At 41.3% G+C, this 442,871-nt stretch overlaps 7 protein-coding genes, 1 long non-coding RNA gene and 1 pseudogene across 24 annotated transcripts; 8 read left to right on the forward strand and 1 right to left on the reverse strand.

Moving 5' to 3' along the window:
- The first annotated feature begins 34,533 nt into the window (after positions 1-34,533).
- Positions 34,534-70,880, forward strand: LOC109559708 (scavenger receptor cysteine-rich type 1 protein M130). Of its 2 annotated transcripts, XM_019961635.2 has the most exons (17): positions 34,534-34,721; positions 36,081-36,167; positions 37,523-37,843; positions 39,970-40,290; positions 42,980-43,300; positions 43,729-44,049; positions 55,859-56,173; positions 56,271-56,585; positions 57,844-57,936; positions 58,018-58,332; positions 62,527-62,847; positions 63,597-63,905; positions 64,397-64,432; positions 64,637-64,744; positions 66,332-66,427; positions 67,524-67,576; positions 70,682-70,880. In XM_019961635.2, exons 1-16 carry the CDS (start codon positions 34,691-34,693, stop codon positions 67,544-67,546), a joined length of 3,333 nt encoding a protein of 1,110 aa, XP_019817194.1. In that variant the 5' UTR covers positions 34,534-34,690; the 3' UTR covers positions 67,547-67,576; positions 70,682-70,880. The 2 variants fall into 2 exon arrangements, with proteins under 2 accessions (XP_019817194.1, XP_070644746.1); XM_070788645.1 differs by lacking the exons at positions 34,534-34,721; positions 36,081-36,167; positions 37,523-37,843 and adding an exon at positions 37,909-38,976.
- Positions 70,881-75,736: 4,856 nt separating this feature from the next.
- On the reverse strand, positions 75,737-82,631 carry LOC109559719 (uncharacterized). 7 transcript variants are annotated; one of them, XR_011566468.1, is made up of 5 exons: positions 82,447-82,631; positions 79,917-80,025; positions 79,208-79,484; positions 78,737-78,826; positions 75,737-76,020 (listed from the first exon to the last, which is right to left on the reverse strand). It is a non-coding gene; the product is annotated as an uncharacterized lncRNA (long non-coding RNA). The 7 variants fall into 7 exon arrangements; XR_011566469.1 differs by having other exon boundaries at positions 75,738-76,020; positions 79,943-80,025; positions 82,447-82,625; XR_011566467.1 differs by having other exon boundaries at positions 75,738-76,020; positions 79,208-79,481; positions 79,943-80,025; positions 82,447-82,620.
- Positions 82,632-98,619: 15,988 nt separating this feature from the next.
- On the forward strand, positions 98,620-142,120 carry LOC109559710 (antigen WC1.1-like). Of its 9 annotated transcripts, XM_070788649.1 has the most exons (15): positions 98,629-98,818; positions 112,768-113,082; positions 120,512-120,820; positions 120,920-121,228; positions 129,597-129,689; positions 129,766-130,080; positions 131,187-131,501; positions 136,501-136,542; positions 136,630-136,944; positions 137,198-137,230; positions 137,788-137,925; positions 138,315-138,407; positions 138,676-138,759; positions 139,279-139,416; positions 141,830-142,120. In XM_070788649.1, exons 1-15 carry the CDS (start codon positions 98,752-98,754, stop codon positions 141,973-141,975), a joined length of 2,712 nt encoding a protein of 903 aa, XP_070644750.1. In that variant the 5' UTR covers positions 98,629-98,751; the 3' UTR covers positions 141,976-142,120. The 9 variants fall into 9 exon arrangements, 6 of the variants coding, with proteins under 6 accessions (XP_019817195.2, XP_070644754.1, XP_070644752.1 ...); XM_070788651.1 differs by lacking the exon at positions 141,830-142,120 and having other exon boundaries at positions 98,624-98,818; positions 138,722-138,759; positions 139,279-139,414; XM_070788650.1 differs by lacking the exon at positions 137,788-137,925.
- An 11,755-nt stretch (positions 142,121-153,875) lies between these two features.
- LOC139176083 (antigen WC1.1-like) lies at positions 153,876-259,139 on the forward strand. The gene is made up of 5 exons (XM_070788665.1): positions 153,876-153,997; positions 242,442-242,759; positions 245,707-245,788; positions 258,724-258,816; positions 258,893-259,139. The coding sequence occupies exons 1-4, from the start codon at positions 153,925-153,927 to the stop codon at positions 258,767-258,769; spliced, it is 519 nt and encodes a 172-aa protein (XP_070644766.1). The 5' UTR covers positions 153,876-153,924; the 3' UTR covers positions 258,770-258,816; positions 258,893-259,139.
- LOC109559707 (antigen WC1.1-like) lies at positions 157,512-216,825 on the forward strand. Its single transcript, XM_070788543.1, has 19 exons — positions 157,512-157,575; positions 157,753-158,073; positions 167,566-167,874; positions 167,965-168,282; positions 182,081-182,173; positions 182,251-182,565; positions 183,676-183,990; positions 189,387-189,701; positions 193,806-194,114; positions 194,208-194,516; positions 201,593-201,685; positions 201,762-202,074; positions 203,196-203,512; positions 210,081-210,122; positions 210,211-210,525; positions 211,353-211,490; positions 211,878-211,967; positions 212,836-212,973; positions 216,538-216,825. Exons 1-19 carry the CDS (start codon positions 157,512-157,514, stop codon positions 216,681-216,683), a joined length of 4,260 nt encoding a protein of 1,419 aa, XP_070644644.1. The 3' UTR covers positions 216,684-216,825.
- Positions 259,140-259,175: 36 nt separating the features above from the next.
- On the forward strand, positions 259,176-291,299 carry LOC139176082 (antigen WC1.1-like). 2 transcript variants are annotated; one of them, XM_070788657.1, is made up of 5 exons: positions 260,493-260,631; positions 266,459-275,111; positions 278,673-278,981; positions 279,073-279,390; positions 284,176-291,299. In XM_070788657.1, the coding sequence occupies exons 2-5, from the start codon at positions 274,535-274,537 to the stop codon at positions 284,400-284,402; spliced, it is 1,431 nt and encodes a 476-aa protein (XP_070644758.1). In that variant the 5' UTR covers positions 260,493-260,631; positions 266,459-274,534; the 3' UTR covers positions 284,403-291,299. The 2 variants fall into 2 exon arrangements, with proteins under 2 accessions (XP_070644759.1, XP_070644758.1); XM_070788658.1 differs by lacking the exon at positions 266,459-275,111 and having other exon boundaries at positions 259,176-260,631.
- LOC139176068 (antigen WC1.1-like) lies at positions 289,553-299,830 on the forward strand. The gene is given in 11 exon segments (XM_070788782.1): positions 289,553-289,661; positions 290,110-290,148; positions 291,327-291,707; positions 294,287-294,601; positions 294,943-294,984; positions 295,068-295,207; positions 295,209-295,383; positions 295,640-295,672; positions 297,136-297,183; positions 297,686-297,829; positions 299,275-299,830. Coding segments are annotated over 11 exon segments (1,572 nt in total). The 3' UTR covers positions 299,421-299,830.
- An 11,337-nt stretch (positions 299,831-311,167) lies between these two features.
- LOC109558597 (antigen WC1.1-like) lies at positions 311,168-358,824 on the forward strand (annotated as a pseudogene).
- A 3,521-nt stretch (positions 358,825-362,345) lies between these two features.
- LOC109559715 (antigen WC1.1-like) lies at positions 362,346-419,388 on the forward strand. The gene is made up of 21 exons (XM_070788666.1): positions 362,346-362,474; positions 375,769-376,089; positions 383,257-383,565; positions 383,665-383,973; positions 388,954-389,046; positions 389,123-389,437; positions 391,808-392,122; positions 400,696-401,010; positions 405,486-405,794; positions 405,889-406,206; positions 412,355-412,447; positions 412,524-412,838; positions 414,045-414,359; positions 414,723-414,764; positions 414,849-415,163; positions 415,420-415,452; positions 416,011-416,148; positions 416,537-416,629; positions 416,893-416,940; positions 417,418-417,561; positions 419,096-419,388. The coding sequence occupies exons 1-21, from the start codon at positions 362,402-362,404 to the stop codon at positions 419,239-419,241; spliced, it is 4,359 nt and encodes a 1,452-aa protein (XP_070644767.1). The 5' UTR covers positions 362,346-362,401; the 3' UTR covers positions 419,242-419,388.
- Positions 419,389-442,871: the final 23,483 nt, after the last annotated feature.

Here is a 442,871-nt window from a genome sequence, read left to right on the forward strand (position 1 = left end):
TTTCGGAATGTTGAGCTTCAAGTCAACTTTTTCACTCTTCTCTTTCACTTTCATCAAGAGGCTCTTTAGTTCTTCCTCACTTTCTGCCATAAGGGTGGTGTCATCTGCATATCTGAGGTTATTGATATTTCTTCTGGCAATCTTGATTCCAATTGTGCTTCCTCCAGCCCAGCACTTCTCATTATGTACTCTGCATGTAAGTTAAGTAAGTAGGGTGACAATATACAGCCTTGATGTACTCCTTTTCCTATTTGGAACCAATCTGTTGTTCCATGTCCAGTTCTAACTGTTGCTTCCTGACCTGCATATAGGTTTCTCAAGAGGCAGGTCAGGTGGTCTGGTATTCCCATCTCTTTCAGAATTTTCCAGTTTATTGTGATCCACACAGTCAAAGGCTTTGGCATAGTCAATAAAGCAGAAATAGATGTTTTTCTGGAACTCGCTTGCTTTTTCGATGATCCAGTGCGTGTTGGCAATTTGATCTCTGGTTCCTCTGCCTTTTCTAAAACCAGCTTGAACATCTGGAGGTTCATGGTTCACATATTGCTGAAGCCTGGCTTGGAGAATTTTAAGCAATCCTTTACTAGCATATGAGATGAGTGCAATTGTGCAGTAGTTTGAGCATTCTTTGGCATTGCCTATCTTTGGCACTGCCTATCTTTGGGATTGGAATGAAAACTGACTCTTTCCAGTCCTATGGCCACTGATGAGTTTTCCAAATTTGCTGACATTTTGGGTGCAGCACTTTCACAGCGTCATCTTCCAGAATTTGAAATAGCTCAACTGGAATTCCATCACCTCCACTAGTTTTATTCCATAGTGATGCTTCCTAAGGCCCACTTGACTTCACATTCCAGGATGTCTGGCTCTAGGTGAGTGATCACACCATCGTGATTATCTGGGTCATGAAGATCTTTTTTGTACAGTTCTTTTGTGTATTCTTACCACCTCTTCTTAATATCTTCTGCTTCTGTTAGATCCCTACCATTTCCATCCTTTATTGAGCCCATCTTTGCATGAAATGTTCCCTTGGTATCTCTAATTTTCTTGAGGAGATCTCTAGTCTTTCCCATTCTATTGTTTTCCTCTATTTCTTTGCACTGATCACTGAGGAAAGCTTCCTTATCTCTCTTTGCTATTATTTGGAACTCTGCATTCAAATATGTCTTTCCTTTTCTCCTTTGCTTTTCACTTCCCTTCTTTTCACAGCTATTTATAAGGCCTCCTCAGACAGTCATTTCACTTTTTTGCATTTCTTTTTCTTGGGGATGATCTTGATTCCTGTCTCCTGTACAATGTCCTGAACCTCCATCCATAATTCATCAGGCACTCTGTCTATGAGATCTAGTCCCTTAAATCTATTTCTCACTTCCACTGTATAGTCATAAGGGATTTGATTTAGGTTATACCTGAATGGTCTAGTGGTTTTCCCCACTTTCTTCAATTTCAGTCTGAATTTGGCAATAAGGAATTCAAGAATTCAAGATCTGAGCCACAGTCAGTCCCTGGTCTTGTTTTTGTTGATTATATAGAGCTTCTCCATCTTTGGCTGCAAAAAATATAATCAATCTGATTTCAGTGTTGACCATCTGGTGATGTCCATGTGTAGAGTCTTCTCTTGTGTTGTTGGAAGAGGGTGTTTGCTATGATCAGTGAGTTCTCTTGGAAGAACTATATTAACCTTTGCCCTTCTTCATTCTGTACTCCAAGACCAAATTTGCCTGATACTGCAGGTTTTTCTTGACTTCCTACTTTTGGATTCCAGTCCCCTATAATGCAAAAGACATCTGTTTTGGGTGTTACTTCTAGAAGGTCTTGTAGATTTTCATAGAACTGTTTGACTTTGGCTTCTTCAGTGTTACTGGTCGGGGCATAGGCTTGGATTACTGTGATATTGAATGGTTTGCTTTGGAAACTGGAAACGAACGGAGTACTCCAAGTACTGCATTTTGGACTCTTTTGTTGACTATGATGGCTACTCCATTTCTTCTAAGGGATTCCTGCCCACGGTAGTAGATATAATGGTCATCTGAGTTAAATTCACCCATTTAGACTAGGCAAATTGACACAGACAGTAGAATAGAAATTACAAGGAACTGAGATAGGGGGCGCTGGTGAGTCATTCCTTAAGGAGTAGACTTTATTGTTTGCAGTGATTTTTAAAAAGTTCTTGAAAAGATGCTCAACATCACTCATTATCAGAGAAATGCAAATCAAAACCACTATAAGGTACCATTTCAAGCCAGTCAGAATGGCTGAGATCCAAAATTCTACAAGCAATAAATGCTGGAGAGGGTGTGGAGAAAAGGGAACCCTCTTACCCTGTTGGTGGGAATGCAAACTAGTACAGCCACTATGGAGAACAGTGTGGAGATTCCTTAAAAAACTGGAAATAGAACTGCCTTATGACCCAGCAATCCCACTGCTGGGCATACACATTGAGGAAACCATAATTGAAAGAGACACATGTACCCCAATGTTCATTGCAGCACTGTTTATAATAGCCAGGACATGGAAGCAGCCTAGATGTCTATCAGCGGATGAATGGATAAGAAACGAGATGCCAGTCCAGGTTCAATGCACGATACTGGATGCTTGGGGCTGGTGCACTGGGACGACCCAGAGGGATGGTATGGGGAGGGAGGAGGGAGGAGAGTTCAGGATGGGGAACACATGTATACCTGTGGTGGATTCATTTTGATATTTGGCAAAACTAATACAATTATGTAAAGTTTAAAAATAAAATAAAATTAATTAAAAAAAAAAAAAGAAAGCTGTGGTACATATACACAATGGAGTATTACTCAGCCATTAAAAAGAATGCATTTGAATTAGTTCTAATGAGGTGGATGAAACTGGAGCCTACTCTACAGAGTGAAGTAAGCCAGAAAGAAAAACACCAATACAGTGTACTAGTACATATATATGGAATTTAGAAAGATGGTAACAATAACCCTGTATACGAGACAGCAAAAGAGACACTGATGTATAGAACAGTCTTTTGGACTCTGTGGGAGAGGGAGAGGGTGGGAAGATTTGGGAGAATGGCATTGAAACATGTATAATATCATATATGAAACGAGTCGCTAGTCCAGGTTCGATGCACAATACTGGATGCTTGGGGCTGGTGCACTGGGACGACCCAGAGGGATGGTATGGGGAGGGAGGAGGGAGGAGAGTTCAGGATGGGGAACACGTGTATACCTGTGGTGGATTCATGTTGATATATGGCAAAACCAATACAATATTATAAAATTAAAAAATAAAATTAAAAAAAAAAGTTCTTGAAACAGTGGTGGTGGTTAAACTAACACTACAAGTATTCTTAACGCCACTGAGTTGCACACTTAAAGGTCATTAAAATGGCAAACTTTGTATTCTGCGTATCTTACTGCCTTAAAATGAAGGAAAAAATTGTAAGAATCTAAAAGAATTATTAAAGGGATGGTGAGCAATAAAACCAGTTAAATATGAGGATTAAGTCTAAATAATGACTTTATCTAGGGTAATAAAATTATGTGAGTATAGGGACTTCCCTGGAAGTCCAGTGTTGAGACTCTGTGCTCCCAACACAGGGGACACAGTTTCAATCTTTGATCTGGAAAGCAATATTTTACAATGCTTCAGGGCACTTCAAAAAAAAAATTATGTGAGTATGAAAAATAGTTCTTTAAAGAGAAATGGATAATCCTAAGAAAGATTAGTGATTATAATAACAATAATAATAATTCCATGATTCTAAATCTTTATTTAGAAATTATGTAACACAGTGAGGAGAAAAGAGAAGAAACAAATATTCAAATTGCTTAAATTTTCAGAGTGTATTTTTCATTATTGACATTGAAAAAGTTATATCTGAACACTTCCCTTAGGGAATGAACATTATTTTTTTAACCTGACTGTTGTCATTCAGTTGCCCAGTTATGTCTGACTCTTTGTTACCCCATGGACTGCAGCACACCAGGCCTCCCTGTCCCTCATCATCTCCTGAAGTTTGCCCAAGTTCATGACCATAGCATCAGCGATGCCATCCAGCCATCTCATCCTCTGCCCTCCATCTTTCCCAGCATCAGGGACTTTTCCAATGAGTCAGCTCTTTGCATTATGTGACCAAAATACTGGAGCTTCAGCATCAGTCCTTCTAATGAGTATTCAGGGTTGGTTTCCTCTAAGATTGACTAGTTTGATCTCCTTGCAGTCCAAAGGACTTTCAGGGGTCTTCTCCAGCACTACAGTTTGACGGCATCAATTCTTTGGTGTTCTGCCTTCTTTATGGTCCAGGTCTCACAGTCATCCTGGAGCAGGGAATGGCAAACCACCGCAGTATACTTGCCATGAGAACCTCATGCACTATATAGCTTGACTATAGGTACTTAAACCCAATGGAAAAAAAAAATTGGGGTGAGTATTAATAGCATAAAACTCACGTGCAGCTCTGTCTCTGCCTGTTAGCTCCATGTCAAACAACCAGAGGCACATTTTAATGCTTGTCTAATCTTTCTCAGACAGTATAGTAAGCACTTTATAATCATTGCCTCATTTAATATTAACAGTATTTGTAGATGGCACGGATAATTTGAAGGATCACAAAGGTAGGACAAGGCATATTCATTGTCACCTGTCTCATTGAGACACAGACCTGGAACAGTATAAGGTTAGAGCAAAAGGAGTCAGGAAAGGAGCTACCTTCATTGCTAAGTCAAGGCTTTGTAAGTCTAGGAGACTGAAGAAAGAGGTAAACAGGCTGTAAAGAATACATTCAAGATATGTTATTAACTGACAGGAGTATGACATTTGAGAGAGAACAGACAGAGATGGCTCAGATGGTAAAGAATCCACCTGCAATGTTGGAGATCTGGGTTCGATCCCTGGGTTGGGAAGATCCCCTGGAGAAGGGAATTACAACCCACTTCAGTATTCTTGCCTGGAGAATCCCGTGGACAGAGGAGCCCGGTGGGTTAGAGTCCATAGTTTCGTAAAGAGTTTGACATGACTGAGCGACTAACACTTTCACTTTCTAAGAGGAGAGGGTGAATCAAATAAGAATATAAAGGCATAACCTAAGGGAAAGGATGAGGAAATCCTGGAGCAAGGCAAGTTATGAAACAGCTGAGGCTGTGTGAGTTTCACTGATGGGAATCAAGAAGAAATATACAGATTTGTACACAGACACAGTTCAGTTCAGTCCAGTTCAGTCGCTCAGTCGTGTCCGACTCTTTGTGACCCCACGAATAGCAGCATGCCAGGCCTCCCTGCCATCACCATCTCCCGGAGTTCACTCAAACTCACATCCATCGAGTTGGTGATGCCATCCAGCCATCTCATCCTCTGTCGTCTCCTTTTCCTCCTGCCCCCAATCCCTCCCAGCATCAGAGTCTTTTCAAATGAGTCAACTCTTCACATGAGGTGGCCAAAGTACTGGAGTTTCAGCTTTAGCATCATTCCTTCCAAAGAACACCCAGGGCACAACACACATACAAATTTTTCCATACAATTCTAATGGAAGAAAACTTTTTCATGTTTTAAATGAAAACAAAACTTTGAAGGATTAATTGTTAGGCAATAATCCATATTTTTTTTTTGAAATTCCTTATTCGTGTTGGAGTGTTCAGTATATTTTTTGTTTTGAATTATGTGTATGAAAGAGCACCATAGTGTCTCCAGATCTTGGAACAATCTGAAAGTCTTAATTTGGTCCTGTGTTCAACTCTTGCTTCCATCCCTTTTCTATCTCCCATGTTGGGTAAGAACCAGTAATTTTTCAAAAATATTTACTTATTTGGCTGTGCCAGGTCCTATTTGTGGCATGAGGACTCTTGGTTGCAGCATGTGAACCCTTGGTTTTGGCATACAAACTCTTGGTTGTAGCAGGTGGGATCTAGTTCCCTGACCAGGGATTGAACTCAGACCCCCTGCACTGGGAGCTCAGAATTTTAACCACTGGGCCACCAGGGAGTCCCAAGAACCAGTCATTTTTAACTCAAGTTAACTAAACAGGCTTGGGGCTTCCCTGGTGGCTCATTGGTAAAGAATCCACCTGCAATGCAGGAAACACGGGTTCGATCCCTGGGTGGGGAAGGAAATGGCAACCCACTGCAGTATTCTTGCCTGAGAAATCCCATGGACAGATGAGACTGGCGGGCTACAATCTATGGGGTCACAAAAGAGTCAGACACAGCTTAGCAACTAAACAACAACAACTTATGCTTAAACTCAAAACTGGCATGGAAGATTAATCGTCTGTACACCCCAAATCACAGCCCTCTTTTTAATTGTTATAACTCAGAATTGCACGTTTTTACTTCCTTTCTCTGTTTAGGAAGAGATCATAGCCCTTGCATTGACTCCATTTCCTCATTGCTTTCATACTGACTTCCTCTTCACCCCAACTTTCTCCTTCCTGGCTAACCCTAGAGACAGTAGCCAGGGAAGCAGGGCTGGGGAAGGAAGAAAAGCATGGCAAGAGGTGAAAAATTCAACCACAAATTCTCCTGAATAATAAACTCAGCACTTCCTCCCAAGCTGTTTTGCTGATTCCAGAAGGGCTTAGCCACTAGTCCTGCTGACATACATTTTCTTCTGTCCCCTTATGCTTTCCCCTGTTCTGCTTCCCATATCTTTCTTAATCAGTCACTTATGTTTCTTCTTTATAAAATAATCTTGGGCATTGTAAGTAGATGACATATTCTAAAATGTTACATAACTAAAACATTCTGCTGTCTTCATATGTGACAAATGGCTTGCTTGAGTAGAATTAATGGGATAGAAACATTTTCTTTCAACAAGTCCTTACTCTGTAGCTATTGTCATCTGTTGCAGAAGGTAAATCTGAGTCCAGTGTTGCTTTACTCCTTTAGACGATAGGTTAGCTATTTTTCTCCTCAGAATTTACATAGAATGCTGTCCTATGCATTTGTCTGATTTTTGGTGTATTCAACTTATAGGATACTTAGAAAATTACAATACACTCCCATCATTCAAAGGGATGTGGCCATACCCCAATTAATTTTCTACTCCTGATTAGTAATTAGAAGCATCATGATGGCAACTAATATTATTTCAGCTGAAATTCATATCTGAACAGTGGATCTTGACAAATATTCATGTGAGTAAATTTCTTTGACCATTAGTTCACATGTTATTAAATCCTTCCTTTATTCCTAGTTCATTTCACTGGCTGTCACCAGACAAATAGCAGAAATGTTATTAGGAGAAAAGGGAGGAAGCTGACTATGTCACTCTTACATGGATTAAGATGTTTGATCTTAGACATATTGTTCATGACTGTTTTTTATTCTTATGGGCTCTTGATAGCTTATAGGACTGGAAATATACTTACTGGTTCTGGATAGATCTGGGCAGTCCTAACATGAGATCATAAATGTATGGTGCTTATACAATTTTTTTTCTAGTTCTTTCAGACACCATCAAAATTAAGTCATTGTTAATTAAATACAAAAACATAAAATATGGAGTCAAAACTATACTGTATTGAGTTTGGTTGGATGAAGGGAAAAGCAAATTGTGAACATAAACCACTTTCTCACAAAGAACTCCTGACAGGGAAAAGCTGGAATTGTAAGTCTTTGCTGAAGAACACTGAAAAACAAATATCAATGCAATAGATATCAAGTGCTAAAGTGAAGTCTTAACTACCAGGGATAAAATTGGAGTCCAGATTTAAAGCAAAGAGTTTATATTACAGAAAATGTGGAGAAAGAGCAACAAAAGATTGAGAATAAGGATAACGCTCAGTGTTGGCTTATCCGTAAAGTATTCAATAGTTGTCGTGTACACAGAGTGTAGTTGTGTTTGACTAGCTTAAAGAGTGAACGAAAGGTTGATCAAATGATATTATAATTTTCAGGGGGACCATATACACGTAGGGGCACCCATGTATACTGTTCTTAGTCTCTCAGTCATGTCCAACTCTGACAGTATTGACTGTAGCCCGCCAGGCTCCTCTGTCCACGCGATACTCCAGGCAAGGATACTGGAATGGGTTTCCATGCCCTCCACCAGGGGATTTTCCCAACTCAGGGATCAAACCCAGGTCTCCCACATTGCAGGCAGTTTCTTTACCATCTGAGCTACCAGGGAAGTTTAGGGGCATCCAGAGAGTTACCATAAAGAAGGTTGAGCAATGAATTGACGCTTTCTAATTGTGGAGCTGGAGAAGACTCTTGAGAGTCCCTTCGGCTTCAAGGAGATCAAACCAGTCAATCCTAAAGGAAATCAATCCTAAATTTTCATTGGAAGAATGGATGCTGAAGCTCCAATATTTTAGACACCTGATGCAAAGAGCTGACTCCTTGGAAAAGACACTAATGTTGGGAAAGATCGAAGGCAAAAGGAGAAGGGGGTGGAAGGGGATGATATGGTTGGATGGCATCACCGAATCAACGGACATGAGTTTGAGTGAACTCTGGGAGATAGTGAAGGACAAGAGGGACTGGTATGATGCAGTCCGTGGGGTCACAAAGAGTTGGACACAACTTATCAACTGAACAGCAATAACAAGAGTAAAACAATTTATATTCAACATGGCAGCAATCTAGGCCAGCTGTAAAGTATGAAATTGTGATATTATATAGGTTGCTCATGTGCATGCCCTTTGTGACACTATCAACTGTATCCCACCAGGCCCCTCTGTCCATGGAATTTTCCAAGCAAGAATACTGGAGTGAGTTGCTATTTCCTACTCCAGGGAATGTTTCTGACCCAGGAATAGAACCTGTCTCTCCTACATTGGCAGATGGACTCTTTACCAATGTGTCACCAGGGATTATGTAAGTTAACCATAACAATTGTTGGATACAGTAGAGATAAAGATACCCAGTCTCTGGCTGGTAGTAAAATGGTGCAAAGACAACATCTTGATTCTGTCTAAGAAATATCTGTTGGAAGGCAAGACCCCCAGTCCTGAAGCACTTGGTGATTTGAAGAAGTCAAGATAGTAAGTGAAGCGTAAGTGGATTATCTGAAACAAATTACTGGAATTGGTGCATGACAAAAACTTTCACAAGACATGAACAAAAGCAGAAGTCCAATTACTAAAATTAGGGGAAAAAAATCAAAGTATGATGAAATAAAAGCCGACTGTTGATCAATAAGTAGTCTGCAATGAACTATTTGTACACAATAGGCATCACATTATGCCAAGATCCACACTTTATATGTCCAGTGTAAATGATAAGCTTGCTAGTGTGAAGCTTAAAATTTGTACTCAGTATGCTAGAACATTCAGTTCTATGCCGAGTCATCTGATGTGAACTGTCGGCTCATTGGAAAAGTCCCTGATGCTGGGAAAGATTGAAGGCAGGAAGAGGAGGGGAAACAGAGGCTGTGAAAAGTTGTTGTTGAATCACACGAATACACCAGGATTCTTGGCCCCCGGAGGAGAAGAATTCAATCCGGGGCCAGAGACGAGGCTTGATTGCTCAGAGCTTTTGTGTAATAAAGTTTTATTGAAGTATAAAGGAGATAAAGAAAGCTTCTGACATAGGTATCAGAACGGGGCAGAAAGAGTACCCCACTGCTAGTCTTTAGCTGGATGTTATATAGTCACTAGCAGTCTGTTAAATGAAAGAAAGGAATGTCTTAAAATTCAGAATGGCACCAGGCCCCTCACCCATAAGATGCATTTTGGGATAGTCTTGGCGCCAAATGGTTATCCTGGGCCATAAAATGATTAACTTGAATCTTGAAGAAGGGCAGACCACCATACAAATAGTTTCATTTACATAGATTAGGGGAACAATATCCATACTGGTTTGTCAAGTAGGTTCTGGGCCAAGAGGCGGAACCGACTTGGAGACAGAGTTTGGGGTAAAGGCATAGTACATTAGCATAGCTTAAGACAAACATTTCCATAAGAAAAAGGCATTGGTTATCTCTAGACTCGAGAATAGCTAACTTCAGGCAAAGCCGGGTGTCATTATGGCAACACAATATTTTAAGAGAAATCTCCCTTTAAATTTGTATAGAGAAGGAAAAAATATTGCTAGTTTGTTTCCTCCTGCCACTTAAGAGAGAGAAAAATGTCTGACACTTGCAGGCTATTTCCTCTATTTGGAGACCCCTGGCCTTCCTGCCTGTTACCCTCTCAGTTGGATGGCACCACCGATGCAATGGACATGAACTTGGGCCAACTTTGGGAGGTGGTGAGGGACAGGGAGGCCTGGCGTGCTGCTGTCCACAGGGGTCACAAAGAGTTGAACATGACGGGGCTACCGAACAGCAACAATGCTAAAACATTAGGCAAGATAATCTGAGAAAAAGGACAATATTGAGTTAATTAAGATGTAGAGCACAAAGAAACAGAAGACATTGCACTCTGGGGTTTTGAGGGAAAAAAAATCAGATTTTAGGGACAAAGAGCTTCACAGAAAAGCTAAAAAGTAATAGTTGAAGAATATGAAACCAAGGGAGTCCTGGCAGTCTTTCACAAATGATAGTTAGGTCTCCATGAACTGCAGCAGAAGATGAGACAATTGATGTGAGCTCAGGCTGATTCACTACTAATAAAACCTTATATAGCTAGCCCTCTTTAAATAAGTTCTGACAAAAATTATGTTTTCTTAGTAAAGTTGCTTCAGTCATTTCTGACTCTTTGCAGCCCCATAGACTATAGCCCACCAGGCTTCTGTCCATGGGATTTTCCGAGCAAGAATACTGGAGTGGATTGCCATTTCCTTTTCCAGGGGATGTTCCTGATCCAGAGATTGCACCCTCATCTTTTGCATTCCCTGTATTAGAGGTGGATTCTTTACCACTGGGCCACCTGGGAAGCCTAACATATACATACCATTATATATAAAATATATAATCATCAAGGACCTGCTGTATAGCACAGGGAACTCTACTCAATACCTTGTAATAACCTATATGTGAAAAGAATCTGAAAAAGAATAGGTGCATATAATATATATAACTGAATCACCTTGCTGTACATGTGAAACTGATACAAAGTTTTAAATTATTATTACTAATTGGATTATAGTAATATTATCTATATCTTTTTATTTAATATTAACAGATAACTATTATCTATTACTTATCTATTATAGTTAATTTACAATGTTGTAAATATTTTACAAAATGATTACAAATAACTGTTTTACAAAATAACTACAAAAATAGAATACTCAAATAAAAATAAAGATTGCAGAACTACTTCAGATTAAAGGAAACATTGCAACTAAATAAAATGACACTGCATAATAGGCTCAGTGGTAGTTGGGTTGGGAGAAGAGGATATCTACATATTCTCAAAGCATCTTTTCACAAATTACTGAAGTTCCCTCATAGCTCAGTTGGTAAAGAATTCGCCTGCAATGCAGGAGACCCCAGTTTAGTTCCTGGGTCAGGAAGATCCCCTGGAGAAGGGAAAGGCTACCCACTCCAGTACTCTGGCCTGGAGAACTCCAAGGACTGTATAGTCCATGAGATTATAAGAGTCGAACAAGACTGAGCAATGTTCACTTTCAAAGTATTTTTTCACAAGTTACTAAAGTACGTAGTGGAGAAAGCTGGTAGACGTCACTTAACCAAGTAATCAAAGCAACACATGATCTGGGATTTTCTTTGTCTACAGAAGATATTGTAGAGAAAACCAGCAAAATGTGATTAAGATCTGTACATCAAATAAGAGTCTTGTTATTTGTACCCATGTTAATCTCCTGATTTTTAAAATTTCTCCTGATTTTCATAAATGCAGTGTGGTTGTGAAAGAGAATGCCATTATTTTTAGAAAACACTAACAATCAAAAATGGGAAATACTTTTGTTTTATGTAGATATTTAGGAGAAAATGGACATCATGTTTCCAACTAAACTTTCAGATGACTGAGAAATTAAATGTGTGAGAACTTATATAACCAATTGAAACCTGTACATTGATTCTTCATTTTTTTTTTTTTTTTTGATATAAGGACAAGGCTCTTCCTTTTTGATTGGTTTCACTGGCTATAGTTCTGCCAGTGATTCAGTTATAGAACTCAAGAATAAGTTTCTTGAGTAATCTTACATCTATAGAGCATTATTTAAGGTAACCAATTTTAGATTCCCTCAAGTAGAGTCAGAACTTAAACACAAATTTTTGAGCAATCTTTACATAGGGTCTGTGTAAATTTTTAGCTGTTTGGCTAATCTTTTTCAATTCCTATTCACATTAAATCCAATAACATCTTTTTTACCCCTCACTTTTATTGGATGCTTCATCCTCACAGAAATAATTTTTTTATTTACTTTATACTTTGTCCATCAGTGAAATGTTTATTAACTATGGAGAGTACAATTCCTACAAAGGCACAGGATCTAAATGTCTCAATAGTGATGACATCTCTAGATAAATACTTTAGAATGTCCAAAGAATATTACTAATAATGAAATTTAATAATGTTTCAAAAGTGGAGTACAGTGTTACATGGATCTCCCCAGCATTCCCAACCCAGTGTTAATACCAAGTAATCAAAGCAACACAGAAATATTGAGAAAATTAGCAAAACATAGTTAAAGTTTTTAGATTAAATGAGACAGTTGTTCTGTATAATGGCCATTGGAAGTTCTGTATAATGGGTAGACTATTATGAATGATACTAATTGGAATATTTATCACTAACCAATTAAGAAAAAAGTTATAATTGAATTTCAGCTATGCTCCCATATAAGATTAAAAGTTTAAATAAAGAAAAAGCTGCAGGTAAATCTTGTTAGTCTACTCAGAAAATGTACCAAGTAGTTTTCTTGTTTCTTTGTTGAAGTATGGTTGATTTAAAATTTTGTGTTAGATTAAGGTATGCTGCTAAGTCACTTCAGTCGTGTCTGACTCTGTGTGACCCCATAGACGGCAGCCCACTAGGCTCCTCTGTCCCTCGGATTCTCCAGGCAAGAATACTGGAGTGGGTTGCCATTTCCTTCTCCAATGCATGAAAGTGAAAAGTGAAAGTGAAGTCGCTCAGTCGTGCCCGACTCTTAGTGACCCCATGGATTGGAGCCTACCAGGCTCCTCTGTCCATGGGATTTTCCAGGCAAGAGTACTGGAGTGGGATGCCATTGCCTTCTCCAGATTAAGGTATACAGCATAGTAATTCAGTTATACATGTTCTTTTTCAGATTCTTTTTCATTTTAGGTTATTACAAGATATTGAATAGTTTCCTGTGCTATACAGTAGGTCCTTGTTAATCTACTTATTACATAGTAGTAGTTCAATTCAGTTCAGTTCAGTTGCTCGGTTGTGTCTGACTCTTTATGACCTCATGGACCACAGCACACCAGGCCTCCCTGTCCATCAACAACTCCCAGAGTTCACTCAAACTCATGTCCATTGAGTCGGTAATGCCATCCAACCATTTCAACTTCTGTCATCCCCTTCTCCTATTGCCTTCAATCTTTCCCAGCATCAGTGTCTTTTCAAATGAATCAGCTCTTCGCATCAGGTGGCCAAAATATTGGAGTTTCAGCTTCAACATCAGTCCCTCCAATGAAGACTCAGGACTGATCTCCTTTAGGATGGACTGGTTGGATCTCCTTGCAGTCCAAGGGACTCTCAAGAGTCTTCTCCAACACCACAGTTCAAAAGCATCAATTCTTTGGCGCTGAGTTTTCTTTATAGTCCAATTCTCACATCCATACATGACCACTGGAAAAACCATAGCTTTGACTAGATGGACCTTTGTTGGCAAAGTAACGTCTCTGCTTTTGAATATGGTATCTAGGTTGGTCATAACTTTTCTTCCAAGGAGCAAGTGTCCTTTAATTTCATGGCTGCAGTCACCATCTGCAGTGATTTTGGAGCCCCCCAAAATAAAGTCTGACACTGTTTCCACTGTTTTCCCATCTATTTCCCATGAAGTGATGGGACCAGCTGCCATGATTTTCATTTTCTGAATGTTGAGTTTTAAGCCAACTTTTTCATTCTCCACTTTCACTTCCATCAAGAGGCTTTTTAGTTCCTCTTCACTTTCTGCCATAAGGGTGGTGTCATCTGCATATCTGAGGTTATTGATATTTCTCCTGACAATCTTGATTTCAGCTTGTGCTTCTTCCAGCCCAGGGTTTCTCATGATGTACTCTGCATATAAGTTAAATAAGCAGGGTGACAATATACAGCCTTGGAATACTCCTTTTCCTATTTGGAACCAGTCTGTTGTTCCATGTCCAGTTCTAACTGTTGCTTCCTGACCTGCATATAGGTTTCTCAAGAGGCAGGTCAGGTAGTCTGGTATTCCCATCTCTTTCAGAATTTTCCAGTTTATTGTGATCCACACAGTCAAAGGCTTTGGCATAGTCAATAAAGCAGAAATAGATGTTTTTCTGGAACTCTCTTGCTTTTTTGATGATCCAGCGGATGTTGGCAACTTGGTCTCTGGTTCCTTTGCCTTTTCTAAAACCAGCTTGAACATCTGGAAGTTCACGGTTCACGTATTGCTGAAGCCTGGCTTGGAGAATTTTGAGTATTACTTTACTAGCGTGTGAGATGAGTGCAATTGTGCGGTAGTTTGAGCATTCTTTGGCATTGCCTTTCTTTGGGATTGGAATGAAAACTGACCTTTTCCAGTCCTGTGGCCACTGCTGAGTTTTCCAACTTTGCTGGCATATTGAGTGCAGCACTTTCACACATCATCTTTCAGGATTTGGAATAGCTCAACTGAAATTCCATCCCCTTCACTAGCTTTGTTTTTAATGATGCTTTCTAAGGCCCACTTGACTTCACATTCCAGGATGTCTGGCTCTAGGTGAGTGATCACACCATCGTGATTATCTGAGTTGTGAAGATCTTTTTTGTACAGTTCTTCTGTGTATTCTTGCCACCTCTTCTTAATATCTTCTGCTTCTGTTAGGTCCATACCATTTCTGTCCTTTATTGAGCCCATCTTTGCATGAAATGTTCCCTTGGCATCTCTAATTTTCTTGAAGAGATCTCTGGTCTTTCCCATTCTGTTGTTTTCCTCTATTTCTTTGCATTAATCACTGAGGAAGTCTTTCTTATCTCTTCTTGCTATTCTTTGGAACTCTGCATTCAGATGCTTATATCTTTCCTTTTCTCCTTTTCTTTTTGCTTCTCTTCTTTTCACAGCTATTTGTAAAGCATACCCAGACAGCCATTTTGCTTTTTTGCATTTCTTTTCCATGGGGATGGTCTAGATCCCTATCTCCTGTACAATGTCTTGAACCTCAGTCCATAGTTCATCAGGCACTCTATCTATCAGATCTAGTCCCTTAAATCTATTTCTCACTTCCAGTGTATAGTCATAAGGGATTTGATTTAGGTTATACCTGAATGGTCTAGTGGTCTTCCCTACTTTCTTCAATTTCAGTCTGAATTTGGCAAAAAGGAGTTCATGATCTGAGCCACAGTCAGCTCTTGGTCTTGTTTTTGCTGACAGTACAGATTTTCTCCATCTTTGGCTGCAAAGAATATAATCAATCTGATTTTGGTGTTGACCATCTGGTGATGTCCATATGTAGAGTCTTCTACATCTGGTGAAGATTAATGAGTAGGAAAAGAATAGAAGTAGATTCAGAGAAGTAAGATAGGGGTGATGGAGGTGATGGTGGGAGCTAGTTAGTCCCCTTAGATCCTTTTAAGTAGTTCAACTTTTACTCTGAGTGAGTTAGAGGGCTTTTTGAAATTTTTGAATAGGTGAAGGACACGATCTGGTTTGGAATTTAAAAGATTTGTTATAATTATCTTTTTGAGAATAGATACTAGGGAGTAGTAGAGAGAGTCAGGAGGCTGAGGCAGGATTCTATGGATCAGATGCAATGCCAGGGTCATTGCAATATATGGAGACATGTTTTTAAAGTAATGCAAGCAGGATTTCTGAAAGAATTGGATATAAGATATGGGAGAAAGGAGTCAATGACGACTCCAAAAATTTTGGTCAGAAGGACTGAAAGTAGGTGAATGAAAGTGAAAGGAAGTCGCTCAGTTGTGTCTGACTCTTTGTGACTCCATGGACTGTAGCCTGCCAGGCTCCTCTGTCTATGGAATTTTCCAGGCAAGAATACTTGAGTGGGTAGCCATTCCCTTTTCAGGATATATTCCCCATCTTCAGGAGTCAAACCAGGGTCTCCTGCATTGCAGGCAGTTTCCTTCCAAGAAGAAACCCTGAAAGTAGGTGATACTGCTATCAAATACCTTTAATGTGATAGTGAAAACATATGAGCCATATGGGTAACCTATGGATTCTCCCTGCTTACCTCCTGTAATATCTAGTAACACTTTTCATTAGAGAATTCCACTGAAAAATTTTAATGTCTTTTTCAGATCACCTTCTTTATCTTCTTTATGGAGTTGACTGTTCATTAAGAATTAGAGCTGAGTTTGAATCTGAATTAGAATCAGTTCCCAGAAATATCCCATTCAGACTTACATAGCAGTCTTTGTTGGCTCATTTCTTACTGGCTGTTGCTACTGGTTCTCTAACAAATTTTTCCTAGAAGTTAAGTTCTTGATTAACATAACAGATGTCATTTCTCTTGATCATAAAAGCAGTCACAGAATAATTACAGTAAATCATTTTTCATTTGTTCGTAAAGTATCTTTAAACTTACCCACCACATTTTAACTTTTTATCAATTGACTTTTGGTGGTTACTATTTCGGCACTCATTTCTGTGTCTATTAATAAATTGATTTGATTGATAGATTATGATCTACATGAACGACCCTCTCTTTTTATCCATTTGTTGTTGTTCAGTCGCTCAGTTGTATCAGACTCTTTGCGACCCCATGGGTTGCATAACACCAGGCTTCCCTGTCCCTCACCATCTCCTGGAGCTTGCTCAAACTCATATCCATTGAGTTGGTGATGCCATCCAACCAATTCATCCTCTGTTGTCCCCTTCTCCTCCTGCCTCTAATCTTTCCCAGCAAGAGGGTCTTTTCTAATGAGTGGGCTCTTCTCATCAGGTGGCCAAAGTATTGGAGCTTCAGCTTTAGCACCAGTCCTTCCAATAAATATTCAGGGTTGATTTCCTTTAGGACTGACTGGCTTAATCTCCTTTCAGTTCAAGGGACTGTTAAGAGTCTTCACCAACACCACAGTTTGAAAGCATCAGTTCTTCAGTGCTCAGCCTTCTTTATGGTCCAACTCACATTCATGCTTTTTACCCATACTCTGAAGATTTTCAGGTACCAATAACTGTAGTTAGGTCTACTATCTCAAACTTTCTTCCCCTTTGATCTAGCTGATCAAAGGTTGGCAGAAAACCTAGACATCACCTCAGTTCAGTTCAGTCCCTTAGTCGTGTCCGACTCTTTGTGACACCACGGACTGCAGCACTCCAGGCCTCCCTGTCCATCACCAACTCCTGGAGCTTGCTCAAATTTATGTCCATCCAGTCGGTGATGCCATCCAACCATCTCATCCTCTGTCATCCCCTTCTCCTCCTGCCTTCAATCTTTCCCAGCATCAGGGTCTTTTCAAATGAGTCAGTTCTTCACATTAGGTGGCCAAAGTATTGGAGTTTCAGTTTCAGTATCAGTCCTTCCAAAGAAAATTCAGGGTTGATTTCCCCTAGGATTCACTGGTTGGATCTCCTTGCAGTCCAAGGGACTCTCAAGAGTCTTCTCCAACACCACGGTTCAAAAGCATCAATTCTTTGGTGCTCAGCTTTCCTTGTAGTCCAACTCTCACATCCATACGTGACTACTGGAAAAACCATAGCTTTGGCTAGATGGACCTTTGTTGGCAAAGTAATGTCTCTGCTTTTTAGTATGCTGTCTAAGTTGGTCATAGCTTCTCTTCCAAGGAGCAAGTGTCTTTTAGCTTCATGGCTGCAGTCACCATCTGCAGTGATCTTGGAGCTCAAGAAAATAAAGTCTCTCACTGTTTCCATTGTTTCCCCATCTATTTGCCATGAAGTAATGAGACTAGATGCCATGATCTTAGTTTTTTGAATGTTGAGCTTTAAGCCAACTTTTTCACTCTCCACTTTCACTTTCATCAAGAGGCTTTTTAGTTCTTCTTCACTTTCTGCCATAAGGGTGATGTCATCTGCATATCTGAGGTTATTGATATTTCTTCCAGCAATCTTCATTCCAGCTTGTGCTTCATTCAGCCTGGCATTTCGCATGATGTACTCTGCATATAAGTTAAATAAGCAGGGTGACAATATACAACCTTGACGTACTCCTTTCCCTATTTGGAACCAGTCTGTTGTTCCATGTTCAGTTCTAACTATTGCTCCTTGACCTGCATACAGATTTCTCAGGAGGCAGGTCAGGTAGTCTGGTATTCCCATCTCTTGAAGAAATTTCCACTGCTTGTTGTGATCCACCCAGTCAAAGGCTTTGGCATAATCATAATCATAATAATCATAACCATAATCAATAAAGCAGAAGTAGATGTTTTTCTGGAACTCTCTTGCTTTTTTGATGATCCAACGGATGTTGGCAATTTGATCGTTGGTTCCTCTGCCTTTTCTAAATCCAGCTTGAACATCTTGAAGTTCATGGAGTAGTAGTCATCTACACCACTCCATTAGCACCCTAGTGTGTGCATGCCTGGGTGCTAAATGACTTCAGTTGGATTCAACTCTTTGAGACACTATGGACTCTAGCCCACCAGGCTCCTCTGTCCATGGGATTCTCCAGGCAAGAATACTGGAGTGGGTTGCCACACTCTCCTCCAAGGGGTGTTCCCTACCCAGGGATCAAACCTTAAGTCTCCTGTTTTGGCAGATGGGTTCTTTAACACTAGTTCCACCTGGGAAGTCTGTTAATACCCTCATCCATCACCAAATCTATTTTCTTCTTTGTTCTAATATATGTTAGCTACAGTGTCCTCTCATTGTGCACCACTTCTGCTTTAACTCTCTCTTAACATTTCTTTCTCAAATTACTTGTGCAGCAAATACAGCAAAATTTACTGATTTCAGAGATGTCTATAATTTCTTCAACATTCTAGGAATTGCAGAAGTCATCTGTAGGGCTTATTTGTTTGACAAAACCCATCAATGAACCTCTTGATTATAAAAGCTAAAGACATAGCTGAAACTAGTAGGAAAAGCTCTGCAAATAAAACAAAATAATTATCCTCAATATGTGTCAAGATTATTTTGGTTAAATAAAGATAGATTGTCACTATTTTAATTTTTCTTGCTCTTGGAAGCTCTGCTGCTGCTAAGTCACTTCAGTTGTGTCCGACTCTGTGCGATTCCATAGACGGCAGCCTACCAGGCTCCCCTGTCCCTGGGATTCTCCAGGCAATAACATTGGAGTGGGTTGCCATTTCCTTCTCCAATGCATGAAAGTGGAAAGTGAAAGTGAAGTCGCTCAGTCATGTCCGACCCTCAGCGACCCCATGGACTGCAGCCTTCCAGGCTCCTCCATCCATGGGATTTTCCAGGCAAGAGTACTGGAGTGGGGTGCTGGGACCTGGTAAAGAAGTGGTATTGGATACACATCTCTCATTTGAGTAGAAACAAGTTGCAGGAACATGACAGGATGTTAGGACTCCCATGTAGCTCAAATGGTAAAGAATCTGCCTACAATGCAGGAGACCAGGGTTCGATCCCTGGGTCGAGAAGATCCTCTAGAGAAGGGCATGACAATCTACTCCAGTATACTTTCCTGGAGAATCCCACAGACAGAGAAGACTAGCAGGATGTTAGGAGAAGCCCTGGGACAGGACAAGCTTAACAGACACAAAGGAAAGCATCTGATACTCAATTTTAAATTTTCAGTTTTGTTTTCCTAATGATTTCTTGAAATCTTTGTTAAGAACAATTAACAGTAATATTAGGAAAAAACATGTACAAGAGAACAGAGGTATAGAAGAAGGAGAGGTAGATTGAGAAGTAATCAAAACATGTAAACATCCATTGAAGAGTTTGAGAAATTCATAGACTGAATTCCTAGATGGATCACAGGGTAGAGGCTCAAATTATAGAAGCTTGAGTACAGTGAGTATGAAAGAGCGCTTCCCAGGTGGTGCTGGTGGTAAAGATGCCTGGAAAATCCTATGGACAGAGGAACTTTCAGGCTACAGTCCATGGGGTTGCAAAGAGTTGGACACGACTGAAGCAACTTAGTACATTGAGTATGGAAAGGAAAGCTGACTTTAGATGTGTGGGTATTTTGTGCCCACTTGGAATACACAGCCTGCTTTCAATATTGTTCTTCATTCTCTTTCTGTGTGATCATTCTATCTTTCATATAAAGCTGTATTTCCCTGACTAAACTCTTTCATTAAATCCCCACCTTCTTCCATGCAAAGTCAAAACTGCTTGCTTGTCCTTTTCTCCTTAGCTTCCAGATGTAACTCCTTCCACACCTTTAGATAACTTGCATTTTATTCATCCAACTTCCAGGTTCCTTAGTGTCATATTTGCACATGACTCAAAGCCTTTGCACTAATTATACCTATTATACAAGTATTTCCTCCCTTTTCTAAATGACGATTATTGATGCAGTTTCAGATTTAGCCCAAGAAAGAGCTTTCTTGATCCCCTTTATGTCAAGTTCAGTTCAGTTCAATTCAGTCGCTCAGTTGTGTCCGACTCTTTGTGACCCCATGAACTGCAGCACGCCAGGCCTCCCTGTCCATCACCAACTCCCGGAGTTCACCCAAACCCATGTCCATCGAGTTGGTGATGCCATCCAGCCATCTCGTCCTCTGTTGTCCCCTTCTCCTCCTGCCCCCAATCCCTCCCAGAGTCAAGTTAGAACATACTTATCCATGAGAGTTGGACCATAAAGAAGGCTGAGTGCCAAAGGATTGATGCTTTTGAATTTGGTGTTGGTGAAGACTCCTAAGAGTCCCTTGGACAGCAAGGAGATTAAAACCAGTCAATCCTAAAGGAAATCAATTCTTAATATTCATTGGAAGGACTGATGCTGAAGCTGAAGCTCCAACACTTTGGCCACCTGACGCAAAAAGCCAACTCACTGGAAAAGACCCTGATGCTGGGAAAGATAGAAGGCAGGAGAATAAGAGGATGACAGAGGATGAACTGGTTAGATTGTATCACTGACTCAATGGACATGACTTTGAGCAAGTGCTGGGAGATGGTGAAGGACAGGGAAGCCTGGTGTGCTGCAGTTCATGGGGTCACAAAAAGTCAGATATGACTGAGTGACGAAAAACACCTACCTATGGTCTCAAAGTGCTCCTGTACACTGCCAACAAAATCCATGCCAGACTGTTGTAGCTGTTGATCTTCTTATTTATGGTGTTCATCTATGAATGCATACCATCTGTCCCAGATTATAGCTTGTACTGTGTGTTCAGTAAATATTTCTTAAGTAATCAAAAAAATAAGCTATAATGGTTTGGATTCACATAACACTATAAAAATACTCCTTTACTTAAAGAATTTAAATTTATTTGGCTGTGCCAGGTCTTACTTGCAGCTTGTGAATCTTGTAGTTGCAGCATGTAGGATCTAGTTCCCTGACCGGGGATCGAACCTGGGTCCCTTGTGTTGGGACCACTGAGTTTCAGCCACTGGACCACCATGGAAGTCCATACTCTTTTCTTTTAATGTAAAAAGAAAATATTTTGTGTCAATCAGTCATAAATTAAAGACAATTCAATTTTATTGATTCAGAATTTTAAGTATATGCATAGATATACATATACAAACACAAATATTTGCAGATATTTGTAAAATGTTATCATATTGTATTGTATGAAATATTCCTGCTTCTCACTTATAGCCTGGGTCTTTCTAGTCAGTACACAGAAAGTGACATTATTATTTTTGAACAGTTGAATACTATTCCATTGAATGGATGTTCTAAATTTTATTGACATTTGTCTCTTATTAGACATACATTTATTTAAAAACTTTCACCATTCTAAATAACTATGCATGTTTATATTTGCATCCTTGTCCATTTGTTTCTTCTGGTTCTATGCCTATGAGTGAATTCTCAGATATCATGGACTTAGGGGTTTAAAACTAAACAAAAGAGGAAAGTCTGTACTGTGTACACTTTGTACCCTTCTTACGATTATAAAAGACTGAGGTTTTCTGCAAGTAACTGGGTGTGATGTTCCTGGTTTTCACAAACAGCTGTGGTCAAAAAGGGAAGAACATAGCACTTTTCTGAGAAGAATCCTTTTATGAAAGCATTCATCTCTCTGCTGACAATATATAAAGTAATTTCACAAGAATGAACAAGCAGTTCACAAACCACTTTTGGAAGCCAATAGGAAGAATCTGTTTGGTAGTCACCTAATTCTTACTACTCTTCTTTTTCCTATAAAGAATAAGAGAAATGATTCTTTTTTTACTGTAAATGACAAAATCCTTACACAGGGAGCATTAACAACAAGAAAATATACAAATATCTCAGAAGTTCACCAAATTGGATTTGCGCATTTGTATAAGCACTTTTCTAAGGATTTAAGCTTTGCTTAAATTTCAAATGTTCCTTTCTTTCCAATTTCTTCATCTGAAATGCATGTTTCTGGTGCCTGGGATTATGTTCTTCATGATAGAAAGGCATTGTGTAATTTGCTTTCCCTTAACTTCTGGAATCTCTTTCTAACTCTAGATATACTTAAATGGAAAGGAAAATGGGCACGCAGCCAGAATGTCACAGTGTTGATCTTTGTTCTTCTTCATAATAAATCATGTTGGGTAAACCATTTAACTTATTTAAGCCTCGGCATTCTCATCTGCAAAATAAAAAATTATTCATTATTTCACAAGGTAGCAGGCAAGAGAAAATTAAAAATACAGCACATTACCTGGGTAAAGAATGAATTTTTGACTGTGGCTTTATTGATTGACTACACCAAAGCCTTTGACTGTGTGGATCACAACAAGTTGTGGAAAAGTCTTGAAGAGATGGGAATACTAGGCTACTTTACCTGCCTCCTGAGAAATCTGTATGCAGGTCAAGAAGCAATAGTTAGAACTGACATGGAACAACAGACTGGTTCCAAATAGGGAAAAGAGTACATCAAGGCTGTATAGTGTCACCCTGCTTATTCAACTTATATGCAGAGTACATCATGCAAAATGCTGGGCTGGATGAAGCACAAGCTGGAATGAAGACTGCCAGAAGAAATATCAATAACCTCAGATATGCAGGTGACACCATCCTTATGGAAGAAAGAGAAAAGGAACTAAAGAGCCTCTTGATGAAAGTGAAAGAGGAGAGTGAAAAAGTTAGCTTAAAGCTCAACATTCAGGAAACTAAGATCATGGCATCTGGTCCCATCACTTCATGGCATAGATGGGGAAACAATGGAAACAGTGAGAGACTTTATTTTCTTGAGCTCAAAAATCACTGCAGATGGTGACTGCAGCCATGAAATTAAAAGACACTTGCTCCTTGGAAGAAAAGCTATAACCAACCTAAATAGCATATTAAAAAGCAGACATTACTTTGCCATCAAAGGTCTGTCTAGTCAAATCTATGGTTTTTCCAGTAGTCATGTATGGATGTGAGAGTTGGACCATAAAGAAAGCTGAGTGCCAAAGAACTGATGCTTTTGAACTGTGGTGTTGGAGAAGACTCTTGAGAGTCCCTTGGACTGCAAGGAGATCAAACCAGTCAATTCTAAAGGAAATCAACCCTGAATATTCATTGGAAGGACTGATGCTGAAGCTGAAGCTCCAATACTTTGGCCACTTGATGTGAAGAACTGACTCATTTGAAAAGACCCTGATGCTGGGAAAGATTGAAGGCAGGAGGAGAAGGGGGGGACAGAGGATAAGCTGGTTGAATGGCATCACTGACTCAATGAACATGAGTTTGAATAAGCTCCGGGAATTGGTGAAGGACAGGGAAGCCTGGCGTGTTGCAATCCATGGGGTTGCAGAGTTGGCTACGACTGAGCGACTGAACTGAACTGAACTGAAGGAATGAGTCATCCGCAATTGTTAGGAGATGAGATTGGCTTGCCTTTCTCCAAAGTCTTGGTTTCCTTCTCTTTGTTCTTTCCATGTCAGAATTCAGTATTTACTATTCCACTTTGTCCCTGGGAACACATTTTCCTTCCTCATGTTCAATATCTGATTTTTAGAGTAACTGTTCCTTAATTTTATTTATTTTTATTGGAGTATAATTGCTTTACAACCTTGTGTTGGTCTCTGCTGTACAATGAAGTGAATCAGCCATATGCATTACATATATCCTCTCCCTCTTGAGCCTCCATCCCACCCCCGCCCCCACCTCCAATCCCACCCTCTAGGTCATCACAGAGCACCCAGCTGAGCTCCCTGGGCTTTATAGCAGATTCCTACTAGCTGTCTATGTTACACATGTTAGTGTATATATGTCAGTCCTAATCTCCCAATTCATCTTACCAAAAACAAAGTTTAATTCTTTCCAATGTTAATACCCATTTTCCAGACCGTACGATTCTGTGGCAAGGAAATATATGTTTTCTCTTCTGAATGTCTTAGCCTGTAACCTTCTTACACTGGGAGTCCTGCTATTTTGTGCACCAGCAAATCTTGATAAACCAAAGTAAGTACCCTCCCTCCTGCATTCTTGCCTAATGGCTACAGTGGGCTCTACTCCAGCCCCATAGCCTATGTTTTTGTTTTTACTACTCACGGATCGCTTGCTAGGTCATATGTCTGAATCCTCTCTTGTTTGGTCAGTCATTAGACAATGCTATTTTTTGAGCCTAATTTTAAGATGATCTATTTTTATATCCTGCTTTTAAATTCTTTTAATTATAAATCATATAAAATGAATTGAAAATTGAATTTATTATCATGAACAACTTGGCCTTGAAATAATTCAGCTGTGAAAGCCAAGGTATTTAGCTCAAAAGATACCTTTAGAAATGCAGTGAAATGCTACCCTCTGGTAGGGTCTCTGGGAACAACTTCTAACACAATAATGCTTGCGTGCATGCTAAGTCCCTTTGGTCATGTCTGACTCTTTTTGTGACTCTATGGACCGTAGCTCACCAGGCTCCTCTGTCCAAGGGATTCTCCAGGCAAGAATACTGGAGTGGGTTGTCATACACTCCTCCAGGGGATCTTCCCAACCCAGGAAATGAGCCTGCATCTCTTACAGTCTCCTGCAGTGGCAGGCAGGTTCTTTAATTCAGATATATTAATAATTTTTCCCTAGGTCAAGTTGCTTTCTCTGCATGTATATTTTACTCTTATGTATGAAGAAGTAAAGTTTGACATGAATTTCAATAATCATTTGATCCAGATGGTTAAATTTTGTAAATGTCTTCTCACCCAAAGGTGAAATTTTCAGTGCCTGAAACTAATTCTAGGAAAACTGTTGAAATTTATTTTTACATAGTCATAATTTGCAGGAAAGGCTTTGGCAAAAGTGACTAGAAGGTAAAAGTTCATGTTTGATTTGAGCACTTGTGAAAGGAGCTGAAATAAAAGAAAAAGCAAATAAAAATCTGTGGAACCATTTTCCTAAATAAATGGTTTTAAAAATAAAAGTAAATAGTCAAAACTTTCTAAACTGTATTTCTCACATACTGAGAACTAAGATTTAGAGTGTTGTGGTGCCACCTATAAGCCTCAAATATGCATGAAGATTTTAAAAAGGTGTTTTTTTTTAGGATGCAAGAAACTTGAATGAGCTTTCAAGTACTGTAGCAGAATAGCAAGGCTCACATTTCTCTTCCCTCCTTTTAGCAGTTTAACCAAGAAGGTCCAAAATTCAAACTCATGTTCATGGTGATTCCATTTACTTCTCAGAAAAGGACGTTGGTTAAATCCATACATCCTTTCCTGTTTCTTGGAGATACATATATATATAATAATTATATTAATTATATATAATATATATAATGTCAATAGAGTACTGACATTAACACTACCATGTAGGAGCTTCCATCTGTTCTATGTTGCTATTTTTATCTTCACTTGTCTGGTGTCAAGTGTCTTCCTTGTTTAATTCTAAGATGACACAAGTTGAACTTTTTGATGTTCCTTTAAGACACATATACCTCTTTCTGAAACCACTCACCCTTAACTTACTTTTCAGTCAAATTTTTACTGTATCTTTTCCCATAAAGTGCAGTGGCTGGTTGAAGATTAAGTGAATTATCATCTGTCATGTTTCTTTAGAATGTTTTCAAGGGGATAGAAGAAATCATTTATATAATAATCTAGTTAAAAAAAAAAGTAGGATGGAAATAATGAAAAGTGGCCCCTTGCTTGGTAGGATTGCAGTGTAGTTGCTTCTGAAATTAGTAAGGATGATGAATTGTTACACAACAGGTAGGGAACTTCTGAGTGAGTGACCCAGAGAGACATTGTCTTTGGATTTTGTTCTGATCTAGTTTATCTCCCTGGGCTGTGATCTCTGATGAAAAAATGGCTGATATTAACTGTTTTAAACTCTCTCAGTTGTCACTTGGGTCCTCAGTTCTGTCATTCAGCTCATTCTACCACAATCTGTGCTATGACACTTTTTCATATTTCAGAGAAGAAAAAAATTACTTCACTGAAGCTTTTCTCACTGAACTCATTATTATTTTTATTGCTTTAAGCCACTAGCTATTAAAGTTATTTATTATTCAACAAAATAGGTATATATGGTAAACACATGCAGTGTCCTGGTTAAGGATCTACAATTAAGAAGTGAGGGATAGAGAGTGTTTTCCCATATGAACTATTGTTGGGATGATCAGGTCAGGGAAGGAGGACCTGGTCTCGTCTCACCTATGGTCACAGACCATAGTTACTTAGAAAAATATTGTCTATAGGATACATATTGAGGCAGAGTTATTTATGTTTCTTCTGGGGCATTCAGCACCCTTTTCACAGGTAATCTGGCCCCTGAAATAAGACTCAGACAGGGAGGTTTCACCAAACTCATTATTAACCTGGATCTACATCACAAGTCAAAAAACTCTTGCCAGTCCTTATCTTATTTGATATGCCAACATTATTTGACACATGGATTATTATCTTTTTGTTTGTTTGTTCCTAATACTTTATTTTCTTGACTATAATGTTTCATTTTCTAGGACTTTCTCATGTATGTCTGAGCATTTCTCCTCTCTCTTTTTTGGAGAACATTTTCTGTTTTATTTATTTAACCACTTCATAGGGTTTCTCAGATGTGTGTCATTACCCATGGTAAGTGATCTCCTTGATTTCTGGGTCTTCAATTTCCACCTGCATTCTCCCAAACTTACATCTCCAGTCAAGATTTCTCTTCCATGATTCTTCACTGCATATGTATTTTTTGCTCATTGCATCCTCTTGGATGTTTCAAAGAGATTTCAAATGTCATGTGGCCTATTTTGAACTTACTATCTTTTATTCCAAATCTGCCTTTTCTCCATCCAGTGTCTTTATCATAGCTAATGATAACATTATCAGTTGTTCAAACCTAATCTTGAATTTTTTTGTCCTCTCACCATCAGTCTTGAAGTTTATATTCTGGGCTACCAGAATGTATTTAGCCCATATCCCTTTGTGTTTTTTTTTCTTCCTCTATTCTTGGATCTCAACAGACATAAAAGAATCAGTGTTATCCTCTTGCCATGGCACATTGGCATTATTGGTGCATGTGCGCATCTTATTTAGTCAGGTGTTTACTTCTGGAAATAAATAAACACTGTTGAACCCACCACTACATCCCAACATCCATACCATATGTCATATATTACTGAGCTCCAATAAAGTCTCCTATCTTGCATTATTACATCTACTTTTGGCCTTTTGCAAGCTCTTTTTTATAATGTAGCCAGAATAAGCTATGGTTTTTCCAGTAGTCATGTACTACTTTAGAGTGTTGGATATGAGAGTTGGACTATAAAGAAGGCTAAAAGGTGAGGAATTGATGCTTTCAAATTGTGGTACTGGTGATGATTCTTGAGAGTCCCTTGGACTGCAAAGAGATCAAGCCAGTCAATCCTAAAGGAAGTCAACCCTGAATACTCATTGGAAGGACTGATGCTGAAGTTGAAGCTCCAATACGTTGTCCACCTGATGCGAAGACTGCTCATTGGAAAAGACCCTGATGCTGGGAAAGCTTTTGTAGGCAAAAGAAAAGCCAGTAGCAGAGAATGAGATGGTTAGATAGCATTACTGACTCAGTGGACATGAGTTTGAGCAAACTCTAGGAGATAGTGAAGGGGCTTCCCAGGTGGTGCTAGTGGTAAAGAACTTGCTTGCCAATGCAGGAGACATAAGAGACAGGTTTGATCCCTGGGTCAGGAAGATCCCCTGGAAGAGGACATGGCAACCCACTCCAGTATTCTTGCCTGGAGAATCCCTTGGACAAAGGAGACTGTCGGGCTATGGTCCATGAGGTTGCAAAGTGTCAGACACAACTGAAGTGACTTAACACGTATCCATTGGGAGATAGTGAAGAACAGAGGAGGCTGGAGTGCTGCAGTCCAATGGGTGGCAAAGATTTGGACATGGCTTAGCGAATGAATAACAATAGAGTAACTGTTGAAAAGAGAAATTTTACCATTTTACTGTCTTGTTGGCTACCACTCAGGATCTTCTATATGCCCTTAAGAAAAATTTTTTATCATGGCTTTGAGTGTTCTATGAGATCTCTTCCTGCCCTGCCTCCAAGCTCATCAAATGCCAATTTCATCCTCAGTTTCTGTGTTGCAATCATACTGGATTTGTGACTCTTACAGTGTCACACTCTATTTCTTACCTGATGAACTAGAAACACACTTTCCCTTCTGCCTGGGGAATCTTTGACTCTCTTACCATAGCCAGCTAACTTATCCTTCAGAGCTCAGTTCATAGGACAATTTTGCCTGGATGTAATACAAACTCTCTAGACTTGGTTGTAAGAGATTAAGTCCACTTGCTCTGTTCTTGCCCTCTATATCACATAGAACACTTAATTTGCTTATGTTTATGTCTATTATTCCTACTAGAATATATGCTCAATGAAATTAGATGCCTGGAATGAATTAACTCCTAATATATCCTAAGAAACTAACAGAATATTTAATATAGAAGCAAAGTGAAGTCGCTCAGTCGTGTCCGACTCTTTGCAACCATGTGGACTGTGTCCATGGGATTTTCCAGGCAAGAATACTGGAGTGGGTTGCCATTTCCTTCTCCAAGGGATCTTCCCGACCCAGGGATTGAACCTGGGTCTCCCACATTGGAGGCAGACACTTTACCATCTGAGCCACCAGGGAAGTCATTTAATACAAGTAGACATTTAAATATATTTACTTAGTAAGTGCAAAAATATAAAATATGGAGTGGAAACCATATTGTATTGAGTTTAGTTGAGTGAAAGGAAAAGCAAATTGTGAACAAAAATTACATTCTCACAAAAAACTCTTAACAGGAAAAAGTTGGAATTACAAGTCTTTGCTGAAAAATATTGGGAAACTCAAATATCAAATGTTGAGGATGTCAAACACTAATGTGAAATCTCAGCTACCAGGAATAGATCAGAGTCTAGAGTTAAAGCAAAGAGCTTATATTACAGGAAATTTGGAGAAACAGAAAGAAATGATTGAGAAAAAGAATAAAGATTAGTGTTGAATTATCCATATTGTATTCAATATCTGTGTACAAAGAGTGTAGTTGTGTTGACTAGGTTAAAAAGAGCAAATGAAAGGCTAAACAAATGATAATTTTCAGGGGGACCATAAAATGTAGGCATCCATAATGTTACTCAGTAAAGGAAAACAATTTATATTCAATACGGGAGTAATCTAGGCTAGTTGTAAACCGTAAAATTGTGATTTTTGTGTAGGGTGTGGTGGTGGTTTAATCGCTAAGTCATGTCCGACTCTTGCGGCCCCATGGACTGTAGCCCACCAGGCTCCTCCATCCATGGGATTCTCCAGGCAAGAATACTGGAGTGGGTAGCCATTTCCTTCTCCACTTATGTAGGTTAGCCATAGCAATTGTTGGATGGAGTAAAGAGAAAGATATCCAGTCTCTGGCTGGTAATCAAATGGTACAAAAACAACATCTTGCTTCAATCTCAGAAATATCTGTTGAAAGACAGGACCCCCAGTCCTGAAGCACTTGGTGATTTGGAGAAGAAGCCAAGATAGAAAGTGAAGCATAAGTGGATCATCTGGTACAAATTACTGGAATTGGTGCAAGACAAAATCTTTCACAAGGCATGAACAAAAGCAGAAGTCCAATTACTAGAGTTAAGGAAAAAATATCAGAGTATGATGGAATCAAAGCTGACTGTTGGTCAATATGCAGCCTGTAATGAACTATTAGTATTTGTACACAGCAAGCATCACATTATGCCAACAGCCACATTTTATATGTTTAATGTAAATGATGAGTTTGCTAGCATAAAGCTTAAATTTGTGCTCAACATGTCAGAATATTAGGAAAGGCAATCTTTTGGACAATAAAGGACAATATTGAGTTAATTAAGATACAGAGCACAATGAAGTCAGAAGACATTACAGTCTGGGGTTTTGAGGAAAAAATCAGATATGTGGGACAAAGAACTTTTCAGAAAAACTGAAAAATAGCAATTGAAGAGTTCAAAACCAAGAGAGTCCTGGCACTCTATCACAAAGGATAATAAGGTCTGGGTAATCATTCACCATGAACTGCAAACAAAGACTAGATAATCAATGGACTGTTTATTCAGTGATTGGTAGAACATAAAAAAAGAAAAAGTTGACCTTGCTCAGCATTGCAAAGAAACTGTAACTTAGGCAAATTAGAAAGAGAACACAGATATTCTCAACAGTAGGGTGGTAAAGGCTGAGTAAAGCATGAGTTTGTTCCATGACTTATATAATAATACTCTCTGCAATTTATATGTAGAGATTTTTTAAAAGAACAATACAGAAGTTTATTTAGTTATAGAAACACTAGGTGGTTCTAACAAAGCTAATGACTTCATTTAGAGAAGGAATACAATGAGAATATGTATTTCTCAGATACACAAGGACTTTGCTAACAAGACCAAAATCTTTTCCAAAATCCAAAATGAGTTCCAAAATCTGGTACTACTTCTGTCTCTATTCCTCTTCCTTCTTCTGTTTGCCATGCAGAAGCTCATATAAAATATCAAAGTTTTCCTATGAAATTATCTTCTAACTTTCAGGTCCATTTAAAGTTTTTCACATCTTCAGTTTGCCTCTCCTGGTTCCTATCAAGGATTCGCCTTGCACCATGTATTGTTGTAAACCTGAAAGATGGGCTAATGTCAGAGTTTTTCCTTTTCTTTATCTTACAGCAAAAAGTGTTCATCAAGATTTTCTAAACAGCTTTATTGAGATATAATTGATAGATACTAAGCTCACATACTTAAAGTGATCAGTTTTTTAGTTTTGATAAACAGGTGTGTACCTGTGAAACCATCAAAGCAATCAAGACAATGAACATATCAATTATCCTTTGAAAGTTTCATCATTTTTACCCCCAGTATAAAAATGACTTAAGCAACCACTCCTTCCAGTCACAAGATTAGTTTGTATTTCCCAGAATTCTAAATGAGTTCACAAAGTAGAAGACTGATTCCTGTTGTCACATGTATCAACAGTTCATTCCTTTGTGATGTTGAGTATTAATTCCACTGCTCGTTTTCCCATTCACCAGTTGAAGGACATTTTTTCGTTTGTTTGTTTCTAGTTTTTGTCCATTACAAGTAAAACTCACGTAAACATTCATGTACAGGTCACTAAATGAACATGTGTTACCAGTTCTCCTAACTAAAACCTTTGAGATGTTTAATATTTAAAAAATTTTAGGTTTTGTATTTATGTCTATGATCCCTTTTTGTATATGGTGTAAGGATTGAAATTCATCTTGCTGCAATATGAATAACCAACTGTTCAGCACCATTTGTTGAAAATATTATACTTTGTCAAAAATCAATCATTTATATATGTGTTGATTATGTTAATACAACATTGTCTTCATTATGGCAGTTTTATAAAAAAAAAATCTCAAAATAGGCTAGTGTTAATCTTCCAACATGTTCATCACTTCGAAATTTGTTATGTCTGTTTTGCTGCTGCTGCTGCTAAGTCACTTCAGTTGTGTCCGACTCTGTGCGACCCCATAGACAGCAGCCCATCAGGCTCTGCCGTCCCTGCGATTCTCCAGGCAAGAACACTGGAGTGGGTTGCCATTTCCTTCTCCAATGCATGAAAGTGAAAAGTGAAAGTGAAGTCGCTCAGTCGTGTCCGACTTTTAGAGACCCCAGGCACTGCAGCCTACCAGGTTCCTCCGTCCATGGGATTTTCCGACCCCTTGCATTTCTAAATAAAATTTAAAATCAATTTGCCAGTTATTATGAAAAAATGCCCACTAAGATATTGATTTTGGTTATATTGAATTTAGAATTCAAATTGTGAAGCACTGAAATCTTAACAATAAAGTCTTCTAACCGAAGAATTATTTAAATTAACCCAATTATTTAAATCTTCTTTAATTTCTTTCAAGAATTTTAATTCTTTAATTTCTAATATTAGATACTAGAAATAATATTATTATTTTAATATTACTATAACTAATATTATTTCTAATTTTAATTCTTTAATTTCTAATATTCTTTCAAGAATATTGTGTAGTTTGGAGTATATAGGACTTTCACATTTTTGGTCAAGTTTACTCAATATTTTGTATAATTTTGATACTACTACAAATGGAATTTACTTTTAAATTTTAACTTCTGATTTTTTTTTTTGTTATGTGATTTTTGTATATTGATCATGTATCCTCCAACCTTGCTTAACTCAATGATTAATTCTAGTAGTTTTTTGTAAATTTTGTTATACATTCTACACAGATGATCATATCATCTGCCAAGAAAAAGACTGTTTTACTTCCTTTTCAACATGAATGTTTTTTATTTCTTTATCTTGCCTGATTGTCCTAGATAGTATCTCCAGTGCCATGTCAAATAGAAATGATTAAAATTAACATTTTGGTCTTTTGATCTTAAGGAGAAAGCATTCAGTCTTTGAGCATTAAATATGATTTTAGCTGTAGGCTTTTCATGGATACCCTTTACACACCTAGTTCACTAAGTTTTTATTGGGAACTGATGTTACATTTTGTGAAAGGCTTTTTTACATCTATCAAGTTGATTGAATAATTTTTCTGTTAAGAGTCTTATATAATGAGTTATATACAATTTTAATTTTTGAATGTTAAACTAACATTATATTTTTGGGATGAATCCTGTTTGGTTATGATATATTATTATTTTATATATTTCTAGATATTATTTACTAATATTTTGTCCAGAGTTTTGCATATATGTCTGTGAGAGATATTCCTATGTAATTTTCCTTCCTTATAATGTCTTTTTCTGGTTTTGATATGAAGTTATATTGACCTCATAGAACATGTTGGAAAGTAGTCACTACTCTTTGTTTTCTAGAAATGTTTGTTTAGAATTGGTATTATTTTTTTCCCTTAAATATTTGTTAGAATTTACCAGTGAAGCCAAAGGGGCTTAGAATATTCATTGTGGAAAGATTTTTAGGAAGTTTAATGCATATATATATATTGCCATACTGAGTGAAGTTAAGTCAGACACAAAAAGACAAATACATGATATCACTTATATGTAAACTCTATAAAAAATGGTACAAATGAACTTCTTTACAAAACAGAAAGAGAGTCCCAGATGTAGAAAACTAACTTATGGTTAGCAGGGTAGAAAGAGGAGGTGTAGGGAGAGAGAAATTGGTAAATTTGTGTTGACATATACACATTACTATATATAGAACAGATAATAATTAGGACCTGCTGTATAGCACAGGGAACTCTTCTCAATACTCTCCAATGACTTATATGAGAAAAGAATCTAAAAAAGAGTGGGCATATATATACGTGTGTGTGTATAACTTTGCTGTACAGAAGAACTTAACATTATAAATCTGTACTCCAATAAATTTTTTTAAACAAGAAAAGAAATTCAAGTGCTGTCTATGGATAATCTGCACAAAATTATTCATGAGACACTTTTGATTATGGAAATAATAATAAAAGTGGCTATACAATCAAGCTTTAGTGATTTAATTATGTTTTGCCCATTTTATTTTGGTTTTTTAAAAAAATTCATTGCTAAGTGCTTATTTATTTATTTATTTTTGGCTCCACTGGGTCTTCATTGCTCTGTGCGGGCTTTCTCTGGTTGCATCAAGAGGAGGCTACTCTGTTGTGATGCGCCGGCTTCTCATTATGGTGGCTTCTCTTGTGGAGCACAGGCTTCAGTAGGTATGGCTCATGGGCTCTAGAACTCTGGCTCAGTATTTGGGGTACATGGGTTTCATTGTTCCGAGGCATGTGGTATCTTCCGTGACCAGGGATTGAACCTATGACCCCTGCATTGGCAGGCAGACTCTTAACTACTGAACCACCAGGGAAGTACCTTACCTTAATTTTTTTTGACATAATTTCATCTCAAAACAATTATTATTTTTGTTTCAAATATATTCATCCAAAACACAGTGCAAAAATTTTATGTTCAATGACAACCATACTTGAGTTAGTATTTCCCCTTTAATTTTTGTAAATCTGTAGTGAATGTTTCTCAGTTTTCTTTGTTTCATGGCCTAAATGGAAGAAAACATGAGGACAAAAAGGAACCTCTCTCTTTTAATTACTTCCCTTTTCTGGTTGACTCCACCTCCATTATGAAGGCCTTCTTTTTTTGTGTGTGTGTGTGGAAGTGAAATGATTTTTAGAATTCCTAGTGGTCCTCTTCTTCAAGGGACTATTCCAAGACCAATTCTTCAAAAGACCAATACAAGAAGATTTAAGCATCATAAAACTTTGGAGTGGACAAACTCAGAATGGTGCTACATGACAACTCTGGATCTGCTGGTAAAGCTTATCATTTGTTCTGTCTACTCTTTAATGGCGTATAGTAATATTCTGAAAGTCAGTGGATCTGATTTAATAATGATGCGCATCAGGAGGGTAAGTTATGGGAAAGAGCAAGAAGCCTATTAAGAAGTACCTGTATCTTCCATAGGTTCAAAATTGAAGGTATGAAATAAGGATTAGATTTGGCATCAATTCTGTAAAATCATTGAGGAACAACTATGTAAGGAACTAAAATTAACTGAATTGTATTGAGTATAAAACAAATAGTTGTTAGAAAGGATAGAACAAGTAAGAATGCATATTGATGAAAAGTTGATTCCCTAGAGGGCATTTAGAATGACACCCCTGAGTGTTAAAAATCTACTTCATGATTTATGTGGATGCATTAAATTCATTTAGCATTCTTACTTTTTTTTCAAGCTTTTAAACTTGAAACCTTACCACATGAAAACATAGGTAGTAAGCGCACAGTTCTGTGTCATAGCATTTTTACTTTAAAATTACTGTAGGATGAGAGTAAGAAGGAGAAGTGAGAGTGATAGAGCATTTTAGGCTATTTTTGGAGATTAGATCCAGTGGAATGTGTGTGTGTGCATGCTTGGTCGCTCCGTGGTGTCTGACTCTTTGCGACCCCATGGACTGTAGCCCTCCAGGCTTCTCTGTCCATGGGATTTTCCAGGCAGGAATACTGGAGTGGGTTGCCATTTCCTCCTCCAGGGGATCTTCCTGACCCAGGGATCAAACCTGTGTCTTCTGCACTGGCAGGTGGATCCTTTATAACTGGGTCACCTGTGAAGCCCACAAGGTCCGATAATGGGGACTTTCAAATATAATCTTTGTCACTGTTTCCTCCAGTTGCAGTGTTCAATTAGAATTTAGCAGGCACTGTGCCAGGCACTGGTGAAGCTGGTGAACATTATAGGTATAATTTATTTCCTCATGGAACTTGCCGTTGAATAATGTGGATCAGGTAGGCTTGGAGATGAGAATATCACAGGTTGAATATTGTTCTGTGCCCAATGGGAGAAGTGACCACTTCTAAGTTTCATCAATGTCTTTTCAATTTTCCAGGCGCTAAGACTCACTCTTGCAATTCCTTTTGCATTTCCAACTCTCTTCTTATCCCTCACTTCTTGGTTGCCTGTAACCATGGACATTTTCAAAGCTACTTCACTGTTGCTGTATGATCCTGGATATAAAATTTTCCTGCCTGCTTGCCTTGCCATTTAGGAGGAGGGTGTTCTGCCTTGGTTTGACTTTCTTTGTTAATTTCAAACCTCTGAAAGCACCTGCCTGCTCTAAAGCCTCTTTGGTTGGAAAGACTATACTTTTACCTTCTTTTATTGCTTTCCACAGGTTTTAAAAGGTGTTCTGTCCACTTCGGTCCCTTCACTCTTGCTGTGGTCTCAGTTCTCTATGCCTGTTTGGTCACCAGTGCTCTTGGTGAGTACTTTGTCAAATTTACTCACAATCTTTGCCCACTGTGATGAGAATCACTGACAAGCAAATCATTCTCCTGAAGGCTAAATAGCATCTAAAAGCAAGCTTCATGGTGTTTTGAAGGATCAGGATATTAAAAGCACAAAATGAGTACTTAATGATGTGACCCTGCTTGCCCAAAATGTTAGTACAGCTTTTTTTTTTTAATAAATGCTCACTGGAAAAATGCATATTCCTTAAAGATCTGAAGTAATGTCTAACTAAAATATAGGGAACAATGCAGAGGAGGAGAAACGTCAGAACTGTTGGGATGAGGGAATTTTAGGAACACTTTGAAAACTCAAATGCCAAAATTTATCTTAAAATGTGTTCAGGGAAGCCAGATATAGATCAAGAACCACAGGTTTCTATGTTAGCTAAAATAATCACAAGGCGGTAGCTAAGACCCTTGGAAGGAGTAGGGGAGAGGGGATTTTTTATGGTAGAAGATAATAGGAAAATATCTCCATTTCAGTTTCCGTTTGGGTAGCTAAGTTCAGTAGATTTCAACTAGCATTTTAAGAATTTATGATATTTCCATATGTAAAATAGATGACCAGTGCAAGTTAGATGCGTGAAGCAGGGCACTCAAAGCCAGTGCTCAGGGACAACCCAGAGGGATGGGGTGGGGAGGGAGGTGGGAAGGGGTTTCAGGATGGGGGTACACAAGTACACCCGTGGCAGATTCATATCGATGTATGGCAAAATGACCACAATAGTGTAAAGTAATTAGCCTCCAATTAAAATTAAAAAATTAATTTAAAAAATTCATGGTATTTTGCATACATGTGTGAAATAGTTACTGAATTCCCAATAATCAGTCTTTCATTTTCACTATTAGCCTTCTTTCCACTAACTTACATAGCTTATCCCTATAAAATTTTGTAATATCTTATTTTTATGGTAAACTATCCATAGGATTATATACATTGATTTTATAAAGAATCTCAGCCATAAAATAAAGACACCATTGGAGAAACTTACATAGCTTATCCCTATAAAATTTTGTAATATCTTATTTTTATGGTAAACTATCCATAGGATTATATACATCGATTTTATAAAGAATCTCAGCCATAAAATAAAGACACCATATGGTATTGAATTACCCAGCTTTACTGCTTCTGTGTCATGGCTTCATTTGAAGCCTGTGACACTGATGTTTGGTTTTGAATTCCTATGAAATGACAGTCTCCTACTGTAACACAGATAGGTTCAGAAATGTTTCTCAAAACTGGCTTTGAAAAATAAGTAATCTAAGGAATAATCATTTTACTTGCTTTTGGATCTTGACCAATTGCTGCCTTTACCTGTTCCAGGGGGAACAGACAAGGAACTGAGGCTGGTAGCTGGTCAAACCAAGTGTTCTGGGAGAGTGGAGGTGAAAGTCCAGGAAGAGTGGGGAACTGTGTGCAACACCGGCTGGGACTTGGCTGCCGTCTCTGTCGTTTGTAAGCAGCTGGGATGTCCGTCTGTCATCAAAGCCACAGGATGGACCAATTCCAGTGCAGGCACTGGGCGCATTTGGATGGATCATGTGTCTTGTCGAGGCAATGAATCAGCTCTCTGGGACTGCAAACATGAGGGGTGGGGAAAGCATAACTGTACTCACCAACAGGATGTAGGAGTCACCTGCTCAGGTAAGACTTGTGTAAGTCAAACCTTGACATGAAATGCTTGGTGGGAAAAAACCTTATAGATGGGTTAAAAATGAAAAGGCCAGTTTTCTGTAAGTAATCTAGGTATAAAATGATCCAGGTATGAAGAGGGCCCAATTCATTGTTACAGACCAGAAAATGTATGACAAGACCCATATTAAAAAAAAAAAATCAAAAGAGATTCTGAATATTACAGTCAATGAGGAAGTGCTTAGCTTCAATTTTATATTAAGTAATCCTACTGTAACATTCTGTGCTCAGTTGCTTAATCATGTATGACTCTTTGTGACCCCAGGGACTGCAGCCTGTCAGGCTCCACTGTCCATGGAATTTTCTAGGAAAGAATACTGGAGTGGGTTGCCATTTCCTAAATCATATCTAACTTGATTCCTTGTCCCCTTTCCCCATAAAATGCTGCTTTCGTGTATTGGCTCATAAATCATGACAGTTTGCCCATTAACTGATAATCAATTTACCAAGTCAAGAAGTAAATACTCCTAGCACTAATCTGTTTTGTTGGAGGAAGGATATTTTGCAAGGTAGAATTGCTTTTTCCACTGTGCAATGCTATTCATTCCATTTACATGGTAGTTTTAATTTATAAAATATTTCATAAGTTTCGTCTCACTTGCTATTATGATAACCCAGACCTTTCTGCAGACAAAACCCAAGGTCATGTTTCTGATCCAGTTCAGATTCCTGAGCTTCCAATTTCTCTTTGCTCATGTCATTGAACTTTAGGCAATCCTCTCACCGCCCAGCCTTTCTGTTAGAGACCATCTCCTCCATAGGACTGATTTCAGAAAGGATTAATCTCTATCCAGGCTTCCCTGACGGCTTAGTGGTAAAGAAGCTGCCTGCCAATGCAAGAGACATGGATTTGATCCCTCGGGAAGTTCCCCTGGAGAAGGAAATGGCAACGCACTACAGTATTCTTGCCTGGGAAATCCCAGGGACAGAGAAGTCGAGCGGGCTACAGTCCATGGGGTCACAAAGAGTCGGACACAACGTAGTGATTAAACAACAACAGCAATCTTTACCCAGGCTCTGCGGTTTCATGGGAGTAACTAGTATCTAGACAACTCCTCAACTACTCCTTAATGCTATTATTTTGAGTAAGTTGTAAATCTTTCTAAACTTCAGCTTCTGAATAGTCAATAATATAACACATGTAAAGCTACCGGTACACTGACATGTAGGTCATAGGTGCTAAACATTAGCATTGGTTTCCTCATGGCTCACTGCTTCTCATTATCTAGACAACTCATTTCTCTTTCTTCTTCCTTCTCTTTCTCTGTTCTCCTCTTCCTTTCTCTTCTTTCTTTTCTTGTTGTCTTTCATTGTTAATCATTTTGCAGGGAAAGATAAGAAGTAATAATTGTAAGAGCTACATCAAGCATCTACAGTGAAGTTAAAAATCATAATAAATCTTGCCAGGCTCTTACTATTAATTATTGCTGTTGATGGTATTGACCATTTAAGCTAAGACCTCACTGTAGTACTTTTACCTCCTGTGTTCTGTTTTTCATAACTTTGCATAAGGATCCTTTATATAAGGACGATGTCAATCAAATTTAGTTTTTGAACATTATACACCTAAAGCTTCAACTTGTGCATAATAATAGAAAGGAATGAGTAGTCAGGGACTCACGAGTTTCATGAGGTTTCCAAGTTCATATTTCTAAGGTTTCAGAGTCCATATTTCTGAGATTCTCCACCCTGATCAATGCTCAATTCTCAGAGCATCTACTTCTTGGAAATTCTGTTATCATCACATGCATAACAGTAAAGAGGGTAGACTTTTTTCTACTATTTATTTCTACATAGACATGTTTACTATGTCTTAGTAATAGAGGGAAACAAAGCAAAAAGTAAATTTTAATCCATAAAAGATTTTTTTGGGGGGTCAGTTGATACAGATGAAAGTCCTAATCATTAGTTAATTTTCAAAGATCAAAATCTTTCAACATGTGAACTGGAGCAGCATCCACAACGAGGCATCATTTTTAAGGACAGCAGCAAGTCTCAAGAGACCAGAGGAATACTATTCTCTAAGATCACTTCAGAATAAATATCACTTCTGAATTCTTGCCTTTTCTCTGCTCTAGATGGATCTGATTTGGAGATGAGGCTGATGAATGGAGGAAACCGGTGCTCAGGAAGAATAGAGATCAAATTCCAGGGCCAGTGGGGAACAGTGTGTGACGATAACTTCAACTTGGATCACGCTTCTGTGGTTTGTAAACAGCTTGGATGTGGAAGTGCTGTCAGTTTCTCTGGCTCAGCTAATTTTGGAGAAGGGTCTGGGCCAATCTGGTTTGATGATCTGGTATGCCATGGAAATGAGTCAGCTCTCTGGAACTGCAGACACGAAGGATGGGGAAAGCACAACTGTGATCACGCTGAAGATGCCGGAGTGATTTGCTTAGGTAAGGACTGCTCTGGGTTTGTTCCGTTCTCTCTGAGAGGACAAAAATGGGGGTAAAAGTCTCAAAGGTTTGAACTCTTAAAAACATAATGAAATGTGCTTCTTTTTTTTTTCTCTTATTATTAAAAAGAATTTTTTTAAATTGGAGTATAGTTGCTTTACAATGTTGTGTTATTTTTTTCCTGTACAACATGCAGATGACCAAGAAGTACATGAAAAGATACTCAATGTCACTAATTAGTAGAGAAATGCAAATGAAAACTACAATGAGGAAAGTCTTCTTTTATTGCCTCATTATTAACAATTTCAGGATGCAGTTCTGATACTTGTGGGTTTTTGTTGTTGTTGTTGTTGTTGTTATTGTTCAGTCACTTAGTTGTGTCTGACTCTTTTGTACCTCCATGCACTGTAGCCCACCAGGCTCCTCTATCTATGGAATTCTTCAGGCAAGAATACTGGAGTGGGTTCCCATTTCCATCTCCAGGGGATCTTCAAGCCTAGAGATGGAACCTGAGTCTCCCGCAAATTCTTTACCACTGAGCCATGGGGAAGCCCGTGAGGAATTTTTCTTTTTTTTTTTTTTAACCATTCACTGAAATTAGGATAAATAGTTTAGGGAGGGAGGATGAGCCATGAAATTGAGATCCAAGTTATGAGGATAGAAGGGAGTATTCAGAGAACAGGCTACTCCCTCACCCCTCCAAAAAAAGAAAGGAAAAGAAACCAGGTTAACTAGAAAATGTTACTTTCTGGATGTTTTAGAAGAAAGTCACCCCTATTATTATCCTCTACCTATAAAATCCTCCTCTTTAGCCACATTGACCCACCCTTCATCAAACTATTAGTTTAAATTCACAGAATCAAATGATTTAAAAAACTGGGTATCTATTAAAATCTAATTTACGCTAATACTACACTGTGAGCAGGCATTGTGTCTTTCTAGGGACTTTCACGTTCCATCCTTTATTAAGGTCTGGGACATGGTTTTGTGTGTACAAAAATGTCACTCTCCTTTCTTCAATTGAATGCCTCATTTGAAGACCTAGTAAGCCTTGGACCCCAGGGGATATTTAGGAAATTATAACCAGGGTAAAAATGTTCTTGTATTCACCAGGTTTTATTTTTTTTTTCAAATGAAGGAAATTCAATTCAAACTAGCTTTAAAATAAGGGAATACTGACTCAGAAAACTGGGAAATACAGGAGGTACAGTTAGCTCCATCCATGAATGGATTCAGCACTTAAACAATATCATCAAGGTTCTGGCTCTTCTTTTATTTCTTGAATTGCCCCCCCCTTTTTTTTTGAAACCATGCTGTTTATCTTGTGGGGATCTTAGTTCTCTGACCAAGTATAAAACCTAGGCCCCATGCAGTGGAAGCTCACAGTCCTAACCACTGGACTACCAGGGAATTCCCAAGTTGGCTTTTTTCTTGTTGAACAGTGTGATCATGTACAGTCTGAACCACAAAGAATAGGATTCCTACAGAAAAGATTGGTTTTTTTAGCTGAAGAAAGTGAAAGGGATTTGGGGTAGAAAAAATACAGTATGTACCTTCCGGTTTCCTTTACTCAGGTCTCCAGTCAGCATGTTTCTTCTCAGTGTGTTTGATACATGCTGAGGAATCACAATAAACAGCACTGTGACCAAAAAAAAAAAGAAAGAAACTAAAAGTGCCAGAGGAAAAACCCAATTTATTTATTATAGGATATTACTCAGAATCAAGTGCTAGTCTTTGAGGAGTGTTGATTGGGGGAAAGTGAAAGGAGTAATGATGAAGTCCCTTCTCTCTTTCACTGCTTTTAAACTATGGACATGGTCAGAAAGGGGTCAGGCATGGTAATACAAGCCAAATAGTCTGGGTAGGTAATGCAGTCAGAGCCAAAAGTGAGTGTTAAGTATTGCAGCAAATATATATATATATATATATATATATATATATATATATTTATATTTATATAAGCACCTAGGCATCTGTAAGTATGTATTTAACAGGGAAAAAAAAAAACCCAACAAAAACATCTGTGGTATTTAAACAAGCAGATTCTAGATAAATTTCAGTTCCTTGGCCTCCTGTTAGAAACTCTTCCTGTAATGCATGCTCTCCACAGTGAAAAGTTCTGTCTTCTTTTTTCTTAATTGATTGATTGACCTTTTCCGTTATGATTTATTATAGGATACTGAATATAGTTCTCTGTGCTATACAATAAGACCTTGCTATTTATCCATTTGATATAAAATGGTTTGCATCTGCTAGTCCCAAACTCCTAATTCATAAAAAATCCTGTCTTCTTGTTTTTAAATTGGAGTATGATTGTTTTACAATCTTGTGCTAGTTTCTGCTGCACAACAAAGTGAATCAGCTGTACGTATACATATATCCCCTCCCTCTTGAGCCTCCCTCCCACTCTCATCTTCATCCCAGCCCTCCAGGTCATCACAGAGCACTGATTTGAGCTCCTGTGCTATACCCCAGGTTCACACTAACACTTTTTTCTTGCCTGATCTGCTCCTACTTCCATCTTTAATGATTTTCAGTGGGAATATATCATTATTTTCTCTGTCTCTGCTTATGTCCCCCCACCCCACCCCGCCCCCTGCCTTTTTCTTATCTCATCTCAGGTGGAGCTGTTTAGAGCATCTTCATGCTTGTTTCTTTATCACTGACTGGCTTTGTTTCCCTCTTACAGAGGGAGCTGACCTGAGCCTGAGACTGGTAGATGGAGTCACCAAGTGTTCAGGAAGATTAGAAGTGAGATTCCAAGGAGAATGGGGGACAGTGTGTGATGATGGCTGGGACAGTGATGATGCTGCTGTAGCCTGTCAGCAATTGGGATGTCCGACTGCCATCACTGCCGTCGGTAGAGTCAATGCCAGTGAGGGAACTGGACACATTTGGCTTGACAGTGTTTCCTGCCAAGGACATGAATCTGCTGTCTGGCAGTGCAGACATCACGAATGGGGAAAGCATTACTGCAATCATAACGAAGATGCTGGTGTGACCTGTTCTGGTAAGTTAAAACAAGAAAAACAGAGAAGGAAGGGTTTGTGTTCTTTAGGAGTAGGAATAGGTGTAAGAGGTGAGAGAGAGAGAGAACTAGCTAATGATTTCCTTGTTAGGAATTCTTTTCAGGTATGAGGAATCTTTAACACATTCTTTATTTGACTAGTTTGGAGGGTTGTCTGTCTCTATTTTCTATAAAAATTGTTTCAACTGCTATTAGGGACGACACTTCAAATTCTAAATCTACGAGTTTTGAAACTATAGCCCCATTTCTAACCAAATTCATGGTCTATGCTGCTCTTCTAAAAGCCAGGAAGTAGGTAAGCCAGAATTTCTAGTGTCTCAGTATCTGAGAAGGAACAAGATTGAAAAAAGTACCCTATGGTAGTTAACCGCCATATGTATCTATGGCCTAAGTTTATGTTTCTTTTGCAGATGGATCAGATCTCGAACTGAGACTCAAAGGTGGAGGTAGCCGCTGTGCTGGGACAGTGGAGGTGGAAATTCAGAAACTGATAGGGAAAGTGTGTGACAGAAGCTGGGGACTGAAAGAAGCTGACGTGGTTTGCAAGCAGCTGGGATGTGGATCTGCGCTCAGAACATCCTATCAAGTTTATTCTAAAATTCAGGCAACGAACACATGGCTGTTTTTAAACAACTGCAATGGAAATGAGACTTCTATCTGGGACTGCAAGAACTGGCAATGGGGTGGGCTTAGTTGTGAACACTATCATGAAGCCAAAGTTACTTGCTCAGGTAAGACTTTCAATCAACCTGTAAAGAAGTTGCATTCCAATTTCATTCTTTTATGTGGAGCTGTCCAGTTTTCCCAGCACTATTATTTAAGAGACTATCTTTTCTCCATTGTATATTGTTGTCTCCTTTGTGATAGATTAATTGGCAATAAATGTGTGGATTTATTTCTGGGCTTTCTATCCAGTTCCATTAATCTCTGTGTCTGCTTTTGTCGCAGTACCATGCTGTTTTGATGACTGTAACTTTGTAGTATAGTCTGAAGTTAGACAGCCTGATTCTTCCAGCTTTATTCTTCTTTCTCAAGATTATTTTGGCTATTTGGGATCTGTTGTGCTTCCATACAAATTTAAAATTTATTACTTAATTCTGTAAAAAATGCCATCAGTAATTTGATAGGGATTGCATTGAATCTGTAGATTGCCTTGGGACTATGGTCATTTTAACCATATTTAACCAAACTTATTCTTCCAGTCTAAGAACAAAATATATCTTTCCATTTCTTTCATCAGTGTCTTGTAGTTTTCCGAGTGCAGGGCTCTTGCCTTCTTAGGTAGGTTTATTCCTAGGTATGCTATTCTTTTTTAATGTATGTATGTATGTATATGCTCAGTTGTTCAGTCATGTCTGATTCTTTGCAGGCCCATGGACTGTACCCTTCCATGCTCCTATGTCCATGGAATTTTCCAGGCAAGAATACTGGAGTGGGTTGTCATTTCCTACTCCAGGGGATCTTCTTGATCCAAGATCAAAACTGTGCCTCTTGTGTCTCCTGCATTGGCAGGTGGATTCTTTTTGACTAACATCATCTGGGAAGCCCTTTAGATGTGATAGTAAATGGAACTGTTTCTTTAATTTCCCTTTCTGATAGCTCATTGTTAGTATATAGAAAGGCAACAGATTTCTGTATTTTCATTCTGTATCCTGCAACTTCACCAAATTCACTGATGAACTCTAGTAGTTTTTTGGTAGTGACTTTAGGATTTTCTAAGCACAGTGTCATCTTGTCTGCAAACAGAGACAGCATTACTTCTTCCGTTCTAGTTTGGATTCCTTCTATTTCTTCTCCTTGTCTAAATTGCTGTGGATAGAACTTTAGATATTATGTCAAATAAAAATGGCAAGAGTGGGCATCCTTGCCTTGTTCCTGATCTTAGAGAAAATGCATTCAGCTTTTTCACCATTGCATATGATATTAGGTAAATTGCCTATATACTATATATATAAAGATATTATAAAATCTATATAAACAATAGAATGGAAAGGACTAGAGATTTCTTCAAGAAAACTAGAGATACCAATGGAACATTTCATGCAAAGATGGGCACAATAAAGACAGAAATGGTATGGACCTAATAGAAGCAGAAGATATTAAGAAGAGGTGGCAAGAATACACAGAAAAACTATACAAAAAAGATCTTCATGATCCAGTTAACCATGATGATGTGATTGCTCACCTAGAGCCAGACATCCTGGAATGTGAAGTCAAGTGGGCCTTAGGAAGCATCACTACAAACAAAGCTAGTGGAGGTGATGGAATTCCAGTTGAGCTATTTCAAATCCTGGAAGATGATGCTGTGAAAGTGCTGCACTCAATATGCCAGCAAAGTTGGAAAACTCAGCAGTGGCCACAGGACTGGAAAAGGTCAGTTTTCATTCCAATCCCAAAGAAGGGCAATGCCAAAGAGTGTTCAAACCACCACACAGTTGCACTCCTCTCACACACTAGCAAAGTAATGCTCAAAATTTTCCAAGCCAGGCTTCAACAGTACATGAACCACGAACTTGCCGATGTTCAAGCTGGGTTTAGAAAAGGTAGAGGAACCAGAGATCAAATTGCCAACATCTGCTGGATCATAGAAAAAGCAAGAGAATTCCAGAAAAATGTCTACTTCTGCTTTATTGATTATGCCAAATCATAATCATAAAAACTGTGTGGATCACAACACACTGGAAAATTCTTCAAGATATGGCAATACCAGAGCATCGTACCTGCCTCCTGAGAAAAATCTGTATGCAGGTCAAGAAGCAACAAGTAGAGCTGGACATGGAACAACAGACTTGTTCCGAATTGGGAAAGGAGTACATCAAGGCTGTATATTGTCACCCTGCTTATTTAACTTATATGCAGAGTACATCATGCAAAATGCTGGGCTGGATGAAGCACAAGCTGGAATCAAGATTGCTGGGAGAAATATCAATATTCTCAGATATGCAGATGACACCACCCTTATGGCAGAAAGTGAAGAGGAACTAAGAGCCTCTTGATGAAAGAGGAGAGTGAAAAGGCTGGCTTAAAACTCAACATTAAAAAAACTAAGACCATGGCATCCAGTCCCATCACTTCATGGCAAATAGATGGGGAAACAATGGAAACAGTGAGAGACTTTCCTTTCTTGGGCTCTAAAATCATTGCACATGGTGACTGCAGCCATGAAACTCCTTGGAAGAAAAGCTATGACCAACCTAGATAGCATATTCAAAAGCAGAGACATTACTTTGCCAACAAAGGTCTGTCTAGTCAAGGCTATGGTTTTTCCAGTAGTCATGTATGGATGTGAGAGTTGGACTATAAAGAAAGATGAGTGCCAAAGAATCGATGCTTTTCAACTGTGGTGTTGGGAGAAGACTCTTGAGAGTCCCTTGGACTGCAAGGAGATCCAACCAGTTCATCCTAAAGCAAATCAGTCCTGAATATTCATTGGAAAGACTGATGCTGAAGCTGAAACTCCAATATCTTGGCCACCTGATGCAAAGAGCTGACTCATTTGAAAAGACCCTGATGTTGGGAAAGATTGAAGGCAGGAGAAGAAGAGGATGACAGAAGATGAGCTGGTTGGATGGCATTACCGACTGAATGGACATGAGTTTGAGCAAGCTCCAAGAGTTGGTGATTGTCAGGGAAGCTTGATGTGCTGTAGTCCATGGGTTTGCAAAGAGTCGGACATGACTTAGTGGCTGAACTGAACTGAACTGAGATTGCCTATCTGCACTTCACTGTTCTTATTTTGGGGTTTTGTCTTGTTCCTTGTTTGGAACATGTTCCTCTGTTGCCTCATTTTGCCTGATTTGCTATTTTCAGTTTTATGTAGGTGGTAGGTTGGTGACATTTCCCAACCTTGGAGAAATTACCTTCTATGGGAAATGTTCTATGCTCCCAGCAGCATACTCCCCTCTGGTTACCAGAGCTATGTGCTCTAGTTTGCCCCATACGTTAACAGCACAAGTCCTTCTATTGTGGTTGGCTGACTACTGTTAGTGGTCTGGTAGGCATGGCTGGGCCCTAGTCTGGTTGTTTGCTAGACTCGGCCTTGTGCAAAAGCTGCCAGTCACTGCTTGGTGGGACTGGGTCATGGGGTAGCTGGTTGCAGACACCAGGAGTATTTCAGAGCTAGTGCTGTTCTACTTGTGGTTTGAACCAAGTTTTACAGTGAGTGTGGGGGAGACAGTGTTCCCAGATCTAGTGAAAGCCTGCTGGTGAGTAGAGCTGGTTCCTGGGGCAGCTGGCTGAGAGGTCCAACCTGTCTCAGAGTTGGTGTCCATCTGCTTGTTGGTAGGGCCAATGCCCAAAGGATTTTAGGGTTGGAGTTCACCTACTGGTGCATGAAGCCATGTCCTGGGGCTAGTGCCAGTCCAGTGGTAGACAGAGTCAGCTCCTGGGGTCCCCTGCTGCAGGGCCCAGGAATCCCAGAGCTGGTGTTGGCCTGCTGGTGGACAGGGCCAGGGCCCAGGGAATGCTGGTTGTAGGGTTGCACTGGTCCTGGGGCTGGGATCTCTGGGAGATAAGACTTGTCCCAGGGTTAGCACTAGCCCTGTTGGGTAGAGCTGGGTCCTGGGATTTCTGGCTGCAGAGCCCAGGGTCCTGGAGCCTAAATTGGTCAGCTGGTGGGCAGGGCCAATGCCCAGGGTGTCCCTAGGCTAATGTCAGCTCACCGGAGTATGGGGGTGGTGAAACTGGGGCTCTGGCTTCAGGTCCCAGGGGGTCCCTGTGCTAGTGCCGGTTTCCTGGTATGTGGGGCTGAGTCCTGGCCCTCTAGTGGGCACTGCCATGTCCCAGGGTGTCTGTGGGCTCAGGGAGTCTCAAGGCAGCTAACAGAGGACAGTGGTAGGGGTGTGCATCCCTGCCTGTTTAGTTTCTTGGCCTCAGGTGTCCCACTTCTGGTACTGACAGGCTGGTGACTGGGTCTGGGTCTTGGTGCTAATAAGCTAAAGGGAGGATTCCAAAATGACTTCTTCTAATACCAGTGTCCTCGTGGTAGAAGGAGCTCCCCAAAATGGCTGCTGTCAGTATCTGGGTCCCCAGGTCCCCACGTGATGAGTTCCATCACATCCCACCTCTCCAGAAGACTTTCCAAGATCAGCAGGTGGGTCTGGCCCAGGCTTCTTTCAAATTGACTGCTTCTGCCCTGGGTCCCAGAGTGGGTGGGATTTTGTGTGTGTCCCTTAAGAGAGGAGTCTCTATTTCCCACAGCCCTCTGGCTCTCCCAAAAGTAAGCCCTGCTGGCTTTCAAAGTCAAACGTCCTGGGAGCTTATCTTCCTGGTGCAGCACCACTGGTTGGGGAATTCCTTGATCCTTGGGGAGAACCTCTGCAACTGCAATTATCTTCTTATTTGGTGGTCGCGTACCTGGGTCTATGGGCCTTGACTATACTGTGCCCTGCCCCTCCTGCTTGTCTTGTTGTGATTCTTTCTTTATACCTTTAGTTGTAGAAGATCTTCTCTGCTAGACTTTGGTCTTTCTCGTAAGCAGTTGTTACTTTGGTGTGCTCGTGTGAAGAGATGACTCAGGATCCTCCTCCTCTGTCATCTTGGCTGTGCCTTCTGAACATTTTTATGTATTTCATGCAACTTCTTTAAAAAACTCAAAAGTGGTCTGTGATTGGCTAGTCTTGTGGACAATCCCTAGCATTTTATGTTAATCACTTGTTGATAAATGATGCCTTTTTAACAACAAGGTGTTCACCAAGACACACCTAGAGCTGTTCTTCCAAAGTAATTATCATATCCTACTGGACAAGAGGGCTTTCCTGGTGGCTCAGTGGTAGGTAAAGAATCTGCCTACCAATGCAGGACACAGAGGTTCAATCTCCGGGTTGGGACAATCCCCTGGAGAAGGAAATGGCAACCCACTCTACTATTCTTGCCAGGGAAATCTCATGGACAAAGGAGCCTGGTGGCTACAGTCCATGGGGTTGCAAAGAATTGGATATGATTTAACGACTAAACAACAACTGGACAAGAACAATGAGTTGCCCTGTAGGTGAGGGAGTGTGGTGAGCCAATCTGATGGACCAGGTTCTGCCCTCTGAGAAGCTGCTGTCTGTGCTCTGTCCTTCATGTGCCCAGGTGCTCTTCTCAGAGCAGTACTTCCTAGTGCGTTGTTCCCATCATCAGCTCTGTGTTCAGTTTCGAGAGTATATCCATCCAGAGGCTGCACACCTTTCACAACCCACTTCATGCTGATGCTGATTTAGGGACCCTTGGGTTGCTTTAGGGTTGAGTATTCATTAACTGATATCAGTCACCCTCAAATTCAGCAAAATATTCTCTTCAGACTTAGTAGATTTCTTGCCTATTTGCTTTAACCCAATGTCATGTGAAAATAACCACCATCAAAGAATAAATTACATATTTTGATCTATCCTGTGATCAGACCCTTCCTCTCAATTTATTGGCCACTGCCCTAAGGTCATTTGAAACCATGGGTTTGAGAGGGAAGGCAAGACGTAAATCCTATCTTTGCTGGTAGGCTCATTGTCTTTATATGCAGAGCATCAATTTTATTTTCTGCTAAATCTGAAGTTTTATCACCATCTTAATTTAGGGGACAGGATACTAAGGTTTTTTTTTTTTTTTTTTTTTTTCAATTCTGTAAGTTTCAAATTATAGGACTCTCAATTAACTATATCTAATAGCTGCAGGCAGCTTTCCTGGTGGCTCAGCAGTAAATAATCAGCTTCCAATGCAGGAGATGCAAGAAACTCAGGTGCTATCCCTGGGTCGAGAAGAGCCCCTAGAGGAGGGCACGGCAACTGTCTCCAGTATTTTTGCCTGGAGAATCCCATGGACAGAGGAGCTGGGGGGGCTATGTCCATGGGGTCATGGAGTCAGACACAACTGAATGCAGTAGCTGCAGGCAGAGGATGTCTCCCTCACAAAATTAGTATTTTTCCTTCCACTTCTTCTTGTAATCTACTGGCTTCTAGTCTCAGCCCATCTCTCTCCTAAATGTTAAAAGTGGCAAGGAGGATTTTTTTTCTTTTTTTATATACTTTCCCTTTTTTACACTTTTCCCAATATGTTATCCATTTTTCATCTTTAGTGAATATATAATTTTCTTTTCAGTGTGATATCTGTCCAGATATTTTACCATGGATAACAATACTTATTAGCTTTCCAGCCTACAATATCTATGTCATCAGTATATTATAGCCATGAATTCCATCCAACAACATCCAAAATTTAGGTTTTATTACTAGAGTACCTTATTTGTGATAACCCGTTCTAAATTATATAGGATTCTATTGGTGGTTTAGTTGCTAGGTCGTGTCTGACTCTTGCGACTCAATGGACTGTAGCTTGCCAGGCTCCTCTGTCCATGGGCTTTCCCAGACAAGAATATTGGAGTGGGTTGCCATTTCCTTCTCCAGCAGATCTTCTTGATCCAGGGATCGAACCTAGGTCTCCTGCATTACAGGTAGATTCTTTACTGTCTGAGCCACCAGGGAAGCCCAGGATTCTATTTAGCTGCATATAATAAAAATCCCAAATAGTATAAATTTGCAACTTAACATGGGTTCCCTCCCTTTACAAAATCATATTTTTGTTTGCTATCTGCCATATGTGCACTTTGCTTTCTTTTGTAAACTCTCTTGTTATATTTCTGTAGCATTTGAAACCCTTCTACTAATTTTTGGGCCAAGACTTTAGCTCTGTCCTTGTTTTTCTAAAAATAGAGTTTGTAATTTTATTTTTTGATTTACTTGATTCTTTCAGAAGATTTTCAGGAAAAAAATGATGGAAATACCATCTCTGTGTCTGTCAAGTTCAAACTACGAATTCCATAGTCTGTTTAAATTCTTAGACTTTTATAAAGCATAAGGCATTGTGGTTGATAGGGGCCAGAAAAACTCAGTAAAGCAGGAAGACTAGAAATACAAAGCAACCGTTTACCCCTGAATTGTAGTTTAGACAAGATAGCTACAAAGATGTCTAAGAGTTTTGGGCACGAAATTGCTCTGAATCCCAGACATTTTGTTTGTGATGACTGTATAGGTGCTGTAGAGCACTTTTGAATGTAATAACTTGTTCATTTGAATTTGTTTTATTTTACTAAAACCTGAAAGATAATTTTGAGATTAGAATGAGCTATACTTTTTCGGAGTCTGGAAAGGAATAAATGATGAAAACGCATTAGTGCTTCTTTAAACTGTATTGTATCTATTACCAAACAAGATGAAATACCTCTAATTATTTCTTATATTTGTTCTTCATTTCTTCAGAAAGAAATAAATATAGATTTAGTTACTGATGTTAGGAAAAGTTTAATTTATTGATTAAAAGGGCTAAATCCAGGCACAAAAATTCAGTTAATGGCTTTTATGTTAAAATGCAGTCATAGCACAGATGTGGAGACTGGACTTGTGGACACAGGGTGTGAAGGAGAGGGTGGGATGAATTGAGAGAGTAGCATTAACATGTATACACTACCATGTATAAAATAGATAGCTGGTGGGAAGCTGCTGTACAGTGCAGGGAGCTCAGCCCAGTGCTCTGTGTTGACCTGGAGGGGTGGGATGGGGGTTGGGGTGGGAGGAAGGTTTAAGGGGGAGGGGATATGTATGTGTATATATGTATATATATATACACACACACACACACTTATAGCTGATTTATGTTGTGTACAGCAGAAACTAATACAACATTGTAAAACAATTATACTCCAATTTAAAAATACATTTCAAAAAATGCAGTCATAGGATTAACAGGAAAAAAAAATCCCTTAAAGAAGTAAATTATCAATATTCTAACCATGTACTCAGAGTAAATGGTATAAGGAAGCCATTCTGTGGTATAGACTAATGTGTTACTAGCAGACTTAATGAAATAAAGCTGAGGATGGAGTCTCCAAGTAATTTCTAGAAGAAGGATTTTTCTTTTGCCTTGGACTCAAATATTTTAGGACTAAGGAAATAGGAGGATATCTATTTGTTTTGCTTTTTTGAGGGGGAAGTTGTTTTTCACTGGTTGTATTTTATTTGTTCAAGATCAGTCTAGAGAGAGCAAGAGGTTAAAAGAAAAAATCTAAGAAACTGTTTTTATCCAAAGACTTAGGTCTGTCCAAAAGTGGAATAGGATCATATGAATAAGAGTTAATGATATCTTAGAGTAATTTCATTCTCAAATAATGATTCAACAAGATTAAACTCAACTCCAGTCACTGTGTTGTAGAGGTATTATTTGCTGTAAAGTCTTAGCTCTGTTTAAAAAGCAACGTGTTATTCAACTCAAATTTGGATGGAACTTGCTTCAAACATATTGAATGGATAAGTGGTGAAATTTTTGCACAGCTGAGTTATTCTGTATTGCTATGATAGAGAATATCATCAGATCTAGAACATTTTAGGAAATTGGCAAGGGCTGATGGTATATCTGTGTCATGCTGATAGTAATGTCAAGGGATCTTAAGAATTAGTGATATTTAAAAAAAGGAGTAGTCATGTTTGACAGCAGGCATCTCTAAAAGACTTACGCCTTTTAGAAAGTCCAATTCCATATGCCTCTTCTTTCTTTCCTCTCTTTTAAGATGAATTAAAGAAAATACTTTGTATCTTCTGTGTAACTTGAATTACCTCCTAGTTGCTGAGAGTTGGACACAACTTCGAGACTGAACAACAAATGTTAAAAGAAGCTCTTAATTATCTTGATGAGTGGCTTCAACCTAGTGAAGCATGCCCTTAAAGCCTGAGCTCCATTTTTTCAGCTGTATAGCCTGTGTGTCTTTTCTTTACCTTTTAAAATCCAGCCATACTAAATTATTCATAATCCCTCAATTAGACCATCCTGTCTCATGATTGTATTCTTTAAATGCCATATCACATATCATTTACTTGGCAAACTTCTCATCTTTTTTCAAAGCTCAGTTCAGATTTATGGTACTCTTTATAGTTTTCTCCGGAGAAGGCAATGGCACCCCACTCCAGTACTCTTGCTTGGAAAATCCCATGGATGGAGGAGCCTGTTAGGCTGCAATCCATGCGGTCGCTAAGAGTCGGACATGACTGAGCGACATCACTTTCACTTTTCACTTTCATGCATTGGAGAAGGAAATGGCAGCCCACTCCAGTGTTCTTGCCTGGAGAATCCCAGGAACGGGGGAGCCTGGTGGCCTGCCGTCTATGGGGTTGCACAGAGTTGGAAACGACTGAAGTGACTTAGCATAGCATAGCATAGCATAGTTTTCTCCAGGCAAGAACACTGGAGTGGGTTGCCATTTCCTTCTCCAATGCATGAAAGTGAAAAGTGAAAGGGAAGTCACTCAGTTGTTTCCAACTCTTAGCAACCGCATGGACTACAGCCTACCAGGCTCCTCCATCCATGGGATTTTCCAGGCAAGAGTACTGGAGTGGGGTGCCATTGCCTTCTCTGATAGTTTTCTTACAAAGGCCCAAATATAACTGATAACTCCTTCCTTAGTTTTGTATCTAAAACATGTATCTCGTTTTGGACTCATTACATGAACATGTATATCTTCTACTAAATTATGTGTTCTTGAAGGAGAGAGAAATCAGTGAAAAATTGAGCATCCTTGAAAGAAGTAACTTTGTCCCCCAAACATAAGTTTGGGAAATATAAGTAGAGCAAAAAGTGTCTGCAGAGACACAGAAGCTTGAAAAAGCATCTTTAGGCTGGGGTAACAAGTATGTTTGGCAGAGTAATAGATGTTAAGGCTTTTAAAGTAACATCATAGAGTTTTTTCGAGTATGCTAAAATAATGCTTATTATGTCTCCTTAATTTGAATAAATGAGTGCTATTGGGGAAGCTGCCAAAGTTTTCTGCTACAATTTCCTCAAAAAAAAAAAAAAAATGGTGGTAATAATATCTACTCCTTCATGGGAATTGCACAGCAAGTGATCAATGTATGTTAGCTACTATGGTTATGATTATTATTAGTAGTACTAGAATTATCTATCCTTACTGATAGACTGAACTCTGTGATAGATTTTTTAGCCCATCCAAATGCCTAAAACATTGTAAGTGCTTAATAATATTTGTTGAAAAGATGAATTATTGTATACACAGTAAAGAAACATTGACTTCTCTTAGACAGAAATTATGTGAAAATATTTGAAATTTAATATTTGTGGTCATGACATAAATTTATTGGAAAGAGGACTTAAAGGCAAGGAGACCACTTTGGAAGCTATTGCAAAAGTCTACATGAAGTATGGTGACAAATTACATCAAAGTAGTAGCAGTAAGTATGGAGAAAAAATATGCTGGAGAGTCAGTCAGCTGGTGCAGGTGGCTTTCACATGTGCAGTGTGTTGTGAGGGTCAAGAGTCTAGGCTCTATAGTACACTGCCTGGCTTCAAACCCTGTCCCTTCATTAACCTGCTGCGTGACCTTAGCAAATTACTTCACTTCTGTGCATTTTAGTTTCCTTGTCTTAATAATTATACCCTAAGGCAACAATAAGGATGAAATAGTGATTGCTAAATAAATACTAAGATGCCATATTTGTTGTTGTTTAGTTGCTAAGTTGTGTCTAACTCTTTATGACCCTAGGGACTGTAGCCTGCTAGACTCCTCTGTCCATGGGATTTCTCAGGCAGAATACTCGAGTGGCTTGCCATTTCCTTCTCCAGGGAATCTTCCCGACCCAGGGATTGAACCTGGGTCTGCTGCTGGGTCTCCAGGCAGATTCTTTACCACTGAGCCTCCAGGGAAGCCCAAAATGCCACATACAAATATACATATATAGTAGGTGTTCACTTAATCTTCATTGCTATCATTATTATCATTATTTCTGAGGAGATAAACACAGGGGTTCAATTTCAGATGGTTCTAATTTGGTCCTGGATACCATTAATTGAATAAAGACTATGGTGGCCTTGTCAGTGCATAATTCATTCAATTTGGAACACCTTAAGTTCGAGATGTCCAAATAGATCTGCTTATGACTATACATTTAAAGAGAAATGTATAGATGAAAACATATTTACTGGCAGTTGAGAGAAAATGCCCACTGAGGAGATGAGAAAGCTGAGGACTGAACTTTGATTGGGGAACACATGACAGGTTCTGATAAAGCACCGACAGGCAAGAAGGAGGAGAAAACAGGGGGAAAAGAGTGTCTCATGTATCAAGTATGAGAGATATCAAAGAATAAGTCTGTTTTTCATTTTGGAAATAGGAAGTAGATATATTAAAAGTCTTTACCTAGAACCACTTGAAACGGTTGGGGCAGACTCCAGATTGCGGTGGGTGCATATAGTGATAAAATGTAGAGAGAATGAACACACATTATCTGTGGGCTACAAAGTGATGGATAATACAGGCAAAATACTGAAAGGATAGAGTAATCATGCTCCAGAAATTATGGGTTCTATGAAGCAAAGTTCCAGAATTATCTGATAGGGTAGTCCGGTGAAGGATGGGGAGGTCTGGAAATTGTTAAGCCCAACTCCAGGCAGAAAATCCAAGAGCAATGAATGGCTTCCTTTTCTCACTTTTGACTCCCTGACTCACTCCCAGCAGGAGGGAAGATCTTGGAATCATGTTCTTTCTCACAAAATATTATTTTTCAGCCCACAGGGAACCCAGACTAGTCGGAGGGGACATTCCTTGCTCCGGTCGTGTTGAAGTGAAACATGGTGACACTTGGGGCACCATCTGTGATTCTGACTTCTCTCTGGAATCGGCCAGCGTGCTATGCAGGGAATTAGAGTGCGGCAGCGTTGTCTCCATCCTGGGGGGAGCTCACTTTGGAGAAGGAAATGGACAGATCTGGGCTGAAGAATTCCAGTGTGAAGGCAACGAGTCCCATCTTTCACTCTGCCCCGTTGCACCCCGCCTGGATGGGACGTGTAGCCACAGCAAGGACATTGGAGTAGTCTGCTCAAGTGAGATCCAGACAACATGTTCATTTTGTCCCCATATTGTGAGGAGGGTAGGGTTAGGTAGTCACAGACATCTTATTAAAGCCCTGTCTCCTTCCAGGATACACAGAAGTTCGCTTGGTGGGTGGCAATACCCCATGTGAAGGAAGAGTGGAGGTCAAGATTCTTGGGACCTGGGGACCTCTCTGCAACTCTCACTGGGACATGGAAGATGCTCATGTTTTGTGCCAGCAGCTTAAATGTGGAGTTGCTGCTTCTATCCCAGGAAGAGCACCTTTTGGGAAAGGAAGTGGGCAGCCCTGGAGACACATGTTCCACTGCACTGGGACAGAACAGCACATGGGTGATTGTCCTGTAACTGCTCTGGGTGCATCGCTGTGTCCTGAAGGGCAAGTGGCCTCTGTAATCTGCTCAGGTAAGAGAATAAAGGGCAGTCAACGAGGAGCCTCTGCCATGGTGGTGTGCCTTAAGAGTGGGTATTAGTGGGGCAGGGGCGGGGGGCAGGGAAGGAGAGTGGGATGAACTGAGAGAGCAGCATTGATGTATATACACTACCATGTGTAAAAGACATAGCTAGTGGGAAGATACTGTTTAACACAGAGAGTTCAGTTCGTTGCTCTGTGATGACCTAGAGGGGTGGGATGGGGGTTGTGGGAGGGAGACTCAAGAGGGAGGGGATATATGTATACTTACAGCTGATTCATGTTGTTGTATAGCAGAAACTAACACAACATTAAAAAACCAATTATACTCCAATATAAATTATCCTATGATAAACCAAAGAGTATTAAAAAAGAATATATATATATATATGTATGTATGTATATATGTATAACTGAATCACTTTGCTGAATTAACAGGAATTAACAACATTGTTAATCAACTATACTTCCAAAAAGGAGTGGGTGTACCTATAGCAAAGAATGGGAGTAAAAGCAAATGATCCTCTTTGAGACATTATGAGAGGTGTACCAGAATATTAACTTCATTTGTCTTTTTAGTGGAAAGTAAACTTGATTTTCATGGACCTCATAGTTACATAGAGCTTATGTGTGTGGGTCAGTCACTCAGTCATGTCTGACTCTTTGCATCTCCATGGACTCTGCCCACCAGGCTCCTTTTTCCATGAGAATCTCCAGACAAGAATACTGGAGTGGGTAGCCATTCCCTTCTCCAGAGGATTTTCCTGATCCAGGGATTGAACCCAGGTCTCCTGCCTTGCAGGCAGATTCATTACCATGTGAGCCATCAGAGAAGCCCATTTAGGACTTACCATGTAACTTCTCAGGCTTCCCAGGTGCTGCCAGTGGTGAAGAACCCAGCTGCCAATGCAGGAGACATAAAAGACACAGGTTTTCCCTGGGTCAGGGAGATCCCCTGGAGGGAGGCATGGCAATCCACTCCACTGTTCTTGCCTGGAGAACCCCATGGATGAGGAGCCTACTGGGCACAGGCCATTGGGTCGCAGAGAGTCAGTCATGACTAAAGTAACTTAGCACAGACACACAGGTGCCTTCTCAGAGGATCTGATTCATTCTTAGCCTGGTTGACCCAGACACCTTTCTCTAAAGCTATGTTTGTCCTGAGTTCATCTATCTAGTATACCAGTTGACCTCCTCTCTTCATTCCATCCTTTTGTATCTCTTGTGATGGATAATGTTTGGTGCTTGCAGGAAATCGGAGTCAGACACTATATCCATGCAATTCATCATCTTCAGATCCAGAAAGCTCCGTTGTTTTGGAAGAGAATGGTGTTCCTTGCATAGGTGAGAATCGGTGACCGAACCATGAGAATAACTTCCAAATCCTCAGAAATGCATTTATCACTGTTTCATTTGCTCTTTCAGGGAGTGGACAGCTCCGCCTGGTGAATGGAGGTGGGCGTTGTGCCGGGAGAATAGAGGTCTATCATGAGGGCTCCTGGGGCACCATCTGTGATGACAGCTGGGACCTGGATGATGCCCACGTGGTGTGCAGGCAGCTGGGCTGCGGTGTGGCCATTAATGCCACAGGTTCTGCTCATTTTGGGGAAGGATCAGGGCCCATCTGGCTGGATGAGGTGAACTGTAATGGAAAAGAACCTCGCATTTCTCAGTGCCGTTCCCATGGCTGGGGGCGGCAGAACTGCAGGCATAAGGAGGATGCAGGAGTTATCTGCTCAGGTGAGTTCTGCAAAATTACAACTGGTTACAGTTTTGGAAGAAATGGCTGAGGTAGGGTGGTGGGTAGGGAGGATATTAATCTGAGCAAACTCCTTGAACTACAGGTTCAGAGGGAACAGTTGTGAGATTCAGGCTGCCAGAAGTGTGGATCTGATGCATTAGTGCTACCTCATGTGCAAAGTGGGCTTCTCTGGTGGCTCAGTCAGTAAAGATGCAAGAAACCTGGGTTTGATCCCTGGGTGGGGAAGTTTCCCTGGAGAAGGGAATGTCTACCCATTCCAATATTCTTGCCTGAAGAATCTCATGGATAGAGGAGCCTGGTGGGCTATAGTCCATGATTGCAGAGTCAGACATGACCGAGTAACTAAGCACACAGACACACACGTGCAAGGTAGTATGTAGTATGATATCAGAAAGAGGAAAACTCAGAAGTGAGTTTGCACGTCATGAAAATGACAGTAAAACTAATAATGAGAAATTCTTTTATAAACATATAGGGTGCTGGATGTTGGTTAAGGATTCAGTGTACCACTGAATGATTACTGTATTAATAAAGTAGATTAAAAATGACAAGAAGAGGACTTCCCTGGTGGTCCAGTGGTTGAAAATATGCCTGCCAGTGTAGGAGACATGGGTTTGATCTCTTATCTGAAAAGATTCCACATCTACAGGGCAACTAAGCCCATGCACCACAACTACTGAGCCCACCCTCTAAAGCCCTTGCCCCTCAACAAGAGAAGCCACCAAAATTAGAAGCCCACACACTGCAACTAGAGAGTAGCCCCTGCTCATTGCAACCACACAAAGCCCATGTGCAGCAATAAAGACTCAGGATAGCCAAAAATAAATAAAACTTTTCTTTTTTTTAAAGGAAAAAAAGAAATACATTTGGTACCACGTTCTACAGATAAAAAGACCGCCATGCCCAAGTAATTTTTTATGACAGACAAAGAATCACAATGAGATACCGCTCTTGTTTTGTATACACGATAAGATATTGGAAAGCACTGTGAACTAGAAAAATGTACTCAGTTGTAATGTATTGGGGGAAAAATGGTGCTATGACTTAGCAAAATGAAAAATTCTAAATGCCGGATGTGATTTTGCTCTCACATTTAATATGACATAAATATGGTAGAGGATATACAAAACAAAACTAGCTCAGCTGGTGAAGAATCCATTTGCAGTGCAGGAGACCCCGGTTTGATTCTTGGGTCAGGAAGATTCCCTGGAGAAGGGATAGGTTACCCACTTCAGTATTCTGGTCTGTATAGTCTCTAAGGTCACACAGAGTCCGACACAACTGAGCAACTTTCACTTTCACTTTTCAAAGTGTCAGAAAGGGAACTATTGTATTTTAAGGTAATGCATGCAAAACATTGGTTTGAGTGTCTGAGTATCTCACTAAATTTTAACTGTCAAGGACAATTGTCCAAAAGTGAACAGATCAGGGTTACAAAGTCAAAATTACCATAATTAGAGAGAAAAAACCCAAACTGTGTAATTCATAAAAGGCTCTGAGTAAACTTTTGATTGAGGTTTAGATGTCAACTTAGAGTCACTGTTGGCATTTTAAAGGTCCCTAATTACAAAATCCAAGATTAGAAAACCTGAAAGTATTTATAGAACAAATATTTTAAGAAAATCTACAAAATCATCAGTTCAGTCCAGTTCAGTTGCTCAGTCGTGTCCGACTCTTTGCGACCCCATAAATCCCAGAACGCCAGGCCTCCCTGTCCATCACCAACTCCCGGAGTTCACTCAGAATTGAGTCGGTGGTGCCATCCAGCCATCTCATCCTCTGTCGTCCCCTTCTCGTCCTGCCCCCAATCCCTCCCAGCATCAGGGTCTTTTCCAATGAGAAAATTATTCGCATGAGGTGGCCAAAGTATTGGAGTTTCAGCCTCAGCATCAGTCCTTCCAATGAACACCCAGGACTGGTCTCCTTTAGGATGGACTGGTTGGATCTCCTTGCAGTCCAAGGGACTCTCAAGAGTCTTCTCCAACATCATAGTTCAAAAGCATCAATTCTTCAGCGCTCAGCTTTCTTCACAGTCCAACTCTCACATCCATACATGACCACTGGAAAAACCATAGCCTTGACTAAACAGACCTTTGTTGACAAAGTAATGTCTGCTTTTGAATATGCTATCTAGGTTGGTCATAACTTTCCTTCCAGGGAGTAAGTGTCTTTTAATTTCATGGCTGCAATCACCATCTGCAGTGATTTTGGAGCCCCCCAAAATAAAGTCTGACACAGTTTCCACTGTTTCCCCATCTATTTCCCATGAAGTGATGGGACCAGATACCATGATCTTCGTTTTCTGAATGTTGAGTTTTAAGCCAACTTTTTCACTCTCCTCTTTCACTTTCATCAAGAGGCTTTTTAGTTCCTTTTCACTTTCTGCCATAAGGGTGATGTCATCTGCATATCTGAGGTTATTGATATTTCTCCTGGCAATCTTGATTCCAGCTTGTGCTTCTTCCAGCCCAGTGTTTCTCATGATGTACTCTGCATATAAGTTGAATAAGCAGGGTGACAATATACAGCCTTGACATACTCCTTTTCCTATTTGGAACCAGTCTGTTGTTCCATGTCCAGTTCTAACTGTTGCTTCCTGACCTGCATATAGGTTTCCCAAGAGGCAGGTCAGGTGGTCTGGTATTCCCATCTCTTTCAGAATTTTCCACAGTTTATTGTGATCCACACAGTCAAAGGCTTTGGCATAGTAAATAAAGCAGAAATAGATGTTTTTCTGGAACTCCCTTGCTTTTTCAATGATCCAGCAGATGTTGGCAATTTGATCTCTGGTTCCTCTGCCTTTTCTAAAACCAGCTTGAACATCTGGAAGTTCACAGTTCACATATTGCTGAAGCCTGGCTTGGAGAATTTTGAGGATTACTTTACTAGCGTGTGAGATGAGTGCAACTGTGCGGTAGTTTGAGCATTCTTTGGCATTGCCTTTTTTTTGGGATTGGAATGAAAACTGACCTTTTCCAGTCCTGTGGCCACTGGTGAGTTTTCCAACTTTGCTGGCATATTGAGTGCAGCACTTTCACAGCATCATCTTTCAGGATTTGAAATAGCTCAACTGTAATACCATCACCTCCACTAGCTTTGTTCATAGTGATGCTTTCTAAGGCCCACTTGACTTCACATTCCAGGATGTCTGGCTCTAGGTGAGTGATCACACCATTGTGATTATCTTGGTCATGAAGATTTTTTTTGTACAGTTCTTCTGTGTATTCCTGCCACCTCTTCTTAATATCTTCTGCTTCTGTTAGGTCCATAGCATTTCTGTCCTTTATTGAGCCCATCTTTGCATGAAATGTTCCCTTGATATCTCTAATTTTCTTGAAGAGATCTCTAGTCTTTCCTATTCTTGTTGTTTTCCTCTATTTCTTTGCATTAATCACTGAGGAAGGCTTTCTTATCTCTCCTTGCTATTCTTTGGAACTCTGTATTCAGATGCTTATATCTTTCCTTTTCTCCTTTGCTTTTCACTTCTCTTCTTTCCACAGCTATTTGTAAGGCCTCCTCAGACAGCTATTTTGCTTTTTTGCATTTCTTTTCCATGGGAATGGTCTTGATCCCTGTCTCCTGTACAAGGTCATGAACTTCTGTCCATAGTTCATCAGGCACTCTATCAGATCTAGTCCCTTAAATCTATTTCTTACTTCCACTGTATAATCATAAGGGATTTGATTTAGGTCATACCTGAATGGTCTAGTGGTTTTCCCTACTTTCTTCAATTTCAGTCTGAATTTAGCAATAAGAAGTTCATGATCTGAGCCACAGTTCAGCTCTTGGTCTTGTTTTTGCTGACTGTACCAAATCATCAAGAAGTTACCAAATAATTTCTAATAATGGCATATCCTGTTAGATCATGTTAGTGTTACTTGCTCAGTCATGCCCACCTCTTTGCAACTCTATGGACTGTACCCAGCCAGGCTCCTTTGTCCATGGAATTCTCAGGCAAAAATATTGGAGTAGGTAGCCATTGCCTTCTCCAGGGGATCTTCTCCATCCAGGGATTGAACCCCAGTCTCCTGCACTACAGGCAGATTCTTACCGTCTGAGCCACCAGGGAAGCACACTGACCTATTTTTTAAAACATGCACACATCAGAGTAAATGAAGAGAGTCCTCTAGATCTTCAGGAAAGAGGCAAAACTGCTATTTATTTCACCCCAGAGTTCATGTCTCTCAGACTCATCAGTGACAGCAGCAGCGAGACCTGTGCAGGGCGCCTGGAAGTTTTTTACAACGGAGCTTGGGGCAGCGTGGGCAAGAGCGACATGTCTGCAACCACGGTGGGGGTGGTATGCAGGCAGCTCGGCTGTACTGACAAAGGGAGTATCAGACCAGCACCTTCAGACAAGGTGGAGAACAGGTACATGTGGGTGGACAATGTCCGGTGTCCTAAGGGACCTGAAACCTTATGGCAGTGCCCATCATCTCCGTGGAAGAGGAGACTGGCCAGCCCCTCAGAGGAGACCTGGATCACATGTGCTGGTGAGTATCTGTGTGCCTGTATGACAATCTCATTCTGTTGCTCCACTCTCATCTCCTGATCTAACTCAGTGAGAATGAGTAAGGTTTGGTTAACTCTTATTCTACCTGGATGATGTAACTGATTTTATTTAATTTGGCCTTTGGATATTCAGGATCAGTGACCATTTTCTCAAAGATGATCATACTCTGATGGCCTTCTCAAAAGTTTTATTCAGTTGTGCTTTCTCTGTGAACAAATTAGGATCAGAGAATATATAATTCAGTATTTGACTATTGAGTTGCTCCATTTTTCTTTCAAATAATATCTTGTTACACTCAATGTAAGGAAAGAAGCAGTCAGAAAGATCAATCCTGAATTATTTCCCTGTTCTACACCTTTTTAAACCAGAAGAAGATTTCTATTTATCTGGCAGTTTGAGAGGATTTATACTGAGTTGGCCAAAAAGTTCATTTGTGTATAATTATGGAACAAAAGTTTTGACCAACCTAATACATTTAAAATGCTAACTTTATCTCATTGACATTTACCAAGTCACACTAACGTTCTAATGTCCAGGATGAAATATTTAATATACCTAGTTTGTTGGAAGGACATGGACTTGCATGAAAGATGAATGTTGTAAAATTCCAAATGCACATTCAATAAGCAAACAGATTTTTAAAAAGAGTTTCAAATTTTTCTTTTCTCCTGTGACCTCCTAGGAGCTTTTATCGTCTCAGAAATGATCAAGATGTCTCTGATTTTTCAGATAAAATAAGGCTTCAGGAAGGAACCACTAATTGTTCTGGACGCGTGGAGGTCTGGCACGGAGGTTCCTGGGGCACAGTGTGTGACGACTCCTGGGACCTTAACGATGCCCAGGTGGTGTGTCGCCAGCTGGGCTGTGGCTTAGCTCTGGAGGCAGGAAAAGAGGCAGCGTTCGGCCAGGGAACTGGGCCCATATGGCTCAATGAAGTGAAGTGCAAGGGCAATGAGTCCTCCCTGTGGGATTGTCCTGCCAGATCCTGGGGACACAGTGACTGCGGGCACAAGGAGGATGCCTCTGTGAAGTGCTCAGGTGAGCGCAAGGGGTCTGGAATCTCTGGTGGCGGCGGCGGCAATGAGGAGAGGGTGGGCGGGGAAGTGCATTGTGTAAGGACCGGAAGTACCAACACAGCGACCTGGTGGGGAGAGAATCCTTCGTGTTATACATTGGTCTTCAGAGGGTAAAGAATCCGCCTTCAATGTCGGACACCTGGATTCTATCCCCGAGTTGGGAAGGGCAACCCACTCCAGTATTCCTGCCTGGAGAATTCCTTGGACAGAGGAGCCTGGCGGTCTACAGTCCGTGGGGTCGTAGAGAGTCAGACACGCCTGAGCGACTTTCACTGAGGAAAAGCATTTAGCTTACATGTGTCGGTGTGCAGAGGGAGGAAAAACTAGGGGTCTCTAATTTTGGGTGGGAAGAAGTAGTTTACTTGATTGAGAGGCTAAATCCCCAGACAGGAAACAGATGTAACTGTTCGTATGTAACTGCCAGAATTGAGTCTCTCCTCTTTTCTCCTACAGAAATTGCAGAGAGCAAAGGATCAGTAAAGGCCGCAGGTATATCAAGGGGTTTCTGAGGATGGGACTGGTTGTCTGCATTATTTAGAATCCCTCTTATTAAGATGTTCTGGGTCAGAAGCTCTAAGAAGCTGAAATTCATTTCAGCAATCCTGTAGTTGACCTAGAAAAGGGATAGTAACTGGGGACCCAGGTCTTTTAACTAAGGTGTTATTACCTCTTGTGGTGTTTCCCTGTGCTCAGGTCACTCATCCACTGTTGCACTTGGAATCCTTGGGGTCATTCTGTTGGCCTTTCTCATCGCAACCCTCTTGTGGATTCAGAGGCGAAGACAGAGACAGCGGCTTGCAGGTCTGAGCCAAATTATCGTGTCTCTAACATTTCTATGGCATAAAAAATTTCTTGGAATAATACAACAACAACAAAAATTAGATTCAAGTATCAAATGGCCACAAAGAGGAAACCTAGAAGAGATTTAAGCAGTTTCCCCAAAAGAAGAAACAAAAATTCAGAGAAGAAAAGGGGTACTGCTTGTATTGATGATTATTATAATGTAGCTATGGGCTTCCCTGGTGGCTCAGTGGTAAAGAATCCACCTGCCAATGCAGGAGATGAGGGTTCAGGCCCTGGGTCAGGAAGACCCCCTGGAGAGGGAAACGCAATCCACTCCAATATTCTTGCCTGGAAAATTCAATGGACAGAGGAGCCTAGCAGGCTATAGTCCATGGAGTTGCAAGAGTCAGGTACAACCTAGCAACTAAAAACAACAGCAAATAGTCTATCTACATCTTTATTTGAATGTTATAGAATCGATCATTTAGAATGAGTATGCTTTTGTGATGCATGATGAATCCTTTATTGTCCAAACATTTGTTTGCTCTTACTCTATGCTGCTAAGTCACTTTAGTCGTGTCCGACTCTGTGGGACCCCGTAGACGGCAGCCCAACAGGCTCCTCCATCCATGGGATTTTGCAGGCAAGAGTACTGGAGTGGGGCGCCATTGCCTTCTCCGATACTTATTACTAAATTTACTGTTCTGTTAAGCAACATGCTAAGTTCTGAAGATGACTCAGACATGGATATTCCAATGTTCTTGTCTTTGTGTAATTTCCAGTCTAGCGAAAGAGAAATATATGTCAACAAATAAGTTGCAATGTATTATTATATAGTAACATGAATAAAGAACAAAGGGGGCCCAGAAAATACATTAATTAACTGAAAAAGGAGTATTGGAGGCTTCTAGAAGATTTTGAGACAAATTTTGAAGATATAGAGCAAAGAACTTAGTGAGTGCATTTCAGGGAGAGAAAAAAATATTTACGAGTGTAGAGAAGCTTAAAGATGGCACATTTGGTGTTTTTGTCGGGGTAAGTAAAACGTGAGTTCAAAGACAGAAGTTCCTGATGAGGCTGAAGAAAGGGGAAGAAACAAGTAGTGAAGTTCTGTATTTTCCAGTAAGAAGATTAATAGTCATTAAAGAGTATGGTATAGTGGACAGAGTAGTCAGGCAGGCTCTTAGAAAGTTCTGTTTGGACATCTGAGGGGCTGAAAGAGAACTACATTATTGACAAAGATAGGATTTTGAAATAGTTGAGATGAAAGATGAAAAAGACTTTATAGTGAGAATGAGCAGGAAAGGATAAGTTTTATAAAGATTTTAGATGAATCTCCAGTGAATTATGGAAGAATGCTGGCTGCCTTGGGAGAAGAAACTGGGTAGTAATAAGATGGCAATGGGATACCTGGTTTAGTTTCATTGCTATTGCATTTGTGTTTGTGGCTTCACAAGGGTGAAGCTTGGTAGTAGAATAGAATGGAAACAGGACAAGGGCTTAGGTGATGATTGGGTGTGCTTGCACTGCTGAGAAAAAGCACACAGAGGGAGGGAAAGTTTTATTATGCCCCCCTGACTCCTAACCTATGACCTCTTTTGTCAGTTTCCTCAAGAGGAGAGAACTCTGTCCATGAAATTCAATACCGGGAGATGAATTCTTGCCTAAAAGCAGATGATCTGGACCTATATAATTCCTCAGGTCTGTGGGTTCTTAGAGGGTCCATAGCCCTGGGGTTCAGACTGGTAACTGCAGCTGAGGCTGAGAGGCATTCTACTTGACATAGTAGTGAAAAGAAACCTCAAACATAATAAGAAGCCTGTGATGCACAAAAGGAAGAAAAGCAGGAAAGAACTAAGCATTATTCTTAGAAATATTCATTATTGAATATTTAATAATGACTAGGTATTCATTATTCCTAGCAATTGCAATCATGAAGACCTCTGGCTAAGAGGTCCATGATGATTTCTGACAGAGGAACTACATCGTAGGATATTATGACTTGCACATCTTTATATTAAAACAGAAACTAATCTTCGAAAGATTAAACATTCCATATCTCTTTCATAATTTCTTCCATTTCCACTTTCTGCTACGATCCTTTCTCTAACTTACATTTTTCTGAAAGTTTAAGCTTTCTGTGTCTTTGTCCCATCAGAAGCCATTCCTATTCATGGGACTAGCCTTATTTCCCATTACATTAAGCTTCTTTCTTTATTCTCTGACTTCTGTTTAGCACCAGAGCACCAATTCTGCCTCTAGGAGGCATAACTCTGCTGGGTTGTAAAAAATATCCCAAGGACTTCCCTGGTGGTCCAGTGGTTAAAACTGTATTTCCACAGCAGGGGGCATGTGTTCGATCCCAGAACTAATATCTTGCATGCCCTGTGGCTAAAAAATACAATGCAATACAATACAGTACAATAATAATAAACATCTTAAAAAAACCCAATATCCACTTTATGAAGACTCAATGCCTTCTCAATATTCCTTACCATCTGAGAGGGATCTGCCTCACTTCTTCAGTGCAAAGGAATTGGTATTTGCCAAAACTCAAAGAAATATATATAAGACATGGGAAAGACTTTCTGTGCCTCTTAATTGACAGTGTTTGCCTTCCTAATGGTGAACAGTGTTTTAAAATGTTCAAAGAGCTTCTGAGGCACATGAGGGGAGGTCTGATTTATTTCCCAGTAATTATTTTCTTCCTTTCAGAAAATTCCAATGGGTAAGATGGTTTTAATGATGCTGGACTAATTTCTGTATCTAAATCTCTTCCTATTTTTGGATGAAAAAGGAGATCACGTTGACGTACAATGAAAAAGAGAAAGGGAATTGTAACCTGGTGAGGTAAGAAGAATTTATTCATTGTTGTTCAAAGCAGTTACATTCCTTTTGAGAATGCCTCTGGTATTAAGAAGAAAGAAAGAATGTGTATACATATGCATACCATATATGTTTATGTTAGTATGTATATCCATATTCAGAATATGCAACAGTTTTATAAGAAATTAATTTTATTTATTCATGTATTTTTGCTGTGCCGAGTCTTCAGTGCTTTGCGCAGGCTTTCTCTAGTTGCCGGAAGTGGGGGCTACTCTTCACTGCAGTACACAGCTTCTCACTGCGGCTTCTCTTGTTGCAGAGCTCAGGCTTTAGATGGGCTTCAGTAGTTGCAGCATGCGGGCTCAGTGTTTGTGGCATGTGGGCTTAGCTGCTCCATGGCATGTGGGATCTTCTCAGATTAGGGATGGAACCCATGTGCCCTGCATGGACAGGTGGATTCTTATCCACTATGCCACCATGGAAGTCCCTGCAACAAATTTTTATAAATGACCCTTGTCCATCCCTTAGTTACATATATCTTAAGCAATAACAGTGGTTTATTATGTTGCTAAGGAGAAGCTGGGGAAGTAAATATGAATAACTCTTCTAAAGATATTATGAGTCATTTCAGAAAAGAGACAAGACGTGTCTGCAGGTGTATAATGCATGCTAGGATAAAGATAGTAAAAGATACTATAGGCGTATGGAAAGCTTGCCTAAGAGTTTGGAGAGATTGTGAAGATGTGATGATCAAGTTTAATATCTGGTGACTGAAAGATGGGCCATTCTAGGGAAAGAACATGGCATGTACAAAGTGTGGCATGGGGTGGGGAGCAGGGAAAGGAGGGTGGGATGAATTGGGAAATTGGAATTAACCTATATACACTATTGTTACCATGTATTAAGTGGATAATGAGAACTGACTGTATAGCACAGGGAACTCTGCTCAGTGCTCTGTGGTGACCTAAATGGGAAGGAAATCCAAAAAAAAAAAGGGGGGGGTGATATGTGTATACGTAAAGCTGATTCACTGTACAATAGAAACAAACACAACATTGTAAAACAACTATACTCCATTAAAAATAAATTTTAAAATGTGGCATAAAAGAGAATCACACCTTTGGGGAGTGGTAAGCTTTCATTCAAAAACATATTGAAAGTATGTTTGGTGTCAAGTGGTGTCCTGAGCACTGAAGATGCAGAGATAAAATATGCTATTGACAAAGACATGGCTATTTGATGAAAGAACTCACAGTTTCTGTGTGGGTGTACAGAGAGGCCATGTCAGGGGAGGGATGTGATGAGTGTCTAGACAGGAAAGGCTTCATAGAGCCCAATAACAAATGGTCTTATCTGTTGTATTTCCTGTTCATATTTTATTTCAGGGACTGTTGGGGAGGTGGTAGGCTTTGGAAGATTAAGGTCAGGCAAGATATAATCAGATTTGCTTTTATAATTTGTTTTCATAAGAAAAATGGAACAAAAGAAAAAAGTGAATAAGGCAAGAAATTTGTTGTTATAGATAAAAAAGAAAAGATGGTGAAATGAATTAGTGGGTACGTTTTCTATTTTGTTAAACAATTTTGGGAGGACTATTCCTCTGGAATGATATATAGCAGAAGTATGGGTTTTTGTAGAGATATTTTAAATGGCATATGAGAAATACAGAGACAAAGAATAAAAGTTAGACTTCTTAAAAGTATGTAAATGTAAAATGTTAATATCATGCTTATAGACACATAAACATAGAGTTGTCACAAACTGTATACAAGATAAAGTGTTAATATATGTATACTATATATATAGTATCATACTATACATATAAAAGGCTTCTCAGGTGGCTCAGTAGTAGAGAATCCACCTGCTAAGCAGGAGACTCGAGTTAATCCCTGGGTTGGGAAGATCCCCTGGAGAAAGAAATGGCAACCCACTCCAGTATTCTTGCCTGGGAAATCCCATGGACAGAGGAGCATGGCAGGCTACAGTCCATGTGGTTGTGAAGAGTCGGACACGACTTAGCAACTAAGCAGCAGCATATATAAAAAGCAATTGTTAAGACAAAGCATGTAATAAATCATTTGGCAAAGATATGAAAAAAGCAGTTCTCACAAAGTGAATTATAAATCGCTTATTAAATAATTTTAAAATGCTCACAATATGTCTGGGTAATTCAAAGTATGATTAACAATGAGCTATTCTTTATATAAATCAGACCAACAAAAACTTAAAGCAGTGCCAGCATTTCTTGTTGGTGGGAATACAGAGGAAAATGTAACTTCAAATGTTGCTGTTGGAAACAAGACGTGTAGTAGCCTTATGAGAGAGAAACTTAGAAACTTTTATTAATTTGAAAAAAAAATGCTTCTAAGATCTTTTGACCCAACAATCTACCCCTAAAAATTTCTTTCATACAGATAAAGCTATTAATATATAAGAACAAATATACAAGAATTCCTTTTAGCAGTCTTTTTAGTACCGCCCCAAAGCTAGAAACAAAGTGAATGCCAATCAGTGGGGTAGTAGTGGCTGGAAAAATTGTGGTGCAGCCAGCTAAAAAAGAAAAAATCATGCTCAAAATTTAATAACATCATTCCATTTTTGTGTTCATGTTACTGAACATTTGTAAAACTGTCATGTGTGTACAAGTAAAGAAACAATTAACAATTCTAACAGATTGTAAACTGAGGACTATGAATGACTTTTGGTTAGTAATGTCAAACATATGAGTATTATTCTGATAAATGATATTTATCTCATAGATAAATAATAACAAATAATAAATAAATAATAGATAACAAGCTACTTTTTCCTTAAAGAGTAATCACTACTAAGTCACTGCTTCAGAATCACACTAGGGTGCATTTCAAAATAGCCTTTCTGTACTGTAGTTCTCTGGAGTAGAAATAATTTTTAAGCACACTGAAGTTTGAAGATCGTTGCATTTAAGTTTTCTGTTTAGGAAAGTAGTATGGTTTTTAATATATGTGAGTAAGTGAGCAAATGAGTGTGTGTATGTGAGAGAGAGACAGAGGTAATATAATACATTATATTAAATTATAATGTAATTCTTCTACATGTGTGCGTGTGCATATGAAGAGAAAAGTAACATTATTCTATTTGTGTCTTTAGTTCAGCCAGCTTGAAGAAGACCTGGACTACTGAGTGAGCAAGGATCAACACTGAAGATCACAATACAGTCCTTTGTCTCCTGGTATTCAAAAGACTGCTGCTGAATTAAAAAAAAATTAATTTGGTGAATGTGATGACTAAAAAGTTGTAGATAAGATTTTCAAGGGTATTAAGTAAAAAAGAATATTGCTGATTTGAATTTGTCTTAACTCCTTATTTTTGATTCTAAGAATTTCTGAATGAGCTTTCTCACTTTTAGAGTTTCATAAATATAATATGATGTTTTTTCATCTGACAGTGTTCTTATTTCCATATATCTTTTTCTAGTTTGGTTTAAAAAGTAATTTTCTTCTTACTGTGCTGTGTGCTAAATCATTTCAGTTGTGTCCGACTCTTTGTGACCCTATGACTGTAAGCCCACCAGGCTCTCTGTCTGTGGGATTCTCCAGGCAAGAATACTGGAGTGGGTTGCCATTTCCTTCTCCAGGGGATCTTCCTGGCCCAGGGATTGAACCCGTCTCCTGTGTCTCCTGCACTGCAGGCAGATTCTTTACCACTGAGCCACCCGGGAAACTTTTCAGGGAAAGGAAAGAGAATGATTATTGAAGGGTTTGTTAATAACATATGGCTCTGTTTACAACACATGACTCTCATGAGTTCTTTCATTGCTTTCTGTGACTGTAATTCTGGTCACAAAAATTGCACAGGAAATCCTGGTAGGGGTACAAAAATCTCATGTTTTAGGGCAGCATAACTAAGCTGAAATGAATGCATCAATTATGTCATATATATATATATATATATATATACACCTTATAATGAAAGTTTGTATTTTACTAAAAATCACTTACAGATGTAACATATTAACATAAGGAAAGGATAACATGTAAAGAAAGACTTAGAGTGAATTGATGCTTTTGAACTGTTGTTTTGGAAAAGACACTTGAGAGTCCCTTGGACTGCAAGGAGATCCAACCAGTCAATCCTAAAGGAAATCAGTCCTGAATATTCATTGGAAGGGCTGATGCTGAAACTGAAACTCCAATACTTTGGTCACCTGATGTGAAGAACTGACTTATTGGAAAAGACCCTGATGCTGGGAAAGATTGAAGGCAGGAAGAGAAGGGGATGACAGAGGATAAGATGGTTGGATGGCATCACTGACTCGATGGACATGAGTTGACAGGGAAGCCTGGCATGCTGCAGTCCATGGGGTCACAAAGAGTTGGACATGACTGAGTGAACTGAACTGAACTGATAGTGATTGAAGGCTGTTTAGAGTCTATTAACTTGTTGAATATCCAAGCGTTAGATGCAATATGATTTTGAGTACTGCATGCACCCTTTTCTAGCACTTAGGGCTTCAAAGCAACTATCTTGTAGAATCATGACATTTGGCTCATTTTCAATTTCTTTTGTATCTCTTGTCAATTTCAAAGGCAGATCTTCCTCAGCTTTCAATGGCCTTGAGTGTGTGTGTGTGTGTGTGTGTGTGTGTGTGTGTGTGTGCACGTGTGCTCAGTTGATCAGTAGTGTCTGACTCTATGAACCCACGGACTGAAGCTCACCAGGCTCCCCTGTACCTGGAATTTTCCAGGCAATAATACTTGAGTGGGTGCCATTTCCTTATCCAGGGGATCTTCCAGACTCAGGGATCGAGCCCTTGTCTCCTGCATCTCCTGCACTGGCAGGTGGATTCTGTACCACTGAGCCACCTGGGAAGCCCTTCAATGTATTAACCTCCTGATAAACCCATTGGTAAATTGAAATTGTCCTGAATAGAAATGCATTTAATACTCCTAAACCTCTGAACATGGTGGTTTAGCCTAGCTTTCTTTAAATGTTCTCAGAACACTTACATGAGCCTACAGTTAGGTCAAATCATCTAACACAAAGTCTATTTTATAGTGTTGAAATTGGAGTGGTTGGCTGGGTGCAGAATGGTTGTCCACCTTTGTGGTGGTGTGACTGGCTGGAGGATGTGTTTCATTCCTGCCACTGCCCAGCACAATGAGAGTAACTGACAGCGTATCACCAGCCCAGGAAAAAATCAAAATCCCAAATTGGAAGTACAGTTTCTACTAAACGTGTATTGCTTATCTCATCTCTACAAATGCTTGGGTCCTTTCATCCATATTCCTATTTCAAAATCAAATTCATAACCACTGACCGGAAAAGATTCATGGTCCCTTTCCTTTTACTGTTTAGCATGTAATATGAAGATTTTATCAGAGTCAGTTGAAAGGCACTTTTAATAGAAAGAGGAACATCACAGAAACAGCAAAAACGAGACACATTTCCATTTACAGGAACTCATGAGAGCTCAGAATGAACCATAAGCTTGATAAATGTTCTTCCCAAAGAGAAGGCTCAGGCTTAGCTGAGAGGAAGGGGAAGTCCCATGCATAACATGAGATAGTGGTCCCACTGGGGTTACCTTTGTGCATGATGTTTGATATTTTTAACTATCTAGGGCAGGGATTGTGGACCCGAAATTTAGGTCCCAGAGACTGGGTAAAAATGTGTATTTTTAAATAAATATATCAGGCATATTCCTTGCCAGGGAGCATCTTTGAAAAGCAATAACTTCCTGGGAATAAAATTAAGTCTAGAATGTTGGTGCCCCACACATGAAGATATGGAATTTTCAGTAACCAAAATTTGGAGAAAACAAATGGAAAACTATTGCAATTGTAGTATGTTTTAGAAAGATAAGATAAGAGGCTGGTTTCCATTGGAATTGTCTTCTAAAAGGATGAACTCTCAGCATAGTATGTGATGTGTTTAGCCCTCTTGCCCCAGCACTCTGAAGAATCCCTGTGAAGAAAAGAGATAGAAGTAGCTAGAGGAATCCTGTGCTGTGACTAGATTTTCTGCCAAAGGTAAGCAGAGAGCTCCCCTTTGCACTATATAGGCATCAGAGCTGCATTTCCTTTTATCAATTGCTTACTGTTTCTGGCTCTTTAGATGCTCTAAATGGCCAGGGCTGGAAAACTGAGAACTACATTTCCCATAAACCCTTACAGGAGGAAGCTGAGCTAAATTCCAATGATAGATTCTCCCATTTAGGGGAGATTTAGTTTTGCAGGAGTGTTTGCATTTGCCTGAAAATTGCTAGCCTTGGTGTTGCAGCATTCTTTAGAAGTGGTTTCCTGGGGTTTTTTTGAAGCTTCCTGATGAGGATTTTGTAAGCACATGATTTCCTGTAGTAGACCACTTCCTGCACTAAATACTTACAGGGCTATCTGATTTTAGAACCCTAGGTCTCTGGGAATTCACTTAACTCTTAGAAGAATTACATTTCAGGAGCAGGCAACCGGGTTTTAGAGTTGTATCCTCTCATTCCAAAATATTGAAACATGAATATTAAAACAAGGAATAAAATAAAACATTTGGAAGGAATTTGTTGGGCATATAGATCAACGAGAAAGAGAGAGAGAAAGAAATTAACCTAATGTTTAGTTGATATGTCAGGTATGACTCTTTTGTGACTTCACGAACTGTAGCCCTCCAGGCTCTTCTGTCCATGGGATTTCCCAGGCAAGAATACTAGAGTGGGTTGCCATTTCCTACTCCAGGGGATCTTCCCAACCCAGGGACCAAACCCTCATTTCCTGAATTGGCAGATGGGTTCTTTACCACTGACCCATGAGGAAAGCCCAAAAGAAATTATACTAAAAAATTATCAGAAACTTTGGAAACAGAACTAGAAAAGACATGCACAGGCCTAGAGATAAAGAAAAAAAAAATTATTTAAAACTTTAAAAAACAAGCTATTAAAAAAATCAATCAAATTTAATAAATAACTTATTAAAAAGAAAATAAAAATAAAATAGAAAATAAAAAAAGAAGAAATGTGTTCCCAGAAACTGCAGAAGCACCTATGAAGAGAAAGAATATTCAGACATAGGAAGTGATACACACCCTCCAAAATACAGATGCAGACAGAAAAGACCAACATCCCACGGACATTTTGAATATCATCTTAATAGACATCCATACAGTTTTACAAACACCAAAGTGAATAGTGATTTCAGCAACTCCTTATCACAAATTATTGTAATTATTAGATAATAAAGGTACTTTTCCAGACTGTTTTAACTTTCCATTCAATGTAGAAATTTCTCACCTAACTGTTCTGAAAGGCAGCACCAGATTTTTCTTTAACATTTTTACTTATTTCATCTCATGAACAACATCTCATGCTTCTTTCATCTCAAAACGTTTTCCATATCTTCAGTTCAGATATCTCTCTCCTCTTCTCCCTTCCACTCCTCTATTCTTCCCTCCTTCAACTCCTCCCTCTTTCCCTGTTTCCTTCCTCCATCTCTTCCTCCTCCCCTTTCTTTTGTCCACCTCTCCCTCATCCTTTCCCTCCTTCCAGGTCTCTCTGTCTCTGTCTCTCTCCACCCTTCTTGTCCCCACCCTCCTCCAGATCCTTATATGCTTTTCCAACTAGAGATTCCTAGTAGATGCCTTAATGACTCATTAGAACGAACATATTGCATTTGGTTAAGAACAGAGGGGTAAACATGATATGTAAAGATGAGGAAAATTATGTATAGGAACTTACATGAAAAGAAAACCTGATGTGGGAGAGGAGAGATAAAAATTAGTTTCACTCGATAATAATGAAGAAATGTTTGGGGGTCATAAAGCTTCTGGTAGAAAAAAGATCTATAGAAATTCCTTCTCTGCATCTCAGTGAAACTGCGTTCCACGCTCAGATGGGTGAGGAGCATACCAGTGATAAAAGAAAAAATGCAACATGGACAGAACATTTCAGAAAGTTCAGATAAGTTTGCAGTGTGATCATCTTAGACGGAGAGAGAAAAGTCTCAGCTGTGCTCCTGAATTAAGTGACTGCTGAGTCTCACAGGGACCATGAGCTTTTCTGCCCCTGTAAGAATTACTGTATATGTTGCTTTAGGAGAATAAGATAGTGTAAGTAATCTACCTAGGATTTTTGCCTGGAAACAGAAAATTTGCTTGAGATTTAAGTTGAATAAAAAGTGGTTGAGTACAAGAAGGAATAAGTTCAACAAGAAATTCCTGGTAGCACAGAACTTTTCTGAGAGTCTCACAATATTTATTATCTTTTTTCCCCAGTATAAACAGAGGCAATGAAGGTCTCTGAAGACTTCTCCCATCCAGGATATGATGTCATAGGACTCCTTACAGCCTTAGCCACTTTCATCAAACGGATGGTCCAGGGGAACAGATCTCAGTCTCGGAATCCCTGGGCTCTCTTGCTATCCTCACGAACAGTGGGGGATCTCCTCTCATCTCATTTTCCTTCCCTCCAAGAACTTCTGTCCTTGGTGACTCCAGGGGACAGCCTGAAACAATAAGAAAATTACTTGATGATGCCTGTGACCCAGAAGAATGATAACATCCGTTTTAGACAGCAGGAACAATGGAAGAGATGCAGAATGTAAAAATTGCTGTACATCGTCAAACACTCAGAACCATTATGTCAGGACATAACTTTAGGTAGATAAATAAAGATTTTTTAGTTGGAGTTTCAATATCAAACTCTCAAAAGCTAATAGAATGAATATGCAGAGAAATAGAAAGATATAGTAGACCTGAAAAGCACTATGAACAATTCAGCATAATTAAGATTTATACAATTTTCACACAACAGAAGGATATAAATTCTATCCAAGTTCCCATAGACTATAAACTAAGAGACACTGGAAACATTTCCAGGGACAGAAAACAAGATGTAAAAATTTTATAGTCTAAAGGTATTGAAATCATATAGAATCTGTTCTCTTATCACTGTGGAATTATGTTAGAAATCAGTTATCAAAAGATATTTGAAAGTAGCCCACATATTTTTAAGTGCAATGTGACATTTACCAAGAGACATTTAGCCACTGAAACCCTCAGTAAAGTTAGAAGACTGAAAAAACACAGAGGGTGACTGTAGATAAGAAAGCATTTAACTGAGAAATTGATATCAGGACAGGACTTTATGACTCGACCCAGAGTCTGAGGAAAAGTTGTCACAAGAAAGGACTATTTCCCAAGGTGAATATACCAGAAATGGGAGAGAGGAAAGCATAGCTCTAAAACTGTCATTGTCATTCCAAAGTGACAGACTGACCATTTTCTTGTGACTTGTCCCAATTCCTAAAATATCTGTGCAGATAATCCCAAACTTTATAATAATTGTTATATAATAGGAGTTGCCACGTGAGCTATAAAACAGTCTTCACCAGAAGGCTCGCAACTCTTCACCTTACACAGCAAAAGCAATGACTTTCTAATCTGTTAATTAAAGATATTATAGCTGATATTTGCTACCTCAGTTCTCATAAGGTTCTATGAGCCTTCTAAAGAAATCTGCATTAATTTCTGCCCCATATAATCCAAGAAACTATATATTTGTAAGGGAGGTCAACCTAGTATATTAGGGGCAATGGTTATCATAAGGTAAGAAATGTCACAAAAATGTTCATATTGTGGCATCTCACTGATTTTCCATGCAGAAATAATGCAAAGATCCATAGATAGTCCACGAAACTAATATTCAAGTCTGAGAAATATGGTCATAAAAGCACATAAAAGCACAGCGTGCATGCATCAGTTACTGAGTATGGAGGCGGAAGGCGGGTATAACCACAGAACACAGGATCTACCCAGCCTTTATGAGGACACAGAAATAACAGAAATGTCTTGAAAAGGGCAGACTTGATGTATGAGAGAGATAGAAGCCCACTCAGATTTTCTAACATCAGAAAAGATAGCTGTACTTTCCTCAGGCCCTTAGAGAGCCTTAGCTGATAAACCTGTACCCCTCTATGAGAGAGACACTTCTTCACTCAGCAATGGAAAAGGAACCATGTCAGACAAAGCTGCTCATTCGACATCACTTAGGGAATTTTGTGTGCTGACTTTGGACTCTAAGGGCAGACAAGGGTTTCAAGGACAGTGGCAGTAGTGAAGTGGATCATGGATGAGGGAAGTGGAGACATTTGTACAGATGACTGTGTTACAGTGACTTAATGTGAAGTTTGGGGCAATTCATTTTAATTTTTCCAATTGTGTGTGTGCTCAGTATGGCTCAGTCATGTCTAACTCTTTGGGACCTCATGGACTGTAGCCTGCCAGGCTCATCTGTCTATGGAATTTTCGAGGGAAGAGTACTAGAGTGAGTTGCCATTTCCTCCTTCAGGGGAGCTTCCCAACCCAAGGATCAAACCCACTTCTCCTGTGTCTCCTGCATTGGCAGGTGGATTCTTTACCACTGAACCACCTGGGAAGCCCAAACATGTCCAACTACAATAATTAATTATATATTCTCGTTACATAATGGCAGTGTTGGGCTAGACATTCTGGTTGCTGACAATTAAAAACCATGATCTACTTTATTTTACCTCAAAGCAACTCAATAGCTTTTTACAGACTAGGCATTTAAATATTGTGTGAGGGAAACCTGGTCAGAGTATCTGTAGGACATGGGACATTAATATTGAGGGAGTGACATGGTGGATTCAGGGAACCCAAGAATCCAGGATGTCATCTCTCAATGATGTCACAAGGGAGCCATAAAACAGAAACCACCCTTTCCTGGAGAGGCAGGTCATTTGACATACACAAGCTGCAGGATTTATGGTCTATAGGTGGTCAGAATGTCTCCTAGAAAAATGGACTTTCAGTCTCCCCAGTGTGTTTGTATTATGATCTGTCTTATCACTTATCCTTACCACAAAGACAACTTTATAAGAAGTGCCTGGAGATGAGGCACTTTGTTTTTCATTGTATAGCATAAAAAACAAACAAACAAACAAATGCAGCTTAGTCACTGAGTCACTTGAGAGGGAACCTTGATAAGATGAGGAACATCCCAAATGTAGATGAGAAAAGAAATCTTGTCACCTACAGGAGCTCCTAAATAACAAGCCTATTTTGAACATGAGGCGACTGTCTCACTGAGGCCAGATTTGAGTTTGGTGTTCTCAGCTGTCTAGCACATGGACCATGGGAGTAACTAGACTGCCAGCCTATGGCCATATGAACCCAAAGGTGAAGGGCAAAGGTTCTCACCTGGACTTCCTAGATGGTCTATCTTCATGTCATCATTTTCTTTATCCTTATGGACAATATTGTGCAGAGTAAACCTGCATTTGAGCAAGACTAAGACAAAGCATGCTGGGTCAGACAACATCATCTGGAAATTCCATCATATATTCCCAGTTCCCCAGGGTTCCTTGTATCCTTAAACCTGGGCATTATGTAAGCTCAGGCACGGCCCCAGATACTTCCTAATCTTTCACAGGTATATCAGGAATGGACTGCTTAGCCCGGTCCTGACCCATGTTCTGCAAGTACTTCTATCACATAGAAGATTGTAATCCTAAGATCTTTAGCCCAGGGTCATTGAGGCCTTGGAGATTACAGAAGAGTAAATATTTCCCCTCATGTTCCCCACATTATAATATATAACTTCTCCTCTCTTCATACACACATTCTCTCACTATGATTTTCCTGTGCCCTAAAGCCCACTGTGACACTTACATTTCTTTACATGTTGGTCTATCTCAAGTAAAAAAGGAGAAAACATGACAAAGAGAAAAAAGACAAAAAGCATAGAAAACAGGGCATAGAGCCAAGGAACACCATTTGGGGATAAACTGGCCTCTGGTACAACTTCCTCCATCGAGGTCTGAGGACACGGAATCCTGTGCCTCAGTTCTCTCGCCTCCTAGGTGATGAAGGTGATGACGTCACAGCTTCAGGCACAATGGGAGATGAAGACATGGATGGGGATTGGCCAAGCCTCATCCCATAGCTGCTAGAAAGAAGCAGGCAACCTTAGGGAGCTTCACTTCCATCACAACTCCAGTGAATCAAAAATACTAGATGATCAGGTTAGACCAGTGAGGAGGTAGATTTTCATCACTCATATTCAGAATGTGCCTCTCACAGCATTGGCGACATATCCAATCACAAAATGAAGAAACTAATTTCTTTAGACTTTGCAGCTCTAGAGCCAGTCTTATTCAGCAGAATAATGTCTAACTTAAAAGACCAAATAAAAGACAGGTTTTCCCTGCCACAGGGAACATTGTCCCACCACTGCTCCCTCCCGCTGCTCCCCCATACACACAATGATCTCAATTCCTGGTCTGAACTCAGACTTCTCTAGGGCGACCAATCAGTGCAGACCCCCTGGCAAGATGTTAATGTGGTTCAGTCTTTGCCAGCTCCCAAGACTGTAACATACCACCTCCAGGAGTCTTCACGCCTCACCTCCATCTGCCATGAATGTATGCTTTCTCTCAAGGGCCACAAACCCTTTATTTCTCAACCAGAACAGAAAAGACATCAACCACCTAAGAATACAAAAACAAAATATGTGGCCAGTGTTGGATTTGACAAGAAAAATGAGTTCTAAAATCAGCTGCTCATCCAACTGAGGAAATGAAACCCAGACAGAAAAGGCAAGGGTCATTATGGACTATGATAGTCAGGGAGTACTTTATGAACCATTAGAGAGAAAAAATAACAAGCAAATACAGTTGAAAGGAAATTATCTATTGAAAGTCATATTGACTTCCTGATTCTGAGGCATGTAAACAGGAAACCAAAATGCCTTTGTGCCTTTATTGGCTTAATTTTTGGCTGAGTATCAGATATTAAAATTCTCCAGCCTAAGTTTTTTAAAAAACTTATCAAGATAAGAATTTATGTTTAAAATCTGAAACAATGTTTGTTCATGTTTTTTCACTCTCATAATTCCTAAGACCTGGACTAGGATAAAGTCTACATGGTTGTGTTGTGTTGACATCTTCACACAGAAAGATTGATGATTTAGGCTAAAATAACATTTATCGACTCAAGCACAGATTTCTCTTCCTAATAAAGCTCTTTCCTCCTTATGCACAACTCTGCAGTTTTTCATCATTTTTCATATAAAGTCTGTTTAAAGCCCCTTGTGTAGGAAAAAATCAGGAAAAAGACAAGTTAAATTGTCATAAATGAGGAGGCTTTTTAAAAAACAGTATAGCATTTGCCTTATCCTTTTTACAAAGAGGGGTTTTTAAACCTGATGTTTTATCTAATGATTCAAAATATAAATATAAGTAATTAAAGGAGAACAATATAGGAACAAAGATGTTGAAATTGTATAGGAAAATAGTATAGTACCAAAAATTGGCTCACTAAAATATCTTCATGTTTTATTTTCTTTAGAAATTTCCCCCCCAGATTTGTTGAGATACAATTAACATATGGCATTGTGTGAATTTAAGATATACAACATGATACTTTGGTACATATATATATATAGTTTTTAAAAAAAATACATTTATTTATTGCATCAGGTCAAGGCCAAAGTCAATGATCATTTTATATATGTTCTCCTCAAGGATTTTTACAATTTCAGGTCATACATTTGAGCCTTTAAACCATTTTTAGTTAATTTTAGTATAGGTGTATAGTAAAGGAATCTTGTTCTATTCATTTGCTTATGAATATCAAGTTTTACCAACACCATTTTTTAAAAGATTTTTTTGATGTGGACCATTTAAAAAATATTTATTGAATTTATTGCAATGCTGCTTCTGCTTTTTGTTTTGTTTTGTTTTTTGGCCTTGAGGCATGTGAGATCTTAGCTCCATGACCAGGGATTGAACCTGCACCCCTGCGTTAACCACTGGACCACCGGAGAAGTCCCACCCACACCATTTATTGAACAGACAATTGCTTCCTAATTGAGTGTTCATAGTACCCTTGTCGAAGATTAGCTGAACACTTATAAGAAAACATATTTCTAATAGAATGAACATAAATGGCCCAACAATAGCATGCCAGTAGGTGTAGAAATTTGTAAGCCACTTAAAAAAATCACTTGCTGAGATTTGCAAACTATATACCTACTGTACCCTATAACCCAGAAGTTTCTGAGTATATTCCTAAACAAAGCTTTCATCAATTTTGAGTAATAGTGGCTGACAGTTTCACTGTTTCTTCTTGTGTTAATGGCAGAATTATATACATGTATGTATTTGATATAATTGTGGACTTACATATTTCTCTCTCACTTAGGACTGATACTTTTAGCTGTACATACAATTTCAGATTCAATGTTCTTATCCTTTTAAAAATTTTGCTTTATTGTCTTGTATGTGATGCTGCTACTGATAACTTCAGAGTCAATCTGATTCTTACTTCTGGGCAGATGATGCACTGTTTTTTTCTGAAAATTTTACTTTGCCACTTAAAAAAATTTCTATGTAGTGTGGTGGATATTTTCATTATTTCACTGGTAATCTACAAATCCTTTCAAAATGAGACCTTACCTATTTTTCAAAATTCTGTACAATTTATATCTATTAGTTTTTCAAATTCCTTTCTTCTCTCTAGTTTTATGTTTTTTTGATTTTTTTCCCCTGGAATCCTCTTAAGTATGTGTGCTGTCTCTTCAGTCACATCTGACTCTTTGTAGCCCCATGGACTGTAGACTGCCGGGCCCCTCTGTCCACGGGGTTCTCCAGGAAAGAATACTGGAGTAGGTTGCCATGCCCTCCTCCAGGGGACCTTCCCCACTCAGGAACTGAACCTGCATCTCTTTGTCTCCTGCATTGGCAGGCAGGTTCTTCACCACTGTTGCTGGCTGTGAAGCCCCCCTTAACTATACGGTGGTGCTTTACTCCAGTCCTCTGGATCACTTACAATTTTAGTTTTATTTTCTACTTCTTTATTTTTTTCTCTTGTCTTCTTGGAAAATCACTGAAATTGATATTCCAACTTACCCACTTGTTCTTCATCCAGGTTCATCCTACTGATTTCCTAATTGTATATTTTAACTTCCCAGCTGAGTAGCACTTTTGTGCTTGCCCGATATTCGTCATGGACACAGTGAGTAGCTTCAGTTGCTACTACAGATTTCTGTGGCTATAAAACAAGTGATAAAATAAACGGGGGGAAATGCAAGATCAGAGCTCCACATGCAGCTTTCTTTCCACACTGCAGCCATTCACCAGCCTCTGCCTAGTCCTCCTCTCTCCACTCATCAGTTCAGTCTGAGTTCAGTGTACACAGGGGATGCTTAATTCTTTTTTTTTTTGGCTACACTGAGTCTTTGTTGCAGCGTGGGTGTGTGGGCTCAGTAGTTGCAGCCACCAGGCTTAATTACCTCCACAGCTTACGGGATCTTAGTTCCCTGACAGGGGATTGAACCTCTGTCCCCTGATTGGAAGGCAGATTCTCAACCACTGGACCACCAGGGAAGTCCCTGATGTGGTCAGTTCTTTGGATACTTATTTCCCTTTTGTCTCTGTCATTTCTCCAGAATTGATTTTGGAAATCAGAGTTGATTTTGGAAGTTAGCAGCCTCTGTTAGTTGAGCATTTTGGCAGGAATAGGGTATTGTGGCCTATAAAAGAAATGATGCTACTGAAGAAGAAATATTTGAGAACACAATGCACATATGAGTCTTTTTTTTGAGCCAAACTAAATGGAATATGATCAGTAAGGTTTAGAGTTCAAATTTATAAAATCATAATTACCCATTTATCTCTATGAATGATCCATGGTAAGGCAGCCAGTTTAGGAGATTCTGTAGCTCTTTCAGAGCAATAACAGATATACAGAGAGTGCACCACACATGTCTGCCAAGTAGAGACCACCAGGGCTTCTCTCACTGCTGTTAATCAGATATTACTAAAGGTGCAGGATGTTTTTCTGTTCATCATTAGGCCAATTTGTGATTATAACCACAGTGGTATTTAACAGGAAGGAAAGTTTGCTGTATCAAAAGAAAAAACAGCAGTTGCTTTTGCATTCAGGAGAAGGAGGTGGGTTGTGGGTAACAGTATGTGTGTGAACTCAGTAGCATACGACTCTGCAACCCCAGGGACTGTAGCCTGCCAGGCTCTTCTGTCTACGAGATTTCCCAGGCAAGGATACTGGAGTGGGTAGCCATGTCCTTTTGCAGGGGATCTTTCCAACTCAGGGATCAAATGTGTGTCTCTTGCACCTCCTGCATTGGCAGGTGGATTTTTTTACCAGTATGCAACCTGGTAATAGTAAAAGTTAACACTCTATGTGTGTGTTTTATTATCCATTTATTTGTACATTGGTGTCAATATCCAAATACTATAATTGAAAGTACATTCCTTATAGCAAGTCTGCTCCATGGACAAGGTTCCTGGCTGTACCTCCTAACTAATATGTTTCTATTCTATTAATTAAATTCTGCCAGCTGCCTTTACAGAAAGGTAGACAGTCCTGCCAGACCAAAGCACAAAGCTGGCCTAACCTCCAGATAGGCAGAATATGCAAATGCTATTTAGTGGAATCAAACTGTGCTCAAAGATACCTTAAATATGAGAATCAGGGAACCAAAAGCTGGCCAGACAGTGACAGCTGAAAGGATAAACTGATTCTCTGATCTCCTGTCCAGGAATCAAGTATACAGTCTGAAGTGGACATAATTCTTCTTCTTTCTCTTTGTTGGAAGGAGGACTTTTGGGGTCTACTTTCCTAGTACCTCTGTTTACCTGAGGCAGGAGGGTCAATTTTCAAAACACTTCTGGGAAGCATTTCAAAACATGTAAGAAAAAGAAATTAGGAAAAGTCAAAAAAAGAGAGAGTGTGTACTAAGTAAGGGTGCTAAGTCGCTTCAGTAGTGTCCAGCTCTTTGCCACCCATTGGACTGTCGTCCCCCAGGCTCCTTTGTCCATGGGATTCTCCAGGCAAGAATACTGGAGTGGGTTGCCATGCCCTCCTCCAGGGTATCTTCCCAACTCAGGGATCAAACCCAAGTCTTTTATGTCTCATGCACTGATAGGCAGGCAGGTTCTTTACCACTAGCTCCCAGAAAAACGGAAACAAAAACCAAGAGAAATCCCTCCAGCAGAAAGAATGGGGGAGAACAATGTTGGGATGTTGAGATTAGGTCAAATTTGTTATTTATTTACATTTTGCACCAGGCTCTGTCCCCTACTCTCCCTCCTTTAACATTAAAATTTAGTAGACGTTGACCACATAAAGTAAGCTGCTTCTTTTTTTTTATTTATTCTTTTTTGGCTACACCTTATCACTTGCAGGATCTCAATTTCCCACCAGAGATAGAACCCGGGCCACAGCAGTGGAAGTCCAGAATCCTAACCACTAGGCAACCAGGGAACTCTAAAATAAGCTCTTCTTACCAATGTTTTGGATGAGAAAGAAGAAGCAAAATGTCTACACATTATGTGAAATGGGAAGAGAGAAGATTGGAGGCATAGAAGAAAAAAAAAAAGAAGAAAAAAAAAGATTTAGATTTTAACAGAAACACTTTCAGGAAGTCATGGTTAGAAGTATGATAGCTCAAAGACACTCAAGTGCTATTAGAAATACTAGTGCAACACTGCTTTTTAAAAAATCGATAATCAACAAGGACCTGCTTGCTGTATAGCATGGGGAATTCTGCTCAATGTTATGCGGCAGCCTGAGTGGGTGGAGAGTTTGGGGGAGAATGGATGCACATATATGTATGGCTGTGTCCCTTCACTGTTCACTTGAAACTATCACAGCATTTTTTGTTAATTGGCTATATCCCAGTACAAAAAGATTTTCTTTCTTCTTCTTCTTCTTTTTTTTTTTAAAGAAGTATTAGGTACAGTATGCAAAGCTAATGATTCAAACCACTTTATTTCTTATTAGTCAAAGGACTTGAGAACTTGAACATGTTTTATGTAGATGGTATATTTGTCCTCAGCAGATGTGTGAACTCTAATGATTTTTCCAGGAAGCTCAGAAGATGAGCAAGTCTGACCCTATTCTGTATAGGATTACATATTCTACAGCAAGTGAGAAATTAAGGACCTTATTCTCTCCACTTTCCACTGATAGGTACACATTAGAATGGAATTTGGGGATGAAAGCAGGTACTTTTTTCTTGTAAGAGCTTTATCTTTTGACTTATCTGTACTGCTAGCTTGAGGAACTGATGCTAAGGCTGAAGCTCCAATACTTAGGCCTCCTGATGAGAAGAGCTGACCCTGATGCTGGGAAAGATTGAAAGCAGGAGGAGAAGGGGATGACAGAGGACGAGATGGTTGGATGGCATCACTGACTTGACGGACATGAGTTTGAGCAAACTCCGGGAGTTAGTGAAGGACAGGGAAGTCTGGCATGCTGTAGTCCATGGGGTCACAAAGAGTCAGACATGACTGAGTGACTGAACAACAGCTTGAATCTAAAATATTAGTCACTCGGTTGTGTCCGACTCTTTGCGACCCCATGGACTGTGTAGCCCACCAGTCTCCTCTGTCCTTGGGATTCTCCAGGCAAGAATACTGGAGTGGGTTGCCATGCCCTCCTCCAGGGAATCTTCCTGACCCAGGGACTGAACCCATATCTCACGTCTCCTGCACTGGCAGATGGGTTCTTTACCACTAGCGCCACCTGGGAAACCCATAGAGAGAGTACAGCTGCTTATAACAAGCTGCTTATAACTTACATTTCCCAAAGTGTCATGTACCAGTATCTTCTAGGATATGAGCTAAGAGCTGAAAAGACTATCCATGTTCACCATGACTATAACATTCTGAGGGAACAAGAATGGTCCAGTTCCTAGTGAATCATCACTAAACCTGATGGTAATCCAGCTCCCAGCTCCTTTCTTATCCACCAAGAGACTCATCATTTCTGATCTTTTCCTTTAGCTAGAGGAAGTGAGAACAAGGAACTGAAAGTTGTTTTCCCAACTAAAATCTAGCCATACTATGGGGTAACTTGAATTGATTTACATTGTAAAGGGTCACTATACTTGAGGACATGAGAAATAATCTTCATTTAAATCATTTATTAATACATACATATGGAATCTAAAAAACATGGTACAGATGCACCTATATTCAGGGCAGGAATAGAAATGCAGATGTACAGGACGGACTTGTGAACATAGCAGGGGATGGGGAGGGTGGGACAAATTGAGAGAGTATAATTGACATAAATACACTACCATGTATAAAATAGATAGATAGTGGGAAGCTGCTGTATAGCACAGGGAGCTCAGCTCTGTGATGACCTGGAGAGATGGGAAGAGGGGGTGGGAGGAAGACTTGACGGGGAGGGGATATATGTATACATATAGCTGATTCACGCTGTTGTACCACAGAAACCAGCACAACATTGTACAGTTCAGTCTCTCGGTCGTGTCTCACTGTTTGTGACCCCATGAACCACAGCATGCCAGGCACCTCTGTCCATCACCAACTCCCGGGGTGCACCCAAACCCATGTCCATTGAGTCAGTGATGCCATCCAACCATGTCATCCTCTGTTGTCCCCCTCTCCTCCTGCCCTCAGTCTTTCCCAGCATCAGGGTCTTTTCCAATGAGTCAGTTCTTCACATCAAGTGGCCAAAGTATTGGAGTTTCAGCTTCAACATCAGTCCTTCCAATGAACACCCAGGACTGATCTCCTTTAGGATGGACTGGTTGGATCTCCTTGCGGTCCAAGGGACTCTCTAGAGTTTTTTCCAACACCACAGTTCAAAAGCATCAATTCTTCTGAGCTCAGCTTTCTTTATAGTCCAATTCTCACATCCATACATGACCACTGGAAAAACCATAGCCTTGACTAGACAGACCTTTGTGGACAAAGTAATGTCTCTAGTTTTTAACACGCTGTCTTGTATAGCAATTAACCAATTAAAAATAAATTTTAAAAATGCCAAAAAAGAAATACTCTTCATTTAAATTAACCAGGTAGCACACATTATGTCTTATAACTAGTAACTCAATCATAAAAAGACAAAATTGTGTTTGAAAAATAAAGCTGAAGCCTAAGAATCTTCACAACCAAAATTACAAAGTTAACATAAAAACATTCTAAATGACTTCTGTACTTTCCTATTTCAATTATGCTTCTGAGAAGTTTTTAGATTTAGTTTTACTAAGAAGATTCTGTCAAACCTACATCTGCCTCCATGAAATCAATTTTCCAGAGTCTATGTGGGGAGGGAACCCAACTTATGTAAGAAGAAATGATGTAATTAGGATAGAACATTTCTGGAATATTCAAGTGCTGTTACTATGAGGTCATCTTGGGAGAAGAAGAACCCTGACTCTGGATCTGGATTCAGCATCTCTTTCAGTCTGACCATGGATCACTCACCTAGGGCTTAACACCAGAGAAGAAAATATATATTTGGATGAAAGTGGTGAGGGGGTGAATATTGTAAAAGTTGTTTGTGTTAAAGTCTCTAGATGTTCACAAAAATTTCTCAATAATGGAACTGATATAAAAGGACTGAAGTATTTATTATTGGACAATGTATGTAAAAATGGGACACAAGTCAGTGTTACCCTTTTATTGACATATGAAGTGATATTTTCTGTACGTCTAGTTTGGACCAAAATGTAACAGGAGTTTCAGTAGACACATATTTGTTCTTCAAATGGAATTCCACTGCTTCCAAGCCCAGCATCCTCATTTCCAAACTCACACTCTTCGGTCAGGAGTTTCTCCTCTCCCAGATCTTCTTTCTTTGAGGAATGTGAAAACCAGCCTGCAATAGCAAGTTTAGGGACTGGTTATGTTTATGACTCAGATGAAACAGAGCCCTCTAGAGGCATCAGAATGGAGGACAAAGTGAACACACAGCATGCCTGGTGACTCAGATTGAGATCATTTCTGCATGATATAAAACACATTAGGAAAAGCATTTTAGATACAGACTGTTGATCTCAGACCATGTCCAGGAAGTATCTGTAACAGAGACTTAAAAACTTCTGTGAACTCTAATTTTCAGTCTGTGTAGATGGTTGGGACCTGAAACTGGAGAAAAGAATTCTGAGCATTCGACTTTTCTCAGTACTAAATCAGAGAAACTGGTAAGAAGAAGGTACAACTCCATTATTATCTATCCCATGAGGACACTTAGGGAACGGATCCCAACTTCCCAAGGGTCTACAAGGATAACCCTAGCCTTTTCTGAAAGTCTTCAATGGCTAAAGCTGCTTCAGCTTCCACAGTTTTTCTTCTCCCAAGGAACCCCACTGCCCTCACACTGCTATGGCAAAGACGGTTTATTGGGCCTTCCAGCTCTGAAATTCTGTGGATCTGGGCAAACTCACAATCATGCCACCTATGCTCAGAAGGGCCCTGGGCTTGGTTTAAAGCTCTACTGTCACCAACTTCAATGTCTTAATAATTTTTGAACATGGAAATCCACACTTTCATTTTGCATTGGAATCTGAAAATTGTGAAATTAGTCCTACCATGGGTCTTAAAGAAAGATGAAGGGATTCACACCTTTCATCCAAAACTGCCTCCATGAAAACATAGTTATCAGAGTAATCTTGACATTTAGCAGCTATAGAGTATCGAAATATATCTTAATATCAACGTTTTGCCATTTTAACTGTATTTCTTACTTTGTCACATCTTGGATTAACCACCTAAATCTTTTGATAATTTATGAGATTGTTGTGATTAAGAAAATAAGGTCATAGCATCAAAAAATACATGCCTATTTGTAACTGCAGGAAGGTACCCTCTGTGAAATCTGATTTAATTCCATCCTTCCTAGCAATACACAGAATAACTGAATATGGGCTCACTCAAATTTTGTCTTGCCAGGAAGGATTGGCTTTTAAGGGTTCAAGCACATCTTCCCAGGAAATAAGACTATAACTATAAGAGATCAATCAGACTTCTTTTTTACTTGCTTCTCAGGGAATATTTTCTGGGAAATAGAATTTTGGGGACTTTATTATCCAAAATGCAGATCTCCTTATACAAAAACTATTAAACATTTCAAGATGGCAACAGGAAAGTGATAAACCAAGTGCAAGGTCATTCTTAATGTGGCAGCCTGTGCCATTGCAGAGATCACACGAAGGTGGACACTGGGATGGTCATCTCATTCATTTCACATAAAGAGATCTCAGGAAGAATTTCAGGCATAGAAGCCCTTTACTTTTGTCATTGAATTTTAGACCACTTCTCTTCTGTCCTTGAATAACAGTCAAGAATCTTTGGTGGAAATCATGCAAGTGGAGTCTTGAGAGTCCCTGGGACTGCCAGGAGATCAAACCAGTCAATTCTAAAGGAAATCAACCCTGAATATTCATTGGGAGGACTGATGCTGAAACTGAAGCTCCACTTTTGCCACCTGATGTGTAGAGCTGACTCATTGGAAAAGACTCTGATGCTGGGAAAGACTGAAGGCAAAGGAGAAGGGTGAAGCAGATGATGGAGCTTCCCTGGTGATTCAGGGTAAAGAATGGTAAAGAATCTGCCTGCAATGCAGGAGACCTGGGTTTGATCCTTGGGTTGGGAAGATCCCCTGGAGCAGGGCATGGCAACCCACTCCAGTATTCTTGCCTGGGAGAATCCTCATGGACAGAGAAGCCTGGTGGGCTACAGTCTATATGGTTCAAAGAGTCAGATACGACTGAAGCAACTAAGCACTCACACACGCAGCAGAAGATGCAATGGTTAGATAGTATCACCTACTTGATGAACATGAGTTAGAGAGAACTCCAGGAAACACTGGAGGAGAGAGGAACCTGGCGGGCTATAGTCCATGGGGTCACAAGGAGTCAGATACCACTTAGTGACTGAACAACAAATGTAAGTGGAATGAACCCATCCCTGGGAATCAGGATAGCGTCATCCTGGATCTAACAGTGACTTCTTATGTAACCTTGAGAAGTCACACATTATCTACTTTGTTACTTTATTTGTGGAGTAGTGTTTGACTATACAATCCTTATGATCCCTTCAAGAATGGATAATCCCAGAATCTACAATTAAAGGTATTCTGGATAGTTGGTGGATATATCAGCTTCAAAATCCTGTTAGCATTTTCCACATAAAACATCAAAATGTTCACCAAATGCAATATCTCTCAGTAATATCTTTCAATAATATTTCTCAATTGTCTCTTGTTCTGAACTTTTATGATATTTTATCAAACCAGACATCTTGGTTTGGGAAATGCATTCACATTATCCATACATGTCCACACATCAGAAATTATTTTTTTAAAGATTTTTTTATGTGGACCATTTTTAAAGCCTTTAATGAATTTGTTACAATATGGCTTCTGTTTCACAGTTTGGCTTTTTGGCTGCAAGACATGTGGGATCTTAGCTTCCCAATCAGGAATCGAAACCACACTCCCTGCATTGAAAAGCGAAATCTTAAGCACTGGACCTCCAGGGAAGTCCCAATATATTGGAAACTCTTAGAGCAACTATACAGACAGAGAACTCAGTCTATTTCTTCCTCTCTGAGGTCATGAGACAGTAACTGAGGTGCTAAAAAAAAAAGAGGAGTTTAAACCTGCTGGGGAAACAGTTATTCCTTTCCTCAGAGCATGGTCCTCAGGAAGACAGACCCTCCCTCTAGAGGCCTGAGGTTTCCATCTCCCAAAACTCTTTTCAGTATCTCTTCCACACAAGACTTTCCTACCCTCATCCCCATTTCCAAGAGCAGAAAGCCCTGCCTTGTGTAGGACACGTCCAGAATCAACTTTGTTTTCATTCCTCGGCAGCTCTGCCACAGAATCATCTAACAGGTAAGAAACAATCCAAGAATAGACATGAAAAGAAAGATACACGAGTGTATAAACCAGATAAGGGGTCAGAGTAGACCCCCAGCCTTGACTTATTTTCATCCCAGAGAGAAGACAGTATTCACTGGGGATGGGAGATATCTGGTGGTATCTTCAGAGCATGGAGAGAGCTATAGGTCCAAAGTGGGACACAGGAATCTCGTATGTGGATGCGTGACCACAGGTGATGCTATGAATCACCCCAGATGATAGTTTATGCCTAGAAGAATACACGAGGGACTTCTCCACCTGACTCCATCTGTCTTTCCTCCCCAGGCTCAGGCTCACTAGTATGCTCACAGGCAGCCTCCCATAGATAATATTTACATGAGGACAAGATTGATACAAAGATTCTGAGTCAGAAACTCACATCTTGAAACACCTTTATAGAGTGCTATCTTTGACATCTCTGGGACTGCACTCAGCTCATCAGAGTCATTAGCCTCATGTCTTAGGGGCATACCCAGAATTCCTGGCCCAGTCCTAACCTGTGTCCCTGTACTTGATACTAAATTTATTGCTGTGATGTACAACATCATGCTTCCTTGGCATGCCTATCTGAAGTTCACTGAGGCTGAGTCCAGAGAAACACAAGTATCATTTTCCAGAAAATGTAATGAGGACAAGATGCAGATTCAGTATCCAACATTACAGTGTCTCCCTTCTCACCCAAAGCCCACAAGCTCTTCTCATCATCATCTCCATTTTAGAGCCTACCTTCACACTTTATTTTCTGTCTGCACTTTTGAATCGCCAGGAAAACGAAAAAAAGGAACATGCAGGGTCCCAAGACGCAACCAAGGATGCCTGTCACGAAGAAGATCCCAGGGCCAGGGTGGGAGCTTGAGTGGTTCCCTAAGAAAAACATGTTCTCAGGGTGGGAAGGGACATGGGAGAATCCTGCCCCTCACTAGCACCTGCTGAGTGCTCAGGGTGATGAAGTCACAGCTTCAGACACAATGAGAGATTGTGAGAGCCTGGTAGACTGACCCAGGCTCTGTCCTCTGGGGACCTCAGTCCCATCCTATACTATTCTGAGGAGTTACACAGGAGAATACTAAGGACGTCAGTTCCAATCCCCCCAATTCATCCCATCCCCCTTTCCCTCCTTGGTGTTCATGTTTGTTCTCTATATTGGTCTCTATTTCTGCTTTATAAATAGGTTTATCTGCACCATTTTTCTAGATTCCATGTATACATATTAATATATAATATCAGTTTTTCTCTTTCTGATTTATTTCACTCTGTGTGACACTCTCTAGGTCCATCCATGTCTCTGCAAATAGCAGTTTCATTCCTTTTCATGGCTGAGTAATATTCCATTGTATATATGTGCCACATCTTCTTTATCCATTTCTCTGTTGATGGACATTTAGGTTTCTTCCATGTCCTGGCTATTGTAAACAGTGTGGCAAACAGATAACTAATGAGAACCTACTGTGTAGCACAGCAGATACTATTCAGCTCTCTGTGGTGACCTAAATGGGGAAAAAATCCAAAATGGAGGTGATATATGTATATGTATGGCTGGTTCACTTTACTGTACAGCAGAGTAAAGCAACTGTATCCAATAAACAGTTTTAAAATGAGAGAATGCTAAGGAATATCAAGAAGCTTTCCAACAGTCACAGACTCATAGTTCAGAAGCACCACACCCAGTCCCTTTCCAGGGAGAGAGCTTGCCCATATCAGAGCAGAGAGAGAGAAATTTCAGGGCACTCTTGTTCAGGAAAAGAACATCCTCGAAGGGAGAGGCATCCATGTATATGGAGAGGGATCCATTTCCCCAACTTTCCTGCCTCAAGTGAAACCGAGGGAGGGAAAATTTCCCTAAGCAGAGACTGTTGATCCCTTTCTGAATGTCCCCTCAAGGCACATTCAGTCCCCTCTGAAATGTGTGCACCAGAAAGAATCTTGACTAACTCACCTGTCACATAAGACAGAAGGAATGGAAAATTGTAACTGTTAAAATACCACCAGGCAAATTTTTCCTATGGTCTGGACATCAAAGAATCTCAGAATGTCCAAACATCACCAGGATATGCACCCTGACTCCCTCACTCGGTATTCCCCGGAGACTCTAGGTATCCCTCCAAAAGTGCCTGGAGAAACCCAGCAGTTCAGGCCATAGTCCCACCCAGTGTAAGAACATTTACAGCCCACAGAAATACTTCTTAGTTACATTTTTTTTTTTTTTAAATTTTGGTTGTCCTGGGTCTACCTTGCTGCTCGGGCATTTCTCTAGTTGTGGAGTTCACTGTCTACTCTTCCTTGCGGTGTGCAGGCTTCTCTTTGAGGGGGCTTCTCTTGTTGCAGAGCACAGGCTGTAGGGTGCTCAGGCTTCAGTAGTTGCAGCTCCCAGACTCTAGAGCACAGGCTCAGCAGTCGTGGCACATGGGCTTAGTTGCTCCATTGCAGGTGGGATCTTCCCAGACCAGGGATTGAACCCATGTTTCTTGCATTGAAAGGTGGATTCTTTACCACTGAGACACCAGGGAAGCCCGTGAAACAGTACTTGAAAAAAAAAAAAACAAAACAATTTCTTACATTGCTACCCTGTTTCCTAAAGCTACTGTGACAAATTAATAATTTTTAACAGAAATTTATTTTCTCACAGATTTGGAGGCTAGAAAACCAAAGTCAGGGTGTAAACAGGATTGTGCTACTTCTGGAGCTTTTAGGGGAGGGTCCTTCCTTGCCTCTTCCAGTCTTGATCAACAATCCTTGACAACAACCCTTTTATCAACAATCCTTGACATTCCTTGGTTTACAGATGCTCTGCTTCAATCTCTGCCTCCATCATCACATGGAGTGTTCTCCTGTGTCTCTTGTTTTCACATGGTGTCTTCTCTCTGTGTCTGTGTCTAAATGTCCCTTTTATTGTAAGGACAGTACCCACACCAATCCAGTAAAACCTCATCTGAACTTGATTTCATCTTGTTGTTCAGTCTCTACGTTGTCTCTAACTCTTTGCAATCCCATGGGCTACAGCACACTAGGCTTCCCTCTCCTTCACCATCTCCTGGAGTTTGCTCAAATGCATGTCCATTGAGTCGATGATGCCATACAACCATCTCATCCTCTTCACCCCCTTCTCTTCCTGCCCTTAATCTTTTCCAGCATCAGGGTCTTTTCCAATGAGTTGGCACTTTGAATCAGGTGGTCAAAGTACTGGAGCTTCAGCATCAGACCTTCCAATGAATATTCAGGGTTGATTTCCTGAATTGGATTATTAGGATTGACTTGCTTGATCTCCTTTGTGATTACATCTATGAAGACACTATTTCTAAATAAGATCACATTCAAAAATTCTGGTTGGACATGAATGCGGATGGGGGAGCACTATTCAATCCAGTACATACCTCATCCTCCAAGCTTTCAAAATGAATTCTCCTGTATAGAGTTTCAAGCCAGAGCTCAGGCCTCTCCACTCCACTTCACTGTAGCATCCTTTTCTCCTTTGTTGTCTTCTTACAGTAACAAGTGCTGGCCTCTGGGGAGGACTCTCTGCCCTGGCACAGAAACCAAAGGAGGCATATTGAACAGAGGGAGAATTTGAACTATCCTGCAGTCACACGAAGGCTCAGTTAACCCCATGGTGAGCTGGAGTGGTCCTTTATATTTGTCCTAAGTGGAGGGAAAGGGATTGAATTTATATATTTGTGTACTAAAGAGTCATTGAATGAGGATGCTCCCCAAGAAAGGAACAGCCATCATCACCTATAGCTCCTGAGAAGCAAGCACTGCAGCCAGACAGAGGGTCATACCACGGCATCCATCCTTTCCTACTGCTCATTCATTTTTGTACCTTTAATTCATTTACTTCATTATTTAAGTATGTTGTGTGGGTGTACTCAGTAGTATCCGACTCTTTGCAACCCCCTGGACTGTAGCATGCCAGGCTCCTCTGTCCATGGAATTTCCCAAGCAAGAATACTGGAGTGGGTTGTCATTTCCTCCGGGGAATCTTCCCAACCCAGGGATCCAACCTGCATCTCCTGCATTGGCAGGTGGATTCTTTACCACTGCACCACCTGGGAAGCCCAAGTTAAGTATATATTTTACATTAAATTTTGAGAGTTTATTCTTGTTGGATTTTTATATGCTTCTTCTTTTTCTGGGGTAACTTGTAAGAGGAAGGTTAGTTAAGACAAGCTACAGACCCCACCACTGCAGCTGGGTGTTGCGTCCACAGCTATAAATCATCATTTCCCTCATTTACCACATTCTAGATTTCCTTCACCATCTTTTAGCACCTCTGCTGGTCTAGGCAGCTTACTTGGTGGAGTGGTCTACACCCTCACCCTGGGAGATCTGAAACCCTGGCCACTATACACTTCTCACGCTGTGGCTGGTGCACTCATATTTATTATCAAAATGGAGCAAGGGAGTGCCAAGAGATCCCAAATAGATTGCCTGGGTTTCAGATAGGTTTTTGCCTACACCTGTTATGCAGCAATTCTCTTTCTGATGCCTAGAGTATTCTAGTGTTGAAAAAAGCTTATTGTTTACTTGCTTGTTGATAATTTGCCATGAAGATCCTAGGATGACTGGGAAGCAGTCATGGCTTAAAGTTTAAGGTGACACTTACTGTGTGTGTCCCCTGGTGAAGTCACTTTTCCTTCTGTGAACCAGAGATAAATCCATAAAGCCTAGACTTGGAATACGGGAAGCCCAAATTCCTCAAGTGGACCTTGAGAATAAAAGTAAGCCAGAAAGAAAAACACCAATACAGTATACTAACGCATATATATGGAATTTAGAAAGATGGTAACGATAACCCTGTATGCGAGACTGCAAAAGAGACACAGATGTATAGAACAGTCTTTTGGACTCTGTGGGAGAGGGAGAGGGTGGGATGATTTGGAAGAATGGCATTGAAACATGTATAATATCATATAAGAAATGAATCGCCAGTCCAGGTTCGATGCAGGATACAGGATGTTTGGGGTTGGTGTACTGGGATGACCCAGAGGGACGGTATGGGGAGGGACGTGGGAGGGGGGTTCAGGATGGGGAACACATGTACACCTGTGGCAGATTCATGTTGATGTATGGCAAAACCTATACAATATTGTAAAGTAATTAGCCTCCAATTTAAATAAATTTAAATGTAAAAAAGCATAATCATTCCAATTTCCACTGATTCTTGGATCTGTGTATTCTTACTGTTGGGTATATCATGGGTAACCATACAATGATAATTGATTTGTGTGATTGATTTAGGGTATATGCATTTTGCCATGGAAAGGAAGTCTCATCGTTGCAGAATATCATGTCCAAGCTGGTTTCAGTTACCAGGTCAACAGGCATCTCCATCACTCTGAGAGTATAGCAAATTCTGAAGAATCTTCATTCTGTTTTCCAAAGTGGCTGCACCAATTTACAATCCCACCAACAACGTATGAGGGTTGTCTTTTCTCCACATCCTTACCAATGCTTGCTACTTCTTGCATTTTTGATCAATAAAAAACAAGTTTAAAAAATTATATACTTAGAAATTCCATAAATAGTAGGAAATTTTAAAATACTTTAAAAAATTATCCAAAAGTAATGAATATATCACAAGCATTTTTAGGAAATATCTTGAATTAAGTGATAGTGAAAAGAAAATATATTAAAAATTGTGAGAGCCTGCTAAAGATTTGCTTAGAGGAAATTGCCTAGTTTTAAATACCTATATTGAAAACAAGAAAAGAGTCACTTCCATGGCTGTCCAGTGGTTAAGACCCCATGCTTTCACTGCAGAGGACATGAATTTGAGCCCTGGTAGGGGAACTAAAAGCCCGTATGCTGCATGGCACTGCCCAAAAAAGGAAATAAGAAAATATTAAAATATTAATGGTTAACCTCAGGAAGCTGTTGTTCTTCAGTCACTCAGTTGTGTCTGACTCTTTGTGACCCTATGGACTGCAGCACACCAGGCTTCCCTGTCCATCACCACCTCCCGGAGCTTGCTCAAACTCATGTCCATCGAGTTGGTGATGCCATCCAACCATCTCATCCTCTGTCACACCCTTCTCCTTCTGCCTTCAATCTTTCCCAGCATCAGGGTCTTTTCCAATGATCAGCTCTTTGCATCAGGTGGCCAAAGTACTGGAGTTTCAGCTTCAGCATCAGTCCTTCCAATGGATATTCAGGGTTGATTTCCTTTAGGATTGACTAGTTTGATCTTGCAGTCCAAGGAACTGTTAAGAGTCCTCTCCAGCACCACGGTTAAGCAAACTGAAACTAAAACAAGTAGAAATAAATGAAAAAATAAGGTAAATGTCTAGAAGAATAAAAGCAAACATTAGCAAAGTAAAAGTTGGGTTTTCAAAAATTAGTAAAATTGACCAAATCATAGGAAAAATAATTTTTAAAAAGGAAACAGAAGATCAATATCAAAAGTGAAAGTAATCATTCAGATACAACAGACCTTATAATGATAATGAAAATATACTATGAACAATTATATGCTAATAAACTTAACAGTTTAGATAAAGTAGATAAATTTCTTAAAAAAACACACACACAATATCAAAACAAAATCAAGAAGAAAAATAGCCCTACATTTACTGAAGAAATTTTGTCTTAGGAGCAGGGCAAGCTTTGTCAGGCTTCAAGAAGATAGTTGTAAGAAGGCCTTTTGGGGTAACTGGGGGCTGAAGTTGATTGATTCTTTAGGATGAAATGAGGTCACAACTGATTCAATGCAGAGAAGAGAAGACTATCCTTTAGATGGAGAATAGGAAAGGCATACTGGTTTTCAGGAAAAGGGCAGGCCTGCTCAGGAGTCTCTGGAGCCCTGGATCTTTACCAGGCTTCCAATCACCAAGGGGAAATGGAAGTGGGGGAAGACTCACCCTATGAAGCCAGTAATCTGGTCCCCTTGATGTTCATCTCACCTTTTTTTCATTTAATTAAGAATTTTTCACCTTTCTTATCCTGATTTTGTGCTCATATGACCTTTTGTTCTCTCCATTAGTTACTTAGTTTCTTTGCAGCCACAACAGGTCAGTCACTTGACACTGCAGACCTCCACCCAATGAAACAAAACTCATCTTTCCCAGGGTTCGTGAGGAGTTGGAGGCGGTAGAACTGACCCAGAAAGTGTTTCTGGCTGATCCCACCAGCTGAGCTGAACCAGCCATTGAGCGGGACACCTGGCATGGAGAAAAAGAAAGCCACATATATATATTTTTTTAACATAGCTTTTCTGCATCAGCTTAACGGACAGAATGACACCTGACGTCAGATAACATTGCATCTCATATAAGGAGATATTCAAGATTCAGCATCTAATTGGTGTTTGAACTTCAGAAAGTTTCCTTTTATATAGTGTCTGATGGCAGAGAAGATGTTAAAAAGCGTTTCTATTGGCTCGGAAGATGGCAGTGTCAGGGGATGGGATTATATGAACCCCTTTCTGCTGTAAGAGCCTCCATTAAGGGCCCAGAGGACTCCTCATGTAGTTTGGGGAAACTGAAGCTGTTACCCAAAGACAAGAGGATCAGAGAACCATGAACGGACACTACTTTCTCCAGGGACTTGTCTCTCTGCTCTTTAGCGTCCTATCGCGTGCTCAAGGTAAGTGTTCTTAAATTCAGTAGACACACTGGATTAGCTATAAGATTGTGGGACTGTAAGGACAATACCTTTCTATTTGTTGACCATTTGGTTTTGACCAAATGTGATCCTTAGTGACAGTGAGTGCTGATTTTTCTCCCTCGGGGCTCAGTTTTTCAAGTTAAGCAGTAATATGCTGCAGACATATAAATTCTATTCACAGACCTAACTGTGTTTTTAGCCCTCCCCAAGTACACGTAACAGCTCAGAAAATGTCTGACCACTTCTCAGTTTTCCTCTAATGGATTATGGCTGAGGGACTGCCTCTGTCTGGGTCTCTGATCTGTCCTTCCCATACTTTATATTACATCTCTCCCCACCAGTTCAGTATTTTGGATCTTTTAGACTGTGGACATGTGTGTGTGTGCACATGTGTGTTTATGTATGTATGCTTTAAGTGTATGCACATATGTGTGGACTTCCCGGTGGCTCAGTGATAAAGAATCTGCCTGGCAATGCAGGAGATGCAGGTTCGATCCCTGGGGTGGTAAGATCCCCTAAAGAAGGGAACAGCTGTTCACTCTAGTGTTCTTGCCTAGGAAATACCGTGGATAGAGGAGCCTGGTGGGTGTTCATGAGGTCACAAAGATTCAGACACGACTTAATAAATAAACAACAACATACATATGTGTGTGCATGTGTATGTGTCTGTATATGTGAGATAAGGGAATGGGTAACGGTGAATTAGAAGAGTACGTATAGGCTAAATGTGTGAACAGAAATAAATCTGCCCAGTGGAAGTTGATTTTTTAGATAGGAGTCCATAGAACTTCCCTGGTGGCACAGATGGTAAAGAATCTGCCCACAGTGCAGTAACTTGGATTTGATCCCTGTGATGGGAAGATCCCCTGGAGTACGAAATGGCAACCCACTCCAGTATTTTTGACTGGAGAATTCCATGGACAGAGGAACCTGGTGGGCTACAGTCCATGGGGTTGCAAAGAGTTGGACATGACTAAATGACTAACACTTTCACTTTACTTTCCATAGAACTCATACTCTCTAAGCCAGACTGCTGGATTTGGTGGTAGCAATGGTAATGGTGGTGATGATATGTGTGTATGTATGTATGGTGAGGGCAAATATGGAAATCTTCCTTTCTGTGAGGAAAGCCCTCTCAGTAGAAATTGTAATCACACCTCTGGATAACGCTGCATTTGCATTCGAACTCTGAGTTTCTTTTTCTTCCCCCACAAACAACCCACAGCTCAGTCGTTTTTCTGCTTTTCTGTAGTCTTTCCCTAGCATAGGATTCGGCAGGACTCTGTCTTCCTGCCTGTAATATTTTCCCTTCCTACCTCTTGGATCAGTGGTTCTCTAACCCCGCTGTGCAAAGGAAAAAAACTAACACCAAATGCAGGTGCCATCAATGGACTGATGCATTGAAGGCAGAAGAGGGATTTAGTCTTAGAGACTTGATGATCCCCACTGAGGCAGGTCAGTTTTTCCCTGTCTCAGTGGAGAGCACAAGCTTGTTCTGTGACATCTTAATGGGTCAGATATTTAGCAGGAACTCTGTGTTTGTGAACGTCCCTGTGGTGAATATTCTCACTTGTTGTTCGCACAGATGCTGTATGAAATTTGGTCTTCACTGTGCCCTTAAATCAGGAGAGTCCCAGATACCTGCTTTGAGTTCCTGAAATTAGAATGAGCTAGTCACATGCCTGGAAAGTCAACTTTTCCAGGTTAGCCCTTGCTCCTCTCTGCTTTAGCAAAGCTCATCTCTCCATCCCTTCCTGATCCCACATTCCCTCCTTATTTCAAGCCCCACCCCCTCCTCCGCCCACCCTGTCAGAAGTCTCTGTCTCTCTTCTTTGGGAAACTCCACTCCTCCCCAAAGGAGCAAGAAGTTCTGCTCTTCATTCCCTTGTTATATTTCTTTCAACTTCTAGTTGGGGACTTCCCTGGCGTTAGATTTCGTCTTCCTAGGGGTTAAGATTTCATCTTCCAATGCAAGGGGTGCAGGTTCGATACCCAGTTGGGGAGTTAAGATCTCACATACCTCACAGCACCTGCCTTCCCCGAAAAAAAACCAGAACAACAGGAATATTGTAATAGATCCACATCAAAAAAAAAAAAAATCTTAAAAAAACCTGCAAAACGAAACTTCCAGTTCCTTGGGTTTGGGACATATTATAATGGTGGTTGTCATTTTTTCAGGCTTTGCAGGCTGTTAAGAATAGAGGTAGACTCTCTGAATGAAATATAAAATTGGCTCTCTGATTCCCCTTTGGCCTCTCCAGATACAAGAACAATGAAGGAATTTCTCATTAGGCTAAGGAGAAATCACAGTTAACTCAAACAAGCATGTTTCCTCATACAGAATGCTCTGTAGCATCATATTATTAAAGCACATATTCACACACTAAGGAACTCAGTTCACATGAGTTTGCCCCCATATACTTTGGTATGGGGGGCATAACTTTGGTATGATCATTCCAAAGAGCATTAAATATTTTCTGAGCTTGCACTTGTCTCTAAAGTACAAGGCAGGATATACCAGCTCCCTTTATATTCTTTCTGAACACAATCTCTGTATTAAATCTCAGTCCCTACACACACACACACACACACACACACACACACACACACACACTCGATTGGATCATCAGTTCAGTTCAGTCGCTCAGTCATGTCCGAATCTTTGCGACCCCATGGACTGCAGAACGCCAAGCTTCCCTGTCCATCACCAGCTCCCGGAGCTTACACAAACTCATGTCCATAGAGTTAGTGATGCCATCCAGCCATCTCATCCTCTGTCATCTGCTTCTCCTCCCACCTTCAATCTTTCCCAGCATCAGGGTCTTTTCCAATTGGTCAGATTTTCTTATCATGTGGCCAAAGTATTGGAGCTTCAGCTTCAGCATCAGTCCTTTCAATGAATATTCAGAACTGATTTCCTTTAGGATGGAATGGTTGGATCTCCTTGCAGTCCAAGGGTCTCTCAAGAGTTTTCTCCAACACCACAGTTCAAAAGCATCAATTCTTCAGCACTCAGGTTTCTTCACAGTCCAACTCTCACATCCATACATGGCCACTGGAAAAACCATAGCCTTGACTAGACAGACCTTTGTTGGCAAAGTAATGTCTCTGCTTTTGAATATGCTCTCTAGGTTGGTCATAGCTTTTCTTCCAATATCATTTTATATCCACTTTCAAAATAATATATTTTAAATTTCTTTTTGTTCATTAAAATGTCTTCTATGCCATTTGGATGGTTGCCAGTATTTCAGTTATCCCATTCATTGAATCATAACTTATTTATCTAATCCTATTTATTGTACATTAATATTTTCAAATACAATGCTGTGATAAAGTTCTTATGAACATCTACATTGACTTAATAGAAAAGCCATTATTTTTTCCTCAAGATAGCCAATTTAAAGGCCTCCCTCTATATGTATTGCCTAATTGTCCAGCACAGTAGTTTTCAATATTCTCAGCAACATTAATGGAATTAAAAGAGTATTATTTTGGGGACTTCCTTGGTGGTCTAGTGGCTAAGACTGTATGCTCCCAATGCAGGGGACCTGGGTTCTAACCCTGGTCAGATAACTAGATCCTACAAGTAAGAATTTGCGTGCTGCAACTGAGACCCAGCACAATCAAATAAATAATTAATTAAAAAAAAAGAGTATTATTTTCTTCATAGTCTTGACATAAGAGCATTCATCATTGTTTTTATCCACATAAACACTATATACAAAAGTTATCTTCTTTCCTATATTACTCTTTCAACGTATCTTACATATCAATATTTTTCTCTAGAATGTTTTAAAACTTCTTATTTATTTATTTATAGGAACTCTCTATAAACAAACAACACTTCTTGTTTTTCTTACTTATTTTTGTAAATATTTCCCCCAGTTTTTGCATATATTTTTAAGGTTGTATATGTGTATAGGGGGTTATGTGATCAAATCTATAATGTTTTACTTTTTTCATTTCTGCCTTTAATGCAGTGTTTCAAATGCCATTCTTCATCTCAAAGTAACATCATCACCAGATAGGAATTACATTTTAGATATATGATATCTTAGCCCCATCACAAAATAAAAACACATTGTTTCATGATTTCATGGATATGATATCAAAAGTACAGGCAACAAAGCAAAAATAGACAAGTGGGGATATATCAAACTGAGAAGCTTCTGCAAACCAGAGGAAACATCAACAGAGTGAAAAGGCAAGCTAGCAAAAATGATATAAGGTTTTAATTTCCAAAAAATTAAGGAACTCCTGCAACTCAAGAAAAAAACCCCCAAACCTAATACCTCAATTAAAAAATTGACCAAGGGCTTGAATAGACATTTCTCTAAAGACATACAGATGGCCAATGGGTATATGAAAAAATGCTTGACATTGTCAATCATCAGAGAAATGTAAATCAAAACCACAAAGAGATACCATCTCGCACATGTCAGAATGTGGGGAAGGAAATGGCAACCCACTCCAGTGTTCTTGCCTGGAGAATTCCAGGGACGGAGGAGCCTGGTGGGCTGCCGCCTATGGGGTCGCACAGAGTCGGACATGACTGAAGCAACTTAGCAGCAGCAGCAGCATGTCAGAATGACTTTTTTTTTTTTTTTTAAAGACACTTAAGTGTTGGCAAGATTGTGGAGAAATTGACACTTTCTGTGTACTTATCCATGTTAAAGGTATAAATTGTATTAATAAAACTATGCAATCCTGGGATTAAATCTCTGGGCTTTCACTGTGATGGGTCCGGATTCAACCCTGACCTGGGAACTACGAGCCACAGCACAGCCAAAAATCAAACAAACAACAGCACAAAAACTATGACCAAAAAATCTGTATGATTCATAGTGATGTCCCTTTTCATTCTTGGAATTGTTAACTTTATTTTCTCTCTGCTCTTCTTAAGCGTTGCTCATTGTTCATCAATTTTCAATGAGCCATGTTTAAAGAGCTTTCTTCTATGTTTTCTAACTTATGCTTACCTTCTTTTCCATTAATTTTTATTCCTTTTAAAATTAACCCCAACATTCTACATCCTTTAGACTTTCTCATCTCCTAGTTTTTTAATTGGAAGCTTACATTTTTTTCACTTTTCACAGTCTTTCCTCTTCTCTAAATCTGGTATATAAATTTCCCTTAGGCACTACTTGGATTTCATTAGAAGAATTTATTATCATATCATTATTTTGTGTTTATTATCATTATTATCAATCTTTATTATCATTATTTCACAATATTTTGTAAGTTTTAAATTTATTCCCAGATTCAGGGGTTTTTTTTTGGAAGGGTGTTGCTGAATTTCCCCAAATAGGGATGGGTAACAATATTTTCTTATTAATTCTTAATTCTATTCCACTGTGGTCAGAGTAAATACTCTGTATGAATTCAAAGAGTAAAAGATTTTGTCCTATTATATGGTCATTTTGGTAAATGTTCCTAATGCATTTACAGTAATGTGAACTCTTGCATTGTTGGGTGCATTGCTCCATATGTTACTTAGTTAAATGTGCTGATTATGTTGTTGTACATCTACTGTATTCTTTGTTTTTTGTATGTTTGGTCTGTATGCTACTGAAAAAGATACAGTAATAATCCCCCATTTTGATTGTGATTTTGTCTATTTCTTCTTTTCAACCTGTCAAGTATATTTCAAAGCTATGTTCTGTTACCTTTCTTGAATTTTGTTGTCTATAATATCTTTTTTAAGGGTGCATCTCATTATAATCATGAAAATTCCTTCTTTAATTCAATTAGTATATCTTGGCTTAAAGTCTACTTTCTGGGACATTGATATAGCTACTCCAGTTTTCTTACAGTTAGTACATTTTTTCCATCATTTTACTTTCAACCTTTCTTTGCTATCATAATATAAGGTGAGCATTATGTAATATCTGTGTCAATTTTGTTTTATCTTTATTTACTGTAAATGCAATTACTGATATTGATGTGTTGGTATCTACCATTTGCTTTTTAAAAAAATAATTTATTTATTTTAATTGGAGGCTGATTACTTTACAATATTGTAGTGGTTTTGTCATATATTGACATGAATCAGCCATGGGTGTACATGTGTCCCCATCCGGAACCCCCCTCCCACCTCCCTCCCCAACCCCTCCCTCAGGGTTGTCCCAGTGCACCAGCTTTGAGTGCCCTGTTTCATGCATCAAACTTGAACTGGTGATCTATTTCACATACAGTAATATACATGTTTCATTGCTATTATCTTAAATCATCCAACCCTCACCTTCTCCCACAGGGTCCAAAAGTCTGTTCTTTATATCTGTGTCTCTTTTGCTGTCTTACATATAGGGTCATCATTACCATCTTTCTAAGTTCCATATATATGCCTTAATATACTGTATTGGTTTTTTTCTGTCTGACTTACTTCACTTTGTAAGTTTCATCCACCTAGTTAGAATTGATTCAAATGTATTCTTTTTAATGGCTGAGTAATATTCCAATGTGTATGTGTACCACAGCTTTCTTATCCATTTGTCTGCCAGTGGAGTGGACATCTAGGTTACTTCCATGTCCTGGGTGTTGTAAACAGTGCTATGATGAACATTGGGGTACATGTGTCTTTCAGTTCTGGTTTCCTTGGTGTGTATGCACAGCAGTGGGATTGCTGTGTCATACGGCAGTTCTATTTCCAGTTTTTTAAGAAATCTCCACATTGTTCTCCATAGTGGCTGTACTAGTTTGCATTCCCACCAACAGGGTAAGAGGGTTCCCTTTTCTCCATACATTCTCCAGCATTTATTGTTTGTAGACTTTTGGACAGCAGCCATTCTGACTGATGTGAGATGGTACCTCATTGTGGTTTTGATTTGTATTTCTCTGATAATGAGTGATGTGAGCATTTTTTCATGTGTTTGTTAGCCATCTGTATGTCTTCTTTGGAAAAATGTCTGTTTAGTTCTTTGGCTCATTTTTTGATTGGGTTGTTTACTTTTCTGGTATTGAGCTGCATGAGCTGCTTATATATTTTTGAGAGTAATTCTTTGTCAGTTGCTTCATTTGCTATTATTTCCCCCCATTCTGAAGGCTGTCTTTTCACCTTACTTATCATTTCCTTTGTTGTGTAAAAGCTTTTACGTTTAATTAGGTCCCATTTGTTTACTTTTCCTTTTATTTCCATTACTTAGGGAGGTGGGTCATAGAGGATCCTGCTGTGATTTATGTCGGAGAGTGTTTTGCCTATGTTTTCCTCTAGGAGTTTTACAGTTTCTGGTCTTATATTTAGGTCTTTAATCCATCATGAGTTTATTTTTGTGTATGGTGTTATAAAGTGTTCTAGTTTCATTGTTTTAGAGTTGGTTGACGAGTTTTCCCAGCACCACTTGTTAAAGAGATTGTCTTTTCTCCATTGTATATTCTTGCCTCCCTTGTCAAAGACAAGGTGTCCATAGGTGCATGGATTTATCTCTGGGCTTTCTACTTTGTTCCATTGATCTATATTTCTGTCTTTGTGCCAGTACCATACTGTCTTGATGACTGTACGTTTTTTCAGTTCGGTTCATTCACTCAGTCGTGTCCAACACTTTGCGACCCCCTGAACCACAGCACGCCAGGCCTCCCTGTCCATCACCAACTCCCGGAGTTTACTCAAATTCATGTCCATTGAGTCAGTGATACCATCCAACCATCTCATCCTCTGTTGTCCCCTTCTCCTACTGCCCTCAATCTTTCTCAGCATCAGGATCTTTTCAAATGAGTCAGTTCTTTGAATCAGGTGGCCAAATATTGGAGTTTCAGCTTCAACATCAGTCCTTCCAATGAACACCTAAGACTCATCTCCTTTAGGATGGACTGGTTGGGTCTCCTTGCAGTCCAAGGGACTCTCAAGAGTTTTCTCCAACACCACAGTTCATTCTTCTGTGCTCAGCTTTCTTTTTTTTTTTTATATTGAAAGTTGCTTTTATTTCTGTTCTTCTCTTGATGAACATTTTTGTTGTTTACAATTTCGGATATTACAAAACAAAAAGCTGACATGAAGTTTCATAACAAGTGTTAGGGTGAAAATATGTTTACATGCCTCAGATGAATAAGTAGTCTAATGGTTGTATTATATTATAGTTGTCCACTTTAATTATTTAACTTTTTAAAAAATTTTTATTTTATTTTTAAACTTTACATAATTGTATTAGTTTTGCCAAATATCAAAATGAATCTGCCACCGGTATACATGTGTTCCCCATCCTGAACCCTCCTCCCTCCTCCCTCCCCATACCATCCCTCTGGGTCTTCCCAGTGCACTAGCCCCAAGCATCCAGTATCGCGCATCGAACCTGGACTGGCATCTCATTTCATACATGATATTTTACATGTTTCAATACCATTCTCCCAAATCTTCCCACCTTCTCCCTCTCCCACAGAGTCCATATCAGCTTTCTTTATAGTCCAACTCTCACATCCATACATGGCTACTGGAAAAACCATAGCCTTGACTAGACATACCTTTGTTGACAAAGTAATGTCTCTGCTTTTTAATATGCTGTCTAGGTTGGTCATAACTTTCCTTCCAAGGAGTAAGCGTCTTTAATTTCATGGCTGCAATCATCATCCGTAGTGATTTTGGAACCAAAAAAAATAAAGTCTGACACTGTTTCCACTGTTTCCCCATCTATTTCACATGAAGTGATGGGACCAGATAGCATGATCTTAGTTTTCTGAATGTTGAATTTTAAGCCAACTTTTTCACTCTCCTCTTTCACTTTCATCAAGAGGCTCTTTAGTTCTTTACTTTCTGCCATAAGGGTGGTGTCATCTGCATATCTGAGGTTATTGATATTTCTCCCAGCAATCTTGATTCCAGCTTGTGCTTCTTCCAGCCCAGTGTTCCTCATGATGTACTCTTCATATAAGTTAAATAAGCAAGGGGAGAATATACAGCCTTGAAGTACTCCTTTTCCTATTTGGAACCAGTCTGTTGTTTCATGTCCAGTTCTAACTGTTGCTTCCTGACCTGCATACAGGTTTCTCAGGAGGCAGGTCAGGTGGTCTGGTATTCCCATCTCTTTCAGAATTTTCCACAGTTTATTGTGATCTACACAGTCAAAGGCTTTGGCATAGTCAATAAAGCAGAAATAGATGTTTTTCTGGAACTCTCTTGCTTTTTTGATGATCCAGCAGATGTTGGGAATTTGATCTCTGGTTCCTCTGCCTTTTTTAAATGCGGCTTGAACATCTGAAATTTCATAGTCCATGTACTGTTGAAGCCTGGCTTGGAGAATTTTGGGCATTACCTTACTAGTGTGTGAGATGAGTCAATCGTGTGGTAGTTTGAGCATTCTTTGGCATTGAATTTCTTTGGGATTGGAATGAAAATCGACTCTTTCCAGTCCTGTGGCCACTGCTGAGTTTTCCAAATTTGTTGACATATTGAATGCAGCACTTTCACAGCTCCATCTTTTAGGATTTGAAAGAGCTCAACTGGAACTCCATCACCTCCACTAGCTTTGTTCATAGTGATGCTTCCTAAGGCCCACTTGACTTCACATTCCAGGATGTTTGGCTCTAGGTGAGTGATCACACCATCATGATTATCTGGGTCGTGAAGATCTTTTTGTACCATTCTTCTGAGTATTCTTGCCATCTCTTCTTAATATCTTCTGCTTCTGTTAGGTCCCTACCATTTCTGTGTTTTATTGAGCCCATCTTTGCATGAAATGTTCCCTTGGTATCTCTAATTTTCTTGAAGAGATCTCTAGGCTTTTCCAGTCTATTGTTTCCTCTATTTCTTTGCATTGATCACTGAGGGAGGCTTTCTTATCTCTCCTTGCTATTCTTTGGAACTCTGCATTCAAATGGGTATATCTTCCTTTTCTCCTTTGCTTTTTGCTTCTCTTCTTTTCACAGCTATTTGTAAGGTCTTCTCAGACAGCCATTTTGGTTTTTTGCATTTCTTTTTCTTGGGGATGGTCTTGATCCCTGTCTCCTGTACAGTGTCATGAACCTCTGTCCATAGCTTTGTGGTATATTCTAAAGTCAGGCAGATTGATTCCTCCAGTTCCATTTTTCTTTCTCAAGAATGCTTTGGATATTCAAGGTTTTTTTTTTTGTATTTCCATATAAATTGTGAAATTATTTGTTCTACCAATACCATTGGTAGGTTGATAGGGATTGCATTGAATATATAGATTGCTTTGGGTAGTATACTCATTTTCACTATATTGATTCTTCTGATCAATGAACATGGTATATTTCTCTATCTATTTGTGTCATCTTTGATTTCTTTCATCATTATTTTATAGTTTTCTATATATAGGTCTTTTGTTTCTTTAGGTAGATTTATTCTGAAGTATTTTATTATTTTCATTGCAATGGTGAATGGATTTTTTTCCTTAATTTCCCTGTTTTCTTAATTGATCAACCTGCTTTATGTTCCCTTTTCTCTCCTTTTATTTCTTCCTTTAGTATTAAATAAATCTGTTATTATTTCAGATTTTCCTTTTTCCTTTTGATTTTCAGCAGCTTTACTAGGAGTGGGCGTTTTCATACTCGTCCATTTATTTTTTTTGGAAAATTATCTATCATTATGTCTTCAAATATGACTTCTGTAGTTCTGTCTCTAGATCTCTTTTCCCTCTTCTCCTCCTCTTTCTTCTGTTTCTCATCTCTCATCTTTAGGACTCCTCCGAAAGAGGTGAAAGTGAAGTCACTCAGTCGTCTCTGCCTCTTTGTGACCCCATGGATTGTAGCCTACCAGGCTTCTCCATCCATGGGATTTTCTAGGCAAGAGTACTGGAGTGGGTTGCCATTTCCTTCTCCAGGGGATCTTCCTGACCCAAGGATTGAACCCGGGTCTCCTGCATTGCAGGCAGACGCTTTTACCATCTGAGCTATCAGGGAACACATTAGGACTCCTCTGGCAGAAAGTGAAGAGGAACTGAAAAGCCCCTTGATGAAAGTGAAAGAGGAGAGTGAAAAAGTTGGCTTAAAGCTCAACATTCAGAAAACGAAGATCATGGCATCTGGTCCCATCACTTCATGGCAAATAGATGGGGAAACAGTGGGAACAGTGTCAGACTTTATCTTTTTGGGCTCCAAAATCACTGCAGATGGTGACTGCAGCCATGAAATTAAAGACGCTTACTTCTTGGAAGAAAAGTTATGACCAACCTAGATAGCATATTCAAAAGCAGAGACATTACTTTGCCAACAAAGCTCCGTTTAGTCAAGGCTATGGTTTTTCCAGTGGTCATGTATGGATGCAAGAGTTGGACTGTGAAGAAAGCTGAGCGGTGAAGAATTGATGCTTTTGAATTGTGGTGTTGGAGAAGACTCTTGAGAGTCCCTTGGACTGCAAGGAGATTCAACCAGTCCATTCTAAAGGAGATCAGTGCTGGGTGTTCTTTGGAAGGAATGATGCTAAAGCTGAAACTCCAGTACTTTGGCCACCTCACGCGAAGTGTTGACTCATTGGAAAAGATTCTGATGCTGGGAAGGATTGTGGGCAAGAGGAAAAGGGGACGACAGAGGATGAGATGCCTGGATGGCATCACCGACCCGATGGACGTGAGTCTGAGTGAACTCCGGGAGCTGGTGATGGACAGGGAGGCCTGGCATGCTGTAATTCATGGGGTCGCAAAGAGTCGGACACGACTGAGTGAATGAACTGAAATGAACTGAAGTCACTATATCTGGGTTCTATCTAAAATTCTTTTAACTTATTCATTCACTTTTTAAGGTTGGCACTGGTTCCCTTGATATTTTTATTTATTAATGATTATTTGGTATTTTTTCATCTTTTTATTCTGTCCTCTCTTTTCCCCTAAATACATTGATCATAGTTAAAATCTTTATCTGCCAAGTCCAACATTTCTATCATGTGTGTCTTTGCATTTTCTTATCTTCTTTTTTTCACTTTTATAATTTGTTGTGTTATCCTAGCTTGTCAAATATCATTTTATTTTTTATTGAGTGCTATAAATTATATATGAAAAAGTAAGCTATTCCCGATACATTTTCTAACACCTGTAAAGATTTACCCTTTGTTTTGCTAGACAGGTAGGGAGAAGGGCTATATGTCACTCAAACATCTAAATATAACCTAAAACTGAGCTGTAACAAGTGTGGGTTGCAGTTTTGGTAGCACTCAGTCCACTTCTGATTTCTCTGTCCCTGTGACATGGACTTTTCAGAGATTTCAGTTCAGAGACTGGATTCTTTGGTAGCTCAGTATCCAAGAGAATGAGAAAGACTCTGCTTCCCAAGTCTTTTTATGTAGTTCTTTAGCTTCCTGCCCTTCACAGCTTATATACTGGGAAGATATTTGAGGATAAAACGTGCTGTGTGAGAGAGGCTCTCAAGACTCTAGTTTTGTTACTCCAGCACCAGGTAACTCCCAAATTATGCTGGCTTCCTGTCACAACAGTAGTCCTCTGCTTGCCCAAGCCCAGATTCTGAATCATTAAATTATGCAATGAAATGACAAATTCCCACAGATAAAAAGAAGCTATAGATCCTGGACTAACATTGAAATAATCTCCACTCTTTAGAATTTTAGCATATTTAGTCCATGTTGTGTTAACAAATGTCAAATACATTTACGGTTTTGTAAAAAACATTTCCCAGCTTTTCAAGTTGTATCCAGCAAGACCCAGCAAGACACATTGGCCAGCTGTGAACTCCCCCATTCTCTCTGGCAGTGGAAAATTTTAGGGTTAATTCTCTACTTCATTATTTACTTAAAGTGCAGCACTGATAGACATTATTTAACCTTTCTTTACATCACTTTTATATATAAAAGGAGAGAAGAATACACTGAGTCTGTTAATGTTATTTGTTCAAGGGCTTTCAGAACAGGAATATAACTTATTTCTGCTCAGTGATAGAACCAGAAGGGCTTCACCAGTGGCTCAGTGGTAAAGAATCCACCTGCAATGCAGGAGACTCTGGTTAGATTGCTGGGTCAGGATGATCCCCTGGAGGAGGGCATGGCAACCCACTCCAGTATTCTTGCCTGGAGAATCCTATAGAGAGAGGAGCCTGGCAGGCTACAGTTCATAGTGTCTTAAAGAGTCAGACATGACTGAACCGACTAAGCACACATACACACTATTTCCCCCTCAAGATCACATAACTCCAAAATTTGAATAACAGAGATTCTTGACACAAAGTCTAAGAAAGGGTTGTATGGTTAGGGGAGCAGAAGAACATTCTCTGATTCCCAATGGAATCTGGCCAATGTCAATCAATGTTACCTGACATCATCTCTCATGCAAATTGTTCAATCCACTCAAAAGATCACATTTTTTGAAGCTAAGTATCCAGATCTGAAGTCTGAAGCTTAGAACCAAAAGTGAAATATTCTGGGGGTAAGCCAAGACATCTCAGAATCCATTTGTTTTTCAGTTCTGAATGACTATACCAAGGAGAAGGATTGTAATGGTAGATGATTCATAACTGCTTTCTGAGGCATCTGATGAGGCCAGTTCCTGACTCCACTCCCTTTAATCAACCCCTTTAACTCTTAGGTCAATGGCGTCAAAGTGTTTGTGGTTTGTAAGGAATCCATCCAGCTGCCAACTCGTTCCTGTGACTCTGAACTCATTTAACTGCTCTGGGAAGAGAGACCAACATTTCCTGTAAATCTTTCTCAGATGCTGTGCAGAACTCTACAGATCAGAATGTTAACTCTGATATGACCTTGTAACACCTTCTGTTTCAGACTACTCTCTAGAGTGTTTTCAACTTAATATTTCCTGTTTTATTTTCCTCCTATTTTTCAACCTTATTAATTCTCTTGCCACTGTTATAAGAAACCAGACCCAGCTGCTGCCCCAGTGCAATGACTCCAGTTCAGAATCAGCAGGGTCTGCAGCCTCAGAAGAGAGCGCCCCTTACTGTTCAGGTGAGGGTCCCACAGGACAGAAGACACTTCTCATTCTCCAGGTCAACGCCCAATTGTCCCATTTCTCTCTCCTCAGGCAGCAGACAGCTCCGCCTGGTGGACGGGGGCAGTCCTTGCGCCGGGAGAGTGGAGATCCTTGACCGGAGCTCCTGGGGCACCATCTGTGATGACGGCTGGGACCTGGATGATGCCCGCGTGGTGTGCAGACAGCTGGGCTGTGGAGAAGCCCTCGATGCCACTGTCTCTTCTTCCTTTGGGGCGGGATCAGGGCCCATTTGGCTGGACAACGTAAGGTGCACAGGAAAGGAGTCCCACGTGTGGAGGTGCCCTTCCCGGGGCTGGGGGAAGCACTACTGTGATCATAGTGAGGATGCAGGAGTCATCTGCTCAGGTATGTGCCAGGGTCCAGCCCTGGCTGATACAGGGTATTTGAAGGAGAGACGGCTTAGGCGACCTATTTATTTATTTATTCATCAAAGATATAAAGAGTAATAGAATGAGGATAGCTCAGTAGGAAAATTCAGTGGAGAAAAGAAGCTGAATAGCTTGGTTTACACAGAAGATCAATATAACCTGTGACACCAGGTTAGCTCTGACCACGGAGGCCGCAGGTGCCCTCTCGAATAGCGGAAGGTGCTCCACCTTAGACACCTTCTCAAGTGGGTCTTAGAAGCCCAGGCGAATAAATGGTCGCAGAGGATATTCGCGCTCCAGATGGAGACTCAGCTGGAAATTGAGGGGAAGAATGACATGGGGAGACCAAGCTTTGGTGAGCAAGGCCCGTAGCTTTATTTTCAGCAGGGACTTATATACCCTAAGTTACACATAGAGGATAATAGGGGATGCAAAGTCAGCAGTCTTTGATCCTTATCAAAAACCAGGGTTTCATTCCTGCAAATTTATCGTATACAAATGGTTTAGGTGATTTACATCATCTTCTGGCCAGAAGGCCTATTAACATTTTATGACTCTTGACAAAGACTTATCAACAAAGACTTATTTTCTCTAAGAGTAATTATTTTAAGGTTTGGTGCCATCTTCTGAAGATAAAATTACATTCCTATAGGGCTGATGTGTAATGGGTTTACAACAAAGGAAAGAATTTATTACCTTAAGGGTCTAAAGTTACTAACACCAAGGCCACTACTTATTTTTTCTACATACCAACTATATTAATTAATACACATTCAAGGATACAATTCAGGGGATGTGGAAACTTGGCAACAAACATTGGCTCATCAATGAAGTCTTTTACTAGTTTTATTCTGACAGTTTCTAACTCTCTGAGAGGCTCTAAGCTATTTGAATATCTCTGTGCCTCTCGAGGGTGGGAGACTGTAAACAATCATATACATAGCTGTAGGTGTGCGGGTAAACTTGTCAGGCGAGTTAGAGAGCCATCTGAGGGGTTTGGATTTAAACACTCCTAGTTGCCCAGGAACTTTATTAATTGGAGCTGTAAGTTAACTCTTTGACAGAGAGAGTGAGATGGTGGTGGGGGACAGCCCGCAGTAAAGTCAGAGGTGAGAGCACAAAGCAATAAAGTAGGCAGACTCTGGTTTTTTGGGGGTAGATGCTCGAGAATATCGTGTGGGGGGGGGACTCCCGAGGCTCGATCCCACCTTTGCGAATGCTGAGCCTCCTTCCTCATGACCTTTGTCACGAGTGGAATGTCTCTCACTGGCTCCCTGCAGGTATGATCAGTTTATTGCCCACCAGCTGGGAGAATGGAAAGTTCCAAGAAAGCTGGTGTCTGATCAGAGGGACAATAAGGGATGGGTGGGCTAGAGAGGACTGAGACAACTACCCATCTTCCCTGAGTGCCCTGTAGCTGTGAGCAATGAGCTTCATACACTTCCCTTTTACAAGTCTCTGCTATTCTTTTCTTTTCCAGTGGTCTTACCTGACACTAAAATAGCTTTATTTATTATCCCAGTTAAAATAAATCCTCATAATTTTTTTTTTCATAATTCACTTTTTGTAAGAGTGAAACATTTACTAACAGCCACATACACACTCTCTTTGCACAGGAAGGCTAGAAGAGGCAGGGACAAAAATTAGGATGTACTTTCCTGGGTGGAGTTGTTTCTATACAAACAGTGTGAGACATTATTTTGCACTAGGTTAGTAAGAGTGGGGGCTACTCCTACTATAGGAGGATATCATTTACATGTATAGAGGGTATCCCTACAAGGGTTATCATTTAACAGATCAGAGATTCTTATGGATTTGTGCCAGATTTCAAGTTTCCTTTGCAAATTTAGACATAAATGTTCATAGTTCTTTGATGGTAGAGAACTGTTGATGAAATGCTCTGACTCATATATTCTTCCATTGTTACTAGAAAGGTCTCTCTCTCCAATTTTTCCTTTAAAATATCTGTATAAATGAAACTTTTGAGGAACACTTAGCCATGTACTGACAGGTCAAAGGTGGAGGCAATAAAACTTGAATTTCTGTTTTATGATAAGAGATTATATAGTTTATACTTGATGACTTCAATGATATAAGAGAATTGCATTTGGGGGCTTATTTGGAAAAAGTGGACAAATATAATTTTTGAAGAAGGTGGAAAAGGTTTTATAGTAGCTGGGAGGAAGGAGAATGGCAATGGGAGCTGATGAAGGTAACTGTGAGGTTCTCTGAGCAGCACTGAGGCACCAGGTGTGGTGTGAAGAATGCTGCATGTGCCTAAGGACACAGGATGTGTACACAGAAAGAGACTAGACAAGGATATATCTTTATTATATTTAATATCTTTACTCACATCAGACTTCTATTTAATAGTTTTCTTGGAATAGTCCCACACTTATTCTTCCATGTAAATTTTAAAATCAAGTATAAAATAAAAATGACACATTATATCTCAGAAGTCTCTATCTTGATATGTATAAGACTTTATTGATTATTCAGCATATGTTTGAATATTTCACATGTATCAGGGTATATAAAACAGAATACAAGAAGTACTCCTTTCTTATTCTTTCTAAATTTTTAATCTCATAGAATTAATAAAACAATATCAATAACCTCATATATGCAGATGACACCACCCTAATGGCAGAAAGTAAAGAGGAACAGAGGAGAGCCTCTTGATGAAAGTGGAAGAGAAGAGTGAAAAAGCTGGCTTGAAACTCCACATTCAAAAAACTAATATCATGGCATCCAGTCCCATCACTTCATGGCAAAAAGATAAGGAAAAAATGAAAACAGAGACAGACTTTATTTTCTTGGGCTCCAAAATCACTGCAGATAGTGACTGCAGTCATGAAATTAAAAGATGCTTGCTCCTTGGAAGGAAAGTTATGACAAACCTAGATAGCATATTAAAAGCAGAGACATTAATTTGTGACAAAGGTCCATACCATATAGTCAAGTTATGTTTTTTTCCAGTAGTTATGTGTGGACATGAGAGTTGGATCATAAAGAAGGCTGAGCGCTGAAGAATTGATGCTTTTGAATGGTGGTGTTGGAGAAGACTCTTGAGAGTCCCTTGGACAGCAAGGAGATCAAATCAGTCAATCCTAAAGGAAATCAACCGTGAATAATTTATTGGAAGGATGGATGCTAAAGCTGAAGCTCCAATACTTTGGCCACAAGAAGTTCCTCCACAAGAAGAACTGACTCACTGGAAAAGACCCTGAGGCTGGGAAAGGTGGAAGATAGGAGGAGAAGGGGACTACAGAGGATGAGATGGTTGGATGGCATCACTGACTCAATGGGCATGAGTTTGAGTAAACTCCGGGAGATAGTGAAGGACAGGGAAGCCTGGTGTGCTGCAGTCCATGGAGTCACGAAGAGTCTGACACAACTGAGTGACTGAGCAACAAAAACAACCAGTTAAATAAAAATGCTTTAATTAGAATGTGTAGCCTGTGACCAAACTCCCAGCCAGAGGACTAAGGGTCCTAACCTGGGCCTCTCTGTTCAGTTCAGTCACTCAGTTGTGTCCGACTCTTTGCAACCCCATGAATTGTAGCACACCAGGCCTCCCTGTCCATCACCAAAATCCATACCCCACGTCCAAGGTAAGAGAAACCCAAGTAAGACGGTAGGTGTTGCGAGAGGCATCAGAGGGCAGACACACAAACCATAATCACAGAAAGCTAGTCAATCTAATCACATGGACCACAGCCTTGTCTAACTCAATGAAACTAAGCCATGCCATGTGGGGCCACCCAGAAGGGCGGGTCATGGTGAAGAGGTCTGACATAATGTGATCCACTGGAGAAGGGAATCGCAAACCACTTCAGTATTCTTGCCTTGAGAACCCCATGAACAGTATGAAAAGGCAAAATGATAGGATACTGAAAGAGGAACTCCCCAGGTCAATAGGTGCCCAATATGCTACTGGAGATCAGTGGAGAAATAACTCTAGAAAGAATGAAGGGATGGAGCCAAAGCAAAAACAGTACCTAGTTGTGGATGTGACTGGTGATAGAAGCAAGGTCTGATGCTGTAAAGAGCAATATTGTATAGGAACCCAGAATGTTAGGTCCATGAATCAAGGCAAATTGGAAGTGGTCAAACAGGAGATGGCAAGATTGAACATCGATATTCTAGGAATCAGCAAACTAAAATGGACTGGGATGGGTGAATTTAACTCAGATGACCATTATATATACTACTGTGGGCAGGAATCCCTTAGAAGAAATGGAGTAGCCATCATGGTCAACAAAAGAGTCTGAAAAGCAGTACTTGGATGCAATCTCAAAAACGACAGAATGATCTCTGTTCATTTCCAAGGCAAACCGTTCAATATCACGGTGATGCAAGCCTATGCCCCAACCAGTAATGCTGAAGAAGCTGAAGTTGAATGGTTCTATAAGACCGCCAAGACCTTTTAGAACTAACACCCCAAAAAGATGTCCTTTTCACTATAGGGACTGGAATGCAAAAGTAGGAAGTCAAGAAACACCTGGGGTAACAGGCAAATTTGGCCTTGGAATACGGAATGAAGCAGGTCAAAGGCTAATAGAGTTTTGCCAAGAGAATGCACTGGTCATAGCAAACACCCTCTTCCAACAACACAAGAGAAGACTCTACACATGGACATCAGCAGATGGTCAACACCGAAATCAGACTGATTATATTCTTTGTAGCCAAAGATGGAGAAGCTCTATACAGTCAGCAAAAACAAAACTGGGAGCTGACTGTGGCTCAGATCATGAACTCCTTATTGCCAAATTCAGACTTGAATTGAAGAAAGTACCAAAACCACTAGACCATTCAGGTATGACCTAAATAAAATCCCTTATGATTATACAGTGGAAGTGAGAAATAGATTTAAGGGACTAGATCTAATAGACAGAGTACCTGATGAACTATGGACGGAGGTTCGTGACATTGTACAGGAGACAGGGATCGAGACCATCCCCATGGAAAACAATGCAAAAAAGCAAAATGGATATCTAGGGAGGCCTTACAAATAGCTGTGAAAAGAAGAGAAGTGAAAAGCAAAGGAGAAAAGGAAAGATATAAGCATCTGAATGCAGAGTTCCAAAGAACAGGAAGGAGAAATAAGAAAGCCTTCCTCAGCCATCAATGCAAAGAAATAGAGGAAAACAACAGCATGGGAAAGACTAGAGACCTTTTCAAGAAAATTAGAGATACCAAGGGAACACTTAATGCAAAGATGGGCTTGAAAAGGACAGAAATGGTATGGGCCTAACAGAAGCAGAAAATGTTAAGAAGAGGTGGCAAGAATACACAGAACTATACAAAAAAGATCTTCATGACCAAGATAATCACGATGGTGTGATCATTCACCTAGAGCCAGACATCCTGGAATGTGAAGTCAAGTGGGCCTTAGGAAGCATCACTACGAACAAAGCTAGTGGAGGTGATGGAATTCCAATTGAGCTAGTTCAAATCCTGAAAGATGATGCTGTGAAAGTGCTGCACTCAATATGCCAGCAAATTTGGAAAATCAGCAGTGGCCACAGGACTGGAAAGAGTCAGTTTTCATTCCAATCCCAAAGAAAGGCAATGCCAAAGAATGCTCAAACTACCGCACAATTGCACTCATCTCACACACTAGTAAAGTAATGCTCAAAATTCTCCAAGCCAGGCTTCAGCAATATGTGAATCATGAACTTCCAGATGTTCAAGCTGGTTTTAGAAAAGGCAGAGGAACCAGAGATCAAATTGCCAACATCTGCTGGATCAAGGAAAAAGGAAGAGAGTTCCAGAAAAACATCTATTTCTGCTTTATTGACTATGCCAAAGCCTTTGACTGTGTGGATCACAATAAACTGTGGGCCTCTCTGGGGAGATGGAAATGGATAAATAATAAAAGGCAAAGAGATCATCCTCTCTCTCATCATTCATTCTTATATCAGTGGTCAAGCTAATCCTTCAATTCTTTAATTTCTGTGGTATCTTTTCTGTTCTCTCCTGATCTCTACAGTACATTTGTATTCTGTTACATCATTCTTTTTGAGACTTCAAAGTTCACATACTTATGCAATCAGAGTCCTTGGCAAGGACAAACTCCACCATGTACATAAATAACCATGAGCACACTCAGAAACCATGCAAATTATTTAAAAAATTGTTCTTTATGACGTGCAGGGATTGTTTCCCATTGGATTACCATTTCTGTATCTAAATAGGGTCGCTAAAGGATGAAATCATGATCAAGAGTCTTTTCCTTGGTCTCTCTCTCATACTCCATCCACTCCCCATTTAACTCACCCCACCTCTCCCTACAGAAGTTCTTCCCTTTTGGAGTGTCCTTTCTATCTATTTGTAGCTCTTAAGATTGTTTATTCTTTTGTGCATTGAGGGAAATGGGAAAGGGTAGCACTGTTAGGTGGAAAATGGGAGGAGCACAGGGGATAAAAGGTGTTAAAATCTTGCTGGCCAGGTATTTGGTTTCCAAATCTATATTTCATCCCTATTGAGTCTTTTGCAATTTAGAAATCACTAAAATATATATGGCTTGTTTGCTCTCTGCTCTCTTCCTCTCACTCTCCTTTTTTATAGCTTGCTGGCTTCTTATCTCAGAAATCCAAATAGGAAAGGCATGTGCAGTTTGCATATAGTTAGGGTTAGAATACAATTATCATCACGCCTTCACATTTGCTAAGTATCTCATGTCTAGTATGAAGTAATCAACTAACTCAGTTGTCTTGCATAATCCCACTGAGACTTCACTTTCTCTCAGGGGTGTTTATAAATCCTAGGTTTTTAAGAAAGATGGCTAGGACCATTCCTTCCCTCTCCTATGACTCTCTGAGCTTTCATCATTTCCAAACTTTTAAGTGAACAACTTCTTTCACAATTAAATTACCTAATTGTGACCTAATGCCTGTACTCATATCCAGCCCTCATGATGTTTCCTGTCCTCAGTGACTTGAACATTGGCTCCGAGAGAAAACTGGCCAGAATTCTAGCCCCAGAAATCTCAGGATGACCTTCTAAACTTTTCTGGCTCTTAGGCCTCTAACCTCTTGAATCCCATGGTCTTTTTTCACTCTCAGTTAGTTCAGCTCTGCACCCGTTTGAATGTCTACCACTGTGCAGTTTCTTTGGGCACTGTAGTTTCCAGGCCCCTAGATAGGAATTAACATTCCTAACCAATATATATTCTTGGGATTCAGCCATTCCAAACTGACCCTGCAATCCTTCTGGATATCTCTTCAGAAACTTGCTCATGAAAATGCAATTTGACAATGACAGGCAAATTCTCTCTTCTTATCCCCTCTTATTCCACTGCTGGAAAGAAAAGCTTTCCCACCATTGCCTGTGAGGTGTTGTTTCCATTTGTTAAGCCAGTTTCATGAACAGTCAGTGGGTTTGTTCTTTGTTTCTCTTAGGATTTGTGCGTCTGGCTGGAGGGGATGGGCCCTGCTCAGGGCGAGTTGAAGTGCATTCTGGAGAAGCCTGGATCCCAGTGTCTGATGGAAACTTCAAACTCTCCACTGCTCAGGTCATCTGTGCAGAGCTGGGGTGTGGCAAGGCTGTGTCTGTCCTGGGACATATGCCCTTCAGAGAGTCCAATGGCCGGGTCTGGGCTGAAGAGTTCAGGTGTGAGGGGGAGGAGCCTAAGCTCTGGTCCTGCCCCAGAGTGCCCTGTCCAGGGGGCACTTGTCACCACAGTGGAGCTGTTCAGGTTGTCTGTTCAGGTGAGATTCATGGCAAGACTTAACTTCCATGTAAAGTCGGTTCAGCTAAAAATAAATAAATAAATAAGACTTTGCTGAAATCCTGTCTTTTTCTATCAGTGTACACAGACATCCGGCTCATGAAAAATGGCACCTCTAGTTGTGAGGGGCAGGTGGAGATGAACATTTCTGGACAATGGAGAGCGCTCTGTGCCTCCCACTGGAGTCTCGCCAATGCCAATGTTGTCTGTCATCAGCTCGGCTGTGGAGTCGCCATCTCCACCCCAAACAGAGCAGAAGGAAGTGATCAACTCTGGAAAGCCTGGTTTCACTGCTCAGGGACTGAGTCCTTCCTGTGGAAATGCCCTGTGACTGCCCTGGGTGTTCCTGACTGTTCCCATGGCAACACAGCCTCTGTGATCTGCTCAGGTAAGAGAGGGAAGGGCTACTATACCTTGGATGCTCCTGGAGTGAAATGTCCCCAAAGCAGAAAGTAAGGGAAAACAGGCTTAAAAAGGAAGATATTCTGTAGTGAAGTGTTTATTCTTGTTACTGAACTTAGGTTTTAGCTGCTCATTACTCAAGAATCCAATACTGAGAGAAAAGTGCGGGGTAAAATTAAAGACAGCTTTATTGAGGAAATCAGCAGTTCTGGGGAGACAGAGGATTAATGTACCAAGAACCAGCTCCTTCTTGATGATCAGAGGCAAGAGTTTTTTAATTGAAATTTCAGGAGTGCACAGGTGGAGGTTTTGTCAGGTCTGACAAAATGTGGTCCACTAGAGAAGGGAATCGCAAACCACTTCAGTATTCTTGCCTTGAGAACCCCAAGAACAGTATGAAAAGGCAAAAAGACAGGACACTGAAACATGAACTCCCCAGGTCGGCAGATATTTGCCCAATGTGCTACTGGAGATCAGTGGAGAAATAACTCCAGAAAGAATGAAGAGTTGGAGCCAAAGCAAAAACAACACACAGTAGTGGATGTGACTGGTGATAGAAGCAAAGTTTGATGCTGTAAAGAGCAATATTGCATAGGAAACCAGAATGTTAGGTTCATGAATCAAGGCAAATTGCAAGTGGTTAAACAGGAGATGGCAAGAGTGAACGTCGACATTTAGGAATCAGTGAACTAAAATGGACAGGAATGGGTGAATTTAACTCAGATGACCATTATATCTACTACTGTGGGCAAGAATCCCTTAGAAGAAACAGAGTAGCCATCATAGTTAACAAGAGTCCTAAACGTGGTACTTGGATGTAATCTCAAAAATGACAGAATAATCTCTGTTTGTTTCCAAGGCAAACCATTCAATATCACAGTAATCCAAGTCTATGCCCCAACCAGTAATGCTGAAGAAGCTGAAGTTGAAAGGTTCTATGAAGCACCTACAAGACCCTCTAGAACTAACAACAACAACAAAAGATGTCCTTTTCATTATAGGGGGCTGGAATGCAAAAGTAGGAAGTCAAGAGATACGTGGAGTAGCAGGTAAGTTTGGAGTACAAAATGGAGTGCAAAATGAAGCAGGACAAAGGCTAAAAGAGTTTTGCCAAGAGAATGCACTGGTCATAGCAAACACCCTCTTCCAACAACACAGGAGAAGACTCTACAAATGGACATCACCAGATGGTCAACACTGAAATCAGACTGATTATATTCTTTGCAGCCAAAGATGGAGAAGCTCTATACAGTCAGCAAAAACAAGACCGGGAGCTGACTGTGGCTCAGATCATGAACTCCTTATTGGCAAATTCAGACTTAAATTGAAGAAAGTAGGCAAAACCACTAGACCATTCAAGTATGACCTAAATAAAATCCCTTATGATTATACAGTGGAGGTGAGAAATAGCTTTAAGGGACTAGATCTGATAGACAGAGTGCCTGATGAACTATAGGTGGAGGTTCGTGACATTGTACAGAAAGCAGTGAGAAAGACCATCCCCAAGAAAAGGAAATGCCAAAAAGCAAAATGGCTGTCTCAGGAGGCCTTACAAATAGCTGAGAAAAGAAGAGAAGCAAAAAGCAAAGGAGAAAAGGAAAGAAATACTCATTTGAATGTAGAGTTCCAAAGAATAGCAAGGAGAGATAAGAAAGCCTTCTTCAGTGATTGATGCAAAGAAACAGAGGAAAACAATATAATGGGAAAATCTAGAGATCTCTTCAAGAAAATTAGAGGTATCAAGGGAAATCTTCAAAGATGGGTACAATAAATGAAAGAAATGGTAGGGATCTACCAGAAGCAGAAGATATTAAGGAGAGGTGGCAATAATACACAGAAGAAATATACAAAAAGATCCTCATGACCCAGATAACTAATATGGTGTGTTCACTCACCTAGAGCCAGACATCCTGGAATGCAAAGTCAAATGGGCCTTAGGAAGCATCACTACAAATAAAGTTAGTGGAGGTGATGGAATTCCAGTTGAGCTCTTTCAAATCCTAAAAGATGATGCTGTGAAAGTGCTGCACACAATATGTCAGCAAATTTGGAAAACTCAACAGTGGCCACAGAACTGGAAAAGGTCAGTTTTCATTCCAATATCAAAGAAAGGCAATGCCAAAGAACACTCAAACTACAGCACAGTTTGTGTAGTTGTAGTGTGTGACAACTACTCATGTCACATGCTAGTAAAGTAATGCTCAAAATTCTCCAATCCAGGCTTCAACAGTACATGGGCCATGAGATTTCAGATGTTCAAGCTGGATTTAGAAAAGGCAGAGGAACCAGAGATCAAATTGCCAGCATCCATTGGATTATCAAGAAAGCAAGAGAGTTCCAGAAAAATATCTACTGCTTTATTGACTATGCCAAAGCCTTTGACTGTGTGGATCACAACAAACTTTGGAAAATTCTTCAAGAGATGGGAATACCAGACCACCTTATCTGCCTCTTGAGAAATCTGTATGCAGGTCAAGAAGAAGCAACAGTTAGAGCTGGACATGGAACAAGAGACAGTTTCCAAATAGGGAAAGGAGTATGTCAAGACTGTATATTGTCACCTTGCTTATTTAACTTATACTCAGAGTACATCAAGCTACACGTAGGGTTGGATCAAGCACAAGCTAGAATTCTGGTGTCTGAGACTGTAAAGCATCTGTCTGCAATGCAGGAGACCTGGGTTCCATCCCTGGGTCGGGAAGATCCCCTGGGGAAGGAAATGACAGCCCACTCCAGTACTCTTGCCTGGAAAATCCCATGGACGGAGGAGCCTGGTAGGCTGCAGCCCATGGGGTTGCAAAGAGTCGGACACGACTGAGCGATGTCATTTTCACTTTCAAACTATTATTATTTTGTCCTATTTGACTGTTTTCCTTCGTTTCTGATTTTTGTTCATTTCTGTGATTAAATTTATTCTTTGGCTAGGCTTTTCTACAAACAGAGGCACGTGGAGGACACAAGGGTAGGCTGTCCTGAGAAGGCTCCGTAAGGTCCTGCTCCATAACATTCTCATTGTTCACTCATTTTTTCAGGGGAAATAAGTGCTAAGAAATGCTAAGAAGTGCTATGTCAGGGAAAGAAATGCCTAGATGAATAATATTTTTTATGAAACATTATTATTTAAGGATAATAATAGAGAACAAAGTACAAACAATAAGTGTACACCTAGGTCATATTTCCCAACCCAGATCTACAAAGAGAACATTCACAGCACCACAGAATCACTATTGCCTCCCAATAGCTGTGTCCTCCTCCTCTCCAGGGAAGACTGCTTACCTAAGACTTGTACTGCCATAGAATATTTTGACAGTTTGTGAACTTTATGTAAAACCATACAGTATGTTTTATTTTGAGTCTAATGTCTTTGACTCAAAACTGTGTTTGAGATTCACTCATGATGTTGTTTATGGCAACATTTTTATTCATTTTTATTGTTATATAGTATTCCTTTGAATGATCACATGACCATACACTGATCCATTCAAGTGATGGCAGAGATTTGAGTTTATTTCCAGTTCTTGACTATTACAATGGTGCAAATTACCATGACGATGACTTTTGGCAGAAATATTTTTTATAATTTTTGTGTGTTTAATTTTTGGTCTTATATTTTTATTTTCTTAATGGTATGCTGTACTTCAATGAGCCAAGTTGCTAATCTTAAGTTTGACTTATCAACTTTTTCTCTGTACATGTAGTGCTCCTTCAGTCAGTCAGTTCAGTTCAGTCACTCAGTCATGTCCGACACTTTGCGACCCCATGGACTACAGCACACCAAGCTTCCTTGCCCTTCATGATCTCCTGGAGCTTGCTCAAGCTCATATCTATTGAGTCAGTGATAACATCCAATCATCTCATCCTCTGTCATCCCCTTCTCCTCCTGCCTTCAATCTTTCCCAGCATCAGAGTCTTTACCAACGGGTCAGTTCTTCTTATCATGTGGCCAAAGAATTGGAGCTTCAGCTTCAGCATCAGTCTTTCCAATGAATATTCAGGATTGATTTCCTTTAAGATTGACTGTTTGATCTCCTTGCGGTCCAGAGGACTCTCAAGAGTCTTCTCCAACATCACAGTTCAAAAGCATCAATTCTTCAGCACTCAGCTTTCTTTATGGTCCAACTCTCACATCCATACTTGACTATTGGAAAAACCAAAGGTTTGTTGGACCTTCGTTGGCAAAGTAATGTCTCTACTTTTTAATATGCTATGTAGGTTGGTCATAGCTTTTCTTACAAGGAGCAAGCGTCTTTTAATTTCATGGCTGCAGTCACCATCTGCAGTGATTTTGGAGCCCAGGAAAAGAAAGTCTGTCACTGTTACCACTGTTTCTGCATATATTTGCATGAAGGGATGGGAACAAATGCCATGATCTTTGTTTTTTGAATGTTGAGTTTTAAGCCAACATTTTCATTCACCTCTTTCACTTACATCAAGAGGCTCTTTAATTCCTCTTCACTTTCTGCCATAAGGGTGGTGTCATCTGCATATCTGAGATTACTGATATTTCTGTCAGCAATCTTGACTCCAGGTTATGCTTCATCCAGCCTGGCATTTCACATGATGTACTCTGCATATAAGTTAAATAAGTAGAGTGACAATATACAACCTTGAAGTACTCCTTCTCAGTTTTGAACCAGTCCATTGTTCCAGTCCACAGAGGTCCTTATATCCTTCTGAAAAGAACTTTGTCTACTCCAAAATCACAAAAATGTTCTCTGAGAATATCTCACAGAAGTGTAATTATCTTTTGCATATAATTGTACACTGCTTCTAGGATTATATCTGTGTAGGATAGGGTCAAGTGTCGTGTTTTCATATGGGCATCCAGTTGACTCAGAATCTTTTTTCTGAAAAGACTATTCCCCACTGCAGTGTCAGCTTTGTGATAAGTGAAAGGGCACATATGTCTGAGCACTTCTTTTAGACTCTCTATTCTGTTCCACTGTATCCTTTGTCTATCCTTGCACCTGTACCACATTTTCTCAATTATTGTAACTTCAATAAGTCTTGAACCTTCTCTGGTGGCTCAGATGGTAAAGAATTTGCCTGCATTGTGGAAGACCTGGATTTGATCCCTGGGTTGGGAAGATCCCCTTGAGAAGGGCATGGCAACCCACTTCAGTATTCTTGCCTGGAGAACCCTCATGGACAGAGGAGCCTGGTGGGCTACACTCTGTTTGGTCACAAAGAGTTTGACATGACTGAGTGACTAAGCACACACAGTAAGTCTCAGTTCAGTTCAGCCGCTCAGTCATGTTTGACCTTTTGCAACCCCATGGACTGCAGCATGCCAGCCCTCCCTGTCCGTCACCAACTCCAGCAGTTTACTTAAACTCCTGTCCATTGAGTTGATGATGGCATCCAACCACCTCATCCTCTGTCGTTCCCTTCTCCTCCTGCCTTCAGTCTTCCCCAGCATCAGAGTCTTTCCCAATAAGTCAGTTCTTTGCATCAGGTGGCCAAAGTATGGGAGTTTCAGCTTCATTATCAGTCCTTCCAATGAATACTGAGGACTGATTTCATTTAGGATTGACTGGGTGGATCTCCTTGCAGTCCAAGGAACTCTCAAGAGTCTTCTCCAACACTACAGTTCAGTTGAATCTTTCCCAAATTACTGACCCAGGAAATCATGAGCAAAATTAAAAAAAAAAAAAAAAAGTCCTTCAACTGCTAAGTTTGGGGGAAATTTTGTTATACAGTATTATTAAACAGGCACTTACCATATTACTAGCATTTCTAAATAGAGGAATATTTATCCTCTGATCTTGCATTTTACTGTTTCTACTTTATGCTGATCTGATGTGCTGATACACGCCTTCTCTAGTTCTTAATTCAGTTATTAACTTTTACAGCTGTAGAATTTTCATTTGATTTTGTTGTCATTTCTCTGCCAAGATACACATTGTGTTAATTCTTTGAGAACTTTAATCATGGCTATTTAAATTCTCTGTCAGACTATAAAACTCCTAGAGGAAAACATAGGTAGAACACTGTTTGACATTAATTGCAACAAGGTCTTTTTTGACCAACCTCCTAGAGTAAGGAAAATAAAAACAAAAATAAACAAGTAGGGCCTAATTAAACTTAAGAGCTTTTGCATAGAAAAGGAAACCATAAACAAAACAAAAAGACAACTCTCAGAATGGGAGAAAATATTTGCAAATGAAACAACTGACAAGGGATTAATCTTCAAAATACACAAACAACTCAATATCAGCAAACCAAGCAACCCAATGAAAAAATGGGAAAAAGACCTAAATAGACATTTTTCCAGATATACAGATGGGTAACAAATACATGAAAAGATGTTCAACATCACTAATTATTAGAGAGATGCAAGTCAAAATTACAGTCAGGTATTACTTCACACCAGTTACAATGTCTATCATTAAAAAAATCTACAAACAATAAATGCTGGAGAGAATGCACAGAAAAGGGAATCCTCCTACATATGGGTATGTAAATTGGCACAACTACTATGGAGAACAGTATGGAGGGTTCCTGAAAAAACTAAAAATAGAACCATTGTAGGACTCAGCAATCCCACTCCTGGCCATATACCTGGAGAAAATCATCATTCAAAAAAATGCATTCATCCTGATGTTCACTGCAGTGCTATTTACAACAGTCAGGACACAGAAGCAACCTAAATGTCCCTCACAAGAGGAATGGATAGAGAAGATGTGATACATATATAAAATGGAATATTACTCAGCCATAAAAAGGAAAAAAAGTTGTGTCATTTGCAGAGACATGGATAGACTTGGAGATTGTCATGTAGAGTGAAGTAAATCAGAAAGAGAAAAACAAATATTGTATAACATCACTTATATGTGGAATCTAGAAAAATGGTAGAGATGAACTTAATGCAAAGCAGAAATAGAAACACCACATAGATAACAAATATATGGATACTAAGAAGGAAAATGAAGAGTGGGATGAATTGGGACATTGAGACTGGCGTATACATACTATTGGTGTGCTGTGCTTTGTGCTTAGTCCCTCAGTCGTGTCCAACTCTTTGTGACTCCGTGGACTGTAGCTCTCCAGGCTCCTCTGTCCATGGGGATTCTCCAGGATAGAATAGTGGAGTGGGTTGCCATGCCCTTCTCCAGGGGATCTTCCCAACCCAAGGATCAAACCCAGGTCTCCTGCATTGCAGGTGGATTCTTTACTGTATGAGCCACCAGACTCAAAAGCCCTACACTATTGATACTAAGTATAAAATAGATATCGCCTGGAGAATCTCGTAGACATGGAGCCTGACGGGCTACAATCCATAGTGTCACAGAGTCGGACACGATTGAAGTGATTTAGCATGCACACACACATAATAACCTATTGTATAGCACAGGGAACGCTACTCAGTGTTCTGTGGTGACCTAAATAGGAAGTAAATCCAAGAAAGAGGGGATATACATACATACATACATATATATATGTGTGTGTGTGTGTGTGTGTATGTTGTTGCTATTGTTTAGTTGCTGAGTTGTGTCCAACTCTTTTGTGACCTCTTGGACTGCAGCCTGCCATGTTCCTTTGTCCATAGTACTTCCCAGGCAAGAACACTGGAGTGGCTTGCCATTTTTTTCTCCAGGGGATCTTCCCAACCCAGGGGTGGAACCGCAGTCTCCTGTTTGGCAGGCAGATTCTTTACCTTTGAGTCATCTAGGAAGCCCATATGTATAACTTACTAAATTTGCTGTACAGCAGAAGCTACCACAATATTGTAAAGCAATTATACTCAAATAAAAATTAATAAAAATAAATAAAATAAATTATCTGTTAGGTAACTCTAAGAGCCAAATACCCTGGGAAATTTTCTAATGTTTCTTTTTCCTCTTGGTTTTCCATGAAATCTCTTTTATATACATATTTTTAAAAACACAAACACTGTAGATGAGAAATTGTACAAATCCTTCAGAAAGGATCTTGTTTTGCTTCTTCTGTTTAAGGGATAGATTTAAGGACAGACCAACTTATTTAAACCCATTCTTAAGGCAAAGCTTGGCTTAAAACAGGAATTGTGGCCTTGTCAGTATCAGGGCTCTTCATAGAGAAAGGAAGTACTAAAATTATGATAACTTTACTGGTATGTTGCAGCTTTCATCTCAGCTCCATCATTGGGTCATTATTAATATTATTTTTTTTTTTTTGAAATTTTTTACTTTATATTGGGGTATAGCCGATTAACAGTGTTACTATAGTTTCAGGTGTACAGCCAGGGACTCAGCCATACATATACATGTATCCATTTTCCCCCAAATTCCCCTCCCCTCCCAAAAATTATTTAGTTTAACTGAGTTTCCTGTTGTTCAACCCTTGCAACCGTCTAATCATTGCTGTTTCTTCAGGAAATCAGACCCAGGTGCTGCCCCAGTGCAACGACTCCGTGTCTGAACCGGCAGGGTCTGCAGCCTCAGAGGAGAGTGCTCCCAACTGCTCAGGTGAGGGTCCCACAGGACAGAAGACCCTTCTCATTCCCCAGGTCGACGCCCCATTGTCCTATTTATCTCTCCTCAGACAGCAGACAGCTCCGCCTGGTGGACGGGGGCGGTCCCTGCGCCGGGAGAGTGGAGATCCTTGACCAGGGCTCCTGGGGCACCATCTGTGATGACGGCTGGGACCTGGACGATGCCCGCGTGGTGTGCAGACAGCTGGGCTGTGGAGAAGCCCTTAATGCCACGAGGTCTGCTCACTTTGGGGCAGGATCAGGGCCCATCTGGCTGGACGACCTGAACTGCACAGGAAATGAGTCCCATGTGTGGAGGTGCCCTTCCCGGGGCTGGGGGCGGCATGACTGCAGACACAAGGAGGACGCGGGGGTCATCTGCTCAGGTCTGCGCTGCACACTGTCCACTGGCAGGGGGAGGGATGGCGCCCTGGAGGACGGGGATCTGAGCCCCAAGGGAGAGATGCTGAAAGGACCAGAGAAGGAGGCTTCCTTCCATGGAGCCTGTCTTTCCAGCAGACAAGAAGATGAGGTGCTTTTATTTCCTCCTGCAGCAGCTGACAATCTGGTCCTTTCTTCTCCATAGTGTTTCCTGGCAGCCTTTTCTCACAGTTTTTCTGTGAGAGCCTTTTCTCACAGTTTTTCTTGAAATCAGGGCTCACCCTTCTGGTACATATGGTAGAGAAGTCTTAAAGCCACGGTGCTAATTTTTGTTTGTTCTGTAACAAATTGCCACATAGTTAATGGTTTAAAACAACGTATTTATTTCCTTACACTTCTGTAGCTTAGATGTCCAGCAGGGATCTCACTGGACTGGGATCAAGGTATCAGCAGGGCCACAACACTTCTGAGCCTCTGGGAGTCTGTTTCCTGTCAAGCTTCTAGAAACTGCCTGCCTTCCTTCACTCATAACCCCATTCTGTTCATCATCAGACGACCAACGCTCCACCTCTCTAACCATTATCCATATTCACATCTCCCTCTAGCCAGACTGAAGAAAAGTATTCTCCTTTAAAGGACAGTGAGTCTAAGAATGTGATTAGGCTGTGCTCAGGTGGTTAATCCACCATATTTCAGGTTAATCTCACCATCCCAAGGTCCTTACCTTAATCAAAAGTCCCTTTTGCCAGATAAGGAAACAGTCACAGATCCATTATTCCATCTGCCTCCACACTGTCCACATCACATCCCTTTCATACACTCTTTTAGATGTTTTGTCAGGAAGCAGGAGTCAGCTCCCTCTCCCTGCAGGTGTCCAGGTTGGTCTTCCTCTCAGTTCATATCCACTACATCATGGTGGTAGAAATATTTAGAAAGACAGACACAAATTGACAAAGTCAGATAGAAAAGAGACAAGTTTCACTCTGGTCATCTAATGGATTTGCTTCCTCAGCTGGGTCACAGATAAATGTTCACAATTTGGGGGAGAGAGGAAAACCCAGAGCACTGAGTGGAGTGCTCACTGTGTCTGTCTCCTCTCTTTCAATCTTAGAGTTCCTGGCCCTCAGGATGGTGAGCGAGGACCAGCTGTGTGCTGGGTGGCTGGAAGTTTTCTACAACGGGACCTGGGGCAGTGTCTGCCGCAGCCCCATGGACGATGTCACCGTGTCCATCATCTGCAGACAGCTTGGCTGTGGGGACAGTGGAAGTCTCAACTCTTCTGTTGGTCTCAGGGAAGGTTCTAGACCCCGGTGGGTAGATCTAATCCAATGTCGGAAGACGGATACCTCTCTCTGGCAGTGTCCTTCTGACCCTTGGAAATACAGTTCATGCTCTCCAAAGGAGGAAGCCTACATCTCATGTGCAGGTGACTTATGTCTGTTTCTGTGTCTGTCCCAACCCTGTAGGATGTTATTAGTGAGATTTCATATTTTAAAATCTAAGTGATGGGTTTAAGTTGAGTTTATAAAATGAATTTTGGATGGAGCTAATTTGATCCACATGTTTCAAACTTTCTTTATTAAAAAATTTTGATATAATTGACATAACTATTGTTTGCCATTGCAACATAGTGGTTATGAATTTTTGTATATTGATAAATGATCACTGCAGTAAGTCTAGTTATATCCATCACCATATATGTAGCTAAATATTTTTCCTATATGATAAGAATGTTTAAGGTGTATTTTCTCACCATCTTTCAAATAGACAATATGGTATTCATTATGGTCACCATGCTCTCTTCACTTATTAATTTTATAACTCACGTTTATACCTTTTGACTACCTTTGCCCACACCAAATCCTCCACCTCTGGCAGCCACGAACTACTCAGCATCTATGAACTTGCTTTTTGCTTTAAGATTACACATATAAATGAGATCATATGTTGTTTTCTTTCTCTGATTTGTTTCACTTAGCATAATGCCCTCAATGTCCATTCATGTTGTTGAAACTGGCAAGATTTTCTTCTTTTTTATGGGTGGATATATATCTGCATTACATTTTCTTTATTCATTCATCGATCAGTGAAGACTTATATTGTTTGGCTCTTGTAAATATTGCTATAAAATACTAAAGATGATGTTGTTAAAGTGCTGCAACCAATATGTCAGCAAATTTGGAAAATTCAGCAGTGGCCACAGGACTGGAGAAGGTCAGTTTTCATCCCAATCTCAAAGAAGGGCAATGTCAAAGTATGTTCAAACTACCCCACAATTGTGCTCATTTCACATGCTAGCAAGGTTATACTCAAAGTCTTTCAAGCTAGGCTTCAGCAGTAAGTGAACCGGGAACTTCGAAGATGTACAAGCTGGGTTTCGAAAAGGCAGAGGAACCAGATATCAAATTGCCAACATTTCCTGGATCATAGAGTAAGCAAGAGAATTCCAGAAAAACATCTGCTTCACTGACTACACTAAAGTCTTTGACCATGTGGATCTCAACGAACTGTGGAAAATTCTTAAAGAGATGAGAATATCATAGCACCATACCTGCCTCCTGAGAAACCTGTATGCAGGTCAAGAAGCAGCAGTTAGAACTGGACATGAAACAACCAACTCGTTCCAAATTGGGAAAGGAGTATGTCAAGGCTGTATATTGTCACCCTGTTTATTTAACTTATATGCAGAGTACATCATGGGAAATACCTGGCTGGAAGAATCACAAACTGGAATCAAGATTGCTGTGAGAAATATCAACAACCTCAGATACGCAGATGATACCACTCTAATGGCAGAAAGTGAAGAGGAATTGAAGAGCCTCTTGTTGAGGGTGAAAGAGGAGAGTGAAAAAGCTGGCTTAAAGCTCAACATTCTAAAAACTAAGATCATGGCATCTGGCCCCATGGCAAGGAAAAGTGGAAACAGTGACAGATTTTCTTTTCTTGGGCTCCAAAATCACTGCCAATGCTGTTTTCAGCCATGAGATTAAAAGAGGCTTGCTCCTTGGAAGGAAAGCTATGACAAACCTAGACAGAATATTAAAAAGTAGAGACATCACTTTGCTGACAAAGATCCATATAGTCAAAGCTATGGTTTTTCCATTAGTCATGTATGGATGTGAGAGTTGGATTATAAAGAAGCTGAATTCTAAAGAGTTGATGATTTTGAATTGTGATGCTTGGACACCACAATTGAATTGAGAGTCCTTTGGGCAGCAAGGAGATCAAACCAATCAACCCTAAAGAAAATCAACCCTGAACATTCTTTGGAAGGACTGATGCTGAAGCTGAAGCTCCAGTACTTTCGCCACTTGATGAGAAGAGCTGACTCATTGGGAAAGACCCTGCTGCTGGGAAAGACTGAAGGCAAAAGGAGAAGGGAGCCACAGAGGATGAGATAGTTAGATAGCATCACCAGTTCAGTGGACATGAATTTGAGCAAACTTTGGGAGTTAGTGAAGGACAGAGGAGCCTGGCATGCTGCAGTCCATGGGGTTGCGAAGAGTCAGACACAACCTAGCAACTGAACATATGTTGCTGCAGTGAACATTGGGTTTTCAAGTTAGTGTTTTTGTTTTCTTCAGATAAATATCCCAAAGTGAAATTCCTAAATCATATGGCAGTTCTATTTTTAATTTTTGATGCACCCTCAATACTGTTTCCATTGGGGCTGCATCAACTTACATTCCCTCTAACTGTGCAAAAGCTTTCCTGTCTCTTCACATTCTCCTCAACTCCTGTTATTTCTTCTTTTTGATAAAAGCCTTTCTAGAGAATATGAGGTGATATCTCATTGTGGTTTTGATTTGTATCTTCTGATGATTAGTAGTGTTGAGCACGTTTTCATGTACCTATTGGCTAGTTGTATGTATTCTTTAAGAAAATGTCTATTCAGGTTCTCTGCCCATTTTTTAAAAATCAGATTTTTGTTTGCTACTGAGTTGTTTGAGTTCCTTGTGTACTTTGCATAATAATCCTTAACAGAAATATAATATGCAAATATTTTCTCCAGTTCCATAGGTTGCTTTTTCACTTTGTTGATGGTGTCCTCAATTGGGCAGAAGCTTTTTAGCCTTATGTCATCACAACTGCTTGTTTTTACTCTCGCTCCCTTTGCTTTTGGTGTCAGATCCAAAAAATATCACAAAGAATGACAACAAGGACTTTATTTTCTGTTTTTTTTTTTTTTTTCTGTAGAAATTTTATGGCTTCAGGACTTGTGATCAAGTCTTTAATCTATTTTGAGTTAATTTTTGTGAATGGTATAAGATAGTGGTCCAGTTTCATTCTTTTGCATGTGACTGTCCAGTATTCCCAATGCCATTTACTGAAAACACTGTCCTTTCCCCACTGTATATTCTTGGCTTCCATGTCAAAAGTTAATTGACCATAGAAATGTGGGTTTATTTCTGGGCTCTCTATTCTGTTCCACTGATCTCTGTGTCCATTTTTATACCAACAACATACTGTTTTGATTAATATAGCTTTGTAATGTAGTGTGAAATCAGGAAGCATGACCCCTCTAGCTTTGTTATTCGTTCTCAAGATTGCTTTGGTATTCTGCATCTTTTGTGATTCCATGCAAATTTTAGGATTGTTTGTTCTGTATCTGTGAAAATTTCCATTGGAATTTTGAAATGGATTGCAGTGAATCTGTAGATTGCTTTGGGTAGTATGGGCATGTTAATAATATTAGATCTTCCAATCCACGAGCACAGAATATCTTTCCATTTATTTGAGTCATCTTCAGTATCTTTCATCAACGTCTTATAGTTTTCAGTGTACAGGTCTTTCACAATCTTGGTTAAATTTATTACTAGATTTTTTTATCCATTTTTGATGCAAATGTAAATAGAATTGTTTTCTCCTTATGGCAGTTTGTTGTTAGTGTGTAGAAATGCAACTGATTTTTGTATATAGATTTTTCATTCTACAACTTTACTGATTGTATTAGTTCTCATATTTTTGGTGAAGTCTTTAGTGTTTGGGAGTTTCTTTCCTCATGACTTGGATGGTAAAGAATCTGTCTGCAATGCAAGAGACCTGGGTTCAATTCCTGGGTTGGGAAGATCCCCTGGAGGAGGAAATGGCAACCCACTCCAGTATTCTTGCCTGGAGAAACCCATGGACAGAGGAGCCTGGTGGGCTATAGTCCTTGGGGTCACAAAGAGATAAGACATGACTGAGTGACTAACACTTTCATTTTTCAATCTGGAAATAGTGTCAATTTTGCCTCTTCCTTTCAGATTTGGATATCTTGATTTTCTTTTTATTGCCTGATGGATCTGGATAGGACTACCAAAACTAAGTTGAATAAAAGTGGTGAAAATAGACATTTTTGTCTTGTGTCTGATTTCAGAGGAAAAGCTTTTGTTTTTTTACAGTCAAGTATGATATTAGCTGTGAATTTCTCACATGGCCTTAATTATGCTTAGATGAAATCCTTCTATACCTACTTTGTAAAAGAATTTTTACCATAAATGGATGTTGAATTTGTCACTTTTTCTTCATCCTTTAAGGATACGATTTTTATCTTCATTTTGTTTATTTGGTGTATCGCATTGATTAATTTGTGAATGTTGAACTATCCTTGCATCCTTGGAACAAATATCACTAGATCATGGTGTATGATTCTTTTAACACATTGTCAAATTAATTCAGTTTTCTAATATTTTGTTGAGGATTTTTGCACTTATATTTATCAGAGTATTAGCCCATAATTTCCTTTTCTCATGGTGTCCTTATCTGGCTTTGGTATCAGAATAATGTTGGCCTCATAAAGTGAGTTTGGAGGTGTTCCTTTCTTTTGTTTTTGGAAGAGTTTGAGAAGGCTCTACCACTAAATACTGTTATATTGGGAATTGAGATTTTGATAGTAAATGTTGAATGAAATAAATAAATGTTGGGGAGGGCGACAAATAGTCAAACCAAAGCACTTTATTCCTTCTACATTTCTCTCTCTGTTTCTCTCCTTCCCTCCCCCTCCACATACACAAACCCACAGCTAAGAATGTGGCGAGAGATACTTCAAAAGCAGAGGCTCATTCCCTTCCTTGCCTCTCTTTTTTCATCTCTTTGTCTTTTCCATTTGAGGCCAAAGAGGCATTAAACTGTTAGACCTTTTATTGATGATGTTTTCCCTACAATTAAACCCCATAAACTGGGAGGTGGTAAAGTCTTTGACCATGAAAATGAGCAACCCCCTCACAGAGGTCCTGCCATCATTTTCTCAGAGGTTCTCTGCATAGAGTGGGTAGGAGGTTTGATAGGATGATCTGGAAAGAATATACAAGTTTTGATATTTTATGACAGGTTCTATTTACCCTCATTGTGTGTGTGTGTGTGTTGTTTTGAATTTGTATTTATTTCTATCAGCTTCAATTCTTATGTATATGTATTTTCAGTCTTTTGTTCATTGTTTGCAGGAAGAAGACCCAAGAGCTGTCCAACTGCTGCCCCCTGCACAGGTATGTCGGCCTTGCCCCCTCCCCATGGCTCCCAGGGGCTCCTTCCTCAGACCAGGGCAGTCACAGGAGGGGCTGCTGCCTTTTCAGACAGAGAGAAGCTCCGGCTGAGGGGAGGAGACAGCGAGTGCTCAGGGCGGGTAGAGGTCTGGCACAGCGGCTCCTGGGGCACCGTGTGCGATGACTCCTGGAGCCTGGCAGAGGCTGAAGTGGTGTGTCAGCAGCTGGGCTGTGGCAGGGCCCTGGAAGCCCTGCGGGCCGCGGCATTTGGCCCTGGAAATGGGAGCATCTGGCTGGACGAGGTGCGGTGTTGGGGCCGGGAGTCCTCCCTGTGGGACTGTGCTGCAGAGCCCTGGGGGCAGAGCGACTGCAAGCACGAGCAGGATGCTGGTGTGAGGTGCTCTGGTGAGTGAGGGGCTCGGGGTCCACCCTGGGTGAGCTGGGGCAGCACGGGGTAACAGGCTGAGCCGGGTGTGGTTGGGAGTTTGTATCCAGACAGCATCTTGGTGCTGGGGCTCTGATCTAGGACAGGGGAGCTTGGAGGACTGGACACTGATGTTGTGGAGACTGAGGGGTGATTTCAGGCTCAGAAGGGAAAAATGGGCTGCCCTGCATTCTGGCCAATCACCGTGCTCCAAACTGCTGTTTTTCTCTTTAGGTGCAAGGACAACATTGCCCCTGACTACAGCAGGTACTGTGGTCCATCCACGGACAGGGGAGAATACTCAGATTCTGAGGACCTGTTCTGTGGGCTGTCTGACAACTCAGGAGAAGAAAGAGCCTGAGGAGCTCGTGGCTGTTGGGGAGGAGCCAGGGCATTACTTTGGGGAAATCCCCTGCCTTGGTTCCCAGGGTCAAATGTTCTCATGCCTGGGGGTCCAAGTGAGTCTGGTTTCCATGTTGCAGAATCGAAGTATCTCCCACCTGCCCCTGTGTGTTGCTCTTCATCAGTGAGGTGCGGGTCCCAGGACTGTTTGATGTTCTGTCTCCTGAAGCCCAAGGAGAAGGCATGAGCTGGGTCCTCAGAGGCTGTCTCAGCAGGGCAGCTCCCTGACAATCCCCATCTCTGCCTTGGGGCCACACTGGCCAGAGTGGAGTTGACTTGTCTCAGGACGAGACCCAGAGGAGCCCAGTCTGTTAGTGTACTTGTGTCTGAGGCTGGGATGCCATCATCCAGAGCTCCCTGGAAATGCTGGCAGGGGTTTCTCTGTGTGACCTTCTCCAACTCTCTTCCCTTGTTCTCCTTAGGGACAAAAACAACCTCAAATCCTCTCCCTGGCATCTTCTCCCTGCCTGGGGTCCTCTGCCTCTTCCTGGGGGCCCTTCTCTTCCTGGTCCTCGTCATCCTGGTGACTCAGCTGCTCAGATGGAGAGCAGAGCGCAGAGGTGGACTGCAGGGGGAACTGGGGACCAGGGAGAGTGTGTGGAGGCAGGAGATGGGGCAGGTGTGAGGAGGGGAACCTGGGCCAGGTCTCTGTTCTGAGTCTGTAGAGCTCCACGTGTTCCATGCTGAGCTCTAAGGGCTGAATAGACAGAAGTTCTTAGGACTGGGGTGTGAACTCTCATAAGTCATGTCCTCTCCTTTGAGACCAGACAAGTTGGGGCTGAGCTGTGGATTCAGATCAGATGAAGGGAGAAGGTGCTGACACGGTGAACAGGGTGGGAGGTTAAGCCAAGGTCCTGGCAGCCCCCATGTGAGCACTGGGGAGGTGAAGGTGGGTGGCTGGATTAGGGTGTCTGGGGCAGCATCTCTGACCTGCTGGGGGATCTCTCAGCTTTATCCAGCTATGAAGAATCTCTTGCTGAAGCCGTGTATGAGGAGCTTGATGACTTTGTGACTCGGAAGGAGAGTCTTCTTGGTAGCCCAGGTGGGTGTCTCTGTCTGCATTCCTGGGACCTCTGGTTGTCACCACTTAATGGGAGTGTGGGTCTTCTCAGCATCCACAGACCCCACATGTGCCCCAGGCTCACAGAGGTGGCTCTCCAAAGTGGCAGGGTGGCCTCTCGAGCCCCATGAGCCCCCAGCCTCTGTCTACATGGCAGGAGCTAGGCCTGTCCCTTCCCAACCTTAACATAGGTCCCGTGGGTGTGGGGAGGGTCATTCTGTGTGTTGTGTGATATTTATCTCCACGTTAGGCTTCCTGTCAGATGACTCAGTGATTAAACTGCCATATTACACCAGGGACGGTGAGGAGTACAGTGACTACAGATCTGAACCAGGTAATAGAGGTGAACCCACCTCGGCTGGGCTTTGGGGAGGAGAGTTTCCCTCCTCATAGTGACGAGATGCAAGGGGAACAGTCTTCCTTTGATGGACCAGAGGCAACCCTGTGTCCAGATGGGGTCCATCCTTCTCCTTCTCTGGCTGTTTTGTGATGTCTCACATTGGGGCCAGGCTCTCTGTGTCCAGAATCACAACAGGCACACAATGTTTTAAAAAATAACATCTGTAAAGCACAATTTGTTGAAGTACTTTAGTAGTGTTCAGTGGCATAAGAGTAGCTTTGAGATATGTAGCTTCCTTCAGGAAATGTTAAGATATATAAAATCATGTTTTGGTTTATGGGTACATCAAAATGAAACATGGTCTTAGAGAAAAAGTCTTTTAAATCAAGAAGTGACTGGTGCCTCTATTTAGCAATTCAGAAACTCTTGATCATAGGGGATCTTAGATATTTCCCAGACCAACCCACTTACTGTGGTTTCATCAAATCCCCTTGTCTCTCTTGGAACCCCCAGATCAGAGGACTGATGTCCCTGCTGAAAATTATGATGATGCTGAAGAGGTATCAGTGCCTGGGACTCTTCCTGCCTCTCAGGGGAGTGAGGAGAAAGTACCCCCAGAGAAGGAGGATGGGGTGAGGTCCTCCCAGAAAGGTGAGTGGGGTCAGCTGATTTACTATTTTTCTATGTGGAAAGGGTGAATTTGTGCTCCTCAATTCCCGGCCTCCCTAGAGATTCAAAATATAGGTAATCTCATACATTTGATAGCATCATCTTGACCATATGCCATCTTTAATGCTGTTAGATTCCTTGCAAGGAGTGAGGAATCACTCTACTTTTGGCATTTATGTCTCCCTAATGTGACATAAACTTATCATTTTATATGTGATATACTTGCATTAAGATTTATAGGTTACAGAATTTCCTGGTGGTCCAGTGGTTAGGAGTCTGTGCTTTTACTGCTAGGGCCCAGGTCCAATCCTGGTCAAGGAACTAAGATCCCACAAGCATTGTGTCATGGCCAAAAGAGAAATTTATTGATTAATTGAGCATATTTATATGGAAAGCTAAGTGCCAAAGAATTGATGCTTTGGAACTGTGGTGTTGGAGAACACTCTTGAGAGTCCCTTGGACTGCAAGGATATCAAACCAGTAAATCCTAATGGAAATCGGTTCTGAATATTCATTGGAAGGACTGATGTTGAAGCTGAAGCTTCAATACTTTGGCCATCTGATGTGAAGAACTAACTCATTGAAAAAGAACCTGATGCTGGAAAAGATTGAAGGCAGGAGGAGAAGGGGACGACAGAGGATGAGATGGTTGGATGACATCACCGACTCGATGGAGCTGAGTTTGAGTAAGCTCCGGGAGTTGGTGATGGACAGGGAAACCTGGAGTGCTGCGGTCCATTCAGTGGCAAAAAGTCAGCCACAACTGAGTGGCTGAACTGAACTGATACATGAAAGGTAGAGATTTAAAAATATATATTGCAGTATTGAATTTGGTGAAACATTTTTATAATCTAAGATGAGCTCTGTTTATATGTTAACATTAACAAGTACAAAGTCTATGATACATGGTGACCTTAATATTAAGCCATGGTGGTGGATCATAGACTCAGCATTTGTGATCAGTTCGCTGGGCTGGAAGAAGCACAAGCTGGAATCAAGACTGCTGGGAGAAATATCAGTAACCTCAGATATGCAGATGACATCACCCTTATGGCAGAAAGTGAAGAGGAACTAAAGAGCCTCTTGATGAAAGTGAACAGGAGAGTGAAAAAGTTAGCTTAAAGCTCAACATTCAGAAAACTAAGATTATGACATCTGGTCCCATCACTTCATGGGAAATAGACGGGGAAACAATGGCAACAGTGTCAGACTTTGTTTTGGGGGGCTCCAAAAATCACTGCAGATGGTGATTGCAGCCATGAAATTAAAAGACCCTTACTCCTTGGAAGGAAAGTTATGATTGACCTAGATAGCACATTAAAAAGCAGAGATATTACTTTGCCAACAAAGGTCCATCTAGTCAAGGCTATGGTTTTTCCAGTAGTCATGTATGGATGTGAGAGTTGGACTGTGAAGAAAGCTAAGAGCCGAAGAATTGATGCTTTTGAACTGTGGTGTTGGAGAAGACTCTTGAGAGTCCCTTGGACTGCAAGGAGATCCAACCAGTCCATCCTAAAGGAAACCAGTCCTGTGTGTTCATTGGAAGGACTGATGCTGAGGCTGAAACTCCAATACTTTGGCCACCTCATGCGAAGAGTTGACTCATTGGAAAAGACCCTGATGCTGGGAAGGATTGGGGGCAGGAGGAGAAGGGGACGACAGAGGATGAGATGGCTGGATGACATCACAGACTTGAAGCACATGAGTTTGAGTGAACTCCAGGAGCTGGTGATGGACAGGGAGGCCTGGCATGCTGCGATTCATGGGGTCGCAAAGAGTCGGACACGACTGAGCGACTGAACTGAACTGAAGGTCTAATTTGCTCCAGTTATTTCAGTAGCCAGGAGAAGACACTCATTCACTAGAAAAGAATATTTCTCCATTTGAGGGCCTGTGTAGTCTCTGGGGAGGGGCCATCTGTGGCTGCACCTGTGATACTATTTGTGAACATTGTCAACTAAGAGCAGACTTGGGTTGTGAGTGAGGAATTCAGATTTTTCCTGTCTCCAGTCTCCCTCTTATTGTGAATTTGCACCTATGACCTGTGAAAGGAGAAGATTTAAATTCCTTTTTATGATTCTTACTATTGTTGGGCATCTCCTTGGTACTGTGTAGCCTGGAAACAGGTCTTCCCAGGGCTCCTGTGTGAGCACAGATTTCCTGTGATGTAGGATTTCCACATGAGCTGAGGCCCCAGAAACCACATGAACTGGATCTGAGAGGCCAGCTGGGATCCATCCTCACTGTAACTGATGTGAAATAGCCTGAGCCTCCCTGCCCACACCTGGGTCCCAGGGATGCTTTGTCATAACCACTTGCTTGACTCCCTTCCACTGTAGGGCTCTGTCCTGTCCCCATGTCTCAGTTCTAATCAAACTTCTCTTTACTATTTTAGGCTCTTCTCTGAACTTCTCCAGAGAGGTGGCTGATCCTGGGGAAGGAGAAGAGAGCCCCTGGCTGCTCCAGGGGAAGGATGGGGACCCTGAGTATGATGACGTTGAACTAAGCACCCTGGGAACACCCCCAGTAGCTTTCCCATGATCTTGTATTAAATATGAGATGAAGCCTCAGATATTCTAATTGCCTGTATTTCAGTAGAGTAGTGCTGACCTGTAACTGTTTTATATGGAAATTGTCCAAAATGAAATATTCTGAATAAAGTAACTTTTTGCTGTGTTGGTAATTTGGCAAGTTCCATGTCAAATGCTTTTAGAGGATTGGTCCTCAAACACCATTTTCCTTACAGGAAATACAAGATGAATGAGCTGACCTGCTCTCTCACCTGTCTTAGAGGCTAATGAGAGCATGATTTTACCCTGGATCACAAATGCTCCAGGTCACTCTTATTTAGAAAAGGATGTAAACTTGGTCCACATTCACACACTCCTTCCTAACAAGATGAACTCATGGGAAAAAACCCAATCCTGAACTTTCCTGGGTGCTCTCCCTGAGACGTCACATCACCTGTTTGTAACCTGTTATCGGGCACCAGACTGGGTGTGAGTTTCAAAGTGGAAGGTTGGCTGGTAGGAGAGAATGGATACAACTTTCCTTATCCTGCCTAAATGTGCACAGGCCAGTTTAAAATCTAACTGTACACAGCCACATCTTCCTTTTTCATCTCTCATTTATTCCTTAAGTGGATACAGACACCTCTTTGCTCTTCTCCCTCGTCTAGTTGATTATCCAATCTTTATAAATCCTTCATTTCCTCTCCATCCCTTCCTACTATTTCTTCAGGATGCTGCTATTTCTTCAGGATGCTGCTATTTCTTCAGGTATGCTGTTGTCTCTCCAATATCTCTCCTTCTGAGTGAATTATATCAGCTCATATATATCTTCAAGTTGATGGAGGGCAAATTGATGCTCACCCACACCCTGTATTCAGGTGGGACAAGAGGGCAAAAGTGGAGACCTAGGCAGAGGGGATCTAGAAGAATGGATGTAGACAGAAAGATCAGGAACAGTTGGTTATTTATGTTTCAGAAATGTGGATGGAGGGGTCTGATATAACTGATCTCTTAGAGGAAGAATTTCAGACCAATGGGCTTCTTTGAAAACATCTATTTTCAGATGTTTCAAGATTGTTTCAAGGTTGTTTTAATCTGTTTACTACTGAAAGTGTAATCGTGATCCTGCCATGATTCCTCAGGGTAAAGAGAGCTGTCATGTAGGAGTGGCCAAGTAAAGATTACGTTTACACCACACCCCAACCCCTACCAACACCAATTCCATTGTGGAGATCATGGAGAAGCTGCTGAACTAATATAAGACCTGAGAGTGCTGGGCTGGTTGTGAGCTGGACCCACCCGGTTACTTGGTTGATGACTCTGGAAGACTCCAAACTACACTCATGCTTGCAGGTTCATAGTTTTAGGCTGTGCCTGGGGATGGGAAGATGCCCAGGGCTTCTTCCAGGGCAGCTTACATGGCTATTCACCATTGGGAAATGGTGAAATAAATGACATATGATGAAATAAAGCATACACACCAAGGAGCTCACTGAACTCCAAGAAAACTCAGATAAACTACAAAACAAGTTCAGGAAGAAAATATATGAACAAAATAAGATTAAAAAATATTTCTCATCATCATTATTATTCTTTCTAATTTTTGGTTGCATTGGGTCTTTGTTGCTGCATATGGGCTTTCTCTAGTTGCAGCAAGCAGGCACCACTCTTATTTGTGGAGAGCAGGCTTCTCTATGCACAGGCTTCTCTTATTGTGGAGAATAGGCTCTAGGTACCTGGGCTTCAGGGGTTGCAGCAGGCTGCCTCCTATTTGTGGTTTGCAGGTCCTAGAGCTCAGGCTCAGTAATTGTTGAGCTAGGGTGAGTTACTCTGCAGAATAAATTCAGTGTTTTTTTTTTTTTTTTTTTACGGAGATAGAAATCATAAAAAAGGAAGTAAACAGGGAGTTTGTTGACGGTTTGGTGGTTAGGATTTGATGTATTTACTGCTGTGGTCTGGATTTAATCCCAGTAAGGAACTGAGATCCCTCAAGCTTTGCAGTGAGGCAAAGAGAATAACAGAAGGAACCAAACAGAAAAATGAACCAAACAAAATTTAGTTGCTTAAGATTCAGTTCAGTTCAGTCCAGTGGCTCAGTCGTGTCTGACTTTTTGTGACCCCATGGACTGCAGCATACCAGGCTACCCTGTCCTTCACCAACTCCTGGAGCTTGCTCAAACTCATGTCCATTCAGTCAGTGATGCCATCCAACCATCTCATCCTCTGTCATCCCCTTCTTCTCCTGCCCTCAATCTTTACCAGCATCAGGGTCTTTTCCAATGAGTCAGTTCTTTGGATTAGGTGGTCAAAGTATTGGAGTTTCAGCTTCAGCTTCAGCATCAGTCCTTCCAATGAATATTCAGGACTGATTTCCTTTAGGATTGACTGGTTGGATCAGTTGCTTAAGATTACAATGATTGAAATGCAGCAAAATGAAAAATGCTACAGAGAACATCAACAACAGCAGAAGACTTTGTAACTTAAAAGGCAGGACTATTGAGGTTATCTAGCCAGGGGACAAAGAAGAAAATTATTGAACAAGTGTGAAAGAACCTGTGTGAATGATGGGGTAACATTTATAGAAACAACCCGTACATTATTGGAGTCCCGGAAGGAGAAGAGAGGGAGAAAGGGACAGAGACTGTACTTAAAGAAGCAATAGCAGATAAGTCCCAAATCTGATGAGATTTAGACATCCAAGTTCATGTAGCTAATAGCTCACTCCTCAGAGTTCATTCAAAATGATCATCCCCAAGACACATTGCTTGTAATCAAGAAAAAGAGAGAATTTTATAAGCAGCAAGAGAAAAGTAAATGCTCACAAAAAAGAAATTCCCTTAAAAATGTCAGTGAACTTTTTAGAAGAAACCCGACAGGCCAAGAGAGAAAGGCATGATATATTCAAACTTATGAAAAAAAAAGCCTACCAACCAAGAATACGTTTTCTCAGGAAGGCTGTTTTTCATAAATGAAGATGATATAAAGACTTTCCCAATTGCAGGAATTCACCAACATTAGGCTTGGCTTACAAAATTGCTGAGGGGAGTTCTTCAAACTAAATGAAGGATGCTAATTTTTATATGAAAGAAGTGAAAATATATAACAGACTTGTAAATGTAAATATTGAATCCAATTCAGCATACTCTAAATTGTAGTATGGTAGTGTGCTAACCAGTTAGCTCTAGTCTAAAGGAAGTATTAAAACAGCTATAGAGAAAAATATTTTGTTAGTGGATATACAATATAAAGAGAGGTAAATTCTGACATCAAAAACAAAATGTGTAGAAAGGGATAAAAAGGTAGAGCTTTTGTATGTCATGGAAATTAATTTGTTATCAGTGTGGTATATACTGTTGTCTCTGTAAGATGTCTTATGTGACCCATGTGGCAACAAAAATGTAAAAACCTACAGTAGATTCACAAAAAGTAAAGAGAAGGGAATCAAAGTGCAACATTATCCAAAATTATCAGTTCACAATTCTAACTGTTGTGTAGAACAGTTGAGCTGTCCTGGTCTCCACATCATCTTTCAAGATTAGCCCCAGAGGAGAATCCTGCAAAGATTCTCCTTTGCAAAGTGAAAGACTAATTAAGCTGTTTGTTATTTTAAGCCAAAGAACTCTTTCTGCACCTCATCTCCTTTCTTATATCATATAGTTGGTGTAACTGTACATTTTTAACCCCCAATTTTCTTTCTGTGATATTGCTGTGTGATTTTAATGAAAAAACTGTCAATAATAAATCATATGAATGAATATCCTGTTTCCTCAATCGCATTTGATTAAGACTTAGTAAGAATCCACATGTTAGTATGTTGTGGTTTATCTCGTGTATCCTTAGAGATAGAGATTTGCGGTGTTAGTTGTGACGTATTTGTTGGTGATAAGCTGCTTGCTTTTGAAAATCAAATTTTGCCTTGCTAATTGCCAGAAACATTTGCCTTTAAAACAAAAATATTAGCTAAATGATGTTTTCAGAAACATTTCTTTATATTTAAGACAATTTCTCTTCAACATTTAGTACAATGCCACTCAGCCATTCAATAAATATTAGCTGAGCATCTATTAAGTTACAGAGAGGGGAAATACAGAGCATATACACAGGTATAGGCCTCACTCCAATCCTGGGCCCTGGCAGGCCTCAGAAGATGCCTGCAGACTGCAGGAGCCTTGGTTAGCATGCCCAGATTGGGAAGAATTTGATGATAAGGAAGAGAATCTGTTCACAGAGTCTTTGATGTTAAAGGAGGAACACATTTTGCTGTATTTCCAGTGTTCTTAGGCTGGTCTCGGACAGGACTCAGCTGCACCAAAGCTCCATGTGCAATAGAGTCTCAGTTCATAGACTTTGAGCAATCACTCAGGCTTTGAACTCTGAGTGCCACCCCAGAGGCACTAACCTTAGGTTTAAGTGGTTTAAGAATCACCCCCCACAAGAACTCAATAGCTCTGCAGTTGGTAATTACATCAGCTCTGAGCAGAGGTGGGTTAATCATGAAGTTAATGAAACATGTTTTTCAGAGCCTCTCCTTGCACCAGCCCCTTCCAAGTCCCAAGGGGTCCCTAGGGTTGTGGTTGAAGCAGAGAGGACTCTATGATTCTTGTCCCCTCACCGTGTCTTCTGCCTGCCTTTTGCCTGTGGAAAACTTTAGTCAAAGAATATGTTTAATTGGAGAAGCGAGAAATGTGGAAACAAAGGAAAACAGTCAGAGGAGACTAAATAATAATGTAGTCATTAAGCACAGTCAAGAACCTTTAGTTCTTTCTCAAGTGTTATAGATGATATTCTGAGCCACAGCTGTCTTATAGATACAAAACACCAGGCGGAGCAGTGAACTACATGATGACCACACTGTACCCAGGACTTGAGCATCCACAATTCTGAGAACTGACCACAAGGACATGGGAACAAGTACACCCAAGCAAAAAAGATCAACTGTACCTAAAACAACCAGTGGATGCTTTGGATGGCATCACCAGCTTGATGGACATGATTATGAGCAAGCTCTGGGAGTTGGTGATGGACAGGGAAGCCTGGCGTGCTGCAGCCCATGGGGTCGCAAAGAGTCAGACTCGACTGAGCGACTGAAATGAACTGAAAACAGCCAAGATGATGCTAATCAGACCACTGATGACCAATTTGAAGATGACTGTTAGAGATGACTGTGCTGTTTCTGCATATAACCTCCCCCCACTCCAGCTCTGTCTATAGAAGTTCTCACCCTCTTCTTGTCATGGGGTGGGTGGAATCGGCCCTTGTATAGATGTCCACCACCGTCCCCGCCAGTTGCTGGCATCTGAAATAAACCAAACTTTCCTTTCCACCAACTTGCCCTGTATACTGGCTTTTGAGCGGTTACTAGCCGGACCCCTCACACATACCTTTCGATTACATGGTCACAAGGAGAGAGGTTTTGAATGTGCCATTTGCTTCAGTTGAGGGAAAAAAAAATTCAGCAAAATTATTTCTTATCCAAAGGTGAGGAATTTAATTAACTACATGGAGAACTAAATCCAGGAATCAGATTTGTTCCAGAAATCAAGAAGAAACAGAAGAGGTTTGGAAAGTACATGCTGCTTTTTCATTAGTACAGGATTGGTGGAATATGGTGGAATGTAAAAATAAGATCAAAGATGAACTGACTAACTCAGAGCAAAGGAGAGCTGTTTAAGGATGAAGGTCCTGATGCTCAGAGACAAAAATGGGGAAATGGAAGCACAAGTGTCAGCACAGACTGATGCAAAGGGAGGAGGAGCTGCACCAGGTGTGGATGCTCTTAAGCAGAAGCTTGGATCCAGTTGTTGGTCAATCAGTGATAGTGACTAGGAATCAACCAAGCCCCAGAGAGGAATCAAGTTGAGACCTGAGGGAGCAGCTTGGGATGAAGACACAGAAGGAAGAGGAGATCCAGAAAAGTACCTGCTTCATGTGGCAGGTTTTGTCTTCCTTTCATATCTTCAGAATAGGCTCTGTTCTGATGCTGGAACAACTGACTCCCAAATCTCAGAAGGAACACACACATGCATACACACATTCATTACCAACCTGCCAACGTGCTGTGGTCAGTGAGGCTCCACTAGCTTACACGTGTACCATGTGGAACACGCAGCTTCTGGGGCAGGAAAGAGAGAAACCAGAGAGTCGCATGGGGTTTTCATGCCTCTACTCAGAAGTGACACAGGTGGCAACACCCACGTTTCATTGGCCAGAATGAGTCACTGGGAGACAGAAAAACAGCTATTTGATGAATATTACTATTGATGCCACGTCCTTGGTAGCAATGCTGTCAGTTTTTTTTTTTTTTTCTTGCCTTGGTGAAGTTTCTGAGGTACAATTTTGTGTGGAAATTAAATGTCATTAGACTGTCCCCAGAATGGGATTTGAAGAAGACTTTCTGTATCTGGTTCCCTCATCTGGTGTGTCTCTGGCTCCTTACTCCGCTTCTGTCTGTGCTGAGTGGGAGTAGTCAGATTCGTGTCTCCCCTGCCCCCACCACCCTCCCCACCCAGTATCACTAAGTGCAGGGTGATTTTCAGCATTTGTTTATGCATTCATTTCTTTATCCGCTATTTGTTCAGCTCTCTCTATGTGTCTTTACTTGACTTCAAAGAGATATTGAAGAGTAAGACACAATACTTCCTCTCAAGAAGCCCCCACTTTAGAGACAGTGAGCAAGGTTTTACAGATTAAATAAACACAGCAGTAATTTTGAGCTGAAGGAATTAGAAAGAGTTCACAGACGTGACAACTTTGTGCTTTTAAAAACAAGAGAAGATTTATGAATTTTCTTTCTGTAATGGGCTTAAAAGTGTGTCCTCTAGAATTGAAATATACATAAATGTAATATTCTCTATTTTTATCACCGATTTCATCTTGTGCACTAGCAAGGGATGTTTGTGTGGACTGAAATTTCCATGAAGTTCACACAGACTCTCCCATTTAAAATTTATCCCTCAACTTAGCTCGGGTTCATGGTAATAACTGTCTTGTCATTTCTAGTTCAAGCTCCCTGCTGAGACTGGTTTTCCTCTCTTTCAGGAGGCATCTTCTTGTCTCTCCTCCCACAGGTGGTGCCTGGGGTGGGAGGGCTTCTTTCCAACAGCAGCAGGGAATACCCTTGGACTGCATGCTCTCCACTTAGAATCTGCTTGTCTTTGATTTCAGCTTTGATCTGCTCTTGTCTCTGGGTATCTGATGTTGCACTATGGAGGAGTGAATGAGGCCAATTCAGTGCCACACTCTTTGTTTGATGGGTACAGACTGTAAAGGGCTGAATAGAGGTGATGGGCTGGACCTCAGCCAGCTCATGACCTTGCTCTCTCCTTCATGCTCTTGTGATGAACTGGTCTTTGGTAAAGGAGTCTTTACTAACCTTGGTCCTGTCCATGCAAGGAACGCAGATGGTGAAGGGGGTCTCCAATGCTTTGGTGTAACAACTCAGTTAATCATTTTCCTTTAGAGTTGTATACCTCTTTTTTAATTAAAAAATATTTTGTATTTTAGTCTGTCTTATTGGTCCTGAGGAAATTTTCCTCAAGCAAGCAGGTTTAATTATTAATTTGCCTAGCAAAGAGATTACTGAACCTCTGACCACCATTTTCTCATGGTGATTTGGGAATAATAATGCTACATATTGTATTGCTTTAGAATCCATAAGGACAAATAGTTAGCCTAAGTAAAAGAACAAGATTCTTTCTGCTCTTTTCTTCTGTACTTCTAATTCAACATGGAAGATGTTTAAATCTTTTTATAACCACATTTCTTCCTGTTACAGTTGTGTGTGGTTTGAATTGAAAATATGCCAAATGATAAATACATAAACATCCTGACCACTTGGCCATATCTGATTAAGACCAGAACAGGAAGCTTCATGGTCTTCACCTGTCAGTGTTCTGTGGTTTGTCTTCTTTATCTTCAGATATACGAAGAAATTTGCAGCATTTTTACGTGTTTAGAACTGGCTGTCTCAGCACTGCTCTTGTACTGGGACTAGGTTGTTTCTAGTTATTGAAATTTACTGCATTCATTGCAGAAAGGTGTTGAAGTGAACCATATATAGCTCATACCATTTAACAGTATTGAAATATCATTAAAACAAATGATACAGCTTGCATTGTGCTGTTACATCCTCACAAGTTAAATTATTTCTCAAAGGATTTCTTTTTGATTGAAATGATTTGTGTAAAATACCAGGTTGACATTCATTCATTCAGGTATACAAGAGACATCATTACGATTTTTAGTTAGCCAAGCACTGGGGATATGGAGGTGAATTAGACACAAAATGTTTTACCAAGTATATTTGAGTTTATAAAGTAAAATGATTAAGTAAACAACTTAATTCACAAAAGCTCACCAATGGTAAGGTCGAGGTTCTTGAGCAGTTACATGGGGCACAGAGAGAAGGAGTGATGTGTGGAAGACTCACAACTCTGATTGGTACCAATGACAATCACAGCATGTGGTTCCTGGGAGAGTTCTGACAGCCTCAGTCAAGGCTCCAGGTCACAGAATTGAATTCCTGCTCTAGAGTCCTGGGATTCCTTGGATGAGATGGTGGGAGATGCCCTAACACTGCTTCTCTACTACTACTACGTGTGTAAGTATGTGTGCGTGTTAGTCGCTCAGCTGTGACCAACTCATTGTGACTCCGTGGACTGTAGCCCCTCCAGGCTCCTCTGTCCATTGGATTTCCCAGGAAAGAATACCAAAGTGGGTTGTCATTTCCTTCTCCAGAGAATCTTCCTGACCCAGGGATCGAACTCAGATCTCCTGCATTGAAGGCAGACTCTTTATCATCTGAGCCATCAGGAAAGCAAGTTAACAGTAGTACATAATACTACGACTATGCACTACTGCTGTTGCCTGGAAAGTTCCATGGACAGAGGAACCTGGCATGGGTTCGCAAGGTGCTGGCCACGACTGAGCACATCAGCATCAGCACACGTACTACTGTTAACTGGTGTTGTAATATCACACGCTAATGCCAACTCACCTAATCCTCACCAAAATCAGTCATCTTGGTGGGATCATAACCCTCCTTTTACTAATCAGAGAGTGTAAGAACCCTGTTCAAGGCCCACACTTGACGTGTGGCTAAACTGTGAGTCAAGACCAGGCAGTCTGGCTCTCGAGCCTGTTTTCCTGACCCTGTACTGCACTCTCTCATGTTCATTGTGGACACAGGTGGGTTAGTGTCCTCCCTAAAACTTTCCTCCTTCAAATCTTTGATGAGATTGGATACTGAGATTTCTTTATGTGTCAGAAAGATGTAGCTTCATCCAAGGGTGAGTTGGTCCATGTTGATCCTGCACCCCCAGCTCTGGGGTAGAGGGTGCTGTGGGGACAGGCTGCCAGCCCTGAGTTTGCCGCTCCTTATAGCCCATCCCTTTCTATAAAGGGTCTGGAGCTGCTAACAGCATCTTACCTGTGAGATCTCCATCCCAAGTTGAGACCATGTGTACCTGGTTCACTAAACGCATCCCTGTGTCACCCTGTGGGAGGGATGACTGGACCTCAGGAAGCACGTCCTGTGTTCTCGGTGTCTGGCTGGTGGTTTCTGGTGATGGTGTGGACTCCACAACTGGGTGAGGAATGATGACTCTGGGCCCAGAGGGAGTAGAGCATCAATTCTAAGTGACTGAGCAGATCCTGGTCTTACTTCAGCAACTGAGTGTAAATTTTGGTTTTGATATTTATAGTAAGTTTTTATCATTAACATGTTAAAGGTCCAGATATAGAAGGAGATGGGGTCAGGTACAGTCATGGGGCTTGAGAGTGACAGGACCAGATGACAAGGAAGTGATTCTTCTATAAATAATGGATATATATTAGCATATTTAGAGGAAGAAAAGCATGTGTTCAACTGTCTTTTCTCCCGTCTCAAGTAGGAAGAACAGGCATGGCGGGACAGAGAAGTTGTGTCTGCTGACTGGGATGAGGGGTCCCTCTGGTGTGGGATGTGGCAGGGCTGTGGACTAACCTGCAGCTGCCCTCAGTGTTGGCCCTACTGAGCCCTTAAGGTGGGCCGTGGGTGGCTCTTGAAGCTGTCTCTGAGCTCCAGTGGGGACCCTGGGGCCTGTGTGTCACAGATGCTTCCTTCCACATCTGTGCTGAAAAGATGGAGTCAGGGTGAGGGGGCATCAGGGTGGGCTTGTGTGGACCGCAGGGCTTCATCATGGGAATCTTGAGCCCGAGGGGGGCATGAGGAAAGGGGGCAGCACTTTAGTGACCTTGAATTTCGATGGGGGAGCTCTATCTTGCATCACTTATGGCCCTTCTCAGTCTCTCTATTCATCCCTGGGGTACCTTCTAGGGGAGCTTCTGGGAGCTTCTGTGATGAGTGGAAACAGAACAAGGCAGCAATGACTACATCGGACATCATCCTTTCTGCTTGGATCTGTCCCCTTAACCCACTGGGATTCCATTCTTGCCACCAACTTTCCTCTTAAATGCAGAACAGAGGAAGTGGGTTCATTGGTGGTTTCAGGCAGCATGAACCCCTTTCTCTTATCTGCTTCACTCACCCCTTCTTTGCCCCCTGCCTGCAGCTATCATGTAGCAGACTTTCTATTTCCCCATCTCTCTGGATCTCCTCCCTTAAATTATATTTTGTGTCTTCTTTAGTTATGGTTTTATAATACAAATGTATTCTGAGTCTTATCAAACCATACTTTCAGCATATAAAGGAGGTACATGTGAAGTTTAGAAAACTTTAGTCTTTCTAAAGTATCATTTTCTTCTTGTTTTCATTGTTTAGTCACTTAGTCGTGCCCAACTCATTTCGACAAATGGACTGTAGCTGCCCAGGCCATTCTGTCCACGGAATTCTCCAGGCAAGAATACTGAAGTGGGTTGCCATTTCCTTCTCCAGGGGATCTTCCTGACACAGGGATCGAATCCACATCTCTTGCTTTGTGCGCGGATCCTTTGTACTGAGCCATCAGTGAAGCCCCATGTTTTCTTCTAGAGATCCCTGCTCCTATTTTGGTGGGCTAGAGTTGAATGAGGACTCCTACTTTCTCTTTGTTTCCTTTAATAGCAATCTCTTTCTTTCTATCAGCATCATTTAGTGACTAGCTGAAAGAGATACTTCACATAAAATGAAATGCAGTAAAGGGAAAGTTATTTAACACGTCTGAATGTCCCTATAGGGAACCCACTTGCCAATGCAGGAGAAGCAGATTTGATCCTTGAGTCATAAAGATCCCTTTAGAAGGAAATGGCAACCCCCTCCAGTATTCTTGCCTGGGAAATCCATTGGACAGAGGAGGCTGGCGAGCTACAGTCCATGGGTTGCAAAGAGTCAGACACGACTGAGCATGCAGGCACTTGCTTCAGGACCAAGTCTCCAGTTCATTCTGAGAAGGCGGAAAACCCTGTAATCTCATCCTCCCAACTTGATGGGTCTCACTTCATGCTTTCACAGTCACCTGTGAATTCCTGTACTCCTGGTCCTCATTTTATACTGACCTGATAAATACTCTTGTATTTCGAGACTTCTTGTAATTCTCTGCTTTCACCCTGAGCTCAGTGCCGGGGAAGATCAATGCTCGATTCTACAAAAGTTATTCTCCACGGGTCAACAGATCCCACACCCAGACCCTGTGAGATCTCACAGTCTGCAGATATTGACCAGGGTGATCAGGGGAGAGAAAGGCACTCATGATTTTTGATGAACCGTTTCTACCCCAGTCCCAGTGGTGGGACCCAGCTCTCAGGACTACGGAAGCAGGAGCTCAAAGGACCGTGTTGCTCATATAAGGACATTTTGAAGATTCAGAAGCTCATTGGTGTCTGAGCTTCAGAAAGGGGCAGATGCAGCCTCCGATAGTGCCTGAAATGGTGAAATGTGTTGCTATTGGCTCTCAGGAGGAGAGGGTGTAAAGGGTGGTCTATATAGACCCCGGTCAGCACTCTGACGCCTCCTCACAGGCTGATCCTGCATCTGGGACTGTGACCTTGAGGACGTAGGGTCAGGATGGCTCTGGGCAGACACCTCTCCCTGCGGGGACTCTGTGTCCTCCTCCTCGGCACCGTGGTGGGTGGTCAAGGTAAGAGCTGCCCCTCTGTCCTGGGTCCAAACCAGGCAGTGCATGCCTTGGTGAAGGGAAAGGTGTCTGGAGTTCTGGAGCAGAGCCTCAGTGTTTTTGACCAAAAAAGAACCATGCTGATGTGAATACTGGTCCATCTCCTATGGGGGGTCCATTGGTCATAGTGGCAGATTTTACAGAGCAGTGAGGTTTGGTCTGGACCAAGCTGGGTCAGCCTGAGTCCCCTCCACGGTCTCCCTTGTTTTCAGGGAGCTTCTAGGAGTCCCAGTGGCTCCCAGTGTATGGAAGTTCCAGTGACTGACCTCAGCTGGGACTCTGGGCTGTTCCCACACGCTCCACGTGCCTGGTGTGTGAGCACTGCCCCTGGGTCCCTGTGTTTCCTGTGTCTTCGCTCCTGCAGGCTCTGTGATTATGTGTGTGTTATGTGTGTGTATGTGTGTAGGTGAGGAGTGTGTAAGGGTGTGTGTATGTGAGGGTATGAAGAGTATGTGTGTGTGAGTGTGTGAGCGTGTGTATGTATGAGGGTGTATGTGGGTATGAAGAGTGTATGTGTTTGTGGAGTGTGTGAGGAGTGTGCAAATGATGTATTAAGTTGTGTGAGGAGTATATGTGGGTGAGTGAGGAGTGTGTGAGGAGTGTGGGAGGGTGTGTGAGGCTGTGTGAGCCTGTGTGTGTGTGTGTGTGTGTGTGTGTGAGGGGAGGTGGAACCTGCCTGTGTGAGAGGAACAGAGCTGCTGAGCAGGGAGTGAGTCCGTTGGTCTGTAAAGCACACGGGGTGTCCACAGGGCTGGTTGTCATGGCCGCTGCATGTAACTGGATCAGAGATAATCATACACCCACCGGCCTCTCTCTGGCTCCTCTCCCCCATCTCTCGGGCTCCCCTCTGCTTGTTGCCATGTCTGTCAAGCACTGGGCTCTGTGAGAGGCTCTGCCTGCTGGTCTTACCTGTTCCCACCAGGTGTCCATTAGGGAGCAGAGAAGCCTGCATCCAGGAGAGGGGACCTCTTGTCTGTTCAGTTCAGTTCAGTTCAGTTGCTCACTGATGTCTGACTCTTTGCGATCCCATGGACCGCAGCATGCCAGGCCTTCCTGTCCACCACCAACTCCCAGAGTCTACCCAAACTCATGTCCATTGAGTCAGTGATGCCATCCAACCATCTCATCGTCTGTTGTCCCCTTCTCCTCCCACCTTCTCTCTTTCCCAGCTTCAGAGTCTTTTCAGATGTGTCAGCTCTTCACATCAGGTGGCCAAAGTATTGGAGTTTCAGCTTCCACATCAGTCCTTCCAATGAACTTGTCCATCTGTTTGTAAAGATCAGTTGATGTGCAGCCCCATGTGTATAAGTTCCCAAGTCCCTGCCCCAGTCCCCGTGACTCATTTCCTGATGTGCTGGGGGCCTGGGATGGTCCTTTCCCCTCCCAGGATCTGCTGTGACTCTGTAGGGAGCACTTTCTCTCATGCCCTCTCTTGTCCCTCCCTGGGGGCTGCTTTCCACTGAGTGAGGGTGGAGTATGTTACCAGTCGTTCTGTTGTGGTCTGCAAGGTTTCTTTGGACAAATCCGCTGATCTCCTTATGGGAGTTCTCTTGGGTGACAGAATTTTTTTCTTCTCTTTAGACTTTTAGAATTCTCTCTTTCTCTTTGCATTTGAACAATTTACTCTGTGAGTCTTGGAGAAGGTTGTTTTGGGTTGAAATTTTGGGGTGACTTATTAGCTTCGTGAACTTAGGTGTCCAGATCTTTCCCCAGGTTTGGAAATTCGCAGCTTGTCTTTCTTTCTAATTATTTATTTTTGGCTGTGCTAGGTCTCCTTGCTGCATGTGGGCTTTCTCTAGCTGTGGTAAGCAGGGGCTACTCCTCGCTGCAGTGCATGGGCATCTCACTGCAGTGGCTTCTCTTGCTGGAGACCACAGGCTCTAGGTGCACACGTTTCAGCAGCTGTGGCACACTGGCTTAGTTGCTCTGCGGCATGTGGAATCTTCCTGGACCAGGGATTGAACCCATGTCCCCTACATTGGCAGGTGGATTCTTAACCACTACACCACCAGGGAAGTCCTCCTAAGTCCTCCTCAGCCCTTAATTCTTTTCTCCTTCACTTCTTCTGTTATGACTCCAGTCCATACATTGTTTCTCTTTATGGTGTCCACTGGCTTTCTATATTCCTTTCATTCTCTTTTGGCTCCTCTATTTGGATGCTTTCAACTAATCTTTCTTCTAACACATTGATTCCTTTTTCTTTTTATTTCCCTTGGTCAAGTCAGTTGTTGAATCTCTGTGTTGAATTCTTCAGTTTACTCATTGTATTGTGCATATTAAGTTGCCTCAGTCATGTCTGACTCTTTGGGACCCTATGGACTGTAGCCCACCAGGCTCCTCTGTCCATAGGATTCTCCAGGCAAGAATACTGAAGTGGGTTGCCATGCACTCCTCCAGGGGATCTTCTGGACCCAGGGATCAAACCCAAGTCTCTTACATTTCCTGCACTTGCAGACAGGTTCTTTACCACTAGTGCCACCTGGGAAGCCCATTCATTTATTATTCAGCTTCAAAATATCTGGTTGAAGAATTGAAGAAGTGTAAGTCACTCAGTCATGTTTGACTCTTTGTGACCCCATGGGTACACAGTCCATGGAATTCTCTAGGCCTTACTGGAGTGGGTAGTCTTTCTCTTCTCCAGGGGGTCTTCCCAATCCAAGGATCAAACCCAGGTCTCCAGCATTGCAGACTGATTCTTTACCAGCTGAGCCACAAGAGAAGACTGGAGTGGGTAGCCTATTCCTTCTCCAGCAGATATTCCTGATGCAGGAATTGAACCAGAGTCTCCTTCATTGCAGATGGGTTCTTTACCAACTGAGTTATCAGAGAATTGCAAAATATCTGATTAGTTCTTTTTTTTTTTTTTTTCCCTAAATAGTCTTCTGATGCTGGAAAAGATTGAAGGTGGTAGGAGAAGGGGACGACAGAGGATGAGATGCTTGCATGGCATCACTGACTGAATGGATATGAGTCTGAGTAAACTTTGGGAGTTGGTGATGGACAGGGAGGCCTGGCATACTGTACTCCATGGGGTCTCAAAGAATCAGACATGACTGAGTGACTGAACTGAACTGAACTGAACACTGGGAATGTCTCCATCTATGATGTTCCTACTAATGAACTTCTTTTTATGTGCAGAAACCAGATTCATCTTATGACTTAATTGCTAAAGTGACATCTGATCACTTTCATCAAATTCCATTTGTTAGATGCGTGTTACAGGTATATTGGAGTGTGGAATTACACAAAGACATGAACACCAGATGGCAGGAATAACCAGGACATTTTAGAGCCTGTTACCCCAGTCCTCTGTTCCTGAGCTGGATTAGATACTTCCTATACACAGGGAAGGAGAGGGAGGATTCCTCCCTGGATCCTGGGCCATGAGCTGCAACTGAGATGGAGAAGCTGGGCCCTAGTAGCCTTGGGCACATCTACAGGGAGGGCAGCATCCAGAGTCTCTGAAGACCTGTCCTCGATGGTGTCCCTGGAGCTGGCTCTACAGGCTCCTGAAAAATACCTGGTGTCTCCCTTCCTGCTCCGTATTCAGTGATGGCACACTGGGGGCTTAGAGTTAGCCACGCTGGGAATGCTTATACCACAGAGGTCAGGAAATACTATATCCCATGCACTGTTTTGCTCCTCAGAGAGCTAATGTTTTAAATATTATACCACTCTAAGTCTCCTAAAATCTTTCCTGTCGTGTGTCTCTTTTGCAGTACTGGAGCTGAGGCTGAAGGATGGAGCCCACCACTGTGAGGGGAGAGTGGAAGTGAAGCACCAAGGAGAATGGGGCACAGTGGATGATCTGGAATGGACCTTGAAGGATGCATCTGTAGTGTGCAGACAGCTGGGGTGTGGAGCTGCCATTGGTTTTCCTGGAGGGGCTTATTTTGGACCAGGACTTGGCCCCATTTGGCTTTCGTATACTTCATGTGAAGGGGTAGAGTCAACTGTCAGTGACTGTAGGCATTCTAATATTAAAGACTATCGTAATGCTAGCTATTCGCACGACGAGGATGCTGGAGTAGTCTGCTCAGGTAAGTCCTGTCTGGTTTGTGTGGGGATCTCTAGCAGGAAAAGCCTCTGTCTTATTACCAAAGTTATTTGAGATTATGGATACAATCTTTAGAAGATACTTGGGTGAAGGGTCTTTGTGATGTGTCACAGGAGGCAGCTAAGTTGCTTCAGTCGTGTCCGACTCTGTGCAACCCCACAGACAGCAGCCCACCAGGCTCCACCACCCCTGGGATTCTTCAGGCAAGAACACTGAAGGGGGTTGCCATTTCCTTCTCCAATGCATGAAAGTGAAAAGTGAAAGTGAAGTCGCTCAGTCGTGTCCAACTCTTCGAGACCTCATGGACTGCAGCCCACCAGGCTCCTCCATCCATGGGATTTTCCAGGCTAGAGTACTGGAGGGGGTGCCATTTTCTTCTCCAATGCATGAAAGTGAAAAGTGAAAGTGAAGTCACTCAGTCGTGTCCGACTCTTCGCGACCTCATGGACTGCAGCCCACCAGGCTCCTCCGTCCGTGGGATTTTCCAGGCCAGAGTACTGGAGTGGGGTGCCATCGCCTTCTCTGACAGGAGGCAGAGGTGATGTCAAAGTTTCATACAGATTTAGCTTCTGGATTTGACCTCTGTGACACAGTCTCAGCATGGTAATTGTTCTGTATTCTTTGACATAATGGTCAGTAGGGTGTGGCTACATTGATGGGAGGGTGGTGTCATAGGAGAGTTGTAGGCAACAAGGTTTATTATCCTCATTGGTCCTAAAAGTCAGAGTCACCATACTCCATCAGGTTGATATGTGGGTGATGTGCCAATAGAACAGGCTCAACCAAGCAATGGTGACCCCAAAAGGGCATGTGAAGACCCATGGACAAGTCACCATACCCGAAGTCATGGTGCAGTTACACAAGGAAAAGGTGTGAGAGAAATTCAGTGGTGCATTTAAATGTCCCTAGGTCACAGTCAGAGGAGGCCAGAAGTGGGACTTGTGGCAGGGAAAATCTCATCACAATGGTGTACCTGATGAATTGAGTGGGGAGCTCACACCACATTTGCAGGGATGTTGAGGGAGCAGGAAAATCAAGTCTTTTAGTTTACTACACAGTAGCTGAAGCACACCACATATAAGAGGCAGTGAAGCTAAGAGTTCATGGGGTTCTCAAGGCAAGAATACTGAAGTGGTTTGCCTTTCCTTCTCCAGTGGACCACATCTTGTCAGAACTGTCCACTAAGACCCGTCTGTCTTGGGTGGCCCTACATGGCATCGCTCATAGTTTCATTGAGTTAGACAAGGCTGTGGCCCATGAACTGTGAACTTCCAGATGTTCAAGCTGGATTTAGAAAAAACAGGAACCAGAGGTCAAATTGCCAACATCTGTTTGATCACTGAAAATGCAAGACAGTTCAGGAAAAACATCTACTTCTACTTTACTGACTATGACAAAGCCTTTAACTGTGTGGATCACAACAAACTGGAAAATTCTTCAAGAGATGGGAATACCAGACCATCTGACCTGCATCCTGAGAAATCTGTATGTAGGTCAAGAAGCAACAGTTAGAACTGGACATGGAACAAAAGACTGGTTCCAAATTGGGGAAGGAGTATGTCAAGGCTGTATATTGTCACCCTGCTTATTTAACTTATATGCAGAGTACATCATGGGAAATGTTGGACTGGATGAAGCACAAGTTGGAATCAAGATTGTCAGGAGAAATATCAATAACCTTAGATGCAGATTACATCACACTTATGGCCGAAAGCAAAGAACTAAAGACCCTCTTGATGATAGTGAAAGATGAGAGTGAAAAAGTTGGCTTAAAACTCAACATTCAGAAACTAAGATCATAGCATCTGGTCCCATCATTTCCTGGCAAATGGGGAAACAGTGGAAATGGTGAAAGACGTTTTTTTTTTTTGGCTCCAAAATCACTGCAGATGTGACTGCAGCCATGAAATTAAATGATGCTTGCTCCTTGTAAGAAAAGCTATGACCAACCTAGACAGCATATTAAAAAGCAGAGACATTTCTTTGCCAAAAAAGACTGGTCTAGTCAAAGCTATGGTTTTTCCAGTAGTCTTATATAGATGTGAGAGTTGGACTATAAAGAAAGCTGAGCACTGAAGAATTGATGCTTTTGAACTGTGGTGTTGGAGAAGACTCTTGAGAGTCCCTTGGACTGCAAGGAGATCCAACCAGTCCATCCTAAAGGAAACCAGTCCTGGGTGTTCATTGGAAGGACTGATGCTGAAGCTGAACCTCCAGTACTTTGGCCACCTCATGCGAAGAACCGACTCATTGGAAAAGACCCTGATGCTGGGAAAGATTGAAGGTGGGAGGATAAAGGGATGACAGAGGATGAGGTGGTTGGATGGCATCACCGACTGAATGGACATGAAATAGAGTAAACCCCAGGAGTTGGTGATGGACAGGGAAACCTGGCATGCTGCAGTCCATGGTGTTGCAAAGAGTCAGACATGACTGAGGAACTGAACTGAACTGAATTGAAGCTAAGAGGACCTGATGTGACTCCTAAGAAGTACTCAGTGCTATCTAAGTGTGTTTGACCTATGCCAAGGTGGATGCAGGAAAGAAGTGAAGCCAGGGCGTGAATGGGTGCTCACAGTATTTGGCAGAGATGCTTCTAGTTGTTATCACAATTGCAGATTGGATGTCCAGGTTATTAATCACATCAGAACAACTGGACTGGAGGAAGATATTGTCAGTTATCACAGTGAATTCCCTAAGGTAGAAGGCTGGTCTTAGGATAGTACCACCCCATCTAATGGGATGGTGGGACAGGGGAGCCCTGAAGACATCTGCAGTAGGTCCTTAACAGCCACAGCCAATTAGCTGTTGGGTATTTATGTACAGGAAGATCATTGGAAAAGTGATCTTTTCTAATCTCACCTTCAGCAGATTTTTGATGATTCTAGTTGATGCCCTTAAGGAAACAATTCTTTTCCTTTTTAAAAAGTACTTTATTGAGGTATGTCTGACATACAAAACTGCTTGGTAAGTATGCATTTGTGAAACCACTACAGCACTTATGTCATAAATCTATTCATCTCTTCAAAATGTTTTCTTCCATTTTCTTTATCATTCTCATTAAAAATAATTATTTTTAAGGTGAATTTGAATTTTAGTTAGAAACTTTTGTTTTAAACAAACCTGTTTTCTGGCATCTCAAGCAACCTTCCTCATTGTCACAATGTCATAATCATGGTTCCAACTGAAGATAAATTTGTGGAAATACTACAGGTGTCGCTACCATATTTTGATAAATCAGCATCTGAGTGAAAATAGAGTGTGTGATGTTCAAACTTTGTGTTAAATTAGAACTCCCAATGTTATCCTAAGAAAACTGATGTCTTGTTATTAATTCCAGTTAAGATATACTTAGAAGTAGAGAATTGGAAGTGCTCTGATATTTAACAAAGGTCTGTCTAGTTAAGGCTATGGTTTTCCAGTGGTTATGTATGGATGCGAGAGTTGGACTGTGAAGAAAGCTGAGCACCAAAGAATTGATGCTTTTGAACTGTGGTGTTAGAGAAGACTCTTGAGAGTCCCTTGGAGATCCAACCAGTCCATTCTGAAGGAGATCAGTTCTGGGTGTTCATTGGAAGGACTGATGCTAAAGCTGAAACTCCAATACTTTGGTCACCTCATGTGAAGAGTTGACTCATGGGAAAAGACTCTGATGCTGGGAGGGATTGGGAGCAGGAGGAGAAGGGGATGACAGAGGATGAGATGGCTGGATGGCATGACCGACTTGATGGACATGAGTTTGAATGAACTCCGGGAGTTGGTGATGGACAGGGAGGCCTGGCGTGCTGCGATTCATGGGGTCACAAGGAGTCGGACATGACTGAGCAACTGAACTGAACTGAACTAATATTTAAACCCTGATTGTGGTTTGTACACCCTGACTACCATTGCTCTAACTTAGACTCTCACATTTTTATGAATGGTTCCGGGTTCCTTCTATTTCTCTTTTTGTCACTAGTTTCCTCCTCCTGGTCTGTTTTTTCTGTATTTTCAGACATATTTTAATGATGTGAAGATAAGTCAAAGTGGTGGTGATATAGCAGAAATAAGATTAGAATAGCATGTGTTTTGATTATCTTAATCAAAACTCTTGGAGTTTCTTCTGCTCAACCTTAGCAGTCAGGTATGGAAGAGAAATTCCAGCTTCAGTAGTGGATTGCTGGAAGTGAAGTACCGTGTTTAGGAGAAATCTAGAGTGGAAACAAAGACCAGAGGAGAATGTAGAGAAGCTTGTTTGGAAAAATGAGATTTCATGGAGTTCAGGTGGAAGATCTGGGAGGGAACACACAAATTGTGAAGGACTGTGGTGCAAGCGTTCCAAGTTCCTTCAGTCCTGTCCTACTCTTTGTGACCCGATGGACCATAGGATTCTCCAGGCACAAATACTGGAGTGGGTGGCCATTTCCTTCTCCAGGGGATCTTCCTCACCCAGGGATCAAACCTGGGTCTCCCACATTGGAGGCAGAGTCTTGATTATCTTCTAAGCCACCAGGGACTACAGTACTGAAGTGCAAAATGGTGAGGGGATGAAGATGCAAGGATTGCAGGAGGGGAGGGTTGGAAAGATGCAGGTCAATTCGTACATTCACCACAGCCTCTGTGCTACACTTCCTTCCTGCCCTCATTCCTTCCCTCCTTCTCTTCCTTTATCCTGTTGTGGGAGTCATTTCTCAGCTCTGTGGAAGTACTAGCATTTGTAGCTGGCAGTTTTCTTAGTGGAAAAAATTTTTTAATATGGATTCTGTTTATTTAACAAATAAGTTTACTCATATTTTTCTCTTTTTTTGTATCAGATTTTGGTGAGTTGTGTTTCACAAGTAATGTGTTTTAAAGGACTTGGCCCATTTTACAAAAAATTTTCAAATTAGTGACACTGGTTCATATCTCATATCTTTACACATTGGGAAGATCTACAATGATATTTCTCCTTTTGCTACTGGTGCTGTTAATGTGTTCCTCTTTTTTCTTAATTGGTTTGCTAGAAGATTATCAGTGTTAATGTTCTTTTTAAGAGAATCACTAATGGACTGTATTGATTTTCTTGATCGTGTATTTGCTTTCTTCTTAATTGATTTCTATGCTCAGTTGTCATTCCTCTTTTTCAGTTATGATTGTGGTTGCTTTTGTAGATTCTTAAGGTGGAGTCTTGGATCATTTTCTTCTGTTTCTATTTTTATTCTAATGTAATCATCAAAGAAGCATCAAGGTTCTAAATTTTCTTCTAAGCATCACTTTATTTTTAACCCACCAGTTTCAATACTATATAATTTCTTTTGTATTTTATTATCATAAAATGTTTCTTTTTCTCTGAATGAATTCTTTGTCTTATAGTCTGACTTTGTATGATATTAATTTAGATATTATATAGAGTTTTCTCTGATTTGTGTTTGCATGGTATGTAATTTTTACCTCTTTAATATGTTTCTGTGTTTATATTTAAACACATATAAGTTTGTAGACAGTATATTGTTTTGTCTTATTTTATGTGGTCTGATTATCTTGTTTTTTATTTGGAGTACTTAAGTTATTTATTTAATGTAATTATTGATATAATTGGGTTTAAGTGTACTTGCCTGCTATTTGTCAGAGAAGGCAATGGCAACCCACTCCAGTACTCTTGCCTGGAAAATCCCATGGACGGAGGAGCCTGCTAGGCTGCAGTCCATCGGGTCGCTAAGAGTCGGACACGACTGAGCGACTTCACTTTCATTTTTCACTTTTATACATTGGAGAAGGAAATGGCAACCCACTCCAGTGTTCTTGCCTTGAGAATTCCAGGGACAGGGGAGCCTGGTGGGCTGCCGTCTATGGGGTCTCACAGAGTCGGACATGACTGAAGTGACTTTGCAGCAGTAGCAGCAGCAGCTGCTGCTATATTTTATATCTTTGTTCTTATTTTAATCTTCGAGTATATTTTATCATTTTAATTTAAATACTGTATTGGTTTATTAATTGTATAAGAGTTTTAGGTGATTATAATGTTTAATTTTATTAATTTTTGAAGTAATTTTTATTTTTTGCTGGCTGGGTCTTCATTGCTGCATGGGCTTTTCTCTAGTTGTGGAGATCAGAGGCTACTCTTTAGTTGCAGGCATGAGTTTCTCATTGCAGTGGCCTCTCTTGTTGTAGTGCACAGGCTCTATGGTGCACAAGCTTCAGTAGTCGTGGCCCCTGGACTCTAGAGTGCAGGCTCACTAGTTGTGGTGCACAGGCTTAGTGGCTCCGTGGTCTGTGGGATTTTCCTAGACCACGGATTGAACCCACGTCTCCTGCATTGTCAGGTGGAGTCTTCACCACTGAACCACCGGGAAAGCCCAATGTTGAATTATTAATCTTCAATTACATTTTACCTTGAAATGATATTATGTCACAACTTGCAATGTCAGTCACTATACTTTTCTTCCATTTTCCTGTTCCTGTCTTTGGTGCTGTCATTGTCATACATTCTATTTGTAAATTTATTATGAATCTTATAGTTTGTTGCTAATATTTTTGCCTTAAATCTTCTAATAGAGGATCAACATTTACCACAGTCTCTATAGCTTTGAGAGGATCCATGTTTTCATCTGCTGTCATCTCCCTTTAGCTTGAAGAACTTTCTGAGGCAGTTTTGTGTAGTGTGTGTCTGGTGGCCTCCAATTCTGTCATCTCTCATTTACTTGAAATCATTTTAATTTTCATTCAGTTTTGAAAAGTATTTTCATAGCTGATTCAATTTTAGTGTAACAAATGCCCAATCCCAATACTTTAAATATGTATTACATTGTCATCTGACTTTCATTGCCTTCAACAAAATGTCAGTAAATAATACTTATCCTTTTGTTCCCTGTATATAATGTGTCAAACTTCCCTGGCTGCTCTTAACATATTTTTGTTTGTTTGTTTACCAATGAATTTCAGTAATTACATTGTCAAGTTTTCTGAGAATGGTTTCATTATCTTATTTGGGGTTTGTTTAGTTTTTTTGATCAATGGGTTTACAGTTTTCAATAACTTTGGGAAAATGTCATTTATCTTTTCTTAATATTTTTCTGCACATCCATTATTCTGAATCTCCAAATACACATATTTTATATATTTTGATATTATCCCACATGCCATTGAGTTTCCATTCTTATTTTTCTGCCTTTTTACTCTCTTTGGTTCAATTTAAATAGTTTCTACTACTGTGTTTTACTTCCCAGTTCTTTTATTCTGCAATGTCTAGTCTCTTGTGTAATTAATCTAGATGATTGTTCATTCCAATACTATATTTTTCAGTTTCAGAAGTCTCATTTGTTTATTTTTCCTAGTTTTCCTCCCTGTTTATTTTTACTGTTCATTAAGCATATTTATATTAGGGGTTTAAGGAGCTCTTCAGCCAATTCAATCATTTCTGTAATTTCTGAACCTGCTTTAAATGATTGTTTTTAAAAAATGTGTTATGGGTTACGTTTCTCTCTTTTGGAAATTCTAATAATTTTTTGGTTGGATGTTGGGCATCACTAAGCAATCCTTTACCAGGAAGATCTTCAGAAGTAAATAATCAGAACACACCCAGAAATCAGAGAATTATACTTGATGAATTAAATAAAATTTTTTCATTGGGTTATCTTCATTCAGTTCAAAATGTGTTCCTTTGATGACAAAATGATGAACTTTTATTTTGGTTTTCCTCCTTTAGTTTCAAAACTTCCTTGATCCCACCTTGCCTGCCATATGCCCCAGCTACATCTTACTTCTTCAGCAGTAGCTACCCTTTCTGATTTTCTTTTCCATCCATCTGTATCTTTTAAAATGGTGTTTGCTTGTCTGAAGTGGGAGAAATGAGAAAGGATAACAGTTTACGTGGTAGATGGGAGGAGCAAGGGGTGATGTAGTATGCTAACAACCTATTCAAGGAGTGTTTCCTACAAATATTTGCATATTTATCCATATTGAGGCTTTTTCAACTTGGAACTCTCCAAATTATGGCTTGTTTGCTCATTTCCTCCTCCTTCTCCTTCTTCTTCCTTTTTTATGGCAATATGCCATCTTCTTTTAGAATTGTAAAACATTCATGAAAGAAATTAAAGATAATATCATCAATGGAAAGTCATTCTGTGTTTCTGGCCTGAAAGAATTAGTATTGTTAAAATGCCTGTACTTCTCAAAGTGATCTATAGATTTAATGCAATTCCTATCTAAATAGCATTCTTTATAGAAATAGGAAAACAATGTTAAAATATGAATGTGTGTTTTAATTTTTATATATTCATGAATTCCTGTTTTGTGATCATTATTGAATTTTAGTTTCATTCTATTATGGTCATGTAAGATACTTGGAATTATTTTAATATTTTTGAATGTGTTAAGGCTTATTTGTAACCTAGCCTGGAGACTATTCCATGTGTGCTTGAGAAGAATGCATATATTTCTATGGTTAGAATTTTACAATGATAGTATTAAAATAAATTCTTATCAGCCCTTAGCATTTTCTATGAGTCCTGTTTGAGAAGAAAAACCTTTAATAGGAGATGATGTGGAAACTCAGCTGTCTGGTAAACTCCCACTGAGAGCACACTCTCCCCCAGATTCTTTGACAAATCCTAGGATTTCAAGAGAGATGGCTGAGACTCTCTCTCTATGACTCTCTGAGTTTTCTTAACTCATTTTCCTTCCCACTGAGGTCACTGAAGGAATTCATGGAATTTTTTGGCATCAAAAAGTATCAGAAAGACAAGATGTGATCACATAAATGTGAATTAATGATAGTGTCCATATTTCTTCTCTGGAGCCATCACCCATCTACAGGTTGGCTATGCCCTCATCAATCCAGCCTCAGGATTTTCCTTAACCTAAGTCACTTGAGGACTAGCTTCGGGGAGAGAAAACTGGTCAGAATATTAGCCCCACAAGTCCCATGAAAGCTTCTAAGCTTGTCTAGATGCTAGGTCTCTAATCTCATAGCCTATGTCCCTTTGGGTGGCTTCTGGTCTGCATATCTCTATGTTCAAGTTTAAGTGCCTGAATATTATACAGTGTCCTTGGACCTGTATATAGGTCCTAGGCTGCTAAATGAGAAATTCACTTCTCCAACCAATGCTAAAAGATGTGTTTCCAGTATTCAGCCATTCCAATGATCTGAATTGGGCTCTGTAGTTTCCAGGCTCCTAGACCAAGGAATTCACATTTTTTAAAAAAAATTTTATTTTATTTTTAAACTTTACAATATTGTATTAGTTTTGCCAAATATTGAAATGAATTCACATTTTTAACCAGTCCCAAAGTGTATGTTCTTGGGATTCAATCATTCCAAACTGACCTTGTAATCCTCCTGGATTTCTCTTTAGAAACCTGCTCATGAAAATTCAATTATGACACTAACTGTCAAAGACTCTCTACATGCTCCACTCCTAAAACGAAAAACTTTCACTCCACTGCCTGTGACGTGTGGTTTCCAGTAGCCAAGTCAGTACCATGAACACTCACTGATCTTGTTGTTGTTTCCTCTTAGGATTTGTGCGTCTGGCTGGAGGGGATGGACCCTGCTCAGGGCGAGTAGAAGTGTATTCTGGAGAAGCCTGGATCCCAGTGTCTGATGGGAATTTCACACTCCTCACTGCCGAGGTCATCTGTGCAGAGCTGGGGTGTGGCAAGGCTGTGTCTGTCCAGGGACATGAGCTCTTCAGAGAGTCCAGTGCCTGGGTCTGGGCTGAAGAGTTCAGGTGTGAGGGGGAGGAGCCTGAGCTCTGGGTCTGCCTCAGAGTGCCCTGTCCAGGGGGCACCTGTCACCACAGTGGATCTGCTCAGGTTGTCTGTTCAGGTGAGATGCAGGTCAGGCCTTTCACCTCTGTGAACACCCTGGTCAGGTGAGAAAGTCATGTAATTTTGCTGAAACTTCTTCTTCTACCAGCATACTCAGAAGTCCGGCTCATGACAAATGGCTCCTCTCAGTGTGAGGGGCAGGTGGAGATGAACATTTCTGGACGATGGAGAGTGCTCTGTGCCTCCCACTGGAGTCTGGCCAATGCCAATGTTGTCTGTCGTCAGCTCGGCTGTGGAGTTGCCATCTCCACCCCCGGAGGACCACACTTGGTGGAAGGAGGTGATCAGATCCTAACAGCCCTATTTCACTGCTCGGGGGCAGAGTCCTTCCTGTGGAGTTGTCCTGTGACTGCCCTGGGTGGGCCTGACTGTTCCCATGGCAACACAGCCTCTGTGATCTGCTCAGGTAAGAGAGAGGGACAAGGGCTACTGGTATACAGGATGCTCCTGGAGTGAAATGTCTCCAAGAGCAGAGAGTGAGGTTAAACGGGCTTCAAAGTCAGAGATTTTGTGGTGAAATATGGATCTTCTCATTGTTCATTCATTTTTCAAATCAGGGCAGGAAGTGTGAAGGGGAATAATGTATTTTTAAGCAGCATCATTGCTTACATAAAATCATAGAAAACAATATAGGAGCAGTAAATATAGACCTAAGTATGAACCCCAACCCAGAGCAACAAAGAGAATGTCCCCAGCACCACAGTCACTGTCATCCCCAGTATCTGTGTCTTCCCTCCTCGATGGGGAAAAGCACTTACCTAACTTCTACTAACATAGAGAGTTTTATCAATGTTTGAACTTTATATAAAATGATGCAGTATGTTTCATCTTTTTATCTAAGTTTGTAGACTGAAATTTATGTTTGGGATTCACACATGATGTTGTATATTTTAGCACTTTATTTTTTTTATTACAGTAGAGTATGCTTTGAATGATCACATGGCCATGTACTGATCCATTCTACTGACAGTATAAATCTGAGTTATTTCCAGTTCTTGACTATTACAAATATGATATTACAACTTACCATGACAATGTCTTTGGGTGCAAATATGTGTTACTTATTTTCCATGTTTAACCCTTGGTCTTTTATTTTCATTTTCTTAATCAAATGGTGCCCTTTGCTGAACTCATTTCTTAATCTTATGTAAATATACCTTACCAACATTTTTCTGTACATTTAACGCTTCTTATATCCTTTAAAAAAGAATTTTGCCTACTCGAAGATTGTAAAAACATTCTCTAAGAGTATCTTATGGAAATTTTATTATATTTCTCTTGCATATTATTGTGCATTTCTTTTGGGATTGATATCTGTGTAAGATAAGGGTCAGGTTTCGTATGGACATTCAACTGACTTAGAATCTTTTTCTGAAAAGACTCTTCCCCACTGCAGTGCTGCCTTCGTCATAAGCAGTAGGGCAATTATGTCTGTCTTATCTGAGATTCTCTATTCTGTTCCATGTTATCATTTGTCTATCCTTGCACCAATACTGTATTTTCTTAATTATCATAACTTCGTAGTTGTTGTTGTTCAATCACTAGGTCATATCTGACTCTTTGTGACCCCATGGACTACAGCACACAGGCTTCCCTGTCCTTCACTATCTCCCTGAATTTCAAACTTTGTAGTTAGTCTGAATACTTTTAATTTACAAGAGTTACTTTATATTAACTCCTCTAATATCATTGCTTTTCTTACCAACTGTGCTGTTCATTCTTGGTTGCTTGTATTTTGTATGAATTTTGAAGTCAGTTTGTCATTTTCACCAAAAGAAAAGCTTAAGGGTATCACTGAGTTTAGATTTAAAAATTTGAGAGTAAACAAAAATTTGAGGATGATTCACATCGACAATGTTTTGTTTTCCAAATCATTGACATAATACATCCCTCCATTCAGTTAGATCCTGAATTTCAGAGGTTTTGCCCATCTTCTACTAGGATTTCTCCTAGGTATTTTATTTTTGATGTTATGAGTATTTTTGTGAAAATGTCCTGGCAATGAATTCCCTTTGACTTGTTTTCATCTTTTAATTCTTTCAGTTTTGATGTATGTTGAGACATAAAAGTGTTGGGAAAATAATATAAAAATTCCTTTATGACCTTTACCTGGGTTTCTAAATGTTAGTATCAATATTTTGCTTTAATCTGTGTGTGTGTGAGAGTCAGTTCCTAGGCAGGTTGATAGGGAGTCTAGGGGTCCCCAAGGAGAGAGGGGTCTGGAATTCTCAAGAAGGAAGAAAGGACAAACTTTTTTTCTTTCTCCACATTCCTTAGGATTATATAACAATAATGTATCCTGCCTAAGGACAGTCTTTGGATTCAACCTTCTGTTATCTTAAAATGTTAATTATGGGAGTAGACCTGGTCTTTACAAGGCTGTATCTTGCCTGAGGACAGTGTTACCTTAAAATGTAAATTATGGGAGTAGGTCTGATGAGGACTTTACAACCTCCAGACATTCTTTGGATTATATAACCTCATTGTTAACACTAGCAAGCGGGTACTCTTTCTGCCCCCTTCTGATGCCTATGTCAGAAGCTTTCTCTATCTCCTTTATACTTTAATAAAACTTTATTACACAAAAGCTCTGAGCGATCAAGCCTCGTCTCTGGCCCCAGATCGAATTCTTCTCCTCCGGGGGCCAAGAATCCCGGTGTCTTCGTGTGATTCAACAACAACCTTTCATGTGTGTGTCCTTCCTTCTCTGTTCCCCTTCTGCCCCATTTCTGAATGGGGGCATTCTGAATATGTAAATTCTTTCTGAATTCAGTTGAAGACATGATGTTCCTTTATCCTTAGAACAGTTCTGGGAATTTCCTTACAGAACCAGAGTTCAGTCAAGTCTTTAAATGACTTCAGCCCCAGGTGACATCTAATTGCAGCACTGAAAGACCCCACTGAAAGACTGCCAAACTGAGTTTTTTCTGATTAATGACCCAAAGTCATAAGCAAAATTAAGTACATATTTTTTTCTTCAGCTACTAAGTTTTACCTTTTCATATTGATCAAATTGCCAACATCCGTTGGATCACAGAAAAAGCAAGAGAATTCCAGAAAAACCTCTACTTCCACTTTATTGACTATGCCAAAGCCTTTGACTTTGTGGATCACAACAATGTGTGGAAAATTCTTAAAGAAATGGAAATACTAGACCACCTACCTTCCTTCTGATAAATCTGTGTGCAGGTCAAGAAGCAACAATTAATTGGACATGGAACTGAAAGGTTGTTGTTGAATCACGCTAATACACTGGGATTCTTGGCCCCCGGAGGAGAAGAATTCAATCCGGGGCCAGAGACGAGGCTTGATCGCTCAGAGCTTTTGTGTAATAAAGTTTTATTGAAGTATAAAGGAGACAGAGAAAGCTTCTGACATAGGCATCAGAAGGGGGCAGAAAGAGTACCCCACTGCTAGTCTTTAGCTGGATGTTATATAGTCACTAGCAGTCTGTTAAATGAAAGAAAGGAATGTCTTAAAATTCAGAATGGCACCAGGCCCCTCACCCATAAGATGTATTTTGGGATAATCTTGGCACCAAATGGTTTATCCTGGGCCATAAAATGATTAACTTGAATCTTGAAGAAGGACAGATCACCATACAAATAGTTTCATTTACATAGATTAGGAGAACAATATCCATACTGGTTTGTCAAGTAGGTTCTGGGCCAAGAGGCAGAACCAACTTGGAGACAGAGTTTGGGGTAAAGGCATAGTACATTAGCATAGCTTAAGACAAACATTTCCATAAGAAAAAGGCATTGGTTATCTCTAGGCTCAAGAATAGCTAACTTCAGGCGAAACCAGGTGTCATTATGGCCACACAGTATTTTAAGAGAAACCTCCCTTTAAATTTGTATAGAGAAGGAAAAAATATTGCTAGTTTGTTTCCTCCTGCCGCTTAAGAGAGATAAAAATGTCTGACACTTGCAGGCTATTTCCTCCATTTGGAGAACCTGGCCTTCCTGCCTGTTACCCTCTCATTCCCCCCTTTTCTTTTAGGAGAATTATGTTGCCTAGGGAAAAGGGGCGTCGTTCTCATTCCATAACTACTTCCGAGCTGACAAGGGGCGTTGTCCCTAAATTGGTGAGGCAACATATTCTCCTAATCCTCATATTGAGGATATCTGATCCAGGGGCCCCAAATAGTAGCTGGAGGAAGCTACAGCAGTAGCAGGAGTTTGAGCAACCATTTGTAACTTAAAAGCTTTCATGCGGCTAGAAACAAATCCAGTTGTACAATTACAGATGCAGGGAGCAAACAGCAAGAACAAAACAACCAGAATTATTGTAATTAAGATAGTTGTCCACCATGGGGAACTAGTTAACGTTTCCCAAAGTGAAGCAATTGAGGCTTCGGGAGTATCCATGGCCCTAATCATCTTGTTCATGTGGTTAGTAAAATGAGTAACATTCATGCTCATATCAGGTATATATGTACAGCATTGGGTATGAATAATGGCACAAGTTCCTCCTTGTGCAGCTGTCAGAATATCTAGAGCCAATCTGTTTTGTAAAACCATCTTTCTAATTTGTGCTTGTTCAGCATTAAGAGCTGAAATAGCCTTTTGAGAATCTTGTAATGCCTGTTGAGTAAAATTAGTCAAAGCATCCACTCGTAACATAACATCTGTAGTTCCCAAAGAGGGAACAAATGCTGCAGCCAAATAATCATACCAATAAAATACAGACCTTGCCCACCGAGTTTTAAGGTGGGGTAAATTAGCAGGCTTTTCTGGAAGCTCTGAAAATATAAAGCCATGAGTAAAGGCTAGACCCAGGGTGCATCTCCCTATCCAACCAGGGGGAAGCCATGCCCATAGGTAAGAGCCACATATCCAATAAGTCCCGTTTGGAGCAAGCCAGCGCGACTGAGATATCCAGTCCCAATTCGTGCCTGGCCAGACAAAGGGAGAACCTGAACTGGGATTGGAAAACACGGGAATGATTACATTGCATGTTTCCTGAGACAAATATCCCACTTGTTTCCAATCATTGTAATTAAGTTGTTGGCTAACTTTTGGGGACGGCTCTGTTTGTTCCCAGCATATAGAGGCAGTAGATATTAAACGTCCTTTTTCAGGAGTTAGCCATGTAACCTCATCCCATATTTGATAAACGTCAGGTAAAAAACCATTAGATCTAGACCTATTTACCTTATATGTAGCAAAATAGTCATTGAACCGAGACAATCTATAATCAAAATTAAAAGTCACATTATGTCCATAGTTAGAGTACAAAGTGTTGCACCAGTCCATTTTAGGGTTGGTAGATGTCATCAGATGAAGAAGAGGCATCGCATGTGATTGTTGTCGAAGGTATTCACAGACTTGGAGAAAGTCTTTTCCTTGAAGTGGGGATGTCCACCACGGGAAGCCTTCCACTGACGAAGAGGGGAGTGCTCCGCAGACCCAGCAGTTAGACGATTGTGGAATACAGCATAAGAGTGAGCCCAGGACAGGAAGACATTGTCTTGAGGATCCAACGGCAGACTCAGGATATTTGGAGTCAGCAGAAGTAAGCTCACATAGGTTATCAGGCCCATCTAAAAGGTACAAAGTCAGAGCATAGAAAGTAAAGACATAAAATGAAGTCACTTAATTTTGGTCAGGGTGCCACCTCTTAACTCGAGTATGATGTACCCACGAATCAATTCCTGGCACTTTGACAGCTGTGGGAGAAGAAAGAATAACCTGGTAAGGACCTTCCCAGAGAGGCTCGAGGGATGGGCCCCCAGATCCCAATGTTTTTATGAGGACCTCGGTTCCTGGCTCAAATAGAGGCTTGCTTGTCTCAGAGGCTGGGTCAGGAGTCATCTCCCGGAGTTCTGTTAATGCCTGTTGAAAAGCTGAGAGCTGAGTTACATAATTAGTTAATTCCAAGTCTTCAGGGTCTATAACAATGTCTGTGCGTAAGAAAGGCCTTCCATAAATACATTCAAAGGGGGACAGTCCCTCCTTTTTGGGGGTAGTTCGAGCCCTCATTAAAGCTATGGGTAGGACTTTAATCCATTTGTCCTGCGTCTCCTGGGTTAATTTGCGCAGATGTCTTTTGATAATGTCATTAGCTTTTTCAACTTTTCCGGAGGATTGGGGTCTCCAGGAACAGTATAAGTGATATTCTATTCCTAGAGCCTTAGATACCCCCTGAGTTACAGCAGCTTTAAAGGCGGAGCCATTGTCACTCTGAAGGCTCTGTGGCAGCCCAAACCTGGGGATAATTTCATGGATTAAAATCTTTATAACCTCCTTAGCCTGTTCACTACGACAGGGAAAAGCCTCAATCCATCCAGTAAAGGTATCTACCCAAACTTGTAAGCAAGAATATCCATTAGCTTTTGGCATATGAGTAAAATCAATTTCCCAATCCTCTCCAGGATACTTCCCACCTCGTTGTAATCCAGATTTTGCTAGCTTTTCAGTCTTTGGGTTATTTTTTGACAAATCTCACACCTTTTGATAATATTCTTTAAAGTTTTCATTACATTTTTACCTTCAAACAAACGAGAAACCATTTGGTAAGTACTCTCGGCACCCAAATGAAAACTCTGATGTAAACCCTTAAGAATTTTCCACTGAGCATTTTCAGGAATTATTAATCGTCCCTCCTCAGACTGTAACCATCCTTTATCAGTAATCTTTGCTCCTCGTTTCTCATATCTTTCTAATTCTTCCTCAGTATATTGTGGTCTTTCCTGTTCCACCGAACCTGTCCAGATCAAAGGCGTCTGTAGTGAAGGGGTTTCGTAAAGTGCAGGTTTTCTGGCTTGACAGTCAGCCATATGATTACCTTCAGCTATTTTACTCCCATCCCTGCTGTGCCCTTTGCAGTGCATAACAGCTACTTCTTTAGGACAATGTATAGCAGTTAAAAGTCTCTAGATCTCTCTTTCCATATTGCAGCATGAGCATGTAAAGTCAAATAAGCATACTTAGAATCTGTGTAGATATTTACCCGCTGCGGTTTGCTTAACTCTAGAGCTCGGGTCAGGGCCACAAGCTCCGCTAACTGAGCACTGGTTTCCTGGGGGAGAGATTTTGCTTCCAAAACCTGTTCAGCAGTCACCACGGCGTAACCTGCTTTACGCTTTCCATCCTGAACAAAAGAACTGCCATCTGTAAATATTTCCATGTCAGGATTGGCTAATGGGGTATCCTTTAGATCCTCCCGAGCTGCATAGTTCAAAGTTAGGGAATTGAGAACAATCGTGATCAGGTGTTTCATTTTCCTTCTCAGGAAGGAAAGTGGCAGGATTTAAATTTCCACAAACTTTAAGCTTAGTTACTGGTCCTTCTAACAACAATGACTGATACTTAAGAAGCCTACTGTCTGTCATCCAAATATTAACCTTAGAATTTAAGATTCCACTCACATCATGAGAAGTCAGTACAGTAAGGTTTCATCCATTAATTATTTTTAAAGCTTCAGGTGCTAATAAAGCCGCTGCCCCAATTACTCTTAGGCAGTGGGGCCACCCACGTGAAACTACATCTAATTCTCTGCTTAGATAAGTAATAGGTTGCTGGTGAGGCCCTCGGGGTTGTGTCAAAACTCCCAATGCCACACCTTTTCTTTCAGTGACAAACAAATTAAATTCTGACCCTGTGGGCAAGCTCAGAGCTGGAGCTTGCAGGAGAGCAGTCTGAAGAACCTTAAAAGCCTTTTGAGTTTCTGGAGACCAAACCAGTTTGTCGGTTTGGGCCTGCTGAGTTTCAGCTATAAGTTTATATAAAGGCCGGGCAAGTTCCCCGTAACCCGGAATCCAAATCCAAATCACAGTAACCTGTGATTCCCAAAAATCCTCTCAATTGTCTTAAAGTCATAGGTAGGGGGTGATTTAGTATAGGTTTAATTCTCTCAGGGCCTATGGCCCTAGTCCCTTCTGATATGATTAGGCCCAGATATCTAACCGATTGTTGACAAAGCTGAGCCTTTTCTCTTGATGCCTTGTAACCACAGTCTGCCAGAAAGTTTAAGAAATCTTCTGAGGCTCGCGAACAAGCTTCCTCTGTCTCAGCACAGAGCAAAATATCATCTACATATTGTAACACCACTGCTTCAGAGCTATTAAAGTTTTGTAGATCCCGTGACAAACTTTGTCCAAATAAGTGAGGACTGTCATGAAATCCCTGGGGCAAAACTGTCCAGGTTAACTGAGAAGCTGGCTGCGTAGGGTCTTCCAAGGCAAATAGGAATTGACTTTCTTCCGCCAAAGGCACTGAATAGAAGGCATCCTTTAAATCAATTACTGAGAAATATTTGGCCCGTTCAGGAATTTCAGACAATAGAGTATAAGGATTAGGCACCACGGGGTGTAAAGGAACTACAGCCTCATTTATTATTCGTAAATCTTGAACTAGTCTCCATTTACCATTCGATTTCTTTATACCCAAAATAGGAGTGTTGCAAGGACTGTTACAGGGAATTAATAGTCCCTGCTCCTTTAAATTTTCGATGATGGGTTTTAACCCTTCCTTAACTTCAGGTTTCAGTGGATACTGCTTCTTATGTGGAAATACGTGTGGGTCTTTGAGCTTAACAACTACAGGAATAGCATTTTGTGCTCGACCCACAGATTTTCCATCAGCCCATACTCTAGTATTTACATTTTGTTCAACTAAAGGGAGAGAAAGGGAGGGCTCCATGTTCATGAAAACAGAGGCATGGACCTTGCTCAGTATATCCCTTCCCAAAAAGGGTGAGGGAGATTCTGGCACGATCAGAAACTCGTGTGAAAAGAGCACAGAATCCCAGTTGCAAGATAAAGAATAATTGAAATAATACCTTTTGGCTCGTCCAGACAGTCCCATTACGGAAGCGGATTGGGAAGAAAGTGGGCCAGGGGCTTCAGTAAGCACAGAATAAGTTGCCCCAGTATCTAAAAGGAAATTGACGGATTGGCCCCCCACAACTATTAATACCCAGGGTTCCTCAGGTGTAATTAGGACGGGAGCTTGTGTGGGGACCCCTGGGCACCTTCAGTCCTGATTGTCTTGAGAGTCCGACCCGGGAGACCTACGCCTCTGGGGGCAGTCTCTCTTCCAGTGTGGTCCTTTGCAGACCGGACATGGAGCCGGGGGCGGCTTAGATGCCTGAGCGCAATCCCGCTTGAGGTGCCCCTCCTTTCCACAGTAATAGCAAGCCCATCCCTTTTCACCTGGGCCCCTCTGGGCATTTTTCTCAGGCTGTTTAAGAACGTTTTTCATAGCCATGGCGAAGGCTTCCGCCTTTTCCTTTGTCTTTTTTTGCCTTTCTTTCTTTTCCTCATATTCCCTACCATAATAGACTGTCTGAGCCAGTTGTAACAGAGTATCTAAAGACTGATTTGGTCCATACGCCTGCTTTAATAGCTTACGGCAGATATCTGGAGCCAACTGAGTGAGAAATCTATCCTTTAAGATCACTTTTCCCTCTTCACTTTCGGGATCAATCTCAGTGAATCTGCGAAGGCCTTCTCTCAGTCTATCTAGGAATTTACCAGGAGCTTCTTTTTCCTCCTGTTCTATATCTGCCAATTTGCCATAGTTTAAAGGCTTAGAACGCGCCCACCTAAGTCCCTCAAGAATACATCTAACAAAATGACTCTGATCCCATCTTCCTTTAGCTGTGTTGTAGTCCCAGTCTGGTTCTATAGTTGGGACCGCCTGATTCCCAGTACGGAGGGTCGCTATCTCATTCTCCCTCTTCCCTACTGATTCATTACCAAGCCATTCATCTCCACAATCAACCGCTTTCCCCAAAACTCAATTCTTTGACTTGGGAGTCAGCGTTTGTCCCAAGATATACATCACATCCTTCCAAGTGAGGTCATAAAGCAGAGTAACACCTTTAAAGGCTCTAATATATTTTTCTGGGTCCTCTAAATAGTCCCCCAGATCCTCCTTGATTCTTTGTATTTCTTGATAAGAGAAAGGCTTATTAACTCTAATAGATTGATTATTTCTCCCTGTGGGTGTTTCATAAAGAGGCAACAGCTTGTGTGGCTGTTCCTCAGTCTCTCTGGCTGCTCTGTGCATATGATCCCAGGGATAGATTGGAGAAACCTGTTTTTCCTCTTCTCTTTGTCTCCTGTCCTCCATCTCATCTCTTACTTCGATGGTCTGAGTTTCTACTGAAACCAGAGTAGTCTGAGGTCGTACTGAGACAGGAGTTGTTTGGACCTCCATGTGGGCAGTTTGAATCCCAGTTTGGAGTCCCAGGATGGGGGCAAAGTAAGAGGATAGGAGGGAGCTGAAGTTTTCACGCCCAAATCTATACCCTTAGGACATAAATCTGGCATATTTCGCAGAGAGAAAAAGGGCAACACATATGCTACTTCTACCCATTTCCCTTGTTCCTTACAGAACCGGTCTAATTGTAGAACAGTATTATACTTAAGAGACCCTCCAACTGGCCACCGTTCGCCGTCCTCCAATGGATACCGTGGCCATGCAGTATCACATAGGAAGACCAGGTGTGTCTTCTTTGAGCCCTGGGGATCAAATCTATCCCAGTTTTTCAGGATACAGTTCAAAGGAGTGAGGCTGGAATTGTTAGCTCCCATCTTAAGAGAGGAAAAAAAGCGACCAGCGCCATTTTTTCTACTGGAGGCGTCCCTCCCTGCTCTAGATGGGGGTGTAGACAGACCTTACACCAAAAGCTTTTCCTTCCTGGTTGGACTTAGTCTGTCCCTTACCGACGCAGGCGCCGTACTCGTCCCTCCCAGTTCTACCACCGAGATGGGGTGGGGATGTACCAGGGGTAGACTTGATAGCATCCCTACTTGACGTCCAGCTCTTCACCCTTAACCTTGCTTGCCTCTGATGTCACCCGGGGTGAATCAGAGTACCTTCCGGAATGCCTCCCAAGCTAAGACTACCGGGGAAACATTCGTCACCTGAGTGCCTGTGCACGACCCTGAGTATTTCCTGACCACAATAAGACCGACGTGAACATAAAACTGAGATGTTCTTTCCAAGCATCACCACACCAGTATAACAGCCTCCTCTGATCCACTAAGAGCCGGCATTACCAAAGAAAAAAAAACCCATCACAGTCCCAATCTGAGTAACCATTAACCTCAGAGATGTTCTGGGAACTAGAGCTCCGTCTAGCTTCCGAACTTTCAATTCCTAGCGAGGCTAGGCGCTTTCTTGACTACCAATTCAAGTTTGGGACCTAAGCCACAGTACACAATAACAGTATAGATCACAAGTCCCTTGAAAGTCTATGATCCGATAGATTAGGTTAGTACTTCTAAATCCCAAGGAGTTATGAAATGGTCAAAAAGACCGAAAAGTTTGACCGAGAAAGGAGAGTTTGGTCCATACGCTTTGCCCATTTCTGGCCGGTTCCTGAAGGAGACATTGGGTGCCTCTTGGCATTGGCAGGTTGGTATAACGCCCTGACAGGTTTCTGCCATAAGCCGTATGAGATCACCGTGGAACTGCAGAGCAGGGCCCCTTGCTTCACGCAGAGCATGCCATTCATTCACACAAGCACACCGTAGAGTTAGTAAAGCACGGCAGAAAACGTGTTCGCTAAGAGAACTAAGAACTAAAGCTCCAAGCATCCTTACCTTGTCCTGAAGGATCCCGGACGAGCCCCCAAGATGAAAGGTTGTTGTTGAATCACGTGAATACACCAGGATTCTTGGCCCCCAGAGGAGAAGAATTCAATCCGGGGCCAGAGACGAGGCTTGATCGCTCGGAGCTTTTGTGTAATAAAGTTTTATTAAAGTATAAAGGAGATAGAGAAAGCTTCTGACATAGGCATCAGAAGGGGGCAGAAAGAGTACTCCCCTGCTAGTCTTCAGCTGGATGTTATATAGTCACTAGCAGTCTGTTAATGAAAGAAAGGAATGTCTTAAAATTCAGAATGGCACCAGGCCCCTCACCCATAAGATGCATTTTGGGATAGTCTTGGCGCCAAATGGTTTATCCTGGGCCATAAAATGATTAACTTGAATCTTGAAGAAGGACAGATCACCATACAAATAGTTTCATTTACATAGATTAGGAGAACAATATCCATACTGGTTTGTCAAGTAGGTTCTGGGCCAAGAGGCAGAACCAACTTGGAGACAGAGTTTGGGGTAAAGGCATAGTACATTAGCATAGCTTAAGACAAACATTTCCATAAGAAAAAGGCATTGGTTATCTCTAGGCTCAAGAATAGCTAACTTCAGGCGAAACCAGGTGTCATTATGGCCACACAGTATTTTAAGAGAAACCTCCCTTTAAATTTGTATAGAGAAGGAAAAAATATTGCTAGTTTGTTTCCTCCTGCCGCTTAAGAGAGATAAAAATGTCTGACACTTGCAGGCTATTTCCTCCATTTGGAGAACCCTGGCCTTCCTGCCTGTTACCCTCTCAGAACAACAGACTATTTCCAAATTGGGAAAGGAGTACGTCAAAACTGTATATAGTCACCCTGCTTATTTAACTTATATGCAGAGTACACCACGTGAAATGCTGGGCTGGATGAAGCACAAGCTGAAATCAAGATTGTCAGGAGAAATATGAATAATCTCAGATATGCAGATGACACCACCCTTATTGCAGAAAGCGAACAGGAACTGAAGAGCCTCTTGATGAAAGTGAAAGAGGAGAGTGAAAACTCTTAGAATGTTGGCTTAAAACTCAACATTTAAAAAAAGATCATGGTATCTGGTCCCATCATTTCATGGCAAATAGATGAGGAAACAATGGAAACAGTGACAGACTATTTTCTTGGGCTCCAAAATCACTGCAGATGTGACTGCAGCCATGAAATTAAATGATGCTTGCTCCTTGGAAGAAAAGCTATGACCAACCTAGACAGCATATTAAAAAGCAGACACATTACTTTGCTGACAAAGGTCCATCTAGTCAAAGCTGTGATTTTTCCAGTAGTTATGTATGGATGTAAGAGTTGTACCATAACGAAAGTTGAGCACTGAAGAACTGATGCTTTTGAACTGTGGTGTTGATGACTCTTGAGAGTCCCCTGGACTGCAAGGAGATCAAACCAGTGGATCCTAATGGAAATTAGTCCTGAATATTCATTGGAAGGACTGGTACTAAAGCTGAATCTTCAATGCTTTGGCCACCTGATGAGAAGAGCTGACTCATTGGAAAAGACCCTGATGCTGGGAAAGATTGAGGGCAGGAGGAAAAGGGGATGACAGAGGATAAGATGGTTGGATGGCATCACCAACTTGATGGACATGAGTTTGAGCAAGCTCCAGAAGTTGGTGACAAACAGGGAAGCCTGGCAAGCTGCAGTTAATTGGGTCACAAAGAGTTGGACATGACTGAGGGACTGAACTGAAGTGAACCAAGTTTTTTTGAAAAACTGCCATACAACAATATAACCAGAACTCTTGCTATGTGACCTGAATTAATTGAAGAATATCTTCTGATTTTGCATTTTGATGTTTCTAGTTTATGTTGAGCTAATGTGCGGCTACACTTATTCTTTAGTTCTTATTTGCAGCTAACAAGTTTTTCAGCTTTAGAAGTATTTGGTTTTTGTTATCACTTCTCTGCAAAGATACACATTTTGTCAATTAATTCCATAAGCACTTTAACCATGGCTATATATATTCTCATCAGGTAACTCTAGCGGCTGAAAACCCTTGGAAATTTTTTCTAATGTCTCCTTTTTCCTTTCCTTTTTTCATGATATCTATTTTATATAAGTGTTTGTTTTAAAGATACACATTGAAGAAATTGTAGAAATCCTTCAGAAAGAATTTTGTTTTGCTTTTGCTTAGGGATAGATTTGGGCTTCCCTGGTGGCTCAGATGGTAAAAAATCTGCCTGCAGTGCGGGAGACCTGGGTTTGATCCCTGGGTTGGGAAGATCCCCTGGAGGAGGGCTTGGCAACCCATTCCAATATTCTTGCCTGAAAAATGTTATGGGCAGAGGATACTTGTGGGCTACAGTCCAAGGGGTTACAAAGAGTCGGACGCGACTGAGAGACTGAGCACAGCACAGGGATAAATTTAGGGATACAATTTACTTAACTCATTCTTACAGCAACACTTGGGTTAATACAGAAATTGTGGGACTGTCAGAAGCAGAACTCTTCAGGGAGAAGGTGAACACTAAGAGTATGATAACTTTACTGCTGGGTCACAGCTTTCATCTTAGGTTCCATCAGTAGGTCATTATTTTCCTTAATTCAGTTTCCTGTTCTTCAACCCCTCCAGACTTCTGGGTTGATCATTGTTGTTTCTTCAGGAAACCAGACCCAGGTGCTGCCCCAGTGCAATGACTCTATGGCAGAACCAGCTGGCTCTTCGGCCTCAGAGGAGAGCGCCCCCTACTGCTCAGGTAAGGGTCCCAGAGGACCGAAGACCCTTCTCAACCCCTGGGGTCACTGCCCCATTGTCCCATTTTTCTCTCTTCAGACAACAGACAGCTCTGCCTGGTGGAAGGAGCTGGTCCCTGTGCCGGGAGAGTGGAGATCCTTGACCAGGGCTCCTGGGGCACCATCTGTGATGACGGCTGGGACCTGGACGATGCCCACGTGGTGTGCAGGCAGCTGGGCTGTGGAGAAGCCCTCAATGCCACAGGGTCTGCTCACTTCGGAGCAGGATCAAGGCCCATCTGGCTGGACGACCTGAACTGCACAGGAAAGGAGTCCCACGTGTGGAGGTGCCCTTCCCGGGGCTGGGGGCAGCACAACTGCAGACACAAGCAGGACGCGGGGGTCATCTGCTCAGGTCCGTGCTGCACACTGTCCACAGGCTGGAGGAGGGGTGGGGCCCTGGAGGACGGGGGTCTGAGTCCTGAGGGAGAGATGCTGAAAGGACCAGAGAAGGCTTCCTCCCATGAAGCCTGTTTTTCCAGCAGACGTGAAGACGAGGTACTTTCACTTCCTTATGCAGCAGCTGAGGTTCTGGTCCTTTCTTCTCAGCAGTGTTTCCTGGAAGCGCCATTTCTTACAGTTTTTCTTGAAAGCAGGGCTCTCTCTCCAGTTACATACAAAAAATTTGAACCCATGGTACTAGTTTCTGTTTGCTTCCCTAACAATTTACCAATTAGTGGTTTAAAACAGCATATATTTATTTCCTTACTCTTCTGTAGCTTAGATGTCCAGCAGGGATCTCACTGGGCTGGGATCAAGGCTTCAGCAGGGCCACATCACTTTTGTGGCTCTAGGGGAGAATCTGTTTCTTGCCTTTTCAAACTTCTTGAAACCACCTACATTCCTTCCTTCACAGCACCCTTCATCCATTATCAGACCAGCTATGCTGCAGGCCTCCAACCATTATCTAGAGTCACATCTCTCTTTCTAGCTGGAGCTAAGAAAAGTATTCCACGTTTAAGGATAGTGGGTCTAAGGATGTGATTAGACTGGGCTCATATTATTAATACATCATCTCACCATCCTGAGGTCCTTATCTTAATCACATCTGCAAATCCCTTTTGTCAGGTATGGTAGGTAACATATTCTCAGGTTGCAGAGATTGGGATGTGGACATTTTGGGGTTACTTATTCTGCCTGTCTCTCTAATATCCACATCACATCCCTTAACATACTCTGCAAAGATTTCGTTAGGAAGCAGAATTTAGCTGCCCCTCCCTGACTAGCGCCCACACAGTTTGGTCTCCGTCTCAGTTCATATCCACTACACCATTGTGGTAGAAATAGAAAGACAGACACAAATGGACAAAGTCAGTTAAAAGGGAGGCGATGTTAGTCTTATCATCTAGTGGGTATCTCTTGAACAAGGTCAGAGATGAATGTTCACCATTTCTAGAAGAAAGGAAAACCTGGAACATCCAGCAAAATTTTCACTGTGTCCTGTCTCCTCCCCTTTCAACCTTAGAGTTTCTGGCCCTCAGGATGGTGAGTGAGGACCAGCAGTGTGCTGGGTGGCTGGAAGTTTTCTACAACGGGACCTGGGACAGTGTCTGCTGCAACCCCATGGAAGACATCACTGTGTCCATCATCTGCAGACAGCTTGGCTGTGGGGACAGTGCAACCCTCAACTCTTCTGTTGATCTCAGGGAAGGTTCTAGACCCCAGTGGGTGGATAGAATCCACTGTCGGAAAACTGACACCTCTCTCTGGCCATGTCCTTCTGACCCTTGGAATTACACTTCGTGCTCTCCAAAGGAGGAAGCCTATATCTCGTGTGCAGGTGACTTACTATTTCTGTGTGTCTGTCCCAACCCTGTAGGATGCAGTGAGATTTGATATTTTAAAATCTAAGTGATGACTTTAATTTGGGTTCACAAAATGATATAAAGTGAAAATGTTAGTTGCTCAGTTGTGCTGTTTGTGACTACATGGACTGTAGCCCGCCAGGCTCCTCTGTCCATGGGATATTCCAGGCAAGAAAGCTGGAATGGGTTACCATTCCTTTCTCCAGGGGATCATCCTGACCCAGGTATGAAATCGGGTCTCCTACACTGCAGTCAGATTCTTTACTCTCTGAGCCACCAGAGAAGCTTAAATGAGGTAAGAATGAAACTAATTTAATCCACATATACCAACCTTGTTTGTTAAAATTTTTAATTGAGTCGTAATTCTCGTAACATTATATTAGTTCTAAGTGTAAAGCATGGTGTTTATGTATTTGTACATATTGGTAAATCACCACACATACAGTAATATCCATCACCACATGCAGTTACAATTTTTTTCTCTTACGATCCACAAGTAAGAATTTGCATGCTGCAACTAAGATCCAGCACAACCAAATAAATACTTAATTTTAAAAGAGAGTATTGTTTTCTTCATAGCATCATGGTTTTTTATCCACATAAGAGCTTCCCTGGTAGGTCAACTGGTAAAGAATCTGCCTGCTATGCAGGAGACCCTGGTTTGATTCCTGAGTCTGGAAAATCTGCTGGAGAAGGATAGGCTACTCACTACAGTATTCTTGGGTTTCCCTTGTGACTCAGCTGGTAAAGAATCTGCCTGCAATGTGGGAGACCTGGGTTTGATCCCTGGGTTGGGAAGACCCCCTGGAGAAGGGAATGGCTACCCACTCCAGTATTCTCGCCTGGAGAATTCCATGGACTCCGTACTCCATGGGGCCACAAAAAGTTGGACATGACTGAGTGACTTTCACAAACACTATATACAAAAATATCTTCTTTCCCATATTACTGTCTTAAGATATCTTTCATGACAATATTTTTTCTCTAGAATGTTTTAAAATTTCTTATTTATTCATAGGAACTCTTTATAAACAAACATCACTTACTGTTTCTCTTAAATATTTTTGTAAGATTTTCCCCATATTTTACATATATTTTTAAGGTTGTATATGTGTATGGGTGGGTTATGTGATCAAATCTGTAATGTTTTACTTTTTTGACTTCTGCCTTTAGTGCAATGTTTCAAACACCATTCTTCATCTCAAAATAACATTGAATCAAGTTTTATTTTCTGCAAACAATTTAATAGTTCCACTAAAGAATATTCAAAACCTAATTTAAAATTTATGTATTTATCTGAATTTATTTTACTATGTGTGATGGCAAAACATCATCACCAGATAGGAATTACATTTTAGATATGTGATATCTTAGCTCCATCACAAAATAAAAGCACATTGTCTCATGAGTTCATGGATATGACATCAAAAGTACAGGCAACAAAGCAAAAATAGACAAGTGGGAATATAGCAAACTAAAAAGCTTCTGCAAACCAAATGAAATATCAACAGAGTGAAAAAGCAAGCTATTGCAAATTATATAAAGTATTAATTTCCAAAAATAATAAGGAAGTCCTATAACTTAAGAGAAAAAAACCCCAACAAACTTAAAACCTAATAACTCAATTAAAAAATTGGCCAGGGGCTTGAATAGACATTTCTCTAAAGAAGACATACAAATGGCAATAGGTATATAAAAAAATGCTTGACATTGTCAATCATCAGGGAAATGTAAATTAAAACCACAAAGAGATATCATCTCACACATGTCAGAATGACTGTTTCGTTTTTTTTTTTTTAAAGACACTTAGTGTTGGCAAGCCTGTGGAGAAACTGACACTTTATGTGCACTTATCCACATTAAATGTATAAATTATACTAATAAAGCTATGTAATCCAGGGGTTAAATCTCTGGGCTTTCACTGTCATGGGTCCAGGTTCAATCCCTGACCTGGGAACTATGATCCCATGAGCAACAGCACAGCCAAAAAACAAACAAACACCAGCACAAAAACTATGACGAAAATATCTGTATGATCTATACTGATGTCTCTTTTCATTCTTGGTATTGTCAACTTCATTTTCTCTCTGCTCTGCATTAGTATTGCTCAGTGTTCATCAATTTTCAATGAGCCACGTTTAAAGGGTTTTCTTCTATATTTTCTACCTTATGCTTAGCTTCTTTTCCATTAATTTTTATTCCTTTTTAAATTAACCCCAACATTCTACATTCTTGACTTTCTCATCTAGTTTCTTAATTGGAAGCTTACTTTTTTTCACTTTCAGTCTTTCCTCTTCTCTAAATCTAGGGTATAAATTTCCCTTAGGCACTACTTGAGTTTCATTAGAAGAATTTATCATACCATTATTTTGTGTTTATTATCATTATTTCACAGTATTTTCTAAGTTTTAAATTTATTCCCAGACTCAGGTGGTTTTTGGAAGGATCTTGCTGAGTTTCCCCAAATAGAGGTGGCTATAAATATTTTCTTATTAGTTCTTAATTTTATTCCACTGTGGCCAGAGTAAATACTCTGTATGAATTCAAAGAGTGAAAGATTTTGTCCTATTATGTGGTCATTTTGATAAAAGTTCCCAGTGCATTTACAGTAATGTGAACTCTTCCATTGTTGGGTGCATTGCTCTCTGTGTTACTTAGTTAAATGTGCTGATTATGTTGTTGTACATCTACTGTATTCTTCTTTGTTTTTTGTATGTTTGGTGTGCATGCTATTGAAAAAGATATGGTAATAATCCCCCATTTTGATTGTGATTTTGTCTATTTCTTCTTTTCACTCTGTCAAGTATATTTCAAAGTTATGGTCTGTTACCTTTCTTGAATTTTGTTGTCTAAAATATCTTTATTAAGGGTGCATCTCATTATAATCATGAAAATTCCCTCTTTAATTCAATTAGTGTATTTTGGCTTAATGTCTACTTTCTGGGACATTGATATAGCTACTCCAGTTTTGTTACAGTTAGTACACTTTTCCCATCATTTTATTTTCAACCATTCTTTGCTTTCATCATATAAGGTGGGCATTTTGCAAGTAACATTTGTGTCAATTTTGTTTTATCTTAATCTGTTTACTGTAAATGCAATTACTGATATTGATGTGTTGGTATCTGCCATTTGTTTTTAATTGATCCACCTGCTTTATGTTCCTTTTTGTCTCCTTTTTTTCCCTCCTTCAGTATTAAACAAATCTGTTATTATTCCAGATTTTCCTTTTTCCTTTTGATTTTCTGCAGCTTTACTAGGAGTGAGGGTTTTCATACTTCTCCATTTATTTTTTTAAAAAATTCTCTATTGTTATATCTTCAGATATTACTTCTGCAGTTCTGTCTCTGTATCTCTTCTCCCTCTCCTCCTCCTCTTTCTTCTTTTTCTCATCTCTCATCTTTCAGTTCAGTTCAGTCGCTCAAGTCGTGTCCCACTCTTTGCGACCCCATGAATCACAGCACACCAGGCCTCCCTGTCCATCACCAACTCCCAGAGTTCACTCAGAATCACATCCATCGAGTCAGTGATGCCATACAGCCATCTCATCCTCTGTTGTCCCCTTCTCCTCCTGCCCCCAATCCCTCCCAGCATCAGAGTCTTTTCCAATGAGTCAACTCTTTGCATGAGGTGGCCAAAGTACTGGAGTTTCAGCTTTAGCATCATTCCTTCCAAAGAAATCCCAGGGTTGATCTCCTTCAGAATGGACTGGTTGGATCTCCTTGCAGACCAAGGGACTCTCAAGAGTCTTCTCCAACACCAGGTTCAAAAGCATCAATTCTTTGGCGCTCAGCTTTCTTCACAGTCCAACTCTCACATCTGTACATGACTATTGGAAAAACCATAGCCTCTCTCATTTTTAGGACTCCTCTAAATAACTATATTCTAAGTTCTATATAAAATTATTTTAACTTATTCATTCACTTTTTAAACCTAGACATTTTATTTTAGGTTGGCAATAGTTCCTTAGATATTTTTATTTATTTATGATTATTTGTTTCATCTTTTTACCTGTTTATTCTCTTCTTCTCTCTTTTCCCCTAAATACATTGATTATAGTTAAAATCCTTATCTGCTAAGTCCACCATTTCTATCATAGGTGTCTCTGCATTCTCTTATCTTTTTTCACTTTGGTCATTTGTCATGTTATCCTAGCTTGTCAAATGTCATGTCATTTTTTATTGAATGCTATAAATTATATATGAAAAAGTAAGATACTCCTGATACATTTTCTAACACCTGAAAGGATTTACCCTTTGTTTTCCTAGGCAGAAGGGGGAAGGGATGTGTCTCACTCACACATCTAAATATAACCTAAAACTGAGCTATTAACAGTACGGGTTGCAGTTTTGGTAGCACTCAGTCCACCTCTGATTTCTCTGTCCCTATGACATAGGCTTTCAGAGATTTCAGTTCAGAGCCTAGATTCTTTGGTAGCTAAGTACCCAAAATAATGAAAAAGACTCTGCTTTCCAAGTCTTTTTATATAGATCTCTAGCTTCTTGCCCTTCACAGCTTATATACTGGGCAAATATTTGAGGGGAAAACCTGCTGTGTGAGAGAGGCTCTCAAGACTCTAATTTTGTCTCTCCAGCACCAGGTAACCCCCAAATTATGCTGGCTTCCTGTCACAACAGTAGTCCTCTGCTTGTCCGAGCCCAGATTCTGAATCATTAAATTATGCAATGAATTGGCAAATTCCCACAGAGAAAAAGAAACTATAGATCCTGGACTAACACTGAAATAATCTCCACTCTTTAGAATTTTAGCATATTTAGTCCATGTTGTGTTAACAAATGTCAAATACATTTACTGTTTCTTAAAAAAACATTTTCCAGCTTTTAAAGTTGTATCCAGAAAGACCCAGCAAGACACATTGGCCTGCTGTGAACTCCTCCATTTTCCCTGGAAGTGGAAAATTTTAGGTTTAATTCTCTACTTCATTATTTACTTAAAGTGCAGCACTGATAGACATTATTTACCCTTTCTTTACCTACTTTTTTTTTTTTAACCTTTCCTCCTACTTTTCAACCTTATTAATTCTCTTGCCACTGCTATAAGAAACCAGACCCAGCTGCTGCCCCAGTGCAATGCTGCTGCTGCTGCTAAGTCGCTTCAGTCGTGTTCGACTCTTAGTGACCCCATGCACTGCAGCCTACCAAGCTCCTCCGACCATGGGATTGTCCAGGCAAGAGTACTGGAGTGGGTTGCCATTGCCTTCTGCACGATTGCAAAGACTCTATATCAGAACCAGCAGGGTCTGCAGCCTCAGAAGAGAGCGCCTCCTACTGCTCAGGTGAGGGTCCCACAGGCCAGAAGACCCTTCTCATTCTCCAGGTCAATGCCCCGTGTCCCATTTCTCTCTCCTCAGGTAGCAGACAGCTCCGCCTGGTGGACGGGGGCGGTCCCTGTGCCGGGAGAGTGGAGATCCTTAATCAGGGCTCCTGGGGCACCATCTGTGATTACAGCTGGAGCATGAAAGATGCCCGCGTGGTGTGCAGACAGTTGGGCTGTGGAAAAGCCCTCTATGCCACTCTCTCTTCTTCCTTTGGGGCGGGATCAGGGCCCATTTGGCTGGACAACATGAAGTGCACAGGAAAGGAGTCCCACGTGTGGAGGTGCCCTTCCCGGGGCTGGTGGAAGCACTACTGCGATCATAGCGAGGATGCAGGAGTCATCTGCTCAGGTATGGTCAGTTCATTGCCCACCAGCTGAGAGAATGGAAAGTTCCAAGAAAGCTGGTGTCTAATCAGAGGGACAGTAGGGGACGGGTGGGCTAGAGAGGGCTGAGACAACTACCCATCCTCCGTGAGTGCCCTGTAGCTGTGAGCAATGAGCTTCATATACTTTCCTCTTACAAGTCTCTGCTATTTTTTCTTCTCCAGTGGTCTTACCTGACACTAAAATAGCTTTATTTATTCTCCCAGTTAAAATAAATCCTCATAATTTTTTTTCATAATTCACTTTTTGTAAAAGTGAAACATTTGCTAGCAGCCACATACACACTCCCTTTGCACAGGAAGGCTATGAGAGGGAGGGACAAAAAATGAGAATGTACTTTCCTGGGTGGAGCTGTTTCTATACAAACAGTGTGAGACATTATTTTGCACTAGGTTAGTATGAGTGGAGGCTACTCCTACTATAGGAGGATATCATTTACATGTATAGAGGGTATCCCTACAAGGGTTATCATTTAACAGATCAGATTCATATGGATTTGTGCCAGATTTCAAGTTTCCTTTGCAAATTTAGACATAAATGTTTATAGTTCTTTGATGGTAGAGAATTGTTGATGAAATGCTCTGAGTCATATATTCTTCCATTGTTACTAGAAAAGTCTCTCTCTCCAATTTTTCCTTTAAAATATCTATATAAATGCAAACTTTGGAGGAACACTTAGCCATGCACTAACAAGTCAAAGGTGGAGGTAATAAAACTTAAATTTCTGTGTTTTATGTTAAGAGATTATAAAGTTTATATCTGATGGCTTCAAAAATATAATAGAACTGCATTTGGGGGCTTATTTGGGGTAAGTGAACAAATTTAATTTTTGAAGAAGGTGGAAAAGGTTTTATAGTAGCTGGGAGAAAGGCGAATGGCAATGGGAGCTGATGAAGGTAACTGTGAGGTTCTCTGAGCAGCACTGAGGGGCCAGGTGTGGTGTGAAGGATGCTACGTATGTCTAAGGACACAGGATGTGTACACAGCAAGAGGCCAGACAAGGATATGTCTTTGCTATATTTAATATCTTTACTCACATCAGCCTTCTATTTAATAATTTTCTTGGAATTATCACACACTTATTCTTCCATGTAAATTTAAAAATCAAGTAGAAAATAAAAAAGATATACTATATCTCAGAAATCTCTATCTTGATATGTATAACTTTATTGAGTATTTAGCATATATTTGAATATTTCACATGTATCAGGGTATATAAAACAGAATACAAGAAATACTTTTTTCTTGTTCTTTCTAAGGTTTTAATCTCATAGAATTAATATAACAATATCAATAACCTCATATATGCAGATGACACCACCCTAATGGTAGAAAGTAAAGAGGAACAGGGGAGAGCATTTTGATGAAAGTGGAAGAGAAGAGTGAAAAAGCTGGCTTGAAACTCTGCATTCCAAAAGCTAATATCATGGCATCCTGTCCCATCACTTCATGGCTAAGAGATGAGGAAAAAATGGAAACAGCAACAGACTTTATTTTCTTGGGCTCCAAAATCACTGCAGACTGTGACTGCAGCCATGAAATTAAAAGATGCTTGCTCCTTGGAAGAAAAGCTATGACAAACCTGGACAGCATATTAAAAAGCAGAGACATTACTTTGTGACAAATGTCCATATAGTCAAAGCTATGTTGTTTTTTTTTTTTCTGGTAGTTATGTATGGACGTGAGAGTTGGATCACAAAGAAGGCTGAGCGCTGAAGAATTGATGCTTTTGAACTGTGGTGCTGGAGAAGACTCTGGAGAGTCCCTTGGACAGCAAGGAGATCAAATCAGTCAATCCTAAAGGAAATCAGCCCTGAATAACTCATTGGAAGGATGTATGCTGAAGCTGAAGCTCCAATACTTTGGCCACGTGATAAAAAGAAATGACTCATTGGAAAAGACCCTGAGGCTGGGAAAGATTGAAGACTGGAGAAGAAGGGGACAACAGAGGATGAGATGGCAGGCATCACTGACTCAATGGACATGAGTTTGAGTAGACTTAGGGAGATAGTGAAGGACAGGGAAGCCTGGAGTGCTGCAGTCCATGGGGTCACAAAGAGTCAGACACGACTGAGTGACTGAGCAACAAAAACAACCAGTTAAATAAAAATGCTTTAATTAGAATGTGTAGCCTGTGACCCAGAGAGGGCGATGGCACCCTACTCCAGTACTCTTGCCTGGAAAACCCCATGGACAGAGGAGCTTGGTAGGCTGCAGTCCATGGGGTCGCAAAGAGTCGGACACGACTTAGCGACTTCACTTTCACTTTTCACTTTCATGCATTGGAGAAGGAAATGGCAACCCACTCCAGTGTTCTTGCCTGGAGAATCCCAAGGACGGGGGAGCCTGGTGGGCTGCTGTGTCTGGGGTCGCACAGAGTCAGACACGACTGAATCGACTTAGCAGCAGCAGCAGCAGCAGCAGCCTGTGACCAAACTCCCAGCCAGAGGAGGCTAGGGGTCCTAACTTGGGCCTCTCTGGGGAGATGGAAGTAGATAAATAATAAAAGGCAAGCAGATCATCCTCTCCCTCATCATTCATTCTTATATCAGTGGTCAAGCTAATCCTTCAATTCTTTAATTTCTGTGGTGTCTTTTCTATTCTCTCCTGCTCTGTATAGTAGATTTTTATTCTGTTACATCATTCTTTCTGAGACTTCAAAGTTCACATACTTATGCAATCAGAGTCCTTTACCAGGACAAATTCCACCATTACGTACATAACCTTGAGCACACTCAGAAACCAGGCAAATTATTTTATTTTATTTTATTTAAGGCAAATTATTTTAAAACTTGTTCTTTATGATTTGCAGGGGTTTTTTCCCATTGGATTACCTTTTCTCTGTCCAAATATGGTCCCTGAAGGATGAAATCATGATCATGAGTCTTTTCTTTGGTCTCTGTCTCATACTCCATCCACTCCCCATTTAACCTACCACTCACCCCACCTCACTCCCTACAGAAGTTCTTCCCTTTTGGAGTGTCCTTTGCATCTATTTGTAGCTCTTAAGATCATTTCTTCTTTTCTGCATTGGGGGAATTGGGAAAGGGTAGCAGTGTTAGGTGGCAAATGGGAGCAGCCCAGGGGATAAAAGCTGTTAAAATCTTGTTGAACAAGTATTTGGTTTCCAAATCTATGTTTCATCACTATTGAGGCTTTTGCAATTTAGAAATCTCTAAAATATATATGGCTTGCTTGCTCTCTGCTATCTTCCTCTCACTCTCCTTTTTCGTAGCTTGTTGGCTTCTTATCTCAGAAATCCAAATAGGAAAGGAATATGCAGTAGGCATATAGATAGGGTTAGAATACATTAAATTCTCATCACTCCTTCACATTTGCTAAGAATCTCATGTCTAGGATGAAGTAATCAACTAACTCAGTTGTCTTGCATAATCCCACTGAGACTTCACTTTCTCTCAGGTGTGTTCATAAATCCTAGGTTTTTAAGAAAGATGGCTAGGATCATTCCCTCCCTCTCCTATGACTCTCTGAGCTTTCATCATTTCCAAACTTATCCGTGAACAACTTCTTTCACAATTAGGTTACCTAATTGTGACCTAATGCCTGCACTCAGATCCAGCCCGCATGATGTTCCCATCCCCAGTGACTTGAATACTGGCTCAGAGAAAAGTGCCCAAAATTCTAGCCCCAGAAATTTCAGGATGACCTAAACTTCTCTGACTCTTAGGCCTCTGACCTCTCGAATCCCATGATCCTCTTTCACTCTCAGTTAGTTCAGCATTGCACTCAAATTTGAATGTCTACCACTGTGCAGTTTCTTTGGGCCTTTGTAGTTTCTAGGCCCCCAGATAAGAATTAACATTCCTGACCAATATACATTCTCAGGATTCAGCCATTCCAAACTGACCCTGCAATCCTTCTGGATATCTCTTCAGAAACTTGCTCATGAAAATGTAGTTTGACAATGACAGTCAAATTCTCTCTTCTTATCCCCTCTTATTCCACTGCTGGAAAGAAAAGCTTTCCCACCATTGCCTGTGAGATATTGTCTGCAATTGTCAAGCCAGATTCATGAACACTCACTGGATTTGTTCTTTGTTTCTCTTAGGATTTGTGGGTCTGGCTGGAGGGGATGGACCCTGCTCAGGGCGAGTAGAAGTGCATTCTGGAGAAGCCTGGATCCCAGTGTCTGATGGAAACTTCACACTCCCCACTGCCCAGGTCATCTGTGCAGAGCTAGGGTGTGGCAAGGCTGTGTCTGTCCTGGGACATGTGCCCTTCAGAGAGTCCGATGGCCGGGTCTGGGCTGAAGAGTTCAGGTGTGAGGGGGAGGAGCCTAAGCTCTGGTGGTGCCCCAGAGTGCCCTGTCCAGGGGGGACATGTCACTACAGTGGAGCTGCTCAGGTTGTCTGTTCAGGTGAGATGCACATCAGGATTTAGCCTCTGTGTACACTCAGTTCAAGCTAAAAAAGAAATAAGATTTTTCTGAAATCTTGTCTGTTTCTATCAGTGTACACAGATGTCTGGCTCATGACAAATGGCTCCTCACTGTGTGAGGGGCAGGTGGAGATGAACATTTCTGGACAATGGAGAGCGCTCTGTGCCCCCCACTGGAATCTGGCCAATGCCAATGTTGTCTGTTATCAGCTCGGCTGTGGAGTCGCCATTTCCACCCCAAATGGAGCAGAAGGAAGTGATCAACTCTGGAAAGCCCGATTTCACTGCTCAGGGACTGAGTCTTTCCTGTGGAAATGCCCTGTGACTGCCCTGGGTGTTCCTGACTGTTCCCATGACAATACGGCTTCTGTGATCTGCGCAGGTAAGAGAGGGAAGGGCTACTATACTTACAATGCTCTTGGAGTGAAATTTCCCCAGAGTAGAGAGTAAGGGAAAACAGGCTTAAAAAGAAAGATATTCTGTATTGAAATGTTTAATCTTGTTACTGAACTCGAGTTTCAGCTGCTCATTACTCAAGAATCCAACACTAAGAGACAAGTGTGGGGTAAAATTAAAGACAGCTTTATTGAGGAAACCAGCCATTCTGGGGAGACAGAGGACTAATGTACCAAAGAACCAGCTCCTCCTTGCTAATCAGGAGTGCACAGGTGGAAGCAGGGGACAGGTTACCTGCAGAGTAGCACAGCTAGCTCTGACAATCATCTTGAAATAGGTCTGGTCAGTGTCACCTTTATTGTTTGAATTACAGTTAATCATCAGTCCTAGTGTTGGTTTGTTCCCATTTCCTTGAGGCCGATCTTGGAATTGTGTAAGATGAAAATTACGAACTTCCTTGTTGACTCAGATGGTAAAGAATCTGCCTGCAATGCAAGAGTCTCGGGTTTGATCCCTGGGTTGGGAAGATCCCCTGGAGAAGGAAATGGCAACCCACTAGTCTGGTCATCATATAATTTATTGCTACCACCTGTTTGCAGTATCTGCAAAATAGCTCAAAAGATATAGCTCAGAATGTTATCTATAGCCCATAAGAAGGGACTAAAGGTCCTTGAATTTGTTTAGGGCTAAACTATTATTATTTTGTCCTATTTGACTGTTTTCCTTTGTTTCTGATTTTTTTTTTCGTTTCTGTGATCAAATTTATTCTTTAGCTAGGTTTTTCTACAAACAGAGGCAGGTGGAGGACATGAGGGTGGTCTGTCCTGAGAAGGCTCTGTAAGGTCCTGCTCCATAGCATTCTCATTGTTCACTCATTTTTTTTTTTCAGGGGAAAGAAGTGCTAAGAAATGCTAAGAAGTGCTATGTCAGGGAAAGAAACACCTAGATGAATAATATTTTTTATGAAACATTATTATTTAAGGATAATAATAGAGAACAAAGTACAAACAATAAGTGTATACCTAGGTCATGTTCTCCAACCCAGATCCACAAAGAGAACATTCACAGCACCACAGAATCACTATTGCCTCCTGATAGCTGTGTCCTCCTCCTCTCCAGGGAAGACTGCTTACCTAAGACTTGTACTGCCGTAGAATATTTTCTCAGTTTTTGAACTTTATGTAAAATCATACAGTATGTTTTCTTTTGTGTCTAATTTATTTGACTCCAAACTGTGTTTGAGATTCATTCATGATGTTGTTTATGGCAACATTTCATTCATTTTTATTATTATAGAGTATTCCTTTGAATGAGCACATGACCATGCATTGAACCATTCAAGTAATGGCAGAGATTTGAGTTTATTTCCAGTTCTTGACTATTACAAATACAATGGTGCAAATTACCATAATGATGACTTTTGGCAAAAGTATTTATTATGATTTTTGTGTGTTTAATTCTTGGTCTTATATTTTTATTTTCTTGATGGTATGCTGTACTTCAATGAGCCAAGTTAGTCATCTTAGGTTTGACTTATCAACTTTTTTTCTGTACATGTAGTGCTCTTGCAGTCAGTCAGTTCAGTTCAATCGCTCAGTCATGTCTGACTCTCTGCAACCCCATGGACTGCAGCATGCCAAGCTTTCCTGTCCTTCACCATCTCCTGGAGCTTGCTCAAGCTCATATGCATTGAGTCGGTGAAACCATCCAGTCATCTGATTCTCTGTCGTCCCCTTCTCCTCCTGCCTTCAATCTTTCTCAGCTTCAGGGTCTTTTCCAATGAGTCAGTTCTTCCCATCATGTGACCAAAGTATTGGAGCTTCAGCATCAGTTTTTCCAATAAATATTCAGGACTGATTTCCTTTAGGATTGACTGATTGGACCTTCTTGCCATTCAAGGGACTGTCAAGAGTCTTCTCCAACACCACAGTTCAAAAGTATCAATTATTCAGCATTCAGCTTTCTTTATGGTCCAACTCTCACATCCATACATGATTACTGGAAAAGTCATAGCTTAGACTAGATGGGTCTTTGTCAGTAATGTCTCTGCTTTTTAATATGTTGACTAGGTTGGTCATAGCTTTTCTTCCAAGCAACAAGCATCTTTTAATTTCATGGCTGTAGACATAATCTGCAGTGATTTTGGAGCCCAAGAAAATAAAGTCTGTCCCTGTTTCCCCATCTTTTTGCCATAAAATGATGGGACCAGATGCCATGATATTAGTTTTTTGAATGTTGAGTTTTAAGCCAACATTTTCACTCTCCTCTTTCAATTTCATCAAGAGGCTCTTTAATTTCTCCTCACTTTCTGCCATAAAGGTAGTGTCATTTGCATATCTGAGGTTATTGATATTTCTCCCAGCAATCTTGACTCCAGTTTGTGCTTCATCCAGCCCAGCATTTTGCATGATGTACTCTGCATATAAATTAAATAAGCAGAGTGACAATATACAGCCTTGATGTACTTCTATCTCAGTTTTGAACTAGTCCATTGATCCAGTCCCTAGAACTCCTTATATTCTTCTTAAATGAACTTTGTCTATTCCAAAATTACAAAAATGTTCTCTGAGAGTACCTCACAGAAGTGTAATTACTTTTTTTCCCCCCATATAATTGTACATTGCTTCTAGGATTGACATCTGTGTAGCATAAGGGTCAATTGTCCTGTTTTCATATGGGTATCCAGTTGACTCAAAATCTTTTTCTGAAAAGACTATTCCCCACTGCAGTGCCACCTTTGTGATAAGCGAAAGGGCACATGTCTGAAAACATTTTTATACTCTCTATTCTGTTCCACTATATCCTTTGTCTCTCCTTGCACCTGTACCACATTTTCTTAATTATTGTAAATTTATAGTAAGTCTCGAACCTTCCCTGGTGTCTCAGAGAGTAAAGAATCTGACTGCAAGGCTGGAGACCTGGGTTTGATACCTGGGTTGGGAAGATCCCCTGGAGAAGGGCATGACAACCCACTCCAGTATTCTTGCCTAGAGAATCCCCGTGGACAGAGGAGCCTGGCGGGCTGTAGTCTATTGGGTCACAGAGAGTTCGACATGACTGATTGACTAAGCACACATAGTAAGTCTGGGTAACTTTAATTTAAAGAAGTTATGTTGTTGCTTTTCTTGCCAACTGCTTTGGTCAGTCTTGGTTTTTGTATTTTGTATACATTTTTGAGCTGAAGCTCCAATACTTTGGCCACCTGATGCGAAGAGCTACTCATTAGAAAAGACCCTGATGCTAGGAAAGACTGAAGGCAGGAGGAGAAGGGGATGACACAGGATGAGATGGTTGGATGGCATCACTGACTAAAAGGACATGAGTTTGAGCAAGCTCCAGGAGTTGGTGATGGACAGGGAAGCCTGGTGTGCTGCAGTCCTTGGGGTCACAAAGAGTCAGACACGACTAAATGACTGAACAACAGCAACATAAATTTGGAATCAGCTTGTCATGTTTCAGACAAACAAAAGCACAAGGGAATTTGATTGAGGTTAGATTTAATCTGTATATAAATTTGAGAATGACTGACTTTGACAACATTGAGTTTCCCAATTCACTGACAAAATATATCCCTTCATTGAGTTAGGTCTTGAATTTCTCTCAGATGTTTTGCACATCTTTAACTAGGTTTTCTCCTAGGCATTTTATGGGTTTGATGTTATTAGTATTTCCTTTAGTGAAGGTTTTCTAGGAATGAATTCTCTCTGAATTTTACCTGGATTCCCCAAATGTTAGATTAGTATTTTGCTTTAATCCTTGTTCTAGCTTTCCCTTTCTCTCCTTATTTGTTCCCCTCCTGCCCTGTTTTTCCCTGAGTGTGTAAAATCCTTCTGGATTAGGTTGCAGACATGATGCTCCTTTATCCTCCATCCCAACAACAACAAAAGTACTTTTGGGAATTTCCTTACACAACCACAGTTCAGTCAAACCTTTAGAGATGTCAGTCCCAGATGACATATAAATGCAACCACATGAGAAACCCCAAAGATAGAACTGCCAAGTTGAGTCTTTCCCAAATTACTGACCCAGGAAATCATGAACAAAATTAAAAAATAAATTCCTTCAACTACTAAGTTTGGGGGAAATTTTGTTATATAGCATTATTAACCAGGCACTTACCATAGGACCAGCATTTCTGAATAGAGGAATATTTATCCTCTGATTTTCCATTTTACTATTTTTACTTTATGTTGATCTAATGTGCTGATACACTCATTCTCTAGTTTTTAATTTCAGCTGTTAACTTTTTCAGCTGTAGAATTTTCATTTGTTTTTGTTATCATTTCTCTGCCAAGTTACACATCATGTTAATTAATGGAAAAGGCAATGGCACCCCACTCCAGTACTCTTGCCTGGAAAATCCCATGGACGGAGGAGCCTGGTAGGCTGCAGTCCATGGGGTCGCTAAGAGTCAGACACGACCGAGCGACTTCACTTTGACTTTTCACTTTCATGCATTGGAGGAGGAAATGGCAACCCACTCCAGTGTTCTTGCCTAGAGAATCCCATGGACAGAGGAGCCTGGTGGGCTGCCATCTATGGGGTCGCACAGAGTCAGACACGACTGAAGTGACTTAGCAGCAGCAGCAGCAGCACTTTAATCATGGCTATTTAAATTCTCTGTCAGACTATAAAACTCCTAGAGGAAAACATAGGCAGAACATTCTTTGATATAAGTTGCAACAAGAACTTTTTTGATCAACCTCCTAAAGAAAATAAAAACAAAAATAAAAAAAATAGGACTTAATTAAACTTAAAAGCTTTTCCGTATCAAAGGAAACCATAAACAGAACAAAAAGACAACTCTCAGAATGGGAGAAAATATTTGCAAATGAAGTATTTAACAAGGAATTAATCTTCAAAATACACAAACAGCTCAGTATCAACAAACCAAACAATCCAATGAAAACATGGGAAAAAGACCTAAATAGACATTTTTTCCAGACATACAGATGGCTAACAAATACAACATCACTAACTATTAGAGAGATGCAAGTCAAAACTACAGGCAGGTAATACTTCACACCAGTTAGATTGTCTATCATTTTAAAAATCCACAAATAAATCCTGGAGAGGATGTGCAGAAAAGGGAATGCTCCTACATATAAGTATGTAAATTGGTACAACTACTGTGGGTTGCCATGCCCTCCTGCAGGGGACATTCCAATCCAAGGATCAAAGCCAGGTCTCCCGCATGGATTCTTTACTGTCTGAGCCACCAGACTCAGAAGCCCTACACTATTGATACTAAGTACAAAATAGATATTGCTTGGAGAATCTCATAGACATGGAGCCTGATGGGCTACAATCCAGAGTCAGACACTACTGACAGAGTCAGACACTACTGAGGTGTCTTAGCACGCATGCACACATAAATAGATACATAATAACTTTTTATAGCACAGGGAACTCTACTCAGTGTTCTGTGGTGACCTAAATAGGAAGTAAATCCAAGAAAGAGGGGCTATGATAGATAGATAGATAGATAGAGTTGTTGTTGTTTAGTCACTGAGTTGTGTCTGACTCTTTTGTGACCTCATGGACTGCCATGCTCCTTTGTCCATAGGATTTCTCAGGCAAGAATACTGGAGTGGATTGCCATTTTTTTCTCCAAAGGCTCTTCCCAACCCAGGGATGGAACCCCAGTCTCCTGTTTGGCAGGCAGATTCTTTACCACTGAGTCACCTGGTAAGCCCATATGTATATGTATAACTTACTAAATTTGCTGTACTCAGAAGCTACCACAACATTGTAAAGCAATTATACTCAAAAATTAATAAATGAAATAAAATAAATTCTTTGTCAGGTAACTTTAAGAGCCAAATACCCTGGGAAATTTTTTAATGTTTCTTTTTGCTCTGGTTTTCCATGAGATCTCTTTTATATAAGTATTTCTGAAATCAAAAACATTGTAGATAAATAATTGTACAACTCCTTCAGAAAGGCTTTTGTTTTGCTTCTTCTATTTAGGGGTAGATTAAGCTCAACATTCATAAAACGAAGATCATGGCATCTGGTCCCATCACTTCATGGGAAATAGATGTGGAAACAGTGGAAACAGTGTCAGAGTTTATTTTTGGGGGCTCAAAAAAATAAATCACCAAGGCAGATGGTGATTACAGCCATGAAATTAAAAGACGCTTACTCCTTGGAAGGAGGGTTATGACCAACCTAGACAGCATATTCAAAAGCAGAGACATTACTTTGCCAAAAAAGGTTCATCTAGTCAAGACTATGGTTTTTCCAGTAGTCATGTATGGGTGTGAGAGTTGGACTGTGAAGAAAACTGAGCGCTAAAGAATTGATGCTTTTGAACTCTGGTGTTGGAGAAGACTCTTGAGAGTCCCTTGGACTGCAAGGAGATCCAACCAGTCCATTCTTAAGGAGATCAGTTCTGGGTGTTCTTTGGAAGGAATGATGCTAAAGCTGAAACTCCAATACTTTGGCCACCTCATGCAAAGAGTTGACTCATTGGAAAAGACTCTGATGCTGGGAGAGATTGGGGGCAGGAGGAAAAGGGGACGACAGAGGATGAGATGGCTGGATGGCATCACTGACTCGATGGACGTGAGTTTGAGTGAACTCCGGGAGTTGGTGATGGACAGGGAGGCCTGGCGTGCTGCAATTCATGGGGTCTCAAAGAGTCGGACATGACTGAGCGACTGAACTGAACTGAACTGAAGGATAGAACAACTTGTTTAACTCATTCTTAAGGCAAAGCTTGGCTTAAAACAGGAATCATGCCATTGTCAGGACCAGGGCTCTTCAGGGAGAAAGGGAACACGAAGATTATGGTAACTTTACCAGTATGTTCCAGCTTTCATCTCAGTTCCATCACTAGGTCATTATTTATTTTTTTTCTTGTGAACTTTTTACTTTGTATTGGGGTATAGCCGACAAACAAAGTTGTTATAATTTCAGGTGAACAGCCAGGGACTGGGCCATACACATACATGTATCCTTTTCCCCCCAAACTTCCCTCCCCTCTTAAAAATTATTTAGTTTAACTGACTTTTCTGTGCTTTAACCCTCCCAACCCTCTAATCATCGCTGTTTCTTCAGGAAACCAGACCCAGGTGCTGCCCCAGTGCGACCACTTTGTGTCTGAACCAGCAGGATCTGCGGCCTCAGAGGACAGCGCCCCCTACTGCTCAGGTAAGGGTCCCACAGGACCAAAGACCCTTCTCATTCCCCAGGTCAACGCTGCATTGTCCCGTTTCTCTCTCCTCAGACAGCAGACAGCTCCGCCTGGTGGACGGGGGCGGTCCCTGCGCCGGGAGAGTGGAGATCCTTGACCAGGGCTCTTGGGGCACCATCTGTGATGACGGCTGGGATCTGGACGATGCCCGCGTGGTGTGCAGACAGCTGGGCTGTGGAGTAGCCCCTAATGCCACGGGGTCTGCTCACTTTGCGGCAGGATCAGGGCCCATCTGGCTGGACGACCTGAACTGCACAGGAAAGGAGTCCCACGTGTGGACGTGCCCTTCCCGGGGCTGGGGGCGGCACGATTGCAGACACAAGGAGGACGCCGGGGTCATCTGCTCAGATCTGCGCTGCACACTGTCCACAGGCTAGGGGAAGGGAGGGCCCAGGAGGACGGGGGGTCTTGAGCCCTGAGGGAGAGATGCTGAAAGGACCAGAGAAGGAGGCTTCCTCCCATGAAGCCAGTGTTTCCAGCAGATGTGAAGAGGAGGTGCTTTCACTGCCTCCTGCAGCAGCTATGATTCTGGTCCTTTCTTCTCATTAGTGTTTCCTGGCAGAGCCTTTTCTCACAGTTTTTCTTGAAATCAGGGCTCACCCTTCTGGTACATATAGTAGAGAAGTCTTAAAGCCACTGTGATAGTTTTTGTTTGTTCTGTAACAAATTGCTACATTGTTAATGGTTTAAAACAACATATTAATTTCCTTACACTTCTGTAGCTTAGATGTCCAGCAGGATCTCACTGGATTGTGATAAAAGTTTCAGCAGGGCCACATCAATTCTGAGCCTCTGGGAAACAATCTGTTTCCTGTCTTTTCAAGCTTCTAGAAACCGCCTGCCTTCGTTCACTCATAACCCCCTTCTGTTCATCATCAGACCAGCAACGTTCCGCCTCTCTAACCATTATCCATATTCACATCTCCCTCTAACCAGACCAAGGAAAAGGATTCCACTTTAAAGGATAGTGAGTCTAAGAATGTGATTAGACCATGCTCAGGTGGTTAATCCACCATATTTCAGGTTACTCTTACCATCCCAAGGACCATACCTTAATCACACATGTAAAGTCCCTTTTGCCAGATAAGGAAACATAGACACAGGTTCCATGCAGACATCTGTGGGTCCATTATTCCATCTGCCTCCACACTGTCCACATCACATCCCTTTCATACACTCTTTTAGATGTTTTGTCAGGAAGCAGGAGTCAGCTCCCTCTCCCTGCAGGTGTCCAGGTTGGTCTTCCTCTCAGTTCATATCCACTACATCATGGTGGTAGAAATATTTAGAAAGACAGACACAAATGGACAAAGTCAAGTGAAAAGGAGACAAGTTTCACTCTGGTCATCTAATGGATTTGCTTCCTCAGCTGGGTCACAGATAAATGTTCACAATTTTGGGGAGAGAGGAAAACCCAGAGCACTGAGTGGGGTGCTCACTGTGTCCTGTCTCCTCTCTTTCGACCTTAGAGTTCCTGGCCCTCAGGATGGTCAGCGAGGACCAGCAGTGTGCTGGGTGGCTGGAAGTTTTCTACAACGGGACCTGGGGCAGTGTCTGCCGCAGCCCCATGGATGATGTCACCGTGTCCATCATCTGCAGACAGCTTGGCTGTGGGGACAGTGGAAGTCTCAACACCTCTGTTGGTCTCAGGGAAGGTTCTAGACCCCGGTGGGTAGATTTAATTCAGTGTCGGAAAATGGATACCTCTCTCTGGCACTGTCCTTCTGGCCCATGGAAATACAGTTCATGCTCTCCAAAGGAGGAAGCCTACGTCTCATGTGCAGGTGACTTATGTCTGTTTCTGTGTCTTTCCCAACCCTGTAGGATGTTGTTAGTGAGATTTGATATATTAAAATGTAAGTGATGGGTTTAAGTTGAGTTTATAAAATGAAGTTTGGATGGAGCTAATTTAATCTACGTGTTCCAAACTTGCTTTATTAAAATTTTTTAATTGATACAACATTATATTTTTCCTGTGTACAACATAATGCTTATATGTTTGTGTGTATTGATAAATGATCACTACAGTAAGTCTAGTTATATCTGTATATATGGATCCATATATATAGATCCATATATATAGTTAAAAATTTTTCTTACATGATGAGAATGTTTAAGATGTATTTTCTTGCCATCTTTCAAATAGACAATGCAGTATTCACTATAGCACCATGCTGTATGTTATATCTCTTCACCTATTAATTTTATAATTCAAATTTATACCTTTTGATTACCTTTGCCCACACCAAATCCCCCACCTCTGGCAACCACCAACTACTCAGCATCTCTGAACTTGCTTTTTGTTTTATTACACATATAAATGAGATTATATGGTATTTTTCTTTCTCTGTCTGATTTGTTTCACTTAGCAAATGCCCTCGAGGTCCATCCATGTTGTTGAAACTGGCAAGATTTTCTTCTTTTTTTATGGGTGGATATAAGTCTATATTACATTTTCTTTATCCATTCATCAGTGAAGACTTACATTGTTTGACTCATATATATTGCTATAAAATACTAAAAGGTAATACTGTTAAAGTGTTGCAGTCAATACATCAGCAAATTTGGAAGATTCATCAGTGGCCACAGGACTGGAGAAGGTCAGTTTTCATTTCAATCACAAAGAAGGGCAATGTCAATGAATGGTCAAACTACCTCACAATTGTGCTCATTTCACATGCTAGCAAGGTTATGCTCAAAGTCTTTCAAGCTAGGCTTGAGCAGTAAGTGAACTGAGAACTTCCGAGATGTGCAAGCTGGGTTTAGAAAAGGCAGAGAAACCAGAGATCAAATTGCCAACATTTGTTGGATCATAGAGTAAGCCAGAGAATTCCAGAAAAACATCTGCTTCATTGACTACATAAAGCCTTTGACCATGTTGATCACAATGAACTGTGGAAAATTCTTAAAGAGATGAGAATACTAGGGCACCTTACCTGCCTCCTGAGAAACCTGTATGCAGATCAAAAAGCAGCAGTTGAAACTGGACATGAAACAACCGACTGGTTCCAAATTGGGAAAAGAGTTCATGAAGGCTGTATATTGTCACTCTGTTTATTTAACTTATATGCAGAGAACATCATAGGAAATGCCAGGCTGGATGAATCACAAGCTGGAATAAAGATTGCTGTGAGAAATATCAACAACTTCAGATACGCCGATGATACCACTCTAATGCAGGAAGCGAAGAGGAACTAAAGAACCTTTCACTGAGGGTGAAAGAGGAGAGTGAAAACATTGGCTTACAGCTCAACATTCTAAAACCTAAGATCATCAGCACTTCATGGCAAATAAAAGGGGAGAAAGTGGTAACAGTGACAGATTTTCTTTTCTTGGACTCCCAAATCACTGCTGATGGTGACTGCAGCCATGGATTAAAAGAGGCTTGCTCCTCTGTGACAAACCTAGACAGAGTATTAAAAAGCAGAGACATCACTTTGCTGACAAAGGTCCATATGGTCAAAGCTATGTTTTTTTCAGTAGTCAAATCTGGACGTGAGAGCTGGCTTATAGAAGAAGCTAAAAAGAGTCGATTCTTTTGAATTGTGGTGCTTGGATGCCACAGTTGAATTGAAAGTCCTTTGGGCAGCAAGGAGATCAAACCAATCAATCCTAAAGGAAATCAACCCTGAATAGTCATTGGAAGGACTGATGCTGAACCTGAAGCTCCAATACTTTGGCCATGTGATGAGAAAAGCTGACTCACTGGAAAAGACCCTGATGCTGGGAAAGACTGAAGGCAAAAGAAGAAGGGGGCCACAGAGGATGAGATAGTTAGATAGCATCACCAGTTCAGTGGACATGAATTTGAGCAAACTTTGGGAGTTAGTGAAGGACAGAGGAGCTTGGCATGCTGCAGTCCATGGGGTTGCAAAGAGTCAGACACAACCTAGCAGCTGAACATATGTTGCTGCAGTAAACACTGGGTTTTCAAGTTAGTGTTTTTGTTTCCTTCAGATAAATACCCCAAAGTGAAATTCCTAAATTATATGGCAGTCCTATTTTTAATTTTTGATGCACCTCAATACTGTTTCCATAGAGGCTGCATCAACTTACATTCCCTCTAACTGTGCAAAAGCTTTCCTGTCTCTTCACATTCTCCTGAACTCCTGTTATTTCTTCTTTTTGATAAAAGCCTTTCTAGAGGGTATGAGGTGATATCTCATTGTGGTTTTGATTTGTATTTTCTGATGATTAATAGTGTTGAGCACGTTTTCATGTACCTATTGGCAAGTTGCATGGATTCTTTAAAAAAATGTCTATTCAGGTTCTCTGCCCATTTAAAAAAAATCAGATTTTTTTTTGATACTGAATTGTATGAGTTCCTTGTGTATTTTGGATAATAATCCTTACCAGAAATATAATATGCAAATATTTTCTCCAATTCCACAGGTTGCTTTTTCACTTTGTTGATGGTTTCCTCAATTGGGCAGAAGCTTTTTAGCCTTATGTCATCACAACTGCTTGTTTTTACTCTTGTTCCCTTTGCTTTTGGTGTCAAATCCAAAAAGTCATCACAAAGGCTGGTGTCAAGGATTTTATTTTCTGTTTTTTCCTGTAGAAATTTTATGGCTTCAGGACTTGTGATCAAGTCTTTAATCTATTTTGACTTAATTTTTGTGAATGGTGTAAGACAGTGGTCCAGTTTCATTTTTTGCATGTGGCTGTCCAGTTTTCCCAATGCATTTACTGAAAAAAACTGTCCTTTTCCCACTGTATATTCTTGGCTTCTTTGTCAAAAATTAATTGACCATAGAAATGTGGGCTTATTTATGGACTCTCTATTCTGTTCCATTGATCTCTGCGTTCATTTTTATACCAACGACATACTGTTTTGATTAATTTAGCTTTGTAACATAGTTTGAAATCAGGAAGCATGACACCTCTAGCTTTGTTATTCGTTCTCAAGATTGCTTTGGTATTGAGCATCTTTTGTGGTTCCATGCAAATTTTAGGATTGTTTCTTCTGTATCTGTGAAAATTTCCATTGGAATTTTGATAAGGATTGCAGTGAATCTGTAGATTCTTTGGGTAGTATGGGCATATTAATAATATTAGATCTTCCAGTCCATGAGCACAGAATATCTTTCCACTTATCTGAGTCATCTTCAGTATCTTTCATCAATGTCTTTTAGTTTTCAGTGTACATGTCTTTCACCTCCTTGGTTAAATGTATTCTTAGACATTTTATTCATTTTCATGCAAATGTAAGTAGAATTGTTTTCTCAGTTTCTCTTATAGCAGTTTGTTGTTAGTGTAAAGAAATGCATATGATTTTTGTATACAGATTTTTCTTCTACAACTTCACTGAGTGTATTAGTTCTCATATTTTTGCTGAAGTCTTTAGTGTTTTCTACATATAATATCATGTAAGGGGGTTTCTTTCCTCATGACTCTGATGGTAAAGAATCTGTCTGCAATGCAAGAGACCTGGGTTCAGTCCCTGAGTCAGGAAGATCCCCTGGAGGAGGGAATGGCAGGCCACTCCAGTATTCTTGCCTGGAGAATCCCAATGGACAGAGGAGCCTGGCAGGCTGCAGTCCTTGGGGTTGTAAAGAGTCAGACACAACTGAGTGACTAACACTTTCACTTTTCAATCTGCAAATAGTGACAGTTTTGCCTCTTCCTTTCAGATTTGGATATCTTGAGTTTCTTTTTATTGCCTGATGGATCTGGATAGGACTACCAAAACTAAGTTGAATAAAAGCTTTTGGTTTTTTACAGTCAAGTATGATGTTAGCTGTGTACTTTTCATATGGTCTTAATTATGTTGAGGTGCAATCCTTCTATACCTACTTTGTAAAAGAGTTTTTACTGTAAGTGGATGTTGAGTTTGTCAAACACTTTTTCTGCATCCTTTGAGGATATGATTTTTACCTTCATTTTGTTTATTTGGTGTATCACATTGATTAATTTGTGAATGTCAAACTATCCTTGTATCCTTGGAACAAATATCACTTGGTCATGGTGTATGATTCTTTTAGTGTATTGTCAAATTCAGTTTTCTAATATTTTGTTGACGATTTTTGCACCTGTATTTATCAGAGTATTAGCCCGTAATTTTCTTTTCTCATGGTGTCCTTATCTGGCTTTGGTATCAGACTAATGTTGGCTTCATGAAATGAATTTGGAAATGTTCTTTTCTTCTGTTTTTGGAAGAGTTTGAGAAGACTCCACCACTAAATACTGTTACACTGGGAACTGAGATTTCAGCAATAAATTTTGAATGAGATAAATAAATGTTGGTGAAGGCGACAAATAGTCAAACCATAGCACATTATTCCTTCAACATTTCTCTCTCTGTTTCTCTTTCTCCTTCCCTCCCCCTCCACATACACACACACACACACCCCATTCAGGTGCACCTTGAAGGGTATGCTGGATGTTGCCTGAAACCCATAGCTAAGAGAATGTGGGATCAGATACTTCAAAAGCAGAGGCTCACTCCCTTCCTTGCCTCTCTTTGCTCATCTCTTTGTCTTTTTCATTGGAAGACCAAAGAGGTATTAAACTATGAGACCTTTTATTGATGATATTTTTCCTACAATTAAACCCTGTGAATTGAGAGGTGGTAAAGTCTTTGACCATCAAAATGAGCAATCTGCTCACAGAGGTCCTGCCATCGTTTTCTCAGAGGATCTCTGCATAGAGTGGGTAGGAGTTTTGATAGGATGATCTGGAAAGAATATATAAATATTGATACTTTATGACAGGTACTATTTACCCTTCTGTTTTTTTGAATTTATATTTCTCTCAACTTCAATTCTTTTATATATATTTTCAGTCTTTTGTTTATTATTTCTGCATCTTCTCAATACAAATTTTTCTCAGTAGGCTTTTCTTCCGTCCCCCATCACTTTTCCCCTGTAGTTTTTTTTTTCAAGATGATAATATATTTTTATTTTTTAAGATATAAATTTATTTATTTTAATCGGAGGTTAAGTACTTTACAATATTGTATTGGTTTTGCCATACATCAACATGAATCTGCCACAGGTTTATCAGTAGGCTTTTTTTAACCAATGCAAAAATTTCTGGCTTACTTAGTGTGTACATATATGTGTCCATATATCTTCTCAGAATTCTACTAAGTCTTTCCTGTATACGTCCTTTTTAAGAAATTCCTAACCAACACTATGGGCTTTTCTGGTGGCTCAGACAGCAAAGAAACTGCCTGCAGTGCAGGAGACCTGGATTTGATCCCCCACTCCAGTACTCTTGCCTGGAAAATCGCATGGACGGAGGAGCCTGGTAGGCTGCAGTCCGTGGGGCCGCTAAGAGTCGGACATGACTGAACGACTTCACTTTCACTTTTCACTTTCATGCACTGGAGAAGGAAATGGCAACCCACTCCAGTGTTCTTTCCTGGAGAATCCCAGGGATGGGGCAACCTGGTGGGCTGCCGTCTATGGGGTCACACAGAGTCGGACACGACTGAGGTGACTTAGCAGCAGCAGCAGCAGCAGCAGCAGGGAGGATCCAGTGGAGAAGTGAATAGCAATCCACTCCAGTATGTTTGTCTGGAAAATCCTATGGACAGAGGAGCCTGGTGGGCTGCAGTCCTTAGGGTCACAAAGAGTTGGACATGACTGAGCGACTAACACACACACACACATAACCAACACTACATTGTGGAGCAATTATCTTCCAATTAAAAATAAATTTAGAAAAGAGAGTTTCCTTATACAACAGTAGTCTTCACTTGCCCACTGTCACACTGAATAATAGGTAAGAGTAGTTTATAATCTATCTAATAACTTTCCATTAAAATTATGTATATGAGATTTTGAATATAAATTGACTCTGTGCTTCTGGGCTGATTATTTTTAATATGAACTATTATCATAGACTGTTACCATTAATTTATATTTGGTTTACTATTTCACTGATTAGTATGAATTAAAAAAAAAGAAATTTTATTTCACTGAATTTGTCTATTCATTCATTTAATATATATTTATCAAGCCCCTATCTAGGTATTTAGAAATGGTTTTCCATAGATATTTGTTGAATGAATGCATACAATGTGCAGGCACTGTCCTAATAGAAGAAACACAGCACATATAAGATATACAAGGTCCTTCTTCTAATGGAACTTTCATTCAGAGGAGTGTGTGTACATTCGTAGATGTCTGTGTTTATATTTGCTGTGGGGTGTGAAGACTGATAAACAAGTAAATATTTAAAGTAATTTCAGCTGGTGATCAGATGCAGTGAATGTTTCAGCCCAGTATATAATGAGCCTGTGTTTTCACATGTCATTTGCACTGAGCCATGGACCTTAGATAATCTTATGTGGGGACAGGAACACCCTCAGCTGTTCCTGATCCACTATTTCCCTGTTGTGTGCAGGAAGAAGACCCAAGAGCTGTCCAACTGCTGCCTCCTGCACAGGTACGTCAGCCCCGCCCCCTCCCCTGTGGCTCCCAGGGGCTCCTTCCTCCCACCAGGGGAGTCACAGGAGGGGCTGCTGCCTTTTCAGACAGAGAGAAGCTTCGGCTCAGGGGAGGAGACAGCGAGTGCTCAGGGCGGGTGGAGGTCTGGCACAGCGGCTCCTGGGGCACCGTGTGTGATGACTCCTGGAGCCTGGCAGAGGCCGAGGTGGTGTGTCAGCAGCTGGGCTGTGGCCAGGCCCTAGAAGCCGTGCAGGCTGTGGGGTTTGGCCCTGGAAATGGGAGCATCTGGCTGGACGAGGTGTGGTGCAGGGGCCGGGAGTCCTCCCTGTGGGACTGTGCTGAGGAGCCCTGGGAGCAGAGCGACTGCAAGCATGAGGAGGATGCTGGTGTGAGGTGCTCTGGTGAGTGAGGGGCTCGGGGTCCACCCTGGGTGAGCTGGGGCAGCGCAGGGGCAGTGGGCTGGGCCGTGCGTGGTGGGGAGTGTGTGTTCAGACATCCCGGGTGCTGGGGATCTGATCTAGGATGAGGGAGCTGGGAGGACTGGACACTGATGTTGTGGAGACTGAGGGGTGATTTCAGGCTCAGGAGGGAAAAGGTTTGCCCTGCATTCTGGCCAATTCTTCTTCCCCACACTACTGTTTTTCTCTTTATGTGAAAGGACATTGCCCACGACCACAGCAGGTAGTGTGATCCATCCACAGGCAGGAGAGAATACTCAAATACTGGGGACCTGTTCTGTGGGCTCTCTGACAACTCAGAAGAGGAAAGAGTTGAGGAGCCATGGCTGTTGGGGAGCAGCCAGGGCATTACACTGGGGAAATCCCCTGCCTTGATGTCCAGGGTCAAATGTTCTCATGCCCGGGGTCCAAGGAAGTCTAGTTTCCATGTCGTAGAATCTAAGGAACTCCCACCTGACCTTGAGTGTTGCTCCTCATCAGAGAGGTGCAAGTCCCTGGACTGTTTGATGCTCTTTCTCCTGAAGCCCAAGGAGAAGGGATGAGCTGGGTCTTCAGAGGCTGTCTCGGCAGGGCAGCTCCCTGACAATCCCCATCTCTGCCTCGGGGCAACACTGGCCAGAGTGGAGTTGACTTGTCTCAGGATGAGACCCGGGGGAGCCCTGACACTGTCTGAGGCTGAGCTGCCATTGTCCGGAGCTCCTGAAAATGCTGACACAGGAGATTTCTCTATGCCCAAGACTATCTCCAGCCCTTTTTCCTGTTCTCCTTAGGGACCAGAACAACCTCAAATTCTCTCCCTGGCATCTTCTCCCTGCCTGGGGTCCTCTGCCTTATCCTGGGGTCCCTTCTCTTCCTGGTCCTCATCATCCTGATGACTCAGCTGCTCAGATGGAGAGCAGAGCACAGAGGTGGGCTGCAGGGGGAACTGGGGACCAGGGAGAGTGTGTGGAGGCAGGAGATGGGGCAGGTGTGAGGAGGGGAACCTGGGCCAGGTACTGTTCTGAGTTGCAGACTCCATGTGCTCCATGCTGAGCTCTAAGGGCTGAGTAGACAGAGGTTCTTAGGACTGGGGTGTGAACTCTCATAAGTCATGGCCTCTTCTGTGAGACCAGACAGAGTTGGCGCTGAGCTGTAATCAGGGTTAGACGAGGGGAGAAGGTGCTGACATGGTGCACGGGGTAGGAGATGATGCTGAGGTCCTGGCAGCCCCCATGTGAGCACCAGGGTGATGAAGGTGGGCTGGCTGGATCGGGGTATCTGGGGAAGTGTCTCTGACCTGCTGGGGGATCTCTCAGCCTTATCCAGCTATGAAGATGCTCTTGCTGAAGCTGTGTATGAGGAGCTTGATTACCTTCTGACACAGAAGGAAGGTCTGGGCAGCCCAGGTGAGTGTCTCTGTCTGCCCTCCTGGGAGCTCTGGTTGTCACCACCCACTAGCTGTGCACATCTTCTCAGCATCTGCAGACCCCATGTGTACCCCAGGCTCACAGAGACGGCTCCTCCAAAGAGGCAGGATGGCCTCTCAGAGCCCCGTGACCTCCCATCCTCTGTCTACACTGCAGAAGCCAGGCCTGTCCCTTCTCAGCCTTAACACAGGTCCCGTGGGTGTGGGGAGGAAAAATTCTGTGTGTTGTGTGATGTTTGTCTCCACATGAGGCTTCCCGTCAGATTTCTCACTGACTAAACTGCCGTATTACACCAGGGATGGTGAGGACAACAGTGATTACAGATCTGCTCCAGGAAATAGAGGTGGACCTGCCTTGGCTGGGCTCTGGGGAGGAGAGTTTCCCTCATAGAGAGGAGATTTAAGGGGAATGGTTTTCCGTTGATGGACCAGAGGCATCCCTTGTGTCCAGATGGGGCTCGTCCTTCTCTGGCTGTTCTGTGATGTGTCACGTTGGGACTGGTCTCTGTGTCCAGAATCACAACAGGCACACAATGTTTTTTAAAAAAATAACATCTGTAAAGCACAATTTGTCAAAGTACTTTTGCAATGCTCAATGGTGGAAGTGCTGCTTTGAGATAGGTAGTTTCCACCAGAAAATATTGAGATATGTAATATCATGTTTTGGCTTATGGACACATCAAAATGAAACATGGTCTTAGAGAAAAAAGTCTTTTGAAACAAGGAGTGACTGCTGCCTCTATTCAGAAACTCAGAAACTCTGGGTCAGAAGGTATCTTAGGTATTCTCCAGACCAACCCACTTACTGTGGTTTCATACACTCCCTTGTCTGCTCTTGGAACCCCCAGATCAGAGGACTGATGTCCCTGCTGAAAATTACGATAATGCTGAAGAAGTACCAGTGCCTGGAACTCCTTCTGCCTCTCAGGGGAATGAGGAGGAAGTGCCCCCAGAGAAGGAGGATGGGGTGAGGTCCTCTCAGACAGGTGAGTGGGGTCAGTTGATCTCCTGCAATCTTTCTATCTGAAAAGAGTGAATTTGTGCTCCTCAACGCCCAGCCTCCCTAGAGATTCAAAATATAGGTAATCTCATATATTTGGTAGCATCATCTTGACCATATGCCATATTTAATGCTATCAGACTCCTTGCAAGGAGTGATGAATCACTCTGCTTTTGGCATTTATGTCTCCATAATGTGACATAAACTTATCACTTTGTATGTGATATACTTGCATAAAAGTTTATAGATTATGGAATTTCCTGGTGGTCCAGAGGTTTGGATTCCTCACTTTCACTGCTAGGGCCTAGGTTCAACCCTGGTCAAGGAACTAAGATCCCACAAGCATTGTGTCATGGCCGAAAGAGAAACTTATCGATTAATTGAGCATATGTAAAAGAAAGCTAAGCGCTGAAGAATTGATGTTTTTGAACTGTAGTGTTGGAGAAGACTCTTTAGAGACCCTTGGATGGCAAGGAGATCAACCCAGTCAATGTAAAGGAAATCAATCTTGAATATTCATTGGTAGGACTGAGCTGAAGTAGAAGCTCCAATACCTTGGCCACCTGATGTGAAGAACTGACTCCTTAGAAAAGACCCTGATGCTGGGAAAGATTGAAGGCAGGAGGAGAAGGAGATGACAGAGGATGAGGTGGTTGGATGGTATCACCAACTCGATGGATATGAGTTTGAGCAAGCTCTGGGAGTTGGTGATAGACAGGGAAGCCTGGTGTGCTGCAGTCCATGGTTCACAGAGAGTCAGGCATGACTGAGTGACTGAACTGAACTAAACCAAATTCAAAGGTGGAACAAGTGTTTTAATAATATCTTTGCACGGTCACATACATGAAGGCAAACCATTCAATATCACAGTAATCCAGGTCAATGCCGAATCAGTAATGTTGAAGAAGCTGAAGTTGCCGTTCTATGAAGACCTACATGACCTTTGGGAACTATCAGCTAAAAAAGAGGTCCTTTCTATTCAAGTGACTGGAATGCAAAAGTAGGAAGTCAAGAGATACCTGGAGTAACAGCCAAATTTGGCCATGGAGTACAAAATGAGGCAAGGCAAAGGCTAATAGAGTTTTGCCAAGAGAACACACTGGTCATAACAAACACCCTCTTCCAACAACACAAGAGAGGACTCTACACGTGGACATCATCAGATGGTCAGTACTGAAATCAGATTAATTATATTCTTTGCAGCCAAAGATGGAGATGCTCTATACAGTCAGCAAAAACAAGACTGGGAGCTGACTGTAGCTCAGATCATGAACTCCTTATTGTCAAATTCAGACTTAAATTGAAGAAAGTAGAGAAACCCACTAGACCATTCAGGTATGACCTAAATCAAATTCCTTATGATTATACAGTGGAAGTGAGAAATAGATTCAGGGGATTACGTCTGATAGGCAGAGTGCCTGATGAATTATGGTCGGAGGTTTGTGACATTGTACAGGAGGCAGGGATCAAGACCATCCCCAAGAAAAAGAAATGCAAAAAGGCAAAATGGTTGTCTGAGGAGGCCTTACAAATAGCTGAGAAAAGACGAAAAGTGAAAGCAAAGGAGAAAAGGAAAGATATATCCATTTGAATACAGAGTCCAAAGAATAGCAAGGAGATATAAGAAAGCCTTCCTCACTGATCAATGCAAAGAAACAGAGGAAAACAATGGAATGGGAAAGACTAGAGACCTGGTCAAGAAAATTACAGATACCAAGGGAATATTTGATGCAAAGATGGATACAATAAAGGACAGAAATATTATGGACCTAACAGAGGCAGAAGATATTAAGAAGAGGTGGCAAGAAGACACAGAAGAACTATACAAAAAAAATCTTCATGACCCAGATAATCAGATGGTGTGATCACTCATCTAGAGCCAGATATTTTGGAATGTGAAGTCAAGTGGGCCATAGGAAGCATCACTATGAACAAAGCTAGTGGAGGTGATGGAATACCAGTTGAGTTCTTTCAAATCCTAAAAGATGATGCTGTGAAAGTGCTGCACACAATATGCCAACAAATTTGGAAAACTTAGCAGTTTTAATAATATCTTTCCAGGCCATAAGACTGGAAAAGGTCAGTCAATGCCAAAGAATGTTCAAACTACCGCACAATTGCACTCATCTCACACTCTAGCAAGATCAGATCAGATCAGTTGCTCAGTCGTGTCCGACTCTTTGTCACCCCATGAATCGCAGCACGCCAGGCCTCCCTGTCCATCACCAACTCCCAGAGTTGACTGAGACAAACGTCCATTGACTCAGTGATGCCATCCAGCCATCTCATCCTCTGTCGTCCCCTTCTCCTCTTGCCCCCAATCCCTCCCAGCATCAGAGTCTTTTCCTATGAGACAACTCTTCACATGAGTTGGCCAAAGTACTGGAGTTTCAGCTTTAGCATCATTCCTTCCAAAGAAATCCCAGGGCTGATCTCCTTCAGAATGGACTGGTTGGATCTCCTTGCAGTCCAAGGGACTCTCAAGAGTCTTCTCCAACACCACAGTTCAAAAGCATCAATTCTTCAGCGCTCAGCCTTCTTGACAATCCAACTCTCACATCCATACATGACCACAGGAAAAACCATAGTCTTGACTAGACGAACCTTTGTTGGCAAAGTAATGTCTCTGCTTTTGAATGTGCTATCTAGGTTGGTCATAACTTTCCTTCCAAGGATTAAGCGTCTTTTAATTTCATGGCTGCAGTCACCATCTGCAGTGATTTTGGAGCCCAGAAAAATAAAGCCTGACACTCTAGCAAAGTAATGCTCAAAATTCTCCAGGCCAGGCTTCAACAGGGCATGAACCATGAAATTCTCAATGTTCAAGCTGGACTTATAAAAGGCAAAGAACCAGAGATCAAATTGCCAAAACTCGCTGAATCATCAAAAAAGCAAGAGAGTTCCAGAGAAGCATCTATTTCTGCTTTAATAACTATGCCAAAGACTTTGACTGTGTGTATCACAATAAACTGATATTTCAGTAGCTGCAAGAAGACCCTCATTCTCTAGAAAAGAGTATTTCTCCATCTGAGGGCCTGTGTAGTTTCTGGGGAGGAGATATCTGTGGGTGCACCTGTGATACTATTTGTGGACATCTGAGAACAGGAATCAAGTCAACTAAGAGCAGACTTGGGTTGTGAGTGAGGAATTCAGATTTTTCCTGTCTCCAGTCTCCCTCTAATTGTGAATTTGCATCTATCACCTGTGAAAGGAGAACATTTAAATTCCTTTTTATGATTCTTACCGTTGCTGGGCATCTCCTTGGTATTGTGTTGCCTGGAAGCAGGTCTCCCAGAGCTCCTGAGCACAGGTCTCCTGTGATGCAGGATTTCCCCATGCACTGAGGCCCAGGAGACCACATGCACTGGATCTGAGAGGACAGCTGGGATCCATCCTCACTGGAACTCATGTGAAATAGTCTGAGCCTCCCTCCCCACATCTGGGCCCCAGGGATGCTTTGTTATAACCACGTGCTTGTCTCCCTCCCACCAGAGGCTTCTGTCCCATCCTCGTGTCTCAGTTCTAATCAAACTTCTTTTTTCTACTTCAGGCTCTTGTCTGAACTTCTCCAGAGAGGCAGCTGATCCTGGGGAAGGAGAAGAGAGCTTCTGGCTGCTCCAGGGGAAGAAAGAGGATGCTGGGTATGATGATGTTGAACTCAGTGCCCTGGGAACATCCCCAGTGACTTTCTCGTGATGCTGTATTAACTAGGAGATGAAGCCTCAGATATTCTAATTGCCTGTATTTCAATAGAGTAATGCTGACCTGTAATTTTGTCATATGAAAATTGCTCAAAATGAAATATTCTGAATAAATTAACTTTTTGCTGTGCTATTAATTTACCAAGCTCCATGTCAAATGCTTTTAGGGGATTGGTCCTCAAATAACATCTTTCTCAAAGGAAATGAAAGATGAGTGAGCTGACCTGCTTTCTCACGTCTTAGAGGCTAATGAGGGCATGCTCACAAGTGCTCCAGGTCACTCTTAAGGATATAAACTTGATCTATATTCACACACTCCTTCCTAACAAGATGAACTCATGGAAAAACAAAACAAAACAAAATAGTTCTAAACACCTCTGAGATGTCACATCACCAGTTTGTAACTTGTTCTTGGACACCAGACTGGGTATGAGTTTCAAAGTGGAAGGTTGGCTGGTGGGAGAGAATGGATACAGCTTTCCTTATCCTGCCTCAATATTCACAGGCCAATTAAAACTCTAACTGTACATAACTACCTCTTCCTTTTTCATCTCTCATTTATTCCTTTAGTGGATACAAACACCTCTTTGCTCATCTCCCATGTGTATTTGATTTTCCAATCCTTATAAGTCCATTCTTTCTTTTCCATCTCTTCCTACCATTTCTTTAGGATGCTGCTATTTCTTGTCTCTCCAAGGATCTCTCCTTCTAAATGAATTATATCAGTTCATATATATCTTCAAGTTGATGGAAGGCAAATTGGTGCTCACCCACACCCTGTATTCAGGTGGGACAAGAGGGCAAGAAAGTGGAGACCTAGGCAGAGGGGATCCAGAAGAATAGATGTAGATATAAAGATCAAGAACATTTGGCTATTTATGTTTCAGAAATATGGATGGAGGCATCTGACATGATTGATCTCTTAGAGGAAGAATTTCAGACCAAGGGGCTTCTCTGAAAACATCTATTTTTCAGATGTTTCAAGATTGTTTAAAGATTGCTTAAATAGTGTCAGACTTTATTTTTTGGGGCTCCAAAATCACTGCAGGTGGTGACTGCAGCCATGAAATTAAAAGATGCTTACTCCTTGGAAGGAAAGTTATAACCAACCTAGACAGCATATTCAAAAGCAGAGACATTACTTTGCCAACAAAGGACCATCTAGTCAAGGCTATGGTTTTGAACTGTGGTGTTGGAGAAGACTCTTGAGAGTCCCTTGGACTGCAAGGAGATCCAACCAGTCCATCGTAAGGAGATCAGTCCTGGGTGTTCATTGGAAGGACTGATGCTGAAGCTGAAACTCCAATATTTTGGCCACCTCATGGGAAGAGTTGACTCACTGGGAAAGATCCTGATGCTGGGATTGATTGGGGGCAGGAGGAGAAGGGGACAACAGAGAATGAGATGGCTGGATGACATCACCGACTTGATGGACATGAGTTTGGGTGAACTCCAGGAATTGATGATGGACAGGGAGGCCTGGCGTGCTGTGATTCATGGGGTCACAAAGAGTGGGACACGACTGAGCAACTGAACTGAACTGAACTGAATTGAAAATGTAATTGTGATCCTGCTGTGACTCCTCAGTGTAGAGAGAGCTGTCATGAAGAAGTGACAAAGTAAAGATTACGTTTACACAGCACTACCCCTGCAACCCTCTCTGCCCCCCACCCCCACCCCTGGCCAATTCCATTGTGGACATGTGGAGAAGCTGCTGAACTAATATAAAACCTGAGAGTGCTGGCCTGGTTGTGAGCTGGACCCACCCAGTTACTTGGTTAATGACTCTGGATGGTTTCTAGGACTCCAATCTACACTCATGCTTGCAGTCTTCATAGTTCTAGGCTGTGCTTGGGGATGGGAAGATGCCCAGGGCTTCTTCCAGGGCAGCTCACATGGCTATTCACTTGGGAAGTGATGAAATAGAAGACATATGATGAAATAAGGCAGACACACAAAGAAGCTCAGTGAACTCCAAAAAACACAGATAAACAATTAAATTCAGGAAGACAATATATGAAGAAAATAAGATTTAAAAAAATTTCTCATCATTATTATTGTTTTTAATTTTCGGTTGCATGAGTCTTTGTTGCTGCACATGGGCTTTCTCCAAATGCAGCAAGCAGGCACTACTCTTTTTTGTGGGCAGCAGGTTTCTCTATGCGTGGGCTTCTCTTATTGTGAACAGGTTCTAGGCACCCAGGCTTCAGGGGTTGCAGCATCACCTCCTATTTGTGATTTGTGGGTCCTAGAGCTCAGGCTCAGTAATTATTGAGCTAGGGCTCAGTAATTGTTGAGCTAGGGTGTTACTTCACATAATAAATTCAGACTTTTTTTTAATAGAGATAGAAATCATAAAAAAAGGAAGTAAACAGGGAGTTTGCTGATGGTTTAGTGGTTAGGATTTGATGCATTTGCTGCTGTTGTCTGTCTTCAGTCCCAGTAGGGGAACTGAGGTCCCTCAAGCTTTGCAGTGAGGCAAAGAGAATAGCAGAAGGAACAAAACAGAAAAATGAACCAAACAGAGAATCAGTTGCTTAAGATTCAGTTCAGTTCAGTGGTTCAGTCATGTCCGACTCTTTGCGACCCCATGGACCGCAGCATGCCAGGCTTCCCTGTCCATCACCAACTCCTAGAGCTTGCCCAAACTCATGTCCATTGAGTCGGTGATGCTATCATCAAACTGTTTCATCTCCTGTCGTTCCCTTTTCCTCCTGCCCCCAATCTTTCACAACCTTAGGATCTTTCCTAATGAGTCAGTTCTTCGCATCAGGTTGTCAAAATATTGGAGTTTCAGCTTAAGCATCAGTCCTTCCAATGAATATTCAGGACTGTTTTCCTTTAGGATGGACTGGTTAGATCAGTTGCTTAAGACTACAATGAATGAAATGCAACAAAATGAAAAATGCTACCTAGAGCATCAACAACAGCAGAAGACTCTGTAACTTAGAACGCATGACCATTGAGATTACCCAGCCAGGGGACAAAGAAAAAGAGGAATGAAAAAGAGTGAAAGAACCTGTGTGAACTATGGGGTAACTTTCACAGAAACAACCTGCACATTATTGGAGTCCCAGAAGGAGAAGAGAGGGAGAAAGGGACACAGATTATACTTAAAGAAATAATACCAGATAAGTCCCAAATCTGATGAGATTTAGACATCCAAGTTCATGTAGCTAATAGCTCACTCCTCAGAGTTCATTCAAAATGATTACCCCCAAGACACATTGCTTGTAATCAAGAAAAAGAGAGAATTTTATAAGCAGCAAGAGAAAAGTAAATGCTCACAAAAAAGAAATTCCCTTAAAAATATCAGTGGACTTTTTAGTAGAAACCTGACTGTCCAGGAGAGAAAGGATGATATATTCAAACTTTAGAAAGAAAAAAAAAAAAGCCTACCAACCACGAATACTTTTCTCAGCAAGGTTGTTTTTCATAAATGAAAACGATATAAAGACTTCCTAAACAAACAACAGTTGAGGGAATTCACCAACATTAGGCTTGTCTTACAAGATTGCTGAGGGGAGTTCCTCAAACTAAATGAAGGATGCTAATTTTTATATGAAAGAAGTGAAAATATGCAACAGACTTGTAAGTGTAAATACTGAATCCAATTCAGCATACTCTGACACTGTCATATGGTAGTGTGCTAATCAGGTAGCTTTAGTCTAAAGAAAGTATTAAAATAGCTATAGAGAGAAATATTTTGTTAGTGGATATACAATATAGAGAGAGGTAAATTGTGACATCCAAAACAAAATGCGTAGAAGGGGATAAAAAGGTAGAGCTTTTGCATGTCATTGGGATTAATTTGTCATCAGTGTAGTATTTACTGTTGTCCCTCTAAGATGTTTTATGTAAGCCACGTGGCAACAAAAATGCAAAAACCTACAGTAGATTCACAAAAAGTAACAAGAAGGGACTCAAAGAGCAACATTATCCAAAATTATCAGTTCACAGTTCTAACTGTTGTGCAGAACAGTTGAGTTGTCCTGGTCTCCACATCATCTTTCAAGATCAGCCGAAGAGGACTCTCCTTCTAAAGTGAAAGACTAATTGAGCTGTCTGTTATTTTAAGCCAAAGATATCTTTTGGCACCTCATCTCCTTCCTTATGTCATATTGATGGTGCAGCTGTACTTTTTTAATCGCAAATTTTCTTCTTGTGATATTGCTGTGTGGTTTTAATGAAAAAAAAAAAACTGCCAATGATAAATCATATGAATATCCTGTCTCCTCAGTTGGGTTTGATTAAGACTTATTAAGAAGCCACATGTAGGTATTTTGTGGTTTGTCTTGAGTATCCTTAGAGATAGAGATTTGCAGTATTCGTTGTGACATATTTGTTGGTGATAGCTGCTTATTTTTGAAAATCAAATTTTGCCTTGCTAATTGCCAGAAACATTTGCCTTTAAAACAAAAATATTAGCTAAATGATGTTCTCAGAAACATTTCTTTATATTTAAGATAATTTATCTTCAATATTTAGTACAGTGCCATTCAGCCATTCAATAAATGTTAGCTGAGCATCTGTGAGTTACAGAGAGGGGAAATATAGAGCTTTACACAGGCACAGGCCTCACTCCAATCCTGGGCCCTGGCAAGGCCTCAGACAATGCCTGCAGACTGCAGGAGCCTTGGTTAGCATGCCCAGATTGGGAAGCACTCGATGACAAGGAAAAGAGATCTGTTCACAGAGTCTTTGATGTTAAAGGAGGAACACATTTTGCTGTATTTCCAGTGTTCTGAGGCTGGTCTGCGGGCAGGACTCAGCTGCACCAAAGCTCCATGTGCAATAGAGCCTCAGTTCATAGACTTTGAGTCTGAGCAATCACTCAGGCTTTGAACTCTGAGTGCCACCCCAGAGGCACTAACCTTCAGTTGCAGTGGTTTAAGAATCACCACCCACAAGAACTCAATAGCTCTGCAGTTGGTAATTACATCATCTCTGAGCAGAGGTGGGTTAATCATGAAGTTAATGAAACATGTTTTTCAGAGCCTCTCCTTGCACCAGCCCCTTCCAAGTCCCAAGGGGGTCCCTAGGGTTGTGGTTGAAGCAGAGAGGACTCTATGATTCTTGTCCCCTCACCGTGTCTTCTGCCTGCCTTTTGCCTGTGGAAAACTTTAGTCAAAGAATATGTTTAATTGGAGAAGCGAGAAATGTGGAAACAAAGGAAAACACTCAGAGGAGACTAAATAATAATAATGTAGTCATTAAGCACAGTAAGGACCTTTAGTTCTTTCTCAAGGGTTATAGATGATATTCTGAGCCATGTCCTGTGAGCTGTCTTATAGATACAAAACACCAGGCGAAGCAGTGAACTACATGATGACCACACTGTACCCAGGACTTGAGCATCCACAATTCTGAGTACTGACCACAAAGACATGGGGACAAGTATACCCGAGCACTAAAGATTAACTGTACTTAAAACAACCAATGGATGTTTTGGATGGCATCACCGACTCAATGGACATGAGTTTGAGCAAGCTCCAGGAGTTGGTGATGGACAAGTAAGCCTGGCGTGCTGTAGTCCATGGGGTAGCAAAGAGTTTGACATGACTGAGCAACTGAACTGAATTGAAAGTAACCAAGATGACACTAGTTAGACCACTCATGACCAATTTGAAGATGACTGTACTATTTCTGCATGTAACCCCTCTCCCACTTTGTCTATAAAACTCTCACCACCTGCTTGTCATGGGGGGTGAACGTTGGCCTTTGAACAGATGTCTGCCACTGCCCATGCCAGTTGCCAGCATATGAAATAAAGCAAACTTTCTTTTCCACCAGTCTGCCCTGTATACTGGCTTTTAAGCAGTGAGCAGCCAGGCCCCACACACCTACCTTTCAGTAACATGGTCACAAGGAGATAGGCTTTGAATGTGCCATTTTCTTCAGTTGAGGGGGAAAAAATTCAGCAAAATTATTTCTTACCCAAAGATGAATAAATTAATTAACTACATAGAGCACTCCATCCAGGAATCAGATTTGTTCAGGAAATCAAGAAGAAACTGAAGAGGTTTAGAAAGTACATGCTGTCTTTTCATTAGTACAGGATTGGTGGAAAGTAAAAATATGATGAACTGACTAACTCAGAGCAAAGGAGAGCTGTTTAAGGATGAAGGTCGAGATGCTAAGAGACAAATTTGGGAAACTGAGCCTATCAGCACAGAGTGATGTAAAGGGAGCAGGAGATGCACCAGGGGTGGGTGCTCTTAAACAGGACTTAGATCTAGTTGTTGGTCAATCAGAAATGGTGACTGAGAACCAACCAGGCCCAACAGAGGATGCAAGCTGACCACCTGAGGGAGTAGCTTGGAATGAAGACCCAGAAGGAAGAGGAGATCCAGGAAAGTACCTGATTCATGTGACAGATTCTGTCTTTTTTTCGTCTTCCTTCCCCTTTGGATCTGTCAGAATAGACTCTGTTCTGCTACTGGAACAACTGACCCCCAAATCTCAGAGGCAACACATACATGCATACACAATTCATTACCAACCTACAAATGTACTGTGGTCAGTGAAGCATCTTCAGCTCACATGTGCACCATTTGGAACACACAACTTCTGGGGCAGAAAAGAGAGAGACTAGAGAGTCACATGGGATTTTCATGTCTCCACTTGGAAGAGACACATGTGACACCACCCACATTTCATTGGCCAGAATGAGTCACTGGGAGCTAGAAAAACAGCTATTTGATGAGTATTATTGTCGATGCCACATCCTTGATAGCAATGCTGACAGTTTTTTTCTTGCCTTGGTAAAGTTTCTGAGCTATAGCTTTGTGCAGAAATTAAATGTGATTGGACTCTCCCCAGAGTGAGATTTGAAAAAGGCATTTTCTATCTGGTTCCTTTGTCTGGTGTGTCTCTGACTCCTTACTCCACTTCAGTCTATGCCAAGTGGGATTAGTCAGATTTGTGTCTCCCCTATCCTTTTCTCGCTCAGTATCATTAACTCTGGGTGATTTTCAGCATTTGTTCATGCATTCATTTCTTTATCCACTATTTGTTAAGCTCTCTCTATGTGTCTTTACTTGACTTTAAAGAGATATTGAAGAGTAAGACACAATACTTCCTCTCAAGAAGCCCCCACTTTAAAGACAGTGGGCAAGATTTTATAGATTAAATAGACACAGTGGTAATTTTGAGCTGGAGAAATTAGAAAGAGTTCACAGAGGTGACAACTCTGTGCATTTAAAAATGAGAAGATTTATGAGTTTTCTTTCTGTAGTGGGCTTAAAAATGTGTCCTCTAGAATTCAAATATACATAAATGTAATATACTCTATTTTTATCACTGATTTCATCTTGTGCACTAGCAAGGGATGTTTGTGTGCATTGAAAGTTCCATAATATTAACACAGACTCTCCTATTTAAAATTTGTCCCTCAACTTAGCTTGGGTTTATGGTATAACTGTCTTGTCATTTCTAGTTCAAGCTCCCTGCTGAGACTGGTTTTCCCCTATTTCAGGAGGCATCTTCTTGTGTCTCCTCCCACTGATGGTGTCTGGGGTGGGAGGGCTTCTTTCCAACAGCAGCAGGGAAGACCCTTTTTCTGCATGATCTCCACTTAGAATCTGCTTGTCTTTGATTTCTTAGCTTTGATCTGCTCTTGTCTCTGGGTATCTGATGTTGCACTATGGAGGAGTGAATGAGGCCAATTCAGGGCCACACTCTTTGTTTGATGTTTCTGGTTATAGACTATAAAGGGCTGAACAGAGGTGATGGGCTGGACATCACCAGCTCATAACCTCGCTTTCCTTCATGCCCTGGTGATGAAGTGGTCTGTGGTAAAGGAGTCTTTATGAACCTTGGTCCCATCCATGCAAAGAACACAGATGGTGAGGCAGGTCTCCAATGCTTTGGTATAACAACTCAGTTAATAATTTTCTGTTAGAGTTGTATGCCTCTTTATATTTTGTATTTTAGTCTCTCTGATTGATCCTGAGGAAATTTTCCTCAAGCAAAAAGGTTTAATTATTAACTTTCCTAGCAAAGAGATTACTGAACCTCTGAAACCACCATATTCTCATGGTGATTTGGGAATAATAATGCTACACATTGTATTTCTTTACAATCCATAAGGACAAATAGTTAGCCTAAGTAAAAGAACAAGATTTTTTCTGCTCTTTGCTTCTGCACTTCTAATTCAACACAGAAGCTGTTCACATTTTTTATAACAAAATTGCTTCCTGTTACAGTTGTGTGTGGTTTGAATTGAAAAAGTGCCAAATGATAAATACGTAAACATCCTGACCACTTGGCCATATCTGATTAAGACCAGAACAGGAGGCCTCATGGTCTTCACCTGTCAGTGCACTGTGGTTTGTCTTCTTTAATCTTCAGATATTCAAAGAAATTTGTAGCATTTACACGTATTTAGAACTGGCTGTCTCAGCACTGCTCTTGTACTGGAGCTAGGTTGTTTCTGCTGCTGTTTCTGCTAAGTCGCTTCAGTCGTATCCGACTCTGTGCGACCCCATAGACAGAAGCCCACCAGATTCCCCCATCCCTAGAATTCTCCAGGCAATAACACTGGAGTGGATTGCCATTTCCTTCTCCAATTCGTGAAAGTGAAAAGTGAAAGGGAAGTTGCTCAGTCGTGTCTGACTCTTCATGACCCCATGGACTGCAGCCTACCAGGTTCCTCTGTCCATGGAATTTTCCAGGCAAGAGTACTGGAGTGGGGTGCCATTGCCTTCTCCAAGGTTGTTTCTAGTTATTGCAATTTACTGCATTCATTGCAGAAAGGTGTTGAAGTGAACCATATATAGCTCATACCATTTAACAGTATTGAAATATCATTAAAACAAATGATGCAGCTTGCATTGTGCTGTTACATCCTCATAACAAGTTAAATTATTTCTCAAAAGATTTCTTTTTGATTGAAATGATTTGTGTAAAATATCAGGCTGACATTCATTCACACAGGTACACAAAAGACATCATTTAGAATTTTTAATTAGCCAGGCACTGGGGATATGAAGGGGAATTAGATGCAAAATGTTTTGCCAAGTACATTTGAGTTTATAAAGTAAAATGATTAAGTAAACAACTTAATTCACAAAAGCTCTCTGATGTAAGATTGAGGTTCTTGAGCAGTTGCATGGAGCACAGAGAGAAGGGGTGATGTGTAGAAGACTCACAACTCTGATTGTCACCAATCACCATCACAGCCTATAGTTCCTGAGAGAGTTCCAAGAGCCACAGTCAAGGTAACAGACTGAACTCCTGTTCTAGAGTCCTGGGATTCCTGCAACGAGATGGTGGGAGATGCCCTAACTCTGCTTCTTTACTACTACTGTGTGTGTGTGTGTGTGTGTGTGTGTGTTAACCACTCAGTAATGACTAACTCTTTGCAACACCATGGAAGGGCTCCTCTGTCCATGGGATTTCCCAGGCAAGAATATTGAAGTGGGTTGCCATTTCCTTCTCCAGAGGATCTTCCTGACCCAGGGATCGAACTCAGATCTTCTGCATTGCAGGCAGATTCTTTACCATCTGAGTCATCAAAAAGGCAAGTTAACAGTAGTACATACATACTACTACTATGTACTACTGTTATTGTCTGGAAAATTCCATGGACAGAGGAACCTGGTGGGCTACAGTCCATGGGGTCACAGAGTCGGCCATGACTGATCACATCAGCATCAGCACATGTCCTACTGTGAACTAGTGTTGTAATATAACATGCTAATGCCAACTCACTTAATCCTCACCAAAACTCAGTAATCTAGGCACGATCACAACCCTCCTTCTAATCAGAGAGTGTAAGAACCCTGTTCAAGGCCCACACATGGCATGCAGCTAAACTGTGAGTCAAGACCAGGCAGTCTGGCTCCTGAGTCTGTTCTCCTGACCCCTGCCTTCCACTCTCTCAAGTTCACTGTGGACACAGCTGGGTTAGGGTCCTCTCTAAAACTTTCCTTCTCAAATTTTGAATGAGATTGGACACTGAGATTTTCTTACGTGTCAGAGAAGTAACTTCTTCCGAGGGTGAGTTGGTTCATGTTGACCCTGCACCCCCAGCTCTGGGGTAGAGGGTGCTGCCTGGGGACAGCCTGCCAGCCCTGAGTTAGCCCCTCCTTTCCAGCCCCTCCTTCCCTACAACAAAATCTGGAACCCGCAACAGTGTCTTACCTGTGAGATCTCAATCCCAAGGTGAGTGAGACCGTGTGTACCTTGTTCACTAAATACATCTGTGTCTCATCCCGTGGGAGGGATACTCGACCCCAGAAAGCACGTCTTGTGTTCTAGGTATCTTTCTGGCGGCTTCTGGTGATGATGTGGAGTCCATAACTGGGTAAGGAATGGTGACTTTGGGCCCAGAGGGAGTAGAGAATCAATTCTAAGCGACTAAGCAGATCTTGGTCCTTCTCCAGCCCCTGACTTTAAATTTTGGTTTTGATATTTATAATCAGTTTTTATCATTAATGAGTTAAAGGTCCAGATATAGAAGGAGATGGGGCTCAGGTACAGTCATGGAGTTTGAGAGTGAGAGGACCAGATGACAAGGAAGTGAATCTTGTATAAATAATGGGTAAATATTAGCATATTTAGAGGGAGGAAAGCTTGTGTTCAATTGTCTTTTCTCCTGAGTCTCAAGAAGGAAGGATGGGTATGGCAGGACAGAGAAGCTGTGTCTGTGGACCAGGATGAGGGTCCTTCTGGTGTGGGATGTGGCAGGGCTGTTAAATGGCCAGCAGCTGCCCTGGATGTTGGCCAGGCTGAGACATTAAGGTGGACATGTGTGTGTGGCTCATGAAGCTGTCTCTGAGCTCTGGTGGGGACCCTGGGGCCTGTTTGCACAGATGCTTCCTTCCACATCTGTGCTGAAAAGACAGAGTCAGGATGAGGGGGCCTCAGTCTGGGGTTGTTTGGATCACAGGGCTGCATCATGGGAATCTTGAGCCTGAGGGGGCATGAGGAAAGGGGGCAGCACATTAGTGACCTTGAATTTTGATGGGGGAGCTCTCTCTTGCATCCCTTATGGTCCTTCTCTGTTCTATACTCATCCCAGGATTACTTTCTGGGAAGCATCTGAGAGCTTCTTTGATCAGTGGAAACCGAACAAGGCATCAGTGGCTATACTGGACATCAGTCCCTTCTGCTTGTATCTGTCCCATCAACCCACCTGGGATTCCATTCTTGCCACCACCTTTTTTCTTAAATGCAAAACTGAGGAGGTGGGGTCAACTGATGGTTCCAGGAAGCATGAACCCCTTCTATTCTCTGCTTCACTCACCCCTTCTTTCCCCATCACATGCAGCTATCATGTATAAGAAGACTTTCTATTTCCCCTTCTGTCTGGAGCTGTTGCCTTAAATTACATTTTGCATTGTCTTTAGTTATGGTTTATAATACAAAAGTATTCTGAATCTTATCAAACCATACTCTCAGCTTATGAGGAGGATAAATGTGAAGTTTAGAAAACTTTAGTCTTTCTAAACTGTAATTTTCTTGTTGTTGTTTAGTTCCTTAGTTGTGTCTGACTTTCTTCAATGCGATGGACTGCATTGGACATGAAAGGACCACCAGGCCCTTCTGTCCACAGAATTCTCCAGGCAAGAACACTGGAGTGGGTTGCCATTTCCTTATCCAGGGGATCTTCCTGACCCAGGGATCAAACCCACATCTCCTGCTTTGTGGGCAGATTCTTTACTGCTGAGCCACCAGGGAAGCTCCACGCTTTCTTCTAGAGATCCCTGCTACAATTTTGGAAGACTAGAGTTGAATGATGATTCCTCCTCTCTTTGTTTCCTTTAATAGCAATCTCTTTCTCTCTGTCAGCATCATTTAGTGACTAGCTGAAAGAGATACTTCACATAAAATGAAATGCAATAAAAGAAAAGGGATTTAACACGTCTGAACGTCCCTATAGGGAACCCACCTGCCAATGCAGGAGACATAGGTAACATGATTTTGATCCTTGAATCAGAAAGATCCCTTTAGAAGGAAATAACCACTGACTCCAGTATTCTTGCCTGGGAAATCCATTGGACAGAGGAGGCTGGCGAGCTACAGTGCAGGGGTTGCAAAGAGTCAGACACTACTGAGCACGCAGGCACGTGCTCCAGGACCCAATCTCCAGATCATTCTGAGAAGGGTGAAAAGACCTGCAATCTCATCCCCCCAACTTGATGGGTCTCACTTCATGCCTCCACAGTCACCTGTGAATTCATGTACTCCTGGCCCTCATTTTCTGCTGACCTGATAAATATTATTGTATTTCAAGACTTCTTGTAGGTCTCTGCTTCCACCCTGAGCTCAGTGCTGGGGAAAATCATTACTTGATTGTACAAAAGATATTCTCCACAGGTCAACAGATCCCACACCCAGACCATGTGAGATCTCATAGTCTGCAGATGTCGACCAGGGTGATTAGGAGAGAGAGGCTCTCATGGTTTTTGATGCATGAGTCCCAGTCCCGGTCATGGGACCCGGCTCTCAGGACCACGGAAGCAGGAGGTCAAAGGACCGTATCGCTCATATAAGGAGATGTGGAAAATTCAGAAGCTCATTGGTGTTCAGCAAGGGGCAGATGCAGCCTCTGATAGTGGCTGAAATGGTGAACGGTGTTGCTATTGGCTCTCAGGAGGGAGGGTGTAAGGGGTGGTCTATATAGACCCAGTCAGCATCCTGATGCTCCTCACAGGCTTATCCTGCAGCTGGGACTGTGACTTTGAGGACGTGGGGTCAGGATGGCTCTGGGCACACACCTCTCCCTGTGGGGACTCTGTCCTCCTCCTCGGCATTGTGGTGGGTGGTTAAGGTAAGGGCTGCCCCTTTGTTCTGGGTCCGCAGCAGGGAGTGGACATTGTGGTGAAAGGAAAGGTGTCTGGATCTGTGGAGCCACGGTCTCAGTATTTTTGACCAAAAAGAGCTACGCTGACTGTGAATACTGGTCCGTCTCCTGTGGTAGGGGGGGGTCCACTGGTCATAGTGGCAGATTTTACAGAGCAGTGAGGTTTGGTCTAGACTGAGCTGGGTCAGCCTGAGTCCCTCCACTGTCTCCCTTGTTCTCAGGGAGCTTCTAGGAGTCCCAGTGGCTCCCAGTGTGTGGAAGGTCCAGCGACTGACCTCAGCTGGGACTCTGGGCTGTTCCCACACACTCCCATGTGCCTGGTGTGTGAGCACTCCTGCTGGGTCCCCATGTTTCCTATGTCTGTGCTCCTGTAGGCTCTGTATGTATGTGTGTGTGAAGGTAAGGAGTATGTGAGGGTGTGTGTTTGTAAGGGCATGAGGAATATGTCTGTGAGTATGTGAGGAATGTGTGAGGGTGTGTGTATGTGAAGGTGTGTGTGTATGTGAATAGAATGTGTGAGTGAGGGTGTGAAGACTGTGTGTGTTTGTGGACTGTGTGAGGAATGTGTGAGAGTGTGTGATGTGTGTGTGTGTGTGTGAGGGTGTGTGTGTGTGTGTTTGTGTGTGTGCACGTGTGTGTAAGGGGCGGTATAGCCTGTCTGTGTGACAGAAATGGGGCTGCTGAGAGAGGCTGAGTCCGTTGGACTGTGAGGCACACAGGGTGTCCACAGGGCTGGGTGTCATGCCGCTGCATGTGACCAGAACAGAGATAATGGCACACCTGCCTGCCTCTCTGGCTCCTCTCCCCCATCCCCCGGGCTCCCCTCTGCTTGTTGCCCTGTCTGCCCAGCACTGGGCTCTAAAGTGAGAGGCTCTGCTTGCTAGCCTCACCTCTTCCCACCAGGTGTTCATTGTGGAGCAGAGGAGTCTGCAGTCAGGAGAGGGAACCTTTCGTCTGTAGAGATCAGTTGAAGCACACCCTCAGGCGTATAAGTTCCCAAGTCCCTGTCCTGGTCCCTTTGATGTTTCCTGATGTGCTAGGGGCCTGGGACGGTCCTTTCCCCTCCCAGGATCTGCTGTGACTCTGTAGGGAGCACTTTCTCTCGTGCCCTCTCCTGTCCCTCTCTGGAGCTGCTTTCCACTGAGTGAGGGTGGAGTATGTTATCAATCTTTCTTCATGGTCTGCAAGGTTTCCTTGGACAAATCCGCTGATCTCCTTATGGGAGTCCTCTTGGGTCACAGAATTTTTTCTTCTCTTTAGACCTTTAGAATTCTTTGTCTTTGCATTTGAACAGTTAACTCTGAGTCTTAGAAAAGGTTTCTTTGGATTGAAATTTTGGGGTGACTTATTAGCTTCTTGAACTTAGATGTCCAGATCTTTCCCTAGGTTTGGGAAATTCTCAGCCTGTGTTTTCTCCTTTCTTTTTTATTTTTTAACTTTACAATATTGTATTGGTTTTGCCATACATCAAAATGAATCAGCCACAGGTATACATGTGTTCTCCATCCTGAACCCTCCTCCCTCCTCCCTCCCCATACCATCCCCCCGGGTCGTCCCAGTGCACCAGCCCCAAGCATCCAGTATCGTGCATCAAACCTGGACTGGTGACTCGTTTCATATATGATATGATACATGTTTCAATGACATTCTCCCAAATCATCCCACCCTCTCCCTCTCCCACAGAGTCCAAAAGACTGTTCTATACATCAATGTCTCTTTTGATGTCTGGTATACAGGGTTTATTTGTTTTTAGCTGCACTAGGTCTCCTTCCTTGCATACAGGATTTCTCTAGTTGTAGTAAGCAGGGGCTACTCTTCGCTGCAATGCACAGACTTCTCACTGCAGTGGCTTCTCTTGCTGTAGACCACAGGCTCTAGGTGCACAGGTTTCAGTAGCTGTGGCACACTGGCTTAGTTGCCCTGTGGCATGTGGAATCTTCCTGGACCAGGGATTGAACTGATGTCCCCTGCACTGGCAGGTGGACTCTTATCCACTGCACCACCAGGAAGTCCTCAGCCCTTAATTCTTTTCTCCCTCACTTCTCCTGCCCTGACTCCATTGCATACATTGTTCCTCTTTATGGTGTCCATAGTTCCCACTGGCTTTCTATATTCCTTTCATTCTCTTTTTGCTTCTCTACGTGGATACTTTCAACTGATCTTTCTTCTAACTCAATTGTTCTTTTTTCTTTTTCTTTCCCTTAGTCAAGTCTGTTGTTGAATCTCTGTATGGAATTTTTCAGATTATTCATTATATTGTGTGGATGCTAAGTCGCCTCAGTCATGTCTGACTCTTTGTGACCCTATGGACTGTAGACTCTTCTGTCCATGGGATTCTTCAGGCAAGAACACTGGAGTGGGTTGCCATGCCCTCCTCCAGGGGATCTTCTGGACCCAGGAATTGAACCCGAGTCTCTTATATCTCCTGCATTTACAGGTGGCTTCTTTACCACTAGTTCCAACTGGGAAGTCCATTCATTTATTATTCAGTTTCAAAATATCTGGTTAGTTCTTTTTTTAAAAAAATATTTTATATACCTTTTTTATTCTTATTTTATTTGCATTGTTTTATTGGTATCATTAAATATTTGAGTTATCTTGTAACACTCTGATCATCTTTTGAAGTATTATTTTGAATTCTTTGTTGGGCAATTCCTGGATCTGCATTACTTTGAGCCAGTTACAGGAGGGTTTTTTTTTTTTTTTTTAATAGTTCTATTATTTTTTAATTTTTATTGTATTTCATTTTTTAACTTTACAATATTGTATTGGTTTTGCCATATCAACATGAATCCACCACAGGTATACACGTGTTCCCCATCCTGAACCCTCCTCCCTCCTCCCTCCCCATACCATCCCTCTGAGTCGTCCCAGTGCACCAGCCTCAAGCATCCAGTATCATTCATCGAACGTGGACTGGTGACTTGTTTCATATATGATATTATTCATGTTTCAATGCCATTCTCCCAAATCATCCCACCCTCTCCCTCTCCCAGAGTCCACAAGACTGTTCTATACATCTATGTCTCTTTTGCTGTCTCGTATACAGGGTTATTGTTACCATCTTGCTAAATTCCATATATATGTGTTAGTATACTGTATTGGTGTTTTTCTTTCTGGCTTACTTCACTCTGTATAATAGGCTCCAGTTTCATCCACCTCATTAGAACTGATTCAAATGTATTCTTTTTAATGGCTGAGTAATACTCCATTGTGTATATGTACCACTGCTTTCTTATCCATTCCTCTGCTGATGGACATCTAGGTTGCTTCCATGTCCTGGCTATTATAAACAGTGCTGCGATGAACATTGGGGTACACATGTCTCTTTCAATTCTGGTTTCCTCAGTGTGTATGCCCAGCAATGGGATTGCTGGATCATAAGGCAGTTCTATTTCCAGTTTTTTAAGGAATCTCCACACTGTTCTCCATAGTGGCTGTACTAGTTTGCATTCCCACCAACAGTGTAAGAGGGTTCCCTTTTCTCCACAACCTCTCCAGCATTTATTGCTTGTAGACTTTTGGATTGCAGCCATTCTGACTAGCATGAAATGGTACCTCACAGTGGTTTTGATTTGCATCTCTCTGATAATGAATGATGTTGAGCATCTTTTCATGTGTTTGTTAGCCATCTGTATGTCTTCTTTGGAGAAATGTCTATTTAGTTCTTTGGCCCATTTTTTGATTGGGTCATTTATTTATCTGGAATTGAGCTGCAGGAGTTGCTTGTATATTTTTGAGATTAGTTGTTTGTCAGTTGCTTCATTTGCTATTATTTTCTCCCATTCTGAAGGCTGTCTTTTCACCTTGCTAATAGTTTCCTTTGTTGTGCAGAAGCTTTTAAGTTTAATTAGGTCCCATTTGTTTATTTTTGCTTTTATTTCCAATATTCTGGGAGGTGGGTCATAGAGAATCCTGCTGTGATGTATGTCGGAGAGTGTTTTGCCTATGTTCTCCTCTAGGAGTTTTATAGTTTCTGGTCTTACATTTAGATCTTTAGTCCATTTTGAGTTTATTTTTGTGTATGGTGTTAGAAAGTGTTCTAGTTTCATTCTTTTACAAGTGGTTGACCAGTTTTCCCAGCACCATTTGTTAAAGAGATTGTCTTTAATCCATTGTATAATCTTGCCTCCTTTGTCAAAGATAAGGTGTCCATAGGTGCGTGGATTTATCTCTGGGCTTTCTATTTTCTTCCATTGATCTATATTTCTGTCTTTGTGTCAGTACCATACTGTCTTGATGACTGTGGCTTTGTAGTAGAGCCTAAAGTCAGGCAGGTTGATTCCTCCAGTTCCATTCTTCTTTCTCAAGATTGCTTTGGCTATTCGAGGTTTTTTGTATTTCCATACAAATTGTGAAATTATTTGTTCTAGTTCTGTGGAGAATACCGTTGGTAGCTTGATAGGGATTGCATTAAATCTATAAATTGCTTTGGGTAGTATACTCATTTTCACTATATTGATTCTTCCAATCCATGAACATGGTATATTTCTCCATCTATTAGTGTCCTCTTTGATTTCTTTCACCAGTGTTTTATAGTTTTCTATATATAAGTATTTAGTTTCTTTAGGTAGATATATTCCTAAGTATTTTATTCTTTTCATTGCAATGGTGAATGGAAGTGTTTCCTTAATTTTTCTTTCTATTTTCTCATTATTAGTGTATAGGAATGCAAGGGATTTCTGTGTGTTGATTTTATATCCTGCAACTTTACTATATTCATTGATTAGCTCTAGTAATTTTCTGGTGGAGTCTTTAGGGTTTTCTATGTAGAGGATCATGTCATCTGCAAACAGTGAGAGTTTTACTTCTTCTTTTCCAATTTGGATTCCTTTTATTTCTTTTTCTGCTCTGACTGCTGTGGCCAAAACTTCCAAAACTATGTTGAATAGTAGTGGTGAGGGTGGGCACCCTTGTCTTGTTCCTGATTTTAGGGGAAATGCTTTCAATTTTTCACCATTGAGGATAATGTTTGCTGTGGGTTATCATATATAGCTTTTATTATGTTGAGGTATGTTCCTTCTATTCCTACTTTCTGGAGAGTTTTTATCAGAAACGGATGTTGAATTTTGTCAAAGGCTTTCTCTGCATCTATTGAGATAATCATATGGTTTTTATTTTTCAATTTGTTAATGTGGTGTATTACATTGATTGATTTGCAGATATTGAAGAATCCTTGCATCCCTGGGATAAAGCCCACTTAGTCATGGTGTATGATCTTTTTAATGTGTTGTTGGATTCTGATTGCTAGAATTTTGTTAAGGATTTTTGCATCTATGTTCATCAGTGATATTGGTCTGTAGTTTTCTTTTTTTGTGTGGCATCTTTGTCAGGTTTTGGGATTAGGGTGATGGTGGCCTCATAGAATGAGTTTGGAAGTTTATCTTCCTCTGCAATTTTCTGGAAGAGTTTGAGTAGGATAGGTGTTCGCTCTTTTCTAAATTTTTGGTAGAATTCAGCTGTGAAGCTGTCTAGACCTGGGCTTTTGTTTGCTGGAAGATTTTTGATTACAGTTTCAATTTCCATGCTTGTGATGGGTCTGTTAAGATTTTCTATTTCTTCCTGGTCCAGTTTTGGAAAGTTGTACTTTTCTAAGAATTTGTCTATTTCTTCCACGTTGTCTATTTTATTGGCATATAATTGCTGAAAGTAGTCTCTTATTGGAGAAGGAAATGGCAACCCACTCCAGTATTCTTGCCTGGAGAATCCCAGGGACGGGGGAGCCTGATGGGCTGCCATCTCAGGGGTCATACAGAGTCGGACACGGCTGAAGCAACTTAGCAGTAGCAGCAGCAGTCTCTTATGATCCTTTGTATTTCTGTGTTGTCTGTTGTGATCTCTCCATTTTCATTTCTAATTTTATTGATTTGGTTTTTCTCCCTTTTTTTCTTGATGAGTCTGGCTAATGGTTTGTCAATTTTATTTATCCTTTCAAAGAACCAGCTTTTGGCTTTGTTGATTTTTGCTATGGTCTCTTTTGTTTCTTTTGCATTTATTTCTGCCCTAATTTTTAAGATTTCTTTCCTCTACACTAATCCTGGGGTTCTTCATTTCTTCCTTTTCTAGTTGCTTTAGGTGTAGAGTTAGGTTATTTATTTGACTTTTTTCTTGTTTCTTGAGGTATGCCTGTGTTGCTATGAGCTTTCCCCTTAGGACTGCTTTTACAGTGTCCCACAGGTTTTGGATTGTTGTGTTTTCATTTTCATTCATTTCTATGCAAATTTTGATTTCTTTTTTGATTTCTTCTGTAATATGTTGGTTATTCAGCAGCGTGTTGTTCAGCCTCCATATGTTGGAATTTTTAATAGTTTTTCTCCTGTAATTGAGATCTAATCTTACTGAATTGTGGTCAGAAAAGATGCTTGGAATGATTTCAATTTTTTTGAATTTACCAAGGCTAGCTTTATGGCCCAGGATGTGATCTATCCTGGAGAAGGTTCCGTGTGCGCTTGAGAAAAAGGTGAAATTCATTGTTTTGGGGTGAAATGTCCTATAGATATCAATTAGGTCTAACTGGTCTATTGTATCATTTAAAATTTGTGTTTCCTTGTTAATTTTCTGTTTAGTTGATCTATCCATAGGTGTGAGTGGGGTATTAAAGTCTCCCACTATTATTGTGTTATTGTTAATTTCCTGTTTCATACTTGTTAGTATTTGTCTTACATATTGTGATGCTCCTATGTTGGGTGCATGTATATTTATAATTGTTATATCTTCTTCTTGGATTGATCCTTTGATCATTATGTAATGACCTTCTTTGTCTCTTTTCACAGCCTTTGTTTTAAAGTCTATTTTATCTGATATGAGTATTGCTACTCCTGCTTTCTTTTGGTTTCTATTTGCATGGAAAATCTTTTTCCAGTCCTTCACTTTCAGTCTGTATGTGTCCCCTGTTTTGAGGTGGGTCTCTTGTAGACAACAAATATAGGGGTCTTGCTTTTGTATCCATTAGCCAGTCTTTGTCTTTGGGTTGGGGCATTCAACCCATTTACGTTTAAGGTAATTATTGATAAGTATGATCCTGTTGCCATTTATTTTATTGTTTTGGGTTCGAGTTTATCCACCTTTTTTGTGTTTCCTGTCTAGAGAATATCCTTTAGTATTTCTTGGAGAGCTGGTTTGGTGGTGCTGAATTCTCTCAGCTTTTACTTGTCTGTGAAGCTTTTGATTTGTCCTTCATATTTGAATGAGATCCTTTTTGGGTACAGTAATCTGGGCTGTAGGTTATTTTCTTTCATCACTTTAAGTATGTCTTGCCATTCCCTCCTGGCTTGAAGAGTTTCTATTGAAAGATCAGCTGTTATCCTTATGGGAATTCCCTTGTGTGTTATTTGTTGTTTTTCCCTTGCTGCTTTTAATATTTGTTCTTTGTGTTTGATATTTGTTAATTTGATTAATATGTGTCTTGGGGTGTTTCACCTTGGGTTTATCCTGTTTTGGGACTCTCTGGATTTCTTGGACATGGGTGATTATTTCTTTCTCCATTTCAGGGAAGTTTTCAACTATTAGTTCTTCAAGTATTTTCTCATGGTCTTTCTTTTTGTCTTCTTCTTCTGGGACTCCTATGATTCGAATGTTGGAGCGTTTAATATTGTCCTGGAGGTCTCTGAGATTGTCCTCATTTCTTTTAATTCATTTTTCTTTTTTCCTCTCTGATTAATTTATTTCTACCATTCTATCTTCTAATTCACTAATCCTATCTTCTGCCTCTGTTATTCTACTATTTGTTGCCTCCAGAGTGTTTTTGATCTCATTTATTGCATTATTCATTATATATTGACTCTTTTTTATTTCTTCTAGGTCCTTGTTAAACCTTTCTTGCATCTTCTCAATCATTGTCTCCAGGCTATTTATCTGTGATTCCATTTTGCTTTCAAGATTTTGGATCATTTTCACTATCATTATTCGGAATTCTTAATCAGGTAGATTCCCTATCTCTTCCTCTTTTGTTTGGTTTGGTGGGCATTTATCCTGTTCCTTTACCTGCTGGGTATTCCTCTGTCTCTTCATCTTGTTTATATTGCTGAGTTTGGGGTGTCCTTTCTGTATTCTGACAGTTTGTGGAGTTCTCTTTATTGTGGCCTTTCCTCGCTGTGTGTGGGTTTGTACAGGTGGCTTGTCAAGGTTTCTTGGTTAGGGAAGCTTGTGTCGGTGTTCTGGTGGGTGGAGCTGGATTTCTTCTCTCTGTAGTGCAATGAAGTGTCCAGTAATGAGTTATGAGATGTCTATGGTTTTGTAGTAACTTTGGGCAGCCTGTATATTGGAGCTCAGGGCTGTGCTCCTGTGTTGCTGGAGCATTTGCATGGTATGTCTTGCTCTGGAACTTGTTGGCCCTTGTGTGGTGCTTGGTTTCAGTGTTGGTATGGAGGCGTTTGATGAGCTCCTGTCAATTAATGTTCCCTGGAGTCAGGAGTTCCTTGGAGTCAGGGTTTGGACTTAAGCTTCCTGCTTCCGATTTTCAGTCTTATTTTTCCAGTAGTCTCAAAACTTATCGTTCTATACAACATCATTGATAAAACATCTACGTTAAAGATGCAAAGTTTCTCCACAGTGAGGGACACCCAGAGAGGTTCACATAGTTACATGGAGAAGAGAAGAGAAGAGGAAGGAGGGAGTTAGAGGTGACCCAAATGAGATGAGGTGGAATCAATAGAGGAGAGAGCAGGCTAACCAAGAAACACTTCTTTATGTGCACTCCAGAACTGGACTGCTCAGAGATGTTCATGGAGTTATACAGAGAAGAGAAGAGAAGAGGGAGGAAGGAGACAGAGGTGGCCAGGCAGATAAAAGGGGGGAATGAAAAGGAGAGAGACAGATCCAGCCAGTAATCAGTTCCCTAAGTGTTCTCCACCGTCTGGAACACACAGAAATTCACAGAGTTGGATACAGCAGAGAAGGGTTAGGGAAGAGACACAGGTGACCTGGTGGAGAAAAAGGAGAGTCCAAAGGGGGAGAGAGCAGTCAAGCCAGTAATCTCACTCCCAAGTAAAAATGGGTACTGAAGATTGGGTTCTTAAAGGTACAAAATTGATAACAAATACCAAAAAGCAAAAATTAAAAATCTAGAGTGGAGTTTGAGTTTCAAGAATACAATGTTAAAGAAAAGAAGAAGAGAAAGAAAGAGAAAAAAAAAGTCACAAAAATTATAAAGAAAATATAGGTACAAAATTGATAACAAATACCAAAAAGCAAAACCTAAAAATCTAGAGTAGAGTTTGGAATTTCAAAAATACAATGTTAAAGAAAAGAAGAAGAAAAAGAAAGAGAGAGAAAAAAAACCCCCAAAATCCCCAAAATTATTAAAAAATATATAGGTACAAAATTGATAACAAATACCAAAAAGCAAAAATTCAAAATCTCCTTTCGAAGACAATGGGCTGCTTTTCTGGGTGCCTGATGTCCTCTGCCAGCATTCAGAAGTTGTTTTGTGGAATTACTCGGTGTTTAAATGTTCTTTTGATGAATTTGTGGGGTAGAAAGTGGTCTCCCCGTCCTATTCCTCTGCATCCCAGAACAAGTTTCCCAGGAGGTTTACTGTTTTCCTTTGGTGGGATTTTGCTTCCCTGATTCTTCTTGATGTCTTATTCTCTTGTAGATGCCTGCACATTTAAAATAGCAGTCATCTGTACCAGAATCTATATTATGATTTCAGTAGGGAAAGCCTTTCACCTCTGGGTAGGGGAACACTGGAATGTTCACCAGGGTGCCAAAAGCAGAGGCATAAGGTGGCATTGGGTCTGGTAGGACATGAGATCCGTTTGGCTCAGGCTGCTGATGTCCACAGCATTGAAAACTGCGTGGTGTTTTGCAAGTGTTGCAGGGGGCTTGCTGTCACTGGAATGGTTGTTGGTATCCTCAACAGTGCCTCTGGTTCCAAAGCCTAGAAATCATGACCAGCAGTGGTGGTGGCCAGAGCCAATGGTGTGCACACATTAGGCTTTAGGGGCCTGTCGCGGGTGCCTCTGTGGGGGGAGATTATGGTTGCAGGTGCTCAGGTTGTGGGAAGGCCTAGGAATGCAGCAAAGACTGAGACCAACAATGGTTCATTGCTCAAACTCATGTCCATTTAGTTGGTGATGCTATCTAACCATCTGATCCTGTGCTGCTCTTCTCCTTGTCCTTCAGTCTTTCCCAGCATCAGGGTCTTTTCCAACGAGTCAGCTCTTTGCACCAGGTGGCCAAAGTATTGGACCTTCAGCCTCAGCATCCATCCTTTCAATCAATATTCAGGGTTGATTCCCTTTATGATTGACTGGGTTGATCTCCTTGCTGTCCAAAGAACTCTCAAGAGTCTTCTCTAGCACCACAGTTCGAAAGCATCCATTCTTCGGCACTCAGCCTTATTTATGGTCCAACTCTCACATCCATACATGACTGACTACTGGAAACAATCATCTGTGCTGTTATTAATTCTTTCAGGGGTAAAATCTGCTGCATCTGTCTGCAGAGAAGGTCACTGTGAAGTGTGATTTCTCCTGCCATGTGGTTGCTATTGGTCCTTTGCTCTTCTTTCTTATGCCTAGCCATCTCTATAAGACTGGCTCAGCTTTGCAGGTCTGTGTGAAGTGAACCTGAAGCAGGACTTTCATATGGTGCCCCCAAAGGCTAGGGACACTGCTTACTCAGCCTGCTGTTACTCTCCTGGTGGGAGAAACTCTGAGTGATGCTGGTTTGAAGGATGGAATGATGCCACCAAAATGACAGTGTCTTGGCATGGTCAAACATCTTAGAGTATTCCAGATCTTTCTGGAGCTGTTTTTATTACTGATCACTGTCTACCCTTTGGTCTTAATTTTAAGAGGATGGAGGCTGTTGTCTCCTACCTCAGCATTTTGGTAATGGCACGTTTGAGGTCTTTATTCCTTGAGAGACTGGTTTTGAGTGTAGAATTTTAGACTGGCAACTATTTTTTTCCTTTCGATAAGTTAAAAGTTTCAATCTACTCTACCCTGGCATCTCTTTTTGTTCTTGGGGATTTAGATGTTAGTATAGGTGTTTCTCAATTTTATATACCTAATCTTTATCTCAGTGTTTTTCTTTTTGTCAATGTTCTTCAGTTATTGTCCATTTTAGTAAAAGTAAGCTAGGTTCAGGTCAGTTCAATTCAGTCACTCAGTCATGTCCAACTCTTTGTGACCCCATGAATTGCAGCACGCCAGGCCTCCCTGTCCATCACCATCTCCCGGAGTTCACTCAAACTCACATCCATCGAGTGGGTGATTCCGTTCAACCATCTCATTCTCTGTCATCCCCTTTTCCTCCTGCCCCCAATCCCTTCCAGGATCAGAGTCTTTTCCAATGAGTCAACTCTTCGCATGAGGTGGCCAAAGTACTGGAGTTTCAGTTTTAGAATCGTTCCTTCCAAAGAACACCCAGGGCTGATCTTCTTTAGAATGGACTGCTTGGAGCTCCTTGCAGTCCAAGGGACTCTCAAGAGTCTACTCCAACACCACAGTTCAAAAGCATCAATTCTTTGGCACTCAGCTTTCTTCATGGTCCAACTCTCACATCCATACATGACCACTGGAAAAACCATAGCCTTGACTAGACAGACCTTTGTTGGCAAAGGAATGTCTCTGCTTTTCAATATGCTATCTAGGTCAGACATAACTTTTCTTCCAAGGAGTAAGTGTCTTTTAATTTCATGGCTGCAGTCACCATCTGCAGTGATTTTGGAGCCCCCCAAAATAAAGTCTGACACTGTTTCCACTGTTTCCCCATCTATTTCCCATGAGGTGATGGGACCAGATGCCATGATCTTTGTTTTCTGAATGTTGAGCTTTAAGCCAACTTTTTCACTCTCCTCTTTCACTTTCATCAAGAGGCTTTTTAGTTCCTCTTCACTTTCTGCCATAAGGGTGGTGTCATCTGCATATCTGAGGTAATTGATATTTCTCCTGGCAATCTTGATTCCAGCTTGTGCCTTTTCCAGCCCAGCGTTTCTCATCATGTACTCTGCATATAAGTTAAGCTAGGTATATTGTAGTAAAAAAAAAAAAAAAAAAAAAAACCCAAATTTATCCTTGTATGACAAGTTCTGTTCACTTTGGCAGGACTTCTGCTATCATAATTCTTCAAGCACTCAGGCTGTTGAATGCTCCACAATTTCATTATGCTACCACTGCAACACAAGGCTTCAGTATTTGCTGTGGTAGAAAAATATACTGGCTGTTTCTGTGTGGAACTGACATCATTTGTTCTTGACTTCATTGAATGATCCAAATCACAGGGTTATGCTTAACTTCAAACAGGCAAGGAAGTATTACTATTTCCATATGTTCATAAAGTGTTGCTGAACACTAGTAATGTCTCCATCTATGATGTTCTTACAAATGAACTCCTTTTTATATGCAGAAACCAGAGTTGTCTAACTTAATTGCTAAAGTGACATCTGATCACTTTTGTCAAATTCCATTTGTTAGATGCATGTTACTAGGTACATTCGAGTGTGGATTACACAAGGACATGAACACCAGATGGCAGGAATAGCCAGGACATTTTAGAGCCTGTTTCCACAGCCCTCTGTTTCTAAGCTGGATGAGATGCTCCCTATGGACAGGGAAGTAGAGGGAGGATTCCTCCCTGGATCCCAGGCCATGAGCTGTAACTAAGATAGAGAAGGTGGGGCCTAGTAGCCTTGGGCACATCTACAGGGAGGGCAGCACCCAGAGTCTCTGAAGGCCTATCCTTGGAGGTATCTGTAGAGCTGTTTCTACAGGCTCATGAGAAACACCTGGTGCCTCCCTTCCTGCTCCACGTTCAGTGATGGCACAGTGGGAGTTGTGCCACAGTGCGAATATTTATACCACAGAAGTCAACAAATACTATATACCATGCAATTTTTTGCTCTGCAGAGAGCTAATATTTTAAATACTTATATCACTGCAAGTCTCCTAAAATCTTTCCTGTGTCCTGTGTCCTGTGTCTGTGTCTCTTTTGCAGCTCTGGAGCTGAGGTTGAAGGATGGAGCCCACCGCTGTGAGGGGAGAGTGGAAGTGAAGCACCAAGGAGAATGGGGCACAGTGGATGATCACAACTGGAGCTTGAAGGATGCATCTGTAGTGTGCAGACAGCTGGGGTGTGGAGCTGCCATTGGTTTTCCTGGAGGGGCTTATTTTGGACCAGGACTTGGCCCCATTTGGCTTTTGTATACATGTAAAGGGGTGGAGTCAACTGTCAGTGACTGTAAGCATTCTAATATTAAAGACCATCGTAATGATAGCTATACCCATGATTGGGATACTGGAGTAGTCTGCTCAGGTAAGTACTGTCTGGTCTGTGTGGGGATCTCTAACAGGAAAAGCCTCTGTCTTATTACCAGAATGACTCGAGATTATGGATACAGCCTTTAGAACATACTTGGGTGAAGGATCTTTGTGATGTGTCACAGGAGGCAGAGAGGTGAGGTCAAAAGTTTCATACAGATCCAGCTTCTGGGTTCGACTTCTGTGACATAGTCTCATCATGGTAATTGTTCCATTTTCTTTGATGTAGTGGTCACTAGGGTGTGGCTACATGGTGGGGGGGGGGTCATAGAAGAGTTGTGGGCAACAAAGTTTATCATACTCATAGGGTCTAAATGTCAGAGTCACACACTCCATCATGATGGTATGTGGAGGATGTGACAATAGAATAGGCTCAACCAAGCAATGGTGATCCCAAATGGCATGTGAAGACCCATGGACAAATGACCATACTGGGGGTCAAGATGCAGTTACACAAGGAAAAGGTGTGAAAGGATTTCACTGGTGCATTTAAATGTCCCTAGGTCACAGTTGGAGGAAGCCAGAAGTGGGACTTGTGGCAGGGAACAGTCTCAGCACACTGGTGCACCTAATCAACTGAGTGGGGAGCTCATATCACATTTGTAGGGATATTGAGGGAGCAGGAAAATGAAGTCTTGAAGTTTACGACACAGTAGCTGAAGCACATCACGTATATGAGGTAGTGAAACTAAGAGGACCTGAAGTGACTCCTAAGAAGTGTTCAGTGCTATCTAAGTGTGTTAGGTATGACCTAAATCAAATCCCTTATGATTATACAGTGGAAGTGAGAAATAGATTTAAGGGACTAGATCTGATAGATAGAGAGCCTGATGAATTATGGACGGAGGTTTGTGACATTGTACAGGAGATAACGATCAAGATCATCCCCATGGAAAAGAAATGCAAAAAAGCAAAATGGCTGTCTTGGGAGGCCATACAAATAGCTGTGAAAAGAAGAGAAGTGAAAAGCAAAAGAGAAAAGGAGAGATATAAGCATTTGAATGTAGAGTTCCAAAGAATAGCAAGAAGAGATATGAAAGCCTTCCTCAGTGATCAATGCAAAGAAATAGAGGAAAACAACAGAATGGGAAAGACTAGAGATGTCTTCAAGAAAATTAGAGATACCAAGGGAACATTTCATGCAAAGGTGGGCTTAATAAAGGACACAAATTGTATGGACCTAACAGAAGCAGAAGATATTAAGAAGAGGTGGCAAGAATACACAGAAGAACTGTACAAAAAAGATCTTCATGACCCAGATAATCACGATGGTGTGATCACTCACCTAGAGCCAGACATCCTGGAATGTGAAGTCAAGTGGGCCTTAGAAAGCATCACTATGAACAAAGCTAGTGGAGGTGATGGAATTCCAGTTGAGCTATTTCAAATCCTGAAAGATGATGCTGTGAAAGTGCTGCACTCATTATGCCAGCAAATTTGGAAAACTCAGCAGTGGCCACGGGACTGGAAATGGTCAGTTTTCTTTCCAGTCCTAAAGAAAGGCAATGCCAAAGGGTGCTCAAACTACCACACAATTACACTCATCTCACATGCTAGTAAAGTGATGCTTAAAATTCTCCAAGCCAGGCTTCAGCAGTATGTGAACCATGAAATTCGAGATGTTCAGGCTGGTTTTAGAAAAGGCAGAGGAACCAGAGATCAAATTGCCAACATCCGCTGGATCGTCGAAAAAGCAAGAGAGTTCCAGAAAAACATCTATTTCTGCTTTATTAACTATGCCAAAGCCTTTGACTATGTGGATCACAATAAACTGTGGAAAATTCTGAAAGAGATGGGAATACCCGAACACCTGACCTGCCTCTTGAGAAACCTATATGCAGGTCAGGAAGCAACAGTTGGAACTGGACATGGAACAACAGACTGGTTCCAAATAGGAAAAGGAGTATGCCAAGGCTGTATATTGTTACCCTGTTTATTTAACTTACATGCAGAGTACATCATGAGAAACCCTGGGCTGGAAGCAGCACATGCTGGAATCAAGATTGCTGGAAGAAATATCAATAACCTCAGATATGCAGATGACACCACCCTTATGGCAAAAAGAAGAACTAAAAAAAAGAGGAACTAAAAAGCCTCTTGATGAAAGTGAAAGAGGAGAGTGAAAAAGTTGACTTAAAGCTCAACATTCAGAAAACGAAGATCATGGCATCTGGTCCCATCACTTCATGGCAAATAGATGGGGAAACAGTGGAAACAGTGTCATACTTTATTTTTTGGGGACTCCAAAATCACTGCATATGGTGATTGCAGCCATGAAATTAAAAGGCACTTACTCCTTGGAAGAAAATTTATGACCGGCCTGGATAGCATATTGAAAAGCAGAGACGTTACTTTGCCAACAAAGGTCTGTCTAGTCAAGGCTATGTTTTTTCCAGTGGTCATGTATGGATGTGAGAGTTGGACCATGAAGAAAGCTGAATGCCAAAGAATTGATGCTTTTGAACTGTGGTGTTGGTGTAGACTCTTGAGAGTCCCTTGGACTGCAAGGAGATCCAACCAGTCCATCCTAAAGGAGATCAGCCCTGGGTGTTCTTTGGAAGGAATGATGCTGAAGGTGAAACTCCAGTACTTTGGCCACCTTATGCAAAGAGTTGACTCATTGGAAAAGACTCTGATGCTGGGAGGGATTGGGGGCAGGAGGAAAAGGGGAAGACAGAGGATGAGATGGCTGGATGGCATCACAGACTCGGTGGACGTGAGTTTGAGTGAACTCTGGGAGACAGTGATGGACAGGGAGGCCTGGCGTGCTGCAATTCATGGGGTCACAAAGAGTCAGACGTGACTGAGTGACTGAAATGAACTGAACTGAAGTGTGTTTGACCTGTGCCAAGGTGGATGCAGTAAAGACAACAGTGAAACTATGGTGTGAGTGGATAATCACAGTATTTGGCATGGGCTTCTAGTTGTTATCCCAATTGCAGATTGGATCTCCAGGATATTAATCCCATCAGAGCAGCTGGGCTGGAGGAAGATATCGTCAGTTATCACAGTGAATTCCCTAAGGTAAGAGGCTCGGGTTAGGGGAGTATCGTCCCATCTGATGAGACAGGGGAGCCCTGAGGTCATCTGCTGTAGGCCCATAACACCACAGCCAATCAGCTACTGGGTGTTATGTCCAGGAAGATCTTTGGAAAAGTGATCTTTTCTAATCTCACCTTCAGCAAATTTGATGATTCTAGTTGAGGCCCTTAAGGAAACAATTTTTTTCCTTTTTAAAAAGTACTTTATTGAGGTATGACTGACATACAAGACTGCTTGATAAGTATACATTTGTGAAACTGTTACAATACTTATGTCATAAATCTATTCATCTCTTCAACATTTCCTTCCATTCTCTTTATCATTCTTATTAAAAATAATTATTTTCAAGGTACATTTGAATTTTAGTTAGAAGTTTTTTTTTAAACAAACCCATTTTCTGGCATCTCAAGTAAACTTCCTCATTGTCACAAAGTCCTAATGATGGTTCCAACTGCAGATAAATTTGTGGAAACACTACAGGTGTCTCTACCATATTTTGATAAATCAGCATCTGAATGAAAATGGAGTGTGTGCTGTTGGAACTTTCTGTGAAATTAGAAGTCCCAATGTTACCATCCTAAGAATACTGATATCTTGATATTAATTTCAGTTAAGATACACTTAAAAGTAGAGAATTGGAGAGTGCTCTGATATTTAAGCACTGACTGTGGTTTGTATTCCCTGACTACCATTGCTCTAACTTAGGCTCTCACATTTTTATGAATGGCTCCAGGTTTCTTCTATTTCTCTTTCTGTCACTGGTTTCCTCCCCCTGTTCTGTCTTTTCTGTATTTTCAGACATGTTTTAATGATGTGAAGATAAGTCAAAGTGGTGGTGATGTAGCAAGATAATATTAGAATAGCATGTCTTTTCATTATCTTAATCAAAATTGAACACTTAGGAGTCAGGTATGGAAGAGAAATTTCAGCCTCAGTAGTGGATTGTTGGAAGTGAAGTACCATGTTTAGGAGAAATCTAGAGTAGAAACAATGACCCAAGAAGAATCTAGAGAAGCTTGTTTGAAATAATGAGGAGATTTCATGGGGTTCAGGAAAAGGATTTGGGAGGGGCTATACAAATTGAGAAGGACTGCGGTGCAAGTGTGCTAAGCTGCTTCAGTCCTGTCCTACTTTTTGCAACCCCATGGACTGTAACCCACCAGGGTCCTCTGTCCATTGAATTTTCCAGGCAAGACTACTGGAGTGGGTTGCCATTTCTTTCTGCAGGGATCTTCCTCACCCAGGGATCAAACCCGGGACTCATACATTGCAGACAGAGTCTTGATTATTGTCCTAACCACCAGGGACTACAGTACTAAAGTGCAAAATGGTGAGGGGATGAAAATACAAGGATTGTAGGAGGGGAGTTCAAGGAGATCAAGATCCAGGTCAACTCATACATTCACAGTGTAGCCTCTGTGTTACCCTTCCTTCCTGCCCTCCTTCCTTCCCTCCCTCTCTTCCTTTATCTTGTGGGAGTCATTTCTGAGCTCTGTGGAAGTGGTAGCATTTGGAGGTTGAACTTTTCTTAGTGGATTCTGTTTATTTAACAAATATAAGATTACTCATATATCTCTCTTTTTTTTGTATCAGATTTTGGTGAGTCATATTTCACAAGTAATTTGTCTTCAAGGATTTGGTCCATTTTATAAAAAGTTTTTCAAATTAGAATAACACTGTTTCATATCTTATATCTTTAGATGTTGGCAAGATCTAAGGAGCACTGGTTCATATCTCGTATCTTTAGATGTTGGGAAGATCCATAATGATATTCCTCCTTTTCTTACTGGTTTTGTTAATGTGTGTTCCCTCTTTTTTTCTTAATTGGTTTTGCTAAAAGATTATCAGTGTTAATGTTCTTTTTAAGAGAATCACTAATGGACTCTGTTGATTTTCTTGATCGTGTATTTGCTTTCTACTTAATTGATTTCTATACTCAGTTTTCATTCCTCTTTTTCGGTTATGGTTTTCCCTGATACCTCAGCTGGTAAACAGTCTGCCTGCAATGCAGGAGACCCTGGTTTGATTCCTGGGTTGGGAAGATCCCCTGGGTGGGAAGAAGGGATAGTTTACCCACTCCAGTATTCTTGGGCTTTCTTTGGGGTTCAGCTGGTAAAGAATCCACCTGCAATGCGGGAGACCTGTGTTCGATCCCTGGGTTGGGAAGATCTCCTGGAGAAGGGAAAGCTACCCATTCCAGTATTCTTGCCTGGAGAATCCAAGGACTGTATAGACCATGGGGTCACAAAGAGTCAGACGTGACTGAGTGATTTTCACTTTCACTTTTCAGTTATGACTGTTGTTGCTTTTGTAGATTCTTGAGGCTTGGATCATTTCCTTCTGTTTCTATTTTTATTCTAATTTAGGCATCATGGAAACCTCAAGGTTCTAAATTTTCTTCTAAGCAACTTTCTTTTTAACCCACCATTTTTGATAGTATACAATTTCTTTTGTATTTTATTACCATAAAATATTTCTGTTTCTCTGAATGTATTCTTTGTCTTTCACTCTGATTTTGTATGATATTAATATAGATACTATATACAGCCTACTCTGATTTGTGTTTGCATGGTATATATTTTTTTACCTCTTTATTATGTTTCTGTGTTTATATTTAAGCATATATATATTTACAGACAGTATATTGTTTTGTCTTATTTTATCTGGTCTGATCATCTTGTTTTTTATTTGGAGTACTTAAATTATTTACATTTAATGTAGTTGTTGATAGAATTGAAATTAAGTGTACTTGCCTGCTATTTGTTATATCTTTTTTTGTTCCTATTTTAATCTTCGAGTTTATTATTTTATTTTAAATACTCTATTGGTTTATTAATCATATAAGATTTTTAGGAGATTATAATGCTGAATTATTTTTTCATTTTTAAAATAATTTTTATTTATTTTTGGCTGTGCTCGGTCTTCAGTGCTGCATGGGCTTTTCTCTAGTTGTGGAGATCAGAGGCTACTCTCTGTTGCAGTGCATGAGGTTCTCATTGCAGTGGCCTCTTGCTGTGGTGCACAGGCTCTATGGTGCACAAGCTTCAGTAGTCATGATCCCTGGGCTCTAGAGTACAGGCTCACTAGTTGTGGTGCACACGGGCTTAGTTGCTCCATGGTATGTGGGATTTTCCTAGACCAGGGGTCGATTTTCCTAGACCAATGTGTCTTCTGCATTGTCAGGTGGGGTCTTCAGCACTGAACCACCTGGGAAGCCCAATGTTGAATTATTAATCTTTAATTACATGTTACTTTGAGATGATATAATGTTATTGTCTTTGGTGCTGTCATTGTCATACATTCTACTCATAAATTTATTATGAATCTTATAGTTTGCTGCTAATATTTTTGCCTTAACTCTTCTAATAGAGAATCAACATTTAGCACAGTCTCTATAGCTTTGAGAGGATCCATGTTTTCATCTGCTGTCATCTCCCTTTAGCTTGAAGAACTCCCTGAGGCAGTTTTGTGTAGTGTGTGTCTGGTGGCCTCCAATTCTATCATCTCTCATTTACCTGAAATAATTTTAATTTTCATTCGGCTTTGGAAAGTATTTTCTTGGATGATTCAATTCTAGGTTAACAAATGCCCAACCCCAATACTTTACATATGTTTTTACATTGTCATCTGACTTTCATTGCCTCCAACAAAAAGTCAGTAAGCAATATTTATCCTTTTGTTCCCTGTATATAATATGTCAAACTTCCCTGGCTGCTCTTAACATATTTTTGTTTTGTTTATTGAATTTCAGTAATTACATCGTCAAGTTTTCTGAGAATGGTTTCACTAGTTTTCAGTAAATCTGGGAAAATTTCATTTATCTTTTCTTAATATTTTTCTACATATCCCTTATTCTGAATCTCTAAATACACATATTTTATATATTTTGATATTATCCCACATGCCATTGAGTTTCCATTCATATTTTTCTGCCTTTTTACTCTCTTTGGTTCCATTTAGGTAGTCTCTACTACTGTGTTTTACTTCCCAATTCCTTTATTCTGCAATGTCTAGTCTCTTGTGTAATTAACCCAAATGTTCATTCCAATACTATATTTTTCAGTTTCAGAAGTCTCATTTGTTTATTTTTCCTAGTTTTTCTCCCTGTTTATTTTTATGCTTCATTAAGCATATTGATATTAGGGGTTTAAGGACCTCTTCAGTCAATTCAATCATTTCTGTAACTTCTGAAGCTGCTTTAAATGATTGTTTTAAAAAAATGTATTATGTGTTACATTTCTCTCTTTTGGAAATTCTGATAATATTTTGGTTGGATGTTGGGCATAACTAAGCAGTCCTTTCCCATGAAGAACTTCAGAAGTAAATAATCAAAACACACGCAGAAATCAGGGAATTGTACTTGGTGAATTAAATAAAGTTTTTTTTCATTGGATTATCTTCATTCAGTTCAAAATGTGTTCCTTTGATGACCAAATGATGAACTTTTATTTTGGTTTTCCTCCTTTACTTTCAAAACTTCCTTGATCTCACCTTGCCTGCCATATGCCCCAGCTACATCCTACTTCTTCAGCAGTAGCTATCCTTTCTGATTTTCTTTTCCATCCATCTGTATCTTTTAAAATGGTGTTTGCTTGTCTGAAGTGGGAGAAATGAGAAAGAATAGCAGCTTAGGTAGTAGATGGGAGAAGAGGGCGATGTAGTATGCTAATAACCTATTCAACGGATGTTTCCCACAAATATTTGTATATTGTATCCATATTGAGGCTTCTTCAACTTGGAACTCTCCAAATTATGGCTTGTTTTCTCACTTCCTCTTCCTCCTCCTTCTTCTTCCTCCTTCTTTTAGAATTGTAAAACATTCAATATGCCATCTTCTTTTAGAATTATAAAACTTTCATGAAATAAATTAAAGACAATATGATCAATAGAAAGTCATTCTGTGCTTCTGGCCTGGAAGAATTAATATTGCTAATATGCTTATACTTGTAAAGTGATCTACAGATTTAATGCAAGTCCTATCTAAATCCTTAAGACATTCTTTATAGAAATAGAGAAAACAATCTTAAAATATGAGCATGTGGTTTAATTTTTATATATTCATGAATTTCCTATTTTCTTATCATTATTGAATTTACTTACATTCCATTATGTTCATGTAAGATACTTGGAATTATTTTAATATTTTTGAGTTTGTTAAGACTTATTTGTAACCTAGCTTGGAGAATATTCCATGTGTGCTTGAGAAGAATGCATATTTTTCTGTGGTTAGAATTAGTACAATGATAACATTAAAATCAATTATTCTCAGCCCTTAGCATTTTCTATGAGTCTTGTTTCAGAAGAAAAACCTTTAATAGGAGACGATTTGGAAACTGAGATGTCTGGTAAACTCCAACTGAGAACACACTCTCTCCCAGGTTTTTGACAAATCCTAGGATTTCAAGGGAGATGGCTGGGACTCTCTATGACTCTCTGAGTTTTCTTAACTCATTTTATTTCCCACTGAGGTCACTGAAGAAATTCATGGAATTTTTTGGCATCAAAAAGTATCAGAAAGACAAGATGTGATGACATAAATGTGAATTAGTGATAGTGTCTATATTTCTTCTCTGGAGCCGTCACCTGCCTACAGGTTGGCATGCCCTCATGGATCCAGCCTCAGGACTTTCCCTAACCTAAGTCACTTGAGGACTAGCTCCTGAGAGATAAAACTGGTCAGAATATTAGCCCCACAAGTCCCATGAAAGCTTTCTAAACTTGTCTGGATGCTAGGTCTCTCATCTCATAGCCCACATCCCTCTGGGTGGCTTCTGTTCTACGTATCTCTATGTTAAATGCCTTCATATTATATATTATCCTTGGATCTGTAGGTCCTAGGCTGCTAAATGAGAAATTCACTTCTCCAACCAATGCTAAAAGATGTGTTTCCAGTATTCAGCCATCCCAATGATCTGAATTGGGCTCTGTAGTTTCTAGGCTCCTAGACCTAGGAATTCATATTTCTAACCAGTTTCAAAGTGTCTGTTCTTGGGATTCAGCCATTCGAAACTGACCTTGTAATCCTCCCGTATTTCTCTTCAGAAACCTGCTGATGAAAATTCAATTAGGACACTAACTGTCAAAGACTCTCTACATGCTCCACTGCTAAAAAGAAAAACTTTCACACCACGGCCTGTAATGTGTGGTTTCAAGTCAGTACCATCAACACTCACAGGTTTTGTTGTTTCCTCTTATTTGTGCCTCTGGCTGGAGGGGATGAACCCTGCTCAGGGCGAGTAGAAGTGTATTTTGGAGAAGCCTGGACTCCAGTATCTGATGGGAACTTCACACTTCCCACTGCCGAGGTCATCTGTGCAGAGCTGGGGTGTGGCAAGGCTGTGTCTGTCCTGGGACATGAGCTCTTCAGAGAGTCCAGTGCCTGGGTCTGGGCTGAAGAGTTCAGGTGTGAGGGGGAGGAGCCTGAGCTCTCGGTCTGCCCCAGAGTGCCCTGTCCAGGGGGCACTTGTCACCACAGTGGAGCTGCTCAGGTTGTCTGTTCAGGTGAGATGCAGGTCAGGCCTTTCACCTCTGTGAACACCCTGTTCAAGTGAGAAAGTCATGTGATTTTGCTGAAACTCTATCTTCTTCTACCAGCATACTCAGAAGGCTCATGACAAACAGCTCCTCTCAGTGGGAGGGGCAGGTGGAGATGAACAATTCTGGACAATGGAGAGCTCTCTGTGCCTCCCACTGGAGTCTGGCCAATGCCAATGTTGTCTGTCATCAGCTCGGCTGTGGAGTCGCCATCTCCACCCCCAGAGGACCACACTTGGTGAAAGGAGGTGATCAGATCCTAACAGCCCAATTTCACTGCTCAGGGGCTGAGTCCTTCATGTGGAGTTGTTCTGTGACTGCCCTGGGTGGTCCTGACTGTTCCCATGGCAACACTGCCTCTGTGATCTGCTCAGGTAAGAGAGAGGAAAGGGCTACTGGTACTCAGGATGCTCCTGGAGTGATATGTCCCCAGTAGCAGAGAGGGAGGGAAAATGGACTTCGAAAGTTAGGTATTTCGTGGTGAAATGTCGATCTTCTCGTTGTTCATTCATTTTTCAGATCAGGGCAAGAAATGTGAAGGGGAATAATATATTTTTAAGCAACATTGTTGCTTATATATAATCATAGAAAACAATGTAGGGGCAGTAAATATAGACTTCAGTATGAACCCCAACCCAGAGCAACAAAGAGAATGTCCCCAGCACCACAGTCACTGTCGGCCCCAGTAACTGTGTCTTCCCTCCTCTAAAGGGAAAATCACTTAGCTAACTTCTGCTAGCATAGTGTTTTATCAATGTTTGAACTTTCTATAAAAGGATGGTGTATGTTGCATCTTTTGTATCTAATTTCTAAGCCTCAAAATTATGTTTGGGATTCACACATGATGTTGTTTATTGTAGCACCTATTTTTTATTACTTTAGCGTATCAGTACAGGACCATGTACTGAATCCATTAGACTGACAGTAGATATCTGAGCTGTTTCCAGTTCTTGACTATCACAAATATGATGTGACAACTTACCATGACAGTGTCTTTGGACGCAAATATGTGTTACTTATTTTCCATGTTTAACCCTTGGTCTTATATTTTCATATTCTTAATCAGATGGTGTCCTTTGATGAACTTATTTCTTAATCTTCTGTAAACATAACTTACCAACTTTTTTCTGTACATTTAATGCTTCTTATATACTTTAAAAAAGAATTTTGCCTACTCGAAAATCTTAAAAACATTCTCTAAGAGTATCTTATGGAAATTTTATCACTTTTTCTCTTGCATATTATTGTGCATTCCTTCTGGGATTGATATCTGTGTAAGATAAGGGTCAGGTTTCATATGGACATCCAACTGACTCAGAATCTTTTTCTGAAAAGACTCTTCCCCACTGCAGTGCTGCCTTCGTCATATGCAGAAGGGCAAGTATGTCTGTCTTATTTGAGACTCTCTATTCTGTTCCATGTTATCATTTGCCTATCCTTGCTCTAATACTGTATTTTCTTAATTATGATAACGTCATAGTTGTTGTTCAATTGCTAAGTCATGTCTGACTCTTTGTGACCCCATGTGACTACAGCACACCAGGCTTCTGTGTCCTTCAGTATTTCCCCGAGTTTCAAGCTTTGTAGTAAGTCTGAATAATTTTAATTTACAAGAGTTACTTTATATTAACTCCTCTAACATCGTTGCTTTTCTTACCAATTGTGCTGGTCGCTCTTGGTTGCTTGTATTTTGTATGAATTTAGAAATCAGTTTGTCATTTTTCACCAAAAGAAAAGCTTAAGGGTATTTACCTTGAGAATAGGTTTAGAAATTTGAGAGAAGACATAGAAATTTGAGGATGATTGACACTGACAATGTTGAGCTCCCCAAATCATTGACATAATACATCCCTCCATTCAGTTAGATCTTGAATTTCTCTCAGAGATTTTGCCCATCTTCTACTAGGTTTTCCCTCAGTCAGTCAGTCAGTTCAGTCGCTCAGTCATGTCTGACTCTTTGTGACCCCATGAATCGCAGCAAGCCAGGCCTCCCTGTCCATCACCAACTCCTGGAGTTCACTCAGACTCACGTCCATCGAGTCGGTGATGCCATCCAGCCATCTCATCCTCTGTCGGCCCCTACTCCTCCTGCCCCCAATCCCTCCCAGAATCAGAGTCTTTTCCAATGAGTCACCACTTCTCATGAGGTGGCCAAAGGACTGGAGTTTCAGCGTTAGCATTCTTCCTTCCAAAGAAATCCCAGGGCTGATCTCCTTCAGAATGGACTGGTTGGATCTCCTTGCCATCTAAGGGACTCTCAAGAGTCTTCTCAACACCACAGTTCAAAAGCATCAATTCTTCAGTGCTCAGCTTTCTTCAAAGTCCAACTTTCACATCCATACATGACCACTGGAAAAACCATAGCTTTGACTAGACGGACCTTTGTTGGCAAAGTAATGTCTCTGCTTTTGAATATGCTATCTAGGTTGGTCATAACTTTCCTTCCAAGGAGTAAGTGTCTTTTAATTTCATGGCTGCAGTCACCATCTGCAGTGATTTTGGAGCCCAAAAAAATAAAATTGGACACCGTTTCCACTGTTTCCCCATCTATTTGCCATGAAGTGGTGGGACCAGATGCCATGATCTTTGTCTTCTGAATGTTGAGCTTTAAGCCAACTTTTTCACTCTCCACTTTCACTTTCATCAAAGGGCTTTTTAGTTCCTCTTCACTTTCTGCCATAAGGGAGGTGTCATCTGCATATCTGAGGTGATTGATATTTCTCCCAGCAATTTTGATTCCAGCTTGTGCTTCTTCCAGCCCAGTGTTTCTCATGATGTACTCTGCATATAAGTTAAATAAACAGGGCGACAATATATAGCCTTGACATCCTCCTTGTCCCAATTTGGAACCAGTCTGTTGTCCCATGTCCAGTTCTAACTGTTGCTTCCTGACCTGCATATAGGTTTAACAAGAGGCAGGTCAGGTGGTCTGGTATTCCCATCTCTTTCAGAATTTTCCACAGTTTATTGTGATCCACACAGTCAAAGGCTTTGGCACAGTCAATAAAGCAGAAATAGATGTTTTTCTGGAACTCTCTTGCTTTTTTGATGATCCAGCAGATGTTGGCAGTTTGATCTCTGGTTCCCCTGCCTTTTCTAAAACCAGCTTGAACATCAGGAAGTTCATGGTTCACATATTGCTGAAGCTTAACTTGGAGAACTTTGAGCATCACTTTACTAGCATGTGAGATGAGTGCAATTGTGCGGTAGTTTGAGCATTCTTTGGCATTGCCTTTCTTTGGGATTGGAACGAAAACTGACCTTTTCCAGTCCTGTGGCCACTGCTGAGTTTTCCAAATTTGCTGGCATATTAAGTGCAGCACTTTCACAGCCTCATCTTTCAGGATTTGAAATAGCTCAACTGGAATTCCATCACCTCCACTAGCTTTGTTTGTAGTGATGCTTTCTAAGGCCCACTTGACTTCACATTCCAGGATGTCTGGTTCTAGGTGAGTGATCACACCATCATTATTATCTTGGTTGTGAAGATCTTTTTTGTACAGTTTTTCTGTGTATTCCTGCCACCTCTTCTTAAAAGGTCCATACCATTTCTGTCTTTTATCGAGCTCATCTTTGCATGAAATGTTCCCTTGGTATCTCTAATTTTCTTGAAGATATCTCTAGTCTTTACCATTCTGTTGTTTTCCTCTATTTCTTTGCATTGATCACTGAGGAATGGTTTCTTATCTCGTCTTGCTATTCTTTGGAACTCTGCATTCAGATGCTTGTATCTTTTTGAGCTCCCCAAATCATTGACATAATACATCCCCCCATTCAGTTAGATCTTGAATTTCTCTCAGAGATTTTGCCCATCTTGTACTAAGTTTTCCCTAGGTATTTAATTTTTTATGTTATGAGTATTTTTGTGAAAGTGTCCTGGCAATGAATTATCTTTGACTTGTTTTCATCTTTTAATTTTTTTTTTAAATTTTGATGTAATTGAGACTTATAAAAGTGATGGGAAAATAATATAAAAATTCCCTGATGACCTTTACCTGGATTTCTCAATGTTAGTATAAACATTTTCTTTAATCTCTCTCTCTCTGTGTCCTTCCTTCTCTGTTCCCCTTCTGCCCCGTTTCTTCCTGAGTATGCAAAATCTTTCTGAATTAAGCTGAAGACATGATGTTCCTTTACCTTTAGGACACTTCTGGGAATTTCCTTACAGAACCAGGGTTCAGTCAAATCTTTAAATGACTTCAGCTCCAGGTAACATCTAATTGCAGCACTGAAAGGCCCGACTGAAAGACTGCCAAACTGAGTCTTTTTCTGATTAATGACCCAGAGTCATAAGCAAAATGAAGTATATATATATTTTCCTTCAGCTACTAAATTTTGCCTTTTCATAATGATCAAATTGCTAACATCCGTTGGATCACAGAAAAAGCAAGAGAGTTCCAGAAAAACATCTACTTCTGCATTATTAACTACACCAAACCTTTGACTATGTGGATCACAACAAACTGTGGAAAATTCTTCAAGAGTTGGGAATACCAGACCATCTTACCTACCTCCTGGGAAATCTGGATGCAGGTCAAGAAGCTACAGTTAGAACTGGACATGGAACAACAGACTGTTTCCAAATTGGGAAAGGTGAATGTCAAGGCTATATACTGTCACCCTGCTTATTTAACTTATATGCAGAGTACATCATGCGAAATGATGGGCTGGATGAATCACAAGTTGGAATCAAGATTGCAAAGAGAAATATCACAAACCTCAGATATGCTAATGACACTACCCTTAAGGCAGAAAGTGAACAGGAACTGAAGAGCCTCTTGATGAAAGTGAAAGAGGAGAGTGAAATAGTTGGCTTAAAACTCAACATTCAAAAAACAAAGATCATGACATCCGGTCCCATCATGTCATGGCAAATAGATGGGGAAACAGTGGAAACAGTGACAGACTTTATTTTCGGGGGCTCCAGAATCACTGCAGATGGTGACTGTAGCCATGAAATTATAAGATGCTTACTTCTTGGAAGAAAAGCTATGACCAACCTAGACAGCATATTAAAAAGCAGAGACATTGGTTTGCCAACAAAGACCTGTCTAGTCAAAGCTATAGTTTTTCCAGTAGTCGTGTATGAATGTGAGAGATGGACCATAAAGAAGGCTGAGTGCTGAAGAATTGATGCATTTGAACTGTGGTGTTGAAGAAGACTCTTGAGAGTCCCTTGGACTGCAAGGAAATCAAACCAGTCAGTCCTAAAGGAAATCAGTCCTGAATATTCAGTGGAAGGACTGTTGCTGAAGCTGAAGTTCCAATACTTTGGCCACCTGATGTGAAGAACTGACTCATCTGAAAAGACTCTGAGGCTGGGAAAGATTGAAGGCAGGAGGATAAGGGGACAGCAGAGGATGAGATGGTTGGATGGCATCAGTGACTCGATGGATATGAGTTTGAGCAAGCTCCGGGAGTTGGTGATGGACAGCGAAGCCTGGTATGCTGCAGTCCATGGGGTCGCAAAGAGTCGGACATGACTGAGTGACTGGACTAAGTTTTGGGGAAAAATCTGCTATACAACAATATAACCAGAACCTGAATTTCTAATCTGAAGAATATCCTCTGATCTTCATTTTGATGTTTGTACCTTATGCTGAGCTAATGTGTGGCTACACTTATTCTTTAGTTCTTAGTTTCTGGTAACAAGTTTTTGTGTTCTAGAAGTATTTGGTTTTTGTTATCATTTCTCTACAAAGATACACATTTTGTCAGTGCTTAATTCCACAAGCACTTTAATTACGGCTATTTAAATTCTCTGTCAGATAACTCTAGCAGCTGAAAACCCTGGGGAATTCTTTCTAGTATCTCCTTTTTCCTTTCTGTTTTTCATGAAATCTATTTTATATGTGTTTGTTTTAAAGATAGATATTGAAGAAATTGTAGAACTCCTTTAGAAAGAATTTTGTTTTGCTTCTACTTAGGTGTAGATTTGGGCTTCCTGGTGGCTTAGACGGTAAAGCATCAAAGCTGGAGATGTGGGTTACATCCCTGGGTTGGGAGATCCCCTAGAGGAGGGTGTGCAACCCACTCAAGTATTCTTGCCTGGAGAATCAGCATGGACAGAGGGGCCTGGAGGGGTACAGTCCACAGGATTGCAAAGAGTCAGACAAGACTGAGTGACTAAGCAAAGCTCAGGGATAGATTTAGCGATAAAACATCTTACTTAACTCATTCTTACAGCAACACTTGGGTTAAAACAGAAATTGTGGCATTGTCAGAAGCAGAACTCTCCTTGGAGAAGGTGAACACTAAGATTATGATAACTTTATTACTGGGTCACAACTTTCATCTTAGGCTCCATCACTAGGTCATTATTTCCTTTAACAGTTTCTTGTTATTCAACCCTTCCAGACTTCTGATCATTGCTGTTTCTGCAGGAAATCAGATCCAGGTGCTGCCATAGTGCAACGACTCCATATCTGAACCAGCAGGCTCTACGGCCTCAGAGGAGAGAGTCCCCTACTGCTCAGGTAAGGGTCCCACAGGACAGAAGACCCTTCTCATTCCCCAGGTCACCGCCCCACTGTCCCATTTCTCTTTGCTCAGACAGCAGACAGCTCCGCCTGGTGGACGGAGGAGGTCTCTGCGCCGGGAGAGTGGAGATCCTTAACCAGGGCTCCTGGGGCACCATCTGTGATGACGGCTGGGACCTGGACGATGCCCGCGTGGTGTGCAGGCAGCTGGGCCTTGGAGAAGCCCTCATTGCCACGGGGTCTGCCCACTTTGGGGCAGGATCAGGGCCCATCTGGCTGGACGACCTGAACTGTGCTGGAAACGCGTCCCACGTGTGAAGGTGCCCTTCCCTGGGGTTGGGGGCGGGACGACTGCAGACACAAGCAGGACGCGGGGGTCATCTGCTCAGGTCCGCGCTGCACACTGTCCACAGGCTGGGGAGGGGTGGGGCCCTGGGGGACGGAGGTCTGAGCCCTGAGGGAGAGATGCTGAAAGGACCAGAGAAGGAGGCTTCCTTACATGGAGCCTGTCTTTCCAGAAGATACGAAGATGAGGTGCTTTCACTTCCTCCTGCAGCAGCTGAGGTTCTGGTCCTTTCTTTTCAGCAGTGTTTCCTGGCAGAGCCTTTTCTCACAGGTTTTCTTGAAAGCAAGGCTCTCTCCAGTTACATACAAAAAATTTAAACCCACAGTACTAGTTTCATTTGCTTAGGTAACAACATACCAACTAGTGGTTTAAAACAATATGTGTTTATTGCCTTACTTCTGTAGCTTAGATGTCCAGCAGGGATCTCACTGGGCTGGGATCAAGGCTTTAGCAGTGCTGCATCACTTTTGTGGCTTTAGGGGCAAATCTGTTTCTTGTCTTTTCAAGCTTCTAGAAAATGCCTACACTCTTTGGTTCATAGCCCCCTTCATCCATTTTCAGATCAGCAATGCTGCCTGTCTTCAACCATTATCCAGAGTCACATCCCTCTCTCTAACCAGAGCTAAAAAAAAGTATTTTACTTTTAAAGACAATGGGTCTAAGGATGTGGTTAGACTAGGCTCACATTGTTAATACAATATTCTAGCTTAAACTCACCATCCCACGGTCCTTACCTTAATCACATTTGTAAATCCCTCTTGTCAGATATGGTAACAGATTCACAAGTTGCAGAGATTGGGATGTGGACATTCTGGGGTTAATTATTATGCCTATCTCCCCAGTATCCACATCACATCCCTTTGACATACTCTAAAGATTTTGTCAGGAAGCAGGATTCAGCTTCCCTCCCTCACTAGCACCCGCGAAGTTTGGTCTTCCTCTCAGTTCATTTCCACTACACCATTGTGGTAGAAATAGAAAGACAGACACAAATGGACAAAGTCAGTTAAAAGGGATGTCAGTCTTGTCGTCTAGTGGGTATCTCTTGAAAAAGGTCAGAGATGAATGTTCACTATTTCTAGAAGAAATAAAAACCTAGAACATCCAGCAAAGTTTTTATTGTGTCCTGTCTCCTCCCCTTTCAACCTTAGAGTTCCTGGCCCTCAGGATGGTGAGCGAGGACCAGCAGTGTGCTGGGTGGCTGGAAGTTTTCTACAATGGGACCTGGGGCAGTGTCTGCTGCAGCCCCATGGAAGACATCACTGTGTCCATGATCTGCAGACAGCTTGGCTGTGGGGACAGTGGAATACTCAACTCTTCTGTTGGTATCAGAGAAGGTTCTAGACCCCAGTGGGTGGATAGAATCCACTGTTGGAAAACTGACACCTCTCTCTGGCCGTGTCCCTCTGACCCTTGGAATTACACTTCATGCTCTCTGAAGGAGGAAGCCTATATTTCGTGTGCAGGTGACTCACTGTATGTTTCTGTGTGTCTGTCTCAATCCCGGTAGGATGCAGTGAGATTTGATATTTTAAAATCTAAGTGATATTTTAGTAATCTAAGTTTAATTTGGGTCCACAAAAATGACATTAAGTCAAAATGTTAGTCACTCAGTCGTGTCTGACCCTTTGCGACTCTGTGGACTGTATAGCCTGCCAAGTTCCTCTGTCCATGGAATTCTTCAGGCAAGAATACTGGAATGGGTTGCCATTCCCTTCTCCAGGGGATCATCCTGACCCCAGGTATCAAAATCAGTCTTCCACATTGCAGTCAGATTCTTTACCATTTGAGCCACCAGAGAAACCTAAATGAGGTAAGGATGGAACTAATTTAATTCACATATTCCAACCTTGATTGTTAAAATTTTTGAGATGTAATTCTTGTAACATTGTACTAGTCCTAAGTGTACAACATAGCATTTATGTATTTGTACATATTGGTAAATAATCAACACATGTATAGTAATATCCATCACAACATGTAGTTACAATTTTTTTTCTTATGATGAAAACTTTAAGATGTATTTTCCTACCTACTCTCAAGTATAAGATACAGGGTTAACTGTAGCCACCATGCTGTACATTACATCCTCATGACATTAATTTTAGACCTGGAAGTTTGTATCTTTTGGCTACCTTCACCCATCCCATTTTGACCACATTGACCCTCTGGAAACCACCAAACTTCTTTGCATCTCTGAACTCATTTTTCTGTTTTTTTTTTTTTTTAATAATGCACATGTAAATAAGATTAAATGGTATTTTTCTTTCTCTATCTGATTTAGTTCATTTGGCATAAGGCCCTCAAGTTCCATCCATGTTGCAAATGGCAAGATTTTCTTCTTTTTTTATGGCTGGATATATGTACATAGCAAATTTTATTTATCCATTCATCCATCAAAAAAGGCTTAATGTTGTTTGGCTATTTTAAATAATTCTGCAATGAACATTGGGTTGCACATATCTTTTTAAGTTAGTGTTTTTATTTTCTTCAAATAAATACCGCAAAGTGAAATTACTAACTCACATGGCAGTTTTATTTTTAGGTCTGAGTTTCTATTGTGGAACCTTAATGCTGTTTTCCATGGTGGCTGCACCAACTTATCTTTCCCCCAACTGTGCACAAGGTTTCTCTTCTCGCCACAGTCTCAAAAATTCTCGTTATTTCTTGTCTTTTTGATAAAAACAACTCTATGAGGTGATATCTCATTGTGGTTTTGATTTGCATTTTCCTGATGATTAGTAATGTTGTATATCTTTTCATGTACCTTGTCATGAGCAACTGTATGTTTTCTTTGAAAAAATGTCTACTCAGGTCCTCTGCCCATTTTTAAATGAGACTGTATTCTTTTGCTATTGAGTTGTATGAGTTCTTTATGTATTCCACATATTAACCCATATCAGAAATATATTTTGCAAATATTTTCTCTGATACTATAGATTGTCTTTCCATTTTAAAAAAAATATTTTTCACCACAATATTTTTGCCCTCTGTTTATATATTTACCAACCTGCATGCACAACTGGATCTTAGTTCCCCAAACAGAGATTTCATCTGGGCCATGGCAGTGAAAGCACTGAGTCCTGACCACTGGACTGCCTGCTAAGTTCCTCATTTTGCTGATGGTGTCCTTTGTTGTGCAGAAGTTTTTAGTTTTATGTCGTCCCACTTAGTTAGTTTTGCTCTTGTTGCCTAATCCAAAAAGCCACCACCAAAACTGATGTCTATAACTTTTTCTTCCAGGATTTTATGGCTGCAGGACTTATGATTAAGTCTTTGATCCATTTTGAATTAATTTCTGTGAATGCTACGAGAGAGTGGTCCAGTTTTATTTTTTGCATGTAGCTGTCCAGTTTTCCCAACACCATTTATTGAAGAGAATGTCCTTTCGGCATTGCATATTCCTAGTTCCTCTGTCAAAAATTAATTAACTGTATGTATTTGGGTTTATTTCTGGGCTCTATATTCTATTCTGTTGATCTCTGCACCCATTTTTATACCAGCACTATACTGTTTTGCTTAATAGAGCTTTGAAATATAGTTTTAAATCAGGAAACATGGCACCTCCAATATTGTTCTTCTTTCTCAAGATTGCTTTGGCTATTCAGGGTCCTTTGTTGCTATTGCTATTGCTAAGTCACTTCAGTCGTGTCTGACTCTGTGTGACTCCATAGACGGCAGCCCACCAGGCTTCCCCGTCCCTGGGATTCTCCAGGCAAGAACACTGGAGTGGGTTGCCATTTCCTTCTCCAATGCAGGAAAGTGAAAAGTGAAAGTGAAGTCGCTCAGTCGTGTCCGACTCTTAGCGACCCCATGGACTGCAGCCTACCAGGCTCCTTCGTCCATGGGATTTTCCAGGCAAGAGTACTGGAGTGGGGTGCCATGGCCTTTTCCGAGGGTCCTTTGTGGTTCCATACAAATTTTAGGATTGTTTGTTCCATGTCTGTGAAAATTTCCTTTGGAATTTTGATAACAAAATCCACTATCTTTCATCAGTGTCTTAGAGTTTCAGTGTACAGGACTATCACCTCTTTGGTTAAATTTGTTCCTAATAATTTATCAGTTTTTTGTTCAACTGTAAATAGAATTGTTTTCTTAATTTTTCCTTGTGGCAATTTGTTATTAGTGTATCAAAATGCAACTGATTTTTGTATATGAAGTTTGTATCTTGCCACTTCACTGAGTGTATTAGTTCTGACAGATTTTGGTGGGGGCAGTAGGGTTTTCTATATATAATATTATGAAATCTCCAAATAGCATCAGTTTTGCCTTTTCCTTTCAGATTTGTGTGTCCTTATTTTTTTTCATTGCCAGATTGTTTTGGCTAGGAATACCAAACCTATGTTAAATAAAAATGGTGGTTAGGCATCTTTGTCTTGCATCTGATCTCAGAGAAAAAATATTCAGCTTTTTACTGTTGAGTATGAGGTTAGCTGTGAGTTTGTCATATGGTCTTTATTATATTGAGATATAATCCCTCTATATCTACTTTATAGAGGTTTTTAAAATCAGAAATGGATGTTAATGTTTTCAAATGTTTTTTCTACATCTACTGAGAGGATATGATTTTCATTTTCATTTTGTTTACTTTGTGTATTGCATTGAATAATCTGTGAATATTGAACCATCCTTGCATCCTTTGGAACAAATCTCACTTGATCATCATGCATGATCCTTTGGATGCATGATTGAATTATGTTTTTTAATATTTTGTTGAGGATTTTTGTCCCTCTGTTTATCAGAGATATTTCTTGTCTGGTTTTGATATCAGAACCTTGTTGGCCTCATAAAATGAGTTTGGCAGTGTTCTTTTCTTCTGCTTTTGGAAGAGTCTGAGAAGGTTCTACCACTTAATACCATTACACTGGGAGTTGGGATTTCAACAGCAAGTGCTGAATGAAGTAAATAAATATTGGGGGGTGACAGATATTCAAACCAAAGTGCTTATTCCCTGCAACATTTCTCTCTCTCTCTTTCCTACATACACAAACACACACACCCCATTCAGATATATCTTGAATGATATGCTGGGTGTTGCCTGAGAGAATGTGGTGACAGATATTTCAAAAACATATATTCACCACTCCTTGCCTCTCTTGCCTCATCTTTTTGTCTTTTCCACTTGAAGGCTAAAGAAGTATTAAATTGTTAAATCTTTTATTGATAATATTTTTCCTACAGTAAAGCACCAGAAAGTGGGAGGTGGTTAAGTCTCTGACCCTGAAAGTGAGTAACCACCTCGCAGAGATCCTGTCGTCACTTTCTCCAGGATCTCTGTATAGATTGGATAGGAGGTTTGATAGGATGATGTGGAAAGAATACATTAATTCTGATATTTTTTAACAGGTACATTTTACACTTGTATATATTTCTTTCAGTTTCAGGCTTTTGTGCCTTTTTCTTGGTGTTTTGTTTGTAATTTCTGTTTCCTCTGATTACTTAGCTTTCTCAGTATATCTATTTGAGTCTATTGCAGACAGTTTTACTTTCAGTTCAGTTTAGTCGCTCAGTCGTGTCCAACTCCTTGTAACTCCATGGACTGCAGCACACGAGGCCTCCCTGTCCATCACCAACTCCCAGGGTTTGCTCAAACTCATGTCCATTGAATCAGTGATGCCATTCAATCATCTCATCCTCTGTCGTCCCCTTATCCTTCCCCTTTCAATCTTTCCCAACATCAGGGTCTTTACCAATGAGTCAGCTCGTCACATCAGGTGACCAAAGTATTGGAGTTTCAGCTTCAGCATCAGTCCTTCCAATGAATATTCAGGACTGATTTCCTTTAGGATGGACTGGTTTGAACTCCTTGCAGTCAAAGGGACTCTCAAGAGCCTTCTCTAACACTACAGTTTAAAAGCATCAATTTTTTGGTGCTCAGCTTTCTTTATAGTCCAACTCTCACATCCATACATGACTCCTGGAAAAACCATAGCGTTGACTAGATGGACCTTTGTTGGCAAAGTAATGTCTCTGCTTTGTAATATGCTGTCTCGGTTGGTCATAACTTTTCTTCCAAGGAGTAAGCATCTTATAATTTCATGGCTGCAGTCACCATCTGCAGTGATTTTGGAGCCCCCCCAAAATAAAAGTCTGTCACTGTTTCCATTGTTTCCCCATTTATTTGCCATGAAATGATGGGACAAGATGCCATGATCTTAGTTTTCTGAATGTTGAGCTTTAAGCCAACTTTTTCACTCTCCTCTTTCACTTTCATCAAGAGGCTCTTTAGTTCTTCACTTTCTGCCATAAGTGTGGTGTCATCTGCATATCTGAGGTTATTGATATTTCTCCTGGCAATCTTAATTCCAGCTTGTGCTTCATCCAGCCCAGCATTTCTCATGATGTACTCTGCATATAAGTTAAATAAGCAGGGTGACAATATACAGCCTTGATATATTTCTTTCCCTATTAGGAACTAGTCTGTTGTTCCATGTCCAGTTCTAACTGTTGCTTCCTGACCTGCATGCAAATTTCTCAAGAAGCAGATCAGGTGGTCTGGTATTCCCATCTCTTGAAGAATTGTCCACAGTTTCTTGTGATCCACACAGTCAAAGGCTTTGGCATAGTCAATAAAACAGAGACAGATGTTTTTCTGGAACTCTCTTGCTTTTTCGATGATCCAACAGATGTTGGCAACTTGATCTCTGGTTCCTCTGCCTTTTTAAAAACCAGCTTGAACATCTGGAAGTTCATGGTTCATGTACTGTCGAAGCTTAGCTTAGAGAATTTTCAGCATTACTTTGCTAGTGTGTGATATGAGTGCAATTGTGTGGTAGTTTAAACATTTGTAGACATTGCCTTTCTTTGGGATTGGAATGAAAACTGACCTTTTCCAGTCCTGTGGCCACTGCTGAGTTTTCAAATATGCTGGCATATTGAGTGTAGCACTTTCACAGCATCATCTTTTAGGATTTGAAATAGGTCAACTGGAATTCCATCACCTCCACTAGCTTTGTTCATAGTGATGCTTCCTAAGGCCCATTTGACTTTGCATTCCAGGATGTCTGGCTCTAGGTGAGTGATCATACTATCGTGATTATCTGGGTCATGAAGATCTTTTTTGTATATTTCTTCTGTGTATTCTTGCCACCTCTTCTTAATATCTTCTGCTTCTGTTAGGCCCATACCATTTCTGTCCTTTATTGAGCCCATCTTTGCATTAAATATTCCCTTGGTATCTCTAATTTTCTTGAAGAGATCTCTAGTCTTTTGCATTCTATTGGTTTCCTCTATTTCTTTGCACTGGTCACTGAGGAAGGCTTCTTATCTTTCCTTATTATTCTCTCCCTTCAGGGAACTTCCATAAGCCTCTTATCCTCCTCCATCAGAGGGCAGACAAACTGAAAACCACAATTACAGAAAACTGACCAATCTGATCATATGGACCACGCCTTGCCTAACTCAGTGAAACTATGAGCCATGCCAATATGGCCACCCAAGATGGACGGGTCATGGTGGAGAGTCCTGACAAAATGTGGTCCACTGGAGAAGGGAATGGCAAACCACTTCGGTATTCCTGCCTTGAGAACCCCATGAACAGTATGAAAGGGCAAAAAGATAGGACACTGAAAGATGAACTCCCCAGTTTGGTAGGTGCCCAAATTGCTACCGGAGATCAGTGGAACAATAACTCCAGTAAGAATGAAGAGACGGAGTCAAAGCAAAGACAACACTCAGCTGTGGATGTGACTGGGGATAGAAGCAAAGTCCAATGCTGTGAAGAACAATATTGCATAGGAACCTGGAATGCTAGGTCCATGAAGCAAGGCAAATTGCAAGTGGTCAAACAGGAGATGACAAAAGTGAACGTAGACATTTTAGGAATCAGCGAACTAAAATGGACTGGAATTGGTGAATTTAACTCAAATGACCATTATATCTACTACTGTGGGCAAGAATCCCTTAGAAAAAATGAAGTAACCATCATAGCAAACAAAAGAGTTCTAAATGCAGTGCTTTGATGCAATCTCAAAAATAACAGAATGATCTCTGTTCATTTCCAAGGCAAACCATTCAGTATCACAGTATTCCAAGTCTGTGCAATGGCAACCCACTCCAGTACACTTATCTGGAAAATCCCATGGACGGAGGAGCCTGGTAGGCTGCAGTCCTTGGGGTCTCTGGGAGTTGGAGACGACTGAGTGACTTCACTTTCAGTTTTCACTTTCATGCATTGGAGAAGGAAATGGCAACCCACTACAGTATTCTTGCCTGGAGAATCCCAGGGACAGGGGAGCCTGGTGGGCTGCCATCTATGGGGTCACACAGAGTTGGACACGACTGAAGCAACTTAGCAGAAGTAGCAGCATGCCCGAACCAGTAATGCTGAAGAAGCTGAAGTTGAAGCTATGAAGCTTCTATGAAGACCTACAAGATCTTCTAGAACTAACACCCCCAAAAGAAGTCCCTTTCATTATATAGGACTGGAGTACAAAAGTAGGAAGTCAAGAAACACCTGGAGTAACAGGAAAATTTGGCCTTGGAGTAAGGAATGAAGGCAGGGTAAAGGCTAACAGAGTTTTGCCAAGAGAATGCACTAGTCATAGGAAACACTCTCTTCCAGCAACACAAGAGAGGACTCAACACATGGACATCACCAGACGGTCAACACCAAAATCAGATTGATTATTATATTCTTTGCAGCCAAAGATGGAGAAGCTCTATACGGTCAGCAAAAACAAGACCAGGAGCTGATTGTGGCTCAGATCATGAACTCATTATTGCCAAATTCAGACTTAAATTGAAGAAAGTAGGGAAAACCACTAGACCATTCAGGTATGACCTAAAAAAATCCCTTACGATTATACAGTGGAAGTGACAATCGATTTAAGGGACTAGACCTGATAGACAGAGTGCCTGATGAACTATGGATGGAGGTTCATGACATTGTACAGGAGACAGGGAGCAAGACCATCCCCAAGAAAAACAAATGCAAAAAAGCAAAATGACTGTCAAGGAGGCCTTACAAATAGTTGTGAAAAGAAGAGAAGCAAAAAGCAAAGGAGAAAAGGAAAGGTATACCCATTTGAATGCAGAGTTCCAAAGAATAGCAAGGAGGGTTTTGCTTTACTCAGTAGCTATTTGTCTATCTTTTTTTTAAGTCTACTTGGTAAATCTGTATATTCCCTTAAAGAGCTTCTTCTTACTACAGAAATATTCTCTTGTGCGTATGTCATATTGAATAATAGATGAGAGTAGTTTAGAATCTATTTAACAATTTTCCACTGAAACCCGTGATGGATTCATGTTGATGTATGGCAAAACCAAAACAATATTGTAAAGTAATTAGCCTCCAATTAAAATAAATACATTTATATTAAAAAGTATATAAGGGAAATTTTAAATATAAATTTATTCTGTGTTTATGGACTAATTTTCTTTAATACACTTTATTTTCATAAACCATTTATCATTAATTTATATTTGCTTCACTATTTTGTTGATTAGCATTGATTTAAAGAAAACATATTTCACTGAATTTTATTCATCTGATCATTTATTTAATAAATATTTAACAAGCACTTATCATGGTATTTAGAAAATGTTCTCCATCCATACTTGTTGAATGAGTGCATACAATGTACAAGCACTGTCCTAATAGAATAAACACAGGTTAATTAAAGTATGCAAGGTCTTTCCTTCATTCAGCGGTGTGTTAGTGTGTGTGTGTGCCTTTATAGACACCTGTGTTTATATTTGTTACTGAATGTGGAGAGTGATTAATAAGTAAATATTTATAGGTGTTTCAGATATCTTTCTCCATCTTTAATTTTTTTCTCTAGAATATTTTACAAATTTTCTTATTTATTTTTAGGAACTCTATAAACTAACATCATTTACCATTTTTTTAAACATTATTTGGAAATATTTCCCCATCTTTTGTGTATGATTTTAGGTTTGTATATGTGTATGGGAGATTATGTGACCAAATTTATAACGTTTTAGTTTTTTGACTATGCCTTTAATGCAATGTTTCAAATGCCATTCTCCATCTCAAAATAACTTTTAATCAAGTTTATTTTCTACAAATGATTTTATAATTCCACTAAGTAATATTTAAAACCTTACTGCATATAAATTTATTTTATTGTGTATGATGGTGTAGTATTGTCACCAGTTAGGAATTATATCTTAGATATGTGGTATTTTTACTTATAATTTCAAAATAAAAATATATTATTTCGTGATCTGATGGGCATGACACCAAAAGAATAGGTAAAAATAGACAAGTGAGATTATCCCAGATGGCTCAGTGGTAAAGAGTTCACCTGCCAGTGGAGGAGACACACAAGACATGGATTCAACCCCTGGGTCCGGAAGATCCCCTGGAGAAGGAAATGGCAACTTACTCCAGTATTCTTGCCTGGGAAATCTCATAGACAGAGGAGCCTGGCAGGCTATACTCCATGGGGTTGCAGTGAGTTGGACACGACTGAATGACTGAACACCAGCACAACAGTAAAAGAAACAACAGTAGAGTGAAAAGGCACCTTACAGCAAATCATATAAGGGATTAATTTGCAAAATATATAAGAACCCTACAGCTCAAGAGTAAAACAAAAGCAACAACAACAAAATCTCTAATAAACTGATTAAAGAAATTAGTCAGGAACTATCCATTTCACCAAAGAAGACATATGGATAGCTAACAGGGATATGAAAATATACTGACATCTCTAATCATCAGAGAAATGTAAATGAAAACCACAATGAGATGTCATCTTACACCTGTCAAAATGGCTATAATTAAAAAAAAGACAAATGTTGACAAGGTTGTGGAGAAACTGGAACTCTTCTGGATATTTATCCACATTAAATGTGTATATAGCATTTCAAAACTATGACCAAAAAATCTGTATAATTTATAGTGATTTGCCTTTTCATTCTGGTATTAAGTTTTTTCTCTCTGCTCTTGATTAGTATTGCTCAGTGTTGATCAATTTTCATGAGGCATGTTTGAACAGCTTTCCTCTATTGTCTTTGTCTTATGCTTACTTTCTTTTTTAGATTAACTTTATTTTTTTTTATTAATTCCAATCTTGTACATCCTTTAGGCTTTATTTCCCATATCCTAGCTTCTTAAATGAAAGCTTACATTTTTTCATTTTATGTTTCCCCTCTTTTCTAAATCTAGGGTATAAATTTCCCTTAGACACTACTTTAGTTGCATTGGAAGAATTTAGTTACAGCATATCTTTGTTACCATTATTTCACAATATTTTCAAGTTTGAAAGCTATTTCCAGACCCAGGAATTCTTTGGAAGAATATTTCTTAATTTTCTCAGTAGGGATGGCTAACTATATTTTCTTATTAATACTTAATTTCACTCTGGTCAAAGTAAATATTCTGTATAAATTCAATTCTCTGAAGGTTTTTGCTCTATCACATGATCATCAAAACATCCATTTCTGCTTTGTTGACTATGCCAAAGTCTTTGACTATGTGGATCACAACAAACTGTGGAAAATTCTTCAAGAGATGGGAGTACCAGACCACCTGACCTACCTCTTGAGAAATCTATATGCAGGTCAGGAAGCAGTAGTTAGAACTGGACATGGAACAACAGACTAGTTCCAAATAGGGAAAGGAGTAAGTCAAGGCAGTATATTGTCACCCTGCTTATTTAACTAATATGAAGAGTACATCATGAGTAATTCTGGGCTGGATGAAACACAAGCTGGAATCAAGATTGCTGGGAGAAATATCAATAACCTCAGATATGCAGATGACACCACCCTTATGGCAGAAAGTGAAGAACTAAAGAGCCTCTTGATAAAAGTGAAGGAGGAGAGTGAAAAAGCTCAACATTCAGAAAACTAAGATCATGACATCCGGTCCCATCACTTCATGGCAAATAGATGGGGAAACAGTGGAAACAGTGACAGACTTTATTTTGGGAGGCTCCAAAATCACTGCAGATGGTGACTGTAGCCATGAAATTAAAAGACACTTACTCCTTGGAAGAAAAGCTATGAACAACCTAGACAGCATATTAAAAAGCAGAGACATTACTTTGTGAACAAAGGTCCATCTAGTCAAGGCTGTGGTTTTGCCAGTAGTCATGTATGGATGTGAGAGTTGGACTGTGAAGAAGGCTGAGCACCGAAGAGTTGATGCTTTTGAACTGTGGTGTTGGAGAAGACTCTTGAGAGTCCCTTAGACTGCAAGGAGATCCAACCAGTCCATTCTGAAGGAAATCAGTCCTGAATGTTCATTGGAAGGACTGATGCTGAAGCTGAAATTCCAATACTTTGGCCACCTGATGGGAAGAAGTGACTCATTTGAAAAGACTCTGATGCTGGGAAAGGTTGAAGGTGGGAGGAGAAGGGGACAGCAGAGGATGAAATGGTTGGATGGCATCACTGACTCGATGGACATGAGTTTGAGTAAACTCTGGGAGTTGGTGATGGACAGGGAGGCCTGGCGTGCTGCAGTCCATGGAGTTGCAGTCAGACACGACTGAGTGACTGAACTGAGCTGAACTGATGATCATTTAAAAATGAAAGTTTGCAGTGAATTTACAATAATGTAAATAACAAGTTCTTTCATTGTTGGGTGTATTGCTCTATATATGTTATTTAGGTAACTGTTGTTTACATCTGCTATATTCTTCATTCTTTTTTGTATACTTGGTCTGCATGCTATTGCAAAATACATGTTAAAGTCCCCACATTTTGATTATGATTTTGTCTATTACTGTTTTCATTCTGTCAAGTATTATTCTATATTTCAAAGCAATGTTTTGACATTTTCTTGGATTTTAATATCTATAATATCTTCATTAAGGGTGTATCCTGTTATAATCATGAAAATACCCCTTTTAACTCAATTAGCACATCTTGCTTTGAAGTCTACTTTCTGTAACATTTGTATAGCTACTCCAGTTTTCTTACGGTTAGGATTCACACAGTATGTACATTTTCCCCATCATTTTACTTTCATTTTACTTTACATCATTTTACTTTCATTTTACTTTACATCATTTTACTTTCTTTACCCTCATATATAAGCTGAATATCTTCATGGTAGCATTTACATGAATTTTGTGGTTTTATCAAGATGGGCATTAATTTGAAATATCTAACCAATTTACTGTAAGTGCAGTTATTGGTATTGTTGGGCTAGTATCTATCATTTCCTTTTAATTGACCCATGTGCTTTATGTTCCTTTTTCCTCTCTTTCCCCCCTTCTTTTGTATTAAACAGATCTGTTATTATTCCAAATTTTCCTTTTTCCTTTGATTTTCAGCAGCTTTACTAGGTGTGGGAGTTTTCATGCCCATCCATCCATTAAAAAAAAAATTATCAGTTATTATATCTTCAATTATTACTTCTGCTGCTCTGTCCCTCTGTCTTAGCTTCTCTTCTCCTCCTATCCCACTCCTCCTTCTTCCCATCTCTCATCTCTAGGACTCCTCTAAGTCAGTAATTCTGTGTTGAGTTCTATCTAAAATTCTTCTAAACTTATTAATTCAACTCTCTAGACATTTTATTTTCAGTTGGTACCTGTTCCTTGATTTTTATAGTTATAATAAGTTGTTAATGTTTTTCATCTTTTCACCATTTATTCTCTCATTTCCTCTTTTTTCCTGGATATATTGATCTTAGTTAAAATCTATATCTGCTAACTCCAGCACCTCTATCCTGTGAGTCTCTGCCTTCTCTTATTTTCTTTTTTTTTTCACTTTGTTAATATGTCATGTCATCCCATGTCCTCGGCATTGAAAAAATGATCCTCCAGATACATTTTCTAACCCTTGAGAGGATTCATATTCTGTTTTGTTAAGCAAGTAGGAGAAGGGTTGAAGATCACTCAAATGTATAAATACAACTGAGAACTGAGCTGTAACAAGTCTAGGTTGCAGTTTTGGTAGCACTCAATCCACCTCTTATCTCTCTGTCCATGTGGCATGGGCCTTCAAAGATTTTGGTTGAAAACCTGGATATTTTGGAAGCTCAGCACCCAAGAGAGTAAGGGAATATCCATTCTGCTCTCCAAGACTTTTGACATAGGTCTTTGGCTTCCTGCCAGCTTCATGACTTGTATAATGAGCACATATTCGAGGAAAAAAATCTGTTGTGTGAGAAAGGATTTCAGGTCTCCAATTCTGTCTCACCACCAGGTAACCTAAAATTATGCTGGCTTCTCTGTCCAAATAGGAGTCCTCTGTTTCTTGAGCCCAGATTCTGAGCCATTAACCTAGGCACCAAATTGGGAAATTCCTCCAGAGAAAAAGAAGCTGTAGATCCTTGGCTAACATTGAAACATATTACATGATCTCCACTCTTTAGAATTTTAACATATTTAGTCCATGTTGTGTCCACAAATTTCTGATACTTTTCAATTCAGTTCAGTCGTTCAGTCATGTCCGACTCTTTGCGACCGCATGAATTGCAGCACGCCAGGCCTCCCTGTCCATCACCTCCCAGAGTTCATTCAAACTCACGTCCATCGAGTTGGTGATGCCATCCAGCCATCTCATCCTCTGTCGTCCTCTTCTCCTCCTGCCCTCAATCCCTCCCAGCGTCAGAGTCTTTTCCAATGATACCTTTACTTAAAGAAAATTTCCAGCATTTAAAGTTGTGCCTAACCAGACCATTGGCCTGCTTTCTCTTCCATTCTTCATGGAAGTACAGAATTTGAGGTTTTATTCTCTAGTTTTCACTTACTTAAACTACAACAGTGATAGACATCATTTACCCTTTCTTTCCATGACTGGTTATGTATCAAAGGACAGAATAATGTAGTGTGTCTGTCAATATTGTTTGTTCAAAGGCTTTCAAAGCAGGACTATAACATATTTTTGCTCTGAGAGTTAGAAATACATATTTTCCCCTAGAGAACAAATAACTCCAAATTTTATATAATAGCAATTCCTGACACAATGTCCAAGGAGAGATTATATTCATTTGGGAGAAGAAGCTGCATTCTGTGATTCCCAGTGGAATCTGGCCAATGTCAGTCAATATCTTCTGACATCATCTCTCATGCAGGGTTGTTTAATCTACTCAAAGAGATTATATTTTTTGAAACTAAGTATCCAGATCTGGAGTTTGAAGCTTAGAATCATAAGTGAACTATTCTGGGGTAAACCATGGTGTCTCACAGACCATTTGTTTTTCAGTTCTCATGACTATACCAAGGAGAATGATTTTAATGATAGAGGATTCATGGCTGCTTCCCGAAGCTTCTGATGAGGCCACTGCCTGACTCTAAAGTCAATGACCAAGAGTGTGTAGCTTATAAAGAATACATCCAGCTACCAGCCTAATCCTGTGACTCTGAACTCATTTAACCCCTCAGGGTAGAGAGACCAACATTTCCTGTAAATCTTTCTCAGATTCTGTGCAGAGCTCTACAAATCAGAATGTTAACTCTGATAGGACCTTGTAACACCATCTGTCTCAGGCTACCTAGTAGTAATATTTCCTGTTTTTGTCCTTTTTCATCCTTGTTATGCTCTTATCACTTCCATAAGAAACCAGATCCAAATGTTCCACAGGGCAATGGCTCCACAGCATCAGCTTCTGAAGAGAGCGCCCCCAACTGCTCCGGTGAGGGTCCCACAGGACAGAAGATCTTTCTCATCTCCTGGTCAGCACCCCATTGCCCCATTTCTGTCTCCTCAGACAGCAGACAGCTCTGCCTGGTGGACGGGGGCGGGCCCTGCACCAGGAGAGTGGAGATCCTTCACCAGGGTTCCTGGGGCACCATCTGTGATGACAGCTGGGACCTGGACGGTGCCCGTTTGGTGTGCAGGCAGCTGGGCTGTGGAGAAGTCCTCAGTGCTGTGGAGTCTGCTCCCTTTTGGGCGGGATCAGGACCCATCTGGTTGGATCATGTGTATTGTGGAAGAATGGAGTCCCACGTGTGGCAGTGCCCTTCCCGTGGCTGGGGGAAGCACAACTGTGGTCATGACGAGGATGCAGGAGTTACCTGCTCAGGTATGATCAGTGAATTGCCCACCTATTGAAAGAACAGAAAGCTCCAAGGAAGATGGTGTCTGATTACCAGGGCAATAGATGTGTAAGCTAGAGACGTCTGAGATATCCTCCTTGAATGCATAAAGTATCTGTGAGTGATCAGTTCACTTCAGTCGCTCAGTGGTGTCCGACTCTTTGCTACCCATGGACTGCAGCATGCCGGGCTTCCCTATCCATTACCAACTGCCAAAGCTTACTCAAACTCATGTCTATTGAGTCGGTGATGCCATCCAACCATCTCATCCTCTGTTCTCCCCTTCTTCTCCTGTCTTCAGTCTTGCCTATAATCAGGGTCTTTGCAAAGGAGTCAATTCTTCCCATCAGGTGGCCAAAGTATTGGAGTTTCAGCTTCAGCATCAGTCCTTCCAATGAATATTCAGGACTGATTTCCTGATGGGCTTCATTTATTGCTACTTTCCTCTTACAAGTCTCTGCTATTTCTTCTCCAGTGATCTTACCTGATATAGCTTAATCTATATCCCAATAAAAATTGATACTCATTTTTATATAATTTACTTTTGGAAGAGTGAAGCATTTGCAAATCACCACACGCACCTGCTTTGCACAGTGAGCCCATGGGAGGAAAGGGCTAGAATGAGGCTGTACCTTCCAGGATGGAGTCCTTTCTGTATATATAGTGCAAAACACATTTTGTGCTAGGTTAGTAGGAGTGGAGGCACAGGGGACATCATCAAACAAATCGGAGAGGAACTTATGGATTTGTGCCAAATTGAAAGTCCCCTTTGAAAATTTAGATTTGAATATTCATAGCTCTTTGACTGGTAGGACAATAGAGTTGTTGATGATATGTTCTGAGTCTGGGTTCTCCTTTCATTGTTACTAGGAAGGATTGTCTGTCCTTTTTTTTTCTTTAAAACCTCTGTATAAACCAAAATTTTGGAGGAACACTTAGCCACACGCTGACAAGTCAAAGATATAGGCAATAAAATATGAATTCCTATGTTTTGTGGTAATAAATTATATTTTATACCTGATGTCTTCAATGATATAAGAGAATTGTGTTTGGGGGCTTGTTTGATAGGAATAGGAGTAAGAAGACACCTGTAATTTTTGAAGAAGGTGGAGGAGACTTATACTAGCTAAGAGGAAGAAGAAGGGCAATGGGAGATGTCAAAGGCCATATGGGGTTCTCTGAGCATCACTGCAGGTCCAGGTGTGGTGTGGAGGATGCTATGTGTGCCTAAGGATACAGGAGGTCTGTACAGCAAGAGACCAGACAAGGATGTATTTTTATTATATTTAATACCTTTATCCACTCACACCAGCCTCCTATTGCACAAATTTTCTTACAATTTTCACACACATATCCTTTTATATAAAATTTAAAATCAAGTAGAAAATAAAAAAGAAATAATAATATGTTTCAGAAGTTTCTATCCTGATGTGTACAAGACTTTATTGATTATTTAGCATATAATTGAGTGTTTAGCATGTATCTTGGTATATTAAACAGCATACAAGAAATATTTCTTTCTTGTTCTTTTTAAATTTGTAATCTCATGGGATTGATATAGAAACTAACAACCTGTTAAGTAAAAATGTTTTAATTAGAATGTGTATCCTATGACCAAACTCCCAGCCAGACCACACCAGATGTCCTAAGCTGGACTGGGGAGTTGAAAGTGGGTAAGTAACAAAAGGCTAACAGATCATCCTGGCTCTTACCATTCCCTCTTGGATAAGTGGTCAAGCTGGTCCTTCGATTCATTAATTTCTATAGTGTCTTTTCTGTTCTCACCTGTTCTCTATAGTAGATTTTTATTCTATTGACATATTCTTTCTGAACCTTCAATGTTCTCATACTTCTGAAATCAGAGTCCTTTATCAGAAAGAATTCCACCCTGTACATAAATAATTATAAGCACAGTCAGAAATCAGGCAATTGTATTTAAAAATTGTTTTTTATGATGATAAGTTTTTTTTTTTTTTTCATTAGGTTACCTTTCCTCTATCCAAAATGTGGTCCCTGAATGTCAAATCATGTCGTGAGTCTTTCCCGTAGTCTCCCTCTTTCAGTTTCATACTCCATCCACTCCTAGTTTAACCTACCCCTCCTCCCACCACACTCCACTCCTACAAAAGTTCTTCCCTTTCAGAGTCTCTTTTCCATCCATTTGTAGCTCTTAGGATTGTTTTCTCTTGTCTGCAGTGGGAGAAATGGGAAAGGGAAACAGGATTAGGTCGCAGATGGAAGGAGCACATGGGTAAAATGTGTTAAAAACTTGCTGGACAAATATTTTCCCCAAATCTTTCTTTCATCCATATTGAGGCTTTTGTAAAGTAGAAATCTGTAAATTATATATGGCTGTTTGCTCTGTCTTCTCTTCTTCTCCCTCTCCTTTTTTTTTTTTTTTTTTAACAGCATGATGACTATTTCTCAAGAAATAGGAAAGTAGTTTGAAGTTAGCCTATAAGTGCATGCTAGGTCTCTTCAGTCATGTCTGACTCTTTGTGACTCTATGAACTGTAGCCCATCAGGCTCCCTCATCCATGAGATTCTCCAGGACAGAATACTGGTGCTATGCCCTCCTCCCAGGGATTGAACTTGTGCCTTGGCAGGGGGCTTCTTTACCACTAGTGCCACCTGGGAAGCACCATTTAGCATATAGATAGAATTTAAAAACATTAAATTACCTTCACTCCATAGCATTTGCTAAGATTCTCATGTGTTGGAAGAAAACCAGTAATATGAACTATCAACACAGTTAGTCATCTTGTATAGATAGTCCCACTGAGAACTCATTCTCTCCTGGGTTCATTGGTAAATCCTAGGCTTTCTTGAAAGATGGCTAGGACCAACCCTTTCTCCTATGACTCTGACCTTTCTTCATATTCAAACTCATTTATGGACAATTTCTTTTCACAATTCAAGTTGGATAAGAAATTCTTGGAATTTCTCACCATCAGAGATTATGAGAAACATATGGGAATCATAAGAAGTAGACTTGTTATAATATCTAGCTTTCCTTCCATGAGTCATAAGTCTGTTTATAGATTGACCTGCGCTCAGATCTCTTGATTGATTTCCCTTGTATCAGTGACTTGAGTATTGACTCCTGAGAAAAATCCGGCTGGACTTCTAGCCCCAGAAATGTCAGGATGGCCTTCTAACCTTGTCTGGATCTTAGTTCTCTAAACTCTTGAATCCCAAGGACCTATTTCACTCTGGGTTAGTTCAGTTCTGCACCCAAGTCTGATGCCCATTGCAGTGCAGTTTCCTTGGGCCCTATAGTTTCCAGACCCTTAAATGAGGAATTCTCATCCTAACCAACATCAAATATAGGTTTTTGGAATTCGTCCATTCTAAACTGACTCTGCAAATCCTTCTGGATTTCTCTTCCAACACTTGCCCATGAAAATGCAATTCTGACACTGTCATATTTTCTCTTAATGCCTCAGTCCTGGAAAATAAAAGCTTTCACACCATTGCCTGTGACATGTTTCCAGTTGCCAAGCCAGGATCATGAACGTGCAGTGGGTTTATTTATTTGTTTCTCTCAGGATTTGTGCATCTGGTTGGAGAGGATGGACCCTGCTCAGGGCGAGTAGAAGTTTATTCTGGAGAAGACTGGATCCCAGTGTCTGATGGAAACTTCACACTCCCCACTGCCCAAGTCATCTGTGCAGAGCTGAGGTGTGGCAAAGCTGTGTCAGTCCTGGGACATGAGCTCTTCAGAGAGTCAGATGGCCGCATCTGGGCTGAAGAGTTCAGGTGTGAGGGGGAGGAGCCTAAGCTCTGGTCCTGCCCCAGAGTGCCCTGTCCAGGGGGCACTTGTCACCACAGTGGAGCTGTTCAGCTTGTCTGTTCAGGTGAGATGTAGGTCAGGACTAACCTCCCTGCACACTCTGTTCAGGTCAGAAATCATTAGATATTTCTGAAATTCTGTTGTCTCATATCCAGCATACTCAGAAGTCCGGCTCATGACAAACGGCTCCTCTCAGTGTGAAGGGCAGGTTGAGATGAACATTTCTGGAGGGTGGAGAGTGCTCTGTGCCTCCCACTGGAGTCTGGCTAATGCCAACGTTGTCTGTCATCAGTTTGGCTGTGGAGTCGCCATCTCCACCCCTGGAGGACCACACTTGGTGGGAAGAGGTGATCGGATATCAACAGCCCGATTTCACTGCTCAGGGGCTGAGTCCTTCCTGTGGAGTTGCCCTGTGACTGCTCTGGGTGGTCCTGACTGTTCCCGTGGCAACACAGCTTCTGTGATTTGCTCAGGTAAGAGAGAGGGAAAGGCTACTGGTACTTAGGATGCTCCTGGTGTGAAATGTCCCCAAGAACAGAGGGTGAGGGAAAACTGGCTTTAAAAGTTAATTTCTCTTTTTAATAACTACTTTATATTATTGTGATTTTTTTCACCATACATCAGTATGGATCGACCATAGGCATCCATTTGTCCCCTCCATCCTGTCCGCTCCTCCCATCTTCCTCCCTATCCCATCCCTCCAGATTGTCACAGATCACCAGATTTGGGAGCCCTGCATTATACATCAAACTCTTGTCTATCTATTTTGCATATGGTAATGTATATGTTTCAATGGTATTCTCTCAAATCATCCCCTCCATCAACAAATAGATTCAAGAGATTAGATCTGATAGAGTGCCTGAAGGACTATGGACAGAGGTTCATGACATTGTACAGGAGGTGGTGATCAAAACCATCCCCAAGAAAAAGAAATGCAAAAAGGCAAAATGGCTGTCTGAGGAGGCCTTACAAATAGCTGAGAAAAGAATAGAAATGAAAAGCAAAGGAGAAAAGGAAAGATATACCCATCTGAATGCAGAGGTCCAAGGTATATCCAGGAGAGATAAGAAAGCCATCCTAAGTGAAGAATGCAAAGAAATTGAGGAAAACAACAGAATGGAAAAGACTAGAGATGTATTCTAGAAAATTAGAGATACCAAGGGAACTTTCATGCAAAGATGGGCACAATATAGGACAGAAATAGTATGGACCTAACACACCAGAGGATATTAAGAAGAGGTGGCAAGAATACACAGAAGAGCTACACAAAAAATCTTAATGACCCAGATAATCTTAATAACTCAGATAATCACACACCTTGAGCCAGACATCTTGGAGTACAAAGTCAAATGGGCTTCAGAAAGCATCAATACCAACAAAGCTAGATGGAATTCTAGCTTAGCTATTTCAAATCCTAAAACATGATGCTGTGAAAATGCTGCACTCAATATGCCAGAAAATATGGAAAACTCAGCAGTGACCACAGGATATGGAACAATGGACTAGTTCCAAATTGGGAAAGGAGTGCGCCAAGGCCATATATTGTCACCCTGCTTATTTAACTTATATGCAGAGTACATCATGAGAAATGACAGGCTGGGTGAAGCACAAGCTGGAATCAGATTTCCAGGACAAATATCAATAACCTGAGATGTGCAGACGACACCGCATTTATGGCAGAATGTGAAGAGGAACTAAAGAGCCTCCTGATGAAGGTGACAGAGGAGAGTGAAAAAGCTGGCTTAAAACTCAACATTCAAAAAATGAAGATTATGGCATCTGGTCCCATCACTTCATGGCAAATAGGTGGGGGAAACAATGGAACCAGCGGCAGACTTTATTTTCTTGGGCTCCAAAACCACTGCAGATGATGACTGCAGCCATTAAATTGAAAGACACTTGCTCCTTGAAGGAAAAGCTATGACCAACCTAGACAGCATATTACAAAGCAGAGACATTACTTTGTCAACGAAGGTCCATATAGTCAAAGCCATGGTTTTTCCAGTAGTCATGTGTGGATGTGAGAGTTGAACCATAAAGAAGGCTGAATGCTGAAGAATTGATGCTTTTGAGCTCTGGTGTTGGAGAAATCTCTTGAGAGTCCCCTAGACTGCAAGGAGATCAAACCCATCAATCCTAAAGGAAGTCAGTCCTGAATATTCATTAGAAGGATGGATGCTAAAGCTAAAGCTCCTATACTTTGGCCACCTGATTCGAAGAGCTGGTTCATTAGAAAAGATCTTTATGCTGGGAAAGATTGAAAGCAGGAGGAGAAGGGGATGACAGAGGTTTAGATGGTTGGATAGCATCCCTGACTCAGTGGACATGAGTTTGAGCAAGCTCTGGGAGATGGTGAACCACAGGGAAGTCTGGTGTGCTGCAGTCTGTGAAGTTGCAAAGAATCAGACATGACTGAGCGACTGAACAACAACAACTCCTCCCAGTGAGTCCAAATGTCTGTTCTTGCATCTGTGTCTCAAAAGGTAGATATTCCATGGTGAAATATTATAGCAATTTAATTACTTTCTCTTGCATATAATTGTACATTTCTTCTGGGATTGATATCTGTGTAAGATAAGGGTCAGGTTGCCATTTCCTTCTCCAGGATTCATATGGACATCCAACTGACTCAGAATCCTTTACTGAACAGGCTCTTTCCCCATTGCAGTGTCACCTTTGTCATAAGCAGAAGGGCATATGTGTCTGTCCTTTATGACAGTCTACTCTGTTCCATTGTATTATTTGTCTGTCCTGGCACCAATACTGTATTTCTTAAGTATTGTATCTTTACACTGTCTGAATGATTTTAATTTATGAGTGTTACTTTTTATTAACTCCTCTAACACTGTTTCTTTTCTTGCCAACTGTGTTGGTCTTTCTAGGCCTTTTGGATTTTGTATAAGTTTTGGAATCAGCTTGTCACTTTTCACCGCCCCCCCCCCCCCCAAGAAAAAAAGCCTAAATGTATTTTGATTGTGACTAGATTGAATCTATGTATAAATTTGAGGATGATTAACAATTTTGAGTCTCCCAATTCATTGACATCGTATATCCCTCCTTTCAGTTAGGTCTTGAATTTCCCTCAGAGGTTTTGCCCATCTTCTACTAGGTTTTCTCTTAGGCATTTTGTTTTTGATTGCTATTCATATTTTTTTGTGTGTAAAAGTGTCCTAAGAATGAATTATTTGGACTTGTTTCACCTTTTAATATTTTCTTTGAGACTTACAGAAAAGTTGTAAGAATAATATAAAAATCCCCAGATGACCTTTACCTGATTTCCCAATGTTAGTATTTTGCTTTAATCTTTTAAAAAAATACATATATTTTAAATACATATTTTTTTATTGAAGTGTAGTTCACTTACAATGTTTCAGGTTCACAGCAAAGTGATTCGGTTATACAAATACACATTATTATTTTTGAAATTATTTTCCATCATAGGTTATTACAAGGTATTGACTATAGTTCCCTATGGTATACAGTAAACCACTGTTACTTGTTGCATATCTATTTTTAAATTAGAAATTTGGCATTCTATTCATACTAAGTCAAACAAGTGGAATCAAAATGTCATAAACTTTTTAGTTAGGCAAAAATTTATGTTTTCTAAAATATACATATTATACATAATTATATATGTGTACAAAAGCTTTTCTACTACACTTGATAAAGGCTTGAGTAAGAACATCAAAAAAAAAAGAGATGGAGAAATTGGAGAACATAAACTAAATGAAATGGGAGCACTGAATATGAAATAGAAAAAGTGAAACATGATCTTTTACTTTTATCTAGTCTGTTTCACTTTTTCTATTTCATATTCATTTTTTCTACTCTGCCATCTTGAATTGGAAGTCTTATTTTGCTTTAATCTTTATCTCTCTGTCTCCCTCTCTTTTTCTGTCTGTCCCCCTCCTGTTCCATTTGTCCCTAAATATGTAAACTCTTTCTGAATTAGGTTGCAGACATGATGTCCCCTTATCCCTAAAATACTTCAGGGAATTTCCACAGTTATTAACCACAGTTCAGTCAAGTCTCAGCAAACTTCAGCCCCAGATGACATGTCAGTGCAACCACATGAAAAACCCCAAGACAGAACTGCCAAGTTGAGTCTTTCTCAGATTACACCCAGGAAATCATAAGCAAACTGAAGTATATATGTTTTGCTTTAGTTGCTAAGTTTTGGGGGGAAATTGTTTTACAGCACGATAACTGGGACACTTACCATGTGACCAGCATTTCTAAATAGAAGAATATTTGTCCTCTGATCTTCCATTGTACTCTTTCTACCTTATGCTGATCTAACACTGAGATACACTCAATCTCTAGTTCTTAATTCCAGCTATTAAGTTTTTTATCTCTAGAATTTTTGTTTTTGTAATCATTTCCCTGCCAAGATACATATCTTGTGAGTTAATTTTATGAGCATTTTAATCATGGCTGTTTAAATTCTCTGTCAATGGAATCTAGGAAAAGGGTACAGGTGAACCTATTTTCAGGGCAGAAATAGAGATGAAGACCTAGAGAACAGATGGGAACACACTGTGGTGGTTAGGAGAGGGCAGGATGAATTGAGAGAGTAGCACTGACGTGTACACTGTCACATGTGAAACAGATGGTAGCAGGATGCTGCTATATAGCACAGGGAGCTCAGCTAGATGCTCTGTGATGACCTAAAAGGGTGGGATGGTGGATGGGGTGGGAGGGAGGCTTGAGAGGGAGGGTATATATGTATACTTTTGGCTGATTCACATTGTTGTACAGCACAAACTAACACAACGTTGTAAAGCAATTATCTTCCAGTAATAAAAATAATAAATTAACAAAATCAAATAAATTCTCTGTCTGGTAACTCTAATAGCTGGATACCCTGGGATATTCTTTCCGATGTTTCCTTTTGCCTCTTGAGTTTCCAAGAAATCTCTTTTGTATAAGTATTTGTTTAAATGATAGACATTGAAGATGAAAAATTGTAGAAATTCTTCAGAAAGGATTTTGTTTTGCTTCTTCTACTTAGGGATAGATTTAGGAGTAACACACCTTATTCAACTCATTCTTAGTGCAACACTTGGCTTAAACCCAAATTATGGCACTGTCAGAAGCAGAATTCTCCATAGAGAAAGTGGATACTAAAGTTATGATAACTTTACTGATATGCCACAGCTCTCATTTCAGTCTCCACTGCTAGGTCATTTTTTAACCTTAATTTAGTTTTCTTTACTTCAACCCTCCCAGCCCTCTGATCACTGGTGTTTCTGCAGGAAACCAGTCCCAGGTGCTTCCCCAGTGCAAAGACTGTGTGTCCGAACCAGCAGGCTCTGAAGCCTCAGAGGAGAGCGACCCCTACTGCTCAGATGAGGGTTCCACAGGACAGAAGACCCTTTTTATCCACTGTCCCCTTGCCCCTTCACCACCCGTCACCACCCGACTGTTGGGAAGCGTAGTGCAAAATAGCCGTAAAAGGAGAAAGTCCTTGGGAAAATGGTGAAGGGCAAGAAACACCCGGCTTTGCACTGTGGACAGAAAAACATCTGCCTTTGGTTATGCTCGGCACCAAGAGTTAATAGGGATGTTACTTGTGAAAGCGGGTTGTGGGATAAGCCCATGAGTCATTTAGAGCGTGCTGTCCTTGAAAAGTTTTTACTGATTATGTGTTAACTCAGTATGCGCTCTGCTGACCGTATACTTTAAGCTCTTTGTTCCTGCTTCTGTAAAAAAGCTTGACTGCAGAAATAAACTTGTCAGTCCTTGCAAGAGACTGTCCAAGTGTCATTCTTTCAGGTTCGTCGCTTCCAAGTCCTGGGGAGAAAATCCCCAACAAGTGGCGCCCGAACAGGGACTTGAAAGGAAGGCTGAACAAAGCGATGAGCCCCTGCAGAAAGAGATAAGTAGGATGGGACAACATAGCAGTAAAATTCCTTTCATTTCTATAATGCATCATTTTTTGAAACAAAACGGTGTTAATGTTTCAAGAGATCAGTTGAATGACTGCTATCATATTTTACTGGAACAAGTCATGGCTCCCAGAAGAGGGGACACTCAATCTAGACATATAGAAAAGGGTTAAAAATAATATTTTGCGAGCATATCAGCAAGGGTAACATGGTCACTCATACGGGCTATCACAGAACAAATTGAAGGGCATAACGTTGATTTGGAAGTAAAAACTATTCAATCTTTACATGAATATGAGCTTAAAGAACAAGATATACAAGGTGCTTTGAAATATAAGAATGTTATGCTCAATCAGACACAATCCTTAGAAAAACAACTTAGAGACATATATATATATACAGGATATGTCAAAACTGAAGCCACTTAGAACAGAAGTCATTTCATTCAACGGACAGCCCAAATCTGAGGTTTTTGCTTCTGCTCCACCTGTAACAGCAATTGCTAACTTTGCTCATACTAATCATTTCACTCCTCCTCGGGAGATGCCTGCTTGCACTTTCGCTTTCCCAATGCAATTTAATCAACCTGCCCAAGACAAAAATACTTGGGCTAATCTAGATTTTGGCATGTTGTCTAGCTTTAAGAAAGCATGCACTCTATATGGACCTACTTCTCTTTACTGTATAGAATTTCTCAGAGGATGGGCTAGCCATTGGATGCCATATGATTTTTTTTCAAATACCAAAGATGGTTTTAAATCCTCAACAATGACTGCAATGGCAAATGTGGGTTAATGATGAGGCCTGACAGCTGATGATTGACCAGCAATCTCATGGTAACCCTGCCAATTTAACCTATGATATACTCACTGGAACAAGAGCCATGGCCTATATGATTGCGCAACTAGCTAATATTACCCCTCAGATGTTACATTTCATTAAAGAAACTGCCTGAAGGGCATAAGCAAAGGTGGATAGCACTAACTCTGATGGTTAATTTGTTAAGATTATTCAAGGGCATGAAAAGGAATATTCTCAATTTTTAGGAAAATTAAAGGATGCAATTGAGAAATCAATTAAGGATATGACTTTACAAAATATTATTTTAAAACAACTTGCTTTTGAAAATGCTAATGAGGAATGTCAATCCATGCTTAGACTAATTCGAGAGACTGGCTCTCTTATGGAATATTTGAAAGCATATAGGGATATCAGATCTAGTTCCCATAGAGCAAAATTGGCAACACTGGAAACCTTTATTGTACAAAAAGCTGCTAATGCCAAATGTTTTAACTGTGGGAAGCCCAACCATATGAAAAAACAATGTCTCATGTCAACACAGGCCAAAAAATATAATACTACTTCTAATAAGAAGAGTCCCCCAGAAATATGTCCAAAATGTAAAAAGGGGTTCCATTGGCTGAATGAATGTCATTCTAAATTTGATAAGGATGGAAACACCTTGAACCCTGATGCACAACAAAAACAACAGGGAAACTGATAAAGGGGCCGTCCTCTAGCCCCACTACAAAAGGAGGACCTAATGTTATGACGCTACAAGCAGCTACATCTAAGAGTGCTTGCACTGATATACCTAGTCCTTATGATATGGAACTAATAGAATTATACAGCCCCCACAAAATTCCCACCGAATATTATGGCCTGATTCCACCCAGGACAATGGGACTGATTTTGGGACGTAGTAGCTGCACAATGAGAGGTTTAGTGCTATTGACTGGTGTTATGGATGAAGATTATGAAGGGGAAATACATGTTATGGTAAATGTTGTGAAAACGGGAAATGCATACTTACAAAAAGGGGAACATTTTGCACAATTATTACTTTTGCCATATGTCAAACCAATGAAGGCATCTGATAAAGTTCGGCAGGGAGGCTTTGGCAGTACCAACCTTACTGCTGCACTATCCACCTTATTAAAGGAACATCGGAAACCCATGCTTACTTTACGCATACAGGGAAAGAATTTCACAGGCATGTTAGATACTGGAGCTAACATTTCAATCATTAGAGCTGCAAAATGGCCCCTTGATTGGGATAAGGTTATAGCTCCTTCTAGACTATTAGAAGTAAATGAAGCTAATGCCACACAAACTTTTGTCAATGCATCCTATTTACAAATGTATGGCCCTAATCAAATTGTAGCTTATCTTAAACCATATATTACTAATATCCCTATCAATTTATGGGGACAGGATTTTCTTGAACAAACGAAAGCCACAATTTCTTTAAATGAACCTTTTAAATGGGGGCCATTGAGTTAACACTGCTGCCCCTCGATTGGGAATCTGATACCCCAGTATGGACACATCAGTGGCCCCTAACTAAAGAAAAATTGGCAACTCTTACACAATTAGTAAATGAACAATTACAAAAAGCTCATATAGAACCTTCATTTTCCCCGTGGAATTCCCCTATTTTTGTAATAAAAAAGAAATCAGGAAAATGACGAATGTTGATAGATTTAAGAAATGTTAATAATACCATGTTACCTATGGGGTCCTTACAACCCGGATTGCCCTCCCCTTCTATGGTACCAAAAGGATAATCTATAGTTATTATTGACTTACAAGATTGCTTTTTTACTATACCTTTGCACCCTAAAGAGAGAAAACGTTCTGCCTTTTCAATTCCTTCTATAAATCACATGGCTCCTGTTAAAAGATTCCAATGGAAGGTGCTACCTCAGGGAATAATGAACTCCCCTACCATTTGCCAATATCTCATATCTGTTTTATTACAACCCATTAGAGACAAGTATCCTACTGCGTTTATAATTCATTATATGGATTATATACTTCTCTCTATGGAATCTGAATTCTATTTACAACAGTTATATAATGAAGTTATTACTACTCTTCAAAATCATGGCCTGCTTGTAGCACCAGATAAAATTCAATGGAAAGCAGCCTTTAATTATTTAGGACATGTTATGGAAGAATCTAAAATCAAACCTCAAAAAACTCAAATTTCTGTGCAATCTCTATGCACGCTGAATGATTTTCAAAAATTGCTAGGAGATATTAATTGGCTGCAGTCATCTGTTGGCATCCCCACCTATGCCTTACAAAATCTATTTAAAATTTCAAAGGGATCCCCTGACCCTAATAGCCCTAGACAACTAACAAAAGAGGCCAAAGAAGAACTGGCCTTAATGGAGAAACACATTCAACAATCTTTTTCAACTCGGCTAGATTATGATCAACCAGTTTCTTTAGATATATTCCCCACTGAACATTCGCCCACTGCAATTATAGCTCAACATAGCCCAATAGAATGGGTATATTTACACACTAAACAGTCTGAAAAAATTGTATCATATATTGAGAAAATAGGGCACTTAATTGTGTCAGGAAGAAGCCGTGTACAAACTTTTACTGGATTTGATTCATATGCAATACACGTTCCCTTGACAAAAAAGGAATTGCAAATTGCCTTACAGTATAACCTGACCATGCAAATGGCATTAAGTGATTTTCAAAATGTTATCTCATTTCATTTGCCAAAAAGAAAATTATGGGACTTTCTACAATGTACTAAATTCATTATAACTAATATCATTGCATCCCAGCCTATTTCCAATGCGCCCACCTATTTCATTGATGGCAACAAGAAAGGCATAGCAGAGATTGTCGGCCCTGATATCAAAGAGAAATTACCCACTACCTATTCTTCAGTACAAAGAGTTGAATTGTATGCTTTATATGCTCTTTTGTTGCTTCAACCATTATCCTTCAACGTATATACTGATTCCAAATACCTTGCTTCCCTTTTTCCTGATTTTGTTACCGCCTTTTTATACAATCTAGATGAAGAATTATATACTGTCTTTTCACAGACTCAAGCTTTAATTTGCTAACGTACGGAACCCTTCTTTATTGCACATATACGTGCTCATTCAGGTTTACCTGGCCCTCTGGTCACAAAAAATGATGCTGTTGACAGGCTCATAGCTCCCATTTTTACATCTGCCAATGATGAACATGCTAATCTTCATACCAATGCTAACAGATTGCACTCTAAATACCATATTCCTCTCACTGAAACACGGCATATTATTAAAACCTGTGATGTCTGCATCCCTCTGAGCTTACGAACTACGATTTCAGGAGTTAATCCCCGGGGGCAACAATCTAATTTCCTTTAGCTATTTGACTTCACTCACTCTCCTTAAAGAAAATTTTCTTTACTTTTTGTCTCAATTTTCCAACTTTATCTGGACAGTACCTATCTCTTCAGAATCCAACAAACACACCATTTCCGCACTCTTACTCACCTTCCCCATTATGGGGATTCCTTCTGTCTTGAAAACAGACAATGGACCTGCATTCACCTCACATTCATTTTGTTCATTTTTATCAGAATGGAACATAACACACATTACAGGAATAGCCTATAATCCTCAGGGTCAAGCCATTATTGAAAGAGCCCACCACACCCTAAAACTCATTTATTAAAACAGAAAAGGGGAATATGGAAGAGGAGATACACTTCTTATCCCATGAACCCTCAATTACTATTATCTTTAACTAAACTTAACAAAAAATAATTCTGACAGTCGTGCAGAAAGACATTTTGCAGAAGACAAAAACAGCAAATTAGAAATCAATACACCAATATGGTATAAGCAATTTAATCAATGGCTGCCAGGAATCTTACAACTCCTAGGCAAGGGTTATGGTCTTGTCATTGCAGATGGAGAGGAAATCTGGGTTCCCCTTCGCCATGTCCGTTACCGAGAGGGACCCCAAGACCGGACTCCCTCAGGAAGTGATGAAGTTGACTCGAAGGGTCTCGTCAATGACCCTGGAGGAGCCAATGAGGAAACGCCATCGTCTGAATCCTTACCCGACATGGGCTCAAGTGAAAACATGACTCGTCAGGCTGAGCAGACACTGAAGAGTACTGAAACTCCTATGACTCCAGATAAGCTGTTTCTGGCAATGTAAACTGTTCTGAAGAGCAGGAGGAACATCATAATTGCTCCTGGTTTAATAGATCAAACATTGGAGGCTTTCATAAATCTAAGACAAGTTTCTGGACTGATAAGGACATATTGCTGAATTGGTATAACGGGGGCTTATCACCCCCACGACCCAGGATTGTTGTCCCCATTGTGGGGCCAGAGCGATGGCACATTTAGGAAATTCCAGCAGCTTTAGAGCACTTTGCTAATGTTTATGGGACTGTGGGTGTGTTTCATCCTTCTAATTATACCTTCCTATATAATAGTACTGGCTATATTCAATCGTGTGTTCACCTTCCATGCTTGTTTATTGTAGGGCATTTTGACATCGACTTATCGGCCAAGATTGTCAATTGTACTGCATGTGCATTGTATACCTGCCTTAATCACACCATTTCATATAACAATGCTAGCATTGCGCTAGTTAAACAAAGATCTGAGTTATAGCTTCCCGTAAACTTAACTGAACCTTGGACTGATTCTATATTTTTTTCTGTATTGTTGAAAACTGGGATTAGGCGATCTAAGCACATCATTGGGTGGATTATTGCAGGCATCTTAAGCCTTATCTCCATTGTGACTGTAGGAACTTTGTCTGGTGTGGCTTTACATAATTCTATACAAAATCATGATTTTATCACTGCTTGGCACAAAGACTCTCATGATCTTTGGACTCGAAGAGCTCAAATAGATCAGCAATTACAAACATGAATTAATGAGTTACAAACTGTGGTTATCCACTTAGGAGATCAAGTGTGGCAACTGGCTTTCCAAACACATACACATTGTCACTGGAATTTTACTTCTTTTTGTCTGACTAACATGCCCTATAATAGCACTGAATATCCTTGGAATAAGGTTAAGGTGCATTTGCTGAATCTCACAAATAACTCAAGTTTAGACATCAATTTGTTGAAACAACAAGTTGCTAATTTTCAAGTTAGGGTACCTAGAGAATTGTATAGCACTCAATTCTATGATACTTTAACCAAAACCCTATTGTCTCTAGACCCTAGAGCTTGGCTTTCAGGAAGCAATATTTTTATATATGTATTAATCACCCTGTTCTTTTTGTAATTGATTATGCAATACAGAAGTCTCTACTCAAGACTCCATGCCTCCCACAACGGAGTCCAACTAGCAGCCCCCGTGCTTAATTTAAAAACAAAAGGAGGATATGTTGGGAAGCGTAGTGCAAAATAGCGGTAAAAGGAGAAAGTCCTTGGGAAAATGGCGAAGGGCCAGAAATACCCGGCTTTGCACTGTGGACAGAAAAACATCTCCTGCCTTTGGTTATGCTCGGCGCCAAGAGTTAATAGGGATGTTACTTGTGAAAGCGGGTTGTGGGATAAACCCATGAGTCATTTAGAGTGCGCTGTCCTTGAAATGTTTTTACTGATTATGTGTTAACTCAGTATGCACTCTGCTGACCGTATACTTTAAGCTCTTTATTCCTGCTTCTGTAAAAAAGCTTGACTGCAGAAATAAACTTGTCAGTCCTTGCAAGAGACTGGCCAAGTGTCATTTTTTCAGGTTCATTGCTTCCAAGTCCCGGGGAGAAAATCCCCAACACCGACTGTTCCATTTCTCTCTCCTCAGACAGCAGACAGCTCCGCCTGGTTGATGGGGGTGGTCACTGTGCCGGGAGAGTGGAGATCCTTGACCAGGTCTCCTGGGGCACCATCTGTGATGACGGCTGGGACCTGGATGATGCCCACGTGGTGTGTAGGCAGCTGGGCTGTGGACAAGCCCTCAATGCCACGAGGTCTGCTCACTTTGGGGCGGGATCAGGGCCCATCTGGCTGGACGACCTGAACTGCACAGGAAAGGAGTCCCACATGTGGAGGTGTCCTTCCCAGGGATGGGGGCGGCACGACTGCAGACACAAGGAGGATGCGGGGGTCATCTGCTCAGGTCCACGCTGCACACTGTCCACAGGCAAGGGGAGGGGTGGGGCTCTGGAGGACAGGGATCTGAGCTTTGAGGGAGAGATGCTGAAAGGACAGAGAAGGAGGCTTCCTCTCATGGGGCTTGTCTTTCCAGCAGACGAGAAGACAAGGTGCTTTCACTTCCTCCTGCAGCAGCTGAGATTGTGGTCCTTTTTTCTCAGCAGTGTTTCCTGGCAGAGCCGTTTCTGACAGTTTCCACGTTAAAGCAGGGCTCTCTCTTCAGTTCCCTGTGGTAGTACAGTCTGGAGATCCTGTGGATGATGTAATGAAAGCACAGACTTATTCTGTTCAGTTCTGTGTGCTAGGAGTCTGATGAGGGTCTCCGTGGGCCAACACCCCAGTGTCCACAGGGCTGCGTTCTTCCTGGAGGACCCTTTTCCAGCCTTTCCTGGTTTCTGTGTGGTCTCATTCCTTGGCTTGGGTCTTTCTTCTTCAACAACAGTGCCTCTTCTGACCATTCTTCCTCACTTACATTTCCCTCTGACTGGAACTGGGAAAGGTTGTCCATTTCTAAGGATAGTGTGGCTAAGGAGGTGTTTAAACTGGGGTCTAAACATCCCAAGGTCCTTAAATTTGTTACATCTGTAAAGTTCCTTTTGCCAGGTCAGGTACATATTCACAGGTACTAAGGATTGGTATGTGGACATTTGTGGCCCTGTTATTTTGCTTCCCTCCCCAAATACCCACATCACATTCCATCGACAAACCGTTTTAGAGTTCTTTTTCAGGAGGCAGGAGTCAGTTCTCCATCCCGCAGGTGCCCTGGTAGGTCTTTCTCTGTTTGTATCCACTACATCATTGTGGTAGAAATAGAAAGACAGACACAAATGGACAAAGTCAGGTAGAAGTGAGGCAATGATAGTGAAAGGTTGTTGTTGAATCACACAAAGATGCCGGGATTCTTGGCCCCCGGAGAAGAAGAATTCAATCCGGGGCCAGAGATGAGGCTTGATCGCTCAGAGCTTTTGTGTAATAAAGTTTTATTAAAGTATAAAGGAGATAGAGAAAGCTTCTGACATAGGGATCAGAAGGGGACAGAAAGAGCACCCTCCTCCTAGTCTTCAGCTGGATGTTATATAGTCACTAGCAGTCTGTTAATGAAAGAAAGGAATGTCTTAAAATTCAGAATAGCACCAAGCCCCTGACCCATAACATGCATATCGGGATAATCTTGGCACCAAATAGTTTATCCTGGGCCATAAAATGATTAACTTGAGTCTTGAAGAAGGGCAGACCATCATATAAATAGTTTCATTTACATAGATTAGGGGAACAATATCTGAGTATAACATACTGGTTTGTCAAGTAGGTTCTGAGCCAAGAGGCGGAACCAACTTGAAGACAGAGCTTGGGGTAAATGCATAGTATATTAGCATCAGTTCAGGTCAGTCGCTCAGTCATGTCCGACTCTTTGCGACCCCATGAATCGCAGCACGCCAGGCCTCCCTTTCCATCACCAACTCCTGGAGTTCACTCAGATTCACATCCATCGAGTCAGTGATGCCATCCAGCCATCTCATCCTCTGTCGTCCCCTTCCCCTCTTGCCCCCAATCCCTCCCAGCATCAGAGACTTTTCCAATGAGTCAACACTTCGCATGAGGTGGCCAAAGTACTGGAGTTTCAGCTTTAGCATCATTCCTTCCAAAGAAATTCCAGGGCTGATCTCCTTCAGAATGGACTGGTTGGATCTCCTTGCAGTCCAAGGGACTTTCAAGAGTTTTCTCCAACACCACAGTTCAAAAGCATCAATTCTTTGGCGCTCAGCCTTCTTCACAGTCCAACTCTTACATCCATACATGACCACAGGAAAAACCATAGCCTTGACTAGATGGACCTTTGTTGGCAAAGTAATGTTTCTGCTATTGAATATGCTGTCTAGGTTGGTCATAACTTTCCTTCCAAGGAGTAAGTGTCTTTTAATTTCATGGCTGCAGTCACCATCTGTAGTGATTTTGGAGCCCAGAAAAATAAAGTCTGACACTGTTTCCACTGTTTCCCCATCTATTTCCCATGAAGTGATGGGACCGGATACCATGATCTTCATTTTCTGAATGTTGAGCTTTAAGCCAACTTTTTCACTCTCCACTTTCACTTTCATCAAGAGGCTTTTTAGTTCCTCTTCATTTTCTGCCATAAGGGTGTTGTCATCTGCAAGCTTAAGACAAACATTTCCATAAGAAAAAGGCATTGGTTATCTCTAGGTTTGAGAATAGTCAACTTCAGGCGAAACCTGGTGTCATTATGGCAACACAGTATTTTAAGAAAAACCTCCTTTTAAATTTGTATAGAGAAGGAAAAAAATATCACTAGTTTGTTTCTTCCTGCTGCTTAAGAGAGATAAAAATGTCTGACACTTGCAGGCTATTTCCTCCATTTGGAGATCCCTGGCTTTCCTGCCTGTTACCCTCTCAATAGTCTTGTCAACTAGTGGGCATCTCTGCAGTTGGGTCAGGGATGTATGGTCACAGTTTCTGGGAGAGAGGAAGACCCAGAGCCCTGAGCGGAGTGCTCACTGTGTCCTGTCTCCTCTCTTTCAATCTTAGAGTTCCTGTCCCTCAGGATGGTGAGTGAGGACCAGCAGTGTGCAGGGTGGCTGGAAGTTTTCTACAGCAGGACCTGGGGCAGTGTCTGCTGTAACCCCATAGATGATATCACCATGTCCGTGATATGCAGACAGCTTGGCTGTGGGGACAGTGGAACCCTCGACACTTTTGTTGCTCTTAGAGAAGGTTCTAGGCCCCGGTGGGTAGATGGAATCCAGTGTCAGAAAACTGACACCTCTCTCTGGCAGTGTCCTTCTGACCCTTGGAAATACAGTTCCTGCTCTCCAAAGGAGGAAGCCTATATCTCGTGTGCAGGTGACTTACTGTCGGTTTCTGTGTCTGTCTCAACCCTGAAGGATGTTCTTAGAGTGATATATGCTTTCCAATCTAAGTGATATTTTAAGTTGAGTCTACAAAATATTTATGTGCCTGTGTCTGTGTGTGTTTGTATTTGTTGTGAGGTGTGGAGACCAATAAATGATGAACAGTTACAGTTATTTCAACTGATGATCACATGTACTGAATGTCTCAGACCAGGAGATAATGAGCCTGTGTTTTCACATGTCATTTGCACTGAGTCAGACCTTAGATAATCTTATGTGGGGACAGGACCACCCCCAGCTCTCCCTGATCCACTGTTTCCCTGTTGTGTGCAGGAAGAAGACCAAAGAGCTGTCCAACTGCTGCCCCCTGCACAGGTACGTCAGCCCCCTCCCCTGTGGCTTCCAGGGGCTCTTTCCTCCCACCAGGGCAGTCACAGGAGGGGCTGCTGCCTTTTCAGACAGAGAGAAGCTCCGGCTCAGGGGAGGAAACAGTGAGTGCTCAGGGCGGGTGGAGGTCTGGTACAGCGGCTCCTGGGGCACCATGTGCGATGACTCCTGGAGCCTGGCAGAGGCCGAGGTGGTGTGTCAGCAGCTGGGCTGATGGCCAGGCCCTAGAAGTCATGCGGTCTGCAGCATTTGGCCTTGGAAATGGGAGCATCTGGCTGGATGAGGTGCAGTGCCGGGGTCGGGAGTCTTCCCTGTGGGACTGTGCTGTGGAGCCCTGGGGGCAGAGTGGCTGCAAGCACGAGGAGGATGCTGGTGTGAGGTGCTCTGGTGAGTGAGGGGCTCAGGGTCCACCCTGTGTGAGCTGGGACAGCATGGGGACAGCTGGCTGGACAGGGGGTGGTGGGGAGTTTGTGTTCAGAGAGTGTATGGGTGCTGGGGCTCTGATCTAGCACAGTGAAGCTGGGGGGACTGGGCACTGATGTCATGGAGACTGAGGTGGTGATTTCAGGGCTCAGGAGGGAAAAATGGGTTACCCTGTGATCTGGCCAATTCCCTTTACTCAATCTCCTGTTTTTCTCTTTAGGTGCAAGGACAACATTGCCCCCAACTACAGCAGGTACTGTGATCCACCCATGGGCAGGGGAGAATATTCAGATTCTGGTAACCTGTTCTGTAGGCTCTCTGACAACTCAGGATATGAAAGAGCCTGAGGAGTCCTGGCTGTTGGGAAGGAGCCGGGGCATTATGTTGGGGAACGCCCCTGCCTTGGTTCCCAGGGCCACATGTTTCTCAGGCCCAGGATCTAAGAGTCTAGTTCCGGTGGTGCAGATTCTAAAGTTCTCCCATTCTCCTACCTGCCCCTGAGTGTTGCTCCTCATCAGTGAGGTGCGGGTCTCAGGACTGTTTGATGCCCAAGGAGAAGGGATGAGCTGGGTCCTCAGGCTGTCTCGGTAGGGCAGCTCCCTGACAATCCCCGGCTTTGCTTCGGGGCCACACTGGCCGGAGTGGAGTTGACTTGCCGGAGTGGAGTTGACTTGTCTCAGGATGAGACCTGGAGGAGCCCAGTCACTATTAGTATATTTGTGTCTGAGGCTAGGATACCATCATCCAGAGCCCCCAGAAATGCTGGTACAGGGGGTTTCTCTGTGCCCAGGACCTTCTTCACACCCTGTTGCCTTGCTTTCCTTAGGGGCCAGACCAGCCTAAAATCCTCTCCCTGCCATCTTCTCCCTGCCTGGGGTCCTCTGCCTCATCCTGGGGTCTCTTCTCTTCCTGGTCCTCATCATCCTGGTGACTCAGCTGCTCAGATGGAGAGCAGAGTGCAGAGGTGGGCTGCAGGGGGAACTGGGGACCAGGGAGAGTGTGTGCAGGCAGGACATGGGCCAGGTATGAGGAGGGGAACCTGGGCCAGGTCTCTGTTCTGAGTCTGTAGAGCTCCATGTGCTCCGTGCTGAGCTCTAAGGGCTGAACATACACAGGTTCTTAGGACTGGTGTGTGAACTCTTATATGTCATGACCTCTCCTGTGAGACCAGAAAGAGTCAGGGCTGAGCTGTGGATTCAGGTCAGATGAGGAGAGAAGATGCCAACACGGTGCATGGGGTAAGAGATGATGCTGAGGTCCAGGTAGCCTCTGTATGAGCCTAGGGAAGATTAAATTGGGTCTGCTGGATTGGGGTGTCTGGGGCGGCATCTCTGACCTGCTAGGGGATCTCTCAGCCTTATCCAGCTATGAAGTGCTCTTGCTGAAGCTGTGTAGGAGGAGCTCGATTACCTTGTGACTCAGAAGGAGGGTCTTCTGGGCAGCCCAGGTGGGTGTTTCTGCCTGCCTTCCTGGGACCTCTGGTTGTCACCTCCCACTGGCTGTGAACATCTTCTCAGCATCTACAGACCCCACGTGTGCCCCAGCCTTACAGAGGCAGCTCTCCAAAGTGGCAGGATGGCCTCTGAGAGCCCCGTGAGCCCGCAGCCCCCATATACACTGCAGGATCCAGGTCTGCCCCTTCCCAGCCTTAACACAGGTCCCGTGAGTGTGGGGAGGGTCATTCTGTGTGTTGTGTGATGTTTGTTTCCACTTTAGGCCTCCTGTCAGATGGTGAGGACAACAATGACTCCACATCTGCTCCAGGTAATAGAGGTAGACCTGCCTCAGCTGGGCTTTGGGGAGGAGAGTTTCCCTCATAGAGACGAGATGCAAGGGGAACAGTCTTCATTTGATGGACCAGAGGCATCCCTTGTGTCCAAATGGGGTCCGTCCTTCCCTTTCTCTGACTGTTCTGTGATGTCTCACATTGGGGTGGGGCTCTCTGTGTCCAGAATCACAACAAGCACACACTGGTTTTAAAAATAATTTCTGTAAAGCACAATTTGTCAAAATACTTTAGTAACGCTCAATGGTAGGAGAGTTACTTTGGAATATATATTTTCAAACAGGAAATATTAAGATATGTAAATTATGTTTTGGTTTATGGACACATAAAAATGAAACATGGTCTTAGAGAAAAAATCTTTTAAAAGAAGGAGTGACTGGTGCCTCTAGCAGCTCAGAAACTCTGGGTCAGAAGGATCCTAGGTATTTCTCAGACCAACGCCCTTACTGTGGTTTCATCTGACCCCTGCTCTGCCCTCAGAAGCACCAGATCAGAGGACTGTTGCCCTTGGTGAGGATTACGATGGTGGTGAAGAGGTACCAGTGACTGGGGCTCCTCATGACTCTCAGGGGAGTGAGGAGGAAGTGCTCCCAGAGAAGGAAGATGGGATAAGGTCTCAGACAGGTGAGTGGGGAGATTATCTGATCCCCTGTAATCTTCGGTCTTTGTCCTGGAAAAGGTGAATTTGAGCTCCTCAATGCCCAGCCTTTCTGCAGTTTCAAAATATGGGTAATCTCATGCATTTGATGAGCCACCCTAATGGCTCAGATGGTAAAGAATCTAACTGCAATGCAGGAGACCTGGGTTTGATCACTGGGTCAGGAAGAGCCCTTGAAGAAGGGAATGTCTACTCACTCCAGTATTCTTGCCTGGAGAATCCAATGGACAGAGGAGCCTGGTGGGCTACAGTTCATAGCGTTGCAAAGAGTCAGACACAACTGAGTAACTAACACTTCACTTCTCAACCATATGCCATCTTTAATGCTGTCAGACTCCTTTGTGGGTGAGGAATCACTCTACTTTTGACATCTATGTCCCCATAATGCAACATAAATTTTCATTTTATTTGTGATATACCTACATTAAAATTTATAGATTAGGGACTTTTCTGGTAATCCAGTGGTTAGGATTCTACACATTCACTTCTAGGGCCTGGGTTCAATCCCTGTTCAAGGAATTAAGATCCCACAAGCATTGTGTAGTAGTCAAAAGAAATAGATAGCTTATAGAGTAATTGAGCATATTTACCAAATCCAATAATAGATAAGTGTTTTAATAACATCTCTGTGCTGCCCTGAACGTGAAAGACAGAGATTTTAAAAACGTGTTGCAATATTGACATTTGTGAGTCATCTGATAATTTAAGATGAGGTCTGTGTATAAGGTTGCAATGACATGTACAAAGTCTATGGTATATGGTGGCCTTAACATTAAGCCATGTTGGTGGATCATTGACTCGGAGCTGATGGTCAGCTAAGGTCTAATTTCCCCCAGATATTTCAGTTGTCAAGAGAAAACACTCTTTCTCTGGAAGAGAGTATTTATCCATCTGAGGGCCTGTGTGGTGCCTGGGAGGGGCCATCTGTGGATGCACCCATGATACTCTTTGTGGACATTTGGGAACATGCGTCAAGATAACTAAGAGCAGAGTTGGTTTATGAATGAGGAACTCAGATTTTCCCTGTGTCCACTCTCCCTCTCATTGTGACTTCACATCTGTCGGCTGTGAGAGGAGAACATTTAAATTTGTTGTTATGCTCTTACTGTTCCTGGGAATCTCCTTGCTAGTGTGTAGCCTGGAAGCAGATCTTCCCAGAGCTCCTGTATGAGCACAGGTCTCCTGTGATGCAGAATTTCCATATGAACTGAGGCCCAAGAGACCACATGGACCGGATCTGAGAGGACGGCCTGGATCCATCCTCACTGTAGCTGGTGTGAAATAGTCTGAGCCTCCTGTCCACACCTGGGTCCCAGGGATGCTTTGTCATCATCACTTGTTTAACAGGCTTCCAACACAGTGTCCAGTTGCTTTGTCTCAGTTCTAATTATGCTTCTCTTTGCTCTTTCAGGCTCTTCTCTAAATGTCTCTAGAGAGGAAGCTGATCCTGAGGGAGGAGAACAGAGCCCCTGCCTACTCCAGGGGGAGAAAGGGGACCCAGGGTACGATGATGTTGAACTCAGTGTCTTGGGAACATCCACAGTGGCTTTCGTGTGATGTATTTAATACAAGATGATGCCTCAGATATTCTGCTGCTGCTGCTAAGTCACTTCAGTCATGTCCAACTCTGTGTGACCCCATAGACGGCAGCCCACCAGGCTCCCCCGTCCCTGGGATTCTCCAGGCAAGAAGCTGGAGTGGGTTGCCATTTCCTTCTCCAATGCAGGAAAGTGAAAAGTGAAAGTGAAGTCGCTCAGTTGTGTCCGACTCTTAGCGACCCCATGGACTGCAGCCTACCAGGCTCCTCCATCCATGGGATTTTCCAGGCAAGAGTACTGGAGTGGGGTGCCATCACCTTCTCCATCAGATATTCTAATTGCCTGTATTTCAATAGAGGCTGACCTGTGATGGTGTTATATGGAAATTGCTCAAAATGAAATATTCTGATTAAAGTAACTTTTTCTTTTGCTTTGTTAATAATTACCAAGTTCCATTTCAAATGCGTTTAGATGGTTGGTCCTCAAACACCATTTTCCTCAAAGGAAATACAGATGAGTGCACTTTGCTCACCTCCTTCAAAGGCTAATGAGACTGCCTGAGATCACAAATGCTCCAGGTCACTCTTATTTAGAAAAAGCATCTAAACTTGATCCACATTCACACTCTCCTTCCTAGCAAGATGAATTTGCTGACCAGAAAATATAGTCAGAACCTGATAGAATTATTTTATTTGGTGGGAATGCTTAGAACTCTAAGCCCTGGAGACAGCATCTCAGTAGCTCTGAGAAAACTGCTCCAAGCAGGCAGGAAGGGAAGTCAGGTTACATACAAGTTTGCAACAAAGGGAGAGGCAGTCTGAACACCAAAGATCAGGTACCAAGTTAAGGGATTTAGTGTTCTGTTTCTGGGAAGATGCAAGCCTCTGGACTCACTGGATTCAATCCTTCCATATGCAGCTCAGCTATCTGGGGCCAACCCTGTTTCCTTGTTCATCTTAAGGGGTGGCAGATGGCTGCTTCTTGCTTTCCCCAGCTCCTCAGCAATCATCATGGAGGGGTGGCAGCATCCCCTGGATCAGTTTTGGGAGCCCTCATTCACAACTGGAGACCAGAAATCCTTGATGGCTGTGACATTTCTTGTTTATTGATATGGCAGGAGATATTTTCATTTCACAAACTCATGAAAAAAACCCAATCCTGAACATTCCTAGGTTTTCCTTGAGATGTCACATCACCTGTTTTAACCTGTTCTTGGTCACCAGACTTGGATGTGAGTTTCAAAGTTGGAGTTTGCTCTTGGGAGAAAAGGGATACAGTTTTCCTTAACCTGCCTAAGTGTTCACAGGCCAATTAAAACTCTAACTCTACCTAACTACCTCTCCCTTTTTCATCTCTCATTCCCTAGGTTACTTTATCTGTTTATTTCTCAAGCAGATGTAGATTCCCCCTTGCTCTCTCCCATGTCTAGTCGGTTATCAAATCCTTATGAATCCATTCTTTCCATACCTTTGTACTTTTTCTTCAGGACATTACCATTTCTTGTCTGTCCAATTATCTATCCTTCTGAGTGAATTATATCAGCTCATATCTCTCTCTAATTGATGGATGGCAAAATGTTGCTCACCCACACCCTGTATTCACATGGGACAAGAGGGCAAGAAAGTGGAGACCTAGGTAGAGGGAATCCAGAAGAAGGGATATAGATGGGAAGATCAAGTACATTTGTCTATTTATGTTTCAAAGATGTGGATGGAGTGATCTGATATGATTGAATTCTTAAAGGAAGTTCAGTTCAGTTCAGTCTCTCAGTTGTGTCCGACTCTTTGTGACCCCATGGACTGCAGCATGCCAGGTTTCCCTGTTTATCACCAACTCCCAGAGCTTACTCAAACTCATGTCCATTGAGTCAGTGATGCCATCCAACCACCTCATCCTCTGTCGTCCCCTTTTCCTCCCACCTTCAATCTTTCCCAGGGCCTTTTCCAATGAGTAAGTTCTTCCCATCAGGTGGCCAAAGTATTGGAATTTCAGCTTTAGCATCGGTCCTTCCAATGAACATTCAGGACTGATTTCGTTTAGGATGGACTGGTTGAATCTCCTTGCTGTCAAGGGACTCTCAAAAGTCTTCTCCAACACCACAATTCAAAAGTATTAATACATCGGTGCTCAGCTTTCTTTATAGTCCAAGTCTCACATCCATACATGTCTACTGGAAAAACCATAGCCTTGACTAGACGGACCTTTGTTGGCAAAGCAATATTTCTGCTTTTTAATATGCTATCTAGGTTGGTCATAGCTTTTCTTCCAAGGAGCAAACGTCTTTTAATTTCATGGCTGCAGTCACCATCTGCAGTGATTTTGGAGCCCCCCAAAATAAAGTCAGCCACTGTTTCCCCATCTATTTCCCATAAAGTGATGGGACCAGATGCCATGATCTTAGTTTTCTGAATGTTGAGCTTTAAGCCAACTTTTTCACTCTCCTCTTTCCCTTTCATCAAGAGGCTCTTTAGTTCTTCCTCGCTTTCTGCCATAAGGGTGGTGTCATCTGTATAGCTGAGATTATGATATTTCTCCCGGCAATCTTGATTCCAGCTTGTGCTTCATCCAGTCCAGCATTTCTCATGATGTATTCTGCATATAAGTTAAATGAGCAAAGTGACAATATACAGCCTTGCCATACTCCTTTCCGGATTTGGAACCAGTCTGTTATTCCATGTCCAGTTCTAACTGTTGCTTCTTGACCAGCATATAGATTTCTCAGGAAGCAAGTCAGGTTTTCTGATAGTCCCATCTCTTGATGAATTAAATCTAGAACTTAAATAAAGAATTTCAGGCTAATGGGCTTCTCTGAAAACACACTGTTTCAAGATTGCTTTAATCTGGTTACTACTGAAAATGTAAATGTGATACTGCTGTGATTCTTCAGGGTAGAGACAGCTGTTATGTAGGAGTGGCCAAGTATTACATTTCACAACAACCCCCTGCCCCCAATTCTACTGTGGACATGTGGAGAGGCTGCTGAACTAATATAAGACCTGATAGTGATGGCGTGGTTGTGAGTTGAACCCACCCAGTCCCTGGCTGATGGCTCTGCATGGTGTTCAGTGCTCAGACCTACAGTCACGCTTGCAGTCTTCATAGTTCTAGGCTGTGCTTGGGGGTGGGAAGATACCCAGGACTTCTCCCAGGGCAGCTCACCATTGGGAAGTATTCACCGCTGGGAAGTAATGAAATAAATGACATATGATGAAAGAAATAAAGTATACCCACCAAGAAGCTCAGTGAACTCCAAAAAACACAGATAAACAATCAAATTCAGGTAAAGAATATGTGAACAAAATAAGGTTAAAAATTATGTATTATAATTATTGTTATTGTTTTTAATTTTTGGCTTTACTGGGTCTTTGTTGCTGCACATGGGCTTTCTCTAGTTGCGGCAAGCAGGCACTACTTCTCTTTGTGGACAGGAGGCTTCTCTATGCTGCGGCTTCTCTTGTTTGGAGCACAGGCTCTAGGAGCTCAGGCTTCAGTACTTGCAGAATGCAGGTTCCTGTTTGTGGTTTGTGGGCCCTAGAGCATGGGCTCAGCATTTGTTGTGCATGGGCTCTGAGTCACTCCACAGAATAAATTCAGTTTTTTTTTTTTTTTTTTTAAAGACACAGAAATCATAAAAAAAGGAGGCAAACAGGGAGTTTGCTGTTGGTTTAGTGGTTAGGATTCGATCCTTTCACTGCTGTGCCTGGATTCAATCCTGGTCAGAGAACTGAGATCCCTGAAGCTGTACAATGAGGCAGAAAAAGAGAAGGAATCAAACAGAAATTCTTTTTAAGATTACAATGAATGAAATGCAACAAAATGGAAAATGCTACAGAAAGCATCACCAATAGCAGAAGAATCTTTGAGGCAGAAGACAAGAAAATTGAAATTACCCAGCCAGAGGACAAAGAAGAAAAAAGAATGAAAAAAGTGTGAAAGAACCTGTGTGAACTATGGGATAACATTCACAGTAACAACCTGCACATTATTGGAGTCCCAGAAGGAGAAGAGAGGGAGAAAGGGACAGAGATTGTACTTAAAGAAATAATACCAGGTAAGTTCCACATCTGATAAGATTTAGACATCCAAGTTCATGTAGCTAATAGGTCACTCCTCAGAGTTCATTCAAAATGATTGTCTCCAAGACACATTGTGTGTAATCAACACAAAGAGAGAATTTTAGAAGCATCAAGATAAAAGCAAATGCTCACAAAATAGAAATTCTCTGAAGAACCTTAAGAATATCAGCAGACTTCTCAGAAGAAAGCTGACAAGCCAAGAGAGAAAGGGATGATATATTCAAACTGATGAAAGAAAAAACCTGCAAACCAAGAATACTTTTCTCAGGAAGGTTGTCTTTCAGAAATGAAGATGCGTTAAAAACTTTCCCCCAAAAATAACAGTTGAGGGAGTTCACCAACAGAGTTTTGTCTTACAAGATTGCTGAGGGGAGTTCTTAGGTCTCCCACATTGCAGGCAGATGCTTTAACCTCTGAGCCACCGGGGAAGCCCAAATGAAGGATACTAATTATTATATTAAATAAATGAAAATATACAGCAGACATGTAAATGTAAATATGTAATGCAATTCCAAATATTCTAACACTGAACATGGTGGTGTGCTAACCAGTGAGCTCTAGTTTACGGGGAGCATTAAAGTAACTACAGAGAAAAATATTTTGTTAGTGATATACAGTATAAAGAGAGATAAATTCTGACATCAAAAGCAGAAAATATAGGAGAGGATCAAAAGGTAGAGCTTTTGTATGCGATTGAAATTAATTTGTTATCAGTATAATATAGACTATTGTGTCTTTAAGATGTTTTATGTGAGCCATGTGGCAACAAAAATGTAAAAATCTACAGAGGATTCACAAAAAGTAGAGAGAGAAAAATCAGAGCACATCATTATCCAAAATGATCAGTTCACAGTTCTAACTGTTGTTCAGAAAAGTCAAGTTATCCTGGTCTCTACAGCAATCCTTCAGTATCAGCCCCAGAGGACCTTCCTTTTACAAAGTGAAAGACTAATTAGTCTGTTTGCTATTTTAAGCCAAAGAACTCTTTCTGCACCTCATCTCCTTCCTTATGTCAAATAGATGGTGTGGCTGTGCTTTATTAATTGCAAATTTTCTTCTTGTGATGTTCCTGTGTGGTTTTAATTGAAAAACTGCCAAGTGATAAATCATCCAAATACCCTGTCTCCTCTATTGGGTCTGATTAAGACTTAATAAGAAGCCGCATGTGAGTGTGTTGTGGTTTGTCTTGTGTATCCTTAGAGATAGAGGTTTGAGTGTTTGTTGTGATGTATCTGGTGGTGATAGGTACCTTCTTTTTGAAAATCAAATTTTGGCCTGTTAATTGCTGAAAACATTTATCTTTAAAACAAAAATGTCAATTAGCTACATGATGTCCTCAAAAATAGTTCTTTATAGTTAAGATAATTTCTCTTAAATATCTAGCTTAGTGCCATTCAATCATTCAATAAACCTTAGATGAGCATCTATTAACTTATAGAGAGTGGAAATACAGAGCTTATACTCAGGTACAGGCCTCACTCCAGTCCTGGGCCCTGGCAGGGCCTCAGCAGATGCCTGTAGCCTGTAGGAGCCTTGGATAGCATGCCCAGATGGGGAAGGATTCGATGATAAGGAAAAGAGAATCTATTCACAGACTTTAAGATGTTAAAGGAGGAACACATTTTGCTGTATTTCCAGTGTTCTTAGGCTGGTCCTCAGACTGGACTCAGCTGCACCAATGCTCCATGTGCAATAGAGCATCAGGTCATGGAGTTCAAGTCTGAGCAACCACTCAGCCTTTGAACTCTGAGTGCCATTCCAGTGGCACTAATCTTGGATTTAAGTGGCTTAATAATTACCACCCACAAGAACTCAATAGCTCTGGAGTTGGCAATTATATCAACTCTGAACAGAGGTGGATTAATCATGAAGCTAACAAAGCTTCACCTTCACAGCCTCTCCTTACACCTGCCCCTTCCAAGTCCTGTGAGGGGAGCCCTAGGGCTGTGCTCATAAGAATATAGGTTTTGAATGTGCCATTTTCTTGAGTTGATGTGAAAAAATTCAGCAAAATTATTTCTTAACCAAAGGTGAAGTAGTTAATTATCTGCATGGAGCACAAAATCCAGGAATCAGATTTGTTCAGGAAATCAAGAAAAAACTTAGGGGGTTTAGAAATACATGCTGCCTTTTCATTAGTATAGCATTGGTGGAAAGTAAAAACAGGATCAAAGATGATGGACTGGCTAACTCAGTGGAAAGAAGAGCTGTTTAAGGATGAATGTCAAGATGCTAAGAGAGAAATTTGGGAAACTGAGCCTGACTGTCAGCACAGAGTGATGTAAAGGGAACAGGAGATGCACCAGGGGTGGGTGCTCTTAAACAGGACTTAGATCTAGGTGTTGGTCAATCAGAAATGGTGACTGAGAAACAACTAAACCCAACAGAGGAAGCAAGGTGAAATCAGAGGTAGTAGCTTAAGACGAAGACACAGAAGGAAGAGGAGATCTAGGAAAGGACCTGCTTCATGTGACAGATTCTGTCTTCAAGTCTTCTTTCTCCTTGGTATCCATCAGAAGAGACTCTGTTCTGCTGCTGGAAAAAGTGACCCCCCAAATCTCAGTGGCAACACACACAAACACACATACACATACATACACACACATATACAAATGAACACATACTTACATACTCATAATCAGACACACACATACACACACACTCATCACAACCTACAGACATCTGTGGTCTGTGAAGCTCTCACACGTGCACCATGTGTGCACATGCAGCTTCTGGGGCAGGAAAAATAGACTAGAAAGTCACACTTGGGTTTTTTCTGCCTCCACTCAGAAGTGACACAGGTGACACCGCCCACATTTCATTGGCCACAATGAGGCACTGGGGAGTAGAAGTACAGCTATTTGACAAGTATTACTGTCTATCCACATCCTTCAGTAGAACTCCTGAGAGCAGTGCTGTCAGTTTTTTCTCACCTTGGAGAAGCTTCTTGGGTACAGCTTTGTGCAGAGATTGAACATGATCTGACCCTCCCGGAGTGGGATTTGAAGGCATTTTCTATCTGGCTCCTTTGTCTGGTGTGTCTCTGACTCCTTACTCCACTTCAGCTTGTTCGAATGGGATTAATCAGATTGTGTCTCCCCTGCCCTTCTCCCTTCCCCACTCAGTATCACTAACTGCAGGGTGGTTGTTCAGCATTTGTTCATTCATTCATTTCTTATCTGATATTTGTTAAGCTCTTTCTATGTGTCTTTACTTGACCTTATGGAGGCATTGAAGAACAAGACACAATACTTGCTCCCAAAAAACACCACTTTAGAGACAAAAAGAAAGTTTTTACAGATTAAATAGACACAGCAGTAATTCTGAACTGTAAGAATTAGAAAGCGTCCACAGAGGTGACAACTCTGTGTTTTTAAAAATAAAGGAAGTTATACATACTTTCTTTCTGTAGTGGGCTTGAAAATGTGTCCTCTAGATTCCAATACGCATAAATGTAGTACTCGCTGTTTTTATAACTGATTTCATCTTGTGCAATAGCAAGGAGTGTTTACATGGACTGAAAGTTCCATGAAGTTGACATAGACTCTCCCATTTAAAATTTGTCCCCCAAGTTAGCTCGGATTTATGTTAGTAATTATCTTGTCAAATCCAGTTCAAGCTCCCTGCTAAGACTGGTTTTCTTCTATTTCAGGAAGCATCTTCTTGTTTCTCCTCCCACAGATGGTGTCTGGGGTGGGAGGGCTTCTTCCTTTCCAACAGCAGCAGGGAAGGGCCCTTGGTCTGCTTGCTCACCACTTAGAATATGCTTGTCTATGATTTAGTAGCTTTGATCTGCTCTGGTCTCTGGGTATTTGATGTTGCACTATGGAGGAATGAATGAGGCCAATTCAGTGCCACACTCTTTGTTTGATGTTGCCAGTCATATACTGTAAAGGGTTGAACAGAGATGATGGGTTGGACCTCAGTCAGCTCATGACCAGCTCATGATCAAGCTCATCACATGCCCTTGTGAAGAAGTTGTCTTTAATAAAGAAGACTTTACATATCTTGGTCCAGCCATGCAAGGAACACAGATGATAAGGTGGGTCTCCAGTACTTTGGTGTAACAACTCAATTAATTGTTTCCTTTTAAAGTCATACAGTTCTTTTTTAATTCAAAAATATTTTGTATATTAGTTCCTCTGATTGGTCCGAAAAATGTCCCTCTACCAAGGATATTTAATTATTAACTTTCCTAGCAAAGAGATTGCTGAACCTCTGAAACCTCAATATTTTCATGGTGATTTGGGAATAATAATGTTACATATTTTATTGCTTTACAATCCATAAGACTGAATAAACAGTTAGTCTAAGTTAAAGAACAGGCTTCTTCCTGCTCTTTACTTCTGCACTTTGATTCAATACAGAAGCTGTTAAACTAAAATTTTAAAACCACAAATGTGGTTTGAACTGAAAATATGCCAAATGAAAAATATATAAACATCCGGACCACATGGCCATATCTGGTTAAGACCAGAACAGGAGGCTTCATGGTATTCACCTGTCAGTGTGCTGAGGTTTGTCTTCTTTATCTTCAGATACACAAAGACGCAGTGTTTATACATGTTTAGAACTGGCTCTCTCAGCACTGCTCTTGGAATGGGGCTAGCCTTGTTTCTGGTATTTCAATTTACTGCATTCATTGCAAAAAAGTGTAGAAGTTAACCAATACATAGCTTATACCATTTAATCATATTGAAATATCATTACAACAAGTGACATAACTTGCACTGTGCTGTTAAGTCCTCACATCAAGTTAAATTATATCTCAAAAGATTTCTTTTGATTGAAATGATTTGTATAAAATATCTGGCTGACATTCATTCATTCAGGTATACAAGAGACATCATTTAGGATTTTTAATTAACAGGCATCGGGGATAAGGAGGTGAATTAGACACAGAACTTTACCAAGTCCATTTATAAAGTAAAATTAGCAAGTAAACAACTTAATTCATGAGGTTCACAGTTGATAAGGTCGACGTTTATGAGCAGTAGAACCTCTCTCTGGGGCACAGAGAGAAGGGGAGATGTGTGGAAGACTCACATCTCTGGCCCCAATCACCATCACAGCATGTGGTTCCTGGGAGAGCTCTGACAGTTCCAGTCAAGGCTCCAGGTAACAGAATTAAATTCCTGTTCTAGAGTCCTGGGATTCCTGGGACGGGATGGACAGAGGGGCCCTAATATTGCTTCTCTGCCAAGATGATGTACTATTGTTGACTATTTATATCTCTTACTAATGCAAACTCATTTAATTCTAACCAAAACTCTGTCATCTATACACAAGTATAACTCTTCTTTTACAGACAAAGCCACTATACAGAGAATGTAAGGACCCTGTTCAAGGTTACACACATGATATGTGGCTGAGCTCTGAGTCAGGCCAGGCAGACTGGTTCCTGAGCCTGTTCTGACCCCTGAAGTTCATGTGGACACAGCTGGGTTAGTGTCCTCCCTAAAGCTTTCCTCCTTGAAATCTTGGATGAGATGGGACACTGAGATTTCCTTATGTGTCAGAGAAGATAAACGTTCATCAGAGGGTGAGTTGGTCCATGTTGACCTGCATCCCCAGCTCTGGGGTAGACGGTGCTGCCTGGACACAGCCTGCCAGCACTGGGTTATCCCCTCCTTCCAGCCCACTCCATCCTTATAACAGGGTATGAAGTCCATAACAGTATTTCACTTGTGAGATCTCAATCCCGAGGTGAGATCATGTGTACCTGGTTCACTAAAAACATCCCTGTGTCATCCTGTGGGAGGAATGACTGGACTCCAGGAAGCACATCCTGTGTTCTAGGTGTTTGTCTGGTGTTTTCTGGTGATGCTGCAGAGTCCATAACTGGGTAAGGAATGGTGACTCTGGGACCCAGGGGGAGTAGAACATCGACTCTAGTGACTGAGCAGATCTTGTTCCTACTCCAGTCCCTGAGTTTATATTCTGGTTTTGATATTTATAATCAGTTATTATCACTACTGTTTTAAGCATCCAGAGGAGATGGGGTTCATGTACAGATGGAGGCTTGGAAGTCAGAGGAACACAGGGCAAATAAGTGACTGTTGTAAAATAATGGATTAATATTAGCATATTTAGAGGGAGAAAAACATATGTTCAATTGAACTTTCTCTCTTTTTATTTACCTGAGTCTCAAGGACAGAGAAGCTAGGTCTGCTGACCAGGATGAGGTGTTCTTCCGGTGGGGATGTGACAGGGCTGTGGACTGGTCCACAGCTGCCCTCAGGTGTGGGATGGGGAGGGTGTGAAGCCATTTCTGAGCTCTGGTGGGGACTCTGGGGCATGTGTGTCATAGGTGGGTCCTTCCCACATTTGTGCTGAAATGAGAATCAGGGTGACGGGGCCTCAGGGTGGGTTTTTGTGGACCACAGAGGGGCATCAAGGGAATCTTGAGCCTGAGGGAGTATGAGGAATGAAGGCAGTATGTTAGTGACCTTGAATTTCAATGGGGGAGCTCTATCTTGCATCACTTATGGCCCTATGCTGTCTCTATACTCATCCCTGGGCTACTTTCTGGAGAGCATCTGGGAGCTTTTCTGATCAGTGGAAACAGAACAAGGCAACAATGGCCACACTGGACATCAGACCCTTCTGCTTGGCTCTGTGCACCCAGTCTACCTGGGCTTCCATTCTTGCTGCCACCTTTCCTCTTAGACTCAAAATGAATGAACCCTCTTTTGTTTTCTGCTTCACTCACCTCTTCTTTGCCCCTTGCATGCAGCCACTGTGCAGCAGAATACTTTCTATTTATCCTTCTGTCTGGGGGCAGTTGCTTTAAATTATATTTTACATCTTCTTTAGTTATGGCTTATAATACAAGGGTGTTCTGAATCCTATAAAATCAAACTCTCAATATGCAAAGAGGGACAATGTGAAGTTTAGAAAACCCAAATCTTTCTAAGTTATATATTTTCTTCTCTTAGATCCCCAAATCCTATTTTGGCAGGCTAGAGTTGAATGATAACTCCTACTTTCTCTTTGTTTCCTGTAACAGCAATCTCTTTCTCTCTTGAAGCGTCATTTGTTGACTAGCTGAGAGGGATATTTCAAAATAAAATTAATGCAATAAAGACTTAGCATGTCTGAAAATCCCTTATAGGGCTTCCCAGATGGCTCAGCAATAAAGAACCTGCCTGCCAAAGCAGGAGATGCAGGAGATGTGGGTTCAATGCCTGGGTTGAGATGATCCCCTCAAGAAGGAAATGGCAACCCACTCCAGTATTCTTGCCTAGGAAATCCTGTGGACAGAGGAGCCTGGCAGATTACAATCCAGGGGTCACAAAAAGTAGGATACAACTGAGCATACATGCACCTTCTCTGGGATCCAATCTCCAGATCATTCTGTGAGGAGAAGACCTGCAATCTCATCCACTCAACTTAATGGTTCCTTCCCCACTTTCTCCACAGTCACCTGTGAATTCCTGAAATCCTTGTCCTCATTTTCTGCTGGCCCGAGAAATGTTCTTGTGTTTGAAGCCTTCTTGTAGTACTCTGCTTGATCCTGAGCTCAGTGCTGGGGAAGATCAATGCTTGATACCACCAAAGTTATTCTCCGTGGTCCAGTGAATTCCACAACCTGACCCTGCGAGATCTTACAGTTCTTAAGGATTGGCCAAGGTAATCAGAGGAAAGAATGGTACTCATAGTTTTTGATGCGACTTTTCTACTTCAGCCCTGGTCAGGGCGCCCAGCTCTCAGGATCACGGAAGCGGGAGGTCAAAGGACTATGTTGCTCATATAAGGAGATGTTGAAGATTCAGAAGCTCATTGGTGTCTGAGCTGCAGAAAGTGGCAGATGCAGCCTCCAATAGTGCCTGAAATGGTGAGAGGTGTCTCTATTGGCTTGCAGGAGGGAAGGTGTAAGGGGTGGTCTATATAGACCCCGGTCAGCACCCTGACACCTTCTCACAGGCTGATCCTGCAGCTGGGACTGTGACCTTGAGGACGTGGGGTCAGGATGGCTCTGGGCAGACACCTCTCCCTGCTGGGACTCTGTGTCCTCCTCCTTGGCACCATGGTGGGTGGTCAAGGTAAGAGCTGCCCCTCTGTCCTGGGTCCACACCAGGCAGTGCACGCCTTGGTGAAGGGAAAGGTGTCTGTAGCTGTGGAGCCGAGCCTCAGTGTTTTTGACCAAAAAGGAGCCATGCTGACTGTGAATACTTGTCCGTCTCCTGTGGGGGGTCCACTGCTAGTTGTGGCAGATTTTACAGAGCAGTGAGGTTTGCTCTGGACTGAGCTGGGTCAGCCTGAGTCCCCTCCACTCCCTCAGGGAGCTTCTAGGGTCCCAGTGGCTCCCAGTGTGTGGAAGGTCCAGCGACTGACCTCAGCTGGGACTCTGGGCTGTTCCCACATGCTCCACGTGCTTGGTGTGTGAGCACTGCCACTGGGTCCCCATGTTTCCTGTGTGTATGCTCCTGTAGGCTCTGTGTTTGTGTTTGTGTTTGTGTGTGGGAGGGTGAGGAGTATGTGTGTGTGTGTGTGTGTGTGTGTGAGTGGGTGAGTGAGGAGTGTGTGAGGTTGTGTGTGTGTGGAGTGTGTGTGTGTGTGATTGTGAGGCATGTGTGAGGGTGTGTGAGGAGTGTGTGAGGGTATGTGAGGGTATGTGGGTGTGGAGTGTGTGTGAGAGTGTGTGTATGTGAGGAGTGAGTGAGGAATTTGTGTGTGTGTGTGTGGAGTCAGAGTGTATGAAGAGTTTGTTTGTATGTGTGTGTGTGAGGAGTGTGTGGATCCTGTCTCTGTGAAAGGAACGGAGCTGCTGAGCAGGGACTGAGTCCATTGGTCTGTGAAGCACACAGGGTCCCACAGGGCTGGGTATCCTGGCCACTGCATGTAACCAGATCAGAGATAATGGTGCACCTGTCTGCCTCTCTCTGGCTCCTCTCTACCCATCCCCCAGGCTTCCCTCTGCTTGTTGCCCTGTTTGCCCAGCACTGTGCTCTGTGAGAGGCTCTGCCTGCTTACCTCACCTGTCCCCACCAGGTGTCCATTACAGAGCAGAAGCCCACAGCCAGGAGAGGGGACTTCTTGTCTGTAGAGATCAGTTGATGTGCAGCCACAGATGTATAAGTTCCCTAGTCTCTGCCCCGGTCCCTGTGACATTTCCTGATGTGCTGGGGCCCTGGGATGGTCCTTTCCCCTCCCAGGATCTGCTGTGACTCTGTAGGGAGCACTTTCTGCCTCGTGCCCTCTCCTGTTCCTCCCTGGAGCTGGTTTCCCCTGAGTGAGAGGACGGCGGGCGTCAGGGCTGGGGCTGCGGAGAATCTGGTCTCCAGCCTGGAGAAGGCAGCTTTCTCAGATGTGGGTGCTGATCTGGCTGAGACTCTGTGCAGCCCTATCTTGTCTCAGAGCTCACTGTCATCCCCTAGACCTCAACTTTGAGTCCACAGCTCTCCTTGGGAAGTCCCCTCCATCCTCATCTCTGCTCCTTGAGCACTGGGCAGGTGCTGGTGAAATATCTCCTTCTGAGGGCTCTGGAGATCAGAGGTGGGTTTTGGTCGCACAAGGGGGAGATGATGGGTGTTTTGATGCATGGCCCCCTCCTCTTACAAGAAAAATTGTAGGAAATTTCATCAGTTGTTTTTTAAGAAGCAAGAATATTTCACCAAAGCAAGCACTATTTTCATTTTCTTTGAAACAACACCATTCAGAGTTATCCTATAACATTTTGTTCTTCTACTTCATGTTACAGTAGACTTTCTCCTTGTAGAATAATAGTCTTGGCCTTTCCGAGCACCTGATGATTTCTCACATGTTACAGGAATCTCCACCTTGAAATTCATGATGGGCATTGGCATAAAACTCTCTCTCAAATGCAGTTGATGCCATTAGCGTAGATCCTCAGGATTAGATAATCTGGCATATATTGTTTTGTATCCTGTTTTTACAATCCAGAATATATTTTGGGCATTTTTCTATATCATTAACTATTCTTTTACACACTAAAGCATTTTATTGTAGAATTAAAAAATACAGGCTATCACAGGGATAGTACTGAATATTTTAACTGCCTCCAGCTATTTCACTATATGCAGAAATGCAATATGCTCACCTGACCATCTGTATTGAGCATTTAGTTGTTTTCAACATTTTTTGCTTTTATGAAAATGTTACTCTGAACTTCCCTGTGTTTAAGTGTAGGACCATCCATGACTGCTTCTCTTAATCATATTCTAAAGGTGAGGTTTCCAGGAATTCCCTGGTGGTCCAGTAACTAAGACTCCCTGCTCCTAGTGCAGGGTCCCAGATTTGATCCCTGGTCAGGGAACTAGATTCCACATGTGGCAACCGAGAGTTCGCATGCTGCAGCTAAAGATCCTGCATATGGCAACTAAGACCTAGGTGGTCAAATAAATAGATAAATAAACAAATATTTAAATGTCGAAAAAAAAAAAAAGTGGAGTTGCTGTTTTATAGGCTGAGTACCTCTAAGGCTTTAAGGCTTTGTACCCTATACCTTTACGGTTTTTGGTACATAGAGACTAATGCTTGCCAGAAATAGCTGCACTGAACTTTAGTTCTACAAATGGTGAATGAGAATGTTAGTTTCCACATAGCTTCACCAACTGTGTCTTCTTACGAGGTTCTAAAATCTTAGCCAGTTTGGTAGGCAAATACTGGCATATATTAGCTAATTTAATCCTTCATTTGTCAATTACTTTGCTCATTACATTTATCCTTTTTACCTTGTGATGGCTATCATTTTTGTCATGATTTGTATTGAAGCTCTTTATACTACTACTATCATCTACTGCAACAACCTACAGTGCACTTACTTATATGAACTCATTTGAGCACACAACAGTCCAGTGAGCAGAATATATTTTTTATCCACTGAACGGATCACTGAGGCAAAGCAAAGTCACTTGCCCAAGATGAGTCAGTTGTAAGACACAGAGATAAGACTTGAAACCAAACAGTTTGGGTGCAAGTCCCTGTCCTATTGAATTACATTATTTATAGACTGAATATGCTTCCTTCAGTTTACTGTTTGATTTTTTTGGCTGTACCAAACCAGACCAGGAATCAAGCCTGTGGTACCTGCATTGGAAGTGCAGAGTCCTAATTGTTAGACCACCAGGGAAGTCCCTCACGGAAGTTTCTAATAATATTAATTGCCTGTTAAAATTTCCCATTTTTTTTCCACTTTCAGAGCCTTGTCAAGCATGTTCTTCCCCACCTCAAATTTAAATAAATTAATTTTATCTGTAATAATTTTATGAATATATTTAAATGTGTAAATACTAAATAATTGTGTAAGTTATTTTATGTATGATATGACATTCTACCTAATTTTATTTTATTTTTTCCAATGTCATTCCTGAATTATTTATTTTTCTTTTCTTACTGATTTAAATGCCATAAATGTGCTAAATTATATCATTTCCACACCTTCTTTTCAGAATTTATTTAGACTTTCATTCCACAAATACTTATTAATTTAAAGGTGGGTTTGTGGGGCATTCAATCCATATCCTTTGCAATTCACCAGATGCTGAGGCCCTAATGATGGTGAATAAAGCTCCCTGGCCCATATTAACTGATAGTCTAGTGAAGCTGGACAATGAAACTAGAAATTATAATAAACTCTGATAAGTGCCATCAGTGGGGACACCAGCGGGGTTTTTTTTTTTTTTTTTTTTTCCCAATGAGTTATCTTTTCGCATCAAGTGGCCAAAGTATTGGAGCTTCAACTTCAGTATCAGTTTTTCCAATGAATATTCAGGGTTGATTTCCTTTAGGATTGACTGGTGGGATTTCTTGACAGGCCAAGGCACTCTCAAGAGTCTTCTCCAACACCACAGTTCAAAAGCATCAATTCTTCGGTGCTGCTTCCCGGGTGGTGCTAGTGGTAAAGGACCCGCCTGCCAATGCAGGAGACATAAGAGATGCAGTTTCAATCCCTGGGTTGGGAAGATCCCCTGGAGAAGGAAATGACAATCCACTCCAGTATTCTTGCCTGGGGAATCCCATGGATAGAGAAACCTGGCAGGCTGTGGTCCATAGGGTCACAAAGAGTTGGACACTACTGAAATGACTTGGCACACATGCACACAGCTTTCTTTATGGTTCAACTCTCACATCCATACATGACCACAGGAAAAAACACAGCTTTGACTATATGGACTTTTGTTGGCAAACTGTCTCTGCTTTTTAATACGCTGACTAGGTTTGTTATTTGGAGAAGGCAATGGCAACCCACTCCAGTGTTCTTGCCTGGAAAGTCCCATGGACAGAGGAGCCTGGTAGGCTGCAGTCCATGGGGTCACTAAGAGTCGAACACGACTGAGCGACTTCATTTTCACTTTTCGCTTTCATGCATTGGAGAAGGAAATGGCAACCCACTCCAGTGTTCTTGCCTGGAGAGTCCCAGGGACGGGAGAGCCTGGTGGGCTGCCATCTATGGGGTCGCACGGAGTCGGACACGACTGAAGCGACTTAGCAGCAGTAGCAGCAGCAGGTTTGTTATGGCTTTTCTTCCAAGGAGCAAGTGTCTTTTCATTTCATGGTTGCAGTCATTGTCCACAGGGATTTTGGAGCCCAAGAAAATAAAATTTGTCACTACTTCTACTTTTTTCCCATTGAATTTAGTTCAGATGACCATTTCAAGTATTAAAAGCTGAGAAATATATTCCAAGCTCCCATTACTATTATTCCTGTCATTCTTTCCCTTGCATTTGCAAATGTTTTTGTCTCTCTATATAGTTTTTTTTTTAATCTATTGTTTCCAGCTTTATTGGAAGGTAATCACCATATAATAAGATATAAGTGAAAGGTATACAGTATGATGACTTGAAATACATATGTATATATTCTCCAGTGAAGACATGCTATGCTATGCTATGCTAAGTCACTTCAGTTGTGTCCGACTCTGTGTGACCCCATAGACGGCAGCCACCAGGCTCCCCCGTCCCTGGGATTCTCCAGGCAAGAACACTGCAGTGGGCTGTCATTTCCTCCTCCAATGCATGAAAGTGAAAAGTGAAAGCGAAGTCGCTCAGTCGTGTCCGACTCTTAGTGACCCCATGGACTGCAGCCTACCAGGCTCCTCCATCCATGGGATTTTCCAGGCAAGACTACTGGAGTGGGTGCCATTGCCTTCTCCAAGTGAAGACATACAGGTGTCCAAAAAACACATGAAAAGATGCTGAGCATCATTAATTATCAGAGAAATGCAAATCAAAAGTACAATGAGGCCTCACCTCACACCAGTCAGAATTGGCCATCAAAAATTCCATAAATGATAAATGCTGGGGATGGTGTGGAGAAAAAGGACTCAACCAAGAGCAGACTCATTGGAAATGATGCTGGGAACATTGAAGGCAAGAGGAGAAGGGGGTGGCAGAGGAGGAGATGGTTAGATAGCATGATGGTTAGAAATCATCATGAATTTGAGCAAGCTTCAGGAGATAGTGGAGGACAGGTGAGCCTGGAGTGCGTCAGTCCATGAATTCACAAAGAGTTAGACATGACTTAGCAACTGAACAACAACAAATAACTGATTCACTCTGCTGTACAGAGGATACAATATTGTAAAGCAACTATACTCCAATAAAAATTAATTTTAAAAGGATACAAATGAACTTATTTACAAAACAGAAGCAGACTTACAGATATCCAAAACAACTTATGGTTATACAAGGGGAAATGTTGGGAGTTAGGGAGAGGGATAAATCAGGAATTTGAAATTAACACACACACACCTTACTATATATATGATAGATAATCGACATGGACCTACTTTATAGCACAGGGAAGTCTAACCAGTATTCTGTGGTAAGCTATGAGAGAAAATAATCTAAAAAAGAATGAGTGTATGTATTAAAATATATAACTGAGTCACTTTACTGTACACCTGAAACTAACACAACATTGTAAATCAACTATACTCCAAAAATTAAAGTATTAAAAAAGAAATACATATATATTTTGAAACTATTAACATATTTAAGTTAGTTAACACATTTATCACAGCACATAGTTACTGTGTGTATGTTATGAGAACTTTTAAGATTGACTTTATTAGTAATGATTAAATATGCAATCCAGTATTGTCAACTAAGATCATGACAACTGATTCCATCATTTCTTGGCAAAAAGATGGGGGAAAAGTGGAAACGGTGACAGATTTTATTTTCTCAGGCTCCAAAATCACCATAGATGGTGACTGAAGCTATAAAATCAAAAGATGTTTTCTCCTTGGAAGAAAAGCTATGGCAGATCTAGGCAGCATATTAAAAAACAGAGATCACTTTACCAATAAAGGTCCCTATAATCAAATCTATGGCTTTTCCAGTAGTCATGTATGGTTGTGAGAGCTGGACCATAAAGAAGGTTGAGTGCCAAAGAAGTGATGCTTTCAAACTGTGGTGCTGGAGAATACTCCTGAGAGTCCCTTGGACAGTGAGGAGATCAAATCTGTCAATCCTAAAAGACATCAACCTGAATATTCATTGGAAGACTGATGCTGAAGCTCCAATACTTTGGCCACCTGATGTGAAGAGCCAATTCACTGGAAAAGACCCTGATGTTGGGAAAGACTGAGAGCAGGAGAAGAAAAGAGTGACAGAGGATGAGATAGTTGGATGGCATCACCAACTCAATGGGCATGAGTTTGAGCAAACTCCAGAAAATAGTGAAGGCCAGGGAAGCCTGATATGCTGAAGTTCATGGGCTTGCAGAGAGTAGGACATGACTTGGTGACTAAAAAACAACAATTGTCAACTACAGTCACATGTACATTCCATACCCAGGGCTTATCTATATTCTAAGTAGAAGTTTGTACCACCATCATCTTTTCCTCCCACTCCCATCCCTACCCAGGCAACCCCAATTTACTCTCTTTGTCTATGAATTTGTTTTGTTTTGTTTTTTTTTAGAATTCACATATAAATGAGACCAAACAGTATTTGCTTTTCTCTGTCTTACTTCTTTCACTTAGCATAAAGCCTTCCTACATTAGTTATGTGTTGCTGTGCTACAAATTACCACAAAGCTTGGCATCTTAGCCCTCATGATTAGAGCCCGTGCTCAGCAACAAGAGAAGCCACCAGCATGACAGGCTCATACACCACAATGAAGAGTAGCCTCCACTCTCTGTAACTAGAGAAAGTCTGTGAGTGGCAACAAAAACCCAGCACAGCCAAAAATAAACAAACAAAACAAAACAACAGCTTAAAGCAGCAAGCATCTAGCACCTCATTTCCATGGGCTAGGAATTGGCAAGGATTACCAGGGTCCTCTGACTTGTGTTGTCTCACTGGTTCAATCATCTATCTGAAGGTTCAACGAGGGTTGGGTACCACTCAAACCCACCTGGTTGTTGGCAGCATTCAGACTCTAGGAGACTGTTTAACTGAGAGCCTCAGTCTCTTGCTGGCTGTTGCCAAGAGGCCTCCCTTGGTTACTTGTAGTGAGAGTATCTTCATACACAGCTCACAATGCGGCAGCTGGCTTCATTAGAGCAAGAGAGAGAGAGTAAGATAGGTCACCAAAGGGAAACCAGAGTCATCTTGAAACCTAATCTCTTAAGTGACATCTCATCACTTTTGCCAAATTCCATTTGTTATATGCATGTTACTAGATACATTGGAGTGTGGGGATTACACAAGGGCATGAACACAGGTGACAGGAATAACTGGGACACTGTGGAGCCTGTTACCCCAGCCCTCTGTTCCTGAGCTGGATGAGATGCTCCCTATGGACAGCGAAGGAGAGGGAGGATTCCTCCCTGGGTCCAGGGCCATGAGCTGTAACTGAGACAGAGAAGCTGGGCCCTAGTAGCCTTGGGCACATCTACAGGGAGGGCAGCATCCAGAGTCTCTGAAGGCCTGTCCTTGGTGGTGTCCCTGGAGCTGGTTCTACAGGCTCGTGAGAAACACCTGGTTCCTCACTTCCTGCTCCAGGTTCAGTGATGGCACATTGGGGGCTTCAAGTTGGCCATGGTGGGAATGTTTAGACCATAAAAGTCAACACATGCAGGGATTTTTTTCCCCTCAGAAAGAAGGTTTTTTTTTTTTTTTTTTTTTAATACTTACCAGCACACCACTGCACTCTCTCTTAAAATCTCTCCTGTGTCCTGTGTCTGTGTCTCTCTTGCAGTTCTGGAGCTGAGGCTGAAGGATGGAGCCCACTGCTGTGAGGGGAGAGTGGAAGCTAAGTACAAAGGAGAATGGGGTGCAGTGCATACTGAGAACTGGCTCACAGCATTTGTAGAAGAGATGTGCAGATGACTGGAATGTGGAGTTGCCATTGATGCTCCCAGAGGGTCTTATTTTGGACCAAGACTTGGCCCCATTTGGCTTTTATATGGTTCTTGTGAGAGTATAGAGGCTGAATCAACTTTGAGTATCTATAAGTGTGTTCATATTGATTTTAAAAACTATAGTGACACCTTCTCTCATGACCAGGATATTGGAGCAGTCTGCTCAGGTAAGGCCTGTCTGGTCTGGGAGGGGATTCCCAGCAGGAAACACCTCCGTCTTATTCACAGAATGACCATGGGGAAACCAGATCACATGCTTTAGAGCACCCTTGGGGGAAGACTCTGGTCATACTTGATTCTTAGAGCATTAGGTTCTCAAGGGGGGTTAAGGGTTTGCTTGGCCCTGGACAGTAAAAACTCTAGACTTGTGGACAGCTGGACCCTTCAGATCTCTGTGATGTGTCATAAGAGGCAGGGAGGTGATGTCAAATGTTACAAACAGGTACAACTGCTGGGTTATACTTTCATACAATGATGTGACAGATTAGTTTCATCATGATTATTTTTTATTCTATTGAGATGGCCAGTCAGGTTTGGCCACAAGAGAGGGCAAGCATAGTTTATTACACTCTCTGGTCTTAAAGAAACAGAGTCACCAGAGGTATGAAGGGATCATATCAGGGAGGCTGCAAGGAGGTTGACTCAGCAAAGCATGAGAAGCCAAAAGAGAGAGTGAAGACACATGGACAAGTGACAACACCAGGAGTCAGGGTGCAAGGAAAAGGCATGAGGGGATTTCACTGGTGCATTTGAAGGTCCTAGGTCACAGTCAGGGCAAGAAGGAGGATTTGTGGCAGGAGCTAGTCTCATCACCTGGCCACCTCGGTGGGGAGCTCGCATTCTGTTTGTGGGGTTGTTGAAGGAGAAGCAAAATATGAAGCTTGGAAATTAACAGCACAGCAGCTGAAGCACATCAAGTGTAACAGTCAGTGAGGCTAATAGGACCTGAAGTGACTCATGGGAAGTGCTCAGTGCTAAGCGCATTGGATTGTGCCAAGGTGGAGACAGTAAAAATAGCAGTGAGACTAGGGTATGAGTAGGTGGTCAGTTTCCAGTTATTATTACAATGGTGGAAGATCTAGGTGCTTTGCACATTAATCCCATCAGACCAGGTGGACTAGAGGAAAAGTCAGATATCACGGTGAATTCCTAATGTAGGTAACTGAGTCTTTAAAAATGGTCAGCCATCTGGTGGGTGAGACAGGGGGAGACCTGAGAATATTTGCAGTACATTTCTAGCAGCTCATGGCTAATCAGCTCTTTTGGGGAAGATCACCAGAAAAGTGATCTTTTCCAATCTCACTCTCAGAAGATCTTTGATGATACTAGTTGAGACCCCTAAGAAAAGAATTACTTTCATTTTAAGCTACTTTATTGAGATATGACTGACATACAAAAAGCTGTATATATTTAATGAATACAACTTAGAACTTTGGGAGGTAAGTATACATCTGTGAAATCATTACCACGATCTATGCAAAAACCTATTCATCACTGAAAATGTTTTCTTCTGTTATTACTATTATTATTATTAAAAATAATTAGTTTCAAGGGGCATTTGAGTTTCAGATAGGAATTTTTTGTTTTAAGAAAATCTGTTTTCTGGCATTTCAAGTAACATTTCTATTGTTACCATGCCCTAATCATGGTTTCAACTGCAGATAAACTTGTGGAAACACTACATGGGTTTCCACCTTATTTTGATAAATCAGCATCTGAGTAAAAATGCAGTGTGTGGTGCTGTAAGTTTATGTGATGTTGGAGCTCCTAATGTTACTGTTTTGAGAAAATCAATGTTTCAATATTAATTTGTTAAGATACACTTAAAAATTAACAGGATGCTATGGCATTTTAACCTTGATTATGGTTTTTACTCCCTAATGCTGCTCTAATTTAGATTTTCACATGTTTATGAACTGTTCCAGTTTTTTTGTGCTAATCTCTTTGTCAGTTTCTTCCCTCTGGTCTATCCCTTCTATATTTTCAGAAACATGTTTTAGTGAAGGCAGGTCACTTACACAGGAGAAGTAAGAAGAGAATAGCATGTCTGTTTCAATTCTCTAATTGAAACTGAAGTCTTGCAGTTTCTTCTCAATTTTAGGAAAGTGGTGTGAAAGAAAATTTCACCCTCTTTATCAGATTGTTGAAGGTGAAGTACTTTGTTTAGGATAAATCCAGAGTAGAAATCATTTCTGAGCTCTGTGGAAGAGCTGACATTGGAGGACTGCAATTGTCTTAATGTGAAGTTTTTAAGAAACTTCAGTTTTTTTTTTTCAGATTTTCCATTTTTTTATGCTTTCAAATATTGGTAGTTGTATTTTCAAGGGAAGACATGGCAAGGACCTAACAGAAGTAAAAGTGATAAAAAAGAGGCAGCAGGAATACAAAGAAGAACTACACAAGAAAGGTCTTATTGACCCAGATAACGATGATGATGTAGTCACTAACCTAGAGCCAGATATCCTGGAGTCTGAAGTCAAGTGGGCCTTAGGTAGCATTAAGATGAAAAAAGCTAGTGAAAGCGATGGAATTCCAGCTGAGCTAGTTCAAATCCTAAAAGATGACACTGTTAGAGTGCTGCACTCAATATGCCAGCAAATTGGGAAAACTCAGCAATGGAGTTCCACAGGACTGGAAAAGGTCAGTTTGTTTTCATTTCAATCCCAAAGATAGACAATGCCAAAGAAAGTTTAAAGTTCCACACAACTGCACTCATTTCATATGCTAGAAAGGTAATGCTCAAAATTCTTCAAGCTAGGCTTCAACTGTACGTGAACTGAGAACTTCCAAATGTACACGCTGGATTTAGAAAAGGAAGAGGAACCAGAGATCATAGTGCCAACATCTGCTGGATCATAGAAAAAGCAAGAGAGTTCCAGAAAATAATCTACTTCTGCTTCATTGACTATGCTAAATCTTTTGACTCTGTGCATCACAACAAACTAGAAAATTCTTAAAAAGATGGGAATATCAGACTACCTTACCTGTCAAGAAGCAACAGTTAGAACCAAACATGGAACAATGGACTGGTTCAATGCAGGAAAAGGAGTATGACAAGGCTGTATGTTGTCACCCTGCTTATTTAATTTATATGCAGAGTACATCATGCAAGATGCTGGACTGGATGAGGCACAAGCTGGAATCAAGATTTTCATGAGAAATATCAACAACCTCAGATATGCAGATGTTATCACTCTAGTGGCAGAAAGTGAAGAGGAACTAAAGAACCTCTTGATGAAGGTGAAAGGAGAATGAGAAAGCTGACTTAACACTCAACATTCAAAAACTAAGATCAGTCTATGGTCACACCACCCTGAACATGCACGATATTGTTAAAAAACTAAGATCATGGCATCCAGTCCCATCACTTCATGGCAAATGTGCAGTGCTAAGTTGCTTCAGTTATGTCCAACTCTGTGCAACCCTATGGACTGTAGCCTGCCAGGCTCCTCTGTTCATGGGATTTTCCAGGCAAGAATACTGAAATGGGTTTCTATTTCCTCCTTCAGGGAATCTTCCCAGGATGGAAGGGAATCAAACCCATGTCTCTTATGTCTACCGCCATTGGTAGGAAGGTTCTTTACCACTAGCATCACTTGGGAAGCAAATATATGGGGGGGGGGAATGTAAACAGTGGCACATTTTATTTTCTTGGGCTCCAAAAGCACTGCAGATGGTGACTTCAACGATGAAATTAAAAGATGCTTGCTCCTTGGAATAAAAGCTATGATAAATCTAGACAGCATATTAAAAAACAGAAACATTACTTTGCTGACAAAGGTCAAAGCTATGTTTTTTTCCAGTAGTCCAGTATGGATGTGAGAGTTGGACCATAAAGAAGACTGAGCACCAAATAACTGATGTTATTGAACTGTGGTGCTGGAGAAGACTTTTGGACAACAAGGAGATCAAACCAGTCAATCCTAAAGTAAATCAACCTTGAAGATTCATTGAAAGGACTGATGCTGAAGCTGAAGTTCCAATAGTTTGACCACCTGGTGTGAAGATCCAACTCATTGGAATAGACTCTGATGCTGGGAAAGATTGAGATGAGAGCAGGAGGAGAAGTTGGGTGACAGAGGACGAGATGGTTGAATGGCATCATTGACTCCATGGATGTAAATCTGAGCAAACTCCAGAAGACAGTGAAAGACAGGGAAACCTTGGGTGCTGCAGTCCACAGGGTAACAGAGTTCGATACGACTTAGTGACTGAACAACACTGTATCTTTTACATATTGGTAGAATCTAAAGTGATAAACCCCCTTTCATTCTTGGTGGTGTTAAATTTGTGTTCTCTTAGTTTTTCTTGATTGAATTTTTTGCTAGAGGATTATCAGTTTCATTAGCCTTTCAAAAAGATTACCAGTTGACTTTGTTGATTTTCTTTATTGTGTATGTTTCCTATTTCATTGATTTCTATTAGTTTTTGTTCTCATTTGGGTTTTGTTTGCTGTATTTTTGTAGATTCTTGAGGTGGAATCTTAGATCATTTGCTCTCAGTTTTCTTTTCTTTTCTAATGTAAGCCTCAAGGAAGCATAAAGGCTATAAATTTTTCTCTAAACACCATTTCAGTTGCTTCATGCTGATTTTGAAACTACATAATTTCTTTTGTATTTTATCATCATGAAATGTTCTTTTCTCTCTGAATATATTCTTTATCCTATAGGCTTACTTCATATAATGTTAATATATATAATACAGCTTTCTCTGATCAGTGTTTGCATGGTATATCTTTGTGACCCTATGTTTCTGTGTTTATACAGTGTATGATTTTGTCTTAGTTTATCTAGTCTTATCATCTTGCTTTTAGTTGGAGTGTTTAAATTATTTAAATTTAATGTAATTATTTATATATTGCATTTAAGTTTACTAGCTTGCTGTTTGTTTTATGCTTTTTTGTTCCTATTTTAATCTTTAATTGAGCATTTTAATACTCTATTTTATGTACTCTGTTGGTTTATTGGCTATATCTCTTTTTGCAGAGCTTATCATAATGTTGAAAATATTACTCTTTAATCACATTTTTATTTAGATAGCATGTCACTTAATATATAATGTAAGACCTTATTACAGTATACTTCTATTTCCCTGTTCTTGTTATTTATGTTGTCATATATTTACTTATTATTTACTGTTGTCATATATTCTACTTATAAATCTATTATGATTTTGTAATACAAAATTGTTATTTTTGTCTTAAATACTGTAGTATTTTAAAAATGAGAAGAAGTTTTTAAAATATTTACTTGCAGAATTATCATTTAATGCAGGTTTTATTGCTTTGGGTAGATTCAAGCTTTCATTTATTATCACTTTCCTTTAACTTTTAGACCTTTAGATAACATTTTTGTGTAGTGTATGTCTGATAGCCTCACATTCTATCCTCTGTTATTCATCTGAAAACACTTTAACTTTCTTTCAGGTTTGAGTTATTTTCAAAAGTGTCTGAATTATCTGACTTGCATCACTTCAAACAAGAAGTCAGTAATACTTAACATTGTTCCCCTATATATAGTGTGTCAAAATTTCCTGACTGCTCTTAAGAGTTATTTTTGTTTATGAATGGATTTCAGCAATATATTATCAAGTGCCCTGCTGCTGCTACTGCTGCTAAGTTGCTTCAGTCATGTCCGATTCTGTGCGACTCCAGAGACAGCAGCCCACCAAACCTCCCCGTCCCTAGGATTCTCCAGGCAAGAACACTGGAGTGGGTTGCCATTTCCTTCTCCAATGCATGAAAGTGAAAAGTCAAAGTGAAGTCGCTCAGTCATTCCCGACTCTTAGCAACCCCATGGACTGCAGCCTACCAGGCTCCTCTGTCCATGGATTTTCCAGGCAAGAGTACTGGATTGGGGTGCCATTGCCTTCTCTGATCAAGTGCCCTAGGTGGTTTTATTTAGTTTATCTTGTTTGAGGTTTGTTTAGCCTCTTGGATCAGTGGGTTTATAGCTTCATTAAATTTGGAAAAATTCCATCTATCATTTAAAAAAATTTTTTTTCTACTTATCCTTTATTCTGAATCTCCAAATAACATATTTTACATGGTTTGATATTATCCTTCATGATACTAATTTCTACTTGTATTTTTCTCTCTCTACTTCAATTTGGATAGTCAATTGCTATGTGTTGAATTTCCAATTCTTTAATTTTGCAATGTCTTGTGTCTTGTTAAGTTAATCCAGATACATTTTCATTCCAGATATTGTATTTTAGTTTTAGAAGCTCCATTTGCTTATTTTTTCTCTACTTTGTTTTTATGCCTCAGTAGGTATATTTATATTAGAGGTTTAAAGACCTTATCAGCCAATTAAATCATCTCTGTAATTTCTGAATTTGCTTTTAATGATTGCTCATTTAAAATTTTTTTATGGGTTATATTTTTCTTCTTTGGAAGTCTAGTTTTTTGACTGGATTCAAGCATTACTAGGTAGTCTTTTACCAGAAAGAACTCTAGCAATAAATAATCAGAATATACTCAGAAACAAGGGAATTTTAAAAAATTAAGTAATTGATTTCCTTTTATTCTTTTCAAAATATGCTCCTTGGATGACCACTGATACATTGTCATTTTGGTTGCCCTCCTTAGTTTAAAAAATTTTTATGATCTCACCTTACTTGCCACAAACCCCACCTATATACCTACCCTTCACTTCTATAGCAGTTGCTTACCTTTTTGACAAACCCATCTTTAAATCAATAAACATTTATATATTTAAGATCATGTTTACTTGTGTGAAACGGGAGAAATGACAAAAATCCAGGGTTAGGTGATAGATAGGATGACCAGAGGGTGATGAAATATGCTAAAAACTGATTCAACTAATACTTTCCCCAAATATTTATGTGTCTTATCACTATTGAGGCTTATGCAACTTAAGTTCAGTCGCTCAGTCATGTCTGACTCTTTGCAACCCCATGGACTGCAGCATGCCAGGCTTTCCTGTCCATCACCAACTCCCAGAATTTACTCATGGCCATTGAGTTGGCGGTGCCATCCAATCATCTCATCCTCTGTCATCCCCTTCTCCTCCCGCCTTCAATCTTTCCCAACATCAGGGTCTTTTCCAATGAGTCAGTTCTTCACATCATGTGGCCAAAGTATTGGAGTTTCAGCTTCAGCATCAGTCCTTCCAATGAATATTCAGGACTGATTTCCTTTAGGATGGACTGGTTGGATCTCCTTGCAGTCCAAGGGACTCTCAAGAGTCTTCTCCAACACCACAGTTCAAAAGCATCAATTCTTCAATGCTCAGCTTTCTTTCTAATCCAACTCTCACATCCATACATGACTATTGGATAAACCATGCTGCTACTGCTAAGTCGCTTCAGTCATGTCCGACTCTGTGCAACCCCAGAGATGGCAGCCTGCCAGGCTCCCCTGTCCCTGGGATTCTCCAGGCAAGAACACTGGAGTGGGTTGCCATTTCCTTCTCCAATGCATGAAAGTGAAAACTGAAAGCAAAGTTGCTCAGTCGTGTCCAACTCTTAGCGACCTCATGGACTGCAGCCTACCAGGCTCCTCTCTCCATGGGATTTTCCAGGCAAGAGTACTGGAGTAGGTTGTCATTGCCTTGTGTCAGCAAAGTAATGTCTCTGCTTTTTAATATGCTGTCTAGATTGGTCATAGCTTTTCTTCCAAGGAGCAAACATCTTTTAGTTTCATGGCTGCAGTCATCATCTGCAGTGATTTTGGAGTCCCCCAAAATAAAGTCTGTCACTGTTTCCATTGTTTTCCCATCTATTTGCCATGAAGTGATGGGACTGGATGCCATGATCTTAGTTTTCTCCAACTGGGAGCTCTCCAAATAATGGCTTGCTTGCTCTCTACTTTCATCTTCTACCTTTTAAAAAAAATGTCAGTTTCTTTTAACATTATAAAATGTTTAATACATTAAACCCACATGAAGGAAAATTAAAAAGATACAAATAATTGGAAAATCATTCTGTGTTAATAGATTGAAAGAATTAATATCGCTGAAATATCTATACTGCTCAAAGTAATCTATAGACTTGATGCAATCCCTATCAAAATCTCAACAGCATTCTTTATATAAATAGAGAAAAGCCTCAAAATATGAGTGTGTCATTTAGTTTTCATATATTTACGAATTTTTCCTGTTTTCTTTTCATTCTTGATTTCTAGCTCCCATTTTGGTCAGCAAAGACACTTGAATTATTTTGATATTCTTAAATTTTCTGAGACTTGTTTGTGATCTAGCATGTCCTGGAGAATATTTCATGTGTGACTGAGAAGAATGTGTATTTTTCTATACATTGGGTAAAAATGTGCTCTATGGGTCAGTGTATTGGGTGAATGGGCACTGTGTGTCTGGTAATGCCATTTGGCCTATAGTGTTGCTCAGTTCTGTTGTTTTCTTATTGATTTTCTGTCTGAACAATCCATCCATTATAAACAGTGAGATATTTTTGTATTGCTTCTGTTTCTCCTTAAAATCTGTCAATGTTGGCTTTGTTTATTTACATTTTTGATGTTGGGGGCATATATTGAATATATGTGTAATAACATGGGTTATTGAGTCTTATTGAACTATTTAATCATTATGTCGCCTGTAATGGTTTTGGCTTAACTTCTCTTTTGCCTGACTGCTTTCTTTTGATTACTATTTGCATGGAATCTCTGTCTCTACCTCTTCACTTTCATCCTATATGTGTCATGAAATCTAAACTATGTAGTTGGGTCTTGTTTTTTAATCTACTCAGGCCACTCAACATTTTTCATTTGGAAGGTTCAATACATTTACATTTAAAATCATTATTGAAAGGTCAGGACTTATTGTTACTACTTTGCTCATTATTTTACGTCTGTTTTGTAGTTCTCTTGTTCTTCCCTTCCATTGCTTTCTTTGTGAAGTGATTTTTCATAGTGCCATGCTCTGACTCTTTTCTCCTTATCTTGTTATCCACTATACTTTTAATTGTGGTTACCTGGGAACTTGCATCAAGCAATTGATAGCTGTAATAGTCTATAACTGAAGTTAAGTACAATTAAGGTAACAACTTAAATTTAATAGCACATGGAAACTCTGTATTTTACTATCCCCCCAACACTTTATATCATTGACATTAGATTTTATTTCTTCACATATTCTTTTTCCACCAGAAAATTTCTGTGGTTATAGTTATTCTTGCTGTGTTTGACTTTTGACTTACAAAACATGGTTAAATACATGTGCTGAGATTACAGTATATTAGTATTCTGTACTTCTCTTCATATTTATCTTTACTAATGAGAGGCAAGACAAGATTAGTGGTGATGAAACCCCTCAGTTTTTGCTTTTTTAAAATTAAAAAAAAAAAACTCTCTTCATTTTTAAAGGACAGTTTGCTAGATAAAGAGTTGATAATTGGCAATTTTTCTCTCTAAGTGCTTTGTATACGTTACCCTACTCTCTCTGGTCAGCAAGGTTTCTGCTGAGAAATCTGCTTTATGACAGGAACTCCCTTATATGTAACAAGTCACTTTTCTTTTAATGCTTTCAAAATTATCTTTGTGCTTGAATTTTGATAATTTAACTATAGCGAGTCTTGGTGTGGAATTCTTCAGGTTCTATCTACCTATGAACTTTTGGGTTTCATAAATCAAGTTGTCCTTTTTTATCTCCCTAAACTTGGGAAATTTTCAGTCATTAGTTCTTTAAATAAGCTTTCTGCCTCTTTCTTTTTTCCTATTGGGGCTCTCATAATGCATGAATAATTTTGCTGTATGGTTTCCCATGCATTGTGTATGAATAATTTTCACTTTTTCCCATCTTGTTGCTGTTCAGTCACTAAGTCATGTCTGACTCTTTGTGACACCGTGGACTGCAGCACACCAGGCTCCCCTGTCCTTCACTATCTCCCAGAGTTTGCTCAGATTCATGTCCAAGCCAGTGATGCTATTTAACTATCTCATCCTCTGCCACCCCCATCTCCTTTGCCTTAATATTTCCTAGCATCAAGGTCTTTTCTAGTGAGTCGGCTCTTCACATCAGGTGGCCAAACTGATGTGAAGCTTCAGCTTCTGCATCAGTCCTTTCAATGAATATTCAGTGATGATTTCCTTTAGAATTGACTGGTTTGATCTCTTGAACGTCCAAGGGACTCGCGAGAGTCTTCTCCAGAACCACAATTCAAAAGCATCAATTCTTTGGTGTTCAGCCTTCTTTATGATCCAAGTCTCACATCAGTACTTGATTTGTTCTTCTAACAAGATAATTTGAAATAACCTGTCCTTAAGTTTGCTGATTCTTTCTTTTGGACAATAGTTTGCCTGAAGCACTGTTTTGAATTTTTCAGTTGAGTTATTGTATTCTTGAGTTTGAGCAATTTTGTCTGGTTTCTTCTTGTGTTTTCTGTTTTTTAGTATAGGTGCTGCTGAAGTGAGCACTGTGTTTTCTATTTTTTAGTTAAACTTTGCCATTTGTTCACATACTTTTCCAGATGGTGTTCAGTTGTCTATTTCTGTTCTATTGTAGCCATTGAGTTTGAACCAATTATTTTGAATTTTTTCTCAAGCAGTTCATAAATCTTCATTTCTTCAGAGTAGTTGCTAGAGTTTTATTGGTTTCCTTAAGTGGCATCTTATTTTGCAGATTCTTCATGATCTGTGTAGTCTTGCATTGGTGAGTGTGCATTTGAAGGAGCAGACACTTCTTCCAGAATTTCAACAAATAAAGATTTGTTGAAATCTGATTTCAACTAATAAAGATCTACTGCCTTGTCCTTGAACTGATAGGACTGCCCTTGGTCTTGTGGTCCAGCAAAGCTGGAGTCAGGTTATGTAGCTGCTTCTGGGGCTGCTGTTGTGTCTCTGGTCAGTGGCCCTGTTGGCAGGTGCATGGATGAGTGTCGCTTCCTCTGGGTGCTGAGGTGGGCAAGATTGCTTCCCTAGTGTAGTAGAGTGAGACTGAGCCTAGGTTGCAGGGTGCACTAGAATCTGCACTCACACTCATGTCCACAGTTGACAGTCCTGTTGTCAGGGATGCCAAATGGTGTGACTCCTTCTGGATGTCTGGGCAGACAGGACTGCCCAGGACCATGGTGGTGCAGGGTTGGTGCCACATCAGGGAGCAGTTTCTGAGTCAGTTCTGTCTGAAGTTGGCAGGCATGTTGCTGGGGGCACACTGTTTCTGTGGGAAAATGAGGGTTGGGGACCTTCCTTTTTTATCATCTCACTGATGTCAGATATAAATACAGAATTAGCATGATGATAGAATTAAAATCAATTAATATCACTCCTTATGGTTCTTTATGATTTCTGTTTCAGAAGAAAAGTCTGTAGTAGGAACTCTTTGGCAAACTCACTGTTTTATAAATTTCCATTCAGAACTCATTCTCTCCCAGGTTTGTTGACAAATACCAAGTTTTCAAGAGAAATGTCTAAGACCATCCCTTCTCTCTCCTGTGACTTTCTGAGCTTACTTAATAGAACAGACTCATCTTTTTCCCCATTTAGGTCATCTAAGAAATTCTTGGAATATTTTGTCATCAAATATTATCAGAAAAATAAAATTTGGTACATTAAAAGTGAATTAGTTATTATGTCAGTATTTCTTCTCTTGAGCCATTATCTGTCTACAGGTTGGCATGCACTAATGGATCCAGCCTATATGATTTTCTCTACACCAAGCCACTTGAGGAGTGGCTCATGGGAGAAAAAAACTGATTAATTAGTAGCAGAAAGCCTCAGAAAAGCTTTCTAACTTTGTCCAGACGATAGATCTCTACACTCTCAGCCATTTTGCTCTGGTTTGGTTCTGCTCTTCATGTCCCACACATTACACATTATTTTCCTGGGCTCTGTAGATCCCAGGGTCCTAAATGAGAAACTTCTCTAACCAAAATAAAATATATGTACCTGGCATTCAGCCAGACAGATGATCTGTCTTGGTCCCTGTAGTTTCCTGGACCTCAGATAAGGAATTCACATTTCTAACCAACCTCAAAGTATACCTTGCTGGGATCTAGTCATTCAAAATTGACCCTGCTTCTGGGTTTCTCTTTAGAAACTTAGTCATGAAAATGCAACTCTGACACTAACTGTTAAATTCTCAGTTCGTGCTCAACTCCTGGAAAGTTTTCACACCATTGCCTGTGACATAGTGCTTTCAATTTGCAAGCAAGGAAAATGAATGCTCACTGTGTTTGTCGTTATTTTTATCTTAGGATCTGTGAGTCTGTTTGGAGGGGATAGACCCTGCTCAGGGCGTGTAGAAGTACATTCTGGAAAAGCCTGGATCCCAGTATCTGAGGGGAATTTCACACTCTCCACTGCCCAGGTCATCTGTGCAGAGCTGGGATGCGGCAAGGTTGCATCTGTCCTGAAACACATGCCCTTCAGAGAGTCTGATGGCCAGGTCTGGGCTGAGGAGTTCAGGTGTGAGGGGGAGGAGCCTGAGCTCCGGGTCTGCCCCAGAGTACCCTGTCCAGGGGGCAAGTGTCACCACAGTGGAGCTGCTCAGGTTGCCCGTTCAGGTGAGATGTAGACCAGGACTAACCTCCCTGCACTCTGTTGGGGTAAGGAAATCATGAGATTTTGCTGAAATCCTGTCTTTTTCTACCAGAGTACTCAGAAATCCGGCTCATGACAAACGGCCCTTCTCAGTGTGAGGGGCAGGTGGAGATGAACATTTCTGGACAATGGAGAGTGCTCTGTGCCTCCCACTGGAGTCTGGCCAATGCCAATGTTGTCTGTCATCAGCTCGGCTGTGGAGTCGCCATCTCCACCCCCGGAGGACCACACTTGGTGGCAGAGATGACCAGATCTCAACAGTCCGATTTCACTGTTTGGGGGCTGAGTCTTTCCTGTTCAGTTGCCCTGTGACTGCCCTGGGTGGTTCTGACTGTTCTCATGGCAACATGGCCTCTGTGATCTGCTCAGGTAAGAGAGAGGGAAGGGCTATTGGTACTCAGGATGCTCCTGGAGTGATATGTCTCCAATGGCAGGGAGGGAGTAAAAACTGACTTCAAACGTTAGATATTTCATGACAAAATATGGGTTTTGTCATTATTCATTCATGTTTCAGATCGGGGCAAGAACCATAAAGGAGAATACATATTTTAAGTAAACATAACTATTTAAGTATAATCATAGTGAACAATATATAAGCAAAAAGGGTATACCTCAGTCAGGGATTTTTTTCCCACTGAACCATGTGAGAATTTCTATGCCCATCAGTTTCCTTTACCCGATAACCTCAGCATGTACTTCTTAAAACATCATTCAAATTCAGGGAATTTCAATTTCACACATTATTAACTATTTTGAAATACATCTGAACTTGAAATTGTTTTGTTTTGAAGTTATAGTAGAAAGGTTTAACTACAAATTCAATATTTTTAATAAATCAGAATTATTCAGATTTTCTATTCATCCATATGTCATTTTAAATGGAACTATTCAAAGAATTTCTCTACTTCAGCTAATTGTGTAAAAGTCTTGGCAAAGAGGGAGTGATGTCAGCATCATGGTGGTTTGCTTCCTTCCTATTTGCTTCTCTTTTTAACAACTAATTAACCATACATCCATGATTAAAAGTGCCTCTGTGAAAGTTGTGGGATCCATAACTTATATCAAAGGACCAGGAAGATGGTCACTCACCTGGGCATCCAGTAATAGGCGGGTAGACATTGGTACAGACTGGAGCCAGCAGGAGCTAGTGAAGCTGTCCCAGCCCCCTGGGCCATGGTCAGGGAAAACATGAAGAAACATGGTGAGTGCTCATTTGGACAGATACCTATAGAAATTGTTAGAAGTCCAGGATTCCTGAAGGAAGAGTTCATTACTCTGTTGGAGCCAAAAAAGTTAAGTTTGAATTATTGGGGAGGATTAAAGGATTTTGCCAGTGCTGCTCCTTACCTCAAGGTGACACAGCATAAATTTGAACTAGCTGGTGGCGCCTCTCTCATGGGCGAAAAGGAAAGCAATGAGCTAGTGCCCACTTGATATTGCTGGGGAAACCAATTTCTTTCCAGCAGCACCCAGAGTTCTAGGGCTGAACCTCCATGACTGAGGCGAGAGAGGAAATATGAAAGATCATTAAAAATGTCAAAGAGTGTAAAAGGGATGCAATTCCTGCGACTACACTCAGGGCTTCAGCAGGAAGCCCATCCATAAGCCTCTAGGAGAATGTCACCCAAAGATCTCTCTCCCTGGGCCTGTAGGTACTCCAAGTCCCTGAGGGTACTAAATCTTTAGTAAATCATCTTTACTACCACCCTTCTGACAGCTGCTTTTGTGTGTTTCCAAGTGTGGAGATGAAAGCAAACTCCAGTAAATAGAGTGATCTCAAAAAACAGACTAGAGTCTGTGGGCAGGGAGGTAACCACAGGCTTGATCTGTAGCTCAACATTCTGCAAAACATGAGAGGTTTTCAGCAGCCTGTTGAGTTTTACGGACCAAAGAAGACATAAAAGCTTAAGATATTTTCTATAAGATGAAGCAATAAATGTAGAGTGAGTCTATATAAGGTCAGAGAAGAGTATATACCACCTGAAGGTAATCAGTAAAAATTTAATGTGGTGTCTGCTACATCTAAGGCAAAAGCAGCAAAGCAAAATTTCAAGGAACTTGAAGAATTAAAGAAAGTAATCATCACCAAAGAATAACAGTAACTTTTGACATTTTCCTTTGATTTTCTGCAGCTTTAGTAGATGTGGAGGTTTTCATAGCCTTCCAACCATTTAAAAAAATTCTTAATTATTACATCTTCAAATATTACTTCTGCTGCACTCTGTTTCTCTTCTTCTCCTATTCCCCTTCTTTTTCCTTCTCCTCCTTCTCCTTTTCCTCCTCCTCATCTCTCAACTCTAGGACTCCTCTAAGACACTAATGCTGTGTTCAGTTCTGTCTAAAATTCTTTTAAACCTATTCATTCAGTTCTTAATTCTAGATATTTTATTTTCAGTTGGCAACTGTTCCTTTGATTTTCTTATAGTTACAATTATTTGTTAACTTTTTTCACTTTTCACATTTTGATTCTTTCCTTTCCCTTTTTCCCCTAAACACATTGTTCATAGTTAAAATCCTTATCTGCTAACTCCAGCATATCTAGCATGTGTGTCTCTGCCTTATCTTACCTTCCTTTTTTCAATTTTTAAATTTGTTGTGTCATCCATCTCTTTACATGCAATGCAATTTTTAACTGAATGAGAAAAATGATGCATAAGAAAATAAGATATCCCAGATACATTTTCTAACACCTGAAAGGATTTATATTCTGTTTTGTTAAGCAAGTGGGAGAAGGGGTTCAGACCACCCAGATGTCTAAACTAGCTAGAGTTGAGCTGTAACAAGTCTGGGTTGCAGTATTTGTAGCACTCAGTCTACCTCTGATTTCTCTGCCCCTGTGTTATGAGCTTTGAGTTTATAATTGAAAACCTGAATGTTTTGGTAGCTCAGCAGTCAGGAGGATGAGGGAATACCCACTCTGTTTCCAAGGTGTTTGACACAGTTCTTTGGCCTCCTGCCATTGACAGCATGTTTACTAAGCAGATATTTGAGGAGAAAACCTGCTATATGAGAGAGGCTCTCAAGTCTCCAATTTTGTCACTGCAGCACCAGGTAACCCCCAAATCATGCAGGCTTCTCTGTCCCACTTTGATCCATTAATCCAGGCAACAAATTGGGAAATTCCCATAGAGAAAGAGAAGCTTCAGATCCTTGGCTAAAAATGAAATGATCTCCACTCTTTAGAATTTTAGCACACCCTTCCAAAAACACAAGAGAAGACTCTACACATGCACATCACCAGATGGTCAACACCAAAATCAGATTGATTATATTCTTTGCAGCCAAAGATGGAGAAACTCTATACAGTCAACAAAAACAAGACCAGGAGCTGACTGTGGCTCAGATCATGAACTCCTTATTACCAAATTCAGACTTAAGTTGAAGAAAGTAGGGAAAACCACTAGATCATTCAGGTACGACCTAAATCAAATCCCTTATGATTATATAGTGGAAGTGAGAAATAGATTTAAGGGCCTACATCTGATAGATAGAATGCCTGATGAACTATGGAATGAGGTTCATGACACTATACAGGAGACAGGGATCAAGAGCATCCCCATGGAAAAGAAATACAAAAAAGCAAAATGGCTGTCTGGGAAAGCCTTACAAATAGCTGTGAAAAGAAGAGAAGTGAAAAGCAAAGGAGAAAAGGAAAGATATAAGCATCTGAATGCAGAGTTCCAAAGAATAGCAAGAAGAGATAAGAAAGCCTTCTTCAGCCATCAATGCAAAGAAACAGAGGAAAACAACAGAATGGGAAAGACTAGAGATCTCTTCAAGAAAATTAGAGCTACCTAGGGAACATTTCATGCAAAGCTGGGCTTGATAAAGGACAGAAATGGTATGGACCTAACAGAAGCAGAAGATATTAAGAAGAGATGGAAAGAATACACAGAAGAACTGTACAAAAAATATTTTCATGACCCAGATAATCACAGTGGTGTGATCACTCACCTAGACCCAGACATCCTGGAATGTGAAGTCAAGTGGGCCTTAGAAAGCATCACTATGAACAAAGCTAGTGGAGGTGATGGAATTCCAGTTGAGTTATTTCAAATCCTGAAAGATGATGCTGTGAAAGTGCTGCATCAATATGCCAGCAAATTTGGAAAACTCAGCAGTGGCCACAAGACTGGAAAAGGTCAGTTTTCATTCCAATCCCAAAGAAAGGCAATGCCAAAGAATGCTCAAACTACCACACAATTGCACTCATCTCACACGCTAGTAAAGTAATGCTCAAAATTCTCCAAGTCAGTCTTCAGCAATATGTGAACTGTGAACTTCCAGATGTTCAAGCTGGATTTAGAAAAGGTAGAGGAACCAGAGATCAAATTGCCAACATCCGCTGGATCATGGAAAAAGCAAGAGAGTTCCAGAAGAACATCTATTTCTGCTTTATTGACTATGCCAAAGCCTTTGACTGTGTTGATCACAATAAACTGTGGAAAATTCTGAAAGAGATGGGAATACCAGACCACCTGACCTGCCTTTTGAGAAATTTGTATGCAGGTCAGGAAGCAACAGTTAGAACTGGACATGGAACAACAGACTGGTTCCAAATAGGAAAAGGCTGTATACTGTCACCCTGCTTATTTAACTTCTATGCAGAGTACATCATAAGAAATGCTGGACTGGAAGAAACAGAAGCTGGAATCAAGATTGCCGGGAGAAATATCAATAACCTCAGATATGCAGATGACACCACCCTTATGGCAGAAAGTGAAGAGGAACTCAAAAGCCTCTTGATGAAAGTGAAAGTGGATAGTGAAAAAGTTGGCTTAAAACTCAACATTCAGAAAACGAAGATCATGACATCTGGTCCCATCATTTCATGGGAAATAGATGGGGAAACATTGGAAACAGTGTCAGACTTTATTTTTCTGGGCTCCAAAATCACTGCAGATGGTAACTGCAGCCATGAAATTAAAAGACACTTACTCCTTGGAAGGAAAGTTATGACCAACCTAGACAGCATTTTCAAAAGCAGAGACATTACTTTGCCAAAAAATGTCCGTCTAGTCAAGGCTATGGTTTTTCCAGTGGTCATGTATGGATGTGAGAGTTGGACTGTGAAGAAGGCTGAGTGCCAAAGAATTGATGCTTTTGAAATGTGGTTATGGAGAACTCTTGAGAGTCCCTTGGACTGCAAGGAGATCCAACCAGTCCATTCTGAAGGAGATCAGCCCTGGGATTTCTTTGGAAGGAATGATGCTAAAGCTGAAACTCCAATACTTTGGCCACCTCATGTGAAGAGTTGACTCATTGGAAAAGACTCTGATGCTGGGAGGGATTGGGGGCAGGAGGAGAAGGGTACGACAGAGGATGAGATGGCTGGATGGCATCACTGACTCGATGGACGTGAGTCTGAGTGAACTCCGGGAGTTGGTGATGGACAGGGAGGCCTGGCGTTTTGCGATTCATGGGGTTTCAAAGAGTCGGACACAACTGGGCAACTGAACTGAATTGAAAGTCTTTGACCATGAAAATGAGCAACCAGCTCACAAAGGTCCTGCCATCTTTTTCTCAGAGGTTCTCTGCATAGAGTGGGTAGGAGATTTAATAGGATGATCTGGAAAGAACATACAAATTTTGATACTTTATGACAGGTACTATTTACCCTTCTGGTTTTTTGTGTTGCTTTGAATTTGTATTTATTTCTCTCAGCTTCAATTCTTTTATATATACTTTTCAGTCTTCTGTTTGTTATTTCTGCATCTTTCCTGTATGTTTCTTTTTTAAGAGATTCCTAACCAACACTTTGGGCTTTTCTGGTGTCTCAGACAGCAAAAAAACTGCCTGCAGTGCAGGAGACCTGGGTTCGATTCCTGGATAGGGAAGATCCAGTGGAGAAAGGAATAGCAATCTACTCCAATATTCTTGCCTGGAAAATCCTATGGACAGTGTAGCCTAGTGGGCTGCATTCCATAGGTCACAAACAGTCAGACAGGACTGAAAGACTAACACACACACACACATAACCAACACTGCATTGTAGATCAATTATCTTCCAATTAAAAATAAATTTAAAAAAGAGTTTCCTTTTACAGCAGTAGTCTTCACTTGCCCACTTGTCACACTGAATAGTAGGTAAGAGTAGCTTGTAATCTATCTAATAATTTTCCATTAAAATTACGTATGTGAGATTTTGAGTATAAATTAACTCTGTTCTTCTGGACTGATTATTTTTAATATGAGCTATTATCATAGACTATTACCATTCACTTATATTTGGTCTACTATTTCACTGATTAGTGTGAATTTAAAATTTTATTTTACGGAATTTTATTCATCTATTCATTCACTCAATGACTATTTATCAAGCCCTTATCTAGGTATTTAGAAAAGGTTTTCCATATATATTTGTTGAATGAGTGCATACAATGTGCAGATACTGTCCTAATAGCAGAAACATGGCATATATAAGATATATAAGGTACTTCTTTTCATGGAACTTTCATTAAGAGAGGTGTATGTGTACATTTATAGGTGTCTGTGTTTATATTTGCTGTGGGATGTGAAGACTGATAAACAAGTAAATATTTAAGTAATTTCAGCTGTGATCAGATGCAGTGAAAGTTTCAGCCCAGGAGATAATGAGCCTGTGTTTTCACATGTCATTTGCACTGACCCAAGGACCTTAGATAATCTTTTCTGGGGACAAGATCACCCCCAGCTGTTCCTGATCCAGTGTTTCCTTCTTGTTTGCAGGAAGAAGACCCAAGAGCTGTCCAACTGCTGCCCCCTGCACAGGTACGTCAGCCCCGCCCCCTCCCCTGTGGCTCCCAGGGGTTCCTTCCTCCCACCAGGGGAGTCACAGGGGGGGCTGCTGCCTTTTCAGACAGAGAGAAGCTCCAGCTCAGGGGAGGAGACACCGAGTGCTCAGGGCGGGTGGTCTGGCACAGTGGCTCCTGGGGCACTGTGGGCGATGACTCCTGGAGCCTGGCAGAGGCTGAGGTGGTGTGTCCACAGCTGGGCTGTGGCCAGGCCCTGGAAGCCATGCGGGCCACGGCGTTTGGCCCTGGAAATGGGAGCATCTGGCTGGATGAGGTGCGGTGAGGGGGTGGGGAGTCCTCCCTGTGCGACTGTGCTTTGAAGCCCTGGGGGCAGAGCGACTGCAAGCATGAGGAGGATACTGGTGTGAGGTGCTCTGGTGAGTGAGGGGCTCGGAGTCTACCCTGGGTGAGCTGGGGCAGCACAGGGGCACTGGAATCAGCCAGGCGTGGTGGGGAGTTTGTATTTAGACAGTGTCCAGGTCCTGGGGCCCTGATCTAGGATGGGGGAGCTGGGAGGATGGGACACTGGTGTTGTGGAGACTGAGGTCTGATTTCAGGCTTAGGAGGGAAAAATGGGTTTACTCTGCTTTCTGGCCAATTTCTTTTCCTCACACTGCTGTTTTTCTCTTTAGGTGTAAGGAAAACATTGACCCGACTGCCGCAGGTACTGTGAACACCCATGGGCAGGAGAGAATACTCAGGTCTGGGGACCTGTTCTGTGGGCCCTCTGACAGCTCAGGAGAGGAAAGACCCTGAGGAGCCCTGGCTGTTGGGGAGGAGCCCAGGGGGTTATGTTGGGGAACTCCTCTGCCTTGGTTCCTGGGGCCACATTTTTCTCATGACTGGGGTCCAAGGGAGACTGGTTCCTGTGTTGCAGAATCTAAGATTCTCCCATCTGCCTCTGAGTGTTGCTCCTCATCAATGAGGTGTGGGTCCCAGGACTGTTTGATGCTCTGTCTCCTGAAGCCCAAGGAGAGGGGATGAGCTGGGTCCTCAGAAGCTGTCTCTGCAGGGCAGCTCCCTGACAATCCCCAGCTCTGCCTCAGAGTCACAGGGGCTGGAATGGAGTTGACTCATCTCAGGATGAGACCTGGGGGAGCCAGGTCACTGTCAGTGCACTTGTGTCTGAGGCTGGGACGCCATTGTCTGGAGCCCCTGGAAATGCTGGCACAGGGGGTTTCTCTGTGCCCAGGACCTTCTCCACACCCTGTTGCCTTGTTCTCTTTAGGGTCCAGACCAGTTTCAAGTCCTCTCCCTGGGATCTTCTCCTTGCCTGGGGTCCTCTGCCTCATCCTGGGGTCCCTTCTCTTCCTGGTCCTCATCATCCTGGTGACTCAGGTGTTCAGATGGATAGCAGAGCACAGAGGTGGGCTGCAGGGGGAACTGGGGACCAGGGAAAGTGTGTGGAGGCAGGAGATGGGGCAGGTGTGAGGAGGGGAACCTGGGCCAGGTCTCTGTTGTGAGTCTGAAGAACTCCATGTGCTCCATGCTGAGCTCTAAGGGGTGAGTAGACAGAGGTTCTTAGGACTGGGGCGTGAACTCTCATAAGTCATGACCTCTCCTATGAGACCAGACAGAGTCAGGGCTGAGCTGTGAATTCAGGTCAGACAGGGGAGAGGGTGCTGACATGGTGCATGGGGTGGAAGATGATGCCGAGGTCCAGGCAGCCTCCATGTGAACATCAGGGAGATAAAGGGTGGGCCTGCTGGACCGAAGTGTCTGGGGAAGCACCTCTGACCTTCTCGGGGATCTCTCAGCCTTATCCAGCTATGAAGATGCTCTTGCTGAAGCCGTGTATGATGAGCTTGATCATCTTGTGACTCAGAAGGAGGGTCTTCTTGGCAGCCCAGGTGGGTGTCTCTGTCTGCCCTCCTGGGACCTCTAGTTGTCACACCCACTGGGTGTGCGTATTTTCTCAGCATCTGCAGACCCCACACGTTCCCCAGGCTCACAGAGGTAGCTCTCTAAAGTGGCAGGATGGCCTCTTACAGCCCTGTGAACCTCCAGCCTCTGTCTACACTGCAAGAGCCAGACCCATCCCTTCTCAGCCTTAACACCGGTCCTGTGGGTGTGGGAGGATCATTCTGTGTGTTGTGTGATGTTTTTCTCCACTTTAGGCTTCCTCTCAGATGGTGAGGACAATGACTCCAGGTCTGCTCCAGGTAATAGAGGTGGACCTGCTTCAGCTGAGTGTTGGGAGGAGAGTTTCCCTCCTCATAGAGAGGAGATGTAGGGGGAACAATCTTCCTTTAATGGACCAGAGGAATCCCTTGTGTCCAGATTGGGTCTGTCCTTATCCTTCTCTGGCTGTTCTGTGATGTCTCACATTTGGGGCTGGGCTCTCTGTGTTCAGAATCACAAGAGATACACACTGGTTTTTAAAAAAAAATCTGTAAAGCACAATTTGTCAAAATACTTTAGTAATGCTCAATGGTGGGAGAATTGCTTTGAGATATATATTTTCAAACAGGAAATATTAAGATATATAAAGTCATGTTTTGGTTTATGGACACATCAAAATGAAACATGGTCTTAGAGAAAAAAAAAAATCTTTTGAAACTGGTGCCTCTGTTTAGCAGCTCAGAAACTGGGTCAGAAGGGATCTTAGGCATTTCCCAGACCAACCCACCTAATGTGGTTTAATCTGACCTCTGATGTGCCCTCAGAAGCCCCAGATCAGAAGACCTATGCCCTTGGTGAGGATTATGATGATGCTGAAGAGGTTCCAATGCCTGGGGCTCATCCTACCTCTCAGGGGAGTGAGGAGGAAGTGCTTCCAAAGAAGGAAGATGGGATGAGGTCTCAGACAGGTGAGTGGAGTTAGCTGATCCCCTGTAATCTTTGGTCTCTGTCCTGGAAAGGGTGAATTTGAGGTCCTCAATGTCAGGCCTCTCTACAGTTTCTCATGCATTTGAGAATCTCATGCAGGATAATCTCATGCATTTGATAGGCTTCCCTGGTGGCTCAGATGGTAAAGAATCTGCCTGCAATGCAGGAGACCCGGGTTTGATCCCTGGGTCAAAGATCTCCAGGAAGATCACCTGGAGAAGGGAATGGCTACCCACTCTAGTATTCTTGCCTGGAGAATCCCATGGATTGAGGAGCCTGGGGGGTGGGGGCTACAGTTCATAGGGTTACAAAGAGCCAGACACAACTGAATAACTAGCACTTCACTGCCTGGAAGCAGGTCTTCTCAGAGCTCCTGTGTGAGCACAGGTCTCCTGTGATGCAGGGTTTCCACATGAGCTGAGGCCCCAGAGAGTAAGTGGACTGGATCTGAAAGGACAGCTTGGATCCATCCTCACTGCAACTGATATGAAATAGGCTGAGCCTCCCTGCCCACCCCTGGGTCCCAGGGATGCTTTGTCATCACCACATGCTTAACTTGCTTCCTCCTCACTGTCTGGCCCCCTTGTCTCTGTTCTAAATCATACCTCTCTTTACTCTTTCAAGCTCTTCTCTAAACATCTTTAGAGAGGAAGCTGATCCTGGGGAAGGAGAAGAGAGCCCCTGGCTGCTCCAGGGGGAGAAAGTGGACCTTGGGTATGAGGATGTTGAACTAAGTGCCCTGGGAACATCCACAGTGACTTTTCCATGATGTTGTATTAAGTACAAGATCATGCTGCAGATATTCTAATTGCCTGTATCTCAATAGAATAGTGCTGACCTGTGATTGTGTTATACGGGAATTGCTCAAAATGAAATATTCTGTATAAAGTAAATTTTTTTTTTTGCTTTGTTAATTATTACCAAGTTCCATGACAAATGCTTTTCGAGGATTGGTCCTCAAACACCATTTCCCTCAAAGGAAATACACAATGAGTGCACTGCCCTGTTTTCTCACCTCCTTCAAAGGCTAATGAGGGTATGACTTAACCCAGGAACACAGATGCTCCAGGTCACTCTTACTTAGAAAACACATCTAAACTTGTTTCACATTCACACTCTCCTTCCTAGCAAGATGAATTGTCCACCAAAAAATATAGTCAGAACCTGGTAGGTTATTTTATTTGGTGGGAATGCTTAGGATTCTAAGCCCTGGAGACAGCATCTCAGTAGCTCTGAGAAAACTGCTCCAAGCAGGCAGGAAGGGAAGCCAGGCTGTATACAAGTTTACAACAAAGGGAGCAGGCAATCTGAAGATCAAAGATCAGGTACCAAGTTAAGGAATTTAGCATTTTATGTATGGGAAGATGCAAGCCTCTGGACTCCCTGAATTCAATTCTTTCATATGCAGCTCAGCTATCTGGGGCCAACCCTGTTTCCTTGTTCACCTTAAGGAGCAGCAGATGGCTGCTTCTTGCTTTCCCCAGCTCCTCAGCAATCACCATGGGGTGTGGGAGCATCCCCTGGATCAGTTTTGGGAACCCTCATTCATGTTTGGAGGCCAGAAATCACTGATGGTTGTTGCATTTCTTGTTTATTTATATGACAGGAGATATTTTCATTTCACAAAATCATGGTAAAAACCCAATCCTGAACATTCCTGTATGTTCTTCCCTGAGATGTCACATCACCTGTTTTTAACTTATTTTGGGGCACCAGACTTGGGTGTGAGTTTCATAGTAGGAGTTTGCTGGTGGGAGAGAATGGATACAGTTTTCCTTATCCTGCTTAAGTGTTCATGGGTCAATTAAAACTCTAACTCTAGGTAACTACCTCTGCCTTTTCATCTCTCATTCCCTAGGTTACTTTATCTGTTTATTCCTCAAGCAGATATAGATTCCTCCTTGCTCTTCTCCCATGTCTAGTTGTTATCAAATCGTTATGAATCCATTCTTTCCATCCCTGCCTACTGTTTCTTCAGAACGTTGCCATTTCTTGTCTTCCCAATTATCTATCCTTCTGAGAAAATTATATCAGCTCATATCTCTAAGTTGATGGATGGCAAATTGGTGCTCACCTACACCCTGCATCCACGTGGAACAAGAGGGCAAGAAAGTGGAGACCTAGACAGAGGGGATCCGGAAGAAGGGATAGCTGGGGAAATCAGGTACGTTTGTCTATTTACGTTTCAAAGATGTGAATGGAGGGGTCTGATATGACTGAATTCTTAAAGGAAATATTTCAGACTAATGGGCTCCTCTGAAGACATACTGTTTCAAGATTGCTTTAGTCTGGTTACTACTGAAAATGTAAACATGATCCTGCTGTGATTCTTCAGGGTACAGATAGCTGTCGTGTAGGAGTGGCCCAGTAAATATTACATTTCAAAACACCACCACCACCACCCCGCACCCTTCCCCCCCCCCCCCACAATTCCATTGTGGACATGTGGAGAGGCTGCTGAACTAATATAAGACCTGAGAGTGATGGCCTGGTTGTGAGTTGAACCCACCCAGTTCCTGGCTGATGGCTCTGCATGGTGTCCAGGGCTCTGACCTACAGTTACACTTGCAGTCTTCATAGTTCTAGGCTATGTTTGGGAATGGGAAGATGCCCAGGACTTCTCCCAGGGTAGCTCACATGGCTATTCACCATTGGGAAGTCATGAAATAAATGACATATGATGAAAGAAATAAAGTATACCCACCAAGAAGCTCAGGGAACTCCAAAAAATGCAGATAATGGAATTCAGGAAAAGAATATGTGAACAAAATAAGATTAAAAAGTTATTTATTACCATTATTATTATTGTTTTAAATTTTTGGTTTCACTGGGTCTTTGTTGATGCGTGTGGACTTTCTCTAGTTGTGGCAAGCAGGCAGTACTTCTCTTTGTGGACAGCAGGCTTCTCTATGCAGGGGCTTCTCTTGTTGCAGATCACAGGCTCTAAGCACACAGGTTTCAGTAGTTGCAGCATGCCAGCTCCTATTTGCAGTTTGTGGGACCTAGAGCATGGGCTCAATAGTTGTTGGGCACAGGCTCTTGAGTTGCTCTGCAGAATAAATTTGGTAGTTTTTTTGTACAGAGACCAAAATCATAAAAAAGGAAGCAAACAGGGAGTTTTATGATGGTTTAGTTATTAGGATTCAATGTTTTCACTGCTGCTGCTGCTGCTGCTAAGTTGCTTCAGTCGTGTCCGACTCTGTGCGACCCCAGAGATGGCAGCCAACCAGGCTCCGCCGTCCCCAGGATTCTCCAGGCAAGAACACTAGAGTAGGTTGTCATTTCCTTCTCCAATGCATGAAAGTGAAAAGTGAAAGTGAAGTTGCTCAGTCGTGTCTGACTCTTCGTGACCCCATGGACTGCAGCCTATCAGGCTCCTCTGTCCATGGGATTTTCCAGGCAAGAGTACTGGAGTGGGTTGCCATTGCCTTCTCCAATGTTTTCACTGCTGTGCATGAATTCTATTCTGATCAGGGAACTGAGATCCCTCAAGCTGTGCAATAAGGCAGAAAAATAGAAGGAAGAAAACAGAAATTTTGTTGCTTAAGATTAAAATGAATGAAATGCAACAAAATAAAAAATGCTACAGAGAGCATCAGCAACAGCAGAAGAATCGCTGAGGCACAAGACAATACAATTGAAATTACCTAGCCAGGGGACAAAGGAGAAAAAAGAATGAAAAGGTGTAAAGAACCTGTGTGAAATATAGGATAACATTCACAGAATCAACCTGCACAGTATTGGAGTCCTAGAAGGAGAAGAGAGGGAGAAAGGGACAGAGATTGTACTTAAAGAAATAATACAGAAAAGTCTTAAATCTGATGACATTTAGACATCCAAGTTCATGTAGCTGTCAGGGGAGTGTGTGATTTCCTCAGTTCTGTCTCGTCACAACAAAAATTTGAAGCGACAGGCCAGTGTTAAAGCCCTTGGACAGACCGTGTCACAACTCTCAGACAGATCAGTGTCACAGCTCTCAGACAGATCGGTGTCACAGCTCTCAGACAGATCAGTGTTACAGGTCTGTGTTTCAGCTCAGTTTTATTTAGAAAATAAAGGAAAATACATCCTCGAGGTGTGAGGGCATGATGACCCAAAAGACATGAAGAGAAGAGAGAGAGGGAGAGAGAGAGAGTGAGAGACAGAGCGAGAGAAAGACCCCCGGCCCTTTGGCTCCTCTTTTTATATGTTTTTTTTTTTCCCTCCCCCTGGGCTGTTTGTTCCACCTGAGGTGCTCACTCCAGTCCTCGGATCTTCCTTTGTTCTATTTTCATGGGCTTTTTCCTTCCTTTTAGCTACTGGCATTCTGGACTGCTTTTTCCTATTCTAACTACCGAACTTTGCTAAGTCACCCCGCAGAGTTCATTCAAAATGATTGCCTCCAAGACACATTGTTTATAATCAAGACAAAGAGAATTTTAGAAGCATCAAGAGAAAAGCAAATGCTCACAAAAAAGGAATTCCCTTAAGAATATCAGTGGATTTCTCAGAAGAAAACTGGCAAGCCAGGAGAGAAAGGGATGATATGTTTAAACTGATGAAAGTAAACCTGCCAGCCAAGAATACTTTTCTCAGGAAGGTTGTCTTTCAGAAATGAAGGTAAGATAAAGACTTTCCCAAACAAACAACAGTTGAAGGAGTTCACCAACACAAATTTGTCTCACAAGATTGCTGAAGGGAGTTCTTCAAGCTAAATGAAGGATGGTGATTATTATATGAAAGAAGTGAAAACAGACAACAGACTTGTAAATATAAATATGTAATCTAATACAGAATTCTCTAATACTGAATATGGTAGTGTGCTAACCAGTTAGCTCTAGTCTAAGGGAAGTATTAAAATAACTATAGAGAAGGTTCGGTCCTAAGATGGTGGAGGAATAGGATGGGGAGACCACTTTCTCCCCCACAAATTCATCAAAAGAACATTTGAACGCTGAGAAAATTCCACAAAACAACTTCTGAATGCCAGCAGAGGACATCAGGCACCTAGAAAAGCAGGCCATTGTCTTCGAAAGGAGGTAGGAAAAAATATAAAAGATAAAAAGAGAGACAAAAGAGGTAGGGATGGAGCTCCATCCCGGGAAGGGAGTCTTAAGAAAGAGAGAAGTTTCCAAACACCAGGAAACACTCTCACTGTCGAGTCTGTGGTGAGCCTTGGAACCACAGAGGGCAACATAACTGGGAGGAAAAATAAATAAATAATTAAAACCCACAGATTACGTGCCCAATGGTAACTCCTCCAGCGGAGAAGCAGTGCAGATGCCTGCACCTGCCACTAGCAAGTGGGGGCTGGGAGGGAGGCGCAGTCTGCATTGCTTAGAGTAAGGACCGGGCCTGAATGCCCCGAGGGAAATCTGAGGAAACTAACTTGGGATAGCAAACCAGACTGTGGGATAACTACCACTCAAAAAGCCCTAACCTAAGACACTGCCAGGCCCTCTCACAGAACAAAGGACTGAGCAGAGCTAGCCAGCTGCATGGCAAGCCCATCCCCCTCCAGAGACAGGCAGGCGAGGGCAGCCAGAACCAGAAGGGGGCAATTGCGGCCCCAGAGAGGCATTAACTACCAAACTGCAAGCAGGCTTCGTTGCTAACCAAGACTTCTTGGGATTCTGGACGGTCAACATCCGCCTACGAATGTGCACCAATTGTACACCCAGAAAACCAAGTGGCAGGGATAGGGGAGGCGATAAGTCGCAGCAACCATGCTCACCAAACACCTGGTCACGTGAGCTGCTCGGATCTGAGAAGGGCACAAAACGCAGGCCCAAATGAGTCTGTGCCTCTGAGGACTACCCGAATACCTGAACCGGAGCAGCTTAGACCTGGGAAGTACATACAACCCAGGGCCAGCCTCAGACAGTTCCTGGCAGAGCAACCTAGGGCCTAAGCAGTGTAGACAGGGAAAGCACACACGCCATGGGCGGGGGGCAAACCCAGTGTGGCCGAGACACTGCAAGCACATGCCAGTGTTATTTGTTTGCAGCGTCCCTCCCTCTCCACAGCATGACCGAACAAGTGAGCCTAAAAAAGTGTCCACCACTGCCCCCTTGTGCCAGCGTGGAAATTAGACACTGAAGAGACCAGCAAACAGATGAAGCTAAAACAGAGGGACCTTCCTTGGAAGTGACAGGTGCAATAGATTAAAACCCTGTAGATAGTACCGGGTACATAGGAAGGAGCCTATAGATCTTGAGAAATATAAGCCGGATCAAGGAACTATCCGAAAATGAACTGACCCCACACTGCCCACAACAACACCAGAGAAAGTCCTAGATATATTTTTTACTATTTTTACCATCATTCTTTAAGATTTTTAAATAAAAAAAATTAAGTCATCTATTATTCCTTTAATTTTCATTTTATAACCTACTATTACTTTGCAAAAAAAAAAAAAAAAAAAAGAAGACCACAGTTTTTAAAGCAAACTTCATATATAATATATATATATATATAAAATAATTTTATGACTTTTTTCTCTTTTTCTTTAGTATTGTATTTTTGAAAATCCAACCTCTACTCTAGATTTTTAATCTTTGCTTTTTGGTATTTAGTATCAATTTTGTATCTTTAAGAACCCAATCTTCAGTACCCATTTTTGCTAGGGAGTGAGATTACTGGCTTGACTGCTCTCTCCCCCTTAGGACTCTCCTTTTTCTCCACCAGGTCTCCTCTATCTCCTCCCTCCCCCTTCTCTTCTCTACCCAACTCTGTGAATTTCTTTGTGTGTTCCAGACTGTGGAGAATACTTAGGGAACTGATTATTGGCTGGATCTGTCTCTCTCCTTTTGATTCCCCCCTTTATCCTCTTGGCCATTTCTGTCTCCTTCGTCCCTCTTCTCTTCTCTGTATAACTCTGTGAACATCTCTGAGTGGTCCAGACTGTGGAGTGCACATAAGGAAGTGATTACTGGATAGCTTGCTCTCTCCTCTTTTGATTCCACCTCATCTCATCCTGGTCACCTCTATCTCCCTCCTCCCTCTTCTCTTCTCTATGTAACTCTGTGAACCTCTCTTGGTGTCCCTCACTGTGGAGAAACTTTTCATCTTTAACCTAGATGTTTTATCAATGGTGTTGTATAGATGGAGAAGTCTTGAGGCTACTGTAAAAATAAGACTGAAAACCAGAAGCAGGAGGCTTAAGTCCAAATCCTGAGAACACCAGAGAACTCCTGATTCCAGGGAACATTAGTCAACAGGACCTCATCAAATGCCTCCGTACCTACACTGAAACCAAGCACCACCCAAGAGCCAACAAGTTCCAGAGCAAGACATACCATGCAAATTCTCCAGCAACACAGGAACATAGCCCTGAGCTTCAATATACAGGCAGCCCAAAGTCACTCCAAACCCACTGACATCTCATAACTGGACACTTCATTGCACTCCAGAGAGAAAAAGTCCAGCCCCATCCACCAGAACACAGATACAAGCTTCCCTAACCAGGAAACCTTCATAAGCCACCAGTACAACCCCACCCACAGGTAGGAAACTCCATAATAAAGAGAAATCCACAAACTGCCAGAATACAGAAAGGCCACCTCAAACACAGCAATATAAACAGATGAAGAGACAGAGGGATACCCAGCAGGTAAAGGAACAGGGTAAATGCCTACCAAACCAAACAAAAGAGGAAGATATAGGGAATCTACCTGATAAAGAATCCAGAATAATGATAGTGAAAATGATCCAAAATCTTGAAAACAAAATGGAATCACAAATAAATAGCCTGGAGACAAGGATTGAGAAGATGCAAGAAAGGTTTAACAAGGACCTAGAAGAAATAAAAAAGAGTCAATATTTAATGAATAATGCAATAAATGAGATCAAAAACACTCTGGAGGCAACAAACAGTAGAATAATGGAGGCAGAAGATAGGATTAGTAAGGTAGAAGGTAAAATGGTACAAATAAAAGAATCAGAGAGGATAAAAGAAAAACGAATTACAAGAAATGAGGACAATCTCAGAGACCTCCAGGACAATGTTAAATGCCCAAACATTCGAATCATAGGGGTCCCAGAAGAAGAAGACAAAAAGAAAGACCGTGAGAAAATACTTGAGGAGATAATAGTTGAAAACTTCCCTAAAATGGGGAAGCAAATTATCACCCAAATCCAAGAAACCCAGAGAGTCCCAAACAGGATAAACCGAAGGTGAAACAGCCCAAGACACATATTAATCAAATTAACAAAGATCAAACACAAAGAACAAATATTAAAAGCAGCAAGGGAAAAACAACAAATAACATGCAAGGGAATTCCCATAAGGATAACAGCTAATTTTTCAATAGAAACTCTTCAGGCCAGGAGGGAATGGCAGGACATACTTAAAGTGGTGAAAGAAAATAACCTACAGCCCAGATTACTGTACCCAGCAAGGATCTCATTCAAATATGAAGGAGAAATCAAAATATTTACATCAAGCAAAAGCTGAGAGAATTCAGCACCACCAAACCAGCTCTCCAACAAATGCTAAAGATCTTCTTTAGACAGGAAGCACAGAAAGGGTGTATAAACTTGAATCCAAAACAATAAAGTAAATGGCAATGGAATCATACTTATCAATAATTACCTTAAATGTAAATGGGCTGAATATCCCAACCAAAAGACAAAGACTGGCTGAATGGATACAAAAACAAGACCCCTATATATATTGTCTACAAGACACCCACCTCAAAACAAGGGACACATACAGACTGAAAGTGAAGGGCTGAAAAAAGATACTCCACACAAATAGAGACCAAAAGAAATCAGGAGTAGCAATACTCATATCAGATAAAATAGACTTTAAAACAAAGGCTTTGAAAAGAGACAAAGAAGGACACTACATGATGATCAAAGGATCAATCCAAGAAGAAGATATAACAATTATAAATATATATGCACCCAACATAGGACAACTGCAATATGTAAGACAAATGCTAACAAGTATGAAAGGGGAAATTAACAATAACACAATAATAGTGGGAGACTTTAATACCCCACTCACACCTATAGATAGATCAACTAAACAGAAAATTAACAAGTAAACACAAACTTTAAATGGTACAATAGACCAGTTAGACCTAATTGATATTATAGGAAATTTCTCCCCAATACAATGAATTTCACCTTTTTCTCAAGTGCACACGGAACCTTCTCCAGGATAGATCACATCCTGAGCCATAAATCTGGCCTTGACAAATTCAAAATAATTGAAATCATTCCAAGCATCTTTTCTGACTACAATGCAGTAAGATTAGATCTCAATTGCAGGAGAAAAAATATTAAAAATTCCAATATACAGAGGCTGCTGAATAACCAACAAATCACAGAAGAAATAAAAAAAAGAAATATAAATATGCATAGAAACGAATGAAAATGAAAACACAACAACCCTGTGGGACACTGTAAAAGCAGTGCTAAGGGGAAGGTTCATAGCAATACAGGCATACCTCAAGAAACAAGAAAAAAGTCAAATAAATAATCTAACTCTACACCTAAAGCAACTAGAAAAGGAAGAAATGAAGAACCCCAGGGTTAGTAGAAGGAAAGAAATCTTAAAAATTAGGGCAGAAATAAGTGCAAAAGAAACAAAAGAGACTATAGCAAAAATCAACAAAGCCAAAAGTTGGTTCTTTGAGAGGATAAATAAAATTGACAAACCATTAGCCAGACTCATCAAGAAATGAAGGGAGAAAATTCAAATCAATAAAATTAGAAATGAAAGTGGAGAGATCACAACAGACAACACAGGAATACAAAGGGTCATAAGAGACTACTATCAGCAACTATATGTGAATAAAATGGACAATGTGGAAGAAATGGACAAGTTCTTAGAAAAGTACGACTTTCCAAAACTGAACCAGGAAGAAATAGAAAATCTTAACAGACCCATCACAAGCACAGAAATTGAAATTGTAATCAGAAATCTTCCAGCAAACAAAAGCCCAAGTCCAGACAGCTTCACAGCTGAATTATTCCAAAAATTTAGAGAAGAGCTAACACCTATCCTACTCAAACTCTTCCAGAAAATTGCAGAGGAAGGTAAACTTCCAAACAAATTCTATGAGGCCACCATCACCCTAATAACAAAACCTGACAAAGAGAACATAGATGCAAAAATCCTTAACAAAATTCTAGCAATCAGAATCCAACAACACATTAAAAAGATCATACACCATGACCAAGTAGGCTTTATCCCAGGGATGCAAGGATTCTTCAATATCTGCAAATCAATCAATGTAATACACCACATTAACAAACTGAAAAATAAAAGCTATATGATTATCTCAATAGATGCAGAGATAGCCTTTGACAAAATTCAACATCCATTTATGATAAAAACTCTCCAGAAAGCAGGAATAGAAGGAACATACCTCAACATAATAAAAGCTATGTATGACAAACCCACAGCAAACATTATCCTCAATGGTGAAAAATTGAAAGCATTTCCCCTAAAGTCAGGAACAAGACAAGGGTGCCCACCCTCACCACTACTATTCAACATAGTTTTGGAAGTTTTGGCCACAGCAATCAGAGCAGAAAAATAATTTAAAGGACTCCAAATTGGACAAGAAGAAGTAAAACTCTCACTGTTTGCAGATGACATGATCCTCTACATAGAAAACCCTAAAGACTCCACCAGAAAATTACTAGAAATAATCAATGACTATAGTAAAGTTGCAGGATATAAAATCAACACACAGAAATCCCTTGCATTCCTATATACTAATAATGAGAAAATAGAAAGAGAAATTAAGGAAACAATGCCACTCACCATTGCAACGAAACGAATAAAATACTTAGGAATATATCTACCTAAAGAAACTAAAGACCTATATATAGAAAACTATAAAACACTGGTGAAAGAAATCAAAGAGGACACTAATAGATGGAGAAATATATCATGTTCATGAATCGGAAGAATCAATATAGTGAAAATGAATATGCTACCCAAAGCAACTTATAGATTCAATGCAATCCCTGTCAAGCTACCAGTGGTTTTTTTGACAGAGCTAGAACAAATAATTTCACAATTTGTATGGAAATACAAAAAACCTCGAATAGCCAAAGCAATCTTGAGAAAGAAGAATGGAACTGGAGGAATCAACCTACCTGACTTCAGGCTCTACTACAAAGCCACAGTCATCAAGACAGTATGGTATGGACACAAAGACAGAAATATAGATCAATGGAACAAAATAGAAAGCCCAGAGATAAATCCATGCACCTATGGACACCTTATCTTTGACAAAGGAGGCAAGAATATACAATGGCGAAAAGACAATCTCTTTAACAAGTGGTGCTGGGAAAACTGGTCAACCACTTGTAAAAGAATGAAACTAGAACACTTTCTAACACCATACACAAAAATAAACTCAAAATGGATTAAAGATCTAAACGTCAGACCAGAAACTATAAAACTCCTAGAGGAGAACATAGGCAAAACACTCTCTGACATACATCACAGCAGGATCCTCTATGACCCACCTCCAAGAATATTGGAAATAAAAGCAAAAATAAACAAATGGGGCCTAATTAAAATTAAAAGCTTCTGCACAACAAAGGAAACTATAAGCAAGATGAAAAGACAGCCTTCAGAATGGGAAAAAATAATAGCAAATGAAGCAACTGACAAAGAATTAATCTCAAAAATATACAAGCAACTCCTGCAGCTCAATTCCAGAAAAATAAATGACCCAATCAAAAAATGGGCCAAAGAACTAAACATACATTTCTCCAAAGAAGACACACAGATGTCTAACAAACACATGAAAAGATGCTTAACATCACTCATTATCAGAGAAATGCAAATCAAAACCACAATAAGGTACCATTTCACCCCAGTCAGATGGCTGAGATCCAAAAGTCTACAAGCAATAAATACTGGAGAGGGTGTGGAGAAAAGGGAACCCTCTTACACTGTTGGTGGGATTGCAAACTAGTTCAGCCACTGTGGAGAACAGTGTGGAGATTCCTTAAAAAACTGGAAATAGAACTGCCATACGACCCATCAATAACACTGCTGGGCATACACACCAAGGAAACCAGAATTGAAAGAGATACGTGTACCCCAGTGTTCATCTATAATGAACTGTTTATAATAGCCAGTACATGGAAGCAACCTAGATGTCCATCAGCAGATGAATGAGTAAGAAAGCTGTGGTACATATACACAATGGAGTATTACTCAGCCATTAAAAAGAATATATTTGAATCAGTTCTAATGAGGTGGATGAAACTGGAGCCCATTATACAGAGTGAAGTAAGCCAGAAAGAAAAACACCAATACAGTATACTAATGCATATATATGGAATTTAGAAAGATGGTAATGATAACCCTGTATGTGAGACAGCAAAAGAGGCACAGATGTATAGAACAGTCTTATGGACTCTGTGGGAGAGGCAGAGGGTGGGATGATTTGGGAGAATGGCTTTGAAACATGTATAATATCATATGTGAAATGAATCACCAGTCCAGGTTTGATGGATGATACAGGATGCTTGGGGCTGGTGCACTGGGATGACCCAGAGGGATGGTATGGGGAGGGAGGTGGGAGCGGGGTTCAGGATGGGGAACATGTATACACCCGTGGTGGATTCATGTTGATGTATGGCAAAACCAATATAATACTGTAATTAGCCTCCAATTAAAATAAATAAAGTTATATTAAAAATAAAATAAAATAACTAAAGAGAAAAATATTTTGTTAGTGATATACATTATAAAGAGAGGCAAATTCTGACATCAGAAACAGAAAGTGTAGGAGATCAAAAGGTAGAGCTTTTGTATGTGATTGAAATTAATTTGTTATCAGTGTAATATAGATTCTTGTGTCTATAAGATGTTTCATGTGAGCCATTGTGGCAACAAAAATGTGAAAACCTACAGTAGATTCACAAAAAGTAAAGAGAAAAAAAAATCAAAGTACATCATTATCCAAAATCATCAGTTCACAGTTCTAACTGTTGGACACAACATTCGAATTGTCCTCGTCTCTAAAGCATCCTTCAAGATCAGCCCCAGAGGACTCTCCTTTCACAAAATAAAAGACTAATTAGTCTGTTTGTTATGATAAGCCAAAGAACTCTTTTTGCACCTCATCTCCTTTCTTATATCATATAGATGGTGCACCTGTACTTTTTTAATTGCAGATTTTCTTCTGGTGATATTCCTATGTGGTTTTAATTGAAAAATTGCCAAAAGATAAATTACCCTGTCTCCTCTGTTGGGTCTGATTAAGACTTAATAAGAAGCCACATGTGAGTGTGTTGTGGTTTGTCTTGTGTATCCTTAGAGATAGAGATTTACAGAGTTCGTTGTGATGTATCTGGTGGTGATGTGCACCTTCTTTTTGAAAATCAAATTTTGCCCTGCTAATTGCTGAAAACATTTGCCTTTAAAACAAAAATATCAATTAGCTAAATGATGTCCTCAAAAATAGTTCTTTATATTTAAGATATTTTCTTTTAAATGTCTAGTATAGTGTCATTCAGTCATTCAATAAACATTAGGTGAACATCTATTAAGTTATAGAGAGTGGAAATACAGAACTTAACACAGGTTCAGGTCTCATTCCAATCCTGGGCCCTGAAAGGGCCTTAGTCGATACTTGCAGCCTGCAAGAGCCTTGGTAGCATGCCCAGATGGGGAAGGATTCGTTGATAAGGAAAAGAGAATCTGTTCACAGACTTTTAGATGTTAAAGGAGGAACACATTTTCCCATGTTTCCAGTGTTCTTAGGCTGGTCTGCAGGCTGGACTCAGCTGTACCAAAGCTCCATGTGCAATAGAGCATCAGTTCATAGAGTTCAAGTCTGAGCAACCACTCAGTCTTTGAACTATGAGGGCCATCCCAGTGACATTAATCTTGGGTTTAAGAGGTTTAAGAATGACCACCTACAAGAACTCAATAGCTCTGGAGTTGGTCATTACATCAACTCTGAGCAGAGGTGGATTAATCATGAAGCTAATGAAGCTTCAACCTCACAACCTCTCCTTATACCAGCCCCTTCCAAGTCCTGTGAGGGGAGCCCTAGGGCTGTGCTCACAAGGATATAGGTTTTGAAACAGCCATTTTGAGATGAGGAAAAAATATTCAGCAAAATTATTTCTTAACAAAATTATTTCTTGACCATGGAACACTAAATCCAGAAATCAGATTTGTTCAGGAAATCAAGAAAAAACTGAGGGGGCTTAGAAAATACATGTTGCCTTTTCATTAGTACAGGATTGGTGAAAGGTAAAACAGGATCAAAGATGATGGATTGGCTAACCCAGAGGAAAGAAGAGCTGTTTAAGGATGAAGGTCAAGATGCCAAGAGGCAAATTCGGGAAACTGAGCCTGACTGTCAGCACAGAGTGATGTAAAGGGAACAGGAGATGCACCAGGGGTAGGTGCTCTTAAATAGAACTTAGATCTAGTTGTTGGTCAATCAGAAATGGTGACTGAGAAACAACCAAGCCCAACAGAGGAAGCAAGGTGAGACCTGAGGGAGCAGCTTGGGATGAAGAAACAGAAGAAAGGGGAGATCCAGGAAAGTACCTGCTTCACATGACAGATTCTGTCTTCTTTTCAAGTCTTCTTTCTCCTTTGTATCCATCAGAAAAGATTCTGTTCTACCACTGGAAAAAGTGACCCACAAATCTCAGTCACATACACACACACACACACAGAGAAATGCCTACATACACATACATTCATATACAGACACATACACACGCTCATCACTACCTACAGGTGTTTGTGGTCAGTGAGGCTCTTGCACATGCACCATCTGGAACAGGTAGCTTTTGTGACAGGAAAAAGAGAGAGACTACAGAGGTGCACTTGGGCTTTTCATGCCTCCACTTGGAAGTGACACAGGAGACACCACCCATGTTTCATTGCCCAGAGTGAGTCATGGGAGTAGAAATACAGCTATTTGATGAGTATAACTGTCTATCTACATCCTTCAGTAGAACTCTTGAGATCAGTGTTGTCAGTTTTTTCTCACCTTGGAGAAGCTTCTGAGGTACAGCTTTGTGCAGAGATTGAACATCCCCTCCCGGAGTGGGATTTGAAGGCATTTTGTACTTGGATCCTTTGGCTGGTGTGTCTCTGACTCCTTACTCCACCTCAGTCTGTGCCGAGGGGGTTAGTCAGGTATGTGTCTCCCCTGCCTCCACTTCCCTTCCCCACTCAGTATCACTAACTGCAGGGTGATTTTTCAGCATTTGTTCATACATTCATTTCTTATCTAATATTTGTTAAGCTCTCTCTATGTGTCTTTACTTGAGCTTATAGAGACACTGAAGAACAAGACACAATAATTGCTCTCAAGAAGTCCCCTCTTTAGAGAAAATAAGAAAGGTTTAGTTTTTACAGATTAAATAGACAAAGCAGTAGTTTTGAGCTGGAGGAATTAGAAAGAGTTCACAGAGATGACAACTCTGTGCTTTTAAAAACAAAGGAAGATATACATATTTTCTTTCTGTAGTGGGCTTAAAAATGTGTCCTCTAGAATTCAAATATTCATAAATGTAATATTTGCTATTTTTATAACTGATTTCATCTTGTGCAGTAGCAAGGTGTGTTTACATGGATTTCCACAAATCTTTGTGAAAAACTTTCACAAAAAGTTCCACAAAGTTAACACAGACCCTCCAATTTAAAATCACAACTTTCCCATTAAAAAAATTTCCCCCAAGTTAGCTCGGGTTTATGGTAATAATTATCTTGTCAACTCTAGTTGAAGCTTCCTGCTGAGACTGGTTTTCCTGTATTTAAGGAGGCATCTTCTTGTCTCTCCTCCCCCAGATGGTGTCTGGGGTGGGAGGGTTTCTTACTTCCCAACAACAGTGGGCAAGTGTCTTTGGTCTGCATGCTCTCCACTTAGAATCTGCTTGTCTTTGATTTAGTAGCTTTGATTGCTCTGGTCTCTGGGTATCTGAAGCTGCACTATGGAGGAATGAATGAGGCCAATTCAGTGCCACACTCTCTCTTAGATGTTGCTGGTTATAGACTGTAAAGGGCTGAAGAGAGATGATGATCTGGACATCAGCTAGCTCATGACCAAGCTCATCACATGCCCTTGTGATGAAGTGGTCTTTGGTAAAGAAGCCTTTACCAACCTTGGTATCATCCATACAAGGAACACAGATGGTGAGGTGGGTCTCAAACACTCTGGTATAACAAGTCAATTGTTTCCTTTTAAAGCTGTATAGTTCTTTTTTAATTCAAAAATATTTTGTATAGTTTTGTATATACATGTATATCCAGTGGTCATGTATGGATGTGAGAGTTGGACTATAAAGAAAGCTGAGTGCCAAAGAATTGATGCTTTTGAACTGTGGTGTTAGAGAAGACTCTTGAGAGTCCCTTAGACTGCAAGGAAATCCAACCAGTCCATCCTAAAGGAGATCAGTCCTGGGTGTTCATTGGAAGGACTGATGTTGAGGCTGAAACTCCAATACTTTGGCCAGCTGATGCGAAGAGCTGACTCATTGGAAAAGACCCTGATGCTGGGAAACACTGAGGGAAGGAGGAGAAGAGGACGACAGAGGATGAGATGGCTGGATGGCATCATCGACTCAATGGACATGGGTTTGGGTGGACTCCAGGAGTTGGTGGTGGACAGGGAGGCCTGGCATGCTGCAGTTCATGGGGTCGCAAAGAGTCAGACATGGATTAAACTGATTTTGTATATTAGTCACTCTGGTCCTGAAAATGTCCCTCTACCAAAGATATTTAAATATTTACTTTTCTAGCAAAGAGATTACTTAACCTCTGAAACCTCCATATTTTCATGGTGATTTGGGAATAATAATGCTACATATTGTATTGCTTTACAATTCATAAGATGAAATAAACAGTCTAAATTAAAGAACAGGATTCTTCCTACTCTTTACTTCTGCACTTCTAATTTAATACAGAAGCTGTTCAACTAAATTTTTTTTATAACAAAGTTTCTTCCTGTTACAGTTGTGTGGTTTGAATTGAAAATAAGCCAAATGATAAGTATATAAACATCCGGACCAGTAGGCTATATCTGATTAAGACAAGAACAGGAGTTCACCTGTCACTGTGCTAAGGTCTGTCTTTATTGTCAGATATACAAAGATGCAACATTTATACATGTTTAGAACTAGCTCTCTCAGCACTGTTCTTGGAATGGGGCTAGCCTTGTTTCTGGTATTGCAATTGACTGCATTCATTGCAGAAAAGTGTAGAAGTGAACCATACATAGCTTATACCATTTAATTATATTGAAATATCATTACAACAAGTGACACAACTTGCATTGTGCTGTTAAGTCCTCACATCAAGTTAAATTATATCTCAAAAGATTTCTTTGGATTGAAATGATTTGTGTAAAATACCTGGCTAACATTCATTCATTCAGGTATACAAGAGACATCATTTAGGATTTTTAATTAGCAGACATTGGGGATAAGGAGGTGAACTAGACACAGAACCTTTATCAAGTCCATTTATAAAGTAAAATTAGCAAGTAAACAACTTAATTCATGAGGCTCACAGTTGGTAAGGTCGAGGTTCATGAGCAGTAGAGCCTCTCTCTAGGACACGGAGAGAAGGGGCGATGTGTGGAAGACTCACAGCTCTGGCCCCAATCACCGTCACAGCATGTGGTTCCTGGGAGAGTTTGACAGTTCCAGTCAAGGTTCCAGGTAACAGAATTGAATTCCTGTTCTAGAGTCCTGGGATTCCTGGGATAGGATGGACAGAGGGGCCCTAATATTGCTCCTCCACCAAGATGATGTACTATTGTTGACTGGTTATATCTCTTACTAATGCAAACTCATTTAATTCTAACCAAAACTCTGTCATCTATACACAAGCATAACTCTTCTTTTACAGACAAAGCCACTGTACAGAGAGTGTAAGGACCCTGTTCAAGGTCATACACATGGTATGTGGCTGAGCTCTGAGTCAGGCCAGGGCAGACTGGTTCCTGAGCCTGTTCTCCTGACCTCTGAAGTTCACATGGACACAGCTGGGTTAGTGTCCTCCCTAAAGCTTTCCTCCTTCAAATCTTGGATGAGATTAGACACTGAGATTTCCTTATGTGTCAGAGAAGACGAACATTCATCAGAGGGTGAGTTGGTCCATGCTGACCCTGCATCCCCAGCTCTGGGGTAGAGGGTGCTGCCTGAGCACAGCCTGCCAGCACTGGCTTAGCCCCTCCTTCCAGCCCACTCCATCCTTATAACGGGGTATGGAGTCCCTAACAGTATGTTACCTACAAGGTCTCAATCCTGAGGTGAGACCATGTGTACCTGGTTCACTAAACGCATCCCTGTGTCATCCTGTGGGAGGAATGACTGGACTCCAGGAAGCACATCCTGTGTTCTAGGTGTTTGTCTGGTGTTTTCTGGTGATGCTGCAGAGTCTATAACTGGGTAAGGAATGGTGACTCTGGGATCCACGGGGAGTAGAGCATCGACTCTAGTGACTGAGCAGATCCTGTTCCTACCCTAGCACCTGAGTTTATATTCTGGTTTTGACATTTATAATCGGTTATTATCACTACTGTGTTAATCATCCAGAAGGAGATGGGGTTCATGTACAGATGGGGGCTTGGAAGTCAGAGGAACACAGGACAAGTAAGTGTTAAAAAATAATGGGTTAATAGCATATTTAGAGGGAGAAAAGCATGTGTTCAATTGACTTTTCTCCCTTTTCATTTACCTGAGTCTCAAGTAGGAAGAACAGGCATGGCAGGACAGAGAAGCTGTGTCTGTTGACCAAGATGAGGGTCCTTCCAGTGGGGGATGTGACAAGGCTGTAGACTGGTCCACAGCTGCCTTCAGTGTTGGCTTCACCGAGACCTTCAGGTGTGCTAGGGGGAGGGTGTGAAGCTGCCTCTGAGCTCTGGTGGGGACTCTGAGGCGTGTGTGGTGTGTGTCACAGATGGATCCTTCCCCCGTTTGTGCTGAAATGATGAGAGTCACGGTGAGGGGCCCTCAGGGTAGATTTCTGTGGACCACAGAGGTGCATCATGGGAATCTTTAGCCTGAGGGAGTATGAGGATGAGGGCAGTATGTTAGTGACCTTGAATTTCAATGGGGGAGATCTATCTTGCACCATTACGGCCCTTCTCATTCTCTATACTCATCCCTGGGCTACTTTCCTTCTGGAGAGCATATGGGAGCTTCTCTGATCAGTGGGACACGAGGCAGCAATGGCCACACTGGACATCAGTCCCTTCTACTTGGCTCTGTGCCCTCAGTCCACCTTGGCTTCCATTCTTGCTGCCACCTTTCCTCTTAAACTCAGAATGAATGAACCGTCTTCTCTTTTCTGCTTCATTCGCCTCTTCTTTGCCCCTTGCCTGCAGCCACTGTGCAGCAGAATACTTTCTATTTATCCTTCTGTCTGGGGGCAGTTCTGTTAAATAATATTTTGCATCTACTTTAGCTATGGCTTATAATACAAGTGGGTTCTGAATCCTATCAAACCAAACTCTCAATATCCAAAGGGGAAAAATGTGAAGTTTAGAAAATGTTAATCTTTCTAAGCTACATATTTTCTTCTAGAGATCCCCACTCCTATTTTGGAGGGCTAGAGTTGAATAATGACTACTACTTTTTCTTTGTTTCCTATAACAGCAATCTCTTTCTCTCCTGAAGCATCATTTGTTGAATAGCTGAAAGGGGTATTTCACATAAAATGAAATTCAGTAAACAGAAAGGGATTTAGCATGTGTGAAAATCCCTTATAGGGCTTCCCAGGTGGTTCAGCAATAAAGAACCCGCCTGCCAATGCAGGAGGCACAGGAGACCCCTGGGTTGGGAAGATACCCTCGAGAAGGAAATGGCAACACACTCCAGTATTCTTGCCTGTGAAAGCCTACGGACAGGAGAGCCTGGTGGGTTACAGTCCAGGGGTCACAAAGAGTAGGACACAATTAAGCACACATGCATCTTCTCCAGGACCCAGTGTACAGATCATTCTGAAAAGAGACCTACAATCTCATCCCTTTAACTTAGCGGTTTCCATTTTACCCTCTCCATGGTCTGTGATTTTCTGCAATCCTTGTCCTCGTTTTCTTCTGCCCTGACAAGTATTCTTGTATTTCAAACCTTCTTCTAGTACTTGGCTTCCACCCTGAGCTCAGTACTTGGAAGATCAGTGCTTGATTCCATTAGAGTTATTCCCTGAGGGCCAATTGATTCCACAACCTGACTCTGAAATCTCACAGTCCTTGAGGATCGGCCAGGGTGATCAGAGGAAAGAAAGGTAGTCATAGTTTTCTACGCTAGCCCTGATTATGGGGCCTGGCTCTCAGGACCACGGAAGCAGGAGGTCAAAGGACCGTGTTGCTCATATAAGGATATGTTGAAGATTCAGAAGCTCATTGGTGTCTGAGCTGCAGAAAGAGGCAGATGCAGCCTTCGATAGTGCCTGAAATGGTGAGAGGTGTCGCTATTGGCTCGCAGGAGGGAGAGTGTAAGGGGTGGTCTATATAGACCCCGGTCGGTACCCTGATGCCTCCTCACAGGCTGATCCTGCAGCTGGGACTGTGACCTTGAGGACGTGGGGTCGGGATGGCTCTGGGCAGACACCTCTCCCTGTGGGGAATCTGTGTCCTCCTCCTCGGCACCGTGGTGAGTGGTCAAGGTAAGAGCTGCCCCTCTGTCCTGGATCCACACCATGTAGTGGATGCCTATGTGAAGGGAAACGTTTCTGGAGTTCTGGAACTAAGCCTCAGTGTTTTTGACTAAAAAGAAGCCACACTGACTGTGAATATTGGTCCCTCTCTTGTGGGTGGTCCACTGGTCATAGTGGCAGATTTTACGGAGCAGTGAGGTTTGGTCTGGACTGAGCTGGGTCAGCCTGAGTCCCTCCGCTGTCTCCCTTGTTCTCAGGAAGCTTCTAGAGTCCCAGTGGCTCCCAGTGTGAGGAAGTTCCAGCGACTGACCTCAGCTGGGACTCTGGGCTGTTCCCACACACTCCATGTGCCTGGTGTGTGAGCATTGCCCCTGTGTCCCTGTGTTTCCTGTCTATGCTCCTGTGGGCTTTGTGCTTGTATGAGTGTATGTGAGGGTGAGTGAGGAGTGTGTAAGGGTGTGTTTGTGTGAAGGTGTGTGAGAGTGTGTGTGTGGGGTGTGTGAGAGTGTGTGTGAGGGGGTGTGTGAGAGTGTGTGTGTGAGGGTGTGTGTGTGTGTGTGTGTGTCTCAGGGTGTGTGAAGCCTGTCTATGTGAGAGGACTGGGGCTGCTGAGCAGAAACTGAGTCTGTTAGTCTGTGAAGCACACAGGGTCCCACAGGGCTGGGTTACTGCATGTTACCAGATCAGAGACAATCGTGCACCTGCCTGCCTCTCTAGCTCCTCTTCCCCACCCCCCAGGCTCCGCTTTGCTTGTTGCCCTGTCTGCCCAGCACTGGGCTCTGTAAGAGGCTCTGCCTGCTAGCCTCACCTGTTCCTACCAGGTGTCCATTGTGAAGCAGAGGAGCCAGCAGCCAGGAGAGGGGACCTCTTGTCTGTAGAGATCAGTTGATGTGCAGCCCCAAGTGTATACGTTCCCGAGTCTCTGCCTCGGTTCCCGTTACTTGTTTCCTGATGTGCTGGGGGCCTGGGATCGTTCTTTGCTTCCCTCCCAGAATCTTCTGTGACTCTGTAGGGAATACTTTCTCATGCCCTCTCCGGTCTCTTGCTGGAGCTGGTTTCCCTGAGTGAGAGAATGTTGCGTGTCAGGGCTGGGGCTGCAGAGAATCTGGTCTCCAGCCTGGAGGAGGTGGCTCTCTCAGATGTGGATGCTGGTCCACTGAAACTCAGTGCAGCCCTGTCTCATCCCAGTACTCTCCTTGGGAAACCCCCTCCTTCTTTGTCTCTGCTCCTTGAGTGCTGGGTGCTGGGCAGATGCTGGTGAAGCATCTCTTCCTGAGGGCTCTGGAAGACAGAGGTGAATTTTGTACCCCTGAAAGGGGAGACAACTTGTGTTCTTTGCAAGGCATCCACTCTTACTAGGAAACTAGGAAATTTCTTTAGAAGTTATTTATGAAGCAAGACAGTTTTGCCAAAGGAAGTGTTCTTCTCATTTTGTTGTTTCAGTGAAACAACACTGTTCAGTATTATTCTACCGAGAATTTATTCTTATTCTACTTCATACGACATTGGTCTTGTATAACAGTGGTCTCCTTGTATAACAATATTCCTGGCTTCTGTGAGCATTTGATGATTTCTGGGTTTGGCACACATTATAGGAGTCTCCACCATGAAATCCATGATGGGCATTGGTGAAAAATGGTCCCTTCAAGCACAACTGATGTCCTTATACACAATAACATAGACCCTCAAGATTAGGTAATTCAGTATATATTATTTTGTAACCTGGTTTTAAAAGTTAACAATATATTTTGCACATATTTCTATATCATTATTGGCTTCCCTGGTGGTTCAAATGTTAAAGAATCTGCCTGCAGCCAGAGACCAGGCTTCAATCCCTGGGTCAGGAATATTCCCTGGAGAAGGGAATGACTACCCACTCCAGTGCGCTTGCCTGGAGAATCCCATGGACAGAGGAGGCTGTCAGGCTACACAGTTCATGGGGTGGTAAAGAGTTGGGCACGACTGAATGACTAACACTTTTATATCATTAAGTATTCTTTCACTCAATAAAAATGTTTAATCATAGTATTACAAAAATATAAGATATTCCAGGGAAAATATGGAAATTTTAAATTTCCTCCAATTATTTTGCTACATAATTGAAATGCAATATACTCACCTAATCACCTGTATTACACATATCAAAAAAAATTCAATTAACAATCAAGTTATGGAGGGAAAAAAAGAATTTTATTCCACCCACACTGAAGCTAATAATCTTGGAAGCAGATATTTGGAAAAACTCTGGGTAATCTTCATGTTAGAAGATGAAGGTATAGTCATATACAGTTTTGAGACAAAGTATCATACTGATATTTTACATAAAGTTCACCAAAGATATATATGTTAGTTAAGCATCAAGTCACCATGACCCCCAACAGAGCTGAGTAAGAATGCTATTCTTTTAACAAGTTACAATGCTATTATCAGAAGAAAAAAAATAATTCATCTTCAAGGCCGAGAAGGCACTCCCATACTTGAGAAGTCCTGGTTACTCTGCAATACAGATGCACACTGCACATTAGGAGGAGGACCAAATAAACATACAGAGAAAATTTTATTTAATGTTTTTTGTCCTGCCTTAAAAGATAAATTTTGTTTTGTCAGGCATTTAGTAGTTCCCAACATTTCTGCCATCATGAAAAAAGTTGCTCTGAACTTTTCTGTATTTAAATATAAAGACCATTCATAATTATTTCTCAACAATATTTTCTGGCTGGAATTGCTGTTTTATAGGCTATGAATATCTTCAAGCCTTTTGGTACATAGAGATTAAGTGCCTTTTGAAATGTTTGCACTGAATTTTATTTCCACTATTATTGTGTGAGACTATTAGATTCCACTTATCCCCACTAACATTTGCTTTTTACCAAGTTTTAAAATCTTACCCAGTTTCATAGGCAAAAACTAGTGTGTATTCACTAATTTAATGGTTCATGTACTCCTTCATTGCATGCTCACAACATTTGTGCTTTTTAAGTTGTGATGTTTGTCATTTTGTTATATGGGAGCTCTTTACACGATCACTGTGACTACTATGCTACCAGGTGCCTATATGAACTTGACTGTGCAACAGTCCGACTAGGCAGGATATCTTTATCTCAAAAAATATTTCAGGAAACTAAGGCAAAGCAAAGTTAAATCACTTGACTAAATAATACAGGTAAGGCAATGTCAAAGAATGTTCAAACTACCACACAATTGCACTCATCTCACATGCTAGTAAAGTAATGCTCAAAATTCTCCAAGCCAGGCTTCAGCAATACATGAACTGTGAACTTCCAGATGTTCAAGCTGGTCTTAGAAAAGGTAGAGGAACCAGAGATCAAATTGCCAACATCCGCTGGATCATGGAAAAAGCAAGAGAGTTCCAGAAAAACATCTATTTCTGCTTTATTGACTATGCCAAAGCCTTTGACTGTGTGGGTCACAATAAACTGTGGAAAATTCTGAAAGAGATGGGAATACCAGACCACCTGACCTGCCTCTTGAGAAACATATATGCAGGTCAGGAAGCAACAATTAAAACTGGACATGGAACAACAGACTGGTTCCAAATAGGAAAAGGAGTATGTCAAGGCTGTATATTGTCACCCTGTTTATGTAACTTCTATGCAGAGTACATCATGAGAAATGCTGAGCTGGAAGAAGCACAAGCTGGAATCAAGATTGCCAGGAGAAATACCAGCCTCAGATATGCAGATGACACCATCTTTATGGCAGAAAGTGAAGAGGAACTAAAAAGCCTCTTGATGAAAGTTAAAGAGGAGAGTGAAAAAGTTGGCTTAAAGCTCAACATTCAGAAAACGAAGATCATGGCATCTGGTCCCATCACTTTCAAGAGTCTTCTCCAACACCACAGCTCAAAAGCATCAATTCTTCAGTGCTCAGCTTTCTTTGTAGTTCAACTCTCACATCCATACATGACTACTGGAAAAATCATAGCTTTGACTAGATGGACCTTTGTTGGTAAAGTAATGTTCTTGCTTTTTAATATGCTGTCTAGGTTGGTCATAACTTCTCTTCCAAGGAGCAAGCTTTAATTTCATGGCCTGCAGTCACCATCTGCAGTGATTTTGGAGCCCTCCAAAATAAAGTCTGACACTGTTTCCCCATCTATTTGCCATGAAGTGATGGGACCAGATGCCATGATCTTCATTTTCTGAATGTTGAACTTTAAGCCAACATTTTCACTCTCCTCTTTTACTTTCATCAAGAGGCTCTTTAGTTCTTCTTCACTTTCTGACATAAGGGTGGTGTCATCTGAATATCTGAAGTTATTGATATTTCTCCCAGCAATCTTGATTCTAGCTTCTGCTTTATCCAGTCCAACATTTCTCATGATGTATTCTGCATATAAGTTAAATTAGCAGGGTGATAATATACAGCCTTGACATACTCCTTTCCTTATTTGGAACCAGTCTGTTGTTCCATGTCCAGTTCTAACTGCTGCTTCCTGACCTGGATGCAGATTTCTCAAGAGGCAGGTCAGGTGGTCTGGTATTTCCATCTCTTTCAGAATTTTCCACAGTTTGTTGTGGTCCACACAGTCAGAGGCTTTGGCATAGTCAATAAAGCAGAAATAGATGTTTCTCTGGAACTCTCTAACTTTTTTGATCATCCAACGGACAACGCCCCTTTTCCCTAGGCAACATAATTCTCCTAAAAGAAAAGGGGGGGATGAGAAGGTAGCAGGCAGGAAGGCCAGGGGTCTCCAAACGGAGGAAATAGCCTTGAAGTGTCAGACATTTTTATCTCTCTTAAGCAGCAGGAGGAAACAACTAGGGATATTTTTTCCTTCTCTATACAAATTTAAAAGGAGTTTTCTCTTAAAATACTGTGTTGCCATAATGACATCTGGTTTAGCCTGAAGTTAATTGTTCTCAAACCTAGAGATAACCAATGTCTTTTTCTTATGTAAATGTTTGTCTTAAGCTATGCTAATGTACTATGCATTTACCCCAAACTTTGTCTTCAAAGTCCGTTCTGCTTCTTGGCTCAGAACCTACTTGACAAACCAGTATGTTATACTCAGATATTGTTCCCCTAATCTATGTAAATGAAACTATTTGTATGGTGGTCTGCCCTTCTTCAAGATTCAAGTTAATCATTTTATGGCCCAGGATAAACCATTTGGTGCCAAGATTATCCCCAAAGCATCTTATGGGTGAGGGGCCTGGTGCCATTCTGAATTTTAAGACATTCCTTTCCTTCATTAACAGACTGCTAGTGACTATATAACATCCAGCTAAAGACTAGCAGGGGCAGGGCGGGGGGGTGGTATTCTTCTGCCCCCTTCTGATGCCTATGTCAGAAGCTTTCTCTATCTCCTTTATACTTTAATAAAACTTTATTACACAAGTGCTCTGAGCGATCAAGCCTTGTCTCTGGCCTGGGATTGAATTCTTCTCCTCCGGGGGCCAAGAATCCCAGTGTCTTTGCGTGATTCAACAACAACCTTTCACAATGGATGTTGGCAATTTAATCTCTGGTTCCTCTGCCTTTTCTAAATCCAGCTTGAACATCTGGAAATTCATGGTTCATGTACTGTTGAAGCCTGGCTTGGAGAATTTTGAGCATTACTTTACTAGCATGTGAGATGAATGCAATTGTGCAGTAGTTTGAGCATTCTTTGGCATTGCCTTTCTTTAGGACTGGAATGAAAACTGACCTTTTCCAGTCCTGTGGCCACTGCTGAGTTTTCCAAATTTGCTGGCATAATGAGTGCAGCACTTTCACAGCATCATCTTTCAGGATTTGAAATAGCTCAACTGAAATTTTGTCACCTCCCCTAGCTTCGTTTGTAGTGATGCTTCCTAAGGCCCACTTGACTTCGCATTCCAGGATGTCTGGCTCTAGGTTAGTGATCACACCACTGTGATTATCTGGCTCATGAAGATCTTTGTTGTATAGTTCTTCTGTGTATTCTTCCCACATCTTCTTAATATCTTCTGCTTCTGTTAGGTCCATACTATTTCTGTCCTTTATTGTACCCATCTTTGTTTTTTTTTGTTTGTTTGTTTTTTTGATCTTATCTTTTCCAAGACATTACACTAACATAGTCCAGATCTCCTTGTTTTTACCCCACACCATACCCTTTTGGGCTAGTCTCAGGAACAATCAGCAAGTGCATAGGCAGCATTCATGCCTGATGCTTACCCTATGTTCCAAGGTCCATGCTTTCATGATCCCAGTCATACTCCCTTCTGGGTCTGGCCTTGGGGTTTCTAACAAGGAGATTATTCTTAAAAAACACAGTTTCTTAATATATGCTGTTTTTCCAGGTGCAATTTCTGTGAAATTTCTCAAGGCTGTGAAAGTACATTATTAGGAATTCCCACTACACTGAACAATGAACATAGCCAATTAACAATGTTATGATAGTTTCAGGTGAACAGCAAAGAAACTCAGCCATACAGATCCGTGTATCCATTCTCTTCTAAATTACCCTCCCATCCAGGCTGCCACATAACACTCAGTAGAGTTCCTTGTGCTGTATAGTAGGTCTTTGTTGATTATCCACTTTAAATATAGCAGTGTGTAGGAGTTGATCCCAAACTCCCTAACTCTCCCTTCACCCTATTATTTCCCCTTAACAAACACAGGTTCAGTTCTCTAGCTCTGTGAGTCTGTTTCTGTTTTGTAAATAAGTTCACTTTTTTCATTTCTTTTTAGATTCATATATAAGGGATGTCATATGATATTTCTACTTTTCTGATGGTCAAGACTGTTTTTGATGCTCTGTATTGAATTCTTCAGTTCACTAATTTATTATTCATCTCCAGAATTTCTGGTTAGTTTTACTTTCTTTCTTTCTTTTTTTATGTTTTCTATCTCTTTGAATCTCAGAGAATTTACATGTTCCCTTCAGAGTTGGCCCAATTTTCCCTTTCTACTTTATCAGGTCTTTAATGCTTTTAAGATAATTTTTAGTAAATTACTTATACTTTTTTAAAAGAAGAAATATCCTCAATAAGCAAGCCCACCATTACTGAGAAAACCTAGAACTTTTCACAGTAATGAAATCATCTCATTGTTTGTGTCATGAACTAGATAAACTACATGTAGACAAGGACATTGTCTTATTATATTCTGTATTTACAGTACTTAAAAAAACCTGGACCTCTCCAGGTCTATGGACTGAACTGTGACGCTCCATAATTAATATGTTGAATCCTAGCCCCTAGTTTGACCCCATTGGAAATAGGGTCTTTAGGAAGTCAGTTCATTTCAGTCGCTCAGTTGTGTCTGATTCTTTGCGACCCCATGAATTGCAGCACGCCAGGCCTCCCTGTCTATCACCAACTCCCCGAGTTCACTCAGACTCATGTCCATTGAGTCAGTGATGCCATCCAGCCATCTCATCCTCTGTCGTCCCCTTCTCCTCCTGCTCCCAACCCCTCCCAGCATCAGAGTCTTTTCCAATGAGTCAACTCTGCATGAGGTGGCCAAAGTACTGGAGTTTCAGCTTTAGCATCATTCCTTCCAAAGAAATTCCAGGGCTGATCTCCTTCAGAATGGACTGGTTGGATCTCTTTGCAGTCCAATGGACTCTCAAGAGTCTTCTCCAACACCACAGTTCAAAAGCATCAATTCTTCGGCTCTCAGCCTTCTTCACAGTCCAACTCTCACATCCATACATGACCACAGGAAAAACCATAGCCTTGACTAGACGGACCTTTGTTGGCAAAGTAATGTCTCTGCTTTTGAATATGCTATCTAGGTTGGTCATAACGTTCCTTCCAAGGAGTAAACATCTTTTAATTTCATGGCTGCAGTCACCATCTGCAGTGATTTTGGAGCCCAGAAAAATAAAGTCTGACACTGTTTCCAATGTTTCCCCATCTATTCCCATGAAGTAATGGGACCAGATGCCATGATCTTCGTTTTCTGAATGTTGAGCTTTAAGCCAATTTTTTCACTCCCCACTTTCACTTTCATCAAGAGGCTTTTGAGTTCCTCTTCACTTTCTGCCATAAGGGTGGTGTCATCTGCATATCTAAGGTTATTGATATTTCTCCCAGCAATCTTGATTCCAGCTTGTGCTTCTTCCAGCTCAGCGTTTGTCATGATGTACTCTGCATAGAAGTTAAATAAGTAGGTGACAATATACAGCCTTGACGTACTCCTTTTCCTATTTGGAACCAGTCTGTTGTTCCATGTCCAATTCTAACTGTGGCTTCCTGACCTGCATACACGTTTCTCAAGAGGCAGGTCAGGTGGTCTGTTATTCCCATCTCTTTCAGAATTTTCCACAGTGTATTGTGATCCACACAGTCAAAGGCTTTGGCATAGTCAATAAAGCAGAAATAGATGTTTTTCTGGAACTCTCTTGCTTTTTCCATGATCCAGCGGATGTTGGCAATTTGACCTCTGGTTCCTCTACCTTTTCTAAATCCAGCTTGAACATCTGGAAGTTCACGGTTCATGTATTACTGAAGTCTGGCTTGGAGAATTTTGAGCATTACTTTACTAGCGTGTGAGATGAGTGCAATTGTGTGGTAGTTTGAACATTCTTTGGCATAGCCTTTCTTTGGGATTGGAATTAAAACTTACCTTTTCCAGTCCTGTGGCCACTCCTGAGTTTCCCAAATTTGCTGGCATATTCCGTGCAGCACTTTCACAGCATCATCTTTCAGGATTTGTAATAGCTCAACTGGAATTCCATCACCTCCACTAGCTTTGTTCATAGTGATGCTTTCTAAGGTCCACTTGACTTCACATTCCAGGATGTCTGGCTCTAGGTGAGTGATCACACCATCATGATTATCTGGGTTGTGAAGATCTGTTTTGTACAGTTCTTCTGTGTATTCTTGCCACCTCTTTGGCTTCCCTGGTGGCTCAGTGATAAAGAATCCTCTTTTCAATGCAGGAGAGGTGAGTTTGATCCCTGGGTTGGAGAGATCCCCTGGAGAAGGAAATGGCTATCCACTCCAGTATTCTTGCCTGGGAAATTCCATGGTCAGAGGAGCCTGGCAGGCCATGAGGTCACAAGAGCTGGACATGACTTAGTAACTAAACCACCACCAACAACGTTAAATAAGATCATAAGGATGTGGCCCCAATCTAATAGGTGACTTTATAAGAAGAAGAAGAGACAGATCTCCCTCTCTCTTTTGCAGATCTCTCTCCCTCTCTCCCTGTGTACAAGTCCTGAGGAAAGACCAGTTAAGCACACAGTGAGGGAGCCATGGCCTGCAAGCCAAGAGCAGAAGTCTCATAATGAACAGAGCCTTGCAAGCACCTTGATCTTGACTTACCAGCCTCCAGAACTGTGATAAGATAAATGCATTTCTGTTGTTTAACCAGTCAGGTTGTGATATCTTGCTGTGGCCACCTGCCTGAGCCGACTACACACCAGGATCTCCAGTTCAGCATTTCCCCAGATGTTCCCTCTGTGATGCATCACTTCTGTTTCCAGGGTGAGAGCACATGGGGTGGATCATAGACCTGAGCAGTGTGAATCGTATGCCAGGGACCACTTCTCCTTAGACTATAAGAAAGATTCTCATTTTCTGACCCAAGTTAAAAGCTAATGGAGCTGATTCATGGAAACTCACTTCTCAGTTTCCAGCAGGAAGGCAGGAGTCTGGGACATGGGGTGAAACCTGATGTGACAGAGAGAAATGGTTTGGGTCCCAGTTACAGGTGGGACCAAGCAGCAGACCTGCTCACATGGAAAAAAGTCTCATCTGGATGAGGCAGTGAGGGCTCATGTATAACCCCCCAGCTTGTTGACCCCTGTCTTCTGACTCTGGAGGGAAGCCATGCATTAGTTATATGTTGTTGAGCAAAAAATTAGTTCTGAAGTTGGCAGCTGAAGTCAGCAAATGCCTAGTTACCGGGGTCTAGCCCCAGTTGGATCCAGGGATTCCCTCAGGAGGACGGCGTCGGTGACTGAGAGAAATAAAGAAAGAGATAAGGAAAGAATTTTGCAGTTAAGAACATAGAGGAGAGAAAAGAGGCTGATATTCCTTGGTTTACACAGAAAGCCAATAAAACCCAGCACGGGACTTGCTCTGTTCATGTAGGCTGCAGGTGCCCTCTCAAATAGCTGAAGGTGCCCCACCTTAGGCACCTTCACGAGTGGGTCTTAGAAGCCCAGGCAGGAAAGTGAATGCAGAGGGCCCCTGTGCTCCAGGGAATCAGCCTGAAAAGGAAAAGGAAAGAGAAAGAGCAACATGGGGAGACCAAGCTTCGGTGAGCAAGACCCGACCCACACTTTATTTTCCGAAGTAGTAAAAATCCTTATATACCTTAAGGTATAAAAACTTATACCTTAAGGTATAAAAATCCTTATCGAAGCCAGGCTTTCTTTATGCAAACTTATCATATGCAAAAGTTTTAGGTGATTTACATCATCTTCTGGCCAGGAGGCCTGTTAACATTTTATGACCCTTTTCCAGAAAACTTATTTTTCTATAAAGGTGATTATTCTAAAGTCAGGCGCCACCCTCCGAAAGCATTAGATAATGTTGAATTCCTATAGGGCAAAAGTGTGGTGGGCTATAACAAGAAAAAATTAACTCAAGGGTCCAAGGTTACAAACATTAAAGCTACTACTTACATTTCTATACACCAACTATATTAATCAATACACTCCCAGGGACACAGTAGGTAAGGGATATGGAAACTTGGCAGCAAGCATTAGCTCAACAAAGAAATCCTCTACTAGTTCTATTTTACCAATTTTAACTCTCTGAGAAGCTGTGCATTGTTAGAATATCTTAAGCTTCCCGTGCCTCTCATGGTTGGGAGGCTGTGAATCTGAACAAACCTGTCAGGCAAGCTAGAAAGTCGTCAGAGGGGTTTGAATTGAAACACTCCTATTATGCCCAGGAGACTTATTAACTAGAGTTTTAAGTTGATTTTCTTGCAGAGAAAGGTGGTTGGGGATAGCCCCCCATTAATATCAGAAGAGTTGGTGAAAATCGTGAAATAGTAAAACAAATTCTGGTGTTGGGGTAGATGCTCAGGCAGGTCCGGGAGCAGCGAGGGGAACCCTCGAGTCCTAACTCACCTTTGCATATCAGGCCTCTCCTCATGACCTTTGTCATGGGTGGGAACTCCTGAACTGGCTCCCGGCATCTAGTATCTCATGCTTTCTGTGAGCCAGGAATTGACATGTCCTGTCTGGGTTCTCTGACTCATTTCGTATCTTGCAAGGATGCAGTCATCTGAAGGTTCAACTAGGCATTGTTATCGCCCAAGAATACTCACCTGGATTTTGGCAGCATCCAGACCTTGGTGGACTGTTGAACTGAGAGACTTAGTCCCTTGCTGATTGCTGGCTAGGGGCCTGCCTCCTTTCCTTGTCACTAGGGTCTCTCAACAAGTAGTTCACATGTGGCAGTTGGCTTATTCAGAGCAAGAGAGAGAGAGCAAGATAGGTCACCAAAGGAAAAACCAGAGTCATCTTGAAGCATAATCTCTTCAGTGATATATCATTTTTGCCATATTCTATTTGTTACGTGCATGTTACTATATGCCAGGGTCCAGCCCGGGTGGATCCAGGGAATTTGAAGTGGGGATGGCGTGGATGAACTGGATACAATAGCTTTAATTAAATATTAATTAGAGGTATAAAGAGTAATAGAATAAGGATAACTCAGTAGGAAAATTCAGTGGAGAAAAGAGGCTGAATAACTTGGTTTATGTGGAAAGCTAATAAAATTCCAGGACAAGGAATTTGCATCACCTACGTAGGCTGCAGGTGTCCTCCTGTTCTCCCGAAGGAGAGGAGTCACTAAGGCCTCCCTGGTCAGATCTTAGAAGCCCAGGCATAATTAGTAGGCTTGACGAGCCTCCACATTCCAGATGGGAATTCAGCCAGAAGGTGAGAGAAAGAACGACATGGGGAGACCAGTCTTTCTAGGAACTGATCCCATTCTTCATTTTCCAGGGTCTGCTTTTATACACAGAGATGTAATACAAAAGTCACGTGGGGTCAGCAGTCCTGACTTTTATCAAAATCAGGTGCTTCATACAAATGTATACAAAAGTCTTAGGGGTGTTACATCATCTTCTGGCCAGGAGGCCTGCTGACAATTTATGACCCTCTCCTTGTGACAGTGGTCAGTCAACCAGAACACTTATTTTCAGGAGTGATTATTCTTAAAACAGACGCCACCTACCAAAGGCACCAGATAAGGTTACATTCTTATAGGGTGAGGGTGTAGTGGGTTTTAATTAAAAAAGAATTTGCCTAGCCTAAGGTCTAATGTGATTAATATCAAAGGTTAATACTTATTTCTTCTATATATTCATTAATGTGTATAAGGGCAGGGGATGTGGAGACTTAGCAGCAAACGTTGGCCCAACCAATGAAAGCCCTTCACTAATACAATTTCTAATCAGCCCACTATACTACACTAATAATTTCCTAACTTCTCAAAAGAATCTGTTTTTAGAAGGTTTAAAGCATCTCGTGCCTCTCACGGTTGGGAGGCTGTGAACAATCACATGTGGCCGGACAAACCTGTCAGGCAGGCTAGAAAACCTTCAGAGGAGTCTGTAGATTAAAACACTCCTGTCACACCCAGAAATTATTATTAACTGGAGCTCTAAGCTAACTCCTTTCTCCAAGAGAGGTGATGGGGGATAGCCCCCCTTAAAGTCAGAGGTGTAGGTGAGAGCACAAAGCAGTAAAGTAGGCAGACTCTGGTTTTGGGAGTAGATGCTCGAAAATTTCCAGGGGGACTTCTGAGGCTTGATACCACCTTTGCATATGCCGAGCCTCCTTCCTCATGACCTTTGCCACGGGCGGAGGTCCTCATGCTGGCTCCTGGCAACTATGTACATTCCAGTGTGGGGATTACACAAGGACGTGAACACCAGGCAACAGGAATAACTGGGACACTTTAGAGCCTGTTACCGAGCCCTCTGTTCCTAGGCTGGGTGAGATGCTCCCTATGGACAGGGAATGAGAGGGAGGATTCCTCCCTAGATTCTGGGCCATGAGCTGTAACTGAGATGGGGAAGCTCGGCCCTTGTAACCTTGAGCACATCTATAGGGAGGGCAGCATCCAGAGTCTGTGAAGGCCTCTCCTTGGTGGTGTCCCTGGAGCTGGTTCTGCAGGCTCATGAGAAATACCTGATGCCTCCTTTCCTGCTCCAGGTTCAGTGATAGCACATTGGGAGCTTTGAGTTGGCCATTGTAGGAATATTTATACCACAGAAATCAAGAAATGCTATTCACAAGGATTTTCTTTTTCAGAGATCAGAGTATTCATTTTTTTAATTACTTGCCAGTATACTACTGTGTGGTATCCTAAAATCTCTCCTGTGTCTGTGTCTCTTACAGCTGCAAGTCTGAGGCTGAAGAATGGAGGTCGCCGCTGTGAGGGGAGAGTGGAAGTGAAACACCAAGGAAAATGGGGCACAGTGAATGATTACAAGTGGAGCTTAGAAGAGGCATCTGTGGTGTGCAGACGGCTGGGGTGTGGAGCTGCTATTGATGCTCCCCAAGGATCTTATTTTGGACCAGCATTTGGCCCCATTTGGTTTTCTTATATTTCCTGCATAGGGACAGAGTCAGCTCTCAAGCAGTGTAGGAGTTCTACATTGAAAGACTATCGTCCTCAGGGTTACTCCCATGCCCATGATGCTGGAGCAGTTTGCTCAGGTAAGTCCTGTCTGATATAGGATGGGATCACCAGCAAGAAAAGCCTCAGTCTTATTCCCAAAGTAACTATAAGAATACAGATCACAGCCTTTAGTACATTCTTGGGTGAAGATTCCAGTCACACAGTTATTCCTAGAGCATTAGGAGTTGAAGGGAGCAGAAGGGCTTGTTTTCCCCTGGAAGTAAAGGCTCCAGATCTGATCCATTGGTCACTAGGCCCTTCAGGTCTAGGTGATATGTCATAGGAGGCAGGGAGGTGAGGCCAAATATTTCATACAGGTACAACTGCCTGGTTGAACCTACATTAATTATGTTCATCATGGTAGCTTGTTGTATTCTTTCATGGGATGGTCAGACAAGTGCCGCTATAAGAGGGGATATAGGAAAGGTGCAGGCAAGGAGAGGTGTGAGTTTATTATACTCACAGCTCCTAGAGAGACAAAGTATTAGCAAGTGAGTACTTGGGAGAGGTGCCAATAGAACCTGCTGATCCAAGCAGTGGTGCCCTCCAAATGAGGTGTTAAGACCCATGGACAAGTGACAATACATATATATGGGTCTTGTTTTTGTTTTCATCCAGCCAGTCTGTCTTTTGGTTGGAGTACTGAATCAGTTTAAATTTAAGGTAATTATAGATATGTGTGTTCTTACTGACATTGTTAATTGCTTTGTATTTTTTTAGTAGGTCTTTTTTTCCTCTCGTCCTCTTTGATTCTCTTCTCTTATGATTTGATAGCTATTTTAATACTGTGTTTGGATTCCTTTTCTTTTTTGTGTGAATATATATTGTAGATTTTTGGCGTGTGGTTTCCATGAGGTTTTGATATGCAGCCTATTGTAAGTTGCTGGTCTTCTAATTTCCAAAGCATTTCCAATAGTTTGCATTTTAACTCTCCTCCTGATTGCTAGTTTTGGTATCGTATTTATGTGTGAATGTTTTTCTACCTTTACTGTATGTTTGCCCTTACTGGTATGCTTTCTCATTCATAATTTTTTTTTTTTTCTTCTATGTCTTTATTTTCTTCCTAGAGAAGTTCCTTTAGAATTTTTTGTAAGCTGGTTTAGTGATGTTGGATTCTTTTAGCTTTTTCTTGTCTGTAAAGCTTTTGATTTCTTCATAGAAACTGAACAAGAGCCTTGCTGGGTAGAGGATTTTTGATGGCAGGTTCCCCCTTTTATCAGTTTAAATATATCATGCCACTCTCTTTTGGCCTGCAAAGTTTCTGCTGAAAATCAGCTGATAAACATATGAGGATTCCTTGTAAGCTATTTGTTGCTTTTAATAGTTTGTCTTTAGCTTTTGTCAGTTTGATTAATGTGTGTCTTGACATGTGCCTTCTTGGGTTTCTACTGGACTTCAGTGGCTATTTCCCTTCCCATATTAGGAAAACTTTCAGCTATTATCTCTTTAAATATTTTCTCAGGCCTCTTCTCCTTCAGGAGCCCCTAAAATGTGCATGTTTGTGCATTTAATGTTGTCCCAGAGGTTTCTTAATGTTGTCCCAATGATTGTCCTCACATTTTTACATTCTTTTTTCTGTCCTACAACAGTGATATTCACCATTCTGTCTTCTAGCTCACTTATCTGTTTTTCTGCCTCATTTATTCTGCTTTTGATTCCTACTAGTATATTTTTCATTTCTTTTACTGCATTCTTCAACTTTGTTCTGTGTATCTTCTAGTGCTGTTAAATATTTCTTGTATCATCTCATTCCATGCCTCCATTCTTTTTCCAAAATCTTGGATCATCTTTACTATCATTACTCTGCATTCTTTTTCAGGCAGATTGCCTATTTCAACTTCACTTAGTTGTTCTTCTGGGATTTTATTTTGTATCTTTGTCTGGAATATTTTCTTCTGCTATCTCATTTTCTGTAACTTTCTGTGTTTATGGTCACTCTTCCACAGGCTGGAGGATTGTCCTTCTTCTTCCTTTTGGTGTCTGTCCCCTGGTGGGTGAGACTCATCTAGAGGCTTGTGCAGACTTCCTGGTGGGAGTGAACTAGTCTGATGACTAGTGGGTGGAGCTAGTTCTTGATCTTCTGTGGGCAGGGTCATGTTAAAAGATGTTCATAGAGGCAGCTGTGAGGTCAGGAAGAGTTTCAGTTCAGTTCAGTCACTCATTCATGTCAGACTCTTTGTGACCTCATGGACTGCAGCACAACAGGCCTCCCTGTCCATCACCAACTCCTGGAATTTACTCAAACTCATGTCCATTGAGTCAGTGATGCCATCCAACCATCTCATCCTCTGTTGTCCCCTTCTCCTCCTGCCTTCAATCTTTTCCAGCATCAGGGTCTTTTCAAATGAGTCAGCTCTTCACATGAGGTGGCCAAAGTATTGGAGTTTCAGCTTCAACATTAGTCCTTCCAATGAATCTCAGGACTTATTTCCTTTAGGACGGACTGGTTTTATCTCCTTGCAGTCCAAGGGACTCTGAGGAGTCTTCTCCAACACCGCAGCTCAAAAGCATCAATTCTTTTGTGCTCAGATTTCTTTATAGTCCAACTCTCACATCCATACATGACTACTGTAAAAACCATAGCCTTGACTAGATGGACCTTTGTTGGCAAAGGAATGTCTCTGATTTTTAATATGCTGTCTAGGTTGGTCACAACTTTTCTTCCAAGAAGTAAGCGTCTTTTACTTTCTTTTACTTTATCATTTGAAGCCCCCCCAAAATAAAGATTTTAGAGCCCCCCAAAATAAAGTCTGTCATTGTTTCCACTGTTTCCCCATCTATTTGTCATGAAGTGATGGGACCAGATGCCATGATCTTAGTTTTCAGAATGTTGAGTTTTAAGCCAACTTTTTCACTCTCCTCTTTCACTTTTATCAAGAAGTTCTTTAGTTCTTCTTTGCTTTCTGCCATAAGGGTGGTATCATGTGCATACCTGAGGTTACTGATTCCAGAACAAGCTGGAATCAAGATTGCTGAGAGAAATATCAATAACCTCAGGAAGAGCTATGGGCTTCCCTCATAGCTCAGTCGGTAAAGCATCTGCCTGCAATGCTTTACCCCTTGATCCCTGGGTCGGGAAGATCCTCTGGAGAAGGAAATGGCAATTGACTCCAGTATTCTTGCCTGGAAAATCCCATTGACAGAGGAGCCTGGTGGGCTACAGTCCATGGGGCCACAAGAGTTGGACATGACTTAGTGACTAAACCACCACCACAGGAAGAGTTTAGACTGCCTATCTGCTAATGGGCAGGGCTGTGTTCCTGCCCTTTGGGTTGTTTGACCTGAGACATCCCAGCACTGGAGCCTGCAGGCTGTTGGGTGGGGCCAGATCTTTGTTATAAAATGGCAGCATCCAGGGGATCTCACACCAATGAATACACCCTGGTACCTCTGCCACCAATGTCCTTGTCTCTGAAGTGAGCCACAGCTGCCCCCACCTCCCCAGAAGACCCTATAAGACAAGCAGGTAGGTCTGGTCTTCACTTCTGTGAAGTCATGACTTTTTCCCTGGGCCCCAGTGGTCTTCCATGGGAGCTCAGCTGGTAAAGAATCTGCCTACCATGCAGGAGATCCTGGTTCCATTCTTGGGTTGGGAAGATCTGCTGGAGAAGGGATAGGTTACCCACTCCAGTATTCTTGGGCTTACCTGGTGGCTCAGACAGTAAAGAATCTGCCTGCAGTGTGTGAGACCTGGGTTCAATCCCTGGGTTGAGAAGATCCCTTGGAGGAGAGAAAGGCTATCCACTCCAGTATTCTGGCCTGAAGAGTTCCATGGACAGAGGAGCCTGGCAGGCTACAGTTCATGGGGTCACAAAGAGTTGGACATGACTGAGTGACTTTCACTTCCCTTCCCTTCTCTTCCCTTGTTCCTGTGGAGTTCCTACGATCAAGCCCCCTGTCCTTCAAAATCAAGTGCTCTCAGGGCTGCTCTTCCTTATGCCAGACCGCCAGGGTGGGGAGCTTGACCTGAGTTTCAGAAACATTCTGTGGGGAATCTGTCATATAATTATTTTCCAGTTTGTGGACCACTCACCTGGTGGGTATGAGATTTCATTATATTGTAAATTCACCCCTCTTACCATCTTATTGTGGCTTCTTTGTCTTTGGATGTAGAGTATCTTTTTTGATAGGTTACACGCTTTTTTAACTGCTGTTTATCAGTTAGTTATGATTTTGGTGCTTTTGTAAGAGGAGGTGAGCTCAAGTCCTTATACTGATCCATCTTGCACATTTTACCTTAACATGATAAGTGAAAACTGAAAATCACTCAGTCATGTCCAACTCTTTGTGAACCCACGGACTATATAGTCCATGGAATTCTCCAGGCCAGAATACTGGAGTGCGTTAGCCTTTCCCTTCTCCAGGGGATCTTCCCAACCCAGTGATCAAAACCAGGTCTCCTGCGTAGCAGGTGGATTCTTTACAATTCTAAGAAGGGAAGCCTAAGAATACTGAAGTGGGTAGCCTATCCTTTCTCCATCAGATCTTCCCAACTCAGGAATCGAATCAGGGTCTTCTGCATTGCAGGTATATTCTTTACCAACTGAACAATCAAGGAAGCCCTTAAAATAATAGCTTGTCACTTAACAAATAATGAAACAAATTAATAAATCTTATAAAATGTTGTGGCTATTTTTGCCTTAAATATTCTATTATTTAAAAAACGTGCAATAGTTTTTGTATTTACCCATAGAATTATCATTTAGAGCAGTCTTCATAGCTTTGGGCATTTTCCTTTAGTTTGAATGGCTTACTGTAACATTTTTTTGTGTAGTGATGGTCTGGTGGTCTCAAATTCTATCATCTTTTTAATATTAAAACATTTTAACTATTAATAATTTTAAAAAATATTTTCACTGGTGACTGAATTCTAGTTTAGAAAATTTCACCACACTACCTTAAATATGCTTTTACATTGGCCTATGAAAAGTTGCTGCTGCTGCTAAGTTGCTTCAGTCATGCCCGACTCTGTGCAACCCCATAGATGGCAGCCCACCAGGCTCCCTCATCCCTGGGATTCTCCAGGCAAGAACACTGGAGTGGGTTGCCATTTCCTTCTCCAATGCATGAAAGTGAAAAGTGAAAGTGAAGTCGCTCAGTTGTATCCGACTCTTAGTGACCACATGGACTGCAGCCTACCAGGCTCCTGCGTCCATGGGATTTTCCAGGCAAGAGTACTGGAGTGGGGTGCCATGTTAGGACCAACCTAGATAGCATATTGAAAAGCAGAGACATTACTTTGCCAACAAAGGTCGGTCTAGTCAAGGCTATAATGTTTCCAGTGGTCATGTATGGATGTTAGAGTTGGACTGTGAAGAAAGCTGAGCACTGAAGAATTGATGCTTTTGAACTGTGGTGTTGGAGAAGACTCCTGAGAGTCCCTTGGACTGCAAGGAGATCCAGCCAGTCCATTCTGAAGGAGATCAGATCTGGGATTTCTTTGGAAGGAATGATGCTAAAGCTGAAACTCCAGTACTTTGGCCACCTCATGTGAAGGGTTGACTCATTGGAAAAGACTCTGATGCTGGGAGGGATTGGGGGCAGGAGGAGAAGGGGACGACAAAGGATGAGATGGCTGGATGGCATCATTGATTCGATGATTGTGAGTCTGAGTGAACTCTAGGAGTTGGTGATGGACAGGGAGGCCTGGCATGCTATGATTCATTGGGTCGCAAAGAGTCGGACACGACTGAGCGACTGAACTGAACTGATGTGTATATATATATATATATATTGCTTGTGGTATCCCATATGCAGTATGTATTCTGTTCACTGTATTTTTGTTTTGTTTTTCTAACTTGATAATTTCAAATGGAATGTCTTCAAGCTTACTGATTCTTTGATTTCCATGATAGAGTTTGCTTGATGCTTTCCTTTGGATTTTTAATTCAATTATTGAATCCTTAAGCTCCAGAATTTCTGTTTGGTTCTTTTTTTTTTTTTAATTGTTTTCTAGTTCTTTATGAAGCTCCTCATTTTCTCATTTTTATAGTTTTGTCTATAATTGTTCATGTATACTTGTGTTTATTTGTCTCTCTTCATTCTCTTGTAGGCCATTGAGCTTCAAAACAATGAATTTGAATTTTGTATCAAGCAGTTCACAGATCTCTATTTTCTTAGGATCAGTTTTGTTGCTGGGGGGTACCCTGTTTCTGTGAGACAGTGAGAGAAGGGGAATCTCCTTTTCTGTCATCTTGATGTCAAATATAAATACAGAATAAGCACAATAACAGAATTAAAATCAGTTAAATATCACCCCTTATCATTTTCTATGATTCCTGTCTCAGAAGAAAAATCTGTAACAGGAACTGTTTGGCAAACTCACAGTCCTGAAACTTCCAATCAGAACTCTCTCCCAAGTTCATTGACAAATCCTGGGGTTTCAAAAGAGATGGTTAGGACCACACCACCTCTTCCATGACTCTCAGAGCTTTCTCAACTCATGTTCTTTCCCACTGAAGTCACCTGAGAAATTCCTGGAATTTTTGCCATTAAAAATTATCAGAAAAATATAATACAAAACCCATAAAAGTTGATTATTTACAATGTCTATATTTCTTCTCTCAGACAACCTCTCTACAGAGTGACATGCACTCATGGATCTTCCTTCATGATTTTCCTTACCTAAGTCACTTGAAGACTAGCTCCTGGGAGAGAAATCTATTCAAAATAATAGCCTCACAAGTCTCAGGAAAGTTTTCTAACTTTGTCTGGATGACAGATCTGTATACTGATATAGTCCATGTCTCTCTGGGGTGGTTCTGTTTTTCATATTTCTGCATTCATGTTTGAGCACCAAAACATTATGCAATTTCCTTGAGCTCTGTAGTCCTGGGCTCCTAAAGGTGAAATTCACTTCTCCAATCAATGATAAATTATATGTTCCTGGTATTCAGTCATTTCTGATGATATGTCTTGGGCTCTGTAGTTTCCAGGCCTGTAGATAAGGAATTCATATTTCTAAACAATCTCAGAGTATCCATTGTTGGGATACAGTCATCCCAAACTGATCCTGCAAATTCTTCTGAATTTCTCTTCAGATTCTTGCTCATGAAAAGGCAATTCTGACACCAACTATCAAATTCTCTCTCCATGTCCACTCCTGGAAAAGAAAAGCATTCACATCGTTGCCTGTGATGTGTTGTTTCCATTTGTCAAGTCAGGATCAAGAACACTCACTGCGTTTCATTGTTTGTTTCTCTTAGGATTTATGCGTCTAGCTGAAGGAGATGGACCCTGCTCAGGGCGAGTAGAAGTTCATTCTGGAGAAGACTGGACCCCAGTGTCTGATAGAAACTTTACATTCCCCACTGCCCAGGTCATCTGTGCAGAGCTGGGATGTGGCAAGGTTGTGTCTGTCCTGGGACACGTGCCCTTCGGAGAGTCAGGTGGCCAGGTCTGGGCTGAAGAGTTCAGGTGTAAAGGGGAGGAGCCTGAGCTCTGGTCCTGCCCGAGAGTGCCCTGTCCAGGAGGCACTTGTCACCACAGTGGAGTTGCCCAGGTTGTCTGTTCAGGTGAGATGTAGATCAGGTTTATAACCTCTCTGCTTACCTTGTTCAGGTGAGAAAATCAGACTTTGTTGAAACCCTGTCTTCTTCTACCAATGTACACAGAAGTCCGACTCATGAAAAATGGCTCCTCTCAGTGTGAGGGGCAAGTGGAGATGAATATTTCTGGACGATGGAGAGCACTCTGTGCCTCCCACTGGAGTCTGGCCAATGCCAATGTTGTCTGTCGTCAGCTCGGCTGTGGAGTCGCCATCTCCACCCCCAGAGGACCACACTTTGTGGAAGGAGGTGATCAGATCTCAACAGCCCGATTTCACTGCTCAGGGGCTGAGTCCTTCCTGTGGAGTTGCCCTGTGACTGCCCTGGGTGGTTTTGACTGTTCTTATGGCAACACGGCCTCTGTGATCTGCTCAGGTAAGAGAGGGTGAAGGGCTACTGGTACTCAGGATGCTCCTGGAGTGAAATGTCCTGTAGAGCAGAGTGACAGGAAACTGGCATCAAAAGTCAGATATTTCATGGTGAAATGTGGTTCTCTCATTGTTCATTCATTTTCCAAGTCAGGACAAGAAGTAGAAAGGGAAATATGTATTTTTAAGCAACAATATTATTTGTATAATTTAAATATAATCATTGAAAACAATGTATAAGCATTAAGTGGAGACTTCAGTCATGTACTCAGATCAGCAAAGAGAACATTCCCAGCACCACAGTCACTGTTGTCTCCCCATAACTGTGTCTCCCTCTTCTCCAGTTAAGACTGCTCACCTAACTTCTTCTACCATAGAGTGTTTTATCGTTTGAACTGTATATAAAATTATGCAGTATATTTTCTTTTGTGTATAACTTTGAGTCACCATTATATTTGAGATTCACTCATGATGCTGCTTAAAGAAGCATTTTATTCATTTTTATTTCTGTAGAATAGATCTTTGAATGATCACATGACCATGAGTTGATCCATTCCACAATAGATAGTAGAGATTTGAGTTGTTTCCTATTCTTGACTAATGCAAATATGATGCTACAACTTACCATGACAATGACTCTGGGTACAAAGATGTTATTTATCTAGTGTGTTTAACCTTTGGTCTTTCATTTTCATTTTTTTAATGGTATGGTGTCTTTTGGTGAGCCAAGTTCTTAATCTTAAGAAATTATAACTTACCAACTTCTTTCTTTACTTTTAACACTTCTTATATCCTTTAAAAAGAACTTTGTCTACTCCAAGACCATAAAAGCATTCTCAAAGAGTATCTCATAGAAGTTTAATAATTTTTCTCTTGCATAGAATTGTGCATCCCTTTTGCAATTGATATCTGTGTAAGATAAGATCAAGTTTCATATGACATCCAATTGACTCAGAATCTTTTTCTGAAAAGATTCTTTTCCCCACTGCAGTGCCACCTTTGTCATAAGAAGAAAAGCATATGTCTGAGTGTTTTTTAAGACTCTCTATTTTATTCCATTGTATCATTGTCTATCCTTGCACCAATACTGCATTTTCTTAATTATTATAATGTCCGTCCTGGGTGTTCTTTGGAAGGAATGATGCTAAAGCTGAAACTCCAGTACTTTGGCCACCTCATGCGAAGAGTTGACTCATTGGAAAAGACTCTGATGCTGGGAGGGATTGGGGGCAGGGGGAGAAGGGGGCAACAGAGGATGAGATGGCTGGATGGCATCACTGACTCAATGGACGTGAGTCTGAGTGAACTCTGGGAGTTGGTGATGGACAGGGAGGCCAGGCGTGCTGCAATTCATGGGGTTGCAAAGAGTTGGACACGACTGAGTGACTGAACTGAACTGAAGTCTGGATAATTTTAATGTAAAGAGTTTATATTATTAACTCTTCTACCTTTGTTGTTTTTTTGGTCAACTGTGTTGGTCATTCTTGTTCTTTTGTATTTTATTTCAATTTTGGAATCAGCTTTTCATTTTCTTAAAAATATTATATATTTACTGTGTTGGGTGTTAGTTGCAGCATATGGATCTTCATTATGTCTTGTGGGATCTTCTGTTATGACACATGGAGTGCCTAGTTGTGAGGTTCCAGCTCAGATGCTCTGTGGCATGTGGGATCTTAGTTCTCACATCAGGGATCGAACCTGAGTCCTCTGCATTGCATGGCTGATTCTCAACCATTGGACCAGGAGAGAAATCCCCCAGCTTGTCATTTTTCACCAAAAAAAAAAAAAAAAAAAGAGCATAAACATATTTTGTTTGAGAAGAGTTAATCTTCACAGAAATTGGAGGTGATTGACAATGTTGAGTTTTCCGATTTATTGACATTATATATGTTTATCCCTCCATTCAGTTAGGTCTCCAATTTCTCTCAGAGGTTTTGCTCATCTTCTGCTAGATTTTTCTCCTAGACATTTATGTTTTTGATGTTATAAGCATTTCTTTTACTGGAAGTGTCCTAGGAATGATTTATCTCTGACTTGTTTTTACCTTTCCCTTTTTAAATTTTGATGTAATTTGAGACTAAAAGCTGTAAGAATAATATAAAAATCCAGAATACCTTTAGCTCGATTTCCCAATGTTAGTATTCTGCTTTAATCTCTCCCCCCAGTTGACATTTCTCTCTATCTCTGTTTCGGTCTTTCCTTCTTTGTCCCTCTCCCACCACATGTCTCTATGAATATGTAAAATCCTTCTGAATTAGATTGCAGACATGATATCTCTTTACCTCGAAAATGCTTCAAGGGATTTCCTTATGTAACCACACTTCAGTCAAGTCATCAGACTGCTTCAGCCCCAGATGATATCTAAGTGCAACCACTGAAAGACTCTAAGACAAAACTGCCAAGTAGGATCTTTCCGAAATTATTTACCCAGGAAGTCTTAAACAAAATGAGGTATATATTTTTTTGCTTAAGTGGCTAAGCTTTATGGGCAAATTTATTATACAGTGATATAACCAGGACACGCTTCCCTGGTGGCTCAGTGGTAAAGAACCCACCTGCCAAGTCAGGAAACACGAGTTCCACCTGGGGGACTTGACAATCCCCTGGAGAAAAAAATGAAAACCCACTCCAATATTATTGCCTGAGAAATCCCATGAACAGAGGAACCTGGTGGGCTACAGTCCATATGATCGCCAAAAAAATCAGACATGATTGTTTGACTAAACAACTATAGCAACCAGGACACTTATTACGTGACCTGCATCTCTGAATAGAAGACCATTTGTCCTCTGATCTTCTATTTACTGTTTCTACCTTATGCCGAGCTAATGTGCTGAAATACTCATCCTTTACTTAATATCGGCTGTTAAGTTTTTCAGCTCTATAATTTTTATCTGTTGTTATTTTGTCAATTTCTTTTGTCAATTAATTCCATGAGGCCTTCAATAGTGCTGAGTTAAATTCTCCATCAGATAACTCTAGCAACTGAATAACTTGGGAAATTCTTTCTAATGTCTTTTTCTTCCTGGTTTTCCATGAGATCTCTATGTGTATTGTTTTTATTTATTTTTTATTTTTTGAATTTTTTAAAAATTTTATTTTATTTTTAAACTTTACATAATTGTATTAGTTTTGCCAAATATCAAAATGAATCCGCCACAGGTATACATGTGTTCCCCATCCTGAACCCTCTGCCCTCCTCCCTCCCCATACCATCCCTCTGGGTCGTCCCAGTGCACTAGCCCTAAGCATCCAGTATCGTGCATCGAACCTGGACTGGCATCTGGTTTCATACATGATCTTTTACATGTTTCAATGCCATTCTCCCAAATCTTCCCACCCTCTCCCTCTCCCATAGAGTCCATAAGACTGTTCTATACATCAGTGTCTCTTTTGCTGTCTCGTACACAGGGTTATTGTTACCATCTTTCTAAATTCCATATATATGCATTAGTATACTGTATTGGTGTTTTTCCTTCTGGCTTACTTCACTCTGTATAATAGGCTCCAGTTTCATCCACCTCATTAGAACTGATTCAAATGTAGTCTTTTTAATGGCTGAGTAATACTCCATTGTGTATATGTACCACAGCTTTCTTATCCATTCATCTGCTGATGGACATCTAGGTTGCTTCCATGTCCTGGCTATTATAAACAGTGCTGCGATGAACATTGGGGTACACGTGTCTCTTTCCCTTCTGGTTTCCTCAGTGTGTATGCCCAGCAGTGGGATTGCTGGATCATAAGGCAGTTCTACTTCCAGTTTTTTAAGGAATCTCCACACTGTTCTCCATAGTGGCTGTACTAGTTTGCATTCCCACCAACAGTGTAGGAGGGTTCCCTTTTCTCCACACCCTCTCCAGCATTTATTATTTGTAGACTTTTGGATTGCAGCCATTCTGACTGGGGTGAAATGGTACCTCATAGTGGTTTTGATTTGCATTTTTCTGATAATGAGTGATGTTGAGCATCTTTTCATGTGTTTCATGTGTTTCTTAGCCATCTGTATGTCTTCTTTGGAGAAATGTCTATTTAGTTCTTTGGCCCATTTTTTGATTGGGTCATTTATTTTTCTGAAGTTGAGCTGTAGGAGTTGCTTGTATATTTTTGAGATTAGTTGTTTGTCAGTTGCTTCATTTGCTACTATTTTCTCCCATTCTGAAGCCTGTCTTTTCACCTTGCTAATAGTTTCCTTTGATGTGCAGAAGCTTTTAAGGTTAATTAGGTCCCATTTGTTTATTTTTGCTTTTATTTCCAATATTCTGGGAGGTGGGTCATAGAGGATCCTGCTGTGATGTATGTCAGAGAGTGTTTTGCCTATGTTCTCCTCTAGGAGTTTTATAGTTTCTGGTCTTACATTTAGATCTTTAATCCATTTTGAGTTTATTTTTTGTGTGGTGTTAGAACGTGTTCTAGTTTCATTCTTTTACAAGTGGTTGACCAGATTTCCCAGCACCACTTGTTAAAGAGATTGTCTTTAATCCATTGTATGTTCTTGCCTCCTTTGTCAAAGATAAGTGTATTGTTTTTAATAACAGACATTGTAGGTTAAAAAGTGGTAGAATCCCTTTGGAAAAGATTTTATTCTGCTTTTCCCATTTACGCATAGATTTAGAAACAAAACAGCTTACTTAACTCACTTTTAGTGCAATGGTTGACTGAAAACAATTGTGGCACTGTCAGAAGAACTCTCCCTGCTGTTGCTGCTGCTAAGTTGCTTCAGTCCTGTCCGACTCTGTGGGACCCCATGGACGGCAGCCCACCAGGCTCCCCCATCCCTGGGGTTCTCTAGGCAAGAGTACTGGAGTGGGTTGCCATTGCCTTCTCCACAGAACTCTCCCTAGAGAAGGTGAATCCTAAGATTATGATAACCTTACTGTTATGTTAACATTGCTTATCTTAGACTTCATCACTAGGTCATTATTTAGCTTAATTCAATTTATTGTTCTTCAACCCACAAACCCTCTGATCATTGCTGTTTCTGCAGGAAACCAGACCCAGGTGCTGCCCCAGTGCAACGACTCCCGCTCGGAACCAGCAGGCTCTGTAGCCTCAGATGAGAGCGCCCCCTACTGCTCAGGTAAGGGTCCCACAAGACAGAAGACCATTCTCATCCCCCAGGTCAACGCCCAATTGTTCCTTTTCTCTCTTCTCAGACAGCAGACAGCTCCGCCTGGTGGAAGGAGGCGGTCCCTGCGCCGGGAGAGTGGAGATCCTTGACCAGGGCTCCTGGGGCACCATCTGTGATGACGGCTGGGACCTGGACGATGCCCGCGTGGTGTGCAGGCAGCTGGGCTGTGGAGAAGCCCTCAATGCCACGGGGTCTGCTCACTTTGGGAAAGGATCAGGACCCATCTGGCTGGGCGACCTGAACTGTACAGGAAATGAGTCTCATGTGTGGAGGTGCCCTTCCCGGGGCTGGGGGCGGCACAACTGCAGACACAAGCAGGATGCGGGGGTCATCTGCTCAGGTCTGTGCTGCACACTGTCCACAGTCTAGGGGAGGGGTGATAACCTTGGAGAAGGGGTGGTCTGAACCCTGAGGAAAAGGTTCTGGAAGGACTACAGAAGGAAGCTTCCTCCCATGGAGCCTGTCTTTCCAGCAGATGTGAAGACGAGGTGCTTTCATTTCCTCCTGCAGCAGCTGATGTTCTAGTCCTTTCTTCTCAGCAGTGTTTCCTGACAGAGCCAATTCTTACAACTCCAGTTGAAAGTTGGGCTTACCTTGCCTTACATATGGGACAAAAATCTTAAGTCCATGGTACTAGTTCCTGTTTGCTTCTGTAACAAATTGCCACATAGTGGTTTAAAACAACATCTATTTATTTCCTTAAAGTTCTCTAGGTTCGATGTTCAGCAGTATCTCCCTGGGTTGGAATCAAGGTTTCAGCAGGGCCACATCACTTCTGAGGCTTTGGTGAAGAATCCCATTTCTTATATCAAGTTTCTTTTCAAACCACCTTAATTCCTTGGCTCATAGACCCCCTTCATCCATCATCAAACCAGCAATGCTGCACATCTTTAATCATTATCCAGAGTCACATCTGTCTCTAGTCAGAGCCAAGAAAGAGTGCTTCTATTGGTTTGGCCAAAAGTTTCCTTCATTTTTTCTGTAAGATGGTCTAGTAATACTTAGCTGTCTTTCACTTCATTTGAAACAATTTTGTTAGATTGTATTTTGGCAGCTATCATATCAGCACACATATATATTTTTTGAACGATCAAAATTAGTGAATTTTTATGTAGCCACTTTAACATTGAAAATGGAATAAAAAAGCAACATTTTCTTAATATCATTCTTTATTATTTCAAGAAAAGTTAGAAACACAACCGAAATGCAAAACAAATTTGTGGAGTGTATGGAAGTATGGTGAGTGAAAAAACTCATCAAAAGTGGTTTATGAAGTTTTGTGTTGGAGATTTCTCACTGGACAGTACTGCAGAGTAGGGTAGACAAGATGAAGTTGATCACAGTCAAATTGAGATATTATTTGAAGACAATGTTATACAATGCAGGAGATAGGCAACATACTCAAAATATCCAAAGCAAGCATTGAAAGTCATTTGTACCAGTTCGGTTAAATTAATTGCTTTGATGTTTGGGTTTCACATAAGTGAAAAAAACCTTCACGGTAGTATTTCTACATGAGATTCTCTACTTAAACATAAAGAAAACATTTTGCTTTTGAAACAAATTGTGATGGGTGGTGAAAAGTGGATATTTCACAATAATGTGGAATGGAAGAGATTGTGGGGCACGTGAAATGAACCACCACCAACCACACCAAAGGCCAGTCTTCTTCCAAAGAAGGTGATGTTGTATATGTGGTGGTATTGGAAGGGAGTCCTCTCTTAAGGGAGTACCTTCCAGAAAATTGAATGATAATTCCAACAAGTACTGTTCCCCATTAGACCAACTGAAAATAGCACTTGATGAAAAGCATTCAGAATTAATCCAAAGAAAATGCATAGTCTTCCATCAGGATAATGCAAGACCACATATTTCTTTGCAGGCTAGGCAAAAACTGCCACAGTTTGGCTAGTTCTGATTCATCAGCTGTGTTTACCAGACATTGCAGTTTTGGATTTCCATTTATTTAGATTTTTAAAAAATTATCTTAATGGAAAAAATTTAAATTCACTGTAAGACTATAAAACGCACTTGGATTAGTTCTTTGCTTAGAAAGATAAAAGTTTTGGGAAGAGGGAATTATGAAGTTGCCTGAAAATGGCAGAAGGTAGTAGAACAAAATGATGAATATGCCGTTCAATAAAGTTCTGAGTGAACATGAAAAATGTCTTTTATTTTGACTTAAAAACCAAAGGAACTTTCTGGCCAACCAAATAAGAATGTGATTAGACTGAGTTCACATAGTTAATCCACAATAGTCCAACTTAATTTCACCATCCCATGATTCTTACCTTAATCATATCTCTGAAATCCCTTTTGCCAGGCTAGGTAACATATTCATGGTTCCAGGGACTTGGATGAGACTTCTGTGTGTTCATTATCCTGCCACTGCCCCAATATCCATATCACATCCCTTTCACATTCTCTTAGAGGTTTGGTCAGGAAAAAGAATTCAGCTCTCCTCCCTGAAGGTGCCCAGGTTGCTCTTCCTCTCTGCTTATATTCACTACATCATGGTGGTAGAAACGTTTAAAAAGATAGACACAAATGGACAAAGTCAGGTAAAAGGGAGACAACTTTCACTCTTATTACCTAATGGGTATCTCTTCAGCTGGTTGAGGGATGAATGGGCACTATTTCTAGGACAGAGGAAAACCCAGAGCACTGAGTGAAGTTCTCACCAGTCCTGATTTCTCCCTTTCAATCTTAGAGTTCCTGGCCCTCAGAATGGTGAGTGAGGATAAGCAGTGTGCTGGGTGGCTGGAAGTTTTCTACAACGGGACCTGGGGCAGTGTCTGCCGAAGCTCCATGAAAGACATCACTGTGTCCATCATCTGCAGTCAGCTTGGCTGTGGGGACAGTGGAAGTCTCAACTCTTCTGTTGCTCTTAGAGAAGGTTCTAGACCCCGGTGGGTAGATGGAATCCAGTGTCGGAACACAGATACCTCTCTCTGGCAGTGTCCTTCTGACCCTTGGAATTGCAGTTCATGCTCTCCTAAGGAGGAAGCCTACATCTCATGTGCAGGTGAATTACTGTCTGTTTCTGTGTCTGTCTTAAACCTGTAGAATGGTAATAATGATATTTTATATTTTCATAATTAACTCATGAATTTAACATGGGTCCACAAAATGAAGTTAAGACCAGCTCAGTTCAGTCGCTCAGCTGTGACCAGCTCCTTGCAATCCCATGGACTGCAGCATGCCAAGCTTCCCTGTCCAACACCAACTCCAGGAGCCTACTTAAAATTATGTCCATCGCGTTCGTGATGCCATCCAACCATCTCATCCACTGCCATCCCCTTCTCCTCTTGCCTTCAATCTTTCCCAGCATCAGTGTCTTTTCCAATGAGTCCGTTCTTCCCAAAAGGTGGCCAAAGTATTGGAGTTTCAGCTTCAGCATCAGTCCTTCCAGTGAGTATTCAGGACTGATTTCCTTTAGAATTGACTGGATTTATCTCCTTGCAGTTTAAGGGACTCTCAAGAGTCTTCTCCAATGCAACAGTTCAAAAGCATCAATTCTTTGGTGCTCAGCTTTCTTTATAGTCCATCTCTCACATTCATACTGGACTAATGGGAAAACCATAGCTTTGAGTAGATGAACCTTTTTTGGTAAAGTAATGTCTCTGCTTTTTAATATGCTGTCTAGTTGGTCACAGATTTTCTTTCAAGGAGCAAGTTTCTTTCAATTTCATGACTGAAACCACTATCTGCAGTGATTTTAGAGGCCCCCCAAATAAAGTCTATCATCTATTTGCCATGAAGTGATGGGACTGGATGCCATGATCTTAGTTTTCTGAATGTTGAGTTTTAAGCCAAACTCAAACTCAAATGTTGAGTTTTAAGAGAGTTTTATCACTCTCTTCTTTCACTTCCATCAAAAGGCTGTTTAGTTCTTCTTTGCTTTCTGCAATAAGGGTGGTGTCATCTGTGTATCTGAGGTTACTGATATTTTTCCTGGCAATCTTGATTCCAGCTTGTGCTTCATCCAGCCTGGCATTTCATATGATGATGTACTCTGCATATAAGTTAAATAAGCAAGGTGACAATATACAGCCTTGGTGTACTTCTTTCCCAATTTGGAATCTGTCTGTTGTCCCATGTCCAGTTCTAACTGTTGCTTCTTGACCTGCATTACAGATTTCTCAAGAGGCACATCAGGTGGTCTGGTATTCCCAAGTCTTTCAGAATTTTCCACAGTTTGTTGTGATCCACACAGTCAAGGCTTTGGCATAGTCAATAAAGCAAAAGTAGCCATTTTTCTGGAACTCTCTTGATTTTTCAATGATCCAGCAGATGTTGGCAATGTGATCTCTGGTTCCTCTGCCTTCTCTAAATACAGCTTGAACATCTGGAAGTTCATGGTTCACATATTGCTGAAGCCTAGCTTGGAGAATTTTGAGCATTACTTTGCTATCTTGTGAGATGAGTGCAGTTGTGCAGTAGTTTGAACATTCTTTGGCATTGCCTTTCTTTGGGATTGGAATGAAAACTGACCTTTTCCAGTCCTGTGGCCACTGCTGAGTTTTCCAAATTTGCAGGCATATTGAGTGCAGCACTTTCACAGCATCATCTTTTAGAATTTGAAATAGCTCAACTGGAATTTCATCACCTCCACTAACTTTGTTTGTAGTGATGCTTTCTAAGGCCCACTTGACTTCACATTCCAGGATGTCTGGCTCTAGGTGAGTGATCACACCATTGTGGTTTTCTGCGTCATCAAGATCTTTTTCTTATAGTTCTTCTGTGTATTCTTGCCACCTCTTCTTAATATCTTCTGCTTCTGTTAGGTCCATGCCATTTCTGTCCTTTATTGTGCTCATCTTTGCATGAAACGTTCCCTTAGTGTCTCTCATTTTCTTGAAGAGATCTCTAGTCTTTCCCATTCTTTGTTTTCACCTATTTTTTTTTTTTTTTGCATTGATTGCTGATGAAGGCTTTCTGATCTCTCCTTGCTACTCTTTGGAACCCTGCATTCAAATGGGTATAGCTTTCCTTTTCTCCTTTGCCTTTAGCTTCTCTTCTTTTCTCAGCTATTTGTAAGGCCTCCTCAGACAACCATTTTGCCTTTTTGCATTTCTTTTTCTTGAGGACTGTCTTGATCACTGCCTCCTGTAGAATGTCACAAACCTCCATCCATAGTTCTTCAGGCACTCTGTCTGTCAGATCTAATCCCTTGAATCTATTTGTCACTTCCACTGTATAATGATAAGGGATTTGACTTAGGTCATACCTGAATGATCTAGTGGTTTTCCCTACAGAGACTGAGCCAGAACTATGTCTGAGTGTCTCCTGTGGAGGTGTGGGTCAACAGTGGCCTGCCACAGAGGCTCTGGGTGCAGCAGACCTGGGTATAGCATAAGCCCTTTTGGAGGAGGTCGCCATTAACTCTACCATAGAACCAACAGAAATCACAAAGGACTTGGGAAACAGACTCTTGGAGGGCAGAAACAAAACCTGTGTGCACCAGGATCCAGGAGAAAGGAGCAGTGACCCCACAGTAGACTGACTCAGATATGCCCATGAGTGTCCAGGAGCCTCTGACAGAGGTGTATGTTGGCGGTGGCTTGTTTCATATTCAGAGGCACCAAGTGCAGCAGTCAGTGAAGGGGACCTTTTGAAGGAAGTCACCATTATCTTCATTACCTCCACCATAGTTTGGCCTCAGGTCAAGCATCAGGGAGGAAACAAGCCCACCCATCAACAGAAAATTGGATGAAAAATTTACTGAATATGCCCCTGCCCATCAGAACAAGACCTAGTTTCCCCCCCAGTCAGTCTCTCTCATCAGGAAGCTTCCATTAGCCTCTTAACCCTATCCATCAGAGAGCAGAGAGAGTGAAAACTACAGTCACAGAAAACTAACCAAACTGATCATATGGATCACAGCCTTGCCTAGCTCAATGAAACTATGAGCCATGCCGTGTAGGGTCATCCAAGACAGACAGGTCATGGCGTAGAGTTCTGACAAAATGTGGTCCACTGGAGAAAGGAATGGCAAAGCACTTCAGTATTCATGCCTTGAGGACGCCATGAACAGTATGAAAAGGCAAAAAGGTATGACACTGAAAGATGATCTCCCCAGGTTGTTAGGTACCCAATACACTACTGGAGAAGTTTGGAGATATAACTCCAGAAAGAATGACGAGACAGAGACAAAGCAAAAACAACACCCAGTTGTGGATGTGATGGGTGATGGAAGTAAAGTCCATTGCTGTAAAGAGCAATATTGCATAAGAACCTGGAATGTTAGGTCCATGAATCAAGGCAAATTGTAAGTGGTCAAACAGGACATGGCAAGAGTGAACATAAATGTTTTAAGAATCAGTGAACTCAAATGGAAGGGAATGGGTGAATTTAACTCAGAAGTTAAGATGAAGCTGATTTAATCCACATGTTCCAACACTACTTTTTAAAATTTGTAGTTGACATGTAATTCACATTACAATATTAGCATTAGTTTCAGGTGTACAACATAATGCTTATGTGTTTGTACAGTTCAGTTAAGTTCATTTCAGTCACTCAGTCGTGTCCGACTCTTTGCAACCCCATGAACCACAGCACTCCAAGCCTCCCTTTCCATCACCAACTCCCGGAGTCCACCCAAACCTATGCCCATCGAGTCGGTGATGCCATCCAATGATGTCATCCTCTGTTGTCCCCTTCTCCTCCTGCCTTCAATCTTTCCCAGAATCAGGGTCTTTTCAAATGAGTCAGTTCTTCATATGAGGTGACCAAAATATTGGAGTTTCAGCTTTAGCATCAGTCCTTCCAATGAACACCCAGGACTGATCTCCTTTAGGATGGACTGGTTGGATCTCCTTGCAGTCCAAGGGACTCTCAGGAGTCTTCTCCAACACCACAGTTCAAAAGCATCAGTTCTTTGGTGCTCAGCTTTCTTCACAGTCCAACTCTCATATCCATACATGACCACAGGAAAAACCATAACCTTGACTAGACAGACCTTTGTTGGGAAAGTAATGTCTCTGCTTTTGAATATGCTGTCTAGGTGTCTTTTAAGTTCATGGCTGCAGTCACCATCTGCAGTGATTTTGGAGCACAGAAAAATAAAGTCAGCCACTGTTTCCACTGTTTCCTTATCTATTTCCCATGAAGTGATGGGACCAGATGCCATGATCTTAGTTTTCTGAATGTTGAGCTTTAAGCCAACTTTTTCACTCTCCTGTTTCACTTTCATCAAGAGGCTTTTGAGTTCCTCTTCACTTTCTGCCATAAGGGTGGTGTCATCTGCATATCTGAAGTTATTGATATTTCTCCTGGCAATCTTGATTCCAGCTTGTGCTTTCTCCAGCCCAGCGTTTCTCATGATGTGCTCTGCATATAAGTTAAATAAGTGATAAAGAATCCCCATTGCCAATGCAGGAGACATAAGAGATGTGGGTTCCCTCCCTGGGTTGTGAAGATCCCCTGGAGGGGGAAATGGCAACCGTACTCCAGTATTCTTGCCTGGGAAATCCCATGGATAGAGAAGCCTCTCAGGCTACAGTCCATAGAGTCACAAACAGATGGACAGGACTGAGCACACACACCCACACCCACATTAACTGTACTCCCCATACTGTACACTACATCCTTATGACATTAATTATAGTGCTGGAAGTTTACACCTTTTGACTACCTTCATCCATTTTGCCCACATCAACCCCAACCCACCTCTGGCAACCACCGAATTGCTCTTTGCATCTCTGAAAGCTTTAAAAAAAAATCTATTTTAAGATTCCACATATAAATGAGATCATATGATATTTTTCTTTAACCATCTGGTTTAGCTCACTTAGCATAATGCCTTCAAGGTACATTCATGTGTTGCAAATGATGGGAATTTCTATTTTTGGTGACTGTATGTATATATAAAGATTATATATATAAATATAAACATTATATATAATTTTATGTATTATTTATATATAATATATATTATATCTTATATATAATATAATATAATATATATTTACATATAAATATATATTATGTATAAACATTATATGCTGCTGCTAAGTCGCTTCAGTCGTGTCCAACTCTGTGCGACCCCAAAGACAGCAGCCCATCAGGCTCCACCGTCCCTGGGATTCTCCAGGCAAGAACACTGGAGTGGGTTGCCATATCCTTCTCCAATGCATGAAAGTGAAAAGTGAAAGTGAAGTCGCTCAGTCGTGTCCGACTCTTAGCGACCCCATGGACTGCAGCCTACCGGATTCCTCCATCCATGGGATTTTCCAGGCAAGAGTGCTGGAGTGGGGTGCCGTCACCTTCTCCAATATATATATATATAAACTATTTCTTTATCCATTCATCCGTCAATGAAGGCTTACATTATCTGATTATTGTAAATAATTCTGCAGTGAACATTGGGTTGCACATATATTTTCAAGTTAGTGTTTTCATTTCCTTCAGATAAATACTCGAAAGGAAAATTTCTAAATCATACAGCAGTTCTGTTTTTAATTTTTTGGAAACCTCAAAACTTTTCCATAGGGGATGCTCAACTTACATTCCCTGCAACTGTGTATAAACTTTTTCTTCTCTTCACATTATCACCAACTCTTGTTATTTCTTGTCTTTTTGATAAAAGCAATTCTGTGAGGTGATATCTTATTGTGGTTTTGATTTACATTGACCTGGTGACTAGTAATATTGTGCACCTTTTCATGTACCTATTGGCCAAATGGATGTTTTCTGTGAAAAACATGTCTATTCAGGTCCTCTGTCCATTTTGAAATCAGACTGGTTTTTTTTTTTTTTTCCCCTGCTATTGAGTTGTGTGCATTCTTTAAATATTAATAGTTTGGATATTAACCTTTTTCAAGTACATATAATTTACTAATATCTTCTCTAATTCCACAGATAGTCTCTTCATTCTTCATATCATTTCCTTTGTTGTGAAGAAGTTTTAAAGTTTTATGTAGTTTCACTTGGCTATTTTGGTCTTCTTGCCTTTGTTTTTGGCATCAAATCCAAAATATCATCACAAAGACTGAGGTCAAGGACATTTTTCCCTTACTTTTTCTTCTAGGATTTTTATGACTTCAGTACTTATGATTAAGTCTTTAATCCATTTTGAGTTGAGTTTTGTGAATGGTGTATGGACAGTGATGCCATTGCATCTTTTGCATGTAGCAGTCTAATTTTTATAACACCGTTCATTGAAGAGACTGTCATTTCCCCATTGTAGATTCTTGGCTCCTTTGTCAAAAGCTAATTGACTGTATATATTTGGATTTATTTCTGGGCTGTCTATTCTGTCATGTTGATCTCTGTGTCCATTTTTATACAAATACCATACTGTTTTGATTAGTATAACTTTGTAATATAGTTTGAAATCAGGATGCATGACACCTCCAGCATTGTTCTTCTTTCTCAAGATTGATTTTGATATTCAGGGTCTTTTGTGGTTCCATAGAAACTTTAGGATTGTTTATTCCATATGTGTGAAAATTTCCACTTGGATTTTGTTAAGGATTACAGTGAATCTGTAGATTTCTTTGTGTAGCATGAGCATTTTAACAATATAAGGTCTTCCAACCCATGATCACAGATTATCTTTCCATTTATTTGTGTTTTCTTCAATATCATTCATCAGTGTCCTATAGCTTTCACCATTCAAGATTTTTACCTCCTTTGTTAAATTTATCCCCAAGTATTTTATTGGTTTTGTACAGTTGCCCATGTTTCATACTGAATAATAGATAAGAGTAGCTTAGAATCTATTTAATAATTTTCCTTTAACATTATGTAAGTGAAATTTTGAATATAAATTAATTCTGTACTTAGAGACAAACTAATTTTGTGTTGTTGTTTAGTCACTAAGTTGTGTTCAACTCTTTCCCACCCCATGGACTGTAGCCTGCCAGGCTCTTCTATCCATAGGATTTTCCAGGCAAGAATACTGGAGTGGGTTGCCATTTCCTTCTCCAGGGGATCTTCCTGACCCAGACATCAAACCTGCATCTCCTGCATTTCTAGCAGATTCCTAACCACTGAGAAACTGGGGAAACCCAACAATGCCTACCTAATAGCAATGCTGTGTGGTAAATTAAACTTATTTTTAATATGCACTATTTATTTTCACAAACCATTACTTTTAATTTACATTTACTTTACTATTAATATTTCACTGATTAGAATGAAGCTAAAGGACTTCTGTTTCACTGAATTTTATTGTCTATACATTCATTCAATAAATATTTATTAAGCAACTATCAAGGTATTTAGAAAAGGTTCTCCATCTACATACTTGTTGAATCTTGTTGAATGAGTGCATACAATATGTAGGCACTGTCCTAATAGTAGAAAAACAGGGTAGATAAGATACGGAAAGTACTTCCTCTAGTAAAACTTTAATTCAGGTAGGGGTGTGTGTTCACATTTGTAGATGTCTGTATGTCTGTTTTTATATTTGTTATTAGATGCAGGGAGTGATAAACAAGTAAATATTTAAAGTTATTTTAGAAGACTTTATGATAGCTTTCACTACCATTTTTATTTTTCTCTAGAATGTTTAAAATTTTCTTATTTATCAGTCAGTTCAGTCACTCAGTCGTGTCTGACTCTTTATGACCCCCATGGACTGCAGCATGCCAGGCTTCCCTGTCCATCACTAACTCCCCGAGCTTGCTCAAACTCATGTCCGTTGAGTCAGTGATACCATCCAACCATCTCTTCCTCTGTCATCCCCTTCTCCTCCTGCATTCAATCTTTCCCAGCATCAAGGTCTTTTCCAGTGACTCAGTTCTTCGCATCAGGTGGCCAAAGTATTTGAGTTTCAGCTTCAGCATCAGTCCTTCCAATGAATAATCAAGACTAATATCCTTTAGGATGGACTGATTGGATCTCCTTGCAGTCCAAGGCACTCTTAAGAGTCTTCTCCAACACCACAGCTCAAAAGCATCAATTCTTCAGTGCTCAGCTTTCTTTATAGTCCAACTCTCACATCCATACATGACTACAGGAAAATCCATAGCTTTGGCTAGACAGACCTTTGCTGGGTTTCCCTGGTGGCTTAGTGTTAAAGATAGATATCTATCTATCTATCTATCTTTAGATAAAGATAAAGTTAAAGATAGATAAAATCTAAAGATAAAGTTAAAGATAGATAAAATCTATCTACCAGTGCAGGAATGCCCAGTTGCTTGATGGGTTGGGAAGATCCCCTGGAGAAGGAAATGGCAACCCACTCCAGTATTCTTGCCTGGGAAATCCCACGGACAGAGAAGCCTGCTGGACTACTGTCCATGTAGTCACAAGAGAGTTAGATACGACTTGGTGACTCAAAAACAACAATGCAGAACTCTACAAATCAGAAGGTTAATATTGATAGGACTTGGGTAACATCATATGTCTCACACTACTCAATAGAGTAATATTTCCTATTTTTGCCCATTTTCGACCTTATTATTCTCATTGCTGCTATAAGAAACCTGACCCAGATGCTTGCCGGAGTGCAAAAACCCCATTTCTCAACCAGCAGGCTCTGCAGCCTCAGAGGAGACTCAGGACCCGAAGACTCTTCTCATCCCCACCACCCGGTCCCAGGCCCCAAAGCCCGGTCAACCGCCCATTGTCTCATTTCTCTCTCCTCAGGCAGCAGACAGCTCCGCCTGGTGGACGGAGGCGGTCCCTGCGCCGGGAGAGTGGAGATCCTTGACCAGGGCTCCTGGGGCACCATCTGTGATGACGGCTGGGACTTGGAAGATGCCCACGTGGTGTGCAGGCAGCTGGGCTGTGGAGGAGCCCTCGATGCCTTGAAATATGCTCAATTAGGTCAGGGATCAGGGCCCATCTGGCTGGATGAACTGAACTGCGGAGGAAAGGAGTCCCACGTGTGGAGGTGCCCTTCCCGGGGCTGGGGGCAGCACGACTGTGGACATGCAGAGGATGCTGGGGTCATCTGCTCAGGTATGGTCAGTGCATTGTCCATGGGCTGAGAAAGTAGAAAGTTCCAAGGAAGTTGGTGTCTGATCACCTGGGCAATAGAAGATGACTGAGTTACAGAGGTATAAGACATCTACCCATTCTCCCTGCGGGCACATTTATCTGTGAGCAATGGGCTTCAACTACTTTCCTCTTGTCAGTCTCTGATATTTCTTCTCCAATGATCTTAACTGACAGGGTTTAATCTATTATTTACATTTATAATTGATCTTCATAATTTTTTAAAATTTAATTTTATTTTTAAACTTTACAATATTGTATTAGTTTTGCCAAATATCGAAATGAATCCGCCACAGGTATACCTGTGTTCCCCATCCTGAATCCTCCTCCCTCCTCCCTCCCCTACTCTCCCTCTGGGTCGTCCCAGTGCACCAGCCCCAAGCATCCAGTATTGTGCATCGAACCTGGACTGGCGACTCGTTTCATACATGATATTATACATGTTTCAATGCCATTCTCCCAAATCTCCCCACCCTCTCCCTCTTCCACAGAGTCCATAAGACTGATCTATACATCCGTGTCTCTTTTGCTGTCTCGTACACAGGGTTATTGTTACCATCTTTCTAAATTCCATGTATATGCATTAGTATACTGTATTGGAGTTTTTCTTTCTGGCTTACTTCACTCTGTATAATAAGTTCCAGTTTCATCCATCTCATTAGAACTGATTCAAATGTATTCTTTAATATAATTTTTGGAAGAGTGAAATACTTGCAAATCACCACACACAGGCCCCTTTGCACAGTGAACCCGTAGGAGGGAGGGACAAGAATGAGGGTGCACCTCCCTGGGTGGAGTTGTTTCCATAGTTACCCTATGACACGCTATTTTGCACTAGGTCAGTAGGAGTGGAGGCACAGGGGACATCATTAAACAAATCAGAAAGCAATTTAGGGATTTATGCCAAATTTCAAGTCTCCTTTGCAAATTTAAATGTAAATATTTATAGCCATTTGGCTAGTAGGACCCGAGAACTATTGATAAAATGCTCTGAGTCATAGCTTCTCCTTCCATTGTTATTAGAAAAAATTCTTTGTCCATGTTTTCTTTTAAGACATCAGCATAAACCAAAACTTTGAAAGAACACTTAGCTGTGCATTGACACATCAGTGGTAGAGATAATGATAATTGATTCTGTGCTTTACAGTAAGAGATTATATAGTTTACACCTGATGATTTCAGTGATATAAGAGAATCACACTTGTGAGTTTATTTGATAGGAATAGAAGTAAGGGGACAAATATAATTTTTGAAGAAGCTGGAAGAGAGTTATCATAGCTAGGAGGGATGGAAGGGCAATGGGAGCTGACAAAGTCACCAGTGGGGTTCTCTGAGCAGCACTGAGGGCCCAGGTGTGGTGTGGAGGATGCTATGTGTGCCTAAGGACACAGAATGTCTGTATAGCAAGAAACCAGACAAGGATATATCTGATCACAGTTTCATTTTGCCTTTGTTGCAGTTGATTCATATAAATAAATGACCCTTTAGAAGGGCAATTTCCCTTTCTTTGATTATCCAAGTCTTTTAAACATTTTGGAGAGCTTTAAATGGTCTACTTGTTTTTCTCCTGTACTTCTAAGAAGATAAGGGCATTGTTTTATTGTGACTTACATTCCCAACATTGGCCAAAATTCCTGAATATAACAGACTCTAAAAAGGTGCTTATATTTGTAATAAACCACATGAAAATAGATTCTCAATATTACCTTCAAATAACATCCTCCTAATTAAATATCAGATCTCTGCAGAGGATTCAGATATGACTCCCTTGTAGCCTCGCCTCTCTCTCCATTTCATTTCCCAATCAGAGGTTCTATTTCTGGGCCTCTAGGGACACACTCTCCTTGACCTTTCCTGCACCTTGATGGAAAGGTCACAATGATCCCCTCTGGCTTTCAGAGGGGAATGGGCAGCCCAAGGGTTGAGGCAGCTTTGGTCTTCCAGGAAAATACTTGATCTTTGTGGATCTCTGAGAGGCCACATACCTCACCCAACAAGGGTATTTCCTACACCTCAGGCCACACAATGCTCTGTTCCAGTCAAACCAGAAGGAGTCCGGAGTGATGGGTGAAGAACCAGAGGGTCCAGGGTCAGGTCAGGCTGAAGGTCAGAGGGCTGAGAGTTGGTCTGGAGGCAGATGCATCACAGCTACAAGGAGAAGAGAGGAGGCCACCTTGGTCAGAGGGAGAAAAATAAGGATGTGATCTACATGAACGATGATGAAAACCCACCAGGTCCCTCTTACTCTCATGGTTCCCTGGATAAAATCCAGCCCCAAAGCTATAACAGTGAGATTGCCTCTGGGACAAAGGACCCTAAGCAGAAGCTGAGATACAGAAAATTGGGGCTCTCCCAGGGTCAGGCACAGGTGCAAAGAGAATCCTTTCCTGACAACCTGGCCCCTGAGGTCCCTCCTATGGCTCAGGTTGATGTCCCTTTTGTAAATGGACTAAACCCGGAAAATGGGGGCCAAAAAGTGTTTCAGCACTATTTATTGAGCAGTCTATCTTCTCTAATGATATAAAATATCATCTTCTTCAAATACTAAATTTCTCTGTGTGTATGTCTTTGTGTCTGTTAGATATTTATATTCTGCCCCATTCTCTCTATTGTTATACAAGGACATAGTTGATTTTATTATTTTTAATAACTTATCCTCTCACATCAGCCTTCTCATTCATAAATTTTCTTGCAATGTTCACACACTTATTTTTCCATGTAAAATTTAAAAGTAAATATAAAGTAAAAAAGAAATAATTTGTCTTGGGAGACTATTCTGATGTGTATAATATTTTGTTCTGAATATATCTGAGTATCTAACATGTGTCAGGCTATCTACAGTAACACGTAAGCAATATTTATTCTTTCTAACTTCATAATCTGGTGGGATTAATACAGAAACTAACAAGGTGTTGAGTAAAAATTATTTAATTAGAATGAGTAACCTGTGACCAAGCTCCCCATCAGACCAATTTGATCTCTTTCAGTTTTATATTCCATCCACTTCCAGTTTAATCTATCACAGATCCCACCCACACTCCACTCATACAGAAGTTCTTCCATTCCAGAGTCTCCTTTTCATCCATTTGTAGCTTTCAAGATTGTTCTCTTGTCTGCAGTGGGTAAAATGAGAAAGGGTAGCAGGGTTAGGTGGCCAGATGGGAGGAGCACAGTGGATAAAATCTGTCAAAAACTGGACAAATATTGTCCTCAAGTCTGTCTATCTTTCATCCATATTGAGGTTTTGCATTTGGAAATCTCTAAATTACAAATGGCTTGTTTGCTCTCTGCTCTCTTTCTCTCCCTCTCCCCGCCCCTTTTTTTAACTGCAGGCTGGCTATTTCTCAAGAATCCAAATAGGAAAGGAATACGCAGTTAGCATACACATAGGATTAAAATACATTGTTATCATCATTTCTTAGTATTTGCTAAGATTCCCATGTCTAGTAGAAAGTAATCAAACTCAGCTGATTTGCATAGTCCCATTTAAAACTTATTCTCTCCTTTGATAAACCCTAGTCCTAGTCCTGCATTGGAGAAGGAAACAGCAACCCACTCCAGTGTTCTTGCCTGGAGGATCCCAGGGATGGGGAAGCCTGGTGGGCTGCCATCTATGGGGTCACACAGAGTTGGACACAACCGAAGTGACTTAGCAACAGTCTTTCAAGAAAGATGGCTAAGACCAGCCCTTCCCTCTCCTATGACTTTCTGAACTTTCTTAATATTCGGACTCATCTATGGACGACTTCTTTTCACAATCAAGAAATTCTGGGATTTTTCACCATTAAGAATTATGAGAAATATATGTGAAGTCATAATAGGCTTGTTATAATATACATCAAATCATAATAGACTTGTAGACTTGGTATGATGTCTAGCTTTCCTCCTGTGAGCCGTAAGTCTGTCTACAATCTAGCCTGAATTAATAGATCTCCAGCCACGATGTTCCCTGTCCTTAGTGACTTGATTATTGGCTCCTGAGAGAAAACTGGCTAGAATTCTAGCTCCAGAAATCTCAGATGGCCTTCTAACCTTGTCTGGCTCTTAGTCCTCTAAACTATTGAATCCCATGGACCTACTTCACTCTGGGTTAGTTCCGCTCTGCGCTCAAGTCTGATGCCAACTGCAGTCCAGTTTCCTTGGGCCGTGTCATTTCCAGGTCCCTAGATGAGGAATTCTCATCCTAACTGACCTCAAAATATGCATTCTTGGTAATCAGCCATTGCAAACTGCCGCAAATCTTTCTGGGTTTCTTTTCGTAAACTTGCTCATGAAAATGCTAATACAATTCTGACACTAACTGTCAAATTCTCTCTCCATGCCCCACTCCTAGAGATGAAATGCTTTAACATCCTTGCCTATGATGTGCTGTTTCCAATGCCAAGCAAGGACTATGAACACTCACAGGGTTTGTTGCTGCTGTTGACTGTTCTCCTTAGGATTTGTGCGTCTGGCTGGAGGAGAAGGACCCTGCTCAGGGCAAGTAGAAGTGCATTCTGGAGAAGACTGGACCCCAGTGTCTGATGGAAACTTCACACTTCCCACTGCCCAGGTCATCTGTGCAGAACTGGGATGTGGCAAGGCTGTGTCTGTCCTGGGACATGTGCCCTTCAGAGAGTCTGATGGCCAGGTCTGGGCTGAAGAGTTCAGGTGTAAAGGGGAGGAGCCTAAACTCTGGTCCTGCCCCAGAGTGCCCTGTCCAGGGGGTGCTTGTTACCACAGTGGAGTTGCTCAGGTTGTCTGTTCAGGTGAGATGCACATCAGGACTTAACCACCCTGCACACTCTGTTCAGGTTTTTTAAAAAAATGAGATTTTGCTGACATCCTGTCTTCTTCTACCAGTGTATGCAGAAGTCCGGCTCATGACAAACGGGACCTCTCAGTGTGAGGGGCAGGTGGAGATGAACATTTCTGGACGATGGAGAGCACTCTGTGCCTCCCACTGGACTCTGGCCAATGCCAATGTTGTCTGTCATCAGCTCGGCTGTGGAGTCGCTATCTCCACCCCTAGAGGACCACGCTTTGTAGAAGGAGGAGATCAGATCTCAACAGTCCGATTTCACTGCTCGGGGGCTGAGTCCGTCTTATGGATGTGCCCTGTGACTGCCCTGGGTGGTTTTGACTGTTCCCATGGAAACACGGCCTATGTGATCTGCTCAGGTAAGAGAGGGGGGAAGGGCTACTGGTACTTGTGGAGTGAGATGTCCCCAAGAGCAGAAAGTGAGGGAAACCTGGCTTCAAAAATCAGATATTTCATGGTGAAATATGCTTCCTCTCATTGTTCATTCATTTTTCAGGTCAGGACAAGAAGTGTGAAGGGGAATAATATATTTTTAAGTAACATTATTATTTACAAATAATCATAGAAAACAATGTACAAACAATAAATGTAGACCTCAGTCATGATCCCCAACCCAGATAAGCCGAGAGAACATTCCCAGAACTACAGAGTCACTGTTGCCTCCCAGTAACATTCAGGAAGCTAAGATCATGTCATTACCCTGACAATGACTTTGGGTGAAAATCTATGCTATTTATTTAATCCTTGGTCTTTTATTTTCATTTTCTTAATGGTACCATGTCCTTAGATGAGCTAAGTTCTTAATCTTAAGGAAATATAACTTAGCTTTTCCCTGTATATTTAGTACTTTTTATATCCTTTTGAAAAGAACTTTGCTTATTCCAAGACCATAAAAACATTCTTCAATAGTATCTTATAGAAGTTTATTTTTCTCTTGCATAAATTGTATATTCCTCTTGAGATTGATATCTATATAAGATAAGAGTCAAGTTTCATTTGGATATCTAACTGACTCATAATCTTTTTCAGAAAAGATTTTGTTTCCACTGTGTGCCACCTTTGCCATAAGCAGAAGGGCATGTGTGTCTAAGACTTTTTGAGACTTTCTACTATATTCCATTGTACCATTTGTCTATCCTTGCACCAATAATGTATTTTATTAATTATTATAATTTTATAGTAACTTTGGGCTTCCCTGGTGGCCTAGAGGTTAAAGCGTCTGCCTCTAATGCAGGAGACCTGGGTTCAATCCCTGGGACAGGAAGATCCCCTGGAGAAGGAAATGGCAACCCACTCCAGTATTCTTGCCTGGAGAATCCCATGGACGGAGGAGCCTGGTGGGCTACAGTCCATGGGGTCGCAAAGAGTTGGACACGACTGAGCGACATAAATAACTAGCTAGTTTACAAGAGTTACTTTATATTAACTAACCATATTGCCTTTCTTGCCAACTGTGTTGGTCATTCTTGGCCTTTTATGTTTTGAAAAAAGTTTTGGAATTAATTTGTTATTTTTCACCAAAAGAAACTTCATAAATGTGTTTTGATTGATATTATATTTAGTCTACACAGAAATTTGAGGATAATTGACTTTGACAATTTTGAGTCTCCCAATTCATTGACATGACATATCCCTCCATTCAGTTAGGTCTATCAGAGGTTTTGCCCATCTTTTACTAGGTTTTCTCCTAGGTGTTTCATGCTTTTGAAATTATTTGTAATCCTTTTAGTGCAAGTGTCCTAAAAATGAATTCTTTCTGATTTATTTTCACCTTTTAATTTTTTTAAATTTTGACCTAATTTGAGACCTGAAAGTTGCAAAAATAATATAAAAATTCCCAGAACACTTTTACATGGATCTCCCAATATCAGTATTTTGCTTTATTTAAAAAAAAAAAAAACATTTATTTATTTTTAAAATAAATATATTTAAATTGGAGGCTAATTACTTTACAATATTGTAGTGGTTTTGCCATACATTGACATGAATCTGCCACTGGTATACATGTATTCCCCATCCTGAAACCCCCTCCCACCTCCCTCCCCATACCATCCCTCTGGGTCATCCCAGTGTACCAGCCCTGAGCACCCTGTCTCATGCATCGAACCTGGACTGGTGATCCGTTTCACATATGATAATATACATGTTTCAATGCCATTCTCCCAAATCATCCCACCCTTGCCCTCTCCCACAGAATCCAAAAGACTATTCTATACATCTGTGTCTCTTTTGCTGTCTTGCATTTAGGGTTATCATTACCATCTTTCTAAATTCCATATATATGTGTTGCTAATGCTACTGCTGCTAAGTTGCTTCAGTCATGTCCAACTGTGTGTGACCCCATAGACAACAGCCCACCAGGTTCCCCCATCCCTGAGATTCTCCAGGCAAGAATACTGGAGTGGGTTGCCATTTCCTTCTCCAATACATGAAAGTGAAAATTGAAAGTGAAGTCACTCAGTAGTGTCTGACTCTTAGTGACCCCATGGACTACAGCCTACCAGATTCCGCCATTCATGGGATTTTCCAGGCAAGAGTACTGGAGTGAGTTGCCACTGCCTTCTTAATATATATGCATTAGTATGCTGTATTGGTGTTTTCCTTTCTGGCTTACTTCACTCCGTTTAATAGGCTCCAGTTTCATCCACCTCATTAGAACTGATTCAAATGTATTCTTTTTAATGTCTGAGTAATATTCCATTGTGTATATGTACCACAGCTTTCTTATCCAGTCATCTGCTGATGTACATCTAGGTTGCTTCCATATCCTGGCTATTATAAACAGTGCTGGGATGAACATTGGAGTACATGTGTCTCTTTCAATTCTGGTTTCCTCAGTGTGTATGCCCAGCAGTGGGATTGCTGGGTCATATGCAATATTTTGCTTTAATCTCCCTCACTTTCTCTCTCTCTCTGTCCCCTTCTGGGCTCATTTCTCCATGAATACATAAAGTATTTCTGAATTAGGTTGCAGTCATGATGCCCCTTTATCCCTAAAATACTTCAAGAAATTTCCTTATTAACCAAAATTCAGTCAAGTCCTCAGTTGACTTCAACCCCAGATGACATCTAAGTGCAACCACATGAAAGACCCCAAGACAGAACTGCCAAGTTGGGTCTTTCTCAAATTACTGACCCAGGAAGTCTTAAGAAAATGAAGAGTGTGGATATATATATATCAGTTCAGTTCAGTTCAGTTCAGTCACTCAGTCGTGTCTGACTCTCTGCAACCCCATGAATCACAGCATGCCAGGCCTTCCTGTCCGTCACCAACTCCCGGAGTTCACTCAGACTCACATCCATCGAGTCAGTGATGCCATCCAGCCATCTCATCCTCTGTTGTCCCCTTCTCCTCCTGCCCCCAATCCCTCCCAGCATCATAGTCTTTTCCAATGAGTCAACTCTTCACATAAGGTGGCCAAAGTACTGGAGTTCCAGCTTCAACATCATTCCCTTCAAAGAAATCCCAGGGCTGATCTCCTTCAGAATGGACTGGTTGGATCTCCTTGCATTCCAAGGGACTCTCAAGAGTCTTCTTCTACAGACAATCTCTTTAACAAGTGGTGCTGGGAAAACCGGTCAGCCACTTGTAAAAGAATGAAACTAGAACACTTTCTAACACTATACACAAAAATAAACTCAAAATGGATTAAAGATCTAAACATAAGACCGGAAACTATAAAACTCCTAGAGGAGAACATAGGCAAAACACTCTCCAACATAAATAACAGCAGGATCCACCTCCAAGAATATTGGAAATAAAAGCAAAAATAAACAAATTGGATCTAATTAAACTTAAAAGCTTCTCCACCACAAAGGAAACTATAAGCAAGGTGAAAAGACAGCCTTCAGAATGGGAGAAAATAATAGCAAATGAAGCAACTGACAAACAACTAATTTCAAAAATATACAAGCAACTCCTGCAGCTCAATTCCAGAAAAATGAACGACTGAATCAAAAAATGGACCAAAGAACTAAATAGACATTTCTCCAATGAAGACATACAGATGGCTAACAAACACATGAAAAGATGCTCAACGTCACTCATTATCAGAGAAATGCAAATCAAAACCACAATGATGTATCATTTCACGCCAGTCAGGATGGCTGCGATCCAAAAGTCTACAAGCAATAAATGCTGGAGAGGGTGTGGAGAAAAGGGAACCCTCTTACACTGTTGCTGGGAATGCAAACTAGTACAGCCACTATGGAAAACAGTGTGGAGATTCCTTAAAAACCTGGAAATAGAACTGCCTTATGATCCAGCAATCCCACTGCTGGGCATACACACTGAGGAAACCAGAATTGAAAGAGACATGTGTACCCCAATGTTCATCACAGCACTGTTTATAATAGCCAGGACATGGAAGCAACCTAGACGTCCATCAGCAGATGACTGGATAAGAAAGCTGTGGTACATATACACAATGGAGTATTACTCAGCCATTAAAAAGAATACATTTGAATCAGTTCTAATGAGGTGGATGAAACTGGAGCCCATTATACTGAGTGAGTTAAGCCAGAAAGAAAAACACCAATACAGTATACTAATGTATATATATGGAATTTAGAAAGAAGGTAACAATAACCCTGTATGTGAGACAGCAAAAGAGACACAGATGTATAGAACAGTCTTTTGGACTCTGTGGGAGAGGGTGAGGGTGTGATGATTTAGGAGAATGACATTGAAACATGTGAAACGTCATGTATGAAACGAGTTGCCAGTCCAGGTTCAATGCACTATGCTGGATGCTTGGGGCTGGTGCACTGGGACGACCCAGAGGGATGGTGTGGAGAGGGAGGAGGGAGGAGGGTTCAGGATGGGGAACACATGTATACTAATTAAATAATTTTCTATTAAAAAAAAAGAAAAAAAAAAGAAACAGAAACAAAAATAAAATAAAATAAATGCAAAAAAAAAAAGAGTATTCTCCAACACCACAGTTCAAAAGCACCAATTCTTCAGTGCTCAGCTTTCTTCACAGTCCAACTCTCACATCCATACATGACCACTGGAAAAACCATAGCCTTGACTAGATGGACCTTTGTTGCCAAAGTAATGTCTCTGCTTTTGAATATGCTATCTAGGCTGGTCATAACTTTCCTTCCAAGGAGTAAGTGTCTTTTAATTTCATGGCTGCAGTCACCATATGCAGTGATTTTAGAGCCCCAAAAATAAAGTCTGACACTGTTTCCACTGTTTCCCCATCTATTTCCCGTGAAGTGATGGGACCAGATGCCATGATCTTCGTTTTCTGAATGTTGAGCTTTAAGCCAACTTTTTTACTCTCCACTTTCACTTTCTTCAAGAGACTTTTTAGTTCCTCTTCACTTTCTGCCATAAGGGTGGTGTCATCTGCATATCTGAGGTTATTGATATTTCTCCTGGCAATCTTGATTCCAGCTTGTGCTTCTTGCAGCCCAGCATTTCTCATGATGTACTCTGCATATAAGTTAAATAAGCAGGGTGACAATATACAGCCTTGATGTACTCCTTTTCCTATTTGGAACCAGTCTGTTGTTCCATGTCCAATTCATATGTGTATATACGTATGTTTATATATTGCTTTAGAGGCTAAGTTTTTTGGGATAATTTGTTATACAGCAGTGTAATCGGGGCACTTACCATGTGGCCTGCCTTTCTAAATAGAGGTGTATTTGTCCTACGATCTTCTACTTTATTGATTCTCCCTTATGCTTAGCTAATGTGCTGATATGCTCATTCTTTAGTTCTTAGTAAGTTTTTCAGCTCTAGAATTTTTATTTGTTGTTGTTGTTGTTTTTATCATTATTTGTTTTTTTCCATCAGGGTGCACATTTTTGTCAGTTAATTCCATGGGCACCTTAATCAAGGCTCTGTAAATTCTGTCAAGTAACTCTAGTAGCTGAGTACTCTGGGGGATTGTTTCTAATGTCTACATGTACTCTTGGTTTTTCATGAGATATATTTTACATAAATATCTTTAAAAGGACAGACACTGTAGATGAAAAATTGTAGAAATACTTCAGAAAGTGTTTTATTTTGTTTCTTCTATTTAGGGATAGATTTAGGGACAGAACTTATTTAACTCATTCTTAGTGCTTGAAACAAAAACTGTGGCACTGTCAGAAGCAGAACTCTCCATAGTGAAGATGAACACTACATTTATGAAAATTTTACCTCTATGTTAACTTGGGGTTCTCTGGAGGCTCAGTGGTAAAGAATCTGCTGGCCAGTGCAGGAAATACAGGAGATGACTTTTCGATTCCTGGTTGGGAAAGATCCCCTGGAGGAGGAAAAGGCAATCCATTCCAGTATTCTTGCCTGGATAATCCCATGGACAGAGGAGCCTGGAGTACTACAGTCCATAAGGTCACAAAGAGTTGGACGCTACTGAGCAACTAAACAACTACAAAAACTGCTATGTTACAGCTTTTTTTCTCAGACCCCACTGCTTGTCATTATTTAGTTTAATTCAGTTTCCTGTTTTTCAACCACCAACACTTTGATCATTGCTGCTTCTGCAGGAAATCAGACCCAGGCATTGCCCCAATGCAATGACTCCCTGTCAGAACCAGCAGGCTCTGCAGCCTCAGAGGAGAGCGCCTTCTATTGCTCAGGTGAGGGTCCCAAAGGACAGAAGACCCTTTACATCTCCCCTGTCACTGCCCCATTGTTCCATTTTTCTCTCCTCAGACAGCAGACTGCTCCGCCTGGTGGATGGGGGCGGTCACTGTGCTGGGAGAGTGGAGATCCTTGACCAGGGCTCCTGGGGTACCATCTGTGATGACGGCTGGGACCTGGACGATGCCCGTGTGGTGTGCAGGCAGCTGGGCTGTGGAGAAGCCCTCAATGCCACGAGGTCAGCTCACTTTGGGGCAGGATCAGGGCCCATCTGGCTGGACGACCTGAACTGCACAGGAAATGAGTCTCACTTGTGGAGGTGCCCTTCCCGAGGCTGGGGGCGGCACGACTGCAGACACAAGGAGGATGCAGGGGTCATCTGCTCAGGTCTGTGCTGTACACTGTCCACAGTCTGCGAGATGGGTGGAACTCTGGAGTACGGGGGTCTGAGCCCTGAGGGAGAGATGCTGAAAGGACCAGAGTAGGAGGCTTCCTCCCATGGAGCCAGTCTTTCCAGCAGATGTGAAGACAAGGTGCTTTCACTTTCTCCTACAGCAGCTGAGATTCTGGTCCTATCTTCTCACCAATATTTCCTGGCAGAGCCATTCCTTACAGTTAACACTTGAAAGCAGGGCTCATTCTGCAGTTACCTGTGGTAGTAACACCTTGAAATCCTGGGCTTCCCAAGTTACACTAGTGGTAAAGAACCCGCCTGCCAATGTAGGACATGTCAGAGATGTGGGTTCAGTCCCTGGGTTAGGAAGATCCCCTGGAGGAGGGCATGGCAACCCATTCAAGCATTCTTCCTCTTCCATGGACAGAGGAACCTGACATAGTGAAAGCTCAGATTTTTCCTTTACAGTTCTGTTTGCTAGGAGTCTGAAGAGAGTCTCCATGGGCCAACATCCCAGTGGTCATAGGGCTGTGTTCTTCCTGCAGTCTCTGGGGAGGACTCGTTTCCCAGCCTTTTGTGGTTTCTGTGTGGCCTCATTTCTTGGCTCAGGACCCTCTTTATTCTTCTTCAGACAACAGTGCCTCTTCCTGTTCTCCCTCACTCACATTTCCCTTTGACTGGAGCTGGGAAACATGATGCATTTCTCATTGTAGTGAGTTTAAAGATGTGTTAGGTTGGGCTCACATAGTTAATCCACAATATTTGAGCTTTATCTATCCATCCCAAGGTCCTTATTAATCACATCTGTAAGATCCCTTTTGAAATGTAAGGTAACGTATCACAGGTTCCAGGATTAGGCTGTGGACATCTCTGGGGGTCCATTATTCTGTTGACCACCTCACTGTCCACATCACTTTCCATTCTTTTAGAAGTTTTGTCAGGAAGTAGAAAACAACTCTTGTTACTGCAGGTGCCCAAGTTGGCCATGCTCTCCGTTCATATCTACATCGTTGTGGTAGAAATAGGTATATAGACATTAATGGAAAAGTCAGGTGAAAGGTGAAAAGTCAGTCTTGTCATCCAGTGGGCATCTCCTCCACTGGGTCAGGGATGTATGGTCAAAACTTCTGGGGGTGAGGAAACCCCAGAGCACTGAGTGTAATGCTCACTCTGTCCTATCTCCTCCCTTTCAATCTTAGAGTTCGTGGCCTTCCGGATGGTGAGTGAGGACCAGCAGTGTGCTGGGTGGCTGGAAGTTTTCTACAACGGGACCTGGGGCAGTGTCTGCCGCAGCCCCATGGAAGACATCACCGTGTCCATCATCTGCAGACAGCTTGGCTGTGGGGACAGTGGAAGTCTCAACTCCTCTGTTGCTCTTAGGGAAGGTTCGAGACCCCACTGGGTAGATGGAATCCAGTGTCGGAAAACTGATATCTCTCTCTGGCACTGTCCTTCTGACTCTTGGAATTACAACTCATGCTCTCCAAAGGAGGAAGCCTACATCTCGTGTGCAGGTGACTTACTGTCTGTTTCTGTGTCACTCCCAACCATGTAGGATGTCGTTAGTATGATTTTATATTTTCAAATCTAATTGATAGGTTTTGGTTGAGTCTACAAAATGTAGGTGTATGTTTGTATTTGTCTCTGTGTCTGTTTGTTTCCTTTTGTTATGGGATGTGGAGTCTGGTAAACTACTAATTAGATAAAGTAATTTCAGCTGCTGGTAAGATGCAGTGACCCTCTCATTCAAGTAGATGATGAAGGTTCTATTGTCTCTTGTCATTTGACTGTTACAAAAAATCTTATATACTCATGTATGGGGACAAGACCTCCCCCAGCTATCCCTGATCCAGAGCTTCCCATCATTGTTTCTTCAGGAAGAAGACCCGAGAGCTGTCCAACTGCTGCTCCCTGCACAGGTACATCAGCCCCCTCCCCTGTGGCTCCCAGGGGCTCCTTCCTCCCACCAGGGGCAGTCACAGGAGGGGCTGCTGCCTTTTCAGACAGAGAGAAGCTCCGGCTCAGGGGAGGAGACACCGAGTGCTCAGGGCGGGTGGAGGTCTGGCACAGCGGCTCCTGGGGCACCGTGTGCGATGACTCCTGGAGCCTGGCAGAGGCTGAGGTGGTGTGTCAGCAGCTGGGCTGTGGCCAGGCCCTGGAAGCCATGCAGGCCGCGACATTCGGCCCTGGAAATGGGAGCATCTGGCTGGACGAGGTGCGGTGCAGGGGCTGGGAGTCCTCCCTGTGGGACTGTGCTTTGGAGCCCTGGGGGAAGAGCGACTGCAAGCACGAGGAGGATGCTGGTGTGAGGTGCTCTGGTGAGTGAGGGGCTCGAGGTCCACCCTGGGTGGGCTGGGGCATTGCAGGGGCAGTGAGCTTGGCTGGGAGTGGTGGGGAGTTTGTATTCAGACAGTGTCTGGGTGATAGGGCTCTGATATAGGGTGGGGGAGCTGGGAGGACTGGACACTGATGTTGTGTGGAGACTGGGGGGTGATTTCAGGCTCAGGAGGGGAAAATGGGCTGCCCTGCATTCTGGCCAATCACCCTGTTCCAATCTGTTTTTGTTCTCTTTAGGTGCAAGGACAACATTGCCCCCAAGTACTGCAGGTACTGTGGTCCATCCACGGGCAGGAGAGAATACTCAAATACTGGGGACCTGTTCCATGGGCTCTCTGACAGCTCAGGAGAGGAAGAGCCTGAGGAGCCCTGGCTGGTGGGGAGGAGCTGGGGTATTACTTTGGGGAAATCCCCTGTTTTGGTTCCCGGGGTCAGAAGGTTCTTATGCCCGAGATCCAAGTGAGTCTAAGTTCCCATGGTACAGATTCTAAGGTTCTCGCACCTGCCCCTGAGTGTTGATCCTCATCTCTGAGGTGCGGGTCCTGGGACTGTTTGACACTCTGTCTCCTGAAGCCCAAGGAGAGGGGATGAGCCGGGTCCTCAGAGGGTGTCTTGGCAGGGCATCTCCCTGACAATCCCTGGCTATGCCTCAGCTGGAGTGGAGTTGACTCATCTCAGGACAAGACCTGGAGAACCCCAGTCACTGTCAGTGCACTTGTATCTGAGGCTGGGACGCTGTTGTCCGGAGCTCCTTGGAAATGCTGGCACAGGGGTTTCTCTGTGCCTCTCTGTGACCTTCTCCATACCCACTTGCCTTGTTCTCCTTAGGGACAAGAACAACCTCAAATCCTCTCCCTGGCATCTTCTCCCTGCCTGGGGTCCTCTGCCTCATCCTGGGGGCTCTTCTCTTCCTGGTCCTCATCATCCTGGTGACTCAGTTGCTCAGATGGAGAGCAGAGCGCAGAGGTGGGCTGCACGGGGAACTGGGGACCAGGGATAGTGTGTGGAGGCAGGAGATGGGGCAGGTGTGAGGAGGGGAACTTGGGCCAGGTCTCTGTTCTGAGTTGCAGAACTCCATGTGCTCTGTGATGAGCTCTTAGGGCTGAGTATACTGAGGTTCTTAGGACTGGGGTGTGAACTTTCATAAGTCATGGCCTGTCCTATGAGATTAGACAGAGTTGGAGCTGAGCTATGGATTCAGGTCAGACAGGAGAGAAGGTGCTGACACGGTGCACAGGGTGGGAGGTTAAGCCAAGGCCTTGGCAAGCCCCATGTGAGCACTGGGGAGATGAAGGTGGGCTCCTGGATGGGAGTGTTTGGGGCAGCATCTCTGACCTTCTGGGGGATCTCTCAGCCTTATCCAGCTATGAAGATGGTCTTGCTGAAGCTGTGTATGAGGAGCTCGATTACCTTGTGACTCAGAAGGAGGGTCTTCTGGGCAGCCCAGGTGGGTGTCTCTTCTGCCCTCCTGGGACCTTTGGTTGTCACCACCCACTCGCTGTGTGGGTCTTCTCAGCGTCTTCAGACCCAAGGCGTGCCCCACACTCACAGAGGCAGCTCCTATAAAGTGGTAGGATGGCCTCTCAGAGCCCTGAGAGCCCCCAGGCTACACTGCAGGAAACAGGTCTGTCCCTTCCCAGCCTTAATACAGGTCCTGTGTGTGTGGGGAGGGTCATTCTGTGTGTTGTGTGATGTTTGTCTCCACATTAGCCTTCCTGTCAGATGGTGAGGACAACAATGACTCCAGATCCACTCCAGGTAATAAAGGTGGACCCACCTCAGCTGGGCTTTGGGAAGGAGAGTTTCCCTCATAGATATGAGATGCAAGGGGGAACAGTCTTCCTTTGATGGACCAGAGGCATCCCTTGTGTCTAGATGGGGTCCGTTCTTCCCCTTCTCTGGCTGTTCTGTGATATCTCACATTGGGGCTGGGCTCTCTGTGTCCAGAATCACAACTGGCACATAATGTTTTTAAAAATGACATCTGGAAAGCACAATTTATCAAAATAGTTTAGTAATGCTCAGTGGTATGAGTTTCTTTGAGAAAGATGTGTAAAATCATGTTTTGGTTTATAGACACTTCAAACTGAAACATGATCTTAGAGAAAAAAATCTTTTGAAACAAGGTGCCTCTATTTAGTGGCTCAGAAACTCTGGGTCAGAAGGGATCTTAGTCATTTCCCAGACCAGCCCACTTACTTTGCTTTCATCTGACCCCTGCTCTGCCCTTGGAAGCCCCAGATCAGAGGATTGATGCCCCTGGTGAGGATTACGATGATGCTGAAGAGGTACCAGTGCTTGGGGTTCCTCTTGCTTCACAGGGGAGGGAAGAGGAAGAGCTCCCAGAGAAGGAAGATGGGATCAGGTCCTTTCAGACAGGTGAGTGGTGTTAGCTGATCTCCTGCAATCTTTTCTTTCTGTCCTGGAAAGGGTGAATTTGAGCTTCTCAATTCCCAGCTTCTCTAGAGTTTTAAATTTGGGTAATCTCATGCATTCAATGGCTCATATGGTAAAGAATCTGCCTGCAGTGCAGGAAACCTTGGTTTGATCACCGGATGAGAAGATCCCCTGGAGAAGGGAATAGCAACCCACTACAATATTCTTACCTGGAGAATCCTATGGACAGAGGAACCTGGTGGGCTATAGTCCATAAGGTCACAAAAAGTTGGACATGACTGAGTGACTAACACTTCACTTCTCAACAATATGCTGTCTTTAATGGTGTCATACTCCTTGACAGTGAGGACTCACTCTACTTTTGGCATTCATGTCTCCGTACTACAACATAAATTATGTGTTATGCTTGCATTAGAATTTACAGTTTAGGGCATTTCCTGACAAAACAGTGGTTAGGACTCTGCACTTTCACTGCTGGGACCTGAGTTCAATCCCTGGTCAAGCAACAAAGATCCCACAAGCATTCATTGCTCAGTGGCCAAAAGGAAAAGAAAACATAGGTTAATTGAGCCGCCACCAGCGCCACCAAGTCGCTTCAGTTGTGTCCGACTCTGTGCGACCCCACGGACTGCAGCCTACCAGGCTTCTCTATCCATGGGATCCTCTAGGAAAGAACACTGGAGTGGGTTGCCATTTCCTTCTCCAGATTAATTGAGCATATTTACGAAATCCAAAACTAGAACAAGTGTTTTGATAACACCTCTGTGCTGTCTTATACATGAAAGTTAGCTAGAAATTTTTAAAAATGTACTGTAGTATTGAATTTGTGAGGCATTCTGATAATCTAAGATGAACTCTGTTTATATGTCAGCATCTATGATACACAGTGGCCTTAACATTAAGCCAATTTGGTGGGTCATGGACTCAGAGTCTGAGGTCAGCTGAAGTCTAATTTGCTCCAGACGTTTCAGTAGCTGAGAGAAGACACTCATTCTCTGGAGAAAAACATTTCTCCCCATCTGAGGGCCCATGTGGTCCCTGGGGAGGGGGCTCTGTGGCTGCACCTGTGATAGCATTTGTGGACATTTGGGAACAGGAGTCAAGTTAACTAAGAGCAGAACTGGTTTGTAAGTGAGGAACTCAGGTTTTCCTTTCTCCACTCTTCCTCTCATTGTGATTTCACATCTGTCTGTTGTGAGAGAACATTTAGATACACTGTTATGATCCTTACCGTTCTTGGGCATCTCCTTGCTGATTGTGTAGTTTGGAGGCAGGTCTTCCCAGAGCTCCTGTGATGCAGGATTTCCATATGAACTGAGGCCCCAGAGACCACATGGACTGGATCTGAGAGGACAGCCGGGATCTATCCCTACTGTAACTGATGAGAAATAGCCTGAGCCTCCCTCCCACCTGGGTCCCAGGGATGCTTTGTCATCACCACATGCTTAACTCACTTCCACCACACTGTCTGGTCCCCTTGTCTCAGTTCTAATTATATTTCTCTTTCCTCTTTCAGGCTCTTTTCTAAACGTCTCTAGAGAGGAAGCTAATCCTGGGGAAGGAGAAGAGAGCCCCTGGCTGCTCCAGGGGGAGAAAGGGGACCCTGGGTATGATGATGTTGAACTCAGTGTCCCGGGAACATCTTCAGTGACTTTCTCGTGATGTTGTATTAAATATGAGATGAAGCCTCAGATATTCTAATTGTTTGTATTTCAATAGAGTAATGCTGACCTGTAGTTGTGTTACATGAAAATTGCTCAAAATGAAATATTCTGAATAAAGTAACTTTTTTGCTTTGTTGATAATTTAGCAAGCTCCATGTCAGATGCTTTTAGATGATTGGTCCTCAAACACCATTTTCCTCAAAGAAATACACAATGAGTGCACTGCCCTGTTTTCTCACATCCTTCAAAGGCTAATGAGGGCATGACTTTGCCTGGGATCACAAATCCTCCAGGTCACTCTTACTTAGAAAAAAGAGTCTAAACTTGGTCCACATTCACACCCTTCTTCCTAGCACGATGAACTTCTCAACCAAAAACTATAGTCAGAACCTGAAAGTAGCATTATTTTATTTGGTGGGAATGTTCAGGACTCCAGGCCCTGGAGACAGCATCTCAGTAACTCTGAGTAAACTGCTCCACAAAGGCAGGAAGGCAAGTCAGGCTATACATGAGTTTACAACAATGGGAGCAGGCAGTCTAAAGATCAAAGATCAGGTACCAAGTTAAGGAATTTAGTATTCTATGTATGGAAAGATGCAAGCCTCTGGACTCACTGAATTCAACTCTTCCATATGCAGCTCAGCTATCTGGGGCCAACCCTGTTTCCCCGTTCACATTAAGGTGTGGCAGATGGCTGCTTCTTGCATTCCCCCAGCTCCTCAGCAATCACCATGGAGGGTGGCAGCACCCCACAATCAAAGTTTTAGGACCCCTCACTTACATTTGGAGGCCAGAAATCATTGATGACTGTGACATTTCTTGTTTATTCATATGGCAGGAAATGTTTTTTTCCATTCTTTCCTCTCCATCACTTCCTACTATTTATTCAGGATGCTGCTATTTCTTGTCTCTCTAGTTATCTCTCCTTCTAAGTGAATTATATTAGCTTACATATCTCTTCAAATTGATGCGGGAAAATTGCTGCTCACCCATACCCTGCATCCAGGTCAGACAGGAGGGCAAGAAAGACCTAAGCAGATGAGATCTAGAAGAAGAAATGTAGACAGAATGATCACGAACATTTAGCTACTTGTTTCACAGATGTGGATGGAGGAGTCTGATATGACTAAACTCTTACAGGAAGAATTTCAGACTAATGGGCTTCTCTGAAAACATGCTGTTTCAAGATTGCCTTAATCTGACTACTACTGAAAATATAAACATGATCCTGCTGTGATTCCTCAGGGTAGAGAGAGCTGTCATGTAGGAGTGCCTAAGTAAAGATTACATTTATCCACCCACCCACACCCATTCCATTGTGGACATGTGGAGAAGCTGTTGTTCTAACATAAAACCTGAGACTGGTGGCCTGGATGTGAGCTGAACCAACCCAGTTACTTCGTTGATGGCTTGCATGGTATCCAGGGCTCTGACATACACTCATGCCTTCAGTCCTCATAGTTCTAGGCTGTGCTTGGGGATGGGTAGATGCCCAGGACTTCACTCAGTGCAGCTCACATGGCCGTTCACCATTGAGAGTTGATGAAATAAATGACACTTGATGAAAGAAATAAATTTTATCTGTTAGGTAGTTAGAATAGGACAAAAGAGTCCAAAATCAGTTCAGTTCAGTTCAGTTCAGTTGCTCAGTAATGTCTGACTCTTTGCGACCCCATGAACAGCAGCATGCCAGGCCTCCCTGTCTATCACCAACTCCCAGAGTCCACCCAAACCCATGTCCATTGCATCCTTGATGCCATCCAACCATCTCATCCTCTGTTGTCCCCTTCTCCTCCTGCCCTCAAACACTCTCAGCATCAGGGTCTTTTCAAATGAATCAGCTCTCCGCATCAGGTGGCCAAAGAACTGGAGTTTCAGCTTCAACATCAGTCCCTCCAATGAACACCGAGGACTGATCTCCTTTAGGATGGACTGGTTAGATTTCCTTGCAGTCCAAGGGACTCTCAAGAGTCTTCTCCAACACCACAGTTCAAAAGCATCAACAATCTTCGGTGCTCAGCTTTCTTTATAGTCTCACATCCATACATGACCACTGGAAAAACCATAGCCTTGACTAGACCGACCTTTGTTGGCAAAGTAATATCTCTGCTTTTGAATATGCTATCTAGGTTGGTCATAACTTTCCTTCCAAGGAGTAAGCGTATTTTAATTTCATGGCTGCAATCACCATCCGTAGTGATTTTGGAGCCCAGAAAATAGTCAGCCACTGTTTCCCCATCTATTTCCCATGAAGTGATGGGACCAGATGCCATGATCTTCGTTTTCTGAAGGTTGAGCTTTAAGCCAATTTTTTCACTCTCCTCTTTCACTTTCATCAAGAGGCTTTTGAGTTCCTCTTCACTTTCTGCCATAAGGGTGGTGTCATCTGCATACCTGAGGTTATTGATATTTCTCCCAGCAATCTTGATTCCAGCTTGTGCTTCTTCCAGCCCAGCATTTCTCATGATGTACTCTACATAGAAGTTAAATAAGCAGGGTGACAGTATACAGCCTTGACATACTCCTTTTCCTATTTGGAACCAGTCTGTTGTTCCATGTCCAGTTCTAACTGTTGCTTCCTGACCTGTATACAGGTTTCTCAAGAGGTGGGTCAGGTGGTCTGATATCTCTTTCAGAATTTTTCACAGTTTATTGTGATCCACAGAGTCAAAGGCTTTGGCATAGCCAATAAAGCAGAAATAGATGTTTTTCTGGAACTCTCTTGCTTTTTCGATGATCCAAAGATGTTGGCAATTTGATCTCTGGTTCCTCTGCCTTTTCTAAAACCAGCTTGAACATCTGGAAATTTACATTTCGCATATTGCTGAAGCCTGGCTTGGAGAATTTTGAGCATTACTTTAGTAGCGTGTGAGATGAGTGCAATTGTGCAGTAGTTTAAGCATTCTTTGGCATTACCTTTCTTTGGGATTGGAATGAAAACTGACCTTTTCCAGTCATGAGGCCCCTGCTGAGTTTTTCATGTTTTCTGACATATTGAGTGCAGCACTTTCACAGCATCATCTTTTAGAATTTGAAATAGCTCAACTGGAATTCCATTGCGTCCACTAGCTTTGTTCATAGTGATGCTTCCTAAGGCCCACCTGGCTTTACATTCCAGGATGTCTGGCTCTAGGTGAGTGTAAATGATCACACCTTTTGTGATTATCTGGGCCCTGAAGATCTTTTTTGTACAGTTCTTCTGTGTATTCTTGCCATTTCTTCTTAATATCTTCTGCTTCTGTTAGGTCCATACCATTTCTGTCCTTTATTGACCCTATCTTTGCATGAAATGTTCCTTTGGTATATCTAATTTTCTTGAAGAAATATCTAGTCTTTCCTATTCTATTGTTTTCCTCTATTTCTTTGTTGTTTGCTGAGGAAGGCTTTCTTATCTCTCCTTGCTATTCTTTGGAACTCAATGTTCAAATGGGTATATCTTTCAATTTCTCCTTTGCTTTTTGCTTCTCTTGTTTTTACAGCTATTTGTAAGGCCTCCCCAGACAGCCATTTTGCTTTTTTGCATTTCTTTTCCATGGGGATGGTCTTGATCCCTGTCTCCTGTACAATGTCACGAACCTCCATCCATAGTTCATCAGGCACTCTGTCTATCAGATCTAGTCCCTTAAATCTATTTCTCACTTCCACTGTATAATCATAAGGGATTTGATTTAGGTCATACCTGAATGGTCTAGTGGTTTTCCCTACTTTCTTCAATTTAAGTCCGAATTTGGCAATCAGGAGTTCATGATCTAAGCCACAGTCAGCTCCCAGTCTTGTTTTTGTTGACTGTATAGAGCTTCTCCATCTTTGGCTAAAAAGGATATAATTAGTCTGATTTTGGTGTTGACCATCTGGTGATGTCCATGTGTGGAATCTTCTCCTGTGTTGTTAGAAGAGGGTGTTTGCTATGACCAATACGTTGTCTTGGCAGAACTCTGTTAGCCTTTGCTGGGCTTCATTCTGTACTCCAAGGCCAAATTTGCCTGTTACTCCAGGTGTTTCTTGACTTCCTACTTTTGCATTCCAGTCCCGGATAATGAAAAGGACATCTTTTTTGGGTATTAGTTCCAGCAGGTCTTGTAGATCTTCATAGAACTGTTCAACTTCAGCTTCTTCAACATTACTGGTCGGGGTTTAGATTTGGATTACCGTGATATTGAATGGTTTGCCTTTGAAATGAACAGAGGTCATTCTGTCATTTTTGAGATTGCACCCAAGTGTTGCATTTCGGACTCTTTTGTTTACTATGACTATGATGTCCAGAATTGCCGAGGACCAGCCCCGGCTGATCCAGGGTATTCGAAGGGGAGACGGCGTCGGCGACTATTTATATGCTAATTAGAGATATAGAGAACAATAGAATGAGGATAGCTCAGTAGGAAAATTCAGTGGAGAAAAGAAGCTGAGTAGCTTGGTTTACGTGGGAGACCAATAAAACTTCAAGACAAGAAGTTTGCACCACTTACGTAGGCCGCAGGCGCCCTCTCGAATAGCGGAAGGTGTCTCACCCTAGACACCTTCTCGAGTGGGTCTTAGAAGCCCAGGCCTGATTAGTAAGCGTGGTGGGTTCCGCGCTCCAGATGGAGACTCAGCTGGAAGTTAAAAGAAAGAATGACATGGGGAGACCAAGCGTTGGTGAGCAAGGCTCGTAGCTTTATTTTTAACAGGGGCTTTTATACCCTAAGTTACACATAGAGGATAATAGGGGATGCAAAGTCAGCAGTCTTTGATTCTTATCAAAAACCAAGGTTTCTTTCCTGCAAATTTATCGTATACAAATGGTTTAGGTGATTTACATCATCTTCTGGCCAGAAGGCCTACTAACATTTTATGACTCTTGACAAGGACTTATCAACAAAGACTTACTTTCTCTAAGAGTAATTATTTTAAGGTTTGGCACCATCTTCCAAAGATAAAATTGCATTCCTATAGGGCGGATGTGTAATGGGTTTACAACAAAGAAAGAATTTATTACCTTAAGGGTCTAAAGTTACTAACACCAAGGCCACTACTTATTTTTTCTATATACCAACTATTAATTAATACACATTCAAGGATACAATTCAGGGGATGTGAAAACTTGGCAACAAGCATTGACTCATCAATGAAATCCTTTACTAGTTTATTCTGACAGTTTTTAACTCTCTGAGAGGCTCTAAGCTATTTGAATATCTTAAGCTTCCCGTGCCTCTGGAGGCTAGGAGACTGTAAACAATCGTATGCATAGCTGCAGGAGTCCGGGTAAACTTGTCAGGCGAGTTAGAGAGCCATCTGAGGGGTTTGGATTTAAACACTCCTAATTGCCCAGGAACTTTATTAATTGGAGCTGTAAGTTAACTCTTTGACAGAGAGAGAGAGAGAGATGGTGGTAGGGGACAGCCCCCAGTAAAGTCAGAGGTGAGAGCACAAAGCAATGAAGTAGGCAGACTCTGGTTTTTGGGGGGAAAATGCTCGAGAATATCCGGGGGGACTCCTGAGGCTCGATCCCGCCTTTGCGTATGCCGAGCCTCCTTCCTCATGACCTTTGTCACGAGTGGAATGCCTCACCGGCTCCCCGCACAGAATGGCGGTTGCTAAAAGACAGGTAAGGGAAAAGCCCATGAAAATAGAACAAAGGAAGGCCTGATGACCAGACTGAAGACCTCAGGTAGAAAAAACAGCACTCCTTGCTAGCCCAATTTACATAGGGCAGGCCCAGGGAGAGGAGGAAAAAAAAAAAAAAAACATATAAAAAGAGAAGCCAAAGAGCTGGGGGCCTCTCTCTTTCTCTGCCTCTCTGCCTTTCTGCCTCTCTCCCTCTCCCCCTATCTCCCTCTCTGCCTCTCTCCCATGCTCTCCCACTCTCTCTTCTGCTTTCTCCCATGCACTCTCTCTCTCTCTTCTTTTCACGTCTTTTGGGATGGCATGCCTTCATGCCTCGAGGATGTATTTTCCTTTATTTTCTAAATAAAACTGAGATGTAACACGAAGCTGTAACACTGATTTGCCCGAGAGCTGTGACACAGTCTGTCCGAGGGCTGGTCCATTGCTTCAAATTTTTGTTGCGATAAGACTGAACCAAGGAAATTACACACTCCCCCGACATCTATGGTGCAGTGACTTTGATTTAACCTGGCTGAAACAACCTCAGCGGGGCCCCCTCAAGGAGGAGGCCAAGCACTGCAGAAGCCCAACTTGGCAAAAGCTCTCAAGGTGGAAGTGGAATGCGAAGAAAACCCAGCACAGTAAAAGTGACAAGAAGCCCAGCATGCTGGAAACCAGGACAATGAAAAATGAACTCAGCAGAAAGCTCACACAGCTCAGTCTCAGATTCCAGAAGACCTTTGGTTAAGGTAGGAGGTCTTCACTCCTATGGCTGGAGGGACATATGCCTAACAAAATCTTAATTCCTTCACAATCTCTCGTTTCTTATTTCCTTGAACCCCCCGGGAGCAGGCGAGTGGCAGTGGGTGCAACTGAGGGACTCTGGAGAGGCTACTCCTTAGTATGTCCCAAAGGCTTCACAATCTGCTGAGCCCTAGTAGCTGTTACTTAAGCTGATGAAGGTTCTTCTGTCCTTAATCTTCTTCATGTCAAGGATCAGGCCAATGAAATCTGTGAGCACAGGTCAGGTATTTAACAGATTTTCCAGCAAGCTATGAAGAGGATTCCATGGCACATTTTCCCCACTGCTTTTTCCTCCTGTTCTTCAGATCCTCTTTCCTTGGACTTGAGCCCAGACAAAACCCATGACTCCTGGCTTCAGGACCTAATGAAGGTCAGGCTCGGATGTCTCATTGCAAAAATTCAGTTAGAGATGCAGCAACCGATAAGAGATGGATTTGTTAGGATTCAGAGAGAAGCACACTCCACAGGGTGTGGGCCATTGCAGAGGGAAAGGGCTTCTGCCATAGAATGTGGTCTGGCTAGGTTTTGAAAGCTGGGTGAATTCATAGATCATCCCAACCATTGGGGAACCACCGACTCCTCCATCCTTTGACAGTGCCTTGGAGCTGTCCTGCCACTTCTGGGTACGTCATTTAGCTTACAGATTGGGGATTAAGGTTTACTTGAATTTGACTTGTCATCTTGGACCCAATTGCTTTTAATCAGTTTGTGTTATGCCTTTGTGCTATTTCATTGTTTCAAAATTTGTGCCCTGCCCTCTTCCCTCCTGTTTCATGCTCTTTTCCTGAGCTCCATCCAGGCCCACAATGTTGCCTCTACAATCCTCTGGAGGGATAACCAGAAAATAGCTGGCTCTTGGAAGGAAAATACTGTATAATATCCAATCCCTCTAGATATTCAGGCCTTCATCTTCCATGTTTCCTACAACATGTGCAATGTCAGCACCTCTCAGTGAACCTGCTAGGGTGGGGACAGGCAAACAATGCCTGCTAGAAGTCCATCTATTGGCATTCCTTCAAAGGCAATTGGGCTTCCAGAGATAATGTTTGCCACTTTGGGAGTTAGCCCTGCAGACCGTTTGGGCCCAAATCCTTACCACCCTTCTCCTAAAGTTACAAACATATCCCTGGATCAAATCTCCACTCCACTTTTATGGAACATCTGCTCTGTTGCCTCTTACCATTTTTTTCTTAAGCCAATTACTAACTCCTACAACCAGGACCCTGCCCCCTTGTAGGCAACATTGCTCCACCCAGCCTGTTATTAAATTAATGTCCCTAACAGGGCCAGATAACCCACTCCTTTGTCATTACTTCTGTTACTACTTAAAGTGGGTCTATGACAATGAAATGTTTACCTTTGGAGACACCCTAACCTGCTCTTATGGAGGGCTAGGGGAGGAAATCAGTGACTTACAATCCCTTAGAGCTGTAAGAGGAGAAGTTTCCCAGTCTCAGGGCACAGGCTTGGTTTGTTTTACATCATAATATCTATTCCCATCTGCCGGGGACCAGCCCCGGCTGATCCAGGGTATTCGAAGGAGAGACGGCATAGGCGAGGATCAGGATACAATAGCTTCAATTAGATATTAATTAAAGATATAAAGAGTAATAGAATAAGGATAGCTCAGTAGGAAAATTCAGTGGAGAAAAGAGGCTGAGTAGCTTGGTTTACGCGGGAGACCAATAAAACTTCAAGACAAGAAGTTTGCACCACTTACGTAGGCCGCAGGCGTCCTTCCGTTCTCCCGAAGGAGAGGAGACACTGAGGCCTCCCCGGTCGGATCTTAGAAGCCCAGGCATAATTAGTAAGCATGGTGGGTTCCGCGCTCCAGATGGAGACTCAGCCAGAGTGAGAGAGAGAGCGACATGGGGAGACCAGTATTTCGAGAAACTGATCCCAATTCTTTATTTTCCAGAGTCTGTTTTTATACACTAAGATGTTATACAAAAGTCACGTGGGGACAGCAGTCCTGACTTTTATTAAAGTCAGGTGCTTCACACAAATGTATACAGAGGTCTTAGGGGTGTTACATCATCTTCTGGCCAGGGCGGCCTGCTGACAATTTACGACCCTCTCCTTGTGACAGCGGTCAGTCAATCAGGACACTTATTTCTCCAGGGCTGATTATTCTCAAAACAGATGCCACCCAAGTAAAGTTACATTCCTACAGGGTGAGGGTGTAGTGGGTTTTACTTAAGGAAAGAATTTACTTAGCCTAAGGTCTAACGTGATTAATATCAAAGGTTAATTCTATATATTCATTAATGTGTGTAAGGGCAGGGGATGTGGAGACTTAGCAACAAACATTGGCTCAACAAATGAAAAACCCTTCACCAACACAATTTCTAATCAGCCCATTATACTTATACTAATAGTTTTCTACTTCTCTAAAGAACCTGTTTTTAGAGGGTTTAAAGCATCTTGTGCCTCTCACGGTTGGGAGGCTGTGAGCAATCACATGTGGCTGGACGAGCCTGTCAGGCAGGCTAGAGAACCTTCAGAGGAGTTTGTAGGTTAAAACACTCTTGTCACACCCAAGAGTTTTTATTGACTGGAGCTCTAGGTTAACTCCTTCTCCGAAAGAGGTGGTGGGGGACAGCCCCCCGTAAAGTCAGAGGTGTAGGTAAGAGCACAAAGTAGTAAAGTAGGCAGGTTCTGGTTATGGGGGTAGACGCTCGAGGATTTCCAGGGGGACTCCTGAGGCTCGATCCCGCCTTTGCGTATGTCGAGCCTCCTTCCTCATGACCTTTGCCATGGGCGGAGTACCTCACTCTGGCCCCCAACACCCATCTGCAGTGAACAAACTGGCAATGAGTTAAAATGACAATCCCTTAATCAAGCCCAGCACTGGTCATGCTGGAGACCTTGGGGATGCCCAACTCCAGTCTAGGGAGTCTAAGGAGGTCAGTCTACCTTGACCTGCATAGGGATCTGGTCCTTGAAAGGTTGTTATGCCTCAACCTGCTCAGGGATCTGCCAGTCCAGGGGTCCCAGAAGGTCATCATGCCTTGACCTGCAGGGACCCAATTCTAGGGAGGCCAACCTGCCTTGACCTGCCAGGGGATTCAATCTCCAGGAGGCTGTCATGCTTCAGCTTGCATGAGGATATGCACCCTGACCTGGGGACTCCTGGTTCTCAGGTTGCAACACTACTGGGTAGGATAAGTCTCAAAAAGACTCACCCCTAAGGAAGTTCACCCATGGAAATAGTTCAGTCATGGAAATGGAAGGAAGCCTATTACTTGTGAGACTGTGCCCAGTCTCAGCTATAACTCAGCAACCCAATGAGAACCCCATTGCCTTTTTGGAAAGGCTAAAAGAGGCCCTCCAAAAGTTTACCAATTTGTACTCAGACTCTTATGAGGGACAGGTTATTTTAAAGAAAAATTCTTGTCCCAATCCACATCAGACATCAGAATAAAGTTACAACAGTTACAGCAGCAGAACCCTGCTGCCTCTTTAGATGAGATGGTCCAGACAGCCACCAGTATCTTTTATAACAGAGAACAGGTGAGGGAGGCCAAGGCCCAGGAGAGGGAGAAAAGGGAAAAGACAAGCCATGCCAAGATGCTGGCCACCCTCCAGGGAAGCCCTATGGCAAACCCCGAGTCCTTGAAGGACAAGGAAGGAGGCAAATGCCTAATCTGTAGACAGGCGGGGCATTGGGCCAAAAAGTGTCCAAACCATGACAAGTGTCCTAAAACAGCTTGCTACAAATGCCATCAACTAGGACATTGGACGGCACTCTGTCTTGGGACCCAAGAGCCTCAAGGTCAAGTGCCAAGCCTCCCCTCGCAATGGTTCAACAGGACTGAAGTGGCCCACTCCAGCCAGCCAGCCGTCCTGTCACAGATCAGGGGCTGGAGCCAAGGGTGAAACTGAATGTGGCAGGTAGGTCTGAGATTTCTTGGTTGACACAGGGACTACCTACTCTGTCCTGACCTCCTACTCCACAGCCTTCTCTTCCCAAACCTATACCATTTTGGGTGCTACAGGACAATTACGAAAGATTCACCTGAGCACTTTGCTGCTAGGAGGGACAAATATTCTCCCACCAGTTCCTAGTGGTCCCTGACTGTCCTCCTCCCTTACTGGGAAGAAATCTCTCCCTGCCTTTGAAACCTTGCAGCTATTGCAGTCCTGATAGAACATGCTTTAAAACTCTCTTTTGGGGGCAAACTAACTATTTTTTACCAGCCACCAAGTGAAACAACTCCTAAGTAGGAGAGGCCATTTATGGATGTCTGAGCGAAGAATCCTCAGATATCAAGTAGTGCTGATGGAAAATCCAAACCTGACTATATCCTCTTGTGAGGTTCTTAACCCAGCCACCCTCTTGCCTACCTCCGAGGGCTCTCTCCCCTTTCACTCTTGCCTAGAAACCTTGGACCACTGGACAAAACCCGAAGAGGGATTTTCAGAAGATCCTCTGACCAATTCTGAGGAAATCTGGTAAACTGATGGAAGCAACTTCATCTTGGATGGAAAAAGAAGAGCTGGGTATGCAGTAGTGTCCAATTTTGAGACCATAGAGGCTAAACCTTTGCCATCAGGTCAGAAAGCTGCAACATGCAGTGCCAGTTCAACAAGGATATATAAAACTACAGCCGACCACAGAAAATATCACTCACTCTTAGATGGACACCACTATAAGGACTCTGAGGCCTGAGACTAGCAAGAGCAGGAGGCCCAATGCCCCTCACCATCCCAGTTCAGCAGGAAGTAGCCAGAAAGACCTCAACGCCCCTATTCCCAAAGAATTGGGCCTCCCATCTCTTGCGGGGGGCGGGGTGGAGGGATGTTAGGTAGTTAGAATAGGACAAAAGAGTCCAGAATGGCGGTGGCTAAAAGACAAGTAAGGGAAAAGCCCATGAAAATAGAACAAAGGAAGGTCTGAGGACCCGACTGAGGACTTCAGGTAGAACAAACAGCACTCCTGGCTAGCCCAATTTACATAAGGCAGGCTCAGGGGGAAGAGGAAAAAAACACACAAAAAGAGGAGCCAAAGGGCTGGGGGCCTCTCTCCCTTTCTGCCTCTCTGCCTCTCTCCCTCTGTCCCTCTGTCCCTCTCTCCCTCACTCCCTCTCTGCCTGTCTGCTCTCTTCCTCTCTCCCATGCTCTCCCGCTCTCTCTCTCTTTCTTCTCTTTGCGTCTTTTGGGTCGGCATGCCTTCATGCCTCAAGGATGTATTTTCCTTTATTTTCTAAATAAAACTGAGAAGTAACACGGAGCTGTAACACTGATCTGCCTGAGAGCTGTGACACAGTCTGTCCGAGGGCTGGTCCATCGCTTCAAATTTTTGTTATGATGAGACAGAATTGAGGAAATTACACACTCCCCTGACATATCCAACAAGAAATTCAGTGAACTCCAAGAAAACACAAATATGCTATTAAACAAATTCATGAAGAGACTATGTGAATAAAATAAGATTAAAAACATTACATATTATCATTATTATTGTTGTTTTTAATTTTTGGTTGCACTTGGTCTTTGTTGCTGCCACCAGCATTCTCTAGTTGTGGCAAGCAGAGGCTACTCTTCTTTGTGGCTTCTCTATACAGTGGCTTCTCTTGTTGCTAAGCACAGCTTCTAGACAAGCAGGTTTCAGTAGTTTCAGGATGCAAGCTCATATTTGTGGCTCAAAGGTCCTAGAGCATGGATTCAGTATTTGTTGTGCACAGGCTGAGTTACTCTGCAGAATAAATTCAGTTTTTTTTTTTTTTTTTCTTTACAGAGATAGAAATCATAAAAAAGGAAGCAAACAGGGAGTTTACTGATGGTTTAGTGGTTAGGATTCTATGCGTTTACTGCCGTGGCTGGGTTCAGTCCTGGTCAGGGAACTGAGATCCCTCAAGCTGTGCAGTGAGGCAAAGAAAAAAAAAAATAACCAAACAAAAATTCTGTTGCTTAAGATTACAGTGTATGAAATGCAACAAAATAAAAAATGCTACAGAGAGCATAAGCAACAGCAGAAGACTCTGTAAGGCTGAAGACAAGAGAATTAGATTACCCAGCCAGGGGACAAAAAAGAAAAAAAATTTTTTTGAAAGAATCTGTGTGGACAATGGGATAACATTCACAGGAACAACATTATTGGAGTCCCAGAAGAAGAAGAGAGGGAGAAAGGGACAGTGACTGTACTTAAAGAAATAATACCAGATAAGTTACACATCTGATGATATATATAAAAATATAAAGTTCATGTAGCTAATAGGTCACCTCTTGGAGTTCATTCAAAATGACTGTCTCCAATACACAGTGTTTATAATCAACACAAAGAGAGCATTTTAAAAGCATCAAGAGAAAAGCAAATGCTCACAAAAGAGAAATTACCTCAAGAATACCAGTGGACTTCTGAGAAGAAACCTGTCAAGCCAGGAGAGAAAGGGATGATATATTCAAACTTATGAAAGCAAACCTGCTAGCCAAGAATACTTTTTTTTTTTCTTCAGGAAGCTTGTCTTTCAGAAATGAAGACAAGATAAAGACGTTCCCAAACAAACAACAATTGAGGGAGTTCACCAAAACAGGTTTGCCTTACAAGATTGCTGAAGGGAGTTCTTCAACCTAAATGAAGGATGTTAATTATTATAGGAAAGAAGTGAAAATATACAACACACTTGTAAATGTAAACATGTAATCCAATTCAGAATACTCTTAACACTGTAATATGGTGTGCTAACCAATTGACTCTAGTCTAAAGGAAGTATTAAAATAACTATAGAAAAAATATTTTGTTACTGGATATACAGTATAAAGAGAGGTAAATTCTGATATCAAATACAGGAAATATAGGACGGGATAAAAATGTAGAGCTTTAGTATGAGATTGAAATTAATTTGTTATCAATATTATATAGACTGTTGTGTCTATGTGTGTTTTTCTTGCTCAGTCATGTCCAACTTTTTGCAACCCCAGGGACTGTAACCTGCCAGCCTCCCCTGTCCATGAATTCTCCAGGCAAGAATACTGGAGTGAGTTGCCATTTCCTTCTCCAGGGATCCCAACCCAGGGATCAAACCTGGGTCTCCTGCATTGCAGGCAGACTCTTTAACTTTTGAACCACTAGTTGTGTCTACAAGATGTTTCATGTGAGCCTCATGGCAACAAAAATGTAAAAACCTACAGTAGATTCACAAAAAGTAAAGAGAAGGAATCAAAGCACGGCATTATCCAAAATTATCAGTTCACAGTTCTAACCATTGTGCAGAAAAGTTGAGTTGACCCAGTCTCTTAAAACATCATTCAATATCAGCAGAAGAGGACTTTCCTTACACAATGTGAAAAACTAATTAGGCTGTTTGTGTTTTTTTGAGCCAAAGAACTCTTTCTGCAGCTCATCTCCTTTATGTCATACAGACAGTGTGGCTGTACTTTTTTATTTTCAAATTTTCTTCCTGTGATATTCTTGGGTGGTTTTATTGAAAAACTGCCAAATGATAAATCATACGAATACCCTTTCTTCTCTGTTGGTCATGATTAAGACTTAATAAGAAGTCATATGTTAGTATGTTGTGGTTTGTCTTGTGTATCCTTAAAGATAGAGATTTGCAGAGTTCATTGTGACATGTCTGTTGGTGACAATCTCCTTCTTTTTGAAAATCAAATTTTGCCTTGATAATTGCTGAAAACATTTGCCTTTAAAACGAAAATATCAAGAAGCTAAATGATGTCTTCAAAAATATTTCTTTATATTTGTGATCAGTTCAATTCAGTTCTGTAGCTCAGTCGTGTCCGACTCTTTGCGACCCCATGAATCACAGCACACCAGGCCTCTCTGCCCCCACCAACTCCCGGAATTTACCCAAACTCATGTCCATCGAGTCAGTGATGCCATCCAGCCATCTCATTCTCTGTCGTACACTTCTCCTCCCGCCCCCAATCCCTCCCAGCATCAGGGTTTTTTCCAATGAGTCAACTCTTCGCATAAGGTGGCCAAAGTATTGGAGTTTCAGCCTCAGCATCAGTCCTTCCAGTGAACACCCAGGAGTGATCTCCTTTAGGATGGACTGGTTGGCTCTCCTTGCAGTCCAAGGGACTCTCAAGAGTCTTCTCCAACACCACAGTTCAAAAGCATCAATTCTTCGGCACTCAGCTTTCTTCACAGTCCAACTCTCACATCCATACATGACCACTGGAAAAACAATAGCCTTGACTAGATGGACCTTTGTTGGCAAAGTAATATCTGTGCTTTTTACTAAGCTATCTAGGTTGGTCATAACTTTCTTTCTAATGAGTAAGTGTCTTTTAATTTCATGGCTGCAATCACCATCTGCAGTGGTTTTCGAGCCCCCAAAATAAAGTCTGACACTGTTTGCACTGTTTCCCCATCAATTTCCCATGAAGTGATGGGACCAGATGCCATGATCTTCATTTTCTGAATGTTGAGCTTTAAGCCAACTTTTTCAGTCTCCTCTTTCACTTTCATCAAGAAGCTTTTTAGTTCCTCTTCATTTTCTGCCATAAGGGTGGTGTCATCTGCATATCTGAGGTTGTTAATATTTCTCCCGGCAATCTTGATTCCTACAGAATTTACATATGCATAAATATAGTATTTTCTGTTTTTATAATTGATTTCATCTTGCACACTAGTAAAGGATATTTGTGCGTATTAAAAGTGTCCATAAAGTTAACACAGACTCTCTCATTTAAAATGTGTCCTTTCACTTAATTTAGTAATAATTATCTCACTAATTCTAGATTCAAGCTCCCTGCCAGAATTGGTTTTTCAGCAGATATCTTCCCTGTTTCTCTTCCGAAGATGGTGTCTGAGACAAAGTGCTTTCTTACTCTCCATTGGGAGTGGGGAAGGGTCCTTGGTCTTCATGCTCTCCATATAGATTCAGCTTATCTTTGATTTAGTAGCTTTGAGCTGTTCTGGTGTCTGGGCATCAGAAGCTGGGCCTGTGGAGAAATGAATGAAGCCAATTCAGTGCCAAGCTCTTTGTTACATGTTGCTGATCTTGTTCAGCAAAGGGCTGAACAAGAAAGATAGGCAAATGAAGCAATGGACAAACAACTAATCTCAAAAATATACAAGCAATTCCTACAGCTCAATTCCAGAAAAATAAATGACCCAATCAAAAAATGGGCCAAAGAATTAAATAGACATTTCTCCAAAGAAGACATACAGATGGCTAACAAACACATGAAAAGATGCTCAACATCACTCATTATTAGAGAAATGCAAATCAAAACCACTGTGAGGTACCATTTCACCCCAGTCAGAATGGCTGTGATCCAAGTCTACAAGCAATAAATGCTGGAGAGGGTGTGGAGAAAAGGGAACCCTCTTACACTGTTGGTGGGAATGCAAACTAGTACAGCCACTATGGAGAACAGTGTGGAGATTCCTTAAAGAACTGGAAATAGAACTGCCTTATGATCCAGCAATCCCACTGCTGGGCGTACACACTGAGGAAACCAGAAGGGAAAGAGACACGTGTACCTCAATGTTCATCGCAGCACTGTTTATAATAGCCAGGACATGGAAGCAACCTAGATGTCCATCGGCAGCTGAATGGATAAGAAAGCTGTGGTACATATACACAATGGAGTATTACTCAGCCATTAAAAAGAATACATTTGAATCAGTTCTAATGAGGTGGATGAAACTGGAGCCTATTATACAGAGTGAAGTAAGCCAGAAAGAAAAACACCAATACAGTATACTAACACATATATATGGAATTTAGAAAGATGGTAACAATAACCCTGTATATGAGACAGCAAAAGAGACACTGATGTATAGAACAGTCTTTTGGACTCTATGGGAGAGGGGGAGGGTGGGAAGATTTGGGAGAATGGCATTGAAACATGTATAATATCAGGTATGAAACGAGTTGCCAGTCCAGGTTCAATGCACGATACTGGATGCTTGGGGCTGGTGCACTGGGACGACCCAGAAGGATGGTATGGGGAGGGAGGAGGGAGGAGGGTTCAGGATGGGGAACACATGTATACCTGTGGCGGATTCATTTTGATATTTGGCAAAACCAATATTGTAAAGTTTAAAAATAAAATTAAATTAAAAAAAAAAAAACAAGAAAGAAAGATAGGCTGGACCTCAGCGAGCTCATGACCTTGCTCTTTCCTTCATGCCTTTTTGATGAAGTGGTTGTTGGTAAAGGAGCCTTTATGAAACATTGTAATACCCATGCAAAGATGGATATGGTGAGTGAGTTTCCAATGCTTTGGTGAATCAACTTGGCAGCTCAGCAGTAAAAGTATGGAGTCCTAACCACTGGACCACCTGGGAATTCCTTAATGTTGTATAGATCAATTTTAATTCAAAACTATTTTGTATTTTAGTCACTCTGATTCATCCTAAGGAAATGCCATTTTTGCAGAGATGTTTAATTATTGATTTCCCCAGAAAACAGATTAACTAAGCCTCTTAAACCTCCATTTTCTTATTGTAAATTGAGAATAATAATGCTACCTTGCAATGCTGCTGTAATGTACTGAATTGCTTTACAATCCATAATGCCAATTAACAGTTATCCTCAGTGAAAGAATGGAATTCTTTCTGCTCTTTATTTCTGCACTTCTAATTCACTATAGAAGTTGTTGAACTTTTTTGTTTTATATTTAATTTTTGGAATTTTAATTTTTTTAATTGAAAATTGATTTACAGAATTTTGTTGTTTTCTGTTAAACCTCAGCCTTAATCAGCCATAGGTATACGTATATCTCCTCCCTTTTGAACCTCCCTCCATCTCCCTCCCCATTCCACCCCTCTGGTTGCTACAGAGCCCCTGTTTCAGTGTCCTGAGCCATACAGCAAATTCCCACTGGCTATCTATTTTACAATGGTAATGTAAATTTCCATGTTATTCTCTCCATACATCTCACCCTCTTCTCCCCTCTCCCCATGTCCAGAAATCTGTTCTCTATGTATGTTTCTCCATTGCTGCCCTGCAAATAAATTCCTCAGTATCATTTTACTAGATTCTGTATATATGCATGTCTATATTTATCTTTCTCTTTCTGACTGACTTCACTCTGTCTAATGAGGTTCATCCACCTCATTAGAACTGACTCAAATGCATTCCTTTTCATGGCTGAGTAATATTCCATTGTGTATATGTACAACAACTTCTTAATCTATTCATCTGTCGATGAACATCTAGGTTGCTTCCATGTTCTAGCTATTGTAAATAGTGCTGCAGTGAACAATGGGATACATGTGTCTTTTTCAGTTTTGGTTTCGTCAGGGTATATGCCTAGGAGTGGGATTGCTGGGTCATAAGATGGTTTTATTCCTAGTTTTTAAAGGAATCTCCATACCGTCTTCCATAGTGGCTGGATCAATTTACATTCCCACCAACAGTGCAAGAGCATTCCCTTTTTTCCACACCCTCTCCAGCATTTATTGTTTGTAGACTTTTTAGTGATGGCCATTTTGACCAGTGTGAGGTTATATCTCATTGTAGTTTTGATTTGCATTTCTCTAATAATGAGCAATGTTAAGTGTCTTTTCATGTGTTTGTTAGCTATCTGCATGTCTTCCTTGGAGAAATGTCTGTTTAGGTTTTTTTCCCACTTTTTGATGGGTTGTTTTTCTGGTATTGAGTTGTATAAGCTGCTTATATATTTTGGAAATTAATCCTTTGTCAGTTGTTTCATTTGCTATTATTTTCTCCCACTCTGAGGGTTGTCTTTTCATCTTGCTTATAGTTTCCTTTGCTGTGCAAAAGCTTTTAAGTTTAATCATGTTCCACTTGTTTATTTTTGTTTTTATTTCCATTACTCTAGGAGGTGGGTTATAGAGGATTTTGCTTTGATTTATTCCATCCAGTGTTCTGCCTATATTTTCCTCTACGAGTTTTATAGTTTCTTGTCTTACATTTAGGTCCTTAATCCATTTTGAGTTTATCTTTGTGTATGGTGTTAGAAAGTGTTCTAATTTCATTCTTTTACATGTATCTGTCCAGTTTTCCCAGCACCATTTATTGAAGAGGCTGTCTTTGCCCTATTGTATATTCTTGCTTCCTTTGTAAAAAAAAATAGGTACCCATATGTGCATGGGTTTATTTCTGGACTTTCTATCTTGTTCCACTGGTCTATATCTCTGTTTTTGTGCCAGTACCATACTGTCTCGATGACTATAGCTTTGTAGTATAATCTGAAGTCAGGAAGGTTGGTTCCTCCAGCTCCATTCTTTTTCAAGACTGCTTTGGCTATTTAGGGTCTTTTGTGTTTCCATATGAATTGTGAATTTTTTTGTTCTAGTTCTGTGAAAAATGCCATTGGTAATTTGATAGGGATCTCATTGAATCTGTAGATTGTGTTTGGTAGCACAGTCATTTTCACAATATTGATTCTTCCTACTCAGAAACATGGAACATTTCTCCATCTGTTTATATCATCTTTGATTTCTTTCATCAGTGTCTTATAATTTTCTGTATACAGTTCTTTTGTCTCCTTAGGTAAGTTTATTCCTAGATATTTTATTCTTTTTGTTGCAATGGTGAATGCAATTGAGTCCTTAATTTATTTTTCTGATTTTTCTTTGTTAGTATATAGAAGTGCAAGTGATTTCTGTGTTTTGATTTTGTATCCTGCAACTTTGCTATATTCACTGATTAGCTCTAGTAATTTTCTGATACTATCTTTAGAGTTTTCTATGTACAGTATCATGTGATCTGCAAACAGTGAGATCTTTACTTCTTTTCTGATCTGGATTCCTTTTATTTCCTTTTCTTCTCTGATTGCTGTAGCTAGGACTTCCAAAACTATGTTGAGTAATAGTGGTGAAAGTGGACATCATTGTCTTTTCCTGATCTTAATGGGAATGGTTTAAGTTTTTCACTATTGAGAATAATGTTTGTGGTAAGCTTATCATATATGGCTTTTACTATGTTGAGGTAGGCTCCTTCCATGCCCATTTTTTGAAGAGCTTTAATCATAAATGGATGCTGAATTTTGTCATAGGCTTTTTCTGCATCTATTGAGATTATCATATGGTTCTAATCTTTCAATTTGTTAATATGGCGTATCACATTTATTGACTTGCATATATTGAAGAATTCTTGCATCCATGGAATAATTCCAACTTGATCATGGTGTATGAGTTTTTTAATTTGTTGTTGAATTCTGTTTGCTAAAATTTTGTTGAGGAATTTTGCATCTATGTTCATCAGTGATATTGGCTTGCAGTTTTCTTTTTCTTTTTGCATTGTCTTTGTTTGATTTTGGTATCAGGGTGATGGTGGCCTCATAGGATTAATTTGGAAGTGTTTCTTCCTCTGCAATTTTTTGAAAGAGTTTTAGAAGGATAAGAATTAGCTCTTCTCTAAATGTTTGATAGAATTCATCCTGGGCTTTCGTTTTTTGGGGAGATTTTTTTTTATCACAGTCTCAATTTCAGTGCCTGTAATTGTGTTGTTCATAATTTCTATTTATTTCTTTTTTATTTTTAATGTAAGTTTGTTTATTTTAATTGGAGGCTAATTACTTTACAATATTGTATTGGTTTTGCCATACATCAACATGAACCTGCCACAGGTATACACGTGTTCCCCATCCTGAACACCCCTCCCTCCACCCTCCCCGTATCATCCCTCTGGGTCGTCCCAGTGCACCAGTCCCAAGCAACCAGTATCATGCATCGAACTTGGACTGGCGATTTGTTTCATATATGATATTATACATGTTTCAATGCCATTCTCCCAAAACATCCCATCCTCTCCCTCTCCCACAGAGTCCAAAAGACTGTTCTATACACCTTTGTCTCTTTTGCTGTCTCGCATACAGGGTTATTGTCTTACTGGTTCATTCTTGGAAGATTGAACTTTTCTAAGAATCTGTCCATTTCTTCCAAGTTATCCATTTTATTGCCATATAGTTGTTCTTAATAGTCTCTTATAATCCTTTGTATTTCTGCATTGTCTGTTGTAACCTCTCTTTTTTCAATTTTAATTTTGTTGATTTGATTCTTTTCTCTTTTTTTCTTGATGAGTCTGGCTAAAGGTTTGTCAATTTTCTTTATCTTCTCAAAGAACCAGCTTTAGTTTTATTAATCTTGGCTGCAACTGGTGCATTTAGTGTGGGCGGCTGTGACCGGCACTTAGCACAGCCGAGAGGAGCTACCCCACGTCCGAGATCAGGGGCAGAAGCCGGGAGGACCCCATGCCTGAGAGGAGGCGGCCAAGAGGAGCTACCCCATGTCCGAGGCTAAGGGCGGTGGCCGGGAGGAGCAACCCCACCTCCAAGGAGCAGTGGCTGCATGGGCACAGGAGGGCCTAGAGGAGCTATTCCACATTCAAGGTCAGAAGGGGTGGCAGTGAGGAGATACCCCTCATCCAAGGTAAGGAGCAGCGGCTGCACTTTGCTGGAGCAGCCGTGAAGAGATACCCTACATCCAAGGTAAGAGAAACCCAAGTAAGATGGTAGGTGTTGCAAGAGGGCATCAGAGGGCAGACACACTGAAACCATAATCACAGAAAACTAGTCAATCTAATCACTAGGACCACAGCCTTGTCTAACTCAATGAAACTAAGCCATGCCCGTGGGGCCACCCAAGACAGGCGAGTCATGGTGGAGAGGTCTGACAGAATGTGGTCCACTTGAGAAGGGAATGGCAAACCACTTCAGTATTCTTGCCTTGAGAACACCATGAACAGTATGAAAAGGCAAAATGATAGGATACAAAAGAGGAACTCCCTAGGTTGGTAAGTGCCCAATATGCTACTGGACATAAGTGGAGAAATAACTCCAGAAAGAATGAAGGGATGGAGCTAAAGCAAAAACAATACTCATTTGCGGATGTGACTAGTAATAGAAGCAAGGTCCGATGCTGTAAAGAGCAATATTGCATATGAACCTGGAATGTTAGGTCCATGAATCAAGGCAAATTGGAAGTGGTCAAACAGGAGATGGCAAGAGTGAACGTCGACATTATAGGAATCAGCGAACTAAAATGGAATGGAATGGGTGAATTTAACTCAGATGACCATTATATCTACTACTGTGGGCAGGAATCCCTCAGAAGAAATTGGAGTAGCCATCATAGTCAACAAAAGAGTCCGAAATGCAGTACTTGGATGCAATCTCAAAAACGACGGAATGATCTCTGTTTGTTTCCAAGCCATACCATTCAATATCACAGTAATCCAAGTCTATGCCCCAACCAGTAACACGGAAGAAGCTGAAGTTGAACAGTTCTATGAAGACCTACAAGGCCTTTTAGAACTAACACCCAAAAAAGATGTCCTTTTTATTATAGGGGACTGGAATGCAAAAGTAGGAAGTCAAGAAACACTTGGAGTAACAGGCAAATTTGGCCTTGGAATACAGAATGAAGCAGGGTAAAGACTAATAGAGTTTTGCCAAGAAAATGCACTGGTCATAACAAACACCCTCTTCCAACAACACAAGAGAAGACTCTACCATGGACATCACCAGATGGTCAACACTGAAATCAGATTGATTATATTCTTTGCAGCCAAAGATGGAGAAGGTCTATACAGTCAACAAAAACAAGACCAGGAGCTGACTGTGGCTCAGACCATGAACTCCTAATTGCCAAATTCAGACTTAAATTGAAGAAAGTAGGGAAAACCCCTATACCATTCACGTATGACCTAAATCAAATCCCTTATGATTATACAGTGGAAGTGAGAAATAGATTTAAGGGCTTAGATCTGATAGATAGAGTGCCTGATGAACTATGGACGGAGGTTTGTGACACTGTACAGGAGACAGGGATCAAGACCATCCCCATGGAAAAGAAATGCACAAAAGCAAAATGGCTGTCTGGGGAGGCCTTACAATTAGCTGTGAAAAGAAGAGAAGCGAAAAGCAAAGGAGAAAAGGAAAGATATAAGCATCTGAATGCAGAGTTCCAAAGAATAGCAAGGAGAGATAAGAAAGCCTTCTTTAGTGATCAATGCAAAGAAATAGAGTAAAACAAAAGAATGGGAAAGACTAGAGATCTCTTCAAGAAAATTAGAGATACCAAGGGAATATTTCATGCAAAGATGGGCTCGATAAAGCACAGAAATAGTATGGACCTAACAGAAGCAGAAGATATTAAGAAGAGGTGGCAAGAATACACAGAGAAACTGTTCAAAAAAGATCTTCACGATCCAGATAATCACTATGGTGTGATCACTGATCTAGAGCCAGACATCTTGGAATGAGAAGTCAAGTGGGCCTTAGAAAGCATCACTACAAACAAAGCTAGTGGAGGTGACGGAATTACAGTTGAGCTATTTCAAATCCTGAAAGATGATACTGTGAAAGTGCTGCACTCAATATGCCAGCAAATTTGGAAAACTCAGCAGTGGCCACAGGACTGGAAAAGGTCAGTTTTCATTCCAATCCCAAAGAAAGGCAATGCCAAAGAATGCTCAAACTACCGCACAATTGCACTCATCTCACACACCAGTAAAGTAATGCTCAAAATTCTCCAAGCCAGGCTTCAGCAATACGTGAACCATGAACTTCCAGATTGTCAAGCTGGTTTTATAAAAGGCAGAGGAACCAGAGACCAAATTGTCAACACCCGCTGGATCATGGAAAAAGCAAGAGAGTTCCAGAAACACATCTATTTCTGCTTTATTGACTATGCCAAAGTCTTTGACTGTGTGGATCACAATAAACTGTGGAAAATTCTGAAAGAAATGGGAATACCAGACCACCTGACCTGCCTCTTGAGACACCTATATGCAGGTCAGGAAGCAACAGTTAGAATTGGACATGGAACAACAGACTAGTTCCAAATAGGAAAAGGAGTACATCAAGGCTGTATATTGTCACCCTGCTTTTTTAACTTCTATGCAGAGTACATTATGAGAAACGCTGGACTGGAAGAAGCACAAGCTGGAATCAAGATTGCTGGGAGAAATATCAATAACTTCAGATATGGATGACCCCACCATATGGCAGAAAGTGAAGAGGAACTAAAAAGCCTCTTGATGAAGGTGAAAGAGGAGAGTGAAAAAGTTGGCTTAAAACTCAACATTCAGAAAACGAAGATCATGGCATCTGGTCCCATCACTTCATGGGAAATAGATGGGGAAACAGTGGAAACAGTGTCAGACTTTATTTTGGGGGCTCCAAAATCACTGCAGATGGTGATTGCAGCCATGAAATTAAAAGACGCTTTCTCCTTGGAAGAAAAGTTATGACCAGCCTAGATAGCATATTCAAAAGCAGAGACATTACTTTGCCAACAAAGGTCCGTCTAGTCAAGGCTACGGTTTTTCCTGTGGTCATGTATGAATGTGA

This window comes from Bos indicus, chromosome 5 (assembly GCF_029378745.1).
Source record: "Bos indicus isolate NIAB-ARS_2022 breed Sahiwal x Tharparkar chromosome 5, NIAB-ARS_B.indTharparkar_mat_pri_1.0, whole genome shotgun sequence".
Taxonomy (NCBI): domain Eukaryota; kingdom Metazoa; phylum Chordata; class Mammalia; order Artiodactyla; family Bovidae; genus Bos; species Bos indicus.

What these genes read in the sequence shown, in the direction of transcription:
- LOC109559708 (XM_019961635.2), top strand. Translation starts at nt 34,691, where the DNA reads ATGGTGCTACATGACAACTCTGGATCTGCTG. An exon ending in TGCTGGTGTGACCTGTTCTG is followed by an intron (nt 43,301 to 43,728) that starts GTAAGTTAAAAC and finishes TTTCTTTTGCAG; the next exon opens with ATGGATCAGATCTCGAACTG. An exon ending in TGCAGGAGTTATCTGCTCAG is followed by an intron (nt 58,333 to 62,526) that starts GTGAGTTCTGCA and finishes ATTTCACCCCAG; the next exon opens with AGTTCATGTCTCTCAGACTC.
- LOC109559710 (XM_070788649.1), top strand. Translation starts at nt 98,752, where the DNA reads ATGAACGGACACTACTTTCTCCAGGGACTTGTCTCTCTGCTCTTTAGC. An exon ending in AGCCTCTGTGATCTGCTCAG is followed by an intron (nt 121,229 to 129,596) that starts GTAAGAGAGGGA and finishes CTGTTTCTTCAG; the next exon opens with GAAATCAGACCCAGGTGCTG. An exon ending in CGCGGGGGTCATCTGCTCAG is followed by an intron (nt 130,081 to 131,186) that starts GTCTGCGCTGCA and finishes TTTCAATCTTAG; the next exon opens with AGTTCCTGGCCCTCAGGATG.
- LOC139176083 (XM_070788665.1), top strand. Translation starts at nt 153,925, where the DNA reads ATGGCTCTGGGCAGACACCTCTCCCTGCGGGGACTCTGTGTCCTCCTC. An exon ending in TACTGGAGTAGTCTGCTCAG is followed by an intron (nt 242,760 to 245,706) that starts GTAAGTACTGTC and finishes TCCCAATTGCAG; the next exon opens with ATTGGATCTCCAGGATATTA. An exon ending in ATCACAGTGAATTCCCTAAG is followed by an intron (nt 245,789 to 258,723) that starts GTAAGAGGCTCG and finishes CTGTTTCTGCAG; the next exon opens with GAAATCAGATCCAGGTGCTG.
- LOC109559707 (XM_070788543.1), top strand. Translation starts at nt 157,512, where the DNA reads ATGGTGTCCCTGGAGCTGGCTCTACAGGCTCCTGAAAAATACCTGGTG. An exon ending in AGCCTCTGTGATCTGCTCAG is followed by an intron (nt 168,283 to 182,080) that starts GTAAGAGAGAGG and finishes TTGTTTCTTCAG; the next exon opens with GAAACCAGACCCAGGTGCTG. An exon ending in CAGCGCCCCCTACTGCTCAG is followed by an intron (nt 201,686 to 201,761) that starts GTAAGGGTCCCA and finishes CTCTCTCCTCAG; the next exon opens with ACAGCAGACAGCTCCGCCTG.
- LOC139176082 (XM_070788657.1), top strand. Translation starts at nt 274,535, where the DNA reads ATGTTAACTCTGATAGGACCTTGTAACACCATCTGTCTCAGGCTACCT. An exon ending in TGTTCAGCTTGTCTGTTCAG is followed by an intron (nt 278,982 to 279,072) that starts GTGAGATGTAGG and finishes TCTCATATCCAG; the next exon opens with CATACTCAGAAGTCCGGCTC. An exon ending in AGCTTCTGTGATTTGCTCAG is followed by an intron (nt 279,391 to 284,175) that starts GTAAGAGAGAGG and finishes GTGTTTCTGCAG; the next exon opens with GAAACCAGTCCCAGGTGCTT.
- LOC109559715 (XM_070788666.1), top strand. Translation starts at nt 362,402, where the DNA reads ATGGCTCTGGGCAGACACCTCTCCCTGTGGGGAATCTGTGTCCTCCTC. An exon ending in TGCGGGGGTCATCTGCTCAG is followed by an intron (nt 389,438 to 391,807) that starts GTCTGTGCTGCA and finishes TTTCAATCTTAG; the next exon opens with AGTTCCTGGCCCTCAGAATG. An exon ending in GGGTCTTCTGGGCAGCCCAG is followed by an intron (nt 416,630 to 416,892) that starts GTGGGTGTCTCT and finishes TCTCCACATTAG; the next exon opens with CCTTCCTGTCAGATGGTGAG.